General features: G+C 39.6%; 2 protein-coding genes and 1 long non-coding RNA gene across 11 annotated transcripts; 2 read left to right on the forward strand and 1 right to left on the reverse strand.

The window, feature by feature from the left end:
* The first annotated feature begins 6,825 nt into the window (after positions 1-6,825).
* TGIF1 (TGFB induced factor homeobox 1) lies at positions 6,826-17,353 on the forward strand. 4 transcript variants are annotated; one of them, XM_075744324.1, is made up of 3 exons: positions 6,826-6,935; positions 14,717-14,943; positions 16,294-17,353. In XM_075744324.1, exons 2-3 carry the CDS (start codon positions 14,761-14,763, stop codon positions 16,858-16,860), a joined length of 750 nt encoding a protein of 249 aa, XP_075600439.1. In that variant the 5' UTR covers positions 6,826-6,935; positions 14,717-14,760; the 3' UTR covers positions 16,861-17,353. The 4 variants fall into 4 exon arrangements, with proteins under 4 accessions (XP_075600439.1, XP_075600438.1, XP_075600437.1 ...); XM_075744323.1 differs by lacking the exon at positions 6,826-6,935 and adding an exon at positions 7,123-7,258; XM_075744322.1 differs by lacking the exon at positions 6,826-6,935 and adding an exon at positions 7,448-8,033.
* A 20,233-nt stretch (positions 17,354-37,586) lies between these two features.
* Positions 37,587-457,419, reverse strand: DLGAP1 (DLG associated protein 1). Of its 6 annotated transcripts, none has more exons than XM_075744334.1 (13): positions 457,021-457,419; positions 371,911-372,052; positions 301,315-301,420; positions 177,079-178,104; positions 162,642-162,856; positions 136,084-136,261; positions 133,352-133,592; positions 66,215-66,588; positions 62,923-63,014; positions 52,716-53,134; positions 43,539-43,630; positions 41,050-41,202; positions 37,587-38,197 (listed from the first exon to the last, which is right to left on the reverse strand). In XM_075744334.1, the coding sequence occupies exons 4-13, from the start codon at positions 178,030-178,032 to the stop codon at positions 37,988-37,990; spliced, it is 2,928 nt and encodes a 975-aa protein (XP_075600449.1). In that variant the 5' UTR covers positions 178,033-178,104; positions 301,315-301,420; positions 371,911-372,052; positions 457,021-457,419; the 3' UTR covers positions 37,587-37,987. The 6 variants fall into 6 exon arrangements, with proteins under 6 accessions (XP_075600449.1, XP_075600447.1, XP_075600450.1 ...); XM_075744332.1 differs by having other exon boundaries at positions 301,315-301,425; XM_075744335.1 differs by lacking the exon at positions 301,315-301,420.
* Positions 60,484-66,221, forward strand: LOC142600396 (uncharacterized). Its single transcript, XR_012833859.1, has 3 exons — positions 60,484-60,659; positions 64,928-65,025; positions 65,112-66,221. It is a non-coding gene; the product is annotated as an uncharacterized LOC142600396 (long non-coding RNA).
* Positions 457,420-576,716: the final 119,297 nt, after the last annotated feature.

A 576,716-nucleotide genomic window follows, 5' to 3' on the forward strand; every position in this document is an offset into this window, starting at 1 on the left:
GCGAAAACTTAACCTCTTTCTTCAGCTGTCAAACATCCTTTTCATGGCTCCACCCAGGTGAAAAGATCGGCTCACGGGTATCCCCTGCAAGACAGCTGCAGTAGTCCCTAATTCTACAAATTTGTTTCTTTAGGCTGGGCCTCTCAAGCAGGCACTGAATCTTTTCAGCTGAGTCCTACGTACATAAATGCTCAGTAAATAAACTAACATTAACAGCTTGCTTATATGTTCAATTGATGAAGCTGTGCCATAATGCTGTAAATTTGACCGGTCACTCAAATCTCTGTACAATCTATGATATTGAAAGAATATTCTGTTTGTACTTAAATACGTGAAATTTACAGCTTACTTATAATGATGTAAGCATTAATTTTAAATTGTATAATACAGAAGATCAATAAAACAATCACAATCAGCAAAAACAATAAAGCGGATGCAGTATCTATAAAAGTACAAAGCAGACAACCTTGAAAATAAAGGTCCCACCATATATTCAGAGCAGGTAGAGCACAGATAGCAGTGGAAAGTCTTCTAAATTCAACCTACAGTGTTTAATTGTGACCTGTCAGAAAATCTCACTATTTAACTAATCTGCCTCATTTTCAATCTTTGTTGAACACGAGGTTATATATCTGAATAGGTTTTTTCAATAATACTATACCTAATAGTATCCACATTTATAAAAAGACTTGGAAAATCTACAGTCCTAGAAGGCATTCTTATTTTCTAAGCAAGTCTTCCATCCTAAAGACAGGGAATGGCAACAGTGCATCTTCAGCAAGAACTTCCTTTTCCCTAAAGTATTAAGCACTTTTGAGAAATCAGTCTTTTGAGCTTTTCTTCCCTAATAGTCATCTTTGCTTGTATTGGTCTGTGGTACCATCACTTCCTTAGTTCACAGGTCATAACAAATATTCCAAGTTAGGTTTTTCTTACAAAGAAAACTAATTGTTATTTATTGTTATATCAAATAATATTTAGCGTAATAATAAATAATTCATTACACACATTATGACTGCATTTTTTGTACTTCTGCAAGTCAAACTTAACTTCATCTTGTAAGGACAGAAATAACTTAAGAGACAATGTTCCTGAAATATAATTCTTAAAAAACAAAATTTTACTATAGATTCAACCAAGCAAACACTTGGCTGACCATAAAGTTATTTTGTTTAGACTATGCTAAACAGAATAAAAGTGCCCAGATACTTTTATTAAGAGTTATTTCATTTTAAATTAACATTCTGCCCTGAAAAAAGTATCAGTTATCAAGTGTAGGCATCTCTTAGGTTTGTTTTTGCTCTTCTATAGGGTAATTTTTGTACAGTTATAGTTTGCTGATGCAAAACTTTAAGTGGAGATAGACATTCTAGTATTTGGTTAGCCAAGGTCAGCTAAGCGAGGTCATTCTCGCTCAGGGCGCCTTGCAGTAAACCTGCCTCATCTTTGGTATGCACTAACCAGCCTGTGGTAAAAACGAGTTAGCCGTACCACAATTAAAAAAACCAAACCAACCCTAAAACCACTTTTTTTTTTTTTGGTCAGCCATACCCACTTTACTTGCTTAACTTCTTACAGATAAGCAACAAGTGATTACATAAATCGCAAAATTGCACCCACAATTTCAAATTTCAGAAAAGAGGGATCTGTTTCCTTGCATGCCCCAATCTCTTGAGCTAAGCTGAGACTGTCAACGATCATGTCATTTGTCATTCTGATTTTGATAGGCTCACTTATGTGCCACAAAAGAAAACAGACTCAGAGCCCCCCTCCTTAGACAAGGGGGCAAAGCAGTTATGAGATGTGCATGTGGTGGACAAAATTACCATTTTCTGCCTAACTGGAATATATGAGGTCTGTTCTGTATCAAACTTGTACTTTTATTTTAAGTTAAAACCTGAAAGTGAACACCATTACTCCAAGCAAGATTAAACCTATAATTCACTTTATTTTTAATTTTACACAGTGGTCTGACTTCAAACTATGGAGAAGAAATTGCTTTTACATTAATGGAAGTTTCATAAACTACTCCCCAGAGTATCTGCACAGCTTTTAGTCTCAGAGCACAAGTAATTATGCCACTTATGAAGTTTCTGCATTGTCTTGTAATCATAACTAACATTATTGCATATACTTAAGTTGCCCCTATAGTAATCATAATATTCTATTTCCATACGCGTATATACTGAGGCACAGAAATGGGGGAGGACCATGTGGAGATGAGGGAGCAAGAGCTGGTGCAGGGAAGAGTTGAAGGAGGCCTCAGAGAGAGACTCTGCATAAGAACCTACTACAGAAACCTTTGCTCCTCTTTGCCAGTAAATGACTGGAAACCCAGCAGCTGATCCTCATTGGGAAAGATAACTACTGCCCGTTACGTTGAGTCCATACTAACATCCATGCTGAGAAACAAAAGCTTGCAAACCTGATGCTATACCAGACAGGAGTCAGCGTGATTCTACATAAAGAATTCCTGGGGCTTTTGTTCTTGTTTGATCTTCAATAATCACAAGAATATCCACATTTAAAAAAAAAAAAAAAAAAAGGTGAAAAGCATGTTCAAGTCGCAGAATCTATTGTGCAGAAGTTCTGAAATCTCAGGATTGTCTTCAGGACTTTGATTTATCCTTTTTGCCCTTGCACAAAGGAGGCAAAGTGCAATTTGGCTAATTATGGCTGCACAGCTGGTTGGCATAATTTATTTAGATTTCCAAAAGGTTTTTGACAAGGTTCCATGCAAGGAGCTACTGAAGAAATGAAGACGATGCTAGAGGAAAAAGGCAAACAATTGTCATGAATGACTATCTCGTTGGAGCAAGAGAATCTAAGTGTAAAATTAAATGGTTGGGTTTTATTATGACAAACGGTTAACAGCAGGGTGCTTTCAGGTCCTATACTCAGTCCACTGTTCTTTTATATATTAACTCAGACCAGTGACAGCGGGAGAAACAGGGACAGGTAAAGAACAGTGAGGTTGCAGAGTCTGCAGCTATCAAAAATATATTTGTGAAAAGGGAGATTTGTGAATAACTTCAGTGTGACTTCCTTCACAGCAATGAACAATGCAACAACAAAAGAAATTCAGCACTGAGATGAACATGAAACCATGCACAGGAGAAACTTCAAACAAGCTATATAACCTCCCAAGTTGATAGAACTCTGTGCTCAGTGTGTAGCAGCCACCAAAGATAAAGCCTAACATGCTGGATTCTGGAAGAAATAGGTCAGGGAGTAATATCAAATACATATATATTGCAATCAGATGCATAACCTTGCTTAGAATACTGCATGCAGCGTAAGTCACCTTTACTGAAAGAAGGAATATTGTAGGACTAAATAGACTTGGTAGAGAACCAAGGCAATGATCAAAAGCTGGGAGTAATTCTCAAAGGAAAAGAGATTGAGTGGAAAATTTTATCTCAGAAAGCAGAAATGATGAAAATATATAAAATAATGAATGATACAGAGAAAGTAAAAACCAGGAACTTCTGTTTTCATTGTCTTAAAGCAGAAAAGGCTATTCAATTAAATAAATAATCAAAATAAATGCATTTTTAACTAATTCACAACCAACATGCTACTCTGCCACTAACTGCCATTACAGAGTTTTAATGCTAGAGAGATATTAAACTTATTAAACTTTTATACCAGTATAAAGACCATCCAGCTACCTCAGTAACAAAATTTGATGTTACATTAAACTCCAGTGCTTATATCAAACTATTAAAGATTTGGATAGGACATTTGTGAGAAAATATTATCTCACATCTGTCTTCTGTAGCCTCTCCTTTTCCTGTGATACATATGAGACTAGTCAATGTCATGGATAAGAAAAGGTTAAGAATGGGTGTGACCCACAGTAGCAATTCCTGTTTTTTTCCATGCATAGGACAGATTTACTCATTGGAAGAACAGTTATTTGTTACATTGCTTTATTCTCATTGCCAACGGTATGACCTGCTTAACTTACTGTGCACTACTTAATTTTGTTCTAAAGGAATAAATTTTGTCACAAACATTTCAATGGCATCTGAGCATTCCACAAAGATCAATGGATTTATTTTCATAACATCCTACAAAGTGGGGGGAAAAAAATATACTCTCCAGTTTATAATTGGGAAATTGGAACAAACAGACTAAGATAACAAATATCCACAAGCCTGAGATGCCTAGGTCTCAACTTTCCAGAGTAATTCCTTTTAAGTGTTTCTATACCCAAAGCATGGCCTTGGACTTCAGCAGTAGTTAGGCAAACACAGTCCCAGCATCTCAAAACATTTATAAAGAAATGTACAATTAGTTGTGGAAGATACCACACGTGGCAGTGTGACAGGACAGAAGCACGTGTGCATCACCACAGAACATTGATAAACCTATGATATGGAAAATCATCGAGCAATTCAAAATCTAGCCCCTCCAGTTTTAGTTCTTTCCCTTCTTGGAATCCAGTTTTACAAATACTTACAGCATGTCTATGCAGGTGGGTCCACAAAGAGCTGAACTTGCTCTGACTAAACCAAGCTGTCCAAACCTGTCGGCACAGATGTGTCTTGATGCACACGTGTATCAGTACTTACCCAAGGACCCGCAAAGATGCCAAAGTTGCTCAGTGAGTAGTGGAACTACTTGTGAGACATGATTATTAGTGCTGATACAGCTCCAGCAGATTAAGCAATACTAAAAACCACAGCCTTGCCAAGATGAAAAATTACAGAAAGTTACATATTGTCTTACATACTGTCTACTTCTGCCTAAAGCAGCAGCCAATACCAACACTCATCAACTTATGGGCCACCAGGTTACTGCATTCATTATAAAATCAAGTTGATCCGTTCATTAGATTTGAGCTCAGGACAGACATGAAAATCACCTGGTCTCTCTTTAGATACAACCTTGTTTCAGGTGTGTTGAGGCTTTAATGGTAGAGAAGGTTGCAGGGGGTTTCTTTCACCCTCCCTACTTTTTTGCAAAGGTTATCTACCCTACCACCTTGAACACATGGTAAAGTGCTAAAGTTAGCCAGAATTTGTAGACAGACGCAAGGTATTGCCCCAACCAACAACTGCAAGGTGCCCTGCACAAGCCCACTTTCTGTCTTTCCCACTGTTCCTAACTACGGATACACCTCTCCATACTCCCATCCACAGAATAATTTGGTTCAAAAAAATGCCTCTCCGTGCATTTTGTACCTGGAGAGCTAGGAATGAACGCCCACTGGTCCGCTGCTCACTGCTACTAGCTAAAAATTTGCCATACAAAGTAAGAATCAATCCTCTCCAAGTATCCTTTCAGAAAATTCCTAGGAACTAACGTTCCAACAGAGCTAGAAAGGCTGCTCCTAACACTCTTAAAAGCAAGCCCGAGCTCAGTGTGAAAATAAAACTTTTTTATTCCCCTCATAAAAGTGACCTTGCCAAAGCAGCACCAAAACAACAACAAAAAAATCCCAAACCCAACCCAAACAAACCTCAAAAAAAAAAGAAAAAGAAAAAAAAGAAAAAAAAAGGGAAAAGTTTGGTTCACAAACTTGCCGGCAGTCCCAAGGACAATAAGCAAGCGTGAGGCGGCTTGGGCGGCGTGGAGAAAGGGAAATCTCTTCAAATCCTTGACGTGTCTTTTGTTAACTTCCCGTAATTGCTTTTTTGGCATGACCGTGCCCGGACGCTCAAAACGCCAGTTTGAAGAGTCAGCCCTCACAGCTGGGAAGCAGGACTTTAAACAACAAAAACAAAACAAGGGGAAAAAAAAAATACGGTGGCGTGTGCGCACAACCTCCCCCCTCTCCTGAGTCACCAGTCCTTCGGAGACACGGCTCGCTTCTTTTCAGGTTAAAAACACCCACCCCTGAGCGAGCCTCGTCCTCCCCGGGCTGCCACCGTACGGGGCGGCAGCACCGAGCTCCCTCACCCAGCTGCCCCGCCCGGGCACGATCCGAACCGGACACAACCGAGGGGCGATGCCGGCTCCGCGGCGGGAAGGCGGCCTGAAAGGCCGGTGGAGGACGGTTGGATGGCGGGTAACGGCGCGGCTCGCGCCGCCGCCAGGCGCTCAGTCAGCGCCGCGCTGTACAAACCGCCCGCCTGACTCGGTGCTGGCCCCCAGAGTCGTGAGTCAGCGGGCCGGGCCCGGCCCGGCTCGCTAGCCTACAGCCAGGCACACCGGGTACCAGCGACCTACCCCAACGGTCACCCAAAAGCGGCCAACACTGGGGCCTTGTTAACTGACGTGACTCACCAGCGGCCCTCCCCCCGCACACGTCCCCTATTCAGGATGTAACAGCTGTTTTATCTCCAGCAAGGTCACTGTAATTACGCCACATAAAAATAGTTACAGGGTGCTCGGGGAGGATCTGCCGTAAGAACGCCGTTGCTTCCTCTTCTAATGTGAACGCGTGTTTGCGTGGATGCCCGCACCGCCGAGCAGGAGGGTGGGGGAAGAAAGGACCCCTGCTCTGCCGTAGGAATTCATTATCAGCCGTTCAAAGCGTTTCCTTCTCAACCCCCCCAGTGCCTGCCCCCGCTCCTCCGCGTCCGCAAACAGCCCAGCACGTGGCGGTGCAGGAGCAATATAAATATACGCACTCCCGTGTGTAAAAAGCACGGCTACATCGGCACGCGTGTTTTCAGGCAAGGCGGCTTGTTTTTGCTTTCCAGGCCGAAATCTTCGCGCGTGAAATCTCAGCCCGCAGCCCGGCGTTCGGCACTTTGAAGTACGCGCCCGGCGCCGATGGGCACCTGGCTTTGACGGGGGGGGGGGGGGCGGCGGGGAAGCGCGGAGACCCGAAGCCACCCGCGTTCGGGAAGTGCTCCCCCCACCCCCCCCCGGTCGGTGGGAAGCCGGACCGAGCCCCCCGCAAACAAGCAGCTCGCGAGTGCCGCGTTTCTCATCCCGGAGGAAAATAAACTGTTGCTGCACCACGTGCTCGCCTGAGAGGGGTGAGTCAAGCTGTGAGACTTTTCTTTGCAGCTATGAACATGTGTCGTAGCCAAACCAACGGGCTGGGGGGGGGGGGGGGAGCGGATGGGGAGGAAAAACAACCTTTACGAACTGATGTAAAAATAACTCTAGAAATGGGGCTCGCCTTCCCCCGCGGGAGGGGCTGGCCAGCGCCGGCCGGCCAGGGCTCCTTCGGTGCCATCGGGATCGGGGGGCAGGAGGCGAAGCACCCCCCGCCGTGCCGCTCGGCAGCAGGGAGGAGGGCGCCGGGGAGGCGAGGCGGCGGGGCCCGCTGGTCTTTGGAGGGGCTCCTTCTCCTGCCGTACGTACTCGCCTTTCTTCTCCTCTCTATTCACGCGAAGGAGTGGGTGGTTCATCCGGCAGCAACAGGAGGAGGCTAGTCAAGGGCAGCTGTCAAAATCTTACCTTCCCCCCCCCCCCCTTCTCCTTCCAGTTTAATGATCAAACGTCTGCTGGAAGAAAGGCGAGGGAGCGGGAGGCGCGGAGGGCTCCCCCCGACGCCGCCGTTGTGTGTGCATGAGCGAGCGGGTACGGGCGGACCCCCCCCCCCCGCCGGCCCGTCCCTCCCCTCCCGTCTGACAGAGCCCCAGCAGCCCGGGAGGGGAGGAGAGAGGGGGAGGAGGAGGAGGAGGCAGCGCGGCAGCCGCGGGTGCCAGTGCAGTGCTCGGTTACTCTGCCGTACTCACTGCGGGGAGGTGGGGGAGGGCGGGCGGGCGCTGTGTACCTTTCCCTCCCGTGCCTTTCCTCACTTTAACCAGCCAGGGCCAATCGCCGGCAGAAGGGAACAAAGGGAAGGGGGGAGGGAAGCCCACCCCGGCAGCGGCCGCACCAGAAAAGCCCCGGGGAGGCAGAGCCCTGCGGCTCCTGCTGACAGCAGCGCGGCCCCGGACTAGGCGCCAGGCTCCGCGGTGGTGTTTCTTCTTCTTCGTCGTCGTCGTTGTCTTTCTCCTCCTTGCCGAGTTTAAAAGGGGAGCAGTGTCCGGCAAAGGGAAAGAAACTTGGGTCGGTGTGCGGGGTGTCCGGCGGCGGCATCAGCGGCGGCTCGGTCCTCGCGATCAAGATGAAAAGTAAAAAAGGTAGTTGTGATGGGGGTGTTCGGCCGATGGGAGAAAGCGGGGTGCTCCGTGCCTCTCCCAAGGGGAACGGCTCGGGGGGGGGGGGGGGGGGAGAAAGGGAGAGGGGCGGCTGTTGCTAAGTCAGACGAAGTCTGTTTTTCTTCTGGACCGTTTTCTCCCCAGTGCCCCCCCACCCCCCAGCCGAGTTCCCGTGTAAAGATGGCAGTGGATGCTCCGCTCTAGACAAAACATGCGGGGCTGTTGTTTGGAGGCAGCCGCCTCTCGGCGCTGCTGGCTCCCTGTCAAAAACATGTCCAGCCGCCCGCTTTGTGCCTCCGCGAAGTTTTGTTTTCACTCGCTCGGTCGAGCCTCTTCCCCCTGCCCTCCGTTAAAACGGTTTTTGTCCCTTTTCCGCCCCGAGTCCCGCCGTCGCGGTAACTGGGGGGCGAGGCTACGGGTCGTTTTACCAACTTGGGGCGAGGAAAGCGGGGCCGCCCGCAACTCCGCGCCCGTCCGGCAACTCTTTGTTCGCGGCGGCGCGGGGGGGAGCGGGCACGGCAGCGTGGGGCTGGGGGCAGCGGCAGCAGGGTCTCAGACCCCATCCGCGGCCTCGGCAGCGATGTTTTGCTGCAAGTTGCTGCCTTTTCCTTCCCTGTCTTTTATCCCTTAAAACAAAAAAAAGTAGAAAGTTTCGACACAGTTGAAGTTAAAAGGAGGAAGACACCACCACCACCCCCAAAAGAAGGCTTTTTAAGTTTTCTTTGTGTTAACTTGCAGACAAAACTTTACAGTTAGAGGATTGTTACTCTCTGCGCTTGTGCTCTAAGTGCCTTTAAATTAGCGCTTGGCCACAAAGACGCGGAACGTGCTTTTAAGATTCAACACGTCTGCGCTGGCTGGAAAGAAGTTTATAGCAAAGCAGGATCTTTTCATTTGCGATTTAGTGTGGACGAAGGGTGTTTCGCATTCAAAGACCATTAGAATTATCCCAAGTGGAGGGTTAGAGGGGAGCAGTGCGCATGTTCAGTACTCCAGAGTTGTGCTGTTTTTCCCCTACTACGCATTCCTGCGGCTCTATAGTAGAGCAGCCTCGCTCATTGTTAATATCCTTGGAGCAATTAACGCATATGTAGTTCGTGAAATCATTGGACTGCTGGAAACGTGATGTACTAATATGGTTTGTAGCCCTCGTAAGAAGCTTTGGACGTGCCACTCGTCTAAGAGGAGCACACACAAAGGGAATTAAGACACAAAGACGAAGTTTAAACAGCGGGCAGGGTGGTGTTTAAAAGCGAAGCGTTTGGAGTTCCCGCAGGAGCTGGGCGCGTTTCAGCCTGCCTGCGAACTGCGCGGCTTCTGAGATCACAACATGTGCTGCATGCCGAGCTCAGCCCTCTGTGCCTAGACACAGTGGCAGCATTGACTTTAAAATGTTTTAGTCATCTTAGGTAGGTTGAGATTCTTAACCTTATGGCAGGCGAGTTGTTTTTGGGGTTTTTTTTCCTTTTTTTTTTTTTTAATGGTTTCACTGAATTAATTTAGCCCAGTTATTTTTAGGACATTCCTATGCTCCCTGTTTGCACAGCAGTGGTGAGCTGGTTTCCTGTCTGCTGTTGCTTCCATTGTTCAGACTTCTCTCCCCGAGGGCAGCTGCTGGTTGGTGAAATACCAAACTCCCTGCACTTTCAGCTGTTGTTCTTGCCACCCCCGAAATAAATGCGTGTGAAAAACGCTGACGTAGTTTCTAGGTATGCATGTGTAGGGCTTTGTGTGTGTGTGTATGTGGTGTGTGAGAGAGAGAGGAGGAAAGATCTTCTGCTTTGAGGATTGCAAGTCCTGGGCTGAAACAATGGAAACAATGAAAGGTGACAGGCGGGAGGGAGAACTTTTGAGAGGGGCCATGGGCCTGGGGTTTGCGTGGCAGAAATTAAAAGGTGTGGAGACAAAGACAGAAACTTTTAAAACGGTGTTAGGGCTAGGGTGCCTTTGTTTTATTAAAGGTGGGGCTTGTAGTTGTTTGTGACCTCCTGGCATGTGAGACTCATTCAAGAAGTTTCAAAGAGTGACTTTGTTACAGATTTCTTGCTTCCACTCCTAGAAAAATCCCGTTTAAAGGAAAAAAAAAAAAAAAGTATAGCATAGCCAAGTCTGGCTGCTTTAGAAGCTGTGAAATGTAGAGGAACACAAATAAGCTGGTTCCTCAATTATGAAACCTATTCAGAGGAAAAAGTTTGTGGTTTTTTTGGCTGTGGAAATTCCCTTCTGCATCCTTGTAGTTCTTGGTTACTTATTAATAATTTTAAACGAATTTATTTTTGTTGTTGGTTTTTAAATTCACATTAAATTTTAGTTAGGTTTTTTGTGTGTTGGATTTCTTTTGTTGGTTGTTTTTTTGATTGTGTTTTTGATTTTAGCTAGCAGGCTGTGGAGTAAAACCCCGAGGACTCTTCTGTGGATAGTTTCATTTACAAATAATAACGTGATAGCAATCACACTGAACATACTCAGCTTGTTAATTAGCTGATTTAGAATACAATCTTGCAAAGACACAGGCATGTGCTCAAGTTTATACATGTGAGGAATCCTACTGAACTTGGTTACAACAGGATCGGGGCCTTAGATGGGAACTGATTCTGTTTATCTGTGCTCATAAAAAAATCCGGCTTAAAAAAAATTCAGACAACCCTAAGGGGATGGGGTGGGAGGTTTTCCCGTAAGGTGATTTTTGTCCATCCCCTCTCTGGAGGGCAGAGATTGTTCCTTGTGGTCTACTTTGTCCTGTTTTGAATAACAATTGGCTTCTGCCACTTCCTCTGTGAAGTTCTTCCTCGACACAATGGGATAGTTGTTTGTGGTTGGTTTTTTTTTTTTTTTTTCCCTGATAGCCTAAATTTTTCATTTGCTTAACTTCCATTTCATTTGTCTCAGTCTCTCTAAATTCTTTGTCCTCCCCCTCAAAGTATTTCAGCATGCCTTCTTAAGTAGCAGTAGTTTATTTTGAAATCAACTTCAGTCATCTCTGTACTTTTACTCAAGTTGTTTCAATCTGTTAACGGTTGAGTGTTGAGCCTAGGCTCGAGATCCTGGGTGTAATCTTCCCTGAGCTGATCACGGGAGGACCTGTGAAGTCTTTAAGCTGTGATACAATGCAACAGTGCGTTCAATCATGTACATGACTTCAGTTGAAAACCTAGGAGGATAAAGTAATTTATAAAGAAGGGACTCTGATCATGGAGTTCTTGGGTCATTAGTAGCATGGACTGCTCATCTGAGTGGCGATGGCTGGAATGGAGAACTGGGATTTTGTCTTGTTTCTTAGACCTCTCTGCAAACAAACTTGTGCTGCTTTAATTTAGTCCTGTTAAAACAGTTTTTCTGTTTAGATCAATCACATTTAGGAGAAGACGTAAAATAACCGTGTGCTAGTCTGCTTTTAAGACGAAATAAATTAGTAGGTCAGCCGGGGCTACTTGTCGTGTCCACAAGCCTTTATTCTGGGTGTAAATAACAGTAAGCCAATGGTCCAGTCCGTGGAGCCTAGCCAGAAGTCTTTTCAGTTGGGCCCTGTTAAAACAGGAAACCAGCAGCGAGTAGCCTGATTACTAACAAGACGGAAAAACAAAGCTGGGTTGTAATCAGCAGGAATGCTTTAATGAAAACAGAACCTTGACAGCAACAACGTGGCTCCTGCTCTAGTAAAAAAAATATCAGCTGGGGTAGTGTGAGATTTCTAGCCATGACTTCCTGTTGCTGCTCGCTCTGTACCGTGCCAGAGAGATCTGCTACAAGTTCAGAGGGCTGATCATCTATTTAAATGAGAAGTTGTACTACACTGGGTTTCCTGCTTAACCAAAACCTGCTTTGTGTCACTAACTTACTGTGTCAATTAATATGACACACTAAGCCAGCAGGTCAAAGGGCAGGCTCCGCTGTTGACTCATTTCTGGCTAGGTAGGTTATGGTTGTTAGTCAGACGGCAACTTTTACTTTAGCAAAAGATAATGTTTGCAAAATAGACGAACGTTTTTATGCTGCTGGCTTTCAGACAGTATTTTGTCACCTTTTATTTTTCCACGTGAAAAAGAGCAACAGTTCTAGAAGAAGTTTTGCTGTCAAATCAGTTTTTTCAGATCCAGAGAGTTTCCTGTGGGGTCTTTTAGCTGTGTGTTAGATCTTGGAGAGGTTACTCCAGATGGGGTGGTGTGTGTCTGGAGGACTTTTTCTTACGCCACGTAAATATGGCTTGCAAACCATTAGACACCTAACTTTCTCACAGGAGTAGTTTCTTTGGCTTCTCTTCCCTCTTACTTCCAGCCCTCAGTGTTTGCCTCTCGCTGTTTTCCAAGGTCCTGTCTTGCTGCCTGTTATATTTAAAAACAAACAAAAAACCCAACCCACTGAAGTGCTGCAACACTTCTGGTTTCTGACAAACAAGAACAGCAGACTTGAAAACATTGTCTGAATAGCATAGGCTAGTTTTAGCTAGTTTTTAAATTGAATTTAAAAGGGATGTGCTGTTTTGCAGAGCCATGGTGTTGTCTGTGCAGGATTGTTGTTCCAAGAAGTGCTCCTCATGGCTGCAGGAGCCCATTGTGCAAGGCATGTTTCTTAGGTTAGGTTACAAGCGTGACAGCACTTTCTGTGAAGCTATGACAAAAACAAAGCAGTTTGGTTGGAATCATTTGAAAGCAAACTTGACATACTTTCTATGTGAATTAAGAACCTGTTTACATAATTTAGAGTTTATCTTGTGTTGGCTATTTAAATATTGTCCTATTGTTCCTGTTCCGTGACTGGATAATTTATGTAGCTAATCATTGCAGGAAAAATTTGGTATGTCAGTTTGGTGTTTGTCGGTTACATAAATCAGCAACTGGTAGAATGAAAACAATACTAAGTAAGTTACTGAAGTAACTGTGCCAGACAAATTGCAGATTGATGATCCTGCTGGGAATGCTTGCATGTCAAAAATATGTATTGAAATTTGGACAACTTAAACTAAATTTAAGGATGTTGGAGTATTCATAACAGAAAGAAAGAATAATTTCCATGTCAGCTTTGGCTAAAGTTTGAAAGTGTGGGGAAAGGTCCTCCTCTGCCCCCTGCCCAAGTATTAAGGAAAACGTGCACACATACCTTTTTTTCTTTCTGTGTTGTGGGGTTTTGTTTGTTTATTTGTTTGGTTTTTAAATGACATTAATTCCTTCTATTTCTTTACTTACAGATGTAATTATAACTTTATATAGTTCTATACTTTCATGGGCACATTTCTTATATTTTAGGGCTGACTTTGTTTCCTTAAACAGAATTTTTGAATTATGGGTGGTTGCCCACATTTAAAAAAAAAAAAAAAAAGTTTTGACATTTAACTTGTTTTTACTATTAAGGTTTTAAGTTTTGGTGTTAGGAATGAGCAAGTTTCTCCCCCTCTCAATCTAAGTTCAAAACACAGAAGGATTGATATTTCCCTTCCATAGCTTCTAGAAAATGCTTCTGAAAGCCAGTATAATTTCTCTTGAAAGTAGTATTAAATTCTATGAGTTGAAAATGGGTGGTACCTTATTTGAGTTTATATATAGTTTGTGAGATTCCTAAAATATCTGATGCGCTTAACCTAGTGAGTATTTAAAGCATGGTTTTATTTGTATTTTACAGTACTACTTGTTTCCTCATGTTCTACCAAAGGAGTAGAATTTTTGTAGTCTTCCTAAAGATTTGAATACTTGTTTGTCTGCTTAAATTTTATTTACATACCACACCTTCATGTTACTAGTAGTGTATATATAAAGGGATAATCAAATTTTGAAATCTGTTCCTTCCTTGGTGTTGAAGGAAAAAGGTGTATGCAGTTAAGTTGTAAATCAGGAGCCTTTGTAGTAAGTGTAGCACAGAACACACAGATATGAGATGAAAACAATGAAGTTGAAAAATAATCAGGATACAAAGTGATACATTTAAAACAAACAAACCCACCCAAACATTAAATGATTGTGACTCTTTGATACAGAAGTGCAATTAAATTACACAACTCCAATTTCTGATAAACTGGTGGACTCTTACATGACTTAGGCACATGATTCTTTCCTTTTCCTGCACTTTTTTTTTTTCCTTCTTAAGTGAAAATCCACTCGGGTGAGGGCAGACACAGTTTTTCTTTCTTCTTTTCTTGTTCGATTAGTTTTTATTGATAGATCTGGAATGAACTATTAATTTATAAAATCTACAAGCTATATCTCCCAGGAGTGAAGCATTAGCATGTTAAGAAGTAATTAAATAGCCCGTTGCTTGAGTTGGGTGTTTTAATTTAAGTTCTTGCATATTGGCCTTTTGCCCAGCCACAGGATAGTTATCCTTGAAGAAAAAGTGTTGGATGCATACCATAGCAAGCAAATTTGGACAATATTGGCATTAGGTAGAAGCTATCTGATAACATGCAGCAGATAAAAGGTTGCCAGGGGAACAAGAACATGAGGGTTTGCAGAGAATTCCCTTAGGAACAGATCATTGGTGCTACGTTTTGTTCAGCTGACAGAAAAGCTACAGCTTGACAAGTTAACACTACAGGACAAATCTCCTCTATAGAAGGCTATACCATGATTCATAGTAGAGATGGTTAATGTAATAAAAAGTGAACTACAGAATGCTGGAGCTGAGTAGTTTATGGATTTAGGAGGCTGATTGTTCTTTTCTTCTTATAATTGTAGGTGTAGTTGCAATATCAGGCAGTGAAACGGAGGATGATGACACTATGGATGTCCCACTGGATCTTTCCTCATCTGCTGGCTCAGGCAAACGGAGGAGACGTGGCAACCTGCCCAAGGAATCCGTGCAGATTCTTCGGGACTGGCTATATGAGCACCGATACAATGCCTATCCTTCAGAGCAAGAAAAAGCGCTGTTATCCCGACAAACACACCTTTCCACACTACAGGTATTAAAAAAAAAAAAAAGGTAGTTCTTGCTTCAGAAAGAGCTGTTTTCTTCTTAATTTACCTGTGGTCGAGTCACTGATACAAATCTTTACACTGCATGTGAGATTTCCTTTTTTATTGTTACTCGCTCTCCTTTTGACGGCACTTGTAAGGAGAAATACAAATGAATTGTGTGTTATGATTATCTTTGTTTATTGGGAATAAAATACCTTCTCTGGGAGAACAGGCAGTTATGAATTCGAGCATGCATGCTAATTTTTGTGGAATTGGAGCCCAGAGGACATAAAGTGTCTGTATAAGGTAATTGATTGTGAGGAGAAGGTATTTATTTGTCAACAGAGGTTTTATGGTCATAGATACGCAGCTTAACATATAACTCTTCACTTCTAAAACTGCAACTTGAGGCTTGTTCCTGTGGAACATGCACGTACATAATTACGCGTGTGATCATTTCCATTAAGATCAGTGGAACATCCTAGATGGGATAGAGCTACTCAAGTGTGTTAGTATAGGTATGGTGAGGCTTTTGTGTAGTTAGTTGGGATTCTCATCCCGGGACACCGCTGGCAGCTGTGACGTCCCTTGGATGTGTCGTTCTCGGTTTCTGTGATCACCTTTGGTGGAATCGCTGTTGACAGTTGCTGCTTTCCACCTCATGGGAAGGCGGCTGCATGAGAACTTGGGTGAACCCTGGTTTGGTTTTGAGAGGTGCTAAATATAGAGTGCTCCTGTTGACTTCTGGGCTTTATTTTTCCAGTTTAATTCCTCAGTACAAATTTTGTAATTTTCTAGAAAGTAAAATTTCCTTAATGTAACACCATAAAGAAAACCTCCTTTAGGTAGTAAACAGAAAAAAGACGTTAAACTATAAACTATCCTGTATCGCCCAGGAAACTGGTTTGATATTTAAACAAGGACAAACTCAAATGAGGTAATTCATGTTATGTCTGTCGACACAGTCAGTTGAACAAGGAAAATCAGTAACTATTTGTGGGAGGAGTGGCTCTCTTCAGAGAGAAAAGGTTTTCCTGTTGTTAATTAACCTAAGCTAGGGAACAATAGCTAATAGGTTAATGTGTGTGCACAGAGTTAAAAGCTAAACCCCTCAGCTGGGGCTAGCAGCCTTCAGATGTCCCGAGGCTTTCTGTAACAGGAGCGGGGAGCCAGGGGTAGAGCTGTGACAAGGGAAGGGCCTTTGCCATGCAAGTCAGAACTTGTCAGTAGGTCTCTCTTTTGTTCTGCAGTTAAGGAAACTGCTTGGAGGGATTCATTAATCTAACCCGACGACTCTAATGTCACACAGTTGGAAATGAACGAAGGTAGAAATTAAGATGTCGTTATATTCCCAGGTCTGCAACTGGTTTATCAATGCACGCCGCAGGCTTTTACCTGACATGCTGAGGAAGGATGGCAAAGACCCAAATCAGTTCACTATCTCGCGGCGAGGGACCAAGCTTCCCGAGGGCGGCCTGGTGGAGTCTTCCATCAGCACAAAGAACTACATTCCCCTGCTGGAGGAGACCGCCTTCCTTCCCGCTGCCGCACCACTTGGCAAGACTGTGCCCTCTTCCAAGCTGGCTTCCCCGGGATCGGTCCTGGCTCGGCCGTCGGTGATTTGCCACACGACTGTGACTGCATTGAAAGACGCCCCTTTCCACTTTTGCCCGCCAGCTGATGTAGGCCAGACCACGGACCTGCAGCAGCCCCCGGCCAACGGCTTCACAGACAACTCCCTCTCCTACCATGAGGACGCATCTAAACTGGGACCTGGTGCAAATGCACAAAGTGGGCTCTTTAACACTCCTCCTCCAACCCCACCAGACCTTAACCAGGATTTTAGTGGATTTCAGCTACTGGTGGATGTTGCACTCAAAAGGGCGGCAGAGATGGAGTTGCAGGCGAAACTTATGGCCTAAATCCCCTTCCTTCTCCTTCCCCGTTTTGTTTTTCCAGGCAGGGATCTAACAGCTGTGTGGTTATTGCCATCCACACGTATCAAAAGACTTCACTGCATTATTATTTTTTTTTTTATTAATCTTATTTGCACAAGGGATTGCTGAAATGAAGCTTCCTGTCACTGAGATGGTCTTCAGTGGAATATGGTCATTCCAAGAATTATAAACTTAAAGCTACTGTAGAAAGAAAAGGTTGTGTGTTGTTGGGGGGTTTTTTTATGTTTTCTTTGTAGGTTTTTCATAATGTGAGATGGTTCCCAAGATCATGTGATTTGTTTTTGTTTCTTTCAGACTGTGCAATATCTAGTAATGATATAGAGTCTTCTTATCATTCCCATGCGGAACAGAATATACCGACACGCTGTCTAAAATAAATTTTCAATTTTTTTAACAATACGAACTTTGGATGATTATGCTTTTTTCCCATAATGTAATAAAATATTTTCTTTAAAAATGGATGCATACAGAGTATTTTGTTGAATACGAGCTTTGCAGAAACACAGCTTTACTTTTGAAATAAATGGAAGTGAGAAATATTTTTGAACTCATACTGACTTAGTTTGGTTTAGAGAGCTACGCTAGTGGTTGTTAACCAGATGTTTAAAGAAATGCTGAAAAGTGAGCCAGAAGTACCTGATCATGTTCTGCTATGTTGAAATTTTTTAAAGGTACCAAAGGGAGCTGTGTAACCAACTCTCACTGAACTTCAGGAGGATATCTTAGGCCCCTCTAAGAGTTCAGCTTTTGGCGCCTAGAAATACTTAGGAGATGTGACAGTCCATGGGAATGTCCTGAAGATGAAACCAGACCAGAGAGAGGGGTTGGGGCGAGCATTCTTTGCAGGTCTTTGTGACATCACTGGTGACAAATGTTGAGGGAGGAGGACAAGGGCTCCCACTCTTAACTCTTCTTAGACTAGCAGTGACAAGGTTTTGACTCAGTAATTCTAGTAGACTGAAATAGAAGAGACTGTGTTTTGGTTGAAATCTGAGTTCTGGGAGCCAGGTCCTGGTGAGATACTTAAACAGGTGGTTGACGAAGATGTAGAAGAAATCACTGTTGTATTGGGGTGTATTCTGGCCAACAGAATCTAAGTTACCTTTCAGAAAAGGACTTTGCTATCAAAATGACTTATTACTGAGAAATGTGAAGACTTGCAGCTCACATTTCAGCTTACTTGAATGTCAGTCACCCTCCCTTATCCTTCCAACAACAGTGAAATAAGAGACCTCTAGGGTAAAAAATCAGTTCCGGCTAATCCTTGAAAACAAACCAGTTGTCTGTTTGGGAGCCTGGGGGAGGGCTTTGCTGAGCAGGAGAGCTGACGAATTTAAGGATATCGTTATGAGTAGAAGACTGCGATATTCAGACTGCAATGTGTATGCATTTTGTTTTGCTGTGGCCTTTATCGTCTTTTAGTGTCAGAAGTACTCTCTGGAGTACTCTGGAATTCTACTGAACTTCTGCCTTTCTTTAACCTTCAAATTTACAATTTTTTTTTTTTTTTTTCAAAGGCAAATAGTAAACACTGTGGCTTACTCATGTTTGCATCTGCTTCGGTAAGGCGGAGTCATCCTAATATACTGTATAAATACAGATTTTTTTTTTTAAAAAACTATTAAAGTTAGAAAAAAATCACTTTGAACATAGCTGTATACTTTGCCTTCAAGGAATAGCATGAGTACAGAAAGAGCCTTGTGTCTTGTCTTTTTGGACACACTGTACTTAATACTTTCAGGCTATTTTTCCTAGGATATGTATGTATGGGGGTTTTTAGTTGTTTGGTTTTTTAATGAGCAATTATAAAATAAAATGGAAGTACAGTTCTACGTAACTGTGAGGTCAATGTTGAGGGAAAGGTTGGTCAATAGGCATCCTTTTGTGGCATAGATGATTGTTTTCAAAGGGTGCTAGCCACCAAAAGGGGAGTGTTGTCTTTTGTAAAGGTTTGGAAGATGCTTCCTTGTCCACACGCAGGAAGGAACTTTATTGCAACACTCCTTACGCCCGTGCCCCAAGCACTGATGAAGGAAAAACCACTTCATGCAAATAAGGCTTGCATTGTTTGATTTGAGGTGTTTGACGTTTTCCTCTTTTTTACAATGCAGGTTGCTGGTGTGCTGTGGGGTAGAGAAAAAGTGGGGGACTTGGATTATTAAAGGGCCTTCTTGGAAATCTTTACTCTTCATTACTCTCCCCTTTAGAGAAAAAAAAAAAAAAAAAAGCTTTGCTGGCTGAGCCGACCAGTTCTGTAATTCCACTAGAACAGCTGCAGTACTGAAAATGAAAATAGGATGAGGAAGAAAGCTGTTGCCGTTTAGGTTAACAGTTTTCATTGAAAGTAAAAGCCTGTGGTCTCTGTGCTGTTTTCATTTACCATTATGCCACACAAAATGGCATTAGTCTAACTGAGCACCAAAGTCCTGCCTGTGTGATGAGCACTGCATTTCCATTTTGCTGACTGACTTACCCTAAGGACTTCACTTGCTACCAGTTCTGCCTGAGGCCAATTTTTAATTTTTTTTTTTTTTTAATTATTACTTATGTTAAGGCTACACCTAGAAGCTGTAGTCATAAGCCAAACCCCTTTAGGTGAGGAGCACCTGGCACGTTGTGTAAAAGCTTTTCCCTACCCTGAGGTGTTACTTAACTTGGAGGAAGAAAATGACTTATATCGAGTATCCACTGAAATAATATCAAAAAGGAGTTTCTGCTTTCCTGTAATCTAGCACTGATAGTTTTGGTGCAGGCCATCGAAGTTTGCCTGAACCTATGCATTCAAAGCAAAAACTTGAAGTAACTCCAGATAAAATTATTAAAGGTTGGTAGATGTAGAGCATCAAGTGGAGCTAGGATCCAGAACTGAGCCGGAGTCCTAGTAGCAAACCAAAGGTTTCATGTGCTGGCTGCTCATCCCTGGTAGAGCGAAGGAAAAGTTTATTTCTGGAAACTTGTTTTACAGTGGAATAAGAAAGAAAAAAAGCAGTAGAAAGAAACAACAAGACAACATGGGCAGTTTTGCTGTTGCTGCAGCAGCGATAAACCTAATAGCAAGGCAGCTGTGTCAAAACCCGATCTCGGACTGAAAACACGCACTTGGGCTGACTCTGAAGATGAAGGGAAGGCATGGCTGTGCATTACTGGTGACCGTGCAGCCAGCCAGCATGTGAGCTAAGAGGTACGATACATCCATGCCAGGGAATACGGCACACATGCAGACTTTGTCAACCTTGTTTTCATGGCTTTTGTGTCTTGTAAACAACTTGTGGCAGCTGCATGTGATAAATCTCTGCACAGAGCAAAAATAATTACAATAGGGAGGGAATTTTGAGACTGGTGTCGCTTCCTGTGTGCACAGGGGGATGGTGTCTCGCTGCCTGTTTTGGCAAGGGTTGGGGTGGGGGGGCTTGTGGTATCCCACATGTCTCCCGGCTTCTGCCGTGAGGTCAGTGTACATGTCTATAAAACCGTTGAAGCTGTAACAGCTGGCCTCGTGTGCTATGGGGGAGGGAAGGGGCGCAGGGAGAGCGAGAAGCTGGGATAACTCGCTTCGGGAGGGCAGCGCAGCGCAGCCAGTCTGCGAGCTCCAGGGCAGTGCTGGCTCCGTGGCCGGAGGGATGCTGCTGCCCGGGCAGAGGGGTGCAGGCAATAACCTCACTGGAAAGGGGGTGGCAGGAGAAAGTAAGCAGAAACCTGGGAGAGAGTATGGGTGGTGGTGGGGAATGATCATGAGTTTCCCTCTGGAGGGGAGGGAAGCCTGCAGCGGGAAGCCTGGCCAGCAGAAGGTGCGGTGCAGCTGGAAGCCCAGGTGCACCATGACCCTGTTAAGTGTCACTTTCATACCTATGGTATGTAGGCCATTCACAGTTAACTGTGTGCTGCCTGTCAAAGTCTGTTTTCTTTCATCGTTTTTCTCGTAGCACTTGTTGCATTTTTCTTGTTAATGCTTAAAATCTATTCCTGGAGTACTTTGTAGTTCTTTTAAAGCTCATTTGGGCTTTCTTTTTTTCTTCTTCTTCTTCTTGGCATCTTGCAGTTGTCAACTTCCCCCCTGGCTTTTGCCAAACGGATTACTGGCACGAATACAGGGCATGTTCACTTTTCAGGACATTACCTGTTTTAAGTCTCTTGTTCACCAATTGCTGAGGTAGTTAACATCTCTATCCTGTTTCACTGGTTCAGCGGGCTTTTCTTCCCTGAGCTCCAGTGTTCAGGCTGAAGGAGAAGAGATTAGATTAGCCACTCTCTCTAGCAAAACGTTATTTAAAGCTGTTGCCGTTCTGGACGTAATAATTGCATCCATGTGTGCTGTATGCGGTTCAATCTCTATTCCGGTCCCTATCATGACAACGAGTGCCTGGAGTTCTGCGCACACAGAAAACCATGTAAAGTGATGCTAGCTACACTACAAAGTCAAAACTCAGGCTACTTTCTCCATCTAAATTTTGCATGAGTTCCTGCTGACAGCTCAAAGCCATGGCATTTAGCCATTTTGCTCATCTGTCCCTTTGAAGCTGGCTTTGCTTTCCTTAAAACTCCCTTTTCTTTCTGAAGCTTTCAAACGCCTTCAGCTCTGAGGCATCGGGTCCGGCACTAAAACTGGCAAGTAGCACAGGTCTTGCTACAGAGGCTTGCAGACTAGGGTAGCTTCCAGCACAGCCCTTTGTAGCACTGCAGCGCTGCCTCACTGTGTAATACAAATCACGGTTCCTGAAGCTGATGCAGACATGAATAAGTCACATCTGCCTCCCAGCTAATCCCTGTTCCACTGGATAGCAGGGTTTCTGCCAAATTCCATGTGCTTCCACGGACAAACAAAGTGTTGATCTTTCAGCTGCTTACGTTGATGCATAATAAACCTGTAAAGATGCACACAGGTAGCAGTGCTTTGAATTAGTGACTTAACTGGGGGGGTGGGGGGGGATGGCAACTTGTGAGGATGGGTTGAATGAGTGCAGCTGACAACTACCTAACCCTGTTTATTCTGTGGCAACTTCTCTTGTGGCTGCTTTCTCTAATTGCATCCTAGCTAGTGCCTGCCCTGGGCAATGAGCCCTGTCTGTAGGTGTGTAACAAAGTGACCCTCTCACAGCAAAGAGGGCCCCTTGTTTGAGCATCTATAAACCCTGCAGGCAGGGGCAGGGTTTGTGAGCCTTTCATCAAATGATTCAGCTGATGATAAAGAGGATCAGCCTGACTGCTGTGAGAGTGGGTCAATCCCAGTGCTATGGGTTTTGCAGCAGATATATATGTTTGCTTGGCTTCTCCGAGTTGTTCCCTCTCTGCACCCTTGCCATGTTACTGGGGGAATACTGCCCTGGCAAGTGATCCTGGAGCTCCTCCATCAGTGATATTTCATGACATGGCAAGGCTCAGCTTCTTTTTGAGAATATTAATTTTTATCAGTAGTAAGGAAATAATTCCCAATTGTGAGGTCTCTAAGTTTTACCAGTATAGTATTTAATAAATATACAGAAAATGTTTGGTCCCAGCTCTGAAGTCCCTACAGTCTGACCGCTTTAGGGAATGATGCGTCATACACTTCAGCTTGCTACTGCTTCCTCTTCTACAAACACTTGGGCCAGAGCAGCTTACATTGGGGACAGATTCTCCAGTTCTTTAACTGATGTATCCTATCTAGTTTCAGCATAAAACTGAGCTTGCCTTCCTATCTCAACTTCGCCTCTAGTGTCCTAGGTCTTTGGCAGGAGCAAAATTTTTTCTGTTGATTGGTGAATAGGTTTTAGTGCTTGGCTGGGGGCTTTTGGCCTTTTGACCTCTCCTTTAGAAGCTGTTGATGGAAAAGACAATGTTGATTGTAATTTACCACCCACTTATAGACTTTACCAGGATGATATATATATATGTATACATAAGTATATGCGTGCATATATATTCTAGTAAGGACACCATATATATATGGTCCTGGTATTTTTATATATACACAAATATATATTTTTATATATATGTATATAAACCAAAAATCACTTGACCAACTGTGGGAAGAACATGATGTCCTCCAGCTTGCTTTTAGGAATTTGTGTAACTTGTCTTGGAAATGGTTTTGGATAGCAGACACAAAACTGACGGTAAAGATCACAACAGTTTTGTAATTCTCCTGAGTAAGCGTTCAGCTGTTTTGCCAGAGCCTGTAATTTCACTTCCTTTTCTAGCCTACGAAGTTCTGATTGCCTGACCTTGTACCAAATGTCTTATTTTGTTTTCTTTTGTACTTCTAGACTCATTCCTTGTTTGAACTTTTCCTCTATCATCTCTCTCCCTGTCTGACTTGAGAGTGCTTACATAAGAATATCATGCACAGTCCATTTAACTAGGTTAGAGATTATTTTGACTAGTCTTGAAAGTCATCTGATCCTCACCACTCCGCTAAACTAACCACAACAACAAATCTTGCTCTGATGCAAACAAATCAACTTCTGTTCATGAGAGAAAGCACATCTTCCCCGTGTAGATAGCTCGGCTTTTTTCTAACTTCTGCTTTCTGTGATGTGACAGGGGTAAGCCGAAGAGAGAAGCAATTCGTAAGAAAATCCGTCGGATGTTTTTAAAAACAGAGGGATTGTTTTTAGTTTCGAGTCGGTGGTGTTTCTGGTTTCACCATGCAGACCTGGCTCTGCTGCTATGGGCCTTCCCCAAGTGGACGTCCCATCAGGTGAGGTGTGAAGCAGACATTCCTCTGCCAGCCTTGACTAAAAGGTTAGCTCAGGTTATCGTATTAAACGCTACTTAGGCAGTTGCTGCTGTAACTCATTCTTCATGTTAAATTCAGCTGGCTTGCAGTCAGCCAAGGTATTTCCAGTGATGTGCTGCCAACTTTCTCCAAGGGCTTCCTCAAAAGTCTTTCTTCCTTAGCTGGTGATACATGGAAAAAACCTCCTGTAAATATCTCCTTTTAGTTTACAGATTTACATCTGCAAAGCACATACTGTCTGTTGTACAGCTTCCAGTCCCTCCAACCTCCCTCCCTCTACCAAACCAGGTCTCCTTGACCTCCGTCCAGCCACAAGTAGCTTCAGCCAAGCTCATCTCCTTGCCTGCTGGGACTTGCCAGCTGCCCCAGCCCTGGGGCTGTCCTTGAGTTTCTGGAGGCTGTGGATGGCTGCTCAGATGCAGAAGGTCTCCTTCATTGCCTGGTCAGTAAAATAATAAATGTGCTCTGGGTCTTTGAGAGACACCTGGTATTATTTCTCACCTACTGTGTCCATGACACTTGGGGGTGAACGTCCCGGTCACCCTCTGAAGGGAGAGTGGCATCCCTGACTGTCTTTTTGGACCCTAGGAGGAGGTGGTGGGGATGCGGGCACACAGGTCTATGTGGGAGAGTTCCCAACTCGGTCCTGCGACACCTTGCTCCTCCACCCTGATGTGAGCCTGGGAGAGGTGGAAGCGGTGCGGCAGGATGCTAGTGGTCTCGGGGAGGGCAGCGTGCGAAGCTGGGCTGGGGAGCGTGCCAGCAGCCAGCACCGCTCTCTGAGCTTCCTCTGATGCGGCAACTCGAATTTAAATAAGCAGCATGCATGGAGGTTTAGGAGGGGGGAAATAATTTTCCCTCCTATTTACGCTGATAAGCAACAGGTAATTCCACTGTGAGAAATTTAATTTCCTTTCCTTTCAAATGCAGTGATACAGAAGCTCAGGTTTCCTTCCGCAGGGTCAGAGGAGCAAGGAGGGAAACACGGACCAGCTGATGCCTACGTTAGCCAGACTTTCCCCGTCTGGCAGAAGTGACTTGTCGGTGGCGTGACCCTGCCACTCCATGACGCTTGGTGAATGCGGGGGGAGCTTGACTTCGGATACTCTACTTCCCTGAAGATTTGCCTTTAATCCTTGCTTTACCCCAGCTCTCTTCCACGTTTGCTAGCTGGTCTGAGCTGAAGCAGGCTGCCCCGGACGCCTTCCCCAGCGCCTGCGGGCTCCGTTGCAGGGCGCGGAGAGCTGCCATTGCAGACCTGGAGCTGCTCCCTCCACCTGGGGCTAATTACACGCCGCTTCCTCTCCAGCTGCCAGGGGCCTGGACGGAGAGCGGGGAAATCGCATGTGAGGCGCTTGTAAAAGCCGCAGCCCGGCCCTCGGTGCCTCGTCCCTTTCTGCCGTGGAAGGAAGAGCTGGCTGAGCATCCCTCCCCGCGCTTCCTGCCCTAGGAAATCCCCCGCTGCAAGGCAGCCCGGCAAACCCACCTTGGGGATTTTAAACCGTGGCCAGTCAGCGCTGGCTGGGTATGGGACGAAAGCTACGGGTTTTGAGAAAGCCCTGACAAACTTTTTGATTAAGGAAAGAATAAGGAAGGAGAAGAATAAATAATCCTTTCTGCTTCTCAGCGATGTGGTTTGCCTAAACTCACTTCCCTGGAATACGGCAGAGTTTGATCTTTAAGAAATGCTATCCAAAAAGCCCACGTGTAAGAACTTAACTGTTCCTGTGATAGGATCGTAATCTTCCTTTGATCCCGTAAATTGTTGAACCACAGCTCTGTCTGTTGCCCAAGGACTGCAGGAAATGTACACAGGCTTATGCAAATTTCTCGGAGAGGGAATATTTTGCAGGGCTGGGGGGCGGGGGCCGGGGGGGAGATGACTCTTGCTGCAACTCTTGGTTTCTGGATTGCAGCTGAATAGTTTGGCAGTCCTGCTGCTCTCCTGTGTCACCCCGCTGCCAGTTCCCATGGCTTCTACCCCTCGCTGCTCGCAGCCCAGTTGTGCAAGCCTGGAGTGGCGAGATTTTTCCAGAGCTCTTATGTACGCCGGTGGCATTTACAAGCAGAGTCTGCGAGCTGGGTCCTTTGGCTGTGTTTTTCTCCAAACAGCCACAGCGACTGCAACGTTCATGGTTTGCTTCTAAATCCTCATGACTTTTGTCGGTTGGGGGATATTTGCACGGGGGTGGGTGAATCTGATGGTGAGAGATAAAACAATTTGTTTGGGAACCTTGAGGGGATCTGAGGCCCCGGAGCCCGACCAAGGCAGGACGCAGCAACAGCACAGCGGGGGCATAGCCCACAGCTGGGGAGCTGTCAGGCAGGACTTTAATTTTGTGTAAAATTGAATTTTCCTTTTTCCCAGACTTGTAAAAGAATATTCAAACCCTTGTAAAGAGGCAGGTTGGGTGTAGTGTGGGAGTACATCCATCACTGCATTCGAAACAACTGCGCTTTACATCCTAAGCCTGGCTCAAGGTAGCAGACCCTGCTAAAAAATAAAAATAGAGATCCTTTGATCCCTTCCCTGTACTTTTTTTTTTTCTTTGTGTGTGCAAGCCAAGTGACATGACACTGGACTTTGATACTTCACCTGATTTACTTTAATTTGCATGTTGAAGAAAGCTGTCAAAAAGGCAGGATAAGACCTCCATCGCCCAACCGCCCTGGCAGGACTCCCCTGGCAGCTGTGCTGCGGTGCCGCACCGTGCCAGAGCAGGCTGCACCGCGTCCAGAGCACGGCATGGCATTTTTCATAAGCCGTGTGTACTGCGTAGGTACGGGGCTGTGCACACCAGAATGTGGGGCAGCGCTGCCTCAGCTGGGCCTGAGTTTGTTTTGCTGTTTCTGTTTGTTTTTTTCACCTCGGTGATAATTCTTACCCAATGCGCGATCTCTGCTCTGTGTACTTTACTACTCTTTGTGATAATCAAAATCCGGCCCTGAACTTTTTCACTACAAAGAAAACAAGAACTTTGCCCTGTCGGCTGTTCACAGGGTGTCCGGCGGTGCCACAGCCTTTTCTCACGTGCAAAAAACCCCAAAGTCTGTGGAAATCAAGGTTACGCTGATGGCAGAGCGCTTACTGGTTTTTCGCTGGTGTGGGTAGAGATCAGGTGCTTTGACATGACATGAGATTTCTGGTGTCAGCGTCCTCTTAAAAAAAGTAAGGCACCCAACCGGTTGGTGAAAACAAACCCATAAACTCCCGGTTCACCAATAACGTGCTATATACGGCTCAAAGTGCAACCTGTGACAGACAAGTGCTGAAACATTAACCAGACCTTGGGACACCGTCTGTAGTTGCCGCTAGGTGCCCACACCATCACTCCCAGGCGCGAGGAACAAGGGCTGCACTATTATTACTCCGTGCAGAGAAAGGGTGCAGCGGTGTTTGCACAGCGCAGACGGAAGCGCTGGTGGCAGCCCCGAGGTGTTGTGTGCATGGCGATGGGGGCAGCAATAAAAAGGTACGGGCTTCCCCGTGCGGGGCAGCGTGAGAGCTGGGAGAGGCTGAGAGCTTAAATCTCCGTTTCTGGCTCTTGTCGAAGTGCTGTGGCAAGCAGCGTGGTGGTGGTGTGAGGCCATCCTTCCACGTGCACTCCCACATTAGCAGGTATAACCTTGCCTGCTTGTCAAACCTCTAAGCCACTCCCTGACCCCAAATGAGGTAAAGCTTGTGGGAAGAACTGATATCATTTATGAAATTGAGGGCTGCGATGGCAGGGGAAAAGGGGAATGCTAGAGATGCTTCTGGACCCCATACCTCAGATGGTTTGGGTCTGGGTGGTGTTTCGATTTTATTTTTTTTTAACACTAGTGAGCTGTCCTGGAGATCAAACGAGGAGATATGAGGAGCCAGAAGACGTTCCTGTGCATGCAAGTGTTGTAATCACATTACTGGTCCCTGAGCTCAGCTGACACAGGAGACTGGTAAACATCTCCCACTGCCCGGGCAGGTGACAGTGCATAAATCTTCAGAGCACCCTGAGGAATAACAAGTCTTTTGCAACTTTGCCTCTGAACTCTGAAGGAGTTATGCTTGCATGATGGATGGCGGCGGCGCCTGGCCGTACTCCGAGGGGCAGCGCAGCTCCTGACTCCCTTGCAGAGGTTTTATCCTCACCTGGAGGAAGGGTATAGCCGGGCTGTGTGCCAGTGTCGACACTCCAGCTGTAGAAACTGTAATTTCCTTTCCAAACACCGGTGCCCTCAGCAAGATGCTTGCAGCCGCCTTGTATGCTTGGTGTCGGGCCAAAGGCCATTCCTATAGCGTCTGCTCATACTATATACACATGTGTAATGTTAACTTACCTGATTCCCGCCATGGGTTTCTCCACAGCCACTACCACATATCTGAGTCTTATCAGTGGGGTGGCTTTGGGAGCAGGCTCTGCCATTAAGGCTTAGAGTGAGTTTACCTGACAGCGTGTCCCCATTCAGGAGCAGCAAAGCGATGCCTTGCCCTGCTCGTGCTGAATCACTGTTACCTGTCAAGCGTTTGGGAACCGTGAGATCGTTTTTCATGGTAGTGTATTACAGCTTCAGAAAAAGTATTGGATTTTGGGTTTATATCAAAAGACTAGTTCTTGGTCAGGATGATAAAGTCTTCAGGTATAGGACTTTGCCTTCACAGCTCTTTGTAGAGTAATTGCTCCCTGGTAGTGGCAAAAGAAAGGACGTGCTCATTTATGACGCGTTAAATCACACAATTCATTTCCAAAGACAAATAACAAAATTGTAGCAGAGAGCTCTGGTGCAGGGCTCCTTCTTGGATTGTAAACACTGCAAGACAGAAACCATCAATATTTGCAGAGTGTTCAGCCCAGCATAGCACAGCTTCTCTAGTTGGGGCTTTGGAGGCACACTAATAGTGATATTAAATCACACTCAATACCTTCTTACGATATTTACAGTTTAACAGTAATGTGCATGTGTGTGCCTGGGACTGTGGAGTGTGACCGTGCAGCACCAGAACCAGAAAACCCATGATGAGGCCAAGCGTTGCGATACGGCCCCCCGCTCATCCCCCTGCTTATCACGCGTGCGCGCCGCGGTGGCCGGGACCTTTTCAGGTGCTGTCAATATTCATCAGAAGCAACTTCTTAGAAGGAGCATGTGAGAGTAAGTGCGTTACTGTGTGAGCTGTCACCAGATGTGCCAAGGACTGTGTATTGAAAAGGCAGGGGGAAAAAAAAAAAGCATTAAAAATACCATTGCCATGTTGCCCTCTGGGCTTACACAAATGTGACACGGAGAAGAATTAGACTTTTGCAGTTTCATGTTTCCTTGACCTTTTGAGAGAGGAAGAAAAAAACAGATCCAACTTTTGCTTCTAGTTATAATGCTGAAAGTCCAGAACAAATATAACACAGTGGCTCCTGAGGTGTGAGAGCAGAGTTTCATGTTGTCTATTGAAATATCAGAGAGAGCAGGATAGCTGAGGTGTAAAGATATTTGAACAAAAGCTGGATGAGTTGAAAGCTAAATGTGTGTCCCACATGGGTGTAATTATTGGTGTTTAAGGAGATTTGTTCACCCTGCTCTGGTGGGATTTCTGACTTGGCATCAGTGCAAGGTAAAGCAGAAAATGTGTGGCTCCTACAGCACAAAGTCCTTTTGCTGTATGAGTGAGGGACGTGCCACGAGGGAAGGTTCCCAGAGAGCGGCACCTCAACCGACAGACCCTGGCAGGGGTAGCTATGGCTTGCGCAGGTGGTGGAGATGCTGTGACAGTACCTGCATCGCGCTCACTTCGCACTTGGGAAAGCCTTGGACCATTAGTGTTAAGCTCACACGTGCTATTTGATATGAAAAGAATTGCAGTTAAAAATAATTCCAGAATATTGTTATATTGGCTCATGCAACTGTTGACAAACTAAATCTGCTTGGATTACACTTTAATGACAAACTCTGTGTGCTTCAGCAGGTTTTCTTTGTTTTGGCTTGGTTTTCTGATTTTATTCCCTGCCTTCTACTAAGAGATATTTTAGCTCAGAGAGGACAAATACAGAGGGTGGGCTACTTGTTACCTGAAATAGTGCCTGAGAGAGGCTGATCGATGTGGATCATTGCAATGAAACGTGGTACTTGACACAAGTAGCTTTTTTCCCCTTTTGTATACAAGCACAAAGCTATTAAGCAAAGGACGAGAAACGCGTGGAGTACAGTGCGGTTTGCTAATGTGTGGCTGGGTTCCCAGGTCCATGCACATTCTTGCAGACAGGCTGCAGTTGTCATGATGCTATTGCCAGGAAAGATGTAAACAAAAGGAAACCTCTCGTTGTCCGTTGAAGCGTTAGGTTAGTAATACAAATGGGTACTTTACAGAGTCTTTCAGATTGATACACACTATCTATTTATCAAAGATGTTATTTGTTATATGTAGTCATACAGATTCATTGATGTAAGTCGCCATTTTTTACATTTTTTTAAAATCACAGCAGTATTTACTATGGGCGAGTCAGGGCAGTGAGCAAGGTCGTAGGATCCTCTCACATAGGATCATGACTTAAAATTCAGGTGGTTTAGGCACAGCTCTTCTGAGTTCACTCAGAGATTGACAAATGGAGGTGTTTCCACCGAAGCTGCGAAAGGTTCATCATTATGCCTCGTCTAAATTTCATAGCTGGTAATCTGCCTGGATGAAGTCTCCTTTCTCTCCCAACACTGCAAACACAACTGTGTAACTTCACTAAAATTCAAACACTGGTGTTTATGCTGGATTAAAACAGTTGCTAGCGAGGTGACAAGACTCACCCTTTCAAACTCTTCTTTCCCACCGTGACAGCTTACTTCATGGTAGTAACAGCCATGAACTGACCTGGGTTACTTTTGGGTTATGTTATGTTATTTGTGTTAAATCCATTTCACATTCCCCTAGAGTTGGCGTCATTTCAGTAGCGCGTGATGAAGCCCTGCCATGTGGAAGCCCTGGTGTTGCCCTGGGACTTGCATCTGCCCTGCCCTCAGCTGGGTCCCAGGGGCTTCTTGGGAGCATGATGCTGCCCTGGCACATCTGAGGTTTGCAAATAGCACAGTGGAAATTGTGGTTATGGTGGCACTGATGCACTGGGAAGGGATGTCGAATATTTAGAAACTATTTCATGAAACGTTGCTCCAAGATGGGAAGGAATTTCCTCCTTCAGCTGTCGCTACAGACTGCGACAGCAAACGCTTTGGTCACGGATGAACTTGATGGTACCCAGGCTCTCCAGCCAAGTCCCTCTCCTTCCTCCTGCTTTCCTCCTTCCCTAGGGCCACCACTGGTGGCACTCCCTGTTTCGGCTCTCGGTACCGTGGCCCGTGCTCTCAGTGCTCATTTCACTCCAGTACCATTCCATGGCAAAATGCCATCAGTTTCGGTGCATCGCCTGTGAGCCTGACTGGTACCAATTTTTTTCCTTTCACTGTCAATTTTTATGTGGGGAGATGAGGAGTGACACATGCTGAAGTGCATCAGTTATCCCTGTTTCCCCCGCCCCCACCTTAGGTCTAGCACAGCCGTGATTTGCCACAACTATCTACAAATTGAAGAAGTTTCAGTATTGTTGTTTGGGGTTTTTTTTCAGGTGGTAGGAAAGTTTTCTTCCCAAGGCTGGCAAAATGACTGGAACACAGTTATTGTGACAAATTCTTATTTAAAAAAAAAAAAAAGAAAAAGAAAAAAGAACATGCTGTAAGTTGACAAATAACATAGCCCAAATCATGCGATGTGTTAACGTCTCAGTGCTACATACTTTCTGGAGTGCACGCAACAAAAGCAGGGATGTTCACAGTTCTGGTTCAAAGACTGCAGCAACCCATCGCTGAAGATACGCTCACAAAGTGATTCCAGATAGCAGTTTTGAGCACTGATAGTCAGTACAATAAGGAAAAAATAAAGCCATACTATTTTAATGACATGACTTGGATAATTCTCTAGTTAAAAGCCAGGGCAAAGTGACAGGCTGGGCATTCCCACCAGGCAAATAGGTTAGTTACCTTGCAAGGTGTTACCTTTTGCTATTCAACATCTCGGCTCCCTGGTTACCATCTCCAAACTAAGAAGTTTGTCTCAGCACACGGTTGTTTACCCAAGTGACTTATCCTACCTTGGTGAGACATTCAGTACCCATAAAACATCCTTCACGCTCTGTCCTACTGCTTTTCTTTAACTCCAGGCAAGGCCCGTCCCTTTGCCTGAACCTTTGACAGCTTTGAAACGTGGCAGAGCATTGTTGTCAGCGCAGCTCTGGGACCATGCAGCGTTTGCTTTCTCCGGCGGCTCCACAGCAGCGCTCCAGTATTTCTCCTCTTTGAATAGAGCTGGCAAAATCCATAATTGCTTCCATTCTGCTTGGCTAAAAATGAGGAAGAGCCCGGCACCCCACCATGGGGATTGATCAGCGCAGAGTCGACGCGATGAAGGCCTCTGCACCTGGAGTCGCCCATAATAGGTGGTGGCAATGTCACAGCTCAGCTTGGTTTTTAATATCTCTCTTTTTTTTTTTTTTTTTTTTCTCCTTTCATGTGTTGTTGTTTTTTCCCCCCGGGTGGAGCACAACCGGGGAGGTGATGGCTTACCTGCCACAGCTCGGTAGATCGCAATCTGGAACTGGCAGAGTGTTAACACAATGCCCCAGCAGACCTTTTCTGTCTCTAATTTCTATGATTATGTTGTTACCGGATCAGTGAAGAGAACCATGAAAAACACAATTACCAGGAAGCCCTGTTCTTTTCCTCGTCCCTTTGTCCCGCTGCGCATTGGGCGTGTGACTCAGAGAGCAATAGAGGACCCCCTGTATTTGCCCGCGCTACCGAAAAGGGTGCTGCCCGCTGACGGGACCCGAGCGTGGGAAAGCCTGGCCGCTGGCTGAAGAGGCCAGTCACGTCACGTTTAGCAGCCGGCATCCAAACGCATCCTGATGAATCAAGTGATAGCAGCTACCTGCTCTTGCTACAACAGCGGCCGAGCAGCAGCGCAAAAGAGGGGCTGTAAGAACCTCCCCGCCGCGTACGAAAGCGCAGGGAAGGGAAGATGGTTGTGAATGAGCTTGCCACGTCAGGACAGCAGTTATTTTTAGGTCACTGGCATTGCATCAGACTAAAGGGAAAAGGGACGAATATGTTTCAACTGTGGGTGCTGGTCCCAGGTTTGCTCAGAGTGAGCCCACTTGCGCATCACAGGCTGGTGGGGCTGACCCGACTCCGTTATGGCACACGGAGCGGGAAAGGAGAACCTCACTTACTGACTGCACTCCAAATCATGTATAAACCTAAGACTCCAATGACAAATGCCAATAGCAGGAGAGCGGCCGATATTTTTATTATCAATTGCTGTCAAAAATGTCAGTTCAAAGTCAACACCAACTCTCAACGGATCTGACAGGCGAGCATGCTCCAAACCAACGGTTGAAATGTATTATTTGCCTATTGCGTGCTGTAAAAATAAATGCCTAGCAGGAGGGAACAGGCTTTGGCAAACAAACTGACAGCAAGCTCTGCTTGTGGGGAAGGCTCATGATTTCATCTGGAAGGAAACATTGAGTATAAATAGGGATAAAGTTTACCTTAAGCATGCATGAAAGGCAGGGCTATGAGCCATGGTTTGAACTTCTTCATTCTTCTGCCGGAGAACAGCTTGAAACATATCTGCTATTTTACGCCCTTTGATCTATTCTCATTACAAAACCAGCCACCTCAGAAAGGTTTTTAAATAATAACACTTTTTTTTCCATCCCTGGTGTATCAGTTTATCGGTGACCAATGAGAACATAAATTCCAGCAGATGAAGAGAAATCCCTTCATCTCAGTGGTAATAAACCTTTAAGCAGAAGTTTCCCTGCCTATAGATCCCTGGCACAAATCTTTCTGATCTTCCTGTGCTGAGGGTCTAAACGTGGGCAGACGGTACATGGCGCAGCACTGGCATGCTATTAATGTGACGGTTAGGCTCTGCAGACTGAATCAGAATCTGTTTAAATACTGGTATAGCCACGAACGGCATCATCCGGGACATATTTCTATGGGATCTGGTGATGGTCTTTATTTCACATACTGGGAAAAACCCCATCTGCAAGCAGGACTCCAGTGAAGGCAAAGTCAGCTATCTCTGCCAGGGATCTCTTTCGCTCCCCCCCCCCTGCATTTCAGCCGTCACCAGAGATAAGAGCAAGATGAAGGGAACCAGCGAGGGGAAAAAGAAACAGGCTGGGGGTTTCTTGCTGCTTCTTTTGAAGTCACCAGCGTAACTCCTGACATCTTCAGCGGGGTTTGCCTGGGCTCCGTGCAGAAGTGCCTTTGAAGATTTTGCTGAGGCTCAAGGCCTTGATCACGGCAACAGTTACGCCTGTGAGTAAATCTGTGCAGATGAGCGCTGCCAGGGCGCTCGGCGAGACTCTTCGTATGAGACTTTGCAGGATCGGTCGTAAGCAATGAGTGCTTAAGAGAAACATTCTGCTTGTTGTGCTTTTATCCTTGACCACATCAAATGAAACGCCTTGGCAGTTCTGGGAGAACGAATTTGCATTGAAAACCCACAGCTCTTACAAGCAGTGCATTAATTATTTTATTAATTTGCTCTTTTTACATTATGGGAAACATTCATCTATTTACATTTTCCTGTCCACACACAAACTAGGTAGATAATCCTATGGAAACCCAAATCGTTAAGCCATAAAAACACTCTTCTTTGTCTAAAGGCTTTCAAATTTGTGTCTTTTGTTTCAAATCAAAAAACATTTTTAAAATCACATTTGGGAACGCAGGTAGGCCAGTGATTTACATTCCAGTTACTTAAAATATGCATTTGACCTTTTTCCTTAAAAAAACCCCCGAAACCAAAGAACCAATAAATTCACAAAGGTACAGTTTAAATTAAAGTGATAGTGCACATCAAAGCATTAAGGGAACACCAATAAATAAACTGAAATATATTACAAATAAATTATTTCTATTTACCTTTTCAAATATTAAAAATCTGTAATCCATTTCTTCAGCTTTCTTTACAAAAAGATTATGAGATTTTTATGGAAACATCTGCAAAAAATATAATAAATACTTTTTTTTTTTTTTAACTTTTGAAGCAGGAGACAAAAACAACCTTTTCTAAAATTTCCCCCAAGGAAAAAAAAAAACCCAAAACAACAAACCAATACTTTTTTTTTTCCCCAAAGTGAAACAGAACATATGCATTTTTAATACACACTGGGCAGGTTAGACTGAAAACAAATAGTTACAAATAATACTAAAACAGATGATAGAGCAAATATACTAGCATTAATGTTGGTAAATGAGTCAAGTGGTTAACTAGTGGCATTCTAGGGGGAGAATAATTCTATTTTATATTTCTCGATCTTGACTGTATTTTTAATATTTTGCTAAAAAACTAAGCAAACATGATAATACCCTCTTCAGCGCCAAATGAACTGACAGGCATTCAGCTAAGAATAGAGTAATTTGAAATAGATACAAAAAATATTCTATGATATACAAATACAATAATTCATAATGTACAAGACTAGATAGTCTTCAGTTTTCTGCTTTTTTAGGGGGGAGCTTGCTGGATATAAATTTCTGTAGCCACTTGTCAACCCAAATCTTAACTCATATTTTGTAAAACATTCACAAAATGAAATAATTCTGCGACAGAGCTGTGAATGTGGACTCTCACCTGGATACTGCTTTGAGTATTTCAGTACAAATGAGTTCCAAATAATTAACACTTCCTATGACTACATATGCTCAAAAGTGGCAGTTGGCACTATTACGTACTGCAAACACGGTGATGTTTCGTTGCTGCTAAAAGTTAAACGCAGTGTTTCAAAACTAGCAAATACACTGGTATTCAAACGCTTGGAGGGTCAAACCTTTCGAAGCTCCTGTAACACAAAGCACTCTAGGGTTACACTGGATTTCTGATTACTCTAGTTAAAAGTCTTTTATATATTAAATTATTAGCCCTTATCTTGTAAACCACAGCAGTAAATATTTGTGCCCTGTTTATAAAGACATAGCTCAGATATCAATGGCTTTGAGAGGTAGCAAATTCTCTAGTGGTTTTAGTATGCTCTCATGAAAATACTTGGTGCCAGAACCTATTACCTCTCCTATTTTCTTGAATAAAATTAAATTAGCACCTGGCTATGATGTCGTAGGAAAAGAAGCTGTCTGGCATGATCTCGATGAATAGTTTTAGCAAGAGCTTAACTTTTTGATGACAATTTTAAATGCTTTTTAAATGCAAGCTGCAGAATTACGTCACCCGTGCAGTGGGATTTTTTTCACGAGTTGGACCGTCCATAAACATTTAACAGCTACGGGCACGGCCAGCCAGCGCTGGCGTGCGGCGATGGCTGCACCCTGCACCCCTCTGTGGGGAGGGGGGCTCTCCCTGCCCCTGCTCCCGTTGGGAGGAGAAGGCAGCCTGCCTTCCTCTCCCGCACACCCGTGCCTTGGCAGCCAGGGCAAAGAGTAGGCAGGGACCAGTGGAGGGGTCCGGACGGCATCACCGTGGGGCCGCGCACACGCCGGGGGCCGCACAGCGCTCCTCTGCCCCGGACCAGCCCCGTCATCCCAACCAGCTCACGCTAATTCTGCTTTCAGCAGCACAGGCCAGCTAGGCACGCGTGTGTGTGCACGCGCGCACACACACACACTCTCACACGCACGCACACAACTTGCTTTCGGCAGCATGCCTGGCATAGCTTTCCTAACATTGGCACAACAGGTTTTGGTAGCGGCGTGGTCGGCATCGTCCCCTGTCAAGAGGTGGTGGAGGACGAGCTCCTGCCTCAGCCGGGGGTGGCTGATGGGGACGGACGCGCAAGGGCTGACCTCTCACGCTCCTCTCCAGCCCTATTGTCTGCCGTTTTCCCCCTAGTATTAATGATCTACTTGGGATGCATATTTTTTGTGATTGCAAAACAATGGCAGAAGCCGGGGTAGGAAGGCTTGTTGTGAAAAAGAAAAAAAAATTAAGTTCATATTGATCCCGTAACTTGTGAAAAATCGTTTATTGTTCTTCTTCAAATGGGTATTTTATACTGTTAAGAGGAGGCTGAATTAGAAAGTTACTCCTAGATATGGACCGTTTGGTGATAAGCAGTCTGAACTGTAGCATACAATCGGCTGTGGATAGAGCAAAGCAAGCCTGGCCTGGAAAAGCATCAGAGGCTCCATGTACAGCAATTCGCCTACAGGTGTCCGTGTGTGGCTGCGTGGACGTGTGAGATTGGATGGTCCCACCGAGATTAAGACATCAACAAAACCAAGCTTTTTTTCTTTTTTCTTTTTTTTTTTTTTAACCAATATAATCCATACAATACAATACAAGAGGAATTGACAATACAGTACAATTTTAAAAATTCTTAATACTTGGACAAGAAAATCCTTCTTTTATATTATCTCTTCAACTGTCATTGCTTCTTATCTCCTTCCTTTTCACTCTTTTATTGCCTTTCAAAATAGATTATTTCCCTGGAAGATCGAATTTACAATCTTCTGCTGATTGAAATGTTTAAGTAGTGATTGATGAAATAAAAATGAGGCAGTTTGTGCAGCTGTGAGTGTGCAGGTATCTTTCCACAGGATCTTTTCTATCCCTCGCCATCTCACCTGCGGGATATACTTCCACTTTTTCACCTCCCAGAGCTGTGTGGTTTTTTTCTCCCCCCACCCCGGCTCCCCACTCCCGCCCCAGCCCCCTCCCCTTGTGTGACTCCTTAAATTCAGGTGAGAAGGTGTGATTCAGAGGTTTAGAATAAAGTGCGCCATCTGCTTTAAAAAAAACAGTAATAAAAAGAAGGGAATCCGAGTCATAGCTCCTTTCATCTTTTGTGAGGAAGACGGCAGAGTCCGAAAGGATCACCCTGCATGACTGAAATTTCCAAAGTCCCCTACAGTTTGATATTGCTGTACACTGGGTAACAGACTAGCTTTAGGTCAACTAAAGATCATGAGTAAGTTAAACGGAGCATCTACTGTACAGGTGTGCGGGTGGGTGGAAGTCTGAGCGCTGCGTTTATTTGTTTCAAACAGAAAAAAAGAAAAAAAAAGAAAGGATCATACTCGTTTACATGAGGCAAAGTGGCAGCATCAGTACATGTGACAAAGCATCGTGATGACATGGGCGAACCTTCAGAAAGCAAGGGTGATTAGAGGACATCTCTCGGAGGACCGACAACTACGCCACGGCAGTGGAGTTCACTGGGAGCATCGGGGCGGCTGCGTACAGAGAGAGGGGAGGGGGAGGGGGGGGAGAGAGAGCGAGAGAGAGAGAGGAAGAGGGGGAGGAGGTACAAATACTTCGTGGTGACCTTGAGCAGGAGCCTAGAGGGGCAGATTATACATGAGGCTTGTCTTGCCAGAGAGAGTCCTCCCGGTTGGATCCCTTCATAGCCTGGTCTGGGCTTCGGGGATGTATATCTCAATGCTTTCGGCGCTCTCGGTAGCTGAGTTCTGGCGGACCGATGCAGCGCGCTTGGCAGCCATCAGCCGTTTCCGGGCCTCTTGACGCTGCGAGCTTTCCAGAGAGCGTTCTCGTATGAGTGGCACCTGACCTTTCGATGGCTTCTTTGGCACTGGAGGAGGGACCCTTCTCTCCTGATCAAAGCAGAAGGTTAATGGCATTATACAGCTTCTCAGGGAAAGGCGGGAAAAACTAGGATACGTCAGTAGTTAGAACACACATTTTACCTAAGGTTTGTTAGCTCTTATCTGCCTTTCTGTCTTCAGTGAACTGGCTTTTGTGCTCAAGGGTTCATAAACATAGGGCAAGGGCAAAGGGGAGGGGAGGGCCGGCCGCAGTGCTACTTCTCCTCGGGGACGGTGCGTGTGAAACGCCCGGCGCTTCCAGGGCCGAGGCCCCCACCACCGTCAGCCACTTAGTGCGGCTCCCCGGGGCGGGGGGTTCCCAGGCGTCTCCTCCTGGTGCCAGGGACTAGAAAGGAGAGCATCTCGGACGCTGCCTCCCGTGCGGCCGGGGAGCGAACGCCGCTCTCGGCAGAGGAACTCTGGAGAGCCCCGACTCCCGGGCCACCCTCTTCTATATGTGCATAACTCTAGGCGCTCTGGCAACACAGAGGTACCGTGGCTTTGGCGTTCCCACATGCAGACGGGAACTAGCTGCCTGCAGCTGGTGCATCAGAATAAATACTTTTTAAAAACACCACGTGTTTGTGTATCATCTCTTTCGTAGTGGCTTAACGACTGCTCAAAAATCCCACACTTGGGGTCTCACTGTACAAGCTCATAAACTCTAGCTTCCTGCTAAATAGGCATGACAAGCTACAATCAGCTAGAAATAGGAAAAAAAATGGTAGGAAAAACTTAAAAACCATTAAGAGAACATGCATTAATCATCACGGTGGCAGTTAGCTCCAGATACGCAGTCAACAAGGAGGACTTTTATGTATATCCTGGTGCATGTACACACACACAAAAAAAGCCAACCAAGAAAACCCTCAGAGAGGGATCTGTCCCGAAAAAGAAAAGTGTATTCAGGTCTGAATTTCAGGCGGCCACAAAGACTTTGTCAAGTTAATTAGATTGTCTTTTAAGTTACATCCCCTTCCAACTGTGAACATGGTCTCTCAGCGAAGGGATTTTATCGGACTACAAAGGTCCCATTCTGCCCTTTCGCTTTCTCTCATGCTGCTCACAACAGCTTCCATGGCTCGAAATATAAAGGTGCTTAGTTACACTTATTCATACTTTGCTTTTTCTCTCCATCCAAGGATTAATCTATGCTGCTTAAAAAGGGCCCAGTGGCAAAGGCCAGAGGCAACTGCAAATATCAATTCCACAGAAAATTTTTTCTTCTTTTTTTTTTCTTATCCTTTTTAAGAAAGGAGATGATCTGTTTCATCTAAAATCATAGACAAACACTGTTGAAACAGGAACACAGTCAGTGTAATTCTTTAAAATCTTTACCTTCCTACTGTAGGTCCCTTTCTTCAGCACTACTTAACTTACAGTCTTCTTTTTGTTGGAAACTCTTTGAAATGTTTTTCAGAAGCAAAGAAAAGGCACATGTTTTTTTTTAAGGAAAGCTCTCATTTCTTACTGCTGCAATTGCAAACACTCGGCCTACCCGTTTTACTGTAAAAGCTAATGAAAGACCATATACCAGCATTTCTGTGCATGCATGTTTGACGGTTTTAACTTCCTTTTCTGATAGATACTGAAAAAAAAAAGAAGAAGATAAGAAAATGACTTGCCTTCGGTACCTTGGGCTAGGAAAACACATTCCCATTCATTCCCCTACAAAACACACTAGGTGTGCACAAATGGTGTGAACATGGCACTCCTAAGTCAGGAATGAGTGTTTAGTCTTGATTGGAGGAGGAGAGAGAGTGCTACCAGCACTGCCTTTGCAAGCTTCCTGCTGCAAGATTAACGGGGTTTGATATTATTACGGTTATTTGTCTGAAAGAAAACATTGCTTTGGTCATCAGCAGCCAGCTGACCGTAAGCTGGGGCAGCCCGGACTCCTGTCTGAGCCCCCTCCTTTTGGTGACCCTACCTGTTGGCTGTATTCATTGCTATCAGACCAGCCACAGTGGAAATTCAGCCATCAAATTACATACCTATAAGAGCGCGACATTAGACCGTTGATTCCTCTAGGAATGGGTCTGTCTTTTAAGGATTTTCTGAAACATTTGTGTATTTTGGCTCACCCAAGTGCCGTTTGTCTCGGTGCAGATAGTGAGGAGAAAAATAAGGCAATGGTGCCAAATGAGAATGGATAGTGAAATGTGGCTCACACTTGGAGATGTGGTAGTTTTTCATGGTGACAGAAGACGACTACATTTAAAAAAAAGACCAAAGCTCCAGATGATTTTTATGCTACATTGGGTAAACAACACTACCAGCAAAGTGAACCTGTTTATGAAATCACCCATTTAAAAAAAAAAAAAAAAAAGAAGAAACAAACCCCAAACAAATGGACAAAAAAAAAGAAAAAGATGTAGAAGTTCTTTCATGTAACATTTTGGAAGGCATATTTTTGATATTGCTCTGTTTGTAATCTGGTTACCAAAGTCAGCGATGGTTACAGTGCTTCCCTAGTTTTTTCAGTAACACAACCTAGAACTCTTGCTATATGCAATAATATGAACCGTAAATGTGATTTATTTAATTTTAAGAATCAATATATAAGGCAGTTCCTTCCAACGATTGATCGTCTAATATGATTAAATGTAAAGCTTAACAAAGTACCACATTCCCATTATCCGATTCACAAAGACAGATTTGGTTTAAAAATATGCCTGAAACATATTACAGATAATATCCCAGATGATTATTATGTAAACATTGTTATTACAATGAAATTAATTTGATATGAGCTTCGTTTCACATTTTTAACGTCAACGCTGTAACACAGAGGCCTATTTAATCTGTCCAGTATTTGTGCAGGGTTTTAAATGAAGCATACAAAATCTACAATGTTCTACCTTCTTGTCATGAGGATCCATCTGTTTCCAATTATTGGCCTTTAACTGATGAAGTTCATCAAATTTCATACTAATATTTTCTATGGACAACTGCAGCATATCCCAAAACCCTGCTAAATCCTGGGAGGTCGGCCGTGGATGTGCATTAGGATTCTGTGCAACAGAAGAAAAAAAGACACGTTGGCTTTAGTACCTCTTAATATAAAGCATTTGTGCAAGTGGTTACGAATCTCGCTAGCAAAGCAGTTTCCGCAGATCCAAGCGATCGGTGTGACACAGAGAGAGAAGCAAAGCGGAGCGCTACTTACTGGCGGGGGTTTTTGCAAGCCACTGTGCCCCCCGCAAACCCCCGCTCGCCGAAGGCAGCGGCTGCCCCCCATGGACCACAGGGAAAGGGCGTGTGGCAGGTCCCCTGTGGCAGGATCTGCCTAGGGATGGTCCCGGGCACAACTGGTGATATCCTAACTGCACTGGAATTAATCGCCAGCCTCCTCTTCACCTTCATGAGGAAGGATTCCCTGCCATGTTCATGCTGATACCTGTGCAAATGCACGTTTGCTGCTTGCGCAAATAGTGATATACCAATGCATGAACGCTTTTTTCCACACTCGGAGAACCTAAGGTCTACAAAAGCACACCATTTCAAGTAAAATTACCACTTACACACCTCAGACCAATTTCTTCATAATTTTTTTTTGACAAGAATAACCCCTGTAGGGTAAAAAGCTCAGAAGAGAACATGCAGAAGCACCGTAATCCCATTTCCACTGGTGCATTTTCAGGAAGAGTGAGACTGGGACACATGAGGAGCGTTACTTTGCATGTGCAAACTCAGTCCCATTCATCAGCCCCAGAGTACCACTCAGAAGAGCAGACCTGGGCCGTTAGCATCTCCAGCACAGCACGGACCAGAGGCTGGTGACCCAAGAGGTCCTGTTCTGTCTTGTGTCCCTTCAGTGAAACCCAGCTCTGAACATTTTCTGCATGCAGTGGACATAGATGAAATGGTCCCAATTGAAACTCTTCAAAAAAAAAGAGGTGTTGCACACGCTCACTTCAAGACTGTTTTTTTGTAAATGCTGAGCAATCCCGATGCCAATCTGAGTCAGCAAAGTTTCATGGATGCTGTGGCCTCATAAAATTACACTGATATATTGTTAATATTAAAGAATAAATAAAATATTATTAGACCCCTGCATGTTGCTTTACATGGCTCAAGTTTTACTCTGTGTTTAAGTTTTCTCCCTCTCCAGAAGCAATAAACCCGAAAGAGTCGGTTGCTTGCCTTAAGAAATTTCTAAGTATTTGTGCTTTTCACAGCAATACTGCCAAATGATTTTGATAGGATGATTATACACCAAAGGACCAATTATTGAAAACAATAAAGTATATATTTTTAGATTCATAAGGACACCAGATATTATACTTGGATTCCTAGTTTTTCAGTGCTTGACACCAGCAGGTTGCTCAGTTGTAGGCCTTTACAAAGATGTGCAACCAGAATGTCTTTTCAATTTTTATATTAAGAATTGGAAGGCTTAGGCAGAGTTGATTCCTGTTGCATTTGTCCACTGATGCAGATTTCAGTTTGGAGCTTGATTTTCAGAGGTGCATTAGCTGAAGTGTAAGAAAGACAGTCACCCGACTCCAGTGAGCATCACAGGGTTTGCCTTCCCTTCCCTTTTCTATGCTGGCAGAGCATAATGCTCTATGCTTCTGGGGCTTCTAGAAATGTATGCCCAAATTGGGAATTAAATGTATTGTATCTACTCTGCAAGGCTGGATTGTTAATTTAAAAGTTTGAAAATATTTATAAGTGCTGGCATTTTTGAGAGTACTGCTTTAGATAACGTGGTGCGAAATGTATTTTTATCTACCAACAGGAATATCATTCTGATTTTACTACTAGGATAGCAAACAATAATAACAATAATGGTAGCATATACCTATTACATACAGTAATAGTAATGATAACATACAGCCTCTTTGCCCTTTTAGCACTTTGGAAAAATACTTTTATCTCATCTCTTTTGTTGTTGGAGTTGTGGAACAGGAGGCACCAACTTTCAGTGTCTGATTTCCTGGTATTTCTTTCTGGCTGAATACAGGCAGCATTTGGATTACGTGGGAAAGCCCCACTCGTGAGACTTCTGGTCCACCCTGAAAGACACTGAGGAGGCACCCAAACATCTCTGTGCCCATGAGAACTGAACTCAGGGGTCAAGGGACAGATCCTTGCTCCTCTGAAGTCAGTGGCAGAGCCTCCGTGATATTTCACCCATAGCTTTTTGCCTGTCTTTAAGGCTCTCAAGCTTTTGTTACACTCACGCTGATTCTGCCATGTTTCACAGAGTTACTCCCAAATTGATATCAAGGCCTTTACTGGAAAAAAAATACCTTGTTAGTCAGAAAATCTGTCTAGTTTAGATACGATTATTCACAGGGTTAGTAAAAGGCACACAGCAGTGTCGAGGAGAAAAGTTACATACCAGGTTTTCTTCACAAAGTTCTCTGAACTGGTAAAATTTCTGGGCCATGAGAAGCTGGGCACTGCCCACTGCAGTTCGAATTTTCCCTAGAACTGAGAGAAAAAGAAACGTAAGTCAAATGCTTTCTTTGCTGCGGGCAACTGAAAGCCTATAAAAAGAGAGGAGAAAGCTGCGCAGTGGTCAGCTTTGGCCTGAAAAAATCACGCTACCTCTCAGTCATGGACTAGAGACACGCTGATAAATCTGAGGCCAGATCTGCACTAGGCAAAAGCGTGCTGCAAGGACTCCCATGGCAGCTTGCAATGGCAAAAATACTCATCTGTTGCTGCAGGGAGTATCCAGTTGTATCCAGCAAAGAGCACTTCCATGGCAGTATAAATATGGCTAATCAAAAGCTCTGGCAACCTGTATAGAAAGCTCTCCAGAAACAACACCTGCCGTTATCACTGTGACCCAGGCTCAGGCTTTGAATACAAACTCCCTGTGCTCCCTGTGCAAGAACATGCGGCTTTCAAACCCTGTGATGCCATCTACTCTGTTTGGAAAACACTGCATCTACGAGCATTTCAGCCATCTCACTTAGCAACTTGACACCTTGTTTTCAGGTTTAGCTGAGTGTTGCTCGATCTGAGCCCCAGAAAGGGAACGGTGATTCTAATGCACCCTGATGAATCTCATTCGGACCCTCTGAGTATTTTCCACGAGCACAATCTGAGGTGGCTTCTGCCTTTGAACCTGGATGCCCAGGCATACTACAGGGAGCAATCAGACCCTGGCTTCTCCTCTCCTGCTTGCTGGTGACCTGGAAGGAGGCAACAAAAAGTCCTAGCCCAGCTCCTGCGCTGTCTCCCAGACTCCTTTGTACAGACAGCTGGGTACTTACGGTCTCTTTGGACTCACTGAGTACTGTGAAGGGCTGCAGTAAACCAGAAGACAGCCCATAGTAAATTCCTCTGAATAAAACAGGAGCTCATACAGTTTTGGTATGCTCATACAGCATTCATCCTCACTGAAACAGTGGGGTTTTACTGCTGCAAGGGGTAGCTGAGATTATGGTACCTGAAACAGAGGCGGACACTGGTGCATTCAGTGACCTGCATTTCCCTGGGGCTTTGCTGAGTTCTGGTAGAGGGGTGTGTGAGTGTGGGTGGGTGAGGGTGGTGGGGGGGGGAGGGCGGTGTGTGGACAAGAAAGCAGGTGTTGGTTTTTTTGAGACTCAGTGCTCGGGAAAAAACCCCAACAACATGCTCTTTAAATAAACAGGCTGGCATCATGGATGTATCTGGCTCCACCATTAATGTTCCCTCAGCTGAAGCAACTTATTATCCCCCAATTCTTTGGTTAAATATTGATTTTAAAATTAATTTCATTTAATAAAAAAATATTTATCACTTCGTTAATAAAAACCATGAATGGCAGCCACTGTGTCACAATTTTCACTATCATAGATATTTGCGTTGTCCCAGCCCTCATATAAACACAGCAGCTTCTCCATGACAAATTTACAGTCTGGATACATGAGGCAGGTGAGGGAAGAACAAGAAGAACAAAGAGATGAAGTGGCCTGCTCAAGGTGAGTGAATTGTTTGCAGAGCCTAGAAAAGATAATAGTCCTAAACTGCCACCCTCTGTACTATCCCTTGGGTGGTACACTTTTTGTGTAAAACCTAATCCAAGGTTAGCAGAGCTCCACTGGGAAAATACTGGTGTTTTGACTTACCACAATGAAAAATAAATAAATAAATAAATATGTAAAACTTTGCTATAACCCCTTCTGACAACATTTTTAGGGTCTCAGGGTTCTGTGACTTGCCGCAGTGCATGCTGGCAGCTTGTGACCAGACCGTCACCACGCAATGTTTGGTAAGAGAAAGGTCTCTCCCAGGGATTCACTTGCGTAGCCACACGCTAAGCAGACTGGCACAAGCACTTGTGATGAACTGAAACCAGATGCAGAGTAGTACGAAATCTGTGTTCTGCTCCTTCAAGGCAAATGGCTTTTCCTTCAGCAGCCTTAAAGCTTGCTGCTTAAGGCTGCTAAAGGAAAAGTGGCGTGTGGAGTTCATTTATATTTTAGACATACAAAGGGAAAAAAAAAAGGGAGAGGGGAGGAGAGACAATCTTTTCACATTTTTTTCAGAAACTATAGGAAAGAGCTCTGCGAACACACACAGAGCCCAGACTTTCATTTTGTTCCCAGAACTCAGCTCAGCACTGCCAGGAAATAGCCGTGAACTGGAAGATTCACTAAGTGGAATATTTTCAGCATATTGCGCAGGGAGTTTTGCACACAACTCTCATTATTGTTAGCAAGGCTTGCGTGTCTAATTCTATGCGCACAGTGCTGAAAATGGACCCCTTGGTGTGTCTAGTCATTTATGCAACCCAATATGCAAACCACTCAACTGAAAGGACTCTTCAATAGTAGGAGGAGCTACTCCGGGAGCTTTCATGTGGTTCCCATTGTTATGAAAACTCTACCCACTGAGTATATTTGGGAACAGCTGCCTCATCTGGAGCTCGGCCACTCTGACGCTTCCCAAGACTTGAGAAGGAGAGAAAAAACGGTCTCTCGACTTCCCGGGACCAAAAAAAAAAAAAAAAAAGATGAGGTAGGCTTTTGCTGGAAACTCTGCACCACCCGCGTTGGAAATCACATCCCAAGTTCGAAGAAATGTAAATACACCTTGTTGGTGATGGATGCATATGTGCCCCTTTCTTTGAGGGAAGAAGAGCTTAATATTCAGAGATCTCAGCAGAGGGAAAAGGAAGTCCTTGTTCTTGGCTGCCTAGCGACTGGCTATTTGCCTAAAAACCATCATCCCAGCTGACTGTGGGATGCATGCTGATGCTGTTCTCTATTGTTGCCACTTCTGCTGTAGCCGCGGCTGTATCTAGTCAAGTGTCACTGATTCCTCACCCCTCAAAAGCAAGCGGTCTGTTAATGCGCAACCAGTCAACAACCAACTCCGTCATGGAAGTTAGGAGGGGGAAAAAAAAAAAAAAAAGGACAAAGCATGCAAAAGACTGAAAGGAATCTCTCCAAAAGGCACAAAGCCTTATCAATAGTTTTGTTTCCAAATGCACGTTGCTTTTAGTGTTTCAAGGCAGAGTGCTTATTTTGCTTACTCAGTCAAAATCTCCGGTGCCAAAGAGAAAGGCCAAGGTGTAGTAAAAAACCAAGAAGTAAAAATAGACTGATACTTTCTGAGGAGAAAAAAGGTTTGAAGCCAAATACCAAGAAAATTAGTGGAACTGCAAAGATAATGCTCAAAATACGTAGGAAAAGAATTAGAGAAATCTTTATCAGCAAGGGAGACAGGGTACAGGAGAAAAAACCAAAAACATTCAAATCAATGTGTTCAGCTAATAGGATACAAACAAGATGTATAAAACCAAGCAACAACAAATAATACGACCAATCAAGATGCAACCATAATGGACGTAAACACCTATATAATATTATTCATGTCTGCTTTCTATTCCATACAGGGTTATACAGCACACTCAGCACTGTCAGATCTGAATGCCTTCCAGTAATGCATTAAGCAACATTATTAACATCCATCATATGCTTTGCTGTCACCCCTTCCCCAGGGGAAGAAGTGTGTGTACTGCAGTGTTTTGTTTGTATAGTTTGAATTTTTCCTTCCTCCCCCCCCCCGCCCCGCCTTTGCTTTGACCTCTCTTCCTTGTAAATCCAGTTCTCTCCTGTGATGACTTTTAAGAAATAGACAGTTATATCTGTTCTGGAAGAACTGCTTCAGTACAGCTATTTTGATATAATTCAGCTATTGTGGAGTGCCTCCTATTATTGTTCCTGACTAGGGGTCAAAGAATGTTATTCTAGGATAGACACATGCCCGTGAATTTCCTTGTTTCTCTAAACCCCCCAACCTGTTCACCTTTTAAAATATTCTTAAATATAAACTTAGATTACGTGCTGTTCAAGTTCTTGCTTCTCTTGATTCTAAGAACTGCATAGGACCTACTTTGGGATTGTGGAGCTCTACATATCTCCTCCCTCTCCCCCCATTTTCATGGGAAAATAAATGAAACAACAACAACAAAATAATTTCAAACACAAGCAAGGAATTGGTGATATTGTTGTCTGCGCCACCTTAGAAGGAGACTGTGTGTGTAACGAGGATAACAAACTATAAGACAACAACAACAAAAACCACCTGAAGTGATGTGAATAGTCATCACATGGAAGCCACGGGAGTTTTGAGGAACGGCAGCATTATTTGGCCTCAAACCACCAACGGATCTCTTTGCATTTCAACTCTGACAGGCCCCAGGGTCTAACAAGGGACAAAGGAGGCACTTTAGGGCTGTGACTATCAAATGCCCTTAACGTGGCAACACCTGGCTGGTAGGCAGGGCGCAAGCTAGGGAGCAGCACCCCAGCGGCTCGCCCATTGCCCCGGGAGCAAGCGGCAGGAACAATAACCGAAATTACAGGGACACAGCCTGACATTTGCGTTGCAGATGTTGGCTGGGCACTGTGCATATGAAGCAATCCTGCCACAGAGCTGTCACAATCCATTTCCAAGCCAGGATGGACCAGCGTTTTAGCCTATTCATGTTGACAGACCTACATTTAAATAACACCAGGCATGACAAAAGCCAGGAAATTCAAAGTTAAAGCTACTGCTCGGGTCTTAAGCTGAGCTGTTAAGGAGAAAACAGCCAAATGGAGCAAGGGATGGAAGGGGCAGTCCTTGCTTTGAGTCATATTTACTTATAGGAGTGATCTCATTGAAATTAATAGGGCTGTCTGCATGAGTAAATGCTGTTCACTGGGAGTAAAGCAGTTTCCATGTGTTCTCTGACTTACTCGGCTTTTATTAGCACACTTCATGGTTTTTCCCTAACTATATTGTTTCATTACTTGCAGATTTCTCTTCTTTCCTTGCTAGCCTTTGGACACTGGCAGGGCTGGCTTTCCTTGGAGAAACCCTCGCAGAGGGACAAGTCCCTTCTGGAGAGAGAAGAAAACTGGAGGAAGGAAAGGACAGTCGGGCAGAGGGCCAGAGGCACGTAGCCGGGGGAATTCCAGCAGGACTTGTCCACACGTCAGGCTGGTGACCATCCCTCTGCAAGGCTGCATCAGCCCGCTGCGGGACGAGGCCACCTCGCACCGCCTCGCAGCAGGGACCAGAACAGCTTGGGGAAGCCCTGCAGAGGACTGGAAAATGGTTTTCCTTGCTCGTGACTGACAGTGAATTCAAGGTTCTCCTTTTATTTTGCCATGCACAACTACTGCAAAAAGAATATCTTTTCCTTAACTGTCTTCTCAGGTGTCTAGCCTTCACTCTTTTTTACGTTTTCCTTTGAAACAATCAAAACAAAAGAGAAGAGCAGAAAGTGTGCAAACATTGCATAATTTGCCAGAACTGGCTGAATTTGCAGAGACTTTGGTCCGAAGCAGTGAGGTTACTGCAGATTTGAGGTTAACCTTTGTTTGCAGACTAGCCCGGAGGAGTACAATATACACGCAAGACAGTTATAATGACACATCTTGTCAGGGCCTTGGTTTTCTATTTTAGTTTTTACTTGATTGGCCTGATTTTTCTTGCCACTAACCCCACATTACACCTGACTTGTGGTGAGTCAGGCCCACTGTTTGCTTTGAACGGTTATCTTTGCATCGAAGCCATGTTACAACCCCGTGTGGAAGAGAAACATTTCTGAAGGAGGGGGCAAAATGAAGTCCTGAGGTTCTTCCAGAAAGGTTAATGCCCCATGTGAAATAAAAACAACAGGAAAAAATCCAGCAAAAGCCAGGCCGAGGTGGTAGGTTTATGTTCCTGTGCCCACCGCTGCCGTGGAAAGAAGCGGTCAGAGGCGAGGCTCTGGCTATATGAAATTTTGCAGGGGAGAGATAGGAGGAAACAGCGGAGGGGGAAGAGAAAAAAACAAACAAAAAAGGTAAACAATTGAGGCGTGATCCAAAGCGTGAATCAATTCTCACAAGGTGTTTAGCCTCATATCTCTAACATCTTGTTTGCTTTTTTTTTTTTCTGTGAGAGCCCTAGAGTTTGTAGCCAACATCCCCATAACAGCAAAACACATGGAAATCATATCAAGTATCCTAGCTTAAAGTGTGAGTGGTGTTCATCTGCCTGTTACAACGCTGCGGCTTTATCAGAAAATGATTTCAGATAAAACCAGAATATACTATACAATAAATAATTCATGGCGGAAGGGGAGCCACATTTCTCTCTATATTGGCATTTTCATCATGCAGCCACTGAACCACAGCTTGTTTTTATACACAGCAGCAGACTCCATTTCCCAGCTAGAAACATTCAATCCCATCTGGTAGATTCATTCCCAGCTAGATAATACCCAACGTATCTATGTAACATACAAGCTACTGTCAAACAGCAGCGAGCCGTCTCCCCGAGACAGCTGTTTCGCACAAGGGCTGCATTGTCTGGAGGAAGCGCGGATCGTTTTACGTGGAGCGCCGGGGGGACGAGCCCTCTGTCAGCTGCCATGGCATCGAGAAAACCTCGCTCATCACACGTTCTCGTTATTTTGTTATCTGGCCAAACACACGCTGGGGATGTCAGGTTGAAAACAAAGGGGTGCGTTCCCTGCTCTGGTTATATTTCATTAGGGAAACCAAAGCAAACACACCTCTTCTGCTCCTTTCCTCCCTCTCTTCAAAGTTTATAGACGTATGAAGAAGATGTATTTCGGGGCAGCGTTTGTAACAGCCAGGCTTTTGTTTCTGGCACTGCTGAGTGGGCAGCGTGGCCCTGACCATAGACCATATGGGGTTTTTTTTGGCACCAGGTAGAGCGGGCCGTGTGGATACAGACGGAAAGCCCTGTGCAGCCTGTGCGGGAGGCAGCTGTCACGTGCCGGAGCAGCTGACGGCGTCACACCGAAACCAGCACCTTGCCAGTGACTGCAAAACAAGGGTGGCCTCTTTCCTCCTCCCATTTCCAGCGATCATGAGGAGTGCCAGTCAGAAGAATGAAGAGGAATAATCCGCAGGACACATACCACGTGCTCTGTAAGGAGGCATTGGGAATAGCCAACCTAACCACTCCTTTATCTTCCCCATAACTGACTTCTCCCACTGATTGCTCTAAAGAAGAGCCCTTTAAGACTATCATCTATCAAAGACACTGAGAGAAAATTCTGTACATGGATATACATGTTCTGCATGTATCAGCCTTGTAAAATTCACTTCATGTTCTTTTCCCAAGGTGAATAACTACTTTGGTGCACAAATAAAGTATTTGTATGTTTTTCCATTATTAGCAGTTCATAGAATCATAGAATCACAGAACAGTTTGGGTTGAAAGGGATCTTTAAAGACCATCCAGTTCCAACCCCCCCTGCCATGGGCAGGGACACCCTCTACTAGACCACGTTGCCCAAAGCCTCATCCAGCCTGGCCTTGAACACTTCCAGGGATGGGGCCTCCACAGCTTCTCTGGGCAACCTGTTCCAGTGCCTCACCACCCTCATTGTAGAAAACTTATTATGTCCAATCTAAGTTGCTGTTGCAAAGAGAAAGCAAGTGGGTTTTGTGGTTTGGACTTACAAATGTTATTTCCTATTTGTTATGTGCTCACACTTCTTTTTCAGTCTAAAATCTCATAGTTCATGGGGTTTATTTCTTGCATACTAACATCAGAAAACCTTTGTATTTTGACACATGTTTAGAGAGATCTTTGAATGTATTGATGATGTAAATTAAAAATGAGGTTCAAATACTCTAAAACTTGGGGAATCTGGATCTGCTTTGAAGGCTAATCCTTCTGTATTTTTCCCTCAGAAGAAATCATTAGCCTATTAGGTAACAGAAATTTTGTAGAAATAGAAAACCTTAACATATCTTAATGTTAAGGTTAGTTCATACTTTCCATTAGAAGTCAATTTCCAGTTGCTTATAATAGTGCCTAATTTTAACTATCTAGATCAAACTTCTCTATGGTTATTTCTTTCATTGGGTTGAATGGGAAGTTCCTGCAGAAACAGCTTATGCATTTCTAAGAATTTAAAGAAATATATTTTTTGCAAGTGTTATTTCCTTTGCTTCCATAAATCAAAACCTTCACATCTCAAAAGAATGCTAGCGCCTCCCTTCTTGAGAGGAAGGGTTAGAAATTAGGAAGAAGCAATCCTGGAGCTGAAGTAGTAGTCCTTGCATTGGTAGGAGCTAATTTGGGGGTTGAAAATATCCAGGAAAATATGCTTAGGTGTGCCTGAATTATACAGTATTTTACTCTCTATATGCAGCTGCTCCTTAGTGTTTTCTAGAAGCTCCCTGGTAGAATTTGAAAAAGCTTCATTCACATGGAGCATGCTCCTAAGCTCACAGGTTTACCTATGTCTAAAAGTTGACAGCTGTCAATAGTACTGCTCCTTGTAATGAAAGTAAATGGAAAAAACTTCCATTTTTACTGGGAGAAAAAATTCTGGACAGGGAGGCACATGTTCAGCTCTTCTTTCCTAATTAGAGTGAATGAATAAGACGTGAGCTACCCAACCCTTCTTAGTAATGAAGGCTTATTAGACATTCCCATTACCTTACAGGTGGGGTAATAGTTCTGGCAGTGGTGACAAGTGAAATGAGAGTTGCATGTGTGTGTATTTTATCACAGAATATGGAGAGCTTGTTTTACCAGGAAGATCAAAGAGGAATGAGAACTGCAAGGGAGATGAAGGGAGATTGGAGAGGGGAAGAGAGAGAGAACAACTTGGAAGCACAGCTGAAATCTCTTTCAGTTGGGAGAAGTATCTGAAGACTCTGATGCCAATCACTATCTAAAAAGGCAGCTAAAATATTAATTTAAGGAAAAGGAACCAGAATATGTTCAATTATATTCTAAGGTGATGAGAAGTGATTTCAAATGGAAGAGTTAAGAAACATTAATACTACAAGATCCCCAACCACAATCTCCTAATTATCCGTTGAACTATGCAATCCCAAAAGCTAATACCTCTGGAGTTTCAGAAGTGCCGAGCATTTGCATTCCCCATCAACTTTAATAAGGATTATTATATACATACATACAGTCCTTTTGAGAATCATGACCATATCTTCATTAGCTAAATAAGAAAGAGCACGATACAGAATTCACTGGAGTAAACTTGACCTATATTAAATACTTCTTTGTAGTTGCAATATCATTATATACAGTTACTTACTGTCCTCCGGTAAGTTGTTTTCCCGTTCTTCTCTCTCCATCTGTTGGCACCACCCCTCCATACGATCTCTCTCTGCCTGAAGTAGCTTCAGAAACCAGTGGCCATCTCGTGGGCACACTGACCTTTGAACAGCTTCCAGAGGATCTTCGGTGATAGAGTCAATCCAGGGGTCAGGAGGAGGTAAAATGGATGGATCAAAATCTGTATCAAAGTCATCATCCACTGCACATGCATGGTAATGGTTTCCTGACCCTTGTATGCTAACGGTAGAGGTGCTTGCATCTCGGGAAAATTGTCTTGATATTTGTCCAGAACATGTATTGTCCTCTTGAGGGTCGATTATTTCAAAGTTCTCCTGGAAATCCAGGTCTGCTTGCACGGCTGTTGTTACACTATTAGACCGTGTAAACCTGCGAAAGCTTTGGAGAGCACACACATAAAGTGGTTAGAATGTTTTTTTCTAGGTAACTCAGTAAGAAAGCACTAATTAAGATTCTGCCAGTCCTCCAAAGACTGGCAGTTGCGTCTCTCAGTCCTACACTCAGGTGTCTTTTCTTGAAATGATCAGCATAAACTTATTTTCTCATTGCAAACCAACAAACATCTTTTTTTCTGTGCAAGCTGACTGTTTATTGAGGGAAGGTCCCCTAATTGTTGAGTGGTTTAACAAAGCCAGAGGCTAGCCCAAGAGACAGCTCATAGTGTTAGTAGCTCAGGTTTTAGGTTACCGATTAATGAAAAGTTTAAAGGGCCCAATTTTAAGAAATGATGTCTTTCAGCTTTTAAAACTCACGCCCCTTTGAGGTTGCACACCCAAACTCACAAGCCACATTTAAAAATCACAGAGGTGTGATTGATAAGATGGTAATACGAAGAAGTCCACTATCTACGTAACGTTGTACATTCCATTTATAAAGAAGATAAGTATTTTTAACCCAGGTAAGTATTTTATATTGCTTCTTCATGCTTACTCTTCATAGTTATGTACATGATAGTTCACTACTTCTGCAAATACTACTGCCATCTCTCACAATTTTAGCACCCATTCCCACCATTAAGACAGTTTGTTTTTCACATCTGACTCTCAGTTTCTAAATGCCCTTCTCTTTTACACCAAAGCTAGCATTCTCAGTTGCTGTCTGTGTTACTCCCATCATGATGGCCGCTACCTTGCTTTCACCTTGCACAGCTTCCCCATGCTGGAGCCTCTGAGGGCAGAGAGCAAACCCTGAGAGTCAAGGCAAAAGCAGGGGAGAGAGGAGGTTTGGGGCTTTGGGTCTGGGTGGGTTTTCTTTACATAAACAGCACCCCATATTCTGCAGTCCAAGGCATGGGAGGTAAAGAGACTGATAGAGAAGGAGCAGAGGGAAGTGTAAGGAGTAGCAGACACCTAATGCTGCTGTAGGGGTTTGTAGTGAGAGCAGATATGACAAGCAGAGGGAATGAGTGGAAAATCTGCAGGCAAATAATTACAGAAAGTCGGGGTCACTCTAGAAACTGATGCACCAAGGGACACAAGAAAACAAGCAAAGCAGACACCTGTCTTGACCCATGATGAAAGGAGATAAAGAAGGTAGAACCATAAAGTAATTCATGTAGATGTTACTTGAATTAGTAATATTTAGGCTTCAGAATTAACATAGTTTTGTCCCTGATAGAGACAGATTCCCACTCCTCCTCCTTACTAATCCTGTGCACTCATGAAGCTGGGACTTCGCTTCTAACTTGTTTGCAGTCTCACATTTACTCTTAAAACCAGTGTTGGGACCCATTTCCCTATGATATTTTGGCTGTTTTGCCCTTATCAGTTCTGTTTTTAGTTTGAGCTCAAGCAGCAATGAAAATACTTAGGAGACAGGGAGCTGGATGCTGGGCACCATTTTGGTCTCTTTCATTTATATTCCACCTTGCACTGAAGAGCAATAGCCGATTAGACAAGTCCAACTGACAGCAAAACTCTGTCAAGTGTACTTAGTGTGCAGTTGGGAGGGAGCAGATGGAAGGATGCTGAGGGAGAATTTCATGTCCTATATACCTGATGCATGCAGATACCTCAGGAGGAGTGCGGCAGACTTCAGAGAGAACTGTATCAAGTCCCGCTGACAGAGGAAATTAGTGGCTGTTGGTCTGGGGCTTTGAGAGGAGTAGAGCAAAGTGCAACAGGAATTGAGAAGGGTTCTCCAACTAAAAAAAAAAAAAGGCCAATTCCTCTGCAGAAGAAAGCTCCAATTAACTTCTCATCCACACTATTCCCTGGAAAACTTTAATAACAGACTGTGTATATATTTTTTTATAATGGCCTAGAATACATGCATTTTAATGTAGTGCCTGTTGCTTGCAGTTCTTTAGAAACCTAAATGATGTAAAAGTCACGGTTATGCCACCGTAGTTTTGCACGATACGCACCAGCAAACTGAAAAATATGGAGTAAGCAGAGCTCTTCAGCTTGGTAGTATTTATCCTTTGACAAGCAGAGCAAAGCATTTTGCTACGGACTGATACAGCAGAAAAAGTTCAAAAGGGAGGATGAGGATCATTGGAGATATGGTATGGCTTCCATAGGAGAAAAGACATTTCTTGGTTTAGAAAACAGATGGCTGAGGAGGGATATGAGAGACCTATGAAATCCCGACTAGGTGATGTTTCACCATTTTTCAGAGGACAGGAACTGTGGGGAGGAAGACAGCCAGTTGCAAGGCTGGTCTAAAGATTTACGCCTAGCGAAAGGAAGTATTTCTTCACACAATGTGTAATTAAATTGCCACAGGATCCTGGGAAAACCAAAGGTAAAAATAGGTTCAAAGAGAATCTGATCAAATTCACAAGAGATATGTCCAGGAAGAGCTATTACACAGATATCCTATCTGGCTTAGGAAGTCCCTGAACAACAGACTGCTAAATTGGGAAGGTCTACCGGGAGCAGTGCTTTATACACACCCTTTATACTTTTCCTTTACACACACTCCTTTACACTTTTCCTAAGTATCTGCTTCTGGCCCCTGGCAGAGAAAAGCGGTTAAACTGGTATTAGTGGTCAGAAAGACTTTATCTTTAGGCTGACGTTACAATGAAAATCTTTTGGTCCAATCTATGCTAGTTTTTTTTAAAAATTGCTTTAATTTTGCCACCAATCTGACAAATCTCTTATCTGCACTGAAGTGTGTGAATGCACACATAGACACACACACACACACACACACAAACATGTGTGCCCACACAGCACATGCTCACGCAGGATTTCTTTTCCGTCATTTAGTCAGGGTTCACTGAGAGCCAAAGCATTAGTATACGGTGTACTCTTCCACACCTTCCACGGTACTGGAGAGAAAAGCAAATACCTAATCCAGGCTCATTCTTCTCCATGCCCCTACCTCCACATCACAGCCGCCTCCTGCTTTCCCCAGTGCCTTTAATAGCCTCCTGTTTCACATGACCATTTGTATTTTCAGTTAACACCCTAGCTTTTCAGTGTATACCAAATCCCAAATGTGAAAACATCAAGGTCTACTTGTCAAGAGGATGTATTGCTGGAGGCACTACATTTCAAAGCTTTCAGGTGTGTACTCTTACTGAGTTCAATGAGCTAGTACCACCAAAACCAGACACTGCTCAACAAATAAAATAGAATGACCTACTTTTTTTGCCTTTGTTTTATCTATATAATGGTATGCTACAGGCTTGCTCGACAGATTCTTGGCACTGGATTGTGTAACCTATCTGTCTTCAAAAGAAAAACAACTTGGCAATAGAATATAGTATCAGTTCAAAATAAAAAAAAAATACTCCCAAGGAAATGTATGTTGAATGAAATGGAAATGGAGGAAGGCACCCGCTATCTGCTGGCCTCCAGCACATCTATATAAACTGCCTAATAGATGGTAATTTTAGTCTCTGACATAGCTTCCTCACTCAATTCCAGGATGTTTTACTCTGACAAAACACCATTTGTGTCCCACATGAGCCTTTTTTGTTTTGCTCTCAGTTAAAACTCCATACCACAGGAGAGCTGCTGAAGCTAATGCCTAAGTTTTCACTGTTTCTATACATACAAAACATTCACAGGTCTATCTAAAAAAAAAAAAAAAAAAAGTTTTCAAAAATTACTGGTAATCATTAAAAACAGAGATTTGCTTCTTCCTCTGCTTTCAGGCTTGGCCCTTTTGTAATCAGTTGTGCCCTGCAGGCACAAGGTGTAATAATTACAGCTTCAGAGAACTGCAGCAGATATCTGGCCTAAGGTGCAGAAAGCCATGAAACCTCAGACTGGATAAACCAGTACGGAAAACAACAGCACAATGTGTTTTGAACAGCAACAACAGGGTCACTTGTTAGCTAAGTCTTCTTTTGATTTCTTTTGAAAAACATGTTCACTTTTCAACTCAAAGAACTTCTTTCTTTCCTAAAAAAGCCCAAAAAACCCAGAAAAGATCAAGGTTTCAAACCAATTGATGTGTGGTGAGCCTCAGAGGCACTTACAATAAATTCAGCCTGCCTCACTTTACCCATTGACTGTACTCTTTCTTGGTCTTAGCAGGGAAACTTTAATCCCTTATGGCAATGTTAGAATAGACTATTTCAGTTGGAAAGGGCCTACAAACATCATCTAGTCCAACTGCCTGACCAATTCAGGGCTGACCAAAAGTTAAAACATGTTGTTAAAAGGACATTGTCCAAATGTCCCTTAAACACTGACAGGCTTGGGGCATCGGCCACCTCTCTAGGAAGCCTGTTCCAGTGTTTGATCACCCTCTTGGTAAAGAAACGGTTCCTAATGTCCAGTCTGAACCTCTCCTGGTGCAGCTTTGAACCATGCCCATGTGTCCTGTCACCAGAACCCAAGGAGAAGAGCTCAGCACCTCCCTCTCCACTTTCCCTCCTCAGGAAGCCGTAGAGAGCCATGAGGTCACCCCTCAGCCTCCTTCTCTCCAAAACAGACAAGCCCAAAGTCCTCAGCTGCTCCTCACGGGACATGCCTTCCAGCCCTCGCACCAGCTCTGTTGCCCTCCTCTGGATGCATTCAAGCACCTTCACATCCTTCTTAAACTGTGGGGCCCAGAACTGCACACAGTACTCGAGGTGAGGCCGCACCACGGCTGAACACAGCGGGATAATCACCTCCTTTGACTGTCCGGTTACGCTGTGTTTGATGCACCCCAGGGTGCGGTTTGCCCTCGTGGCTGCCCGGGCACACTGCTGGCTCATACTGAGCTGCTGCCGACCAGCACCCCCAGACCCCTTTCTGCAGGGCTGCTCTCCAGCCACGCCTCTCCCAGTCTATACTGGTGCCCAGTGTTACTCCATCCTAGGTACAGAATGTGGCATTTGGACGCGTTAAATTTCATCCCATTAATCACTGCCCAATTCCTCAATCTATCCAGATCCCTCTGCAAGGCCTCTTGTCCCTCAAGAGAGTCAACAGCACCTCCCAGTTTGGTATCATCAGCAAAGTCGGTGATGGTGCATTCAAGTCCCGCATCCAGATCGTTGATAAATATATTGAACAGGACTGGCCCTAGAATTGAGCCCTGAGGAACACCACTGGTGACTGCTCACCAGCTGGATGCAGCCCTTTGAGCTCTTTGTCTGGTAATCTTATCACAAGGGCCAGGGCTGGTGGAGAGAGGCTATTGCCAGCCAGTGAGGTCTGATCAGAAATCCATGGCAAAATCTGCAAATGCCAAGCTTGGGGCAGCCCACCAGCAGGCTGAGAGCCACCAGAGGTGTAAGGGCTTGCTCTGATCACAGGCAGTCGTGGCCAGGGAAGGAAACTTGCCATGTCAGAGCCAGTGGCTGCTTAACCCTCTGTTGACCAGAGTGGTAGTTCCTCCCCCAAGGACGCATGGGGCGGCGGGAGGTGTGGAGAGTGGGTCCCACCAAGGTGTGATTGGGCAGAGGCAGAGCATCCTCAGCCCTGGGCATCCTGCTCTTCCCAGGCAGGGCCTCTTTCATGCCAGATGCCCCTCAGCCAAAGGGACTCATGGTCAACCACTTGGGCCACCATCACGATGGTCTCTGATGTCACATGCCACCTCCTCACGGCCCATTGTCCCCCACCCCATAAAATGGCAGCCCTCCCCCTGACCACCACTCGCCGAGCTGCTTGCACCTGCAAGACCAGGTCAGGGCCCTTAGCTTTAAACAGGGAATATTATTAAGCCTTGCTTTTGAAACTGCCTTTCTCTTCTGAATACCAGCTCAGTCACAGCCAGGTTAGAATCATAGAATCATAGAACAGTTTGGGTTGGAAAGGACCTTTAAAGGTCTTCTAGTTCAGGCCCCCTGCAATGAGCACGGACACCTTCAACTAGATCAGATTGCTTAGAGCCCCATCCAGTCAGACATTGAATGTTCCCAGGGATGGGGCTCTAAGCACCTTCAGAATTTCTCAGTGGAAGGGTTTCTACTGTGGAGAACACAGATAGCCAGAAAATGCTGCAGACAAAAGCTGAGAAAATATCAGTCCCAGCTCAGCTTAGCCAAGATACAGATTTGAAGGTCCTGTTCTAAAGACTGGAGAGTTAAGAAGTTTGAGTTAGAGCGTAGGATTGTCCTGCTGTGCAGGGAAGATGCTAAAACCTGAGTAATTTTTGTCAGGACAGTAGGACCAAACCCCAAAACCTAAATGAAAAAAAAGAGAAAAATATGGCTTTATATAGTAACAGAAGTCAAAGATGTGGTTTTTTTCTTTGAACAGACAGAAGACTTTATTTTTTTTTTATGTTACCCCACCACCATTTCAAATCATTTCACTTTATCCCACACCAAGACGTACGGTGTGGTAAACCACACTTTATCCCACACCAAGAGGTATGGTGTGGTAAACCACACCTTATACCACAGCAAAAGGTAGGGGCACCTTCCCTCGCCCCACACAAGCCAGAGAAAATGGAAAAGGACCGTGTCTATGGTCTTAGTCTCCTATAGCAGTGCTCTTGCTTCAAAAACTACCATCGTTTCAGCATTCATAAATTCTTGTGATAGCAAACCAAATACAATTGCCAGCTGATGGTATGACTAGGAGCAATGAGCAAGACGATTTTGGGGGTGAGGACGTGGACGTAACGAAAGGAGATCTTGGGGCAGACAAGGTAAAATGCAGGAGAGACTAAAAGTGATTACAGAGCTATGGGACTGAGAGCCCCTAGTTCAATAAGAATGTGTGCTAATTGGCCTGGCACAATAGATGACTCCTTCTTTTCTGGTTCAGTAGAACTGGTTGACTTCCAACAACTCAATTACCTTTGTAAGTGAGGAATGGAAGGTGGTCCCTTGAGGTCAAGAAGAAGTCACAGATAGAGAGAAATGACAAACAGAAATGGAAGTCACCCAAGATTGTACTGATCAGCTTCATTAGATACACGTTTCAAAATTGCCCTGGAAAGGGTGGGTCACGTGAGGAAAGGGGAGGAACAATTTTGCTGGGTTTTTTTTAACATCATGAGGGAGATCAGGTGAGAGATAAGAGAGTAGCAGCAGGAAGATCATGAGGTTACCGTTGAAAGAAACACATACCAGTTTTTTTCTATGAGAAAGACTGGATAGAGGTACTCTACAAATGCTAGAAATCGTAGAGCTGCGCTTAGGGAATGGGTACGAAAAAGATTATTGAGACCAGGCAGCACAGAGAGCTAACGATAAGACAAATAGCAGTGATGGATCCAGTTGTAATATGGTCAGGTAGTGGTAGGCACATTTATCCTTTGAGTAGTACAAGAGGAGGAGGAGGAGGAGGAGGAGGACTAGAGTCATTTGTCTTGGCAGCAAGCCCAGGTTACAGAGAGTGAAGGGCCAATGAAAGGTCTGAGATGAGGTGGAAGATGGAAGAGATAGATCTGTCCTCTGAAGATATTGTTTTCAAGCTACTTAGATCAAGAGACGGAGGCAAAATCTTTTGCTTACTTGGTCCAAGCACAGAAGCGTGAATATTTGAAAGGACATGAGGAGGTAAGACTCCTTGGTGTGAGAAAGACAGTCATATGGGGTGAGGGAAAGGGGGAGGAAAGAGCAGGAAGCAAAGAAGAGGAGTGAAGCAAATTTTGTATGGTAGGCTTTTTAAGCAAAGAGCTTTTTTGTTTGATAACAGTGCACTTAATAGCTTAGACTGGCAAGGAAACACGATCAATTTACTGTATTTATCCTCTTTGCTGTGTCATTCTTCTCTTCTTATTTTATATTTATTTAATATTTCTGAAGCCTGGGAGATTTTAAAAAACATTCATTTGTCAAAGATTCAACTCAAAAGGGCTTTTCTGAGGCTCTGCAGATGTTATGGTGCAGGGGCAGGCAAGAATGCACTGTATTTACAATTCTGTTCCTGTAACAGATAATCAATACATTGTGCTCTGCTGTGTTAAAAAAAAAAAAAGAAGGAATATGAGTGCCAAACTGTGATGATAAGGCCTTTGTGTCTTGCGTGCACTCATTTTCTAAGGATTAAGGGCTGTCCTTTATCAGCCAGTTCACTTCTGAAAGTCCATGATAGATTGCTGCTTGCCGGTCTGCTCCAAACAGCAGCAACCTCAACTTTATCAGCAAGGAAACCCCCAAATACAGCTGTCAGTAGGTAATGCAGAAATATTGCTTTCCCAGGGCAGACCCTCACAGGCAAATCTTACCATTTTCTCTGGAGTAATAAAAACTGCAATAGAAAGAGGACTTTGGAAGTAAGGTATTTACAAACAGCCATTTCTTTCTTTGTTTTTTGAAGAGGTTTGGTGTGGTGGTTGGTTTTTTTTGGTTTTTTTTTTTTTTGGTTTTTTTTTTTTAGGGAAGGAGGAGGGTTGGGCTTTTGGGGTAGTTGTTTCCTTTGTACTCAGGCTGAAGGGAAATGATCCTTCAGCATCTATTCTAATGTGCTCATTTATCTAGTGCTGGAAGAGTTGTGGGTAAATGGGGCTAAGGTCTAACACATAAAGAAACGTCTGCCAGCAAGAGATGTTTTAGCAGGTTAATGAGGAACTTGGTAACAGCCTAGCAGGGTTATTGCAAAATCACATTTCTTTTTGCTGAAATCACTTTAGCCTTTTAAAACCACAGGAAAATACTCTGCTACTTTATGGGGAGATTTTATTGAATTGAAAATGATGGAGATAACGTTATTTTTGAGTACTTTTAGCAGGGATAGTTAAAAAACAGTGTGAAAATGGACATCTCCTCTACTCGCTACTGCAGTTGGTGGGCCAGAGGAGGGCAGAGGGCCCTGATTTTGTCAGCTCAGATTCGCTACACCCAGGTTTTTTCTGGAGAGATTGCAAGGGCGACTCTTCCCTCACCAACAAGCCATGCTGCCCTGAGGCTTCTATGATATGGTACAGTGAGTTATCAGCAACATGGCTCCAGGATCCAAAAGTTACACTGCACCCAAATGGCTTGCGAAAAATGAACAAAGACTTGGGTGGGTGCTTGCAGCCGCAGCAGCACTGGGCAGGCCTGCACGCTTCTGGGGGAGAGTCCGGCTTTTCTTCAGCCACTGAGTCCCACTTTGGGCAGGAATTAGGGTTTGCAGATGCGTTCATGCACTCAGAAACTCTGTAAGGGTGGAAAATGCCATGCAGAGTTATGCTGCTCTGCAGAGTAAGTGCAGTTTGTCATCCAAAAGAAACATAACCCTTGAAGACAGCTAGTCTAGATTATTTTTTTTCAATTGTTTTGAGCATATTTGTTTACTAATTCAGGCTACACTGCAGATTTGAGAGATAACCGGGTTTTACAGGCTTGCTTTTTAATCTCAACAATTTTTTGCAAGGGAACAGTAGTACTGCAGAGATGTCTGGGTGAGATACCTGAGCAAAAGCAATCAGTTTGGCTCTGCCACTGCACTGCTCCACATGCCTGAAATTATTCTGCTGAAAAACAAGGTAAACTTCCCCATCAAGCTCTACGCTGCTGCAGCCATCCCGAGACTAATATTCCAGCTGGGTCACCGTCTGCTGTTTAGGTAGATTTTCTGGGGAAAAAGAGCTTATTAAAAGTATATTGACCTTCAAAATCTGTGGCACTTTTCTTCCAGTTCTCCCACTGGTCCTGAAAAATCCCCTCTGAGGAATAAGAGCTACAGCATTTATGAGACTCGGCTTTTCAGCTGGGTGATCTAACAATTCATCCAGGAAGCAGGTTTATATGCTCATGCGTGCAGGAACTAGGGCTCTTAAAAATTAGTTGTTGCATAATTATTTACTTTAGAAAAACAGTATTAACTTTTACTCACCACTTCTCCTCCTCTACTTGAACTCCTATGGACTGGAACTTACTGGTTGCTTTATTTTCACCTGATTTGGTGGATTCTTCAGCACCATCAACCTTAAAAAAAATAACCAGCTAATTAGAATGCATTTTAGCAGAGATATCACTCACTCAGCTACTTACAATTTCTATGCATGATAACTACTAAGTGTCTGCATATATAGCTTGTACCAGAAGTACCTTCATTTAGTCAGTTTATCTCTGCTGTGCCCATTTCTGATGTTATTAGTGAATATTCATCATTCTTGTTAATCTATAAAGCATTTCTGGCAAGACAACATTCAGCCTGCAAAATGCAGGTGGATTTTATCCAGTATTTTATGGAGGCTGGATGCTCAGATTTACCAGAGCAAATCTCTGAGCAGCTGTAACTCCACTTACTGTGCTCCACTGCTTGTTTCGTTTTACCTGTTAGTCTGTGTGTGCATACATATGTGAACTCATGTCAAAATTATGTGTTTATTTTCTTTAAATGTTAGTGCCCTGAATCAGAGCACTGTACAGATAAGATGTAAAGAAAGCACATGCAGCTCTTGGATGCATTTTGTTTACTGCTTCGTCATGCAAACAGGCGGTTCCCAGGAGCGCAGGCAGGAACTTTATACCACCTCTCCATCGCTGTGAGGAGATTTATACCAATGGTATAACATTAGAATTTAACCACAGATGTGTCTTTGAGCAAAATCACAAACTTCTGGGTCCAATCAGTGTAGCTGTTAATTCCCAATGCTGTATATGACATCGCTAGTCATACAAGAAAAAAATTTCCAGCACACAGAATTTTTGGACCACAGCAGTGTTATGAAGTGACCTGTGGATCCACCGTGGCCCCAAGTGTACAAAACCTCCAGCTGTAGTTAGCATCTGTTCCACCCGTAAATAAGCTTGTTGTTGAGAGCCAATTTAACAGCCTGTGCAGGAAAAGTACTCGAGGAGGGATGGGAGTTACAGAGCTGTTTGGTGAAGCAGGGTACTTACCTGATACTGAGGCTTTGGGGGAAATAACTATGCCTTAAATCCCATAACTGACACAGAAGCAACCTTTTGATGGAAGGGTTTTTCTTTGCCTTGCTTTACTTCACTTGTTTGCTAAAGAGATTTACAGCAAAGGCTTGTGGTGTCCTAAGAATGACTAAGGGGTGCGGAGAACACACATGGAGGTTCATCACAAGCGCACATTAGGTTTATTTATTAGAGGAGGAAGCAAACCAAGATTATGCCTCTGGCTAAAGCAGCTTGCCCTGCTCTACAGAGATGGGCCAGACTATAAGTAAGGTGTATACCTGGTCTGAGTTGTCTAAGCCTAAACTAGGCTCCCTTTACAGTCAGTGGAGAGAGACTGACTTCATACTGCCAGTCAGAGGGCTGACAGCCTACCTACCTATTTTAGGGCAGTTGTTTCTAAGAGAAGTAATTTCTAGCAGCAACAGTGATCTTACGGTATTTCCACTCCCACACTACTCCTTCAGCTGTACCAGCACAACTGCTTGGGCAATGATGCTGCACAAGGGACCAGACAGCAGACTGGCAAAGCAGTTTTATTTGTGATGCCTGTCTGACTCTCAAAATCTCACTGATGGGCACAACTGGGAGCGTGGCACGGTGCACGGGCAGGAATCCTGTAAGGCTGTATCACTCCATTGGTTTGTACAGAAAAACTACCCTGGCAGCCCCTCACGTACCATCCCCAGGCAGCTTTCACATATGTTTATCTTGGTCATCTGTAAATTTTGAAGTTTTAGAGAGAGATTTTCAAAGGCTTGAACAGCATTTGGGGCTCTGTTTTCCTCAGATCTCAGGAAACTGAGGCCCCTGTATCTCTCAAAAGCAGCATTTATTACTTGCAGCAACACCACCTTAAGAAGAGACAGCAGGGAGATGGTTTCTCAAGAGTCACGATTCACATTACCAGTGTTCATTTTGGCTTCTGCAAATGTGGAAATTATTCCTTTCTACCCATTATTTTGCAGGGTGTTTGCCTGCTAAGGAGTCCTTGTTGCTTTGAGCCCTCAGTGAAACGAGAGATTACAACAATAAAATGGCACCTTCGGCTTGGCTGGGTATGGGAGTAAGTAATAGAAAAGCTTTCCTCTACCCCTGTCCCACCTGGATCTCACTCCTGTGTTTAATACTGAGCATTAGCCCTTCCTTCAGAATATACCCAAACCAAACAGCTGTGAAGCAGAAAAAGTCTACAACAAAGGCAATGAACTGAACCCACAGGCAATGGTAATTATTGGCCTTCCAAGAAGAAGTAAGAGAAAAGTCACAGCTTCTCCAGGAGCTGCCCCTGGGATGGCATACTTCTACACAGCGCCTCTCATCTCGTCAGGCTGATGCAGAGATTTCACTGTAAATTCTTAGGCTTTGCTAATCAGATAAGCCTGTCCAGGCACATAGTGCTGTGCTTACAACCTCCATCTGCAAGAAAAAAAATCATTTCGTCTTGTGAAGGCTGATAAGCTGTGAATTGCTGTTTTATTTGCTTGGGTTTCATCTCCCATCAAAACCTGTGTTAATTCTCAGTTGATTGTAAGTTCAAGTACTTTGTTGCAAAAGCTAATCCTGCAAAGCAGATAGCTGGAGTCTTATGCATATTCTTTTTTTTTTTGGGGGGGGGGTATGGGAAAGATTAATTAAGAAAGCAGATTAAATTGGTCTAGTTGATTTGCTCCTCTCATTTCTGTAAATAGGCGTGAACTTTGGCAGGGTTAGTTTTCTTGTTTCATTTCACTAGAGGTAACAAAATGTAATATTCTTTAACAAGGGCAAATCAGAAGGAACTTACCCTCTGCTCTTGAGGCTGAGGTAGGAACAATGCTGCCTCATTCAAGCAGCTACCAGTCATTATGAAATGCATGAATAAGCAGTGACAATTAATTCAGTGAGGCCGGACGAAAATATTTTTGGGTGATAGTGTAATGTAAATCATTGTTTTACACATTCCCTTTCAATGATTTAATTCATGCCTTTCTGACCCCCGCTGTGTTATGATTCATAGATTAGTGCTCATGTATGTAATTTAACAGAGCTGAATAACAAGCAGTAAGGAGACTTAAATCCTCGCATCTGATGTTTTTACGATAAATTAGGAAAACATCATTAGTACCATGCAGAATGATTATGCTGCTACAATTTCTACATAGATACCTGTCAGGAAAAGAAGAGAAATACACAAAACATTGCATAACGAGCAGTAAAACAGATGTAGAAATCCAAAACAATGGCAGGCAAATAATCCAGGTCCTGTACTGTACCTGTATTCCAATAGATAAGCATCTGTTTTTCTTGAAGTGGTCCTTCTTTCTGTCTTCTACTGCAACGGTGGCAATGGTTGTGGTGGTGGTGACGGTGGCAGTATTGTTCCCTACATGTTGACTTGCAGGGCCATGAATCTGCGCATTGGCAGCTTCAATAGCAGCTGTTAGCGCCTTCATACTGTCCAAGCTCTCTGTGGAGTTGCTAAGTCCAGACTGGCTGATGATGTCTCCCCTCTGTCCATGCCCATCCATATATGCATCTTGGGCAGACTCTGTGCTGCTCTGGGCTGTGATGGAAATAAATGGTTTGGTGGTAGTTCTTGGTGGGACTGGAGGTGGTGTCTTCTTATAGGTGGTAATGCAGGATGACACTGGAAAAAACATATCAGTTCTTGCTTTATTGATGCTGCAGGGAAAATGGATGCAAATATGATCTCAAAGCATCAGTGAGCATGGACAGAGCAGATGTAAGGATGATGCTGTTAGCCAAAGAGCCCCCAAAAGCTCCAGTGTAAGTGCCATGGAAAAACCTTGCTTATCCTGTGAGTGGCAGAATTGCCAGTAGAGGGAAAGAAATTATCTATTTGCCAAGTTTCTCCGTAGTCTTTTTAGGATTGTTTTCTCCAGTATATTTTCTACTGACTGTTCTAACTCCCATGGGAACAAGTCCTTCCACCAAAACTTTTGTTCTGCTCATGGCTTCCAAACAAGATTCACAAGGATGATGAGTCCCCAACCACTTATCCTAGCTAAGCTGTACTTCATGAAGTTTTATTGCAATTGTTTTGTGTCTCTCTACCCTGTCCTACTGTATTTACCAAGCTTATGTATAATTTTAAACTACATTTTTCTGATCAGAGGGAGATCCCCAAACCATCCTAGGTCAAAGTCTGTTAACACTCACCATGCTTGGACTTGTGTATTTCTTGCTATAAAAGGTCTCACTTGTTGCACAGATTTCCCAAATACTTTGAAATGTTTTGTAAGCTGCTGAGGACATATTTAAAACAACATTTTGCCACACCTGAATTTCTCATCATAAATATAACATCAGTTCTGAAAAAAAAATGCTTGATTTTTACACATGGGGAGTTAGCATAATGAAATCAATGGCTAAAACCTGTGAGTCAGTGGGACTACTTAAATGGAAGTATAAGTATAAATGTTTGCAACAACAGAGGCTTTAATAAAAGTTTATGAGGACTTCTCTTTTCATATTTTGAAGGCCATGCTCTCTTTCTAAGTGCTGTTATATGGATTTAGAAGCTTAGCTTGAGGTTCCCAGGTTAAAAACTATTGGCCTGTGTATACAGAATTACATGCAGAAAGCATTACATGGAGATAAACCCATCTTCCTTTAAGGGATAGTTGGCAGCTCTGCATTACTGAAGTCCTGGAAAGCTTTCAAATGAGGAAAGAAAGTCCATTAAGAACAAAAAACAATCACGATATGCTCTATTTTTTAAGAAAATAAATGCAGGCATGAACCTGTGCAAAGTTCAGACACAAACATGTTAACATAAATTCTTATTAACAGTAATCATATGGCAAGAAATGATTCATCAGATCATTTTAATTGGCAGACATCTATGCCACCCACATAAAAGGTAACTCTACTACAGCTGTTCTGCTCTCTGTTTGCACTGTACGTGTTTGTCGAGCCAGAAGCCATTATGGTATTAATTTGACTAGCTCAGATCCATATGCCTCATATCTCCCAATAGCTGAAGGAATAGTTATAGCATCAAAGGTGTTTCCAGGGCATGAAATCACACGGGATATTTTTTTAAGGACTCTAGTATAAGTTTCTGATAACATGTCTGAACCCATGTTAAACACGTTGAATGCTAATGGAAAAAGCGTTTCACTAAGGTAGTGAAGGTTTTGAAATTATGATTCATTTCTGAAGAATCAAACAGAAACCACAGCATCTTTGAGAGTAGAGATGGCTAAAAATGAACGTGTCAGATTTTAACTCTGGGGAAGTGAATAGTTGATAGGGGTTAAAGGTGCTTTTTGAAGTGCTTATGAAAAGACAAATATCTGGAACTAACAGAAAGGATGACAGTTTTACAAAGGGGATTGTGAATTTTTTGCTGTTCATTGCTGGTTTTGATGCTGCCCAAAAGCCTTGAAAGGAGCAGCATGTTCAGGTAAATCAGCTGCTGGTGCTGCAGCACAAACATTTACTCTGGGACTTAGGGAGAATTGTGCAGGCTGCTGCTTGGGTGATGGTATCCCAGAAACGACCCAGGTGGTTCCTGGTCTGGAGAATGTTCTCTGAGTGCAGAAATGCAAGCTAAAATTCACCACTGAAGAATTCAAAGCACATATACACGCGTATATCCAGGTAACGTTTTGGGAAGCTGGTGCCAAACTTGTCTAGTAGAGGTTGATACTTTGCAATTCAGCAAAGTATAAATGGCACCGTTTGAAATATGCTAGGCCGGGTCATTGTGGAACTCCTGGGGAGATGCCAGCAACTTTGGGACATCCCAGCAAGACATGTAAGTATCATTTCTCCTACGCAGCAGATAGGGGAATGATAATGAAACACACTTGAAAAGCACTCTTAGGTAGGAGACAGAGCTTCAAAAATAAAAAGCAAGCCTTAACGAGACTGGTGCCCACATCACTGGCCATCCCCCACTAGAAAGACAGTCAATAGCAACTGTCTATCCACAGCTACTGGGCACTCTGGACACAGCAGTACGAATACAGAAACGCCTGATTAAGATGTCTTTCATTCTGTTGGTAAATGTACTCAATGAGGAGTCTAATCCACACCGCACTGAAAGATGTTTGCACTCAGCTAATTAAATCTGAAGTTATTCTTAAGAGGGGGAGAGAATTGACAAGTCATACGGTGAAATTGTAAAGAGAAACAGCAAACGTTCTTCTAGCAAGTCAAAACAAATCTTCAGTTTCCAGGAGTCACGCAGCACATACTGTACAGCTCCAGAGAAACGGAGTGTGCAAGTCATAAAAGAACCCCAGGCACTTCATTACTGGAAATGATGTAAGCTCCTGCCGCTCCTCTGCAGAAACGACAACAAAACAATGCTCAGGCCACCGTCGGAGGCAGCTGTGGTCTAAATGTCGTAGCTGGCTGAGCCCTCCAAACGGCTGAAGCACAGCAACGAAAGGGATTTGGTGCATCAGTTTTTCTCCAGGCACTTTCAAGAACCTGGCAACTTGTGACCTGCCGGCTTTTCAAGTGGCTAGGGTGTTTTAAATGCTAAGCTGCTTGAAAAACAAAGCAAGCACTCCCCAAGAAAGATGACAAAACCGTGATGCTCTCCTTGTGGAGCCAAGACAGCCTGAGCGCTCGGTCGGTGCAGGAAGAGCAATCATGGTGCTTTCTGTCCCCATGGGCAAAGGGGATGCTCTTCCATCCAGCTTTCCTGCAGCAGAGGTGGACTGTCCTGCAGGAAGACTCTGAGGGAGAAGATTACAGGATGATGGGACACGTGAAAAGGATGGAGAAATCCTCGCTTCACACACAGGGAACTTTCAAGGGGTTTTGCAGATGAAAGCTGGTTTAATTCTCATCAGGAAGTGAATTTAAAGGGCTCAATAAATTCCCTGATAAATACATTCTTGGACAGGGATCAAGGAGCGAAGTTCTGTAGGGAAACTGATCTGACTGGAGAGTCAAGTCAAAGTAGTCTCATTTTTCATTAAAATTGTTTAGACATGGAGTTAAGCAGAAATATCTTTTTCTGAATAGCAAATGTGCATATGAACTCTCAGTTTGTCACAATATAGACTAGCTTTTCACATTATTTTCCAGAGCACACATGCTGCTGGAGCAAGCATACATTCCTTTCCTAGGGCATACGCAAGGTTTAATCCAGAAACTAGTTAAGTCATGTGCAAGAATCCTCTGACTCCCAAAGCACCTTGAATCAGGCCCACCGTTTCCAGCTGTATCACTCTACCAACTAATGCTCTCCTTTTCCTTTCGATCTTTATCCTATTTCTGTTGCCTGCCTTTGGGTTACAGTTTAATCCCAAATACCTAGTGAAAAAGCACTTTCTTCAGATTGAAAAAAAAAAAAAAAAAATCATGGTGTTTGTCCTCCTAGCCCGTATTTCCAAACAACTAGCTCATGGGACAGGAATTTGGAACAGGGAGTGTCAACCACCCAGTTCAGAAGGAAGTCTAATGATAAAAAAAATAATCCCAGATTGCATAATAATAAAGGCTTGAATTTGAATGTTTCATTGTAAGAGCACTTCAGTTGTTTAAACATGCTCGCTAGGGAGATGAGCCCTCGGGAACAAACAGCAGCACGCAAACACAGATTTTTAGCTCGGTGAATGGGTGCTCAGGAGAACCCCAAGGCAGATTAATATTTGTGAAGAGATCAAATTCATGCAGTACTTTGAACAGTTCAAGTGATGAGATATGTAAGCAATATCTTTCTAATTTGGCAGTCTCATATAAGCTTGGTTAACAGATGCAAGAATAAATGAAAGTGCAAATTTAAAGTTAATTAAAATAATTAACTCTTGAGAAAAAGGACTAATTCCACAGTTTGAAAGGAGCAGCAGAAGACATAACTTGTGCACAACTAAGTATTAAGGTACAAGGCAGGAGTTCTTCCACCCTGCACAGATGGACCTCAGTCTTCTGACTGACTGTCTGTCAAATGGGTGTGTTCAGAGCCGTGCCCTTGCACCTCACACAACGGCCACACAAAACAAGCAGGCCTGGGCCTCACAACCGCAGCCCCCGAGCACCCCCCCCCCGAGAGGTGCAGTGCTCGGTTTGGCTTGTTAGACTCAAACAGAGCTGTTATTCTCTTTACCGTGCATTTATATCCTTGCTTTGTTGAGTTTGGGTGGCGGAATACTTGGAAATGGAGTTTCAGATCCTGTATTGTTATTTTTACATGCAAAAAATTGGTATCAAAATGGAGCATGCATTTTCTTAATAAAAAAACTATTTTCAGGTAGCAGATGGCTTCTGAGGATGCAGAGATTTACTATTAAAAATAAACTGAAATAAAGATTTTCATAAGAAGTTCTAAACTGCCCAAGGGAATGATACCAGAGTGAGTTATGGATGTCATTATCCCAGATGAGAACTACTGGAATCTCTGTACCACACCATCTTCATGGTTCTGCCAAGGCCATGCTTTTTCCGTACCCCCTCTGCCCTCCTCCCCCTCCCCAAGCCAGATATCTTATCTGACAAAAGCTACACTGGGTTCGGAAACAGGCATAACTGGTAACTAAAATCCTGCAGAAATCTGTACAAAGTATCTAAACTATCTTTATGGCACACAATACTACCCCAGTGTTAAGATTTCATATCCCATGTACTCTGAGGTCTGAAAGCCGGTGCTGGAGATCTTTTAATAAATCTGGACATTTTTGTTTGCAAGTAGGGTGCCTCCAGCTTCCTAGCTGGGTACAGTAAAGCATCTCCTGAAACCTAAGAGAGGGGTGAGAATAAATATGGCTCATCTTGCATCTCAAATGGATTTAGAAGATCTGCACATGCATAGTCAGTGGATGACAGGTGAATATTTCTCCAGCAGATTTTTTTTGTTTTGTTTTAATGTCTGCTGCTGGAAGCTGCTGATGCCAGTCAGAAGTTTAATTGCTATCCCAGGGAAGCTGAATTAGTGTACAGAGAACAGGTGAGACAGCCAAAGGTGTCTGCTAAATGCAGTTTATCACTAGGATATCACCACAAATTATGGGTGCACGGACAAAATTCAGGCTTCCTATGAGACCCACTGCACTCCTTGTACTATATCACTATAGCTGAACTTCTCTATACATAAAATTACCAGTATGTTAACAGCACACAACTTAAGCAATTCAACTCATTTGGCCTCAAAGCCAAGAAGTCTATAAACAACTGAAGCTTTGTAAAAAGATTTCACGTGAACTGAAAGTCATTACCCAAAGTGGATCATTACTAGGATGGCTTATAATACTTTGCTCCTAAAAGCCATGATCTTTACTGGTGTCAAGCAATTAGGGCTCGGCTTTATCTTTTCTGAAGACAGAGATAAAATGGGTAAGAATATGACCACGTGCAAACCCGAGATTTCATTTCAGTTAATGCGTACGAGCTCCCTCGCCTTTTTATGTGGAGTGAGCAGCCGGAGGGGACAGCAGCAGCATTTGCTTCCGCCATTCCACCCCCAGCAGCTGCATCCACGAGATCAAGCTGCACCGTACCTGTGGAGATGGTGGTTTACAGACGGGTTCGATCCTGGCCATTGGCCCATGGGATGCGATGAAGTCATATACCCACGGATGACTTATGAATAGCTGCTCAAATGGAAATTTAGGCAGGCTGAGAGGGAAATCAGAAGTGAAATTATTTTGGCCTTGTCCTTAAACTTTGGCTACCAATAAAACGTCTGGAAAAACACCACCAAGATCTGCAGGGATGATGATGTGAACCTGTTCCTGACAGATGCTCTCTGAGAGCTTTGAAGATTCAAACTGCTTTAAAACAGTCATGGTAGAAGATACCTGACAGAGAACATCAACCTCTACATCCAATGAAGCATGTTTGAGAAGAGTGAAAAGAAAAACAATACAGCAGCGTGGTCTTTTTTAGTTAACATATGAATTATTTATCATCTGTTTTCATCTGTACAGCATTTTTTTTTCTGAGAAAATCAGGCAAACACTGATCTATGGCTTAAACTAAGTCTACTGAACCGATCAAATGCTTTTTGCACTTAAGTACTTCACCAAATCCTTCATGCTTCCCTCCTTTCAAAGCACTCATGGAAAACAAGAAACATTAACATTTCAGCTTTAAAAAAGGATACTTAAAATACCTTATGTTTCAGAACTTACAAGTCATTAAATCACCATGGTAAGAAATTCATAAGCTTTCTGAGTGTTACATTAATCTTATAAAAGGCATTTATGGAAAACAGAGGAAACCTTGTGAAATAAGGTAGTTTATCCGACTTAGACCAAGAATGTGTAACAGTAAATAAATGTAATAATATGCAGCTTGATGATATCAGATCCTTTTCCCATATATTTTCCAGGAAGCAACTTCACTGGCACTTTGATATTACACTTTGTTATGTGTTACTGCAGCACTCTCAAATTCCAGAATTTGCATCTTTTCCTCTCTGGCAATACTGTTAATAAAACAAAATGGGCAATTTTTTTTTTTTTTTTTTTTAAATGTGGAGTTGTACTGACCAAATACAGATACATATATATGTAAGCAGCTATTTAAGTAAAAACACAGTGCAAGAACCAAAGCCTGGATTTTCAGAAACACAGGGGGCTGAACTTTTCGCAAATATCTTGTCACCTTAGGTAGGAAGATGTATTTAAGAAGTTTCAAATCCATGCAGACTCTGAAAACTAATAACTTTTTTTTTTTTTGACTATTGAGGAATGGTTGAATGTAAAGACATGAGCTGCAAGTGCACATTGCAAGTTCTTGGGGCTAATCACTTGAAAACCTATCTCTTATTTACATTTCTAAATTGAATCTGGATTTGCGAAAACCTGACCTGAACTGTGAATACACAACCTAATTTCCTGAGTATACCAGTAGCTCTTTCAACATACAGTTGCGCAGTGAGGATGCCAAAATGGAGCCCACATTGCCACTCTGTCTGGGCATATTACTGTAGGTGCTATTTCTCAAAATTATCATGTAAGTTTGTAACTACTGGTTCTGGACATATTAATATACTCTGGTATATATGGTTTCTCTTGAGTTACAAATGGAATGTTTCATATCTGAGCAGCCAATGTATAGGAGACTTGAATCCTGTCAAACCTGGAGATGTATCAGGGCAGATGTGTGGTCAGAACCAAGCCCACACGTTACTCGTGAAGCAAGTACTATGGGTCATGCCCTCCTTTGCAGCTCGTTGAGAAGCACAGCGTCCTGTCCTTCCTCAGCCTCTGCTGCCAGTCTGTCATCCTCCCACAGCGGCAATGGAGATGATAAAGCAAGTTTAGCCGTCAGTCATTTCAGGATGAGCTTGTCATGAATTTGATGGAGAAATTGCAGGTTGAAATTGCACAGCTTTTGTCACTACAGAAGAATTAGGGTTCTGCTCTTCTAAATGTGTGAATCCCAGATACTAGCCTGTGCACCTAGAGGAGACTTGACCAAGCCAATTATCTCTGAGTAATCTGATCATGTGGCATTTAAGTTAGCTAGATATTAACGTAGTTGGACATCACTGTTTGCAACATTACTGCTAGGATTTTACTTTTAAGCTCTTCACTGCAACTAACTTTCAAAAGGCAGTATTTGGCTGGGGTACTGAAACTTCAAAGTGTGATTCCTCGATAAGAAAAAATGACCATAAAAGTTGCTCCTTCTTCCTCAGGCTGGAAATGTACCTTCTTTGTTTGGTGCTGATGTCAGCAAGAAATCAAGCTTCTACTGGTTTTTACTCCCAGTGGTTTTCTGAACACTTAATAAACTTAAGGTAGGGTAAGCAGAATTCTGTATCATTGCACACACTGGCATCAAGCTAATCTCACAGAATTTGATTAGTAATGCATCTAAATTGGCTTAGAAATCAATTAGTTTAAATTACTGCAAACCCACCCCTGATGTGGACACATTTAGAAGTGGATATGACTGATAAGGTCTTTTTTTTTAAACTTAAATGGAAATGTAGTAGAAATAAGAGTAATTCATTCAAAGAGTTTATCCCAATTAAATGTATCAGTTCACTGACTTTAAACTGATTTCCTTTTATGTCATGGTGTGCCAACAAACTGTACATTGTTATCAGTTACATCCAGTTGGTTCCACTCAGAACTGTGTAGGTATAATTTGACCTGACGACAGCTGGTAAAGTTTAAGAGCCCCCTTTAATTTTCTGAGTCAAAATCAGTTCTCAGGGTTGCTCTATTTGAATTCATTTGTGCTTGCATGACTTTTATATCTGGGATTTTTTAAAAGCAACACTAACACACAGAATGCAGCAAACAGCATTGTTACTAATGAACTTTTCAAAGTTGACCCACACTGGGGATGTTCTGCACTGTGAGACACGTATATATATACACACGCATATGGGACAGTTAGATTCCTCCAGTCGTTAGGGGGCTGGTATACACAGCAAGTGCGGAAAAGTAGGTATACCAGTTTTGCACGTTATTCAACCTTAAGGCTGTTCAGAAGCTTTTAGCAATCAGGAAAGTAATTGCTCTGACATATACTATTCAAATGTGTTTGATACAACATATATGAGATGGATTTTACTATTTTTGGTACAGTAGCCACCTACTTTATTAAGCAAACTACCTCATGATGCTTATAAATTTTGATTCCTCACAGCGGAAAGCACTTTGTCACCCGATCCAGCAAAGGTCTCAAATCTCTTTAAATTCTTAAAAGAAAGTATATGCTCAGTCCCTGATGGCATCAAGGCTTTACTGCTCTCACATCCTCTCAAAAGTCTACCTTTCAATTTGTTTTGAGAGTCTTTTTTTATGCTACTTGATATCTAAGATTATATTAAATAGTTTGGCTAACAGTTAAAAGTTATTCAAATGACAGCAATGATGAAGGGCTGCTGTGTTTTAATCAGATATATGTTGGGAAGAAACTGTACAAATGCCAAAGACAAGAAAATAAAAGCCAATACAAACTAAAAGACGAATGTGATTGATAAAAGCAACATGAACAACTTTTTAGCTACTATAAATTGCCATGAAGAACCACAAGAATTGATCTATATCATTTTATTGTCTGTTTCGATGTAGTTCACTATAACTCAAAAAAGCTATGCAAATGTAACAGCACACTATGTTATCCTCATAGAGAATTACTAATAAACACAAATGTAGAAAACCAGCATTCAGGAAGGAAAGCATCATGTGGGTATTGAGCAAGAACATCTGTTCAGCCAGGGAAGTACTGACTTGTTTTTACACAGCCAGTACTGCATTCTTCAGCGCACTTATCGCTTTTGGGGTGTTCCAGTCCAAGCAGGAATGTCTAAAACAAGCAAGTTATGCTCAAGGATTTCCTAAAAAAAAAATCGAACCCAAACCAAAACCAAAAGCAAGAGCCTCCTGAAGGGGGAAGAAGGAAGGGAAGAGGGAAAATTCCGACTAAATCCATGCTGCGGGCTGAAGAGTGAGTTGTCACCTGAGAGAATTATGACCCAGCTTGAAAGTCCTGCCTCCCCTGATAAGGTTATCAGACGACCTGCTACAAGGCACCTGTCGGGGCAGATCCTCTAGTGCCATGGGGGGAAATCCAATCCCTTCTCAAATGAGGAGGAAATGTAGACAGGGGGTTTACACAAGAAATTATACTTATCTTTGGCCAAATTTCAGTTAAAATAGTAAAACTGACTCAGGCTTGAGGACATTAACAGTTTTCAAAGCCTAGAAAAAATGTAATTGTTTGGTGAACAAGGCATATGAAGAATGCACATGAAATATGTATTCTGTGTTGAGAGGAATTAAAATCTACACCAAAACCTGACTTCTATCTTCCCATTTTACATTCAAATTAACAAGTTATGTCCTTGCTCAGTGGCAGGTTTCAGGTCACTGTGAGTGACTTCATCGTTTTATCTATTTGCTTGGTTTTATGAGAAGAGTCCTAGTTAATAATGCACAAATCAGCTGAAAAAACTGACTTGGCATGAGAAATTCCTAATGATCAGCCTGAGTGTCCTGAGCACAAAAAATATTGACATCTCATTTACGATCACCATAGTGTACACATAAGAGCACTTAATAAATCTGAGCACAAAAATCAGTTCTTCTTGTGAGTCCTGAACTAGCAAGAGGACTGCAAGAGTTCCCAGAAGACATTTAGATAAAGAAAGATGGTGGCCCTGGCACCCATGAAAGAGGACAGATCAGTCTTGTGTCACTTCTAAACATGATTTGTATGAAAGACATTCTAATTTCTTTCCACATATTTCTCCATTTATTAAAGAAATGCCTGTAAAACAGGCCTTGAAGAAATTCAGATTCACAGTTTGTAGATGTCAGACTCCCGTAACTTCCTTGGAGACGTCAGCTGCATGTCTGATGATAGTTCAACAGCTTTTTTTTTTTATTATTTTTAAAAACATCAGTTTAGTAGAGGTGAAAATTTAAAACTTGCCAACATGATCCTGAAACCCCGATGGCTGAATTCATGTCATATCATTCCAGTGGCAAAAATCAGAGGTTTATTTTCCATAATTTCCACAAGGACAAAGAAGTATTGCCACAGTTAAGAACCAATGTGAGTAAACATTTCTCTCCCAAGCACACATAGAATTTATCTTTCAGTTACAATTTCCTTTAGCCAGAGATTTGAGAATTAGTGCTCATGGTCTCAGCCTGGGATAAACTTCCCTTTTCCCTAAACCCTGACAGCAAAATAATATTAGCATTTCTTACATGTATATAATTGTAAAAAACAAATGATGCATTTTTGTACTGGTTTAGTTACAAGGTAAACCCTGATGTTCTGTGCTGACTAAGTTAAAAGGTAAACCCAGGCCATCTATTTAATACGTAAAAGGAGAAAGCAAACACGCCCAAATGAATCTCGACATTTCAAAGTGTTTAGACATTTTGAATCTCTAGACTACAGAAATGCTTTCTGAAGATCACAAGGCCAATCCAAAATTTTTGCAAACGCCAGCAAAGTGAATTCTACAAATCCATACAATTTCACATGCACGTAGAAAATCATCCACACCTCCGACTGCATGAGATGCAGGAAAGATCAAATTTTTAGCCAAAGGTCAATTTTTGAGTTCTCTCCCTACCATTTTGTGCCTCAGCCTGACATTTAATCATCCCTCTAAGACAACCTATTTATTGCACAGACCTATTCCTCCTACAAAATTGTTTTTTCTTTTGGAATAAAAATCTGTCTCTGAGACTTTGCTGGCTCACTCTGAATCGGAAGGTAACCCAAAACTCTGGCCAAAGATGCTCCCACAGCATCTTCATATGGGGTGTGAAAGAAAGGGGAAGAATCAGATCTGGATCCTCTTTTCCAAATTCGTCAGTTGAAAAAGAAAAAGATAAACTAATAGAAATAGCTCTGAATGTTCTACAAAACCAAGGATGCTCAGCAGAGCAACAGCCAACCTGGTTCAACTCAGGCTGTTCAAGTTTTGCTTGAAAACCCACACTCTTTTGCTTGAAAACCTTTATCTGACCTCAATTTCTGTTTGCGCGGATGTTTGAAGAATGTCTGTCTTAACACCAGCACCTTTGTCTGCCTGATTAACATTGCTGAGAACATGTGGTTATTCATTAGTTGTTATTCTCATCAAATTACAGAGTCTGAGCAGTATCACTGTCAAATGCCAATCACCCAGCACAAAAAGCAAATAATTAAAATGGACAGATGATGAATAATCCACAGGCCAGGGTCTGCTTTCATAAATTGTCCGTTAACAAATGATAAACAAATACTTGTGTAATAATGAGGACTGTTTGCAAACAACTTGGGAACTGGGAAAAAATATAAATTCAAGATTAACATCAGTTCCAGTGACTAAATCAGTCAGTTACTGACAATATTAATATAATTTACTTTTTATCACAGGGTATTTAAGAGGATATGCAGACTGCGTGTAGCTGTAGGTCACAGTAGCATCATCCAAGGCTGCACTGCGCCCAGCTGAGAGAACAATTTAAGGTTAGTTGGATGTTTTCCAGAAGAGCTATTACTCTGCAGTAATTATGCATTTTGGAAGTGGTTTGAACTGAATCATTACACCCTCACTTTTTATTTGGGATTAAGGGTATCCAGATGAAGAGTTATTCTGGAATAACCACGGTACTTTTGGAGAATATCCAGAGTTACAGAAGACTGCTGCAGAGAGGAATGTGGCACAGTGAACCAGCCATCTCCTCCCACGACCTCTGTTTTCTTCAGAGTCCGTCAAAGTGCTCGCAAGTCTGATTCCCGTCAGCTTTTAAAGACTAAAAAGAGCAATATTCAAGGTACTTTGGCTGAATGACTTGGGTGAAGCAAACAGCAATGAAATGTGTGCATGAACTTGCCTCTATCTAAAATTTCTCAGGTCACAGACTTCCCTACCTGCAGAATGATTAGAAAAAGCATAAACAATTAGTTTATAATAATTTCAAAGGCAGCTTTTTGCATCCACAATGTCATTCTTTTATGTATGAAATTGTTGTTTAATCTATGTACACCAGGAGTGAAATCTACTGATGAAATGAAAAGGAACTTTCTTAACAGTTTTCCTGAATTTAGCACTTAGGACTGTGGATGAGTCATATTTTCCTTGTTATCCCATTCAGTTGACTTTTCTATACATGTCTTGAATGTACTCTGTATTAACAGCCAAGTAGGCCACCACAGCAGTTTTGTTTGAGATTGGGAACCTGCTGGTTTGACCTGTTTATCAAGAGAAAAGTGTCATCTCGACAGGACAAGATTGTTTCGTATTTTTCCTCCCTGTTTTCCTCTTGTGAGCAATTTCTTTTTAACCCCATGGAGCCAAATAAAAAGTCACTGGTCTAGAGGATTTTTTTTTTCCCTTTTCTTGTTTTCTAATATGTGTACATCATTCAAGAAAAAACACAGAAACAATTTTCTTTATATAAAAGTTTAAACTGTGAAGTTGGAAAAGCATACCCTTAATGTTCTTTATATATGTCTATGTGGAACCTCTTTGTATCAATTTTTAAGCACGTGCAATAGAATTTGGACTTAAAAGAGAAAATAAATTTCTATATTTACAAACAACCCTATAAGTGCAAAACCTGTCATGATAGAAATGAGAAAACAATAATTTCGAACCTTGCCATGCTTACACAGCAGAATGGACTCAACCTCTGCTGAGTGTCTTAGAGTCCTTAAGATGGAAGGCCCTATTTGCTGTAATTTAAGTTAGTATTGCAGTCAAAGAGCACTTGGTTTTAAAAGTGTCCTGAGCTCCTCTGAAATGTTGCAGAGATTTGTTTTCCTCACTTCCACAGGTATAAGTTAAAAGTAAGACCTCCTGGATCACTGTATTAGCCTCACTAAGGAGAACTAAGCCAACAGTACTTCCCCCTTCTCCATAAATTAGATGTTCTCGAAAGAAAAAAAAAAAGGGTTAAAAAGGCTACTTTTCACATTCTCCAGACTGCTGCATGCCACTTGGTCGAGAACTGAGCTTCCCGTGAGCTTCCACAGCCTGCCATGTGTGAAATCCATCCTACGTGACAGTTTTAACATCAGTTGCATCGTTAACACATGTTCCTGTCTGCACAATGTTTTTTTGCACTTTTCCAGATGAGGCAGAGGCTCGATGAATTGTTACTGTGTACATGCAATTGTCTAATAAAAACAATATGGGCATTATTTTTCTTGGAAATGCATTCGGAAAATCTTACTCTACATTGTATAATACACATCAGGGTGACAGGTAGGTGAGGTGCTGGAAGTGTATGTGGAGTAAGAAAGAGGAGCCCACAAGTATAATAAATACCTGTGTGTATATGCTTGTCTGAACACATAAATATAGCCATCCATGCATACACATACAAAACTAGTTTGAACTCTGCCTTTGAGTTTTGCTTTCATTCTCATCTTATGCAATGCAACAAATTGCAAGGTATGCTTTTCTCCTGAGCTTTGATTTGCATCTTTAGTTTCCTGCAGGATGCTCCTTTTGGGTAGCATTCTCAGCTTCCTTGGCATATGACGCTGGGAGAGATTATTTGGTCTATTCATAGCTTCCACACAATACATGTTAAGTCCCAAATTGTCTTGTAACACTAACCATTCTGACTCAGGCCACAAAACACCCCAAAACTAAATGAAAACACATAGAACTTGCAGTAAGAAAGGCTTAAACTTCAAAACTTAAATGCTATGGGAAGAGAGCAGAAGAGCTTCAAGGGCTCAGCCAGTGTCATGGGCCCTTCTAGATGAGGGTAAAGCTGCCCAGGTGATCCTTTCCTACAGGTAGTTTAGTTGACACCACAGATTGGAATTAAGAGGTCGGTGTCCCCAGCATTAACTGGTTTGAATCCAAATACAACTTCGTGTCCCCATCCGTTCTTCACTTCACAGAACAGCATATGAAGAGATGCTCAGAAATCGTTTTTCTGGAAACATTCTTCAGCTTTAAGGTAAGTGTACATGTATGTGCATATATTTGTACACAGGTGTTACTGGGACACGGAGGGAATTATAGTTAATAGCACCAGATGTCCTGCAGCTTTGTGTCAAAGACAAAAAACCTGCAGTTCAGTTGCTCACACAACCTGCTTGCTATGGGCTAAAAAAAAAAATCTGCTTATGAGCAAAATAATACACATTATTTCACTGCTCATTCGAGCACCAGCCCTATAATTACTGCATTCTCAACTATCTTCCACATTCCCCTTGAGCTGTGAATTACAAGCTTTCAGCATATTGGATACTAGTACTGTGGCATGATTAGATTACCATTTCCACAGGTTGCCAAAGCAGAAGAATAGCTCATCTAAGTATGAATAGATTCATTTACTTGAAGAGAATTTTCTTTACCTTTCAGACTAATCATCTGTGTCTAACACAGGGTAAAAAGAACAGAAATTCTTTGCAGGTTAGCTTCTCTTTGAAAATAAAATGAAATCCCTAGATTTTATATCCCAGCATTTAAAGTTATGCAGATTTGGGGGTTTTGTCTGGCTGCTCGGAAGAGAGCTGTTTGCAAAATGCAGATACAGACCTGTTTTCTGTTGTAGACCGAATACATTAGTCACTAAAGAGGCTAGAGCATAATGGAAAGTAGCCATTTTGCATTCATTTTAGTGCACAGCCTTGGAGAGGAGAAACACACATATCCGTGCCATTTTTGATGTGCTATTGAATAGAATATAAAGATTATAAATATTTTATAAGTCGTTTATGAGTTAAAAAAGGTAATTTGCACAGAATAAATATTTCCCTTTGGAAAAAACATAACAGGTTTGAATTTGAAATAAGTACCAGTATTTGAGGATGTTTGTTTGTTATTTGCAGGCTATTTATAGTGTGAACATGTAAGCGTGTATGTTCAGAAATACTCAGACCACCAGTATACCAGTAACACCCGTCCCAGCGCTACCAAGCAGCCTTAATCCTGGCCTAATGGGCAGTGCCTATTAGACTCACAGCTCCCTTGTGCTGCCAGAACTGCAGGCAAAGCAGGCAGGTGAGTCCACTCTACTGTCCATTCAAGTATATAGGTAATAGATCACACGCAACACACTTGGATTTTTTTATGTGGAAGCTGGTATACTGCACGTGGTGACACTGGTCGGAAGCAGCCTCAGTGGCTCACTGGCTCCAGTTGCCCACTGTTGATGGGAAGCTGGTTTTGCTCAAATGTATTCACATCCTTGCCCTACACATTATGTCTTGCATAAAGCAGACGGCCCCACACATTGCCTTCCCAGCCGTTTGCACTTAACAAAAGGTTTTTGGTGGATACGGCCGACCCATGCAGAATGCTGGAGAAGCCGGTGAGAGATTGTAGGTCCTTCCATGGCCGAGCAGCCTTTGTGGCCCATCCGGTATGTTTGTAAATGAAATTTCTGCCATGCATTTGTGGCCTGCTTGGCACTCTTATCACTCATGTTCTAATTCTCCAGTTTATGATTTTATTATTTTAATATGGTCTCCAGACAATCTGAAAACCACCTACAGGGCCTGGCTGCTCACTCAGTTTGGGAAACATTGCCTTATGATACTCCTCTGTAGTTATTACATTACAAGCTTGTTAAAAAGGCAAATCTAAACAACTTTGGAAATGTTCAAGGAGAACCACAGATTTCTTCTTGACATGCATCATTATGTAGTTTCACATTCGTTGAAACACAAGGATATTTATTATTCAACAGATTGCACTCTGTTACAGCTTAAGCTAGTCTGGAAAAAAAAAAGGAGGACAGTATTATTTAATTAATGATGGTTTGCAAATTACATCCAGAGACAGAATTGCTGCCTTTTCATTTTTCGTTAGCCCGCACGTGACCATGTGAGAGCAGTGCTCACAGAAATACTACTTCCTTCTCCCTCGCACTCACACACAGACACATACATTGTTCTCCTGACTTTGTCCTGACTGTTCCTGAGTGGTTTTCCATTCTAACAAGCATCTAGGCAAACAAAAACATGCTGCCTGTAGGAAAAAGAAGCCTTTTACTTTGGGGTGTCCACATCTTTCTCTCCACAGGACAAACACTCAGTGTTTTTTCTGCCGTGGCCCCTCCCCAAGCTTTCCGCCCCCTCCTCAGCCCTGCCTCACACTGCAGTCTTTCGGATGCTCTTCCTGAGTCTCACTGCTTCCCACAACCCAGTGTGATTACAGCTGAATTCCTCCTTCCTTACGGACTATCAGGATACCATATTTCTGCCTGGTAGTTCAATGCATCATGCTATCGCTGGCCTCTTGTGCATATGATAGAATCACAGAAACATAGAATGGTTTGGGTTGGAAGGTACCTCAAAGATCATCTAGTTCCAACCCCCCCTGCTACGGGCAGGGACACCCTCCACTAGACCACGTTGCCCAAAGCCCCATCCAGCCTGGCCTTGAACACTTCCAGGAATGGGGCCTCCACAGCTTCTCTGGGCAACCTGTTCCAGTGCCTCACCACTCCAACAGTAAAGAATTTCTTTCTAACATCTAAGCTAAATCGACCCTCCTTCAGCTTAAACCCATTACCCCTTGTCCTGTCATTACACTCACTGATAAACAGTCCCTCACCAGCTTTCCTGTAGGCCCCTTCAGGTACTGGAAAGCCGCAATTAGATCTTCCTGGAGCCTTCTCTTCTCCAGGCTGAACAACCCCAACTCTCTCAGCCTGTCCTCATAGGAGAGGTGCTCCAGCCCTCTGATCAGCTTCGTGGCCCTCCTCTGGACCCGCTCCAACAGCTCCATGTCTCTCCTGTACTGGGGCCCCCAGAGCTGGACGCAGTACTCCAGGTGGGGTCTCACAAGAGCGGAGTAGAGGGGCAGGATCACCTCCCTCGACCTGCTGGTCACACTTCTTTTGATGCAGCCCGGGACACAGTTGGCTTTAATAATATCCTGTGTTGCTTTCTATAACAATGCAGTAAATGTCACACTCTTTGGAAGGATAAAGACCTGCGTAAGTGCCTTGTCACTGCATAGCATACGCACAAAATGACTGAAGTTTTCCAACATGCTGTTTATGCCCTGTTGCGGTACTGTCTTTCTGAAAATCCCAGTTATCACTTGGCTCCTGTTTGATGAGTAATTTCAACCTGGCTAATTTCAGTTCCTTGCTGCAAAAGGAAATCTGAAACAAATACAAAGCACACTCACTTACAATCCACTTTGCAAATATATGCAGAAAACAGAAAGGGGAAAAATCTGGAAGAACCTGTATAAATGTCTACAAATGCCGAGAAACCACAGGCACTTTGGGCAAAGTAACTTGTCCCACAGTCCTTACAACAGCTATATGTTGGAGGGGATGAACTGGCCTTTGGCAGTGTCTGTCTCCCTCCCTGTAGTAAACGGCAGGCCTGCATGACTAACTCTGGATGGCCAATTAGGCACCAGGAATCCCAACACTAAACAACTGCAGCATGTTGCTGCACAAAGTTGCCCCTATTTGTATGTGGTGCCTTTTCTCCATTTTTGTCAAGCTCCGAGATGAAAATCTAGAGACAAAGAGACACTATTCTAGCCGCAGAGTTTATCTGTCTCGGATAGAGTGCTTGTAAATGTGCAGAAGGGCTCTGCTTTGCTGTTTGTGTAGTGCTGCGCAATAGAAATCAGCAGTTTGTAGACAGCTCTTTCAAAGATCAGTGAGAACAAACACTGCTTTCTTTCCTCTCTGATTTCCTCCGCGTTAACGAGAGATATTGACCTTATGGAATCACTGTAGCACATTGTGAATTATGTATGAAGTGCAATTTCCCTGTCTGCTGTGGACAAGTTTGACTTGCTGTTTGCAGTACTCATCGTCAGAGGGCTTGCAGTGTGCTCAGAGACACAAAGCAATCCAACTCACCAAAAATAAACTGTTAATTTTCAATTAAAAAAACCCACAAACTTTTTCATTTCTTAAAATCCTCCCAAAAAACAGCTTGTCATAGCTGCTGGCCCACCTCTTAACACAGTTTAAGACCTTTTAAAAGCACATGTTTTATATTCTCCTAAGGGTTCAACATGTGCTTAAAGGTAAAATGTAACCTTAAATAAATAGAATAGAATAGAATAGAATAGAATAGAATAGAATAGAATAGAATAGAATATTTCAGTTGGATGGGACCTACGATGATCACTTAGTCCAACTGCCTGACCAATTCAGGGCTGACCAAAAGTTAAAGCCTGTTATTAAGGGCATTGTCCAAACGCCTCTAAAACAGCATCAGGCCTGGGGCATCGACCACCTCTCTAGGAAGCCTGTTCCAAAAAAAAACAAACCCAAGGAAGATTCAAAGTATGGGCAGACACCTCACTGGCAAGCCTGGAGTAAAGAAATCAAGGATTCTAGTCTACCTATTCTTTTTTGCATCCAGCGAAACTTACTTCAGTAAAGATCTTGCAGATTGCATCAAATGAGTGATCTCAGATAACAGAGCCCGTATCGAGAGAACCTAGCTTTCACGTGTAACCTGGGACCTGTTATCTGAGATCCAGCTGGTTCCTTGCCCAGCATGTTTCTTGTGCCCTGCGATTTGATCATCAGAGACATTCTGTGAGTTTTATCCATGTGACTAGTCTCAGAGACTAAGGTGGAATTTGGGCTATCTTAGTATGGCTCTAGAAGTTTTGCAGCCCACTAGAAAATCAGTGGGAAAACATATTTTTAAAATTCTAATCAGAACATTTCTCCATAATTGGGTTATTAAGAAGTTGGAACATGAGCACATTTTAATGGCATTATTCAATTTTTCTTCCTTTTGTAACATTCAATTTTAAAGCTTCTAATCAGTGTTTTTCCCTTCATCCTATTTTTATTCTTGTCCTAGAAAAAAATACCAACATAACAATGAAAAATAAATGGAAATGCTTATTAACACTTATTAAAAATATATAAAAGCCATAGAAGAGGACTGAATTACTAAAATTACGATGAAGAAATTTCAACTAGGTGGTGTTTTCTCTCTCCTCTTGTGCAAGCCCCATTAACAACGTACAGTGTGTACATTAACAATGTACACATGGTCCTGGATGTGTACTGGGGTACAAGTCTAGCAGGATCTCCCCAACAACATTGGACCAGCATCCAGCCCCACAGCTGTTTTCCTGATACTCAGAGATTTTTTTTGGGGGTACAAACAGCTGGTAACATAAGTAGAGGCAGAACATGTAAGCAACCTGCCTTTAACTGCTGACTGCATGAGCAAATCAGAAAGATACTCAAGTACAGCAAGTAGATTTGTGTCAACAGTTCATTCTGCTGATGCAAGGGTTGTCCTGTAAGCTGCACCCAAAAGCAAGCAGAGTTGGCTTGGAAGGTTACTTCTGAAAATGAATCATAAAATGGATTATTTTAAATGCACCAAATCTTATTTTCCTTATGGGCATATATAATTTGCACTCGTGGAAACTGTAGGAGCCGCCTTTTTTTTCCTGCTATCAAGTCATTAAAAGTGAAACTGTTTCAGCTATTTGCATGCAATGAATTCACTGTTCCCTTACATCGGTATGTCCTGTTATACATTACACGTCCAAGGATTATATATTTTATACACATAATTGCCTTTGATCCTGTGGTGGAAATAAATTTCATAAGCCAGCCAAACTTCTCCTAACCACGTATACATCTGCTGTCTCCCTGAAGCTTGCTGACAGTTAATTCCCTTCACGTCTCCTGTAGCTGCTGCACAAGAGGTACTGTTCCCAGTGCCCTTGCGAGGTTACAGCCTGCTCCCACCCCGCATGACTAAATCAAAGCATTCCGAAAAACCAAAGGGACAGTCAAGTCTCTGGAATTTCAAAGCAAACATTTTTCTGTATGTCTTGTGCTTCAACTCCTGCCAAGTCATTTCTCCTAGTAATCATGTGTTTTGTTTAGCACACCAGCCGAGCTCCTGACTTGCATTTCACTGAGAGAGCAGAGGCTTTGATTCTGGTCTGACATACACCTGGATAAATCCACCAAGGTCAACAGAACTACACAGGTATAAATCAAAAAAAAGTAGATCCAGATCTGGCTTTGTGTGCATGGATACCATGTAGTAAGAACGCACCGTGATTTTTGCGATAAAACTGTTCAGCTTGTTCAAGAGCACACATCCACAGGGAACAGCAGCCACACTGACCCACCGCGCGCAGATAGGGTAAAACACACCTATCTTAACTCAAATATGGATTTTTCAATCAAACAGGCATCCTGCCCAAAGAATGCTAGAGCTCTAGCAGAATGACAATCCCATATGATATCTCTTAATCAACATTTAATTTACAAACAGCAAAGCCTCTGAAAAGTGTTGCCCTGTACATAGAGTGGTCTAATATGGGACTGGGCCACCTCTGGGATGGCACTGCCTGTGACGGGCATGAGATGGAGATACATCATCACGCAATTCTCCTTCCAAGTGTGATAATACAGTCTCCTCCTGTGGACAACTGCCAGTACTGAGAGAGAGAGCTAGTAAGAGCTGGTAGCTCTTGATGAGCCTGCTCGGGTGGATTTCCAAGGCGATGGCTCTCTGGCACCTCCCTTGCGTTCCCAGGAGAAGGAGCCATCTACCAGTCCCTTGGCTCAGCCCAGACTACCAGCGTTCTTTTATTCTCTGCTGCTACTGCCCCAAACAGAGCCTTTCAGTTGAGTCCCTTTTTGTTAACGGATGTAAATCTAACAAGCCTCCATAAGAATCAATGCAAGGTTTTCATCTACATACGGAGTCTGCGCATGACAGGAGAGAGAAGTAGAAGAAAAGAAGAAAGGAAGGAAAGCAAGCAGCTCCAGACCAAACACTGGGCTCCACTCACCACAGGACCTAAGGACAGGTATAATTCTCCTAGTTTTACTTGTACAAGAAAGTGAAGTTCACTCTCTTACACACTGCTCCCTCACACTCTTTATTTCTCTTTTCCTAATGCTCTCAGAGACTTCAGTCTTTAATCAGTCATCCTTGCTCTAAGTTTCTTTAAAGTGCAATTGGATAATCTCCCAGGCTGTGGAGGAACTCCTCGTCAGAGGGATTCCTGGGGACATCACCCTTATCTGATGAAATGGAGAGCAGCTAAATTGACAGAGGACTGACTACAGATACGATTCTTTCTTTGTAGTAGAAATTCTGTTTTACCAGCAACTATTTTTAAGGAGGCCTATAATGCAATACGTGTGCTTGTACACTCATGCTCCTGTGTTTTATCTTCTGTCAAATAAGACTCTGAATTTCTGAATATTGTGATCTGTGTGTGTGTCTCATTGGGAATTTGGACCTTAGCCTGTGCACTTGCTGCCCTCGACCTTAGAGATCCCAAAGGTGTAGGCACCATTTGAACTAATTTCCCCAAACCCATCTTATTTTTTCGCTCTCTCTCCGTGTACATGTGGCTCTTACTCAGATGTAAAAGCCCTGCGCATAACACACAGACAAGCCTGCAGTACATGTAAAGAGGGGATTGCTCTATCTCTTCAGGTTCTCGGTGTCTTCTCTCTCTGCCCTGAGCCATGTCCCACAATCTTATTTGCTTTAAAGAATAACCCTCAAAATACTTTTCAGGAACTTGATTACTCTGGTATTACTTTTGCTTCTACAATTTCAAGGAAGACCTTGAATGACATTTAGCTAACAGGCAGTGTGTAGCTACAGACATAATTATTTCTGAGGTAAAGACCGTGAGCTGAATGTGCATATGGTTTACATTTGTATTTTAAGAGAATTCCCTAATGAAACACATTCCCCATCCCACAAGGCATAATAGTCTGCAAAAATGGTGGAGATAAAGTCTTCCCATTAATAATTAAATTTTTGTTGCTACCACAGTGGTGAGCATTAGGCAATTAACTTTTGTCTTTGGAGCTATTTGTTCAGATAAGTTTGTAAATAAATCCTTGCTTTCATGGGTCTGATGATACATTAAAAATAAAAAAGCAAAATAGCAAGCTACCTCCTGTTCCAGAAGCTGCCAAGGACTTCTGCAAATAGAATGGTTTCTGCCCCAACCACCATGTGCATTTTGTCTGCATTTTGTTCACAGTCTGCGATACATAGATCAATAAGCAACGAGCAGAAAGCAATATACACTACTTCTACTCATTTCAAAATTAATGAGAGAATGCAAGGCCACTGCTGCCAAATACATGAAGCGCTCGGGATCGCTTCTGGGCTTGACGAGAGCGATGGGTGTCTCAGCCAGGGTGTACGTCGTACCAGTAACCGTCTTTCCAACAACCACCTGCACAGCTCAGTGTTGCGACCTCACGCATGAGGGAGCCAGGCAGAAGAGACAGAGCTCAGGCACAGGTATTTTTGGGTTGTTCTTCCCACTGCCACCAAAGGGGACACAATGGATGGGACTTGGTGACTGCTGCTGGCCAGGTGTCCTCAACAAATGGGGCTATCGGCCTGCTGATCCTGCCTCTTCCTATAAGGGCAGCATCCTTAGCAAATCTTCCTACCCAGGATCCCAGGCAAGCTGGGGCTCACCAGCTTCCATGCAGATGCTTGGAGCACCTGCAATTTAGACTTTCACCCTGTCTCAACGCCCTCCTTCCTTCCACCTCCAATGCCAAAATCCAACTATGAGAACTCGCAGTTTAAAGATGTGCTGTTATTTTTGCCACAAGTTTTCAGCCATCAGTAACAGGTGCTGCCACTTTTTCTTTCCTTTTTACTTGGTCTTAAAAACACATTTTTGTGGTAAGGAAGAATGAGGATGGCTCTATATTTTGGAAAGTAGAAGGCTGTGATTGTGCCAGTGGAACTATATTAAGAAGACCAGGCTAAAGTGTTTATAACCAATAATGAATGTAGCCACTCCTTTTTCTATTAACAAATCTTGCAGAAATTTTTTTGACATTTTTTGTTATGCAACATCATTCTATAACACCTCTTACGGGCCTAGGTCATGTTTTAGCACTTGTTTATAAACAGCTCACTTCAACTATATCTTGGTATGTTCAGTGTTTTTGGTGTGTGGCTGAGCAATTTTCATCACACCTGGCTGTTATTGTTCTCTGTCTGTTAATGGAAACTTTTGTAAAGGGCAGAGAGATTGGCAACTTCAAAATGCCTGCAAAACCAATCTGAGTATCTGAGAAATTAAAAGTGCTCTTTGAACTTTCCACAAAAAATACCTGGAAAGAGCAAAGAATACTGTTCAGAGAGACTTTATGTCACTTTTCAGACAAAAATTATATAGGGGAGTTGGGGTTAAAAGTCCCTATTGCCAGGTCTGAATAAAAAAAATGGAACGCTGTGGTACTTATTCCTAAACCAAACATTATACAAGGTGGAATTCAGTGCCAAAGTTAAATATAAAATAAATCCAACAAGATTATAAAAGGGCACCATAACCCTGTCCCTGCAGTGACCCATGTAATAGCTCTGTGCTGGTGCTTGAGATGACATGTCAGCAATCCCACGTTAAATGTACTTTAAAGGCACATTAGCTTCTCCTCTTCTTTGTGCTTCCAGAGGTTTCCTTCACTCGTTTATGAACAAATTTCAGTACTTTCTGCCCTCTTCCCTTTATCCCCATGTTATCTGTGAACAGCATTACGCTATTCTCTTCTGACCTTCCTCCTCAGCTAATTGCTGCAGTGGGGAAAGTATCTCAAGATACCAACTCTTTTTTTTTTTTTTTTTTTTCCTTCTTTTCCATTTTAAGCAGAAATTCCTTCACAGCAGCTTGTTCAAAATAGCTTCTGTATGCAAGGGCTTTTGCAGCTGCATTTGCTTTAATGCTGGCAAACAGCTAACACCATCTTTGTGAGACATAGAGGTAAAAGAGGCAGATGTAGCCTTAGAGCAGCAGCAGCAGGAGCAGAGATGAGTGAGGGCACAAGGAGCAGGTCTATGTACTGGGTAAATACCATCTGGGGTGAGAGGAATCAAATTTTTGTGATGAACTGGGGGATGGATAGGTATGGGGAGACATTTAATATCATATTTTACACTTGTGAGGTTACAAGTTAACATTTAATATAGGCTATTGACACTCGATTTTAGCTCTTTCAGAAGATTAGCCCTAAAATTTTAAGTTTGGGAGAGCTTAAAACACTATAGCTGCTCCACAGATGTTATGGGTAAGACAGGGGGAGCTTGTCTGAATGAAAAACCCACAAACTTCTTATTTCCAGGCCACAATTACAACCTCCAAGTTTGAAGGCTGGCAATGCCAAAGACAATTTTCCCATGAGAAACAGAGCAGATGAAGCCTTTTTTCCCCTGGATTCCTTCTTTCTCACTTCATCCCCTCCTCTGTCCATAACTCCATCTCGCCTTTGCCAAGTGTCCTGTTGCTTCACCCCTTTTTTGGTATCTCCGGGTCCCTCGCTCCACCAGGGGCCAGGCAGGGTGAGCAGCACCCACCCACTCCCACGCTTTGGGGCTGTCAGGGCAGGAGCTGCCCGGCTTGTCGGCAGGGATGCAAACTCGACTTGCGCTTTCCTACCCTGCCACCGATTTTCATAAAACCATAAAGCACTTGTGAGAGCTCTGCCACACTTAAATTTGGTTGAAATGGATCAATGGGTTAAAACGTTAATCAAAGGGGTATGGGTTATTGGCCTTTGCTCGCCTGCAGGCAGTGGGAGAATACAGGTTTAGGAAACCAGGCTAAAAAAAGCTATTCTCTTTTTTTTCCCCCCTAAAAAAAGAACTTTATTCAGAAGTAGCCAATGCATAATTTCACTGCGAGATGACAACGATGGGAAGCTTGAAACATCCGTAGCATGTTTTCCTGCTTCTAATGCAAAACTCAGCGTAAGGAGCTACCGTGAGGAATTGCATCTGTCACCTGAAGCTTACATTTTAACGAACATTAGTAAATATCACCATTTGCTGCTGTTTGGATCTTGCAGCGAAACATGGCTGATTATAGCCTTTGGATGCAGGAGCATTGTTAAAATCCATCAGTTCATACTATGTGCAAATAATAATAAAAAAAGGTGTATTACACTTGCATGTATAGCTAGTTTCTCTATGCATATATTTTAATTTACACAAAACTTTTTCAACACTTGTTTTTCTTTTTCTTGCTGAAAAACAACACAGAGTTATTCCTTGTGCCTCTTAAAATATTCCCTTTCACAATGTGCTAACGTATACTCCCAGAGAGGTTGTGGATGCCCCCTCCCTGGAAGTGTTCAAGGCCAGGCTGGATGGGGCTTTGGGCAATGTGGTCTAGTGGAGGGTGTCCCTGCCCATGGCAGGGGGGGTTGGAACTAGATGGTCTTTAAAGGTCCCTTCTGACCCAAACCATTCTGTGATTCTGTGATTCTATGATATGATGGGAAAATGGTCATGGCCTTGCAGAAAGCAGTAATAGAAATTACCAAAGGTTCCAAGTAGTCCCATTTCTAGTAAGTATTGCCAAATCTTTACATTTTATCAGAAGGTATTTTGTTAAAATACCTTTCTGAAAGCTCTGGTCCTCATATTAGGTTAATATTCCTGTAATAAATCAATTGCATCTGAATGGTTTGAAAATCAGATTATAAGTAGAAAGACATTCATTTTCTTATATCTCATTATTTTTAGGTACTCATCATACTTCAGGATTTGGAGTTGCTGCTGCATACAAATGACAGTAAATGGTTTGGCATATTTTAGACCAGGGAAAACCTCATAACTGATGAACACAAGTTAAAATGTATCCTTCCAGAAGTCAAGTATGGTGATCCCAGATTTTCTGGGAGCCTCTTATGGGCAGGGAGAATAGAACTTGCACAATTTCTCCTTTTCTCTCTTTTCCTCACCTTAGCATTTTAAAATCTGAACCTTTGAAACCACACCTCTGCTCTAAGCCAGCAAAGTCAACCAGAACAATTTACAGGAAAAAAACTTCCTTATATTTCATTTTATTCATTCAAAAGATAAAAGATGCGGCACTTTATGATCTTGCACCGTGGTAGTACTTGGAATTTTCTATCAGGTATCGCAAACATAAAATACATAAAAGTAAGTTTAAATGATAAATGAAGAGCCTTATAGCCCTGAACAATTCACTAAATTTTTTTTCAGAAAAGGGAAACTTTCAAGCCCCCCCCACTATCAGGCAGGGGCCTGTACCACCCTGGTATTACAATCTCTTTTTTTTTTTTAGGTTTGGAAAGCATAAACAGAGACTAATATTACTGTTGGGAGACTCTGCCTAGCATAGTTTGTGTGGGAGTTTTCTGAAAGTTTGCCCCAATAAATGATTTACCAGGACAGTAAAAAGATCAAGAAAGCGCTGAGCTGGCCTCTCAAGACAAATTACTTTCTTCACCGACCCCTTGAAATCCTTTAAAAACTTCTTGTAATGATTAATTTTCCAGAACTCTAAAATCTGTTGAAGATCAGGGCCCGTAACTACCGCACATCTCTCCTGGGATAAAGATATGGCGTGGTCTTGGACTGAATCCCACCCGATGCATCCACATGTTTGCTTTGGGTATCCATTTGTTTTACTCGTTACCCAAATTTTTCTACATCATTAGGGCTTTGATATTTTATAATGCCACACGTTTTTCTACTAAACAAAACACAAGAGAGTGTTTTGCCCTCCTTTTTTATATTCATTTTGTCAAAATAATTTGTTTCAGGCGTAGTAAAGACAAAGCCAGACTCTCAGGGAGGAAGGAAGAGGCAAGTGGGAAGATGCCAATAAAGGCAGAGAAGAGAGATAAGGGAGACAGAAAGAAATGACGGCACGTACTCGGGGGGGGGGGGTGTTCCCTTGCCTTTCTGCGATACTGGTGCCTGGCTGCGACCCCTGAGGAGTTTTGCAATACACATATTAAAGAAACGGTGGTAGGAGACACATGGAGAAGAACAATTAAGAACAACAATGAGAAAAAAAAATTACAGGCATAATTGTGCCTCGTTAGAGGTGCTTTATGATAATAAACAATGATATGTATTTCTGGCAATAATGAACCTGCAGTTTACTCTCTCCACTTATTCTAATTCCCCCTACTGTGCCACTGCTGTCTAATATAGGATATTTATGCGAAAGATGAGCTAGAAAATTAGATTCCATTATAACAGCATCAGGTATAACAAGCAAACCTATGGAAAATAACCTCTCTTCTTTTACTGCTTCTACACCTGTCATTTCCAGTGGTTTCCACCACCCACCCATAGACATTAAACATTTCACAAGCATCATGAAGTCTCATATGGTCTTCATTTTACTGAAGGAGAAACTGAGGCATAGAATAACTCGCCTACAGATAGGGACCTACAAAGCAGCTGGGCTAGGCACTGGGCCAGTCCGCAGTCACATGCTTTAACTGTTTCTATATAGAATATTATTAATTACTGGCAATTTGTAGTAGGCAAACCCATATGAAGTCCTTATTAGCAGTGTGCGAACACAGCGAGAAGAGCTTCTGTTCCCCAGAGGAGCTCCCAAAAGGCTCGCAGCTTTAATAGCCCATAGAAGCTCACATTGGGAACAAAGATATTATAAAACATTGCTCCATAGTAATTTTAATTATGGCAGATCATTAGTCAGCAAACCCATGCTTGGGGACCGCTTATTGAGCAAGAAAAACCTCATATCCACAGCTGCAGCTGCGATTGCCTCGCAGTGCTAACAAAAGCAATTATAGAAGTATTTTCAAGACCCTTAGAAGACCCAGGCAGGACAGTTTATTCACCAACCACTACTGTTCTGACTGACTCGCAAAATCAGGGAGGAGAAAAGGTGCTGGTGATGCAGACACTGCCTGTGGGGGCAGTCAAGGGTCAGGGGCTCATCACCTTTTTAGCAGGAATTTGGTACCTAAGGGCTTTGTGTGCCTTTGAAGCACAGTGCAGTTATTTTTAAAGGCTCCCATCAACCAGCCCATTGTGTAACTTAAGAAGAAACAGCACTGTAATAGCAGACATAATATTCTTCTTGCAGAGTCTGCAGTTCTCTGACATGTCTGCTTGACTCTCCTTTCACAGTGGACAACCTCCTGGCAGGAGCCAGTTAACAGGGATGGTGACGACCAGCACCTACAAGCAGCAGCTCTGGAGGAAGGCAGTCATGTATTTTAAAAGGAAAAACCACCACCAAGAAGCCCACAAAAAAGTCACACTATTTATTTTTCTGGGAGGTGGGTGGGAAGACTTTAAAAGCGTGGCTGTTATGCTGTTTTGGCACAAAAAGTACTTTTCCAAATTGAAATCTTCCATCGGGCTGGTTTGGAAAACAGCATGTGGTTTATAACCACGGCTTGTTCCTTTCGGCTTTGCCTCCTCTTCCAGGTTAAAGTCAGCAGCTGGGAGCATCTCTGGGAGGAGCGTGTGAGAAACGCAGCATCCCCAGCGTGTTTCCACTGGCTGGCGCTGGGATCTGCAGGTAGTAAACAAAAATGCTCTCCCTAAAAGGACCTTGCTTGGCAGGATACTGAGGGAAAAAAATGAGACTATTGCTGAGGTGGGGAGTGAAAAGAAGTTGTTATTTGCTGTCATGGGGGATGCTGAAAGGGTACTGGGCAGCTGCTTTTCCGGCTGCTCTGGGAGCCAAGGGAAGAGCCTTTGATCTGCTGAGCAGGCCTGGGCTTGCCGCCAGGACCTATATCCTTTCTCCAGCAGTGACAGCAGGCTTCCTCGCTAGTTCCTCTCCGATTGCCGAGTCAAAAAACAAGTGACGTAACTCATATAGGGACCTCACTGAAATGTTTCTATTATCACCAGCTCTGCAGAAAACATATGCTACAGATGCTTCAATCTGAAATTATCTCCTCATCCCAGATGGAAAAAAAAAAAAGAAAAAAAAAAAGAAACCATGAGGTCCTCTGGATGACATTGCAAAGCCTTATAAAAACCCCTCTAGCCTACTGGTGAATTAAACAAACCCATTTGTTCTACAGCTGAACTACCATGTCTGTGTAGCACCTTGGCCAAGCAAGCCCTCCCCCAGATTTTAATGTGCTCTCACCTGTTGTGACTGGGGAATTCAAATAGGAATATGGCTTCCAGACCTACACCTCAAATGATGTCATCAAGATAGTACTTACTAAAGAATGAGCTGTTTCAAAATAATTGCCAACAATTTTTAGTATAGAGTGATGTAAAGACCAGCCTGCTTGATTTGTGGTGTTGCCCAAGAAAGAAGAACATGAAGGCAGCTCTGCTCCTCAGCTCTCAGACCAGAACAACCAGAGTACACAGAATTTCCTCCAGCACTAGCATGCCCCTAGTACTTATCAGCATAATGTGCTATTGCCATCGCTGCAGGTAAATTCTGCTTGGATGCAAGCCAGGCTTACATCTTACCCCAGAACCAGCCAGGATTTGAAAGTCTCGTCACTTGAAGCACAGAAACAAGCTATGTTCTATTTCTAATGAAGCTGAATCATACATTTTTGCATGACGTTACCAAAAATTCATTTAACCTTCTTTGCAGCACAACAGCTTTAGCACCTGTCGCCTTCCTTTCCTTTCGATACTCACCATCACTACTGAGAATACAACCTTGCAAGGTGCTAGGAGTACTGGCTCAGGAATTTGGATAGTCCCATAAAGTTAACTCAACCAAGCACTTGTCTCAATAATGCTTCTATCTTGCTGTCAGGTACTTGCTGCTCTTTATTAATGCTACTTGCAGTGGCAGCTTCTCTCAGGCAGTGTCCCCTGCAAGATGCACTGGGTGGCTCTTTATTAGTAACCTTGCCCAGGTCACAGCTTAACACTGTGGGATGCAATAACAATTGCACCGGGTGTCCTGTTTCCACCTTGTTCGGCTCTGCTGAACTCAGCTGGAGTCTTGATATTTGGGTCAGGTTCTGTCCCTAGCCATTACCATACTGACTTCAGCTTGCTCCTGATGAAACCCTTAGTCTCTGATGCCATTTGGGGCACCAGTTTCAGTTTCATAGAATCATAGAATCACTTAGGTTGGAAAAGACCTTGAAGATCATCAAGTCCAACTGTTAACCTAGCACTGCCAAGTCCACCACTAAACCATGTCCCTAAGCACCACATCTACACGTCTTTTAAATACCTCCAGGCATGGTGACTCAACCAGTTCCCTGGGCAGCCTGTTCCAAGGCTTGACAACCCTTTTTCCCTAATATCCAATCTAAACCTCCCCTGGTGCAACTGGAGGCCATTTCCTCTCATCCTATCACTTGTTACTTGAGAGAAGAGACGGACATCCACCTGGCTACAACCTCCTTTCAGGGAGTTGTAGAGAGCAAGAAGGTCTCCCCTCAGCCTCCTTTTCTCCAGGCTAAACAACCCCAGGTCCCCCAGCCGCTCCTCAGAAGACTTGCTCTCTAGACCTGTCACCAGCTTCATTGCTCTTCTTTTGACATGCTCCAGCACCTCAATGTCTTTCTCATAGTGAGGGGCCCAACACTGAACACAGTACTCAAGGTGCGGCCTCACCAGTGCTGAGGACAGGGGGACAATCACTTCCCTACTCCTGCTGGCCACACTATTCCTGATACAAGCCAGGATGCTGTTGGCCTTCTTGGCCACCTGGGCACACTGCTGGCTCAGATTTGTGATGCTGCCTGCTGCTTTTAACATGGACAGAACCTGCGAAGATTTTGTGTTCTTTTCCACCCTCAGCTGCTAAGTTTTACTGAACTTATCAGCTGTTGCTACACATAAGAAGACATTTTAAACACAAATTCATTTATGAAAATCGGTGTATTGAGAGAAGAATAAACCACAGAATGAGAGCAGCAAGTTTTGAAATAATTGGCTGAATTTTGGGTTCTAGCACACACAATCAACTTTTGTAGAGCTCTTTTTGAACCTATGGACCTGAAAACTGTGGGGTTTTTGTGGTGATTTTTTTTTTTTGTGGGATTTTTTGTTTTGGTTTGGTTTTGTGGTTTTTTTTTTTTTTTTTTTACTTGAGACACTGTCTCAATTGTTTGCAATTACTTGACAATAAGGCAACACACATTGGTGGAACTCTTAGCTGGCGTAAAGCTGTGCTGACAATTAGGATTTCTATCATCAATTTTAAGAAGCCATTTTGCTCACTGCAACACTGCAAGAGCAACCAAACCTCCATCTTGTTATGGCCGTTTCGGACAGCGGGTAAGACAGGCTGCTCAAGACAAGAAGAAGGCAAAGTATGTTCTCTCTCCCAGCTCCAGTGACTTGCAGTTCAGCAATTTCCCTAGCCTGACGTGGTATCCTTTGCTGTTATAGCCTGTAGTGAATTTTATTTCATTTATTTGTATGGTTGCTTCTTGAACCCATATAGTAATGACAAAACATCTAAATAGTTTTTCATGTTTCATAAAACCAGGGAATTTTCTTCTCTGCCTATGTGCAATTCAATTTCAACTTTTTTTTGCACACTCATATCAATATACCATGTGTGCGATTGCCTCACCGCCTTTTTCTACCTGTAATTGTTCTCCTTACTGCTGACAACATTGACTGATGCAAAGACAGAGGTGTAAACAGAAAGGGGACATTTGCAGATGCAGAAACCCTTCAAAATAAAATGTCTGTCAAATGGAAAAGAGCAACACTGATCAAGAAAGAAATTATGTTTTCCATCTTCCAACTGTGCACGTTGCAGAAGATGCAAAGTCTGTTAAAAAGTACTTTGAAAAAGTAGTTGACATTTTAATTTTTAAGAGAACTGAATGATGAGATTTTCTGTTGCGTAAATGCTTGAAACTTCATTTTTAATTTGTCATCAGTAATAAACACACAAGCTGTAGAAATGTCAGTCGGGTTTATAGGAACTTAACACTAATCTATCTACAGATGACTCTGCAGAACAACTGGAAGCATACAGCAGCAAAGTCCTCTTCACTCTCTGTCTACAGCTGCACAGAGGGTTAAGCTGTGATAAATCAGCTGAAGGACTTGTCAGAATTATTATATGGCAACATATTAATAAGCTGGAATTTGGCCCAAAGAGATGACACAAAAACATTTTGCCGTGCCAGATTTTGCCTGCCATTGGCTTTTTGAAGCTGAAGGCTGACGATGACTTGATTTTTCCTATGGCTGGGAAGCAGGTGGCCACGGCCTCCAACAGCCCTTGTCACTCACCTTCATGAAGCGTCAGCAAGAAGTATTAGGACCTTCCTTCAGGAATTCAATGCCAAACAGCCCAAATTTGGAGATCAGGAGGGAGACCTAATGCCAGTAGTTCTTCAGCTAGCAGCTCTTCTTCCTATCCTTTTCCCATGCCTGTGACTCTAGCAAATGACTCAGTCACTTAAAGGCCACCACATACTTAGAGCGCTTCCTAAATTAGTACCAGCCAGATCTTACTTAGCATAGCGGGCTCCTGCAACATAAAGCTGGGACTAAGCCTGTTGGAAAACCAGCTCAGGCTATATACTTTTGCAATCTGGTCGTAATAAAAACCAGCAGCATATCTCCTAAGCCTCTTCTTCAGACTGCTGACAGTTCTATGTGTCTAGTATGTAACTGGCATCAGACAAAGGGAGGTAAGCCTATAGAGTGAGAAATAAAAACCACTCACTAAACCAGATGTATTGTGGCTATCATAGTTTCCACTTATTTTTGCACAGCTTTAATAGTTGCCAATCTGAAATGGGATTAGCTGATTGGCTGTAATATATAACAAATATGTTCATGTTTATATATGTCCCTAGTTTCCTTTCCCACATGTACACATTTGAAAAGCCTTGTGTTTTGCAGCCCTCACCCAAACATCTGCAATCATTTAGGGAATAAAACAGTCTGCCATCTCAGCCTAGGTTTTTCAGCGCACACTACAACTGATGTCATTTTGGTATTTTGGATTTTCAAAAGAAACAAATAGGTTTCCAGGCAAACCACATCACAGAACATGCCATGGTTATCAGTTCAAAGAGCCTCACTGGCTCAGCAGCTAGCGCTGTGTTTCATCACGTCTTCCTGAGGTCAGGCAGGGAAATGCTAGCCCAGGAATACACATCTGTGTGTATACAAATGGCTTCAGTCTTTGGTTTCTCTCGCCCTTGCTGCCCCCTGAAATAATCCTCTGCAAAGCACAAGAACTGTCAAGTACAGGCTTGGCCAAGGATAGACTTTAATATGAATCACGCTACGTTCTGGAGCGTGGGTGTTTTGTATGTCATTTTAGGGATGAAGGAAAACAGACTGACTGAAACTGAGATTGTTACTGTACTATCCCATCACCTGACTGTGAAAAGGTCTCTCAAAGTTGTTTACAAAAGTGTATTCTGCTTACATTTTGTCTTTACTCTGGCCCACACCAGAGCTTGGGTGAGAAATGAACTCCTCAACGATCCCAGAGCGTGGAAGTAAGATTGGATTCAGGATGGACCACTTAGACCTCCACTTCTCCAATTTGGCCAAAGAGGCTGGATGTATTTTTGGTTCCCCAAGAGGAGCCAGCATGGATCCAGGCTCCAGTGAGTGACAAATTAGACTGGACACAGCAGAGGCAAAGCAGAAGTGCCTCTGGGGCTGCTCCCAGCTAACCTGAACATGTTTTCTGCTAGTGGCCTCAAGCAAATCCTGGGCTGATGCCTATGCAACTTTTCTAAAGCAAATTCTGCTGCATAAATGAAACAAAGGTGCTGTGAGAAGGAGGATGAGAGCATGCTAACAGCTCAGCATCGGTAGGTGTTGATTAAACACTTTGCTGATTAATCCTGACAGGTTACCAGTGATTGCATCAGATTCTAAAGACATCCAGTAAACTTTCTAAGCAAACATCCTTTATTAAAATTAGAGGAATGAACTGGTCAGGGGACTCAAAGGAGTACTGAATATTTATTAATAAGTAAACCCTTTGGAAAAAGGCATTACGCTAACTTGGTAAATGGGTGTGAACTTAGCTGAGATAGGGAAAATATGGTATAGGAGACACTGTATTTTAGGTAGATGAAGTATATTTCTGGAAGGGCTACAGTTTCAGAAGACCACAAGCATCAGATTAAGTGTCCCAATACCTTGATGTAAAACTGTAAGCTAGAAATGAAGGAAATGCAAAAGTTGGCTCTAGAGAAAGACGCATGTGATTCAAGAGTTTCACCCTTGGAAATCAGTCCCTGTGTTGCCTTCTCTTCCCTGTTTGCAGTCTGACATATGCAGGCACGCACTGCTGTGACTAGGATTCATTTATTGTAGGTTATAAGTCTTCATGAAAGGGCGCCAAAAGGTGGGTGTTGTTCCAAGTAGGCATTCAAAAGCACAGGTCTCTCAAAATGTATTATTAAAGAGGAACTATATGAGCTTTGCAACTCATATTTTCCCAAGGGCAAGCTGACCTTTTTTTCCTTGTTCTTATCCCTGAGGTGTGGGGTTTCTTTTCACAGACACAGATCCTGAAAGATCCTAGTGAGAAATGATTTTTCATGTTACAAATGCCTCCTCTGCTGTCCGTACATGCTGCCTGGCACAGCCTTCTGAGCTTTAACGTAACACAACAATGATTACTTTAGAATGTAAGTCATGCTTGGCATTGCAAATTTTAACTGTTTGCAGTGCCCTGGTTTTACACAAATGCCATTGCTCCAACAGTTTAGAGGACTTGTCCTTTCCACAGGCATGCTTCTCTGATGAATAAATTTAACATTCATAAGCATGTGACCTTGCTATTCCTTTTTGACTTGAGATGCTAGTCAGTTTTGGAGTAGATGGTTGCTATTGCTAGGAAAGGGCTGTGGTGGTGGAGCAGGCATCAATCTTTGAATCTTTGTTAACAAAGTATAAAGGGAGTCTGACTTCATCAACTCTGGAAGAATCAAAGAGACAGAGATTTCTGTCCAGCAAATCTAAGCTGCTATCAGCACATACTTTAACCAAAAATAGTCACTCCATATTCCCACCCACCCTCAGTGTCATCCCCTGAGGTTTTCTGTACTATGTCTAGCATTTTTGATGCAGCCATGTGAGTTTCTGTTGTTTCTGTCCTGCACCGATAGGTACAGCTCAACAAATCAACACCCAGTTCCTGTGTTTGCTATTGCGCTTTGGTCTTAAGAGATATTTGTCATGTTTTTATGTTTCAGGTGATGACAACATATTGCTTCAGGTCTATAAAACAGCTTGTTTTGGATATCTGTACTCAATGGAGGACTGTTGCTAGACCCACAAGCTCCTCTGCAAATTCTCCCCATTCCTCATGCAAGCTGGTGTTCTCCAGGCCCACCAGCAGAATTCGTCATAAAAACTACTTTACAAAAAATATTATTTTCCTTTACCTCAATGCTACAATACTGTTGCAGAAGAAACACCTGCACTACTCAGGAGTTGTGGGTAAGTCACACAGAAATGTTTTAAACTCACGTAGAAACGTCGCATGGAAATGTTTATAAGTCTATAATGAAAATGTCCCCAATGAATGGGCTGTTCACAAAGGATCATTTCAGCTCTTTTCAGAGCATGTATTAAGGACAAGGTTTGATGGTAGCTGTCTTCAGCGATAGTATCGATGCAGATACCGTAGCCACTTCCTGCTATTTCTGCATTGCCACATCCCCACCTGTACTAAAACACATCAGTTGGATGGTGCTATGGTGCTGTCAACCGAATCAGGTAGATGATACACATCATTGCTTTTACATTCAGGTTTTCTTTCCTTTATTTTTTTTTTAATTTTTTTTTTTTTAAAGCCAGATTCACAGCACACTTCCAGAAAATAGCCGTATTAGCAGAGCTGGAGGGAGCAATAAACTGTATGACAGTATCACTTCTGAAGACAGAGTGCTGTCACTACAGCCTAACTTAAAGTGCATGGAGGAGCCCCTGTCTTTACACTGACCACGAGAGCAGCCCAGGGAGATTTATTTTTCTAGGCTGAAGTTGGCCTTATATATAACCTTTACTTCTCTCCATATCGCAGGAAGATTCAAATCTGTATTCTGATTTTTACCTTCAAAAGCAGGAGCAATGTATTACCTTGCAACCAAGGAATCAGACCTGAAGTCACAGAGATACTGATATTTAAACAGATTTACAAAATCAAACCTACTTAAACATTTGGTCTGCATAGAGGCTTCTGTGAATTTTTACCAGGCATCTATCCACATCATTAAATACCTAAATACATTTCTCCTCCTCTACGTTTATGCTGGTATAGTTAAAATGAGAATTTGATTCTAGTTCTCTCAGTTCTTTTTTACTTATCAGAAGAAAAAGATTTACTGCCTGGATAATTTGTGTATGGTTCTGATTTAATTAATCAACAATTAAACACCCACCTCTAATAATGCCCAGATCTTTTATAAGCTCTCTACAATGCAACTCATCTACCTGAATGTATGAAGCATCTTCTATGCTCACCATTATAACAATGCTAAGATCCTCTTTTTGTGATGGTGAGCTCTGTAAAGCTGACACACCTAGGAAGAGAATAGGCTCATCTCCATTAGATCTTACACACCTGCAATAAAACTGTTAAAAAGAAAATAGTTCTGTTGCAGAATCCTTCACCTTGGCAGCATTGTGAAAGCCAGGGGCATACAATTTAACATTGGGCTCAGCCTGGATTTATTTTGACATTCATCAATGAAAGGGTGATTTTTACAGAATACCCTTTTGAGAACAGAAGAGGACTTTGAAGTCTTCTGCTGAAAAGACAGCTGGTTTGTGTAATGAGCAAATCTTTGCTTCATATTCCACAGGTGAACCTCAGTGGCTGTGAAAAGTTAAGCACCATGTAAATAATAGAAACTAAAAGCAGTCAATGCAGAAGCATTAATTACATGTGGGTAAAAAACAGAGAGTGAGTTTCTGCTTTAGTCCATTGTACTGGACACCAGTGGCAAACTCGAGAAGCTTCCCACCTGCCCCAGCTTTCTGTGAACTGTAATGGAGTTGGGTCAGTTTGTTCATTGAAATGTTTTTCTAAAAGACACTGGCATAGATTTACCTTGGGCTCTCTGTGAATTTTCTTTCAATCAGTTACTGAAAATCAAGCAGTTGCAAGAGACTCTATATGGAGAGCCCAGGGGATTCACTTTTCCTGGTACAGGGCAGCTGAGACTTCACGGGCAGAAGAAGGACAGGCTTTTAGCAGGCACAAAATACAGGTATAGCTGCTGAAAGGGCAGAGCCACAGCCATGGTGGGCTGAAGTACAGGGCACTTTGATAATCACCTGGAGGCTCACAGAGCCGTATTTGTTGGCACTGTGCCCTTTGGGTCAAGAGTATGTGGTGTATGAAAGGAAGGGTCCTTTTAACTTATGGGACAAAGTTACAGAAGCAAAACAGTGATGTTCCTCAGGTATTTGAGATCTAACTGTGAAATCTAGACCTGCGATATATTATTGCAGAGAACAAGTCTGCAACTTTTTCTCATATGGGTTTCTCTGGGTAGAAATATATAGGATCCTGGACAGAAATATGAGTATCCTATGAAAGTTGCCAAAACCTTAAATTTCCAATGAGTAGATAGCTCGCTTGCTTCTTTCCTGCCTGTGTTCCTAGATTCTCTTCAATGGAAAACCAGGGCACCTGGGGAGATGGTTGCATCCTGGTCTCTTTCCAGCATGCAGCGCACCTGGGGACCAGGACCCTGAAGGTCCAAGGACTTTACCAGTTCAGACACAGAGGTAGGGCACAGGTGGACTGACCAGGAGAAAAGACTCATTTAATAAACAAGTGAAAATAGTTATTCCTTATTTTCTGGTCATCTGGCTCTGGACACTGAATTGTAAACCCCTAGCATTGCAAACAGATCATAAAAAGTTATTAGACCAAAAATGAGCGTTCCGAAACCGCTCCTTGGTACAAAGCATCAGCACATTGGAGTCAGCACTGAAAAACAATGAAGAGCACGACTCTTTCAAACATCACTAGAATGACTGGTTTCACCATTTAAATTTTTGTAGAATCTTGTCATCTGAACTTTTTTCTTTGTTTAGAAAACCCAGTCACTCTATTTACAAGCACCGTTATCCCGAGGCTTTCCTTTCCTGGCTCTCCAGTAGAACAATAACTCCCTCTGGTGTTGGCCTGCTATTGTTACTGCCTCAGCCACAGCCCTGGGAAACCCTGCCAGAAGATGATGTACGTACTCCAGACCCTCTTTCCTTGGCCGATGTTATTCTGTGCTTTGGGCAGAATGGACAGCGTGTGCCCACCAGGCACACGCCGGCCCCAGAGGCACTCACCTTTGCAGGTGAACATCACTGCCTCAGGAAAAGTGGAGCTCACCAAGCGGCTCATGGTGCCAAAGACTCATTAACATTCTCCCTGCATTTATTTAAGTACCCGAACAGTATGCTTATTGCAATGTGTCCGGATGCTTTATTTGATGAATACTGGAACTTACCAACCCAATCCCGAGAAGGCCAGGATACGTATAGGGATATGCGGAGTGACCGGATGATAGTTCAGAGTTAATGAATTGCTGTGCTCTGCTCTTGGGACAGACAATGTGGAACTGTCATTCAGCTGCAAACTGATTTACAGAAATGCTGTCACAGTTTCAAGGCTCAAATCTGACCTACAAGTGAGTTTCAAGCTATATCTGCAGGTGGAAGAAGCAAAATGCAATGCAAGGGAATTAAGTGCCTATTCTTAGGGCTAGACAGTACCTACCTATTGCCATAGTAGTGATGATTGTTAATTTTTTTAAAATGCAAAATGTACAAGAATACATAAACTTTTTAATATTAAAAATGTATCACATGATAATTTGTAAGTAAACACCCAATAATTTTCCCCCCAGATTTTTTCTGTCATCAGCTGATGAAAACAATATGCTTTTTGCCAAAGAAAAGAGGCTATTTTTCTGGTCAGTTTAATAGAAATTCTTTCCGAAGAATCATGTGATCATTCAGCTGGGTGCTCTCTCCAAGCAGCCTACAGGCTTTTTATATTTGACCTGAATGTCTGGATTTTTTTTTTTTTTTTTTAATTCAGCATGTCACAGAACAGGAATCTGTAAGCTGATTATCATTGCTGTTAATTCACTTCTGAATGCAAACATCTTTGCATATTTCAAACACTGGTGTATAGAGCTGAAATCAGAAAAGTTGAAAGAGCTTGAAAGCTCATACTAAATCCTGACTGTCTGGCTCCCTCATCCTTGTTACAAATAGCCCCGTGGCAGAAGGCTCCCTGGCCAATGCCTTGTATTATACAGCGTGGCACCGTATGACACCTTTGATGTAAAACAACTCCCCTTCAATGTGCTGTAATCTCTTATCCCCTTTGTCTCTCAGATAATAATCCTCTTGCGCACGGTAATCCTCGGAATCACATATGCTCTTGAAAGCTTTTCTTTTGGAAATTATTCATATCCATTTTCTGGACACTAGCAACTAAATATTACAGAAAACCTGATTCTTCTGTTTTTGACTAAGACCATCTGATTTTTTTCTTGTTCCAGATTCACTGCTTGGCTGGAACTGGGTCAACAAAATGAGTAAACAGTTTCTAGATGTCCAGCAGAATGGTAGCGTGCCTACTTTTTGTTTGGTCAAGACAGAGGCACAACATTTCTGGGAGAGTTAACAGGAAACAAGTGAAACATTTTCTATTTGTGTTATAGAACAAAGAATTAGAAAAGAATAGAATCTAGTTGTCTGGAATGATTTAAAAATATCTCCTTCTGGACTACTAAAACAAGCTAGTAAAAGAAAAATTCCTCCCAATAATAATCAAGCCCCCTAGCACTGGCACCTGGTCATTTACAAGCATGCTACCGACTACTCAAAGTTTCATTATTGCAAGATTAAATGTTTTTAGACATTGCCACCTTAGGTCAGAGGTAGAGGTTGAGACTAGAATTACTTCATCAGATCAGCATGTTTATTTAAATGATCTAACCGTGACAATAGGTGATGACTATAATGTGAGAGTCATCAGGTCAATGTAAGATCCTAAATGACATAAACTGCATTAATTGCAGGACATGATGAATATTACCCTAAGAATTCAAAAAAATGTTTTTATTTGCTGACAAACGCGCACATTGCCATAAGGAATTTGTAGCAAGCTAGGAGGAGTGCTGAGATATAGCTTCCAATGATGCAACAGCACAACCTGCTGATCAGACCATCTCATCTTGTCTGTCCAAGCCCAACCATCTTGCCTTTCTTGCTCCCCGAAAGACCAAGCATGGAAATTTCTTCAGCTTTGCTTTTTACAGAGGTCAGGACAGACCCCGGTTGTACTGCTGAGGTCTAGGGGCATTTTATTCCTTTTACCTTTGTTGGTCCCCACCGTCCGTGGGCATGGGAATCACCCATCCATAACCACTCTGCACTGGTCTGTCCTACGCAGGCACGTTGTCCTCCCATCTCCTGGGCCAGGGGCAGAGCAAGGGATCAGCAATGGGCTCTGGGTCAGCTGCTGAGTCACAGCAGCTGCCCTGGGAATGATGGATGAATACGTCTGACCTAAGCAGCACAGCTCTCTGGCACCCCGATTTAATGTTTCACAGTGTTCATCATTTGATCTTGTGACTACAAGAGGCTTGAAGTTTATCCTGAAGTTCTGTGAAACTCTCATCCTTGTACAAAATCAAAATAACCTTGCACTTACTTCATTCAGATTATAACCTGTTCCTCCTGACTCACAAACCTGAATCCAAACTCCTCAGTTTGAGGAGTTTGAGGGAAGAGGTCTTGGTGGTCTCCCAGCCTAAGCAGCTTTGAACTTTGTTGGAGACTTAAGGATGCCCCTCAGACCTGCAGGTCCTTCTTTGCAGTGAACTGCGGTAGCACATGTGTCGTAGCTCAAAGACTGCCACCCAGGCATAACAAGAACAGTAAATAGTACTGATAAACACTCCAAGCTGAAGTGGGCTGCACGTGGGAATCAGGCAGTACTATTTCTAAAAGAAAGGCAGGAAATTAGGCTCTCTTATGCCATTTCAAATGTTTACAGTAAATCAGCAAAATTAATGGTTCTAGCAGAGAGAAACTCTACTCTCACTGAGAAATTCACTGTACTCCAAGCAAACTAGCCAAATATTAATTTCCTTACAGCTGTTTTTGCCATTTATTTCCTTGATTTGCCAAAATTAAGTCAGCTGAATTTTCTCATGAGTGCAAACATTTGTGTTGCAAAAAATAAGAAACTCAAGGATTTAATCCATTTTTAGGAAATAAAGTTAACTTATCAACTATAAGTGCTAATCTTCCCATCTCACATGAAAGTCCAGAAACTCCAGATAGGTATAAAACACTTTGGTACCTTGATTGTTTGCGTGAAGTTTTAGATCCTGAACATTGAAGGCAAACACCTGTCAAAAGGAACTGATTTTAATTTGGTGAATAGAAAAAAGTGAGGTAAACCACCAAGGTTACAAGCAAGATGCTAAACAAAATTTTTCATGTAGATGCATCAATGCATATAAAAAAAGAGGTAACCTCATCTCCTCCATTCCTCTCTCTAAAGAGGATTAGAAGTCCAGCTGTCACGGGGAGCATGCTTGCTCTTTTTAGTCCTCATCTAGGTGATGACAAGCAACTCTAGTTTGCCAAAGCTTAATTAAGTAATCACTTTTCCAAACTTCATTAGCAGTGTATTAATTAGAAAAACACAACTTTTAAATTATGAAATATGTTGCCGCGTTCAGTTTCTGAACTTTTAAAATCAGCCTAATCACTCCTAAATCACTGCTTTAATGTTTGTTGATTGAAAAACAAATTACTGAGGTAAAAGCTAATAGTTATAATTAATACTATTTTTCTTTCATCTTAATGCTTAATTGAAATGAGATTAAGTGAACAAGAATTGAAATAGAATCCAATATAAACCCACTGCATATGTTATTACTATGTTATTACTATGAAGAGAAGAAAACTTCAGTATTAAGATGAGAAGCTTAATGTTATCAGCACTTACAAGACTGGAATCAGAATGTCCAAATTAAAATTCAGGCGCTAATTCCCTTTCTATATCAGCTTTCTCATCAGTGATACAGGGCGAATAATCCTTATTTTTCTCATTCGCGGATTGTTTCAAGGATGAAAACCACAGTGTCAGTGTTAAGTATTATCACAATTAGCTTTAAAAGTGTGAATTAAATCATGAAGATATATCATAAAAGTAAAGAAAGAGGGTATTTGAAACCATAAATGCACAACTCTGAATTCTTCAGGAAATAATAACTGTCCAATGAGGAACAGCAAGGAAACAAAATTTCAGAAATCACTGCATGACTTTTTGTTTCACATGTTTCCCACTAGAGATCCATTCTGAAAAAGTTTATAGAGTAATTTTTAGGAGTTAAACCTATTGCAGGTGCAACTATCTTTTGATGTATGTATGGGTAGGGTCTAAGATTTTCACTTTTTAGAAAAGTGGTTGTACAGACAAAGAACAGGTGTAGGGAACTAGTAAAATGTTGTCATTAAATGGGTTTCAGAACACCTAGTGATACCGATAAAAGAAAGTACAAAGCCCTATTTAATTACCTAACTGTATTAAACCCCCCACAACCCTTCCACTTAGAGAATTCTTGCAGAATATAAATGGCATACTGGCGTAGCTAACTACAGAAGGGAAAAAAAAAAATTCTCCTTAAAATATTAAAATTAACGCCAGCAAAAAACATCCATCACAGTTTAAGATAACACACGACAAGCTTAATCGGCTTATTATTTTTCCAAGCCATCAGTAGAACAAGACAAATGACAAACCTTACAAGTCACAGCAATTTATCAGTTGCTTATAAACTAATTTAGCTATATTGCCTTAAAAAGTGTGTTGCTATATATCAGGTAATGGTCTGACTCCCTTTTTCACATTGTGGACATCACCTAGTTACCTCTTCTCTACAGTGGATTTTTCAGGACTCACTCCACTGATAAACACGGGAGTGAAATGCTTTGGAACATTTGGCCCTTTAACTTTTTTATGCCTAACCTCAGCAAAACTTCACACCAACAAGCATCCACTTATCATTCAAAACGACGTCACTTAGTGGCCACTGGTGGGTTTCCTCTCAGAAAAGACAGTCAAACCCCAAATCTTACATTTACATTTATGACTGAAACACAGAAATTCCAACCCACTTCACACTTCTAGGCATTTCTAAATCAATATGAAGGCTTGAGCTCCAGTGGGATGTTTGGTATAAATTCATTTGTTTGGGTTGTAGGACATGGAACTGATTTAGTTATTCTTTCAAAGTCAAAGTCAAAGTCATCTTATGTACCTTTCTAAAAAAACTTCAGGAGTAATTAAGTGAATCAGGGACACAACATGGATAACCTATGGCAAGGTGTATGCAAAGGTCTACCTTCACACATTGTTATTTGCTATGGAGATGTGTCAATGCTTTTTATGACCTGAGGATCAATCTGTACACTATGTAATGTGAGGATGAGACCAAAATAACAGAATTTGAAAAGGAACTGTAAAACTGTCAGATTTTGCATGCTGACACACCTACTTGTGTGGTGCTACACTGTTCTGTCCTGTCTGATGAGAATCTGGAATAATTTTAAACTGAATCAACATGACATCAAAAGTACACTGCTATGATACCATAAGTGTGTTTTGTTTTTCTGCAGAAAATGAATCCTTTATTAATTGCTTTCGTGGTTAGTATGACAGTTATCTGAAGAAAAATATTTTAATGATAGGCATTGGTCTAGATACTCAATTTCCACGGAAAAGCAAGGAAGAACATATGATACCATTTGGCTGTCATAAAATTCATGAAGATGTCATCCTTTGTCATTTCAAACTAGCTTTCAACCTTTCAGTTAAGACATGCAGGTCTATCATTACGTCAAATCCCAAGCTTTGAACAGCAAACACATGATTAGTGTTGTCAGATCTGTCAAAACTCAACAACTTCGGCAGATACTAAATGCAGCAGCGCCGACTCAGTTGTCGGCAGCTGGCCAGCTCCAGCGGCGCCGGCTGTGGGACTGGGCTGGGATGCTCCTGGCAGGCCCTTGGGGTGACCTTCTGGGCTGCCACCTTGTCTAAAAGACCCTGGGCAAGCCCAAGCACAGGGTGACCTTTCTTGATGATGGAGGGACAGTGAAGGGATTTAACAGGTGGTTGGTTGCTTGACTTTCTCTTTAACTGACCATGTTAAAGCTGCTGATATCATATTATATTGTTTACAGTGTGTTATGAAAGTCTACTTTGGTTTTTTTTTTTTTTGTTATTATTGAAATCAAGTAACTGAATGCAAAGGGCAGCTGCGCAAGAAACATATTTTGTAGCCAACATGGTGTAGTATTACATTATCCTACCAAAAGCACACAACGAATGTCAGATGGTGTAAGTTTTCACCAGCCCAAGCCTTCTGTAGCTGCATCTTTCCTGCATGAAGACATATTATGAGAACAACTGAAAAATATTTTAGAGTTGCAGTTTTCAAAGAATGATTTCTTGTATAGTTGTTATGTGCCCAACTCTATACAGCTCAAGCTTTGAAAGCATAAAACCAACTATATGTATAAAACTTATGAAAGCTTTTCAAGCCAGAAATTGATAATTTCAACTTTGATACATCAGGTCCTTACAGGATTTGAAAGAAGCAGCTGCACAGAACAATTAGGCAGCTGGAGATCAACCCTCTGCAGCGATATAAAGCTCCAGTTTCTGAGCCTGTAGGGATATGAGATATCAGATTTTAAGTAGTGATGTCTTAACGTGCGGAATAGCTGTCACTGCTGTTTTCAGTTTCAAGAAGGGAAATTATTTCTGGGGGGTAAAGCCAAATTTGAAAAGGAAACATTTTGGGGGTGTATTAAGGCTAAAGCTGGAAACTCTGAAATGGCAAACATGTTTGAAACAGCATAGTATAAGTCTTCCTTTTAAACATTATTGCTGCATTTACCTTTTCTGAAATACTTGCTTTTAAGCCTTGTTTACAATGTGTCCTAGTGCATTTGTATGTGATAACTCTTACAACCCAAAGGCAAAATTGTAACAGACTGTAGGATTACTTTGTTCCAGCATTTTTCAGTCTCTGCTAATTTATTTTTTAATAATAGCCTTTTTATATTTGTAATTTTATTATGAAGATTCATCAGACCTGCAGACCCTTAAATAATGCACAGAGAGCATGTAGAAGTGCTTTACGTATACCGGCATTGATTTCTGCAAGTGTTCAAAAACTGGGGGGGGGACGACCTCTCTCAGAGCTAGCCAGGTACTGTAGGATGCCCAGCAGTGCTTAGCTCCGTTTGCATCTGCTGCCTATAAAAGAAATCCATATAATACTTGAAATTACTTAGAGTGAAAACAGCAACCCTCAGTATGAACATGAGTGGTTACAGAACTCATGTATTGGAGATCCCAGGGGAAAACACACACACAGGGGCATAAGCTACACTTGAAACTAAATTTGAGTTAGGGAGAAATCAGAGAACAGAAGATTAGGTATAAAATGTATATTATATATTTTTCTATATAATCAATATAGTCATACATCTGCACATAATGCATAAGCCTTCTTATAGGATGCTGGAAGAACAATAAATGCCCTGTACTCAAAATGTAAAAAATTACAGCCCTTATAAGCCTTAACTTAGCTCCCTTGGCTATTTCTTCACAAAATGGCTACTAGCTCAGTACACAGGAAAAGCAGTGCTCATTTGATCAACAACTCTGTCATTCATGGGGTTTTCCTTCTTGTTCAATGTGCAGTCCCATCATAGATCTACTAAACACAGTTAATACTACACCCAAAAGACAGAATTACTCTGTTCTTGGTGGCTAACCTTTTCTTTTAGAAAAATTACTGTATTTTTAAAAGCGTCCTTCTGAGGAAAAGGGAGGTTAATTACTCCCTTTTCAGAGGTGGGCAAATGAGAAGCAGAACAGTCAAGTTTAAGATTACCTACAATTTTTAGTGCCCAGTCTGAGATGTTACCTAATTTTCCAGATTACATCACCTCCTACATGCAAGGGAGAGCTCCCTGTGACTTCAGTTAGCACTTCCACAAATCAAGTCTGTGCCAGAGACCTATGAAACAAGGATTTCAAAGCAGGCAGACATGTCCTTGGCCATGGCAGGGGCATTTGACTAGCTGATCATTAAAGGTCCCTTCCAACCCAAACCATTCTGTCATTCTATGACATCTGCAGGAAATGACTTGTTTAACATCACACAGGAGCTTTGCGTCAGAAGCGGGGCAGAATACAGCTCTCCAGGGCAGTTTTCTGTGGGTTTAACTGTGAGACCATTCTTTTTATCACTGCAGTTCCCTGATCTTATTTGATACACTTCTTGCAACAAATGAACCTTGGCCTCAGAGGACAACAGCACCAAATGTTCAACAGCCTTTTTTATTTCTGTGCCACCTTTTTTAATTTCTGTGCTATTGTATTGAGTTTGCGTGGCAAGGTCTTGGTAGCAGTGGGGCTACATGGGTGGCTTCTGTGATAAGCTGCTAGAAGCTTCTCCCATGTCCGACAGAGCCAATGCCAGCCGGCTCCAAGACGGACCCGCCGTTGGCCAAGGCCAAGCCAATCAGCCATGGTGGTAGCGCCTCTGGGATAATGTATTTAAAAAGGGGAAAAAAAAAAACCCCTCACCAAGAGCAACTGCAGCCAGAGAGAGGAGTGAGAATGTGTGAGAGAAACAACCCTGCAGACACCCAGGTCAGCGCAGAAGGAGGGGCAGGAGGTGCTCCAGGTGCCGGAGCAGAGATTCCCCTGCAGCCCCTGGAGAAGACCATGGTGAGGCAGGCTGTCCCCCTGCAGCCCATAGAGGATGATGGGGAGCAGAGATTCCCCCTGCAGCCCGTGGAGGACCCCACGCCGGAGCAGGTGGATGCCCGATAGAGGCTGTGACCCCATGGGAAGCCCACGTTGGAGCAGGGTCCTGGCAGGACCTGTGGCCCTGTGGAGAGAGGAGCCCATACCAGAGCAGGTTTGCTGACAGGACTTGTGACCCCATGGAGGACCCACGCTGGAGCAGTCTGGTCCTGAAGGTCTGCACTCCATGGAAGGGACCCACACTGGAGCAGTTGGTGAAGGACTGTAGCCCGTGGGAAGGACTCATGATGGAGAAGCTGGTGGAGGACTGTCTCCCGTGGGAGAGACCCCAGGCTGGAGCAGGGGCAGAGTGTCAGGATTCCTCCCCCTGAGGAGGAAGGAGCGGCAGAGACACCGTGTGATGAACTGACCACAACCCCCATTCCCCGTCCCCCTGTGCTGCTGGAGGGGAGGAGGGAGAGAAATTGGGAGTGAAGGTAAGCCCAGGAAGAAGGGAGGGGTGATGGGAAGGTGTTTTTAAGATTTGGTTTTATTTCTCATTATCCGACTTTGATTTGATTGGTAATAAATTAAATTAATTTTCCTGACTTGAGTCTGTTTTGCCCGTGACAGTAATTGGTCAGTCACCTCTCCTTGCCCTTATCTCAACCCAAGAACCTTTTATATTTTCTCTCCCCTGTCCAGCTGAGGAGGAGAGTGATAGAGTGGCTTTGGGGGGCACCTGGCCTCCAGCCAGGGTCAACCCACTACAGCTGTCTCATTGAATCACTTCGAGTTTTCTGTATTTTAAAAACTAACTAGTTCAGGTTATAGTCTAGGAAAAAATATCTTTTTGAGTTTAAAAGCTTTTATCGGTCTTTTTCGGATCACTATGAGGAATAGGCTGAGGCTGATCTACCTCGAAACAACAGTTGTCTTGTCTTACCAGTCACCACCCTCCTAACATTTAGTCCCAGGCTTACCATAGTGCCATTTTGGCTCCTTATCCATTTCAGAGTCACGAGCAGTTTATAGGTATCCTATGAGGTGACTACTTTGTTTTCCTGACCTGGGGAACCAGGCATCCATACCTTAAGTGAAGATCTCTGGAAGATATCTTTAGCTATTTGCTTTATGTGATCCCCTTTGTTCCAACATGATATGCATAAGTAAAACCAGTTCTTGGGTCTTGCGAAAGTGATGTCCCTCTGTGTCAATGGGAAAGGCAGCACTGCTTGGCAGGACTTACTGCTGATGCTAATGAAAAACAATCACGTTGGAGGAGGAAGCAGCCACATCTCATTTTGGTCATTGGTCTTTAGGAAAGCTTTGACCCAGATTTACAGTTACCTCCAAAAATGTCTCATTTATTCATTTTTAGCTTAAAATGGTCTTTTGTCAAAACCACGAACATGTACAATTCATGGGAATTCAGACTGGAACTTTCTGCCTGGGACCAGTTTGTACTAAATTAGGGGTAGAAGCAATGGAGCTGATTGATGCAAGTAATATAACAGGAAGATCCATGAAAAACATCCTTCAATACTGAGTAAAGCTGACAAACTAAAAATTAAGAAAACTGAGGCACAACACAGCTTTCAAGAAAATAAGCATTGTGTAGTAATAAATTTGCAAACCTCTGCAAGAGAAAGGGAACATTTCAAGTAGAGCACCTGTTAAGTATTTTATTAGCCTTCCAAATCAAAACCATCGTTTCACGTTCCTTGTTTCCAGGATCAGATGTCAGTCTCCTTGGAAAGCAGGAGGTGCAGCAGATAATACCCTCCGTTTTGCTTTCAACACTGCTTGTTAGCTGTTGCTTTCCAAGCATGTCTTTCTGTTTTTCTAAATGCTGCGAGAGCAGTTTTCATTTTTGCAAATGAAGGGAATGCTGGTATCATGGCAATTGCACGATTTCCAGAAAAGTGAAAGACACAGGGCACGCTGACGGGGTTCATGCTGTGCTGCAGTTCGCACCCAGATGAACTGTCTGTCCTCAGCACTTGCTGCAGCTGTGAAATTCGGAGCTGCGCCTTGGCTGCTGCTAGCTCCATCACGGTGCGGTCACGCATCACAGCCCGTCAAGCACTCAGCCTACAAAGGAACTAGCGCTAAGCACACCTGCGTGATTTTGTTGTGATTTCACAGATATCCTCAGCTGCTCAGCTTCAAAAGACATGAAATAATGGATTTACTTCTGATATCCACAGAGGATAATGTAGGATGTATTTATTTCAGGGCAAAATTCACTTTGGTTAGGGAAACAGTGTTGCCTTCAGTGTTCAATAAGAATTTTTAACATTTCAGTTAGAATACATGAAAAGAAAAGAGGGATTAAGTCATAGCTTTTAAGACATCAGAACTAGGTTTAATTCATACTATTGCTGTTACTATCAACCTAATTATTGTAAAGGGAATTGTATTTAGTTTGAATCTAGTTAACAATTTTGTGTCTTGTGCTGGAGTAGATACTTACGGCCAATTCTGACCCATTAACGAGATGAGGGCTCCCTAAAGGCATTGAATGAGATAAATCAGCACATGCATATGCAGTTATTAAAAAACTTGACCCTATGCCACACAGTCCATGCATCTGAATGAAATACAGGCCTTACTTTCGCCCACAAATTTTACATTTTTTAATCTCTAAGTTGAAAGAACACAATATACTGTAATTGTACTGTATTTGTAACAACTTGTTCAGAAAGAGATTTTTGTAAAAGAACAATCATGAAGTGGAATTGAGCCAGTCAGATTACTGGCAAAGCTTCCTGCTGAATATGATTAGATAAAGGGAAAACGGAGACTGGAGAAAATTGATCCTCTCAGCAGAATTTGCCATAATTATATGCAGGATGAGGAATTAGCTATTATTTTACTGTTAAATTCCTCAAGTGTCCAGAAGGAACACTCTTGCATAATCTGCGTTTTCGACCTAGTCTATGCAAAATGATGATCCTGTTAAGAAAAATGGAGATGTGGCCGGTCAGTTTCTACAAAGCCGGTAATTTTTCTCCCTAAAACTTAGACAGCGGAAGGATGTATTGCGATTGCCTTACCAGCACTTCTCTAATAGCCCACTAGCTTCTGTTTAACAGAAGTTTTCATTTCAAGAGGTAAAATCGTTGCATTTCACACGTCTTCATCCCTGGCAAGTTGCAAGGCAAAAAGCCTCTGAATCTCAAACGCTGTTCTGGTAAGGCAACCTCTTTGCAACGCTTCGTTGCTGTAATTACCTGAGCTCTGCCCTGTTGCAAGAGCAATCACATTGCTGTGAATCAAATTCTTGTGGTTTTACTAACAAAACAGGACTTCTCCAATTGCAAGCCTCTGTTTATGCAACGAACTCACGGCTTGGAGTACAGCTTTCTCATTGCTGCCTAATTCAAGTGGAGACAGTACTAATAAGATGCAATAATAATTCTGAGAAGATACAAATGACTCATTAACACAAACAGGGAGTAGGCTATGTAGCCTAACGAGAAGGGGGGATTGCCCTTAACGTAACCGAGTGCAGTGAAACCGCAAGAGTGAAATTGTGGTAGGTTGGCACTGCTGGCCCGCGGGCTGGCTAACAGCTGAGTTATCTGACAGAGGAACCGTGAGCACAGCTATACGAGTGGAAAACTTCTCAGTGCTTCTCCTTTCCAAAAATCAGACACTGTTACATAATTATTCAAATTAGCAACATGAAAGAGAATCAAAGGAAAAGGAAACAAAAGCAAGAAGCTATGAAAAGGGACAGCTTGTCTGAAAGATAATTATATACAGTTAAAAAGAGTAAGAAAAAAACCCGCTGTGTTTAGCATGCATCTAGATTAGCAATGCTCCTTCCTTAAATGCAGTCTGCTCCGCTAAGTCTCCCCATAATAATCTTTTATTATAGATGTTGCAAACATGATGATTTTATAGTTCATGACTGGGTGGGTGATCTTAGCTGCAATACTACTACAAGCCACCCATATCCCGACTGCTGAAATGGCCACACTGTGATTCTAACCGCCAAAATAATCACTAATTAAAACATAAAAAGGAAAAGAAGGAAAAAGAAAATCTGGTTTACTAGGAGGGTCCCAGAAAAATCTCTCAGGTTGCCAGAGCTGTAACACTGTCATCTGCTTTTTGCTTCCTGCAGCCTCCCATGTAACCCATTCCCTTTCTTCAGCCAGGAATGACACTTGTCTGCTGGAGCTGCCCAGTTTGTCCAACAGCACATTTGACTGTGAACGCACAGAGTTCCCCTCCATGCTAACCAGAAGGGTGCAACTGGGAGAAACCAGAAAATTATCATGTAGGCAAAACTGACAGGAAATTACTGTTACAGCCATGAGTGATTAGTACGTATGTGCACAGCAGGTAGAGTTGCAGACCGGTAACATGATGATACGATAATGCATTTAGCAGAAATAAAAGATGGCTTTAATGGATATGATTCCAGAGAAAGCAGCTGTATTCTAGAGGTGGTTGTAGAAGTGGAAGTTCAATTAAAGGCCTTGTAACAACAACAGCTCTAACTATCTATATGCTATAACTGATGGGCAAAGGGCATCTGGGGCACTGTCTTGGAGTTCTTCCCTAGAAAAGCCTTTATTTATTCTGTACATACCACCGGACCAGATGCAGCAAATAGCTTTATGTCATATAATTTTTAGATATTCTAATTTGCATCTTTAAGATGGAGGCAGACTAGCAGCACATCTTTAAAAACTGTCTTAGCATATATAGTTATGCACTACTGCATGGTAGTCCCTCAATCTTTATGACAATGTCAATCGCATAGCCTTGCTTCAAGAAAAAGTTGGTTGTTTTACTGTTTGCTGGAGGTGTTGCTGGCTGACAAACTGAAGACATCTGCATTTTTCATAGGCAGGAAAAGGTGAAAGATAAAAGTCTATGTGATAAAAATCAGTATGGAGACATCATTGGTTTTCTTCTAAGCAGTGTTATAGAATGGTTGGAGAGCCACTGTCTGCAAAAATCAGAATAAATGGCCTAGGAAAAATGGTGACTGACATGAGTGTCATGAGGTCATCAGATAGAGTTTACCAAGCAGCAATTTTATCGAGTAAATGAGCTATCCTATTAGCTTCAACTTGTCTCCAAACAAATCTTCATTAACTAACCACCAAGCATGGCAAACAGCTCAGGCTTGATTATTGCGGGGAAACATCAGGGACTGAGCCGGAGAAATCACAGTGTAAATACAAGTCTAAGAGGAGACATGCCAGTTGCCTTCAACTTCAGCCAAGTATTAAAATATGGATTCAATGGAGGTAGATCGGAAATCTGCAGTGAGGGTAAAGATGATTCAAAGTGCATGAAATTCAAAGTTCTTTATGAAAACACATTTTAAGCAGATAAACTCATAAGAATCAGCAAAGTAGCAAAAGTGAATAGTGGAAAGCTGACTGGCAGATGACTTGTGCATTGGCAGCACACGAAGCATTTGCAGGCCTCATTCTACAAAATTATTTAATGACATTGCCACTTTTGCAATGTGAAATTCTTTTCACTTAAGCATATTTGAGAAGTGCGACACTTTCCTCCAATTTGATGAAAAGCCGTGATTTTGTGACTTACCGCACTTTGAGGAAGATGTATGTTAATTTGGATATTGAAAAATTTCTATAATTGCCCCAGTAGAAAGATACCCACTTCTTCCTGCTACATTATCAAAAAGCAAGCATGCACCAGTTTTATTTTACAAGTGAAATGTTTTTCATAACAATATGAATGAGCTAGGTATTGCTGACAGCTTGAAATAATTATTTCCCTGGGCTTATTTCTCTTTCCTAAGAATCATAATGTCATGCTCCAACAACAATAACAGATTTTTCAGAAGAAAAAAATAGATGTAAAAGATGGTGTCAGATGATGCCAATGCAGCCAGTGCACTTCAGTATCAGAACCTGACAATGCCTCAAGCCCCCTAAAAGTTAATATCATGCTGAAAGTGAGAAAAAGAAAAGTGGTTTTCAAATGAGAAGCCTGGACCAGGTGGGTATGCCTCCTCCTGCACCCATGAAGGTGCAGGTGGAAAAGGACCTGGGGGTGTTGGTCGGCAGCCGGCTGAATATGAGCCAGCAGTGTGCCCAGGTGGCCAAGAAGGCCAGCAGCACCCTGGCTTGTATCAGGAATAGTGTGGCCAGCAGGACTAGGGAAGTGATCGTCCCCCTGTACTCAGCACTGGTGAGGCCGCACCTCGGGTACTGCGTTCAGTGTTGGGCCCCTCACTACAAGAAAGACATTGAGGTGCTGGAGCATGTCAAAAGAAGAGCAATGAAGCTGGTGACGGGTCTAGAGAGCAAGTCTTATGAAGAGTGGCTGGGGGACCTGGGGTCGTTTAGCCTGGAGAAAAGGAGGCTGGGGGGAGACCTTACTGGTCCCTACAACCCCCTGAAAGGAGTTTGTAGCAAGGTGGATGTTGGTCTCTTCTCCCAAGTAACAAGCAATAGGACAAGAGGAAATGGCCTCCAGTTGCACCAAGGGAGGTTTAGATTGGATATTAGGAAAAAGGATATTTCTTCACTGAAAGGGTTGTCAATCATTGGAACGGGCTACCCAGGGAACTGGTTGAGTCACCATGCCTGGCGGTATTTAATAGATGCGTAGATGTGGTGCTTAGGGACATGGTTCAGTGGTGGAATCGGCAGTGTGAGGTTAACAGTTGGATTTGATGATCTGCAAGGTCTTTTCCAACCAAAACAACTCTATGATTAATGTCACATGTCCTGAATTACTGCAATGATGTTGTTTGATAAGGACTCTTTATTTTTTGAGATTAGTGATAGTAATTGGCAACATTTTGCAATTACACAGCTTCTGGCTTGGGATAAAAAGACCTTCTTTCATGTGCTTCTGCATAGGCTTTGGCCAGAACGCCACCCTAAAAGAGTCCCTGACTCCCCATGCTGGAGAGGCAGCCAGCTGAAGATGGCGTAAGGCTTCCTCTCCTCATTAGCAGTAGCTGGCAAAGTTCGTTTTTTGCCTGTTCTTCAAAGGTGATACAAAGGACATGCATGTACCAAACTTAATGTGTTGGGGAGGAGAAAACACAGATGGTTTGCAGGAAGTGCACATGGTTGCAGTGCAAATAGAAATAATTTCTTTAATGGAGACACGCTAGTTTTGCAACGGATGGTCTTTTTTATCATCGTTTAGCACATGTATATGAAATATGGTGGCAGTGGTCAATTCAAAATATGATGTTATGGACAACAGATGCAAGTCACCCAGGATTGCTCCATATCATTCCGTTGAGCACGTTCTCCTTGCTAATTGTGGGGGTGGAAAGAAAGATACAACCACCCCTTCTGTTTCTTCCATTTATGAATGTGACAGAAACAATCTTGACATTAGATAAAAATCACTTTTTCTTGTGCTGCAAGTTTGTCTGCTACTACAGCATGGGGAAAGTGTAAATATTGACCTCACTGACATTTCCCAGGATCTCATCTTTTGTAGCAGCATAATGGAAAAAACCCCACAGCATTTGAAAAGACTGCCCAGAAGTTACTTTTTGCAAACTATTTCTATATTATTCCCTAGGATCTGGTTGCACGATTTAAGCTTTCAGCAGAAAAGGGACTAGAAACGGTTACATTTGTGTCTTCTAAAAAATATCATAAACTGTATTCCAACAGATTCATGTTCTTGACCCAGACTTTTCTGGTTGTAAAGGCTCCTACAGTGATATAGAGGAGCCAGATGTTCCTGTGACACCAGGCATATGGAAATTATAAACAGATTCTACGATGCTGGCAGCTGAGGACACTCAGAACCTTTTACAATTAGACCCTCAATGAGCAAGGTTTGCAGGAAAAGAAAGATCAGTCTCACTTTTACAGCTTAACAGACAGCTCTGATCTGCAATGCCGCGCTTAAAATATTAAAAAATGTATCTGCAAAACAGATAGGGGAAAGAGTTATCCTTCACTTGATGAAATTCCAACACTGCTGCTGTGGTCCCACAAATTCCCACAGCTATTTAAGCTTTCTATCCAGTGCATACTCTTATCTGTCATGGTCATTATTTTCCATTCACTAGTTTTGCCAGCCCTTTGAATGCAATAAAGGGATTCTGGATGCCATTAATTTGATGACCATCTCATATCCCTCTATATCTCCTGCCTGCAGGGGAACTGGAGACTCATCACAACCAGAACACATGTTCTAAAATAAGTGTCAGAAACTGGCTACACTGGGGGATCAAACAGCATCAATAAAACATGCTAGATAGCACACCATCTCCATCTAGTCTACAGACCAAGTCATATGTGATGAAGGAATAAAGAGAAGACAAAGCATTTTGAAAAAACTCAGGCATCTATTTCTCACCATCAACTATTCACCCAAGGAAAGGTGTTACTGATTCTACTTTTTGTTGAAATGAATGAGTTTTGAAGTGCAGGACACATTTCTGTTTCATGAAATTATTCTGGACCTACTTTGCTACTCAGAATCAGTTTCTTCCTTGTTGTTTTCCTTCCCCTTTTGTCACTTCTTCTCATCTTTTTTCCTTAACCATCAAACTCTTTGCCCTTCAATGAAAGGAGGTATGTTGAACTAGGAAAAAAAGTATAATATTAGGAGTAAAACTTGCCTTAACTCCTCCTACTTATTTACAGATACATGTTTTCCCCATTGACGCGTGTCACCTGTAGGGTGGGCTGTTATATTTTAGTAAATAAAAAAAATCCCACTCACATACTTTCAGGCTCAGTACCTCTTTGCCCTATAGCTATTACTCAACCATCCCACCCAAGCTCACAGGACATAAGACCAGTCTTTGTACTCAGCACGAGTCTTCTCAACTTAGTTGTACAGGCTCTCCATTCTCAGTAAGCATTGACAGAAACAGGAAAAGGCTCTCAGGACCGCAGCACATATTTGAAGTCCACAAAGGGGGATGACTGGGAAGGTAAATCAGATTTTTTGAGGGTGTTCTCATTTGTAATGCCATATGTAATCTGTGGAAGCACGTGACACCAGAACAGATGTTGATGTGCTGCAGGCTGCAGAGTTGGCATAGACAAGACTGCCCGACAGGTAGCTGGATAAAGTCCTAGAGGAAGACTTGGGAAGGGTGAATTTTGATATTGGAAATCTTAACTAACGACTTCTTGCCCTTATTTGTCTCCCTTTTTCTGAAAAGAGAATAAGCATTTTGGCCCTAGCTGTGCATTAATACAATTTTTAACATGATCTCACTTCTCTATAGCAACATGCCAAAGAGGGAAAGAGGAAAGAGATGGTGTAAAGTGATACCTATAAGGACAGAGCCAGTGACAAGCCAGTAACTGACTTCACCTAGACCAGAACATGCAGGCTTGCAAACCACACCGTCAGAGCTTCCAGCATTCCAGCACAGGCACAATACTTCCCCTCACCCCACCTCCATCTCTCTGAATACCTTCTTCCCCACTTCCTCCTTTTTTTTTTTTTTTTTTTTTTTTTTTTAAGAGGCCAAAGGTAAAATGTCACATGAGAGTTCAGGGAACCTGTGAGATAAGACAGTGTGAGGTTACAACACCAGGCAACAGCTAATTCTATCACTTGGGTGTAAATTACTCTTCATGCAAAATGGAAAGTGGCAGATTTTCTCAGGACTTCCTGAGGCAGGCAGACTGGGGCTAGTAGTTCATGGGTAGTTTGGGTTTTATTTGTAGCTTGTTTATTTTTGGTCTACTAAGACCCTAGCTTTTTTTCTGCCACAGATGAACATAATTTTATTTCACTCTTAGCAAAGTTCAGGAGAAGACAGTTAAAAGGAATTGATAGCAAGTAATTTCAAAACAGAAATAGCCTGCTTTGTTTAAACAAAGAGTCTGCCAGCATTTATTTTGTTATACTATTACAATGTTCTGTCTATCATCTAAACCTTCCCAGAGGGATACAGATCTACATTTTATTTTAGCTAAAGACAGAATTAATTTGAAAAATCATTACAGCAAAAAGAATGGTTATCAAGCCACCATCGTCTTGACTGTGCAGAAACAAAAAGTAGGTATCTTTCTCAATGGAACAAGCAAGAGATCTGTAACAGTAAAGGGTTCTATCATACTATTTATTGTTTTTTTCTCCTCTGATAGCTTAGCTCAAATCCTTGATCAGAGCAACTAGGAATTGTTCTGCTCAGATGGCTTACTGCATTTTAAGTGGAATGCAATTTAGCACTCTCCCATCTGACCAAATCCAAATTCAGTAAGGGAAAACAATTTCCAAAGACCAACACATCCTTTTCCCCCTTGAGAGGCCAGACAAAGGTTGCAGCATTAGAAGAGATTACCAGCATCTGCCTACACTGTGCCTTTGATAAAAGGGACTATTAGATTGTAATGGCAGCTAGACTGTCCCTCTTTGCAAAATAACATTAGGCGTTTTCCAGATCCCAGTATTTGACTTCCATTGTGCTTTGTTATTGAGCATTGTAAGAAGCAGTGCAGTAAGATCAGTGTAATAGCAAGAAATAAAAAGAGTAAATCACATCTCTGTGTATACTTCAGAGCTGCTGTAATTTTTTTTTCAATGTACAGATTTCTTTGCTGCCACATTTCCTTTGGATTTATCTGTAGCATTACTAAAGAAAAAAGTGGTTAATAATATACGAACCCCATAGTCCACTATAGCTTCAAAGAGCCAATTATTGTTAGACTGTTGCATAAACACGTATTTAGGAAGCATGAAAATGTGTAGCTATTTACTGGATATAGTACCGAATGCATCATATTTGAGCTCTGAAATGGGAAATACTGACATGATGAAATATAATGGCTCCAAATGAATTGCTGTAGTAGAAAAGCTGTACTCATTAAACCCACTTACTAAAAATTCTTAGTTTTTTGAAAATCCAAAATCACTCAGTCACTTTAAAAAGCCCGTCGTCACCAAATATGTCGTCTGTAACTTTTCGGAATATGCTATGGCTCAAGAGAGCTTTGTAATTATTATATCTGAGGACAACCAAAATATTCAGGTTTGCCTTAACAGAATGACATGGAACTTACTGCAGGTGGGTGGCAACACGTTGCTGAAAACCGGACAGTAGCACACGCTAGAAATAACAACCGGAGTTATTTTTATACACTGGATGTATTAATTAAGCATAGCCCCTTCACGAAAGAGGTCTAAATCTTGCTTCCCAAAAGACAACTGTAGTTAAAAGCCACATTAGTCTATTTTAGGAAAATGGCAGGAATTATTAGTGAAAATGTGATCGCATTATATAAATTGGAGCATGTCTTCGGGCTTACTGATTCAGCTGATTTCTGTCACCCCCATCACAAAAACATTGCATTGGAAATAAGCCAGAACAAAGAAACGATTCAGGTCTTTGTTGTATTTCTCCATAAAGTGAAAATTTAATTATTTGCCCTTAATTTGTTAGCAGCATCTCAGCTAAGGGACAATGTATCCTTAATGCTCAGAGTTCTGCTGTTTTCAAGCAATGACCAGTTCCTGCGAACTACAGTTTGGATAAAGGTTATACTGTCCTCCTACAATATGTAAGTAGAAATGGACTGTGGGTTTATTTTATATTCTGCTGCATGTTCTACCGATTAGTTTGTGACTAAGCTGACATTGCTATGAGAAACCTGCTCCCTTGCAGTGTAATTCCAGGCATATTTCAAAGGGGGTTGGTTCCTACTCCTGCTTGCAAGTCAGAAAACATTGTCCCCAAAAATACAGATACAGAAGGCTGCAGAGTCAGAGCTATTGAAGTCACATCAGCCTGGCCCTGCACCCAAGCTCACTGTCAGGACGCCAGACCTGAACTGCTGCCTCTACCTGAGGTAGACCTGTCAGCCAGCCCAAGCTTGACGGCACAGGGTAGGCTTGCCTTGCAGCAATGAGCAGAAGAGATGGTTGATTTAGCCACTGCTTCTTGGACTGTGGCAAAATCACTGAGGTTTCATGTTTGTTTATAGGCTTAGAAAACAGTTAATTCTCAGCTAATGAGACTTGATGCATGCAGTGCTCAGTCAACACAGCAACCTTCAAATTACTATTTTGCTTGCAATACCCTCCTGTACATTTGTTACAGTAAATCAAGTGATATTTTGTCTCAGCTAGGCATTGGACATTCAGATGCATTCATATACACAGACAAGCATGGCTGCAGGCTCCGTCAGGGGTACTTCTACAAAGTACATGCACACCAGCAGGAGTGGGGTGCACAACCGTGGGACCAGGGTTGTCTCACTGCATTAGTACACCAGGGGGTCTCCATCTAACTGGGGCTCTGGACACTCCTACAACAATCACCAGCTAGTGGTGCATTTGATAACACACATACCGAGTCTGGAGGAAAAGCATAGCTCAAATCAACACGATCTGTACTCCTATATAAATCTGATCACCTGAAAGGATTATCACTTTAGTGTATGCAGTATAATCAAAGGAAATGAATTAATGGTAGATTATCTTTAGGCACATTGTATATAGATGTATGCGAAGGGCTTCCATACAATTTTTCATCTCTGTAAAGAAATTAAGAAAAGACTAACAAATAATGAAACATTACATTTTATGTACCTAATTACTGCCATCCTCTTTATTTGTACTGCCGCTAGATGAACAATCTCCTTAAAAGTTCTTTTCATAGAATGATATAAATTTCTGTTAAAGATCTCTTTCTCCTGAAAAATCATTTTTTCCTGTTTGATTTGAGACTGTCAAATCTACAGGTCTGATGGCCATCCTATTACTAGCATCTAAAAAGAGAGTGATGTACCCATTTCAGCCTTGGAGATGTTCGAGTCATTTGGACAACTGGAGAAGTCAACCACACAAGCGCTATCTGAACAAAATAGCAGAGCTGTTCTGTGCTTCTGGAACTGTTCACAAATTAAGACAATGCATTCCTTCAAGACATTTTAAAATCACAGTTTTGAAAGATTAAGATATATCTCATATTCTTACCTCACTGAGAGCCTCAGCCCAAAAGTTTAGAAGCATATCAAGCAAATGAAGAGTAAGAATAGTAAGCAAAGATCAAATACCAAAGGGTATTACAAGTCTTTCATTTCCTGCATTTGGAAAACATTTATAACTTTGGAGACCACTTTTAAATCCTCTAAGCTTTATGTTTTCAGAGGTGGAAAAAATAAATAGGCCATACCCTACAAAACATAGTCCTTCTCTCACCCTTTCTCTTCAGGAAATTCGGAGCTTTGGCTGTGCCCTTATGCTCAGCAAGTTGCCTGAAATTGCAAGGACTGAGCACTTTCCTGAAGTGCTGAGAGGGAAAGTGGACTTGTCATAAAGAAACCAAAATCACCAAGCTCCAGGGTGAATGCCACAGGTTGTCTCTCCAGATCTGGGCAGTGTCTCAGAAAGGCCCAAACTGTTTAAATTTAACATTCATAATCATACAGAGAAAAGAGGTAGAACCAGGGAGCATGATGAAAAATTGATGTAATACATCCCACTACCTGACATCACTCAAACTGCAAACCAGCTGTAACTACCAAGTATTCTTAAAGTAGGGGCCTGTGTAATATTTATTCTAGTAATCACTGTCTTTCAGGCCACAAAGTTCCACATGTCTTCAGGACATACAGACTTTATATCCAAAAGGTAAAATGGAATTTATCAAACTTATTTCAATTCCTGTTCTCAATAGACATAAAACTACACTACATGTAAACTGACCTGGTGCAACCTGCCAAATGTTTAGGTAGCCTTTCCATGGCTGAGTCTTTCTCATGGCTCAGTCCTGCTCCTTCTCAGGCACTTATGATCAGAGCAATTTCCATAAGTAAGTGCTTTGCATCACGCTTTAAGTCAGTTAGAAATGTCCCAGCAAGAGCTCCTTTCTGAGTTTCTCTCATTAAGAACTTCTACTGGCTTCATAAACATGGGTTTTTTTGGTGGTTTTTTTTTTTTTTTTTTTTTTGTGTGATATGGAGCTTAACATTCATAAAGCTGACTTCTGGGATTGACAAGACGAAACTTGCTACAGCTACAGTCAGATGCCTCTGAAATTGGAAACAGTGTTCTCCTCCAAGGTCAGCTCCTCATTAGTAAAGGAAAATATTTTTAAGTGCTGGTTTAAGCAGTTTGATAGTGGATCCAAAGGCAGACTGCATTTCAGGATTAGTCAAGGAAACAGAGGAAATGAACCATGTAAATTCTTTGTCAAACAGTTTTCTACTCTCTTCAAATCTATTTTAAGGTTCAACATCTGCATGAAGGCCCTAACTTAGTTATATTTTTTCAGACCTTGTGCAGAAATATCTTAATTTTGGTACAGATCCAGAAACCAATCCTAGCTTCAACTGGAAATCAAATTTGAAATCCTAATTCCTTGTTTCTTTTTTGGACAGAACAGTCTCTGAAAGGACAGCTCTGAGGAGTCCAAAAGAGCTTGGACACAGCTGGCGTACAGTCAGTTACAGCTTCCTTCTCCACAGGATTTGATTTTATTTTTGAATTCTGCTTGGCACAAGTCTATTTTTAAAGTTGTTTGCATTTTTCTTTTTCTTTCTTTCTTTTTCTTTTTCTTTTTTTTTTTTTTTTATTGGCTAGGCAGCTCCTTAGAGATTTTCCACAAAAATACCTTACCCGTCTTGGTCAGATGTTCCAACGAACGGAAGGAAAATAGCTTGCTCAGCTGAAGCACCATAATCAGCATATACTGTGATAACTCTCAGTCCTTCTCCGGCTACACACCATGATTTCCTTGGGATTTTTGTTTGTTTAGCTTGTAGGCAGAAGTGTAATATTACTGAGAATCACCAGATGGCATTGCTGCAGATACCTTTGATATTTCTGTTTACCTGACTGTACAGACATTGGATATTGAGAAAATACTTACTGCAATCTAGTGCAGAGTTTTTGCCGATGTTGCTGCTCCAGCTCCATGAAAGAGGTGTTTTCAAATTAAACATATCCAATCTCAATTATATATTTGTAACCACATGTGCTAATGCCTGAGCTCTCACAATGTTATAGGATTTTTTTGCAGCAAATGAACATGCACGGCTGCATAGGCATGGTTTAGAAACACAGACACAAGAAATGTGGGTGAAAGATGTTCTTTAGACTGGTTTAAAATTTCTTTGCTTCTTAATTACTATATTCTTTAAGCTTATTGAAATGATTTACAGACTTTTAAAACTGTTAAAAGGCTACCTATTTAGTGACTGAATCTGTTGGCTGAAAAGTTTCAGCTATAATGGTTGCATTTGCAAATAACCTGGGATCAAATTATACAATAACTCACACCTCATTAAATTCCTCTGAAGAGACCAAATTACATGGGTGGTAATTTTTAGTGCAGGCTATGGTGTATAACATATGCCAGCACTTTAGAGCTGCTGCAGCTCCCAGCCTGCACAGCCCCACTCCCAGGGACTGACCGGTGCTGAACGAGCAAATACGAGGGTGAATGGCCTTTGTCAACTGCTTAGCTTTCAAGGCATGATGAAGTTGTGATGTGGCACTTATTTCCCAAATGTCTCTATTTCCATATAAAGTGCTAAGATCGTATTTTCTCTTCTTCATTTCAATGTCCTTCATTTAAAAACAAGGATGAAAATTAATTTCACATATAAGACTGCCTCATGAACAAAGTACTAGCCTCCCAGATACATGCAGAAACTTCACTTTGGTGATGTTAGGGTTTTTTTCCCCACCCACAGTAGAACATTTCATTTTGTTGATGACAACAGGTTTGTGTGTACAGCCCCATTTTCACACTCGGGCTTGGTTTCAGCCCGATGCAGTCACCATGATAGCATTAAGATAGTCACCATGATAGCACTAAGACCAGTGCAAGCTGCAGAGGCCACCAGTTGGCAGAGCTTGTTGCCACAGCTAGCACATTAGCACTGGATTTATAGTTAGATTGAGAACATCCTCAGTAACTGAACAGCTATGCCAGTAGAGGTATATTCCTAATTCCAGAACTAAACCTCTAACACTATGTGGCAAAAGGAAATTAAAACCTGAGGCTGCAGCCACTGTAGCATAAGCTAACAGGCAGAGGAAAGTGTGATTTTTGTCGATAGTGCTTCATATTTTTATCCAGATGCCCTAGAAAGCTGTAGATCATTGCTCTGGAGCAATACTGTTGAATCCAGTGGGCAGGCAGCTCTCTTGTCTTTTCCATCATCATCAAGTTGGCATTTTCCTGGGCTTCCAGCAGTGAAAGAAATTCCCAATATCAGTGTACGATTACAGCTTTGTGCATTAGTGAATAAAAAGCCAGGTCCCTGAGGGAATTGCTAATGATGATGAAAGGAACCTTGCTTGGTAGAACAGGTAGAGGTGCTTTGGGGCAGGGGGATGGCTGTCTTATTTGGGGATGTCAAATCCATAGTTTAGATCATAACTGCCCTTATGTCTCCCACAAAAGCATTTGAAACATCACCTCAGTGGAGATAAGTCTGAGATATTGTTCTCCTTTCTTGTCATCTGCCTAGCTATTGTGCCATTTCCCATTTCATTGAAGCAGATATTAATCACAGAATCGCAGAATTGTTTGGGTTGGAAGGGGTGTTTAAAGACCATCCATTTCCAACCCCCCCTGCCATGGGCAGGGACACCCTCCACTAGACCACATTGCCCAAAGCCCCATCCAACCTGGCCTTGAACACTTCCAGGGAGGGGGCATCCACAACATCTCTGGGCAACCTGTTCCAGGATCTCACCACCATCATAGAGAAGAATTTCTTCCTAATATCTAATTTAAAAGTGCCCTCTTTCAGCTTAAAGCCATTACCCCTCGTCCTATCACTCCATGCCCTTGTAAACAGTCCCTCTCCAGCTTTCCTGTAGGCCCCTTCAGGTACTGGAAGGCTGCTATAAGGTCTTCCCGGAGCCTTCTCTTTTCCAGGCTGAAGAACCCCAACTCTCTCAGCCTGTCCTCATAGGAGAGGTGCTCCAGCCCTCTGATCAGCTTCGTGGCCCTCCTCTGGACTCTCTCCAACAGCTCCTTGTCTTTCTTGTACTGGGGACCGCAGAGCTGGACGCAGTACTCCAGGTGGGGCCTCACGAGAGTGGAGTAGAGGGGCAGGATCACCTCCCATGACCTGCTGGTCACTCTTCTTTGGATGCAGCCCAGGCTTTCTGTGCTGCTAGCGTGCATTGCCAGGTCACGTTGAGCTGCTTCTCTCCCACCAACACTCCCAAGTCCTTCTCCTCAGGGCTGCTCTCAATCCATTCTCTGCCAGGCCTGTATTTGTGCTTGGGATTGCCCTGACCCATGTGCAGCACCTTGCACAAATTAATAGAAACCATCAATGGTACCTTTCATGTTATTTCTCTTCTGTGAGCCAGCCACAGCCAACAGCAAGGTAGTCAATATAGATGCTTTTGGATGGAATTAATTCAGCTCTAATCCCCTAATTAATCTAATAATTAAATGGGTAGTGGTATGTAAGTCAGGTAGTAAAAGAGACAAGTTGTTTGAAATGCTACCACTGCAAGGGATGTGCCCTTGGAAGCCCAAGAATTAAAAAATGAGAAAGATAACTCAGTAAAATTCCCACATCAGAAAATGAATACCTACAGCAGTCTTTAAATGCTTCTCGGGATGTCCAAAGAGACGGCTGAAAATCATTCCTCTCTCTGCATTTTAAGGGGTTGACTACAGAAGCAGTAACCCAAGACAGACCCACTGGATTACATTTTTCAATAACATAGCTTTGTTCATATGATTTTTTAATAAAGCCAGCTACTCAGAGAAGAGACCAGGCCTCTGTTTCTGGTTGTACTACAAAAAGAGGAGCATAAACAAGAGACAGTTTACAATAACTATTTTCCTCTTTCAGGTTTTCCAGTGCTTTTGGCTGGTACATACAGCCAACCTCCATTTACACACCATCATCCCCAAACACAGGCACCATTTTTCTAAGTGACAGAAGCAATCTCTTATATCAAGATAATTAAAAATAGTTATTCTTTTCTGGATTAATGATTACAGTTATTTTTTGTAAAGGAAAAGTGCTAACAAAGCCATCCTCAAAGAACTGAAAAACCACTCTGGGATACCCAAGGTGATCTAATATAGGCAAATACACACTGAAAAGAATCCCTGAAAACTCCCATCCTTCAGCTTTTGCCTCGGAATACATTGGACACAAGCTAATACTCTACAATGAAGCAACACATACCTTATGTAAATCCTGTCTTTGTGGTGTGGTGCAAATCCTGTGTGCACGCAAGAACTACTTTCATAGCAGAAATGTTGTCACATGGATACTATTTCTTAAGGGTTAGTGATTTGGAAGAGAACTGCTCTGCAGCATTTGCTAAAAACTCTTTGATGTTTGTGATGTACTGCCAATGTATTTCCAACATACTTAAACTTGTTACTTTTAGAAAAATCATGAATTAAGCTGAACATTTTTGGTAAAAGGATGGAAGGTGTCCTTTGATGACATAAACCAATTGACAAGCGGCTTTAAAAAAGACTGGAGTGAGAGATAAGGAACTTACAAGGTATAAACAACTGCACCTGTGAGATAACGCACAAAAAGGCAAAAATTTAAAGTACAGAAAACAGAAATTACAGAACTGGGAATAGAGATAGTAGATAACAGTGAAATGCTCATTATAGTCAATATTAGTCTTGAATATGAATAGTACATGTATAGTCAATGACGCTTGTGTAAAGCAGTAGAATGGATGCAGAGAAGTCAAGAGAAAGAGGGTCTCTCTTCTCCCACAGGGAAGGGCACACACACATAATGGTTCCTGCCTCTTGCTTTCCTGAGTGAGAGAGGCAGATTTGGATTTTGGTTTCTGACTTGCTTTTTCTTCCCCTTAAGCACTAATTTTGATGACAGAATCTGGAATTCATCATGGTTATTTCCAAAAGAAAAGCAACTTCAAACATTAAAAGGAAGGTTTGTAAGTCTCGCTTTTAGACGGAAACCTCTCCCTCTTGCAAGGCTTGAACAGTTTGAACTGCAGAAGGAATAACAGCAGGATGTGAGCATGCATGCTTTGACCTGCAGACCTCTTCTTCCCTTCTTTTTTCCCACCTCTGAGAAATGGCCTGGAGAGCTGCAACAGTCTCTCTGAGTCATTAAAGAACACATCCAGCAACTTTTCGCTTTTAGAAAAGACAAAGATCACCTCATCTTTGTAGAAAAACTCAGCAGAAGGACCCTCCTCTGCTGGTAAGAGCCAGCGGAGCTGTTAACCCAGAGCCTTCACGTTCAGCTTTGCCAAATTATGATTGCTTTTTTGGGGAGGATAGCAAGAGGAGACATGACCTTGGATTTCCCTTCTATGTGCTTTTAGCCCAGAATAAATTAGCTTGGATGTAGGAGACAACACAACTGCATCAGCCTTGATCTGTGCATAGTTTTAGGCTGATTAGTCTGTCCAGCTCCCTGATGAAACACAGACTCTCTTATAGGCTTGGTATCTGACAGAGAAGAGCTCATCGTTGATCTGATGGACCTGCACAGAAAGGTACCTTCCCTTTCCACCACCCCTCTGGATTTCCCTTTTTGTTACTCACCAGTACTGCTCTGGATGGTCCTCACCGTGGTGGTTGTACGTGGGGGAGATGAGGACCGCAGGGATATGCACTCGTCGTCCTGGGAGCAGCCCTTCTCAATGGCTCTGACATAGCTGTGGCTCCTCATACGGAAGCAGCCTGGCATGGGCAGATCCAGAGCCTCCACTGCCTGAGACTCGAGTTCACTGAACACCGACTCGCAGACGGATTCGAACTGACCATTCACCTCCATCTCACTCACCTGCAGGCAAAGAGCGGGCAGGTTCAATACATCCAACACACCAGCCTAACAGGTACAAACACTCACAATGGCCAACATCTGTTAGAAGATGCCTTCACACATGGGCAACAGGTGAATGGCACATAAACACATCCCATTCTACAAAGCAACAGTTGTTAGAAGAAAAAAAAATGTACAAAAAGGGGAGACAGAGGCTTTAGGCAGAGATTCAGCAGTTTTGGCTCTTGGTTCCTGCCGAGACTGGTGGGAAGCTGGGAGTCCTCATAGCAGCATCCGGTTTATCTCACCCTCGGCCCACAGCAGAGGTTGAACCTCTGGCCATTATGACCATTATATTGAAAAACATAAATCACTCTTTCTTTGGGGACCGAGGGGAAAGAAAAAAAAAAAAAAAAAGGTCAGCTTAACCCTGGTACACAATCAATGCAACCCACAGGCAGTCACGGTGATAAACCTGAGGGGTTGGGAAGCTGGAGGGTAGACGTGGTAACAACCAGTTGGGAAAGGGAGGCTGATAAGGGAATCAGCTTTGCTGCAGGGGAAAAATGTATGTATAACTACATCTCTGGGCTGACTCCTTTGGCTGAGTGAGAGATGCAAGGGAATCCTTAGACCCTTTGTGGAGCAGACACTAGGTGGTGACAAAGACTTGCACTCATGTAGGTTAAAGAACATTCAAAAGCATGTGGCCTTGCTGCAGGTCTTGCAAACTTGGAAACCACTTACCTCATTTTAATTAGTAATGGATGCTCACGTTTCTAAACTGAGAATAGAGCCCTGAGCTTGACATTAAAGCACAATAATTATCACTGTAGGAAACATGCACATGGAAACCACCACTTGAGGATTTTGTTAGTTTTCAAGCATGCAAAAGGCCAAGATTGCAAGACAAGATAAGACTGTGTTAGGGTGGTGGAAAAAAAAATCTAGAAATTTTTTTCCAGGATTAATTTTACTGAGGAAAACATTATGCCAAGTATTTGTACACATAAATGAAAAGGGAAATGTCAGAGTAGAACATATTTTTTCAAAGGGAAACTGCTTAAAAGAGCATGGAAGAGTAGTGGATAGTTTATCACAAAGAACTATCCTATGTTCCAATATCCAATATCTGAAATCCAATATGGTGGGGAATAGCCATATCCCCAAATAAATATGTCTGAATTAATGCTTTTTAAAAAAACCCCCGAACTTCTTCATACTGGCAAATGAAACTGTCTCTTTGGAAGACAGCTTTGTATAAGTGTTAGGTGTCCAGCTAAATAAGTAACCTAACCTAATGTTCATGTAGTTGCCTCTGAGACCTGAATTTCAGTGCTGTTTCCTCCTGCACACATCCCTCTTTCTAGAGCATCAGTCCATACCCTATGCAAAGTGCCTCTCTATAAAATACACAGGTGGATACTCTGAGGTTGTAATACCCAAATATAGAATTCTGCAGAAATTCAAACTACAGCTCCATTCTGAATGGCACATATATTTGTTATGGTCACAGCTGAAGTCCTGACACCAATGATGTCACACGCTTTTTTTGACATTGCAATGACTTGCCAATAATAAGGGGCCAGTATCCAACACCACAAATCCTGCCTGCTGCACTTCTGGAGTAGTGTAAGAATATTCTTTTATCCAGGTGATTTATCCAAATGATCCACTTAAGCAAGCAAGCCAAAAATCATATCAAGGAGCTACAGGATTTAGCAGATGAACTACTGGCCCACTGCCTGGTGGAGTGCTGGCACTTTCGTATTTCTTTCAGATCCATCCCTGACCAATTCAACTGTAGAAGCATGTTGTATGCAAGGACGGGCTTTTTTGTGATGATAAAACTCATAAACTGAATGGGTCACAGCAGGTTTTATTTTTTTTTCCTGGCTTAGAATGAGCATGAAAAGATCTGACAGAATTTCAGGGCAATAATACCTTTGCACTTAATATATATACTACGACATTTGTACTATATATGTGAACATTTCAGAGTTTCACAGAGCCAAGAATATATACAATAGCATAAAGAAAGCCTTAAAAATTCTAATAAAATACTAATAAAATTGTGAAATACAAAATACTATGGACTTAATGTTCTTTTAGCATCTCAGCATGCGAAATTTCTTTTTTTGAGGCATTCAAAAAATTTTGATTTCAGGTACAAAGCACAAGATCCTTAAGAGAATCCTGTTTAAAGACACTGGTCATGAGCACCTGTTTTTGGAAAAGAAAACTAAAAAATCAGACTGCTCCTTGAAATGCATTACATGTTGTGCCACTCATCCATTTGCAAAGGGCAGGTTATGGCATTATCAAATGTTACTCTCTCAAAACAGAGATTGTGTGAAAACATTTCTGTTTTCTTAAAATTGTTATGAAAACGTGTGGCATGCAACATCCTGATTCCACTTAAAGCAAAACCCATTTTCTCCTATTGCAAGGGCTTGGCTGGTGTCCAGCGTGGTGGCTGCCCTCCGGGCCGCCGCGGGTGTATGTCACCCACCTGACTGATGGTGCTCATGGCTCTCATGTAGCTCTCGTTGCGGGAGCGAAACTTGGGGGATGTCAGCAGCCCCGCGGGGTCCAGGCTGTCCAGGCTCCTGTTGATGGAGACTTCGCTCACCGCCCTCAGGTAACTGTGGCTGCGGATCTGAAGCTTTGGCGAGTGTTCGCTGGATATCCTGGGAGGTTTTTGGGGAAAAAAAATAATAAAAAATAGAAATTTCATCAAATTTGAATGGCCTCACCAGAAGTAGGGTAAAGAAAGGAGAGGCCCAATAGTAAGTTTGGCTGCATGATCCTAAACACATCAGCTGAATGTCTACTTCTTGAAATGCAGTTGGTAGGAACTGTAGGGGCTCTTCCTCTAAAGGGTTGTTCCTCCATGAAAACCCGGTGCTGATCAGACCTGCGGGTGCCGTGACTCTGACACCCACATACGTACCCATCTAACGGGGCTGCTTCTCATGGAGCTTTCAAGGGTGTATGGGCAAATAGGGTAGGCAGATCATACAAAACATGTATGACACTCATAGTACATCTTAACCTGGGAAATCATTTGAAGAACTTGGGGCACCTGGTAAGGTTTGATGTGCTTTAAATTTTATTTTATTCCTGGCTTAAGTTGAAAGTTCAGAAAATGTAGGCTAGGGAAATAGCTTTACATGACTTGATGTCAAATTAGAAGTTTAAAAAACACAGTTGTATTTCTGAAGTGATAACAACCCCAACTTTCCCATAGCAGTGACAGATGAGATGCACAAGCAGTCAGAAACAAACAAAAAAACCCCATAGGTAATGTGCACAAACTACAGTACTCCTGCCATATGTGCTTAGTCGGCTAGCAAAGGTTATAATGTGTAGCTACAATCCTCCGCCTGTGAGACATTTTATCCTCTGAAAATGCCCGATAAGTGCTGTCTTCAAAATCTGAGGCATCCTATAAAGATGTGAGTCACAAAAAGTGATCCGTGTCATGCCTCTTATGCAATACAATTAGTTTGGGGAATATTTCTTCTTAAACAATCAAAAGATAAAGTATTGAAAGGGTGATTCTTCAATATTTTTATTGGAATATCTTAAAACTCTCCAAGTATTACAAAGTAAACAAATTAAAATAGTAATTAAATGTCCATTTTAAAATGTAAATCTCACATGGATGTTTGCAGCTATACAAAAGAAAAACCTGTAACCTAATTACAGGCTTAATCTTGGTCCCCTAGTCTTTAGAAATAAGTACACAGCTGACCTGAAAGAAGAGAATCCATTTTATGTCTAATTCCTCAAGCATTTTCAGATATTTTGTATTCACGTAGCTAATGATGGTAATTAGTATGAGCAATTTCCCAGTGGCATGCACAATTCTGATAATTGTCAACGTAGTTTAGGAGGACAATTCCATTGTGTAATTGCACACCTAAGTAGTTCAGAAACTGGGTCTGTTTCTGAATGGTACAATACCGTAATAAAATCTAGGTCATCTCTACAACACCGTATTCTCTGACTACTAATTACCTGCCTAATAAAAATACATAAACTTATGCTAATTACTAGATATTCCTGTCACAAGATGAAGATAAAGCCTTTGCTTGCCATTTTCACTATGCTTACAGTGCACTACTCACAGCAGCCATGTTCATACGCTTTGACTCCTTACGCCATTTGATTCCACATGACAAAAGTAGAAAGCTTTTTAGACATCATAATTAGCAGTGTTCCAAACAACTCAAAAAAAAAGGAAGAGAAAGTGATGAAAAAGTGACCATTACTAACGTTTAGCTGCAACATTTTGATAACTAACACTAATCATGGAACTCTTGGAAAAAAAATTCTTGTCTATTATTTGATAAAAAAATAAAGAAATAAAAATTAAAAAAGATAAAATAGAATGAATAATTCAACAAACATTTTTCAGATGCACGTGAGCTACTTCACCACCCTGCAGATCTGTAAACTGATCAGCATTGCCTGAAATGCATTTCTTAAATTAATTCAAAATGTATTTTACGAATACGTTGTGAACAGTTTGCTGCCAATATGTGACATGCAAAATTCAAATATGCTTGATTAGCTGCCAGTTAGTCAAATACGTCACCTGGGGCTTGTCACTGTTCACTGATTAGCTGATCTCGCAAGAAGACTGCAGTGCATCACCAAATTCAGTGCACAGATATTGCCAGACAGAAATTTGCAAGTGCTGAGGCAGGTGCCCTTTAAAGATTGGAACTAATATAACAAGATGCAGGTACCCATAGCAGCAAGATTTTGCTGTACACATCAGATCAGATGCTCCAAGTGTCATGGAAAGCCACCCCAAAAGATACAGAAATTCATTTTCTGTATGCATTAGTGTTGCATAACAACATTTTCCCAACTCTGCTTGAAACAAGGGCATCCATCCATGAGAGTAAATGTTTCAGATGTGGGTGGTCAGCACAGCTGCCTTCTTTTTCTGACTAGTTTTGTTCCTGACTACATGACTGGCCAATTTGGCACACATCTAGAACCGTATTTTACAGGTGGCCACTTATCTTAGCCTGCACATACCTCCCATCTGTTGTATAAAACAAACTAGGATATTGGCAGCTGTTGGAGGAGGTGGCTCCTTGCTTACTGATTGCTGCAATCACTGTTTCACTAGATGTAGTGATGGAAAAAAGAAAAAAAAAAAGAAAAAAAGGAAAAGGATTTAAAGCATAGGCAAAGAAACATCTGAAGGTTTGCGTTTATAATGATTACTACTGCTTTTATAGCTGTGTAATAAATTGTCACTGTATTCTACAGTACACTTTAATGAACAGTTGAAATGCCACTGGAAATTTTGAAAACATGCCGTTTAGGAATAAATCTGGCTATGTATGACAGGGGAAGATCTGAATGTCTAATTTATTTTCTCAGAGTTACTATTACTAGCAACCTCTAAATGAAAATATTCTTTTCTTCCTTAAAGGTTCAACTCTATCTTCTATTTATCCTGCATTACCTAAAATTCTGTTTGTGCCATCATAATTTCCACAACTAGGCATGACAGACAAGGGACTGAGACTTTGGGACAGCTCTTTGGCCAATACAAAACAGTCTGTTAGCTCTACTGTCTTCATTGGATATATTAATTGGCAGAAGGAGGATGTGAATTATTAAAGATCTTGAACGAGCTCCTCAAGCATGCCACATCATTTCTGTGCTGCAGTGCCTGTCGGTGTGACATGGGACAAGCGTAGCCCTGAACTCAGTGCCAGAGCCCTTTCAGAGGGGCTTATACACAGCTCATCCTTACTGCTGTGGTAAAATGAGATTTTGCCTGGGTGGTTTCTGGTCCCTTGTGGATACACGATGTGATGAAGTTGGTTGAAGCAGCATTCAGGGAGCCTGCAGCGGGCATGGGGAGTGAGGCGTGCTTTGGGGATGGGCTGTCCCCTAAGGCAACATGCTTTGTTCACGAGTGACAGGTTCCCAAACTTGCTGCACCATCCTTTTCCCCCATACTGCTTCCCTTGCCCCAGGCTTCACCCCAGAGGATGGGAGTACAGCCACAATGGCAACACGCCGATAGTGGATGCGGTGGGAGGAGAAGCACTGCTAGACGTGCTTCCCAAGAACCACACAGCAAGAGACACCAGGAGAAGACGAGGGCTTTGGGGTTCTGCCACTCTGCTGGCTGACGTTGCCAGTGTCCCAAGGGGACTGACCCGAAAAGGAGCCAGCCCTGTGCTGAGGTGTGTGGAAATGGAGTCCGCCCGAGTCCCAGCGGAGAAATAAAGGCTCCCCTGGGCAAAGGCAGGCAAGTGCCTCTGATCCACACTGTGCCTCAGGGAAGATTGAGATACCCAACCCGTGAGAACAAAACTCTCCTGAAAGCCCATGAGGGGCTCTGAGAGGCAGGAGAACGTTCATTTAAGCAGAAAACACATTTTTAGCGAAGCATCTAAACCAGATCATGTAGGTGTGTCAAGGACATTTTTAAGCTACCTTTGCTGACTGCCCTTTGGTTTCTGCTCTGTACACTTTAGACATATTGAGGCTGATTCTCCTGTTTTCATTCAAATATAGAAATGAAAAGATTTTAAATGCACACACCTAATTGCCCCTACCACTGTTGCAACATGCATGTTAATAAATACTTTTAACCAACTGTTACAGATGTGTTTGTATGTACACAGTCTTAATTCAGATGGAAGCACATTTTGGTCCGTAATTTGCTTAACTGACTATTTGCAGAGTAAGGACTTGGTCAGCATATGTAAGCATGGGAGCTCATTTAGCTCATTTGCTCATTTGCTCATTTGCTCTGGTTCGTACAGGGAAGTCTGAGACAGAGGCAGGAAATAGTCTTAACCTAGTGCCTGGCTCAGATGATGGCCCAGGATGCATGAAGGGGGAAGAAAGCTATACACTGTCTTTATATACTGCCTTGTCATTTCTGACTTGTATATGCTGGCCATAATTTAATTCATTCAAATATATATATTAAAGGATTCAAAATGCAGTGTTAGCAGATTAAAAGTGAAATAGCTTTGAATATATTCCTGGAAGAGTTCCTTTGCCTTCAAAATGACTTTCAAATGCCAAAGAGAATGTAGACAACAGGGATTTCCAAGAACAGGCAAGTTTAGTTTCAAATATTTCCTTTTAATTTAGGAAAGCACAATGCACTCTGTTGTGTATATGTTCTTTATGAAAAACACTTTCATGTATTATGTTTCATTTCTGAATGAAAACAGGGAGAGGCAGGACTAACGATGGCTGCTTTCTTTCCCCTTTAGGCCAGACACAATAGAAAAAAGTGTTACAATGAAAAATAGTCCTAAGACTGTATTGTCTTCTGCAAGTTCAGCATTCAGATTCATAGCACAAAGCACAGCGTTGTGCCAAATGGGTACTGTGCTATGCCAACAGAAAATGACAAAGCAGAATAAAGTGAAAGTCCAGAAACGTGTCCAGAATACTTCCGTAAGCCAGCAGACGAGTGTGCTAAAATTTGCCTTCAAACAAATGGAAAGCCCCCAACAACATACCACACACAACCCAAAACCAAGAAAAAATAAACCTCAAAACCACCACTATTGATAAATATCCCAGTTCTTGTTTTTGTAGCCTACAACGGACAGCTTAGTTCCCCAGGGCTTAATTATCCGAGGCTGAATGCCCCACCTCCAGCGTGGCTAGTGGGCACATCCAACGTACATTTCTGTGCTTAATTTTATTTGCATTTTAGTGTTGCTAGAAGGTACAATAATCCAGGGCAGTCTGACACAAGGCAAACAGGGAAGGACATCAGGGAGGAACACGTACAGAACAAAGTAATTCGAGTGCATCTGTCTGATCCCAGTCATGATACGGGTCACCAGGCTGGGGTAATTCGATCATGTTGGCACCTATGTTCCGCTGCTTTTTCAGAGCAGCGAACACAAATCTGTCATGCTACTGGCGGAGACAAGGGCAGCACATAAACAGTTTTGAGCGTCTTCCCCCTCACCAGGGATTTTTCTGGGTTTTGAAGATCTTCTTTTCTGTTTTTGTTGATAATCAAGTGAACCTCCTCATGAGGATTTCCTACCTTGAAGCTAAAATAATTAATAAAACCTCTCTTCAAGTCCTTAGTGTGTTGCTAAAGAGCCAAGTGTGAGAAAGAAAAATCTAAAACTTGGAGACAACCAGAAAAGCTCATCTGCTGAAGAGCAATTCAACATTATCAGCACAAAATTGACATCTGCTTCCTTTTGCGTTATAAAAGATTCCACTGATCAAACTACAAATCGTCCTTCCTGCATGGACCAGCCAACACATACCACAAAACTGCGTGGGACATGCCAGCGTCACTGGGTTTGTCACAGGGTGAGAAGAGGCAGATATTGCACTATAGTGTATTTGTGTCTCTGCCTGGTTCTACAGATTCTGGTAGGGCTGCAAAGGAAAGCACTTAAAAAAAAATAAAAATCCAGAAGTCCATGCAGTTTGGTGTCACACAGCTCTCTAATGTGTCTGTCTCCAGCTGTTGTGTTTTTTTGGAGTAAGCACATGGTGTCCTGCCAGGGAGATCCTGTTTGTTTGATAGAAGGCAGCAGGAACTGGATCAACATTTTTTAGGAGGAAATGTTTCTAAAAAGCCCAGTCCCTTTTAAAACTCTCCACGTCTGGCCACTGCCAGCTTCAGAATCAGCCATGAAACCACTTCTTTGTGATTTTATTACAAACCTGTTTTCCAAAAAAAAAAAAAAAAAAAAAAAAAAGGCTAATAAATTGAAGGAACCTTTCCCTTGTCATTGACATGCTGTTTCTTCTCCCTGCTTTCTAGACATGGTGAAAGAACAGAGCACAGCATGGAATGGGCATGTTATGCTGTATGCAATTGAGTTGGTAAGAGAAGCAGATGGAAGATGATGCAGACAGACATTATACAATTCTCCTTAATCAGAAATCTGGTCTACATGCTGGTGTTGATTCCCATGTGGGGGGGTGTGTGTGGGGAATAGTTGTGAGCGCTCTTCTGTTCCACCCTGGAGAGTGAAAAGAGATGCTGAAGCATAGAAACAGTTCCAGATGAACCAGCTCAATCCAGTGATGTCAGGGTAAGCCACTTCTGTACAACACCACGCAATTTTTGTTTACACTAGAAGAGAAATATGTCCTCTCTTGGCACACCTAGCAGGCTAAGATATAACATTGTCAAGAGCACCCAGCTTGAGAAGAGTAGCTTTCCTCTCAGAAGACCCTCTGAAGAAAGCTGGGGGCCTTCATGTCTCCTATTGCCAATCTTATTGAGTACATGCTTAGAAGGTTTTTTGGAAATTCTTGCTTGGGACAAGGATGTCTGAACCTAGACCAAATGTGTGACACAAGGCTCTTGCCTTTTTCAGCAGGAGTTTCCTTTGGGCTGGCACTAATAATCCCAGGAACAAGTGCTACTCACCATCAGAGAGACATATTTATCTAAGCTGGAAAAGCTTTTTCCTTGTGTCAGGTATAGCACTAAGAACGAACACTGCTGGAGGGCCTCAGCAGGTCAATGATGCCTGCAGCCTTGCCTGGAACCCTTTGCCCCGTGTTGAGGTGAGGATGAATCCTTTGGTACTCTCCTTATTAAAGCCCTCCACCACTTCTTTGATGAACTCTCTCTTTGCCAGCAAAAAGTCAACCCGTCCCTCCTGCAGAAGGTGTTCCTTCACTTCCCCTTGGTGAGTCCAGGCTCACCCATCTGATCCCACATCATGTTACGTTCTTGGTTACTTCCGTGTTTAATGACCTGCTGCACCACTTGGACACATACAAGTCTATGGGGCCGAATGGGATCCACCCAAGGGTACTGAGGGAACTGGTGGAAGTTCTCCTGGAGAAACTGACTGCTCATGGCTTGGACAGGCATACTCTTCGCTGGATAAAAAACTGGCTGGATGGCTGGGCCCAAAGAGTTGTGGTGAATGGAGTTAAATCCAGTTGGTGGCTGGTCACAAGTGGTGTTCCCCAGGGCTCAGTACTGGGGCCAGTTCTGTTTAATTTCTTTGTCAATGATCTGGACGAGGGCAATCGAGTGCACCCTCAGTCAGTTTGCAGATGACACCAAGTTGGGCAGGGAGTGTCGATCTGCTGGAGAGTAGGAAGGCTCTACAGAGGGATCTAGACAGGCTGGATCAATGGGCCAAGGCCAACTGTATGAGGTTCAACAAGGCCAAGTGCTGGGTCCTGCATGGACATGGACCACTTCACCGCCACTTCTGTAATTGCTGCTATTATCATAAATGAGTCAAATCATACTGTCATTTTCTTCCTTTTGGGTGTCTGCTAACACACTCAAAACATCCTCTCATACACCTGCAGATCTGCACTGCCTGACGCATTCATGGAGAGAATTGAAGTTTGAGTCTCAGTCTGTATTAATATTAAGCTTACTCCTACTCAGAAAACTGACAGACAGCTTTTTTCTTTTTTTAACCTCAGGGTATCTGGGACCAAGATATTCCCCACTGCGGTCCTTGTGCTATTCTAAAATCACAGTCTCCACAAGCTCGGACTTCACCTGCTTAATTTAATTTTCAGGTCTCCCTCCATTCATACATTAAAAGTTTGATTAATTCTGCCAGTGGGAAAACCCAAGAATTACAGCTCTCTGCCAAACTGCAGGAGGAAAGCAGTTACTTTTCAGGAATGTCACCCGGCTGTGCGCTGAGCTGGCTGCACAACCAGCCCTCCCTTCTTAGCACTGCGATTTATGCAGGAGCTCTGGCTTGCTCCCGGGAGTGGGAGGATAGCACTCCAGCTCAGCTAAAAGGCATCTTCTGGGCAGACTTCCCGTAACTCAAAGTCCTCCTGTGCTACTCCAAGTTACAATATTGGGCCATATTTATCTACAAATGTTTTCCAGTAAATACTAAAAAAGTATTTGCTGTTGATTGTCACTGCAGTGTTTACTTAAGAGCAATTTTTCCTGACAAATTGCAATGCCTTTTCAGTGTTCAGTGTCCTCAGCTCCACATGGACCTGAAACCAGGTGGTGGTCACCCACACGCTGCATGGCCACGAGCCTGCAAGCCCTGTCACATGCCTGCTTCCAAGTCACCTAGTTCAGAAAGACATTTCCAAACATCCGGGCTAGAACTGTATAAACATCGCCCAGTGAAATTAGGAACACATCTTAGTTTTGCAAGTCAACACCGTTACTCCAAAACCTTCACATAAATAAGCAGCCACCTGCATTTTCCAAAAATGTATTTTCTGTATGCAGCATTTTTCCACTTCCTATTCAGTCTTCTGCCATTTCAAAACTTTCAGATACCTACTAAAAAAAAAAAAAAAAAAAGCAGATTCAGCTGTACAGATGTGCAACACGAACCAAACTATTGGAGAACTCTGAAAAGCAAGTAGATGTTAAAGCAATGAGGAGGGTTGGCGAGTAACTCTGTAAGGCAGAAAGGAAAAAAATCCCAAGTCTAACTAAGCTAAGGGGCTGAGCTTACCTTCTTACATCTCTGAGTAACAGCACTACCTCCTAATGAATGCTTGAGAAAGCAAGAGTCAATACAGGGCCAGGCATGTGACATGACAAATACTTTGAGTATCTCACCTGCTGTGGGCATGCATTATTCCTTGGTAACACCTGCAAATTATTGACCTGGACTGTAATATGTGCTGGTGGTGACTGTGGATTTTCTCTCCTCTCCTCTCTTGATGGCTTCATTTTGAAAGATCATATGTGCACTCTTACTAAGTGGCTATTTCAGTATCCTCTATTTTAGTTAGTTTGTAGTTGAAGAACATTAAGCAGTTTAAAGTGCCTGAAGAGAAACTGCTTTTTCTTCTTTTCTAAGCAAGTACTTCTAACTTATTACATTTTGTTTCTCTGCAGACACTGGGGAGGTAGTGACTTTGAAGCTGCTCTTGATGGCAGGGGTTGAGAGGGTGGTGAGAAGAGAGAGGACTGACCTCCTGGATAACTCTACAGCCAGTTTCTTGAGCTGTGTCCGGATAAGTATAGCTTGGAGCTCAGATATGGCTTGCAGCCATCCCTTCCTGATAAAAACAAAGACTTCAGGGGAGTAAGTGTTCAAATAGAGTTATCACTGACTAAGATAAAACCCTGCAACTTCTCCTGTCATACCAAAGAAGCTAGCAATACAAACTTTTCTTCTATAATTTTATTTAAAGTCATGTTTAGAATAAAAGTAAATGAAAAAATAATGGCGTGCAGTAGGGTTTCTGGCAAATTCTCTACTGAATCTCTGGGCAGCAGTCTCTGCTGCTCTGGGAGATTTTCCCTTTTATCACTGATATTGCACAGCAGAAGTGATACCCCAGGAGCAGGAAGACTTTTACTTTGTGTAACTTTTCCAGAGGTATTCCTCAGAAAAAAGAAGCTGATACTACTTTCCCTTCAGGTGCTTTTACATCAAATGAAATCCCTCAAAAGAAACCTAGATAATTAAAAAACCCCAGCTGTCCATGTGTATTTTATAACTCTCTCTTTACATTCCAAAGTCTTTTCAGTTTTGTTTTGTAGTGATTACAAAAAGATCTGTCTGATGGTCTGAGATACAACATGAAGTGATAACCCGCTGTTTCAGGAATGTGTCAAATATATTGTGTTCTGGGCAAGTTGGCTTGTCGATGGTTTTATAAACAGGGCCAAAGCGCTGAATACCTTGAGGTACAAGTCTGTTGACTTGTTGATTTCCATTATGGAAACTTTTCCAATTAATCAAAGTTTGCTCAAAAGATGTAAAATTATGCTTAACACACACTTTTAGATTTTTTTTCCTTTTTTAAAAAACAGATGCTTTCTGTGATATAGGCTATCATTGAGCCAAACTTGTACAGAATGAATCCTGATAAAGCAGAAGAAATTGTGTTTTGGAATATGAGAGAACAAAGGAAAAAAATAAATGTTAAGAAGCCTGCATAATAGTTAAAAACCCAGATGGGGACTGAAAGGGATTTTTTTTTTTTTTTAATTATTTAAAATAGGTATCTTTTAATCCCATGAAAAAGAAATTCCCTGAAATGTTTATTTGGGTCTGAAAGTAAAGGAATGGAGAATGAATTATCATACCATTCATCATGCTGTTAGAATCAAATGCAGTGATTCAGATAGAGACAATGAGGATGTAAAAATATTTTCAAACAGTGGATGCTCTTCAGGGTTGAGGATCTTCAAAGGAGTTTTGCACCTCATTTTAAAGTAAGGAAGCCTTTAACTCCTGAGAAAGTCAGCTGGCCTCTTGTCCCGTAATAGTAGGCATTCTTAAGAATTTCCAAATATTTATTTGAATTTAATTGTCATACTTAGAATTAAAATATATGCTTTACTGAACTGGCACATTACTCTTTTCCAGTGAAAAATTAAAGCAAAAAATTTCAGCAAGGTCAGATGAAAAAGAGAAAAAGTGCCCAAACTTCGGTGTTTGCATAGGGAAAGGAATAAAGCTAGTTCCTTACAGAGGACTGATTAATAGTGTGTGGTCTACCCTGTATAAATCACAGACCAACCAACCACCTGTGAATGAGTTAAGAAAAAACTGTCTCCTTTTCAAAACATAATTATAGGATACATGGGGAAGTTGAAGATGGCCTTTTGTCCTACTCAGAACATGAAAATACCTGGATTTCTATGTTTTTGTTTAAAAGCCCATAACAGGAAAAAAAAAAGGGAAAGATAAACTCTAAAATTTCTGGATAAATACCTTCTACTTGGCATTTCAAACCACAGGCAATGGACTGTAGCTCATGGGTTTGGATTTCAGTGTTGACAGAAATTTTCTGTGTGACCTGGAGAAGAAGTCATATAAACTTTCAGACTCAGCACAGGTATGTTAATACTTCCCTACAGCACCTCTCAGGTGGCTTTGTGATGCTGAATTAAAGTTAGCAAACATGACTGAGCTTCTTCAATGGAAGAGAATAGCAGCACCGTACTCATTATTTTACTGGAGGCAAAGGTGACAGAACGACTGAAATAATAAACTTCAGCCCCAGAGACAGATTTTGTATATAAAGTGGAATAGCTGGTTAATAAAGAGTAAAGAATGTTTGGTGTGATGGTCAAAAGGTACTTTAGAAGAAATGCATTTTTCGATTAAAACCATTATTGACTATGGATGGTGATTTACGATATCATCTCAAGTCAATGGTTTTGCTGAGGTAAAAGAGAACTCCTTGAAAAGATCTCCAGCCTAATAAAACTTCAGTGAACTATGGAAAAATTTAATGTCTAAAATGTCAACTTTAAGCAAAGCGTAATGAAACCTATATTACTTTCTCAAGCCTCACAACTCTTATGAGGGGGACTGCAAATTTGCCCCAAAGTTACATAATTTAATTGTGTCCTATGAGTAAGTGCCCTCTTCCTTAGCTGACCTCTTCCTTAAATGGCTGCTGTATTTATGGCAGCTATTTTTATTGCTCAGATTTTTTGTCACCTTGATTAGGAAAACAGCAACATCATGATAATATATTTATCCATTTCCTACTGTCAGGAGCAACAAGGCAGAGATCTGTCTGACGATGTTTGAACACCAGCATGTCTTTGCGTGCAGACAGGAAGGTCTGCTCAGCATCCTGAGACTCTGGCTTCTGGCTTCTCTTCTCTTCACCTGTGATGTGCCAGGTAAGGGCCAATTTGTCAACTCACCAAATTTTATCTTTCCGACTAAGTAGACAGGGGTTGCCACTAGGCAAAATTAAATGGAGCACTCCACGTCAGCAATGCCTTTACATTTTCCTGAACTATCCACGAAGGGATGTGTTTGGTCTCTCTTAATGACATGAACATTCCTGAGGTTCCCGCTGGTGTATGGGCATGCACTGACACATCCGGGTAGATGGAGGAAGTACTAATATCCTGCTCACTGTCGAAACACAGTTCCCAGTATTGCACCATGACCAGACAAACTGAGCTGCCTCAAATTCATCACTTTTTCAGTTTAGCATACATCAGAGATCAGCTGTGATAAATTACCTGGTCTTGGTGTAATGTACTGTGTGGAACCACAGAAATGCAATAGAAGTGGGTTGACTTTCTTTACGTGACTACTACTGGGAATCATATAATGTACAGAAGGGACTGGGAAATCTTGAGAACACTGTAGAGAGGTGGCCTTGAAAAATTGAAAGGCTGGTCACGTAACATAGTCACGGACGTGTACACAGAGGCACCATGGATTACTAAGCAGGCAGGGAGCTGGAGGATGCTAGCCTGAAAAAAGTAAGTTCCCAGTAGCTAAGCTAATGGAATAATTCCTCGAGATGTTAATAAAGAGCTCCATTTATTCTCACTGGAGCCAGCCATCCACTAGAGGGAGGAATAATCTAGTGCTGCCAATGATTGCTATTTATTACGCTTCTGCAATGCATTATGTTTTTCTTAAAGCTCATCTCATGAGGCTTGCAAAAACTTTCCAGTTAAAGGAAAAAATCCCCCAGTTTTCACAGTTGGTGAAGAAAGTGCACAAAATCGAAGTTCAAGGACTCAAGAAAGAAAGCATAAAAAAAAGATGCTGCACATATATTATATCATGGAATATATTCTGATTTTTACAGCCCAGATGAATTGTGGACCTGATTTCCAATTAATTAGGATTCATAGGGCAATTGGCTTTCACAGCATTCTGCATATCATTACAAAAATGGTAGGATTTAAAGCTTTTTTATGTGCTTTTCATGAACGAAAGCATTTTTCTTGGTGACTAGAAAGGGCAGGTCAGCACTGGGGTTGAAAAAGGAATTTTACTTCCATACAGAAAATGACAACTTGCTAAAAACATTACTTCCATATTCTTTAAGAATAAAGGTATTTGAAAGTAGAATCCAAAGAAAAAGCCCAACACAATAATACACTCTCAATGACTGTATTACCAACTGTGCTCCTTTCACTACAGATAACTCTGCTAAATACCCATTAATAGCAGGAAGAAAGCAATTTGGATATGTGAAGGCAGGTTTTTGTGTGTAGAGCTATTCACTACTCACTGATGAGCAGATATTCAGTAACAGGAAAACGCTACATAAATTTAAAAACTTGATTTTATCTGAAGATAAGTAATTAATTAGATAGGTAATTGCTAGATGTTTAGCAGGTCAAATCTTGGAGTTGTGCTGCAAGTCTATCAATGGGAAAGTCTGAGGCACGTTTTTTCCCTCAACTTAGACAAATTCTGCTCAAGTTAACAGGGCCAGTTCTGCCCTTCCAAACAGGGGAAAAAAAAAAAAAAGCTTAAACTCAGCAGAAGGAAATAGATCAATATTCTTCATAAAAAGACTGTGGAAAGCTCATGGATAATCTCTGTTGTGAGTGCACTAGGAGCTTGGGATATAAGTAGAAAACTGCTCCTCCACTAGCTCTTGGGGGTTTTACTGTCCCTGGCAGCACCATGCTCTTAGTGGGTGATTAGGCTGCCATCAATATCGGACCATTGGTGCTGCTGTCTACCCTCTTCAAAGAAGAGAAATAAGGAGACAATAACAGAGACAAACGTTTCTCTCAGCCTTCCAAATGGCTTTTCATCAGAAAATTCACAGGTTTTCCAGGAATAGGCATGCACAGAGCATACAGTGGGAACTCCCTCCACCCAGCCAGACTGTGATTTTCAGTGTGTGTGGTGTGCTTGCTTCTCTGTGCAGCACATACCATGGCAGCTCAGGCTCTGAGATGTATTAAAATATCTTTTCCTAGCTCTGAAGGCCTTCCCTATGGGAAAAAAAAAAAAAAAAAAAAAGCACCATTTTAAGATTCCCTTCTGCTGTAGTGTGAAGGGTAAGAAATACAAAGAAAATTTATAGAGATGTGAGTGGGAAGCCGTGCATTAGTGTACGTAGGTAGGGCGTAGAGGGAAGAGGAGAGGTAGGACTCGCTGAAGGGAAGCATGCCTATCTTTCATTTACCCCCTGTGAAAGTATCTGAACCACCTCTGGTACATATGTTAGCAATGGGTGTGGGCTGCATGGTGGTAAGAGAGGGGGAGATGTGTCAAGTTATGACAAGATCATACCTATGAATTTCAACAGACACAGCAAAATGCAACAGGAGTTACTGTGACTCCTAGGAGCAGTGTGCTCCCCTTTGGGCTTGCACACGTCAGGGGGAGAGCAAATACGTACAGCAGGTGGAAAGAGAGAAGAGAGCATCCTGGCAGCAAGTTGCACGTAGGAAGCGCGGTTGAGGAGGAACTACAAGAACCGACCCTTTTATCCCTGGGTAAGGTCTCACCAGACTCTGCAGCTCTTCCTCTGGCAGAGAAGTACGTGGATGATTTAACTTCTTCCCCACGCTGTGCCTCGCTGCTCGTGCAATGTGGTGGGGCTCTTCCCAGGTATCTCAGTGAGCACAAGGTTGCCACAAGCCTTGCTTCAGGGGTACAAAACAGGAGCCAAGAGCAAGGGGGCAATGACTAATGATGACTGTACCAGCATTTCTGCAGCCTTTTTAGAAGGCTCCGTAATTGCTGCACTAACTGTAATGAATCAATCCTCGTGACATCCCGATGTGCAGGAGGTGAGTGTTCTTATCCCTTTTCACCCAGAGCTGGAGGCACACTGATATCCACAGCTGGGAAGAGGCCAGGCAGGGAGCAGCAGTGATGGGGCACCCAGCACTCCTTCCTCAGCCCCTGCTCCTGAGGCCACAGCCTGCCTGCCATGGAGGCACAGCACGTAGGCGTGGGGACGGACTCTCCCACCACCCCGCTGGCAGAAAAAAGGGCACCGCACCTGAGAGTTTTGCAATTTCAGTCCTTCATTTTAATCGCTCGACTGATCCTCCCCTTCCCTATGGGAACAACGAGAGCCAGGTGCACCCCTCATGCTCTTTTTTAGACCTGAGTAACACCGAGCAGCCAAATCATACCTTAGAGTGCTCCTGAACTGTAATTAACCTTAATGTATTATTTTATGGAAGAGAAAGCTGTTAAATTTGTCTGAATTCAAAAGAACTTGGAAGAACAGTGGCAAGATAATGTTTTTAACAAGCAGCTTGATTAATTCATGGCAGAGGTTATCATCCCATTGTGTCGGGTGGGAGGCTGACACAGAAAACTTTGGATGTACTTTGTCAGGGGGGAGGAAAAAGCCTCCATAGCTCAGATTTTAAACGCTACACTTGAGACTTGTAAAGAACCCACTGCAGAATCCAATATCGAGGACCCGAATCCCAATTGCGTAGTATTCCCGAGGACTTTCAGAGAAACAGTCGACAATCATCATTTTTTCTGTGCCTTATTCCTATTTAGTCTCATGCCTTAGGGAAAAAGCCCAGTGTTGATTTCAAGTACAGCGCATACCTCCCCATGGAGCGGGACGCCCTCCCAGTGGGTATCTCAGGCCTGTACTGGGGGCAGTGGGTACCCCAGGGAGCAGGGCAGGGGATTTACACTCATCTCAGATCTAACCTGGATCAGATCTAACCTTCCCATTCTGCCTGGCTTCAGCGCTGCCCGTGATAGAAACACTGAGACAGTAATTGTGAAATATATGATAGCACAATAAAAACTGTAAGATTCAAATCAGAAGCAAGCTTTTACCTGTTTTTGGGTACAAAAAAGATTAATTTTACTTTTCTCTCTAGAAATATGTATATTCTATTTATAAGAAGGAATTAGATGTTTAAAAATTATTGATAATAGAAAATACTGTAAAACAGGCTTGCAAATAAGCATCAAGAAGTTCTAAAATCATTGTTTTAAGTATTACTTTACATGTCAATTTTATTTCATCCTCATTTTAAAAAACATTCCTTAAAAATAAAGATTCTTCCCATATCTATTATTTAATATTGACTATTACATACATCATTTAAGAGTGGTACATAAAATAAAACACATAATCTGAAAACATATTTAAAAGATGAAGAATCTCTGTGACCTCAATGTCAAACTACAGCCCTGTTTTTAAAGAGACAGCTGTTCAGGTGATTCATTGTTTGTATGAGCTTCAAATGGATTATTTTATTATTCTTTGGGCTGTTGCCCTTAAGGGAACTAGTTACATTAAATAACAAGCTACCATTATGTGGATATACTGATTCTGAGAACAGGGGAAGGAAATATAGTCATAACATACAATTTCAATAGAAAACTGGGGCTTGTCAATCTTCTGCCAGAGGCAAAACACTCAGGCAGATACTGCGGTCATCACAGAGATATAACAAATCTGATTAACTTCTCTGGAGAAGAGACAATTAGAGCTGGTAGGGTAAAGCCTCCTTGGCATTCACGTGTGTTTGCACAGGGATCAGCGTGCAAAGGCTGCCTGACCGCGGGTCGATGGCAACGGCACCTCAGCGGCCAGGCTGTGGTTGTGAGCCACCGCGGCAGCTTCTGTCCAGAGACCTGGAGCAGGGAGCAAACCCAGTTGCCCGGGAAATCGCTCCAAAGATAGCTTGAACCGTGAGTGAGCGCAACTAACCACCATGTGTACGGTGGCAGAAATGGAGCACTGAAATGAAGGAGGGCATAGCCATTTTCCAACACAAGCTGTATGCCTCCCCGGCGAGAAAAGGATGCAAAGAGAAGGATCCAGGAGTGCTAGCAACAGACCAGCTCTAGTCAGGACTAGAAACTGTAGGATAAAAGAACTGTGAAAGACTCACAAGGGTGATATCATTAACAGGACTAGTGAAAAAGGTTAATAATTAAATCACCACTGATGAAAATCTTAGCAGGAGAATGTGTTAGGATCAGAGCTATAATAAATGAAAGCAGAAGAGAATGCTACACACTCATTATTTTCAACAGTGTGATATTCATTAAAATAGGAAGTAAAATAAGCATTGGGAGGTGGAAATTTAGAAATAGTTGATAGAAGATTGTTCTGTCACTGTGTGAAGGGACAGTGACTCTAGATATGGCATTCTTCATGCAAATCTTGGCTCTTTTAGTGGCAAAAGGATGCCTAGCTAAGTACTGAAGATTATTACTTAGGAATATTAAGGAATCACTTAAAAAAGAGAGAGAGAAAAGAGAAAGGGACAACAGAAATAGTGACATAGTGCTGACATTTATTCCAGCCACTGTCAGTCTAAAATCTTATTTGAATAAAGCATTATCCACTCCCTCTCAATTCAAATTTGCACATTGTAGGTTAGCAGTAATTCATTTGTGCCCCAAATCAAATGATCTTTAAGTAGAGGGCGGGGGGAAGTAATAGACAGAGAGTTACTACTCTGCTAGAAATGACATTCTAGCCAACAGTAAATGACTGAACAACTGCAGTGGCACAGCCTGACTCACCAGCATTTCAAACGAGTCTGAGCAACAAATCTCTGCCAAAACCCTGTTGTCTCACAGCTCTTGTAGCCACATGACTGAGATGAGTCCAACAGATCCTGCACCAGTCTGAAATCCATGGCTAGACATTTGGATTGGACCCTCTTGACTAGACAGTGCCGACGTTTCTGAGATTTCTAACGTCTTTGACCGCAACTTCACAAGGGTGGTTGAATGACATGTTGGCTACATCCCACTAGAATAAGGAAAAAAGACCTTTTCCAGGTCAGAAATTGCCCCTCCCCCCCCCCAAAAAATTCCAGATTTTATAAATATTATTTCTATCACTGCTACAAACATAAATGTTATGAGATGAAGCCATGACTCACTCGATGTTGTCATTGACACCATTTCACCCAGAGCAGTTGTAAGCTTTCTGTATTATCTATGTATCCTTGGTTTTGAGATTTATGCAAAGTTCAAAATGAAATTATTTCTCTAAATATGATAAAAGCGAAGTAGCAGTTTTAAGTTTTGTAAAATAAATATGAAGTAAGAACCTTGTACTATTTTGCATTCTAGCATGTTTTCCAATTTTTGTTATGCAGACAGTAATAAATATTGATTATTACAAGAGAGAGTTTTAATAAATGTCTATATTACAGCTATTTTGGTGTGATAAAGTAATAAATAGTAACTGTGAATGTTCTTAGGACTAGCCCAAGGAGGAGTACCTTCCAAAAGAAGTTTTTCAAGGTTTCCTTTCAAGTGCAGAGTGATAAAGACAGCACAGATTTGCAATAGCAATTGTCAGATATAAACCAGGAGAGATTTATATACTAGTTCTGAAAGCTCCTGAGCTTGCCTTCAGCATGATACATCACTGTCACAGTGCAGAGCTGCACAGACATGACCCAAGCACATCTGCCACCCCGATGTCACTTAAATAAAGGGAAAGATTTGGGTGCTCTGGATGTGGCTGCTGGCATTCGGGGATGACAAAACCAGTTAGTGCTTTCTGTGGTTCTGGGCTTGCTGCAGGCAAAGCTGCTGGGCAGCTGGGGTGTGGGCTGGTCAGGTAGCGCAGCTCTTCTGGAGGGGAATGGGAAAGTGCCGTGTGACTCAGGTATGGGTGCAACCACAGAAAAGTCTCACAGGAACTCAGTAGCTGCTGCAAAGGTGCTTCCAGCAAAAGGGTTTCACACCAGCAAATAACACAAGCAGTGATTGTATGATGGTTCTCTATCTTTCTGGTGTACAATGAATAAGAAAGCAGGCACACCGTAAGAAAGTCTTTAAAGATTTTCCCTTATTTCTTCCCTCCTGCAAAGATTTATAAATTCATTAGGAGGAAAGGAGATTTTAAAAAGTCAAGTCGCTTCAGATGAACATTCACTGACGTGTGTCACTGGGAGCAGAGTGGTATTTGATGCTGCCCTGCTTCAGCATCTTGGCTACCAGGGGCCATACACTTTCTTTGCTGCCCTCTGCCCCTAACCTCACCCCATACGGCACCCAAGCCAGCAGAGAATTACTAAAATAAGTTAAAAGTTACTCCATTTTAGCAGTAATACAAACACAAGAAAATACAACAGACAGATGACTGGGCATCAACATGACTTAGATATTAATAGTATCTATTAGTTGTAAGGGCAGCACAATTACTCACTTTCATGTCTCTCTCTCTCACCCTAACATGATGCAAATTAACAGCAGATCCCAAAGCATGTCTGCAGAAACACTGTTTGTCTTGTAATTTCACATTAAAACTAATGCAAAATACATTATTTTAACTTTTCCTATTTTTAATGTAACAGGACTTTAGTATTTCACAGTAAAAGAATATTGCACTTCTAACTGGTCAGAACAGAAAATTAGTATGAATAATTAACTTAATTATTGTTGCCTGTTTGCTTGTCTTGTTATGCTGGACATTAAGGACTCCAGACCGAATTTTGTGCAAACGCACATCTCTCTTTATGCCTGTGAATTTTCTGCATGGCAGATTTAATATATCAGCTGAGCTCCCCTTAGCAAACTAAACCAGATAGTGCAAGATCACATACCAAGAGTCAAGCACGGTATGGCTGGCAGCAGTCAGAACATAATTTTGAAATGCTAGCAATGAAATAACATTTAAAATACATGAAAGAATTGCACGGCACTGCTGTGGGTGGGATATCTATATTTACTATTCAACAGAAGGCCTTCAGGAATAATATGGTCCTGATGAGAATTTTATTTTTATATTTAAAAAAATATGTTAAGAAAGCGAAGTAAGAACAGTTATAGTGGGTATTCAATAGCCTGAGAAAGACAGAGAGAGAATCGTAAAAGATGGGTCTGGAGAGGTCTTCATGAGGTCATTTGATCCCTCCTCCTCCTCCCCTAAAGCAGGATCAGCAATACCTAAATTTGTCCTGACAGACATTTTCTACCCTTTTCTTGAAAATGTCCAATGAAGTGATTTCTCTTGGCAATCCACTCCCGTGCTTAACTATCATTACCATTAGGAAAATTTTTCTAACATATAGCTTGCGTATGTCCTTGCAGTCTAAGGCAGTATTTCTTATCCCGTCCCCACTGAACATTATTAACTTCCTTTCTAAGGCAGCATTTTAAGTAGGTGGGCAGAAGTAAGGCTAAAAATAAACAAGACCAGTTTAGCCCACAAACATGCAGGTTGGCTGTGTAAAAACTGTACCCTGAAAGAGGCTGCTGAAAACCACCTCTTGGTTCAGTGATTAGAACTGTGTTTCTTAAAACAAGCCCTAGAAGTGCCCATTTGACCCATAAAGTACAGCAAAGGACCTTGCTTTTTAAAAGAGACAGTGGGATGGACTTGGATTCACCAAAATAATTTGGTCTAAAATGAATAAATGTTTACAGAATTTAACTGCGAGGAGGTAAAAAATTTCCTCACTTCACTTTCATCTGTAGCTATTTCTAACATAAATCTAAATCTTGTGCAAAGTTGAGCCAGATGACTAGATACAGGACAAGGATTTTCATTTCTGCAAGTAAGGCAATCATCTAAATGAGGCTGCAGCTTTTCTTAACAGATTATTGGCTTCCAAAACTCTGCTCCAATATTGCCAAAAGATCTCCCTTTGACTAGCAAAGTTAAAGGCTTTTTTCTTTTTTGACCATGTTTATTCTTAAATAAGTTAATAGTAACTGTTTCATTGCCTCAAATTTCAGCAAGTAAAGGTAAAATTACAAGTGAGGCAACAATTGTAGTACAGGTCACAGATCACAACAAAATTTTGACTTGTCATTCTAGAGAAACAAGAAATAACATTTATACAAATGTGACAATACTGACATAACAAGGCATAAGGGATATGGAGCTAGTTGTGGGTTGACACAAGGGTAAGTATTACAATGGAATAAGCAACGTCTGCTAGCAATGAGACTGTAATAGCTAGGGCACCTCAGTTTCATTGCAAGATAAACTGGTGAGGATCATCGCAGAAGTAGAGAGGAGTGCCCATCCTACCTACGTACTACGCAGTGAACTGTGGGAATGCCCTGTCTCCACAGAGGACTGTACAGTGAGATGAGCAGGTTCATTTCTGCGCTCTAAAGGCATACATACCTCCATGTAAGGGGACACAAAGCCCAGAAGGGCAGCTGCCATGGGGCACGAGCTTTCTCACATGCCCATCAGTGATATTAAGCATTAACTGGCTGAACATGCTTTATATATCTATTCAGTGGAAAGTTGCAACTGTTTGTTAAAAGCTCCAAGCTCTAAGTTCCTTCAATAAATCAATATCGTCTGCTCCTTAAATATCATGTACACAAACCAGATGTCAGTTACCATAAGGAAACCATTGGCTCCAGAACTATGCCCACCTACTACCTCAAAAGAAATATGTTTTTTATTGTCTTGCCTTTCAAATTTTCTTCTGTCTTATAAATTATTCACTGAACTTAATCACACCTGACACATGACCCTGAAAGTGAGAAACACCAACTCCTTCTCCCTTTCCGCTTTCACAAGGTGCCTAGCTTTCAGAGAGAAGAGAGAAGGGATTGCAATAATATGAATAAAAAGCTAAGTAACACATCATGTATCAGTGACTGCGGGCTAGGAAAGTTACTAGCTAGGCCAACAATAGTTCCAGAATACTATTCCTTTGGCTGCATGTCCAAAGCTCATGGAGATGCTCCAATCTTTTTCCTGGGAAATCCAAAAAAACTCCCCCTTCAAGCAAACAAACAAAACACACCTCAAGGAAAACGGAAACAATTCTTTCACTAACTAAAGGTTTAATGAAAATGAAAGAGACTGCAACATGAAACAATGAAACACACTGTACTGGAAACATACTGTAAAACACTAATAAAAGATTAATCAGACTTATTCCTTTTGTACTAATTAGGAAAGTCATTGTTCCCTAAATGGAAGTCACCCAACAAGAAAGAAAATTAACAAGCTTCCCTGCATGTGTCTAAAAATATTCACCATAAGGAAGATGAGTTATTGGATCACCTTATATTTCCCTCTCCCTTCCCCCTATCTGTGATCTGGGCCAGTGAAGTTAATGGGACATTTTCATTATTTTTAGCAGAATGAGAACAACACCTCCATTTAAAGAGAGCATGCTTTTGCTTATATGACATTTTTTTCCTGGTTATATTTTGGACCATGTTATAGTAATATAGAAACACCTTAAAGTAAATAGGATCTCATTCCTAAGACCAAGATGGTTTTTATACCTAAGGAAGTATGCTACGCTGCATGGTGAAGCACAGTGTAAAGACATCAGCTTCAGTTTTCTCAAATGCCAGAGCAGCCTAGCCAATGTGTCAGGCTACAATTACCCTTATATCCCTTATCATTTCCCTCAGTACGGGCATTTCCCAAGGGCAGCATTTCAGAAAAGCTGAGAAGGTGGGACTTTATATTGTCCAATAGTTTTATGAGAGCTGCATATTTCAGTTTGAGAAGCCATGAAGACATCTACATACACAAATACATGTGTTGCATCACTATAGGAAAATGAAAGCTATCCCCACAGTTGCAGCAATATTGAGTTAGGAAGCTGAATCTGAACGCATATTTTAAGCAGCGAGTGTGCATTCAGTGGAGAAGAGGAAAAGGGCAGAATAAAGTAGAAAAACTATGGTAACAAGATCCATCTCTTAGACCTCTTGTCCTCAACGGAGTTTTATAGTCTCTTCCATATCCCTCATCTTTTAGGCCTGGAAAGTGCTGCCATCAAATTATACCTTGCGCTGACTCACCCAGCTACTTTGCCCATACTCCTTCAAGGGATCATAAGGGACGGCTGCAGATCTTTCTCTCATCTAGCTACAGATCTTCATAAAGTTTGCTGGAACTTCACATCGTTCAGACTTCAGTCTCTCTAGCAAACTTGGTTATAGTTGGCCAATGGATTCAAAAGTTACTGGGAGGTTGAGGTGGTTGGCATGTGGACAGAGGATGTAATTGCATACCTTTTTCCCAACGAAAGGAGGCTAAACATAACCAAGGTACATACAGATACTGAAGGAATATGTCCTGAATCAAGCTCAGCTGTAATAGAAATGTCAGCTATCTGTTGCTGCACCTTCTTTAGAAGCTAACCAATAAGTCCATTTTCCATTTGCTTACAAGTGCAAGATAAACTTTTGCCACTTTTCAGGAGTGGGCAAGAAAATGTCACTCTTTTTCAGCTGGATCAGTTTATCTAGACTGTGAAAGATTAAAGACCAAGAGGATACTGCCAGCAAAGACAGAGAGAAAAAGCTGCTTACTTCCTGGTAGGATAATGAGAGTGTAGCAGCGGAGGTGTGCATTTCAAGATCACAGCAAGCTGTGCTTTATTCAGAATGGTATCACAGCATTTGACACATGTGCTGTAACCACATGGAAACCATGGCATGGGAGGAATATTGTAGGAGGGAGATTGTAAGGTATAGCAAGAAAAAAAACACTCAGCAAAAACAGGAAAATAAATTTGTATTACGTAAAGGAGATATGACACAGTTGTGCTGTTCAAAGTTATATAAAAAGAACCATTGGTAATAATGAAAACCCTTTCTTAGAAGAGTAGGCGCATGAGCAATGGTAGGTAGGTAGGTGGGAGGAACGGTGTGGGTTGTGAGACCAATATTAGACTTAAAGTACTCAGAGAGGAAAAGTCCCACAAGATGAAAAATCCCTTCAAAAACAACAGTGAAAGCAAAAGGGAACATGTTTTTAAGTTGTTTGCTCTGCCAAAGATGAAAGTGAAGCCAACTAGAGACTGCATACAGAAAACAATGAGAGTAGCAGAAGTGCAGAAGATCCCTGACAATTAACACTGTAGAAATGCCGCTTTCACAAGGTGCCTCCTTCTTCACTGACAGAAAAGCCATAATTAAAAGAGTGAAATGCCACTCAGCTTTAAGGTGTTAATAATGTCCTGCAAGGTCAGCTAGAAAGTCCACTAGTGTCAGTAAAAGGCTGCCTGCTGACTGGAGTGGCTTTTGGCTCATTTCCATAAGGCTCTTATTCAGGTGCAAATTGAACTCAAGTCAACAGTAAGCCAAGGAAATAACTTGTTATCACACATTACACAATTGCTTGATGACCTATATTCAGTGAGTTACTGGCCCTAATTTAGTCTCTGGCTGACATGCCAGCAGAACTCTATCACACCTCTCGGAGTAATCAGGGTAGCCCTGGGATGAACAAGCAATGTCATGGTCAAGGTCAAGTCATGCTACTAAGAAAGTATGAAGTCGTCTGCAAAACAGACCTTGCTTAATAGAAGACTTCAATTCCCAGAGCAAGCCCTTGGCTAGTTCTCACAACAAACAAACAAAAACCACAACCCAAATTACCATGTTCAGCAGAAAGGAACAAAAGCAATGCATAATTGTGTATTATACAATTTGTCTCTGAAAGTGCAAAGGTTTGCCAGGAAAAGATGTATAGTATATAAACTATCATCATAGATTAAAAGAAATAATTCTACTTAATCCTAATTTATGATAAAAAGTCATTGAAAAAGAAAAGTTATTTCATATTTTGTCCTCTTTTTTGTTTTACTACCATTTATCATTTTCCCCTTCCTTCTTCTACCCTGTAATTTACATCCTACTTCCATGAATTTTACAGAGTGCAGCTTAAAATTAAGCACATTCCTAAAAGCTTTCCCAAATAGGAAGGGATTAAAAAACATATGTGAAATGAAGTAATCATACAAGCACTTTGCTGAATTACAATGACTTCAAAGCTAAACCTAAAATCTGCTGCTGCCTAGCCCCTCTGCTCTAACATCCTTTGTGGGTGAATAGTGACATGCAGGACCTTTTATTTTTAGTAATTCCATATTGTTCTGAAAATCTCATATCTACAGAGAACAGAAATGACCAAGAGCAAACACTCTCACCACATATATATTATGGAACTATGGAACATATGTTTCCAAAGTCTCAAAAAGAATAAGCCCCATGCCTGATAGCGTGTCCATGCATAAAGCATGGCTTTATGGAGTTTGTGTGGTACGTAACATTTATATATTCACCTTGCAAAGTTTGCAATAACTGATCTCAGAGGAGGAGTTTTGGCTCAGGAAAGGATGTGGTAAAGTCTGCTGGATGATGAAAGGGACCACTAGATCCCTTGAGCAAGCGCCAGCTAGCTCATGAAAATCCCTGCAGAAAATGAGACTGCTCTCTCCTTCTTTCTCCTTTGGACACTAATGGAAAGACAGAGCAGAAGCAATTCCTGGCTTCCCCTGAGACAACGTCAGGCAGGCTTCTATGGGGGGCTGCAATAAGCATGTTTTTGTCTTCTGGTCTATTCATCACTGATGTCAAGAGCATGACATTCTTAACAAGAATCAAATGCTTTTCTGTAAAATCTGTTTCTCAGATAAGGTCTCTGGGAAAAAAAATGGGGTAGAGGAGGGCAAGGAAGGAGAGGAAATTAATGAGGGAAATGCAGAAGGAGTCTTTTGTCACTAATCATGGATACTAGAAGAGATACAGCTTTTTTGTTTTTTCCATTTTAAAGCTACAGCCTTAGGCAAATTATACTAAAATTAGGTTATTTTTGGTTCAGTGAACTATGATTCACCATTATAGCTACAAATTTTGCAGAAGACAGACAGAAACAATTGTTGATTTAAATCCATACTATTTTCTTTTATGGATATAGTTTATTTTCTTGCTTTAGGCAACCTCTCCAATTTAGAATAATTTAAAATAAAATTGTCCATTTTTGCAATTTTCATGAGAATTTGCATGGCTTTTTTAAAAGGCCCAAATAAAAGAAAAGCACAAAGTGACATCAATAACACATAAATTCATCATTCCTCTTGACTAAAGCTTTCATAAATGATTAAAAAAATTCCAGTTTTAGTTATATTTCTCCACAAAATACAGTGCCATTCTGAGTGAACTAAAGAGTCGAAACCATGGATTTGTCTATTTTCAGAGACAGTCATTGTTCTTTTTAATTAAATGTCAGATGCTCTCTGATGACTTGCAAAGACTAGCTTAGGGCTAAATTCACATGTTAAGTGTATATAAATACACAATTATGCAAAGCTTTTGCACGCTGAAGTTATAATTCAGCCAAGTATTTAAAGAACAGACCTATAGTACATACCTGAGTAATCACTTAACAGTAAGAGGTTGAAACATTTTGCAAATTAAAAGTGCAGGTTGTAGGGTCCCTTTTCAGAAAACATTGAAATACATTCCCAAATCTACTCTTGTTCAGAAAAAAAACCAACCAAAAATAAGCATGACCGAACATACTTGTTTAAATACTTTCCTTAACTGGTACCTAGAAGTAAAGAGTAGAAACAAATAGGAACAGAAACTGTATGTCTTAATGGCGACCTCTAAATGATGTAGTAAAACACGGACTTACTTGAGGGTGGTGAGCTCTGTGAGGGATGGCTGGGTGGCCTTGAGATAGCTCTCTCTCCGTGCAGCAATCTTTGGAGATGGCTTCGGACTTGTGTCTGAGTCTCCACTGTCATCATCCCCCATGGCTTTGATGTAACTGCCACTACGCATTCGTCGGCAGGGAATCTCATCATCTTTCCCTCGTGGAGTGTATCCAGTCCATTCATCTTGAGGAACCTGAAGTGATAAACACAATTCTCTTATTAGTACACCCTTCCCTGATGTAATTGCACAGCAAGAATTGACTGTGCTAAGCCACAATAGAGCTGTAACAAAAACTCTCATGCCCAAGGGCCCATCCTCCACCCCATTTGAGCATGGGTTGATGTTTGAAGCGAAGGCCTACTTCTCCCCCTGCGTAGTCACAAGCGCCTCTGGAGTTTGTTATTTTCCACTTCTTATTTGGGAAGTTTCTAGCAAACATGCTGATGTAGGAGCCTCAGTTAGGTCTAATACTTGGCTGGATAAATCTTTTGGTGGTTTTCATTCAAAGCATTTACAAACCAGATCAGGATACTTTTGGTTCTGCTTAACATATTGAACACCTTTGGGGAGGCACCAAAGATGAAATACGAATCCCTATATCACAATCTTTTCAGAGTGTTCATAGCTACACTCACCAGGATGATTTTGGTTCAAGATACAGTTCAAATTAATGGAGCTATGTACTAATCATCACAAAAGCACGTTTGAAAGTGTGAAATTATAATACTATTGCTTCTATAGCATAATTAGTGTGACTGAACACCCGCCAGCTTGCAGGGATCCTCCTTTTGAATTAGGTTAGTCTGAGCATTTGAGTCATACAACTCTTTATCCCCTTCTTTTTCTTCTTCTTATTGATGTGCAGTATTTCTCTTGATCTGAAATAAGTGCTGTCCATTCTTTGCACTGGAAATCTGGAGCACTGCAAATGTGCATTCACAAGATTTTGGGACATAGCAGAGGACAGCCCAAGAACACTGTGCTCCTCTCCCTTCTTCCACTCTTGGGGCTTCTGACCATTGTAAACCAACACACTTCTCTTTCCTGTAACAGTGGAAACAACATGTAGTGGAGCAGGATCCTTTAAGCGGTTGTCCTGAAGTTATTCTGCAGAAACCTCATTTTTATACTAAAGGTGAAACTGCAAAAGGGCTTTTTAGTTAAACATATTTTGTGTTAGATTTAAATAAAAGTAGTTATGAATTTTTAGTTTGCTTTTCTGATTATTCTCAGTGAATCAAGCAAGCTATAGGTACAATGCTCAGAAAACCTTACAAGCCATATTAAACAAGAAGTCTCAAATCTGGGTTGCTAAAATTTGTCCTGCAGTTTATGAATACTAGCATCTTCCAGGATAATCATCAAGTGTCTCTTTTCTATAGAAAGTTTTTTCTTCAACAACATTTAGCTTCTGCTGAGTATCTTGTGTATCCATTGCTGCCCAAACTTCATCCAGAGCATTTACATGCCAGCTTGTTTAGACAACCCAAACTGAAACACTGGACTGTTTGCTAACAGCTTAGCTGTTGAGTCCCACTACAAACATAAGCCTACATCCACAATATATAAGGCCCTTTCAAATGTTACTGACAATGTAGGTCAAATTTTTATGGCATTTTACCAATCTATGCTGCTATAAACTGCAATCCAAGACTTAGTGTGCTATACAAAGGAACAAAGACATTTAATGGTCCTAAGCATTCATAGACTTATTACTAATTATAATTAATTAACCAAACTATTCATAAGGCATGCCATTGCTTTGTTTCCTGCTGCCTTCAAACCCAAGACCTTGCCAACTTTCTTCCTTCATTGACTTCTTTTCCTGCTACTGACATCATGATTTAGGGCCACCTTTGAACTTCCAGGCTCAGAAAAGTACGTCTTTCCTCTTGTGCTCAGTCTAAGCTCTTTCTTTTCTCCCAGATCTCTCTTGCTCAAGTCTGGCCTTGATAAACACACTTGGAGCTTTGATATTTTCCTTACAGGACTCAAGATTTAATCTTGGAAGTGTACTCTAGTTTGTATCTTTATCAACATTTCTTCTTATGATTCAGTCTCCCTTCTTGGGACTCAGACTTCCTTCGCACTTGCTCAATGTTTTATTTAACCAATTCTTTACTTGTGCCTTTTTAAAGTAAATTTCCATGTTTTCTTTAAATATCTTTTAGTTAATCACTCTGGTAACTCTACTTCTGTGGAACATGTAAATTCTGATCTTCCATCAGTACACAAAGTTTGTTGCTGTTTTCTTTTTTTCCTTACTTTCTTTCTTTTTTCTTTAATTTTTTTTTATTTTTTATTTTTTCATTTTTGTTATTTGCCTGGGCTTCAAGAATATAAGTTCCTTAGTGTAGGAATATATTTCAAAGTCCAGTTTTCTTATTGAACAATGGCATGCAGAATTGCATATCTATAGGAAGTAATTGAATAAATACACTTGAAAACACTAAAAATATTCTTCTATAAAAGGCTAAAGTTCTAACTAAGAACTGGAGTATTACAGACTGAGAGTACAAACAAGATTGAATATACGGCTCTGATATGTTTCCATGTCAAATAAAAAAAAAAAGAAAAAGCAATGTTTCAATTCTGTGGCGTCTAAGCCACATATATTTTGGAACTTACAGCTCCTTGACTTTTCAAATCACTCATGTACAAAAAAGAAGTTAACACAGGTTTAGTAAAATCAAGCTCTGCTGACATTTTGATGGCATGCTCGGACTTCAGTCAGAAGTTTGAAACCTGTAATAATGTATTTCCAATCAGTTCTCAGGCAGATAGTAGATATCTAAGTCAGAGTATGTAGACAATCTGTGAATTCGCAGAGGCCATGCACTTTAATCTGTTTAATATTTTATTCATTATGCTTTAGTTAAAGATCTGTGCTTTTTCTCATTAAAATAAATTAGTGAATAAATCTTTAAAGTGCTAAATAAAATGTTAGTATAATGTTAAGGTTGGTGTCTTTAACTGAGACAAAGTCAGAGGAGTTAAAGTTACAATGCTCATATGGCACCCATATTTCAGGCAAGCTGAACACTTGTAGTTTTATTAAATAACAGGCATACTGTTAAATTTAATGCTATAGTTTATAGCTGCAGTACTAGTGATTAGATACAGTTGCTGTGGGCACAATAACCCTGAAATTCTTGAGTTCTGTTGTCAACAATCCCATACAAAAGTACAATACCTTTCATCCTAAAGCTTCTCAAAATGATTTAGATACGATAAGCTGAGTTTTGAAGGTTGGTTGCAATGAATTTGCCACAAAACTTCTTAATTACATGTGCATACACTGTACTGTGCTGAGCTTTGGATGCATTGCTCTAGCCCCACAATTTGTATGAGGTGATCTGGAGGAAGTTTCCAGTTTGAGCTCTGCTTGCTCAGTGAAGTAGGGCAGCTTATGAAACACAGCACGCTATCTTTTTAGTAGCTCTCCCGCCTTTTAAACTCTCTAGTTGCAGCAAAAAAAAGCTGAGCTGTTCACAGAGAGACCAGGGACGAGGCAGTCTTGGAGTGGCACAAACCCACCGGCTGGGTGGTGTGCTGGAGGTTACTTACATGTGCAAAACTAAAGAAAATCATACAAATGCAACCCAAGTTCCATTGCCATATTATGGTTTTAAAGGTAAACCCTGTATGTGCCAAAGAGAAAAGGATGGCTATAGTTAGGGAAAACACCCAGATTTAGAGAATAGCCTGAAATAACAAACCAGATATGCTTCTAATTTCAGTTTACACATTGAGGAAGTCAGAGTGTTTGTACAAACTGTCTTACCTGCCTAGACAAAGCTGCCGTAGAAGAATGTAATGGATATTTGATTAAAAAGCTATTTTGGTTAAACAGTTTGCCCATTTTTCTTGTAGACATTTAAGGTTGAGTGTTTTTTTTTTTTTTGTTTGTTTGTTTGTTTGTTTTTTTTTCCCCCTTCTTTTCAGTAAGGTTTCAGTATTTAAGAGACTATTAGGGAAAGAAATTTGGGTCCAGTGCCCCTTCATCTTATTTCAGTTTAAGAAGAGTCAGGAACCCTGATTTCAGAAGTTGGAAAAAACAATAAGATATCATGTAACTGGTAGAGAACATTTGCAAGGTAAAGAAATGCTTCAGAAGTAGTATATTTTTTTCTTTGTTTACTAATAGTTGTAATAATTTTTATGAAAGGATCTCCGAGCACTGTCTGTATATTACTAAAGTAGGACAAACAATGCTTAAAGCTCACCATTTTCTTTTATTGTACCTATTTTGCTGTTCAGAAAATAGAGGCAGATAAAATAATGTCGACATTTTAATACTTCTGTGCCTATAGTCAAATACCTCAAGCAATACTTAGTAAAAGAAGTGACCTGATTTTCAGAGTGCTTTCTCTGGTGCCTAAAAGGAACGGCTGTAACAGCTCATTGCAGACAATGCAATTTACTGTCACAGTAAAGTGTTTCGTATCTCAAAACTACAGATTAGAAAATATAATCAATCGTGCTATTTCCTGCATTCTGTTTCTATACATACGATACTAAACATTCTGTAGTGTGTTTCCTTCTGTCGATCTCCAGAAATGCTAGGCAAAGTGTCTATGTGAACCTCCAGTTCTTTTTTATTTTTTCAGAAGATCTGCACAAATTTTCCCACAGGCTTTATTTTGTTTGAATGGCCAATATTGTATCTTGCAAGGTCACACACTACATTGCATGCAAGTGCATATGCACGGTATCTGCTGCCTTAGAGGATTCATGACATTAAGATTGACATACCGGAGATAAAGCTGTTTCATGCTTTTAAGAAAATCATATTATCCAATTAGCTTGGCAATACCATTTTTTCAGTATTAAAATATCAAGCAGGAACTTTCATGATTGTTTTTAGTCTCATGAAAAAGAAGGAAGAGCTAAACTCATATCTAACAATGAACATCATTGTGTTTATTAATATAAAATGATTATTATTCATAGTTTTGAAGTAATAGAGATCCTGAAACATTTCATTCTGCAAATGATCTTTAAGATCATGCACAAGTCTTTCTTTAGAAGCCTAAAAATCAAGAGTGCACTTTACTTACACAGAAAATGCAGTGAGACAGAACACCATTATCACTTGAAAATACATTAAAAATATTCAGCAAAGGCCTCTGAGCCAGGCAACTTACTGAAACTTAAGACTTCAGCATATATCTAGAATTAAAATGTTTGTTACACGTACGAAAACTAAGCCTGACTATAGTTTCTTTCTTCTGATTAAATGGCAGATATAAGACTCTTTTGTAAACAGTACAGACTGTACAGATAATATACTGCCACCAGACAACATCCTACCTGGATTCATCTTCATTTATTGTATAGATTACCTGTCCAGATCTTTAACTAAATTTATGTTGCTCTGGAAGTGCTCACACTTTGTCATTAGCCAGGCTGAACTGACTGGTCAATTCCTTTAATGCATTTTTTGATATAAAGGAACTGTATTTTTCTAATAGATAGTCTAGGTCCCCAAGTTTACTAAGCAAACAGGTATACTTGCCTCTCAGTTTTCAAATATTCATTTCAAAAGCTCACACATAGTGGTACATGAAATAAACCCAGCATGTAAGGACGAAGGTAAAGAAAACACTTTTTATTCAATTTCTAAACAATAAAATTAGATTATCTAATTTACTTCTTTTTTTGCCCAAAATTGTTATTAACTTACCTTATTGGATGAAATATCAAACAGATTGTCTCTATAGCAAATTAAGTTCATTATTGATCTCTAGTTTGATTTGGTTTATTGCAGCTGAAATCATTAAAGCTTCTCTCTGTGCTTTGCCAAAGCAATGTGGATGACTATAGAAGTAAACACAAGGACTGGAAGGAGTGGCTAACCATTGCTCACAGCAGTAGACTTGTAACTTTAGCTTTCTATTAGTATGCAAATACTTAATGAAATGAAATCACACAACTGAAGAACAATGCTTAATGACTGCTCAGTGCAGATTTTCAAACCCATCCAATTTGGTTTTCTTAGCCATTATTATGCCTCTTCTGCGTGCTGTTAAGGAAGTTTCAATTGCCATCTTCCACTTACTAAGTCTATTCCTAGCACTCATGAATATTGAATTAATCAGACCAATAAAGATGAGTAGCATTTCATTCTATCAATGTGCATGCGTTAAGAATCATTGAAGTATGCAAAAAAAAAAAAAAAAAACCAACAAAAAAGGAAGCCTTAAAGAACAATATATGTTTAATAAGCTTCAAGAGTTTTCAAAAAGACAGATGGGACGGTTGCTTCCATTTAGGACAAACTTAATATTCTCAGTATCTGCAGCAACTCAATTACTATTTCAGCAATCAAATTCTACTATAAATTCATTTAATTTAGCAGACTTATCTCTGTAATTTTTTACATGAAGAGCATTAACATCCAAGACAAAGACCCTGTCCGACACACATCACATCCTCAAACCTAAATGCCCACATCTTACATCAAACCTGAACAAGCGATGTGAAGAACTACAATCTTCCTTTAATTATCAGTACTTTGGAAAGTGTTCTAAAACAGTAAGACTCCTCATAGAGTTAAGTCAATACACCAGATTCATCAAGCACTGCTCCAGTTTATAATTTTCATTCATCAAAAGGTGCCTCGACCACTAGCTTGTCAATCTGATTCACATCCTGCTTTATGAAGAGGAATGTGTGTCTCCTACACAAAACAACCATGTCTTGATTCCAGATAAATTTTCTCCTCCTGCTTTACGCATAAAAATCCCACCAACTATGAAGAGGGCCACATGGGATACAATGATTCCAGCCAAATGCCTTGCACGTTTGCACCCCCAAACACATTATGCAGAAAGGAAGCCAGACCGCAACGACCACATCTATTAGCTGAAGGAAACATAACTGAAGGTCATATAGCAGGACTCTTGGCCAGGACCTCAAATTAAGATTGCTTCAGTGATACTCATGGATGATGTTCTTTCTGTGGCAGAGGGCAGACATTCATTCTCATCTTTCTCAATACCCTTGAAGCTCTCTGTGCAGTTGGCTATAATGAGATATGGCTCCTTGCCCAAGTAAGGATGACTGTTAACAGGAATACCAATCATTGAAAGGACACTTTCAATGACCAGCAATAGAGAAATGTTCTTTCACTTCTAGATACCTTCTTTTGGGGTGAATCAGTTCTCTCCCTAAGCACTTTGGCACCTGTATACAGTGACTAGTTGGCATCAAATGCCAATACTGTTAAATGAGATGTCATTTTACCTTTCACAACACATGACCATAACCCCACTATCAAGCAGCCAGCAGGAAACTGGCTCGTGGACAGAGAACATGTAGCTGAATCTGAATCCCTGGAAGAAAACAGATGTGATGGGTAAAGCATTTTGAGAAACAGCCCTTATGCTGTTTCTGTTGGCTGACTGTAACTTCATAATCTCTGGTGCTTTGCTAATGTTGTGCTCTCGCAGACAGCAACTGTAAGTAATGCAGTTAAGGTCCCATCTCCAGCTGGCTATTAGCTTCTGTCACATTTTAGTGTACAGTGGCCAGACTTCACTGAAACTTCCACAACGTTTTCTTTTTGATTATGGCAATGAAATATACCTGTATAAGAAGCCTTCATTCAGCTCTAAGGAAACTTTCCTGATTTCAGACCATCATAGTGTGTCTTAGTGGCTCCAAACTGTCACCTCTGCTCTACAGTAGTGTCTCACTGGATACCAAATCAAGGTCATGGTCTTGACTCTAATCCTGGTGGGAACTGGATTGATAGAGACCAGGAAATCTCAAAGATTTCCTAACAAGCTGATTAGCAGGCTGGTGTTATGTCAGCAAAGCAAAATTAGACACAAAATTTATTTGCATAAAAGACTCTAGAGACAATTCAAAGACTGTCTCTGCAAGCCCTGGCACATCAGAACTGTCTCAGTGCCTTGTCCAACTGCATGGCACATTGCTTGGCCTTTGGTGAAAGAACTGTGTATCTATCAGAAGTCATATCACCTCTTTGCCCCCTACTCAAACAAGACAGTTCAAATGCAAGGGCATTTGGAGGGGACGAACAGAAACTGTGGCCAGCTGCCCCCAGCTCAAACCACTCTTCTGGCACTGTAGTCTTCCCCACTCAAGACCTGTACTACAGATTTCATTCTTGAAACAAAAAAAACCCAAAACAACCCAATAACTGGACGTAGGGGAAATATTCCTTATTACTTCGCACTGACAGGAAAATGTATCACCGCTCAGTGTTGTTTTCCCACCTACTTTACATATCTCCATAAGAAAAGTTAGTGATTTCAAACTCAGATGATCCTCTTTGCTGGACTTGATTTGTCTTGAAGAATTTTGTTTTGTTTTTTGTTTACAGTGAAATTACCGAACACTCCAGATATTTAAGGCTACAGAAAGGAGTCAGATCTAGGTCTGAGTCAAATCTTATCCATGTTTATATCAAAAGGAACTGAAATAGATACCAAATGCCAGCTATTATATGCAGCCATAATTTTCATAAATATTTCTGACATATCAGTATATGTAACATAGTGTCACCCAAGTATGTTGCTAAATGCATGTGGCAACACAAAACGGGGATCCAGATGCCAGAATTACATTCATTAATGGCTGCTGTGTTAGAACGTAGGGATGTTAACAGAATGAAACAACAGCAATTCTTCAAGTTAATCTAGAAAAAAGATTAGTGCCAGTATATTCAATACTAAGAAGTTACAGAATGGTGATAAAACTAAAGATATAAGGAACATGGGCAGATAAAATTGCAGTTAGATGTGAAGTACTGACATTGCTGTAGAACAGCTCTCTTAGTACTTAGATGGCCCCATTATTGCATTACTCAGACACCAAAGGTCAGTCCAGGTTTTAATTAAATGAATAAGAACACAGCAGTTGTTAAGGTGAAATATGTGGTAAGATCATTCTCACCAAGTCAGCTGACAATTTTTTTTAAGGCGTAAATTAAAGGACTGCAAAGATGAGGAAGACGGCTATACTGAAATACTCTTCTACATATTTATCTTAATATACCAAAGACATCTTGGGTAAGTTTGCAGGTAGCCTAAATAACCAAGATGTAGGTTCAACAGAGTTATTTGTTATTAATATGTTTTCTGTAAATAAGTCATTTTTGCTTTATTTATATTTTCCAAGTGCCCACAAATTCTCTAACTTTATTCATTATTCATAATACCCATTGCACAGCAATTTAAAGACTGAAATACATTAGCTTTCTGTGAATGATATTTTTTCTGTTTTAATGTTCTTAGACACTAGTTTATTTTAAAATACAAGAACATTTAAGAATTTTCAACTGTTTTCATGATTATTCCATTACCTGGAAGGTGGCCTGGAATACGTTACAACATTTGACATTTTATTTCATATTTTTTCAAATTGTCTTTATTGAGAAGTATGTTTCAATTGAGCTCAGTAAAAAACTTGAAACTTATAACTCATACACTTTGTAATTCTGACTACAGAGAAAAATGAAGGGGAAATGATATATGCTTCATTCATTTTCAGTTTGTAATGGAATAAGAGAGAAAAATGCACATCTTCAGATCTATGAAAAATGGAAGATCAATATTAATGGATATTAAAATCCAACTTCCATATATATACAAGGAGATATTGAAAGATTAATTTGAAATCATAGATGGCGACAGAAATGCAAACACCACAAATGAGCAAATAGAATAACTGACAATGCAGATATAGACTTGCACAGGTAAGCCCAGTATAACAGGCCCAACATAAATTGCTGTGTCATAAGGATAAACACTTTGTAATTTAACATACTACGTTAACAAATCATATCACAGATACTGGTCCTTATCAGCACTCTGACCTGGGGCGATGCCCTCTATTTGGCCATCCATGGACATGGGCAGCAGGAAGAGGCTGGGATTCAGCAGTATCTGCTAAGAAACTGCGGAAGTGACTGGGACGGGAAAGCAAGTCAATCTAATGATACCAGTTTCTTAGCACTACACATTATATAAAAGTGCGCATTACAGACAGGACATCCTTCACACAGGAAACTGAGCACAATACGAACCAGAGCCCTTTGCCACCAGCAAATGCTTATTACACCCAGAAACTTGGCTTATATTTTTTTATAGTATTTCTGAAAGTCTCCCACCAAGCAACAAGCGATGCAAATGCGGAGCTTGGATGACTGCACTGTTGTCCCCACCTACCACACTTCAGTTTTCAGAAGTAAAATTTCCATCCACAGCCCCAAGTATCTGACACAACTGACTTCAGTCTCATCAAATGAGGTCAAAAGGAAACGTATGACTGACCCACATAACAAGAAAAGAGGAATAATTAATACAAAAAATGTCATCCTTTGTATTTTTCTCTGTCTCTTAATGAATGGACGAAGGACAATGGGAATGGTAATTACAGGGAATATTGAACAGCAAAACTATAATCAGAGACAAACTCTGCAGTGTATTTGATACTCTATTAGCTTCAAAAATCATGAATTCATAGAAAACAAGAGTGTCAAAAATATCTACCCGTGTATTTAGACCCTATTGTTCGCAGAAAAAGACTGCTGCTTACATTTCATCTTCAATAGCTTTGCTTAATTTTAATTTTTCCAGAGGAGAAGGTACTAGAGAAGTGGAGGCTGTCCACTGCTTTATAAATTATTCTTTCAAGGTAAGGAAACAATTTTGAAGAAGAATTTTGAGAAAACCTGAACAGTTCCTTCTCACCTTCCTTCAAATTAGTCCAACTGCAAACCTGGATCAAATAAAAGCACTTTTCCGAAGTAAGAAGCAGCTCAAAAGAAGGACCATATCTTTGTACTGTCCGGCTACTCATTGTTGAAAGGAGAAATAAAGAGAAAAAAAGAATTCTATTCTCAAAATGCAGATGAAACAAAAGGGTTTGCTTGACAGATTTTAGACTAGTCCGGGAGCTAATATCTCTTTCTGAAGACGCACAGCCTTGAGCCTCCCCTAGACCTCCAAGGATGGACACTGCGCCTCAGCACCCGGGCTGGAAGGGGAGCCTGCCGGGGTAAGGAAAGACTGTGCAATTCAGGAGGACTCTGCACTCCATCCAAATTCCAAATTATGAGAAATAAGCCCATCTGTAACACAAACTACTGCCAACTCCTTCCACAGAACACTCGTGGAAAATATCACACCAAGTGAGATAATTGTTATTTCCATGTCTTTACACTAAGAATTCATCCAGATACTTTTGTGATTAAAGTCCTTACAAGCAAATGTGAAGTCAATGATGTCATCTGTGATCTCTGATATACTCAGATCTATCAGGATAAAGAAAATTATCCTCAGTAGGCTGAGTTGAAAAAAAAATCACTTCATGGTATTCAGATACTGTCACAAGAAGAGTTTGCATGAACAAAATAGTTGCATCTTTCAAGGATCAGAGAGTTTATGTCCTGGACCATAAACAACAGCTTAAATTACAAGTGAGTTGGTAAAAGGATCTATTTAATATTTAATGAGTTAAATAAAGTAATAAAGAAGCATCACAATAATTAAAATAATTATCAGAGTTGTCAAGTATTGTCATGAATTTGCAGCTTTCATCTCATTTAGTGCATTTCTAACTATTCTAACACAGGACACCGGCCTTTTGGTACAATGATGAGAAGGTCACCAGAAAAATAACAGATATACAGAATACCTCCGCAGCCCACTAATGGAATAATACTCTGCTGCTGTTAATATATATTTATACTGCAGGACAGCCAAAAGGCCTCAATTAGGTTCTGCACCCCATTGTGCTGGGCACTGTGGAAACACAAAAGGGAACAAAGTCCAAGCCCCAAAGGGCTTGTAGTGTAAAAAGGTAAGTGATATACTGAAGAGAAAGGCAATGGGATGCATTCAAAATAGACTGACTTTCTAATATCTATATCCACTTGTCATCCTTTTAAGCTGCCAAGAGAGAGGAATAATCCTGACCTGCTTCTTCAAATCTACTCTATTCTGTTTGAATATTATTTCCAATGTTAATCGAAGCCTTATTAAGATTTTCCTTCAAAAAATACCAAACAAACCCAAATCAATTTCCAACCAGTTATATTTCCTTGGCTTTTACAAACAAGTATACAATTAGAAAAAATGAAATGAAAATAAAACCAAAATAAAATTACCAGTGAGGATGGGAAACACAGTGAGAATTTAGTTTTCCTAAGTGAGAATGTAGTTATTCTAATTCCTGCCCTTGACAATTGTTGGACATATTTTCATACAGACACAGATAATGTCCTCTAATTCCACTTCAAGAGTCTATTCCTGTCATTTAAACATTATCTAAAAGTCCCTATGGAGGTGTTCATTTAAAGCTGATGCTGGCACAGTTTTTTGCTTTTTTCTAGCCATCTGGTCACATATTGAATTGTCAGCTATTTTATCTAAACCTAAGAGGAAGATTGAAGGAGTAAACAAAAACATCAACAAAAGAAATCTCGGGGTCCAAAGTAACCACAACAATGAAGCCTAAAGTTACGATTTCTTCTCACTCGCAAAATTCAGACAAAAGAGACTTAATATACAAAAAAAGAAAACCTCAAAAGGTTGCAACCTGAAGCTGTTTTGAACCCCTTCTCTCTCCCCAGTCCATACACACAGCTCTAAACACCCGCTGAGCACTCGTATTGCCCCCTCTCCCCCCACCGCACTCTCCTAACAATTAATAGAAAATACGCAGATCCATTTCTTCATATTCAAAACTTAGAATCCCAGAGGCTGGCATTCAAAATTATTTTGCATGCCATTCAATAAAACCTTTTAAGATTAATTTTTAAATGCGGATGCCTCAGTCCTACGCTTTCTCTGCGTACTGACTTAAACAACAGAATGTGGAAGCTGACTGTCTCATTAAAGCACCCATATGAGAAAACTCGCTACAGTTTCTATACAAATAGTCAAGAGTCCCACTACATTAAAATGAAACCAAATCATCTTAGCAAACCTCTTTTTTCCTCATGGTCTTCTCTCTTCTCTGCGCAACGTTGCTCCATCTTACACACACACTTAGATGTGCCATAAGTGCTTCGTTTAAAGTGCATAAAAGCTATCCACAGCTCTCCTAAGAATGAAACAGTTTTAATATTTTCTGATCCATGTTCCTGCCACAAACATTCACCGGCAGTATGATAGCTCCAAGAGCAGACATCTGATTCTTGACATTTAAAGATACAATACTGGTGAAAAATAGTGACGCTGTATTAACTGCAAACAGCTTGTGAGGGAGTAGGTGATGTACTCCTAAAATGTATAATCAGAACAAGCAATAATTTCAACCTTTTGATTTTTTATTTTTGACTCAAAGCCATGAGAAAGAGGAATAGCCAGATAAACAAATCTGGACACGTTACAATAACTGTTTTATGAGAATTTATATTCTATGGCAAAAAGGAAAGTAGGCTGTTTTCCTGCTGGAGAAAGTATTAAGGTACCCCAAAGTTTCTCAAAAGGGTGTCAAAAGCTTTCACAATAAAATAAGCAGTAAATAAAGGCAAATCTTGAAATTACAGAAATCAAAGAATTTGTATGCTGGTAACATTTGGTTAATTGACATCATAATGCTAAGTGCAAGCACTACAATGTCAAATTCCCTATACCCCTACTGTGACTGCCTTATAAATTGAAAAAGTACACAGAAAGGTCTTATTTTTCCCACATGAAAAAATTAAGCCTGTTCCACATGACCTGTTTCTTTGAAATACTGAATGCTGGCAAAAAAATAGAAAAGAAAGGAAAAGAAAGGAAAAGAAAGGAAAAGAAAGGAAAGGAAAAGAAGAAAAGAAAAGAAAAGAAAAGAAAAGAAAAGAAAAGAAAAGAAAAGAAAAGAAAAGAAAAGAAAAGAAAAGAAAAGAAAAGAAAAGAAAAGAAAAGAAAAGAAAAGAAAAGAAAAGAAAAGAGAAACGAAAAGAAAAGAAAAGAAAAGAAAGAAAAGAAAAGAAAAGAAAAGAAAAAAGAAAAGAAAAGGAAAGAAGAGAAAAGAAAAGAGAAAAGAAAAGAGAAAAGAAGAGAAAAGAAAAGAAAAGAAGAGAAAAGAAAAGAAAAGAAGAGAAAAGAAAAGAAAAGAAGAGAAAAGAAAAGAAAAGAAAAGAAAAGAAAAGAAAAGAAAAGAAAAGAAAAGAAAAGAAAAGAAAAGAAAAGAAAAGAAAAGAAAAGAAAAGAAAAGAAAAGAAAAGAAAAGAAAAGAAAAGAAAAGAAAAGAAAAGAAAAGAAAAGAAAAGAAAAGAAAAGAAAAGAAAAGAAAAAGCAGATTTATTTTTAATTTCAGCAGCATTACCCCTTGTTTGGTGATCAGTGACCTCTTGGGAAAGTTGAAATATGAGAGCAAACCTCCATCCCCCACAAACACCTGAGACAAGGCAGAGCACAGTTAACAGCAATCAGTTCTCCACACTGTACCTGGAGGTACTGACATGACCGTTCCTGTTGACACGTCTCTGCCTTCACCACTGTCTGGTCCATGTTAACTGATGCTTTCTGGTAAACTTCACGGGCTCTGCTCACGGTTAATGTAGAGGACCAAGAGCTTTTCTTCATTAACTGGGAGTCCAAATTCACAGGCAGGTTTGCACAGGTAGAGCATTTGACATCATTATTGCTTCTGGATGACTTCACAGTATGTTCACTAATAGTGTTATAGGCTTCCATAAAGTATTGGGAAGAAGAACGATCAGGGCATCTTCCCATGGTCATGACCCCACTGGGACCATGATAAATGCAAACATCATTGTCCAAGTTGTCATCTGAACTCCACCATCCTGATGCATTGGATCTGGGCTTACCTTCTGATCGCCTTTCTTTACTCTTGCTGCGCTTCCCATACCTCATCGTCTGTGATTCCTCCGGGCTCGCTTTGCCCCCATTGACGCTCCCCTTGGATGGCCCCTCCAGTGAATGGGACTTGGTAAAGAGCTTTTGGACAGAATGAACCAGGTGCCGGATCCTCCCTGGGCTGTCACTGCGGTGCTCCATGGCAGTCCGCTTGTACTGCAGAGTGTGGTAGCCATCCCGGTTCAGAGGCAGCTGCCGCTCAAACTGGTCCAAAAGGTTGGCAGGAATGCGGTTGGTCTTGTTGGCAGTTCCGTGGGGAACCAGAGCACACTCGTCCTTGAGTTCGTGGTGGGAATTGTAATGCCTCCGGGGAAACGTGCTGCTGGCAATCTGATCGCTGTAGGGCACCATGCACTCTGCCTGAAAAGAGTTCCTTTGAGTGTAGTAAGGGTGGTCAGCAGGATGGGGGTCCACCGGGTTTAACAAATATGGCTTCCTGTCCGGGTGGTGTGGCAGACTGTCACACGGAGGGTCACAGGCAACCCCATGATGATGACTACGGCTGCCAGATAATCCCTTCATTGCTGATGTAAAGCAAGTCCCAAAGTCATCTAATATGTATGGCTATGCAACGGGCAGATCTCAGAGAAAGTCCTAAAAGAATGAAATACAACAGAAGCCATAAGATATTCAGGCTAAAAGAAAAAACAGCATGTGCACATTTAGCATTTATTGTTTCTTATTGTAAAAATAGTTGGAATAAACATTGTCTGATTCTTTTTATGGCTTAATCTTTTCCAAGTCCAACCTAGTGATACGGAATACCTAAATAATACACAAGAAGAATTCTCGTTCCACCAGCTGGAAAAGAGATGGAAGAAAATTCTTCTGATATGAAATTCACTATTGTTCATGAATCCACAGCAAGATACGTATCACCACCTATACCCTAAAACCTCAGTTCTGAAAACATTCATGGATGGGGGCCTCCCAGACCTCCCAGGAGACCTTAATTGCTCATCTGCATGTTTTCAGGGCCAAATAAACGCATTAAAAAAGATCATGTCCTTAATGGACCACTTTCTGGGTTACTTTGGGCCAAATACAAAGTGTGGTGCAATTAATGGGAAACTTTCCTCTGTCTTCAATGCACATCTGTTCATGATTCAAGTGCACTTTTACTTGATCTCCATGTTGTCTGCCTAGACTGTTAGCATCTTAAGACAATATCAAAACATTACTTCTGTAAGCTTTTTTCAAATTAAGAATAAAATAATAATACATTACACTAACTGTCAAAATGAAGCTGAACCAAATGTTTAATAACCTATATATTTGTGGTTGATATATTTACTGTTTACTTGCTCCTATTCACAAACCCCCCCCCATCTTATTATGATAATGCATGGCTTGGTTTAATTTTCCATAAATTTTCAGAGAACTAAGCAGTGTTTAAATATCCCTACCTACGCCTTCTACCATTAGGTGAATTGCTATAGCCAAAACTTGCACACTGCTATAACAGTGTAAAGGATTTCAACACATAATACCTGATTGCAGTTATTTGGCCCTGAAATGACTCACAATGTTATAGATTATTGATTACAACAGGTTGAAAATGGAAATCTTCACCACAAGTGATATAATAACCACTCTGTTTGAGGCCAGATGTCCTCATTTCAGCTCTCACCACTAGCAAAAGTCTGGATGCAACTGCTACTGCAACCTCTGAGCTACTAATGTGTAAATTATGGGGTTTCAGACGTAGCAAAACACTCTCACGGTGCTGTCTCAGCTCCTGATGGACAGAGGACTTCTTAGAAGATGCCCTCTTCTACTGCACACAACTGAAATGGGAGTCACTCAGCTACTTTATTCCTTTCCGGCATGGCTAATCACATAATACTTTTGGAAATGTCACCCTTGAGGTCTTTCCTGGAGTATGCATAGACATGCATAGCAAACAGTTTTCCACTATGTTCCTCCAGTGTTCTCTCAGATAAAGTTCATGTTTTAACAGGTTGTAGACATTGTACCTACTTGCAAATTGGCAACAATGAAGTTTTCTAAAATACCGTTAATGTCAGTCTGGAAAAGCATGCCTGCATTTCATCAGAACATATTTTATATTTTATTCTGAGTCTGCAGTGAGCTAAAAAGGAATTTTTTTCAATATGCTTCAAAGCTAGTGTGGATGTCCTGTAATTCACTCCCCCTCACTGGATCCCTGCAATGCAGAAAATGTTCATTCTCAGGAGACCCTGAATTCCAAAAAAAGAGTTTTCAAAATACCACAAAAGGCACTTGAAATATTTCAAATGGATGAGCTCACTGGCTTACCTGAAGAGGAGAATGGCCAAAGGCACTTTTAAAATCACAAGGAAAAAAAAAAAAAAAAAAAAAAAATATTCAGAGAGCTGGACTTGTCAATTACACTGTAGTGACAATCCTTAGCACTTCTAAAGAGCATTTTATATCCCTGCCAACTCCTTTAAAAATGTGATCTATTAGACTGTGCAATAGAGAAACATCCAAAAGGATGTAGTAGTAGACCCCTTACTTAGTTCATTGAAAATGTGCATTGACCAAGAATATCCTGTCAAGAAGAACACCACTAAAGGATATAATGACCAAACAAAAATATTCCAGTCTCTGTCATCTATGAATATCTTTCACATTTGCAGGCTTGTGAAAACAAGACTTCAGCCAGTTAATTTTTATTTAAATCCATTTACAACCATACAACAGTCCTCAAGATGATGGATAAATTATTTTAGGGCTAACAATAGGCTAGTGTGCTATATAAGATAAAAACAGTAAAACCTTGCCCCAAAGATATGAGAAAGACATGGAGAAAGACAGTAAAATAAGACATGCTCAGAAACAGTGATTTATTTTTGTTTTTTTTTTTTCATTAGCTGAACAGCTATGAATTTTTCATTTTTGTGTAGTATAGAAAAAGACTGTATGTAGACAAAGAACCAAAAGGACTGATAAATTACAGAATAGTGAAGTCATGACAGGCATGGGAGATGTCATGGAATTATTAATAATATGTAGTCTTAATATATTTATAGAGTAGAATGACTGGGATGAAGAAGCACTTGATCTGGTTTAGAGGCTGGGACAGAATAGTGTAGAACATCTTGAAGATAAAGATGAGCTTAAAAGACACAAGTATGGTTTGACTGATGAGAGCAGCAGTGTTAGCAGCTGTGTTTTGGATGGACTGGCAATATGAAGGAGCATGCGCAAGAAGTCTTAAAAAGTGAAAAAGCTTATGAAAAGTGACATTTGTCTGTATAGAGAGAAAAGAACAGGCTTTCCATAAATTGTGGAGGAAGATTGGCTAAGCACTGCTATATGAGTTTACATGGCAAGTAGGATGGTGGAAATGTTTAGGAGAAAAGATAACATTTAGTTCTACACCCATTCTGAGTCTGAGCTGTCAATGAATCTTCCATGAGGAAGTACTGGAGAAAAAAGCAGAAAATAGATAGGATGATCTGCCCAAGAGGAATCAGATGAACAGATACAGAGAATAACAGAGAAAATATGCTTGTGAAAGCAAAAGATCACAGAGTTACAAAAAAAGGAGGATAAAGCTTTGCAGGAGCAGCACATTTAAAAAAAGGAGGAAAAAAAGCAGCAAAGACCAGAGAGTCATAGAAAAAACAAATCAAACCCAAACCAACCTATGTAAGAAAAAGAAGTGATGGTAAAGACTCCAAAACCTGGGAGAAACTGAAATTCAGAGTAAAAACTGTTTATTCCTAACTCTTAGACTGGTGTATGCATTATGAGAGGTTTTTTTCTGCTGCAACAGCATTAAAAACACTTATTTTATCAGGTATCAATTGTGGTAAAAACCCATGAGTATTAACTAGAATATAGCTTCATTTTACCTTAACTATATTGCTGCTGCTACCGCATTGTAAGTGTAATGAATCAGGGAAAAAAAAAACCCAACAAACCCAAGAAGAATAAGTATAATATGCTCTACATTGAAGAAAGAAGTGGTGTTTTTCTTAAATATTTAGTGGACAATTCTTCTACACAGAAAAAAAACCAAAACAATTCCTAAATCACTCTCACACCTCAATCCTGCTTTAATATGTTAATATGTTAATATATTTCTAGAAAAAACCCACCCTATAGCTTCTGATTCCATCAGTATTTTTTTTTTAAAAGCATAATTTTCCATAATTGTGTTGGCTGAACCTATCGATCAATGTTTAGTGCAATTAACAGCTGGAGACAGGGCTATCTGATCATACCATGAAGAGCTGAGAGGAAGGCAATTAGGATTTTTATTGTATTGTTACTTTTTGGCCAAAATAGGAACATTTAATTACTCATTAAATAAGGCAAGACAATTGATGAACATACTGCGTATTAATGAACAGTGGAACTAGCAATTCTATGGACAGCAGACCAAAACCATTGATGGCATAGAAATAAATGAGATGTTAAATAGATACAGTATTGTAAGGCTGAAGAATGCTTATTACTTTCAGCATTCATGTTACATTTGCTTTTGTTTTCTTGAGGATGCCCTGGGTAAGAAGGATGGGAATATATTAATTCTTGCTGTCCCTAATGCACAACAATTTGTTGGAATAACTTAGTGGCTAGAAAAATGTGTAATTAATTCTTATGTAATTAAAGTGGAAATGCATGTAAAATAACAAAACCTGAATGTATAAATTACCTATGCTTTTACAAATTTTATTTAATTATATTGTCTATTCATGTGTTCCAAATTTATTCATAAAATACAAGTTCAAGAAACACATTCTTTGCTTTAGGTATATGTGAAAACTTCTGTCACATAAAAGATTTACTGACATGTCACATTGCTCCTCCAATTTTATCTCACGAGACTGCAGAATTACTTTTCCTACATTTTTACAGGAACAAGTGAAAAACAATCAGGTAAAAAATGCTTTCACTAAAATAATGCATACATAGGTATAGAAAAAGTAAGTAGATAATACAGGAGACTACAGGAGGTAGTACAACATGGATAATTAATAACTCAAAATTACTAATACAATAAAAATGGTTTATGGCCATTAGTGATGTAAAAACCTTCATAACTGAAACGTATTTTGTAGGATCAGTATGAAGAATTAATAATTTTCTCTTTTTTCAATAATCCAATTATGTTGTATCAATTCTATAGTCAGAGCAAGGCAAACTGCCATATGCACGATACAACGCACACTGTAAAGTGTAAGGTCAATAACTGCTAAGATAACTGAGAGAATGTCAGTGATATCTATGTCAAGGTGTGTAGCTTAAGTATAAAACCATGTGAGATATATATGAGAAATAGACAAACATGGTCTTGCAATTTGTATTAGCAACATACAGAAGGAAGGCAACACAACTATATTATGTGTAGTTATCAACAGAGGCACCCAAACACCCAACCCTAAGCCTACCATCAACAGTGACACCCTAATTAAGCATCATCAGGACCACAGAACCTTAAGTCTAAGATCTTTCTTTGTTCAGAAACTAAGGAGTAAGAGATGTTGAATTTTTTTGTTGTTTGGTGAACATGGTTCTTCTAAGATACCATTCAGTGATTAGAGGATGCTTCTGAATCCTCAGTTTTGTGCCAGGTCTAGAAACTGAAGGGCTGGTACACAGCAGGAAGGCAATGTAAACACATAATGTCATGTATGTGTAGCTCCGAGTCAGGAAGGCATTTAATCATGCACACAAGTTGAAACACACATTTGGACCGTATTGGTACTTACACCTCAGATCACAGCAGCCTTTTCAAAGAAATGCTGTGTTACTGTTTGAGCAAGGACATAACTATGCTTTTTTAGCAGTACTATTTGTAGTAATGCTCCCATTTTATGCACAATGGCAAACAAAGAGAGATTCTCAGTTCCATATTGAACAGCATTTGCTTATTTATTTACTGACACGCTATGGGATGTTCCCAGGGAAATTCCTTTCCCTGATTCTCAGACTTTTGCAAACAAGTGGAAGATACATTTATGCTGAGAATCAAACTTCCACATGCTCCTCATGCAGTGCATTGCTTTATCCTAAAGGTCTTGGTATTTTGCAGCCACTCTGTGTGGCCTTTCTGCTATATTACATCACATTAATGAAAATCTAGCCATCAATAAAAGGACACATATTCTAAAAAGCATCTATCCACATATTTTATTAAAGGTGTTCAGAAGAAAATGAGGTCTCAAATGATTTTCCTAATTCATTTTGGCATGTAATGTGAAAGATACTGTGCCTTGGGTAAAACTCTCAAGAGAATGTCTGGATTTTGCTTCCATGTCAGCAATCACACCAGGCAAGTGATACTTAATTTAATTTTGAACAGTGGATGGGGATTCATAAACAGAAATGTTTTGGCCAGTAACCTAAACTCATTCCAAGTTTATGGGCAGATCAGTAAGTGGGAGTAACTGGGGAAAAAATGTAATTAAACTCTAGCTGGTCTCTGAGGAGTACCTTGTGAATGGTATGTATACAGAAAAAAACCGAGAGAGGCATCCCTCCAACAATGTCATAAAAATGGATGGTTATTTTTTTCTGTCTCCATCCAACACTCTTTAACTTGCATATATTTTTGGTGACAAGTTTCACATTTGCATTTTATGACTGTTTTCATCCATGTGCTTTTGGTGAGCAACTGCGGCGGTCAGTACCAGGGTAATATATGCCTTGAAGGTTTGGGTTTGGGTTTCTTTTCTTCATCTCTGTGGCTAATAGCAAGTTGATTCTTCACTAGGAGTGTCACTAAAACTGTAGTCACTAAAGGAACCTAACACATAATTAATCTCTGAGTCATAGCTAAATACATTACAAGATCTGCAAGAATTCTACTGGTAATATGTCAGCAAAATTTTGACACAGAGTCTGATTGTTTCAATCCTGTTAGGAGCATGACTAGCAATAGACAGGATTGCATGCAAAAATCTTGGCTCTACAAATAGAAATACTAAACTGTGATCATCTGCTCTTCCACTCTCCTTATTTGCACACACAATTAACAGTCAACTTTTAAAAAATTCAGATGTTCTTCAGTGAGTAATAATATACTGTGTAATTAGACTGCTCAAGCCTTTTCTGTTGTATAGGACACGGTGTCTCTCTGACACGCTGAGGTACAGCACTTTGGTAGGAAAGCCTGCTGTGAATTTCACTGCAAATTCAGAACTGCCAATCAACATCTTCTTGTCCCAGAAAGAAAATGACCAGAAGATTATGTCTGTATAACGTGTATGTAAGATAATATATTAAATCAAATCATTTGATAAATGTCACATAGGCAATATTGAAGAACTCAGCTCATATACAAGTTTAGATATCACATTTTATTCATCTCAGTCTTTAGGATAATGAACTTTATGACCTTAAACTTTTTTTTTTTTTTTTTTAGCAGTACTTACAGTTGTGTTTCCGGAATGCTGTTTGGGCTGGGGGAACAGCAAAAGGGGATGAAAAGGAAGATACTCCAAAATTTGGAAGAATAACACATACTTACCTGGGTTGCTCTCTTTTGGGTACCCTATTGTCACATCTAAGTTTGTGATTCTAGAGATCTTTTACTTGCTTTCCTCACAGAGAATTTCTTAGAATTAAAGGATTGCAGTCACTACTTTCTAGCAATTATAGATAACCACTGTGGTTTAGACTGCTTATATTATCACAGGATTACAAAAGGAGGTAAATGTCAGGTACATTCCTACAGCACTGACACCCTGTAAAAATAAAGGGGCTATCATATTGCCATAGAACGTACAGTATAAATGACTAATACACATATGGAGATTTCAGGTATGTATATAGATTCCTGCAAGCCAGTCACTTCTGAATGGTAAAGACTTGTTTTTCTGGTTGGAATGGGATGATCAGCAGATAAAACCTACATTAAATGTGTGCACGTGTACTGTTCCTGAGAAAGTCAAACAATTTCATGCTCTGCAATGTGGTCACATAGTGAAATTGGACACCCTTGTACTAAAAGAAGCTCTTGATGCTCATGGCAAGAACACTAATGTGACCAAGCAAAGGAGCCACTATAGCATCTAGTGACTGCCAGGGATCCAATGGAAGCTACTAATCCAAGCCAGACCTTGCATCCACATCGCACAGTCCTTGGCTGTGTGGCTCACTAATTAATTTTCTACCATTTTTTTAAACTGATCTACAATTCTGTAGCATGGCACTTTTGCATCAGGAATCATAGTTAAATAATTGTCTGAGCTGCAGGTATTCATGATCTCAAGAGCTTTTCTACATGCATCTACTTGTGACAATATTCACTGTAAACCCAGGCAACTGGCTTTTCTTAGTTCTATGCACCACAGTTCACTCATGGCACGCCACACCAGAGGATCCATACTTTTATTTCTATGATGGCAATGACAGCATGATTGTGTGACTTTGCTGGTCTTGACCAGCAATGCTCATGACTCAAACTAAGCTTTGTATTCCTTACTGTTTAGAAAATAAGCTAAACATGATGTTAAATATTTCTTTTCCCACAAAAAAAAAAAAAAAAAAATCACCCAACTCATTTTAATGTAATGAAACATAGTTTTATGAGACTCTTTATACAGCTCCAGTCTTACTCACAGACCTTGACCTCATTTAGCAGAAATAGAGATTGATTTCCTTGAAAAATGTTCTTCCAAGTACACTGTGATCTTTTAAGTCCAAGCAAAAGTGAATGCTACAGAAACATATAAGCATCAGAGTCTCTAAGCTTGCAGATGGTTCCTCATCTTGGCTTTCAATTGGTAGCTCTGTTTGAATAGCGTCACCCCTGAAAATCTGTTGTCAGCTCCAGAAACTAATGAAAATGGAGAAAGAAATTTAGAAGTGTCTCAATGGAGAAATTTCATGGAAGCCTTACAGGAGGTCTGTGAAGACCAAAGGTAAGAGTTGTGAAGAGATTAGTTTTAACAGAACGACACTACAGTGCTTATTGATCTTCACAGCTGGACAGTCCATATGCTACTCCTATTAGCCCACCAAAAAACCTGCAAAGCCTCAGTGAAAATGTCCCATATTGTAACTATCACTGAGAACTTCCTGAAAAATTTACTTTGTTGTCATATTGGTATTATGGAGCTTTGGCTGTATCAAACAAATGTCACCACTATGATCACCCTGCCCAGTCATGGATATATTCCAGGTCCTGTGTGCCCAAGCAAGGTTCCTCCAGTGAGGCAGTAGGAACAGAGAGAAAGCATATAGTGGCAAGAACATTCTGCTCATATCCAAGGCCAATGAACTTCTACATGGTTTGGCATTGAATATGAAACCTCTGATTAAAAGACAAAGAATAACAGGACTATCGTAACTGTTCCCTAAAACAGGGCTGTAACATTGAATTTCCTGAGTTTGAGTTTTTAAAAAAACACAAACCAGAAAGAAACTCTCGTATATACTGTGCTATATAAATGCAGTTAAAGAACTTAAACCAACTTTGATGACTACAGTAACTGGTCAATATTCGTTTTCACATAGTAGATGTAATGTACATAATTTCTGGTTTTATAGTAACTCTATGAATCATAAAATCATAGAATCATAGAATGGGTTGGGTTGGAAGGGACCTTAAAGATCATCGAGTTCCAACCCCCCTGCCATGGGCAGGGACACCCTCCACTAGACCAGGCTGCCCAAAGCCTCATCCAACCTGGCCTTGAACACTTCCAGGGAGGGGGCATCCACAACCTCTCTGGGCACGAAATTAAGTTAGATTTGGTGGAAGTCTTAAGCCACTTGCTCAAATCAATTCATCTTATTTCACCTCTACTGGCATAAAAAATTAATAAGAAACAGAAAAAGCTTCTTTTCAGAGGAAAACATTTACTACAAATATTTTGCATGCAGCTCTAGTTATGCAGAAGGTGAAATGGAAACCATTTTGAAAGTGTACTATTTTTCACAGAATTCCATGAAAAATGTTTGTGAGCAATGGCAAACTGGGAAATAAATTTTAATTTATGAAGAATCTCTGAAGAAAAAAAAAAAAAGTACTTTCAAAAAGCTACTGAAATGTATCAAGTATCTCATAGAGTACATTGTCCCAGCAAAAATAAGTGCAAAAGAGAAGTCTGTGAGTACAAGGCTCTTCCTCAAGCATGGCACAGAAGAGCAGCTGCATCCACTCCAGGAGGGTATTCTGCCCTTGAGCAGAGGACACAACTTCTCAACTTTTGCTTTGAGGCTTCATTCAATTCCACCTAAACCACAGAACCCACAGAACCAGTAGCTGCATTTAATCTATAAATTTATAACAGCAGTAATTTAAAAGATTTTACAAAACCCCTATGACAGAAACTTTGGTTTTATTAGGATATATTCTGATTGAAAACCTGAAAAATAATGAAAAGAGTATCTCAAATTTTTCTGCTATGATTTATGCATATGTAATTTGTTTCCACTGCGCTTATGATTCTTTTGTTTTGGGGTTTTTTTCCATGCATTTTTCAGTAAATAGTTTTAATGGTCTGCACATACTTAGAAACAAATAAATTTAAAAATGAAGAAAAAAAAAACCAAACAAACTTCCGCAAAGTTTATTTTGAACATTGTTCATGTATGTTGAGGTATGCAGACAAATGGCATAGGACAAGAATCTGATTGTAAGAATTATGATTATCCAATTAAGAATCAGAATAGAATTCTATTAATATGAAGGTAAATTCAAAACAAAGGTTAATTACATAATACAGAACACTTATAAAGAACCCCTGCAAGCATGCTAAAAATTATTCATAGAAATAAATTTTTCACAACAGTGAGCATGCCTTAAACATTTCAGAAATTGCTTTCAGAATAACTTTTAAATCAGGAAGAAGAAAAAATAACTGAAAAATTATTTCATGAAATTACTCATTATGAATAATTGTCTGATGTTGGGTAGCTGAAAAAAAATTAACAAACATGCTGATAGCTTGAATTGCAAAGGTCAGCTTTGTAATGTCATAGAATTTAACTGTGATTCGTACTTGACTGATTGATCTTTACTTAAACTGTTCTTGACTGATCTTTTATCAGTTTGGTGAGGTCACACAGGATTTGCTCTGAGGCTTCAACACTCTGAGGAATATGGTGGTTGTACACTGAAGTTAGGTGCCACGTAAAATGCTTCTGCATGTACTTCATATACATGTTTGTAAGAAACTTGTATCTGAAGACGATTTCTTCTTCCCTGTATGCGCTCTGTCCAGAAGCTCATCACAAATCACTGTGCTGAGACATACAGCAGGTGTCAAGAGGATGGGGCCAGACTCTTCTCAGTGGTGCCCAGTGACAGGACAAGGGGCAATGGGCACAAACTGGAACACAGGAAGTCCCATCCAAATATGAGGAAAAACTTTATTTTGGGGGTGACCGAGCACTGGCACAGGCTGCCCAGAGAGGTTGTGGAGTCTCCTTCTCTGGAGATATTCAAAACCCGCCTGGACGTGATCCTGTGCAACCTGCTCTAGGTGATCCTGCTCTAGCAGAGGGGGTTGGACTAGATGAGCTCCAGAGGTCCCTTCCAACCCCTACCATTCTGTGATTCTGTGATTCCATGAAATAGTGAATTAACATCTTACTGTTGAAGGATGCCTGACTTCATGAGCACATTAGGCGTATATATATTGTATTTTTCATTCTTGGGGGCTCAGAGGGAATACCAAAGCACCAGACTGTTACTTAATACTAGCCTTGACACAACCTCACACATTGCTGCCATCAAACATAATAATAAAGAATAGAATTAAAACTTTTATTTATATATAGAGTTAAGAAGTCATAGTCAAGTAAATACAGTCAAGAATGTTTCCACTTCACTTGGACTGCGCTGTATTAAGGAGTATTCATTGAAACAGGAAAATCAAAGTGAGGGAGGGAAAGAGTGGAAGAGAAAGGACTAAACGATGTACCTTCATAATCTCAGCAGAATTACTCCTGAATGAGACCAGCATGAATATTGTGAGAGTAAAAGTGAAGGGAATGAACTTAATCTCTGCTTTTAATACCTGCTAGTTTAAAGCAATAAAAAAAAAGAAGTATTTTTCATAGTATTTAGTAGGTATAGCTTCAAAATCATTAATAATACACTTTAAAGAGACTGGTATTAGTAACTCATTGTTTTGTCACATAGAACCACCATAACTGAAATAAGGAGCTCATGAAATTTCTTTTACAACTAATGGCAAATGATAAAGTATACATATACTGTAATAATATACACTTTAAGGTGAAATGCTTTATTTCTAGGTTCTACTGCAAAGCATCTTGTCATGAGTATTTTAAAAAATCACTTAAGTAATGCATTTTAAATTATTTTTAGTTAAATTAAGCTCTAATATTCTGTAAAAACTGCCTACAGAGTAATACTTAAGTGTGCATTAAATATTTCCATAGCATTGAAAATATTTCAGGAAAACAGTTCTTTAAAAGAGAAACACCATAAGCAAAATACTATATATAAATATATATATCTATATCAATCTGGTGATTTATGTACTACATCCTGAATAATTCTTTGTTACTTCCTCCTCCTAATTTAATTTCATTTCAAGGTGAAGGCCAAGTGGATTCATACAATCTACTTTAATTTGTGTACTAAAAAGCCATACTCTGTTAAACCTGAATGAAAAGTACACAGATATTTATTATATCTTAGCTATTCCACAGGAACCTCATCTTTCTTTTCAAAATATGAGGTTCATCATATGTTAAATGTTAGTATTATTGTGTGAGCTCAGGAGGAGCCACGGTCGCTACGCTGCTTATCGTCATGCATAAGGGTTGTGAAAAACATCCATAACTGCTACAGTGCAGCCACAATTTTGTTGTTGACATGGAGTACACCTTGTAGAAAGATAGTCATTCCAATTTTAAAGAAATGAAATAAGAGAATCTGCCACATTTCCAAACAAATTGTTCTGGTAATTAGGCACCGATATATAGCTGCATCTAAATGTGTCTGGTACCCACGTCCAGCTAATAGCTCTGGAGTTTTCTGAAAAGACGTTTTCAAAAGACCTTACCATGAGCCCCGTTCCCTCATGCTGCTGTAACACAGAACTATTTCATGCCCTTCTCTATCATAAACAAAATTGACTGGGTTTCTTCAATCACATTTGAAGGCAGATTTTCAGGCTTTTAGCAACTCCTGAAGCTGCCTCCCATCCAGCCTTTCGCTACTTTATAAAATACAGTTCTTCTCAGGTGCGAAATAATGTTATGCTGTATCAGTAAATACAGATTTGTTCTTGTGAATTTTTGTCTGCAAAGAACTTGACTGAAAATGTCAAGTAAATTTGTCATAGTAGGGCTTGGGTCTTTCCCTGCTTTTCCCCATGAAGATCCTAGTTTGGACTGTAAACACAGTACAATATATAACATACAGAATATTTATTCACAGCTGTCTTCAGTTAACAATAGATTTTTTAATTTGTTTGTTTGTTTTGGATTTGGAATGTTACTTTTAAAACAACAATTTTCAAATTCTTGAATTCATACTCTCACAGACAGACAGATTCACATTTTACCAATAATTAGATAAATTAAAAGCATTTCTCAATTTTAGGCTCAATTTTAGGGCCAGTTCTCTTTAATGTTTTCATAAATGACTTGGATGTAGGACTAGAAGGTGTTGTGAGCAAGTTTGCAGATGACACCAAATTGGGAGGAGCTGTCGATTCCATCGAGGGTGGAGAGGCCTTGCAGAGAGATCTGGACAGATTGGAGAACTGGGCAATCACCAGCCGCGTGAGATTTAACAAGGGCAAGTGCCAGATTCTGCACCTGGGAAGGGGCAACCCTGGCTATACATACAGACTGGGTGATGAGATGCTGGAGACCAGTCATGCTGAAAGGGACTTGGGGGGTCTTGGTCGACAGCAAGTTGAACATGAGTCAACAGTGTGCCCAGGCTGCCAGGAAGGCCAACTGTATCTTGGGGTGCCTCAAGCACAGCATTGCTAGCCAGTCTAGGGAAGTGATTGTCCCGCTCTACACTGCGCTGGTGCGGCCTCACATCAAGTACTGCGTGCAGTTTTGGGTGCCACAGTACAAAAAGGACTTAAAACTACTGGAGAGTGTCCAAAGGAGGGCAACAAAGATGGTGAAGGGTCTAGAGGGGAAGACGAATGAGGAGAGGCTGAAGTCCCTTGGTTCAGCCTAGAGAAGAGGAGACTGAGGGGAGACCTCATCGCGGCCTACAACTTCCTCACGAGGGGGAGCGAAGGGGCAGGCGCTGATCTCCTCCCTCTGGTGACCAGTGGTAGAACCCGAGGGAATGGAATGAAGCTGCGATGGGGGAGGTTTAGGTTGGATATCAGGAAAAGCTTCTTCACCAAGAGGGTGGTTGGGCACTGGAACAGGCTCCCCAGGGAAGTGGTCACAGCACCGAGCTTGACTGAGTTCAAGAAGTGTCTGGATAACACTCTCAGTCATATGCTCTGTTTCAGCTGGTCCTGTGTGGAGCCAGGAGTTGGACTCCATGATCCTTATGGGTCCCTTCCAACTCAGGACATTCTATGATTCTATGATTCTCTTCAGACCAGTCACATAAACCTGCATTTTCACAAATGTTACTCAGAATCATACCCTATGTTCAAGTAAACTAATTTTATTTTTCACTCATATTTTTAGCCATTTTACCAATGTTAAATCTGTGCTGCATGGAGAAATGGAAACAAAATTACGTTAGTCCCATGAAAGAGTAGCTGGTCTAAAATTTCATGTTTACCCTCTTGGGAAGTTCACAGTAAAGCCAGACCTAGTGGTCATTATCGACTGACAAGTCAGGCTAACCCCTGCTGAAACAGCAATGCATGTGAGCACTAGGAAAGAAATGGGATGCATCATTGTTAGAAAATTTGTACTACTGCACCTATAATATCCAGTATATTTTCAGAGTGTACTATTTAAGGCACTGTAGAGAAGATCCAAGGCAGGAATTTTGGATAACATGGGTGGTTGCTTTCAGAAATCTTTGATTTCTGTAGTAATACTTTCCAGCGGATAAATGAAGGACACTGGTTTCTGTAACCACGTCAAACTTATTTAAAAATAAATATTTTTAAAAAAGGTGAATAAATTACTTTTTTAGCTTACAAGTGACAGCTGCTTAAAGAATATTAGTAAACTAGTTGTATTCTTTTTATTCCGATTATAGTAATTATGCATTGATATTCTGTACCTATTTAAAGAACTGCTAGCTGATGAGTATTTAGGATAGAGTTGAGTTCTGCAATGGGTTATAAAATCTTTCATTATTATCTGAATTAGTGAAAGTAAAACAGCTGCAAAACACAAGTGAATGAAGACATTGGTTGAATCTTGTGTTGCAAGTGGGCAGAGTCCTGTGATCTGCAACACTGTACGGCCACAGAGTTTGGCCATTTGCACTTTGGATTCCTTTGTTTCCAGCCCAGGCTGGCTGTGTGGAATAAAGTGGTGTGTTGAGTTTGTATGGCAAGGTTTTGGTAGCAGGGGGGCTACAGGGGTGGCTTCTGTGAGAAGCTGCTAGAAGCTTCCCCTGTGTCTGACAGAGCCAATGCCAGCCGGCTCCAAGACGGACCCACCGCTGGCCAAGGCCAAGCCAACCAGTGCCTCTGCGATAACATATTTATTTAAGAAGGAAAAAAAACCAGAGAGACCTTATGCAGCCAGAGAGAGGAGTGAGAAGATGTAAGAAACTCTGCAGACACCCAGGCCAGTGCAGGAGGGGGAGGAGGTGCTCCAGGTGCCAGAGCAGAGATCCCCCTGCAGCCCCTGGAGAAGACCATGGTGAAGCAGGCTGTCCCCCTGCAGCCCATGGAGGAAGGATGAGGGGGTGTGGAGATTCCACCTGCAGCCCGTGGAGGACTCCACGCCGGAGCAGGTGGAGGCACCTGAAGGAGGCTGTGGCCCTGTGGGAAGCCCACGCTGGAGCAAGCTCCTGGCAGGACCTGTGGACCCATGGCGAGAGGAGCCCACGCCAGAGCAGGTTTGCTGGCAGGACTTGTGACCCCCGTGGGGAACCCACGCTGGAGCAGTCTGATCCTGAAGGTCTTGCACTCCATGGGAGAGACAACACTGGACCAGTATGTGAAAGACTGTAGCCTGTGGGAGAGACTCACGTTGGAGAAGTTTGTGAAGGACTGTCTCCCGTGAGAGGGACTCCATGCTGGAGCAGGGGAATGATGAGAGGAGTCCTCCCCCTGAGGATGAAGAAGCGGCAGAAACAACGTGTGATGAACTGACTACAACCCCCATTACCCGTTCCCCTGTGCCGCTGAGGGAGGAGGAGGTTGAATCCGGGAGTGAAGTTGAGCCTGGGAAGATGGGAGGGGTGGGGGGAGCTGTTTTAAGATTTGATTTTATTTCTCATTCCTCTACTCTGTTTTGCTTAGTAATAAATAAGATGAATTCCCTCTCTAAGTTCAGTCTGTTTTGCTCGTGATGATAATTAGTGAGTGATCTCTCCCTGTCCTTATCTCGACCCATAAGCTTTTCATTGTACTTTTTTCTCCCCTGTCTAATGAAAGAGGGGAGTGATAGAGTGGCTCTGGTGGGCACCTGGCCCTCAGCCAGGGTCAACCCACCACAGGTGGGCTCCAGCAATATCGGGATATATATTTCTTTTATCTAGTCTCTTCCTTCCATTTTATTTCAGGTTTAAGAACAAATGTGGTTAAGGTGAGATGCGAGGAAGGTCCATCATTTTATTTCACCATCTTCAGTAACAGTTTTTTGTAGAGCAGTGTGAAACAGAAGACAAAACAAAACATGTATACTCCACAGACTCACTGAAAATACATCAAATACGAGCATGCAAGTAGGTCCAGAGAATGCTGTAATTCTTTACATGGCTGAATATGTAGAATGTTAAAAAGTGATGGTCCTAGGTTTTTCTTTTTTTAGGATAAGTACTTTTTGGGTGATTATAAAGCTGTGTTCAGAAGAGCCTTACATACCTTAAAAAAGTCATTCCTCTCTTTTCCTAAATGGAAAGAGACTGGCAGGTCAAGGACATATGTAGAGACAGTTCAGAATAAAACCCTGGAAACAGCATGAAAAGGTCTGTGATCGCTCTCCTACCGTAAGTGAATAGGAAAAAACCACCAAGCCTGCTAAGGCTCTTAACATTGGTTCAGTTCCATAAGACTGTGATTTAAAGGAAAGTTTTTATAGTCTTAATACAGCCATTAAGAGTGTGATCTCAGACAATTACAGTGCATCTTTGATGTCTACAGGAGAGATGTTGGACAGCAATAAAAATGATCACCTGTTAAGCGTTACTTGCCAGGTTTTCTGTCGTAATAAGGTTTATACACCCCCCCATCTGTGCACTCATGTCCATTCTCCCATCCACTGCCCCACCTCCTGCCCTGCCTCCCTACTTCAAATTTAAACTGGTAGGGGTTGAAATACAAGATTTGTACAATCCCTGAAAGTTTTCGTAAAGAGAGGCAAATCCCACCTATTTCTTGACAGTGGGAAGAACCATAAAAGGAGCCTGAATCTTCTCAGAGATGGAAGAGTCTGTTATTTTTGGACTTGGGCTCCAGCAGTACAAGGCACCAAGGACACCATCCAGAGACAGGACCTTTCCAAGATTCACAGCATCAAAAATAGTGGCATGTGAAGATCAAAGAATAAGACCAAAAGAGGGCATCATGCATCCTTCAAGCTCTTCTTTCTCTTTCCTTCAGAAGGCACTCGCCTCCCAAGTACACTTCTTGGGAGCCTGGGAAAATCAAGGAGCCCACAGATCGATCCCTCCTCAGGTTTCCTGCAATCAGCCCTGTCAGACTCAGATGTGGCCAGCTAATTTGTTTTCTTTGGTCCTGCACTTTGAGTCCTCTGAGCTTGACCGAGCATCTCCTATTGTACTGCTCACTCTTATAGCAGACCTGGGAAGTTTTGTCCATGTGCTCAAGTTGACTTGTCCTTTGTTAATTCTCACATCGCTGGGAATCGTGCAAAAGAATATTTTTTGCCTTTAGTTTTGAAGGGCTGTGTGACTATTTGGACTGAATATGCAGTTATTTTTTCTGCCATTTTCTCATAAAATTTTGAACTCAAATCTGACTGAGGCAACCATAGGGCCTGTAAAGTTGATTACACTCTTACAGTCTCATAAAAAAATAGGAACTCACACCATGTCTGAACATTTACAAGTTCACTTCTCATAACTTTTTATTCCCATGTCTGATTATTCCAGTTGAAGAAAACAGCCTGACTGCTGTTGCAAAGAAAAAAAAAAAAACGGGAAAAGACTAAGGATATATATGGAGTAACAAAAAGATTACCATGATTCAATTAACTATGCAGTCAGTTGACACACATAAAGCTATAGAAAGTCACATTTCCCAGTCAAGACAGCTGTGCTTTACCCACACACCTACTTGCTTTATGTTATGATAATGAACATATCAGTATCGGCATCTTTAACTTTTTTATCTTCTATACTTTTGAAAGGCTTAAAATCTATTAACCAAGTAAAAAGCCATCCCCTTTTTTACACAACTTCCAAGCAGGTCAAAAAACTTTGAGAAAAAAAGTAAATTTCCCAAGTATTTTAACACTATTTTAGTCTAGATTGGGAAAATTAATAAAAAATAAAGTGTATATGACTTAACCTTTTTTACATGCAATTATGGTGACATATGAGGATTCCAATACCTACCAGTCCAAAAGATGAAGTAGTCAATTTAATATGAATTTGTTCTGCTGCTTTACATTTAACTTGGACACATAGGGCATTCTTGTGAAAATAATTAGACAGAATGATAAATAGGGGATTTGAGTTTAATTATGATAATTGTACAAAGCATTATGTCTGCCTCTTTTTCTTGATAGTTCTTTTTTATAGATAGATGCTCAAGAAACTAGAATGTGAAGTTTTTTAGATTTGAATTCAGCAGTAAGGATTTTTTAACAGATTCTCTAGATCCAAAATTATACTAACAGAAACACTTCTATGAATCTGAAAAAAGCTTAATTATTATAGCAAGTCTGGTTGTCCCACAGTCATGCAAATAACAAAAAAACCCCAATCCTTTCTACTATCAATTCCAGATCACACATATTCTCATAAGTAGCTAGAACAATCCATGGAATCTGGAAAAACAAGCTGTCAAAATTTATCAATCCTTGTTCCACCCATTTTAAACCTTAGGCAAAATGAGAATTTCTGAAGGCTGCGATATTCTCTTGCTGGGATCAGACTCAAGTGATCGTGTCCTGGGAGATGCCTGTGTGTCACAGCACAACCCTGGTACTCCTCCTGGAGGATATGCCATCCCCTCAGCAAGGGGAGAGGTTTGCTGCAGTGTCCTCCTCTGGTTAGTCAGATGGGGCTGCACTCACTCTCAATGGGCAACCTGTGGAAATTTTAGACTGTATAATCACATGCTTCTGCCTACTCCTTCTCACATGACCAATAAACCTCTGTTGTTACCAGACTTTGCGGTCACCATTCTCCCATGGCCTGAAGTCCCCGGCACTAGTTCTTGTTTTTTCCTTAACACTAGTTGTGATTAGAAAACAAGATGCGGGCAAGAATGCAAAGCAGCTTTGTTAAAAATGCACTGAACAACAAAGTTACATTTATTTCCCTAAACTGCCAATTTTCATTCCATTGGTCATGAATAGTATGGCTAAAGCCAAAATGTCACAGATGAAATTTACCTGGAATGTAACAACACCGCAAGAACATTCAGTGATGAACTTAACCTAAGGCCCTGATTCAAAGCTCTTCTAATGACCAAGTGGATTCCCTTTATGAAGCTAGAATAATCGGCAAATGAATTTCTAGTTGTCAGGAACCGAGTATTTTTTGTTAAGCACTTAATGATACGAATTCTCAAGCTAGTTGCAGTCCTAAATGAACTTCCCAGGCAATAATTTTTTCCTTCATGACACAAGGGATATTTTTCTTCCCTTTGCTTCTACGGATAACTTCAGCACAGAGCTAACTTCCCTTTGGTTTAAGGTGATTTACCCTCAGAAGTACACGCTCAGGGACACACAAGCAGTATTACAGTTCTAAAGAGTAATGTTCTGGCTGAAAGAGAAGACGTAATGAAGTATGATAAGAAGCATAAAGAGGAGTGAGAGGAATATGAAATGCTCCACAGTTAAGAGAGCTCGGCTGCCTTAGAGGCAGAAGAGACAATAATAAGCAAAGAAATTGGCTGGTGGTATTAAACTACCAGCCCGAGAAAATCTTTTCTGTTTCACTTCCCGGTCAGTTACATCTCATGGTACACATCTCTTATCTTCTTGGAGTTTGAGATATGTAACGGTGTTCTCTGTGAAGCATGAAGAAACAGAATGTACACAGCTTCCCAGAACATCATATGATACCAAGGAGATGAAGTGAAACAGGAATGTCTCAGTGACGCCCACAGGAACAGTCACCATCGCCAAATTGTCAGCATGCCTCTGCAATTCCAGACCACAGCGAGCATATGGATAGTTTAGGCTTTCTGCCATTAGATTAGCGAAGCACATGGTTCATGCATATCTAGTCTAGCTTTGTGTCAGTGGAAAAAAATATTTCCATTACAAGTAGCCTCCGGGACTTAGGCAAGAAGGGCTAGTTCTTGGGCAACTTCCATGAAAAAGCCTGTTGCTGCCTTCTGCACCCATCAGGTTCCATGGTACCTCCCTGGAGAACCCCTTCATGTGATCTGTGATTACACATCCGAGACCATGAACCGAGGTGTGAAACAGAATACCCTTCCCTTCTGTTGAGCGAACGTGACTGACAGTTCTGCAAAATCCCTTGAACAGATGACACTACTGGGGATTTTCATCCTGTTACAACTCACACAGGCTGTACAGCAGCAATTTGTGCAAAGCCTGCTCTCCGTGACCTCCCCAGGCGAGAGTGCTTTAGTGAAAGATATACACTGCCCAGAACCTTTTGTGAAAAAATGCCCTGTATCATTTGGAAGAGAAAACGTCAAGTCTGGTGGAATTGGACTTTTCAAGTTTCATTTTCTTTAGAAAAACATTAAGCCCAAACCATAAAAAACCATTCTGGTACAATCTGCGGTGCCGTCATCTATATTGCAAAATGACCCAGCTATTTAGTACACTTTAATGTATTTCCTTATGGAAGATTATTCCAGTTGAAATTTAGTGTCCAAATATACAGTGAGAAAACTAAGAAAACCAGAATATACTATCCTGTATTGCAGTTGACTAAGTAGCTAACTTTTATCAGCCCTGAATGAACTAAAAATATGGTTATATAAAATGTGCCTTCTTTTGAAGCTGACCTGGTTATTTATATCCCAGTATACAATATCCCAATATACCCATATTACAACTCTGAGATCTAGGAAGGTGTCCAACTAATATGCTACGGATATAACAGTGGCAATCATGTATCTGTACATTTGTTCCATTTTAAACAAGAAGCAGAATATAAAATGGGAACAAAATTAAATACTAAGTTAAATACTGGTTAACATATACATCCATCATTCTGCACACACACATGATTAATTATACTAACTTGAATAATCCTATGCAAATTAATCTATTTGCAAATAAAAATTCATAATATTAAATATTTGTGAAATAGAGGACAAACTGTTCATGCCAAACTCACAGTTGTATAGAGCGCTTAAAATATTCTTTTAGTGTTTGCCTTCCATTTCTTGGCATATTAATTGATTTTTCTTTTGCGCTGCCAGCATAAAGGAATGATTTGATCAAGAACTCTTTAAATATTAACAATGAGCCAGAGGAGTCTCAGAGGAAAGAATCTTGTTGCAATGGAAATGCAAACATATGCAATGCTTATTTCTGGCATACTACTATTGTGGTCTATCTTATAGGTCAAAGACATTATTATCCAACATACTTTAATTAGATGTCTTTTCAATTAATATAGAGAAATGTCTTTTTAAAGTCAATTAGTCTTCATATCAGGTATCAATTTATTTTCTCTTAATACTTAAAAATTCTGTAAAACTGAAAGTAACAATTAGCTATGTAAGATTTCAATAAAGGAGTACTTCTAACTATCTCCTCCCTTACAAACTTTAAGCATACAACTTCAGGCAAGAGTTGAAAAAGAAACTACACATCTCTATACAGGCTTGCTCTTCAGGAAAAAAATGCCATATACAGTGTTCTGCAAGACCGATCACATTCTTTGCTAAAATTATCATTCAGCACTGGGAACTATTAATAATTTTATACAATACAAATTATTCCAACTAAAATATATTTAAAATATAATCTGGAAACATTCTCTTTATTATCTACAAAGCAGAAAATAAACATTCAGGATTTAATGTATTAATTGTAAGAACGTAACTGTTCTGGCAAATCTTCATAGCTCTATTGTTTGTTCTTACACATGAAAGTTACCCACCGCTTGCACAAAGAAATATTGGAATGAAGAACACTCCAGGCTGGTTACACAAAAATATGTATGTTTGAACAGGTCATAGCAAGATGCTGTTGGTAGAGGCTGAGAAAGCACTTTTAAAAACTCTGACTTTGTACATACATATTTTCCCAACAGCTTTAAGCTATGCTGAGCATCATGTTCTCGAGCATAATTTTATCATTCATAACAAAGGTACTTCCATGTTGCTTCATTACTGAAACCAGACTTTGGAATGAACATGAATTATACTGCCAACTTCTTTAAGGTTCCTTTACAATAATCAGCAGGAGTACTGGGCGAAGTTGTAAGCCTATAAAAGAACATGTCACAGATGCCACTGTGAATTTCACAACGGTTTGAGGTGTTATGACCATTCATGACAAATTGCAAAACGCTGGAAGTTTTAAAGATCTTGCAATTTCTAAGAACTATGAAAATATTCTTGAACATTTTGTAACACCTTGACAATTATCAGTCTAAGAATGTACATATATACTGTATTCCCATGAGGCAGAGATATTTGTGGTTTATGCATTACATTATCTTGAAAAAATCTGTTTGCCATATTCATGACAGTGCAAACACATTCACATGTGTTCTTACTCATCCTCTTCATGAATATTCATTTACCCAACAGATTTGGAAGTACTGGCCTTCTAACTATTAGATAATCCTTCAGGGAATTTTGCATTTTGAAACGGAAATATTCTTTTTCCCCCAGACAGTTGTCAGTGACTAGAATAAAGGTCAAACTTGTAACTTCATCCTTCATTCAAGACCATCATAATTTGCTCAGAAAACGAATGACATGAAATATGCACTCAGCATTTTCTTATTCTTATTAATTATTCATTAAAGTATGTTATTCATTGTTTATGGAAGATTTTTTGTTTTTTTAAAGAACTTATTGCTCAACTAATTTCTGTCCTGATTCCAGAATTATCTATGGAATACCAGATTCCTTCACTGGCTTAAGAGATATCAAAAGGACTCCTAGGTATTGACAAATAGGACACAGACCAAAAATGACGATTCACAGTTTCTCACACACTGTTTATTGCATTCCTCGCTGCCCTGCCCATCTGCCCTCCTCTTAACCTTGATGTAGCAGCTTTCAAACAGCCGTTGTGCAATACAGCCATGAGGAACTCCATACGGCCTCCTGTGAATCGAATCTTGACATGAGGGAACATCCCCATTAGTAGGAGGCTAATAGGAATTGGCAGCTAGTATTTTGAAAGGCTGCTTTAAAATTCCCATTCCTTGCATGGTAAGGAAAAAAACCCAACCCACTTCTTAAAAGATATACATTGTTGGATTATGACTACTTGTTCAGGGAAATGTGCCATTGCCTGTAATTTCCTATTGCATTTCAACAGTTGGAATGTGCAATAAGAATGAATTTGCAATATAATAAGTCAGATGTAAAATAAGAAGGGAAAAAAGAATTGCTTTATGCCCTTTACCACTTCTGGAGATTACATTTAATGTGGTTTTGGGAAGGAATTCATTGAAAAAATTCTTTGTCTATGCCAAAGAAAAAGAGAAAAGAACATCCTTCCTATCAAGTAAGGCAACAAAATATTTTTATTGCAGAACACTTATATCACTAAAGTATTTGTATCATTGTTATGCAATTAGATTAAAAATAAATCTATTCATCATCTTATAATACTGTAGAAAACTATGTTTGCATGTAAATTACTGCAACACCCACACCAACTTACGTTTTCACCCTACAGAAAAATGCTGGACTTCCATAAGCGTGTTTATAATGCCTATAACCAGGTTAGTATTTTGTACAAAACCAAGGGCCAAATCAATACAAATACTCAGCATACAACCTTTTGCGGATTTTTTTTGTCTTCTCAGCCTTTCAGTGAATTCCATGGATTTAAACTGAAGGGGCCATCAGGCCCAAACCATCTCATGCTGCAGCTCCAAGTTGTCCTCATTTTGGCCAGATTAATGTGAGGTCTAGAGAACAACTCCTGCAAGCCCATGCGGCACGCCAGGTTTTATATTCACATCAGCAACACTCATGCCTGGTCTTTGGATGCATCAAGCTTCCCTTTTTAGTTTCTCCTCCAAGTATAGTCACCAACAAGCTCTCTTTCCAAGAAGGGGGTGATTTCTTTTGAAAAACTCTTAAGCACTCACACATAAATCAGAATTTAAAAAGCAGTGAAGTAGATGTGGGCAGGATTCACAGCTACCACAGAACCACCTATGGGTTGCCATCAGCACCAGCAGTGCCACAGGAAAAGATCTTGATATTCCTCAGCTGTGACTGAGGAATAAATAAAAAGGAAAGAGAACTGAACTGTGACAGATGATAACAGCAGGTTGCTGAATTTTTCAGTTACTTGCAGGCTGCTTGTGGGAAGAGTTTGAGGCAATGTGCTCTCAGCTGCGCCTCATTTGCACAGCAGTGACATTCATGAAGCGCTCCCGTGTTTACAGAGGTAAAGACACATATTCATGTTCAGGCTTTCATATTGTGTCATTTTAGTCAGGTCTCACAGTTATAGGTAAGTCATATGAGGGAAACTACATGATATTTAATATGGTATGAGCCAAATATGCAAATGTTTCAATAAACACGCATCCAAATCTCCAGATAAATTGACAAATTGTTATTTTGAATTTTTTTCTAAAGCACTATCAGACTGTTTCAAATTCTTTATTGTGACAATATACTTTAATAACGTATTGCAAAGATGATCACCAGAACACACAGCCTAACTCCAGTTCCACACTGTCAACTTCAGCACATAGCAGGTTCCCACAGTCTTCAAAATCTTGCCAGAGCTGCCACTTTCTCTTCGCTCCTTGTCTATGCTCAAATGTGTCTTTACAAACTAAAAAAACCCCTTGCAATATGGTAGCTTAAATGCAGCATTTTTTGCAAAGGTGAAACCATTATGACAGTGAGGAAGAAACATTTTGCTGTGGCAAATATTTGTTGCTCTTAGAAGAGAAGTGAATGCAAGTCATTGGAAGTATATTTAAAAATGATAAGTTCAGGAAAACTTTCAGATTTAAGCACCATTTTTGTGAAAGCCACCTGTAAGCAGAGGGCTTGTTTTTCACCTCCCATTCATCCATTTTTTGCCCTAGTCCTAGGAGTATCTGACCAGGCAAGCATTGAGCTGAGAGAACAATTGAACTTGAGGGAATTAGATGTGGGTACAACTTGCCCTGGCTGGCACACAGCTATAGAACTGTATAAATGCAGTACGAAGTATAGCTGACTTGGTTGAGTATGCCATCATGTCAAACAGGTGACACTAAAACTCTGTGCATCACAACTGTATTCTTTTATACAAATGAGATTAGTGGCACCACCTATTATGAAGACTGCCAAATACCTTATAACACTTCCATTCCAGCTGCTTATAACCTTAACACACCTCTGTGCATGTGGGCTGACGTCTTCGATTATTGGGAGTTTCTCCCTTGTTCTGAATGTTCTTTGAAAATTTCAGCCAAAAGAATCCCACTATCTCTGCAAAGTAAGTGAAAATGTTTTGCTTATTTTTAAAAAAAATATGATGATGTATGTCAGCTCCTTTGTACTTTAAAATAAGGATATAATATTTGCCAGACACTTATCCATTCTTGTGAGTATTTGCTCAGACTGAAGAGTTAAAAAAACGTGGTGAGACTTAGCTTTTAACAATTACATATCCACAGTTCCTCAGGCTCAGGGCTTGCTTACGTTTGCAGATGCAATGCAAAAGTTTTGAACACTCAAAGCTATGCAATTCTAGCTCTGAAAAATTATGTCTTGAACATATGGATGTGTTGTATACATGGTAGAACTTTCTCACATACAGAACTTGTCTGATCTATAATGTTTCAAAAATGGGCTATGTACACACATGAAAATGTATCTCAGGTAGACTATGTTGTATTACTAGAGGAAAACGTTTCATGGCTACAAGTTTCTTAAAAAGGTGCCATGTAAAGAACTTCAGAAAAGATGCGTGATCCCTATTTTGACATAGTCAAAGTGATTAGTATATTACTGTGCAACAGCTTCTGGCAAGTATTTGAAAGCAAGTCAGCCCTGATAGTGCTGTAAACATTTCAATGAGTCCATTAAGTGTTAGCAATGTAAGGATAAAATGAAATGCCTATAATACAAGTGTTGGAAAGGCACTGAAGAAGTGTGCTACCTATCACACAGCAGAGAGGGTAATGAGTAAATGTGATGGGTTAACCTTGGCTGACCATCAGGTGCCCCTCAAGTTGCTCTCTCACTTCCCCTCCTCAACAGGACAGGACACTCATCAATTACCATCACGGGCAAAACGGACCTAACTTAAGGAAATTAATTAAATTTATTGCCAATTAATAAAAGAATAGAACAGTGAGAAATAAAACCAAAACCAAAATCACCTTCTCCCGACCTGCCTTCTTCCAAGGCTCAACTTCACTCCTTCAGTCCCAACTCCTACTTTCCCACTGATGGCTCAGGGGGAAGGGGAATGGGGGTTGTGGTCAGTTTGTAACAGTTTTGTCTGCCACTCCTTCCTCCTCACACTCTTCCCTGCTCAAGTGTGGGTCCTTCCCACAGATTGCAGTTCTACAAGAACTGCTCCAGCATGGGTCCTTTCCACAGGGTACAGCCCTTCAGGAACCGACTGCTCCAGAAAACTTGCTCCTGTGTGGACTTCTCTTCATGGGCTGCATCTCCTGCCAGGAGCCTGCTCCCGTGTGGGCTCTCCACAGGCTGCATCTTCTCTCAGAGCATGTAGAGCTGCTGATGGAGTAGCAGTATTAAACACCAGCCAGTCAAGCTGGCAGCAAAGTCTTGTGGCCTTTTTTTTTTTTAAAATCAGTTGGAAACAGAAGCACTGAGGTACTAACAGGCTGACTCCTGTCCTTACCTCTGCCATCAGTGGTTCCAAAGAATGTTTACCAATATTGTGATAGGCGCTTTATATATATAAATATAAATGGGGTCATCCATGGACTGCACTGTGGATATCTGCTCCACCGTGGTCCTCCATGTGCTGCAGAGGGCAGCCTGCATCACCATGAATTGCAGGGGAATCTCTGCTCTGGCACCTGGAGCACCTCCTCCCCCTCCTTCTTCACTGACCTGGGTGTCTGCAGGGCTGTTTCTCTCACATTTTTCTCACTTGTTGCTACCAAAATGTTAACTTATTTTTTGGTGGGAATGGGGAGGGAAATGGGAGTGTACTTGTGCTTGATATTCATCTTTCTTAGTCAATATGCTCTCAGCCATGGTGTACTCAAGAGGTGTTTCTGGAGGGCAATACAGTCCATTCTTGGATCACTGATAGAAAGTGCGCACGCACTAGTTTCTCTCTAGCTTGCCCTCTGTTTCTACAGTTCATTAATTTAATCCTACATGTTTCCCAGAACACAGCTTTCAACCCCACGAATATCCAGATACCCCCATATTTGCCATTTTTGAGAGATGAAGACTATAATGAAATAATTAGGCAAAAACCTCCTGTGACACTACCTAATAAATTTTTCATGCTAGGTATTGAGAATCTCAGTGGCTAACACAACAACTCTTGAGCCAGATTCTCTGATCCATTGTGCAGATTCAACTCAGTTTGAGTTTGAATTCAGTTGTACTGGCAACTGCACCTAAACTGCGGAGTAATTCAGGCTATGCTGGAAGCAGAACTTTATTGTATTCAACCTCTGTAATCTCCTGTGAAGAAGGAGGTTTCATATAGTACCTGTAGGTTTTCTAATTATATATTACAAGAACCTGAAATTATCTAATAGCAGAAGGATTTCAGTCTGCCCCTCCCCTTCTTTGCAATAGGACCATGTTTTGTTTTTTTTTTTAACAGAAGCACCAATAATTGCCTGTCCTCTACTACAACGAAGATGGTTGTCCTGTGACCAAAAGGGCTGTGCGGTGCTATCTACGTTCATTTATATAACTGAATAGATTGTGAAGCTGATCAATTCACTAAAAAGGGAATTGAACTCCCGTTGCAATTGTTCTCTTTTTAATCCTGGCTTGTTTCTCAGCATTTCCCACATAATAACACCCTACGGTCTGTTAGAAATGTCGTTGTTCTCATTTCTTAGCCACTCCACTGAGGCACTGAGTTGAGAGATTGTTCTAATTACTAGTGGTGAAAATGTCCAAGTGGACTTGGATATGTGCAATACATTTACACATTTATTTATTCCAGCTGATTTTAATAATGTTCAGATGCTTTAAGTTTTCACTTTTTGCACACATTTAATTGACAGAATTTTCTTTCTTTTGTTAACAGTCATAAAAACAGAATAAGCATGAATACTTCTAGAAAGCACATTTTTAGAACATGAGCATATGGGAATATGCATTGAAATTGGTGTATTTTGTTTAGCGTTTGACGGACAGAAACACCTGAAACGTCAGCTTATTTTTACCTAAAGGCAACTGAAAGATCTCACATGCCTAAGAACTTGGCCCAAGCTTTCTTTTCTCTTTTCTTTAAAAGCCAGATGAAATACTCGATAACAATTCATCTCAGTGGTTGCTTTTGGCATTCTCACCATTTCATGCAGGGGAGTGGGCTGTAATGGGCTGTAAAATTTTCTTTGGAGATGCATGGTAATGGATATATTTAATAGAATTACACTGTTGGAGCTGATCACTTCTAATTTGGCCAGGCACTGATAGTGCTAAATACATTATTGTGGTAGTCTTGGCATGGGGTGGGGTGGGGAGGAAAGAAGTGGAAGTCAAAGAAGTATCAAAAGCTAAGTGATGATATTACAACACAGTAATCTCCCTCTTTTCATGGAAGTTAGAAATATAATTTGTTTCTCATTTCCTAATGTACAGCACTGCTCCCACAGCCCCACACAGAGCATTGCTTTTTTTCCCTCGCAATTGAATGAGCATTCCTCTTGCCTTCAGAATTCTAACACAAACGATCATAAAAAGCTAATGTGAACTGGCAGAGAAACTCAAGGACAGGCACAGAACCTGAAAATAATTTAGTTATTTTTTTTTCAAATTTATGAGATTTTAAATGCCCTTTTATGTCCTTTATTTTGTTGCCAAAGCATTTTTGCAAGGCTACCAATGGGCAGTGTTGCTTTTTTTGCACGATTTCCAAGTTAATTCTTTGTTCTCAAAAAGAAATGCCGTTATTTCTTTCCTCTGGGGGAAAAAAATCACAATATGAGGGGTGAGATGATAGAGATAATTAGACTAAATGGTGGTATAGAACACAATGGGAAAAATATCTTTTATGAAGACCACCTGTCTACTCATTTTTGTAGCTTGAATGATGTTTTGTTTTGTTCAGGGAAACAAATTCACTTAATAAAATCCAAAACACAGATGGCAGCTGCTAGAAAAAACCAATACAAGATTTTGTTGCAAACGGTATAGGAGTGATCTGAGCTCTGAATGGAAGAAAGAAAAATTTCCTCTCTCTGTGGCAATGTTGCTGTTTTCCAAGAGCTCTCTCTCATGCAGTCTGGGATTTAGTTAGAGCAGCAATTCTAATACTGAATGTCAGAAATAAGGCTTCCTTTCACATCACTCTAAGCTGTTTCTTATGTATATTCTTTTCACTCATCTTCATTATTTTATAGTAGATGATTTGAAAAATAATGCTTGAATTTACATAGTATTTATTAAGGTTAGTTGAAAATGGATCAGGAGAAAATTCTTAAATTTCTATTTGTCTTACAGGTTCAAAAGCATATTTTAATGGAAAAATACATAATAGTTTAATAAAAGATACCACATTCTCCTTTTTTAAGACAGTACTGTCCTTTATTAGAATGACTCTGTATCTCAGTTTAAATTCAAATCTACAGCAAATGTTGACATCCTAATTTGGCCAACAATATACCATGAGCTATCTACAAATAATAGTAAAAGTGAGAGTTACTCAGAGAGTTATTTAAGAAAAAAATAATTATACATATTCATAGTCTCTCCTTGGAAAGTCTACAAAACCAGAAAAACAGATTTGTTATGAATTCAGTCTGGTTCTACTCAGGAGTTTAGAAGACAGGGGCTTGATTGAGGACATTTCTAGATATCAAGTCAGAAGCATATGAGATATCTCAGTCTGATTTCAATCTGGCCTGTCCTTAAAACACATTTGTCTAAGTATGTAGCTTAACTGGGAGGATAAAACAAGGACTGTGAACAGCCAACAACTTTTATGGTTTAGATTCCAAAATAATCTTCTCCTAAAGAGGATTCTTTTAAGGAATAAAAATTTAAGTAATGTTGGGGATCTACTTGATCATTTTCCCTTAGAAAGAGAACCTCTCTCATGTGAATCCTACCTGTCCTTAGAGAGAAGGGCAGGTGCTTAAAGCACTGTTATTGCTCCAGAAAAGCAGTACCCCACCCAAAGAGATCAAATAGCGTAAAGACTAGTGTAGACATTTTGTATCACATAGAGAAGTTCTCCAGTAAAATAATAACAGCATAACAGTCCCTGAATAGATTCACTTTTCTGTAGCCAGTCTTTGGACAAGACCAGTGTCTGGCAGACAGATCCTGGTTGACCATCAGAAGGCTCAGTACTGATACAGCTTGTGGAAGTGATCGGTCTGAAAGATGCAGTTGATAAGAAAATTTTCTATTATTTGCTCTATTTTATTAGAAAAAGAAAAAGAAAAAGAAAAAGAAAAAGAAAAAGAAAAAGAAAAAGAAAAAGAAAAAGAAAAAGAAAAAGAAAAAGAAAAAGAAAAAGAAAAAGAAAAAGAAAAAGAAAAAGAAAAAGAAAAAGAAGTTTTCCTCTTACAAGATCTTTCCCAGGAAGATTTCCACAGAGTTTCTTACCATGTTAGCAAAATGAGAACATCATACCAAGTTGCAGATGTGTTAAGTTCTTGGTTAACTGAATCTGAGGCAATCATTATTCTAAGGGCTAGTCATAACAATAAACCATAAAATCATTCAGAATTTCAAAAAAAGGTGGAAACCACACAGGGAACATGATGGAATCTTGCCACTGAAATCATATAAACCACCAAACTTTTTCTCAGAACTCAGGACAATTGGATTGTAAACCACTGCTTAACAGGAGTAAACCAGGGTGGGTAATAAGCAACTTTTAATTTAAAATAAATGGACATGCATCATACAAAGCTCAATTCCTATCTGCCTGAAAGCATTTTTATGCTACTCTGGCAGCAGATCCACTGTGGAAACATGAGAATGTAGCCTTAGTGAGTACAGACTTGCTGGATATCATTGCCACGGTGTGCTCTGATCAGATCTCTTACATGTATTGAGGGCCTCGCCATTTTGTTTCTGCGAGAAGGAAAATAGGTCATAGAAATTAGTATTTCTTTGGGATAACTTATGTATAAGGAATTTCTAGCAGACGTATGGCTAAATATATTTTGTCTTACTTTCATAAATGACAAATCTCAGTAAATTAAGCACAAATTTTGAAAATAACCTCCACTGAAACCTGAATGAAAGCTCAACAAAGTATTAAATGATGAAGTTTTTCCTCCTTTCAAATCATTTACTGAAAAGCAGGAGTGGACTTTGACCAATTATTGAGCTGTGAGTTTTTGTTATAACTAGAAGGGCATTAATTTTGAAGCTTCTTTTTAAGCATTCTTTTACAGCTTCCAGAGGATGTGAATTTCCAGTGTCTAGAGAATCTACATTAATATTATGCACTCTAAATCTCTCAGCCAACCAAAGAATGGAGTTGAAAGTAACTTCCCCATTTGAGGCAATTTCCCCATAACATATACTGCTTACAAATCCTTTCGAGTTGCTACAGTCCCTTGTGTAATTAAGACTGAGTAAGACTAAGTCTATTAAATTAGGAGTGACAGGTGGTATGTCAATGCTAGGTTTCCTCCTGTCTTACATGCAAGGGCCAACGAGTCAGTTCCCTCCATCTGCAGGGTTCTGAAGTTACAGCTTTTCTTCCTGTCAGTGCTCTGAAGATTGAAGAAAATCTGAACACACAATTGCTCTCATTAGCAGCATCTGTATGAGAAAATATTACCTCCTTTGAGGTAAAAGTGGTAGGTATCTTCTTGTTTGACATCTTCACTGAGAGATTTTTATTGCTGAGCATCTCAGATAGCAAAGCATTTTGGTCCCTCGTCTTGCACTTCACTCGTCGTCTTGCCAAACAGAAACACAATGCATTTGACTGGGCAAAATTTGAGGGCTGCAATCAGAAAATGACTGACTTAACTTACTACATGTCTTTAAGAAGCCGATTGCTTGCGCTTCATACAAAATAATGTAATGGGCTGCTTACCATTTCATAAAATGAAAGCTCAGTTAAAATGGCATTGCACAGCAAAGAACTTGGTTTGGCATTACTCTATGCTTTAACAATGAATCCTTTTGTCCAATATGATGAATCCACTAGAATCTGTCACAAAGACAGAAACACTTTTAGTAGCGTGGTTGTTAATTAAGGTATAAATAAAACAAATGGACACATTGCAGAAAGATTATTTAGCTGTTTAAGCTTAATGCAATTTGATTTTTTTAAAAGGAAATTGTAACACCAGACTCCTAAAATGAAGGAAAAGCAATGCTCTAAATACCAATGGAGCAAAATTACTATTTTAATGTTTTTATGAAGAGTCCTTAAGGGAGTTTTAATGCAATAATAAACTGGAATCTATATATTTTCAGAACTTTCTTACTAGACTGACCATTATTCATGAGCCTATCATCTCTGCCAAAGAACCGTACTGATAATACAGTACTGATAAAAGAGAACATTTATATAGGGAAATATACTTTCCCTCTTTTTATACATATGTGTGTCTGCATGTACATACTTGTGTATATGCAGTGTCTCCAGCATGATGTCTCATGCACGTGTTGTTATGGACCAGCAGGTAAGAAATGAACTGAACAGATGGACTACAAGGTGGAAAACCAGCTAACCTGATGGACTCAAAGGGTGGTGAGTAATGGCTTAAAGTTCAACTGGCAGCTGGTCATCACTGGAGTTCGTCAGGATGGATACTGGGTCCAATACTATTCAATATCCTTAGAAATTATCTGGGTGACAAGAGTGACTGCACCCTCACCAAGTTTGTGGGTGACACCAAAGTGGAAGGAGAGATAGGTAAGCCAGAAAGAAGAGCCACCACACAGAAACACGTCAACCGTCTGGAAGATTGGGACAGGAAGATTTGTATGAGGCTTAACAAAGATAAATGTGAACTCCTGCATCCTGAACAATTGCACACAGCAGTATGGGCTGCGGTCTGACTGTGGGGTGAGCAGCGCTGTGGAAAAGGCCCTGGGGGTCTTGGTGCATAACGAGCTGAACATGCACCAGCAGGCAAATACGTCCTAGGCTGCATCAACAGGAGTACAGCCAGCAGATGGAGGGATGTGGGATTGTCCCACCTGCCCTGCACTTGTTAGGCCAAACCTGAAGCACTGTATCCTATTCTGCTGTACCAAATCCTGGTCTCCCCAGTTCAGGAGAGACATGGAAAATTGGAGGGAGTCCAGTGGAAAGGCACCAAAATGATCAGAGGGTTGGAGAACGTGATGCAGGAAGCAAGATTGCTGGAACTGGCTGTGTTTAGCTGAGAGAAGAGAAGGCTCAGGGGGATTTAACCACAGTCTTGCAGTATCTAAAAGGTAGTTGTAGAGCAGACAGAGGCACTCTCTTCACAAGGATGTCTGGTGATAAGACAAGGGGCAAAGGGCACTAGTTTCTTCAGGGTAAATTCCATCTGAACATAAAAGAATTTCTTCACTGCAAGAACAATTAAACACTGGAATAGGTTGCATCTCCTTCATGGAAACATTCAAGACAGCTTGACTGGCCCTTGGATAGCCTAATCCAACCCAGCAGGTTAGATCAGATGATTTCCAGAGGTTCCCTCCAACCTTGACTTTTCTGTGATTCTTTATGTGAATGAAGTAATAGAGTGATAAAAGGATTACAAATGCACAATGGTTATGGTGGGTTTTTTCACTCTGTATGAAAAATTTACTTAAATTTACTCACAAACAACCAAGCCATGCTGAGATATGCTATATATTTCAAACAAGTGTGGACAAAGTCTCCCAAATCATATCTCAAATGCACAAGTTTTGGTGCCATATTTACTGTGAAAGCAGAAAAATTTTGAAATGTTTGTGGCATTTTCTAACTTAAAAAATCTTCATTGAACTATTCCTCTATGCATATTGGTCGACTCTGTATCTTGTTGTAAATGTAATACTGGAGGATTGAGATAGAAAGTGAAGTAGTAATACATAACTTACAAAACAGTTTAAACCCATCATAATCTAAAGTGATTTATCAAGTACTTCTATGCAATAATGCAAATGCTTTGGAGACTGTACTTATCAACCTTGTAGTAACAAAGAAGATTGATAAACTACATGATACTGTCTGTTGGACTGAGACCGACTACTGACCATTTTGGATCCTAGGTTGCAGCAAACTTAGGGAACAAAATGAAGCAAAGACAGGTTTCTAGGAACTGAAAATAAGAAACAGCTGCTACCTGACCATGCTCAGAATCTTGGAAATACGTAAACAGCTGGAGGAAAGCTGCAACACAGGGCAATGTACTTTTTCCTTTACATATTGTTGCAGCAAATACAATCTGTTATATGAAGGATAGGGATGTCTATATTAAAATATCCTTACTTGAGCAATGTAATATCATGAGTCAAATTAACCGAGGTACTTGACACTTCAGTTTGTCTTTTTCAAAATTGTTTTTTTCCAGCAGACTTAATCAAGCATAGCTTTAGCTGTAGCCTAGATTCTTCTCTGGTGGCCAACCATACCTCCTTTATGTCTGAGGAGCATAATAAGTCTGTGTCCTATCAGATCAACTGTACTAATCTATTTTTTTCCACTGATGACCAACACCTGCTAACGGACTGAAATGATAAATGCAATTCTGTCACACTGTTACAGACAGACTACAGCACTAGTCTGTGTTTTCAATTTTTAAAGACCTATGAGAGAGAAGGATTCTTTATGTTTCAAGTCATAAGACTGCACACAGATCTTTCCACTACTATAGGGAAGGGAACAGGTAATTTCATCAAAACCCAAAAAGCATTTGCATGTGTACTTTCCTAAAATGGTGCACAGAGGTTTTACTCATGCAAAACAAAATGAAAACCAAGCATTACGAATAAGTCAGTACAAATACGTCCATGCTACTTGAAAACTTTTAAATGAAGTCTTATGTTCCATAAAACTTACTCTCCTGATGAAATAGTGCTGGCTGCTTCATATTTGAAAGAAGCATGCAAAGAGCTGCTTGAAGCTATAGATAAATAATAGATAATGTTTTTCCCAATGGAAAAGTAGTAAGTGCTTTAAAAGCACAGCAAAATGAAGAAAATACTGTGCTAAGAAGTTGAATGGAGCTACGATTCCACATGAAAACACAGTGGTATTCTGTTTAAATTTGTAAATGATCACTGCATTTCTGGTTCAGTGCCCATTCCTGAATTAGAATAACTTTTGACACATTTTAAAGTGTTACTCACACTACTTCAAAGAGAATACAGGAAAAAGAGAGTTTTCAATTAAAAAAAAAAATCATTTTCTTTTGTGTTACATTAAGCAAAAAATCCCTGCACATTTGGAATTGTAAAAGACATAGTAATTTAATATTAATAGATTAGACTTTATTAGAGAGGAAAGTATTTTATTTCCTGCTTCATTTTTAAATAAAGTCACAAAATGCAGTTACTGTTCTCTTGAGTCCAGGCAAAGATTTCCTTTCCAAGTATGAGAGAAAGAAATCTGTCTTGTATTCAGCCTAGCAAGGCTATAAATGAGGTCCTGAAACATATGGATTTCATGATTTTTTTTTTCTTTACTGCTTTCAAGCTTCACTTTCTTAAACATATATTTGTACTCAAGAGTGAAAAGCTAAGAAACATAGGCATTAGTCAAGCAAGGAATGACAAGCAAAGGATTCCAGTTACTTAGCACCTCCTGGAGTATGAGCCAGAAAGTTGTTTTGGTTTCCATCACAGCACTGTTGTGAAAAGCCCAAGTCAGCACATTGCTGGTCAGTGGAAATGGAACATTTTGTAAGAAATCCTCTTCTCTCACAGCAAAGGAGCTCTCTCTGAGAACAGAGGATGCTCTCTCATCACCAAGAATGATAATACTAAACAGAGACAACAGCACCACACTGAAAGACCAATTTCCAAAAAGACTCATGAGCAGATCTTTTCCAACTCCTCTTCAGACAATTTCTGAACAGGCAGCCTGCAGTCTGCTTCCAGAGGCTGTATCCATCATATCTTACAGTTTTTGAGAAGTATTCTATGCTTTTGAGAAGCTTTCTACACTTTTGAGAAGTTCTGTCCCAGTCTGAGATTTCACTTAGAAATTTTGTCCCATAAAGTTATATTATGGACATATCTAAGGGAGGCTTAGCGTAGACTAGTCAGATGCCCATCAGAAACTTCATGATTACACACACACACACACACACTCTCTTTATGCTGATATGCTCCATGAGGATGGGTGTGCACAAGAAAACAACAGGACTAAGCAGCAGGTTCCTGAGTCTTATTCTACACATATGCAAACCCTGTTCCTATTCCTATCACACAGCCTTTGTTGTGTTTACCGGAAGGTACATCATTTGGTGGATTTGAATAGGCTTAACAGTTCAAACATGTCAGAGCCCACCTGGACTGTTGCTACAATATGGTACAGCCACAATTCTCCATGAAGCAACACCACTGAATCTGTGCAGCACAACATTTAGTTTAACTCCTGACAGTGCTCACCTGGGCCACTATTTTTGTTCTTCACGTGTGCTTGTTCATGTCACTTTTAACACTTAATTAACCAGTTTTATGATTCTCTTCAGAGACTATTTTGGCGTCTAATGGTATTCACATAACTGTCATTTAGATAATCAAACGTAAACTGTATTTACAAGTATTCAAAGAGAATTCTTTCATTGTAACCACTGAAAATAATCGGGATGCAAACCCCAGAACCTATATTCTCCTTTCTCAACAAATATCCCAGCTGGTCCCCCAAATTGCTTCTTTTCTGCTCCCTTCCTCAAAATTTGCATTCTTGACTGCAGAGTGACCATGTAAGCTCAGCAGAGGGAATGGGAAGTGCTGGGCAGTTGGGGTACTCAACACACACAGTGGGGCTGAGAGAAGTCCAGAATCCAGGTGTCATACCTCCTAAGTGAGTACTTTAATGAGGCTACTAGGCAAAGACTTGTATCATCACCCAAAACCATCATCATTACCTTATTCTCCAGGCATATGTTTTCTTTTTCAGCTCAGCCCAGCATATTCCAAGCGTGCTCTGAGTCTACCTAGCAAATCAGGACCTTCAGGAGATGCTTACTTCGTGGATCACACTGTTGGTCCAGTCAAGTCACTGAATGTGTTAAGACATACGCAGGTTTGGATGTGTGAAAAACTTTAAGTGGGAAATTCAGACACCTGTGGTGGTGGAGCATTTTACTCCTCAGGTGTGCTCTTGATTTTTAGAGCTTGGACTGCTTTTGCTTCAGTTGCATTTTAAGTGCCTGAGGACTATTTTGCATCTTATGTTTTGTCTAGAATTATTCTTATAACACAAAATGAAGTAACTTTGAATATCTGATCTCCTCACTGACGGCAAATAATGGATTATAGAATACCAAGAAACAATCCTATCATTAAACAAGTACCAAAATTTATGGGCACTACTTATTTTCATCTCAGTACCACAGTTGTTGTCACATAAGAACTTTGTAATTCACTATCATCTCACTTTAAGTGAGCTCTAGATGTTTGCTACTGTCTTCACATGCAGCTGAATGCATACATCATTGGAATCAGGTAACATCAATTCGGGATATAAATTTACCAGAAAATGGAAAACATTTGTAAGTTTACCTACATATTGAAATGTATTCATTTAAAGACAAAGTTTCCAACTATTCACGTCAAAGATACAGATTTTTCATTATGTAATTAGTAATAAAGGTGCAGTTATAATTCACAATACACAGGTAATGAGACATAAACTTTAGGTTATATGCACTCTATTTTACATCAGATACCTACACTTTTACTTCTAACAAACTGGAAAATACAATCTTGTTCCTGAATACTGAACTAAGCAGTGCAAACACATTACTAGGAAATTAGTCTTTCCCACCTGGAGAATTTCAATGGCAGCATCAAATTATTAACAGTTTCTAATAAAAATACAAACGTTTTAGTGAAAAAGTACTTGGGCCAAACCCTTAAATAACTTTATGCTGAAATATTGCCACAACAGAACTCTGCATTGCAAAACATATTCATAAAAAGTATGACAAGTTCTTATCCTCATCAATGAATTAAATCATAATTAAATCTATGTGCAAGTGAATCAGATGATACATTTTAATCTGCAATCAGGAAAATAATCATAGTTGGAAAGATTAAAAATTGCTATTTCAGTGTGAAATCCCTATCTTGCTACCTTTCAGTGTTCTGTTAGGGGAATTTTTGAAGCAGAAAGACTATTCCTAAAGATACAGTAGAAATGTAATTGTAACATTCCACTTCCTCAGGCACTTGAAAAGCCATAGATTGCAAAACTGCCTACTCAGAGACCGGATTAGGTTTTCCACTAAACTGTCAAAAATTATAATTGCAGAGTTAAGATGGTTTGGAGGTTTTTTTGGAGAATTTAGAAAGTTTTCACTTTCAAAGGCTGATCTAACCCGCACCCTTGTACTGCTAGGATCTACTTGGAAGTTCACCTAACGCTAACAACATTGTTTTGAATGTGGAAAAATGCACAGGACAGAGAGAACATATCTTTGAGGTAACCTAAAAGATACCATAAACGCAGAAGTTTTGGTATGCCTGCACCTCCTGGGCCAGGCATGCTACTGCTCCAGCATGTTTCAATGCTGAAATACTTCATGCAGAGGGAAATCTTGATATAATTTTCTAGTTTCCTGTCAGCTGCTAAACTATCTTGATCTCTTTAAATTAGAGACATAACTGACCAAGCTATTTGCTTGAAAATAAATAGCAAGAAAGTACATATCACTGTGCAGAGAATACAATTAGTACTTTTGGCTTGCAGTTGAATTAGTCCTCAAATGAGCTTTTGCTGGGCTCTAATAAGATACATAAAGGAAAATATGTTAAGGATTAGAAATTAAAGTGCTGGCATAGTGAAGAAGCTTGAGCAACGTTATTTTTGTCACAATGATGTGAGCAATGACTTAAGAGTTTGGATCTCCATTGAGACAGTGCCTTCAGCTGAACTGTTGTATTGGTTTTCAGCTGGGATAGAGTTAATTTTCACAAGAAGCTGGGAAGGCACACAGCCAGGACAGCTGACCCAAACTAGTCAAAGGGATATTCAATACCATATGACATCATGTTCAGTAGATAAGGGGGTGAGCTGGCTGGGGAGGAGGGATTGCTGCCTGGGGATGGACTGGACGTTGGGTTCTGGGTAGTGAGCAAATTGCATTGTGTATCACCCACTTTGTACATTCTGTTAGTATTGTTGTTGTTATTTTCCTCTTCCTTTACCGTCCTAGCAAACTGTCCTTATCCAAACCGACGAGTTTTACCTTTTTCTTCCAATTCTCCTCCCCATCCCACCAGGAGAGGTGGCTGGCAGGCGTGAGCAAGTGGTCGTGTGGTGCTTAGTTGCTGGCTGGGGCTAAACCATGACAACTGTCTTCATGCTGCAAGGAAGCAAAGAGCTCCAAAATGAGCTGCTTCACTATTTCCATTAAAGCCATAACTGTAAAAGTGGACTGATCCACTTTGCTAGTTTTACAGTCCAAACAATGCCACCTATCCATTATACAGCTTTCTCTACTACATCCTCCCTAGTTCCCTTTACAGACATGCTCAAAGAAAGACTCTTGTCTTCAAAAGATGAATATTATTTCAGGTTTTGTGAGAAAGGGCACTTTGCTTGAATCTGGAAGGAAATACACTCAAGCAAAAAATGTTGCATTGCTGGTATGAAGCCTCAGTATTCTTCTGTATTGCTATTTTTTGCACCTATTCATTGTACTCCTGCAAGGTCTGCAGTTTTGATAAGACAGGTGAAAAATGCTAATGAAGTAGTATCCTGAGAAGTCAGTTGCTGTTATAAACCCAACAGATGTTAGTATTCTACCCTTCCTGATGCTAAAGAAGTTATTTACTTATAGAATGTAAGACTTAAATTGACAAGTATCCCAGTTTGAGACTTGGAAAAATCTCTGATCTTGTTTTACCTCTGTACATACTGCACTAAGAAAAGTGCAAACCTGTTTAGATTGAAATGCAAATGGAAGTTTCACTTTGAAACTAGGCCTTCCTTATGGTGCATGTAAAGAATCAAAATCTGGCCTTACAGTCAGCTCCATGTAAGTCTGAGAAATTTCCAGCTGAATCAGTCATCATAACTGGAGAAATGAGATGGCTTGGATCCGTGCTTTCACTGATGTAACTCAAGTTATACTTGAAAATCCATCAGATTAATTCTGCTGTTTTGTCTCTTGAAGTCAAAGGACATTTTGCTGGCAACTTCAATGAGGTCAGACACTCTATCAAGTGCTTAACTTGATGATATATTGCATGAATAAAACGCGTTTTGAACAACTTTTGAGTGGAGTTGGAGAAAGACACCCATTAACACTTAAGAGATGCGAAACACCTTAAGGAATAACAAAACAATGCTGTGTTGACTCCAAAAGTGCAATTCCCTTATCTTGGCAGAAGAGATTTCATAAATAATTTAAGCAAAAATATGTGCAAGAAGATAAACATCTCGTAATTTAAATTCATATTTCTTTGCATAACAAGTGACCACTTTGAAAACTATCACACATGAGTTTGAGTAATGCTTTTAACACTGTTCAGTGCATTCAAAAAGGAAAAAGAAAGGCATTCTTTGCATATTTGGAATTCTTGTTAAGGATTCAGGAAAAGTCAAGATGCTTGGGCTAAAGCATTTAATCTCTCTCTGCTTTATAAATGGTAGATTTGTATTAAAGACACATTTTATTTGGAAACAATCTATTTTCCTTCTTGGCATGAACTTCTAAGCATATCATTTGGAGTTTTGTGCAAAGCCAGACTGTGATATAAAAGCTAGTTGTTTTCCCCAAGATATATGGTTGATTGGAATCACACATTTAGAAACATTGTAAAATTAAATTTCAGTGGAGAATGACAATATTTTTTTTCAAACTATTTTTTAGGCCAGACACAAGGAATAAAGTTAAAGTCCTTTTCAAATCCAGGCTGTGCCCAGCCCATTATTAATAGCATAATAGCAAAATCAGATGTTTGAGTCTTTCCTATGTTATTGTACATAATACAGGTTGTATAAGAACAAAAGGAGACTGCGTCTCATTACACTTTTATAATACTTGCTGTGGCATCCTGGGCCATAAATTTCATGGAGATATATATATATTTATAAGCTAAACGTACCATCAGCTATGGCTTAAAACTACGTATTTGCCCTCTGTGACCTATGTGGTAGATACATGCACAAAGGTAAGGCTCAATAAAAGTAAGACTAACAAAAACGGTTACATATGAAGTGCCTTTAAAAGAGACCCCTAGAATAAAATGAAGAATCATAGAATCATAGAATCATAGAATGGTTTGGGTTGGAAGGGACCTCAAAGATCATCTAGTTCCAACCCCCCCCTGCCATAGGCAGGGACACCCTCCACTAGACCACGTTGTCCAAAGCCCCATCCAGCCTGGTCTTGAACACTTCCAGGAATGGGGCCTCCACAACTTCTCTGGGCAACCTGTTCCAGTGCCTCACCACTCCAACAGTAAAGAATTTCTTTCTAACATCTAAGCTAAATCAACCCTCCTTCAGCTTAAACCCATTACCCCTTGTCCTGTCGCTACACTCCCTGATAAACAGTCCCTCACCAGCTTTCCTGTAGGCCCCCTTCAGATACTGGAAGCCTGCTATAAGGTCTCCCTGGAGCCTTCTCTTCTCCAGGCTGAACAACCCCAACTCTCTCAGCCTGTCCTCATAGGAGAGGTGCTCCAGCCCTCTGATCAGCTTTGCGGCCGTTCTCTGGACTCGCTCCTACAGCTCCATGTCTCTCCTGTACTGGGGCCCCCAGAGCTGGACGCAGTACTCCAGGTGGGGTCTCACAAAAGCAGAGAGAGGGGCAGAATCACCTCCCTCGACCTGCTGGTCATGCATCTTTTGATGCAGCCCAGGACACGGTTGGCTTTCTGCGCTGCAAGCGCACACTGCCAGGTCATGTTGAGCTTCTCACCAATCAATACCCCCAAGTCCTTCTCCTTGGGGCTGCTTTCAATCCATTGAAAATGAACCCTACTCAGTAATAATTTTAATAAGGTTAAGAAGTGACAGATAAGGAATTAGAACAAAACTATCCATCAAATCTTTAAGAGGTGCCTGAGCTGACCCCAGAGAAGTTCTATAGCTCTGTTCTAGAGAAGGGTGAGTTAGTAGGAAAGAATGAGAAATAACAAAAAAAACCCCAACAACAACAAAAAAATCACAAAAATATAAGAGATAAATTTGAAAGTTCAAGATATTTGGCTTTCCTCCCTGTTTTTTGAACACAATAATACATAACAATTCTAAAAATAGGTATCTGTTATTTGAGCAAGGTAAAATAAAATCCAGTGGAAGAAATTAGGAGGATAAAATATGCTCACACAACCTGAATTTGCCAGGTCACCAGAGCTATTATTAATACTCTTTCGAAATTCTGTAAGATCACAGAATCATAGAATCATAGAACGTTTTGAGTCAGAAGGGACTTTCAAAGATCATCTAGTTCCAACCCCCCTGCCATGGGCAGGGACACCCGCCACTAGTTCAGGTTGCTGGAAGCCCCATCCAACCTGGCCTTGAACACTTCCAGGGATGGGGCATCCACAGCTTCTCTGAGTAACCTGAGCCTCACCACCCTCATTGTGAAAAATTTCTTCCTTATATCTAATCTAAAGCTACACTCTTTCAGTTTAAAACCATTGCCCTTTGTCCTGTCACTACAGGCCTTGGTAAAAAGTCTTTCTCCATCATTCTTATAAGCCCCCTTTAAGTACTTGAAAGGTCATGGTAAGGTCTCCCTGGAACCTTCTCTGTTCCAGGCAGAACAACCCCAACTCTCCCCCTCACAGGAGAGGTGTTCCAGCCCTTTGCCTATTTTTGTGGCCCTCCTCTGGACTCGTTCCAACAGCTCGATGTCTTTCTTGTACTGGGGTCCTCAGAGCTGGACGCAGTACTCCAAGTGGGGTCTCAGGAGAGCGCAGTAGACAGGCAGAATCACCTCCCTCGACCTGGTGGTCACGCTTCTTTTGATGTAGCTTTCTGGGCAGCAAGCGCACATTGCTGGCTCATCTAATTTTTGATCTACCAATGTTAGTGAATGTTACAGCAGGACCCCTCTCAGTTATCTACCAAAGGTCTTGGGAGTCTGGGGAGGTCCCTGCTGACTGGAAGCTAACCAATATTATTCCAGTTTATAAGAAGGGAATGAGGCACCTAGAAACTTACAGACCTGTTGGTCTAACCTCAGTTCCAAGAAAAATTATGGAGAAGATCACACTGGGTGCTATTGAAAGGCATTTAAAGAACAATGCAGTCATCAGGTACAGTCAATATTAGTTCATGAAGGGAAAGTCTGGTCTAACTACTTTGATATCTTTCTATAATAAGGTCACCCACCTAGAGGATGAAGGGAAGGCGGTGGATGGAGTTTTTCTGGATTTTTAGTAAGGCTTTTGATACTGTTCTTCACACTATTCTTCTGGACAATTTGTCCAACTGTGAGAGGAGCAGGTTCAGGGTGCGCTGGGTGAAGAACTGGCTGAATGGCAGAGCTCAAAGGGTTATGGTGAATGGGGCAACATCTGTCTGGTGGTCAGTCACTAGTGGTGTACCTCAGGGCTCAATTCTAGGGCCAGTTCTGTTGAATATTTCTATTAACAATCTGGATGCAGGAGCTGAATGCACCATTAGTAAGTTTGCTGATGATACCAAACTGGGAGGTGCTGTTGACTCTTGAGGGACAAGAGGCCTTGCAGAACTATCTGTATAGATTGGAGCATTGGGCAATGATTAATTGGATGAAATTTAACAAGAATAAATGCTGGATTCTGTACCTGGGATGGAGTAATGCTGGACAGAAGTATAGATTAGGAGAACCGTGCCCTGCAGAAAGGGGTCTGGGGGTGCTGGTTGGCAGCAGCTCAGTATGAGCCAGCAGTGTGCCCGGGCAGCCACGAGGGCAAACCGTACCCTGGGGTACATCAAACACAGCGTAACCGGACAGTCAAAGGAGGTGATTATCCCGCTGTGTTCAGCCGTGGTGCGGCCTCACCTCGAGTACTGTGTGCAGTTCTGGGCCCCACAGTTTAAGAAGGACGTGAAGGTCCTTGAGGACTCCCAGAGGAGGCCAACAGAGCCAGTGCAAGGGCTGGAAGGCATGTCCCGTGAGAAGCGGCTAAGGACACTGTCATCAAAACAGACACCATTTTGATCTTAGCTGCTCTGCCTTAAAGAAACATATAGCTACTTTGAATCTGACACCAGTTAATTTACTAAGACATAAACAGCAGCAAAAATCCTTATTATCTGTGCTAATGAATATACCTCTGTACAGAAAGAAGCACCACAAGAAACGATAACCGCAGCAAAACTGGCCAGAGTTCATTTCAAAAGGCGAAATGATTATCCATGCATTGGACTGTTTTGCAGCTAATTGAAAGAAACTTGGCTTGCTGAAGACACAAGGAGTACAGCACCAAGGAATACAAATTATGTCCTGGCCAGACTGAGGTAACAGAGTTGGCTTCTGCTGGCTTCTCTGTGATGTGCCCATGTTATAATGAGGTGATGGTTGTCCTTGCCACCAAAAATGGGGTAAAAGTTCCTACTGGGTATAGGGCATGAGGAAGAACAGACACCAGTATTTGTGTTTATTAAGACTGAGTTTTGTTATATTGAGATTTAGCATTTTCACTGATGTGGGACTATTTACATGCTGCCCAATCTTCCAGCTCTGTTTCAGGGACTAGGAAAGATTTTTTTCTTTGCCAAAATTGTAGCCTCCTAGGTGTGAGTTTTAACCTTATGAAGAAGACACAACTAGACTGGGTTGGGGAGAATTTGTCTGCTTTCTTTTCCTGCCATTCTCAGATAGGTAAGGACTTTTCCATGTTTAAAGTGATTATACTGTGCTCGACTAGGAATTGCACTCAACTTGCTCTTTGGAGTTGAGAGTATGGGGAGTCACCTCACAGTACCTCTTAAACTCTGCTTGCATTATGGATTCATATAAATTCTGTTTTGCTCCAGTTGTGTAAGCTGTGTTTTACCCTCAGTAGCACTTGGGCTATTTCTAGTGTTCACTCCTATGAGAGTTCTGACTAAAATGAAATTTCTGCTCCTTTCGCATGGGAAAAAACCACCCTTTTCCTAAAAGAAAAACAGAAATTTTCAAGTAATACTAATGTTACTGTGGAAAAACAAGTGGATGTTAAAAAAAGATTGACCAGCCGCCATGTTCTAGGCCACTCAGCATCCCAGCTATAAGGGAAGTTGACATTCTCCCTTTAGAAACAACTGTTAACCTTTCTGACATATATTAAATGTTGACATATGGTAACAAAAGTATAGCCAGCAAAAGCAGTATCTGAATAACTCAACAATGGAGTCACAGCCAAAGAAGCTGAAATGACTCATATTTAAAGTGGACTTTAAGGGTGTGTTCTTGGAGGTTTTCCTACAGTGATGTCACCTGACATTATGCCACTTGCTTTCTGCCATCATAAATAAAAATAAACAAGGTATGCTACTGCTTTGATTTTAGTGATAAATAAAGTAGCTTCTCTGCTGATTTCTTCTGAAGTGAGTTTGTGACTTTATCCAATACTTCTGGTGAGACTGGTTAGGCAAAACGCCTCTGAGAGAGAACGGTTGATAATTTGACAAGATTAAATTTCTGCTGGAGGACACAATTTTTGATTGTTAGTTTGTCTATTAATTCAGATTTTCTGAGAATAATATGGGGATATTTGAATGTCTGCAGTATGTATCTCTAGCATTTCACAAATGATCAGTACAGTGATAAAACTAACATTAAAGTTAAAATGAAATATGATGGTTGAATAAGTGCAAATTGTTTTCCTATGAATATCTAAATTCTCAACAAATTAGGGATTCTCTGCATGAAATATGGAGTTAGGTGTGCCCCAAGTTAACTTCTAAGTTTGTTCTAACAATGCTTACTATATGAAAAAATAATATTTAAGACAACATCTCTGTTTTGAAAGGTCTGGCTTAAAAACAGTTCAATTCAACGATGAGTTTTCTGATTTATTTTGAAATATGTTTTATTAGCTCCTTGAATATTCCTTTTTGGAGGCTAAAAGACAGCATTTCAAAATTCAGTTAGAAAATTACCAACAGGCTCATTTGGCCCAAAAGCAAACTTGACTGGGATTTGTGCTAATTGCTGTCAGATAACATGTTACACAAGAACAAGGTTGTGTTATGTGCTCTACAAGCAGATACTGCTTAAGGAGTAAAAGCAATTTGTTTTGTTACACATGCATAGGACTTGGTACCTTCTGCAATGCTTCCAACTATTGCCAAATGGACAAAATGTGCATATATATATGTATATATATATATGTACGTATATATATATATGCAGAACACATACAAACCAGATTCTAATCATATCAGATGTTATCCATGTAGACTGTTATCCCAGTCAGTATGCAATGGATATCTAAAATCTTCTGTCTGTGGAAACCAAACATTCTGGGAATGGCTTTTTTTGGTGAAGGTGCAGGGACTAGTGCAGTTCATGACTTCTCTGCTGTGTCTTGGAAGGATGTTTCCAACTAACAAACATAATTAGGCACTTACTTTGCACTGGAATACTTTTTTTTTTTTTTTTTTTAAAATGTTGGGGTTTTTTTCCCTAAGGGAATTTAATTTCTAAAATAGAGATTTAGCAGATATAAAAACTTTGACGATCTCAGCTTAAGCCTACATCTATAAATTTGGAATCATTAAAACAGATTGCAGTCACAAAATTCTGGAGGACCTGAATGCCTGTGACAAAAGAGCCTCTTGGCTTGTAGCACGATGCCCTAAATGCATCCATTTATTGTTTTTAGAGTGTACTGGCAGTTTAGCCACCAAAAGAAACACTTTCCTACATACAGCCTTTGCACAGCACACAAATACTTACGCATAGGCTTAACTCCCTCCCACATAAGGTATATTTTTCTTTTCACGAAGCAGTACTCGTAATCGTTAAACACATAACATACATTCACAGAATGTGACAAACACAGAATCCAAGTGTAGCCATTTCCTAAGGTCCCTATTTAGCTGAAAATACTAGTGACCTTTTAGGCTGATAGATCCTGGCCCAGTGTGAATCCAGCCTATTCAGCAGAAAGGTCAGCAACTCTTTTCTCACCCTCCCCAATGCCTAGGATCAAGACTCTTTTAGTCCTTGTTTGCTCTTGAACAAAAAGGAATTACTCACTTCATAAAGTCTAATGCTTGTTGAAACGATTCTCCTCTACATTCCTATATGCCTGACTAGGAGAGGTATTGCCTACTGCTGACAGTCTGCAAAATTATCTATTTTCTCAGACTGACACTTCAATTACTGTAGACATACAAAGGGAAAAAAAGAGAAATTATTATAAACTAGATAAAGTTCAGGTTTATTTGGCAAGAGATCACAAAACTGTGACTTTATTTCAAAAGAAGAAAAACAGATTTATTCATAAAATCATAGAATCATTTAGGTTGGAAAATACCTGCAGAAGCACACAGTGAACACCTACAGATAAGTTTCACAGAACTCACCTGCTTTGCCTATCACAAATGCAAAGAAGAATGGTATGGAAAACAATGGAAGCCAATTTTCCATTTAAAGAACATGGAGTAGAACTGAAGAGGAAAAAATAATCCACTCAGTTACCATTCAAGCCATGGGGGTGAGACACAAGTATCACTGTACCACTTAACTCACCCAAAATATGTTTATGGAGATTTACCAAGCAAAACTATCACTCATGTACTTAGGCTAAAGTAAATCACACAGTTATGCTAGAACTTTGGGCAATAGCTTGAAATTTTGTTAAATCATTTACTCCCAAGAATTACTTTGTAGGTCAATCAGGGAAAAGCAAACGAAACTCTTCTATCACGTGTTTCCCTCAATTTCTCCAAGCAGACACTGAGAGGCAATATTGTCACTTCTCCTGAAGCTTTCCTTAGGGTTTTCCAAGTAGCCACATGAGGCAGAGGTACTGAAAGGAAACACTGAGCGGCAGCCCCAGCCCCACTGGTTTCTGGCAATACAGCAGTTTCTCTGCAATGTTTAGCTGGTGGCTCTCCAGAGTCTCTCAGAGATGTGGAACTGCATCTGCTTTCCATTGCAAATAACCACAAGAGCAAAGCCTCTCTGTTGCCAAACTCTTTAATTTGTGCGTGGGTTCCCTTGCTAAGCGTAGCACGGATGGTCTAGATAACAGGAGCAATTCCTTTTGGTAATTAGCACTGTTCAAACTGGCTTTTAGAAAACTACCTTCCATGAGAAATTCTGCCACCTATGAGCAGAAACTTGAAACATCATCTCCACAGATTGCCTGGAGTTGTTACAGCTCTACCTAGAAGTAGGACAGGAGTGGTTACCTGCCTGTCAGCAGCCTTCTTGGTGTTTTGAGGTGGCCTGATGTGGACTGGATGCATATGCACTAAGAAAAACTTTCAGTTCATCATATTGAGAGTCATGTTCAAGGATATCTGTGCACTGAAGTAACACCCTGTGGTTAGTATATTGTTGTTGATCCTTCACTGCTTTGGTCATCAGATAAGTAAAAATGCATGCCTTCTGCCTGCCTGATGCCAGCAATGATATATTTAGCAACCTAGTGTACCAACAACTACTCAAGTGATTAATATTTAATTAATCTTAGCCTATAAGTAAATAAACCCCTCAGTGTCACTGCAGCTAGAAGAGCTGCTCCTCTAAACTAGGGGTGGAAGATCGTGTTTCCTGAAAGCAAGCATAGTATGTTTGGTCTCAGCTTTCACTGTGCGGCTTCACAATTAAGCAATTTCACTGGAAATTGGTAAATGAATGGAATTTTTCTACAAAGGGTGAGAGTTATGAAATTGCAGATTCAAAAAATAGATTTAGGATTTGGCTTCTGTAAGAAATATTGAAGCCTGACAAAAGTGAAAGCAAGCTAGCAGGCTTCTCACATGGTCTCTGTATATTCAGTTGGGTCATTGTCCCCTTTTTATTTTGCATCCTCTTCAGGTTTTATTTATTTACCTCTGATACACTTGAATTCTGAATACCAGGACTCTTTTCTTCTTCTCCTCTGTCTCATTCTCATAATCTCTGTATGTGTAAAACATCAGAATCTATGTCATTCAATTTGTTTGGATGTCAATATGCTTAAATAATTTTATTTAAAAAGATTCTAGATTTACTTGTTGAGTTTACTTCCTAGGTTTACTTTCAATTCACTTCTTCAATACACGAACAATTTAATTCTCGTTCTTTTTTTCCTCTTCCAACCTACTATATTTGCAGTTTTCTACTCTTGCACACCATGTTTTGGACATGATCTGCTTGGATTCAAATCCACTTTGACAAATGGCAATGGTTTATTTCAAAGGACTTGTGAGCTTAAATCTCAAAGGACTTGTGAGCTTTTGCTTGGATAAGAAAGAATATACTTTGCAGTAAAAAAAACCAAGCAGCAATGGAGTCAGTTGCAGAGTTAATCAGTAATCATTATATCTGTCACAAAAAGCCAAATACCAGATAATTTTTTATCCTCTATAAATACAAGTTTTTGGTGCTAAACAAACTCCCACCTTGATTTTATTAGATATATACTAATGGAACAACAGGTATCAACAGCTGAAAGTGCACTCCTTCCAAAACTCAATCTAGTTTCATTAATAATGCAAGTTCATCTGAGAAAGCTGTTCCCAAACACTCCACATGCTGCCGGCTCACTGAATGCATGCCTGCACTGCATAAAAGGCAGTAAATTTCAAATAAGATGGAAACAAATATTTCTTCCTTTGTGAAAGTTTTATCATTTATCCGTCTAACACAAAGATGAACACATACCTGTCATTAGAAATCATTAAGCAAAAATTATACTTTTGTGTCCCAGTGGAGATGCAATATTCCATATTAAATCTTAGAGATTTAATATTTGTCTATTAACAAATATATGGAAATGATGTCAGCAGAATTCACTGCTGAACATGACAGAAGTTTGCTCTTACTTCTGTTACAAATTGGTCACTACTACAAAGACACTGAGGGACTGAGTCACAACATTTGCAATGTTAAATATCAGAAAAATAATATAAATTGGGATGGGCTGTTAACTACTCATCTAACATGTATATATAGAAGTTTACATGAGCATATATTACCATTACACAGTGGAGATGCTTTGTTCTTTACACTACGGTTCCAGTACTACCATGAAGCCTTTTCTATCCTCCATTTACATCACTATTGTCTAGATACATTTTTCACACAAGTTTTGAATACTCTGTCATTCTGGACGTTACAGACTAATCACCTAGTAGAACATTCTTCTATCTGCTAAGGATAAAAATAAATATGGTTGGCTATGGTAACTCACCTAACTATATTTGTAATAGACTTTATTTTGTTTTTTTCAGTTCAACTACTGCTTAATTTGTGGCCATTTTCCAAGTCAATGAACATTCAGAGGAATAAGAAAGCAATTATGTACTAAACAAGTTCAATCTTACATTTTACAAGATGCTTCCATAGTTTTAAACTTCTTTTCTTTATATCTTTTTTAAGGTTGCTGAAATGTTGCTCTATATAGAACACTTTATATTTAAAATATATCACAGAATAACCATTACAACAGCTGTAAAGTCTCACTTAGGGAATTGCTCCAAAGCTGTTGAGAGGTGAAGAGTGCTGAAAAGTGAAATCTTAAAATACTCTCAGGCTGGGGAGGTTGTTCTGCTTCCGAAGGCTGGTAGTTTAGCTCAAGGTTTTATCTTGACAGTAACATACGCTTCTCCAATCTTTTGCTGTCTTTTTCCCTTTTATTTAGGAAATTAGGATAGCCATTTTATATGCCAAGGTAATTAAATGTAACACAGTGAGCTATGGTTGTGAATTTACAAAATAGGTAATAAAATGAGTGATAAAAGAGTTACAAACCTCCAATTCTGTTGCATAAATCTAGGCTTTACATGATTTTCCATTCCATCTTGGTACACCTCTTGTTTCCAAACTGTACTAAAATATGGTTTTCCAGATTAGACATAGAGTACAATGACAAAGCATGGTAAAGCAGTTTCAATTTATGTAGAGTAGGACACACTAGTTACAAGTCCTTGATGGTTACTACTGACTGTCTAATCAGCAGCAAATCTAGCTTAAAATAATTTTCATTGAATAAAATAAATTCCTTCTGTCTATTAATCCATAGTCACAAAACACTGATCCACCTCAGCTTCCTCTTTAAAGATAAAATCATTATTTAAGAGACTATCTACCCTACGACAATTCTATTCTCTTTCTTAAAGAGTATTTCTAAGATTTTAAACTGCAGTTGGGTTACATAAAGGAAACGTCCTTTCTCTTTGTCCCAGTGAAAACAACAAAAAAACCCCCTAAACCCAGATTTTGTGGTTGCATGTACATATGCCACTTCTAGAGAGGCAGATTCCCCTCATTTATATGAGAAAGAAGACTAAGTCCTTTCAAAATAACCAAAACCCATGTATTTTAACCAACAGCTTTTATGAAACAGTCTCAGAAGAATTTGAAAGCAGAGTGCAGGAGTACAGCATAGGAAGAAAGAAAAGAAACTGTCCACCTGCCTAATCCACCCACCAACGCTACAGAACTTTGTACTCAGAACTCGGTACGGTCTCAGAAACCTTAAATTAGCAGCCGGCACTACCCAGTTTTAAAAGAGAAAGAAGGTGGGGAAGAACACAAAAAGTGTTCTCTTTTATATTTTCTCTGTTCAGGGGAGAGAAGAGGGGATAAAGCCCCAACCCATTCCCAAAACACCAAGATGATATCTTCAGTTCTGAGATAACCAGCTCATGGGGAGAAGCACGGGTACAAGGCAGTCTTCCTGGGGAATGCCCTAAGCATTCAAGTCCAAATACAACAGTCTATAACATTATGAACTCCCAAAGCAAAGCAAAGGAAACACTGTAGGTATTTTGCTGTACTAATGCTATTTTAAAATGGAATCTGTATGATGTTTATGGGGCTCGATATGTTCCAATTTGTAGCTGAACTATTTTATACATATTTTGTAATATAAAGCAAAAAAAGCAAGTAGGCTTTAGCCAAACTGCAAATTCCTGTACTCTAAGTGTTAATTGAGCCTATGCATGTCATAAACTTTGAGGCCTCTTCATGTGATCTCTGATCATTTTATATATTCAGCTCACACAAATACTGAAGTAAAGTATTTTGGATATTTTCTCTACAATGCTATCTCATTAATTTTGAAAGATATTAGTTAAAAGCTGGGTTTATAGTTTATCACTAAATTTTGAGAAAAATGTCATGAAATGAAAGCAGCACTTGGTTTTCACAGCATTTTTCATGGATGTAGAAGCATAAACATCTGCTTTTGTGTCTTTTTTTTTTTTTTTCCCAAGTTTCTCCAGGCTTGAAAAATAGTTATGCACCATAAATATCACTCTATGAGTCATTTACTTAAGTGAACAGCTGCCTGCTAATTAGCCAAATGCTCTCCATTTTAAATCATACAGTTAAATGAACACACTGCAACAGGCACAAGAATGAAGTGCAGGAACTTTACTAAAATGATGAAATGGCAGAAACTTGTTATTTCCGTAGCAGCGAACAACAGAGGTCACTTCCTTACTCTGTATCTACGGACTGAGACTTATAATTATCATTTGGAGGAGACTGTGGATCTGAATATAGAAAACCAGGCAAACACCAGAGAGCCCTGGCTAAATATATGAAATGATACAGCTTTTAGACCACCACTGTTTTCAGCTAATTTAATAATGCTCGCTTTGTTTTTTCTCACAGAACTGCTGAACAGTGCTAACATCTGAAGAGCCAGATTAATAGGCATTATCTAAGATGGCTGTTCATGTTTACTGGAAAACTCTTCTGTTCTACAGTGATTTAGAAAGCTAATCAAATCTAGACAAAGGATGAAGTAGGCATGCCTTTCTGGAAGAAATCAAACCCAATGAAAATAAAACAAAATACCTTTTTCTCATGACCATTCTTGTCCATCACTCAAATCTTGTAATCTTTTTTATATTTCTTAGCACAATTGTTGGCAACAGAAAAAAAAAATATACAAGTCAGGACTTCCTTTTGAGCCTCATATCCTGCCCTCTGAAACTAAAATTCCTTTCATCTTAAATACAATTAAAAAACCAACATAGATCCAGTTCTCAGACAAAACTGAAGTGGCTGAAACAGCCCATGTGCACAAAGAGAACAAAGCTGACTGTAACTAATGCTACGTAGGTTCACCTTTCAAGATCACTAGGCTTTTGCAAAGTTACTTCAGGACAGGATTTAAAGAGTTTTTCATCATCTATTTGAATCTTTAAGCAATCAAGAAAAGTCAGTTGACATAGGTGCTAAGAAAGAGCCATAGGATCCAAGAAACCAATATTTGAAGTCCCCACTTAGAGTACATTTTTCCTTAAATTCTCAATTCAGATTAAACCTGATGTAAAAAACCCCCACAAACCAACAACTAACAAAACAAACCAAACCAATCAAGGAAAAAATACTCAGGTAATTATTTTTTCATGTGAAACTCTGTTTTTCACAAAAAAACCTGACACAGCTTAGAGAGAGGGCCACTGTGCATGGATGGTCACATTCTGACCTGATTTTCACTAGGAAGAATAATGTGCAGATTCCTTTGTGTTCTCTATTCACTGAAACTGAGAGGTATGCTTAAACAATTAGCCAGGTCTACAATATCATTACAACAGTGACCTCCAGTGAAAAATAACCATAAAATGAATCACTCATTGACAGGATAGCAATAGTGAGGGGCTTTAAATAGTAAATTGCTTTACAATATTCACCAAATTTCTCTTTTCTTTCAAAAAAATTCAATAGAGATAGAAGCTATGAGTACTTTATGAACAGAGTTTCAGAAGTCCAGTATTCTACACCTTTACTTACATTATCAAAATAATTTCTGAAATCATGTGTGATACATTCAAAATAGAATTGTGTGAGATGTGTTTGCAATAGAAAAAGACTTGACTCGATAACACCCCCCCTTCCTTTAAAATCCTATATTCATAATGATAATCAATACAGAAAAATCCTAGGACCTACAGATACTTTGTGTTATTTTAGTATGATCCCTGATAATACTTTTCTACCATCAGTTACCAATCAGACTGCAACCTCTCATTTCAAATGACCTTATGTTACTGTTTTTTTTCTTTTTTTTCTTTTTTTTCTTTTTTTTTTTTTTTTTTAAATTTTCTCATCAGTGCATCAGAGCTGGGGGCTTAAAGTGACACACAATTAAGTACACCTACCTTCCTGATGGTTTATCAATTTTACAGTGATCCATCCACTCATCCAGTCCCACAATCTTGTGAAATCTGTCCAGTAAATCAGGCAAAACTAAAATAAAACATCCACTCCCCACAGATACAGGCTGGAAGTGAGTGTCCACAGATCCTGCTGATTTCTATTTCAAATGCAGTCTATAAACTTTGGAATTTTGGCTTTATAGTTGTTTCTCTGTTCTTTTGTAAGATGTAAATGACTTCTTGAGGCTTGGAGCCTGCAAAAGGAAATGACAAGTGGACAAATAACTTCTGCTCTAATCTGTGCTGCCACTCAGGAATCAATTGTTTTAAGGAAGGTGCTTTGCAACATACTCTTTTCATCCTGCTTTCCTCTGTATTTGCAAAAAGAGTGAATATACTGCAGTAGCTAAAAAAGATTTTATCTCAAAACAATGAATAGTCACAAATTGAAAAGCTTTGCACAGAACCTCAATTGTTTTACCAAGGATGCAGAGGGCAAAATTTGTTATTAAAAGATGTAGATGCCATCTGTTCATTGGGAAAATAAACTGCATCATTCACCTAGTATGTTTCTCATTCTTGCCAATATGCATGATTCAAACAGAAGTCACATATTTTTTGCAAAAATTATTCATCTTGCACATGGAGTATGAACACTTACTTTTTAAGCACAGACATCCCCTCTTCCTACCAAGAGCCTTCAAGAAGCCTCCCTGCAACAAAAAGTGACTGAATCCTCATGAACCGTATCTTTCTGAATCAAGCTCTCACCTGGCCAGCATTCCCTTTCCTGCTCTACTGACAACACCATGTGCCAAATAGGCAAATTCTTTTAGGAGTGGAACAGCCATAGGTACAGCTGGGGCAGGATTTGTGTACTGTTACATAAAGATTAACTATTTGAGCTCTATCTTGCTGTGAAGGGATTCAGCCCAACTGAGAAGAGAAGAACAATAACAGAAAAGGGTGTAAGGAAAACAAGAAGCTTCAGGAAAGGAAAGAGGTTTTGGGTTTCAAAGCCAAAAGTCAGAATGGATTTGCAGAGGGGATTACAAATGTTCATGTTTAGGAAACCCACCTCAACTGTGGGTCAGGAGTCTAGGCATGGCCAAATGCCTTTTTAGCTTGAACTGCCTATGACTGTTGGGTGTACGTAGAAGACACACCAATGTCCACAGAGACACACCAAAACCAAAAAAATTGTAGTACATTTTAAAAAGTATGTGGGCATCAAAACCTGCAGCAATAACAGTGAAAACCTGCAAGCCATAATCAGAAGTTCTTAACTTACACAGTCAATTACTTTAAATCGACTGTTTCTTACACAGAAGAATAAATAATATGACACAGGGAGTAGAAAATCGACTTTAGATGCATAGGTTCATTATTTCTACAAAGTAATGATACATCTCTTTCATCTTAAATATCCTAACAATGCAGAAATTGGTCTGAGATGCTTCTCTCCACAGGGTTTAGTGACAATTTGATTTTTCCTCTTTGTTCGGAAACACTCAAACTGAATCAAACCCACCTTGAACTTCTCTGCACTAGTTATGTGTAAGGAAGACACACAGCCCAAAGCAAATGGAAAATCAGTCATGATGTTTGAAAGTACAGGTTCTGCAGCACTGAAATGAAATTAATTTGTATCCCCAGATTAGGGGGCAGAAAAATAGATATTAACTTCCTTTCTCTCCTTTTCTCACTCTCCAACCTTGTATATGTATTCTACAGCACAGTACAGTTTTGTATCAGTATTAACCTTACAGTGCTACTTGCCTGGAATAAGACAGCTGTGCATTTTACTGATAGCCTCAGCTGCAGGTCAAAAGCCTGCACACAGCTGAAAGTCTTCCTAGCATGACCAGCATACGACTCTACACATGGCATGCCCAGAGACAGATCAATGCCCAAAGACTTTCCTTCTACCTGTATAATTACAAAAGCAAAGTTCACAGGGTCACAGTCTTCAGCTTTGTATCTCTTCAGCATGGGTGTTTTAATATGCATACTGGGCTAGGTGTTGAAGAAGGATGTAATTCATTTAAAAGCCTTTATGTATTGTTTCACAAACTCAGGTGAATTAAACTTGGATGGCAGAGAACAGTTACTGTCCTCAGCTGTTTGCTCTACTTCTCTCCAACGGATTACCCTCAACATTGCATGGATGGGCAAACCACATATGAAGCATATCCTGAAATGATCACAGTTAACAGCCTGATGCTTTCAGGCAAGCCAAAATTGATTCTGGGCTGTAAATTGCAGCAGGAGATGCTAAACAAAAAGCTCAGTAGTTTACATGCTGTGAGTAGGGCAGACTGCTCAGGAGAGATGCTAAATCAAACATCTCAAAAAATGGTCCCTGACCAGCCACAATACTCAGAATGGATCTAAGTAGCTTGATGCTTTGAAATTGTACAAGTGCTAAACAATTTCTTTTTTTTTTTTCAACATCATAGTGGCATATTTACTTTTGGAAGTAATGCAGGTATTTCTAATAATCTCCGTCTGCTTTGTTAACTCAGAAAAAAATAAAAAAGACAGGTCTGTCAGGGAGGCTTCTGTAAGAGTCTACTGAGGGTGCACAGCTCCTCCAGGGAGGAATTTATCCCTTTCTAAGAAAGTTAGCTGAGACATGGAATGGCCTTCTGAACTGTCACCATACCTTGATCACAAAGCAAGACAAGGAGACTCTCTCAGACAATGCATCTACTCTTAAACACTCAGTTGGATGTCTCCTCCTTACTATGCATTTCCTCTTTCCTCAGACAGAAAAAAAAAAAAAAAGAGAAAAGCATTTCAGCCACTTTGTGCACTAGATTACTACCTGTCTACTCAATTTTGACATTAGAAAGACTCTCCTAATGCTTAGCCTAGATATTTTTTCCTCCTTTAATGCTATCATATACTCTTAATTACACTCCCACTTTCTTCTATGCTAAATAGATCCACTGTTACTATTTATGGAATTTAGAAGAGAGACTTCCAAGTCTGTGAGCAGTAAAAAGAGCTTGCTCTTGCATTTGATAAATGAGTAGATGCCATATCAGAACAAAAGGAAATAACATGCTTCTGAAGACACACTTGGCTTTGCCTTGTCAAATCATCTACCTGACCAGAAATTCTCTGGGGGATTGGCAGAATACTCTACACATCTGAGGCTGAGATAATACCAAAACTTCACAGGTAGTCTTTTCAGCCTGGGAGTTCTTGCTGCTACGCACTCATTACATATTTCCTATGGAAATCAGATTTTGTGGATTGTTGTTAATAACAGCAAAAATGTGAGCTGAAAATATCAGAAGAGATGTCAAAACGCATTTTCTCAGGTAAATTTGTCCTCAAATTCTAGCTTTAATTTTTTTTAAAAAAATATTAGCTAAATGTTTATCTCTAAAACTAAATATTGACATAGTGAGATGATTTATGCTTGGTGAGGACTCCACACTTCCTTTGCATAGATTTTGCATTAAAATTCTTTTTCTCACCAAGTAACATTTTTTTGAAACGAGGAATAAGAAGAAGCTGCCATTCAGCCTAAATTAGATGCTTTTCTAAACTCTAGCCAGACAAGGTTATTTTGTCCTCACCCCCAAATACTTCCCTAGCTGCCAGCATCCTATCATACCCAGCATGTTACATATATCTGAGAGACTAAAACCCCTCCTAATAAAGTTCAGTTTGGAATAAATCTCTGAAATAAAAATAACTTTTTTGCTGCTTCTGTTTCATAATGTTATTTTATATGTTCTGTGCTGCTTCTGTTCCGTTATGTTCCATAATGTTTACACTAAAACTTCATGGAGTCATTACCATTTTGAAAAGATATGGGGCAAAGCTTATCTACCACAGAGTCAGAAACAATTTTCTCATGAACTTTACTATGGCAAGGAAAATAAATCAGAAATAAAGGTTGATGAAGTAGACCAAGGAAAATTTGATATTTTATGTAAAAAAAAGTCCTAGAGTGGTTTGTGGAAAAGATAGATGCATAAAGAAAAAATCACATAAAACCTCTGAAAGAAAGTTGGTACTCATTTCTAAAGCTAGCAGAAAACTTTGTCAAGTAAACTAATGATAGAAGCAAGTTACGCTTATGCATTCCCTAATACTGTTTGGTTTTGAATTAAGCACACTGTTAATTTATGCAAAATCAGTTATTTTTTTTTAATAATGTAAATATATTCCTTCCAGGCTAATTTATTACTCTTATTTTGTAAATCGTATGGTCTTTACAAAAGAGGCATTTGTGAAGTCTGTGTGTTTGTACAGTAGCTTGCACAATGGAGACCTGACTTATTAAGGCCTCTGGGTACTCTAAAATGAACTGATAAATAGGTATCAATACAATATTCTTAGAAAGGCTGAGACCTGTTAAGAAACACGTACTGAGATTGGCTTTTCCTTTTTTTTTTTTTTTTTTTTTTTTTTTTAGATAGTGCACCTGCCTTTTATGTGAAGGGGAGAAAAAAACCAAAAAAATGCTTTTAGTCACTTAACATCATATTTTGTAATATAACTCAATATAAAAGTAAATAATAGTATGCCTTGGACATTCAAAATATTGGCAGTTACTTCATTAAAATTCATGAGAGTTCTTTAAAGGTGCATGGATTTCCTGATAGATTTTGAGAAATTAAAGTGAAAAATCCATACTAAGTATACAGAAACACATAATGTGATTTATGAACAGATTTTTCAATCTGGAAAAAGAGGAGAAAAATAAGAGGCAGGGCAAAAGATGAAATGAGAGAGAAATTTAATTGCGCTATAAACGTACATTATTATTGTACTTCTCAGCCTCAAAGTGAGGAAGAGAACAATCTACCTGAAAACACAGCATATACTGTAACAAATTAGGTTTTAAGTCACACAAGGAACAAAAAAGCTTCAAACACGCGTCAATTGTAAGGGTTTCTTCTCCCTTAATTACAGATATTTGATGTGACATTAAATAATTAAGAGGACCAGATTGTCAGTTTTCATCAGCAGACGTTTAAATAAGATGACAACAAGGAGCTTTTGAAGAAATTGTTGTGAGAGGGGTCATCTTTACAAGAAATCTCTTGCAACATGGAAGTTCTCTGAAATCCTCTCTAGGTCAGTGCTGAATATTGACACTTTAGTAAGATGAGAAAAATACTAAAAAGGCAAAGGAGAACAGATGAGTACAAAGCAGGCACTGACTCTGGCAGTCCACGACGACTTGAGAGGGAAATTTGTGGATCCACATTTCTCATGTATCTTGTCTTTGGGGAATGCACATGATCAGGTATTTTCAGAAGTATCTATTTTCACATCTTGATTTTGATGCCTAATGTGTGACAGAGTCTGGTATCTAAGGAAACTGGAGGTGGATATTATGAAAAACTGGGTTCTAAATTTTTTTCCTCTATTTCAGTGTTCTGTATGAATGAGATACTAACAGCCACAGGATTGTATAAGGATCGAGAGTCAAGTGCTGGTGAAACACCTTGAATATGTGAAGTGCAATTTAAAAGGCTGGGCTGGGCCCAAGTACCCTCGCTGAGCTGGCTTTACAACACTGGCTGACGCTGGTTTTACAGCACCTGCGTTCAGACAGGGCTTTCTGAGGTGGAAAACCACCTTACAGCATCGTGCCTCCTTTCCTGATGAATCTCAAAGTCTGCACACTCCAATGCTGGGCACTGCATTTCTTGATCTTACAATTTGTTCACGAAGCCCGTTAATGACACATTCTTTGGTACTTCTCTGATTCACCTACTGAAACAGAACCACCACCCACAAAATCGATTCAAATATATTTGTTGGCATTAAGACTTTATAACTATGTGTCAGTCCTAGAATATGTTGTATGATCATTCCCATGGATTTTGCTCACAATTCTCAAAGTGGTGATTCAAGAATTGGTTTTGCATTAAATGTCTTTTTATGTTATTAATTAATTCCTCCAAAGGTAATTTTAAACTTTAGCCTCCCCAAGTACGGTGTTAAGCAAGAAGAAGAATTCTACTTCATGCATTAAATGATGTACCAAATAATTGCTCCAGTTAAAACTTATCCTTTGAAGAAGCTGCAGCATTTTTGTTCACCTGCAGTATTTTGTTCACTTGCAGTAGTGCTTGCTCTAGCTGCTTCAGTTTTCAGAATTAAAATGATCATGCTGTCAGCTTTGATCACTACGGCTGCTTTCCAGGTTTCGCTCTTCCCTGGAATATAAACTTTAAAGTTAACTTAGATGAATTGCATTTAGTCATAATAACGCCTTGGCAATTTCTCCACCAGTCGAAATAGACAATTTAGTCAGCATGTAATATTGAAATCCTTGATGCTCACTTCACTTTTTCCAGAGGATGTCTAAAGCCTCTCCCTCGTATATTGGAGTGGTCATTTAAAATAGTACTTCCTAATGAGAAGTATCTATGGCAGTAAGCTCTGCACTATGGAGAGATGCAGTTTTAAGTAACAATAAAAGGGATCATTTGTTGTAAGCTTTTGTCTGAGTGACAAAGATGTTTAGACATTCAAGAAAAAAGAAAAAGGCATTGTTACCTGAATATCCTAGATTTTTTTTCTAAAAATAGATTACCTATACATGTCGCAGTTATGTAGTGTGAAATACATGTTCCAGAGTTTAATAGAGTCCCCCAGTCTTAAAAATGGTGGGGGGGAGCAAAACAAAACAAAACAAGCCAGGAGCCATTCCTTGATATTAATCTTGCAGTTTTCTAGTTCTCATCCCCTTCATATTCCAAGCAACACATCTCTCCCTTTGCTATTTACATCCTTTAAGTTCTGCAATACGTTATTGCTTATGCTGATACTTCTATGGACAGCATCAGTCCTCACAAACTCAAACGAGGTTAACTTCAAAACAGCAATGCCTAGGAAAAAAAAACTTTGACAGACTTGGAGATTTGCCCATCATCACCCAGGAAATCTCTTGCAGACCAAGAAGAGAACCCCCAAACTTTCATCTAACTTCCTGATGTCATTTTGACAATAAAGTGCCCAAAACTAAGCACAAGGAATAGTGGTTTCATTAACGCCACAACTGAAAGACCCCATGCCCTGACGGAGCTCTGTGAAGTATGGATCCTACCTGCCCTTGGCTGGGCACTGAGCACAGACTATCAGAGCGGGCAGTAAAAGTGGCAGGAGAAAGCTGAGAAACAGCACGGCTTCTAGTTTGTGTAGTAGCTCCATCTACCCAAGTGGAGTTTCCTTGTAAAGACCCCCTGCCTGGAAAATGTTCTGCACAGTTTTGGAAAAACAATATTCATCGCCCGTGATGAATACTTGTAAACCAGGAGCTTGTCAGAGTCTACAGAAAGAGCATTGCTGAAGGTGAGCTACTGCAGCTTAATGTTATTGTGTGCATCATTATCACCCACACAGACCTTTTGATGGATGGATGAATAATTCCTGTGTGTGGGAAAGTAACACCAAGTGATGGATTTCACCGGAATAAATATCACCAGCAATTAGTTCGAACAGTTAAAAAAAAAGAAAAAAAAAAAGGGAAAAAAGAAAAAAGACAGTGCAGTCAACACTTGAATTTGGAAATAAATTAATTTTTAGATAAGTAATTCTAATTGAGAGTTTTATATACCGTGACATAAGAAAGTTTGTTCTACTTTTACTACGATTGCAAAAGGGATGCATAAACAATGAAACATCTTTCAAAGAAGGACAGCAAAGAATATTTTCAGCTTAGTATTCCATCTTTTTTGCCAATACAAAACATGAACATTCTTGTGTAATATGATCTCCATATAGACAGTCCCTCACAAATGATACAATGACATTCTCCATAACCAGTATTTGGCCAGCAAATGTTTAACATTATTATGGATATAATCAGTTTTGCTCATAACCAATACAGTAGATAGCTATAATACAGGATGTCTCAATATCTGCCAACAACAGGCAGAAGGCCCAGAGGGCTCTTCTTTCAGAACAGCCACTGATATTCCTGCTTGACAACCAAATTATGCCTATTTTTCTTTTAAAATAGAGTCTCTTCAAGAGGACTGAGACATAGACTGCTGCTGTTCTTTGCTAACTCAAGTCACTCAAACTTTTCTTCTTGATACGTATCATGCTTTGTGAGAAATACTAAATTAATCTATACAGTGTTTCTTAAATTTTACCAATATGTTCCAGGTTTCTCTGCATCCTGTAGTACAAAATATGGCTATGAATCACTTGTCCCTCTATCAAGAATTGCTCTACTTGCAGATTACTAGAAAATGACAAAATGAGTGGTCAGAAAACGGAAGCAGAAAACTGAAATTGCTGATGGAGGATCTCTGTGTCACTGAAGAACAGGAGTGATTTCGAAAGACAGAACAGAGAAGGAAGTGGTACATCGAGAACAACACTGGGAGAAGTCTCCTATGGTAAGACGTTAAGTGAGGCCTGCAGTCAAGGGCTAAATTATAAAGCGTCACAGTAGGCACAGCCCAACTGGCTTGAGGCAGACTTGAAAAGCCCTTACTTGAAGGATGGAACTAACTTTAAAGACATGCAGTTCTGCATCTGTATATACACATAAGTGATAGAAAGAAGAAAACAAAACAGATCTTGATGTAAAAATAAAGAAACAGATGTGCCTGAAGCACAGTTCAGCAATTTCATGTCTTTTAAAGGTCTTATTTTGGTATGAAACCAGAGTATTGGAACAACAAATCAAATTTTAGGAACTTCATGGGTGTCGTGGTTTAACCCCAGCCAGCAACTAAGCACCACACAGCTGCTCACTCACTCCCCCTCAGTGGATGGAGGAAGAGAATCAGAAGGGTAAAAGTGAGAAAATGAAAACAATGAAAATATAGTAATAATAATAATAAGGAAAATACCAAAGGGGGAGAAATCAAGCTCAAGAAAGACAAGTGATGCAAATGTAAATAACTGCTCACAACCAACAGATAGATGGCCAGCCAGTCCCTGAGGAGTGCCCGCCCCTTGCCAACGTACTCCCAGCTTTATACGCTGAGCATGACATCATATGGCATGGAATATCCTTTTGGTCAGTTGGGGTCAGCTGTCCTGGCTGTGTCCCCTCCCAACTCCTTATGCACCCCCAGCCTGCTCGCTGGTGGGGTGGGGTGGGGTGAGGAGCAGCAAAGGCCTTGGCTCTGTGTGAACACTGCTCAGGGAAAACCAAAACATCCCTCCGTTATCAACACTGTTTCCAGCACAAATCCAAAACACAGCCCCATACTAGCCACTCTAAAGAAAATTAACTCTATCCAGCCAAAGCCAGCACAATGGGATTCGACTGATTGATGTTATATAGCATATACTCTTAAATAATTGTTAGAAGTTGATAAATAAATAAACAAATAGGAGCATCATATCACTGCTTAGGTTGCACAAGTATAAGATTAAACATTCCCCCTTGGCTTCAACCTCCTCTATGTAGCATCAATGTCCTTTTTGAAAAACAAACAAACAAAATGAACCACCCCACCCTCCAAAAAACATTTCTGGGCAGCAACTAGGCTATTTTGAAGCCTGCTACAATGTATGTATAAAACAGTACGTAACTACATATATGCTTACTTGGTCTTACACTAAGTATACATATTAGCCAAAAGATTAAGTGACATTAGGTATCATGTTGGTAGATGAGGCTTGGGACTCATTTAAGAGATGCACCGAAAGTTATGAACTGCATTTTGTGGAACATAGAGCCATGTAGGAGGGACTGTGCACGCAGCTCCTTGGTGGCCAGATGGCTGCAACACACTGTCGTCTGGGAAAAGATGTTTGAAGGTACTGTTTCCACACGCATTAGGTACTGACTTCTTCCATTTTTTAACTGAAGGTTGTAGTTTTCTCTTGGTTTTGTTCCTGCAGCTTACGTGGCACCTGCAAATTCTTTCCATCAATTTTGGGAATACTGAAACTCCAGCCCTACTTCACTTCTTGTTCCTCAGACGCATCTCGCGCGCTTATTTGCTATCCCTAAAACCGCGAAGCCCTTGAACTCAAGACAGATAGCAAGGCCTATTTAGTTACCAAATGTTCTTCTGAGAAAACAAACTCAGTCAGAGAAGGGAGATTAGATACAGCTAGCCCTAGATTTTAACAGGTTACTGCCTCCATTGAAAACACTATTTCAAATCATACCTTATGGATGTTCATATTTTTTTTTAAAAAAAAATCCATTATTTGTATCTTTTGGAGCAAGGATAGAGAAAGCAATCTTTAATTATATTATATATTATAAATTTTACAGCTTGAATATTCTGGAATAAGGTGGATATATTTAAGAATGAGAAATCAAATTACATTTTTCCATTTTAGGTTAGCAGAACTGTGGTTTTTGTTGTAATTGTGCTTTTTGATGCTTCATTTACAACCCAACATGCAGTTTGGTATGGAAAATATTTATAAACACACACACATGCTCTCTTTCTCTTTATCTTATAAACTTATGCAGTATGCAGCAAACAACCGAAGCACAGTTTAAGATTGTAATAGCAAATAGTCCTGCCATTTCTTTTGAGATTCGTGCCGTATTCTGTTAATTTCCTCTTGACCATTAGGTGTCTTGCTTTCCTTCTTATTAAACGTTCATTGCATTTCTTTTCTCTTCTTTCTCTCCTAGGTGCAGAATCAGTTTGCTTCCTCTTACCTCTCTATTTTGAGTCAGTTCCCCACAGGCATATACACTACTTCTGCATTTTTAATGATCTTATCCCTACAGTATCTAAGCTCCAGAATAAAACATTTATGTGCAATACCTTGTAGATCAGAGATTCTTTCCTGTGTCTACACAATAGATTGGTTTTACATTTAAAAGGCAGTTTGGGGCAAAGGTAGTTTTTCTGTACCCCTTTTGGATCTGGTCATAGCCGAAAATTACCTACCCATACAAAACTCTGCTGTACTGTAGGGTTTAGATTGTTATTTTTGGACACCTGGGATTTCCTATGCGATTCCTCAGACCCAACTATATATTATTTTCTAATGACAGGCCTTGGATCTGGTCATAGAAGCCGAAAATTACCTACCCATACAAAACTCTGCTGTACTGTAGGGTTTAGATTGTTATTTTTGGACACCTGGGATTTCCTATGCGATTCCTCAGACCCAACTATATATTATTTTCTAATGACAGGCCTTGTCTTGCATGGTTTTGAAACTATTATATTAAATCTGATTGAGCTGATGGAATTGCAATCACGGTGTGAACTAGCTGATTGTTACTTGCTTAAAGACAAAGTTGTTGAGATTTCTGATTCCATTTCAGGCATTTCAGTATCTTAAAAATGTTGAGATTTTTCTTTGTTTGTTTGTTTGTTTGGGTTTTTTGTTTATTTGTTTTTTTGGGGTATTTTTGTTTTGGTTGTGGATTTTTTAGGGGTTTTTTTTAAGTTTTTAAGAAGCAAACCTGATATTTAAATTTCATATCACCTATTGACTGAATTGAAACAGTCTTAAAAATTAATGAAGAGAATGGAATATTACTTAAAGAAGCAGCAAAAGTAGAAAAGCAGGCTAAAGAAACAATTTGAGTTGCGACTTCAATGGGGTAGTTAACGATTCAGATTGGCTTGTTAAAGGAATTTGAACTAGACAATCAATGGTTTGATGTTTTTTAATCACCGTAAACAGTAATCGCATCTCAAGCTGTATGGTTGAAAGGAAGCCTTGGGGAGATTAGACCACTGGGCCTAGCAAAAGCGCTGGGCAGAACATTTTAAAATCACTTTAAAAGTATAATTTAAACTACACTAATGGACAGAAGTAATTTCTGCTATGTATTTTACAAACGGAAAATGTATTTTACACTTGCCTAAGTTGCCGATGGTCTCTCATCTGAAAATGACAATATATTCTACTTTAATACCCCTTTCTTTTGCTTAAGAGGTTGACAGGCTGCTAAGTTGAATGTCACTGGCAATTCTGCACGGGGAGATTTCTCAGAAAACAGGTCAAAATTAGTTTCCATAACTCCTCATTCCTGAATAGAGATGTACAACAATTTGGTGGCCTTCCAATACATTCAGTGGTTTTAATAATGAAGTTCTCAGAACAAAATATTGTAGCCTTCAAAAAATACTTCACTAAACATACTTCAGGGAGCTGATCTACCTGAAGTCTCTTATTCTTTGAGAGACTACTTTTTTTTTTTTTTTTTTTAAGTAATTTGGGCCTAAGTGTTGTCTCTCTTGCTCCTTCACCCCCCACAAATATCCTATCCACTGACTTCAGTGACACTCTCACCTTAGGCTCTCTTGAGCTGCTGGCTGAAGGCCAGCTGAAATTTTCCCAGTGGTGATGTAGAACAAGCCACATGAGTATAGTGGCTTTCCCAGTGCCTTTCTCTGATTTATTACTCTGTGTCCAGAAGGACAATCAAGTTATAGACTTCACTACAAAGAAAAAAATATGCAGCTGCTCAGCTTAAAACATTAAGACCCACGCATACCATGCAGTACACCACATACCTTGGCACATACAGCATGCAGCAGCTTAGGTAGGGCTTTTCCAATGCTGCCAATATTAAATCCATTAACTCAGTGGCTCAGACACAAACGTAGGTCCTTAAAGCCTACATTCGGTGGACATACACACACACATGGCGGTTAAGTTGCTGCTAAATTGAGAACCAAAATTGAAGATCCATCAAATGTGAGAGCTCTTCAGAGGAAAAAAACACAAATCATGGCTTCACTCCAAAACACATTCTTTATCTGTCTCCTATAAATATTAGAAAAGGTTTTCCAGAAGACATTCAGAGAGGAATTCAATGTGTGTGACAGCATCAATGTTCTTCCCATTAATGCTCTGTCAGTGACTTATGGTAAGAAGTGAAGCATCATATCCTCTTGTTCTTTATATCCTGTTTCCCAGTTCATAGGAATGAAGAGGATGGATTAGTGAAGACATAAAGGAAAGACAAAGATTGGAAAATATAAAGTTCAGACAAGGGATGGGAGGTAAAGGGAGGACGACTGAATGAGGAGTTAGGACAATAAATGGACTGTTGCTAGGGGTTTACAGTGAGGTACAAATTGAAAGAGAGCTATTATGTTTTGTATTTTGACTCTTTCGTTGCATGTTTATACCCCTGAATGCTGTTAACACTACAAATCCATATTTATGTGGGGTTTTTGTTAAATTCCCATACTAAGGGATGTGCAGTGGTGATTTGGCATTTGCTGTTAATGCATCTTATACACTGTGCAATGATCCTGAGATTTGGACCACATTTAATTCACTTATTTCACTGAGCATGACAGGAATTATCCAGTCAAAGTATTATTTTGCCTATTTCATTTGAGGGTGGTGAGGCACTGGAAGAGGTTGCCCAGAGAGGCTGTGGAGGCCCCATCCCCGGAAGTGTTCAAGGCCAGGTTGGATGGGGCTTTGGGCAACCTGGTCTAGTGGAGGGTGTCCCTGCCCATGGCAGGGAGGGTGGAACTAGGGGGTCTTTGTGGTCCGTTCCAGCCCGAACTGTTCTATGATTCATATACCAAATATTTATAGGTGTATTAAGAAGAATTAATATTTCAACAGATTAGTATGTTTAGTATCATCAGATATCAAACTCCCAAATAAAACTGAATGTCATTTTAGTTATCATTGAAAATACAAGAAAAAACTGCTGTAGGTTTTGATAAAAGGATGAGCATGTATGTTGTACACAGCCACACACTACTCAGAAGCACCACTAATAGTATATTAAAAACATTCCCATATTATTACTAACATTTCATCTCCTCTTACTGATGAAAATATAAGTGATGTGACTTTTATTCAGAAGTCAAATGAAATATCATAAAGGCAGTTTGGGGTTTTTCAACATAAGTAACTCATAGGTGTAAAATTTGAATAGTAAATTCTTGTAAATACAGACTACATGTTAGCAATACTACTATTCTTAATGAGTAAACAGCAGCAGTATTTTCAAAGTTACTTTCATTTTTTGAAAGTCTTGTTTATTGGCTAACAATCAATTTTGAGAATTTAGTGACTGAATTTACTGCAAGGTGTTTCGATCTATTTGATGCTTATCTAAAGTCTGTTGAAATGAAGATGAGTCCTTCCAGTAACTCCCATTAATTTGGGAGGCTGCAAAAGCTCCATGACTGATTATTTCTTTATTCATAACTTTAACCAAATATAAATAACAAGATCTCAAATTATCCTAGTATACATTGTTTTGATGGAAGTTTTTGAACATTGAATTTATTGGCAGGTGTCTAGCCTGCAGTTGCTGAGGGTCAGATACAAAACTCTACACATGCTCTCACTGGAGGCATTAAAGAAACCAGAAGTGTTAACATCCTACTAAGGCCAAGTTGCACTGAACTTTTTTTTTCTGACGATCTGAGCAACAAGTTCAGAATGCATCTCGTGTCCTCTAACATAACTGTCATGGCACCAACCTGCTTTCCAAGTGTTCTGACCTCCCTACAGGTGCATATTTTTGGCTGCCTTTCTTCAAGTTGATTAGTTTTCATTTTTTGAAGCTGAACATCTGATATTTTATCTAGATTGAGAAACACACTTAGGTCTGTTTGTTTGTTTCTCCTTGAGGTGTTTGCAACAGCCTTCTAATTAATAAAATCTGCATACTTCATCAGCATACACTTTATTTTCTTTCCTCAACACTAACTTACATGTTAATGAAATTGAATCTAACCCTATCACTAGGTTTTCTCTCTAAGATATCTCCTACACATTGATTGTTGCATTTTACCAATTTGGTTTCCATTTCAGGACAGAGCAGTATTTTATTCAATATACTGTAGGTAATTACAGTAGGTATCATATGTTCTTTTCAAAACCAGGAATATTGCACTGAGCGCTCCATTGGTTTAGATTCCCTTCCCTACCAGGCTCTATGAATTACTGGAGCTGCAGATCACGGTTGCATCACTCAGTGGAGAAACTGTCCTGGTTATTTGTATTTAAACCAGAGCATTTTATATCACTGAAAATTGATCCCAAATGTGGGAATGTTGTCAGCTCTGAGCATAATTTGGCATACACTTATCCTAGTATAGAATATCCTTAGGGATTTGCTTCCACTGCTTTGTACACTGGAGTTGTAATTACATCCTGCTAGTATCACAGCATACAAACCTTCCAAGCAAGAGCCTGTAATTACAATGTTGTGAAACTTCTGCTGTTCAGTAGTACAAATTACCATTGAACATTTTGGTGCAAGTCAGTAGACAAAATCATTGGTACAGCCCAAGGAAGGAGAAACAAAGGTGGCTTTATATCACATTTACACTTTACCCTCTCTGTGTTGCAGACATCCTGTTGCCCTACATTACATGATGATGGCTGCAATAAACCCATGCAGAAATTATGAGCCAGAGTGAGTATGAGGAAGCAATTACAGCAATTAATTTTGTGACAAATATATGTCACAGACAGTTTTGTCAATGCTTTCCTTTGCTGCAAGGTCTCCAAAACAGAGTTCAACGTACTCCCTAGCCTAGCAACAGCAAGACCATGCTTCAATTTTAGTGATAGCCTTTTGACAGCAGAGAATATACTGAGGAAGTTCCTACAGTTAGAGAAAGCTCAGTGAAGGCACAACACAGAATGAGGAAAGAAAATCACCACTGATAAACAGAGAAGTTTTGGTTAGGCAAAGCAAAAAGCAAAACAAACCCATGGTGCTGTAGCCAAGCTTAGACTTGCTTAAGCTCCAGACAATAGCTCCAGAACAGGGATGCAGACCAGGCATTGTATCAAAAGCTGACTGCAGCTGACGTGAACTTAATTCAAAGAATACCCCATCTCGAAAAGAAACTGGCGGGATACAGAAGACTTTCATGGTGGGCAGAGCCCTGCCTTCCTAACCAAACACGCAATTTGTATTTTTCAATCCTGAAGGACTTGCAAATGCAAGTTGAGCTTGAAAAGGGTATTATGTTCAGATGATATTTTAATAGCCTGCACTAGTTGATGTTTTAATTAAAAGTGGCAGTATGTTTAGAACTGTCTTCTCAATGTTCCCCAACCAGAGAACACGTAGATTCAATGAAATTTCAGAAAAGTAGGAAAAGACAACATTGGACTAATTTTAGATGGGTGACAGTATCCCAGTGCAAACATCTTACAAATGTTTCCACAGTGTGCTTTCTTCCTTGTGAGTGCCATGGGAATAGAGTGACATACACATGATTTTCATGGACTGAAGTCATGCATAAATTTCCCAATGCTAACACAATCTTCAATCTGCTATGTAGTAGTGCATGCTTTCAGCTAGTGGGATACAGTCCAAATTCTTTGTGGAAGAAGTAGGAAACTGTGGTGGGTTTGACCTTGGCTGACTACCAAGCGCCTACCCAGCCACTCTCTCACTCCCCCCCCCGCAGCCCTCAACAGGAAAAGGGAAAAAAATAAAATGAAAAAACTTGAGATAAAGGCAGGGAGATCACTCACGAATTAGCACCATGACAAACCAGACCGACTTGGGAAATTAATTTAACTTATAGCCAATTAAAAATAGAGTAGGATGGTGAGAAACAAAAACAGAACTAAAAATACTTCCCCCAAAACCCTTTTTTCCTAGGCTCAACTTCATTCCTTCGTTCCCAACTCTTCCACCTGCCCCCCAGTGGCACAGAGGGATGGGGGTTATGGCCAGTCCATAATGCTTCGTCTCTGCTGCTCCTTCCTCCTCACCCTGTTCCCTCACTCCAGTGTAGGGTCCTTCCAGTAGGATACAGCCCTTCATGAACTGCTTCAACTTGGGTCCTTCCCACAAGTTTCAGTTCTACAAGAACTATTTCAGCATGGCTCCTTTCTGTGGGGTGCAGTCCTTCAGGAACAGACTGTGGCTCCCCACGGGCTGCAGGTCCTGCGATAAAACGGGCTCCTGTGTGGACTCCTCCCCATGGGCTGCAGCTTCTGCCATAAACCTGCTCCAGTATGGGCTCTCCATGGGCTGCAGCTTCCTTCAGGACATGTCTATCTGCTGCAGAGGGGACCTCCACAGGCTGTAGTGTGGATATCTGCTCCATTGTGGTCCTCTGTGGATTGCAGAAGGACAGCCTGCCTCACCATGGTCTTCTCCACAGCCTGCAGGGGAATCTCTGCTCCAGTGCCTGGAGCACCTCCTGCCCCTCCTTCTTCTCTGACCTTGGTGTCTGCAGGGCTATTTCTACCACATTTTTCTCACTCCTCTTTCTCACAACTGCTGTATAGTGTTTTTTTTACCTTTTGTTAAATATGCTATTATAGAGGTGCCACCAGCATCACTGCTGGGCTCAGCCATGCCCTGCGGTGGGGTAGTTGGAGCTTGCTGGAACCACTTGTGTCTGTCACAGGGCAGCCCCAGCCTCTCCTCAGAGAGGCTGCCCCAGCAGCCCCCCCGGCCAGTACCTGAGCACGGACACCCAATACAGAAACAAAAAATGCAAAGGTAATAAGCTATGATATATAGAAGGCTTTTTAAAGAAAAGGAGCACCTTTTCTCTTGTCAAAACAATAGTTTGAGAGTTCAGCTCAAGAACATTCATTGTGACTCAACTGGCTGCTTTATTTACCTCATTAAAAAAGTCATTTTGCTTGGACAGAAACAAATTGAGATACTCAATAAGTGACTTCAAAAAACGAAATAAAACAAAGAATTTGAGGGAAACCAGAAAGGTTTAAGGTGCACAGTTCACAATATCTACATTGACCACTCTATGGTAAACGGTATGTTATGATGTCATCCCATTAGGTGGTATGATAAGCTCAGAATTTCACTTGAACGTCAGAGAAAAAAATGGAGCAAGAATTAGGGCATGTAAGTAGACAACATCAAAAAGTATTTAAAAAAATCTTAAGCATACACTTGAGTATGACATTAACTTCAATACACCTTGTCTTTCAAAGTAAGTTGAAAGCCACAACTAATGTCCTTTCCATCAAAGAGTCATTTCATTTATTCTCTCTACAGAGGTCTGTGCAGAATAACTAAAATCAACAGGTATTGAAACTTCTGGATAGAGCAGAATATTAAAACAGTGAATTAGTTGCTGGCAGAAGCTATACATACTGTAACTGGAACATAATCCAAGGAAGTAAAATTAATTTTCTAGTAAGATTACAAGAATTTAGAGAAAGATTGATGTGTCTAAGGCAAAAGCATGCTCCTCGTGTTAGACATCATCTTCCTTAGAGTATTGTTTTCTCAATGTCAGATAACTTGGCACTAATGGGACCTGGTTTTGTTTTTCTAATCTTTATTAAAGTAGAATGAAAGTCAAAGTAACACTCATCTGTCACACTCACTAGAAAAGGTTTACATTTGTTTATTTTCTTTATGTGCTATAAAAATATTATTTTCTTCCTTGGTTTCTTGGTTTTATCACTAGTTTTGTGATCCTCAGCCTTTCCTACAGTGATGCTGAGATAAATCTTAAAATCCTATTTAAAATGAGCAAAATCTTTCTTGGTATTTTCAAGGTTTGTGATGTTGTGACAACTGATACTAATTTATCCACAGTTAATTTTTATTCTGAGTAGTTTTATGGATAAATTTCAGTACTGTATTCATTATTAATTTATAACTCAAGAATGTTGCATGCAAGAGTGAACCACCTGGGGCAAAAAGAAAGTAACATTAATTACCTCATGCTATTTGAAAGGTATTGATGCTCTTTGCAGACATATATAGATGTTACTTAGAAAATATGTGAACAATTTGCTTTATTTCAAGGAGGAATCTCCCTGAGGTCTAGGCAACATGAACGTGATAACTACTGTTTGGAAAAATGCAGTGATTGTATAGATTGGTCAAGGAAAAGATCATTTATCAGATGTAAATATATATATATATATTTTTTTTACCACAATCAGGCCTATTTTGAGCTACAAAAGAGGAAATTGTTTGATTAAAGCTTACTGTGATCCTTGGCCCACTGCTGATGAGACAATCCATGACTGTACAGTGCAAGACTTAAAGGAAGTGGTATTCCAAAATGCATGGTGTCTGTTGCACTTGCATATCAAAGGCTCTTGTACCTATGATGAGCCTAGTCTGACTATATATCATGTTACTGTTGGAAAAAACCCAAATAAATACAGAGGCCAATAGAAGCTCTCAGGCAATAATTTGATTTCCTTCTCAGTCTCTTGTAGCTTGGATCTTAACCAAAAGCCCAGGTGATAATGCACAAAATTCAAAGTAACTCTGCGTTCTCTATATGCTGAGTGCTGCCCTAATCATAGGACCTAATCATAGGTTTGGGCTGGAAGATGATAAGTGCTACTTTAATCATAACATGGTTTGTGTTGGAAGATCATCTAGATGTCCCCCATGGCAGGGACATTTTTCACTAGATCAGGTTGCTTATAGCCCTGCCCAACCTGACCTTGACCTTTTCCAGAGATGGGGCATCCACAACTTCTCTGGGCAACCAGTTCCAGGTGTCACCACCCTCATCGTGAAGAATTTCTTCCTAATATCTAATCTAAATCTACCCTCTTTCAGCTTAAAGCCATTACCCCTTGTCCTGTCACTGCATGCCCTTGTAAACAGTCCCTCACCACCTTTCCTGTAGGCCCCTTCAGGTACTGGAAGGCTGCTACAAGGTCTCCCTGGAGCCTTCTCTTCTCCAGGCTGAACAACCCCAACTCTCTCAGCCCATCTTCATAGAAGAGGTGCTCCAGCCCTCTGATCATCTTTGTGGCCTCCTCTGGACCTGTTCCAAGAGACCTACGTCTGCCTTGTGCTGGTGGCCTCAGAGTTGGACGCAGCGCTCCAGGCGGGGTCTCATGTTAAGTATAACTTGGACCTAATTTAAAAAAAAAAACCCAGAAAAACAACCCCAATCAAAACATCTGAGAGAAACAAAAAAGAGATATAGTAGATTTTTAAAAGTATGTTTGTGTAGACAGAGATTCTATCTTTTTATTAGACCAGCTGACAGAGTGGAAGGAAACCTGGGAAGCTCTCAAGCACAGAAGGTCTTTTTCAGCTCTAAACTGTTAAGTGCCTTTGTGTACCTATGCTAGTCAGAATGCATTTTCATTTTTCCCAAGCCAAAAAAAAAAAAGTAAGAAAAAAACCTGAATTACTCTCCAACAGCACTACTACAGCAGTGCACATGGTCACAAAAGAGACCAAAAGGTCTGTGAGGCTGAACTAGTAATGATTTCCAACTATGCAGTTTTCAAACACCTTCGTCAAGACTGATTTATATAAATATAATTATTTCAGCAGCTCCAGAGGAACAAGCAGAATCCTCACAAAATATTCCACATATTTGTACCTTAATGGGTCTAAGTCTGCACTCTACAGAAATTAGTTTGGGGTGAGATGGGTGAAGGAGGCTGCACAGCAAATTCTGGCTGCACTGGACTTTGCACTCCAGAGACTTTGTCAGTAATGCAAACAACGAAAATAATACATAGCAGGACTTTGACCTCAGCCAAGATCTACAGAGATTAAAAAAGAAAAAACTCATTTAAAACCATTTCTATGTTTTTTTCCCTAAATATAATTTAGGAGAAAATGAATGGAAGGTCTAAACAAATAATTGGCTTGTTCAGATATATGTGAAAATACACATCTGAAGAAAATACTGAACAGTAAGTAGGCAATAGTCCAGCTTCAATTTTAGATACCTAGTAGAGCTGACAGACCTGGAATCTGAAATGTATCATTTTATGAAAATAATGAAGGACAGCAAAGAACATGAAGGGTGAAATGCTTACACGAGTTTTTTTAGAGAACTATTTGCTTCAGACCAGCATGACATTGTGCACTATTTTACATTACTGAAATAGTATTTGTGAGAAAGCCAACAAGCCATTTCCAAATTTTACTTTTTGAAGACAGAATGGAGTCTGAAAAGTTATAAATCATAATTATATATTATATTGGACAGCTGTAAGCAATGTTATGCTTTCAATTCTATTTTAATAATATTCTGTTATGTATAAGAAGAATGTGGAGTCCCATTACGCATCTCAGAAAAAGAGAAAAAATCATTAAAGACCAATGACCACTAAAACCCCCACACAATCCTTTTCCACAGTCAGTTAGTATCAGAAGTAATAACTTCATCAAATCCCTAAGTTCTGTGGTGCTATCTACCTTATTAGGTATCAGGCTAGGTATTTCTCCTGCCTTAAAAATGGAAGAACAATCCTTGAAAAGTCACAGCATTTATTGGGGTACATGAGAAAAACCCTCAGTCTGGCGGGAAGGTCCAGATTCTTATATTCACCATTTGTATCACTACAGATAACTACATCTGAATGGTGTACACTTTAGCTAATCAATAGATCTTTAACACGCCTCTTTGCTGTCTTCAGGTCTGTGAACCAGCTGCTTGCAGCTCCCCTCATGGCAGGGTTTAGCGGACTCCCAAATAACCCACCTTTCCTAGTCCCGCTCATGATGCCAGCTACAGTATCAGTATCCCATTCATACGCTACTGCCAAGCTTGTCTCCTTCTGCTGCATGATGTCTTATCTTATTTCATTTGCAACTTTCCAATATGCTGTTCTTGCCTAGGCAGATAGAGAAGGCTGCAGATATTTAATTTGAAAAAGCTACTGTCATGACGAAATTACTCTTTTGATAAGTTTTAGCTGAAAAAAAAAAAAAAATCAAATGTAGGATCACCCTGCTTTCTTTCAGCTGCATGGCTGGGCTTCTGGGACTGAATTTCATCTATTCGATTAAATCCATTTTGAAATGTAAAACATTTATTGCAGAAGGGCTGAAGGCTTTCCTTGTTTATCTTGTTTTAGCATTTCTCAGTCTTTGGGATAAGAGTAATGAGATTCCTCTGAATTAAAAATGCAAATTTACCTGCCCTGGAAAGACAAAAACTGTATCTGCGGGTGCTGTGTTATTGGGATATTGGCATATTATGGTAATCTGGACAGCTCAGGAGCCGCTTGTTGTGCAATACTTACACCATACCGCCTAGGATGAAACACTCTACTGAACACTATGTTCCACCATTCATGCATTAACCTTCATTCCAGTGCTCCCACGTATCATCCTACTGCACTGTGGGCTAAAGACATTTTCACAACTTGTCACATTGCCGTCACACCACTGACTTACTTGACACTATAAAAGATGCTGATGGCTATGTCTAGGGATTTGATGTTTTCACCCCTTAATTATCAAAGGACTAGCTAAGTTCGTCTGTCAGCTCCATGGAAAGTTGGGGGAGGAAGGCACTTCTCTCTTGGTCATGGGGTGGCAGTCACAATTACAGCACTCAGATTGCTGAGAGATGCTGCAGCCGGTCCTGCTCAGCTAAACGTCCTCATCCACACCTTCCTTTGCTCATCTCAACCCGTATGCAGTCCCAGAGCCTTGCACTGCGCTGAGAACCACAAAGCGCAAGCCCCCATGTCCTGACTCCTTTGATTTCTAATGCAGGAACCACAGTAGTGACCATTGAAAGAAAAGCAGCTGGCTTTGTCTCTAATGGTGCAACTAGGAAGCCTGATGTGTTTAGGGATCTCTTTTTTTTTTCTTTTTTTCTTTTTTTTATTTTAAGGACAAAGTCTACCAGGAGGAAGGTATTCAGAAAGAAGGGGTTTTTTTCTGTTTTTCCACAAACAGGGCTACTCTAGCTGAAGCTCGTTGTTTGGTCACTCCTGGCTGCAGTGGGAAGGGCTAACCAAATTATGTGGCTAACTCCTGGACGTTTAAGGGGAAGGCTTCCTTCTCACAACCCCTGACAGGAAAGCTTCTTAGGAATCCCTCCAAACAATGAACCACTTCCTCCAGCAATTTAAAATTAATGTGATAGTCTTCTGAAGCAGGGAAATATACAACTTATGTATTTCTGAATATAGGTTATTTAATAAATGATACAGTTAATAGTGAAAGGAATACAATTGGATGTTTTCACATTTTTTAAGGGATTTTTTTTTTCTTCCCCTCGCTTGAAGAATGGGGGAAGAAACGTCATTTCTATAATTAAACTGCTAAGTTGCCATGGTCTTTGGAAAAAAAACCCCAGAGATTCTCTCCCACCAGCTCTGTGAGCTGTTGGTACACGAGGCAGGCCAGGCATGCGGTGTGCTGCAAGGAACCCAGCACGCCATTAGCGCAGGCACCCTTACAGAACTAGATGGGATCAAACACAAGGCAGGTGCAGAATTTGTACTAGAAAGCCTTACAGGAACACAGGCTCCTTTGGGAAGCCATTGCATGTTATTATTTGTAAGGACAAACACTCCCAGCAGTTTCTGCCTCCTGTTACACACACTTAAAACCAACGGGAGGGTTCTGTACTGTTGTGTGTTACAGGAACGGACTGTGCACCTCTTTTAGAGGTGGGAAGAAGTTTGGTTTTAATGCGTGTTTCTGTGGGTTGAATTCTGGCTGGGATCTGTCCCAAAGCCTTAAATGGTCTTTAGTCTGTGTTGATCATACACCTGACCCACAGTACCTCTAGGCTGTCCCACACTGCACGGTCCCCTCACGATGCTCATGTCTCACAGCAGACCTCTTCCCTTTCACTTGAATACTGCCCAAGACATCCCCAACAGCAGGGCTTACAAAGAAATCTACAGAGGACAACGCTGTGGCTGGCTTTCCCTACCACTGGGAGAAGGTCCAACACCAATTGTTTTAACTAATCGGTCAGTCAGTTCGAGACAGGAATTCAACAATGATCTCTACTTAGTAAAAAATACTAATTTGTAAATAAGAAGCTGAAATTAAGGAAATGCCTAAGTATACTTCTGAATTTGGATTTTAATAAAATATCTTATGTAATAAACATTTTTCAAAGCATATGAGAATGTCTACATTAGCTTGAAAACACTTTTTAAAAATCTGAAACATTATTTAGGAGTAAATGCTAATTTAAATGGCATTTCATACATTAACAAAGTCTGAGTTTATATTTTGTATTAATGAAATAGTATCAAATGTAATCTAAACAATTTAATGGTTGGCTGGGTTAATTAACATTTTTCAAAGACTGATAATTATTATTTTTTTTAAACTCAAGGTCACAGCTCAGACCCAAGACCTTACTAGTTAGAGCACTGACAATAATTAGGAAGACGAATATAGCATTTTCATCTGAAGATCTTAACATGTTTTACTTCTGCATATATTTCTTCAAAACACCTACAAGTTAAGTGACAACTTCTAAGGCTCGTGTTATAAAGAAGTAGGCTGAGACACTGGGAGAAAACATTTTCTTCAATCATCATAGTAAAATGCAGGAAAAAGATTTTGCACACAGGCTGGTAAACTGTCTTGACAACTTTGCAAGGCTGATAAAAATATATGTCCCTTTTTATCCTCTTCTAAAACGGAAGTATCACTGTTGAGCTGACACAAACAGTGTCATAGAAATACATAAAAGTGTTTTCAGTGAAGATAGCAAGGGTCAAAATATGCAGAATCACTAAGACCACTGAGCATTTCCTTTATTTAATTAAAACTTCCCTCTACTAGAAATTCATGTATTAAGTACAAGACTGCTCATATAGTACTCAGCAATATGAAACCACTTTCCATACAAAAGGAATTGATTTAGCATTCCTAACGCCATTAATATTAATTAGTGCACAACTCCTGCATAGGGTGTATTGACATTTATAGTTTGGGGCAGTTTAAGTCCCAAGAGCTTCATCTACAAATATCAGAACAAATTACTCCTTTCCCAAACAGTTTATCAGCTTTTCACTCATTTACTACTATTTGTACTACATAGGCACAAGAGACACCCACTTGAAATCACAGCTAAGCTATGGTGCGTGCTAGCCCAAGATCTTTCCACAGGAACCTTCCAGTTGATCTAGTCAAGACAGGTGAACAGCAGGAACAAGGAAATATTAGGTTCTTTCATGGAATTGGAGCAAAACCACTAATACATGGGAAGAAATTTGCCTGTAGGTATACAGGCAAAGAAAGCCTGCAGTGAAAACACAGTTTGGTGCCTTAGCGACAAGACCCTCCAAGCGGTACAATAAGAGGCAGGATTCAGGTACCTAAACATAGGCAGCTTGTGCTATTTTGGATGCCCTAAGCATCTACAATTTCTGAGACATTTTTGTGGAGCTGGCAGGTACAAACTAGGAGTGAGACCTGAGCTGTGCCCTATTGGAGCAACAGCGTTAAGCCCAGGAAGATAACGTACAGCATCTAAAATGGCAATAGATGCTCAGTTCTCTAAACCTGAGTCCAGCCTCTGGTTCATGCCTGAGACAGAAAACAGTCTCCACTATTTTAAACAGGGAAAGCTAAGGAATCTGTATCTTTTGGTTTTGGTTTTGTCCGAGTTTGAGCTCCACTTGCAAAAAGTGGTGGAAAACTGGTAGCTGCCAGAATCAGGTCATCATTAGAAAATTCTCCTTTCATACAAAGAACTGTAGACATAATGCTGTGTTAATGATTCAGTTTTAACTCTCCGGATTTTCTTCTACAGACTGGTGACCTGTACACTCACCTCCTCAACTCATTATTATTTTATAAGCAAATTATAATTAATATAAAGTAAGATCTGGAAAACAAAGTCTATTGAAAGTGAATACAAAAAAGCAAGCTTCTCTTTATAATTACATGCTTTCATAGAAACAATGGTGCACTGTACCGTACATTACATTTTTCAGGTTTATCTCTTTTCTATGAAAGCACTTAAACATCTATGAAAGAAAAACATCAAGTAAATGAGGCATAAATGTTAATATCCCTAGGTACTGACTAGTTTTGCACATGCACCTCTTCTCAAGTCCCTTAAACATATTGTGCTCTATACCGCATGGGACACATAATTCTTACACTAATTTTCACCCCTTCTTCAGTAGGTTTCAGGGCATCTAGAAACCATCTAGAAAACATGATTTTCTGCTACAAAGTCTAGGAGGCTCCTTTATTCGCTGGTCATAAGGAACCTACACAAACACTTTACAACATTGAAAAAGAACCAGTGATTACAATTGTAGGACTAAAAAGAACAAAATTCCATCTTGTCATAGTTGTAAAACACTAAAAAGTGCAGCCAGTGCAATTTTGTATGTATACACGTATATCTATCCCTGCCAATTTCAGCACTCTGTTTGGATCAGACAAAATATTTGCAACGGAGCTCAAATCCAAATCTGCCTGTTTGACGCTGCAAGATATTTGGAGTGGAAATCAAAGACTGTGCTGGTTTAGAAAGCAGAGGTACCCTGTGATGTGTCAGACACACAGGCACTGCATCTCTGGGCAAAGGCCTGAAATCATTCTTCTGCTGACAGGTGTGCTCAGGAAGAAAGAAGGGTTGTTTATCTTAATGTCTCTATGTATTTTCTGCAGCCTATTCACACTAAATGCAACCAAGCATCTTGGAAAACATGCTACTGACGTAACGCTGTGCTGGGGCTGAATAACATTAAACAAAATTCATCTAGCCTTTGAAGCACAACCTTTTTATTCTCTATTCTAAACAGTAAACTAAGTAAAAATTGCGGCTTTCATGTTAGCTGTCCTGTCCTTATCTCCCTTTCTCCAGCAAACACAAAGCGAACACAGTGAACGCTGGACTAGCAAGAAGAGAGTAAGGTATCATAGAGAATTACGCATCTGTTGCAAAATTTGGTGCCATAATAGAAAGAAATCAGAACTTCACACAACTGTTTATATAAAAGGTTTTACCTACCTTTTGATTTTTTTCTGAAGACTATGGGCCAAATTCTGTAGCTGTTTATACTCAGTCTATGGCAGCCCAGAACATAGAGTCCTGCTTCTCAATGCAATTAATTTTTTGACACCAGATGTCCATGCCTGAACACTGGAAGCATATTCACTTTTCCCCAATTTTTTTAAGCCCTTATCTGTATTGACATAAGTATGTTGCCATGTCATATTTGAACACAGTGAAGCATTTCTCACAAACATTTTGAATACTCCTGGTTAATATCTCCATAATACAGTACAAAACAAATCTGTAATAGTCTAACACAGATTAACACAAATTACTGTAAGGTTTTACTTCATTTTTTATTAATAAATGCATTTAAAAAGTGCCTAAACACCTGCTGTCTTCCAGACTGAGCTATTTTTGTCAGGTGTTTCAAAAGAAATTGCCAAAGTACTTTCAAACAGAAAGATCAAAGTTCCTATGATGAATTCAAAGGCACTGACTCTTCATATTCAGTTCTCTGTTGCACAGGGAGCAAATTAATGCCAGCACCACAGAGCTGACCGTATCACAGGAGCAGCAGAAGGGTGCTGTGGCTCAGCTGGTGTGTGCTCTTCCCATCCACACTTCACAAAAAATCTCGAGAGCCCAGCGTGAGGCAGTGGCCCAGGGTGGACAAGGCAGGGACGCGCTGTACAACAGCAGCTCCTGTTTGGCTGCGTGCAGCTACGCTCTGCCAAGTCAGGCAGCTTCGGGGGACAGAGTTATAACATAATCTAGGCTGGCAAGGACCACTCAAAGTCAGCTGGTCCAACCCTGTGGTCAAAGCGAGGCCAACTTCAAAGTTAAAACTAACTACAAAGTTAAAACTAACTTCAAAGTAAGATCAGGTTGCTCTGGGCCACATCCAGTCAAGTTCTGAGTATCTCCAAAGATGGAGATGCCACAGCCTTTCCCAGACATCTGCTCCAGTGCTTGACCACACTAGCTGTAAATCAACCTGGAATTTGTTTGTCAGCTGGTATAGTTGAAGACAGCAATATATTTCCACTCCTTTCTGAGCAGCACTGAGCAAATCCAGCTCTCAGCCTGCCCATATTGCAACCCCCTAATCATCTCGATAACCCTCCTCACTGTATGGTGCCAATTTTACTCCTCTCTTGTTTTGCAGCTGCTTATCTGCAGTGGTGAAGGGCCCTTGTGAAAAGGAAATAATTATTTTGCAATGAGCAATGGCCTGGGCATCACATTATTTGAGATTTGTCTCTCTTCCTTGTATTTTTCTTGTGTGAATATGGGAAAGTCACATCCTTGGGTTTGGTTCTAGTATGGACTGTTGAGCTCTATGACTTGAATTAAACCTACCTAAATTTAGTTATCTAGTATGCAAAAACAATGCTTGTCTATATAGATTACGTGAGAAACAGGGCAGTTGGGCCCCTGAAATAGCCACTTCAGTTAATTGCGAAAGGTAACCTGAAAGATGGATTAGGGCCTAATGTAATACTAAAAGGGAATTATATGACATGAAGCTAAATCTGGCTAACTGTGGTGTAACAAATGCCCATATTATCAATGGCATCAACGTTGAACTTCATCACTTTTTGCGTGTGCCTTTTTAATAGAAGTCAATGGCCAAGGCAGTTATTAAAGTGTAAGTCAGACCCAAACCCCAAAAGTTGGGACAAAAAAATTATGAAGGCTTTAAAGAAGGTCAAGCCAGATTTCTTTTACCTATCTTCTAATTCTCCACCTCGTTTCAGATATAAGTATAGTAATAATCACTTTGCCACCCCTTGTAAACGTGCAGTCAGTTTAATATGCCTCCAGGGGCATGAGCTCTTACGAGGGAATCAGGATCCGGTTGTGCTGGGCCATGGATCTAGCCAATGCTAAGGGATGCAGCTGCACTGAAGAGCTAACAAAGCTCCTCGGACTGTGAACTGGAACACAAATTCACCAAAACCTCATCGCATAGAGATGCCAAATATCTCTTCGATAGAAATGGCACTTAAACCCCTCTGAGCTGTGCGGAATTCAAACTGGTCCTATAAAGGAATGGCTTTATGCATGACTAGAACAAAGCTTGAGACATCCCATGTCCTTAAAGAATGTAGGTTACATCTTTCAAAATGAGCTGAAAGACAAGCTTATTAACTCAAATTTTAACATTTTTGTAGCTTACAGCAGCAGATGTCCTGCTTATAAGAAATGGGCAAAATATCCCATAAAAGGCTGCACACATTTAGATGAGTACAAAACTGTTTTCAGAGGAATAGTTTTTCTTAGCTGAAAACGTAAAAATGAACATTATCACACCATCCAAATTCACTTCTAAGTGCAAATGTTTTGCAATATAAAAATTATTTTCCATAATCCTGTTGAAAGACTGGCACAGCAGATAAGTCTTGATGCCAGTGTAATAGAAATCTGAAGTCTCTTCCCAGCTCTAGTTAAAGTGACCTTGAAGAAGCAGTCCAATATTTTATTTGTGAAAATGAACCACTGAAAGATACTGTCAAAGTTAGAAATATGAACCATGTATAATGTGAAGGAAATAGAAATATTAACAGCAATTAGGAGGAAAGATGGAACTGAAATTTATGGTTCCTGGTCTTTGTATCGAATGTATCTTTGCACATAACAGAATAATAACAGGAACTGTCTGTGTCTCTTCCGCAGTTGTTCTGGTTCAGATAAAATCACATGCTCTGGCTGTTGTGTTTATCTTAATGCTGTATATGAAATAAATGCGAGCATCTGAGAATATTAAATGATGGAAATCTGAAGGTCCAAGCCAGAATCAGTAGTGCAGATTACTTCTTCTCCCTAAAGCAGGATGCTTTGATTTTCCCTTTTGCAACTATGAAATACTTTCAAGAAAGGCGATTCAAAATACATTTCTTCAGTTTAAAAAGTAAATCAGATTATAATTTCACTGAAGATACTTTTCTAATCTTCTTAAATAATCAAAAATACTTAAAGAAAAATATATAATCTTTCCCATAGCAATACAAGCTTCTCCCTTCTCCTAGAGGGGATCTCACCAGAAAAAATATAAACAACAGACTTGCACTGCCTAAATGAGCCATTATTTGTGTGGCAAAATTCAACCATTAATGATAATAACTGGAAATAAAATAAAACCTACTTGACTTTCAGGAAATAACATGAGGTTGCAATAGTCTTTTCTTTTTTTATTTTTTACTTGCAAAATGAGGACTCAAGACATTGTGACACGGACCGCCACAAAATTGCTTTTACTGCTATTTTGAGGGTAAAGCTAGACTTGAAAACACTGGTGTAGACTTTACATAGTATTGGAATAATGACAGATAAAAAGTGTTAAGATTTTGTTTCCACTAGAATATGGAAACATGACAATTGTCAACTCACCTGCGGTTTCTTCAGACATCTAAACTCTACACTTTATATCAGCATATTTCATTATACGATGTGACCTTAAGTTTTACAATCCTGAAACGGTTTAGAATTTTTATAGGGAACTAAATTTATTAATAGTGAATTTTATGTCAGTATCATGCTGATTCTACAATCAGCAATAAATGTGTTTAAGAGCATGTCCTACAAGACTCAACAGGGATGTTTAGTTAAAAGGAACCACAAGCACTGAGAGTATTAGATTGGACTTTGAGTTGTCATTTTCAGAGAGTGGTTTGAAGAAAACTAATACACATCAAAGTGATCAATCATGTCAGCCCTTCAGTGGAATTCTCCAGGCCTCCTTTCTCTGTCCACTTTGTGTGCCTTAAGAGTATCATCAGACATGACGGCCTATTCTCTCACTTGCAGGCAGTTAAGTCAGAAGCAGCTTGCAGGACTGACAGGAACAACTTTGATATAAAGTAAACAGAAGAAGAAAACTGGATCCAATGTTTGTAAAATCCCCCAAGAGTGTAATTATTTGTTTGCTTATCTTGCCAGAGAAGTAGAGATCATAACACTGGACTAATGTCTTCAAGGACACTGAAGAAACTGCAAAAAAAAAAAAAAAAAAGACTACTCTCTATAATTATAAGAGACAGCAGCTGTGTTTTTCAGAGCCTTCTGATTTTAAGTCAGGAGTCTAATTTTTTCAATTTTCCTTTTCATGATTAGCCATTTTCTTCCTGCGATATGAAAGGTTCGTGCTGCTGTTTGATGACATATCAAGTCCCCCATTTCTGCCTGCAGAAACGTACTATATATGTACCTCTCTATCTATAAAAATATTGTATCTGCTGTGTACATAGATGTGGCCTTGAGTGAAGAAACTTCTCCCTAAGCAATTTCTAAATTTTAAGTTTTTTCTTCCTTTTCAGTAGTCAATTACTCCCCCACCCACACCCCAATACCATGTTTCAATGTTTTCTGCTTAAAAAATGGGGTATATATTGGCTTGCCTCGATTTCTACTATGACCTGGTTTTTAATTAGAGAAGGTGGACTTGTAAAAATTCTTAAAGAGAACTTATTAAGATTTTTTTTTTAGTTTAGAAGTAAAATGTCTGTAGTTTATCAATTTTATGAAGGACTATTTTTTTTCCTGAAGAGCTTTAAAAAAATTTCTATAAAGGGAAAGTAATGAATTTACCTTTTTAAGAGAAACATCATCTACATTTACTGCTATTGCATTTGTCATCCCCTATCATGAATCAAGCCATTAGTTCCAAGAAATCTTTGGATGAAGTATAAATTAACTGTACTACAGAATCACGTTTCATTTACTAGACATATACAGCTTCTGCAAGCAGTACCACCTCAGCACACCCAGAGAAAACTCCAGTTTGCATTAGCAGTACAGTAATATTTTACGGTATGTGACAAAGAATGTGAGAAACTTACTCTTTGCATTAAAAATAAAGTAAGTTTCTAATCCTCAGCTGTGTGAAAACAAGATCCAAGGGAGTCCTAAAAAGTTAGGAACCAGCAGATGAATAAAAAGAAACATAAGTCAAGGATTTCTGGAGCTTGATGGATGTTTTTGAACATCTGGAGTTGACATTGCTGACTTTATTACACATTTAAACTATGATAGGTCCACTGTGACTATCTTGTGTTGTATCTCAAGCTTACTTAGTTGCCTGGAAAAAAATCTTGTATTACGCCTAGGAGTTACCAGTGATAACACATATTTCTACTTTGAGTGGGCAAAACTAAGTTGGAAGGGGTATTTTACTTCCTCAGCTTTTTTGACAGTAGAAGAACTGATGTTTTTTCCTGCTCAAATAGACTGAAAAGACCTCTACTTTTAATAATTTTTTTCTTAATGTTTCTAGTATTTTGAACACTCCGCATATTCAGAATGCACAACAGTGCAATTGCTGCAAGTAACCAGTAAGGTGCAGTAGTGATAGGGATTTTTTAAAATTTATTTATTTATTTTTAATAGTGCTACTTTGCTGTATTATGTGTTCATAATTATTATGATGCAATAGAAATCAAGGAACAAATCTAACAGGTGAATTCCGGGGATTGGAGACTTCCTGCTAGCACCATTTACTCTTTTATCCCCCTCTGTGACTTGCTTTCAAGCATCCCATGCAGACTTGAGATGAATCTATGGGATTTAAAATGGTGCATGGGAAATTAATTTTGTGCATGTCCTCAGATTCTAAGGTCTTCTGAAAGGGTACAAAATTATGCAAATACTTGCCCTTATCCTTTTTTGCTTTCTTACAGGATATCCAGAATGTCAGCTACCATGAACAGTAATGCACCATTCAAATTCACTGGAGTAAACCATATGGAGATTCTCAAGGAGTGTCTTTTGGTCCTCTAAAAGGATGGACAAAACATCAGTTGGGTTGTTTGTTTGTTTGTTTGTTTGTTTGTTTTTTCTCCTGCAAAATGAGCACACATCCCACTACCCCCCACCACAGAATGTGTAAGTATTGGTGCAGACTGAAAAAATTGAAAGTTACTCATTTTTACAGATATGAGTGAGATATACTTTTCTAGCAGTAAAACCTTACTTTGTTATGTTACAAGTTCAAATAATTTTCTATAAAATCGTACTGGCGCTAGAAGCAAGTTACACTAAATGTTGCAATTTCTTGATCCATGGTGTTCAGAGATGCTTACAACACTTAGTGCTACTGCTAAAAAAACACACAGACAATAAAATTGAAATATTTCATATCTGAGTGTGCACAGAAATTTTATCTAAATTAGAACATGATTACTCTTACTGGAAGCAGTTTCATTACAGTTAGTACTCTGTAGGTCTCGACTCTTTTTTCCCTGGGGAGAAAACCGATGGCTGGTGAATGCGATATCTAGTGTAGCATCTTTCTATAATTATCACAGAGATTGCTAATATTAGGTGAATTTATTTTCTAACTTTGTGGGAAGAAAGTCAACACAATCTCTTTTTGAAAACCCTGCTGTGCTAGCATTATTTGTGTTCTAATATTTTCTAACAGCCTTTCCCAGGTATAAATGAGATGCCAAAACTAAATTAACACTGGAAACAAGACCTGCCCTGTTCTTTTGCTGCAAACTGACAGCTCAGCCGCGTATGTCAAATGTGAATCGCCCTCCCAGCTAACTAGAGACTCAGGATTGGCATATTGCTGAACTGCAAAACTTACTAACAAAACATCACCATAAAGAATAAGGAATCTCAGACAATTCCATAAACTCTATTTTTCAGTTGTTATTTTTTTTATAATTTTACAGTGTTAATTCTTAAAAATTAAATTTACATGGCCTCACAAAGCCTTCCTGCTTAGCAAAAATATGGCTTTCAAATAAACCTCTTCCCCAGAGAACTAACTGCTTTTCCCACACCCAGTTATTAAGTGCCGTCATTTGGATTCTGCTTCCTTCCTCACAATCAAAGAAAAAAAAAAAACACCAAACAACACAACCTGGGATAAACTGCGGATGGTCATTTTATCAACCCATCTACCAAACCTGAATACATCTATATACTTTTGAATCTTCCTTTCTGAAAAGCAAGCCTGTTAGCTTTTGTCATATCCTTTACAGAATGGAAAAATAAATTCCCTTCCTCTTTGTAGTAGCCTTCCGGTTAAGTAAAAGTTGTAGTATCTCCTCTTCATTTTCTTCTTTTTCTAAGCAAGCATTTTTAATGAAGCCTTTCCTCTCAATAATCAGTTTCCTAGACTTATACAATTTCATTTGCCCTCTCCTGAACTTTATCCTACAGGTCTTAGTCTTTCCTGAAGCACAGGGCTTAGAAGCAGAAACAGTACTTCAGCTGAAACCCTCCAACGCCACCTCTTTTCCTCCTGTTAAAAGTTCTATGAAAAATCCTTCCAAACCAGCAAATAAAGCAAAACAATTCGTATATAAAAGTAGATAATACAAGCAGAAGACAGACGTGGTGAAACCTGTCTTCATTTACCAAACTTTGTTTATCTTTAGATCACCATAAAAGAAGTTTCTAGTTCACGTGGACTAAAAAAGACCTGAGAAACTTGGAAGACCTGTAAAAACTTAATGTTTCATGTCAGATAAAAGTAGAGATGAAAAATTCCTTTTCAATGCAAATGATAAAACCATATTCTCCATGGACCCCAAAAAGAAAAGGAACAAGGAAAGCATTTTAGAAAATCAAATGCCATCAAATCCATAGAAAAAATAGAGGATGATAAAAAATATTAAAGACTGGGAAGAAAGGAAGATGTACTGTTTCATCATGTCGATTTTCATTACCACACCTTCCAATATTGACTCATCAGTCATGGCTAAATATTGTTTATGTACTTGCACTGAAATACCTTTTATCTCTTAAGTGTGAGAGACTCATCCCTGTTTTTTCTCATTTTGCAAGTGAGCACCTCAGATTTCAGTATGTCTCCAGTTCAGTGGCCGCCTTCTCCCTTTCCTTTGCCATTTTACCTTACCTCTACTTTTCAAAATAACACTTTTGCCTATTCATACTACTGCAGTTCCTGCTGATCCACTTTATCAACAGCATCCTTATTGCACACAGGCAAGTTAACACCATTACTGATTCTCATGCAAACAGGATCTATTTTGCAGGACATTGGTGTTGAACTAAAGTTGAAGGCAAGAATCAGGAGTAGAAAGGGTGGATGGACATCATTCACAGCACAGGGGAATTCCAGCCTGGCCTTTCTCCCACAGCACTTTTAAGGCTGCTCTAGGAGCTGCCAGAACCTGGTGACAGCGGGAATAGTAGTACATATGGTCACACAACTGGTATGTACAGGAGTCAACACTATTTCTAGGTGAAGTGGAGGATTCATCATTAAATCAACTGTGATCCACCTCAGGAATTAGTGTAGATGACAGCTATGTAGGGAGTAGCCATTTCCTGAGCAGCTAATTAGAATACTCCTCAGAATAAACAAGAATAACAACTAGTCATTATTGTAAATATTCATTTCTGTGCCAGTCACTTTGCCTTCTCAGTGTACATTAATGTACTTTGGAGATGGCAAGCACAGCTGAACAAACATCATATTGCACCTGAAATTACTGAAGCACAAAAAATGAAGACAGTATATTGATGGATCTGAGATAGCAATATGAAGTCATTACCAAAAGACAACAAACTAGGTGCTGTCATATGTCAAAGTCTAAGTCATCCTTTGGAAAGATATACATACTGTATATATAAACTGCAGGTTTATGTCTAGATAATAAATGTATCAGCCATATAGGTTCAAACACCTGGTCTGTGTGCACATAGGTGAATGCCTAACAACTAATTACATATATATTCTAGCCACAACAGAGGTATATGTGTTTGAACTGTTTCAAGTATTCACAGTTGCACTATCTCATTTGCATTTCATATTTCCGATATGTGTAAGGTTCATTAACAAATATAGAGATGAAAGTTATCTCCATGTTTAGAGTTCTAGAATTCAGCAACTCAGCGGTATGGAAAAACCCATTCACTGCACTACACATTCATTGCACTGCTCCAGGAACAACTTCCAGGTATCTGAGTGACCAGGTATTTTTACCACAGCTGTCTATTGCTCTGTGAAAAGATGATGTTGCTTTAACTCCCCACAGCCAAGTGCCGTTCATGTAGTGAATTCCATTAATAAGCTTTCTATCACAAATTTTTGGTTTTCGTGTATGCAAGGTCAACATTACAAGTTAAACATTTCTTACCATTGCAATATTGAAGATTTTACAGCCACGCCCATTACAAGTGTAAGCATCTGCTGCACTACCTGTAAAAATTGGCTGTTGATAAATGTCAAATTCAAATCTCAATTACTCTAGTATTTCAATAAAGAGATATAGGTAAAAATGCACCAACATTCTAGAATGAAAATTGTGATAAGATCCCACAAAATCATTACAGAATAAAGCAAGAAAAGCAAAGAAATACTGTTATGATAGAGAAAGGGTCATAATTATTTCTCACAAGTCTTTTATCACTTCTCCTTTGACAAGGTAACTGCCAAGCAGTTGCATAACATCAGCAGACCCATATAAAACAAACACGTCATGTCAACAAATGACAGCCACCCACCAGCAAACACTGTGATAGATCAGAAATAATACAAGAGTAGGATGAATCCCTATGGCATTCCCAAATTAAAGTCACAAAATATTGACTGGAAGAAATTTGGAACAACCACCTGGCCTCATTACATTAAGATTTTAAAATCTGATCATAACTGATCTGAATCAGTGCAATGTATGTTTTGCAGGTGTAGCCATATTCCATAAATAAACTCGAAAAGAGATATACTAATTCTTACTGGAATGCTTTGTGGCATTGGGAAACACAATAAACACATTTGAAATCATCCTTCCTCTCTTCTTTTCTGATAAGATTTTCAATATATTCTTATTTTCTTATAAGAAGACAATTCACTAATACATCATGACAGAGTATACATTTTAACATCAGACAAAAGATAGAGTATGAGCTCAATGTGACTTCGGTTTCTAAAATTTCTTAGACTCATCCGGAAATGTCTCCTGTAACTTAATTAACTGAAACCACTTAAACATACTTGTACCAAAGCCAGTGCATGCAACTTGATCCAAATAATGAAAAGGAGAGGAGAAGGAAAGAAATAATGTTTTCCACTTAAAACTACTAGACACTATCTGTTGATCGTTAATCATACAACTAAAAAGTAAAGGACTGCCTTTCACTCCAAGAATGGAAGTCCTAATTGGGGCTGTCTTGAAAGCCCCATTAGCCTCTTAAGTCCCATGCAGGAGATGGACCCAATATCTCTTTATCTGCACAAGATGCTGGCTGAAAAATGTGACAATATTTGACAACTTTACATCCTCTTTCAACAAGGCATACATTTGCCTTTACCCATACCAAGCCCCAGCAGCAGTCCTCTGAGATGTTGTAAGAAGTGAACAGAAAAGCGCTCTGGGCATCTTTTTACTCTTGTATGGAGACGAAGGCCACTCCATTAAACCCCCCACAGACCACGAAACATATTTCCAACAAACATGGCAGGTATAACATGAGGAGGGTGGCCCCCAGCAGCAATAATGACTATTTCTCATGAGGTGGTTAGGGCATAAGGGAACAAATTTCCAAGAGCAGGAAACTGGGAGGATGAAAGAGCGCTCAGCCTCACACCCATGCCCATCCAACACTGTCACAGCCTGGGAGGAGAAGAAAGGGACAGAGGGCAGAAAAGAGGCTCACTGGCTCCCACTGGCCAGGCCAAAGCAGGTGACAATGTCAACCATGTTGTATCTCAAAAGCACTGTGCCATATCATTCCACTTCACAGAGACATGCTGCTTTTAAACTGGAAGTACAGGAAAGCATTCTCGAGGAGGAGGCAGTTGGTTAAGCGGTTGGATAATATTTGTAATTTTTCTGAAGTTTTTATTTAGTTACTTAAAATAAACTCCTCCACATATCCTGCCCAAACTGCTCTATCAGCGAGGAGCGAGTATGCCATCAGGTTTTCTTTGCCAGTCATGAAATTGCTCTGTTCAATCCCCACGCTGGTGCAGAAAGAAGAGCTCACTTCCAAGTCTCTGAGAGCGGGCTCTCTGCTCTCTCCTTGCTGCCACAAGCCTTTAAGCCGAGACTGGTTTTCCCTTCGGAGGTGAAAGCATTCCTACACCATGTGATGGGCTACTGAGCTCGCCTGGGGCGCTGCGAGGAGCTGACAGAAAGAGCCACGCTGATCAGCTGGTTATGTTTCCCCTTTCCCACTAAATTTGCTGTGAATTCACACATCAAACCCCGACTGAAAAGCAGGGAATGTGCAAATCTGCAAAGCTTCACAGGAAAGAGACCCGAAGCCTAGAGATCAATGTACAGACAGCCACTAAATGCAATTTTAACAATACAACTGCACACAGCCCTACGTCAAGTCCTCCCATTAGCAATCCAGTGAACAGTTATTACAGCAGTTCTACTTAATCCAAATTAATACTTAATTCCATAAATTTGCAGTTTAGACATTTTTAAGAGCAGAAGCTAGAGACATTTCATGTGTGGGTGTGCCTTTTGACACTGACACTTCTGCTTCATCTCTGCAAAATTGCATCCTGCAGCCTGTACTGTTTTTCATCCTTCTCTATCTCCCAATGACTGTTTCTAGCCCATCAACCAAATTTTAAGATAAGCCATTGCATCTTCTGCTTGAATCAATATTAATTTATGCGTTCAGGCCGTGAAAAAGTCTCCTGTTTCTTCTTCTTCTGTTAGACACTGCCAACTCCAAAATGGAGTATTCAGAAGCATCTTTTATATATTTAGCTCTTTATGTTGACTCCAACATGGCTGTATTTATCACTACACACTGCTAAACTAATAGAATTTCACTGTTTTCCGTTGCAGTGGGACTAACCTTTGATGTTAAATGCAGGGTTTCTAGATATATGCTATGAATTCACTTCTTCAAAGCATTAAAATAATTTTTAGGTTTTCGAAACAAAATAACAGAAATTCTGCAAATGTTCTCATTATGCCTGTTTTATGCTTCCATTTTTATTTCTGATGAGAAATAGAGTATCTTTGTCTTTTGTTTGGTCATCAAATCCTGTGTGCTGGTATGAAGAAATCATACTTCTCAAGTATGTTAGTGTCATATGATAAAATTAAAAGGTGTGCAATGATCTTAGTATAAACTGTATGAAAATCTAGTTGCTTATTTTATTTTTTCTTATTTGTAGACTTGTGTAATACAAGCTACAGAACTGGGACTTCAAAAACATTCTGAATTTCTGATAAAAATATATAACAAATGGTCATAAGAAAAAACTGAGCCATCACTTGCTGGAAGATCTGTAAACAATATATTGAATGAAGAAACTATCAAAAAACAGTCGGGATCTGTGCAGCCCTTAATTCCCCACAGGATGCAGTTCTGAGAAATAACTGTAAGCTCAGATAGAGGTGTTTTTTTTTTTTTTTCTTACAGTGGACTCAGAGGTTGGTCGTGTCCAAGCTAGACATATCTTTTAATCCAAATTAGATGACTGATGCTGATCCCCCTTCTAGGGACAGGAATATTTACACAGGGAGGTTTTTAAATTTCTTTCCAGAACACTTTTTATCCTGTTCTCCATTCTGTCACTCCATGTCACCACACTCTCAGAGACCTTTTCTTTCAAAATAACCACTTTGAATGTCTATGCTTTCTGAATTCCCCACCTCAAAAAGTAACTTGAAAACATAAAGTTTTCTTTCTTTGCTCACAGGAACAAATGGCAGTAATCTCTCAATAGCTCATGCTTGATATGCAGCAGAATTAGCACCTTGTTGGCAATATTTCCTACAATGGAAAGGGCCAGAATAGGCCATTTTAGTATTTATAAAACCCTAGTCTAACGAATTTCTTCTAGGCAGAATTTAAATGGCAATTACTGTAAATACAAAATGAAAGGTAAAGTGAAAGCACCTTCTAGGCTGACACGTCTAACCAGGACATTTAAAAATGCAGTGGAATGGAGTGAAAATCAATCACCTTTAGGAGCAGAAAAGTTCATTTGAGAATACAAATGTGGAAAGACAGCTGCAGAAAATTAAGCTGGGAGCTCACAAAAACCTAAAAAGGTTATAGCTGGAAAAGCAGGTGGGGAAACTTTTCTACAAGGGTATCATGGTGTATTCCAAAGCATGCTATTATGCCAGGTACAAAGAAACCTACAATGGTATGATAGTGCTGAGAGATGCAAAGATGACTTACTACTACTACTAATTAAAGATCATGCTCATCAGATGTCTCCCCCATCAAAAGTAACTGGAGGGAAGCTTCTGGGCACCAATGTGCTGAAATCTTGGCTGTACTGTAAGTTACTATTGATTCAGTTTGCTTGAATTGTGTTTGCTCTCAATCTTTACATATATGTTTGGATTAATAATCTGCTAATGTAAAGAAATTTATTCACAATGATGCATTTTTTTTTTAACATGAGATACCAGTATATAATCTTAAAAAGGTAGTAGTCCAGACCTCAAACAACAGAAACTATATTCAATTCTAAATTATACAACTGCCCTGTTCTTCACAGTAAGCCAAAACCAGATTTAATGCAATTTATCATAAATGTTGACAGCTGCTAAAAATGCATCTCCAGATTTTCTGTTTTGCTGATAGATACATTCTAAACTCTGCCTAAATACAGTAATCCTTTATAAGGATAAGCTCAGTTATGTATATTCGATAAGAATTATTTTGAAAAAATACATTTTCTCTCTTGATTTCAAATTTAGATGCATAGAGCCATTTTGTTCATCAGAGTATGACACGGGATGAATAAATGGATGTCATCCATTTAAGCCAGAAAAAAGCCAATGTAGGGCTACTTAATAGGGACTACTTATTCTACATGATACTAGACTTTCACATAAAACTTGTTTATATCTTTTGTGTACTAAGCTACATATGATTTGTACTTTTTAATTATTGCAATTTCCTTCTCTTAAATGAACTTCTGTATTTCATTTACGATTTTAATAGCACTAGTGATCATGAAATGCCAGTTCAATAAACAAACTCTATAATTTTAGTATCATAAATCTCCCAAGACCTAGTTTTGATAGCATGGTATCCTACTAAAATATTTATCATGTTAAATTCTGTGATTTCATTTAAAGTGTTTTGTAGCTTCTAGTCAAATAGCATAGCATCATGAGTATCAGAAACGTGACATCAGTTAATAAGCTTTGTTCAGCTCGAATTCAGAGCTCTCTTTTAAGCCTCTAAAATAACCACAATATTGTACTGTCTCATGTGGTTATATTTAAAACCACTAATTCATAAGAGTGAATTCTAAGATCTTTTTGATATCCTGTATCATTATGCTGGGCAGTACAAGGCTCTAAAACAACACTGAGAACTGACTGGAGATATTATTATCTAAGATCATGTTCTGTAAAACTGAAAAGGAAGATCCTTTTGATTTGCTAAGCAGTTCCTTCATTGCATCCAGATATTTATCAAACCACTGTCTGTAAGTTAGTGAAAAAACAGTGTATTATGAGAACACTTTTTGACCTATGGTTTGTATCAACTGCTATTATAAACACATTTATAAAATCCAGGGCAGAAGTCTACTTACTACCTTACAATCAAGAATATCTCTATTAAAAATGTATGGGGTGAAAAGGAAACACAGCTTTCTGCATGAAATCCACTTCTGCTTCAGTCACTTGATATTTGTTTGTTCTCTGTGTGCTGTACAAAATTACTGAAGCACACAGAAATGACACTTTGCCCTTGGGTAAAATGGAATGACATATTAAATGAGTAAATGGAAGACTTGGAGCTTCCTCCAAAGGGAAAAAGTAAGCTACTTAAATACTTTCAAAGTCTTTTCAAGTGTCAGCTTTTTTTTCAAATCAAGCGAGTAATTATTTAGTGAATCCATTTAAGTCTCTTAAAAAAGTAGGCAGCACGAGGGAAATGGGTGGGACATGGAACTTGATTAATTCACCCACAACTGTGACTGCTTTCATAAACACCTGATTTTAACCTAAAGTTACATAAGTCTCTTGCTTTATAAGAAAAGACCAGTTGCATCATCAGCTGATGCATCAGAATGTTTCTTTCTCTTGCATCACAGATGAAACCACTAACTGTGCTTCTCCTCCAGAAACTAAATATATTTTATAATATATTTTGACCTTTCACCATAACTTAAGGGACTCTCAAAAGCACAGTAAAAGAAGAGTCAAATTTTAATTAAATCAGACTGCAGGCTCATACCAATTTACAATTTCTATAGGAATTAAAGACAAATTGCAATAGCTTGATACTAATACAGTTTTTTGTTGCAGTCAAATACCTACCTAATACTAGCAATGGCACAGAGCAGAGAATTAACCTCTTATCCCTGAATTAAAAAACCTTCTTCAAGCAATTTTAACATTTCACAAGGGATGCTTGATAACATCCGAGTGTTTCCCAGTTTCAATGTTGTAATTTTTTCTGTTTACTCTTAGGTTATATTTTATAGATATTTGTTACTGAAGAGGAATATTTTGTTCTCTTTTCAATTTATATATTACATTCCTTTCTTCAAAACAAATAACAAATTTAAACCCTTACCTTTGAGAATAAAGTAACAAACTCAAACTTAAGATAGATCTGAAATTAGAATTTATTGACCTCATAGATCAAATGAGAAATTGAGAAAATACGTAAGAATCACTTGGACTGTAATCTTCTGATCTCATTTTAAACAGCTACTTTGAAAGTGGGGCAGATGATAATGTCTAGGTCAACAAGACTTATGCAAGAACTCACTTTTTTTCTGAAAGGAAGTATACATGTCTTTTGTATAGCACTAGAAAATTAAGAAATGGTGTCATTTAATTGTCAGAAAAAGCATAGGTGTCATAGCACTGTGAGCCAAATATGAAAAAAGCAACCTAAACTAAAGACAGAGGAGAACAGCAGAAAGAAATCCTGAGACACTTTGCGCAACTGATATCCCATACTTAAAGAAAACTGGAACTTCAATAGAAATATTAACATGAAACACCACTCCCAGAGCACTTAGGAGATAATGATAACAGCCTAGTCTTCCCAGAGAAAAGCAAGAAGGAGCTGTGATGATAGTTGGGATAAATGTTAGGATATAATTTAAATTCACATGCAGTGAAAAATGCCAACAGGTATTAAGGACAATCTACAGCTAACCACAGACTTTCCTGAAGCAGGTAGGTTTGACCTCTCCTATGAAGAAAGGCTGAGAGAGTTGAGGTTGTTCAGCAGGGTCTATACTGACAGGACAAGGGACAATGGTTTTAAACTGAAAGAGAGTAGATTTAGATCAGACATAAGGAAGAAATTTTTTACAATGAGGGAGGTGAGACTCTGGAACCTGGAAGAAGTTGTGGATGCCCCATCCCTGGAAGTGTTCAAGGTCAGGTTGGGTGGGGCTGTAAGCAACCTGATCTAGTGAAAGATCATAGAATCATAGAATCTTAAGGTTGGAAAAGACCTCCAAGATCATCAAGTCCAACCATCAACCCAACACCACCATGTCTACATAGAATCATAGAATCTTAAGGTTGGAAAAGACCTTTAGGATGTGCATGACCATGATCACGGGGGCTGATGATCTTTAAACATCCCTTCCAACCCAGACCATTCTGTGATTCTATGACAATTCTCCTACCTTGAGACTAAATGAATGCCTCATTGAAGATCTGGTATGCAGCTGAAGATGTGAAGTCAACAGATGCCAATTGCTGAGGTACTAACAAAACTACTAGGCTCCTGGGGAATGAGGTGCTTTTTGGGGTGATGATACATGCTACATTGGGGCACTGACTGCTTGCAGCTTGGATGTAATGGAGGTCTATCAAATCTGAAATAGCATAAAGAGGATCAACAGATAATGACTAATTATTGTCTTTTCTGAATAATATGAGGCATAAAATTAAAGTCGCTGATAATAAGTACAAAACTTGCAAGTACTCTTACACAGTGTTGAAGATACTAAAAAGCCCATACTGCTGCAATAGGTAACTAGGCACATCTCCAGAAGAAAGATCCATTACAGGCTAGTCAACACAAATATGAAACTTTGGGCTCAGCAAATCCCTAATTCTTAAACTGGTAGAGGCTGGGAGAAGATTTTGGAGCAGTATCTCTCATTGTATGCTTTGCTCTAGTCCTGTATTTTTCCCATGGTAGCTGCTATTCCTCATGGCTGAAGACAGGATATGGCATATGTGGCTAAACAGACTTCTAACCTGGTAAGAGATGGTTGTCATTATATTCTTAGCAATGTCAAGCCACAGTTCCATCAGATTGAACTGTTCAGTGTCAAACCCAGCTTAAAGACTTCCCAGCAGTACCCACCCTATTCATCTCAGGCTGTGTCACAGTGAAGTCAACTTTTTGTTGCAATGAAACAAGTGGGTCTGCATGATGGAGTAGGCAGAAGTTTCTCTAACTACTTCATTATAGAAAATGTTATATTATGAAACCATACTTTCAGAATTCACCAGAAACCAAAAGCCAAGGGTCAGGCAGCAGCAAACTAGAGGAGAAGTGTAAATATGTGTTCTTGTACAAAGATTAAAAAATAAACCCATGGTACACAGGACAGGCTGAAAAGACAGCAATGGCATTGCAGGCAAGGAAACTGCCTGCTGTTTGTTCTTCCCGCATTCAGAAAAATGGACTTTCTGTATCCTCTTTGTTAACAAACAGAAGATCGTTAAAGACATACTTGACTCTCATAACACATTTCACCTCCAAGCAGAAGCAGCTTGGCAAGGGTCCAAATACTGGCATGCGTAATTTTGCCATGAGGCAGCAGAACTTTCCAGAACATGAACAATGATTTAGATATAGTCTTCCATTAGAAGCAAGGCATTAAAAAAAGTTAATAGTTACACAGTGATGTAAAGAAAGAAAAATAACCAAATAATCAGCATCTTTTTCATTTTCTGTTTTTCCTCCTCATTTTCAGACCTGTGGTTTTCAGTGGTTATCAGTGCTTCAAATCTTTCTCAGGAGAGTACAGCCCATGTTGTAAATAGCCTGCTGACAAAAAGTTTATTTTTCTTAGTGTTCTTTCCTAAACCTCCTTGGAGTTGTCTATTGACTGTGGGCATCCAAGAATCATAGGTTAAAAAAGTCTGGGAAAACAGAAGACTGGTTGATTGACTTCCATCAGGCAGCAAATTATCAGGAATAGAAAACCAGCTAATGCTATACAATTTATCTCAATTTATTTTGCTAAGATTTGATTCTGTCACTTCTCTTTTCAGATTTGTTGTTCAACTGTTAATGGAAAAGCCCACAGGCAAAGCAGAAGACACAATTCCAGCAGTCTTGTTTCATCATAATTATCTAATCAAATCTTTGTTCATTCATTCATCAATATTTTTCATTTTAGAATGAAGCTTTCTGTAAGAGACTTGCAGATTCAGAACCATTGCATAGGTGAAAAATTAAGAATGTTTCCCACCTCCAAGCACCAGACCCCAAGTGGGACACTAAACTCTGGATTTCAAAATGATGAAAAGTAAACACCATGGGAGGATTATGACTCATTGTTTGAAGAGAATAAAAACTATATAAGCTACTACAAGGAAAAAAAAAAAAAGAATAATGCAAGATAATATCTTGTCTTTGACAATCTTTGTAGTATGTTCTGTTATGACCTTGCTATGAATGCATAAGTACATAGATATATCAGTTCAATATGAAAATGACACTAACACAGATAACACAGAATTTTCTGCTGTTCATATCAAACATCAACTTGTGGGATAAGGTACAAGTCACCAGAAGTATAAGATCAATCTGTCTCTTTAAGAAACTTACTGCAACAATAAGAAAAAAAGCATTTTACTTTGATGTTCCCGTAGGTCAGAATATGTAACACAGACACATGCATTCTAGGATGTAAATTTTTGGTAAAAACTTAATTCAAGTATCATAGAGGTTGTTTCCAGTGAATATACAGGTATCTGAATTCTAACTTACAGTAAGTAATTTGAGAGGCTTTACTATACAAAAATTGTATTTTATAGTTTTTGGTGGAATCTGGGTAGTCTGTCTTTACTGTATTGATTAATTTGTGTATCGTTGTAGCTTTGAATACCTACCACTGTCTCAAAGATCCTTAAACATTTCAACATAAATGATTTTATATTTATTTCTTATAGTGGTATCATAAAGAGATAAAAGGGAAAACTAGACATAGCACAAAGAGTAAAAAAATGAAAGATATGTATCACAGTTGTGATAGAAGGCATATGTTCAAGGAAAAGTGACTGAAAATACTCGACTGACCCCACAAAAATTAGTAACTCAAATATTATAACAGGGGAAAAGAAAATATAAAAGAGTTTAAGAACAGGAGAAGGATGAAGCGCAGGCCATCATCACATCATACTCTTATGGTACCAGTATTTTTCTAAACCAAAGGAAATTTGGCTATAGCTTCATGTTCATAGAGCTTGACAGAAAGAAATCAAATTCAGTTTCATAATAAGAACCAAGGGAAATAAAAAGAGATGAGTTCTTTATTAAAACTTACAGCTACAGGCAGGACCTCTGTCACAGCACCTGCATTGCTGATTAGTAGAAATGTACCCTGGCCCAAATGAACAATGACTCAAGAAAAGTTTACACCACAGTGCATGACAGAAAAATCTTGCAAAAGGTCCTTCAGACAAAAATGTTGCTGCTAATTTATGGAAAATCAGCTTTTTCACCCTGCACTGGCTGGATCCAGGGTTCAACAGCAAGAGCTGGCATGAGTGAAAAAATAAAAAAAAAACCCCAAAACTCCTTCACAAGCAGCAGAAACAAGAGACTATCAAAATACATGTTCTCTTACCATGCTTTATAGACTTTCAGGACAAGTAACGGTGCTGCGTCATAGGACACAAGTAGCTACTTTTGATGCTGGGACAGCACACATGATTTCAAAAAAGCTTTGGGTCTAAGGAGGCTTTCTCTCTGCTTTGTGTAGTCTCACATTGCAGGTGGGAAGCATAATCGTAATATTCATCAGGACACTACATCAGTGCTCTGAAGGAGCACTTATGAGAGCTCTTATGGGGCATTTCCCTTAGTCAATTTTCAAGGGTTTCACTTCCACATTATTTGCCAAGGAAAGGAAAGGTGACTTGCCCAGAGCTCATTCAGACCAACAAGAGCAGGGCAGTTAATAGGACGAACATATCCCCAGTCTCAGGCAGTCCAAAGGAGTTGAGGTGCAAAAGAGTTGAGCTTCATCATCACACAATACTAGTTTTCAGGTCGGTCAGACGTACCAAGGCAAAAGACATACCCACAGGTGTGGATGGAGGCAGACAGAGGTCAGCCACCACATAACATGATTTGTGTAGATCTGCTCACAGGGTACTGATTTTCAGATAGGAAGGATGATGGGGAGGTAGAACACATCCCCTGAGGCCAGCCTGGCACCACCAGGGCTCCTCATACCATAGCTTATGAGTACCAGCTGTGAGGCTCTGGTGTAATGATCCCTGCGCCATCACCTAATATTTACTAGTATTTCTTTACCACACAGGGGCCTCTATTTTTTATTATTTCAGGGTAGAAAGGGAATACGTAGGTAAAAAGCAGAAGCAGTAACAGTAAAAAATTAGCCATTTTAATTTTTTTTTAAAAATTAAAAATATTTAAAAAATATTTTAAAATATTTTTAAAAATTTTTAAATTAGCCATTTAAAATTTTTAAATTTTCACAGAATTTGTAATTTCTGTCAAAAATTGTCTTTCATTCCTAAAGAAATGAAAATTAACTCAAAGTGTTTTTCAGTTTTGTGTTTTGAAACCAAACCACTTTAACCAAGATTTTTTTTAAAAATTTTTCTTTTCTCTACCATTTCTGACAGCTGTATTGCTTAAACATCTCAAGAGCAAGCACAAAACTACTCAGTGTTTAAAAGATTTTCATGAGTGTTTCTCAAAGATTTTTTTCATTGCAGTTAAATTTAATGTCATTAGTGCCAAGTCAAAAGTAGAACTGCATGGACAAGGAAGCAATGGTAACTCTACTGTCTGATGGTAATTTTTTTTTTTTTTTTTCCGGTGCAATGCAACATTTAAATTCTATTATACTAAGAAAAGGCAGTGTGAAGGGAGATGAGATTAAACCTATAAAGACCAGATGGCCTTTTTTTCATAAATTATAAGATCACAAGGAACATCTAACTGAGGCTCCCATGGATAAGTACTGAACGGCTTTCACTGCCCTTCCCTAAGCCAGCCAGCCTTAGAAAAAACAGAGCATGGTTGAGACATTCAGCAAAAAATTTTCTTCTGAAAGTTACACAGCCTTCAACCTTGATGCACACCAACTAAAGGTGTCTCAAACAATCTTCATGTAAGTGAGAATGACCACCAAAGTGGCTCCCTCTAGCACTTTTCCAAAATTCTGCATCTAAAGCCACACACCAAAGAAGAGAGGAGTCCATGACTGCTTCCATATAGGAGGGCTTTTTTCCACATTTGTAGCAGCACCTGCTTATAGAGTGCTCAGGGAACTAAACTCATCTGACTCCCTGCCTTTCCACATCTTCACTGGATCTACACCACCTCAAATCCCCAGTCAAAGCCCCACTCCTGAAAATTAACTCAAATGACTAGTTGAAGAATCTGTGCTATTTGAACAAGGTGCTCCTGAACTTAGTGAATGTTTAAACTGAAGGAAACGGTGACAGTATAATAACACTGAAAGGGAAAGAATGTGAAGAAATCACTTTGTAAAAACACTCAATATTAAGTATATAGGATTCTTAGAGCACCAGCCCAGTCCTTCCCCATACTGCCAAAACTCTTAGCCTGGAGCAACTGAACAAGATTCTCCAAGAAAGATGAAACACAAGCTGGACAAATATTGGCAATACTGACAAGTAAGTTCTGTTACTCCTGGACCTAAGTATGATAAGGCACAAAAGAAAAGAAAATTTATGCCCTTAAAAACTACAGATATAATAAAAGCACAAGACTCTTAATGCACTCCTGGGGTGCATTAAGAAGAGCGTGGCCAGCAGGTGGAGGGAGGTTGTCCTCCCGCTCTACTCTGCCCTGGTGAGGCCACCTCTGGAGTGCTGTGTCCAGTTCTGGGCTCCCCAGTTCAAGAAAAACAGGGACTACAGCAGAGAGACCAGCGGAGGGCTACAAAGATGATGAAGGGACTGGAGCATCTCTTCTGTGAGGAAAGGCTGAGAGAGCTGGGTCTGTTTAGCCTGGAGAAGAGAAGACTGAGAGAGGATCTCACCAATGCTCATAAATATCTAAAGGGTGGATGTCAAGAGGAAGGGGCCAGACTCTTCTCAGTGGTGCCCGGTGACAGGACAAGGGGCAATGGGCACAAACTAGAACACAGGAAGTCCCATCTGAATATGAGGAAAACTTCTTTACTTTGGGGGGTGACTGAGCACTGGCACAGGCTGCTCAGAGAGGTTGTGGAGTCTCCTTCTCTGGAGATATTCAAAACCCACCTGGACGTGATCCTGTGCACCCTGCTCTAGGTGATCCTGCTTTAGGATGGGGTTTGGACTGGATGATCTCCAGAGGTCCCTTTCAACTCCCACCATTTTGTGATTCTGTGACAATGTAATAAGGGAAAAAGTAAGATGGTCTCTTAATACAGGTTTAGTGTGTATACACTGCTTTACTGGCTATCAGTGATAACTTAGCAACCATCTAAGTTTTATGTGATAAAAGTTATATATTTATTTTATGATAGTGGTAACTTTTAAGGAGGGGTGTGAAGAAGGATAAGATGCTTGGATGAAACATAACACTCCAAATATTACATAGATACATCATCTAGTAGCAACTCCTCTTGTAAACTGCAATATAAAATACAGTGTAAGATAATACAAGAAACCCCTTAAATCAGTGTGTAAATGAGCATTTATTAAAGCATGCATAAAAGGCACAGACAAGTTAGACCATGCTTAACTTCAGTTATGGCAGCAGAAAATCAGATGACCGGAAAAAAACTAGAGTCAGAATGAGAAATGAGACAAAATTGCCATGAGCTGAAGGGAGCAAATGATCCTGACAGATGAGAAACAAGAGATTTGTTTGCCTTTTAAAAAAATTTTATTAGTAACATATATATTTTTGTCCCATACAGATTAAGAGGATTTGGAATATGTAACACCTCTTTTCATTATACAGATAACGAATTTTATTTTATTAAAGACAGAATAAGGGTTCTGCTCTGAGACATTGCTCCTGCTACACTGTTAATGTAGATTCCCACTTGCCTATGGGATGAGTTATGTTTTGGAACACAGTTTCCAAAATTGTAGAATCATAGAATCATTTAGACTGGAAAAGACCTTGAAGATCATTGAGTCCAACTGTTAACCTAGCACTGCCAAGTCCACCATAAAACCATGTCCCTAAGCACCACATCTATGTGTCTTCTAAATACCTCCAGGGACGGTGACTCAACCACTTCCCTGGGCAGCCTGTTCCAATGACTGACAACCCTTTCAGTGAAGAATTTTTTCCTAACATCCAATCTAAACCTTCCCTGGCTCAACTAGAGGCCATTTCCTTTCGTCCTATTGCTTGTTACTTGGGAGAAGAGACCAACACCTACCTGGCTACAGCCTCCTTTCAGGTAGTTGTAGAGACCGATAAGGTCTCCCCTCAGCCTCCTTTTCTCCAGACTAAACAACCCCAGTTCCCTCAGCCGCTCCTCATAAGACTTGCTTTCTAGACCCTTCACCAGCTCCGTTGCTTGTTTTTGGATGCACTCCAGCACCTCAATGTCTTTCTTATGTAGGATGTAAGACTTCCCAATAGCTGGAAAACCAGCTGACAATCCTCAATGTTCCAATTTAACGTCTTGACTACAAATATAACTATTAAAAAAATAATCTATGGATACATATTGCTGCCATTATATCAGTCTTTTTCAAACAGAAAAGATGCAAATACGCTATTTGCGTTATTCTTCAATCACTTTACTGCATGTTTAATACTTAAACCAAAGTTCTTTTTATGTATTTCTGTGCAAAAAAAATATTTTTTTTTTTTCCTGGGGCAGACTCCTTGAAATTCATAGGTTTCCAGATCAAGCCTGGAAGCTAATGCAGATGACATCTACAAGTACACTAATTTTATGCAACTCTCACATGAGAAAAATACATTTAATTAAAACTATAAGCTATTTCTTTCATTTTCTTCCTTACCTTTCTAGCTCTCAGTCAGAAACAAATTGAACATTTGCACTGTGGGATTCACATATCCTACTGTCACAAGGATCCTTTTTAAGAAACAATGTGAAAATGTTAAGATTTCTAAGATGCCCAGGATTTCTTACATGTTTAGAGCCTTTGTTCCTTCTTTCTGACACACACTTATTTTCCTCCCAGGAAATATCAAAGACGCACTAAATTTATCATGGCCTTCACTTTTTGATTTTAAGCCATCCAAGTATAGAAAAAACCACAATGTACTGACACGGTATGACATTCATGCCTTAGCAGAATGTCAGGACCGGGCCTTTATAATGCCTAAGAAAGAGAGATTACTACTTAAGAACAAGTTTGCTTCATTCAGGGGCAATGAAAGCACTAAACCATGGAGACTGACTATTTCAATAAACACTCCTGACAAGGGCTTGTGTCAATGTTTTCAGACCACACTACATTTGCTGTGATCCTGCCATTCTCCTTTTACATGAGGATCTGGAGTTGTTTTCTGAGTATTCCAGATATTACTTCACTCCAGATACTCTACTCCACTCTTGTGAGACCCCACCTGGAGTACTGCGTCCAGCTCTGGGGGCCCCAGTACAGGAGAGACATGGAGCTGTTGGAGCGAGTCCAGAGGAGGGACACGAAGCTGATCAGAGGGCTGGAGCACCTCTCCTATGAGGACAGGCTGAGAGAGTTGGGGTTGTTCAGCCTGGAGAAAAGAAGGCTCCAGTGAGACCTTATTGCAGCCTTCCAGTACCTGAAGGGGCCTACAGGAAAGCTGGTGAGGGACTGTTTATCAGTGAGTGTAGTGACAGGACAAGGGGTAATGGGTTCAAGCTGAAGGAAGGTCAATTTAGATATAAGGAAAAAATCTTCACTGTGAGGGTGGTGAGGCACTGGAACAGGTTGCCCAGAGAAGCTGTGGCTGCCCCTGGCTCCCTGGAAGTGTTCAAGGCCAGGTTGGATGGGGCTTTGGGCAACGTGGTCTAGTGGAGGGTGTCCCTGCCCATGGCAGAGGGGTTGGAACTAGGTGATCTTTGAGGTCCCTTCCAACCGAACCCATTCTATGATTCTATAACCTTTGATTTTCCTTAGGAAATGGGCTCTCCCAATCTGTTTTCAGTTTGTGAAGATGAGTTATCAAGGAGCAAGCACTCTATTGAATAATTGGCACCTAAGTTGTATTGACATGAACATACAAACTAGCCTTACTTATTTCATCCTTACACACTGACTCCAAACAATTTGCTCTGTCTGTATGTCAGTATGATGCACCTATCAAACTCGTTAAACAAGGCACTTCTCACAAAAATGGAAGCTGAGTGCCTACTGAGGACAAAAAGTTGTAAAGCAAATTGTTAAAGAGGCAAGAAGTTTTCTTTTTTCTTTTTTAGCTTTCCTACCTCTCTAGAGCTTTCCTCGTTCTCAGTCTATGGCAGCGTGGTATCACTCTCCCAATTCTATTTCCACTCACTGCGTGTTCCAGATTATGTTTTCCTATGCATAGTAATTTGAAGTTGCAGAGTAACATTCTTCATTAATAATTACTCATCTTAGAAGTTATTATCTAATACTTTCATAATAGATTAATCACAACATATGTTTTACTATGAAGCGGAAACAAAGTAGCTGTGCTTTGAAAAAGCTCTCTGATTACATCTATATAAAACACGACAGTCTTTGCTCATAGAAACTTTCTTGCTTATTAACTTGCATGACACATGCACAAACATTCCTGCTTTGCATGATTCAGTGACTCTGAATTTTAATAGTCCCTTTAGGTAGAACCACTGTAGAGAAACTGATTTAAGAACCAAAATAAAAGTCAGTCAACAGTGGTAGAACTCAAGGAATTACAGCTGATACTTTGATTGAAAGATTTTCTCAGAAACATGCAATGTATCAAGATTGTATGCATTCAATAAAGGATGTATTCTTGATACAAAGTCTACAAAACATCTCCCCAAAATTAAAATAGTTATTTAAAGTATTTTTTACTTTAAAAAAGTAAAGTATTTTTTACTTTAAAGTATTTGTGACTTTTTGAAGAACACTGTCAAAACAGCAATAGCAATTTACTTAGTATTTACATTTACAGTTGTTAGAAGGCTTTACCCTGCAAGTAAACGTTATCAAGCTGTCCAATTAATTCCTTAAAGACCATCAAAGAGTATCATTAATTGCATGAAACAGTTAAAAGAAGATTTTTATTTTCACCGGAAATGGAGCAGCCAAACAAAAAAGGTCATATCTTTAATGCCTAATCTGACAGAAAGTCAATATGAAAAGGCTCTGTGTGACTCTTACTCCTCATTCAGTTTATTCACTGCAGTTATCCAGTAATTATTTTCACTTGTTTTTTTGGGTTTTTTTTTTTTTCTTCTTTCTTTTATAAATGCATTCTGTAAGTACGTGTTTAACTTAGGACTTGTGAAAGGGCTAAATATAGTAGCAGGCCTGTTGCCTGATTGCATGTCGCAGAAGTGTGACAATTGATATCCAAACTTTGATAATACAGAAAATAGGAAGGAGAGAAAGGATTAGAAAGGATTAGGCACTGCAACCTAAATAGGGCACTATACATAATATACCTGAATATATTACATAATATCTGTAAATCCTTTTTCCTTTCCTTTCTGCCAGTTAGGAGTTCATAAAAATAATCTGTGCATGAGTTGTTCTTAGAAAATAGATAAAAACAAAATAAATACCAAATTAAAATAAAAAAGTAGGATGCCTTTACCTATGCACAGATTATTATTTTGGGATGGTCAGTCAGGAATTATAGTAGTGATTAAGTGTGTATACAAAGAAGTGCCGAGTTGTCCTGGTTTTAGGCCCAAATTATAAGCTGTTCTGTATTGAGTAACAATACATGACAGCTTTAGTATATTATCACATAGGTTTTGTTCTATAATGGAAACAGAAAAAGCACCAATAATAAAAATCCCAGTATAAAAATATTAATAATGAAATCCTAACTCTACAGAATGTATTTTCCAAGTCAGAGGTAAATTTCTCTGTGACAATGGAATAATACCTTGCATGAACATTCACATGCCTTGGTTTTTCTAGTATGAAAGTCCAGAAAAAAAGGAATCTGCTAAGTGCAAATGGAGTAAACTTCACACCCCACCACAGCCTCCTCCTCAGCACCCTGCAGATCCATCCCAAGACCTATGAAGCACTTACGTCCCACTTCAGCTATAATTTGAATAATATATTCTGTCCAGTTATGCAATTTTCAGAACAAATCATACATCATATATTTGGTAGTAATATTTCCTACTGGAAATTAAAGTGGTCTACAAACTCACAGTGAGTTAGACAAATATTATGAAAAATGCATATAATAGTTTTTCAGTCTAGGATTACATATCAGTAATGTAAAAGGTGAAAATATGAATTATTTCATTTTAATAATTAAAAGCGAGATAATTACAGACAACCAGAAGAACATACCCTGCCTCATAGGTTCTTAGGCCTATTAATATTCTGGGTTAATAAAGAGTTCATTGCACTTCTGAAAAATGCCAGACTTGCACTTCTGTACAGTAAGTTGTATTCTATGAAGAAAGATATTTAAAAAAATACCTGGGAGTATTTCCCCCCCCTGAAGTCCAGCTATTCCGCTATTATAACTAGACTTTCTCTTGCTAAACAAGAAACATAGGTTTCCATTTAAAATGTTTTCTTGCATAAGAAGGCAACCCTGGATTCTGTAATGTAGCAGGCTGAAGAGCCAGCAAATGCTCTGGTCTTCTGCAAACTCATTTCTCTCATCTCTATAATCCAGGCCAGGCGACTTCCTTGCTCTTAGGTCTGACAACAGGATAAATTTCATAATCCAGATAATCCTTTTCTAGAGGAAGAATCATCCCTGCTGGGATGAAGTAAAAAGGGAGTAGAAAAAAGTGTTTGGTGCTAGACACATGCAGTTCAAGGAGGCTCTCCTGTGAACAGAAAGGGCTGGCGTGACTGGTAGCACTTAGTCCATACCCCTTAACTCCTGAAGAGGCAGGAGAGTGGAAAGAGAAATAATGCAGAACAGGTAAATATTTTAGAGACTTTCAGGGCAAAGGGAAAAAAGATAAACAAAATGCCTACGAAATATTTTCCTGTTCTCAAAAGCAGAAAAAAAAGACATAAAGGGGAGATACCTCATTGGAGAAAACCCCTGTTGGTTGAACCACAAAGACGAGAAAGATGATATTTGAAGAATATTTTCTAGATGTTGGCATTTAATGTCACAAACCAAGGCTCACAAATGTACATCAGATACTACAGTACACGCCTTCTAGTACTTCACATGGACTAAAAAAGCTTTCGTGAAATATGACTGACTGTTGAAAACAATGAATACGTTCTTAAGAAAATTTCTATTCTAAAGAATATCCAGGGTGTAAAATATAGATGCTGCAGGTCTGATGATAGTATTTTTTTTTAAACTTGTGTTTTGAGAACAACCAAAGGGTATGAAAGGCAGAATTCTCTTACTGTGCAGGACCACTTTCAGGTGGTTTCTTGTGCTGTTGTATTTCTTTATTCATTCAATAATACATGGGTGACAAAATCTTATATTGTAACTCATATTGGAAAGCCACACACAACCAGAAATAAATTCTGGGCTTAACCAAATAGTGTCCTTTGAGCTGCTCTGCAAAAAAAAAGTCTATTATTAAATAATAGTAATTTAAAAGACTTCCAGTGGGATTAATTTTTTTAAAAATCAGTCACCTGACCTCAGCTCTTTGTCATTTGTTCCTCAAGAGCTGTAGATAGACAGGGACATCTGGGGAGGGGAGGGGGATAATCTGTCCTCATCATTCAGGGATTTGGTCAAAAACATTCTTTGCTGATGCTATTTCCACTGCCTAAAGACAGGCCCTTGAAGACTATCTTAGGCTAAGCCAATAACTGGTCACCTTGGGTGAGATGTACTCATCCGTAGCGGCCTGAATAATGCCACTTGTGCAAAGCATTTGAGAGTGGAAATTGAGAATGAAAGGTAAAATATGAAACTTATTAAAGAATATCTATAATGCAGCAAAATAAATTTGTGATTGATATTAAATAGTCATTTCAGAATTGGTGCAATAGGTAGTACTATCATGTTTTTTTAAAAATAATTAATTTATAGGAAAAGCTAAACATTATATGCATTGAAGAAAAATGTTTATAGATGTGATTATTATATTCCCATCAGCTACAATCTCTGGGTAGCTGTCCATAATTTAAATTGCAAAATAAATAACAATATGCTATGCTAAGCAATAACATTCATCAACTACATTGCTGATTTTTTAGCCCAATTTAACACTCATTCACACTTAGATAAACAGATGATCCTTGGCTGACCAAAGGATAATAGTTTCTGAGCTAACAACCTTCCCAGTGAGTCCACACCTTTGCCAGCCTTTACGTTATAGCCCAAAGCAAAAGTTCAGCTTTCAAAGTTGAAAACAAAAATTACGACATTAGCGTTGAGGCAGGCTATTTGTGGGTTAAGTGATGATGGCAGGTGAGAATTAATGTTGCTCAGCAATAGATTTATTTCCCGGAGAATCCCACTCACTGTAAAACAAGCTCTCTTTGGCTTTATCAAATAAAAGACTTCCTCAACTGTGAGCCCACGGTTACAGCACTGGGCACAAGCAAAGAGACACTGACCACTTAAGCACCGGCTCTATTGTTCACAACAAAACTGCCTTCCTGAGAGACCCACCTGCCCTCTAAAATTGCTATAAACACTTCATGTCCTCTTGAAGATCCCTCTGCTTTCAGGACCTTCAGATCACTCCTCACACTAGAGGAATATGGAGATAACTAACTGCTTAATGTGTGTCAGGATAGCAGGTACTATCACGATAAACAGAAAAGCATAATTAAGAGATTAAATAGGCTCTGCACAGAAACAGTGCCTTCTTTTCCTAGCTATGAAGAGGTAGATTTTTCTAATTATTAAAAAAGAAATATATCTCAATGTAGCTAGAGACATTTTGGGATCTAAATAATATTTATTCAGACTAGGATATGAAAGTCCCAGCTTTCATAGATTTTTGGGGGGTCAGGAGGATTACTAAAAACTGCAGGGCAAACTGTTGAAGAGATTAAGAGAATTCATGTAAGTTTAATCAGGATTTGCCAGAGTAATGTTTGATATATAAATAATTCAAGTTTGAAAAAATATTCCACAAATTTGCATTCTGTTTCCCTGAAAGAAGACAGCATAGCATTCGTGCCTCATACATCTTCCCTTGTTCTAGTACTGCTGTAGCTATGAATAAGACCATCAGCTAATATGCATTTAGAAGGATAACCAAAACTAGTAATATTTCAAAGTAGTTGCTTTTTTTTCTCCTTTTGCACAGAGGTCCAACTCCACTATGGAAGGCATTTCATTTTGTAAAGTTAAAAAAAAAGAACACTATATCACATCTCTGTTAAAGGCAAAGCATTAAATTTATTCAAGATTTCCTCACAGAAAACAAATAGGTTTTCATTTCCCAAACATACATGAAATAAACACAGTCTGATAGGCTGTGTAGCAGCATAAACTATCAGTAACTATAATGATACAAATTATTCCACCAATCCTTTTCAATCATTCTAACCAAGAAGGATCTGTGATGGAGTATCAAAATGGTTACGAAGGACCACAGCATAATATTTTGCATATAATTAGTAAATCAAATGGAACTGCATTGGAGACAGAACAGCTGTAATACAGGAAAGTAGTGATCTACTGATTCAATAAACGGCATTTGTCATTCTCAATTAGTTTTACCATTTGGACTTTAATTACAAATCAAGTACCTAATATAAGCTGAAACCAGATAATTCAATTTATGCCAGGTATGTGTTTCCAGAAAGTAAACAATCTAACATTTTAGAAAGATGAAGAAAAGGTTTTCTTTTAGTTCATTATGATTAATTCACTTAAATATGAGGAAACCACTGAGAAAATAAATGCAATCAAAATAAAAGAGCTGTACATATAATGACAGCTACTTGATATAAGAAACATTTGATTTAGAATTTAAGAGCTAAAAAGTATTGGTATTATTGATTTTTCCTTGTTCCCTGACAGCTAACCAATTACTCAGAGAAGACACGCTACAAGCACACCATCTTGCTATAATATCATGTTCAGTAAAGATTAGTAATTGAAAATAAAAAACCCACCGTGTTTTTGAAGGCTACAACAGTCAGGCAGTGCAGGATGAATAAATTCTTGTAGTTGAAGGATATCAAGATACAGCAATTATTTCTGTTTTCTCAGATACTCAGGCTATTGATATCTCAACAAGAGATCAATTCATTACCCAAACAGTCTCAAGGTATTAATTTGTCTAACCCTAAACCAGATGCTCTGTCAAATAAAGTAATTTCCAAAACTGCTGTGATGTATCTGGTTCTGTCATGCTTTCCCCACAGCATGTGCTTCTTTGCTTATTGTGGCTCTAAGACACTAACTCTTGTCATGATACTTTAAGAAATCTGACTGGTGTCACCAAGTATCAAAGAGTCAGAGCTAGATCAGAAATCTTGCTGCAGGACAAAGTTCATCCTTGTTACAAATTTCCACTGGGGGGGTGGGTTGGAGGGGGAAATAAAAATCAGATCCTAAAATAGTTCAATAGCATCTGCATGGAGGTGCTGGTTTTAGTATCATAGCTCGCATATTTCTGGTGAAGTAAAATAGCTGCATCTCCCGCAAAGTTACTTAGATGTATCTCTCTCATATTGGATTGGTCCTGATCTTAAATCTAAAAAGCTCAATAGTTACTTAAAGTCATATTTCAACCCAGTGGTATTATTTCCTTCTTGATGGCATATTGATTGCCTTCAGTCCTGCCTAACATTATTTTGCTTATGGGCAGATTCTACATCACATATTAAAGAAAATAGTTTTTGACCTAATCAGTCCAATTTGTACTTTCTGGGACAACTAGGTTGCCTCATCTCCTTGAACACACTTTCTGAGTTACATTTTCAAATGTGATAGAAAGAAAAAAAAACAAACAAAAAAACCACCTTCTATTTCTTATTTTTACTAAATGATTTAGAATACTAGATATACGTATATGTACAAACGCACATATATAATGTATAATAAAGAAACAATGTAATAATTACATGACTTAGTCTGTGCAAGCATTTCTCATACTCATTTACAGATTCACACAATGGTGGGAGTTGGAAGGGACCTCTGGAGATCATCCAGTCCAAACCCCATCCTAAAGCAGGATCACCTAGAGCAGGGTGCACAGGATCACGTCCAGGTGGGTTTTGAATATCTCCAGAGAAGGAGACTCCACAACCTCTCTGAGCAGCCTGTGCCAGTGCTCAGTCACCCCCAAAGTAAAGAAGTTTTTCCTCATATTCAGATGGAACTTCCTGTGTTCTAGTTTGTGCCCATTGCCCCTTGTCCTGTCACCGGGCACCACTGAGAAGAGTCTGGCCCCTTCCTCTTGACATCCACCCTTTAGATATTTATGAGCGTTGGTGAGATCCCCTCTCAGTCTTCTCTTCTCCAGGCTAAACAGACCCAGCTCTCTCAGCTTTTCCTCATACGAGAGATGCTCCAGTCCCCTCATCATCTTTGTAGCCCTCCGCTGGTCTCTCTCCAGTAATTCCCTGTTTTTCTTGAACTGGGGAGCCCAGAACTGGACACAGCACTCCAGAGGTGGCCTCACCAGGGCAGAGTAGAGCGGGAGGATAACCTCCCTCCACCTGCTGGCCACGCTCTTCTTAATGCACCCCAGGGTACCATTGGCCTTCTCGGCCACAAAATTTGGCCAAATCAAGTACTGAACTAACTTTATCACAAAGCAGCACAACTCAATTTTTACTGTGTTCAAAACCTAATTTTAACAAGGTCTATCCATCAGGAAGCAGTGCACCCTCCAAACCAGAGGGCATCCTCATGCAGTGCTCTGTAGCTAAAATCCCAACAGCCTTGAAGGAAACCTGTACACTTCTTTGTGGCACTGGAGCAAATTGGAGTGTATTATTTGAACAGCTGCATTAGAAAGCTATTGAAGTTAACAAGGACATATGTTATTTTTTGGCCTTGCTCACTTACAGAAACCAAAAATCCCAAACTGCTAACATCTGCATTTTTATTTTCTCAGTCACTAACACAAAATAATCAACTGCATGGACATTTGATAACTTCAACTCAAGTACCTGACTGAAATGTGTTGATCTTGAAAATTTAATATATTTTAAAATTGATTTACACTTAATTATTTTTCCAACATTGGACATCACAAGAGTTGCTTTTTCGTTTGAACTTTTGTAAAGTGTGCAAAGAAAACACACAGTAGTTGTCATCAATAATTTTTCTGAAATACATACTGCTGCATCTCCTTGTTGGACTTGATAGATCACACAGAAGATCTGATGAGAAATGCAGCAATCTCATCAGTATAATTTTTATTCTGATAATGATGACAAATAGCTTTTATATAGTGACACAGTCCCAAGAACCTAATATTATCACTTTGTCGTCACATTGATGTCTTGGATAAACAGATTTCCAAAATATCTATGATATATCAACCACTACGTAAGCACTTATTTCTCTTTGTACTTTATATTCAACTAAACTCACTTTTATACAAATTATAACCATTTATACCCTGAGTTTTTAACACTGGGCTGACATTAGCCTATTTCCTTATACAACAAAAAGTAAGTTTAAAAAGTTGAGCAGGACACACAAGTTATAATCTAATTGAGTGCTAATAACTACAAGCAGACTATTCATTTTTTATATTAATTGTTTCCATGTTGATATTTCGTGCATTCTTGGAAAAAAAAAAAAAGTATAGGAAAACTCCCCATACTTCAATGTTCTAGGTTACTGCTAGAATTTTTATATGTTTATCAAACAGAATTTGGTTTTCTAGAGCCTCACAAAACTCAGCTTTGTGGTTAAACAAAACTCAGGACAGAATCCAGCTCTGATTCGAGGGATATAGTGATCTTCCTCACCCATAGGTGAGCTTGACTTTGTTCTCCATGACTATCCCATTTCAGACATGTATCTCTGAAAAGTAATACTAGGAAATTGGCTTGCAAATAGTTCTTTTACTGATTATAGATTTGGTTTTCAGGTGGCTTTTAGCCATGCAGACCCTAGGCAGTGAAGTGTAATAAAAAAGAAAGAAAATAGATCATTTCTACAGTAAGAGCTCCAGTGACAGTCAAATTGCTGCACGTAGTGGTGCGTGACTGGGTGTCCACTGTGTCTATGTAGCCTCTAATTCAATTAAACTCTCACAGAGGTAAAAATCAAGCCAATCAGGTTGACTTATTTAAGATCAAAGTTTTCCTGGTGAAAGACAGTGATCTGAAGTGAATTCTTTATATAGACAATGTTACAGAAAACCAAGAAATGCTTAGTTAATATATCTATCTAGCTGTATTTCAGGACCTCCTCTGGTCGACACACTCAGATCACACCATTTTTGCTTTGGCAATTAAATCAGCTGCTGAAAGCCTAACAGAAACAAAGCCATTGCTAAGATGCTCCATGCTATCTATGTGTTGGTCTTTTCCCTACCAGCAAGAGAAGAATGGAGGTGAAAGAGCATCCTACTATTATATGATCAGAGTCATCTTATTAAACAGATGGGTTGTAAGAAAGCACTTTGAAAGTACTTCAACAGCAATCTCAAGTAGCTTCTATTAGGTCAGAACAGATTTTAGCTATTCTCATGTAGAAATAAACTCACTGACTGTGTGAACAAAAGAGGCCACTGGAACAATACATTCTAACCTGCTATGTAACGTATCACAGAACATCTCGTATTACTCCGCAGCACCTTCAATCAAGCCCCATTTGTGAATCAAAATAAAGCAGCATCCTGCTTTTAGCTTTACTGCATTTCTAGAGAAACCCAAGAGATCTTGGTGAATTTAATAAGTACATTTCAAGGATGTTTGAGCATCTAATTCCCTAAATTGCTTCAGCAATCCTAGCCTTAATTCCAAATGAAATATTTTAGGTTACAAGAATCCACAACGCTGCTTGGTAAATTGTTCCAGTGGTTCTTTACTTCTCCTTAAAAATATGCACTTTCCTTCCACTTCTTGGTTTAATTTCCATGTATTGGATCTTTTTGTCATCACTTGTGAGTCTCAGAAGTTCAGTATTTTGTTGTCTTCCACAGTGAGAAAATAATTTTCTGACCCCCCTCTGAACACTGAACCAAAACAGTGATTATTTTTAGTCCCATTTGAACCAATCTTGTGGCTTGTCCCAAACTGTCCAGTTTTCAACAACTTTTTCAAATGTGAGTACCTTAATGTAGTATGTCCTGAAGTGGCTGTATTTGGAATAGAAAGGTGACCCTCTCGTATTCGTAAGTCCGAGTAATGCGTTAACCTGCCACCTGCAGAATCATGTTACATCCGGTAACATATCACACCCTCAAAAACCTTTTCAGAATTTTGATTTATGGGATCACATCCTCATTTTGTACTCATTTATTCCTAACCACAATATTTGTCTATATTTGTATAGATATGGGGATACAGAATGATACTTTACATATGAACTCACCCAAAATGTTTAAGCAACTGACCCTCCTTTGTATCTATCACTTCACCAATTTTTGAACTATTTCCAGACTTTACTTTTGATGATTTTATATTTTCTTCAACTCCTTGAAATTTTCCTGTTTTCCTAGATTTGCAAGATCTGAATTTTAGTTGTTGAAAGAACTTCCTAGCCAGCTCATAAAACCTAAGTGCAAATTATTTCATTGTGCTGATTTTGTAACACTGAAATATTTCTTCCCACTTTTAAAATAAAAACAGTAAGACGAGTATTTGCAGGAAATTTCTAGCCTAATTAAACTTCATCAAAGTGCTCAGAGAAATTCATGTTTTAAGAGCACAGGCAACTCAGAAAGCTTCAATAACATACATGATTATACACTTTGTTCTTGATGAATGATATTTTGTTAAACCATTTTCCTTGGTGGGGTTTTTGGGGGTTTTTGTTTGTTTGTTTGTTTGTTTGTTTTTTCTTTTGATCTTGAGAATATAGTCACTGCACCCAACCACAACTGTGGTCTCTCTTGGGCATTCAAGCCCTGAGTACCTGAATTCTTTGCTGTGTCCCTGTTGTGACCCACTGCTATCCTGCCCTTCCCCAAATCATTAGCCAGTGTTTTAAACTGTGCCTGCAGCACATAAAAAGAAGCTAGAAGACCTGGCAGGAAAGGGCAACAAAACAAAAGATGAATAGAAACTATATAATAAAAATAAAACAGATTGCAGAAACCATTTTAAATAATAACCATATTGAAGAGACAGTTTCATATAAAATAATGCTTTCAGAAGAATATCATTCTGTATTACTCAATGAGTTGGAAGAGGTTACTAATGTACCTTGGCCAGACTTTCACTATTCAGTAAGGAAAAATTTATCTTTTCATTTTGCACAGTGCAGGTTCCATGCCTGCAACACTGAACTAAAAAGATTATCAAATCAGATTTTTTATTATGTTATTGTTCTAGCTGTTACAATCATATAAAAATATAAAGTCAGACCATATAAGGCAAGATTGTGTTTCCTATAATCTTTCCAGTGTGAGGATACACGTGGAGCCTCTGATGCCACGAAGCCATCAGGAGGTCGCGAGATACTTATCATTGTGCCTACATCTGCTTATGATGTGAAACGCAAACTTAAGACAGACATCTCTCCCTGCATCAGCAGCCTAAAACCAGTGCCAGTTCCATAGATCAGTTTGTTTCTAAGAGAGATGAATTATTTCAGGGATATGATTTTATACCATGGGAGAAAATGCCATTTCCCACTGTGCTCAGTTTGAAAGTTTTTACTGGAAGAGAATGATGGGAATACAAGAAGTGTTCCCTTACTCAGAGTTAATGGTGTTATTACTTTTGACCCACCATGCTTCCTACAAACATCTGTTTCCAAGTGTGCACTTATGAAAACAGCCATGCTGGGGTGAATTCAAAGGGGCACTGAGCCACCGTCATAAAGAACTGTGGAAGTAGATGCCTCAACCGTGGAAGGACATGCCCAAGAAAGAGTATAGACAAGCATAAAAATATTGAATAACTCTTATATTTCCTGAGCTAGAGATGACTTCTGAGGACTGAGACCTTACAATAGTGTTATCTATCCCCAATACTATGTCCTTTGGCCTCAGGCTGCCACTCAACAGTCATGCACTCAATAGCAGGTCTAATTTGGCTGTGACTTTCACTGTAAGTAAAGAAAGTCACAAGGAAAGGCATTTTAAAATTAAAGGACAACTTAGCATTCCATAGGATTAATATAAAATAGGACGAAAAGGTGTAATAAATAACAAAGAACTAGATGCTTAAATATTTAGCCTCAGCTCCTTACCTGTCTTCTACAACCTCACACTTATCAAGGAGATGGGAGGTGGGCTGGGAAGCAGGCAACACTGACCTGAAGTTACTTTCTCTTTTCCTGAGCCTGTTCCTCTGAGTTTACCAACTTGTTTATTTTCTTATATAAATAAAATTAAATAAAAAAATAACTAATTATTTAAAATAAAAATTAATTATTTAAAAATTAAATAAAAGCTTCTGTTTTGGTACCTTGACATAGTTTATATAAAAGCATAATTAGGCACATTTCTTTACTACTCTCTGATTAAATCCTGCAGTTGTAATGTAGTCATGCTTTAAAGACAGTGTAATAAAACAATTGATCTGAAGGTTACAAAATTTCTCTCTTTATTTTTACAGAAGTTAAGGTCAGCTGTAGAAAACAGAACCTTCTGGCACTCTAGGACAATTTCCTCTACCAATTTCCCATCTTCCACCAAAAAAAAAAAAAAAAAAAATCACAGCTAGATGGCAGAGGAAGAATGACCACATCTTCTTCTAGAATTCATTCAATACATATCTGAATGAAACTAATTGTCAAAAGGCAGGAGATCAAAGGTACATTTCTGAAATAAATTTTGGTACAAAAATGATTATAGCTGTGAGGAACTGTTATCTATTTCTGCTAGATGTGATGAAGCAAAATTTTGTTCAGACCAGTACAGAAAAAATGATGGCCTTAGCTATAGCAAATTTCAACCTTCTCTTTATTTTGTTCTTTTTTTCTCCAGTTACATATTTAACTAGTGTAAGCAAATTCATCACAATTTTTTATTATTCAAAGATAAGCCTCTATAATTTCTAGTTATTAATGATTGTTTCCATATTTATCAGTAGAAACAAAACTTCTGACAGAATATTTTACTCTGTATCTCAGCACCTCTCTATCTGCAGTTTTTGATATTTTCCCCATCTATATACTATAACTCCATTTTCCTTTATGCCTGTGCAAATCATGACTTTTTAGAGTTATGACATTATTGTCACTATGGCACTCAAAGCTAAGGAGTGTCCAAGGAGTAATTTCAGTATCCTCCTCATCCTAAAAGATTATGGATATTCCCTGGAGTTCTAACTTGCTATTGGATGCAAAAAATGCATTTGGCTCTTTATATCTCATCAGATCTCTCTTGTTGCCTGCATACTGTGCTTAATAGAGTTATCCCCGTCTTTTATTTTGATGTTTGGTTTTCCCATAAGTAGGAAGGGAGTAGAATATAGAAAATTTATTTTCATTTTAAATCTCCTGTTTTATCTAATAGACAAGACAATTCAGCTGTCTATCTCATTGTCATTTAAGTTTCTTTTCTCTGATTCATAGGCTTTGTGTATCTGATCAGGGAATTATCATTCAAGTTATAATAAAGTCTTGTCTTAATTTTTCTTTTAAAAAACCCCAAACAAGTTATGATCAGTTTTCAATTAGCACCTGAAAGCTGATTTTTTAAAATGTTTGATTACACTACCTTTGTCTCGTCTGAGATTTTGTGCCATCTCAGTGTACTTTACCTGAGGCAATACATTTTTTTCATTGCAGCTGCTGCTTCACACCAGCATTATTAGTAAAATACCTTACATTTCCTCTTGTACTGCATCAAAGATCATTGTATCTTTTAACTGGTAATTGTTCTCTATGTATTGTGTCCTTCTTCCTTAAGGAACAATATTTTGAAGAGCCTAAGAGTGCTGCATAATTAGATCATACAAAGCATCCACTATCCCATCTCCCAGACAGGCAGGAAGACCTTAAGATTTACATTTCTTTCATACAGTCTCCCTGTAGAGGATTAATTATATTCCTTTTGTTTGGTCTCGTTAAAGTTCAATTTCTTCAGCATCCCTAACACATTTCATATAGATTCTCCTCATCTAACTTTTTCAGAGCCTAGCCATCTTCTCCCTGCTGATAAACATGTCTTGAATTAATGGCATATTTAAGTTCCATCTGCATCTCCCTTTAACAAAATTCACAATAAAGTAACATACATCAATGATATATTCCTTATGAAAATAAATGGACCACACTCTCTTCTTTCTAATAAATGCGTCACTAGTCAAAATACCTTCTTCAATGACATAATGTTTTCTTTTATATTCCTTTATTAAGGTATTTCTTATGTCCTTACCTCGCATCCTTTTGCCCCAAGCAAAACATCCCCTTTGCAGAAGGACAATAAACTGTTAGGAAGCCTTGCGGAAACTGGTGTTTCTTCTGAGAAGCATCTATATGCTCACGGGACTTAGTTTCATTAATTTTGCCCATTCAGATTATTCTAAAATGAATGGTATTTTTTGTATAGTTCTAAGAGTTTGGTCACATTCATGCTGCTGTATCCCCCAGTATTTCCCTCAGCTTTCCATTTTTATGAACAATCAATTAATTCCCCAACAAACCAGTGTATTTACAATAAAAACCACTCCCCTCTGCATTCTCCAACACAATCCTCTATATTGAAAGAGCTCCCTCTGACATCTCTTCTCCTAGGACACAGTGAAAAAAGTCTCAATTCTGCCCTCCAAGTGGTGGTGCCTTTGCTTATGGTGAGTAAGTAGAGGGTTGCTATACTAGGAAGAGTGTTAAAGTCTTTATATGTCTACAAATACCCTATCGAAAATCTCAAAAGCCCTATCCAAAACTGGGTGGATCGACTGAATAGGTGGACTCTATAAAGCATCATAAGACCACATTTAATAATATAACTAAATCACAAGTTTACTTAATCATTAAAAAAGGAAACCACCAACACTCAGGTAAACTTCCAGTAAAACTATAAGAAAAAAAATGGTACATGAAATTGTTGATGGAAAGCATCTGTCATGATGCGTGCGAACTGACAATATATATTTTAGCATTTCCTAATTTTTACAAAGGTGACTGCATAGCCTTAGTAATGTTTTTACTGCATCATTCTTAACTACCTTGACCCTTCGAAAGGACACATGCCCAAATGCAGGTGCATGTAACAGCCAAAGCTGAGCACAGATGTAAGAAACTGAACATGGAATGCTGGAGACAGTCATTTTACCCAAATCACAGTGAACTGAGGGGATAGATTCTTTTGTGTACGAAAAAGCATAGTAATTGATTTAAATATATGTAAGTGAAAAGTAAATGCATTATTATAAAAAACAATTTCCTAGGCTAAAAATCCAAATTTTACATGGGAAAAATCACATATTGCAAACATATCACCATTTCAAAGAAGTTTTAGGCTTTTTCAGAAGGACAAACTAAGGAAAAGGCAGCTGAAGTGACCTAATTAATTTACATAGAAAATACATGCTAATTCCAAGTTCTATTCTGCAAAGAAAAGGCACCACTTTTTCTAACTTATATCTACCTCAGAAATATATACTTGTAATGTATAAGTACATATATCTATGTTACATATTTAACATACAGAATCATATATACATACATATAAAATGTATGATAAATCATCATGGATACAGTTTTATGGCTATGGAAATGTTGCAGCAGCATCAGTATTTTCTCCTCTTATAGTAAGTTTACTAAAATACAAAGCAATTGTTACTGCTGGATAATTAGATATACAATTAGATACCCTAATGGTAAGAAATTAATTTTTTAAGTGAGGTATACATTGAAATTTTTTACATAAAGGGAAAACTATGAGTAAAGATCACTCTGGAGTGATATAAGGAATATTCCAGAGATGTTAAACATTACATTCAATATCTTAAAGTCATGCTCCACTCAGGGAAATTTACTGTTGAATACAGTATCATACTTAACTAATCCTGATATACCCATAATCAATTACATAATAAATATATTAATTTAACAATATAATTAAATTGCTTGTTACTGAACTGTAAACAGTTGAATATAGCATAGCTGTAAGAGTTACTTTTAAAATCATATCAAATCATAAGCAGCATGACCACCATTTTAAAAAGAAATATAGATTAAAAACACTCTCCCTGTTTCTAGTGCATTTATGTTTAAGTCTGCCATGTGGTGATAAAGAAATAGGATGTGGAACTGTTGATTTTAATTCATCTTGATATGATTAGCTTTGTGAAATACCCATAGTTCACTATAAGTAGACATTTCAGTATGTGTTCAAGAGGCTACAGTTGTTAACAGCTTGCTTATCTTCAGCTTGTCTACCAGGTCAGTAAGGTCCTGGGTTTTTTGCAGCTCTTAGTGTTAAAAAACAAAGAAAAAAAACCCCTAAAAAGACACAACTAAAACACACCAAAAAAAAGCTGTGTAAACTGTGGAAAAGGAAGTTCTTTCCCTACCGGAACTTCTCCAGGCCATTTCGATGCTGCTTCCAAGATGCTGCAACCCACTCCCTCATGCTGTCTTCTGTACTTTGTTTTTGGCTCTGATCTCTCTCTTTTGTTATACTCCTCCAGGCCAAATCAATCCTTGCCTCTCATACTCTCTAAACTCACTCCATAACTGTGGCACATCTAGCCCTATGGGGTTCTACTCAACATGTAAGTTTATATGCTACATTTTTATCTTCATGCCAGACTCATGAAAATCGTTCGCCACAATGTTCAAGACACCTGATACTAACACTGCAGCCCGCAGACCTAGATAATATAAAAAGATATTGTTTGTTAAGCCAAAATAGCAAGCTATCAGGCTACCTTCATTTCCATTAAAGCAGTTCAAAATTGTCAATCATTTGGCTTCCTGCCTTTTACAAGCAAATCTGGAGAAAAATGAATAAAAATGATGCAGAGACAGATCAAGAAGAACAATCAGAGAGTAAGAAGAAAGGACTCACCCTCTTTAGTCAGTTTTCCATTTTAGTTTGTTTCAATAGTTAAAGAGGAAAGAGATTTTTTGCACACTCTTTAATTCAGATGTCAGTTCCAATATTTGATGCTTCACTGTTCTGAAACACAAAGTGTAGCAGTTAAAACTACTAGCCTGAAACAAGATAAAAATATTAACTTGGCAAGCAGCTAGGTATGCATTAAAAATCACAGAAATGTTGAGAGGCTTTATATCAAAGTGGCAAAATTTTCACGTGGTACCACACTCTCCTCCTTGCCAGAAAAAAGCACAAAAAAAGAGTATTTAGATTGCATAATGCTGCATTTGTGGTGCCATCTCACATGTTTTACCCTCCCTGGACAACACATGAAGAGTTTGTCCGTTCATTTACAGAAAGATACAAGAGAAGTTACATGTGATTGCCCCAGTAAATCTACTGACTCTCTGCAAACACACCTCTCCCCCAGTCTCACCCTTCTACAACCTTTTCTCACACTACATAAGCACCCTGGAATCCTGCTGCCTCTGTCTGGAAAAGCAGAGGAGAACGGCAAGAAAACATGACCAACCACCCAGCTGTACACACGGAGCTTCCCCACCCAGCATCCGATGCGTGGCAGAGAAAATTGCAATGGCAAATCACTGCACATTATATAATTTAAAAAAAATCATATATTTAAAACTGAAAATACTTATTTCCAAGCCATTTTCTTTCTCTGGTGAGGAAAATGATATATATGTTTTTCCCTTCTTAGTTCTCCAGTACTGCTTACCGAGACTAACAGAAATAAATGGCTTTCCTCTGTGCTCTATATTTGAGCTCTATGAGTCATCTCACTATTTCAAGTTTTGTTTCTCATCACTTAAAGGTCTAGCCTATTTTATTCTCTTTTTTTCTTTTTTTTTTTTTATGTGAACAGTTTGTAACTACAAGCTAGAATAAGTGCAAATATTTTTTTCTTGTAAATGCAGTTAACACCAATCAAACTTTTACTGAAACGTAAATTAAAAGAGAGAAAAAGAAGCATGGTTGAGTGTGATGTTAACCTCAGACTATACCAAAGTACGATTGGTACAACAACTCATTCAACATATTGAAAACGACCAGGTTATTTAACTCTCTTGATGCTCATTCAACAACATGCCTTTACACAGACTATGTGTTACTACTGGACACTAGTCACAAAAAGCAAGCAAAATTTGTCAGAGCAAAATCAACCTGCAAATCTTACAAACTCATGTTTACAAAGCCAGAAGAGACCAACCTGACCAGAGAGTCTGATGTCCCGCTTTCCATAGGCTAGAAAACTTCCTTAAATAAACTCCTTTGGAAATGGGATGCACATCTTAGGAAAGCACTGAGCTTTGGATTGAAGTTCTTCCAAATAACTGCTCAGAGGACAGGAACAGCCTCTATACACAAGGCAAGCTTATTTCTGGGAATTCCTCAATCTCAAAAGCAGTCAAATTGATGAAGGCTTCAGCCTGCCTTTGGTTAGTGTCTTTTTATTTGGTATGAGACCTGTTTCTGAGATGAACTAAATTCTGACACTGGTTCAGAGTCTTTGAAATTAACGTCAGAATAGAAACACATTCCACTAGTACTCGTACGACAGCACTTTTGTGTATAGCTGGCTTTGAGGGCCTGCCTCTCTCCTGAGGTATATAACCATCTTTAGTGTATTTCTTCCTAAGTCTAACTTGCCAGTTCTTTCTGTACAACTGGTCTTTAAATAATTTTTCTTTCTTGGTTGTGCAGGTTTTTGTGTCAGAAGAGGGGAGAAAAATATGTTTTGAAGTGGGAAAATGTGATGGTAAAACCATCAGATTAGTGGTGGGATCAAGAGAGAGGTAAAGAACCAGAAATTACTTTTAAATAATTTCAGAAATGCATAGGTTTCCAGTTGAAAGGATCTCTTTTGAGAGAGCCTTTAATTTGACAACAATATTGACTTCTTCATAACCATTTCAGATTTTCCCTGAGAGTATAAAATTGACAGAGTATATTTAATTGTAACAAGTAAACTGGATTGATTTTTCCATATAAGCTCCCTGTAGGGAGCTTTCAAAGATAAATCTCTAAAAGATCAAATCAGGCAGGTTTTTATGCAGAGCTTTCAGTTGTAAGAACTTCTCTGAACCCACTGAAACCCCCATGTTTGAAGACGTGTGCTTGAGAACCTTGCTGAAGCTGGGCTCAGACAGGTTTCTCTTAGCTGACAGCGTTCACTTGGATAAGAGAAATTGTAACTTGTCAGATATGTTTAGTGATGACAGAGAGACTGAGGCCAGGCAATGTAAAGGTATCACCTGCATCACACAGGTGTTAAACACTCCGTAAGCCACTGTTAAAATGTTAAAAGTTAAAATGTAGAAGAGGGAACAAAATTTGAGAGGAACCTTCTGTGAGTCTCTAATTCTAAGAAATAGACCCTAATCACTTCTGTACCACTCCTGTTCACCGTATGACCATTATCATTAAACTAAACTTCAGTGCAAAAATTAAGGGCAGGTCTTCGAGAATTTTATTACATACTAAGGTACTTGATTGCTCTTCTGTGCAATGTGTCTTTACATTCCTGGGGTTCTGCTGTCATGTGCCATTTTTAATTGATAAAAATATACTGTAAAGGAGATGATAGATCAAATTTTTACCTGACTTTTTATGTTTCCCTCTCTTTTTTTACTTAATAAAAATAGGAAAAGTGGAAAGAAAAAGCAATTCATCATTCATTTTTCTGTAAGGAATATGAGGATACCAACCTACTATCAGCCCAAATCTGTTCCACTATAAATATGTACTTAGAGGAGCTTTATATATAGTGCACTCTTTCAATGAGGATACCTAGGGTGGCAAATGGCAGATAACCTCAGATGTTCAGATGAGGCCTCTTTCAGAGCATGATTTAGTGCATATTAAGCCACTAGCATCGACAATTTTTTACTTTTTAAGCACTGTGTGGGAACCTCATATATTTGCTACCCAAATTATAGCAAAATAATAATAATTACAGAGATGACGGCTGCCTAGTAACTACTAGCAAATGAACTTCTAAAATTTTAATTAGAACCATACCAGTGTAGTAGTAATGGGAATACCATGAAGTTTAGCAATGAGCACAAAACTCAACCTTCTTCCTATAAAGCCAAGACTGCAAAATTACATGCACTTATTCCACTTCATTTGTAAAATTAACAGTCTCCCTCAGACAATTAAAAACCATGCTGAGTACTGAGCCACAGTAAATTACAAATATAATTAAGTAAATAATATGAAAGCCCAAGTCCCTACTTAAATATGCTGCCAATTCAGCTAATCCAAGCACAGCAAATATTAATGCAATACTTCAATGTCTACAGCTCAGATCCTGATCTACAGTAATAATGACACATTAAGATTTTGTCTGTAGTCAGAGCAAACCACTTATTTTCCCCAAGACAACTGGAGCACCAAGTTAGCAATAATAAGCCGCTCATATCTTCCATCATCCTGTTGGGTAGGAGGGCAGAGATGACGAGCACTTTTAGCCTGATTGTATTTGCCACCAATTATACACACACAGTCTTTCCACTATACTTTACTCTGAACTGAAGACAACCTGAAGCTATTTAACAATAAAGGATTAAAATCAATGCTGATTAAAGGATTCCACAAAGTGTGAGTTTTAATTATGCTACTTCAGCAAGTCACTAGACAATCACTACTGCCATTCCCTTGCTTCTGCATCCAAAGTAGGAACTATTCATACCTTGAGAAAACCTTCTGATTTCAGTAGCTAGCTCACCAATGAGAAAAAGTTTAACATTCTGGATCAGTGATAAACTTCAGATAAGTACTATGCAAGAAATGAAATGTGTCTAAAATTATGCTGACAGCACATGTCACTTGCCAACAATGTACACTAGCGCCGATATACGCTGGTATCTGTTTACAAGCTCAGAGAGAAGGAATTAAATACAATTCAATTCATTCAAACTTAAATATGTGAATGGCAGATATTTCACTGTCTCACAGCAGTTGTATTATTCTCAGCCCAACCTCATAAATATTAATTGCTTTTGAAACGGAGTTATAAGTCTGCACATGACAGAAAGGAAAAATCCCAAGCACAGGCTTTTCCCTCAGCATCAATCCACAGGAAGAAGAAAATATTCTCTATGAAATGTTCCTGCATCAGCACCAGTGGGAAGTTCTGCAGTCTCTTGTAGTTGGAGGTAAATGGTTTTAATTTGCTCTTCTTTGTAAGTGAAAGGATCAGTCATATAAAGCCTTAATATTTCCAAACCTGCTTTGCAATAAGGAGAGGCTTCCACAGCTCCTCACTCAAGACTGCTCTACTGTGAGATTTTTCATGGTATGTGCATGAAGGAGTTGGCTTAAAAATGGGTAGGAATCTAAACCAGAGGCAAATTTAAAAAAAAAATTATAAACCCACACTCTTCTGCATCCAACACCCCCTTCCTCCCCTAAAATACATGTATTTTAAACCGGAATAATTACAAAACACTAAACTAAAAGGGATGACAGAAAGTAAAAAATCTGAGTGCAACAAGTGAGAGAGTGAGGAAGGGCGGGCCACAGGCAACACCTGTGGTCATGCTCACTCCTAACAGTTGCTGCATTACTCCTGTCGAGATGTCCTCACCCCGCATCACCCACGTCTGGTAGACACAAGCACTTCCAGCAAGGTGAAACTTGCCTCGCGCTGACTGCGGAGGAAGAGCCAAGCAGCTGACCCAAACATTGCAGCTGCTGTGCGAAAAGGTCAATGAAGTATGAGGGATGTCTAGACCTAGCAACTAGGCATCTGGCACTCATACAATATCATCCCAGTTTCAACTGTGTTACTGACTTGAGCAATGGAAGAAAACACATAAAATGGCCTTATGAAAGTTGTAGAGCACATTAACAGCCCAGGTCGGTCAGCCTGTCCCTTGTTCCTAAGGAAGGAAACAAGAAAGAAAAGGCTTAAGCCATGATTATTTTATATAAAATAATTTCAGTGTGAAGCACTGTTATAAAGAATGGCCAGTCCATCTCCCCTTACCATTCGATATGTATACAGATATATTTATTCACATTACATATGGGGTGGAAGTCTCTATATTGTACCTGAGAGTCAAGTGAAATGTTATAGAAACCAACTACAATTCTTTTTTCTTTCACATACTGTTGTACATCTTATGCAATTTCTGCCTAAAATATCTGTACGTCATAGAAGTGCTTCTAACACAACTCCGCCAATTTTTCAGAAACTGTGTACCTCAAATGACTCCTTCCCAAATTATACTGGTCTCCATATTCCTCACAAAGCCTTTACATTGCATCAGTTCACCCTCACTTCTGGGAACGTCTATAGAAGCAGATATGTCAGTAGCAGCACAAGAATTATTGTGGTTTTAAACCACTGTAAGTTTTCATCCCTCGCTTCCTCAAAATAGTATGATGGGCAATAAAAAACAGGAAACAAAAACCAAGGTGTATTGTTTTTCACAGTATGCAGTGAAAAGTAGACGGCTTCAAAGTACATCTTCCAGAATCTGCATGTGAATTTTAAACATGCCGAGCTTATGTTTGTATTGTATGAAGTCCTACTCCTGCAATCATTGAAATTCCCTTTGCTTTGAAATGCCAAAAATCTCTTTTCAGCCTAAAGAGCAATCACGAGGCATTTGAGCAGTTTTTGATACTGAACATGTTAAAAAAGTGCATCCAGCTGTTGCAAGGAGAAATTCTCAATTACACAGTTGGTTGAAAATACGCCATGTAATAAAGAACTCAACTTGTGCAGCACAATCAGGGGGATACTTTGATAATCCAATCATAATTTTCATAAAGGTTACATTTCTCATAACACAAATCGGTCAATGTAACAGACCATCTTTCAAAATATTTAAGAGCACATTTATTTCTTTTTAGCATTTTCTGCTGAAAAAATGTCCTATTCTTTTATCTGGTCCATGTCATTCCACACTCACTTTGGAGCCAAAGCAAAACATCCCTGTGGATATATGACAGTGCAAATCGTCATGGTTAAAACATCTCACTACATAATGGTTTTCCTATACAGCGTGCAATTTTTTTTGTTTAGTCATCATCCACTGGCTGTACTTAAACTCAAGCCTTCAAACCTGCCAAACAGGGCTCTGGATACTACACTGGATGTGGCAAAAAAACTGTCAACAGAAAATTTATCAGAAAATTCCATCATGCTATACTGGATAGTAAAATGAAGAAAGTTTATTCCTGCATGAATTCCCACCAAACTGAACTTAGTTAGTCAAGGCACAGTAGAGATTGTGTGTTATGTCCTGCACAATTAAACATTTCTTTTGTTAGCAGAGAAATTATCTTTTTTTTTTTTTTTTTTAATCAGGGTAGGCTGTGCATTGTTTCACCTTGGCAAGTTGAGAACAAAAGACCTAGGCAAGTTCAAACTACCTTGTCAAAAGAGCTGATTCATAAGTCTATGAAATAACCTCATATGTCACTGGCATAAATCATGGCAAGCGGTCAGATATAAGTTCCTGGTGCACATAAAAGCAAATGAAAAATTACAGTATACCAGGCTTATCTTTATTAGCTACAAATTAGTTTGCCTTTTTTTTTTTTTTTTTTTTTTAACCAAAATAACAGACAATACTGCCAGGTTGACCCTAACAAATATTTTTCTCTTATTTTGTGGTAACAGGCAAGACACATCAAGACAGTCTTGTGTAGTCATGAATGTGGTACCTTAGTCATAGGAGTTTGCTGCCGGCCTATCTCTGCTCACACTGGCTGCCAGTATTGCTGTTGATTTGAATGGGAACATAGGTTGAAGTAAAAAGCTTTTTAAAAATCCCACACAGTGCAATCAGGTTTATTATATCTAACTACACAAGCACTGTTTTTCAATTATATTTTACTGTGAGAAAATTGAAGAAATCACCTAATCAGGAGAACTTTCTATACATATTTTTGATTATAGACTTCCCAGCGTACCAGTATGCTAGAGGATTGTACAAGGACAAAGAGAAAAATACAACTCCTGTAACTGCGTGTTGGTTTTGCTTAATTAGTTTATTAACTGCTTGATTAGCTAGTTTGTGCAGTACTTAGGAAATGTAAAGCAGTAATAAGTGCTAATTAATCATATTATTTATGTAACATTCAACTACAGCTGCAAATTGTACACATGTAACAAAAAAATACGAGCTGTGTAATGGTGAAGAAACAAGCCTACATTGCTGGCGAACTTCCTTCATCAGGAAAATCAGAACTGCAAAGCAGTCGCAGGCAGCAAACTGTAGGCTAGAGCTCCAGAAAGCCTGCTTCATGGTGAGCGACAGAAGCAAGAGAGGAGGTGAATGAATGATACAAAAAGCGCTGCCCAACTGCTTATATTAAGGAGAACATATGGTGGAAAAGAAGCAGAACTGCAAGGAAAAAACCGACAGCTTCATTGAATTGCAAATGAGAGGTAATAATTTCAACATCTGCTGTGACAGAATACTTCTATGTGTTATTATAAGCTCTGGTGGACACCGTCTTAGATCAATTCATGAATTGGTGTGCAGCGTTTAGTGCAGTAAGTTTGGAGGCAGAAGGTGCTCCTGCTAGTACTTTCCGATGACCTAATGAACCTGTTCTAACTGGGACAGCAGTTTCCACTGTCAGAATGACTTAAGAACTGAGTGATAAAGGGAAGACAGCATTTATCACTTTTTCCAAGTCCAAAATCATGCATAAATGGATGAAGCAAATGAAAGAGAGTACCTAGTCATGGTAAAAAAGCAGGAGAAAGGGTCCAGTGGTATGAAACACGCAGAAGAGAGAGCTATATCTGCTGCTCTAGGAATAAAGTTAATCAGAGTTCCACAAAAAAAACCTGCAAAGGATGAGAAGAAACTTCACATAATTTATACCAAAAGTCAAACACTTGATAGTGAACTTGAAAGAGAGAGAGAAAAGGCTAAAGCATCCTTCAAGTGAAATTAAAACCCTTCCAAAATACTTCTGCCATGACTTTCAATGGTGAAGTTATACAATAAATATTAATAATGAGAGTTTAAACGTACAGCTAGATATTCAAAGGTAAAACAAATTAATGGAACAAAAGATAAAAAATCACATTAACAAACTTATTATCATAAGTAAGAATATTCACAGTCTATTATTATACTATTATTTCTACGATATCAATAGTTTTCCATATGATACTAAAGAAAGTTTTAACAAAATTGTATGAAGAGGTGGATTTCTGCTCCTTATTGATTGGTTTATTTTCTTTAGCCTGCTGGTATATGTAAAACAGCCTGCAGAGATGATTTAGTAGCTCAACATATAAGGGTTTTTTTAGGTTGCTTTAAATACAGAGAATGTTGAAAAATCTGATGGATGCGTATTGTAAGAGATAAAAAAGCCCAAAACATTTTGCTATACCATTGTTAAGTGCGTCTTATAATTCACAGAAAGTCCATCAGAGTTCATTTGCAATTTTCAATTAATTTGTTCTGACACATTATTAACCCTTTTCATACTTCAATTTTGTGATCATGTCCTACTGAGTCTTCCTTTTATTAGTTTGGTGAATTAGCATTGTTCTCCTTATTTATGAAATTCTCATTAATATCTAGTGCTAAGGCAAACAAGGATGAACCTTGTTAGGTACTCTGTATTTTATGTTGTTTACCATAATATGGGGAAAGTATCCAAGAATCAGAGTTTTATTATTATGGCAGGCATTATGAACACTCTCTTACCCCGCTCACTGTCGCTTGCATTTTTGGTACTTGCACTTTTTTTACTGACAGAAGCTACACACTCCCCACGTGATGTTGACAATCAAGTCATATTTAGTATGCCAAGAATATGCAAGTCTCCAAATAAATGTTGTCCTCTATCAAGCCATTCTGGAGGAATAGAGGCCCACTCTAGTCTCAGGCTGCTGATGGGGGACAGGTAATTAATTTGTGGTCTTGGCTGTTCCTCCCTTCTCTCCCAGATGCCGCCTCCAGACTCAGGACACATCACAACCTGCATTGTGCTCAGATTACACGTTTCTGCCGAAATGATGAGGCAAAGAAACCATTTTGTTTCATGAAAGCTGAAGTTATGACTCCAGGAGCCATCCTTCATCTGGTGTATCTAAGTCTCGCTGAAGAAAACTGAATGTGTGAGGCTCAGCAGACCCTACATGATCGTATTTTGAGCATAAGGAAAATATGCTTTGAATGGTAGCTCATTCTAGCCTTTAAGGAAATGCAGCTGAGCATTACTGCTAAAAGCTTTGGGACTTTTTTTTGTTTTGTATTTCACATTCCTTTCAGAAGATAACACTACACAACAAAACACACATCTTCAGTTTCTTCACACCTTAAAGTTCTATTTTATTCAAGTTGGCACCTTTTTTGCAGTTATTGCAAGTTTTGTAAATAGACTGCAATTGTGTATGTGTATGTCTTGGTAGCAAAAAAAAATTTAAAAAAAAACAAATTTTTTTTTTCTTTCACTATACGGAGAAAGTCCACAGTCAACAGATCTTGTGTTTTGTTAGCTGAACACAACCACCTACATATACTAAAACTTGACCATGTGGGGCATGAACTGATCACTTTATGCACAAAGTGACATACAAATTGCTCCACTCTGCACTTTGTGCATTTATGTGCCCCTACACAAAGAACAAAATGAGTTGGGGCAGCTCTTTCTACCATGTTTGCACATGTGTCTCCGGGCTAGCAAATCTCATGGAAGTCCCATAGAATTCAGAAAACGCTCCCAACAGATGAACCTTCATGATATGCTACAGAAAATAATTTTATTGTTTAGGCTTGTAATGACATGCTGGATGTTACATGGTCCCACATGACCCACAGTCCTAACAGACTTCAGAACAGAACTGACAGAATCCTAAGTATATCCATCTCGGTATTGACAATTCACTTGATAAATTTTGCACTAATGGCAATTGACAACCCTAGGAACAAAAGCGATCCTCGAAATATTTATCAAGAATATCAGCTGTTTCTTCAGATGCTTCTTGCCTTTTTCCAGTTTTTAAATAGGTAACTAGTTACTGTAATGGAGAAATTAAGTCTTGATATGAGAAAATTCCTTTTCAACAAGTTTTTTGAATGAGAACAGGGTTTTTTCCATTTTAATTTTCCCAATTCAGGCAAAATACTCCCTAACCTGCCAGAAATTTGTTCTCCTATTTCTCCTAACTTTACAGGTTCTTTTGTTAATCACATTTCTCTAAATTCCTGCTATTTAAAATGTAGTAATATTTATACAATGACATATTCAGAGATAGATAATTCAGAGATTTTTTTAACATAAGCCTTTGAGGAAGTGATTAATAAATGCCCTGGGAAAATATGCAATAAATGTCTCTGGCACAGTCTCCATATAATGCTGGCTGAATGTTTGAATATGTTCACTTTGTTCTTTTGCAGTCTGAACTCTTGATTTGTAACATTGGCTTCTGTCTGCTGTATTACAGAAGATGAGATCGGATGAGAGATGCTTTCATTCCAGGTTAGTGAATACAAAATACCAGAACAATATAATGCTTAAGTGCTCCAGCACTTGAATAACTTGCTGTTGTAGCAGCCACTTGTAATACAAATATCAAATACACATATTTGCTTGCTTTTGGTAAATACATTTTATGTTCTGGCCTTCCTCAACAAACCATGACTGTCTAGGTATTTAGCAGCTGACTGTCATGCAGAATCCATCACTGAATTAGCTTTCACTTGAATATGCTGGCACTCAAAATTTCTTACACCAGGGCACATTATAGATACGGCTTGAGTGGTAACACTGCCCCAGCCAGAAACCAGCCCGTGATTAGCAAAGAAATCTTCAGATTGGAGGAACCTTCTTTGAAGCTGACGGACTTCTCCACTGAAGTTCCTCTTAACAGAAAGTTAAAAACAAAGCAATGAGTCAAGTGTAAAGACGTGAAGAAACAAAAGCTTGTTGTGAAAATTTAAATCGCTACATTGAATGCTGTATGAATTATATTAATAGCTTGTGAATTAGATTTCTGGCCCAAAGTGATCAAATGACTTCACTCGGTACTTAAAAATGTTATGGCAGCATTATAAATGGATAAGGTTTTCTAAAAAGAAGACACAATACTTGTTCTTTCAATAATGCCAGCAGGAAAACAGAACAACTTTAAGGAAAAAAAGCCTTGATTTTGCATCCAACTACAATGAGTACTGTCCTTTCCATCTAAGAAAGAAGGATGATTTGATGTTTTTTAAATAGTTTCCTAGCATTTTTTCTGAGTGGCCTGTTTAATTATTGCATACAAGCATACTGACAAGGTTAAAACAGTTTTCAAAGTAAATCATGTTATGAGATACAGAAGAAATTGTAAATATCCCAACTTAAATACCAATATATATCCTTGTTGGGTTTTTTTGTGGGTTTTTGTTTTTGTTTTTGTTTTAAAAAGCAGCATCTATTACGCAAAATAGCATTTGGTTAAATTTTTCTGAAGCACAAAAATATTAGCAGTTTGTCTTTTTTTCACCGCACAGGTAAACACTGATTGAAGTTTGATGTCAGCTGCAGGGCTCTCATGTCCTCTATATTTCACAGACCATCTGCACAACCTGTCTTTCTCCAAATCACAGCTCTTTCAATTCTATAAAGGATTCCTTTTCACTCCATTTTAACTCTCCTTTTAGTATTTTAAGTTATGTACATGAATTCACAATGCCTATGAACTTAAAAACTAGACATCTGGAAAAACTACATGGCAGTTTTGCCTGTGCAAGGCTACATAGACAGTGGTGGTGCTGTGGTAGAGCCGACTGCAAAGGACAGTCTCCTTTTTCTCAGTTTCTTTAGTCTCAGGTTAGCAAGCTCTTCAGATTCAAGTGAAGTTTGCATCCCATCACCAGCAGAGGGAAAAAATTCCTGCAGTGAAGGATGATTAATAATTTTCCTACTTTTCCCTTTCCCAAGTTGCTTGTGTTTTCACAATTTGGAAATTAGACACACAGTTTAATTTGACAATAACTCACTTTCTATGAGTACCAGAGCACCACACACGAGGTCAGAAATTCTAATCCTACTGGTCACAAAACAATTACTGATGTATTTTACCTTCCTTTAACTAGTCAGAGAGCTGTACAGAACTGGCTGGTGTGACTATGTGTTCATAAGTTACATGTTTATTTTTGTCATGTGAGGCAGATATGCACTGGGTTTGGGCATGGGAGAATGGATCGCAGTTCTTCAAGGATTCTTTGAATGATTACATTTCTTTAACAATTCTCCAGGTTGGGACTATCTTTTTTTATACAGTGCTTAAAACAATAAGTCTTTGATTATTGATTGGACTTCTCACATACTGCAGTGACCTCTGCATTAAATAGCAGCACCATAAAATCATTAGGAGTCTGGTTTTGATAGCAATGCATTAATGAAACAAAACCCCAATTCACAGTTTAGGTGTATGAGAAAAGAAAGCCAGCTAAAGCAGGGGAGAATGCTCCTGAAGCAGAAAGTGCTTTAATACCAGACGGAGCTGAGCTCCCTCAGCGGATCTCACTCTGACTGCAAGATGAAGGGATGGATAAGAAACTGAATTCAGTCAGGGCTGAATCAGATTGGTGGGAATACTTGTCAGATATTTTGGTTTAATTTTGTTTTGCATGACCAAAGGATTGTCCTTGGTGGGTTAGATAGTTTTTTTGCATAGATAATGGTATATATGTGTTTCTGATTAAAATAAACTTCACTCAAAAAGGTCAAGAAAAATTGTATCATTAGACCAAATCAATACTTTGCATCTATTTTGCAAAATATTTTTTTTCAGTATGCACAGAAGAGTACTTAGGTAGTTCTAAGAAAGAGTATCCCCCTTTGACTTTTAAAGCACCATGGAGTGTAATAAATGGCCAGCCTGAACAGAGCATGGACTAGAAGAAACTCTCTTTGCCACTGAGAAGATGGTGTAGAACTTCATAATGTTAACTTTACTCGCAGAATGGATCGTGGTTTAAGGGAAGAAGTTTGTTTTTACTGGGTCTTCACCATCTCAGCACAAAGCCTAGATGCCAGCTTTTCAAAAATCTAGAAAGGCAGATGTAAGACTAGTAGGAAAATATGTTCAGAGGTACCAAAAAGAGATGAAATGTTTAATTTCCTCTTGATTTCACCAGAGATCACTGCTAGAAAGCTGCTCTATTTGAATGCCTAAAAAAGATGGCATCTTGTGATCTCTTCTCCCCATTTTCTTGGTAGCTTAAAAAAACCCTACCAGATGATATGCTTCATTACGTTACCTCTCTAGGAACAAATGCAAGTTCTTTTTCTCCCTAGGAAAAAGGGTGGAATCCTTCTTAATCATTTTACTATTGTTACAGTACCTTGCCTGCCTGCATAGGTTTGCAAAAAAGTTGTCATTCAGATAACCTAAACTCTGAACAAGCATTAACATCTAACTTCCATCTCATTGCTAGCTGTACTTATTCCAGGAGAAAAGGAAAACACTACCGTGGAATGTTTTACAGTGCAATGTCAGATATTTTAAGCGCTTTATACTGACCGTCCCTCACCTTCAGGAATACTACAATCAACAGTTCAAATGCCACATTTCTAAGTGCTATCTCCCTCACTCTTATCTTTCCAATTGAAAAGTAACTCTATTTTGCCGTTTAAAAACATTGACTTATTGACAGAGGAACTCTCCCACTTCGGTATCTGACAGAGGCTAGATCAACAAGTTTTACAATTTCTAGAGGAATATATAGCCAAAAAGAGTCATAAAGTGGAACACTATTGCCCAAAGCAATGCTGTGAGCTTTTTTGAGTACTGCAGCTGTCTATGCCATTTGGTCTCATATATAAATATTTCTTTGCCCCCCCCCCACCCAATCTGAATCCATTTCATAGAATATTCTCTCCCATTGTTTGATTTGCAGGTTTATACACAGTCCAATATGTCAATATTGGTGCAGAGAACGATATATAACTTAGTCCTTGAGACAGAAAGTTTTGTGCTATGTTACTGACCTCTTTTTAGAGTCTGAAAGAGTAGCAATGATGGGGGATGAAATGGCAATAGAAAGATAACCGGCTTAAAACAGGGCTTTGGGAGAAAGGGTGGAAGGAAAAGTAGTAAGTATGGAATGCGATACCAGGAATTTAATCAAGTGATCAAAGAAAACACATTTTAGCCAGGAGATAAGAGCCTTGCTTATAGTATCATTTATCAACAGAAAATAACCTCAGGTTAGGGTAGTATTTTCAGAATGCCTTAACTGCAAAACTTTTAAAACTTGTGAGAAACTTGTTGCTGGTTTTCTCTAGATTGCAATGAGTTCTATAGGCTGCAGCACAACCTGGGTACTTTTGAGCTAGTTTGGATACAATAAGCAGTTTGGTCACGGTAACACAAGAAACAAGAAGACTCACTATGACCTGAGCTCTGTGTTGATAATATTTATTTACATTAGTAGTTCAGCAGATAAGCATATGTTTGCAGTTGGGGAAATAACTATACTGATGTTGGACCAGTTGGATCAGTTTTAGTGGAAGGGCCCTGAAAAATGCTAAGCACGTCAAAATTCCCAGTCATAACAGACAACAGCCTGCTCAGAAGAACCCACCAGGATAATAGAAAATGCTTTGCTTTAGCTCATGGACTAAAGCATGTTTTTTAATAAAGTCAGATGTGAGAAGCAGTGGAAGGAATGGGAGAAGTTTTTTCAAGTTGTGCATTCTTTGGGACATACCACATACACTCCACATCATCCCACAAGGGATGATCCCACAAGGATCATTCTCTGTATACCTCTATATACCTCTGTACACCTCTACTCATCAACGACACAAGATAACCAAATCTTAATTTCCTCAGAAATGAACCACCAGTAGATATGGTCTAAGGAAGGCGTGGGGGAAGGAAACTTGGTAAACTTACATCATTCACGTACCAGAAACTGTATTGCCAAGAAAGCCTTGCAGAGTAGGAAGCTGCCTGGGGTAGAAACTGCTCGCTCAGATGTACCCATTTGCAGCTCTTCCTGCAAGCTCAGGCCAATGAAAACCAGATCTCTCTCTCTTCCCCTATCCTTCCTCCAGCAAAGAAATGCATTAGACGAATGTTAAGATAAATAGTTTAAAGTCTTTCCATCCTCACTATTTAAGAGATGACTCCCCAGGTAAGAGCACAATCAGACATACTATTCCAGCAGTAGCAATGTGGCTGAAGAGCTTTGCCACCTGCAGCTTCCCCTCAGCTGCTTGTGAGTCCCTTCTGTTAGATTTTCCAAGTCACTTGTACCCGTAGCCACTCCCTAATCCACTCCACCAAATGCAGTTTAGCTTGAACTCCTTTCTCTTTATTGTTTCTTCATTGTTGACTTTCTTTAAAAAAAAAACAAAACAAAACAAAAAACCAACAAAAAACCTCAGCCCTTTTTGAGAGAAAAAGGCTGATGAGCAGCCAAGCTTCATAAGCATATTTGACTTGATTTTACTAAGCATCATCCAAGCTACACACTCTTCTGTATGACAAAGAAAAGCTGCTATATCAGAAAAAGGATTAGCTACTTGTAAGATAATACAAGCAATTACAGATAACATGATCTCTCATTTAAGGTCTTCTTTAAGACACAGAATCTCTGAAATAAAAATAACTAACTTCATTGCCCCTTACAGTTTTTTGAAATACCATGCCATTTTTTCATTGTTTTGAATGGGTGTAACATTTTGTAAAGGCTGAACAAACTTACATTGTACCAAAGTAAAAATGGGTAATTTATCATTTATGAAGGGGATGATTCACAGTCTCTTTAACAATTTTTTAACACTTAAATTTTCTTGCACTGCGGATTGAAACCAATGTGCTTAATTCAATTCAAGTTATCTTTCTATGACAAAGTAAATAAAAACTATTTAATGCTTGTTTTTCAAGTATTCAAGCCCAGTGTCTCTTTTAAAGAAAATTACTTCTGTATTAATGTATCAAAAATAATTTTAATATAATTACATTAAAGATGTAATTACAAATCTTAAAATTATAGATTCATATTTACATGTACTGCTCATGTTAAAATAATACATCTGGAAGAAGTCACGAAAGGGTACAAATATAAATATATCATGAATTCATAAATGGAGCTTCTGGAGATATTTAATGATAATTGTATCCTCTGGACATCATAAAAATAGTAAAGTTGGCTTTTTCTGGGTGTTTTGAGACGTTTATTTTTTCCTGAATTGTATCTCCAGTCAAGAGATGGCTTCTAGTAAATTGTCCTATAGATAAACATCTTTTAAAAACTACTGTTGTTATTGCAGTTTATGGTCCACAGCTGAACGTGCATGAAAAGCAAAGGAATTTCACAAGAAACCCCCAAAAAGTTTCAGAAATTTAGGTTTTCTTGCATCACAGTTGCCTGTTCATGAAATATAAAGCTGACACAACCATCAGTGAAAACGCAGACATTCTTGAACTCCTTTTTTAATGAGCCAATAAAACCAAAGGGTCATTTGCACTCGTTGGAGTGCACTTCAGGGACATGTTAATAATTTCCTAAAACTTAAATGGAAGGAGGTCTTACCTTGATAACATCTGAGTTTGAAGTTATAAAGACTCCAACAAGACTGCAACTTCCTTAGCATGAGGAAAAGAAAGCCAAGATTCGTACCTTCCAACACGAAAGCTGAAGATACAAAGCTAAAAAGACCTCTGCAATAGATTATCACAGCTGACACATTTAATCAATTTTGACACACAGTCTCCTCCTTTTGCCAGTTTTAAAGAGATTTGACCTTGAAAGGGCAAACAAACTCTGGGCTTCAGGAGGGAACAAAGACTACTGTAAATCCAGCTGAGAGAGCATATCCTTCCACAGGCCATCTTTTTTTTTGCGGAGAAAATGGAGAAAAATTGTGCATCACAAAGATTATGTACTCTAATCTGTCCTATTTTAAAGCTTTATAAATACAGCAATTCAAAGCACTGTTGCTTATAGCAACAAATATAAAATAGTACAGATGGAGAGGGAAGAAAACATTACTGCAAGCCCATCACTGTGCTTAGCAAATTTACACCTCTGCGAGTGTGTTGGGGTTTGATAAAGGAGGAAAAGGGCAGACATTAATGTTGTGGTAATGAGGAGTACCCTTGTCAGTGTTTACATACCTGAAGTCACCCTTAGGAGGCCTTCTATAATTTAAACACAGACACTTATCTCTCAAAAGTGTGTTTCAGGATTATGAACTGATAAGGAACATTTTATTAAAATGGACAGCAAATAAACTTGCTATCAACTAATTAGCTCACTAGGTTTCCTTTTAGTTAGAGATAAATATTTCCAAGAATAAAGCAGTAAATATTACTAATGAAAATAAAAATGTTCTGACAAAAGATCAGCAAGCTGAACGGCCATGACTTTGCTAGCAAATGGTTAGTTGACAGAAAATAATACAATACATAAATAAAAGAATAATCTAAGAAAAATTCAATTTTCAGTAATGACACAAACATGTTACCCTTTGATCTACATGGTAGATATGATTTTCTTAACTACAGAAATGACCTGACCAAAGCGTAGTCATATAATTTGTTTCATGCAACAGCAACATCAAAGGATCACAGTGCCCCAATTCTCCACCTACTGGCAAGTGAACTGAAATTGCACTTGCCCTTTCACCAGCAGTAGGAAACTATTTTTTGTTTTGGCAAATTGTTATGAAGAGTTTTTATTACGGCTGTTATCACTGCCGTTGCTACATCTTTGCTCTATGCAGTAATACAGGCACAGTAGCGCTCAATGTTTATTCTTCTGCAGTGAAGTCCAATATAGATAGTTGCTATTGATTCCCTCTCCCACCACAACCATCAGTCATGCAGACTGGATGCACACTTTAATGAGCTGTTAGGCTTCTTCTGTCTTACCTATCACCATCAGCCTTGCCAATGCCAAAACACCACATGACAAGCAAGTTTGCTTAAACATGGTCCATAAGAACTCAGTCAACATGAGAAGGAGCACTTGAAGGAATATAACATAGTCCTCTCTCTAGTAGCAGTGCTGGCTTAGGAATGCCGAAGAAAAGAAAAACCCTAATTTTGCACACAAAGTCACACACATACAAACCTGGTTTGTAAATAGCTCCTTTTTTTTACATAATTACAGAGTAGAAGCCATTGTTGACAAGTTTTAACAGCAAAATCAGTGTGATGTGTCATACCGGAAACCTAGTGATAACACATAGCTTGTGGAGTGGCACCGAGTATTATGCTAGCATTTGTGAAAGGCAAATTTTTGCATGTTTTCAGGAAGGCAGATGACTACTCTGGAAGCATTACAAACATGAAAAATGACTGCTTTGACTGAAATACTTTAAGAGATACAGGAACAAGGAAATATAAAGCAAGGGGCATGGCCTTGGTACCATATCTGGGGTATGGTGCATGTGACATTGACTTTTAAAGGTTCCATAAGAATTTTACAGACCTGTAAGAACAGAAGTGGTGGATGTGAAGATAAAATATCAACTATTGGGGAACAGCCAACATAGCATTTGCAAAGGGAAGTCATGCTTCATTATGCAGCATGTGTTCTTTGAAGGAGTTTATGACATGAGGATAAGGAAGATCCATTCATCTACTCTACTGAATTTCTACTTGGATTTCCAAAATTATTCTGAAAATGTTCCTCACAAAAGAAAAAAAGCAGTATGACAAAAAGGGAAGATACTCCCCCAGATACAATATTGATTATAAAACAGGAAAAGGAAAGTTCTCACACTGGAAAGAAACCACCCATAAAATCAAAGAGCTTTTCTGGAAACAATGATCTTAAGCATTTTCATAAATGATCAAGAAAAAGAAGTGTAATGAACTAACCTAAAATTTGCTGATGATACTGCATTCTACTGGATAATAAATGAGGACAGACTGCAAAAAGACAGCAGAAAGATCTTACCCGATTGAGCAGTAGTGTGACTGTAGAAATTCAGTGCGTATACATGGAAAGTGACACAAGCAGGGAAAAAAAAAAATCCCTAAAGTTACACATAGAAAGATGGCCTCTAAGCTGACTATTACCACTTAGCAGCTAGATCCTACACCTATTGTCTTTCCAGGAAAATGTCAACTCAGTGACCAGCAATGTTAGGAATTATCAGGAATGGAATAAAGAACAAGGTTACTAATTGAACAAATGGCCCACCTGCATCTGGTACACTGCATGCAGCTTTGCTCCACTATCTCAAAGTGACTCAGCAGAACTAGAAAAGGGCATTGAGGATGATCAGTGTTCTGGAAATGTTTCTACAGAAAAAAACCCAGTTAAATAGGCTGGAATTTGTCAAGCTGGAAAAGTGACTTTTGAAATCATGGCACAGAGAGTGTGAAAAGGGATCAGTTCTTCATGTTGTAATACAGAGTGAGAAGGCCATCAAATTAAGCTGCCAGAGCACAGGTTTCAAACAAACAGGAGGCAGTTCTTCATGTAACATCTCATTAATCTGTGGACATCCTTGCCGTCTTGTGGATGTTAACAGTTTACATGGTTCAAACAGAAAACTGAAAATGTCCATAGGTGAAAATTCATCCTTCCATTGAATATAAAGTCACCTCTTCTATCGAATATAGTTCTTGTCCAGGAACCCAGTCTAAAGCAAATAGTTGGAAGCTGAGGGAATATTATGGAAAGTTTCATTGTGAGCTTTTACAATTTTTACATATTTCCTTAGGCTTCTGGGTTTGGTCATTGCTGGAAACAGGATACTGATATAAGTACACTTGGCTTGAATAATTTTCAAGTGCTGTGAATTAATGATTTGATGCAAGCTTTAATCTGATGCACATTTTCAATGTTTGTAGCCATCTACGATTTCAGAACTTTTTTTTTTTTTTTTTAATTATTATTATTCCAATACTTGCTAGACTGTTTAGGCAGAACACTGTCAAGAACTTTGGTCAGACTTTTGGAGGCTGCTGGAGTACCCAGCTGGTTACACATTCCACCCCTAAGGTATCTGAAATGCAGATATGAACTACCTGTGTTTATGTCCTCCTTTATGTCTTTTAGGAAGTCCAAAGAATGAGATTTTCACAATTTGTTGAATGCACCCAGTTCATCAAATATTTTTCTCTCCTTATGACATTAGCAATGAAGATTATGCTTCATTTTTCTGAAACTGTGATTGCAATTGCTTCTCAATCTGGGGCTGAGACTATCACAGTCAGTCACAAACTAATAAAATACCAGTGTTGTCCCTATGCATACCAGAAAATCTGCCCAAGAATGACTTTAGACTTGAGCACAAAAAAAATCACTGAACCAATGTATTAGCTTTCCAAGACCAGTAGAACACTGTAGGGTTCTACCAACATTCATCTTCTCATTGAAGACTGTGTTCAAATAACAGGGCCACATACCTTCCTTGACAAAGGGCAGATACTTTTATTAGGGACAACGTTACTAGAAATCCTTCAAAACAAGTGTCAGGATCTGGGACTGGAATACCCAAGAAACCCTTCTGTTCCCAATTCCATGGACTAACTATCTTTTAGTTTTAAACTTTTTGCTGCCACTCCAAGGTTTTGATTAGGTTTTAATAATGCCTAATCTGGGTCACTGCATTTTGGTGCGTAAATTAGGAACCTAGTCTTTACGGCCTTTCCTTGCAGTCAGCAGAGAAAGGCAGGCATGTGGTTCAGGTCAAGAGCACGACCTTGGTGTCTGACAAGCCCTCCAGCATCCAGGCTCTGAAATGAAGACTGGTTTGAAGAAGTCCCTCCTTCCAATTCAGGGCATCCCCTCACCTTCAGTGCTACTGTTTTGAATGACTGATGGGAGCACTGGTCAGTAACACCTTCACAGCACATGGCCATGTCACCATCACCATCAGATTTGTAGGGGACGAGCCATGATGCTGCAGATGAGTCCTGCTTTCCAGGCTGGACTTGGAAAGCCTATTAGACACTGGTGCATGTATGTCTTTTCCTCAGTTTTCACTTGGTATAGACGCCTCAAAGGAGAAATGAAAATAAAAATCAAGCTTTCACTTGGAATAGTGACGTGCTTTCTGTAGGAAGAAGAAACATAGCTTCAATCTACTTCTTATTCTAAGTCATTTTCCCTGGTGTAAGACAGGATTTTGTTGGATGATTGAACTCATGGTTAGAAAAGAAAATTCCATGTGAATTTTCTGTAGAGGATCTTTATCATTTGTTCGCCTCAGCAAGATTCTATCTAATTCTGCAGCTCAGCAACTTCAAAATAACTGTTTTCTATCCATTCATTTGGAATTTTGGATGGCACTCTTATTGTGACAGGATGCGGATTTTTTCACTATGAATAGAGTCTTTTGTTAACGTTTATATCCAATAATTCAGGAGCCAGCTGCTCCATAAATAATATCAAATCATCTTCATCATCTGAAAGACCAAGTAATCTAATATTAGTCTTGTGGCTTCATCGCAGAGAATTTTATTCACCTTTGAAAGGCTACTAGCAGTTTGAGATAAAAAGTCTATTTTCTAATCCTCCTCTTCTATAGAGTTTCCAGCTTTAAAGGTTTTGGCGTATACCACATCTGTCCAAGTTTCCACATTTGATAAATGTAGTCTTGCAAAATCCATTTACTATCCAAAGCTGTTACAGCACATGTACACATTAAAATGTTCTGTTAATCTATTTCATCATTAAATTACTGAAATGGCTCTTTTTAGACTTCAATCACAAGAGAAATGGCCAAACGACCATAGAAAAAAATTGTTTTATATTTATTTTCCTCTCTCTCTCTAAGATGATGTCATTCAGTAAGCTTGGGTCAGATTTTGCTTCTCTTATTACCTTTCAATCTGATAGAGGCCAGAGTCTAGGTAAAACATCTGAACAAATGACCAAACTTTCTATAATACTCAAAAGTGACAAATATCACAGTGAAGTCACATCACAAAAGAGGCTCAAGAAGAGCATTGCACTTGCTGTGACATAAAATTTGCTTGTCAGGGAAGACAAAAGAATATTAATAGCTTTTTGCTGTGTGCTTAATGAAATACTTCCCAGACTACTTGCAAGCTCCTTTATTAAGAACAATAACATTTTTCCTGAGATAAATGGCATGGTTTTAATACAGAACACCGTATCAAGTGAAGTTTGTTCTATTTTTGTTACTCTAGACAATAAAACCTACAAAAGCAGTGATTCAAATACAAGCAATTTCTAGACATAAAATATGACTGCAACTATCATTCAAACAAATTACCTCGAAATGTGCCAAGAATCACAAGCATAGTTCTTGGTCTGAAGAACATACCAGTATAAATTCATTGTGATGCAGCGGGGTCTTAAACACAAAATGAGTGAGAAATGAGAGAAAGGACATCAACAACAATCAGGTCACAAAGTTCCCTTGGAGAACTCTATGTCAGTAATGATGTTATTTTTGTCTACCTATCTCTTCTTTTGCTTCTTACAGTCAGGAAAGGGGAAATGAGGGACAATTTATTATGATTGTTTTACAAAATGTTTGGGAGTGATCATACAGAAGAGTCTACAGACTCTGTGACCATGTTTCAGCTAGAAGCATAGGAACAAAATGTTAAGGACAAAAAAGCATTAAACGTGGGACTGAGGCTGGAAATAAGAGTTGACAAGAGGGAAAATGCGAAGACGTGCTAAAGATGTACAAAAGACCATTTCTTTTCTTTTCTTTCTTGAGCATTCACTCTCTTACAATAGTTTTGTTTTCCACTGGGCTTTTTAGTAGGTCTTGAAATTTTTACTATCATATTTGCACAGAGTGTCATTCCATCCACAGTTAAGTATCATTAAGTATCATAGTAACACATACTACAGCACGACAAAGTAGTTCAGCTGAACTGTAACCATAAAAGCTGTCCTAAAACTCTTTGCAGGATGGCTGTCTACAATATATCAGTTGCACAACAGGCATTTACGACAGCTCTAGAGAATTCACAAAAGTATGAGAAAGCAATACAGGAACATCTTTTTTTCTGTACTATTAATAGTAGTAACAGCAAACTCTTTCAGTAAAGTCATTTGGCAGCTGTACTACCATACTCAAACCTGTGCTGTTAGGTAGTTTTCTTTATATTTAATTGGTTGCTGTTACCTAGCTTCCTTCTCAATTTCTTTCTTCTCCTAACCAAATTCGTTTTAAAGCTGAGTGACTCAGCTGCTTTACTGAAAAAAAATTGTAACCCTGCCATACATGTTGTCCTGTAAAAATAAACTATGACGATAAATATTTCTAATTAATACACAGCTTCTTGAAATATGAGGTTTTTGATTGGACTAATGTCTTCCTCTCCTTTAAGAGGAAGCTATGCAATGTTTCTTATCATCTCCCTTCTTTACATCCCCAAGATTTCTGATTTTCAAATTACATTGAGAATTTCCCTGTGGTTGCTAACAAGGTTGATCACAAGCCAGGACCTTATTCTTTGCACGCAGGAATACAGATTAGTTCAGTCTGCCTACGCAGGCAGGCACTGGTCAAGACTTTCCCTTAATCTCCTGTGACGTGAATGAAGAAACACACTAAATTAGCTGTGTGGAATGATTGAATCACTACAGTCGAACGATCAAATGCCAGCATGGAGCTGCCATAGAAGCTCAGGCCACTAATGAGACTTTTCTGCTTTACTGAATCAGTTTGGGTTTTAGGTCTGTTTTTTAGCACTGCTCAGAAGCAGGAACTGAGCTCACCTGAAGAAAGATGAAAACACACTATTTCTGTTTGTTGCCTTTTAAATCATATGCAATGCTTTTACAACAGGTACTGAGAGTTCACTTTTTCAACATGATTCAAACTGCATGAGAAAACTGGATCATTTGCTTTTAATCTACTGGGGTAGCTGCTTGCAAAGCTGCTTTTTAATTTCACATTGCCACAGAACAAACAGAACAAGCTGTTGCTTAATGTTAGCACAGAATGTAAGCACTTGGAAGTGCTTCTAGAGAAAGAAATTAAGATGCTAAAATAAGCACCATTTAATTCCAAATGCTAAAGTTTTGCATAAAGGGTATAATACTACAGAAATGAACAACCAAAATTTCCAAAGTAAAGAAAGGATGTGCGTGAAAAATGTTGAGAACCCAGTCTAGAATGTCTTGATAAAACATTTTATAGTGGAGCCTTTTACTCAAGTTGGCTATGCAAAAACTGAAGCAACTCATGAGATTTAATCATGGCCAACTTATATTTACACTCACCATGGAGATGTAGCCTAAAGGATCTAATTCCATTTGACTTAGCAATATCTGGCAGACAAATTGCCAATTTTACCTTCTCCAAATTACCATAAATGCATTCACAAGTTCTTCAGTGTGTTATTTCAAGTTGATATGCTTGCTCAGTAAATAAATCTCTCCCTTATATTATTTCGTCTGAGCATTAGTGAAAGAAACAGAGTGTGTTTCTCATTTAGGAACATCAGATATCAGGACAAATTATGAGGAATTAAATGCTCATGATGTGGAAAGAGGATTTTAATGCCATCCTTAAGGATATATCTGTGACTTTTTACAAAAGATGCAGTAACTGCAAAAACTTCATGCTTGAGAACATCAGAATTTTACATGATCCAGTAAACCTCTCTCACTATTAGAAAGACCAGCATTATAGTGACACTGAGCTAAACCTTAAATACATAATGAAACTCAGTTCAATTTGAAGCAGGGAAGATAATATATACTAAAACACGGAAGCCTGAGTGGAGCTCTGAAAGTCTTTAAAAGCAACTCTGGTATCAGGTGTGCTATGGCACATGAATCTGATGGGGACTAGGCTGGTTCAAGGAGAGCAGGCTGAAGGCAAATTTATATCATCAGATCCCAGCTTCTGTTGCAAATGGGTATGACAGTTCCTATCTACTTTACTACTGATTGAGAGCTCCTTAGTGTAGCAATACTCATGAAGTCTGCTAAATTTAATTTCTATTTCCATTTCACAACAGGCAGGAAAGGACCGTGTCAGTCAGCTTTTAATAGCCATTACCTTCCACATTGCAAAAAGCCATTCTAGATTTTAATTTATTTTCCAAGGCTATTTCAGGAAACATTCAAGATGGAATACATTAAACTAAGTAAAATAAACAGTCCTGAATTGCATATGGAGGTTTATTATGGTAACAAAAGGGAATTGATGCCAACAAAGGTATCAGTCATGTTTTTGGGGGAATGACTCAGAAGGGAATTTAGGAAGTAGAGTTCTAGAATGACTGAACCCAAAATTTGCTCTAATTTGGGTTTCTTGTTACATTTACTATTACCAGAAGTGGTGGCTCCCATCTGGCCTGATCACCCAAGAGGTCTCCTTCCCCGGGGAAAGCAGGACACTGCAAGAAGAGCAGAAAGAAAGAGGCATTCCTTGTTCTCACCCAGCAGGGTGCTGGGACACAGCTGGAATGCCTTCCCATATCTGGGAAATGAAGGAGCATTACTGCTTTGAATTGTAGCTTCTCAACTTCAACTGTACAATGTTTCAGTGTTTGTTCCTCAGTATGAATGGCTTTTGCTCATCTTTTTATAGAATAGAATAGAATAGAATAGAATAGAATAGAATAGAATAGAATAGAATAGAATAGAATAGAATAGAATTGTTTTGGTTGGAAAAGACCTTTAAGATCATCAAGTCCAACCATTTTCCTTAGGCAACAGGCTGTTGTTGAGCACAAGACTTGGCATGGTAGACAGGAAATATAATCACAGCTTGGCAGAAACAAGGTTCTCCAAATTTGGATATGACTTCTTTATTCAATCTTAATGCTATATTCACTGTAAGTCTTTGATATTTTTATTAACTACTGCAGTATAAATTCTGGACAGCTTTGTAGTAAGAAATACCACTCTGAGAAGCAGTTTCTGTTCTGATGACATCACTGTTGTAGTGATACGATAACTTAGTGAAATATATGATTAAAATAGGTGCATACTGTTCTTCAACTCAAATATGAAAAACATCCACCAGACAAAATTCAAGGCATCCATGAGACATATTTCAACAACTCTAGCTTGATTTATAAAAATTCAGGGTTTGACCTAAAATATTTGAGAGTTATATGTAGCAAACCAGTTGTTTTGGGGTGTTTGTTTGTTTGTTTGTTTTCCTGGGTAAAAATTGCTCCACTGTCATGGACATATGCTAAAGAGTGCAGTATTTTTAATTCAGATGTTCTATGTAAACAGCAGAGATAATGTAAAATGAAGGACTTTTAGAACACAGGACTGCTACACCTAGAACACTATGTTATTTCAAAATGTGTCTCAGTTTCTCTCTAGAATAACTTTTTAATTATAACATCATAAACCTGAATTGTCTCAGTGCTTTCTCTCTCAATCACTGCTTGTTTCTAATGAAGCTTTATGCAAGTGCAGCCTAGCAATATTATTCTTTGTCTATCTCTAAAATATTATTGAGCATACTAGTATATGCAAAAAAGAACATAATAATAACATTGGCAAAGAGACAATAAAAGAGTAAATTGACATTTAGGATTTTATCAGAAATAACATTTTTAAAGATTTATTAAAAATCAAAACTATACAAGTTTAATGCCTTTTAAAAGAGGAAATGTACTTAGTTGTTAAACTAGAGGAATGGAATTGACAGTCAGGGTTAATAGCCTCTTTTTGTGAAGGTCTTATTTTATACGACTGTGCAAATTACTTCTCATTTCTTTGCTCCACTTTTGCCCCCTATAAAATGGGATGAGAACCTCTTTTTTGAAAAACAGAAGTATTGAGCTATAATTCTTTCAAGATGCAAAAGTGCACATGGCCCTAAGATAAGAAAGATTCTTTTACAGCTTGTTCTTTAGCACTTTTCTTGCTTTTTGAACTGGGATGTGTAATGTTTTCCTAAACTATAACCTTGAGAATCTTATGAGAAGAGACATTACTATGTGCACATTTATTTTTTTTTTAAATACCTAATCATATTTATATTAGATTTTATAAGGTCAAAGAAACTAGCAGCTTTTCAACATAAACCTATTTATGTAAAAGAATAAAATCTTTACAGCTTAGACTTGTAGTTCTGCTGAGTTTGTGGACTGCACAGTACGAATCAATATAGCACATATTGAGAAGTAAATGTAGCCACAGGTGAAGAGCTCAGACTGCTTATATAGGTGATGTGAGTTAACTGCATACCTATTTCATGGTAACAACAACAGTAACATAGGAATGTCTGTAGAAATAAGGGGAATTACAAATGGTGGGTGCTAACAACGTAGCAGTCTTCCAGTAATTTTGCGGCATACTTATGTCATCACATAAGTTAGCTCTTGTAGCTGTCTTTGCTGAAAAGTGCATTTACTCAGTTACCTGCAGTATTTCATTTCGTCCTTATTCTGCACGTTGTGAAGTTTTATGTACTTGAACAAAGACGCCACCTAATTTCATTTCTATAGCTACTTTTTAATTTGTAATAGTGTCCAGAGCTCTGTATTGCAGACTACAGCACTAACATAGCTGTCTTATGTGCAGAAAGTCTCAGTTTTAGTACCTAAGTGTCAACAACCACTCTTGAACCCTGACAAATACACAAACATTCCTGTTTCCCAAATAAGAAGGAGAGCCAAATGACTCAACTCTGAATCCTATTATAATTTAGAAGGAAATTCCTGGCTCAGCCTGTCAAGCAGACTGACTGGTAGTTCTTAATTTTTTGACTGACTTTTACTATTCTTTTCCTAACTTCTCTCCCATATTAAGGATCTGGAGTAAATTTACACAAATTTCCACACTAGTCACACTGCAGGTTCACATAGTTCACTTACACTCCTGTCTTTTAACAGTGACTAGGAATAGATGCTATGTGATACACTTTACTTTTGTAAACTGCAACTTTTTTTTTAAATTTATTTTCACTTTTAAAAAGGAGTTTTAAACCACTTAAATAGACAATTTCACTTGCCTGTCTTCCTTGTCTTCTGTCTTCTTGAGACTACAGGGCTAAATTCACCTAACATTTGTACTGAAAGAGACTGGCTCAGGACTCAATGCTGCAGACTGTCGAGTGGGAGGTACATTAAAAGATTCATCTGGTCATCTCAAGAGATCCTTAAAACTGTGGCAGAATTACTGAAATCCTCTAATGGAATGCGACTGAATTATAATTTGTAATATTGCCAATTTTTGCAAGTATATTTAGAGATTATGTTCAAATAACAGCATTTTTGCATCATATCCAGAGAACTCTTGCATTAGCTCAAACCTATTCCCTAAGCAGATCTTTTTCTGTCAGGAAATATATGTTCTGCTTGGCTTGGTATGGAAAGTAGGGAAAAATACCACTTCACCTTGTGGCCAGGGAAATGGGTGGAGTTCTGTACAGAAAAAAAAAAAGAAAATAAATACTGTGATAACATTCTAGTACATCTCAACCCATTCCATTCGTTTCATCAATCCTTTTGATCTATTCCATATAAACCATACATAAATCCATATAAATCTATTCCCTATATGACTTGAAAAAATAAATCCCATTCCTCTGACAGAACCCTGTATACCTCATCGAGAACAAAGAATCAAGAACTGTGCCGGAGAACTGGTAAACAATTTCATGCAAAATATGGTGAAACACAATCTCTGCAGTTGTTTTCACTCTGCATTTCACATAGCAGTGTGCTTGCAACTGCCACTGATGGCAGTCAATGGAAGCCTGTATTTGGAAAAGAAAAACTGTGGTAGTATGCCAACAATTTTTGAAAACTCAGACCTGATTTTTCTTATATTTGAAAGATGAATGTTCTTCACATAGTATGGAGAAGCGTGCAGGAAGAAAGTGGGGAGGGGAATCTGGACACAGGCAGAGATGAGGTAAGGTGGAGGAGCATGAGAAAAGCTGACAGTGGAAACCAAGGTGGGCTGAAAGGTTTGGGCAAGACTAAGGATCAAACAGGAAGTAGAAGCAAGAAATACAGATGTAGAGTCACAGAGAGAGATGAAAAGTTTCCTTACTGGGCTATACTAACAAGCGTAGCCAGCAGGTTAAGGAAAGTGGTTCTTCCTCTCTATTTGGCACTTGTGAGACAACATCAAGAGAACCATGTCTGGTTCTGGGCTTCCCCGAAAGACATCAGTATATTGGATCAAGTCCAGCAGTGAGCTACCAAGATGACTAGGGGCCTGGACCAGATGACATTCAAGGACACTCTGATGGAATCCACCCTGGAAGTGTTCAAGGCCAGGTTGGATGGGGCTTTGGGCAACCTGGTCTAGTGGAGGGTGTCCCTGCCCATGGCAGGGTGTTGGAATTAGATGATCTTTAAGGTCTGTTCCAACCCAAACCATTGTATGATTTTCTGAAGGCTAAGGATGGGTATTATAGTAGTAGTCAAGTAATCAGCGGGAAGGTGTAGAGAAGACAGAGACAGCCTCTCCTCAGTGATGCTCAATGAAAGGTTGCAAGGCAACAGATACAAGCTGTGACAAGGGTTATTCCACTTAAATTTTAGGAAAAAGATGTTAACTCTCGACATCGGTAGTCAAACCCTGGATCGGGTTTGCCCAGAACGTCTGTAGAACCTCCATTCTTGGCCACCATTAAAACCAGCCTCTACAAAGCCCTGAGAATCCTACTCAAGCTTGGAAATTGGTTCTGTCTTTGAAGACAGCCTCACTTTGAGGGCCAGAATATTCAGACCAGATGACCTACAGAGGTCCTTTCCTACCTAGCTTGTTCTGTGATTCTATGAATTTGAAATGAGGATTAGACCCCAAGGACACAACGTTAAAAGTCTGCAGATGAGTAGCCATTACACCATACTTTACACAGCCTAAAAATGAAGGAAATTTTCTAGAATCTCAAGACTTCTGCAACCAAGTATCTCCAAAACTTCCTGACAAAACCTGTGTCTCATCCCCCCTCTAGTGGCGTCACTGTTAAAACCAGTAAACTCTAGTGGCAAGTACTTGGGAAGAGGAGTGAAAGACGCTTATCACACATCTGGATATCACTACATTCTGACATCATGGAATTAGTGGGGTTTGTTTTGCATTTTAAAAAAATAAAAAAATTAGCAAATGGCATATGACATATACTCCTAGCATTTAAGATCTCCCTCTGTCCCTAAAGCCACCTTAAATGTGCTTTTTCCTGATTTTGGACTTGTTTTTATTTCTATTTTCAAATGCTTTTTGCATGTTCTATATTTATGCATATATGCACATGCATATGTGTATATATGATTATCTCTCTGTGTATGCATATCATTTTTGTGGTTGTATATATACTTACATTTATGTGCATATTTTCTTAGTGGACTAAGTTGATAAAGCATTTCCAAGATCCATTTCTTCAGACAAGGTTGCCTAAACTAATCTTTCACATCTATGAATGAATAAAAATGTCTAAGCTTCAAAGATACTTGTGCAATTACCAATTATGTCAAAGAAGTTCATGTATTCACATCAGACAAAAATACATCATGCTTCCATGCCTAAGCATGAAAGGAAGTATATACAATAAACATTATAAAAAATTTAGCCTTACATGCTTTGGTCAAGAGTTTTAAGAAATGTGGTATAATCTACTGCAATTTAAAGAGAAAATATAAAGAAAATAATAAAAAGAACATTAAACTGCTTGTAAGTGGGAATACTATACAAATATTTACTTACAGAGCTACTGTTCCTTGGTCATATTTGACATGTCAAATAGTGAAGGAAATATAGAAACACTATTGATATTAATGATGTAAATATGATTCTTATAGCCAGGACAAACAAAGAAATCAAAATCAGACACTTCTTAAAATATTTACAAAAAAAAATCATGTCTAGCTACTAGGTAAAGGGACGTGAATTTAAACACAGATGAGAGAACAAGAGAATGTTTTCCAAATATTTTAATGATAGTAAATGAAATTAAATTATTAAAGTTCATAGCAAATTGTACTATTGAGCAAAAGATGCAAGTGGTGGTAACTTTTACCATAGTTTCAGCTATGGTAAGAGACAACCAACGTTCTCAGACTACTCGGCCACCAGTGTTCTTTGCACCTGACCAGCAGCAGTAAGTCAGCACCTACCATACAGCTCAACAAGCCATTTTGCAAGGGTTTCCTAACCAGAGTCTTGTATATTCACAACTGGGCAGTTTTAATTTAGGTACCAGTCTGTCAAGTGGTTCTTTATGTAATGTCAGTTTTAAGCATTCAAATACCTAACAATTTCAATGTGTTAAATCACCTGACTAAAGTGAATGTGTGCCAGCCATGTGCAGAGTGGGGCCATGGACATTTCATTTGGTTACAGAAACAACCTGTTGTAACCAAAGGGACAGAAAGCACTTGTTTCCACAGCATGGAATGAAAAAATATCTTTGACCAGCTGCCAGTGCTGATAGCCCTATTCTGCTACCCCCAACAGCTGCTATTAATATTTCACAGTATCAAAAAATGTAGTGGGCATTACAGAGAAAACAGTAAAAACTGCAGACACTGTCCAGAAGTTTAAACAAGCCAAGTCACACCACTCACTGTAGGTAATAGCATTTAACAATAGGGTGGAAAAGGCTGCAGGTGGATAGGATTTACAAGAGTAGACTTATGGGGCATGTCTTTATCAGACTGCTTTTGAAACTACATCCATTAATCAGTTGTTCTAAATGTATCTGGGTTATTTCCTTTACAAAAGCAAAAAAATATGCCATTCTTGGTCAGACAGCGATGCCCAGGTACATCTACAATTCAGTCTCGCACACCTGAAAGAAATGTGGAAATACAGCTCATATTGGTATCACTAATCTTGGAAGTTGTCATTTGGTCTAAGCTGTGCTCCCTTAATAGAAAATGGAGAGAAACAGGCATCTATATATGCTCTAAATTATGAAAGTACTTTAAAATGGGAAGAATCATATGTTGTGAACGTCCTTTTGTCACCACTGCCTATAGAGACACCTTAAGCAACTAGCTTTGACTTGACACTTAGCTCTTAGCTCAAGTTAAATAAGATCTCCACTTTTATTTTCAAACTTCAGATTTAGATATGGATATTGGATTGATCTAGATACAACTGGTTTAGCACCAGCCCCAAAAAGCATAAACAGGCTATGCTAGGAGGTAAGCCTTTCCACAAGCATGTGAAAAGCCCCAAAGAAAAGCATATGAATCAATACCAGCATGCCAGCACTCCAGTTACAAAAACTGACGGAAATTTAGTAACGCCAATGCAATGCTGGTGATTGCCAAGGAAAGTGACACCTTTTTTTATACTCCTACAGATGCCAGGAAAAGAGATGGATTGAAAAAAAAAAAAAGGAACAAAGACATCTGGTGAATAATTACTAATTTAACCAGAACAAAAGCATATTCACTAAACAATGTGGTATCCTGAATATCGGCAAGCACCTCAGAAGATAAAACGCATAAAAGCAATTTTTCAGGTGTGCTGAAAAAAGAAACAGAGCATCCTTAAGCAAAAAGTTTATGTAACAGGGCACAAACGGAGGAGTCACGTTCCACAGAGAAGGACTTCCTCTAAGATTTGTTCTTCCATTTTTCTTCTAAAATTGCACAATTTTCCTTAAGTTTTACAGTTCCAGGATGCAAAATGAAGCAAAATGATTCAGATGATAATTGGCTGAGTCAGAGACTGTTAAATATTTGAGGATATGAAAAATAGTTCTTTTCCATAAAAGATGACGGCCAATTTAAATACCATATTTTTAGGTTCTGAAATACAGTTCCCTTAACAATCACGTATTGAAAAACAACAACTTATACTATTCCATGGACTGTTCCTGACCATTTGTATTATATAGTTCAGGATCTGACTATTTATCAGCCCTTTCAGTAAAATGAGCTTGCCTGATCAAATGATACAAAATGAAAAACCGTGTGTGTGGCGAGTCACTACATCACTTTGCTCTAAAGTATTGGTTTAGGAAGTACAAGTGAAAAAGCATATCTACCTGTGAATTCATTTCATCAGTTTCGGAGGTTTCAAGAATACACCAGTCGTATGTCTTCCCAAATGACTTGCTGTTGGCTTTGTCAATTTAGTGACCCAATGTGGAATTTAAAAAATGTTGTGTAATTATCAGCATAGTAATATCCTATAAATACAATGTTATCTGTAGTAAAAATGCTAAAAGGAAAAAGCAGAGGGCACAGAATTGAAAAGATAAATCAGTTCAAGTATGACTTAACAGAAATACTGAAAAACATCTTTTTTTCAACAGTGAAATTTCATTTTAATGATGAGAAAAAAAAAAAGAAACTGGATTTCATTTCATGCTACTCCGTATTGATGAATAATTCTCTGAGTTTCCCTTGTGGAAAAGTGATACAACTCTAATAAAATGATTCATAGCACTAAACCATTTTCCTTAGCAAACACCATGTACATTAGCAGGACTTCTAGAGGGGAATGTTTCTTTGGAAGATTTATTATTGTGAGATTATGGTAAGATGATGTCCTGGTTTTGGCTGAGATAGAGTTAATTTTCTTACTAGTAGCTGGTCTAATGTTGTGTTTTGGATTTAGGATGGGAATAATGTTGATAAGACACTGATATTTTAATTATTGCTAAGCAGTCAGACTTCCTAGCTTCTCATACTGCCCTGCCAACGAGGAGACAGGGGGTGCACAAGAAGCTGGGAGGGGACACAGCCAGGACAGCTGACCCAGGTTGGCCAAAAGGGTATTCCATACCATATGATGTCATGCTCCGTATATAACTGGGGTAGTTGGCTGGGGGGCGCTGCGGCTCATGAAATAGGTGGGCATCAGTCAGTGGGTAGGGAGCAATTGTGCTGTGCATCACTTATTTTGAATATTCTTTTATCATTATTATTATTATTATCTTCCTTTTCTGTCTTATTAAACTGTTTTTATCTCAACCTATGAGTTTTTTTTCAGTTCTCTCCCCCATCACCCCTGGGCAGGGGGGAGTGAGCGAATGGCTGTGTGGTTGTTAAACCACAGCAGATGATCTGCACGTCTCAGTGTATGAAATCTTATCCTGGCAGAAGTACTTTGTTCTTCCAAGAGGCAGACACCTATCTGAAAGCAGGCGATAGAGCTCAAATTCTGAAGCCACAGAGACAGAGTCTGCACAGGCTCACATTGACTTGCCAGTAGGCAGTAACATAGTGGTAAGTGTGTACCATTAACCCCACACCAAGCAGTACATGCTGGCATGAGCAGTGGAAGAGATCCACTTATTTATTGAAGGAGGCACTGCAATAGCAATAGCAAAGCATTTGTATGGGGACAACAGCGAGGAAGAAAAGAATGCACTCTGACATTTTTAGTGTGGCTGTTAGAGGTTTGTTTACCAAAAGAAGAAAAAATCTCTTCCTATGCCCAGCATCAATATACCAGAAAATAACTAAAGGAAAAGCAATCTTGCTGAGCAAATTGCACATACAGGTCAAAGCACATGAACTTAAGAATGAAATTTTTGAGGATTGGATTCTCAAACTACCACATGAAAATATTTCCTATCTAATCCCTTGAAACAGATGGATTAAAAAATAACAACATAAGCTATAGCTTAAATAGTATCTGTCTGAGCTGCAAAGGTAGTATAATTGACTATATGAACAGTTACATATACTGGTTCATTTCATGTTGCATCATCATAAAAAAAAATCCAAAAACATATCCGAAACCCCAGTGGGTGATAAATGTTTTTACATAACCCATGAGGTAAACCGGATGGCCTAATGACTTCAGCAGTCAGCCCACCTCCAAGTCACTGGGTGACACTGAAAGGAAATCCAGCCACCAGCTGGATTACTAGCCAACATGGTTCACAGATGGCAGCTGCTGCCCTCCCCATCGCTTCTCTGCCTTGTTTTCCCCCAAAGACTCCATATATGAAGCAGGATTCACTTGGCAGTCCATCACCCAACTGTAGGCACGTCGACCAACATAAGAAAGGCGGGAGTGGGGGGCATGGTGCCGAGGCACAGCTTGCCAGAAGCACCTTTCTACTAGAGCTCTTCTGACAGCAGGGTCACAGCACAAACAGTGCAGTCTCCCTCCGGCCTGGGAGCCTGCACTGCAGACCATGGACCAGGCTGAGCATCTTGGGCTAGCACACAAGATCTCATAGCCAGAGACTAGCTATGACTGCAGAGACACTGCAAGTATTGGAAGCACAGCTCTAGCTGCAGCCCTAAGTCCATCTTCCAAACCTCCAGCTTCCAGCTGATAGAGATGCTGGCGGAAAGGAGCCGTGCAAGGAGCTGTGCAAATTGTAAGAGGAGAGCTTAGAGGCAGGAGGCAGTTCTGGAGCATTTGCAACCTGTTATGAGCACAGCTTGTACGTTAGAGATGGGAAGCAGGGCAGGCAATACAGAGTTAGAGCAGCCGGAAGGTGGGAGGACATGGAGTTGGTTGAAGAAGCAGAAATATGGAATGAAGAAGTGGGACTTGGGCAGGAATAGTGGAAGATCCTATTTTGGATAGCTATAGGGAATCCATCAGGAAGCTGTGGCTCTCGAACACATTGCAGCATGGCTTCAAGATCCAGAAAGCCTGGCAACCCTTACTCTGTACTTTCTACTATAAAGTTATTCTTTTCTCTCAATGTCACTTGCTCTGCCATTAAACTTCTTCCCCTGCCCCATCCTGCTTTGCATCCCACACATCCTCCCATCCCCACTACACTTAGAATACCTTTTGTATACAAATAGGGAATACACTCTCCAAGGGCTTACACACCATATCTTTCTGTAATATCAAATAAAATGCAAAAGCAAGTGTGCAAATTCATACTGTGAAAGTGGACCGGTGAAGGAATCAGGATCCATAGATACCCCCAGGACTGCATGTGCTCATCATTATCCTGGCGGGTGGCAGGGGAACACCACTCTGAAATGGAACCATAAACTTGTTTGACTTCACTCTGTGCTGTGCATGTGCACCACACGAGCCCAAAATCTACACAGTCCTGCCATACAATTTAATTAATTTCAATGGGATTTAAGTGAATATTGTTCATTAGTCTGTCATCTGTGCTCCAGGAATTACCCAGGTGTACCATGCGGTAACAATAAAGCCCCAAATGCCAATATGTTTAAATGACTGGTGCTATCTTAATTATTGCTATTAATGTCAGTGCAACATCACAATGGTAACCTTCCAGTGCAGTTAAGAGAAACACAGGCTAAACCCCCAGTGCTCAGGCTTACTTTCTGTATCTGAGGGGAGTAATAATTAAAACCCTTTTGAAGATCACCATCAAAGCCTATTTTGCTATTGATTTATACTGAATGTTAATAATTAAACAGCTGGCATATTTCTCAGCTTCCTCTCATTGAGACCAAATAAAAGGTAATCTATTTATATTCCACTCAAGATCTCTAGTGGTTCTTTACTACCTCAGTTTCCAGTAAATACTCACTAAGCTTATTATGGAGCAGGACTAATATTTCACTTGAATTGGTAGGAAAATGGCTCCTTTAGCTCCCAACAATAGCTGCTGCTGAATCTGTAAAGTGGGAAGGAATCTGCGTAACATGCGAAGAAGCTACCCAATCCCCTAAACAGCTTCCTTTAAACAGGAGTTGGACCTGATTCATGAAAAAAATGTGTATGTTCAGTGGGTGGTAACTTTGATGTAGTTCTTTTATGTATATAAGGGTTAGCCAGAGTGTCTGAATAAAAAAGGAAGCCAATCTGCTTTTATTCAGACATAGCACCATGTGGGCTGAATGTGAAAAACAGAACTGGTATATTAAATGTGATTCAGAGAAGAGACTCATTTTCTTGTTAGTACAAATTATGGGAATAGGAGCCCAGCTGAGATGTGTAACACAATGATATGAATCAGTGATGACTGTCAATGTGGGTCTCAGAACAAAACTTGTTTTTCCTATAGTCAAGGATTATGGTGACATATTTGTTTCCACCATCCTCATGGAAGAGCTGGAAACACCTGTGAGAGAAGTGACTGATCCCCAGTGATGTTCCACCCCTTCCCAAATGTCTCCTTCCTAACGCTGGACCAGTGCGTGTAAGATCGCCCTTAAAATCTGATCATTCAAGGGTCTGCAATAATTGTGACAGTAAAATCAAACCATGTTTGATATTGAAGGTATGTTCCTCCTTCAGCCAGTTTATCCCCATTCCCCTCTTTATCCTCCTTGTTTATCCCCGTTCTGGGGCAGAATGCCGGGGGACCAATTGCAGTAGAAAATCCGTGTACTTTTCCTAGATGAAATTTACGTTTGTAACTCACTACACATCTCATAAAAGGAACAGCTGTTTAAAACTGAAAATCAAACCATCAGTTTCTGCCAAATTAAAAAGAAGAAAAAAAAAAGCAGCAATTTAAGTCACATTTAAAGTTCACAGGGGTTACTGCATTTTATTAAAACAAATCCAATATGAAGCACCTTTGTCATTAAAAATCTATTGCTGCAAAGGAAAGAATCCTTTTACAGGGATAAGGGTTTAGAACAGCTTCATGACCATTTTGTAATGGGATTTCTCAAAAAAACACTGAAAAGGATCCAAAAAACTTCAGACTTCTGTACTTCTTATTTTTTTCTGTTTCCATGAAGAAATAGAAATGAAGAAGACCACCACAAAGAAGTGGTCTTCATAAATTGATCAACTCAGTATCACCTAGAAGACTGAACTCTCTTACAGAGTTTCTATCTTTCAAACTCCTTCAATAAGTCTTTTCCCTGTACAAAGCAGCTTGTACGACATGAGCACTTGAAAAAGAACTAGACAGTAAATAATTTTAGTATAATTCAGAAAGGGCAAAATATTTGCAGGAGCAGATAAACAATTTATGGCTGTAGGAGTGGACTGCCAGTATCACAAGCATGATTTAGACTGTGTTTGTGACATAAATGACTGATGGATTTGGGTTTAAAATTACAATTTGCAGTCTATCCTGAACACAAAATTGCAATAGAGTTCTACCCTTTTCTTTCAAAAAATGATCTTTGGATCATCTTTGTTAAAGCAAGAGCGCAAGACTTGAAGACGCACGCCACTTCTGAGGGGCCTGTGATGGACTCAGTACATAAAAGCATACTCAGGCTTGTAATGCTCTAAGTGTGATATTTGGCACATGTAATTTCATCTAACCACGTTAAGACAAGGTGTATCACCACTTTTCCAGTGGCTAGAAAAGGCACCCTGACAGTAGCTCAGACTAGATGCCCAGTTTTCAGACAGCTAAAATATCCAAATCAAATGAGGAAATGAATCTTGTTTGCAATTACTCATTGCATTCATGAGCACTGCACTCATTTGTAGCCAAACACGCTTTGCTACAGGCTTCTGCAGACCACTCTCTATTCTGAGCATTTACTTGGGGTCTCCAGCCTGCACTGAAACTCATGATGTTCAAAGCTGCCACTTAACTAGATTAATGTCATCTTGCACCTACCTACATCGACAGCCACCCCATGTTTGACAGAAGTGTAGCCCTGCCTTTCAGGAGAATTGTTAGATAGGCAAATCAGTGAAATTAATTTATCAAACCTTGGGTAAAGCTTCATTTTCAAGGAAATCTGAAGTTGTAAGCCTTGTTTTATTCATCCTGTGCTTGTATTAAAATATGTAGGTTCTTTCTAAACTAGTGAGTGAACCAAGACAAGCCATATACTTCTTATACAGCTACAGTGTAAACAACGCAAACTAAAGCCAAACTACTACTGAGTTAAAGAGTGTCCCTATTGGATTGAAAGTATTTCAGTTTATACATACCAGCTTCTTAGGTTTATTACTTTGCATCAATTTTGCCTGAGGCCATTAAGTATGCCTCCTGGCCCGTGACAGATGGATTTATCATGTCACACAGGGATCTTTATGGTATTAATGACTCTACTGCCAATATCTGGAATTCTGGTAAGCAAAAATATAGGGGATAAATAATAACTATGACACAAAATTTGAGACCTATAATACAATACACAGAATTGTATTTCCATGTCAAATTCCTCTACTCCATTTTGACAGGCTGAAAACTATACTGGTGAAAGCTTTTCACCAAATCAACTGACATGGTTTATTCTACAAAAAACACAGGACGCTCTGTTTCATTAATACTCTTAACAGTTCCCTTAAAAGAATCCTGTTGGCATATGGTATTTTTGGGAAATGGGGTCATAGGGGAGGGAACTTCTCCTCTCCTGAGCCCCATAAATCTATCTCTCTCTCAAGATTTAGGCAGGCCAAAGTCAATTATGGCTATTTACACGGAAAGCGAATGCTTACGTATAGTCTCCCAGTTTCTATGGCAGCACAGCTCTTATAAAATGCAGCTCTCCAAGCTCACTGGTATCCCTGTGTACTCTCAGCCATTCCTTTAACAGCAAATTTCCCCTCAAATATGTGCCACACCGTGTGAATTAATGCTGACCCCACCATCGTCGGAGCAAACAGCGAGGTGCTGGGGAACGCTCTCGATATGAATGGCCGGCAGTTACTGCCGCTGCCTCTTGGCCTCCCTCCTGCCTCTCACCGGCATCCTCACCGGGACCGCCAAGGGCTTGTCAGGCAAGCAGCGGGAAGGGAAAACCACGCCAAAGAGCACACTTTCCTTCTATGTCCTGCCACCTTCTCCTCCTTCTCCGAGTGAACTGAAAAATCCATCACCCAGAAAATTAAGATGGAAAAGACTCAAATCACTGCTGCCTTCACTGTTGCTAAGATTACGCAATAGAAACATTTCCTAGATAATGGGACTTGTCAGCATCAGCTGAAAAAAATGCCTACTGTGTGATAATAATAAGAAACCAACTATCCCTATAAACAGGAAGTGGCTGACATTTTTCAGTTAATTCAATGCCTGAAGCAAAGCCATATATTACTGTTAACTATATAGATAACTGGAGTGCTTATACAGAGTTTACTTAAATTTTACATTGCCATAAAATATCTACTTTACACAGACACCTTTTTAATCTTCTCAATACTACCTTACCCCATTCCTAGGAAGAATTATAAGATTTGCATGTTATGACTGGAACACCTAATTGTAGCCAAGAAAAGAGAATATATTCTCTAGGGTATCAGAAAGTATCCTGTATGTTTATTAAAAATTAAATGTATTAACAAATAAAAATATGTTACGTCAGTTGAAAATCAATGGGAAGGATATTTTTATAGGGTGGAAAAAAAAAAAAAAATCTGCTTAGGACAAGAATACTCCTCACCAAAAGACCTAAAAATTTCTTTACAGAAGTTAAGTATCACATCATTATGTGACAGTTTTCCCTTCCGATGCTGAGAGCCCCTTGGATTGGCAGGAGACTTGGAAGTTTGATTAACAACCTACTGGAGCTCTTGGCAATGTGCCTGGGTGTTTCAGATTACTGCTGCTATAGAAACTCCCCTGGGTGACTGCACTGCTTTTTCTCACATTTCTAAATTGTTGGTCTTCAATTTTTTTTTTTTTTTTTTGTCTTTTTGCAGTTTGCTCCACTTAGTAGCAATTGCTGCACTACTGTTCTACTCTCGCTCAGTGAATAGCATAGCTACACCAACAGCTATCATTACAGATAACAGGCATCATAAAAGAGTTTGCCATATGCCTTGTAAGCTGGCCAAACTGACACAATTCTTTTATAGCAGTCTGGGTAGTTCATAGGAGGTATACACATTTCAGGAAGCTAGCAATTCATTAGTGTTTCTCTGAGTGTAATACTAGTTAACCTACTTTTAAGGACAGATTATATATGAGCTTAATATTAGCTTAATTTTAAATTACTATTTAAAAATTGTAATTCCAACTATCCAAGAGAGAATGAGGTACTGACTACAAAATGACACAAAAAGAATTTATTTTTGCATGACATTCCATCCTTTCAGTTCACTTTTTCAATTCTCTTTCTTTCTTCCCCTCTCAGGATAATCCAAATTATATGGTGAAGGGTCTAGAGAGCAAGTCTTATGAGAAGCAGCTGAGCGACCTGGGGTGGTTTAGCCTGGAGAAAAGGAGGCTGAGAGACCTGATGGCTCTCTACAACTACCTGAAAGGAGTTTGTAGCCAGGTGGGTGTTGGTCTCTTCTCCCAAGTAACAAGCTATAAGATGAGAGGAAATGGCCTTTAGTTGACACAGGGATGGTTTAGATTGGATGCTAGGAAAAATTTCTTCACCAAAAGCATTATCAAGCCTTGGAACAGGCTGCCCATGGAAGTGGTTGAGTCACCACGCCTGAAGGTATTTAAAGGACGCATAGATGTGGTGCTTAGGGACATGGTTTTATGGTGGACTTGGCAGCGCTAGGTTAACGGTTGGACTTGATGATCTTCAAGGTCTTTTCCAACCTAAACGATTCTACGATTCTATGAAATTATACTAACGTTGTGAACGGGTATCTCTTTTTCCAGCACCACCCAGAGACTTTAGTGGGAGCAGGAGCAAGACCACAAGCACTTTCCATTGACATGAAATGGAAAACAGTACAAAATAGGGAAGCAGTGTACAATGCAGTGCCTGACTGCTGCCCTGAGCATCTGACCAGGCTGCGTCACACGGTTACGCAAGCTACAGCAAAAGCCTATCCAGGCCATCATCAGTGAAGAGACTGCGTCTTCTCCACGCAGCAGTCCACCCATGCACACACCTGCAATCGTGGTCCCAAGAATCCCAGGATTCAGCAAGCATGGACACAGACACTGCACTGAGTCCAGTCCGTGGACACTGCACATCACATGCACTCAGGTTTCTGCACTCACCACCCTGAGAGGAGGGCAGCCATCACTAGGCTAATCCCTGCCATTTGTTCCTGGTGCCCTGCCTGCCAGAAACCGCTTGCAAAGGGAATAGGCTGCAAGTGGGATAAACTGTTTCAGCACTGACAGCTTATTTCTTGGCATCTTACCATGGTGAACATCTTTGTATGGACAAAGTCTGATCTGATAGGGCATAGGAGGGCTGTATGGCTTCTGTGTCAATGGATCAATGAATGTGCTGCTTCCATCAGAACAGCTCATGCAGCTCACACCTTGCTCCAAGGGCTCCTGGGAGAAGAGGGATACTGGGAGACTGCTTCAGGAGGAATGAACAGTCCTCAACTGAGCTCGGGAGAGTTGCCAAGTGCCCTCCTGAAAGGAAAGGCCCAAACACAGTGCAAAACCCACACGTGCAGATGACTGACAAGTGGCAAGAAAGAAACCATCTGAATCAGATAAGTCACATTGGTACATGTAAATCCTTGCTTGGGAGATTTTTTTGTTAGCTGGACAGCTGCCCAATCTGTGTGGGCTCAAAGCCGATGAACTGCTGAGCAACTTTAGCTCTCAAGGTCCAGGAAAGCAGCCTCCAGAGAGTAAATAACAACTTGCAAATGGGTTCAGAGCAAGTGAGTGGTTTAAAATAAAGCTACACAAAATGTAATTTTTGCATTCTTTCAAAGTAATGCCATCAGAGACTGGATTACAATGAGTCTCACCTGTTTGGAAGATTGGTAGCTTTTTATCTTGTCCTCCAGAACTTAAATTACTACAGGCAAAACAAGTTTCTAGAACTTGGTTCTGAAAAGAGCCTTCTAAATATTGCTATAGCCTTTCATATCCATTTCGTATCTGCTGGAGCTTGCTGAGAGCCTGAAGCAGAAACTGAGACACAGATAAGTGTAAATCATCTCTACAGGCAGTATCCAAGTTAAACCCAAACCAGAATAATTCAGAAATTGATTTTGTTATCTACTTCACTTATCAAAGCTTACAAAGAAATAGGCCATTGTATCATTAAGGTCCTTATCAGTTGCTAGAGTTATTACAAGAAAGATGATTTACTGCTATGATTGCAGATCTGACAAACATACAAATAATCAAAACTTATCTTAAAATGAGAAACTATAGAAATGTCCTCAAGTAAGTTAAGGTAAAAATAAGAGTCAGAAGTCTTTCAGCAAAAAAAATTCAATAAAATCCAACCCATAAACACTCATACAACTCTAAGTACATGCCTCCTGTGCTACACAGCTCTGTTGGAAATCCAATTTATCTCCCTCTTGTCCTTTCACTAGTGTGCCCAAAACCATGTAAATTGACAGCAATCTCTAGAGCTCGTCTGGTCCGAGCACCCATCTCAAAGCAAGACCAGCCAAGTTCTTTGTACCTCTAAGGGTGGAGATCCCACAGCCTCTCGGGACATTTGCTCCAGTGCTTTTACCCCTGATAATTTCCCCTACCCCTACAACTTAGAAATTCCTGTGTTTTATTTTGTCTATGGCTTTTGTTCCTTTCACTACACACCTCTGAGAAGTGGCTGGCCCTGTTTCCTCTGCATGCCCCAGGTACCTGAAGACAGCAATAAGACCTCCCATCAGCCATCTCTTTTCAATGCTGAACTAACCCAGTTCTCTGAGCCTCACCTTGCACAACCACAGATGTACTCCAGCCCCATGACCATCTTAGTAGCTCTCTGCTGGACTCAACCCCGTATGTCAATGTAGTTCTTTTACTGGGTAACCCCAAACTGGTTGTAGTTCTCCTAATTTGGTCTCACAAGTGCCAAATAGAGGGGAAGGACCTGCCGGTTACACTTGCTAATGTTGCCCAGACATGATTGCCCGTCTTTGCTGCAGGGGCACACTGCAGACTCACACACAACTTGTTGTCCACAAATATCTCCAGCAGCTACAAAGCTGCTGTCTAGCCAGCTGGTCTCCCAGTCTGTGCTGTTGCACAGGGTTATCCCAGCCCAGACACAGGATGCTGCGTTTGCTTCTGCAGTAAAACGAGAGGCAGCATTTACAGTCTTTGAGTGGAGTCTGGGTTACTTCAGCCTTCTCCAGACCACTCAGCTTTGAAGGAATATCATTACACGTTGCCATCTATTCTTTTACAGCACAGGGGAGAAAAATGGCCAGAGGAAATTAGGAACTTTTACTGCAATCGCTAATATAAAATTTAGAAGAAAGGGTCCAAGTTCCAAACATATAATATAAAACAAAGCTGTAAAATTAAAGTAAAATAATATAAAGAAATATTATGCATTACTGCTAAAATATCCCACTGTGTTGCATTTATGGTTTAGACCTTAAAAAGAGGCAGCCTATGTAATACCTAGCAGCAGTACTTTCCAGGAAGAATATATTGAATTTTTAAAATGTTCAGGAAGAAAACATTTAAATTTATTTTCATGAGGAAAAAAAGCAATAAACTTCAAGAGTGGATTCAGAGCACTTTTAGAGACTCATATTTTCTACTTTTCTGCCTTCAATTTCCAGTCCCCAAATGATATCATATCACAGCTCACTTCTGAATGAGGAAAAAAATGGCAGAATCCATCTCAGGACTCATAACATTCCTTCAATTGTGGCTGAGGTTTATCATTTCCACAACTGTGAAGAAAATGCGCAATATCAGCATATCAGAGCCTAAAGATGCCATTAGCCCACAGCGTCCACAACACCCAATAATGTGATGTTCAAGGAAAGAGAAATGATAAATAAGAATCTTCTGCTGCACCACTATCTTTCACTGCAAAGAATCAGTCTTTCCCAATGCTTGGACCACCTAGATTAGAGCTATTTATGTGAGACCAGGAGCTACGGAAGAAATGGGGAGAGACAACATTACAGTGAATTACTAGAAACAGTAATAGTCCAATATTCAGGAGGTATTTAAGGAAATTTATGAGACAACCGAACACAAGATATTAACATCTGCAGAAGAGAACTGGAGATGGTGTGCTCCCCTTTCTTTCCCACAGATCTCTTAACCATTTCAAATGCTATTGTGTAGCAGTGATGTCTCTGGTCCTCATTTGCAGAGTCACCATACACCACTGAAACATTGTATTTCCACACACTCCTGATAAAATTCTGCCTCCCTGCTCCTCCTTGCAAGGGAAGTGCGGCTACAGAATAACAATTTACTTCTCCATTTTTCTCTTCCCTTTTCTTTCTTTTTCCTTCCACCCTCCAATCACGTTATTTTTGGACTGCCAGTTGGGATTATTGCTCTCTTTCCCTGCTAAAATAAAAACAAACAACAGTTTTACTTCAGATTCTGGGCTTAAGCATGAGATCTGTCTCCAGCATTAAACATAGTCTCCTGCCCGAGGTGCAATGCTATCTCCTACGACACTGACTAAAGCAAGCCTTGCAACTAAAGGCAAATTCTGTTTCTGGATTTGCATCTGCAGTTTTCTGACTTCTCCGGTAACTACCTATCTGCAGTCCTGAACAGAATTATGCCCTGAGAATTCAGCACTGGCTGACATTTCCCTAGTCCTAGTGCATGAAAAATTAGCCTTTCTGAACCGAACTACAACAATTTAGAATACACACAGCTAAATTAGAATATTTATAACCTAAACCACCCTTTCTGTTTGACACATCTTCCTCATTTCAGACCACCTTTTATTGCTTTTTTCTTATTTCCAAGCACCTTGAAGCTTACTACTTGCAGATGGTACATTTGTAAGGAATTTAGCATCTACAAAATAGACAATGTAATAGTGTCAGTTTGTCACCTTTAAATGAAGGTCTGAAGTAGTGAAAATATGATGCTTCTCCAGGAAGCAAAGACAAAGATTCCCCGTCTCAGTCTCATAGTGTCACATATGAAGTCCCAGCTGAAATCAGTCTCAAGGTTTTTTAATGTGTGCAGTATCAGACATTCCCAAAATTAAACCCAAATACCACCAAATGTTATTCAAATGCTCATTTCCCTTCTTTTTTTCTGCGTCAAAATACTTTCAACTGTAAGAAGACTTTTCCAGTACCTGAAAAATATCCATTTTATTGTGTAAAATTCAATATGCCAAAGAGCTGACAGGAACTGAAAGGGGAAGAGACTAAGCATTTCCGTGAAAATCATTCCTTTCCCACTCTGGCCAATGTGTGTATACCTCAGTTATCCAGCTTTTCCATATGCTGGTTATAAAGGGATACACTGCGTGGAGTTCTGAGTTCTCCAAGATGCAAACTGGGTGTGCTGGCTTCCCTTCTGCAAGGCAGAGACACACTGTCCTTCAAGAAATGTTACGGGCTACTACCTGACAAAAATACTTTCTTATTTTCAGGATAGTAGGCAAAATGAAACCAACATACAATAGATTTTCAACAGCATGAAGCTCAAGGGAATCATGGAAATGAGAACTGCTTAAGAAGGTGGAAAAGACAAGCGTGCTGGCAACACACTGGGAGAGGAAAAGAAAATCTAACAAACTTCATGAAATACAGGAATGACCCCTCACCTTTCTGAAAGGGATTATGATAATAAGCACTTGACTCAGCAATTTAGAAAAGACAACTTCTTTCAAGAAAGAGGAGTCAAAAAATTATGCATAAAAATTTTCCAGTACCCCAGTAGGGTCTCTTCACAGTCCAGACGTGAGGACTTTCTGATAGAACATAAAAACAAAGCAAGAGGCTCGAAGCAGAAAAGTTCGAGACTACCAGCTCTTAACCTGAAAAATATCTACAGTGTTACTGGAAACACTTTTAAAACTACCATTATCATCTAATGTAAACGAATACCAGGATGTCACCTATACTGTTTGACTGACCTCCTGGAAAATAAATGCCATTATACGTACAAAGCTGTTAGTAAGCACTCAGTAAGCAGACTGATTAGAAAGGAATTTTCACTATTTTAATGACTTTGAGCACCAGATTTAATGCAGGCATCCTTTGGAATACATGTAATTCCTTTCTACAGGCATATTGCAGGCCTTCGAAGCACTATCATATCCTCTTAGAAGCAGCATAACCTTTCCCAACGTAACATAAATAATTTTAGCAACTACAGTCTGACATATAAATTTACATAAATGAATTTTTGCAGACTTTGACATGTTCTAAAACATTTTTCTTGCTCAATTTGTTTATTCCTGGCATATGAATACTGATCACTTACTATTGACACTCCATCCTCTCCCTTGATGGTAGATATGTTACAGTGAGGTCTGCAGCCATATTACACTGAAGAATTCAGCCCAACTATCTACCTAAGTATCTGGTATAGTATTCCAGCTTGGTGTAAATGTAAATATCAACTCTGTGTTCTCCAGCTGTGCTTTCAAAGGGTCACTTAACAAAAAGGCCACACAGTCCTTATCATATTTAATGTTTATGAAAAGTCTGTATCTTCATTTAGACTAACACAAGGATCTTTGTTCCCATGCTTATAAGACTGGTATCCACATTTGGGTATCCTCAACACGTCTTAAGCTTACAAAAAATAATTCCTTTCAACTTAACCAGTGCTATCAGAAAATTAAGTTGATATTTATATCTAGAACTGAAGGTGTGCCTGTATCAGACAATGGGACAGTTATCTGTGGCACAGCTCAGTGCTGTTGTACATGCAATGGTTGAGGTCTCTGGAAGCAGCACGGCTGTCTTGGTAGGAATTGTTAGCTCAGGCACCAAATTGCACAAAAGAAGTCATGTCTCACCAGTTCTGTTTCCAGTCATGACCAGCCAGTGTTTGTAACTACTCCTGAAAGTTTCATTAGTTAGTCTCTCCTTTTTCTCCTACTTTCTTAGGGCTAATCGAAAGAGAGAATTGGTTTAGCTTCAGAGACTGAGATATTTGTTTGGTAGAGAATAGCAAGACAAGGATCTCTGAATCATTGCCAACTAGTTCCTCAAGCAGGTGCCTAAAACATGCAACGGAGCTGGGAGTATCGAACAAAAAAGCAATGTATACATCCATCACTTCTACACTGCAATAAAGTGCCCAAATTTAGCAACCCGAAATAAATCAAAAGCAAACATGAAGCTTACTGAGACTAATAAATTATTAGAACTCCCCAAAATAACTTCAGAGAGGTTAGTAAAACAAGATCTGAAAAGGTACAGGACACCATACTGTTGCTTCTGTAAGCTTATTGTGCCCTCTGTTGATCATTATCGTACTCTTTACAACCACATGATGACATGTTTTCCCAATGACCCTGTCTTGTTCAGGACAGTCTGTGGCTGCCTAGTCAATGAAACATAACTGCACAGGCAAAGAGCATGATGTCTACAGTACCCTTTCCCTATTTGATGCTGGACCTGGAAAAATGCAGAGTGAACAGGGCAAGAGATTACAGAAAGAAAAGGAGTGTTTAATGGTTAAAACTGTCAAAAACTCCCCCAAAAAAACTTGCATTCCAACTACAGAATTCTTATGTGACATCAAATTAAAGCAAATAAAATCAACCAAAATTTCAATAGGTGGTCACTACATTAGTGTTTCTCATCTCAAGGGTGTCTTGAACAAGGCTTTTAGTATAATTTGTCAAAGTACTCAGAACTGAGGACAACATGGAACCAGCAGCAGGATTGATTTGACTATGCAATGATGAATAATTTGAAACATAATGAACCTACAAATCATTTACACATGCATTCCAGTATCGTTACAGACATACAACTAGAAAATAATTCTTATGCCTCAGATCCATAGGCCTAAATACCACGTTCACTTATCTGCATGGAAATGGCCATACGTGATACTACATGTTTTTCCTCCTAAAAGTACTTTGAAAGGGAAAGAGGGGTCTGAACAACTTTCCAAAGTGCATTCTCACCCCTGCTGAGTTTCCCTGAGGAAGTAAAGGAGGCGAGAATTTTACTTCTGATACCACAACAGACACACAATTTTCTCCTGGGTGTCCTGGAAAATAATAAAGATTGAAGCACACCACTTTCTAAAAGTATTTATAGCATTTCAGTTGTTAGCTAATGGTTTCTGACAGTTTTTCCAACAGTTCAAAGTATCAACACCAACCTTTGGTGTAGTTTCTTTCACGTTCAGTTCTTTCACATTCTCAGTTCAGGCTTAACAACCTCTAAAAACGCCAGAGTCCCTATTCACCTTCCCATCAGAAACTCTGCTGGTTGTAGTCCAGACACAAAGAGTGGTGACTGAGATGCTGTAGAAGTGTCTAGCAACACAATTTAAAAAGCTGCCTGAAAATCTCCACTGCTCTTCTCAAACATCTGTCTGGTTGAAAGGTAGATCAGACCATTATTACTAACATACTGACATTTTAAGTTTTGTGAAAATGTTTTAGAAGTTAGCAGCATACAAAGACATTCTGTATGCTGTTGAAGATGTATTTCTTTGCTGTCACCCAGAGGTAACATTCCCTTTTGGATCTGTGTTGCAAAGCATCTTTCCATTGATGTCTTACATACATATTTTGCCTTTTGCTGGAAGTTTCTTCACTTTGTGGCTTGGTGCTTTGCTCCATCTTCCACAGTTTCCCATTGTGAACTTTACATTTATGCTATAGGGTGTATTTGCTCTAACTGCTTTTTCATGAACGTCTCTCAGACTCTCTTCTGTCTAATGTTGTCATCCTGCAGACATTTATTTGCAGTTATGTGAATCTTCAACTTTGATACAGTATCTGCTGAGTCTAAATTACTCTGTGCTGGTGAAAAAATGGTGCTTCTTTGGCCAATGCCTGTTCTTAGTCTCCTATTTGTTTTTAACAGTCAGATGTCAATTTATATCCTTTCACAATATTACAAACACTTAAACAAAATATTCAATTTTAGCTGTAATTCTGGCCCTTCCAGATATATTGTTCTTTTTCTCCTATGAACATGTGTTAAAGTGTTTTTTTCACTTTGCTGAGCAGACATTTTTCATATTGCAGTTAGTGAACTCCTTTCTCTAGAAATTCCCATTTAGCATTTCTCATGACTACAAAACCAGAAACCCGATCGTCACTCCAAAACAAGAACATACAAGATGATGGAAACACTTTCACTATCTCAAAAGCCTTGTACACTGCTGCCATGCATGCACAAACAAAAAGCTTGTTGATCCACTGTCAATTTTAGAAAAGGCTTACTCTTCCTCAAAACTGTTCCTCAAGCAACAGTTTATTGAACTAGATCCACTCAAAAGGCCGAAGTGTCAATAATGCATGTCAACTACATTCCCAGAGTACAATTATTGTGAATATATCCAAAAAGACTTTGAAAGGAGGCAGGAGAGATCTGAACACATAAAATCTATCTGATAAAAAGCAGAGGGCTAAAATATCCACTTTTGGAATTATGTATTTCAAATCAAATGTTGTATAGGATTTGGAATATATGACATAGTATTACGAAGGCCGACTACAGTTCTTCATTCTCCATCTGACTACCACCACAAAGAAATGTTATTATCAAGAAAATTTCTGATGAAATGTATTTAGTTCAACCATATACTGCTGAGAACTAATAACTAACTTCTAATTTTTAAAAGTGTCCATTCACATTTTACATTTAAATAGGAATTTGTACACAATGACTATATTACCAGTGCAGTTTGTGCGCCCACATGCAGATTCCAAAAGATCAGAAGTACTTGCACAATGTCCTTCTAGTACCAAGAGGTTTGAGGACAAACTGACCCTAATTCTATCTAAATAATGCTAAACATATTAAAAAAAATAATCTTAATTTGGAAACTGGCAGAGCTTACAAAATCATGGCTACAACCCTCATAGTGAAAATCAATGCATTATTCCCAAGTTTGCAGTAGATAGCTTAGTTTTAAGAAGTGTATAACAGTGTCTTATGTAAAACCATCTTTGCATTGGGTTGGTAGTTTGATCAATGTGTATTCTAAACTACATTATGTCACTTTAACCTAGAGAGAAATACCAGCCCTTTGGACACAGAATTCGAGCACACTGCTGTCCTAATGCTGTGATTAATGCTGTGAGCTACACCCTGCCTAGCCTTCCTAATCTCTGGGCTTTCTAATTTATAGCAGAGATGGATAGGCTATCAGTGGGGAATTATGAGGATTACTAGCTGTTTATCTCTCCTTCACAGAGACACTTTGCTGCTTATGGAATTACCATAAACCCTCCAGCTACAGTACCACTTCTATACTTATCCAGAAGTGTAGCTACCTATTGGATGCAAAATGTTTTGGTAGCCAAAATATTAGAAAATGTTGGAATCAATGGGTGTATCTTTTTCTGTAAATGATTTGAACAGACTGTCAAGACCTGTCATGTTACTTCAGTAGTAATTTGTCTGCAGGTTATCTTGCATTCCCTTGAAATCCAGTGCTGTGATCTTGTCTACACTAATTAGAGTTCAGCATTAAGGCTTGGAGGTTGCCCTCAAGCATAACCACAGGTGAAAACATTAAACATGTATGCTGAGCCATTTCTGCACTCACAGCAAGTTACGTAACCCATTTCAAAAGATTTAATTTTTATGGCCACCAGGAATGTTACTGACTTTCCTACTATCTGAAAATTAGAGGTTTCCTCAATGCTCCTACAGAAAGTACTTATGGTATGGAGCACAAGTTTCGTTCTGGGGTGAAACTAATCAAAAAGTTTGAGGGGAGACACGTATGTTATTTGTTTTAGTTTCCTGAACAAGGAAGAAAGGCATCCTGTAACATTTATTATTCTACTGACTTTTAAAATCTGAATCTGTACAGAACAACTGTGCTCATTTCAAAAGAAATTTAAGAATGAGAACCATCAGTAAGATAAATGTTAGCCCTTGTACAGCATATTTTTAATAACTACAAGTGTCCTCCAACACCTTTTAAATATGGACTGCATTTATAGCCAGGGTATTATAGTCAGGGTATCTCTGTAACCACAATTTAGTTAAATGACCATTTGAGCACTAACATTCAGCTAATTTGTACATATGTCATACTGCTTAGATAAAAATTTTAGCCTACCTTATATGAATGTGTTACTCAACTCATTTGCCATTGAGCTAAAACTTTCTTTACTACTTAACCACCCTGCTAAATAGGAGACATTAAGAACAGCTAAGTTAAAAGTTCTGAGTGTCTAATTCTATGCATCAGAATAGGTGCATGCATATTTATAAACATAATAAAAAGATGTACAACACAAAGATACTTCCACACTCAAAGTCACAACATACAGTCTTTGTCATTGCACAGTCATTTGTATTTGTCTATGCTTGCTTTATATTCAAAGACTATAACAAAAGAAAATTGTTAAAACATAATCGTTGGTTAAAATAAGAACTCTTTTATTCTCTACATTATCTTCATTCACTTGTTTCTTATACCTACACACGTCTTTTGAAAGACTTGATTTTTTAAGTCTTAAAAAAGCCCCAACAAAAACCAAACCGCTCCATGCCTGAATTTCTTTCAGAATATTATGAAATGTCTCAGCATATAAAACACACAGGTGTAGTCATCCAGATTCTTTCTTCAAGGTATCACATCTTCTCATAAGAAATGAAAATACAATTACCAAAGGGGAGAACCCCCACCTAGGAACCAGGTAATCTGCCAGCCCAGTCTCAGCTCACATTTGTGCAACCCTGTCATGCCAACTTCTGCGGTTTTACCTCATCATCTAATCTCTGGTCAGCTCCTCAGTGAGTATAAACCAGCAGAGATTCATTCCTACTTTCTTGGGGTTTTTTAGTACTTCCTCAGCTATCTTCTGCAGCACAGGACTTCAATTGCCTGCTAGCACCATCTAGGCTTGTCTTATCTAATTAATTCCCTACTGCCACAGTGGCTTTGCACACTGAAGATACTCTGATCTTTGCTCTTCTCTGAACCCCAAGTTTAGTCTCTGAGGAAAGGAAATTATTTTGTCTGAAAAAAATGTTTTGGCCAAAGACAAAGTTATCTACATGAAACTTAACAACATACAGAGAGAGGAGATCATACTATTTGCCTAGTCCAGTTTTACACCCTGTGAAAGCCTGGTAACAAAAAAGAGGTACCATGATCGAGACTATCCTCTGTTTAATCGAGCCATGTTGAGTCCATGCCTTAGTGTGCTGTCATATCCTATCAGCAGGATGAAATCACCTTATTTTCTTCTGTCTTGGATTTGTTTGCTTTTCTGGCAGGGCATGCTGAAAACATACCAGGTTGTTTGGATTTATGAAGGCAGATTTGGCTAGATACAGAAAGGCAGAATTAGGAACCTTTCCAACAGGTTCTTGAAATCTACTAGCACATTTACATAAGATGTCAGGCTTTTACTTTAAAAATGGATCATCTAAATAAGTATGTGTTAATGGATGAAACATAGATAAGACATTATCAATACAACTTGCACATTTCTCAAGTGTCCATCACTCTGGTCCCACTAAAACTGTTCTTGTCAGTTCTGATGTACGTATCCCAACACTTATTTCTCATATTCCCCTGTTGGCTGCTCCACACCAGACTATTCCAGGGACATAGCCTGAATTAGCAAGGGACAACAGCATTTCTTCAACACTCAGAAATAAGCCACAATTCCGCTGTGCACAAGGAAGATAGAAATTTGCTGTTGACAGCTGCAGCCAAGCAGTCTCCAGTCTCTCTAGCTCTGCTGCACTGGTGAGTACACGGGCAAGTGTGAAGCCATTCACATCGTTTCCAGATCGCCTCTCTGCTGTGGATGAGTAAGTGAGCACTGCACGCTGAACGCTTGGGTGAGACAGGTGGAAAGCTGGTTACTCTAGTTTTTATGTCCATATTATTTGTTTTTTCTTTTATTAGCTTTACTGTATATATTCTTTTAATTGCAAAATATGGGGTTTTCTTATCTTTTCTTAAATGCAAAAATATGTTAAATCACACAGACATTTAAGAAATACAAGTTGTAAAAACATAATATAGATACTAAATTGTATTCCAGTGAAACACCCTATGTGGTATATTTCATTTTAGAGGAAATATTAGGTATGCTTTCTGTCACTGCACTGCGCTGAGAGGCAGGCTGAATTTTACCCCAGTACTATTCACCCATTTTATTCACATGTGCAACAGTAACACAGATCAAGTGTTTACTGCAGTTGGGCATGTCAGTATACTTTGCATTTTATGTAGCTTCCTTTTTATCTGTGAAAACTTCGCAGCATAATTTCTTGCTAGGATATGTTTGTAAGGAGTAAATTCTACTCACAGACAAATGATCAGGAGGAGGCCTCTGAACTATCTAAGTCATTTCTTCATATCATTCTGTATTTAGGACATGAGAGTTAAGCTCTGCTGATGGACAGTCCTGCTACCAACCTGTGTATCAGTCAATACAAAATTTCTTCGTTTTGGTGTTATTTTACGGAATTCTTCAAAGCAAAACGCACCGAAGAAAGATGAACTCACTTGCACTCCCAGTCAGGCAGTACAGCTCCTGCTTGCACGTGCAACACAAATATGTGGTCTCTGGTAGCGTTAAGAAGGCTTGTGCAGTTTAAAGGGATGTAGCACACTGCTAAACTACAAGAATGGCCCTACCTTTAAATCAGCAGAGTTTAAAACCTACTGCAAATAAGAAGATGGTCTGTGATGTTCTTAAAAGGGTAAATTATTTCACCAACTCCTCAGAAAGTGCTAGAAATTACTTACTCTGCTGCCTTACAGAATTAAGGAATATTAGAAATTATTTGATTTTTACACTTTTCTACCTAATAATCTATACTGTTAGCACTATTGCTCTAAATATAAGCAGATTACTTCAAGATCACGTTCTTCATCCAAACTGAAGTTTTCTGTTTAGCAATTAAGAACCACTATTCTGTCTTTACTGCAATCAACTAGTCATTGCAAAGTAATTCCCCCTCTATTTTCAAAACCCTGTAACAGCAACTCAAATATCTCTGAAAAAACGAAAAACAAAGAGGCAAGTGTGACTGCGTGACAAAGTAGGGACCCTGTCCTGGCAGGAATACAAGCACCTATGGTTCTCTAATACGCTTACAAGCTCCATTCCATTATGAAAAATGACTGCCATTACTAATTTTTTCTCATTATTTGCACAAGATTGGAAATGAGGCACTGTCAATATGAAAGGAATTCAAAGAGACACCTTCCTATTATCCTGCTAGCGTCTGTCACAGCACTGTCCATTTTATTTATTACTTCACTGAGCTGGGCTTCCCAAAACAAGCAAGCTGATAGAATTACCACCAAGGAGTTGCCAAAATGATGATAAATATTATTACAAACTAGTGCTTCTCATAAAACAGAGACATAAAGCAGATTTCCTCTGGCATGAGCTGCAAAAATCTCTCCTTGGCTCAGATGCTAGCCACTGCTTGAAGAACATCACCTGGCTCTGAAGATAAAGTTCATGCACTGATCCTTCCCAGCTGAGGTCACCATGTAGCTATTCTTACCTTTGGATTACCAACAAATGTTGGCAGCAATGATGTCTTTCTAGAAATATCTGTACTCTGCTAAAACACACTCAGCCACATCTTATTCATGACTTACTTCCCTCAGCTCCTTTTCCTTCCCTCCTTCAACACTCACAGTCACTCCTCCTCCCCACATCTCCTCCCCTAACTCCTTAAGTTAAAAGTTTATAGACAGAAAACAGGCAAAGTAAAGTTTTATACTTAAACCAAAGGATCCACTGGTGTACTGGTAGAGTATCACAGACTTATGATAGGAAAGGGGGGTGTTTGCATTTCCTTTTTTCCCTGGGATCCAGTGACAGGACACATAAGAATGGTTCAAAACTGCATGAGGGGAGGTTTAGACTGGACTTTAGGAACCATTGCTTTACCAAGAGGGTGGTCAAACACTAAAACAGGCTTCCTAGAGAGGTGGTTGATGCTCTGAACCTGTCAGTGTTTAAGAGGCATTTGGACAATGCCTTTAATGACATGCTTTAACTTTTGGTCAGCCCTGAATTGGTCAGGCAGTTGGACTAGATCATCGTTGTAGGTCCCTTCCAGCTGAAATGTTCTAGTCTAGTCTAGTCCAGTCTAGTCCATTTAGACCTTAGAGATGAAAGTCTAAGACTGAAAACATAAATCCAAAAGACCATTCTGTCTAGCAAAGGGTGACATGATGATTAAGGAAGGAAATATCATAAAAAATAAGCCATTGCTTGCTGGAAGATATTCAGGACAGTCAGGTTAAATGAGGTATAAACTGTAATCAAAATCGCAATCATCAAGCTGGAAAGACTGGCAAAGAAAATGAAGATAAGAGTGCTCTTCTGGGGTGAGAATAATGCAGACTGAATACAGCAGCAGTGAGAAGACTAAAACCTACTTAATGCAGATTATATAATACTGTATAGTCAACCAAAAAAGAGACGTTTCTTAAAGTTTGAAGCATTAGTGTTCAGGGACACACTCAGCTGAAGCAGAAGAGCAAGCCCTTTGTTCCTCACAGGAGTTACCCCATGGAATCTGCAAAGGTACCAGCTTCAGGTGCCATATGGAAACTGAGATGAGTAAGAGACTTGGCAGGAAATGGAAAAGGCACCTGCAAGAATAAGTCTAGAAAGCTTTTATTTTATTTGAACTCTCAGCTATGCTTGGTATCACTCACCAAGGTAATAAAGGTGGAAAAAGTAAACAAACACATTCTCCCAAATTGCTGTGCAGCTTTATCCTCATGTTAAATCAAATTTTTTGTGCAATAACAAAGTTGATTCCTTTACAGTATAATTTTTCTCAGAACTACTTTCATCAATGAAAAAAATAATCAATGGATTAGACTCAGAATGATAAATTATCAGATTTTTACTTGTGATACTTGCAATCAAGTATGAATGGCACCCAGCGAGAACATCAGCTACTGATGAAGCTCATGCTGACTTCACACTCAGCACTTAGAAATTATTGACCATGAAGTCAGCTTTGTTTTATTAAGGCCAGAAAATTCATAAAATAATAGAAATGGCTGTCAAAGTTATTTCATTTTCTTTGTGAAAACCTGCTCAAATTTAATCCTTTTATGTTTATACGTTATGCTAAAAAAAGACATCATATGGTTTTATTTCATCTTCCCATAAGACCTGATTAAAAGCAATAGTATAAAGTATGCAAATGACACATTGCAAGAGAATATGCATGTACCATGGGGGTACGCTGTGGGGTTCTGTGATATTCATGTTTCTGCATAACTTGATTTATCCATTAGCAGATAAATGGGAACTGTCAATACTCGGGAGACGTTCGCTCAGGAAGTTAGTGTGTCCTAGGTTGTTCTGGTTCATTAATGGAGAAAGTATTGTACAACTCCTCCTCTTGCATAACAGCCTATGACAGTGCCTTCTTGGGACCACTGAGGCTGCTCTATGGGGCTTTAGCAGCAAAACCCTCTTGAATTCAATTATCCAATAATTAGGAATTACTCTGGCCAGGGGAAAAAACACCAGCATAAAACAGGGAGAATGAAATAGCCCCTGTTCTCCTCCATCCTGTGCTCCTGGGGCTGAAGAATAGCTTCTGGGAACTTGTGTATCGTGCCAAATGATCACATACCCACAGGCAGAGCACAGAGAAGCCCTTGTGCTCCTCTAAGGTGTTGCATGGGATTTCACTGGTGTTTGGCAGCTCAGAGTCACAGAATCACTAAACTGGCTCATATTTGTCATCACGCTGTCTACTCAAAACTTTAATGTTTAAAAAAAATGGCTCATTTGGAGGATTCTTCAAATATAATATTATTCTAATTTCAATAGAGCCTCAGATTATCCATGTGTCAGAATGAACCAGCATGAGGATTTCAATAGCAGAGAAGCATACAGTTTTGCACAAACATTAAGGCAGGTGTTGTGTACCTTTGATGCATGAATAAATTTGGGGGAGGAAGAGAGACAGAGTTTTTGTCCTAAAGACTTTCTATTTCCCCAAATTCCTCTATAGACAGGAAGATTTTACCATATGTTACTGTTGAAGCAAGTCCAGAGGAGGGCCACGAAGTTGATCAGAGGGCTGGAGCACCTCTCCTATGAGGACAGGCTGAGAGAGTTGGGGTTCTTCAGCCTGGAAAAGAGAAGGCTCCGGGAAGACCTTACAGCAGCCTTCCAGTACCTGAAGGGGCCTACAGGAAAGCTGGAGAGGGACTGTTTACAAGGGCATGGAGTGATAGGACAAGGGGTAATGGCTTTAAGCTGAAAGAGGGTAGATTTAGATTAGATATAAGGAAAAAATCTTCACTGTGAGTGTGGTGAGGCATTGGAACAGGTTGCCCAGAGAAGTTGTGGATGTCCCCTCCCTGGAAGTGTTCAAGGCCAGGTTGGATGGGGCTTTGGGCAACGTGGTCTAGTGGAGGGTGTCCCTGCCCATGGCAGGGGGATTGGAACTAGATGGTCTTTAAAGGTCCTTTCCAACCCAAACCATTCTGTGACTCTATATGTTTAATTTAAACAAAGGTGATTTAGAAACTGCCAGCTTTACATGAAGTTTGACAGAACTGTACAACTAAAAAAAATACTTATGATTTGGGGCTTTAAACTGCTCTTCTACAGACTTAGTTATACAAGAAATATGGAATTATTTCTGCCAACGTAGACAAGGACTTCAATGTAGCAGTGATCTTCTCTTTGATGACAAATTGCTCAAATTTCCCATTTCATATAGTTATTTTGCACCCTCTCATTCCTGAGAATACAAAAGGAAATCAGACATCACTCAAGCCTATTACTGTTTGCTGTTAAGAACAGGCTGAGTGTATGATATTCATCTGCATAATGCATAAACTCAGAAAAAGACCATAATTTTGTTAGACATGATAAGTAAGAACAGTCCATAGTAATTCTGTAGGATCAATTTATGCTGTCATGATCAATCTGAGCATTTTATACTTTTTCTTTGGGCGCTGCTTCTTTTGTGAGATTAATTTGTTTAGTATTGCTAATTTCTTGTGAATATTATACTAAAATGCATTTAAAGCTGGGAAAATGTGTAGAAATAATCTGAGGTTAACTGCAACAAATTCTCAAATGCAATTCAGTTTTCTAGAACTGTGCGGTCTGACAGAGCAGTAAGGCATTGTAATGCATAGAGGAGGAGTTACGAGTACACACATTATCAAGAAAGATCTGAGGCACCCTAATCACAATTAATATTAAATCTAAAACTCAGCTTCAGACTCTTGAGATGGAATTCTAGTGGCATGCCGGAATAAATCTAAAGATGACTCCCAAATATACAGAGGTAATACAGGCAGTCTAGACTTGAGTTTTACGTATGTTCTTTGCCTTTATGTTTTATGAACATTATTTATGTTCTGCGCTTTCCTATGGCATTACTTGCTCAAAGACAATGCTACAGGCAGTGAAACAGGCTGCAGTACAAACACTCATTACACAGTCACTATTTTCTTGTGGATGCTGGGTTGCAGCTGAAATATTCAGCACTGATGGGGTGAGTAAGACCACCAAAAAGGGAGTGAACGTCAATACAGAACTGCAAATTTTGGTACACTAAATCTAGCAACTTCATTTGTGGCTAATCCAGGCATGAATTAAGCCACAGTCAGTAAAAAGTAGTTTAAAAGGTTTTGTCCAGCAAAAATATGCTATAGATCTCAGGTGATGTTGTGTTAAAAATAGAGCTAACAACAAAGATGAAACAAAAAATATCCTACTCCTTTTAGCAGAATATAGAGAACAATAGAAGAATGCAAAGGCAATGTAAATGTTCACTATAAAATTAATTTCACAAATGAAACATTTCTCATTGTCTATCAGCAAAATCATATTGCAAATGCTTACTAAAAGTACACTAATTTTCCTTTTTTTTCTTTTTTTTCTTTTCATATCTACAGAAAACTTACAGCAGCCAACCTGAGGACAAGCTGACAAGTCTCATGTGATCAGACAGAACTTCAAATTCTTTGGGTCTTAGTTTTATCAGATATTAACACTGAAAAGAAGCATATTTCATGTTCACAATTTTATCCACAAGTCCAGATTTTCAGCTTCCTTAACTGTCCAGACTAATACTGCCTCTCTTTTTTACTTAACTGTAGTCACCCTTGGAATTACACAGCTATAGTTAAGACTATTAGTATTTCTAATGTAAACCACCACTGCAGATGACATAGATGGATGAAAAGAAAGATGCAAGTTACATAATTCCTCACTAGAAAAGAAAACACTTTTTTCTGACATTTATCCTTTAAACATAAAAGTAGTTGAGGAAAACTCAATCAATAATTAAAGAATTTCTTAGACTATATGTTATCTTAGTCCTGTTAAGATTTTTTTCCTTTTCCACAATGTTAATATTGCCAAAAAAATCCAAGTAACTCTTGAAGTAATGAAAAAAACACATCGGTTTCTTAAGTTTTGTTTTTGTTGTTGGTTTTTTTTTTTTTTTTTTTTTTTTACAAAAGGAAAGACCATGGTTAATCAAAGTACTTTCCAATGTGTAAATTTAAACAGATTATACTTAAAGCTTGTTTAAAGATATGCTAATAGGTCAGTAAAAGTGCTTTTGTTGGAATCAGACCCTAAGCAATACCACTACAGAATCCAGTGAGGTAGAAAATCTCCTACTTCAAATTATTAAAGAAATGTGTATGTCACATAATAATCCCTTGGAAATCATATATGTGTACTATACATTGTGCATTTTGTATTTAACTAATGTTCTTATGAACTACCAGAAAATGTGATTCATAGAATACAATTTTCAACTGCCTCACAGACACCAATAACAAAGCATTCAGCCTGAACTTCGCATAGTTCAAAGCATCCACAGTATATTATTTTGTAGCCAAAGTACTATCTACTGATGTGAAAAGATGGTAATAGCTACTTTTGATGTTCATATTTCCTCTGAAGACTAAAATATCTAGTCAGCAGAAAAAATGAAAATTATTTTCTATCATCATTGATTACATACATGACGGAGTTAATTATATGGATTACAGTTCCTTTTCTTATATGGCACAAAAGCTGCCTTTTTTTCCTCATGTGCTTTTCATAACTCTGTTGCATTCCAGGGAACTGTCCTCTTTCCTCCCCCAAACTCCCTTCCTAACTTACTATTGCAAAGCTGCATAGAGATGCTGAAAACTAGGAGAAGCAAATAATCCTAAGAATGACCAATCAACAACCATGCTTGCTACCAAAAGTTTGCTCAGAAAAAAAGCTAAGGGATAAACTGGTCACAGCTTATGGTGCCACAGAACAGTAGAAATTCAGTAATACGAGTCATAAGCAGCCAAGTTCAGATAAATTCAGCTTTCAAATAAAACAAATATGTTTTTAATAGTAGGGATGATTTACCAAGTATTTTCCATAGTTGCTCCATTCATAAAAATGTTAAAAATCCAGAACATAAACTTTTTAAGATGACATACTGATCAAACTCAAGACCTCAGCTACCGTAAAGCATCCGGGTCAGCCCTCCAAGGTTACTCAGTTTTTTTTATTGTAAACTGTCCAACTATTTTTAAACTTATTTCAAATTGTAAGAATTTTAAGTTACTATCAGAATTTTTAATACGCCACAATTCTATACGGACTGTAAATTGTTCACAACTCCGAGTTAGTCATCTTCATTTCTGAAATACATGGAATCCCTCATAAAGTATGTAAAACTACTGTACCTGATTAAGTAAATACTAGAGATAGACTTAAAGGCAAACCAAAGTTTTGTCAACAAAATATAGGTACTTACTGAATTGAGAACAGAACTCAGAATGTTTACAATGAGTTGGTATTTTCTGGTCAAAAGGTGTTTAACTAGAAAACAATTTTTCTTTGAGTGACATATTTTGGGTGGAAGTATGAGTTTCAATGTATTTCGAAGAACAGAGGCAAATCTGATTTCCTTTTAGTCTACCTGTCCACAAGAGTTCCTGTGTGACTGCTGGAAATGAAACAACCAAATTCTAATTTGCGTTCCAGTCTTTAAGGTTTTTGTATCCCAATGTGTTCAGTACAGTTAGGCATGCCTTTCTCCCAGAAACCTTCAGTGTGTATCAAAAAAGTCGGAGCTCTATTCTCAAAGGACACTCAAGGTTCGAATTCATTTCGCTGCCTGTGAAGAGAGCTTATACAATTAAAGCACGTCTGATGACACTCATTTGTTGAACAAGGTAAAGCTTCCATCACAGGTCAGTCTCAGAAGCGATATTGCTTAGAATAATTGAACAGAAAGGTAAAAAAAAAAATCTACTGAAGCACTACTGAACATAACACAGAGCTGTTAATCTCCTTTCAATTACTATTAGCTCATTATATTCCCTTCAGTTTCAATACTCAAATACCTCGATACATTATGTTTCATTAATGTAGGTGACTGAGGAAACTGGGGTGACTTCATTTAGGAATTGCACAAAAGATTCTGAATGCAAGAACAGTAAGTGTGCAAAATAAACTTGGGATAGTTTATTAAGTACCTTTAACAGAGACAATCCCATAGCAACTTTAGATTTTTGTTATTTTAACTTTAACTAACTATACATTATGACCTATACAGACATATACATTGTTTACTTCTGCCTCAGATATAAGCCATACACATTCTCCAGTGATGTTAGTAGCTACAAGAGTTCATCTTAGCTTTATCGTGACTATTTTGTCAAATTGAATTCATACCTGAAACAAGTAGTCAGCAGTCTATGCATCTATAAAAGTGTAATTTCCAGATAGTGACTTATGTTGAGCATATTAGTTGCAAATGGTAAAATAAAATACTTCAAAGTGATAATTCTGATGACAATATGAGGGGAAAAAAAGGACATATATCATTATCCTTTTCTCACTCTTTCCAAAATCTAGTTGACTTTCAGGACTAGCTTCCAATACAGAACAACTTGTTGAGAGAAAAGCAGCCCCTCTGTTTTAGCAAAAATAATCTCCCCACTTGAAAAAACAACAAGTTGTAGCTAATACAAAAAACCCCCCAAATCCTAGGGAATGGGGAAAAAAAAAAGAAAAAAAAAGAAGAAGTTTCCTTCTAATTGTCATCATTCACCATCAACTTTGCGACAGACAGCATATATACTGAACATGAAAAAAGGGGAAGGAAAGACCCACTTCTGTTTTATCTCTGTTTTTTGTTAGGAGTAGAGTGCTAATGCCCAGAAACACAGTGTTCCCATCATTTCAAACTGCTTTTCCAGAAGAATCAGCCAAACAAGCTTACCCTATAGAATTAGAAGACTAATCAGACTTAAATCCTAACTGCTGTTATTCTGAGGTGCCTTACAGAAGTCAATTCTGTAGCATATTTGCACTGTAAGGAAAAAAAAAAAAAAGAGTAAAACACTATTTATTGACTATTACTGTCTTTAATAAGTCATACACTGCGGTCCTTTGGACTGAAGTTCTCCAAGCTCAAAAAAAAAGTACATTGTAGGAAAAAACACCTCTATAAAATGCTACGCATATACTGCAAAATTGACTGTAAAATCTCTTATTTTATACTATAAGGAAGGATTAGTTTATTTGACTTTTTAATGGTTAACCATTGCACTAAATCTGCCTAGAAAAGAGATATTCCATTTGTAATGGATATAGTTAATGAAACAGATAATATTCCATGCATTTACCATTCAGCATGGTAAAATCACTAAGTTATTTAATTCAAGCTTTCTAAACTCCATTAGCATACTGTAACTTTCAACTATACCAACCTTATTTGATATCAACCTATTTATTACATAATGCCCTGAAATCCCTTGTACCTGTTGCTCACAGTGCCATGTATATTCCATCCTTCCATGATTCTTTCAGTGATGTGATATTTTTTGTAATCTAAATGTTACTTCAAGATTAAAACTATGAATTACTATAATTTTAACATTCCAGTACTTAAATTACTTTTTGTAATTTCATTTTGTTATGCACTGATCACTGATTCAAAGCTAGTATTAATTCCAGAGGTGACCTAACATGTTAAAAATGTAATTTTTTCACATGCAGCAAGACTAAATCTCATCACTTTACTATCTTTCGAGACATCACTAGTCCTAAAGACAAAATGATTTACCGACTTTGCTGACCTATTTTTCTTCTAAAAATTTAGAACCATCAGAAATATTTAATGACTTGATTTAAAGTGCTGAAATGGAAGCACGCCAAAAGCATATTAAAAAGCTGCTTTTTCCCCAAGAATTAACACCTATCAAATTAATACTTTTTGAAGTGGAAGACCTCATGTCCATTTCAACTTGCAAGTTTGCAAGGAAACACTGTAAAAGGAATGTGTCTTATTTATAAAGAAGCATGAAAGCACTACATCCCTTTCTGATTGTAAGATTTGCCTGCAGTGGCTTCACTATGGAACCTCCACATTCTTTTTACTTCAAAAGCTAATCATGTAAGACAATTAACCCCTCTCCTTTAGTAACTACTGGCCGTAATTTAGAGAGATGCAAAAGATAATTCTAAGACTGATTTAACTATTACACTGAAAAAAAAAAAAAAAAAAAAGAGCTTACAAGCTTTGCCATACTATTTCCTACCAAGAGGCCAAATGCTAACAGCCATAAGAATGTCATATGGAAATAGCTCTCTACTGCAGCTAATAGACGTAACACACCTTCAGTCTCAGCACAATGGAACAAATCACAATCCAAATGTTGCATCTAAGACACTTTGCCTGATAAAACTTGATGCAAGTGCTAGCAAAATTATTATTTATTTACAAACATCAAACTTTTTGAATAGGAACTGAAAATACACCCTTCTAATACCATTCTCATTAGGATGATACCTTCTCTAGGCAGCGTAGTTGCTAAGTTAGCCTACCCTTGGAAAACCAAAACCACTCAAGAAAGAAAACTCAAAAACTACCAATGATTTCTTTTTAAAGATACAAATCTCTACTCTAGGTTATTTTCTATGAATATATACCATAAAGGATTAAAAGGTAACATGTTTCTAAATATCTGAGAAATGTCAGCAATGTTTCTATTGAAAAACATTTCAAGCAAATGTCAAAATGCATTAGAATAAAGAAAAATCAAATAGTAGGTGAAAGATGCAGGAGAGGAATAAATCAAACAGAAATCAAGCATATAGACATGTTTTGGAATATATATATACACACACATTCACATAAACAAAACCTCCAGCTAGAACTGATGATTCCGTATAACTAAAACCTTTTAGAAATAATTAAATGTTTTGCCCCAATTTACTAGACAAGATGAAAATGCCAATAAAGAATTCCTTTATTTATTAAACTATTTAGAAATGCATGAAAAGTCTTCTGCATGCATTCTCCAGAACCAATATAATGATCGGTACATTTATTCAAGTTCATGCTATTGACAAGATATTTGTTCAGTTCAAGGTTCAGTCAGAACAAACTTCAGAGGTAGCAGCTTGAAAACAATGGAACAGAACTAAAAAACAATGTTACTTGAGGGTATGAGAGTTGGATATTAAAAGAGCAAAATGAAATACATCTTGTCATAAAGTTTTAGTGATCACTAATTTTATGCTACTTGCTTTACTTACTGCTAAAGGGAACAACAATCTTGAAACATCAAATAACAGTACTTCTGTAATCAAATGTCTATGAACTACTACGGAATGCTTCTCATAAACCAGCATAAGATAGTGTTACAATAGTTAAAAGACCATCAACAGTGTGAAAAATTATGAAAATAATTTTGAGACATGGCCAATGGCACAAACCCCCTCATTCTGACATTAAACCAACTGACCTCTATTTTCCTGAATATATGATTAAAAGTAGCTAAGCTCTTGCAGACATCCTTTAAGATTTTGATGCAACTAAGGAAAATTCCTTTGACAGTTACTTGATACGTGTCCTCATTACACTTCACTATAATTTTCTTTTTTCTAAGTTGTAGGAAAAGAACTGTGGCATTATGAGCACACTCTAAATTGACTGTGGCTGTTCTTGAAGCAACACAAGCTCTAGCATCTTACTTAATGTTGCTGCACACGTCAGGCTTTTCTAGGAAGGAGGTCACCAGCTCAGCAGTACATGGCCTCTGGTATAGATAGCAGTGACCAAAATTCAAACGCTCGCAGCCACCTTTCTACTCAAGTATGCAGTTGGCTAAATAACAAATAACAAAGCAAGATCACGGTTCCTGCATTCCAGAGCCCGCTCAAATCCTGCTCTTAGAATTCACACAAAATACATCAAATTCACTGTTGATTTTATTATTGTTCTGTGATAACTGTGCTTTACTATTGCATTTGTTTTCCAAATTCTTTCCTTTAAAAACATGATTTTTACCTGAAACACTACTACAATACAGGGTCTGTATTTACATAGTGGTTTGCATACTTTTGGAACATCCTTTCTTTTTGGTCACAAGTCAATGAAATTGATGTTTTCTACACTCCCTTTCAGTTTTATCAGCTATTTCATAATAGTGGCAAAGGCAAAAAGTAAGTCAATATCTTTTTGCGTAATGCGGCTCTCACCCTATGTAAATGCGTCATAATTCAAAAGTAATTGTTTATGTTTGCACAGGCATAGCTAGCAGTATATGCTGGGTTATCTGTAATACATGTCCTGTGATTAAAGAAATAAAGTATGGCTTTAATTAGGGAGGTAAGAAAAGCTATTTAAATGTTTCCTTAAATCTACAGGGAAATTTTTGCTCCACTGAGGTGGAGAAAAAATATCATACAATGACTTGAAATTTCTTTTTCCTGGGCTTTTCTAATTTTGAGGAAGCACTAAATTTCTAGTTGCAAGTCAGACTGTTACGTTTTCTTTCTCCTTCTTGCATGATTGCCTTGTTGCACTTATAAGGAAGTAGGATTTGATTGCTCACCTTTTCACAGCAAAAAAGACATCATATAAAAACCAAACCAGAATACAACAAGCCCCACCCTAAATCCTTCTGCTGGTTTTTTTTCTTGGTTGGAGACAATGTGTGTGGCTGAACGCCTGCTGCGGTTCCCTCAGCACAAGGTCCCCACCTAAGTCTGAATCCAAGGGCCTATTTTTCCTGATTGCATTAGGCAATACACTGGACTGTTACATGTACTCACCTAAGCTCCTGCCTCTGCCTCTCCATTTGCCAGCAAGTTTGCACTGGCAGCTGTTTCAGCTGCTTCAAACCAAATTTTCATGGGCCTGCCCTTGGTCGCTTCTCTTTGGTATATCATAGTAACGTCATACTCCTAAAAGGGACCATTGTAAGCAAGTGAGACAAAACCTGGGTAACTTTCCTTTCTCTTTCTAATTCTCTATGTGATTCTCATGTCAGTGAGACTGTTTGCAGAAAATACAATAAAGACACAGTTACACGTGATGTAGTTCCATTTCAGATTAACACACTCAATGTCTGTTTTCTACACTCAAGAAAGATGCTGACATTTGCTGTTACCTAGACACCTAAGACTCAATTCAGTTGCCCTCAGAGATGCCCTGGAATATTCCCTCCTGGCCTCCAGCTATCACTTCAGCAGGCTGCAGGTCATCTACAGGTCCTGTGACGTATTTATCAGTTCTATGCGGATGTCCCACACACCCTGCAGCATTTTGAATGGTACTAGCAGCATACACAGGTGTCAGTGATTTGAACCTATAGGGACTGGTCATTCAGGTCATTCTTTTGGCCCGACTACCACAAAGACATATAGTTCATTGATCATATATGAGAATTTAGACACCTAGCACACAGTTAGACACTTACCTATGTTTGCGCTAAAGTGCCTTCATCACAAACTAAAAACCAACCACAGCCTAAGATCATGGCAGATAGCAGCAGATAATTACAGCTCATGAAATCAAATCATAGCATAGTCAGTGCTATGTGGTATGGTTGTGGACGATGCTTGAAATGCTATTACCATATATTGGGAACTAGCTTCTTCACATTTTGTCTCAGGCTTTCTATCAAATGCACATTTAAGACAAAGTCCCGCTTGCAAGAGCAATATTTACTCCTTTCTCTTCACTGACCACTTCATCTCAGGACAGACTACCATTCAAGGAGCAACAACTAATGAAATCCAGCCATGGTCCAGGAGTTGGAGGTGATATGAGGTAGAAATCAAATCCCACCTAATCTCCAACTCCTGCTTTCTGTGAACCTAATAATGATACATGACCCAAAATGATAGGCTCAGAAAAATGTCAACAACAATAACATACAGAACTACCATGTACCTTTTGAGAGACAGAAGATAAACTGAGCTTTCAGATCTTCATGACTTTCATACTTCATTATATATAACCCATATAATACTAAAAGGGTCTTCCAGAAGTCTTTGTCTTAGCTCAAGAGTAGCACAGATTTCCATCCATTGTTCAGACTGTTGCTTTGAATTACATAGGCAGTCTCTGCCCTTAAAAAAGCTCCAGTTAATTCTAATATCTTTTTCTAATACTCCTCCTCTTCTTTCTAGCAAAACTTTAACATGGATTGAAAAATTGCACTAAAATCATCCAAATCTGCTCTACAGCTCTGAAAGAGACATGAACAAGGAGTGAACATTTAAAGATTTTATGTAAATATGCTAATGCAGTCAGAAGAAGACAATATTCCTGAGATACAGGCTTTTCTATCTGCTAGGGGTATTTTCATCCACTCCAAATTTCTTGCTCTTGATTTGTACTTCTTGTCATGCTTTTCTCAATTGATAGCCTGTTTTTCTCAGCTGGGTAACCTTTATGTCCCAGACAGGCACCTAATTCTGCTCTGTACTGTCAACTTTACTTTTTCTGGCTTTGTTGTGAGCTCAAACGATGCAACCCCCAAACTTCTAAACTGCACAGAGGTGCCAACTGAAGTTGAAGCATTGCTTTGATAGTACTATAGGTAAAACTGAATGAATTGCAAAAATATTAAGCAGACACCTTGATTAAACTCCTCTAAATGAATGTTCATGAATTATTCACTTAAGTAAAAGCTGAATGATTCATTTGAACAATATCCCAAATTGATTTGAATAAACTATTTTATGATATTTTTCAAACTACCTCTGGCTATAAGTATTCTGAAGCCATCTGGATGAATTCCTAGATGCCCTTCTAGATTATCCTAAATGTTTCTTTGTGAAAACTTTTGTTGTGTTTATTTGTCCTATATTTAGGCCAATACAATTACTAAAAGGTAATACTACATTATCTTTCTGATAATTGTGGGGTCTTACAGATGTATATGAAGCTGGAGACCAAACCCATCATCTTGCTATAACAAATGCAGTTTGTCCTAAAGTACTGGCACAAATTAATACTAATTGTGTAGGGAATGCAATGAGCAACACTATGGGATCCCTTTGTTTGAGGAAGTTTTAATTTAATAAAAGAATATTACCATTTTCCTTTCTGATATTTTGCAAAATGCATGTTTATGGCAAACTGTCACTTGTATTAAGACCAGGAACCTAGAATCTACAGTGACGGTTCCTTGGAAATGCTTAAAATAGATAAGATGGATTGACTGATTGCATATTCCTTTGAATTATTGTGAAAGCACCAGAACTATCTAAATTATGCCATGAAAAAAGTGGAGTTAGAAGTTATATAACTTCAAGTTGCTATAAATGGCTTCTTGTTGAAAGCTATATAAAACATTTTCAAATCTGTCATGTTCCACCTCTCTGCTTTAAAAAAAAAAAAAAAAAAAAAATTCTAAGTGAAAATGTCCAAGGAAAATATGAATCAGGCTTATGTTGTTAAGTTGGAGCAAAAGCTATGCCCCGTGAAGACTGGATACTCTTTTGCAGTTAAGTATAAGAACTTGGGCCATTTCTTTGTCCAGAATGTATTTATTACAATAAGAAATGTTTTATTATGTTAGTTAAACCAATGTAGCTAGTTCAACAACAAAACCAGCTCAGACATACATCCTTTCTCACAGACACACTGTCTTCATTGTTACTTTAATCCAAGTTCATTTCTCGAATACAGATTATGTTTACCTTCTTTCTGCTGCCGATATTCCCCATGCCCTCAGAACAAGCTATCTGAGAAAGCAGCCAGGAAAACACATTTTCTACTTCTCCTCCCACAGCAGCATGCAAGATGACTGCACAGTGTCCCAGAGAATATACTCTACAGCATCTGATTTGACTTCCCATCTTTGCAAGAAAACAGTCTCAAATCTTGGACTAGTTTCACCTACCACAAAGCAGGAGTGCAGCATAAACAGTTGGAGAGCACGAAGGAGCCAGAAACTGCTTTATTTGTAGTGATGGGAACAGAAGAAATCAGCACAGTAGATGGCAGAAGATAGTACAGAGGTTAAAGCTGTGGGACAATACCTGAGGACTACTCTTGCTAGTCCTGATATTAACTGCTGCAGCTAATAGGAACTGTAAAACCAGTGACAGTGAGATGAATGTCAGGTCCTTCTTTTCTATCCTGAAATACGTATTTAAATTTAGAAAGGAACCCCTTTTCCCTCTTTTGGCTATTTTATGTATATAGACGCACATTTTTACAACAGCTATTCTGATTTTTTTACAGGGAGTGAAATTATAAAAGCCTTTAAAAGCATTTTAACAGTTTCACTGGGACCAGAGAGTGAAACTACTACCAAATGAGGCTTTGAAAAAGACCAGCCAGAGAAAGCACTCATCATCTTCAGGACAGAATATCCCTCTGTGAAAAAGACTTCTTGCTTACTAACACAGGTGCCTTCCTCATTAAAACACATGGGCTGGCAAAGCAAAGTAACAAAGGGGTTGTGGCAGAATTGCATTTGATATGTTAAAAGTGTGCATCACCCAGCACTGAGTACCACTCTATGATTATATCCTATTTTGTACTCTGAAAAACAACAGCCTCCTACAGCAACAAAGACAATTATAAGACAGCTACCGTTTATCCAAGAAAAACTCTTTGCTACTTAGAAAAATACTAGAAAGGAAAAACAACCCCTTGCTAGTGAAATTAGCTGAAATTAGCTCCTTTGATGATGTGTTCTTTAAATTGGGAAAGAAGAAGGGATTTTTTTTGTTCAGCATGATCTATTTTTAGACTGGCAAAGAGACTATGGTAAACAGAACTGAAGCTCTGTGGGCACCTTCTGAGGTTAAATTACCTTTCATGCCATTTGCACAGAAGACTGTTCTCAAGCAGCTTGAGCAGATGGTCGGGACACCATTGTCCGTTTACTTGTATCCACAAAGATAAACGATGGCTCTTTGAAATCCTGAACAATATGACCGTTGTGTTGCTTTAGGCTGCCAAGGGAAAAAAAACCAAAAACCAAATAAGTATAACATTAGCTAAAGAGGAGAAAAGAGTTTTGATTGATGAAATTTCATTTTAAACAGTTAAATCCCCTCTTTAAGAAATATATTTATCTGTAATCTGGAATTATTTTGCTAAAAGGAACTGATATATTCCAGTATACTTCGCAAAGTAGGAGACGCAGGTGAAAACGAATCATACACAGTAACTCTAACTGAAGTAAGAATCTGCCATCTCTGCACAACTGCCTCTACTACATACAGCATTTGCTGGAGCATACTGCCAAATAACAACCAGTTCTGCTTACTGGGCCACAGAGATAGCGGAGATTTCCAGGACCGAGCCAGAGCAGACAACTGCCAGGGCACAGCAACCTACCCACTCAGCCAAGAACTGGTAGAGAAGGTCATGAAAGTGGGAGAACATGCTGGATGTGGTTTTTAGTTGTTGTTTTAAGAACTTCCCAAACTTCTTTAAGAGCAGCGCTGGTAAAACATCCCCAATGTGAGCATTTTGCCAACAAGCAACTTGCTAAAAAGGCACTTTTATTGAAACAAATTACTAATAACAAAGAATGAATTTAAATGATTGGAGGCAACATGCACAGCTATGAAGAAAACCCTGAGCTTTCAGGAACAATCTTTGGGATTTAAGAGTAAAGTGAGCAGATATTAGTCTTTGGACTTGCAACTAATAATTGCATAACCTGTCACTCTTAAAAGCTCCTGAAAGAAAAGGAAGGCAAGGTTGCTGAATATGGAAAGAATCACATGGAATCATGGGGCCCAGACACTGAGTTCAATACACACAGCAAAATAAGACAGAATTGGGTTTAGAAAATATCAGTGAAATTAGATAACTATGACTCACCAGCCACTCAACTTCCTAAAGCCAGCAGGTACTGCAAAGCATTTAATTAACTAAAATTGTATATAAAGATGGATAGTTGTTTCTGCAATAAGTGCTTGTTTAAATAATGACACAACAAATAAAATTCATATCCTCTATCTGATAGCACACACTTCACAGCGATGGCAGGTAAAGAGTGGATACATTTCTCCCTCTCTCATTTTAATGATCAATTGACCTTTTTTTTTTTTTTAATCTCTTTTTGCTACGCTGTTGGCATATTCAACATGCCTTAGAACAAATGTACAATTTAGACAAGATTCTTGTCAGATTTTTAGAAACTGTTAACACCCATTGGAGTAATGAAACAAAGAAAAAGATAGGTTGAGATAAACATCAAGCAGTGGCATCCAGCAACTCAAATATGCTTTGATAATGGAGGAGTTATTATAGCTCATATAAGAGGAAATGTAAATATGAATGGGAACTTAATAAAAATTAATGTTAGAAAATCAGGAAAACAGAAACATTTATGTTCATATGGGAATACAAGAGAAAGCCCAGATGGGAAGAATTTTCCTAATTCTCCTCTCTGCCTCAGGAAAGGGAGAACACAAAAGTATGTTTGTTCTAAATATCAATGTCTCATGCTAGCTTTCACGCTAATGTCATTTCCATTAAAAAAAAAAAATAAATCAAGGCCTTTCCCCAAGGGAGCACTCTCTCTGCTTTACTTCCTCCACTTTTTTCACAATGTGAAATAGAGGGCCACTGTCCCTCAGCTGTTTGTCTCCACTTAACATCCTCAGCTACATTTGCCTACTTGCGAATACAATATAATGAAAGTCATGAATACACCCATGAACTTGTTTAATGTGAGCCCACTGTCTGAGAGAATAAAATGTTGGACAATACGATCATCTATCTCTCAGCAAACCAACATTAAGTCTTCCACTATCCGTGGATTTCACTTAGAAGCATCTCTGTTATTACAAACCGGACACTATCTTCTTCCACACAAACTGATACATTGTAAAAAATGCACAATATACTTATATTAAAAAAAAGGATAAAGAGGTCTGTGGTGAACATGATAAAAATGTCCCTGACCTCAAAAATAAAACATTTTCACTGAAAACACCAGCGTATATATTATGGTTGTCCCGTAAAAACAAAGAGACATTGAATAGTAAATACTAAGACAGCTGCATTGTGATCAGATATCCTGTTTCAACGATACCAGCTATAAAGAATCCGACATTTTATGTGAAATATGGCAAAGCAGCATTATTTACAAATGTGATATTTGAAATGTGTTCCAAATAACTTCCATACTGAATGAAATGGAGCATCCATAAATGTTTTAGCTCGCTGCTTACCTCTCTCCAGACATGAAATTGCCCAAAAGCATATAAAAAAAATGAATTTGAAACTGCTGTGAATAAAACTTCAGCAAATCAAATGAAATTTCACTTTGTTTTGTTGCTCTTACCAGGAGCTAAGAGGCGGTATGAAGGTTAGACTGGTAAAAGCAATATACACACACAGCAGCAAGCTCACTTATGTATAGATGGACAAACTAATTTCCAGGGAAGTGAGGATGAAAACCCAGGTGCAGAAATGTTGGTAGTTAAAACAACCACTTATTCTTCCTTGGTAAAGCAGCAACCAATGAAATTTCCCTCCACATAAATTATTTTCTACATCCTCTTGTAAGCTGGGCCACAATTAGCATGCAATAACGAGTTGTCAGCCGAGGACTGAACTTTTTAAAGCTGCTGCAAAAACAGAGACAGATTTAGGCTGTCTTTCCCTTTGTACTATTGGGCATTAATACATCTTCTGATGACCAAAGACAGTTTCCTTTCTGCAGGTTTAGAAGTATAAAAGGCCCCAGTGGGAAGGTCAGGTAGGTGTTCCCATCTCTCCATTATGCAGTTAAATTGATCATTACTTATGGAGAGGGAATATGCTGCACGCTCTCAGGAATAAGACTCACTAAAAACAAGGAGATGAAGAACAACTTTAGTTTTAACAGTGCGGTTGTACAGCAGCTGATTTCTCAGTACTTAACTCCTGTCAGACTGCACTTCGTTCGTGACCCCACATAAATGTGGCAGAAGAATACAGTGAGATTACTGAAATCTCATGTATCTCCCAAGGACTTGAAGATACAGCACGCATTATTCCATAATCACAGAAGCGAGGTAATACAAAATGGAAAACCTGTCCTTAGTCTCAGTAATATGACTGACTGTCCTGGAACCCATTTTAAAGAGATGGCTATTCTGAATGAGGTGCGTCAGAGGTAAGATTTTAGTAGAAAAATGCCAATCAGGAAATCAGGTAAGTGACAATTTGGTGCTGAAATAAGTAAAACTTGCCTTTTAAATCTTGCAGAAAATGGTTTGAGAAGTTCGCAGTTAAGACATATCTACAGACTCAACCTCCTTTTAACAAATATGTGCACTGGGAAGAAAAGACTACTTGAAACTGTGTATTCCAGAACTGTAGTTATTATTTCCTAAGTCTTTGTTTCACTAAATGTGAAATGACTACCAAGATGTCATCTCCACTAGAACACCAGAAAGAATAGATATCCATATGAATAATCTCATAAGTCAATAGGAGAAAGGATGAGCTCCAGGATAACATGAACTGATCACAGACTATTCCATTAAGACCAAGCAGAAACCTCTCCCCGAGCACCAATGCCGTGCCTGTAAACAACATATTGGCTCGTGACTTGCTGAAACTAGTAGACCAAGAATTTATAGACTGTTTGACATGATTTTACAGCGGTAAATGAAATCGAAGCTTTCAAGTATAATCTACATTACTAAGGATGGAAATAGTTGTGTCTTTAAATAAGTATTAATACCATGACACATTTGGAGCAATTTTTCCATTAAAGGTGCACATCTTTCAGATACTTGGCAGAAATCATGCCCATTTATGCAAGGTTAGAATTTCATTACCCAAGTCCCAACATCTAAAGAAACAGAAAGAGGAAACTAATGTAATATCCGACCCTATACAAATTCTGATGAAGTCCTTACAGACTCCAGTGAATGAAATTTTGTGATGTTGTGTAAGAAAATATAAAACGCATGATTACGTATTATTTCCTCCTTTGTGCAGACACATACACTTATGCAGAATGGGTGCTAAAAGTGCAACCAAATCAAAATGACTACATTTCACAACACTTTTTACAGGTATGAAGAAACACCAAAGATATTAGTAAATGGTGAAACCCAGTGCCTTTCAAGAACTACCAGAAATGTAGGTTGGTGTGATCTGCAATGTCATAAACTGTGATAAATAGTAATGAGTTTCAGGGTGTCTTTTCTGAATGTACACCTCTGAAATCTTTAACGGCACTTCCAAGACATCTAAGCTTCCAATAATATGTTTCAGAATTTCTGTTATTTCTGCTTGCCCCTATTCTATTGTAACTTTTATCAGAATAAAGACCTGTGTTCAGCACACACACAGTCATCCCTTCCATTCTGGAAAGTGAAGATGTCATTAAACTTACAGACCCACTGATGACAGGGCTCCACTGAACACAAACCTTACCTGGCTCAGTTAATGTTCTGGGCATCTGAAAATCTCCACAGAGATAAATGACGACTACCTGGACTCCCAACAACTTCAGCGGAGGCACTGTTAACCTGGAGGTAACTAAAGCCTTAGCACTTACACATTATTCATCGACAGCCAGGAGGCAGTATCAAAATACATATTTTGGGGGGGAAAGGCGAAACAACTCCTCCATGGAACATTTCCAGAGCAACTGACAATACCTACCTATTTCACCATGAAAGTGGCCAAAACCTGGAGCGAGATACTCAGATCATGGAACCTCCACTTTGGAGATATTCAAATCTCAATGGGACAAGGCCTTGAGCTACCTGATCTAGCTTTGAAGTTGTCCTTGAGGTCCAGAAGCCCCTTTTGACCTAAGCGATCATTTGAATCTATGCAAAACTCCTTTGCCCTCAGCTGAACTACAGCAATATCCAGAAGACAAGGTAGGAATTTGATTTGCTCTACTTCAGGCACTTTCCAAAGAGAAGTGAAGCTGAGCCAGGGAGTTCCAAATTATCTGAATTGCTTTGCAAAGGCCATAGGAGAATAGCACCTCAGCTTTATGTTTCATAAAGACAATAGCTGCTCCAGTGCTATAAAATCCTTAATTCCCAGCTCATGCTTCAGTAGTGATTCCAAAGGAGGATTGTTAGCAGCCAAATATCACCAGTATAGTTACCTGTCACATCTGGGTTTTCCTTTCAGGTCTCCCATCTCACTAATGATGAGGTTGACTTGGCTTCGCATACAACATTTAGCAAAGAAACAGCCTGTGGTGATACTGAAGTGGAAAACAGAGCAAATTAAACTGGTTGTCTTCCTATTTTACAACCAACTGCAATTACCATACTGGGGAGATGCCATCCAGAGAAAACACTGAACTACACAAACAGGAACCATTTCATTAGCATCCACAGAGTGAACCTTTCCCCAGGTGTAATTTAAGGAGCCCTTAAAATATGCAACTCTATCTACTACTTTGAGTTTTCAATCGCTTCCTACTGTAATTCTAGTTTCCCTCTACATGAAATCCTGCAGTTAAATCTACTTTCAGGATGACTGCCCTGATTAATAACTCTGTAATGTCTGTACTCTCTGTTGGATAAAGCATTTATTTGTTCGAAAGTAATCCTTTTCCTCCAAACGCTGGCAATTTCAGCGCCGAGGGAATGAATCACCACCGCTTGGTGCTGCCATTCACACTGCTGGGATGTGTAGTCATGTGAAGTCATTCTGAGCCATAATTTCTTATCCTCCTCAGTCAGCTGTGGATTATGACAGTGGAAGGACTATTTGGATGCAAGTAACTCACAGGAAATCCAACATGTCCATCAAAATATGAGAGCAACTTCACAGATACTGGATGAATTCTGCATATCTCAATTTTTTAATTTTGAATGCTAACTTGAGAAAGAATAATATTTGCTGGAACAACCAAGGGAACAAAAAAGGCAGACAACAGTAATACAGGATGCAGTTTCTGGAAGGAAATGGAAGGGAAAACATGCTTTGTTCTATGTTAAGTTCCACTACAGTGTGCTGGAAAACAAATCTACTTGGCAAAAGTGGTCAGTAGTTTGATTTTCTCTCCACATACTGAAATTAAAAAGAAAGCAAAGATCTCTTGAGTTTTCACACATCAGTGACAGAAATACTCTTTACAGTGGAGAGCAAATGTTCGGTGGCCTGACTTGGGACTCATGTATCACAAAGGATCATTTAGTTCACTGTAGAGATCTGAGCATGAGTCAACGATACCTCCAGTTATTAACCCTACTGATGGGCAATTAACTAGTATGGGTGTCAATGCTTTTTGAAAGGTCGTTTCATCTGGATGTAGAGGAGAATCATTTTAGAAAAAAATTTTCCACAGAGTAGGATAACATTTACCTGCCTGTTTCTCTTAGAAAAAAAAGTACCTTTCAATAAAAGATTTAAATATACTGAACAAGTTTATTAAACACATTTTAGAATGATCTTATGCAACAACATATTAATAAATTTATGTTGATGACTGAGGGGAAGAATTGTATAGAAAAATCCACTAAGGAAGAAAGGCTGAAACATGCATTATATCATCAGCTTAGCGGGGCCCATTTCACCTGAATTTAAATGACTTGAGTAAGATTATGCTGTGAGTCAGCTCAGACCCCAGAATAGAACCAGGGAATCGTGGCTCATTGTCTCTGTCTTTAACCATTAGTTCACACTCCCACACTGAGAAAAATGGATGTTACTATTTTATTAAGCCCCCCAAGATATTTAAATCATACCAATACACTGAACCATATTAGAAAAAAAACCCAAACCAAACCAAAACCTGAGATATAAGCCTGACATCCAGTCTGAAACTTAGTTCACTATGCATAGGGGTAGAAAAGGGGCAATATTTGTGATGGACCTACAAGCTTTACTGTTCAGTCCTCTAGCTTTGATTGCTTTGGGTTCTCTTATAACTAAAATATGTCAATCTGGCTTTCAAAACAAAACAAAACAAAAAAAGAAGATGTCTGAACCACAGAGGAGCTCTTTAGGTAATAAATTAGATATGTATTTGTTACTGTAAAGCTTCATTCTATCATAAATATACATTTTAAAATTTCTGTTGTGATCTTTAAAATCTCATGAGAGTATACTACTGCTTATGAAGTGCTTCAATAGACAAAGCACTGGATAGCTGTCTCCTAACACCAAATCTATCACTTCAGTCTAAGGACAGCAGTGGATGGATGTCCTGAAAAGCGCCATTTATATGGCACTTTACAATTTAGAGAAACTTTCCAATATTATTTAAATAAAGAATGCATGTTCTGATAATATTTAGCTAAAGTTAACCTCTGGTAAGGAAGCGGATCAACTCTTTATCGCTAACAGAACTCTTTCTGTTAATCAAATACAGATTTTTAAAAGAAATACGCATTCTAGACAATTTTCACTCTCTTTCCCTCTTCCTTTCACATATCATGTTTTTCTTTCACTCATTCTTAGATAGTCCTCTTTTTGCCCTGCAAATGTGAAGGATCTGTTTTGGAGTCTGTCAGGATAGTAACAAGTCTGCAAGTGCTGCAATCCCAGTTTAGTACGGACTGTGTCTGCTCTATTCCAAACCCAGTATCAACTGGTTCCAGACCTCTTCCAATACTGCATATTCCCAAATACATTTTTCATCTCAAACTCAAATACTTGAATGCATTTGAAACTATGAATAGCCACTAAGATTGGACAAGCCACTGGATAAGCATAAATATGAGCAATTACTTCACAACCTGTTCCAGGTAAGAAGCAACCCACAGCCTCCCTAAAAGAGACACAGATCAAGAACACCTTTACATCTGCATCAGTTCTTCCTCATCTGTCCACTCAGGTTAACTGGGATGAGCGGGTTGTATTTCCATTCTTCAATGCTGCACAGAGTTCACCCTGGGCTCTCAGTCACTCCTCCTTCCAACAGACAGTGGGGTGCAGCCAATGTGCTTTCCCTCCTGCTGTCTCCAGTTGCTCACAGCAGATAATAGCAGGTAAATAGTCATCGTTCTCTTCCCCACAGTGAGACTCAGGGGCTGATCACTGCTAAGGAAGAGGAATGACTCTCCCCAGTCAGCCAACAGGTAGACTTGTGGAATCATAGAATAATTTAGGCTGGAAAAGATCTTTAAGATCATTGAGTTCAACTGTTAATCTAGCACTGCCAAGTCCACCACTAAACCATGTCCTTAAGCGCCACATCTACGCATCTTTTAAATACCTTCAGTGAGGGTAACTCAACCACTTCCATGGGCAGCCTGTTCCAATGACTGACAGCCCTTTTTGTGAAGACATTTTTACTAATATCAATCTAAACTTCTCCTGGCGCAGCTTGAGGTTGTTTCCTCTCGTTGTTACTTGGGAGAAGAGACCAACACCCACCTGGCTACAACCTCCTTTCAAGGAGCTGTAGAGGGCAATAAGGTCTCCCCTCAGCCTCCTTTTCTCCAGGCTAAACAACCCCAGTTCCCTCAGCTGCTCCTCATAAGACTTGCTCTCTAGACCCATCACCAGCTTTGTTGCCCTTTGGACACGCTCCACACCTCAATGTCTTTCCTGTATGGAGGGGCCCAAAATGGAATGCAGTACTCAAGGTGCGGCCTCACCAGCGCTGAGGACAGGGGGACAATCACTTCCTTAGTCCTGATGGCCACACTATTCCTGATACAAGCCAGGATGCTGTTGGCCTTCTTGGCTACCTGGGCACACTGCTGGCTCATATTCAGCTGGCTGCTGACCAGCACTCTCAGTTCTTTTTCCAACAGGCAGCTTTCCAGCCACTCTTCCCCAAGTCTGTAGTATTGCCTGGGGTTGTTGTGACCCAAGTGCAGGACCTGGCACTGAGCCTTACTGAACCTCATACAGTTGGCCTCAGCCCATTGATCCAGTCTGTCCAGATCCCTCCACAGAGCTTTCCTACCCTCAAGTAGATGAACATTCCTGCCCAACTTGATGTTGACTGCAAATTTACTGAGGGTGCACTCGATTCCCCTCATCCACATGATTGATAAAGAGATTAAACAGAACTGACCCCAGTACTGAGCCCTGGGGAACACCACTTGTGACCAGCCACCAACTGGATTTAACTCCATTCACCACAACTCTTTGGGCCCAGCCACCCAGCCAGTTTTTTTACCCAGTGAAGAGTACACCTGTCCAAGGCATGAGCAGCCAGTTTCTTCAGGAGAATGCTGTGGGAAATGGTGTCAAGGGCTTTACTAAAGTCTAGGTAGACAACATCCACATCCTTTTCCTCATCTACTATGTATGTCACTTTGTCACAGAGGGAAATCAGGTTAGTCAAGCAGGACCTGCCTTTCATAAACCTGTGCTGACTGAGCCTGATTGCCTGGTTGTCCTGTACATGGCACATGATGGGACTCAAGATGTTCTGCTCTATAAGCTTCCCTGGCACCAAGGTCAGACTGACAGGCCTGTAGTTCCCTGGATCCTCCTTCCAGCCCTTCTTGTAGATGGGTGTCACATTTGCTAACCTCCAATCAACTGGGACCTGCTCCGTTAGCAGGATTGCTGATAAATGATGCAAAGTGGCTTGGTGAGCACTTCTGCCAGCTCCCTCAGTAGCCTTGGGTGGATCCCATGTTTTCACACACTCCAGGAATCTCCTAGACTGTTTCCTTTCTGATGTATTGTATTTCCAGCAGACATCTGGTAAGTTGAAGTCCCTCACAATAACAAGGGCTAGCGATTGTGAGACTTCTGCCAGTTGCTTGTAGAACACTTCATCTACTTCTTCATCCTGGTTGGGTGGTCTATAACAGACTCCCACCATGATATCCGCCTTGTTGGCCTCCCCCTGATTCATACCCATAAACACTCAACCCTATTGTCATTATCATTAAGCTCTAGACAGTCAAAATACTCCCTAACATGCAGGGTACCCCACCTCACCTTCCTTGCCTACCCCTCCTGAACAGTTTGTAGCCATCCATTGCAGCACCCTAGTTGTGCAAGTCATCCCACTATGTTTCCACAATGAGTAGGTAGGTGAAATGCTCTTCTATAGCGAGTTTTACAATCTGCAAATGTCGTTCTCAAATGCTTTTTTACAGGGCAGACCACTTCAAAAATTTTAAGCTAATGTCTGAATATCTTTTAAAATGTCACCTGCCGACAGAACTATATAATATATATATATGAATATATGTCTCCTTATCAACATCCAAAGCTCCCTAGTAGACACATCCACATCTTCATACTTTTGACTTCCTTAATACCTTAAGAGAATGAGCTTCTCAATTTACCCGCACAATCTGTAAAATCTTTTTTCCTGTGGTTTATTTTAAACCTGTGGATCACAGGACTGAAAAAATAAAGCTGTTTCAACACATGAAATAAGGGACAAAACAGAAGAGGGAGCTGAGAAGACAACAGGGAGCTGTGATTACACAGAACATGCAGGATTTGCATATTGTGAACTTGCAGATTCAAGGTAAAATTTTTCTGAAAGATGCAAATAGACAAGAATTACAAGTGATTTCAGCAAATTATGGCCATCTGACATAATTAAGATTGATTTATAAGCTATATATCTCTCTTCTGAGTGCAAGAGTCACACATGGTATCAGATACCCTTGCAGAACTTTCCCAAGAACTGCTTGGCAGAAAGAAAGAGTGGTTTAATTGCTTCACATATTGTTTTCTTGGAAGTCATTTTTATTGCAGTGTTGGCAGACACCTAAAAGTGAACTAAAAGATCATTTTGATATACTCTGTGTCAATAGATCTAATAAAATGCTGCTTTTTGAAAGTTGATAAAGGCAAAGTATGTAATGGATGGGTTAAGAAGCAGTGGCACAGAAAAATAAAATAGCTTGCCTAAGGTAAAACATCCAGTCACCAGCAAAGTTGGGAACACATTTGAGATTCTAAGGATTTTCTATGGAATGATATTCTGGAATACGTTTTCTCTGCAAAATAAGACTTCTCTCTTTTTTTTTTTTTTTTTTTTTTTAAGATATATATTACTAGGTTATACTCTTTTCTAATTACAGATTGTGCATGTAAATTGAGAAATTCATTCTTTTAAGATATTAAGGAAGTCAAAAGTATAAAGAATTCAAAAAGAGACTGACAAGTTCATGGAGAGTAAGCTCGCTGATCATTATTAAATACAGAAGCAAGCTCCTTAACCCTTGATGGTCAGTCCTGATGCAGTCAGACTTTTTCTGCAAGCTTTCCTTGCTGGTCACAGTAAGAGAAAGAGGAGCTGGACCTCTGGTCCCACCCAGCATGGGAGCTTTTATGTTCAGTAGAGCACTGGAGAGGATGGTACCTGTCATGTATAAGCTTCTCAACTGGAAACACCTGTCTTCCTGAAAAGTCATGAATGAACCAGACATCTAGAAACACCAATCATGCTTTGCTCGGTTTATGCTTCCAGGTCTTTTGAGGTCATTAACTTCTGGTAAATGATCAAAAAATATAGTCTTAATTGCTCATTGTTTTGCAAACCAAAAATACAATGTGTTCTGCAGTTTCTCTGATTACCTGGGTAAAGACCCATAGATTCCTAGAAATGGATTTTAGCTGACTACTAAGGCAAAGGAAAGAAGGACGAAGGGAGATGTAAAGACAAGTCAAAGGTCTTTTTCTCTAACAAGCTGCAATTAGTTTCTTCCATGGCTACCTTAACATGGACTATCCATTCAAATGTTATATTAGTTAATACAAATTTTTACACTCCCTGCACTTACCTCCTCCACAAAAATCTGCCTTTTGGAGTGGCACTTCTCAACACCACCAACCAGCGTCTCCCGGCAAAGCCACCTGAGAGGCACAATCAGCCAAAAGCCAACTCGAAATGCAGTGAAGTTATCAGTAACAGTATAACACCAGCTAATAGTGATACTCCTGTCCAAATACACAGAACTGCTTGGCTTTGGATCCCTGAGCTAGAGCACTTGTGTCTTTGGTGAGAAGAGTTGAAGGTGTTGAAGTGAGTGCTTAAAATGGGATGCAAGATTTGAATTTCAAAACTTCATCATGAGGGTGGTTTGGGGCTAGCATAATCTCATGGATCTTGTGGGAGAGTAAAGGACTGCTAGGAAAAGCCCCACAGTCTGAGGCATTAGAGCTTTTTTTAGTTCTGAGAAACATAAATAAAACCTGGCAAAATGTTACTTCACAGCAGTATGATGTCAGAAAGCATTAGTTGCCGTTGATATTTACCGCTGTATCATTGCTACGTACTGAGCATGAAATCCTGAGCCATTTCTTTGTCTTCTAACAGTTATCAGAAAACAGATAGGTAAGGATAATGTGGTGGCCCTAAAGAAGTGGTATGACCTGCACCAGAAAGCAACACCGACTTTCTGTCTTTTTCACAAAATCTTTCCCAGGGAAAATTATGGTAGAAGTTGATTTTCATGAAAAGAAAAGATGTTTATTTGGGTATTATTTAATAATTTAATTATCAGGTTTGACATGAACAAATGTTCAAATTATGGCAGATTTTTAATGTGCATTATAAATAAATGCCTCCTCTATACAGCTCTCTATTTTCCTGTGTACTTTTAAAATCTTCTAAATATGATTTTGATAATGTAATCAGCTGCTTGAATAAACATAACCTAATTGAAGTAGTATTCCAAAGAGCATTATTTCTATTATTATAACTTTCCTGGTGCATAGCCCTAAACAGACAGATGAACGATAGCAAATGACCTAGATAAATGTGTCCCAATAGCTGTCACTCCTTAGTCTTGACCTTCTGACACTGTTCCAGCTGTGCAATAACTTCTCTCAGCATTAAGGGAGAGAAAATCTCGGGAACATTCTATTCTGGGTAAACTATTAGTATGTCTCTACAGACACACAATCTCATAAAATTAGTGGACTAAAATGTATTTCTAATATAAGATCAAAAGAAATATTGAACCTTTCCACAGTTTCTCACATCCCACTATAAAAATAAGTAATCAGTAAAGAATTATAGTACTAAATTAAATGTTATGTATATTTTACTAGTAGTTGGATGGTTTTGCATTTATTCTGAGCTTTGTAACTCCAAAAGTATAAGTGTCATCAAACCTCATTCCTAAGGAAACCTATTTCCAGTACCTTTTAGTAAACAGAAGAAAGATAAATGACAGAAAGTAGTTCCATGTAATGTATTCAGAATTGTAATCTATATTCTATGTAATTCAATGCACAGTGGTAATTTACCAAAAATATGCTGGGCTACAAAAGAAATCCCAAAGTAATCAGAGAATATGTAAAATAGGGTGAGAAGCTATGACTGCTGCAGAATCCCAGTGTAAGCAATAATTCAGAGAGCAATGTGTATGTTATAAAATATGGGCTATATTATACACACAGAATACCCAGGTTTTTTACCTAAGAAATCAGTCTAACAATGCTGGGTGATGCCTATGTTCAAGCATTATCTTGCAAACACAGTCAAGAAACTTAAAACAAAACCACACCATTAACTTACTTACACAACTAGAGATTGAATTTAGGTATTCTCCTATGTAGCCCCAAATACCTCAAGATTTTAGAGCAAAAACAATCTCCATCATTAAGCAGCAGAAAATTTTACCAAAAGTTTTAAAAGCAAATAAACTAGATGTGCTGGAGCAACATTATTAGTAAAATGCAGCCTAGCCTCTGATGTTTTTTCCAGATTCTCCTTGCACACTCTAACGAGAGTGAATAATCTATTGTGATGGGAACGAGAAAGTGGAAAACTTTTCATCAGTCTCATTAATCATCACAGCAAAAAGCCAGAAATAAGGCTTTTTGCCAAGAGCATTACATTTTAAAATTCCTCTAGAAGAAAGTTCTCCTAAGAAAAAAAAAAAAATTGTCCTTTCATCCTTACCTACTTCTTTACACTACGTTAGGAAATCACTGCTAGAGCAATGTATTGTGTAACCACAGGCCCATGAGACGGAAGGGCATATTTTCCTACAATGTTCAACTGCTCTAGCACTGTATAACCAATTAAATGCAGTTTAACTATAAAGTCTCACTGTAAAAATTAAAAAAAATTACCTAAAATACTATGGAATTTAAAGTAAACCCAGAGAATTTTCTTGTGAAGTTTTGTTTGCTTGTTTGTTTTAAGACTTACTGGTATTGTTGTCAGTAAGCGACAGATATATACAACTGTAAAATGTTCAAAGGTCTTCTTTCAGATAGACACCTTGTACACCTATAGGCGTGCTTAAATGATTATGAGCAATGGATGCTTCTGGAAGGCTCGAGGAAGGGAAGTCCTTATTCTGTAAGATAATACTCTTCAGGTAAGGAGTGACAACGTCGCTGAAGAGTCTGAATAAAGGGTGAAGCAGCCCCAGTGAAACCATGTCTGGATCAATGGTAACTGCCCAGCTAGAGTTTTCACGGTTCTCTTCCTGCTCAAATTGCACTAGACTCTGTCATGTGGACCACAAAAAAAATTATAATTTGGCATCATTCCGTTTCATTATCATTCAGAATTATGAAAGAAGTGCAACTGTGAGGACAAATTGTAGACTGAAGGACAGAGATCATGCAGAGTTAATAAACTACTACCTTTGGTTTCAAAACATAGCTAAGCTGCTCAGAAACTCTATAAAAAAAAAGCCCTCCATCTATACGGTTGGCATTTTTGTCACATAAGCAGCATGCTCGTATCAAAAATCAGTAAAGACAGTGTCAGTTTTATTAAATTTTTTGCTCTCAATAATGGGTTTCTCCTTTGAAAGAGTGACCTATGTAGGTAACTGGGTGATGCAAATGTTCACTTCAAAAAACCAGAGAGCAAACAAGAGGGTGAGAAAAGGGCTGAACTTCATCAATTAGAAATTTGTCATCAATTCACTGGGTCCAGAATTTCACATAGCTATATTTGAGCTGATGTATTTTTAGAAAACAATACCAGTATAAGCAATAAGATCTTTCAGTCTTCATTTTTTTCCATTTTAACGGAAATTAGTGAGAAATAGAGCCTTTTGAGGCTATCGCTTATCATTTCTGAGGAAAAATTACTTCAATCCTCGCATTTGCTGACTGCTTTGCTAACAATGCTTTTACTCCCTCACCAAGTCAAAGCCAAAACCAATCTGATCCACTTTCCTGCCAATACTGAATTGATCCTCATTGTACTTATACCCTAGCTAGGCTTTAGTTCTGTCTCTCAAAGACACACACACACCTCTGCCTAACAGTATCCATTGAGAAGTGGATTATCATGATAACTTTCCTCAGAGTTTCTTGTGCTTGTGCTTTATTTTTACCTGCAAGCAGGTCTTGGTTCACAGAAGCTATCAATGGCAGCAGCACCTAAGAGTGTCTGTATCTTATTCACAGGGAGGGGAGATATAGGTAATTTCTTTTGACGTTAATGGGACTTGCACATACATGTCCTTTAAGTTAATGGAAAAAAGGACCCTTGAGTTGTCACAAGGAAAACTGAGTAAATCAGGCACTGGAAAGAAAGACAGAGGAAAAGGTTATTTCTTTCTCATATATATCCAAATCTCTCCAACGACACATTTTTTTCTGTGGCTTTATGTACCAGCCTTGATCCTGAGACATTCTAATATTTAAATAATGAGTACTTTTTGGAACTATAAAGAAATATACTTAAAAGTTGACCTAAAGGAATGCTTAATGGGGGTCTAGATAAAATGTCAAAGAAATTTGTTGTGATCTTTACTGTTTTAAGCCCCTGGTATCACTGGTAAGTCCCACTCAAATGAACTATTACAGGCTCCTAAGAAGTATAGGGATGTTTTTAATAATGGACTCACAGATCTATTGCAGCTCCTCTCCAATCTGTATGCAGTGTTATAGCAATAGATAATGTACTGAGCAAGGAAGGACCTCTCCCTCCAAGGAGCATAAAACTAAATGGGTGAAGCAGGTTCAATGCAGGATAATGCAGTTCAAATAGTGGCATTTTTTTCCCCACAAAACAAAGATAAAGTGATTGTTTAGGTACTCTTCGAGAAGAGGGAGCCAAGTCAGCATCAGCAAAATGTATCATTAATTTTTTAATAGACATCTCATCCCACTGTGTTGATAGACAGGTACGAAATGAAGTTCATAACAGAGGTCCCTAAGTGACCTCTACAATGAATAAATTCAGCTACAGGTGAATAAAATGGGAATTCCTCCCCCCCACTCCCCCAAAGGACCTCAGACATCCATACAATTGGAAGCGCACACACAGTGTATTGCCTCAGAACAGAAATAAATAGTCTCTTCCCTAGCCTGTGGATATTTGAAGGCATTGAGATTCAGGATTTGGTAGCATTTCTAGCGATCTATGTTTGGCAAGTCCATAACAGGTATTATTTCTACTTTGTAAATTAAAACACTCTTTGGTCTAAATACTCCAGCTAAGATGGAGGATAACTGTATTACAGACTGCATGAAAATAAGTCATAGTCATTAAGATTACACATTCTCAGCAAATGAGAGAATAATGAAGACTTTGGCTCCCCTTTTGGAGAAACAGTCTTCAGACATAGAAATTTTAAGTCACCTGCCCAATACCGCACCAAAACTGTAGGGCAGAACCTACCCTTTGTTTTAAAGGTCACTGCCTGACCACAGCAGCCTTTGGCAAATCACATCTCTGTGTTTCAAGTGCATTCATCAAAGAAACAACCGTGGACAAACCTTACTGTGCATTGACTCTATTAATCAAAGTACTTGAAGTGTATCAAAATCACAAATTTTTCAATTTGATGTGAGTTTAGAACAAATACACACATTCTGCCTGTGGCTATGAACTGGCAGCTATCATACCTTATATATAAAAAATATTGGCAGATATTGTAACTTTGAGTTAAAAAAAAAAAAAAAAGAACATTCTTACAGAACAGGAATATCACAGGTTAAATTTTAGCTCATTAGAAATACAATCTACATTAATTATGGGTGAGAATAAACGGAACAGGAAAATACATTATAACATTCTCCAGCAACATTTCCCACCTGAATTTACCTAAGCAGAAGAAACTTCTTTTTTGGAAGGAGAACCAGAACAGCACAACTTCTAGTGTTGCCGGAAAGAAAGGCGGCTCCACTTCCTCCCCAGAGACTCTTACTAGAAGATCTTACAGAAGAAAAAGATGAGACCACATTCCAAAACCACAGGGTCTAAAGCCTTACAAACAAATAAGGCTTGCAATTGATCATCTGGGTGAGAAAGAACAACAGAGGATAGGAAAAAAGAGCTGTACTTCAATTTCGATGTGAGACTTCTAAGAAGGAGAAGAAAACTTGCTCCAATTAAGAGAATATCAACGCCTCAAGCTAGCGTAACTTTGATCTTATTCTTTGCCAGAGAAAAGAAATTTCATCTCTTCAAAGCTTCAACCAAGTAGAACCAAGTTATTAAGGAGCAAGCAAACTTAAATAAGAGCCCTTTAGAGAGACCAAGGGCAAACTGACAGGTATAATATTTTAATTGATTGCCTACATCAGAGGAATTAAAATAATAATATATCTCTATTGGTACAACAGTAGTCATATATATTCATCTGAGAACTGAGTGGCATTGAAAATGCAAAATTTCATAGTAGCTTCGGCCTTTTCATTTCTACATCATGTTTTAGGTTTGAAGAGTCTCTTTTTCTCTTTTTTTTAAACAGTATCATTTACCACCACTTAACACTTACAATATTTAAAAGTATTTTATTAAATTACATCATTGACATTTGAAAGTGTACTTAATATTAATTTACAGCATTAGACTAACAGCCACAGAAACTCAGATTCTATATTGGTTCTCAAAACAAATTGCTGCCCAGCCAGAAGCAGTGGGAGCTTTTTCAAACCAAACATGAAACACATTTCATCCCTAACCCAGAAGCAATCTTCCATTGCCATATCACCTAGTACTGACCTCCCCTAAAAATGCTGACAAGGGGTAGCACAGATGCCTCCTGAAAGCTTTGGGGCAGGTGTTACCTAGCACCGACTGTGATGGTCCCCAACCAAGTCACAAGGCAGACTTTTCAATAGCAGTTAAGTAACAATAATTTTCAGTCACTACTGGTGACTGAACACTATGCAGTAGCACTCAGAGCCCCTGAACAACTGCAAATTTTTCCATCTTCCAAAAGAGATTAAAAAAAGAAAAAAAGAAAACCAATTCAAAAACTCAGAGGAGAAAAGAGGTGGCTGTGGCAAGCATGAGATAGAAAGAACAGGATGTTTTAGCCTTTATAAGCTAGATATAAGTAGCCAATTCATGTGGTAAGGTTACTTTTGCCGTCTGCCTGACCATTAAGATCAGGTCAGGAAACTAGCAGCAGCTTATAGAATTCAATTATCAGCTGTTTCCTCCAGCCCATTCAAACAGCGAGGGCTGTAGTAAAGGATAACAGAAAAAGATGAATTTGGTGAAAAAAAGATCTAAGTGCATCTGTGTCTTAAAGGATTAAACTTAAGACGAGGAACTTCACCAACAGGTGTTCGTGTCTGAGCCAACAGAGCCAAATTCTGCCTCGTGCTGGGGTTCCTGGTGCCTCAACGCTATCTATTCTATTACATGAAACACCATTAATGTGTAAAACTTGGAGTCAATGTAAAGTTAATGAACCCAGAGAAATCTCCGAGGTTAAGCAAGTTCAGAGTCAGACCTTGAAGTTTTTCATGACAGCTTCTTGTCTCAAGGTGGGGCAGCACATCGTCCTCAGCTGGTTCTTCAGGCATCTCTGCACTCTTTTCTGTTCCTAAGGATTTGTATTTATTTCTATTTATGATTCTGAATTCTCCACTGGTATCTTACTGGACTTGAATAACTAGTGACTTGAATCACTGTTAGATTTACAACATCACAATGCATATTATACAATACAAAGGTCTTTATTTTTCCTTCTTAAATGCTTGCTTGCAATTCATTTGAAAAAAATCTCCATAAGGCAATGGGAGTAAGTAAAAAAGGAAGACATCAGTTATTCACTGGGGAGATTCAGGGTCAGATTACTGAAAATATTTGCCACAGACAACTAAAGCAAAATTGCATGATTTCTTGCTTTGTGAAATCATCAGTTTTGACTTTTATATTATTAAATCTTTCTTGCAGACAAACTAACACTTACGGACTTAGTCATTCCATAAGCTAATCAGCACCTAAAATCTTTTCCATCTGACTTTGCATGATATCTTAACAACTTAATATCAGCTCACACTGAAAACCTGATTAGCAGAGACAGGTGACAATAGCAATGAATTCCAGTGTGTGTGGGACCATTACTATGCTGTTAAAATAAAAAAGGAAAATATTACCTCCTACAGCTTTTGCTTTTGAATTTGAGGAAAAGCCCATGCAAAGATGTTTTATATGGAATCCAGTTTGATCTCCCTTCCCTCATCCACAGTCTGCACCAGGATCAAACAAATGAAAACTTCTCACTTCCCTAGCATATGGCCTAAATCAGTATTCCATTACCATTACAAATGAGCGTATTCTGAACCTTAAATATGCCCAAACAGTATTCTTCTGAACAGGAAGATCCAGTAAGCCTCCAACCTATCAAAGAAAAGGCTTGGTATAGCTACATAATTTAAAACATACAAGTTGCCTCTAAAAGAGGCCTCAATTTGATTGTTAATTTTAAACCATCACATTAATCTTGAGAAAGTAATGCATGGATTGCAAGATATTATTCTGCATTTTGAGGAAGGTCTTTCAGGCATACTGAAAAGAGGCATTATAGAATTTACACTGGTACTATTCTGCAGAGCATAAAATACTAATGCAGGATTTTTTTGTGGAACAAAGGCAACTGATTATAAGGAGTTACAAACTGAGGAGCATCATTCTGTCCTTTCCTCAAATGTTAATGACAAACAGCTCATGATGATATCAGTATTAACAAAACTCAGTGAAGGAGACTCATATGGCCTCTACTTTGAGTATTTAATATCACACTGCCCGAATGACAGGAAAAATAGTACCAAGATATTTACATGGAAGCTTTAAATTGAGTTACTTTGCAACAATAAATCAGAATGCATATTCCCTATTCCATAGCTGATGAAAACAATGCACAGAGCCACTGTGCAACATGTCCAGGAACATAACTTGTGATTTACTAAGAAAGGGTATCCTGTCATAAAGGCAGGAGTTTTCACATTTTGACGCTATCTGTGTCAGCTAGATTGTGATGCTACCTATATGCTTTCTATTACACAGATACTGTCAATTGAAGTATAATTATATTTTTCATCGCTATTCCCTCTACTTGCATACTATGCCTCAAGTCATTATCACACTCATTAAAACACAGCAGTAGTGTATCCCATGTCAGCATTTAAATGAAGTATGAGGATATATAACAATACAATTAACAGAAGTATTCCCAATGAATGGAGCCTTGAAAAACAAAGAGAAGCCTTGATGGGAATGATTCTGCACTTGAGGCCTATACCCAGCAATCACTAGGGCTTTTCATCTTTCTTTTTTAAAGAGAATTGACAAGCCTGATGGAAGTTGAAAGAGAGAGAAACTACAAATTTGAAGCTTCATTTTTATTCAAGACGTAGCACAAGGACATCCAGAGGCAGCCTAGGAAACACAAGATACAGTCAGAAATGAAGCCTGATTTAGTAGCTGAATCCATTTATTCTTTTCGAGGTTCTGCATAGCACCTGACACGAGGGCCTCTCTCCTGACTTGTGGCTTTCAGAACTTTACAAATAAAAATAGCACGTCTGTCTGATCATGAGAGAGCCCCAAAAGACAAAACAAACAGTAAGCTGGTATTTTATATTAAAACTTGTGTACTTTCTGCTCATGCAGCAAATACCTCCGCGTATTTATTTACCTTGGACAAGATGAAAGGTCACTCATTATGTGCATAATAAGGTAATTTCAATTGTAATTACACTGCAGAAAAAACCCCTTCATTTGAAGGTTAACTAGATTCAAAATAACCCAGTTCCCATCAGGGTGTAGCATTTATTTCAATTAAGTCAATCAACTTAACAAGGATTTAATTAAAAACAAGTTAGCAAGTCAGAAGAAGTATTTGAAATGTAATTAATAAATATAAGCAAGACGTAGCTAAATCAAATATATGATTATAAATGCGCTAGCCTAGCAGGCATTTGCTACTGGTCAACAACAAAAAGCACTCCACCCCGGGAATCCTGACATGCAGCTCATCCTTGCAAAGACAAATGAGCACAGTGCCCAGGAGGTGTAATATTGAGCTTTCCAAGAATTAGGTAAAGAGATGAGTACCTATTTCCATTTGTTTTACCAGAGGGAGAACCCAAGGTTTGCCCACACTTTCTTTGCTCTATTTCACCCGTTGCTGTTGGTACAAAATAGCTGTTCAAAGCAGTTGAACAAAACATAAAGTGCCTTTTCACTGAACCAACGTGTTTTGTTAGTTGTGCTCTTTTTTTCCTCTGTGAGCACTCTGCGAGCCAGCAGAGCAGGGAGCAAAACACTAACAAACAAAACCAGACAACCGTCCATACGAAGAGGCTAGTGTTCATGATGGCAATGCAATCTCCCAAAAAGCATCAGTAATTTACATCAGATGTGTTCCCATTCTGTGCCTTTCCACTGTTTGGTTTTGGGTTTTTTTGTTTGTTTGTTTTTTGTGGGTTTTTTTTGTTTGTTTTGTTTTGTTTTTTTTTAAATTATGCATCCCTGTCTTTGGGGTCTAACTTAGACTAGGCTTAGACCTTCGCTTCCCACAGCATCCTTCAATGTTTCCCAGGGATCTCTCTCCTATGTAATAACGTTATATTCTCTCCCTTGTTTCTAATATTCATGGGGAAAAAACAAACAAACCAAAACCCAAACAAACCACAAAAAAAAGTCCTCTTCCAAAAAAACCCCTACAAAACTCCACCACCAACCCACAGCAAGATTCCTGTTCTCAAGCCATCACTAAAAATACTTTCTTCTGTTGTCACCAGCAAAGATCAATTTAGTTATAATACAACAGATCTAAGCATATTTCAAGTAAACATAGTTTTAAATTAAGGGCATGTATATATCCAAATGAAAGTTTTTGACTACTTCCATTTTTTACAACTGACTGAGCACATTTTCTTTCATTTATCTGACACACTGAGAACAGAAGCATGAAGATTAAGACAAGAATGATCAAAAGTGTCAGCTCCTCTTGGGCAACCAAATTTGAGAAGCCTATCCCTGATCTTTCAGATTACTTCATGTTATATTGCACTTTTCACCTTCAGACCACAGTTCCTATTAAACCGGCCCCAGCTACAGCTATAAGTGCTCCAAACTTAAGTAAATCAACCCTTAGTTCCTGATGTGAAGCCCTCAGAAAATAAGCAACACAGCGTGAGGAGTTATGCTGGAGAATTTTTATATCTACATGATTTTCCCAGCATCATGGAGAAATTCTGGGGCAGAGGCAAAGCTGAAACCCAATTAGCCATGTCACAAACACAGTCCTCTTGGAGTCCTCTACTTCACTCACTAAGACTTGCCCCCTCTGTATATAGTCCTAAGGCAAATCCGTCTCATACACTGAGCTAGCAAGGGTTTTGTGGAAAGTAGGGGAGAGAGCATCTTTATTAACCAGATGCATCGTAATGTGTATGCACAAAGGAGCTAAATTAGTCCTATATGGTTCAACTATATGCCCAGCATTAAGTTGCAAGCACTTAACTTACGGGTTTCACAGCTGCTTGTCAGAAAGGAAGGGTTATTGACCTGACTAGCGAGTCCACGTCAGAGAAAGACATTGAACAGGCACTCTGCAGTCCTGTTCTTACCAGTGTTCAGGTTGGTGGGGTTTTGGTTTTTTTTTTTTTTAACTCTCTATCGCCTCCCCAACTTGTGCACCCATGCCCCTACCTGTAACTCTGCCCAGTTCCTTCCATTTATTTTGGCCAACTTCTGTCAAGGTTTAGTCAAACAACTTAATCCATTTCTTCAGGAAATGCTAGATGGGAAGTGTTCTTTGAGAGCTCTAAATTTTCAAATTACTCACTTCAAGTAAGTGACCTGAAGCAAAGAGAGAGCAAGAACAGGATTCTTTTATGATACTGATATTGCACCATCCAGGTGACAACCTGCAAAGAGCAAGACCTCTCTACAGCTAATACCACCAAACTGTTTCTTATCCCTTTTCACCCAGATTACTTTGGAACCAAACTGTCATAAAGTGGCAACAGCAATGTATACTTTAAGCCTTTCTATTTCAGCTTTACTGAAGATACCCTATTAGAAGTATTGTGAAAAAGAGTATGCTGAATTGCAACAAATGACATGTATGTATTAAAAAAACCCAAGTGATATATAGTGATCCTCCAGACTGAAAAACAGAAAAAGTTTTGTGAGTCTTGGTATCAGTTTGCACCAAAACCAGTATACTGTGTAGTGAAATTTTCAATGACTTAAGCAGAATACTTCCAGAAAAGTGCATCTTAATATCAATTACCTCATGATAATAGTGATTCCTGTAAGAAAATGTTTTTCTGTTTTGCAAACTGGACACATTTTTTCTGCTCTATCCATATGTCCACATGCTCATGAAACTTAGGAGTTTATCAGAGACAAGGAGGAAAACAATTGTACATGCTCCTTGTCAAAAATACTGGCAGATAAAGTACTGACTTCTCCACATCCACCTGGCTACCTTGGCTCCTCTATTCCCCCTTGTTCCCCATCCCAGCAGAACAAAACAGAATGAATGGAGGATCCAATACTATTGTGCTATACAGAGGGAATTCTGCTATTCCTGGGAAGAAAAACAGAGCACAGAACACCTTCTGTTCCCTCACCAAACTTAATCATCTGGATAGAGCTGGTATTTTTGTTTGATTTCTTCCATGCCTTCTAGCAGAAAGAAACATATTGCCCTAAATAGGACAGACACAAAGCAATCAAAGATGTTTGGATGCGGTACGGAATGTGGTTATTTTTCCTTTTACCTCTTCGACTCAATTTATTGCTGCACACCATATTTTCATTTATGAAGCAGCACTGGAGAAAAACAAGCCTCATTCTTTAGCTGAGATAGTATGCATTAGGTGGTGAGCCAGTTTCCCTCTCATCTCAGATAATGCTCAAAATCATGATGCAGTACAGAGTAACTCTAATACAACTATTTGCACAGTGAATGATGCAGATTTTTAATTGAGTTATCAATGACAGGCACCAAATTTCTACAGGAATATTATCTGAGATTTAGCTGGCTTTTTTGTGTCTTCTCTCAGACTCCATGCAGATGTTATCCCTTCTCCTATTTTGAAGAAACTTGGCAAAGAAGTGGTAGTAGGAGGAAGAGAATGGAAACTTTGGTGAATTTAACCCATTTTGGTTTAGTGTTCCCCTTGCTCCCAACTGTCAAATATAGTTTCAAAAAGATGATATAAAACAAAGTTTTGCCATTAAAGATATGGTAATTAAAGATATTCCTAGTACCATGTTATTCAAAGTCCTCAACATCCACATCACCAACAACCATGGAAGCTCTCTGAAGTGCAGCATATTTTTAGCTGACCTAATATTGTGCTTATTCTGCTGAAGAAAAATAGTGGAGGTTTTAAGGATGTTCTCGTGTCTTTACCCTAAATCTGTAGCTTATCAGCCTCTGTGCAAAAAGGCATAAGTACCAGGTAAAACTGTTTCAGTAAAATGCTATCAGGTAATAGGGAGACTTTTAATACTGGGTGGAAATATTTTCTTCTTAGGACCCGCCCCCAAATAGGGAGTCTTGACAAAAGTAAAGAAGAGGCATTTTTCTGCAAAAGGATGACAAACAAAACTATAGAAGGATATTGAGACATCTGGCTGACTCTCTTGTTCTGATGAAGGATACATACATAGACCATCTCCAAAAATGTTTTTTAAAATCTGATGTTTAAAATCTTCAGTGAGGAAAATTGCAAAGATAGCCTGCCCTCTTTCTAACAATACCTTACACAATGACAGATGTTGACTGCACTCCCCAGTTAAATAATTCTTTTAAAAAATTAAATTTAAAATAAAACATTTCCCCATAGATATATTTCTGGATCTCAAACAAATGTTGCTGCAATGCAAAAGACTTTCTTCAGCCACTGCTTTAGAGTGCAGTGTCCAGAGCTAGACACAGTGGTACATCTCAGACCTGAGTGACGTTTATTTAGTCGCATACAGCAATTACCTCCTCCCATTTCACAGAAGAGTAACACCAGCCTTTTTTGTAACTGTATCCCGTTGCCAGATTTCCGTTCAGCTTGAGGTCCAAACAAACAGACCCTGTTACACTGGCTGCATAGCTAGTCATTCCCCATGATGCAATTGTGACTCTCACGTTTCCTGAGAGCAGCACTCCAAGCTTGCATTAAATTTGGATCAAATTTAATCTTGTTGCCATTATGGTACACATATCAACTCCTTCACCAAGAACCACACTGTATCTCTCAATTGCCCCATAGACGTGCTGAGGTGCCTGGGAGAGGGGCTGCCCTCCGTGTTTCCTGCAGACAGCTATGGAGCACTGAAGTCTCTGTGCTTGGTGGACTGCAGAAATATTCCTTTTAAGCTACCATGTCAAATGAACGACCTTAACTAAGCAAGTGCAGTACTGGTCCCATATCTATCTTAGGTATTGAAGCTCACTAAACATGAAGGAAAATGCTACAGCACTTCAAGGGAGATAGTAGGAGCTGCACACTGAGAGCATCGTGTCTTCTAAGTAAAATTTCTTTCCAGGGTTTCCCCAGTAGTGGGAATACTCACAAAGGGCTGTATAGGCACTGCGGTTTGGACCCCAAGCATCAAATAAAATAAAATAAAATAAATAAATTTGCAAATACTTTCAGTTTCAGGTGAAAATGTGAATAAAAAAATAATCAGCCAAATCATTTAAAATAAAACCGCTAGTCAACAAGAAAGAAAAATATATTCATCAACCATTCCCTCACTACTTCTCATTTTCACTTAGACTCAAAATGAGAAGGATGCCACTGACAAGTACACCATAACCATCCATTATATCTGACACTGAGATCATTTACGGTGTATTAAGAAGAACTGTTCTGGCACTTGTATACAGTGGTGTCAACCTTAATTGCTGAGATGTACTGAACAGCTCTTCTAAACATAGCAGCAATTTACATTTTAAAAACAAATCAAAGACACAAACAGGTGGAAGCACTCCATTGTGCCATATGAGACCCTCGTTCCTACAGCTGCAAGTCAGGACGAGAACATATTCACTAAAATATCAGCTTGGGAGTAAAAGGAAACAAGTACAGTGCTAAATCCTCACAGTCCAGAAAAAAACGATACTGCAGGCTTTATTCCAAAATAGTAAAGCAACATGTTTGGAAATGATGGGATTTTATAGGCTAAAAAAATGGCATGTACAAATCAAATCAGCCACAGTTACTACATGATATCCTCATAGACAAACTAGGGAGACATGGTCTAGGGCAAACCACAGTAAAATAGGCTTATAGCTATTGATAACAACATCTAATCAGTGACAAACACAAGGATTACTTGGGTGAAGTTCACAAGAGCCGATGGTCAGTACGGTATTATTTATTATTTTTGTCAGTGAGTTAGGTGATGGAACAGGGAGTATGTTTTATTAAATTCAGAGCTCACACTAAGCTGAGAGGGATTACAAGCAGTTTGGAGGCCATGATTATAATTCAAAAGGCACTCAAGAAAACAGAGAAACTGTCCGAAAGCTACAGCTCTCTTACGAATAAGTACAACATGCTGCATAATACAGGAATGTTCATTTGCACAAATTCAGGACAGAAATTCAGCAAAGGTTTGACTGTCAGAGATTCCACAAAACAGCACTTGATGGCTACAATTTATCACAAAATGAAGGTACGTCAACTGTGGTCATACTCTTAAACAACAAAAATCCAAACAGTCATCCCACTGAGATGCGTTATCAGTCTTCTACATATGAGTTATGAAGTACCTTTCTGTTCTACTGAGACCTTGAGACACAGTAGCAGTCTCTCCCTGGAAACTTCAGTGGGAAGCCCCACGAGGCAGGGGCTGTGATGACCTTGGTCGGACAGTCAAGGAAGCTGCCTGGAATTAACCAAAAGCTTCAGCTGATCAAACTCAATTCACTCATGGATTACATAATTCTTGCAACTCTTGGCAAGATTCCTGTTAAACATAGCTAAAGGGTAAAATTGGGGAAAACGTGTCTGGAAAGCATAAACAGGTAACCTGTCCACTCTTTCAGATTGGATAAGTCATCCTACAGGAATGCTGAGGCTTATACCCTTGGTGTAAAAATAGTTTGGACTAAAAGAATAAAGAGGAGCAGCTGACCCTGTCTTCTTCTTTTAAAAAAAAAAAAAAAAAAAAAAAAGGAAGGCTCCAGGTGGATTGATCAATATCACTGTATCCTTTCTAAAAGACCTGAAACCCTATCAGGGTTGCAAAGAAATGTGACTGAGGAAGAGAGAACAGCAAGAGTGGAAATGAACAGATGGGAGATAAACAGCATACGGCAAACTGGCTGACGGAGCAAAGCAGCAGAGTGAACAAGAACAACTGGCAGAGAAGGCAGCTAGTGGGAGCAGTCGGCAATGGTCCTGGCTGGCAGGGAATGGCTGGAGGTGAGTGGTGTGAACATCAAGGTCAAAAGCATTGCTCCAGCAAGGTGTCCTGACGCAACCGATAAACGGCAATCCACTGGGCTAAGAGCCTCAATACCTGTTCCAGCAGCAAGATAAAACCTGTTCCTAGATGGACTCTTCTTACTGAGGTTTGGTCAAACTGCTTTATCCCATAGACTCCGGTAGCTGTAGTTCAGCATGGGGGTAACCAGCTCCCACACCTCTTTGATCATGCTGCACTGCAATCAGGTGTTTGGTGCCCATGGCTCGCGCATGAGCACTGCACCTCAGATGCCCAGAATGATCCATCTGGGGAAAGGAACAACTGTGCAGAGCAAAAGCAGGTGGTCTCTCTCATGCTGGGCCTTTGAGGCTAGGCACATGCAATGGAGAGGAGGTTTACAGGTGTGCCGGGATAAATCAGGCATGATCTGGAAGGGGATCTTGGTAAACAGTCTGAAAAACTGGTAGATGCCTATGAGAAAGGAACACTTGTCAACATTTCACAGACAAACAAAAGCAGCACTAAACTGTGATGTAATTCAAATGTGATTCAAAACCGAGTGGATGAACGTTTGTGATGTTCTGGTGCAGACTCAGACTAGAACTCACTTGGGAGGTTTTGGAGTTTTGCAATGCAGTCCCATTTGCCATTATAACATATTGCAGTCCGTCGTGGTTTAACCCCAGCCACTAACTAAGCACCACGCAGCCACTCGCTCACCCCTCCCCACCAGGGGGATGCGGAGGAGAACAGAAAAAAACCCCTCATGGGTTGAGATAAAGACAGTTCAATAGGATAACAAAGGAAGATCATAACAATAATAACAACAATAGCAGTGATGTACAAATGCAATTGCTCACCACATGCAGAAAACACCAAAACTGTATGCCCAGTCTGTTTCCGAGCAGCGATCCTGCCTCCCAGCTGGCTTCCCCAGTTATATCTGGAGCATGACGTTATAAGGTATGGAACATCCTTTTGGCCAGTCTGGGTCAGCTGTCCTGGCTGTGTCTCCTCTCAGCTTCTTGTGCACCTGGCAGTTTGTGGGAAGCTGAAAAGTCCTTGTCTTAGTGTAGATACAGCCACTACCTAGCAACAACTAAAACCATCAGTGTGTTACCAATATTATTCTCATACTAAATCCAAACCACAGCACTGTACCAGCTACTAGAGAGAAAATTAACTCTATCTCAGCTGAAACCAGGACACAGTCTCCTTGTGACTGACCGCATTCAGCTCACATCAATGGCCATTAACTGTATAGCTGCATGAACACTTTCATACAGCCATCACATCATAGTTTATTGGCACATTAAGTGTTATGACTAATATCTGCCTCAAAATATTTGTTTTCTCTGATTCTTCTCCAAAGGGAGAATTCTACATGGAAAGTATCACTTACTCTGGCAAGTAATAGTAGCAGGAAAAGGTGGTGAGGCTTACATTGCTCACTTGAAAGAAAATAAAACTTCATAAAGAAAAAAGCAGCTTGTGCGAAAGTTTTTTCTCCTGCATGGATAAAGTTTTGTTTGTTTGTTTGGAGGGGAATGGGGACAAAAAGAAGGGGAAAGAAGGCAGCACAGGTTTACTCTGTAGAAAAAATTCACAATTTACAAAGACGTTCAGAAACACTTGATTAGCAGAGAGTAAAATTAAGCAAGAAGCTATACTTCCAGATGTCACAGTTAAAACGACCCGGCTGGTGTCTCTAAATCTTCTAATTATTATCCAGCAAAATGGGCTAGTGAATGTTGCTTTTTCTTGTTTTCATAAAGGCTTAGAAGTAATTCTCCTTGATGTATTCTTGAAAGCTGTTAGCAGAGATTTCTATGCCATCTGTACATCAATAGCAGTTTTTTTGTTTGTTTGTTTGAAAACAATGAAACAGCACAGGACTGTCCAGGACTTTAACTCTGTTTTTATGGAATCAAGAAAAAAAGGGATGGTAGGTGCAAGACCTCTAAAATAAGGACTTTGCTTAATATCACTTACATCACATTTAGGCCTGCAGGCATAGACTTAAACTGTATTACGGGTCAAACATCACACACAAGCCTACATCAGGAGCAAGGAAGAAGTTCTGCCATCCATTTTCCCCTACAAAATGCGCTAATGATATTCATGCAGATTTTAGCTGATGATCCCTCTCGCAACACCCAGTTCTGATTTTTATTTATACTTAACAGTGACATCTACCTTACATAGCCTGTTTGAATTACTCAGGGTAAACAATGAATATGATCTATATATATGAAATAAAAATATAGCCCAGGATATATTTATCAATAGATTCACAAGAAACTTAGTTAAAGACAAAACCACCTTTTGGTAAATTTTCACAAGTAGATCTGCATGCCTTTTTAAAAAAAAAAAAAAATCGTTGATGAATAGTATCTGAACACCTGGTAAAACCACCCCTACATAAATCCCAATGTTTTTTTCAAGAAAAAACCTCCATACCCAAGCCTCCCAACTTGCTGCTTTTTCAAAACCAGTCCATGATTCGGATTTACTTTTTATAGGTTGTGACTTGTAAGTTGTTTCTTGCCTACAAAATAAAATCTTAAAAAAAAAAAATAGAGTTCTTCCTTCCAGAAACTGAGCTTACATGTATGTGTGGGCGGCTCTCACCACTGATGCCAGAAGGTTTCTCAGAACAGAACCTGTAGAAGTTTCTTGAAATAAGTGGAGGAGAGAATCAAGTAATTGATAGCTGCAAGGATGCTCAAAGCAGAAGGACACCTGGGCTTCTGGGTCTGTAGCTATTTGCAGATATATCTTCTGACTTAAGGACAGGAAATAACCCTATATTTAAGCGCATGTAACTAAGTTATAAACAATTGAAAAAAAACAGTATTTCCCCTACAAAGTACAATGGGAAACTGCACTAAAAGTATTTTTAATTTTTTTTTAAGTAAACATTTGCTCAGGAATTAACATCTGTAAGAGTCAGAAAGAGACAAAACCCTTTTGAAATTATATGAAGTACAAAATTCACATACTTGGATCCCTTCCCAAAGTCAAGAATTTCTAATAGATTTTCTTAGTAAAACAGACTTGCATGCTTGAGTATGCACGCTTGAATTTTATGGCTATTTAGTTTTCCCTTTGCTTCCTGTTATCCTTATTATTGTACAAGTATGGAAGGACAAGATCATTCAATAGGAAAATAATGAAGCTTTGTTAAAAGTTTGCTAACTACACAGCAACTACATAGTTGGATTTTTTTCCATGTCTTTTTTTTTGAAAGAAAATATGCATTCAACAGACTTAAAATGTTCTATGAAAACTAATGGGTTTTGTTGAATGTGGATGCAAAATCAATTATTTCGAGGTAAGGTCAAAGTATATCCTTTCAAAAACATCAAAGCAAGCAACAAAGACTTTGTTGTTTTGACTTAGTATTATCACAAGGTTGAGTCAAGAACATTTTAGCTAAATGCTGCTTCTTTATCCGGCTTCTCTGGGGATACCAATACCCAGAATCATTAATACCAGGGCAACAGAAATATAGAGAAGACCTAATTTCCAGTAACCCTCAAAACCAGAAAATGTATCACCAGTGTATTAACTGTGATTCCTATGACAAATACATGGCATAAATTATCGAATTTGTCTCAGTTTTACTGATATTTTGTTCACTAAGATGAAGTAGGCTAGCCTTCACCAAAAAATACGTTTGGTAAGGCCACAGGGACAAAAAGGGAGTTAGGAACTGAACTAAATGCAAAAATGGGTACTATTGTGTCTTTTTCTTTCATGATGTCACACTCAGGTGGATGTGACATTGAAACAATCCAACTTTTTAGAGCATTTAATATTTCTGTTATCAAGGACAACAGAAAATATTATCCTAAGTTCAGACAATGTCACATTAAGTTACCTTTAATTCTTGTCTACTATCATGGAATCACAGAATCACAGAATGGTTTGGGTTGGAAGGAACCTCAAAGATCACCTAGTTGCAACCCTCCTGCCGTGGGCAGGGACACCCTCCACTAAACCAGGTTGCATATAACCAATAAGCTTTAAAAGATGATTTTTAAGTGAATGCACTCCTACTGAAAGGAATAGGGTAGAAAGGAAGGATGAACAGAATGCTTGGGTGATTGTCCCATGCTGGAGACTGCTTATTGAACACTAATGAAAGCACATAAACTATCCATCATAAATGCTTTTTCCACTGCTGGCCATAATGCTAATTTGCAGGAGTAATCCCAGACACTTCAACTCTAGAATTGAACGCTAAAACCTAATTGAACTGGTAAAGTATGTTTCACATCTGAAGCTTTTAATTACAACTACTTGTTCAGTCTTGTTAATTATATTCCACCCTCTCCCTCAAAAGACAGGAAAAGAGGGGAAAAAAAAAAAAAAAGAAAAAAGGTGGCAGGGACCAAAAGCAGAAGCAGAACCACAGTGTTCCAAATTCTTCAGCTGACACATTTTTTCGCAATTCATTTTTAATCAATAAGATCTGCACATTCTTTCTGAGCTTCCAGCCATATGTAGAGCATAGCAAACTATTCAGGTCAGCAAAAGAAATCTAGGATATAATTTTTCAAAACCACCACATAGTCGTATGTTTAGCTATATGTGTTAATAGCCAGAGAGATGATGGAAAATTATTTTCCAATAAAACATTCTAGATAATGCCTGGAGTAACTACTTTAATTTCAAACTACTATTGCAGTCCCTGCTGATTATACCTGCTGGAGTACAGAGCAGCACATGGACCTCAAGGTCCTGCTTCTCCTTCAAAGTAACCTCCTCCTCCAAGCCTCTGAAAAACATCTATAAAGAGGTTGCATAGAAGCACGGAAGTCAACACTGCAGTAGAAAGTTGCCTCTCAAAACTCCGAAGGCAAAACCCTCTACACACTACAGAGAGGACATACCAGCCCGTCACTGGTAACTTCCTACAAAACCATGGTCAAAATACAGCAGCATTCAAGGCTTTTTCCTCAGAGAAGCACATTCACTTACATATTTATCATCACCTCACAGCCACCAATCCACTAGAAAAAACTCAGTTAAGAATGCATTAATAATAAATCGAGAACTCAATCTGCAGCAGCTGTGACAGTTATGACTTTACCCATAATGAAGCAGGTGCCAGCAAGAAGTTACTGCTCAAAGTCCAGGCAAATCAAACATCGTCTTATTCACAGAAACTCCTACTGATAATTCAGCTACAATCATCATGCTGAAGTAAACCCCTCTATAAAAAAAACCAACACAACCATTTTGATAATTTTTAACTTCCTCTTAGTGAATAACTCACAAATTCTGCATTCATGGTAATGGATTGAAAAATATTTATCAGGCCTTCTAATGTGATAGTACTATTCACGCTCTTAATGAACATGGGCATTATTCCAATGGCAATTATATTTCAGCTATGTATTTTCTCTATGTAGATACTAACAAATGTAGAATTTATCCATATAAATGCAAAAAGCCAATGATGTCCATGTTCTTTAAATACAATTTTATTTGCAGAATATTTGATTTTTTAAATTGTTCCTCTTTTATTTGGAAATTCAACTTTGGATAATATTACATTGTCATTATTATTGAATAATTGATTTAACTACTCATACTCAGATATTCTCTGTGGAGCAAGAGGTTAATAGGAAACATTTACTAGCACCCTGTGTCACTTGAGAGATGTCACATATCTGACCCCTTGCATTCAGAAGGGACATAAGATTATTCATTAATTCACCTTCATAAGCTACACCTATACTGTCACTGCTTAATTCTTCAAAAATATTCCAGATGAGCAATCTTCAAAATTTACAGCACTCTAGGAAATTAGATTAATTTCAGAAATTATGAAATTGTTCAAAAATTCTTAACTGAAATGCAGAAATGTCAGGGAGTTCTGACAAAAATCAGATTCTGAATTACCCTTTTGCAGTACCAGGTACTCCAGCAAAGAGTCAAACAAGTGGCATGTCTGGTTTGGTATCACATTACCATGTGACCCTACCTATCTCACTGATGCACTCCAGTGAAAAGCTGCAGTGAATAGATGATATTTTGATACTAACAACTTTTTCAGGGCAGCACTTTGAAGCTGCTGTCTAGGTGACATTGCCAAGCTGATACAAAACTCCACAAGCCCTTTTGTCTTCAAGAAGAGCTAACAGCAGCAATACAGTAAAAAAAGAATAAAATAATCAAATCAAACCTAAAAGAAAAAAAAACAACAAAAACAAAACAAACCACTGCATACCTCTCACTAATTCATTATCACACTTGGTCCCTCTGCTCTTTCATAAGAGTAGCTTCTCTCCATTTCAGGAGAGTGGAAGAGACATAGAGGTCATGGCATTTAGGCATTTTCGTGGAATAATATTCCTTCAAACACTTTTCAAGTTACAAGTGTCAAAAAAAGAAAATATTTTCTATTTACTGAATAAACCATAAAGACACCTTCAAAAAAGCCAACAATTGCGCTAGAGCTGAGAGCACGTCTGCCAACTTTCAGCCAGAAGCAAATTATTCATTCAAATTATTAAAGTCCTACAAATACGATTTTTACAAAAGAACTTGTGACAAACTATTATAGCTGGGAAGAAAACAATTGTGTATGATTTTGAATTATTTTTGTCTTTTTTTGCACTGGAATTTAATGAAGAACTCTTTACCAACACAACATGGAATTCCTCTTTGCTGTTGATTCTTTCTTTTTAATTACAGATTTCCAAAAGAAAACTAGATTCCATTCACAGCTGTGACAAAACAACATTTAAATTCCTTCCCTTGTTTTCTGGGTGTAGAGCAACTGGAGGGAATAATGAAGTGATGCCTATCCATGAAGAACTGATGTGAGCGCCCCAGGATTATGAATCAGAAAAGAAGATATTTTTATGAGATAATCTGGCTTGTCTACACTATGAAAGAGATAAGGTCCCCAGGCCTGTGATATATGCTCGTTGTACTCACGTTATTTTACATGTACTCAGGAGCCCTACCAATGTTCTTCCTCCATACCCAAAGCATGGCCACAAGAGTTGGCAAGAGCTAAGGCCCTGGAACAGCGTATTTCCTGCAGCATCTGGACCTCACCATTAAATACATGCAGGTGATTAAGATGTTTCAAGCACTGAATTATGGAAACGATAAATGAAGCTGGATTAGCAAATTGATAAAAAAGCTTCTATTCAGACACGTCTGCCACAGCAGTGACAAAATGGGGAAAGAGAGAAAATTACATTGCAATTTAATGACATTTTAGGACAATCTAGTATGATAATGCTTTGGCTGAGGCTGCATTGACCCTGACAGTATAACCATTACAGACTTTGATATGCTATTCACAACTTGCCCATTACCATTTACTTTGACATAAACTCTCAGCTTGGAAATTATTCCTTTTAATTAAAATGAGGTTAGTATCATTTTAGTGAGAGATGTAAAACTTTGCAACATTTCAGATAATTTTCTTTCCTAGCTCAGAGTTAAATCAAAGTATTATTGTTTTTTTTTTGGGGGGGGTGTTTGCAAGGGACAGAGACAGTTTATAAATAATGAAGGCTATGTGGTAGCAAGTCACAAATCCCCCCCCAAAAAGTCACACACAGAAAGAAAATAGGTCACAGAGCTGCATGCCAGGAAAAAAAAAGTACCTACGTAATACTCTGGCAACTTGGAGACTTAATTCGACTTTGCCACAGAGCATCTATTAAAGCGAAGAACAGCAAGCTCATGTCCATCATCCTAAAGGAGATACAGGGTTATACCTGTGATACAAACATTTCACCAGATCAAATGTCCAGGACCCTGTTCGCACTTACATGGGGCTTTCCTCACACATGACCAAAGTCAGCACACCTATGTACTGCATTTCTTTACTGCCAGACAGAAATGTGAATGTATATTAATGCAAATGAGACTCCAGCCCCTAATAAAAACCTGTCTGCTTTAGTGTTGGGCCTACCCTGAATAAATTAGAGTTAGCAACACATGAACATGTTTAATTCTGTTATAAACCCATTTACTACTGGGGGTGTGGGAGTGTCTGTGTTATATTTTGCTTATAATAGTGCTATCCTGAGAACACTGGATAATTACTTTTTTCAGCTGACTCAGAACAGGTATAGCAGCATGGGGACCAGCTGTGCACACTTTCTTACTCTGGCATTTCCAAAGTAAAGACAAACTAAGTAACATACTGCTTTGACTAAACTAGGCTACAGATCTTCTTCAGAATATCTCCCATCTCATACTTCAAAATCCATAATTGCCCAATTGCGGCAAGAGATATCCAGAGACTTATTTAAAAAGCAGAAATATCATAAAGGAATTATGTGGCAATCAGCTGCATCCAGAACTATTATTGAAATAAATTACCTGTAAAAAATAAAGGAACTTAACATATGTATGTAAAGGAAACAATATATACATACATCTATATATTTATGTGTGTATATATAATATATAGTATATATAAATTTACATAGGTACAAATTGAATTTAAATAAAGGTAGAGAGCAATAGGAAAACGATTGACAGATGATCTTAGTTTGGCTTTATCACATTAGAATTGGTCCTATGTTCTATTTAATCCAGTTTCTACTACCTTGTAAAACAGGCTCTGCACAATCACCCAGTGAAATTACCTCTCCTGAAAGATGTATTACCTGCCCCACGAAGGCACCTATACCAAAAATACTATACTACAATCTAATTTGTGAAAATGAAAAAAACAAGCCCAGAGAAAATATGCAACAATTCCAAAGCTACACAGCAGAGACTGGGGCAGAATTAAAATGAGACTACAAGATCTGAACTCCCACATACACTGTATTATGTTTTCTTTCAGACCACACTGGGAAAGCTCACCTCCACCCACTGCTGAGGATATCAAAAAATATATCTGCTCAACAGATTTGTGAAGCCAGTCTCTTTATACAGCCAAAGAATCCATTCGACTTTAAAAGAGAATTCACAAATAAATAATTGTGGATGGATATTTTGTATTTTTTTAAAGAAAAAGCATATTTCTCTAAGCATAATCCAAAATTTTGGTCTTGAAGAGGTGAACACAGAGTCTGACAATACAATTAAAAAAAAAGTCTTTAGAATAAAGTTCAGCTTTTGAAAAAGATTTTAAAAGATTATTTTTATATAGTTGATTTGAACAATACAAAAACCTCTACATGATATGAAGGTAGCTTTGATGCTAGCATATTTATAATGATGTTTTATTCATGCATTTCTTTTGTAGTTCTGTCACTAAGAATTGAATCAGCTACATACAACTTAATTCTTCCACTGTTGTGCAACGAGAAAGATATTATTGCTTTCTGATTGCAGTAAAACAAAATGAAATATATTACCTGTCTGTTCTGCTCTCATTAACAAATGCAGTGAGTGTGAGATATGACATATATGGCTACTTTTCAACAGAAATGTCATGTATATGGAGAACTTTTTGTTATATATATACCAAAGATTTCTGGATTTTTCGAAACTGACTATACATCTGTGGATCCAAGTTGCTAAAGTACGTTGCCCTACTGTCCTTTACACTTGGTTACAAAAGATATTTTTTTGCTAACTTTAGTTAAAGGAGAACAGCATGTTGTGGACCTGAAAATTTCCATCCCTAAACATTGGGGACATTGGAGGTTTTGTTTGCTTTGTTTTATAATAATAGTAATAATAATAATAACAATAATAACAACAACAAGAAAACAACCAACAAGAACATCATAAACAAACCACACCTCTGTCCACTCTTCCTTTCTGCTGTCATCTGAAAATTATTTGAGAAAGGCATATGAGGGGAATTTATTTTTAAATCAAAGGAAACGAAGAATCAAATGTTAAATTTCTCTTCAGATTAAATGAAGATTTCATTTGAAAGCATTTTTAACTTTTTGGCAAAGCAGTCAATGGCTGTGGATGATGACGATCTAATGTCACATGAAAAAGTAGAGCATGGTATTGAATACTTCATGATAGGGTTTGCAAGGTCGTAAATTATCTTCAAAGAAAACTCCAAGTTACCTTTGCTCTGGGAAAAAAGGAAGCAAATGACCAACTAGGAAAATTATGCAGTGATAATACTCTTACATTTCAGTACCAGGAACATGAAAAAAAAAAACCATGACACTGGTGCCACCTGAACTAGAAGACAGGCTCCCAAACTTCATGTCCTGCCACTCCAGATAAGACATAAGAAGACTTGTTACACAGGCTAGCTCCCTCCTGCAGCCCCTGCATAAAAATGACATATCCTTTACATTAATACTCAAAGTCTAAAAAAATTTCATAGAATGTGCAAATTACAGACTCTCAAGGACCTGCAGTCTTAGATCTTATGTGTAAATGGGAAGTTTTGGAGAGGGAAAAAACCCAAACATCAGAAGATGAATTTTATGAATTACCCTAGATACATCAATTTGATGCCTAATCTGATATCATTAAAGTCTTTGGCATGTTTGTCCTCAATTTCAAAGGAGCCTGGCATACATTAAAAGCAAATAGTAAGAGTAGTTTCATATCAGTGGTATTGAGAACAAAACCTTTGGCTTTGCAGGCATAATGGGAATGCTTAATTCACTGTAAATGTAACATGAAGTTAAGAACCCTTAGAAGCAGAAGAAATTACCCTTCTAACTCACGCAGATGCTGCTCTTGTGCTGTTGTATGATGCAAGGAAAGGGATTCTCCTGCTGACTAAAAACAATTTTGAAATTGTTGATACTACTGTATATGCAAAAAGACAAAGACAAAAGCATCACACATGTAGCCAGAAAAGGCAATGGAAAACAATGAAATATCAGAGGAACACTTGTAATACAAGCATAGAAGAAAGCTCAGAGAGTGCATCTCCAGCATAATGTTGGCACTAAGGAGAATTTTGAGTATGAAGAATAAAGAGACTTCTCCCTTTCTTATTCCTATATGTTTTTTTTATTTTATTTAGGAAGATATAATTTTATGAAGATTTGTTTTGCAAACAAATAAAGATGCATCGATATTACAGACAATTCTCTCATCGCTTTTTCTTCCCAACAGAACAACCTATAAGACTTGGAATACTGACTAACCATGTAGTTTAAAAGAGAGTATGCCTTTTGGATATAGCTGGACTACAGCCGAATATGACACTAATCCTAATTATGTTTCTGATGTTACAAAGTTCCAAAGAAAATATGACCCTTAAACCACTTATCAGCATCCAAACCAATATTTGAAATAGCTAGGCATAGCTCTGTCAAACTGCTCATCAAGAATGCCGCTGCTTTGCCATTGTAGGCGCTGCAAAATGATGCTGAAAGCTCCCTTGGAAGCACTGTTGAGAGCGAGCTACGTAGCCTGCCTTCTTGACCATTTGTCTGTGGGTTTACTGTGGATTCAGCTAACGCCATAGGCTTTTGCCAGCTGGCAGTATGCACAGTGTAAAATGTCACTCAGCTTCACTGTCTTGAGCACTGTGGTCCACAGAGCAGAAAATTAAGTTTGACAGATTTGAAGGAGGTTCTTGTAATTTACTATAATATATATAAATCAATATATATATGGCTTTAAAATCTCATCTGTAACTTCCAAAGAACTATGACTGAGTCAGTGTGGTTATTTTATAACATAATAGAAAACAAACGAACAAACAAATTATGAGTTTAGATCAAATACTCATCTTCATTCCTGTGGACAGAAGCATTGTCATCATGTCTATCTTTAAACTTTCTAGCTTTAATTTTCAGAGGAGCTTAATTTCTGTATCATCTAGCCTTAATTAAGATGATATTGACTAGTATTTTCTTTTATATTTTGACTAGCTAAGGATTTTCTGATGGAACTGCCTTTTATTGCAAATAGCTGACTTTTAGGTGACAGTATAAAGTATCTGCCAGGTTTCGTGAACTTTCTCTAAAATTTAAGCATCGGTCTACTGTACTCTGCCTGGTACGTGCTTCTTTCACATTGCTACATCCACTCTGTTGGGGAACAGGTAACTCAGAAGCCAAGCCTCTCCCACACCTCAGGGGTGAAAACTGTCCTAAATCTGGAGAATCTGGGACTTTCGGCCATGGTAAGCACTGTACTTCCAGGGTTCCCAGGGATGCTGCAGAGCAGCCTACCTGGGAAAGCCTTCTTTGAGTTGTTGGTTCCAACACACATGACAATTCCTATCTACATTGTCAAATTATTTCCCTTTCCGTTTCGCTGCACAGCCCTTGGCCTCAGTATCCACACTGCATACGTGTTAGTTTACACACAGACTCCTACTTAGAGCAATCCAAGCAGTTGCCTTACTTAGTGAGAGTACTTAAGCACAGAAGAAAAGATAATATGCTCCAAGATCTCTACAGTACAAACACAGGCCCGTTCACATCAGCCGCTGCAAGTCTTGCTTCTTGGCCCCATACCGAAGATCCTTCCAAGGGCGGTGCATCTCAGTCTTCAGCTATACTTTCCGAAGCAGATTCTTTCTTTACAACTCCAAAATTTTCCATTGGCCAGACACTCCAATTCTAAACCTCAATTCATTTGAAACAAAGAAGTCAGGGCTGGATGCAGGGCCTGTGATAATGCCCATAGATACGATGCTGAAAGTGCCACTGGGAAGCTACCCTCCTTTCAGGCTCCCTCTGTACTGCTACTGTTGAGGCCACTAGTTTAAGACCTATGAGAAGCTTTGATGGAATGCACTATGGCCTCCTCTAAGCCTTTTATATTTACACCAATGGTACATTTTTCTCTCTACTGAAGAAAATTAAGAGGCAAATAAAGCCTCATTTCACTGTGATCAGGACCTTGGTAATTTTCTGGTTACCGAGAACTCTTGAACAGAAAAGTATATCAAGTCTAGAGCTCATCTCATGGTTTTAGTAACCTAGTGACTAAAAGGAAACATAGATGGCTATTAACAACTTGGTTAAAGTTTCAGCAAGTATCACAAAACCAAAATACAGAACTCCTGCAACTTCTTTTCCTTCACAAGCTAGAACCCCCAAACCTCTTCATTCAACTATTAACAGTCTCATGTTACTGGTAGGACATTTTTTTAGATTCTCTACAGCTATCTTGACTTAGTAGCTTCTGAAATTGAACATTTACTTAATGTCTTCCTTTGTTTATCTATTCAGTTTGTAAACTGACCAATGTCTGTTTATCAACCTCAAGAAACTACAGTACAGAACAGAATTTAACACTGGCAACCATAATTCAAATCCTTAAAGAAGCCTAAAATGTTAACTAAATGTAGACTTAAATTATTCAGTAAAGCAAGACCTACTAATTACAGTTCAACATATACACAGTATCCCAAGCCAATGGCATGCAGACATCAGACAGCAGAGACAGCAGAAATTGCAACGACTTAGCTATGGGATGCGGGCTACTGCCATCAACTGCTAGCTTCTGTTATTTCATAAGCAGCTTCATGGGGAATGGGAGAAGGCATACTGCAAAGGTATCAGTAAGGATTTTCCTTTTCCAGTGGGAATTTACTTTAGTTCAGGAAATAAGAACTGTGAACACCCCTCCTCACTTGTGAAATTTCACTCTCAGCCATGAGTGCTGTCAGCTTCAGGCGCCCAGTTCTGCTCGAGCGCCCTCCTGGTGCCCCCACGGTACATCCTACTTCTCCACATAAAAACAAAATATATGAGACACAATGATGTCCCACTCAGTTCCTGCCAATGCATTGACTGATTTTTGAACAAAGAATAAAAAAATGATAAGAAAGCATTTACTGAAATAGCTACCTAATCTGCACTTTCTTCGGTTTTGTACACCTGAACGCAGACTGTATGCACAGTTTGATTAGTCCTGGTGTGTACTTTGCAGGGTACTCTAATTGGTTCAGAAGCAAATCAGAGAGCGACTTCTGAGGTTCATCTAAACTCAGGAACTATTTCCTTAGACATTTTTAATTGAAAAAGACCAGCAGCATCAACTGCTTTGGAACTCCACAGCAGTTTTCCCCAAAGTAAAAGATTAAACTCGGAAACTGCTGATGCTTTGGTCAGCCCAAGTGAAGCCAAATGAGAGCCAACAAGCAGCCTCCCTTGCCTCCCCTCCAAGTGTGATCACTTCAGAGAAACATAAAAAAGAAATCTCACACAAGGATGAAAGAATGGAAATACAGGGAAGGACTATTATTTCCATAATAGTACTTGTCTCTTTAAACATCCCAGATTTCAGAAAAGGAAAAAGGTCTTTAGAAACATGAGAGAGGAAGGCATTTGCTCCTCCTCCTGCTTTGCAAGAAATAATGGGAACAGAAGACAGAAGTGTCCCCTGTAATAACTATTTAAATGTCTTCATTTGACTAGAACTTGACACAGGATTTTTAACTGCTGAAGAGGGTTATCCAAATCCTTCTTCCAGAACAAACCACATAAAAAAACCCCAACAACTTAGAGCTGCCCACTGATTTGGGTGGTGATGGGTAGGACTACAAAATAAAGGAGGAAAGCAAAAGCAGACCATGTCTCACACACAGATCTCTGGCTCCACACACATAGTTCAGACACCACCACGACGTGTTTCACAGCGTGTTTTACCACAGCAAGGCAGAGCAGGTGCCTCTGGTTTGCGAGGGAATGGCAGACACTCAACCGGAGCACCTGAAGTCTCTGAGAATCCCCCCTCCCAACCCCCACTAAGGAAGCAGGTAGCACATTGTTAGTCACAGCAACAGCTTCAGGCAATTAACAGACCCATTTTACAATCTGGTTCTGAATTTGTTTTCACTGTCCCTCATTAGTCCTCATATAAAATTTAGTTCAGAGGACTTTTTTTATTCTTTTTTTCTTTTTACAACTGACAAGATAGTGGTTACATTTATATAAAAACCATGAATCGTTAGTATGTATGCTTACAGCTGCTTATGTACCTCAGAGTAAAATTTCTTAGTCCACATAGTTAATGCGTGGGCTGGGATGAGGGAAGAAGTGGTTCTCAGCTGAGCTACCAGAGAATCACACATGCAGCCGGGTTTATGACCATCAGGTCAATACATCTTTTGATTTTTCATCTCAGCCTACTACATTTACTCACATTCACAAGATTTCAGGAGTCAGATTTTAATCTCCCATCCTCCAGTGTGCCTGAGTTGACTTGTTAAATGTTCTTATGCTTTTTTTTGAAAACATGCTTTTAAATAAAAACCAGACCATATAAGACAAATGGGGAAAAAGCTATAGAAGAAATTGAGAATATTACAAAATGCAAACATATCACATAATATTATGCAAAACAGCTGTTTGAGTTAATAAAATGGAAGAACAGCATTACAAAGACTAAAAACTAAATAAATTTACCTGTGGACAGTGATGACCTGGAAACATTAAGTTCTTTATTGTATAACATTACAATCTCTTTTTACCACCTCCACTATTCCTACACAAACACACCAGAAAAAAAAAAAAAAATCAAAACCCATCCACATCCCCTTCTTGAGGAGCGTCTGTCTGGAATTGTTAGCCGGGCTTGTTCTCCCTGGGGCAGAGGCAGTACATACTTTCTTGCCTTCTAATCAGTCAGTCTGCTCCTTCTGCTTATCATTAACTGCTTATCAAAAACCACATGTCCTCAGTTTTGGGCTTCAAACTGCTTTTCATATCTAAGACTGCAAGTATAAGCAAAACATTTCTATTCAGTCCTGCAGCAGCATTTTGTACACATTTCAACCAGAAAGGTAAGTATCCATTTGTCTGTCTTACAGATTCTAAGTTGTCTTTGTAGGCTGATATTTATTGCCTTGCAGTCTTTTATACGCAGTAGGTCTAAAAAGATCTTTCTTTTATCGCTCTAGTATCTCAATCTGGGATCCTGTAATCATGCTGGGCCTCATCTTGCTTTGCATCACTTGGCAATTTTGGTTGTGCAAGCTATATTAAGTACTCACAGATTTTCATAGCAATGGCATGTACAAGATGTTCCAGCTTACTTATGTTGAATCCACTAGCTGCAATAGATTTTAAGGTGATTTTTATTTTTAATAGGTATTATACACACAAATATCCCTTTGTTAAAATGTGAAGATCACAAAGTCACTCATTCAAGTGTATGGAAATGCCAAAACTAATTACTGCTGCGTGCACCCTTATGTTCCAAAGCAGCTGAGAGTACTTAGCACTTCTGTCAATTGGAACGTGTTCTCAAGTCAAGCAATAAACTATCTAAAAGTTCACTTAACTGATACGACACACCACCACCTCAGCAGAGTCAGAGAAAAAATCCAGCTCTGAAAATCCATTCAGCCACCCCAGCCATGCATTTGTCCTTTTACCTCCTCAAGTTTCTTGCTTATTCAGTACATGTTCCCTTGGGCAGGTAGCTTCTACAGGTCAGGGTTTCTCTGCTAAAGACCCTGACTCGAGTACTGCTGGTCCTGCCCATTGGCACCTCAGCCACTTTTATCTTCTCTACAGCAAGCAAACCCTTCATGCAAGACTTGCCCTGTTCCCCTGCTTCTTGACCGCCTTCATCCCCAACCTCTTCACAGCAGTCTCTATTGCTTCAGCTCAAAAGTCCTAGTGCCCTGCTGCGCTTTGTCCGAGATTTTAACGTGCTCCTTAATGTCACAGAACTGGTTAATCTGTGCACATTAAGGAAAACTAAACCCCCCTGTCATTCAAACAGAAAACCAAAAGATATTAATCATTTGGTATTATCACCACATAGAATGTGTGCACATATGACTAAGACATGAGGGAGGAGAACCATATGTACCTAACTACTTGCAATGCAGACCTAGCAAGGTTTTCCAAATTTGGTCACCGATGACAAGAGTATCAATACAATATACAGATATACATACATTCAGATGAAGTATTTTTACAGTCCTAATGGAGATGAGGTTGGATGAGGACATCTTGGGTGCAATTTATGCAATACGGGTTTTCATAAGACTGAGGTAACACTGGTAATATTGTGGAAGAGAAAAAAAAGAAAATATTTTTTAGAGTTTATTTCAGTTCAACTAGCTAGGGAATTTGATCTCAACTGGAGCTGCTCAATTGCTTCTGGATGACCAGAAGTGTCAGTAAAGGATCAGTAACGTTTATTTCCATCTATGTACTACTGACATGTTGCCAGTTTTTTTCTAGAAATAGACATTACAGAGGCTAGCTATCTCTTCTTACCTTCCCCTTGGATCACTGCAATCTGCTCTGAACTTAGAAAATATTTGAAAAATTCAGCTAGCATAGAAGTAGGCAATATTTTAGAGGCAAACCATTTGGAAACAGCCATCTGTGCTTGATAATAGTTAGAAATTTTAGAAAAATGCTACTTTTCTCTCCTCACTTTTTTTGATCAAAAAAAAACCTTGAAGTTTTTTTTCACTAGTTCCACTCATTTTACCCTTTATGCAGTGGATTTCTTTTCAGTAGTCACTGTGAAAAAAAGGACAGAGTTCTACAGCCATATTTTTTGTGATAGCCTACACCATACTAATTCTTTTGTGTTGACCAGAGACCCTGGCATCCCTGTGCGCTTTCATGTCCCATTTTTATTAGCTACCCCATCTCTTCTAATCCCCCCAGTCCAGTATCTCCCTCTTACTTATTTCTTATTACTTGCCTCAACCACTGAGACCACCCAAGCAGTCAAGAAGCCAATCTCTTGGTTTAGGTGGGATGCAACTGCCAGCAAGAGCACCAAAAACCTACTTCAATAAAACAACCGATTCTTTCCTTATTCTAATAGAGCTTGAATTTGCTGACTGTTCAACAAAGTGCAAACCTTCTTGCAGGTTTCTGAAGGAGGCGTCATTTAGTATTAGGTGATCACTGTTAATTTTAAATAAACAGTCAGGTATCATGCTAGCAATTATTTGTTTATTAAGCAACAGACCGTTCCACTTAAGACAACACATACATTGCATATTTTTTCTGATTTTCTTCCACTGCCTTCCTCCAAAATATTTAAACAAATATTATCAAATCCTGTTTGTGGTCTCAAGTGAAGCTGAGAAAGCTGTTAGTTCAATGTACATATACACTCCCTTCACTGACCTAAATTATAAGAGACCAGCTTCAAAACCACTGACTGAAAACTAATCTTAAACATTGAGCAAGTGTAACAGATCCGGTAACTATACCTCCAGAAGAAATGCATTAGAGATGCATTCAAAAAAAACCCTGCCACAAAATAAATACAGAACCATTATGTGTCACGTTAACCCAAACATGAGGTTTTTTTCAGGCCAGTAGCCCAAGGCAGCTCCTCTTTGATTCACTGTGTTGCTGAAGCACAAAATCAGTAACCTGCGCTCTGGCACACAGCAACATCACAGCGGGTCAGCTCTCTCATGGAAATGGGTGCTGTGGTTCAGCTACCAACCTGGTATCAAACTAACTCCTCCTGCTTTTTACCTGACACTGACACACACTTTATGGGTGAATAAAGAGAAAAAAAAAGACCTGGTCCACTTGAATCCAGGGGTCCTTCCCTGAATGGTCAAAGATCCCAGCTGCATCCCACTACTTTCTGATGTTGAAAAGCAGTCTGTTGACCATAGGGGACCCTACTGTTTCCAGACACTAGACAGTGCCATCCATCCTCCCTGAACCCTGAAGCTTGGTGAGACACTGACTGCTTAGGCCACATATTCAAATTGCAAGATAATACAAAAAAAATAAACATTTATGCTTTCTGATCGCAGGTAGTGATGCAATGGCGAAGCTGTAAAAGTCTTTTTTAAGGTGCTGAAAGAGTCTGGCCTTTTTTAAAAAAAATCCTTCTTGTGCATTAATACAGGTGACCCATTAGCATGTACAACTTTAAGACCACTGACTTACCCAAGAGCAGGATGGTAGAAGCAGGTGTGACCTGTTTCTGCATCTGGACAAAATCAATGCAATCCAAGTGCCTCCAGGGACTCAGCTTTGCTGGCTAAAGAAATCTATCTCTTCCTATCTTTGAGCTCCTTTGAACCACTTCTTTGATACCTGTTTTCACTCTCCAGTTTAAGTCCTTCATCCTTTTGCCATTGATCTTTGGGATTTTAAATCATTTACCCAACCAAGTAGAAAGGCATATATATTTCTACAGTGAGCATTCCCAAAGTACTTCAACTATGCACAATATGGCAAGTCTGTACCTTCAGGCAAAAATTAATAAGTTGTCCTGCCTCTAGCTTTGACTACATTCCTTGTTTTAAGCCAAATTCATGATGGCAACAACTATGTGCAGCTAATGCCTTTGGCATGGTCCTGCGTGAAAGCAGCATGACCTTGGGAGGCACAATGAAGACAGAGAGAGACGGGATATTCCTCTCATCGCGTGGCCATACTCACACATACCACGTACCAGTCCTGTTCTGCTGCTGCCCAATATTCTGTGGAAATTAATGCGGTACCCATTTGCCCAAGTCCCTTTGCAGAGAAATCTGGTTACCTTCCATGATTTTATCTGCAATGTTATCAACATCTCAAAGAAAAATAATTACGGTTTGAGTACACACATTTTGCACTAGTTCTGCTATTTTTCAGTCCCATGATGCATCCCCTCATTATATCAATACTGATTTAAAAAAAAAAAAAAAAAGAAATTTCTAGAAAATGCTGTCCTCTTCCCTTTTGAGTGTGGTTCTGTTTCTTTGTGCCTGACAGAACAGAGAGCATCAAAGAAAAGTAATAACATATTTTGGCAGCTACAGCTAATAAAGAAAGCATCTACCTTAAGACTTGAAGACAGCAAACTGAGATTAAGATCATCGTGTCCTAGCCAAGAAAACCTGCAGACAATCGTGCTTACAGTAAAAGCAAAGCTGGAAGCTTAGCTTTTTCACAGATTTCAGATACCAGTAAAGCTATAACTGTAAGGAAGGGAAAAGGGATTTCTAACTATGCTGTGGAATTGTTTAGAAACAAGTTAGAAATAGCCACTCAGTCACTCCTGAACTTTGTGACAGGTAGCAGCTAGTTTCATGCATGTTTATCTGAGAACAGAACCACAAATTATTTTAGAGTTGTTTTACAGTCTAATGCAACCACACGGGATCAGCCTTCAGTGACTTTTTTAGTTTCTGAGCCCTCATGAAAGCATTCATAAAAAGAATATACTTTCTGCCTCATGTCTGACTTATATGGATATAAAAAATAAGAGGAGAGGGGATTGTCTCAAGTTGCAAGGAAGTCTCTGCTTTGACTGACACAGCAGGATCATTACAGCACAGGAATGATTTCAGACATGGCAACTTGGGTCACTTCTACGAACTTACAAGTGCTCTCCCTCAAAGCAAAACTGAAGCCAGTAGGATGCCCCAACGTGGTCTGGCTTCCATCTGGGCTCTAATATATTTCAGCTTTTAAAATGAATCTTTTCTATAGTGTTGATGCAGAGGGTCTAGACCTGGGGCTGAAGCTCTTCAAAGCTCTACTCTCCAGAGCCACGTGCCTTACTGCTTTGTAGTTCAAGAACTAATGACAACATGCACACATTAATCTGTCAGAAGCATCCCCAACAGCTGTGAGGCAATCTCAGCATGGAGCATTTTCCTCTCTATGGACTGTCGTTTGCACCTTTCAAGCAAGTACCCAAAATCCTTGAGCCTATAACCAGAACTAATTCACTTCTGGCACCTCCCTCTCAAAAAAAAAAAAAAAAAAAAAAAAAAAAAAAAAAAAGGTCCTGTTAAAGGCATGTCATATTTTAAACTGCATGACTGCATTAAATTGAGTCTGCTGCCTAAATAAGCAGAAAACCATGTAGCTTCACAAACTATCTTAAATTTGATTCAAAAGGGAATATGGCTGTTAAAACTATTATTCTCAGCAACAACCTTTTAGAGTAACTGGAGTAAGGATTATCTGAATTCAGGAGTATTTTTCCTTGTAGAAACCTGGAGGATTTCCTAAAGTGCTGAGCATTCTTCCTAGTTCTCTTCAAACCAACAAGAGTTCTACCTGAACTGATGAGAAATACATTATTTGCCTATGATCTCGAGAGAGAAAAAATTTAATATCTCTTGTCAGATAAAATTGTAAAAGTAGTTACATCCACTTAGCTATTACTAATCAATAAATAGTAAAACATATAGGAAAGTTTAAGTTCTGTATCTTTAGCACCATATATTTCATGCAACAATAGAAGTGGACTGTATTTAATTGTTAGCTGAGAATTTATGCGATATAATTTTATCTATCTGTGTACGTAAAGGATGAGACCTACATAATCTGGTTTAAATTGCAAATGGCCAAAGTCATCAAACAATTCTCCAGATCAACCTAATGTGTAAAAAAATTCAGTAGACACACTGCAGCAATTTTAAACACTGCATGTGGGCACAAGCAATAACCAGCTGTTAAAGTACTGATGCTCCTACACGACATTTCAAAATACATTTTCTCCTGTATTGCTAGTAGTTATTTTTGGCACATGCTCTTATTTTGTAAACCTGTTCTCCTCTACTATCTCCACTATTGTTTTGACCTAGCATTTTTTTCTTCTGCTCTAAAAATCGACTTTGAGCACAGACAGAACCAAACCCCAGTATCTTTCGAGAATCAAAAAGGCACACTATGACTGTAGCTATAGCTCTGCAAATCCAGGGTAATTTGGTGTGGAGCTCCTTTGGATTTGCCCCATGTAAGAGATAAGAATTTGATTAAGTCTGAGCCAAAGAAGGGACCGCACTGATTGTACATACATATGCCTCTTTGTTGATTTTTTCTATATTCTGAGCGGAAAGGAGCATTAAGAATCTATTCCAAAAGCCAATAAAGTTAATCAGAATATTCCCCTAGTAAATCTGTATGTGAAACTGTGAGTGTGTGAAGACTCAGCCACGTTTGTATTCTGAGGCTGAGTTCAGAGCAAGGCATCAGAAGGTACTGTAAAAATGCCAGCTCAATTAGCAAAAAGTGTCCTTGAATGCAAAAGAGTTGACACCCCTTGCCATATGATGCACAATTGCCCAACCACAACTGACACCTGCCTTGTTGTTATAAGAGGCACATCAAGACTTTTTGTTGGTAAGGAATCTCATTACATCTAGCCCATCTACAACCAAGGGAGATGCAACTTTCTTTCTAGAGCATGCACCTGTCAAAAGGATCATGCTCTCTTACAAACCTGGTGTTTTCATTACCAGTGAAATAATTTCAAAATATACTTTACTGTGACACAAATCAGACATACTAGGTTTTATGTATGAAACTTTGTGAAATAAAAATGATGTTATTTGAGAACCGATAGACTCACAAAGAGGAAGAGTCTAAATAAGATACAACTAGCAATTTGCATTTAAAAGAACAATGGCCAACACTTGGTAAAGATCTGTTTGCAGTGTAATCATCATCAATTTCACTTAGGAGAAAACCCGCCACTTGAAACAATTTTCTTCACTAACAAGATTCTTAAAAAAATAATCAATTTGATAAAACGTGCTTTGCAAGATTTACATAGAAAAAATCAGGCTATTTGCCTTCATGTACAATTTGATCAGATAGCATGTAATAGAGGTGACAAAGCCCTTTGAAGTTTCCTCCGAGACTTGAATTTCAGCTAATTTTCTTATGCAAATAAGGGCTAACTAGTTACTTTTTAAATTTCAGCTCTTTTGACTACAAAGCCTCTAAATAGATTATTTGTAGCTCTTGTGTTTAAGAAGTTTTGAGTGTATTCTCATCTCATTGCGCAGACAGCTATGCATAAGCCTCTCATTATGGATAAACCACCACTCACTGAAATGAGAATATACCCCTAAGGGTTTCTGAATTAAATTCAAGTTCGGTTATTCATCCAAATTATTTTACATTTTCATAGCACATAAACATAGTCCCTATAACTTCATGGTAAAGACTGATAATAGTACTCAGAATCTGCACTAGAATATGAAAATATATAAGACTGTGCAGCACTAGCACATCTGTTAAAAGGTGGCAGGTTTGAAGATGCATTTGGCAAGACAGTTTTCTACATGTCAGGACTTCTGTCAGTGCTCAGGGATTGTTTGCTATTTGTCATGGCTTTTCTGTTATTTTGAACACAGCTTAAGGTAAGTTTCACCAGACAGACGATGGGATTCCAAAAGTTTCGTTTGACATAATAAATGGAATATTTGATAAAAACCCAGGCTAAAGGGAGACAGAAACAGTAAAGAAAGCTCAGGTTCAGCTCTTATTAATCCAAAGCTTGACTGTGTTTTGCTCCAGGGTCTAGCATACCCTAGAAATATGTTTTATCTAGATCCTGATCTTCATGTTGATTTTTTTATTTGAAATATCTATGTAACCAGTTTGTCAGTTTGTGTTACATTTCCCCTTTACCTCTGCCCACAGAGGGAGGATGCTCCTCATTGTGGTTTAATGCCAGCCAGCAACTAAGCACCACACAGCCACTTGCTCACTCCTTTCCCTGGCCCCACACTGGAACGGGGAGAAGAATCAAAAAAAAAAAAAGTAAAACTCATGGCTTGAGATAAAAACAGTTTAATAGGACAGCAAGGGAAAATAAAATAAAATAATAATAATAATTAATAATAATATAATAATAGAATAGACAAAATGAGTGATGCACAATGCAATTGCTCACCACCCGTTGACTGATGCCCAGCCCACCCTTGAGCAGTGATTAGGTACCTGGCCAGCTTGCCTCAAGTTTATATACTGAGCATGACATCATATGGTATGGAATATCCCTTTGGGCAGTCTGGATCAGCTGTCCTGGCCATTTCCCCTCCCAACTTCTTGTGCACCCCCAGCCTCCTCGCTGGCAGGGCAGTATGAGAAGCTGAAGAGTCCTTGACTTGGTGTAAACATTGCTTAACAACAACCAAAACATCAGTGTGTTATCAACACCATTCTCCTCCTAAATCTAACACACAGCACTATACCAGGTACTAGGAAGAAAATTAACTCTGTCCCAGCTGAAACTGGGACACTCGTCTGTCAGCCTTCAGCTATAAACTCTAAACTCTTCAGCTTAAGATTAAGATTCCCACATTTTCCTTTGCTTATTCTCAACTCAGTTAGGAATCAGTTAATTGGCCAACAAATCAAAACATGCTTGAAATCAAGACCTGATATGTTTTGTCTCATAACTTTAGTAATGGGTAAATAAAAATTGCACAGCAATGACATGCAGGAGACATGAAAAAGAGCAAACTTTTTTTTTTGTTTGGTGGTTTGGGTTTTGGGGCTTTTTTTGTAAACACATGCACTTCTGAGTCTAAAAAGAAGAGTGAAAAGTAAATGTTTTTATTATTTGGCTTAGCTTTTTTTTTATTCCCCCATAGTTCTACAATTTGTCTTACTGCTATAGTAAAGTATTAGGGAGAAATTAACAGAAAAACTTTTCCAGATGTTGCTGAGCAACCTACTTCTTTAAAACTTCCTCAGAATAACAAGTGTATTTAAAAAACCAAACAGCTTTTAAATTTTCTTATGCTAGATTAGTACATACTGGTTTGAAAAACAAACAAACAAACAAACGAAAATATCTGTGAAAGCAGTGGCCAGAATCATTTGATCTTTGATTTAAAACAAATATGCAAAGAATTAATTTGACCCAGTGCATCTATAGATTAGCATAGACTCTTTTGGTTATGAAGGTCTCAGATCTACTGGTTGAGTAGGTCTATGTTCATTTGGGATGTGACATTGTGCCAAACACCTCATGGCAGGTCCTGAAAATTCGCAGTTCTCACTAACACAAGTAGGAAATAAAAGCACGCAGTCTATAGGACAGGCTTCCCAAAACCATGATACTTCACAGTGATAACAGTCTCTTTTCAAAGATGATCTGAACTGGTATTTGTCTTTATTATTTGTCATGTGTTTTGGTTCAAAAACCTACACAATCAACATAACAGTAGAATTTCACAAAGGAAATAAAATCCTTACGCTAAGTCACTTCTCACTTTAAATGCTAGATGCTCCAAGACTTACTGAGATATCATTCGTATAGCCAAAACTCAAGTTAACTGGAAGAAAATATTACTTAGAGGATAATATTCAGATACCAATCTGATTTATAAGTCATTATCTTCAGTAAGATTAACATTTTTATATTAAATATATAAAAATGTATATAATGTATATTTATAAAATGGGAGAACAGAATTTATAGTACATCGAAATGCTTTTTGTGCTTTAAATTGTGATAATTTGGACATTTCAGATTTAATCAAATTGACAATAATCAATGGGAGCCTTTTTTGCTCTGCAACTGGCTCAAAGTTTTACACAAACTTTAATAAAATACTGAACATCAAAAATAAAGCTTTGTAATACTGGCAACCCTTTACCACTCACATCAGTTTACATTTCACAATCAGTACAAAATAGAAACACCAAAGTAATAGTGGCTTCACTTGACAACAACCTTTTTTTTCCCTAAGAAACATTGCAAACAGGATTTAGTGTCACATAAGGAATCTGGATATCTAGTTTCTATTATTTTTAATGGGCAACACATAAAAATCTCAGTCTAAGTATTTAATGTCTAAGCTTACAAATGACTCAACTCACCAGGCCACACTCTCTTCCTACTGATTTCAATATCTTTTGCATACAAAATGATTGCAGCCCTTCTGGAGTTTCACTTAGCGTTATAGCACAAGCTTTCAGGATACGCGGAGTACATAATTTATCAAACATGCACACTCCCATGGGAACTCAGTTCTGGAACAGAGTGAGTTAAAAGCACTTAGCTACTTTCCAGAAACATTCAGCAGGGAGGACAAGAAGATGAGAAACATTTTTGCATCACGTCAGCAGTAGTGGTGTGCACTGGACTAACGTGAGTCAGAAGGATGCATCACACACCAAAACGTTTTAGAGTTCATATTCTGTCAGGACAGTTATTTTGCTGCACTGGCTCACAATCTCACAACTGCGGAAAAATGTTTCTTTCCAATAGAAAATTTTCTGCCTTTGGTCTCAGGTCAGAGATTTTTTTTCTTTCCTTTTCTAATCTGATTCCCTCCAGCTGCTTTTAAGCAGAAAACTATTTTAAGCAGAAAATTAAAACATACAATGCAAAATATCCCCCAAATTCAAATGAGCTGGCTTCTTATATTGCGTATTATCCAAAAGGCTTATTCTGACTGACTTCTGCTGTTCACTGAGGTGTCAAAAATGAGCAAATAAGAACCCTGAGGCAGAAAGGGAGCTCAAAGCCTCTAAAGATGGGTAGTATATGAGTGTCAGTGTCTTTGCTTCGTCAACAGGCAATAGTAACTTCTGTTAAAATGGAAGGCTACTGTACTGACTACCACATTTACAGGCAATTATAAGAAAGTCAAGCAATTAAGCACCTCAGTGGTAGTGCTTAAAATTAGAATGGTAACGAAAACAGACATGAAAATGAGAAGAGAAAAAACAGGCATTACTTTAACCATGCAAGCAAAGTCTATCCTGAAATCCCAGGGGGTAGGACAAATGTTTGGTAGGGCATAAAAATCTCAAGTAAAAGGAGTTCAGCATATTTTTTATACTCAAGTCCACTGCATATAAATGAGATCTATAATTTTGCTGCCTGTGGATCAAGAAAAGTATCTATAAATCACACTTCAAGCTTGCTGAACGTATGCTGTGCAGGCCAGATTCTTCTGGAACAAACAAGAGACATTAAAATATAAACCCCTGCATGCTACTCTAAAGTAAGAAAGTTAAGAATGTAGATCATCAAGATAAACTGAAAATGTTATGATTCCATAGGAAGATGGGTGAGCACAATCCCAAGCACAACTACAGGCTGGGCGAGGAATGGATTGAAAGCAGCCCCGAGGAGAAGGACTTGGGGGTATTGATTGATGAGAAGCTCAACATGAGCCGGCAGTGTGCGCTTGCAGCCCAGAAAGCCAACCGTGTCCTGGGCTGCATCAAAAGAAGTGTGACCAGCAGGTCGAGGGAGGTGATCCTGCCCCTCTATTCCGCTCTGGTGAGACCCCACCTGGAGTACTGCGTCCAGCTCTGGGGGCCCCAGTACAGGAGAGACATGGAGCTGTTGGAGCAAGTCCAGAGGAGGGACACCAAGCTGATCAGAGGGCTGGAGCACCTCTCCTATGAGGACAGGCTGAGAGAGTTGGGGTTGTTCAGCCTGGAGAAAAGAAGGCTCCGGGGAGATCTAATTGCAGCCTTCCAGTACCTGAAGGGGCCTACAGGAAAGCTGGTGAGGGACTGTTTATCAGGGAGTGTAGTGACAGGACAAGGGGTAATGGTTTTAAGCTGAAGGAGGGTCGATTTAGATTAGATGTTAGAAAGAAATTCTTTACTGTTGGAGTGGTGAGGCACTGGAACAGGTTGCCCAGAGAAGCTGTGGATGCCCCCTCCCTGGAAGTGTTCAAGGCCAGGCTGGATGGGGCTTTGGGCAACGTGGTCTAGTGGAGGGTGTCCCTGCCCATGGCAGGGGGGTTGGAACTAGATGGTCTTTGAGGTCCCTTCCAACCCAAACCATTCTATGATTCTATGATTCTATGATTCTAAGATTAATGTAGTCATATAATCTGACTTAATTAATATATCCAGGATTGCTTTTAAAAACTCCTAGCGGTATTGTTAATTTAGACCTGTCTAACCTCTAAACTTCACACCATAGAAACCACTGAAGGTTTATATCCTGTGTTAATAGGATCATACTTTGTATGTTTATATACAGATAAATCCCTGTATGAATACATACACAAAACAAAAGTAACTCTGGATATGAGCTTTTTAAGTGAGAGACTGTTAATATCTGTCATTACTGGCAAGGTGTGCAAACCCTGTGCCATCAAATGTTTTAGAAGAGTTGTGAAGGAAAGAAGCCGTATTTGGCACAGGTTTGGAAAGGATATCTAAGAAATATGTGAAAAGAGTGACTGTTTCAGCCCCTTGGAGACCCTTACTGGTTTCTCAGAACAATCTTCCTGAGGCTGACCACTCCTAAGGTCAGCTGAACACACAACATACAACCTGCCTCTCTTCACTGAAGCCAGACACGGAGCTCTAAACCAAACGGACATGACTGAATATTTCTTCTATATCTTTAATGCCAAAAAAGTCAATTAGTAAGTTAAGAGTAGGAACATGACAGCACAAATATTACTAACACATATATAAGATATGAATTCAAAATACTGCTGCCCCCAAATAATATATTTCATTGGAACATGTTTTGAATCTCGGAGGCATGTATGTTTTAGTTTGATGTATTTCATGTACCAGTTTTAACCGTATGTTCTTATCTCCACAGCTTCATGAATTTGCATGAAGCTAATGGCTCCCACGGGGACTGCCATTTTATTTGTATTTTTCAGTAAGCTGCTCAAACAGATATTGTCATGAAGGAAATACATAGTTTAAGCTCTAAATGCTTGAAAAAAAAGAGAGAAGTAAAAAGAGGATTGCTTCTTACATATCTGTTTGGGGTTTTCTTATTTCATTGCATTCAACTCCCTCAAACACTTCTCTTTTTAAAGTCTGCTTGGGTCAGTGGACTGGCCTACATTCCAAACAGAAGTAGATTACATCCCGTAGTACATATCCATCTATTTATCAAGGAAGTGTTGCTGACAAGTGCAATGGCTGGTGATTTGAAGGACAGCAAAGCAATTTTTCCCATCAGGACCAACGGACTAGAGGCAAGATGCATACAGGCTTTCAGCAAAGCACACAGTTTAAATGCATAGGGAAACATATGTGGCACGGAGGATGGAGAGGCAAGAGAAAGCACATTAGAATCATCAAATGAAGGAAATGCTACAGCTTTTCAGAATGAATCTCCATTCCAAAAGAGCTCAGCTCCTCCTTTTAAAAGACTGAATGCCTGATGACCATGACCCACTTTTCCATCATTTAACCTTGGAGTGACAAGCAGCATCTTGATTCAAACAAGGCAAGCGGTGATGGTGATAAAAATGAAACTGTTCAAAAGTAGGGAGCAAGAAAGCTCACAGTAACACATTTACATCACATGTTCAGTTTTACAGACGAAGCAACCAAGATTTTTAAGGTGACTGATCTGAAAAGCCAGCTGCCAAAAAGCCGGAATCTTAAATTCTGTGTACTACTTAAACCCCTGCACACAATACCTTTCCTTCTTATTAAGAAAGCAAGTGAAAAATTGTTTCTTGGAAAAAAATAAAAAAAACCCCAAACAGTAATGCATTTCTGTGATAACCTGCCTCTGGATTACACACTTGGCGGCGGGGGGGGGCGGGGTATGGGACTGCGTTGGTCAGCTCTAGGTGCATGACTGAACTAAGGTACTCTTGCTAATATCTCCCCAAGAAGAGAAGCATTATTTATCAAGATGCATCTGTGTGTGTGGCTCAAAAAGTCTATCTGTAACTAGAGGTGCAATGATACAGTGTCACACTGCAGCTCCTAAGCAGCAGAGATTCTATAAAGATGGAATATAGCCTGGAGAGGTTTTAAGCCCTTGCTTTTGAAGTAATCTTTTTTGATTGTATTTTACTGAAGAAAAACTATTTCCCATATCTGGAAAATTGATGTAGAGATTATGATGGGCCACAGAATATATGCATGAATTGTTCTCTACGATGTAAATGTTAAAGAGTTTATAGATAGCACTAACTGTTGCTTCAGGGTATTTTTAGTGCCATGGACATTAACAAATTTGAAACAACCTTAAAGAACAATTCACAACAGAAAATCTGTCAAGATAATCTTCACATCTCATGACGCCTTTCTCCCAGACATTTTCCCAAGTCAGGGAGCTTGAAGATGTATCACAGAAAGCACCACTATAAACTTCACCTGATCTTATATGCTACCATAGGTATTCACCATGGCCAACTATAGGAGCCAGAACACTGGGACCAAGTGAAAATTATTCATATGTTGCACTACAATGTTAAATTAAAACTGAATTATAATAAAGCAAATAAAACATAGCGAGGAATGCTCATAATGAAAAATATTTTGATATACAAGCATCGTAGTCTGGAAAGGAACTAAATTCAGACTGCAGAGAGGCAGTTCTTTAATGGAACACAGAAATATTTGTTAAAGCTTGATGTAGGTATAGATTCAATGGCTTTTAGGGGCAAATCCCATGGCATTCATCCAATCAAAACTCCCAGTGAAGTGAATATTTTCCCTAAAGACTGCAACATTTGGCCCTTAGAAACAGAAAACATTCAATAATAAACAGTTTGGATTAAGTAAATTCAATAGTAAATTAATCTACACAAATACCAATGAGAAAAATATTCTTTTGATTAACTAATTAAAGTTAATACGCTTCTAAAAGTCTACTATATTTATACATTTACTTATGAATTATACATTTACTGTATGAATATCATAGTTTAGTACTTGGAAACCCCAATCAAGCTTGTAATTGCTACTGGCACAACCTAGTTAAACTGTTGGTATTTCACTGCAGATCCTGCAGTTCACAGTCTGTAACTTGGTACTCAGGGATAAAATGTTGCATAAAATATTTTTGAGTTGGTGAATTTAGAGATGTAATAGAATTCAGGCTTTAAAAACAGATGTTACAGTGACAAGCTTTACATATGGATTTGAACCATCATGCCAAACTAAATTGGTTTAAGTTAGTCTCCTGTGTGTGCTTTAAAATGAGATGGTTTCTCACATCACAGTCCCAAAACCAGATTCCACTGAAGAACAAAAGCAAGACTCCCACTGAAATCAAAGTAGCCAAAAAATTTACCAGGTTTAATCCCAAAATTGAGGGTAGAACATATACGAAGCCTGTGTGCTTTTATCACCAATGTGTGGTACCTACAGGTAACAACTGTGAGAATATTCAGAAGCTTGGTTCACATGAGCACTGAAAGTCCAGGTACTTCTCTACTACAGATCAGATTTCTCTGTTTCACTGATCTTTGTTTTCTTCTTCTTTCACCTAGTTCTTTGTGCTTCCTCTACATCATTACCTTCCTTCATTTCTGCCCCTGTTATAACAATTTAAGCATGTTAATCTTTCATAATATACTTCATCATGGACATCTGGAAGATCAATTTTCTTAAGTTAATCACAATGGTATGTGAGTGTATTCTGAAAAACTACAAAAGTGCAATTCAGAAAGTAAGAAAAAACCAGGGAAACCACATGACATTTCTGGAAAAGCTCAATTATACCAAAAAAAGGAAATTAATTCCACTCTTAAGGATGCTCTTGAGACTGAGAACTAACCCTACAAAATCATTAATATCTTCTGTATGAATGTATTATATAAAGTCTTTGTTATTAGAATGGAAGAGGCCTCCAGGTTCACAGAGATTTCTCCCTCATTATTACACACAACCACATCATATAAGGCCTTAGATAAACTTAGCAAATTTCACCTGAAAACACCATTCTTGGAATGTTGCTCTAAAACCTCCTGTTACTAGAAGTAATAAACTTCTGTCTAGTTTCCAGCCCATAACTATCCATTGGTGGGTCATCTGTGTGTATACCAACACTATTCTTTGATTCACATAGTTGTTCCCTCCATGGTGTTCAGCTCAGTTCCTCACACAAATATAGAGAGCCATTTTGTCACCTTCCAGCCTTAAAAATAGCTCAACATTTCCAGCCATACAACATATTCTCTCTCTCAACATTTTATGTGGCCTTTCTCCAAATGTGAACCTTCTTTCTCCAATGGGTAATCAGAGTTTTACACAGTATTTTGGGTAAAATCGAACCACTAACTTCTTGCAATAAAACTTATGGTTCCCCCTCTTCCATGTCAAACAAAGCATTCTCACCATGCAGGTAAAACTCAGCTTTGCAGCCATGAGGAGGGACAGGGGTCACGGAGATTTTACCAGGGCAAGTGGTGAGGGTAAAAGGGATTGTAGGTTTTCAGGGGTGTGAAGATGATGAGCAAGACTACATGAAAGCTGCAGGGTTTGGCCATCTCTGGGGGAAGTGGTATCAGTGGGAATGAGGAGATTTCCTTGGGAAGAAGGAATAACCGAGCACACAGAGTAAAACCTCGGGGGCAGACAGAGGCAGCAGAAGTTTCATCTTCACAGGCAGCACTGGAGCCTACCCGCCTCCCTCATCCGTGTTCCCTCAGGCATAAGCTCTACCTTCCATCTAAAGCATCCTCCCTCCCTTCGGCAGCAGCTACTTGCCCCGGTCTGAGAGTGCATCCCAGCCTCACCCCCCCTGTGCCTTCTGGGCTGCCGCTCTGACAACAGGCAGCGCTGGGACAGGTAACTCGGATGCATATGGGGCAAACAGACCTATGGTAATGGCCAGCCTTCAGTGAAGGCATAGCAGCACCCACCACCTCTGCGTGCCTTAGTCAAACACCATACTTGGCCTACGTCTAAGGAAATCTCCATCCTTGCATGTTCTGCTATGAGTGGCCTCCATCTACATTCGAACCATGATTATGAGCCATCAAAGTCATTCTGTAGTCAGCTACTTATCCAGATTTCTCCCTCAAACAATGAATTCCCAACTGTAAAAAAGAAATTATTTGAATTAGTCCCCAAGCACTTGCATGCTTGGACACTTGTCTCTTGCACTTTGAAAAGCTAACCTTCTTCCCATTTCTGTAAATTCACTGCTCCTCCAGACTGTAGATATCTCCAAAACATTGACTCATTTCTTAGCATACTCCTACAGTTTATGCCAGGATTAACAATGAAATACTAAAACACAACAGATCTGAAGACTTCTCTTTGAGGAATGCAAATTTCCCCCTAGCCAAGACTGCTCCTTTCATCCATAGTCAGTAGTCTCTCCTTTGCTCAATACCTTGTCCGTCTCAGAGTTCCTCACTATTCATGTTTCAATTAATGATTTCTCATGTGGCACCATAAGTGCACCATTAAAGTTCATATCGATTATATCTGGCACGTTTTCTTGTATTAAACAATATTTACTGATTATTTTTTTAAAGGTAGTTTGTTTGACATTATCTGCCTTTGTAAAGTCTAAATAAAATTCTATGCAACTTTTTATCTACCTCCACATTTCTAATTGTTCTCTCCAGCAATATTTTAGTCAAGTATTTACAGACTATTAAGTCAAAATAAAGGTCTTGCAGTTGCTCGTATTATTTAAGTAAAGGGGAAAAGTATCAGCAGCCATTCCATAACTCCCGTAAGACATCACTCCAACTGATAGACATTGACATACATCTTGTAGTCACTAACATTTTTGTCCCTATTATGCCTCACCTTTGCTCTCATAGTCAGCTGTATCATCCTTATTCATAAAAGAAATGGAATGTTAATATACCTTTCAGCCTACACCTAAACTCTACACTCTAGGATGAAATTTCTATTTAGTCTTCCGTCAGTATTTCTCATTCCTTTTTTTTTTTCTGTTCCTTTGGCTGAAGAGCTGTTTGTTAAAACATCTCCTATGATATGTTACTAACCCTTGGTTTTAGCAGTTTTCAGTCTATCCTTTAATGGTTTTCTTCGTTGATTAGCTGTGAAGGAATGGAACAGATAGACTCCCTAATTCTAAATGATTTCTGGAGAATGATCGTTTCACCCAGTTCAATCAGGAAACACCCCTTGCAGGTTTTTTCCTTGTGACACTAGCTTCAGACAACTTTCTCCATGATAAAAGTGATGGTGTTCCTCTTCCACATAACAAATCCTGAATTCCTCTGTCCGGCAACTTCTCTATGTGCTTTTCCCAGTTCTTCTCAATTTTCTGTTTTGAAACTGAAGACCTGAAACATATTACTAATACACTTTCATTTATGCTTCTATTTAAGTCAAAATGAATCAGCTCAAGAACACTCAATTCAAGGTGGTTTGTGGTTTTTACAACTTTTTTTTTTCAAATAAAATTAATTTCTCTAGTACTCACAACTTGCCAACTAAAGACCAAAGCATTTAAGGCTGTCACATTGATAATGGTATTTGTTCCCCAATCACCACCTCTGAATTTCTGCGCGTGAGTTTTATCTTTGCTCATAACACTACAGGCATCTCTATCCTCACTGAATCCTGTCTCTGGAGTATCCAAGTAGGTCTCTTTTCACCAACCAATGCAATTTCTTTTATCGTCTGTCCCCAAAGGATTTTGATCTAACAGCATCTTTTTACCTATGCTACTCCTTCTTGCAAGTCTATGGCATGATTAATTAATAATTTTAAGGAGCTGTCAGTAGGTTTAATGAAGATATTGCATATTATTGCCATGGGCAAAAAGAAAATTTAGCTATATAAAAGACTATAGATGTAATACCTATCAGAATTTGTGTTATCAGCAGGTGCTGTGGCTCAGACAATTAAAAGCAGTTATTGACATGATGAACTCTACAATTAAAAAAATTAGAAATGCACTCCAGCATTGCATAAAATGTTTATTCACCTTAAATAAAGGCACATGTGAACTCCCAGATTCATTTATCCATATTCCAATTGTTTCTTCAATAACGCTGTCTCTTTGGTACCTTCAAAATGAACACAGATCCAAGACTCTGAAGTGGTTTTACATCGTGCAGCATCGTATCCACAAACTATTAATATTTTTAAGGGCACATGAACAAAGCGCTAATTATTACTGACCCATATAATACATGTCAGAAACATGTCTTAATTGGAATTAACCATAGGAACAGAGACCAGATAATTTATAAATTGGCATATCATTCTTTCCTTCTCCATGAAATGATTGCTAAAGCAACCTTTCAAGGCTTCAGTTTCCCTTACAAAGAATATAATTTAAGAATATCAATTGCTACTTGTCAAAGCACTGGCTATGAAAATATTCAGAAAATATAGGGAATACAAAATCACAGATCTGTAAAACAAGCAAACAAAAAATCCCCCAAAATCCCCAAACACAAAACCTTTGTCTTCCTCCTCAAAGACAGCCTTTAACTTAAAACAGAAACATTAGGTTGATTAATATTTTGAAGTTATTCAGAAAAGAAAAATTAAATAAAAGAGATTGAGCAATAAACCCAAGCAGGAAAAGGGAAACAGGAAAAAAAAGTTAGGACCATCTATTACAGTAAGATATTCTTTAAACACAATTCCTTTGGACTTTTCTTTTCTCTTTTCTTTTCTTTTCTTTTTTCTTTTTTCTTTTCTTTTTTCTTTTTTCTCTCAAAGCAAAAATTTCACTGTAGCTATGATAACTGTGTTTTTCTTATTTTCCCTCCTTTTCCTTGCCTATACATTCAATTAGGTAGTTACTAAACCAATTATTTATTTCTTAAAAAAGACCTTGTTGATCTGCATCATCAGGCCCTTCAGTGAAGTTACTATGATCAGTCACAAAGTACTTGATATATCTGGAGTATAAAACATTATAACATGAAATATGGTGGACTTGGTAGTGTTAGGTTTATGGTTGGACTTGATGATCTTAACGGTCTTTTTCAAACTAAGTGATTCTACGATTCTATATTAAATTTAAAACAAATAAACAAAAAACCCTCTAATAAATCCTAGAATGCTGTTATAGTTATTTCCCTCTTCAGAACAAATATTTGCTGATACAAAACCAAAACACCCAAAAAAACCCTCACTGTTGTTAAGTGGCTACCTCTACCAATTGTAGTCACCAGGTGTGGATGTGTTATAAAATGTTAAGATATTTGCTCCATTTTAATAGATATCCTTTCCTTTTATACTAATAACTAGGAATATTACCAAGAAAGTAAAATTCGAGCATAAGCATGGCTTAGGAATTTACATGACAATTCACTTCTGTTTTTTTAGATCTCCTCAGAGATCAACAATATTGAGATCAGGAACAATGTTAACTAATGAGATCAGATCTGCACATGACTTCATCGTATTTAGCCTCTCAGAAGATAACAATAGGTTTCCCTGAACCCATGCTATATCCAGCCTGATCAGACATACACATTCAAGTCCGTGTTCCGGGGTGGTTCACTGAGATTTCAGGAGTCCATTAACAAACTCTAGGTAAAATTTACCAGCTGGCCATAAGAGTCTTTCAGATAGCTCTAACATGGCAGTAATAGATTGAAATAGTTGTCTCCACACTCAGAATCTACCTATGAGAAATTTACAGTTCCCAGAGAGTTAGATCTGGGATATGGTTTATGAAAATTTTTGTTTGCAATGCCCAGATGCGGAACCAGATTTGCAGAAAATGAAACTTTTGGCACAAGTGGCGGTGGTGGTGACCTTTACATTCACTGTCTTGCCTTTACATTTTACTAAGCAACATGATTTACTTTTGCTTTAAGTAAATAGTGAAGTAGATTATATCTTCTGTTAACATAAACTTCCCAGGTCAATACATTTTGATGCCTGTCTCTCTCAATGCATGAAGTCATAGGTGATTATTACCCAAAAGGGAGTGGAGATTTCTGGTTCAGCAGCTCACATTTGGGGAGCAGTTTCTTTAGCACAAAAACATAATAAGCCAAATTCTGCTATTTACATGAGCAAGGAAGCCAACCTTTGCCAACTTTATAATAATGTGGTCTTTAAAAGACCAGCGCAGGCTTTTGCTTTACACAGAATTTATCAAGAAAATGTCTCCCCTAAGAAGACACCACCTAGTATTCATTAAACAACGCAGATGTAATAGCATGGAGTACAGAAGAATCTTATGTGAATCTAGTTAATCTTTGGGAACCCTAATGAGACAGAAATCCTATGGGGTTTTGTGTAACAGGACACTGGCTCCTACTGAAGTGATATGGGGAACTAAATTTGTTCTTACACCTCAACATCCTAGCTCGCAAGAAGGTCACTGATGACCTAGTCTTATACTAATCAAAGAACGCCACAACGTTCCTTGTATCACTTACCTGTAGGACACCTGAGCAGCAGAAAGGAAGACAATATTCAGATGATTGTCTTGCTAGCCTCCATGGAGAGCCCATGACCACCCTGAAAATTGTCATTTACATATGTGAAAACATCTGTACAGTGTATTCTATTGTGGTCAGCAAGGTTTTTAGAAAGATAAAATATATTCTAAATGCCAGCCTAAATAAGCCAAGAAGATATGGTTCAGGGACTGTAGTTTGACAATAAAAAAAAAAAAAAATTCATCATGTACATTGATTATTAAATATATGATTGTGTAAAACACTCTTCTGTCTTTTGTCCAAGTGTATAAATGCATACCTATCACATAATTTGTTGGATTGGGTTTTTTTTTCACTCACTTATAACTTTACAGGGTAGTGATAATAAAGGGCAAGAAGAATAATGGTTTTCTACAAGAAGGCACCATTATCAATCAGTCTTCAGAGATATAAGACATGGACATTAACTAAAAATAGATAAAATTAATGGAATTGCAAAGTATCAAAGAAAGCAGAATATGGCCTCTTTTCTTGCCTCCTCCCACTTATAAAATGGAGATGGACTTATTAGCACCACCTGAGCACCATTACAGAAATACATGGAGTTAAATGAAAATTCAATTTAGTTTTATGAGCCAACATAATCCCAAAATATCTAGACGCAGGTCTGCAGATATTGAAACAGCATGTGTCTATCTGTATGCAGATATTGTAACTTTTATTTATGTACACACGCACAAATTCGCAACACAAATCAAAGTTACAAAATTTGCATACTTCATTTTGTTCAGTATAAAATTTCAGCTAGTCTAATAAGGAGTGAATTTAGAGGGTCACTAAAATCAGACAAAAGGCACCGAGTTACTTACTGCATATGCATTTTGAGTCACTTATTACCGCGCTTATTTTAAAATCATTACCTATTTGTATAGGGGTATGCAATCTGAGTCCAGCTCTCCTTTCCCAAATGAGCAGTGTATCTGACACTAGCTCTCATTCTGACATTTCATCAAATAATTCACAAGATAAACTGAGCTTCTCTTGCTAACTCTGAGGAGAAAACATTTTGGGACTATGCCTCAGGAGTGTAAGAAATCAAAATCTTCACACTCGGAGCAAAAGAAAGCAGAGAACTAATGAACTTCTGGCCATCAAATACAACACTCCCAATGCAGCATCCTCTGGCCACAGTGGCCTGCAATGAAAGCGATATTGTTCTGGTGTGCTTTAATCTAGGTCACAGCCGACAACACAAATCTATGTTACCAAGTCTAAAAAGTCATCAGATGCAAGCCACCTCAACAACACAAAAATGATTTCCAACAGTCAAATGCTTTACATAAGAAACAGTATTATCACATGTTTGATAACATACATTTGTAGAAAAATATCCCATATTTTCTTGGTGTGATTCTGCACACAGTAGATATAAACCCCCCCAGGCCATTACTCTTCTTGAAGCATTCCTGTAAAAAGATCTACAGGAACAAATGCAAGATACAACCACTTCAAATGGCAGACAAGTTGGGATCCATTGAATTTCTGCAAATCTCTGAAGTTTTCATATACCAATTTTTCCTCAAGCCTTATCATGATACAGCTACTGTCATGATTAACTGTAATAAACCATTTTCCTATACTAGTTCCAAATGCATTTTTCCCATCTTATAATTTGTCTAAAAAGGATCTGAAAATAGGTCATAATTTCCATGCCATTGTTTAATATGCAGGAATTTTCACCCAATGTTTTTGCAGAAGTCTCCTGTAACTATATGAGACACACAGGAGTATTAAATATTCAAAGTTTATTTTGATATAAAATGATCACTGTTAACTTATTTATGGTCCTTAACAAGATGTGATTATGAAAGAACAATAGTTTCAGTGCCACAAAGGACCCACCAAAATGATCACAGAGGCACTTGATTTGGGTCTGTTTGAAACCCATGTTAGAGTCTGTCAAATTACATTAATTTTGTGTTAATTGCTGAAGCATAAAATCAATTTATTTTCAGCAAGCGTGTAGTTTAATCCTCTATAAAATCGGTTCATAGCCAAATAATACTGTTAAAATATGAGCTTATTAACACAACATTTTTAACATCAAGGAAAACAAAGATAAGTGATTTCCCTCTGTTGCAATGGTGAAGTAGTGCCACACCCATAGTTAATAAAAATAGACAAACTAAGCAGTAACATCTGAGCTCTGTAGAAAACAAGAAGCTGCAGTAAGACACTTAAATACATGGCAGATTACAAAGCTGTAATTAACTGGACAGGAACTGGTTCATCTTTGGAACATCTATTTCAATTGTATCAGGTGCGTTTAATGGGTTGTCTGCCACAGGAGCAAAATACCCGTATCCTCTCCTACACCACAGAAAATAGAAATGCCAAGTAAAGCTTAAACAAAAAGACCTAATTTAAATTTCTCTCTGAGGGACAGCAATACCTCCTGAATTGTCAGCTGAGCAGGAGCATTCTTTCTGAAGCTATTTCCTCTAAGATGTGGTACTAATGCGGAATAAAGATATGCATTAAAAAATATACATAAGCACAAATAGTTTCCCCCACACAACACACAAGGTTCCAGAGCTATATTCAGCTGAGAACATGGGAAATATTATCTCAGACACTAAAACACAAACTGACTGTTTGGTATCACCATTACAATAGTATTTTAATTGTGAACAGGATTTCAGGAATATGGTGATACTGAAGATTAATAACATTTTTATAGTGCAGATGGGAAGGAAAAGAGAGTTTATTATTAGCAACAGAATAAACTGTACTCTCTATCAAGAGACCTCTACAACATGAGCAAAGTACATCATTTTTATACAAAGAATTCTAATGGAAAAATAGAAGTAAAAAAAAAAGTAAAAATTTACATTCTGTTTGTGTGAAAAAAATCTCTGTATATCGTTACTCACCCTATAAAAGGAAGCTGATGTTATATTACAATTGATTTTATTGTATTAAGGAGCAAAGATCTGATCAAATCAAGTTAATGAACAATCCTGTTCAACTACTAACAATGATTAAAGAAAAAGGTAAACTTTAAATTATTTAAAACCATTTCAAGCAGATTACAAGAACATATTTATTGGGACAAAAATACTGAGAATTAACTAAATATTACAAAAGGAGGTTTAAACTGGAAAAATGAGGAAATATATCAGGAGATGAAGCTACTGCCACAACATGTTTTAACAGTCCTACAGTTTTAGCAGGAATTAGAACAAAGAGATTATCCTTCTGCATCAAAACCTAAACACTGGAAGCTACAATATCACCCCATGATGAATGTGTTCATCATATTCAAGTCTAGCATATATCACAGCACCTGGAAGCAGTTTAGTTGCTTCTTTACCATTTTAGGCACTGTTACAGTCTCTCCAATCCAATTCCACCACGAAATGGCAGTATTTAGTAACATTTATCCTCTCTCTTTTGAAGACAGAATCCATTGGCTGAACCCTCTCTTGAATTACAAATGCTTCCTGTCACAAGGTCAGTTTACCTTTAACGGTGTGGAAATACCTGGTGCAGTTTCCTCCTGGTATGTCACGGAGTATACGTCGTACATACCGTGTCTAAGGCAACAGTTCCGCTGTTGTCGGGAATACTTATTGGGACTTGCCACTGAGCACATCAGTTGATTACTCAGGTCATCTTCGTCTTTCCGACTAAGAGCCCTTTTCAAAGCAACTATGCAACCTTTTCCCAAAACAATCATAATTGCTTTTGTGTTAGGATCTCAGTCTCTTGGCTCACTGCCGTAAGAAGTTTTTGTATCAAAAGTCCTGGTAATTCCTGTTAACAACAAACCGAACACTTTTGCTCTTCCTGGCCGAGTTCCTCCTCCTGCCATATGTGTCAAAGCATTTTTTCAGCTGTATCTCTGGATTCCTTTGAGTAGTTAGCACCATCCACTCCTGAATTATGGACTCTGTAGACTGTCACTGAAAGTAGCTCCACATGAGTGGCACAGCAGTGAGTCATGCCACCATCCATGATATCCTACCAAGGTGTTCCTAGTAAAAGAATCTCTCCTACCAACAGCCAATCCACCCTTAAATGCCAATTGCCCGCATCTCTTCAGTCCCAGCTATTACCACAGCCAGCCTAGATATTAGATCTGATTTAATCATTCAACTAATTTTGTTCAAATAAAAAATGTGAAATAATCTGAGTCACAAACAAATTGTAAAAATGCTGGAGTTGTTCAGAATTCTTAAACTTTTTGAGAAGAGCAGCTGAGACACTTCTGAGCATATGAGTTTAAAAGTTAAATTCTTAAAAATATCTCACTGAGAAGCTACCATTCCCATTCTTAAAAATAGGGCAACAGGGTTATTCTGGCTTGAAAGCTACTAAATTCATCAAAAGGTGGCCTTAGAAAATTGCCATTTCATCTCACCCGAGAGGAGTACATTAGAAGGTGTAAGAAAACTCCTCTTTGTACCCCAGTCCCACAGAACATGCTCCTCCAACATCAACCACTGAACGCAACTCAATCTGCAGGCAAGCAAGAGCCTTTCTGTCATTGCTTATTGCTGTTTGGTGGGGTGAATGCTAAAAATGAGACAAAAATACTGTTTCTAGTACCTTCTCTCCTCCATCCATGCTTTACAGAAAGCATGGAAGAGAAAGGAGATGTAGCATTCACCATAATGCAGCAAAGGGGAGAAAGAAGCGCGGTGCACACAGAAGGAACATGAGTCAAGATGAGGAGACAAAGTAGTCAGGCTAGGGGAGACAGACGAGACAGGGCAAGGAAGATATGCAGTCACCAAAGTATGTTTCATTCCAGAACTTGGAGTGGAGCCCAGAAAACTGAAGTCTCAAAACCCTCCTCTGCTGTCAGCTAATATTTACAAAAGCTAATTGCAAAGCTCTTCTCTCAGATTTGCAGCTGGACACAGAAAGGGTAACAGTCTGTGTTGGTTTTGCGTGGCAAGGTTTTGGTAGCAGGGGGGCTACAGGGGTGGCTTCTGTGAGAAGCTGCTAGAAGCTTCCCCTGTGTCCGACAGAGCCAATGCCAGCCGGCTCCAAGATGGACCCACCGCTGGCCAAGGCCAAGCCAATCAGCGCCTCTGTGATAACATATTTAAGAAAGAGAAAAAAAAGTTAGAGAGCACTTTTGCAGCCAGAGAGAGGAGTGAGAAGATGTAAGAACATCTGCAGACACCAAGGTCAGTGCAGAAGGAGGGGCAGGAGGTGCTCCAGGCGCCGGAGCAGAGATCCCCCTGCAGCCCGTGGTGAAGACCATGGTGAAGTAGGCTGTCCCCCTGCAGCCCATGGAGGGAGGATGAGGGGGTGTAGCGATTCCACCTGCAGCCCATGGAGGACCCCACGCCGGAGCAGGTGGAGACACCTGAAGGAGGCTGTGGCCCTGTGGGAAGCCCGCGCTGGAGCAAGCTCCTGGCAGGACCTGTGGATTCGTGGAGAGAGGAGCCCACGCCAGAGCAGGTTTGCTGACAGGACTTGTGACCCTGTGGGGGACCCACGCTGGAGCAGTTTGCTCCTGAAGGTCTGCACCCCGTGGAGGAGACTCACGTTGGAGCAGTTCATGAAGGACTGCACCCCGTGGAGGAGACTCACGTTGGAGAAGGCCGTGAACGACTGTCTCCCGTGAGAGGGACCCCACGCTGGAGCAGGGGAACGATGAGAGGAGTCCTCCCCCTGAGGATGAAGAAGCAGCAGAAACACCGCGTGATCAGCTGACCGTAACCCCCACTCCCCGTCCCCCTGTGCCGCTGGGGGGGGCGGAGGTTGAAGCCGGGAGTGAAGTTGAGCCCGGGAAGATGGGAGGGGTGGGGGGAGGTGTTTTTAAGATTTGATTTTATTTCTCATTCCTCTACTCTGTTTTGCTTAGTAATAAATAAGATGAATTCCCTCTCTAAGTTCGGTCTGTTTTGCTCGTGATGATAATTAGAGAATGATCTCTCCCTGTCCTTATCTCGACCCATAAGCTTTTCGTTACACCTTTTCTCCCCTGTCTAGTGAATGAGGGGAGTGATAGAGCGGCTCTGGTGGGCACCTGGCCCTCAGCCAGGGTCAACCCACCACACAGTCCTCTATAGCTACTTGTCCTTTGCTATTCCAAGAAGCAGACAGCTTTGCACTATGGTTCTTAACTTCTTGGGATACCTATATGATACTATTGAACAGAAAAAAGAATCGAGTTGGGTTGGTTTTTTTTAAAAAAGCACAATATTTAATAATATTAAAATGTTCCAAGATTAAAAAAAAATTAATTCAGTGCAAAATTAATTAAACATCCAAATACTGAAATTGTTCCTATATATACTGAAGCATGCACACACATAACTGGCACATATCTCTTTTCCTTTGCAACTATGGGTAGTTAACGCACGGCCCACTTAAACATGCGTGCCAGCGTCAATTAGGTTCCCTTTCTTCAACTGTGAAAGCAAACTTCATTCTTGTTCTGTGACACATGGTTTCAGCCATATGTAAAGGTTGCAATACAAAGAAAATGGTCTTCTGAGCTAGTGTGAATAGAAAACAATGCAAGGAAAACAAAAGGAGAGTTTGGTCAGATGTGCATCCAGGCAGTCTCTGGGGGCTGCTCCAGCATTCTGCTACGCAATTTGTAGCATGCAATCCTTACAACTTTTTTCCCCTCCCTCTTAACATACCTCACGTACCAGGATGTTCACAATCAACAGCAAGGTCCAGAACTGCTTCAGAAGGCGAAGACAATGAGGTTCACAGGAAAGCACCGTAAGCTCTCAAATCACAGAATTAAGCTGAATGCAATGATCACCCTTGGGGAGACATATTACAGTAACTCTGAGGTTCGGAGTATTAATACCACACATTTCTACACCACCGATTATTCTAAGGAAATATTTTTAACCTCCAAAGGACAGAAGATGTACATTTTCCACTGTAGTTCTATGAAGTTACTGTATTTCCTGATTTGTATTGATTCACTGTTAGTAAATCAGGATTTTTCCCACGCATTATATTGCCTGAATACTAAAGTTACTCCCTGCAAGTGCAATCTAGCGAATGTCAAAGTGTAAAATCCTGATGAAGCGTTAAGCAAAGCAAGAGATAGTTATTGAACCACAAAGCAGACATGTGGCACCATTTAACAGGCTTATGGACAAAATGTATTTCTGAAATATTACAGCGTACATCTGCAGAAAGCTGACTGTTGATGGGAACCAAAGCTGACAAAGGCATAACAACATAAAAATGCATCTGTGATCTTATTCTGTATGTGGTGAAAGTGACAGCCCGTCAGTGTACAATTATCATATATTACTAATGGCATATTAATCAAACATTCATTACGCTAATTAGAAAAACTTGTCTTGAAAGGCAGTCTTGACTTTTGACCTCTGGAACTGGAATTGACACACAAATGAATCTGACAGCTTTACGACCATAAATCCTTAGTGGGAGAAATAATGTCTTAATCTTCCACCATTTAGCTTAACAGCCAGTTTCCATTCTCTGTGGGTAAAATTCAAGTCAGCTTAGATGGTCTCATGCACTAATTCAACCTCTGTTAAGTACTAAACATATATCTAACATGAGCCAAATATAACACACAGGCTATGTGCAGGTTTACTGAGTGGAGATTAACATGTTCTTTGAAAGAAATCACCTCCCTTGACCTGCTGGTCACGCTTCTTGTGATGCAGCCCAGGATACGGTTGGCTTTCTGGGCTGCAAGCGCACACTGCCGGCTCATGTTGAGCTTCTCATCCACCAACACCCCCAAGTCCTTCTCCTCAGGGCTGCTCTCAATCCATTCCTCGCCCAGCCTGTAGTTGTTCTTGGGATTGCCCCAACCCACGTGCAGGACCTTGCACTTGGCCTTGTTGAACTTCATGCAGTTTGCGCGGGCCCACCTCTCAACCCTGTCAAGGTGCTTCTGGATGGCATCCCTTCCCTCCAGCGTGTTGACCGGACCACACAGCTTGGTGTCATCGGCAAACTTGCTGAGGATGCAGTCAATCCCACTGTCCATGTTGCCGACAAAGACGTCAAACAGCACCAATCTTAATACCATGTGAGGTACCACTCGTCACTTGTCTCCACTTGGACATTGAGCCATTGACCGAAACTCTTTCAGTGCGACCATCCAGCCAATGCCTTACTCACTGAGTGGTCCATCTGTCAAATCCATGCCGCTCCGTTTTAGAGACAAGGATGTTGTGTGGGACAGTGTCAAATGTTTGAACCTGTACAACTTTTTTTTCTCCCATCAAAAGTGTCATTTTTGTGCACATACAATGTCAAGAAACCCACAAGTATTAGCCAAATACAAAGGAGACCAGGTAGCAGTATAAAGTCTGCCTTTCAAACAATTCACATGGAAAAGAAAAGCATTCAGGAGCTAATATTTTGAAGTGCAAATAACCCAGCAGGTCCCCCCCCAAAATAAATAAAAAAAAAAATAGATGTGATTGCTGTGCTTATGTATTGACACAATCCAATGCCTGCTTAAGGAAAAGATAGACATTACATTCACACTGTGAGTCACAGATTTCAGCAAGTATTAGACCAGATTCCTATGGATTATCCTACCTATGCTAAACCATGACGTTCTTTTAGCAATAAGAATTATATGGGCACACATCAGAGGCTCCACCAGGCTGTGCTGGCTTACAGACATGCTTCTTTTTTATACACCTTGCTGAAAATGTTGAAAGTTGGACCCACTTAAGTCACAATAAATTCTGCTATTTATTTCAAAGGGTGTTCTGAGTTTACCCAATGTAAGATGATAGAATCATAGAATATCTCAAGTTGGAAGGGACCCATAAGGATAATCAATTCAAACTCTCTGCTCCTTGCAGGATTACCTGAAACTAAACCATATGACTAAGACTATCGTTCAGATGCTCCTTGAACTCTGACAGGCAGATACCACCCTACCATTAAAAAGCTTCTAAAACTGTTTGACCTTACAGGATACTTGGTAAAGTTAATATAAATAAATTGAAATTCAGACTGTTGACAAAATATAATGGAGAATTAATTATAATTTAGAACTACGAGCATATTTTAATCTGTCTTGAGTTCATCTGTCAGATAATTATTTAGGCAATATGAAGAGCGTTATGATTTGTTTAGCACTGTAATTTTTTCATGTTACTGTTTCAAATTACTGTGTTATTTTCACTTATATTATCAGATATAATCTGAAAGTATAGGAAAGGTCTAGTTATCACCACTGAAACAGGAAATTCGCTTGAAACTGATATCATAAATAAAAGTCTAAATATTTAAAACTCTAAAAGCATCCCTTTAAATTGTTCAGTCTTTGTCCTTGGTTATACATCTTCATTATTTTACATTATAAATGTCATTCAAATGACATGTTCATTTGTAACTAAGCTGGCAAAGAAAACTCAGAAATTACTTGTACTACTTCAGTTTGATGTGATCTTCATTATTCATCTTTCATATCAAAACAATAATTTTTCTACAAACTCTTTTCTTTTTGCTAAACACAGAATAATTTCAAATTCATTACCTTGACAACAACATCCTACCAAATAAATAGTGACCATGTTTTTACCACAGGAGGGATGGCAATATTTTATTAGTCACTGCGGAGACAATGAACACATCTCATTTATTACTGTGGCCAGTACTGCACAAATGATTTGCCCGTTCTGATATTCATTGCATTTCTTCCACACATTCTGCTCTTGCTTTACCCACAGACTACTCTGAGGCTTAATGTCATATACACTAAACATTAAGGTCTCAAAATTCAAATTCATTCCTTAACTGGGTATCAAAGCTATTGGAATTGTGAACTTAATCTTTTTTCTTTTTTTCTTTCCTTTTATTTTCTCTACAGTTATTGTATATTCCACTATCCAAATGATAAACTTCTACCTCTCTTTTCCTCAAAAAAAAAAAAAAAAAGTCTAGGGTGAGGCAAAAATTAAAAATCTGTAAATAGTAGAAGCTAAAAAATGCTAATTACTTAACAAAAATAGCTTTTCATTTGGCTTTATATATTTACATTTATACCTACTTGAATCTAGCATGAAGTCAAATCCATTCCTGCTTTCATCCCACTCTCGTCCCTGTAAACACACCAGTCACAAATGCAGTCTGCTGGATTTCGCATCTGCTGAGATAAACTTTACTGCAAATACTTTTTTTGGTTTTTTTTGCTTCCTGGTAGTGTTATCCAGTCAGCACAAGGAAGGGAACAAGACCTTGTCTATTTTGATAAAATATATGGGTTTGAGTATTCTTTTATAGAGTATTTCCATCAGTATATCTTTAGTTTAATTTCACATTTATTTATTAGGCACAAGAAGAGTTAGTTAAAAGTAGTTATTAGATAAACCATGACTAATTTCATCCTACTTTCAAAAAGTATTTGACCTAGCAATAAATACAACAAAATTAATCCCATTTCTTGAAATATCTCCATGTAAACTCTAAAGAAATTGCTTAACACAATAACTGTTAATACTACATTTGCCACACTTAATTTTCCAGCACATACACAAACTTAGCTCTAGAGAGACTCCACTGAATTAATTTACTTACTTTAGCTGGTATATTGTAAAGATAATAATGGAATCTATTAAGAAAGGACTACATGATTAGGTTCCATAAAATTGCGGGCAACAATCCATGACTAATCTGCAAATTCAAAGGGGGAAGCAAAATGATTTTTTTCTTTATTTGTCTATTTTAAACAGATAAGATGTGCAGTGCCCATACTGATCAATGTATTTAAACATTTTCTTTCTAATACTGTGGCTTAACATTGTCTTCCATAAAACACACAGCAGGAAGGTTACCTTAGAAAAATTCATATTACAGGTGAACAAACTGGAAAGCGACTGAGCATTTGGGTTACACACAAATTTCAGCATCTAATGTCAGGAGAGACCTGTTTGGCTCCAGGATGATTTTCCACTGAAATTCAATTGGATCAAGAACTGTTCTTTTGATTGTTGAATTAAATGTTAGCTGATGATTGTTTAAATAGTATGTGCTTAAAGATTTACTTTTTTCCCCCCAAAATACATATAAATAAATAGATCTTACTCTGTAAAAGTTCAAGTATCTCAGTATCATACCAAGTATGCATTTGGCTTTGAGTAATAACTTACTGCACAAATGTAAAGCAATTTGTTTGTATCCACTAAGATAGAATGAATCATATCCATGATACCAAATTGTAGTAATAAATTACTGAGCTCTGCTAGTGGTGGAAAAAGCTTTATCATATTAGATTTTACGGTACAGCTCTATTATAGTCATCTTTTATTTATTTATTCAGCCATACATCACAGTATACTAAGTAACATATTGGCTATTTACAATCTGTAGAGGGCACATATCTGCCTAGATCAACCTGTTTAAAAATACTATTTCCTTTACCATGGGTAAAGGGTGTTTACTATAATCAAAAATATGAGTGCAGTGTAAGTGTGCTGCTGGTATCCAAAAATTCTGGACAGTCACCTTGACTATGCACAAAAATTGTCTAATAACACACCCACTGAGTGAATTATTCTTGAGAAGTGGACTTGTGACTAGTCGGGTCTACCACATGCGCGCAGCTAAGCAAGTGTGCCCTGTATGTCTGACCTAGGGTTTGTGGAGTCCACCACTTGTTAGAGTTAGCAGGTCTGTAAATTCATGTTCTCAAGGCCATCTGATGGCAATAACTAAAGTGGCAGTTTCAGCCCTGAGGTGCGCATGAGGTGCACGTTCATTGCCTTCAACGCCTTCCAGAAAGAAATTCACAGTTCCTCCTCAAGGTCCTCATTGCTTCCACCAGAAAGACAAGAAAAACTCTTTAAAGTGTCTTTAAAGTGCCTGAACAGCTAATTTCAGCTTCTCTTCAGCCTCCTCTACAACACCAAAGAGTCGGGAGAGATTAACATCAAGAATAAGGGAGTTTAAAGGCAACTCACTCACTTTTATTCTCCCTGTGGTTGAGGAAAAAAAAAAATCCCCATCAAAAGATCAGTCCTGACTTAAACCTAAATCCAAAGTATATGTAAGCTTGAAGAAGTACTCGAGTATGGCAGCAGTTTATGGTTAGAGTGAACATTAAGGCAAAATCAACAGATATATATGAAATAATTTATATGCTACAATATTCTACAAGGCTCTTGTACACACAAAATTGGCGTCAACATTCTGTTCATTTTTTAATACAAAGCAGTAAAAAATGAAACCAAACCCTCAAAACCAGGGCTCTGCTTTGTTCAGCAGTTGTTCAAACAAATGTCTAAATCAGTTCCAAGGACTCTTGCTAAGGCTAAGTAACATGAAAGAAGCCAGAAAGGCTAAACTAGATCTGGCAGATTCCTCAATTAATTAATTAATTAATGGTACCACAAATAATTAATTAGTGATCTCAGTTCCGTATAAAAACAAACAAACAAACAAAGAAGAATCACAGCTGAACCAAGTAAAAATCCACATGCAATTTATTAGTTGGTATCTCTTAATTTGCAATAAAATAAAACACTGGGCTTTTCTGCAATAGCCTCAGGTTCCAGCATTGTTTCCTGCCTCAAGGATGTATCTCACACAGAGATCACTGGGAGCTGCACGCAGAACATTGGTAGGGTTTGTTCTAAATGATACACCGTATTAAACCTGAAAATAAACTTTAGTGTGACAAGGTTACAGATTAATAATATTGAAGCTTTTAACAAATCAGATTTACATTTGTGGGCTTTCCTACATACTAATTTCTCTGTTCTTAGAGAGACTGTAAGTCCTTGGGAAAAATGGTCTAATTATTTTTGGTCCTATTGCAGTTCAGGGAGCAAACTACAGATAAGTGGAATACCAAAAAGCAAGTTATAGTTTCTATAGATGTGCAAAGTCTGCTAGAAAATTGATTATTGGACACACAGAACTGAAGTTCCCAATTTTCTTCTTATTTTATGTACAACTTTTCCTTTTAGGTCCAAAAGAAACTGAAATGGGCCCCAAGATAAAGCTCCATCTTTCTCTCACCATGCTCTGCTGTGTGTTGTCATGGAGGCACCAGAAATTTAGAATAAAGAAACATGATGTCATTCACTTCTCCTAGGTCTTGTAGAAATGCTGTGATCCTTGAGTAATCTCTTAACAAATATTTTTGTCTTCAGAAGGGCTCTGGAAATGTAACACACTGCATTTCAGCATTTCTTCTATGAAAAAACCCCTCTAATATGATCTTGACCAATCGATGCTCAACATTAAAAATCTCATACGGATTTTTACAGGACAGGCAACCTGCTCCTGCAGTTCATGTTCAAAATGCTAGTTAGCATAAAGAGAAAAGGATCAGGTCAAGAATTTTAGTATACTCTCCTATTTTGAGTTAGTTCTGTCAGGAATGTCCTCTGGAAGGTAATTTAACATAAGAGATTAATTATTTTGCAGCACGTTGCATTGATTTTAGGAGTACCTCACATAATATCTGCTTTGTAAATGACCAAAGTACTTGAATACTGCAGAACTTCCTTGTGTTTAGCTTTTCTCTTTCTGTATTTAAGATCTCATTGTTAACTGTGCAATGCTTTTTTCATATGAATTTGTAAAAATGGGAATGACATTTCCTCAACTTTTGTCTAAAACTACTGCTAATAATTATTAAAATCTGGTTTTAGAAATCTGCAAATATTTTTCATTTTTTTTCTATCCATCTGCCCTGATTCTGATTTCTAAACACATCCCTTTTTCTGAAAATACATTTTATTTGAAGACAAACAGCATGCAAGAACTTAACCATACGTATAGAAGAGTAAATGTCCTTTTTATTGAGCTCCTTAGAATATTTGTGATGTGCAAGTGGTCTCACAGCTTCACACTGTTGGTTTTGCCCCTTGACTGGGAAATTATTAGCATATGGCACAGCAAACAAATGATCCTTTTCATGCATAAATACCTTTGTTCATATATAATTCTGCTACACAACTCTCTCAGCAAAATAGAGCATGAAGATTCCCATTGGGTAAATTTATATCATGCTATAGAGATGTAAAACACCACACAAGTATTCTGGAAGTCAGACCATACACCATCACAGTATGGTAAGAAATACCACATAGATTTGCAGGTTGAAAAAAAAAAAAAAAATTATAATTTTTACATACAGAAATCAACTCATACGTCTACCCAAGGTGAAATGAATGCTCTTCAGCTACCATGACACTTCAATTCTGTAAATGACATTACATGGTTATTGTAACAGCTCTACAAAGAATATTGTCTTTGAAGTAGTTTTTATGAACTAAAGAAAAAAAACCCAATCCAGAACAAAACAAAGTAGAAGAGGTATTCATAGTTTTCACATGAATAAATTTGTAATATTTCAGGAATTAAAACCATAATTCTTTTGTTCTGAAATAAGAAGACAGCCAGCTGGTTTGAACACCATTCAGCAGCCTCTCCTGAGTGCAATATCAGTAGCTTGTTTTTTTTCTTTTAAGAAAAAATCCTGCATTGGCCACATTAGCCCTTTTTCCAAGGAAGAGTGAGATCCCAATGTGTTAAGAAAAACATTTCATCTTTCATTTATAATTCCTCTCGAGTTTATTTTATCACGTAGATATCTGTACTACATTTTTTTTAAGAAATCCATCTCTTTTCACTAAAGTTACAGAGCTTCCCAAATAGATGTTGTATCTCTTCTTCTAGAGTCTTTCATTTCATAAGGTGATACACATACCATACTTTTCAAAGTACCACTAATCTAATAATTGCTAGCACTATTTCACTGTTGCTATTAAATGACATACACCACCTAGGTATTTGGGATGATTTTCCTCAGAAAATCATTTGAATAATCTCTCCAAATATTACATTTTATGGTTGCAAAGTTCTTCCACAAACAGAATTACAGTATCAACATTCATTTTTAATCTGAATTCTTTCAACGTGACAATGTTTGCAATACTTCATTTGTACAAAATCACGAGAAATTCTCCTAATTCTATTTCTTTCATTCCTTGCTGTGGTGATTTTCCCCCTATTTATTCTACTTTGCCATTCCCTTGCCACTAAAAAGCTACATCTGGATATTCATCAACATTATTTACAAAAGTGTATAAAAATTTGACAGTAAGCACTTCTCTGCAAAGAAAAGGAAGGAACAGCTAGGAGGATGATCTCCTACGGCGTGTTCTTACAAAATGAGATCCAATAATGGAATTTAGTGATGTTCTAGAAGACACTCACCAAAAAAAAGAAAAAAATGTGAACAAAAATCCCACAACACAGACTGAAGAGAAGAAGGAATCTCCTTTGATATCCACATGAAACATTTGCACCAACGCAGTTCCAGTACCACAAAACCAGAAGTTGTGCTCTCTTACAACCCACGAAATGAAGCTCATCCTACTGCAAGGACTCCAAAATTCTTTCAGCTGTAAGATGGAAAGAAGGCGGAGATTATTGTGTACTTTGGACATCTGTGAGACACCACATGTCCATGGAGCATGCTGACTCCCGATACTTCTGCTGGACAAAGGCAACTGCACATTGTCTGTTGTCCAGTTATTCATGAATAGATACTGTTGAGACCACTACGAAAACCCAGAAACCTGGATTTCATCTCCATTTCTCTTTGATTTTTTTCTTCTTTTTTTTTCTGATGACAAAAGAAAAACACAGGACAGTAGCAAGGCACTAATTCTCAATGTTGACACTGCTAAATCTGAAGTTACCACAACAAAGGTGAGACTGCTAATCATTTTCTCTCACTGTTATTGACCTCCAGTCAGACATATATAATCCTGTTCCATCTGCAAAAGTAAACAGACACATGGGAAGAAAGCGTGTACAAGCACAGAATTAGCAATAGCAGTCACACTCGGGAAGCTGGCTGAAAAACCTCTCTCCCTTTCACTTGAAAAAGTAACTTGGCTACCATCCTATTTATCAGTATGCCCCTTGAATTACCTTCAGTGAGGATTTATGCCCAGAACATGAAATGGACTTTCAAGCACAATTCTTAGACAAAAATTTTGGGGATCCTTATCCCCTTATCTCTCCTTTCCCCAAGAGAAAGACAAACTCAAAGAATCCTTGGCTGGATCCAGCACAGGCACCACATCAGCACATCAGGCTGTTAAGAAGTTGAAACCTGTAAGCTGTTGCAAGTGAACTCACGCTTCTGCAACCTACATTCGAAATTATCCCACAAAGCTTAAAAAAGCACCTTCCAGATATCATCCGTAACATCATCCGTAACTACTGAGATCTTTGGTTATAAGTTGATGCCACACACTTTTGTCATCTGAATCACAGCAACTGAGGTTTGAAATCTGGATCTAGATAATTAGAAAGGTACATTTCCTTCACACAGTTAGAAGTTCATTTCTCAAATCCCTAGTTTCCTTAGTATGAGAAATCAGAAGATGAAGAATCTCTTCCATTAGTTAAAGGTGATAGCAAAATTTTCAGAGAGGGAAACGACTGGGATGAGGAACCTTCATTGAAATGCTACCAATACAGGGACAGGGCATCATGTGGAAAGAGATCAGAAGTTTCTCATATACAAAGGTTAAAGGAAAAGCTTCACAGACAGCTATTCAAAGATGGTTCTTATCAGGCAGCAGACACTGAAGATATGCACAAAGTCAAGCTTACTTGGCATGCCAGATTACAAATGTACTAGCTGCTATCATTATGGTTTCTTGTGCAGATTTTCAAATGACACAGGGAATTCTTTCAGAAACATAGAGATACAGAAAGGTAGAAATACACTCTGTGATTTCAAAGCACTGCAAAGTGTTTCTATAGACAATCTGCCAACAAGACAAGTTAAGAAGGCCAAAGTCAGCATTAGCATCTGTCTTCCAATTACAGAGCCACAAATGACATATTGCTCAGTGACAAATGATAACTGCTGTCTTAATATAAGATGGTTGCTCTAGCAGATGTTTTCAAATTATCCCAAGCTATGTCCCAGGGAAAGGCAAAAGAACTGGAAATATGCCCAGAGAGACCTGGTGCACCAGCAGCCTAAGGGAGCCATTTAAAATGCCATTTGGTATTCTCTCATGAGATCTTAGCTACAAAAACTGAATACAGAGGAATAGAAAATATATTATATTCCTCAGTGAAATTTTTAAGTATCTGACTAGCGGATCATATGGAATAAAATGTGTTCACTTCATCTTAGCTTGGACAGAGACAGAGGCAGATAGTCCTTCAAAGAAGAGAGGAAAAAAAAACGAAACCCAAAACCAAAACCAATCCCCCAATAATTACCCCAGAAAGCAGTGCTCCATATTACTGCTCTCAGGGCAAAAGAAACTCTTTTTATCATTAACATTTCCAAACAGTAATCCTGGTATCACATATTGACTAAAAAATAAAATTAAGCCCTGCTCCCTGGAGAGAAGAGGTAGACTGCTTTTACTGCTACAAAACCTCTGGGACACCATGGGGAAACTCTGTCCAAAAAGAGTGTCAACAAATAGAGAAAGAGAGAAAGGAGATTCCCACCCTTCCACCTGAAATGGACTGAGGAGTAAGGTTCTGTCAGGTCTTACACACAGTTAGAGCCAAGACAGGCCTTCAAATCACAAACCTGATGGGGAAAACAAGTTATTTCCTGAAATCCCATGGTCAAATCAAATAGGTATAGAAACACTGAAATATGATGCAAGCGGAAGGGAGGATGAAAGCGGAGAGAGACACAGAGGCTGTGCTCATCCAGTGTAGCATTGTTCTCAAGAGCAGCTCTCTGGAAGCACGAGACAACAGTAAAAGCACACCCCAGTAGACAAAATAACCACAAACAGGAAGGTGCCAATGAATGCTGCTACAAGTTAAGCAATGGGTAGGCGTCTAGTCTTGACCTATGATGAGGGAGAAAATCCTCTCTCTCTCCCGTTACCATGGAGATCCCCTTTTCAGGTTTCTTTGGATGAGCTTTGTGCACAAGTGTAAAATTTGGCATAAGAGGAGAACAAGTATTAATTATGTGCCCATGTCAAAAATAGCCTTCTTAAATCTTGAGAGATAATACAGCAGAGACTGTAAAAATGAAGTTTGGTTACAGAGATTAAGGGCTGAATAAACTATCTGATGATAAAGTGCCTTGAGGTCTATCTTCTTAAAACGGCAATGCCAGTCTGAGGGTATTGCACCTGTCTATTACAATTTGAGTGAAAATTTGAGTTACTGGATGGTATGAGACCAGAGTGAAAGTTACAACAAAAAAAAATTGCATAAAGGCTACTTACTACTGTTCCTTGATACAGGATTGCCTTTATTTATTATACTATTTCATTAATTATTCATGCAGTTCTTTTTGTATTTCTAGGTGGCAACATCACTAGCCTGGGCTGCACCGAGATGCATCACCTTTACAGGAAGGACAACATTGCAAAGTCTAACACAAACAGATTACATTGATATGTTTGCAAGTGTTAATCCCACAAGAGATAGACCAGAATGAGCCTTGAATTAAGCAAGTATATTTAACATATACAGTTCTGGTGAAGAAAAAAAAAGAAAACTTTAATTCAGGAGGAGATATATATCTGATGGAACAGTATTGTACCCTTTATTTTGAAACTACTTGATTACCTCTCTAACAGCATATTTTGCTCCCGTATGTTTTCATTAATTATGCTAATTTTAATAGTTCTGAAATACACAGTATCAGACAGACAAGTAAGCTATACAGAAGACAACAAGGAACTGTGTTGTTGCCCTTAAAAAACTCCTAATTTTCCCGTAATCATTATTATCAGCACTAAATTTATCATCAAATATATATCCTTTAGACTTTTGGATCCTTTGGATCAGTGAACACTGATCAAACTCGCAACATCTCTTAAGTGAGGGGTAATACCTTAAGTGCATATACCGGACCCACATACCAGTAGAAATTAGTGTTGCCTTTTTAAAGGTGTATTAACATTGAAATACAATTCAACACAACGGGCTGAGCATACACCATGCCTACGAGCACACCTACCTTTTATTTCTAAGTAGGCTATAACGTCAAACAACTACTTTTTTTTTTTTAATAACTAACCTCATATGCTGTCCACTACCTTTCTCACCATTTTTGCTTCTGTTACTATTTTTTGGCATCCTGTCTTTAACAGTGTATTTGTGTCTTTCTGACAGGTGTAGAAAACGACATGAATGAAACGGGATTATCCAAAATCAATCATGCGTGAAACCGAAGTGCTCCCTGTTAAATATTATTTACTCAATAATTTTTCTTCAAGATCAAATAAAACCATCAACCTCCTTTAGAAACAAGCGTGGTGTAACAGTTTCCTTGTCGGCATCCTGAGCCGGGTTTAGTAACCCCAACAAGAAGGAGGGGGAAAAAAAAAGAAAAAAAAAAAAAGAAAAAGACATAATTACATAACGGACCTCGCTAAACGCCCCGTTTCCCCAGCGGAGGGGGGCACGGCGGCACCGGCCACCCCGCTCCCGGCACCCCCACGGCGGGGACCGCGGCGCCGCTCCCGCCGCCCGCACACGCACGGCCGGGCAACGATGCGCACCGGTACGGCGGGGGGAAAGGCCCGCAGCTCCCGGGGGACGCTTTAACCTCCTCCGCCCCGGGGACTGCCCAGGCGGTCACCGGAGCTGTTCGCCGCTAAATGCCCGCACTTGCGTCACGCCGGGCCCGGGGGGGGGGGGCCGTGGGGAGGGGGGCTGCTCCTCTCCGGGGCCCGCTGCCCCCTGCGACCTCCCCTCTCGTCCCCGGCAGCGGGGGAGCTCCGGTTCCCGAGCGGCCCGGCAGCGCAGGCTCCTCAACGCCGCCTTCCTGCCTTCCCCTGCCGGCCTGAAACGCTTCCTCAGGCAGCCGAGCCTCCGGGGAACGAAAGTCTGGATCGGGGTCCGGGCGAGCCCCGCGGGACGCGGTCCGCTCGGCGGGGCTGCTCGGTGCGGGACCTCCTCTCGGTTTCACGGGATCCCCGCACCGCACCGGCTTTGCCGAGGGGAGAAGCAAAAATTCACCCTGCTTCTCTCGTCCTGCCGAGGAGGGACACGGGACAAACTCGGCCCGAACAACAGGCGACAACTAGTTGTGGAGCCCGCGGTGGGGCAGCCGGGACACGGGTCCGCGCCCCGCCGGTCTGGGGAGCCGGCGGGTGTGGGGCAGGGCCCCGGGCTGAGGGGCGGCGGCTGCCCCCCGCCTCGCTCGCTCGCTCCCCGGGGAAGGGGGCGCCCCCCGGGGCAGAGGAAGGAGGATCGCAATCCTCGGCGGCTGCTAAAACACCCGCGGGGGGGGGGGGGAATAAAAGCCCCGCAACGCAAGGCCAGCTAGAAATTACTCATTTGAATGATGCAGCAAACGATCGGGGGGGGGGGGGGGGAGGGGAGGGGTCTGGTCCTCCCGTTGCCACTCTCCAGCCCTGATTAATAATGCACAGGTTCCCTGCCGAAGCGAAAAGCTCGCTCTGTTCCGCGCACACAGCAATTAATAGCAACCTTCATCCCGCGAAACCTTCCCTAAGCACTCCCACACACTCGCAGCCCGCGGTAGCAACTGCTAGGAGCACAATAGCGGGCACCTCTGCCTCACAGACCGGGGAGGCGGGGGGGGGGAGCCGGGGAAGCCAAACCTCTCGCGGCAAAACCCGATCCCCCAAGACGAGAGTCCCGGGGAGCCGCGGGGAGCGGCAGCAGCGGCAGCCGCCGGCGCGGCAGGAGGGCAGGCTGCCTGCCTGGCAAGCGGAGGGCGTACCGCGCAGCACGCTGCCAAAACACCATCACCCATCGGTATTGTCAGCAAACAGCACACACGCATTTACCTTTTTAAGCCCGGCGTCCGTCAGTCAAGCATTTGAGGGAGAAAAGGAGAAAGGAAAGGAAAGGAGAAGAAAGAGACAGAGAAATACAGAGAGCGAGAGGCGGCTGCTAATCCCCGTGTAGAAAGACTTCCAGCAGCAGCAGCATGCGTGAGTGTGCGTGTGCGTGCCCGGAGTGGAAGCACAGCCCTCCTGGCGATGCACCGGCTCTTGCACAGAAGTACTGTCATGTGCGTATCTCGGTGTGTGTACCCGTAGGAAAAAAAAAAAAAAAAGAAAAAAAAAGAAAGAAACGGGGGGAGACTAGTCAGTCACACGCCCGGCTGTGCACTGCTGGGGGGGAGAGGAGGAGGAGGAGCCCAGCGCTCCCCAGCCCAACCACCGGAGGAGCAGCTCGCTACTACGGCGGTCGGGCACCGCAAGCCGCCGGCGTGCTGCCCCTCCGCGCCAGCCCCGCACGCCCGCCCGCCCTTCTCCTCCCGCTCCCAAGGACGCGCCTTCGGGAAAGACCCCTCAGGGCCTCTGACCCCGGGGGGATCCCGCTGCACCCCGGGCTGCCCGAGCCTGGCGGGAAGCAGCTGAACCCCCCTGCCACCCGTCCCCCACGCTTCTGCCCAAAAAATGCCGCTCGGAGAGCGCCCCCGGGCCGCGGGGATGCTCCCGCGATGCCGAGCGGCCTCCGCGGGGGACGGGGCTGTGGCACCTTCCGAGGGAGAGGCAGGCCGTGCCAAGCCGAGCCGTGCCGTGCCGTGCCCCCCGCGACCGGCCACGGCCGCCCCGGGGAGGTGGGGGGGCTGCCGGCAGCGCGGCGGCCCTCGGAGCGCGGGGATGGGAGCGGGGGGGACGCGGCGTTTCCCCGGGGGTGCTGCTGCAGCCAGAGGCAGGGGCGTGACAGGGGGAGCCCCAAAGCGTGGGGGTCTCCCCTTGTCCGTGCGTGGGGGCGACCGGCGGGAGGGCTGTGGGTCCGGGAGGGTGCGGGCTGGGAGTTTGCGAGTACTATAGGTGTAACTATACGTACATGTGTTTGCTAGTATTGAAACCGACAGCGGTGAAGGGCTGTGCTAATCCAGGCCACCGTGCAGACACTGGCGTGTCCAGTCAGGTACGCTCACATTTCAACCACGGTATACGACCTACTAAAAGGTATTTGAGCAATGGTAATACGTTCAAATCAAGTATTTGCTAAATAGTAAATTCTATCCGTCTTTTGGATATACAGGCACGCATGTACATATAAATGAGATTTTGACATACAATTCATGAAAGAGCTAAAATAGAATGAACAAATTATTCTTATAGTCCTAAATTTATTAGTGGGTCGTGCCAGCAAGTTTCAAGATGTGATTTCTTTAAGCTCCAAACCGGGAAAGTTTTGTGAGAAATGCCCTTGAAATTTTATTCCTTGCACAAAACAGGTAATATGTACGGAATAAAAGTTAATCTTAGTAGTAGAAAAAGGTTTATTAAATGACAAGGATGAAAAATGTTTTAGTGGGGATATCAGGTATACTGTTTATACTAATTTTTTGTTTCTTTGTAGTGGCCAATGTAGACCTTATGTCTCAGGGGTAAAACAAGGAGGAAAGGAAGAAGTGGTGTGGTGTTGACATTTTTAATTACAAATGTAGGTCACATCTACAGGCTAGGTAGGCTAGGAAATTCTGATGACTGATAATCATGCTAATTAGCAAGCAATCAACCAATTGGGGAAAAAAATTGGTCAATATATTTAAAAATAATTGGGGTTTTTTACTTGTAGGCATAATACGTGGCGAAGAGAAGAAATCACTGAAAAGATTGTCCATCTTGTTAAGATTTAGCTGTTCTGACTTCCCAGAAGTACTGCAATAAAATCAAAAAGACCAAATTTGTTGTTACTAAGTTACATAAATCAAGTCAGGATGACATTGTTAAAAAAATCAAATTGCACCCCAAAGCCATATCATTTGTTTGTTTGTTTAGTTAAAATAAAGGTACACATATCCTTTTAGTTCTTTAACTGAAACACAGATGGTGAATCTGAGCTGACTCAGGTGAATAAGCTACATAGTACAGGGTTCGTTGGGTTTTTTGGTGTTTATACATACAGCAATATCCTATTAGTATATTAGTTTATCTCTTAGCAAGATTTTTTTTACTTGTCATAATGAACTGTATTGTCAAGCTAGTTTCAAATTTGTCATAGTCTGTTGTTTTAAATATGACGGTCTGTGAAGACCTCATAGTAGAATTTATGTAATCTTTGCTATGTAATTATGTGAAAATTTAGCCTACCCTCCATAGGCCTGTGAAGTTATAAAGCAGATTTAGTCATGTTATGTGTGATAGTTCTACAAAAATATTTATACCAAATGCGTTGATTACATTACTTAATAGAACTAGATAGTGATGAAAACAGATATTTTTGGGCTTCATACAAACTTCCAGAAAATTAAGTAGACCCAATGTCCTTTGAAGACTGAAGAGTAAAAAGGAAAGGGAAGACTTTTTTTTTTTTTTTTGGCATAAAATTATCTGGCCTCAAAATAAAAGCCAGCATGGCGATTTTGTTCCTTTTTCACTTGCACTCCCTATTGTCAATCTAAACCATTTAATCATTTTTCTGGATGCTCCTTGTTAGCCTGACTTCAGCCTGGCTGGATCACAGGGTGTGAAGGGAAGTCTTGGTGTATATTCTCTCCTGAAGTGATCTAGAGAAACCTGCATCTTGGAGGAATAAGAAATTCAGGCTGCTTTACGTAATGATGTAGATGGTCTTTGTGGGCTACTAATTCTTTTCATTTTAGGCATAACACTTGTCTGTACTGCTAGTGCTAGTACTCATGGGTGTCTCGGAAGACGTGCAACTTGGAGGCGAGATTTCCAAGATGGGAGCAAAGATTCTTCTTCAGGCTGTGTGAGAGATGGCACGCACAAAAAAAAAAAAAAAAAAAAAAAAAAAAGCTGTGAAGCAGAGGGTTTCAGTAATGACAGTAAACAAATGTAGGTGAACAAGAAATAAATGAAGAAAGCAAAGCCTGGAAGAAAAATGTTCCAAAATAGTTTTCAAATCAGAAAAGTAGGAATCAGAAACGAAACATTTTAAATGGCCTGGGGAGGTGAGATAGTTCTGTGTTAGTATCTTCAACCATATGTAGTTTATCAAATTACCCCAAATGCAAATGTCTTTACTATACTCACACTTTGATCTCTTTCTTCTTGGAGGGAGTTCTCTTTGCTTTGACCGATAGTGAAAGAGATCATCATGTCGACTGTCATTACGACATAATTAAACTATATGCATGCTTACATGGTCTTCTTCCCCATGCTGATACTGAGGATGTTACAATTTTTTAGGAGTTGGGAAATACGGTTAGTTTTTGTCTGTCACTGCCCTCTACTGGAGAGAAGGTCAGAGCCGCTCGATCAGGTCTTAGTACGGAGCCTTAGAGCCACTACAGGTGTTGGTGGGCCACGTTTGCTGGTGAAATCGCCTTTCAACGACCAAGGCTCACAAATGTGAAAGTCTGGATGGCCAGCGTCCATAAGATTTCTTTTTCCCTGTGAGTTCAAATAATTGAGCATCCAGTTTGCTGTCTGGAGTTTGTTGACACAAGCAAAATGACGACTAAGCAATGGTTGAGATTTTAAGATACATGTCTTCCCTTAACTTCTGGGCAAGATGCATCTGAATTAATAACAGAGATGCTGAAAATCTTCAGCAGTGCTGCTTTGTTAGTATTTGCCTGTAACTTTGTAGATAATCTCTACCTTTCCTATCTAAATCCTTTGGTTCACTCTCTGTTGCATTACAAAAAGATTGTCCTCTATCCCTTTTCCTACTCTGATCTTTCATGCCTCTATACTTACCTTTCACTGTCTATATCAATACTACCAAAGTACCCCCTTTTTGCTATATTTTATTTTCATTTTCCTCACAAATTGGGCATTAGCAGAACAAACGAAACATGGAGAGCATAGCACTGATATCCTCCAAGTTCCCCCATGTCTCATTTCCTCCACCTACTGTCACAACTCCTCATGTACATTGAGAGCAGTTTCTGCTGGAATGCACTAAGCTTTCCAAGTGGGTGGGCATATGCATCGCCAAGGCACACAGAGAGCTGGGAAGGATGAGATCTGCTCAGAATGTAAGAAGACATCTGCCTAGATAATATTATTTTAAATATTTTCCCTTTCCTAATACTATAATGTCTTTTACTGAAAAAGGTTAGTATCTGCCTCACCCATTGTTGGTCTGTTTGTCATATTTTACTGGGCTGCACTGAAGGCAGTAATCTTCTAGTGGATGAATTGTGTGGATTGCATCATTTCATGTTATCTAATTATTTGCAAAAACACTGCAGCAAATTCTTTTCCCTGGCCTAATGGATAGCATGAAGGAGTTAATAGGACATGGAGGAGAGCACTTGTTCCCAGTGAGTGACTGCTAAATGACAGGTGCCCTCCAAGGAAAAGCTAAATAGGCTTCAGCTCACCTTGTAGAACCACATTGACTATTGACTGGTCAGTTAAAGATGGATGACAAGAAGGCCTGGTGAGCCACTGGTTACTCATCCAGAAAAATTGGAAAAGAGTAACACATAATCCAAATACAGTGTCAGTTCAGCTAAACTACTTAATATGGAGGAAAAAAACCCCAAACTTCAAGATTAGCATGGGTTTACAATTGATACATGCTATTTTATGATTTAGAAGTAAAACAAGTACTTTATTAAAGGTATTATTCTTGTGACCTTTAGGCTGTCAACCGCATAATTCCACAAACTCTGTGACTTTCAACCTCTATCAGGAAATGTCAGCAGGGTCTCTGTTTTGGAAGATGTAATATAGATGATTTGACAATGACACCTTCCCTCCCACCCCCCAAATCTTTGTTCGGGATTAGAAACTGAGCTGTGATTTTCAGGTATCAGGATGTATTTCAGTGCTATAATCAGCAATGTTCTGAAGAAACATAAAGAGAGAGGAGAAGAAATTAGTTCAAACCAGTAAGCCCATGAAATTCCCTCAGTAGAATGAGAATACTTTTCCAGACATTGAGATAGAGCAAAGCCCTAAGAGAATGGCAAAGTGCAAATTAGTTTGTAGACATCTGCATCAAGGAGGTACATTCAATTTCTTAACTAAGGAGGGCTACAATAACTTATGATATAATGTTTTTTAAGAATGAACATATAATTCTAAAGTGGAGTGCAATACGACCATAGGACTATTTTTGCTCCTTTTGACACAAAAGTGGGGAAACAGGGAAAGCTTTATAGTAACTTTATATGAATGAGAAGACTAGTAATCATGTAGAAAACTATCTCTCACTTAGGATTTTAAGTGAGGTATTTTTAGATAAAAATGATATTTTATATCGGCATTAATTCCTGAACAGGCAGCACAAATAGCACAAAGCAATTAGAGCTAGCTGAAAACTCCCATGACTAGTTTGTACAGAAACCACCATTGTCTGCTGTGTGAGCTAGGATTACTCCTTTCTTACAACAGGTAAAAGTGGAAGATATTTCTTCTCTACTCAGACCAACTGCACATCAAAGATCCCACAACAGTCAACTGAGATCCAAACTGAGACCAGGGCTTCATTTGCCTACTGATGCTATCAATTCAAACTTGCTGAAGATGAAAGGCAAGATTTATCATAAATAATTACATTAGATGTTAGGAAGAAATTCTTTACTGTGAGAGTGGTGAGGCACTGGAACAGGTTGCCCAGAGAGGTTGCGGATGCCCCCTCCCTGGAAGTGTTCAAGGCCAGGTTGGATGGGGCTTTGGGCAACCTGGTCTAGTGGAGGGTGTCCCTGCCCGCAGCAGGGGGGTTGGAAGTAGATGATCTTTGAGGTCCCTTCCAACCCAAACCATTCTATGATTCTCTGATTCTCTGATTAATAATTTAATCATATATAGCATGAAGCATGATGGGAAAAATAAAACATTACTTCAATTTTTCAGGCGGAAAGTTGAATGTCAACAGAAGCAGAAAAAAGAGCTGGACTCCTATATTCTGGTTTTAGATTTTAACAGTAGGGTTATCGTTTGCATCTAGCTTGGTCTGTTTCAACCACCAAAAGATTTTTAAAATGAAGGCCTTCACACAAAGCACTGGTGTCCTGGAGAGAAGTCCTAAGAACATTCAACACGGTTTTCTGATGTGACAACTCAACTCCCTCCCTCTTCTTAAATGGCTGGATATAAAAAAGTGATAGCTAGATTTGTCCAGATTTACTGTTGCGCAATAATCTTGTCATTTATAATGAAACGGAGGTAGGGAGATAGAAGTTGTCTGCGTTCTTACTAAGCCTATCTCAGAGTGAGGGGTCTTGAGCATAAAATGTACATTAAAGCAGAAGGAAAGACATCCAAAGCTTTAGAGATGGGATTGTTCATTTCCTGAGGTTTGGTTGTGGGTTTTTTTGTTGTTGGTTGGTTGGTTTTTTACATTATGGGAAAAGGAGGCAACAATTTAGTTTGTTAAACATTTTTCACCACCCTTTCATGTGAATCTCGATAAAGCAAGTAGTAAGCACCACACAACCGTCAAAAGGTCACAATATTCGAGATTAAACCCACATTTTTATAACATGTTCAATTATTTTCCACTTTGCACCTGGAAGATATGCTGATATCTCACATTTAAGGTGTTTCTGAGGAGAGCTTTTAACAGGAACTTCTAACAGAATTAGACTCCAGAAAGACCAATAATTAAGACTTACATCAATAAAGGTGTCAGTCAAGTATGGCAAAGGAATTATTTTAAGGCACAATAAAGAGCTGGTAACGTCAATGAAGGTAGCATACATGGATATTTCAGGTTTGTTTCTCCTCCTGTGGAAGTCAACAAGAGTTTTACAATGAAGGTAGCAGCAGAGTAGGATAGTAAAATATCTCATCAAATTATAGCAAACATTATTTCCTATTTTCCATCCGTGATCTGTAAAATACCCCAAACCAACATAACAGTTACAGTGTAATTATAATTAAGCATCATCTTTCATAGGGGGTCTGTAGATAAAATAAAGACAAATCAAAGACAACACAGGAAGAAGCCACTTACCATATTTTTTTAAAATGTGTAACAACATATTCCAACATACTTTTGTCTCAAGCTGGAAGAAGTGTTCAGGTAGTGGTAGAATTCTACAATTGTTCCAAAACAAGGTCCTGGTATGGAAGGCCATGCTAAAAGTTTTGAGTTAACACTAGCAATTTAAGAAGTGAGGGTTTCTCAGATCTCTTGAAATCTCCAGACTTTTGCATTTCATCAACTAAATTCTACCTGCACTATTCCAGAGAAGTCTTTTCTTGTTAAAGCATGCATATAGAGTGGATGTTCTTGTTGCTACAGGATTTACAAAAAAATCATGCACACCTCTGTCAAAAGTTCTCTATTAATGGTATGGAAAAAAGTGTCTATGGACAAGAAGTGACTCTCTTCTGCATTCTCTCTGGCTGTTTCTGCCAGGTATTTGGGGTGGTGGTATTTACCCCTCAAAAGCAAGGAGAGCAGTTTATTCAACATGCTCGAATAAACTCTCAGAGAGAGTTTTCTCATCAGCAGAAAGCCAGCAGCTGTTGAATGGCACTGCCCTTGTCCCCATGAACAGTATCCTGACAGCATCTTTTCCCATTCCTAGCAGCCATCCAATCTTAGTTCAGTCAGTGTACTTCTGCTATTGCACGCTTACTTCCGAACAGCTAAAGCAGGCTTCCAAACTCACAAAATCCCCCAGACTTTTAATATGTAAGGGAAGATACAAGGTTTATAACTCCTGTAAGAGGAAATCTTTATGAGCTTCTTCCATTCCAGTGTTCTAGATACCACCTATCCAGAAATTTTTATTTTTGAAATAATCAGCAAACTAATCTGTAATTGGTCTTCAGTTGAGCTAGCACAGTCTTGGAAATCTGCAAGTACCTGTAAAGTGCTGTGCAGCTCAGCATATTTTATAAAGTTGTTTGGAGGCTGCAATAAAGTATATCTGACAGTATTCTTCTATATATCATTCCTGCACAACAGCGCTCCAACACCAAAAGCTTTGATCTGACCTGGTAACATTTCATTCCTAGAAGCTTGTAAATAAAAACAAAACCCCCAACTTTCTCCTTTCTTAATACCCATTAAATTTTGTTTTAATGTTAAAATGGCATTCAGTAAAGGACAGCAAACTCCTGTGAATAAATCACCATGCATACACAATGCAATGTCTCTGAAGGCAGAAGCCCTTGGCAAAAGCAAGACTAGCAAATTACACAGTGTTCAGCACCATGGTGTGAGGAAAAAGAGTTTGGCCAATGACAAGCAATCAGATTCACCAACTAATGGTGCCACAGTACAACTGAGTCAACAATTTGATGATTAGTTATACCTTGAGGAAGTACTTCTACTATATAGCTTCTCTGTGCTGCTCCAGCGACACAGAGAGCCCATACGGCTGCTTTAACTGACTACCACGGAGGCAAGCTGAAGGCAAGAAAAAGTGCCATTTTGAACTTGTTCATAAGGGAATTGCATCATGTAATATTTGATAAGTAAATGCACTGCTGTGATCAAGAGGATCCAAAAGCTTCCAGGATGACCAGAGATCAACAAAGGGGACAGAATATTTTAAGCGCAGGTAAAATGTCAAAAGACATTACTACCAACAGCTTTGTAAGGTACTGTGTTAATTTCTTCTCAGTACTTCCTCCATTTATTTATTCAGAGTTTTTTAAACTGCCATCCTTGAAAACTCAAGCTGGGGTTGAAAAACCAGGTGGTGTTCTTTCTGCATCACTGAAGGATAGAAAGACTCAGGAGTATGCCATTGACTTAGCACTTGATAGTGCTCTTTAAACCACATATAAAACAATTCTATCTGTCACTGATACATTCCCTCTGCAGAATTAACAAGAATTAAAAGTGGTAATATATGATTTTGTTTTAAAAAAGAATAATAGTTTACAATTTTGAAGAAGGAATCCGCACGTAAAAAAGTCCCATTTTTTTAATCGTATCATATTTTATCTTCTACCGTAAGTGCCATGGAAAACATGCCTGGGAAAGGAAGGGAGAAGTTTCACAGAAGAGGTGAGGTAAAATGCCTTACAGTTTCCTTAAAGTTCCCAATCTGACTTGTTACTTCATCTGTACTGGGTTTCTGTTAGTCTCTGGAACAGACTCCTGAGGGAAACTCTGGAAGTCCCATTTCTTCATCTTTAAATACTCTTTTGGAGAAAGCACTTGAAATTATACTCTTGTTCTGCCAAAGTAGCTAAATAGGCCTATTCAAACATAAAGATTTTTTTGGTATTGATTTTCATGCATATTTAAATGGATAAATTTTAAAATAAAGTAAGGAGTAAATTCTAGAGATTGCTAAATGCTATTATCAATATCTCTGTGACAGACTGGCATGGTGTTACTCCTTCCTGATAAGCTGGTACTTTGTTTTGTCCCTGCAGCCTGATTACCATCCAGTATTCTTTGGTGGAAAGTAGCAGACTATAGGAACGACCAACAGGCTGTCTTTAAACTGTACATCATAGATGGGCTGTTCTAAATCCCCTGGGTGACTCTGAACCCAAGACCAGCAACCGTATTCTCATCTTCACCGACAGAAGCAAGTGGTGCCTATTTGAAGTAGACAGAGTTTCATTCAGGGATGAAATTCGTATAGTTTAAGGTCAAAAGAGCTGGTAAGGTGGTCTCCTATTTATCATCTCTTTTTTTCACTATACAAGGTGTAATAATTTGATTTACTTTTTTAAAAAAAATCAGCCTAGCCTGGAATGTGCTCAGAAAATTGATGATTCCTCTCCTTTTTTATGAAAACAAATGGATCTACCCAGCATCAAATAAACCAGCTTTGAATACTTACAACCCAGTATCAGACTGGACTCATAGAGGAGTTAGCCAAAGGCCAATTACAAGCTGATCTAGCTAAAGCCAGTGTATTCTGGACCTAGGACAATCTGGATTTAGGCCAAGACCTAGGATGGTAAGAGCTTTACTGGATGATGAATTATCTCCTGCTGTCAGCAGACAGTAGAAAGACATACATTCTCATCCTCCTGGAATTACACACCATAAGATAAGATAACAAGTGCCACTTAAAGGTAGCATGAATCCAGAGAAATATATTCTCAATGGCTTGTGACGCTGTGCCTGCTTATTTTCTAACATTTCTGTGAACATAATAAAGACTATATATTGCAAATTTCATTCCTCTGCATCCCATGCAATCAAAACAGCTCTCTGCACATAAAAAGTATACCTCAATACAGTAGTTGGCATTCAAGAAATGAGATTGTTTAATTTTCATTTTGTTTTAATGCCTGGGAACCATGCTCAGGACGATCCATTCTCCTGTGGCATGTGCTTTGCAAATACAGAACAAAAGAGTATCTTTCAGAGAGCTAATAAAGTGAGAACAAGACTAGAGACAGAAGATGCACACAAACAAATGGGAGAGTGCAAGGGATGAATGAGGTTGGAGCTCATTCAAGGTAACAAAAGCCTAGCTCTGCAACTAGCTGTATACCAAAGTGGAAAGACTGCAGGCTTAAGGCCAACTTATTCATTCAGCTAATAGAAAAGTCTCTTCATATCAGACATGTTATTAATATTATCATCGAGAATTTGTTAACCGGGTTCAGGACGTCCATTCCAGCTTCTAAATATAGGTGAAAACATCCAGAATTCACTTAGAAAATGCATTTACAAAATGTGTTGTGTGGACAGGTGTCAAAAACTTTTGCATCTCAGAATTTTCTCTATATTGAACAAGAGTTTGGTCTGGATAAGCGACTGGGTAAAAGTTCAACCAGCTGATTGCTCTGAAAATTTTACATCATCCATGTGTCTGAAAAGGTTGCAGAGAGTGCAATGGACAGCTATGCTTTATAAAACAGATCTAAACACAAGAACAAGGCCAATTAGTTTCAAAAGTTAAGGATGTGTTAGCAGTGCAAAAAGTTAATCAGAATTAGTGCTTGCCTATGTTCTTACGGGCATTGCATTAATCAACTGTAAAGCAAATGGAAATGGTATATATATCCAAATTTATCATTCTCTGGAAAAGTTTTCCTGCAGGGGCTCATGTATTTTGGGAGGGAACTCTCCACATCTTCAAATATTTCAGTAATATGTAATATGTATGATGGTGAAGGTGAAAACTGTACACAGTAGTATGCTCAAGAGCGGGACTGTTAGGTAAGAGGTAGTAGAACAGGGAGAAAAGTTGTGTAAGATTTTAAAAGCAACCTTACTGCCCTAAGCTGAGGTGCTTTCTTCATACCCTTAGTAAAATTATAAAAGCATTTTTCTGTGTGATAAAGGAATATTTTCTTTATACACTGAGGCACATACAAGTCTCACTCCTAGGTTCGTACAAATGGAACACAACCCATTAACTGCCACCCATTTTCCTGAGAGTCTGAAGCTCTGAGCACCCCATGCTCAGCACGTTCCAGGTGTAGGTTCTCAGTGCAGTGACAGCCAACAAGGTTACTCGTAAGGATAAGGTGGAACACACACACATAAACATGTATAGAATTAGGCTTTTGGCCTCTGTCCTGGAGCGTGTGCTCTCAATTTAGTACTTGCAGTTTTAAATATTGCCCTCTGAGAAGCTCCTTGGACAACTGTTCAAAACGCAGTTCATCAACTTGCCATTCCCTAGCTGGCTCCATTGATGCTTTGTTAGCTCTATTTTCTCTCTGACAAGAACACATATCCTTGTATCAAGAGGCTGTGTCAAAAGAAGGGAAAAAATGCCCTTCTAGGTGCTAAATCTTAAACTTTTAAGTCTGTTAAAACAATTTCTGTGGATATTATTGACTTTCATGTGGTGAACAAATAGGTGAAATAAAGTGAAAGTAGAAAGTTAATAAATACTTATTTCTTAAGCCATTTTGGATGCATGCACGTACCTTACAAATAAAATAAGACAGTCTTTTCACCACATGTTTAGACAATGGCTAATGCTTCAGGCTCCTAGCTCATAACTGGAGTTTCTCAGTGCTTAGCTAACTAAAAATTAAATTTAATTCCTCTCCCCACCTAAGCTTAATACATACTTTTGAGCCTCCACGATCTCATTTCTCTGGCCCACGCTGGATCCTGCAGCAGTGCAGAACATCTTACTCCAGAGGAACTCAGCAGGTGACTGGAGCTGCCACCTCTGTGGCAGCAAGGTGCCAATTTGACCTGAAATGAGTTTTTTTTTCGCTCCTGGGACCTGTCAGAAGGTGCTGGACTAGCCAGAGAGGAAGAATTGCTCTTTTTATTGGTAGTAAGTGATCCACTGCCATGTCAAGACTGCAAGCTCTGCTTCTTCATACCCCTGTGAACACCTCCAGGGCCAAGAAAAGCCTTAAACTGACCTTTCTAGCAGTAAGTCAATACTGAAATAGGAGAAAATAATGGTTTCTGCTTTAAAATCTTGCAAAATATCTCATACTCCATTCACTTAGACTGTAGATGGCTTTCTAAACTCTCAGTACTAAAGTACTAAATCCTACAGTACTAAAGCAATTTAAAGCCCTAAAATACTACACAGACACATGAAGTCCCTGGCCAAAGCCCGTATCTTCCTCTGAAACACAGCACTTTGATATTAAATTTAAAACTCCTGACCTATTTAGTTGTTTTATAAAGAAAGAATTTGTGTCCTCAGAAAAGGTAAGTTTATAACTCATACCAGTTCTTCCAGTGGACTTCTTCAACTTCAGGCTTTGTTCTAACCTTTTTCATTTTTAGTTCTACTAGCTCTCTCCCAAACCTCAATCTCTGTCAACCCTTGGGTCATTCATTCCACTGCATGTGCTGGAACAGCAAAGATGGAGAATAGTTATGCATGATCAGGATACAGATAATAATGCTTGAATTTATGTAAGTCAAAAATATTCTATCCAGAAAAAAAAACCAAACAGTTGAAATTAAGAAAGCAAGATACACAAAGAGAAACAAGTCAGGAATATGGTTCCTCACAGACAGATATATTTTTTCACTCCTGTGAAAGACATGATTCCTACCACCAATGACCTTGCACAAAATTGTTTTGTAACAAACAGAAGTATGGAGAATAAAAGTGAGAGTCCTATTATAAAATTAGTTTTAAAATAATCCTGTGTGATATTTCTGCAATTCCTTGTTCTACTGAACAAAGAGTGCTAAATCACTATAATGGTCTTTGCAACATGTAAAAATAAACAGGTTAAAATTATTCAATAGTTCATTTCAATGATATTCAATAAACACAGAGGAAGAGCGCGTATTAAAAGTGGTTTTGTGTTTATGTAGTCAAAGATGTAGCCTTACGTTTGGCTTGCATTTTGAGAAATTCACACTGCTAATGTCAAAAAACCATTTTCCCTGGAACAGTTTTGCCATTCAACCGTAGTATATACCCCAGTACAATGTGTCTGAAGGCAAATGTAGTAGATCCATGCAAATAGAAGCAAGGGCAATCAGGGATAATTTAGAAGAGTCATCAAAGCTCATTTATGTACTTTATTGGGACCTCTCTGTTCAAGATAGGTTGGTGATGCATATTCACCAGGTACAGAAAACCAGTAGGTTAAAACCAACAATTTAAATCATTCAGAAGCTAATAATGTTCTCCAATTCTGTAAATAGCTACAAAATTTCCTCTGTTTTTTGTTTGTTTGTTTGTTTTCTTTCTTTTTAAATCAAGCACAGGGAGTAAGTTTGATGACGCAGAAATGTTTCAACTAATGGTATCTCATAGGGAAGATTCTTCTAACTTTATCATTTAAATACAAAGATACCATTGCAAAGCGTCATTAGCGCTCTTGCTAAATTTGGAAAAAAAAAAAAAATCCACACCAAACAGCCCACAACCAAACAGCAGAGTAAATTAGAACCTTGCTGCTCTGCAGGGAAAAGCCGAAATGTATGATTGCCTCTGTGCACTGCATTTCCACTACGATCAAAAGTGAAGTTACCATTCTCAGTTTTACCATGAGAATATTCAGCAGTGACAAGATGGGAAAAATAAACTGTGCAATGAAAGAAAATAAAAATATAACTGCATGCGATCTACAAAAAAGAAAGCATATTCAAAATAGAAATAAAGATAGCTAGCAATGAAAGAGAATGGGGAAGCTACAGAATTGATCCTTGGTAATATAACTGTCCAGTATACCTCATTTTTTTTCTGTTAGTACACCTACATATGTACACATTTTAGAAGTGCTTTTTAACATTGAAAAGGTATGAATTAGTACAAATCATATGAAGATGTCTTCCAAAGTATTCATTGACCAGGGGGGTTATTAATAGTTAATTAAAAAAATTAAAGTTTCCACGGTACTAAAAATTAAACTGGAATATAAATATACAATAAATGAGAACTATCATACTGAACTTTTATTAGCTTATAAACTTACTAGATCAAACTGTCTTGTTAATATATCTCAAGCTGGTAGCAGAACATAGTTGAATTTATGTTTAGCTTTTCATAGACCATTTGGGGATTTGAACAATAGGAGTAGATTTGAAAGAATGTATGTAAAAGAGAAATTGTTTTCTAATACATATAGGAATAATGGAAGAACTGCTTAGAATGTCAAACATAAAAGGAATACAGGCATGCCATAGCATATGGGTAGTAAAAAGTTTCTCATCTCTAAAAAAAAAGAGAGATTTTATTAGTTATTCAGATGCTTAATTTGATATACCCCTTGTCTACCAGCCTTTGCAGCAGTGCCAGCATGTGGAAAGTGCAGGGAGCTGACATGCTTTATGACAAAAAATGGAGAGGTGGAATTTTCTGGCACACTGAAGTTATTTAAAAGCCAATATACATGCACATTCAGTCACTTTGCTCATAATTAAGAATGTTATTTGCAAAAAAAAAAAAAAAAAAAAAAAAGGTAAGATTGACCTCTTTTCATGCTATCCTTGGTTTTCAGGTGTATAATTCCTTCACCTTATTCCTCTGACATACACAACCATATGGTATTTTGTGTACAACCTTTCTGTATACAAGAATAATTGAACTAATGATGACTATTTTCCCACCAGGAGATAATTTTGTAAGTGTAGATTTTCCCAGTATGCTGGCTATGGACTTAAGTAATTTCAGCTTGGATAGTATTAACTATAGCATCAAATATGAGTCTAGATGGGATGTGAGTTTTGGACAAAAAAGATGTTCAGGGTAAAGTATTCTGAGAAAAAAAATCAGTTTTTAATAACATCATCTGACTGTGAGTACAGTGAATCCATCAACCTATCTGGGACCTGGATGGCTTGCTTAGTAAATCAAATTATGTTTTCCAGGTAGTCTTCCTCTAGTTAGAGAACATTGAAGAACCCTATTCTTAAAAAGATGGGTGCAGACACACTTCATGTCAAGGAATAAAAAGTTGGAGTTTTCGGGCACACTGAAGTTATTAAAATATATTTTGACACTATGTTAGCATTTGAAATAACTGTAATTTTAATAGAAATGTTGAATATTTAACTACAGCTAATTCCTTAAAACATATCTCCTTTCCTATTCCTACAGCATCACCTGTACCTGGGTTAAAAATTCCTGAATTTTTATTCTTTATTTTTTCAGGTGGTAAGAAAGTTCAAAGGAGACAACTTTCACCATTTTCTGGTTTCACTATCCATAACATCCTACATATGAGTGCAAAAATTATTATTATTATTTACTACTACTACTACTTTTGCTCAGATAATACATTTCTTTGTTATTATGTTATACTAACCACTTCATAGGAGATCTGTTATGGATGAGTTAGCCTGTAATGGTCTCACACAAGTTCAGGTCGTCAGTTCCTTTTTGCTTCAGTAGAAGCTAAGACTTGTCCTACCATAGACTGACAGGAAAATATATAATTTCTGTCTGATATGCACAATTTTTTGGCCAGCTTCTAGCTACAAATAAGTGCAACCCAAGCACAAATACAGGCTGGGCAGAGAATGGATTGAGAGCAGCCCTGAGGAGAAGGACTTGGGGGTGTTGGTGGATGAGAAGCTCAACATGGCCAGCAATGTGCACTTGCAGCCCAGAAAGTCAACCATGTCCTGGGCTGCATCAAAAGAGGGGTGACCAGCAGGTCAAGGGAGGTTATTCTCCCCCTCTACGCTACTCTTGTGAAACCCCACCTGGAGTACTGCGTCCAGCTCTGGGGGGCCCAGTACAGGAGAGACATGGAGCTGTTGGAGCAAGTCCAGAGGAGGGACACCAAGCTGATCAGAGGGCTGGAGCACCTCTCCTATGAGCACAGGCTGAGAGAGTTGGGGTTGTTCAGCCTGGAGAAAAGAAGGCTCCGGGGAGATCTAATTGCAGCCTTCCAGTACCTGAAGGGGCCTACAGGAAAGCTGGTGAGGGACTGTTTATCAGGGAGTGTAGTGACAGGACAAGGGGTAATGGTTTTAAGCTGAAGGAGGGTCGATTTAGATTAGATGTTAGAAAGAAATTCTTTACTGTTGGAGTGGTGAGGCACTGGAACAGGTTGCCGAGAGAAGTTGTGGATGCCCCATCCCTGGAAGTGTTCAAGGCCAGGCTGGATGGGGCTTTGGGCAACATTGTCTAGTGGAGGGTGTCCCTGCCCACGGCAGGGGGGTTGGAACTAGATGATCTTTGAGGTCCCTTCCAACCCAAACCATTCTGCGATTCTAATTCATAAACAGTACTTGAAATTCTTCTCTATGCTTCTATATATTAGAACTGTAATATTAATTGTACTGCAGTTCCATGGGATTTTCCAGGAGCTGATCTTTACAATATAAGCCAATTAGGCCAGTCGGAGCATTTCAGGTGAAATTAGAAAATACCTTGTTATAACTTTCTGGAAAAGGTGGGAGGCTGAAGAATTAGTGTTTTAAGTCTTCCCAGTTAATCTCTGTGGACAAGAGATTTCCACACGATTAAGTTACACATGCAGTTTTAAAATGCTAATTTCAGTTCCACTCTGAAAATTTGAATCATCATCTCTGTCAGTTCTTTGCTAGGAAGAAGCCCATTGCAAACATTGAAGATGAAGCCCCAGGACGTTTTTGATGTCAATAATACCTATTGTAATTTTTAGGTTTCCAGCCATTTTAAACATGGAACTGCTTCTGTGGGCACTTATGGTCTCTCATGTATCAGGGAGACAAATTCTAGATTTTAAACCTCTGTCCTGTACTACTACATTATCAACATCTGGCAATTTCCATAGAGATAATTTTGACTATATGGACACAGAATTGATGCATTAATTTTTGCTTTCCAGAATTAGTCAGAAGAGAAAACTGTTTGACTTAGGATTTTTTATAATAATACGCATAAAAAGGGTTTGGTTTTTTTTTTCAACAAGTATTTTTAATTGTTTGCAGTTAGCCAAAACAAAATCAAGTGGCACAGGAATGCACACAAGCATAAAACTAATCACTACAGAGTTTCCATTTTAAAGGTCAACCCATTTGCTTTACTTCACTTGCCACTTTATAAATGGAGAAGGAATTTAATAAATAGATTAAGAATAATGGAATTAGGAGAGAAGAAATCAAGAGTTAAAGTCCATATGTCTAAAGTAGTTTTTGGCATACTGGTTTATATCTATACTAAGGATATCTTCATTCTAAAATACACTAGTTTAAAGAAGGCAGCTTGATTGCAAATGAAATTAATCTAAAACAATAGGCTTTCAGAAAACATCAGTAAAAGATAGTCTAACTGATTTTTTTTTTCTCTTTAATGATTTATTAAAGGGCAGAGAAATTTTATTTCAAATATATAGACTGATTTAAATTTCAGTAATCAATTTTCACTAAAACCAAGAAGAATTTCTATCCAAAAGTTCTATCTAGTTTTTCTATCCAAATAGAAAGACATGAAACGCTTGGTAAAATTTTTATCGAAAACATTGATGAATCATTCCTCTGAAAAATCAGAATTCAACCAGTGTGCTATATTTATTGGAAAGGAAATTGAATTTTCTTTTAAAGAGGCATTTTTTCAATTCACATTTCACCTTTTTCTACCTTTCCCTCTATTTTATTATTCTTTTTGGGTAATTCAACTCACTAGCAATGAAGATGACAGTTTTCACTGATTTTAAGGCCAGCTGAGAGAATTTAGTTAATCTTCTCCAAATTCCTGATTCACAGAAGTTCCATCATTTATGTTCATTAATTAATGCTTGCAGGTGAAGTTAAGTACACCTTCCAGAAAATCTCGTTGTGTTGATTTTAGAACTACTGTTGGTACAGTGTCTATCACAGGCCTCGGTTACAAGTCTCAGTAAATAACACCTATTCCATTCACATTGTCACATTACTTTGATGTCAGCATTATGGCACAAATTTCTATATCATGATGTTTAAGTTCACTTCCAGGTATTTGATATTATTACTCTTTGTTTTCTAGACATAATTATCCCATAGCTGATTTGCGGCACTTACAGATTGATAAAATTACTCCTTAATCTTCTGTTTGATAAGCTAAATTGATTAAGATCCTTGAATCTCTACCTATAAGCTATAGTTTCCAACTCTTTAATGATGCCTGGGCTCTTTTCCAAACCCAGTTTTGTTTCTCAAGATCGTTCTTGAAATATGGACAACCAAATTACTAAACATATTTCAGTAATGATCACGTCAGTAGCATAATAGTTACATCCTGAAGGACAACATTATCTCAGGTTTCTCATTGGAATTACAATTGTTTATCACCATGATCATAATACCTTATTTGGAATAATTGCTCCTATGGCAGAATCTCCTGTTATATACTATTGTCTGCACCTTGGCTGTAGATGTAAAACCAGGTATTTTGCATCTGTCCTCTACTGAAGCACATAGTGGTTCATCGTATCTATAAATCAAGTTACCAGTATTGCTTTGTATTGGTGATTCATCCTTATCATGATGTCTCCCTCCTTCACTAAGGACTTTTTGTGTTTTCTTTCATGTCATTAACAGAAACATTAAATGGCATAGTTCAAAAGTTGATTTAGAGAAGAAATATCATAAGTGATTCAGAAAGTTCATTTTTTTCAACTTGTTTTTAAATTCTTATTTGGAAGCAAACTGCTTATTGAGAAGTAAAAATCTTCCTCACCCTTTCTACTTTCACAGTTACTCGGTTTGACTGTGAACTGGTAAAATCAGACTTAAATTGGGCCATTGTATGTTGTGTAATTCACCCTTTGGTTCAAATTTTCTTTTCCTATTTGGTGGTATTGTTCCATACATTAAGATTAATTATATATTTAACTATTAACACCTGTTAAATCTTAGAACATTTCTGTTTTAAAAGGCAACTATAAATAACATGGCAATGTTCAAAAGTAGCAGTAATACATAACCTCTTTCTATTTTAAAATATCATATTATTGCAAACACACATGTGATAAGATTACTCACTTTTAAAAAAATTAATATCAAAGGTATTTGTGTATTTAAAGCTAAGTATGTATTTAATTACTCACTGGTTTCCCTTTTAAAATATCACATAGTTCTGGCTGTTTCTGCTTCTCTAAATGTACCATAAGAATTTTTTTCACACACAGCACTGGCTGGTAGCCGTGAGATATGCCCAGGTTTGAGAGCCCCCTGCAGAAACAGTCACATACCATTTGGATACTCCTTTCTCAGAACTGCAAATCCTCTTTTGCTAACTCCTGCCGCCTCTGATGCCAGTTGGTGCTGCTGGCTCTGCTGAAGGCAGCAGTAGGAGCAGCTGCAGCAGCAGGGGCAAGGCTACCTGCCTTAAATCTGTAGCTTGACTTAAATGCATAATTTTTTATCTTTGCTATGAGATACATGTACATTTGACTTGTATGCCTGAATTGTTTGCATGTGTCTTTCCAGAGACAATTGTTTCTGAATTCTGGCAACAGGGAAAATAAAGAAAAGTAGAGGAAACTAATTTAAAATACTCTAATGAATATGTTTCCAGATAAAAATTCTTTTGAGATATTTTCTGATGAGAACCCGCATAAATGTGGTTAAAAGCCATGTCTCAGCTAACATCCACCTTCTGTGGAGAGTAGGCTGCCCAGTCTATTTCTTAAAATGGCTTAACAAAACCAGCAGCTGACTTCAATCAGTATTACCTCTGGAACACGGCAGGAGAGTTCTAGTGATGAGCAATAGTTTCCATGGGCTTCCTCCGGGCATTATGGAGTGTCCCACTGCCAATGGTCCTTCAAACTCAGTGAAGTTTCCCTTGATGGTTTCAAATTTTTGGATAATAAATCTCAGAACAGTTTGGATCTCTAATGCCTAAGGTCAGGAGTTTTGCAGCCAGGACTTTGGTTCTGCCCATTACAGTTTTAAGCTAGATTCTGAAAACATCACCTTTCTTAGGATTTTAGACATTTCGGTCCATTCATGCTGATTGCATGCAATTTACATGATCTAAGCACAAGCTATTAGGATTTCTCCCGGACTGTTCCACTATTTTTCAAAAGGAACTTGAAATCTAGAATCACATTTGGGATTTCTTCTGTGGGGAGGAAAACCTTGGGACATCAGTGCTGATGATCCCATGGAAGTGGATAGGAACCGCACAGGTTCTCTAATTGTTATTTGACAACAATCTTATTTTTTTTATACCTGACCAGAGACAATTACAAATTCCTTCAGATTATATGAGTAGAGGTAGTAGGTTATTTTCTTCTCTTTTGTATGCCAATACTGTCAGGAATTACTTAAATATCAAACCATGCAGCTGACTCAAATCCTGCTCAAGTGCTTTATCCAAATTGTTATGGCTGCTATCTTAAAGTGCATCTTCTGAACACTGTAAACAGCAAGCATTTTTTCTTGGGCTACAATTCCTTTTCTAGTTTGAACACTTTTCTAGTGGGAAAATTAGCTATAATATGAGCTTTTGCTCAAGAGTGAAATTAAAGACACTATTGAATTTTCTGAAGCAAAATACAAAAAAGCTGAGTACTATCTTGGCCTGTTGTTAGAGATGAAAGATGTACCTAGCAACGTGCATTCTTTCTATTTTCCAGCAAAGGAAATACACTTAAATTAATTTTCAATTTTCTTCATATTATCTGAGACACTTCTCATAAATGTTAGGGTCAGGAAAAGAATTAGAGTTCATCTGTAAAATAGTTTTGAGGCTTGGAATGGACATCCCTTAATCTCTACAGTGATCTATTCCTCTTCCTTATTCCTAGTAACACTTGCTATTCACAAGCCAAATCATTGTTTCTTTTTCTTAAATGTGATATTGCAGAATTCTGGCTAAGATTAGATGCTCTGAATGAGCAGATTAGCAGAGACTCTCACTGTACAAAGTTAAGACATGTTGTATTTGTTTGGGAAATTAACCTTAGAATCAGGACCTCAGAATTAAAACCCCTTGAGTTACAGGTACCTTCAAAGTAAAGTGATATATTAAAAGGTAAAAAAAAAAAAAAAAGAAAGAAAAAAAAAAAAGGCAAAGCAAATAAGAAAAATGGAATACTGTGAACACATTTGTCTTGGGAGATATGTGTTAGGAAGGGTAGAGTGAAATATTAAAAATTCACTGTACTAAGTTTAGTCAGCTAATTAAAAAAAAAGATAACTGTTAGCAGATTTTAAATTATTCATAAAATATAAAAAATCAAACCAGTGAGACATATTAAAGATGTGATATTATGGCCAGCTTTGTAATACCTTCTAAAATACATTTAAAATGTATTCTTTTTTATATTGAATACAACAAAAGTATCATCTCTGCGGAGTCCAAGTCATAGCACCATAAAAAAGCAAGAGTATCTTCCCTGTAGGGTAAATCTTGTAGTCATTATCATTTCTAGTGACTTATGTAGTGTATTTTCTAAACAGGGAAAAAAGCTTGGAAGATTGGGCAAAGACAGAAATACTACCACTTGAAGCTCTCTTGCTTCCATTAATTTTCATGCAGACTTCTGGTTATTCATTGCATCTCATACAAAACATCTCACAAAAAAACCCTTCTCTTTCATCCCAGTTTAGGAAAGCCCTGGCTTCTGGAAAACTTTTGCAAGCTGTAAGCCATGCAAAGCATGGCATAACCCATCAATTGCCAAAATCCTCAACCCATGTGGTTCCCCTAGGTATGGACAGCTTGTAACAAAGTTTTGTGTAGAGGTAACGGGAAACCTATTTCTGTCACTTTATAACAAGAACTTCAGAAGAGAATCCCATATTAGTGGAGGCTGAAAACCCCAGAAAAGAATAGAGTTTCATGAGAGTGCTCACTTACATGAGGAACAGATGAGAGACAGGTCAAAGGAGATGAGAGAACTGATGATTTATGCATTCTTCTATGTAGAAGGAAAGGAATTCCATTGATGTGAAGGAAAGGTGCAAAAGCTAAGGCTATCCAGAGTGGATTTAGGAGTGAAGTATTTGAAGTAACAACTGTCAATAATCTCTTGGAATTTAGGGCCACGTGTTAATAGGTAGAAACAAGAGTAGTTTTAGAAAAGGAGACGTAGATTAAATTATGTGATCTAGGTGGATGAGAAGAGTTCAGGAGGCAACAAGAGGAGGAATGGAGGTAGAAGTGAAGAAGGTCCATAGCCAACAGGAGATTGGGCTAAAAGCATGAACAGAGAAATTAAAGGCTTGGAATTAAGTATTTTCTCAGTATTACCTTTTCTACTTAAAATATTCTTGTAAGAGGATGCTATGCAATAGTCAGTGAAGCCCTGTGGATTAAGACCTTCATTATGAAGGTGTTTTACACTTTGACCCAACAAACTGTGTCACCCGAGTATTTTACAAGCCCTTCCATTAAAGCTCATAAATATTTGGAAGAGGTTGACACCTGACTGGATAACCCGGAGAAAACACAAAGTTGATTTAAGTGTAGATGGGTTTTGGTAACATTTAGCTGAATGCAAAGGGTAGGTGCAAGAAATAGAAATGCAACCCTAGCTGATCAAGTCTCTGTTGTATCCCTGAAAGCCAAAAAACTCACCAATAGGTGACTGGGGAATGCAGAAAAGAAGAAGCAGTCTTGGCCCATATAAAATATTGACCTGCTGATTAACAAAAAAGGGAATTTTAGTTGGAAAAAAAAGACAAAAAAAATCAATTTCTATTTTGTTAAATACACATAGATAACTGGCAATAGCATCTACAAAGCCTTGAAGAAATAAAAATAGTTAGAACACTATTTTATAGTTGCAAAGTGTAATAACCTCCTGACTAGCAAAGGCAAGGGCAAGACGACCTTCAATTTGACACATGGAAGCAATGGTGTTAACATGCTTAATTAGTTCATTTCAGATTTCATTCTGAGTCATTCTAATTAAGGTGGTGAAAAGGGAAGCTGAAGATGAGTTCCTTGAAAAACATTGCTACTTCAGGAACACTATTTCTTTTAAAAATATTCATAAGGAAATAATTTTGTAAAACATCCTTCCTAAGCTAATGTTGTTGTATATAGAATTTTATTTTGTTATACTGAATTGTGGAACAGTATTTGTGTCCTGTAAGTGTAAAAATCACCATGTAAATGTGTTAGCTACCTTAGTGAAACCCAGAAATAGCACTGCTATGGTAAACACAAAGCTCCCTAAGGTATCGCACATGTAAGAATAGAACTACCTATGATGACCATTGATATATCCTATTTTCAGCTCACCATGAATGACCACAGTGGAATAATTGTGCTCAACAACATTAAAAAGTCCAACTACAAAGTAAGGCTTAAAGTAAGCTCTAATTTTATGGTGTAAACCTGCACTGAAAACATTAGAGAACTCCAATATGGAACATTCCAATATTTGGCAAACCAAAAAAGCTTGATTGACATGGTGAAGCTAACATGCACATGAAAAATTAGAAAATATCTTATATTAGATTTTGACACAGATCAAGAATTAATGCAATAAGAAAAAACCTAGACAAAGGTACAAAATATCATTCCATAGCTTGCCAAACATAGAAGTGCCTTCACTTAGGTTCATGTTTATTTTAAGCATTTTTAACCACAATCATTTTAGAAAAAGGTATTACAAATGCCTTACTGGACATGAAGAAATACTGCTTGATAGAGAATTACTGTTTCTCTGACTTAGCCAAGCATTATCTTTACTTTTTCACATGTACTTTTCTTCTAAAACAGTTTTCTTTCAGCATTCTTGCTATCTTATTGGGGTTAGGAATTCTGCAGAGCAACCTTGTTGCTATTCCACTCAGTTTTTCACAGAATCATAGATTTTTTTTGGTTGGAAAAGACCTTTAAGATCATCAAGTCCAACCATTTTGAACAAGAGTGATTTTGTCTCAAGGTCTGTGTGTGTGTGTGCGTGTGTTTACTTTAGTCTTAGTGAAATAACGTATTTGATCATATCTTACCTCTCTGTTTGCATGACCCAAATCCTTCAAACTTTCTATTACAAGAAACTGGGATCTTCAATACACTTGAACATATTAACCTGAGAAACTGAAACAGATGGAAAAAAAGTTTAATGCACATGAACCGTAGTTCAGTCATCTTTGTTAGGAGTTATAAATTAAATGTGGCATTCAACTGTATTCAACTCTTGTAGATAAGTACAAACTCAAATCTCTGTTGGCTTCTGTATCTTGAGAGGCTCTTCTATTAAAGAATACATATATTTGTGTGAGCTATTAAATGGCAGAGAAACACTTCATATTCAGCTAAGCTTTTTCCTAGCGACAGCAGCTTTGTATTGCCACACAGTAAAGTTCACACTTTGCTATTCCCTACTTCTAGTCATTAACAGTAATCCTAAAGATGAATACAAAACTAGTTGAAAGTGAATTGGAGTATGTCAATAATTTACAACTGTTTTTCACTGAAGAGAAGGTTTCTTCCAGAAATCCTTATGGGTAAAGTAGATCCCTAAGACAATAATAGTTTAAAAAGACTCCTTTCCCATTTCTTAGAGGGAATGATGTATGGAAAAAGGAAATTGTGCAATTACTCTTCTCAGAATTCTGTTAAAGCCACCAAATATTACTGAAGCTTTACCTATACTCTCGAAGTGTCATTACTTATTTTAAAAAAATTAAATAAAAACAATCAGTGACTGTGTGAAGGTGTAGATTTATCAGCTATGGATGATGGTAGAAGTGGTAGCTCTTTCAAGTTAAACAAGATGTAACAGCCATTAAAAAACACACTTTGTTGTTCTTCCTGGGGCAAATTTCCCTGTATCTAAAACTTTAAAATTAAATTCCACAAAACTATGAGAGAAGGTTGTCCTACCTAAAGTGTAAGCTTGACTCACCATGGATGACATAAATAAATGTAATGAAAGCAATTTCAGTGTCTGCTAAGGTGTTAGGCTATAAGCTTAATTATGACAGGTGCTAATCCACAGAGATAACAAAGGTATCTATTTTTATTGATTTTTCTTGCAAGCAGCAGGCTGTCAGCTAGTGATGGCTGTGGAACCTTTGCAGGGTATTAATCATGAGTAAGCTACTACTTCAGCCCTAAGACCACTACAAGTCTTCTATGCTCTCTCTCCTTAAGTATAGTGGTGGATAGATCTACAGTCTCTTCCATCAGTTAAATTTCTTCATTCCTGAAAGTAGTCACAGACCCAGAAGAAAAAAGAAAGCCCTGAGAGGGCTCTTTTGCACAGGTAGGAAATCTCCAAATGTGGCAGACAGTCATTAGCTGCAGGATGAGGTCTGGAACTGCAGCCTGAGGTAGGAATACTGCTGACCTTCACTCTATAGCTCCAAAGTACCCAGAGATTGACTTACAGATACATTGGGGTACATAATAACATGTAATGTTTTCGTGAAATGATAGCTGTTTTCACAGCAGTCCAAATTCTTCACATTCAATGGTTATGTGATGTTTTCTGCTTTTATTTTCTAAGAAATATTTTTCTTAGTACTTCAATAGTAAAAAGCAGCTGAAATACATGAATACAGTGTATTTGGGTGGCCTTAAAAAAAGTCACTTTGAAGCAAAAAATTAAAAACATTTAAAGTTTCATATTTGGGAGCTTACATTTTTACTTTGGAATCCCTGGATTTGTCCAGCATGCATGACAAAACTGGACTGGGCTTCTGGAAGGCATACAGAGCAAACACCTCTGAGCAATTGGCTTTCTTGGCATAGAACTGCTAATGGATTTAGTCTGGTTCACAGAAAGCCAGAAAGGAAGGGTCCAGTCATCCTTGTTTGGAAAGACATTCTGTTTCATCCCGGTGGAGGATATTTCAGCCTTAATTATTTTTGCCACTTCCGAGGAGGACAGAGGCCATCAGTCCTTCGGAAACTATCTGCACCAATTAATCAGCGTATGTGACCATTCCCACTTCCACCTCCAATGTAAGGCATGCTTTTCCTACGAAGATTTCTCAAAGGTTATAGGATACATATTAAAAGGAAAAAAAAAATCCCCTATTACAAGACCCTGTTCTTTTTTTCCCCTGGAAAGCGGATGAATGAGACCGTGAGACACATGTGACATCTTAACTGCGTAGCTTAATGCGCTACTGGCAGCCACTTGGATGCTACGGTGATAAGGGTGGCAAAAGAGTCTATATAGAAGAGATTAGCCAGGGATTTGGGAGAAAGGAAGCCAAGTGGCAATCAAACTGGCTGAAGAAAATACAGGGAGCACAGAGAGGATTGTACAAGAAGCACCTGCCTGTCAAAATGTTCTGAGTATATATTTAACTCCCTTTAACTGTTTTCCATGAGTCAGACAGCACTGGTAGCTGCAAATTCAAGCACCCTTAGAATCCTTGGATATCAGCTTGGCCCTTTGATCCAATAGCAGTAATTATCTGTCATTGTACAAGAGCACCTGAAAGCTACTTTTGTATAGCTAGAACACTTTATGCTATAATGGAAAAGCAAAATTGTATCTACTACTTGAAATTGCTGGGTGAGGTTTTTTATGACTACTTCTGAGATATAATAGTTCTTCCTCTTTCTCTCCCCTCCCCCTTTCTTCCTTTTCTTTTCTACCAGATAGACCCAAAAATAATCAGGAATCTTGATTGCAATCTGCAGGACATTGTCTTCAGCGATACATAAACACTAAACAATAAAAAGAGGACTTTTATTGCCAGCTGTAATGCTGTGCAGAACTTTATTTTAATAAGATAAAGTCACGTAATTACCCTTTGGCTTCTATTTAATTACATGAGAAAGTCAGTGCTAAATGCTGCACCTTTAGAACACTGAATTAGGATTTTTGTGTTTATGTCCTGAAAATTTTCTCCGAGTATTGTCTGCTATATGAAAGTCACAAAAGAATCACAAAAATAAATAAATGGATCAGCAAGATTTTTAACAGAAAGAGAGAGTAATTTGGAGTACAACAATATATGAACAACTGAACCTTAGCCTCAAATCTGATTAGTCTTACATCAGCTTGTAAGTAATGGTTAGTTTGTATTTTACTAAAATTTTTCATTCAGTGATCTTTCTTAGGGGTTATTTTGGCTTATAGGAAGCTAATTTTAATTCAGCTACCAATGGACCTCATTGTCTCTACTGACACTGAGCATACCTAAAAAAGCAGACGCACTCTTACCATTTTATGTTGCAGGCTGCAACATGGGACTGCTTTTCCAAAAAACAATCAGAGAACCAAGATGTGCTATGTCTACTGTAGTTTTAATTTTAAATATGGATCTAGATACATATAAAATCTTATGGAAGACAAACATTTTTGATTAATAATTTAGCACAGAACTCTATTCAATCAAAAGTTAAAAAAAAATAAAAAATTGAACTCTCCCATGGAGATGATACTGTTCATAGATTTCTAATGATATTTAGGAGTCTAAGTCAGCAGATAATTCTAAAGTCTCACTCATCAGTGAAGGTCCTGTAATTAATGCCCCAATGTCTCTGGCTCCTATAGTTGATATGAATGGAAGAGTAGATGTCAAATCATCATGAACTTTTATAAAAACAGACACTGTCAGCTAACACTTCCCTCCCTGAAACATAAAGCTAAAACATAAACCAGAAACTGGGAATGCTAACTTACATGATGAATGTGCTCTTTGCTTTGGAAAAACAAAATGAAGAATCCTCTAAAGCTCATAAAAAACAGAAATAAAGGGCCTTTATAAAGATGGAAGGGCCATTGGGAGGTCATTTAGTTCATCCTCAATCCCTGGGAAAGGATCAGCCATCCCTTATTCCCTCATTACCTGCTCTCACAAATCTTCAGTGATGGAGACCCTGCAGGCTTACTGGACAGTCTCTTTCATCACCTCACTTAACAAGTGACAAGTTTTCTTCACATTTAACGCAGATCTTTCTTGCTGCAACTTAAACATGTTACATCTGATCTCTACCCATTTTGGACATGAATAGTGGATTATTCCCTTTTATTTGCAACAGCTTTTTTGTATTGGAAACCTGTTGTTACATCCTCCCCAGATTCTTCCTCTTACTAAACAGCTGCATCTCTCTAGATAAATGATTGCTGCTTTCCTTAGTGCGCTCCAATTGATCTACATCTTCCTGAGGTGCTTCTTTAAACATCAAATGGGGTGAGGTCTCACTAGTGAGAAATATTACTAAAGAGTTATTCCACTGGTCTGGCAAACATACTTCATATGTGTACCCACATGGCGTTAAAAGGTTCATTTGGCTTGTGATCTATAGTAATTCCCAGAGTCTCCTCAGAGCAACTACCTACCCAGTTGTTTCATCTCTGTTCTTGTGAACTTGATTCCTCCTAGCTCTGTCACTGAGGGTTTTTTAATGTCAAAGATTTTTGTTCAAACTCTCTGCAAATATAATTTTAAATTATAAAATGGGCTCTAACTTCCCAGATTTCAGCTGTTGGTAAATGTAATGCTTTTCATTTCATTCCATTCTCCAATTCATTAGTAAAAACACTGAACATAAAAGACCTCACCCTTGACACGTTGGCTGAATTTGACTAGATTCTTCCTTCCAGTTTAACAGTGAATCCACTAGTATCTATTCTTCAGGTACTGTTGTCCAATCATTTCTTCACTGCAGATTGTATTTCTTCACTTTCTGTATGACAATATCATAGGAGATTTTCTTAAGAACCTTACTAGAGCTAAGATACAGAACAGAACACAGGGTCTGTTATAGAAGGAAATCAGATTGGTTTGATCTGATTTGCTAATATCAATCCAGTTGACTGCTACTCATCTTTTTGTTATCTTCTAGATGCCTACAAATATTTGATACTATTATTCATTCTAGTTGATTTTTCATGGGATTGAAGTTTAGATGACTGGCCTATAATTTACTAGATTCTCTACTGGAGGGTGACGGAGGGGAAAGCAAAGTTTCTTCTGTGTATATGTATGTATTTAATCTTCTGTACCATGCCTACTTTTCACCTTAACAGTTCTGAAAGTGCTCTGCGGTCTTCTAGGATAAATCTGGCCCAACTCGTGTGACAATAGCTATCTTGCCATATTACCCTATAAACCATATTTTTTCTCTGCTGTAGACTGAGTTCTACTCCCCATGTTTTAGTGATAATCATACCTTGGAAGTGGTCCTTGTAGGTAGATCACAAATGTTTTAAAATCTGATATTGCATTTGTAAGATAACCCATCTCATTTTAACTGTTTTTATAGTTGTTACAAGATTTATCTCAAAGACAATCCTCCATGGCTGTGCAATCTAGTCATAGCATATGCAACACAGACACTCATACCTAAATTGTCCTTAATCTAACTACTGACAGTAAACACAGGCCAGTCGGGCTGCAGTGCAAATAAATCGAGCCTGCCAGAAATCCCAGGTACCTACTCAGACTACTAATTAGAGCTGAAGGTTCTCCTGCTACATTTTCTCTGCTAATTATTATCCTTGTTAGTTAAACTAAACTTAAATATAGTAGATATGCATGCCAATGTTCCAGAAACTCAGCTGATGATATATATATATATATATATAAAAAATATATATATATATGAATGTCTCCAAACATCAAAGTCGTGTGTCCCTTAATAAAATACCAGCAGCAATGAGGGAAGAATCGATGGAGTTAAGCTACTTTCTGTTTATGCTCTTCTATTGGCAATAGATTGTTATTTCCTGTAATTCCTTCTTTATGCGTCACTATGTGATAAATTACTTTGTGGCAGTGTTTTATTCTTTAATCAAAAAGACTGAATTCAAGTTATTCTTTGCATTAATTATCTGTCAGACTTGTTGGATAGCTCAGATGAGTTATTTATTCACTATATTTTAATTTACTGAGTGTATAAATATGTAAATGCTTGACATGAATTTAATCCACTTTAGTAGATATTTAGACCAGCAAGATATGTAATCATATATGTACTGCCAACATATATAATAATTTTAATATATAACTCAAATGCATAAAAGCAAGACATATGAAAACAAACAATTTAGTTTGGAAATATGATACAATATCTAAATAAGTATAATCACTCACTATACATTCATGAAATAACAATTAAACATGCAAAATAGTAGTACCATTTACCATTTCCCTTAAAGTTCACTTTGCAAAGAACATTTTATTTATTGTAACTATAAAGAAAATGGTTTGGAAGCCAATGATACAGGTTCCAGCACTGAAACATTTTGGAAGACCTTTGTAGTCCACTCGTTAAATCTCAGACACAATCCCACATACAGAAGGAACATAAAGTGCAGTGAAATGCTGAAGCCAAGGAGAAGGAGCATGGGGAGGGGATGGCAGAACTGGAAGCATATTTCAGGTTCAATTAACATAATTTTAAATTAGTGCTGGAGCATTCAACTAGAATAACATTTTCAGAAGCCATTAGAGTACTCCAGTGACAGGCAGAGGACACCCTGAGAAGCCATATGAAGCAACACCTTCCGTATTTTCCCTTCAGGGTTTGGTGTGGCCCAGACCTTCACAGTCAGATCAGGAAAAGGGAAGGGAAAAGGAGTTATTTTAAGCAGTATTAGGACAAACTTTGTGTGAAGGGAGTTTAAAGCTGGAACAAAATTTTTTTTCTGCTCCAGTCCTACACCCTCCAAATCATTCATTTCCCCCATGAACAGAACTCACAACTGAACTTGGAAAATGCGCATGGAGTTATTAATCTGATTTCTTCATTTTGCATCCACAGTAAAGCAACCTGCTTGATTGCCAAGAGACATTTTGTTCAGTTCAGTTGGGAGAGAGGTTAGAGAAAAGAAGAAAAAGAAGTTTCAGGGAAAATGAAAACCATGCAGGGAAGAAATAGTAATTCAGGTTAAGTTGAATTTTAGAATTTGTTGGAAGATAAGTGTTTGGTTTTGTCTCAAGGTTACTTAACCTTTTTTCTTAACTCCCACTCTTTTTCAGTTACTTATTTCAAAAAGAAAAGGCCATTTCTACATGAGAAGATGAGTTATTTATTTTAAAAAGTATTTCAAGTGCTCATATGTTAGAACATTTTAACATTTTTGAATACTCTCTTTTCCACTTTTTCTTTGGCTGAAGGTATTTGCCCACACAATCTCTTCGGAACTACATGTAATTGTTAATTTACTATTTGCTAAGGAAAAAAAAAGGAACTGCTAGCTGCTGCTATTGAAAAGTACAAGATTTCCTCAGTAATAATTATTTGTTGCATTTGTGTGGCTTTAGGCTTTAGGTCTAGAGATTACTGAGGAACTTCTATTTTTAAACCAAATTCCCTGAGATACATAGAAATCTCTGTAGATCCAGAAGATTTAAAATGTTCACATCATTCTTTCTTTTTAGAAAAGACCCAAGTTTGTGTTCTTAATAAACAGCGTGCAAGAAAATACAGAAGGTTTCAGGTAGAGACAGCTTCCCAGAGTCCTCAAAGATTAGGAATTTTTTAAAAAATCCTTCTCCCATTAGAACACCATCAAAACATTTCAGGGGTCTTTTGTTGTTGTTGTTGTTGTTATTTTTAACTATAAAAGTACACACAGAAAGACACTCCATTTCAGAGTAGTTTAGCGGGAGACAGCCCTGTTTTGTCTCAGTACCCTCGGTTGGATCTGTTTGACATATTACAAAAAAGCCATCAACGGCCGCGTCTGCCCCAGGATTGTCCCACACCCCCAGCTGAGCACTCTAATTAGTAGGCTAAAGAGAATCAGTCTGTCTCTCCCCGTGTTTGCAATATTAACGAGACGGACAGTTTGGGTGATGCACAGGATGAGGGTAAATATATGGCTACTGAGACGGCATGAATACCCGGTTATATTAGTGGTACTTAGGTGAAGAAAAACTACAGGTTTAGGATGTGAAGTAACCCAGCCTGCTAGAACGCGAATTCACTACCAGCCCAGGAGGAAGACTCCCACCTTCTTCAATCTGAAACCTGTTTGTATCAAGCAAGTGTGCATTCTAGCTATGCCCATATTAAGCTGAGTCACGGTTTGCAGTAATTTTCTCAGTAGGTCTTAAAGCAGGTTAATTTTTAATTAAGCCCTTAAATTAATTAGCTCTTTTAAAATAAATTAGCTCTTGCTCCATGCATTATTTTTTTTTCTTATAAGGAAAAGCTGTGCTAGTGTCAGGCTGTTTGTGGCTATCCCAACATGAAATTCCACATCTAGTCGTAGCACAACGTCTAAACCTTGTCAAATGGAGAAGTATTACCTTTTTATGTAAAGAAAAGTTAGTCTGCCAGCTTTCTAGTGACATGGGAAATTTATGTGAAGAGAAAAACTATTCCCTCCAGAAACAGTTTTTTTTTTCCAAGTGAGTCCAGTTTGCCTCTTCACTCACTGTATTGTTTGGGGTGCTTATTGCTCTTCTAATAAGGATATCAACTTCTTTGCCTGTCATGTCTGGAAATACCTGCTGAGAAGGCTTGGTTTACCTTATAATGCTCTTTGTCAATGCTAGTGCCAAGGTCAAGTGTTTGTATAAACAACTCTTCATCATGCTACTGAGAAACAGGATTTTGTTGGAACTATTTTTTCCTTTAAAGTCTTGGAAAGTTGCACAAAGTTTTTGTTACAAACCAAGTCCTTAGGAACAAAAAAGCCTTCACCTGTTGCTGTAGCCTGGCAGAACATAACACTTCTGTAAAAATTATTCCCCCCTTGCCCTAAGGATCCATGGCAGATGACCTGGCATGGGTGAAAAGCGTGACTCCAGTGAGAACCAAAACACTGGGCCAATCTGTGCCACTACACTTATTTCTGCCATGACAGGCAACAGCAAAACACTGTGCCAGTATTCCATTAAGATATCCTATCCTATCCTCACCTTGCCTCTCTCAAATCCATCCTATTTTGTAGCAGCAAAGTAGTGGATAATCAGTGTTCAAAGCATTGAAGAATAATGATTAGAAATAGGACAGGCCACAGCAGGGGAAAATTTTTTTTATTTCAGTGCAATCCCATCACAGCTTCTCAAAGGCATGCAAACAATAATGCATCAGCTTTTTCAGTTGGGTTTAATTTTATCTCCTAGCTTTTCCAGCTAGTAAAGGAGAAAAGCTATTGCTGTGGACAGTTCTGTCAATACATACATCCAAGAAAAAACTGCTCTGAAAAATAAATATAAAAACAATTTCAGTGCAGTGGTAAACTAACTACAAGTTCAAAGAAAAACCCAAAGATTATGACAAACTTCAACGATATTATTTAGAAGAATTTGTAGTTAAAGGTCTTCCACAGGTACCATGGAAAGACTGACATACCAAACCACCAAGTGCTATTCGTAGATGTAAATCAAGAGACAGGAAGGCAATGGCCTTTCCATACATTGTAGTGCATTGGCCGGTTTCCAGGACACTGCTTTCAGCTCTAGTGTTCCCCATTCCTGAAGGATGTGAAGCAGCAGAAAAAAGGGGTCTAGCAGCTGGGAACATGCGGAAGTGGTCATCCAAAGACAGGAAACATCTTTGGATACAAGACTTAAAGAGAACTTAAGACACTCAGCACATTTCTCTCATTCAGCACATTTCTCTGAAGCATCCATTATTTGAACTTGTTAGGTACACAAATTGGTGAACTGGGTGGATCTTTGGTTTTGTTCACTGCTGTAATTTCAGCATTCCTACAGGATGCAAAGAACTGGAAGAAAGATAAACTCACTCTGTCCTAGGTTTATAAAATTCTTGAAATACAACAGACCCCTCCACCATTGCACCAGTAACAGTTCCGTCATTTCCTAACTACTCTGATTTATAATTCACTAATCTTTAACAATCAAGAATGTATGCGTGTGTGTGCTCGTGCACGTGTGTGTACGAAGAGAGAGAGAAGACAGCAAGGAACACAACCATGAGACATGTGCTGGAAGGCATCTGTCCATTTCCAGAGCAGGCCAAAGAAGAAATGCCTACTATCTTCCAGTGACAGGACACCTGCATGAACCCTTCTTCAGTTTTGGGTTCAACATTTTCTTCCCCTGCCTAGGCTGCCAGTCTGCAATCACTATCACAGTATCACCAACAGAGCTACTACGATACACGAGCGTGGCCAGACAGGTGGCAAGACAAAGTTTCATTAAGTTGAGCTCCAATCATGGGATTGTACACAAGTAATTATTTGTAATCAAAATGAGATTGCTCAGTTCAGATATACGGGCAAATGGGGAATCCTAGCCAGAAGTCAAACTATCAAGGAAAAAGTGTGAGAGTCGGCTGGACATTCTACAAAATCGAAGATAAGTACTTGGCAAAACCTAAAGTGGTCTAAAACTAATAAGACAATAGTGAATAGTGGGATAAACTATCAAAGTGAAAGGGAACTATCAGAAACTCCCCTTGGATGAATAACACCAAAGTACAGTGAAAGGGGTGCTGGCTTAGCAGGAGTTCTCACCAAGCCAGAATTAACAAATAAGGGCATAAAATCGGCAAACCCAGGGCTAGTGGGGGCAAGAGTAAAATGAGTTTGGAGTGATTATGTAGGAGAAGGAAAAAAAAAGGATTATTAGGCAAAGCAAATCATGCAGTCAGGGCTGTTCTGTGTTCCTCTGAGCAGCCCTGCACCTGATCAGCTTGGCTCAGGCTGGGGCAGGTCAGGGAACCTGCCATTCTGACTGCACCCCATGTCTGACCAGCTTCTGTCGCCCAGGGGACCGGGGCGCTGTCCTTCACATGAACGCGGGGACACTGTAAAAGGGATGGTGAAGGGACTGGACCTGCTGTAGCACAGACATGACTTGATAGCATGATGATGCTACAGGCTTGGCTCCCTCCCCTGCTTCTCTCTGCTAAGGAAAATCAACAGATTAGTCACAGTTCGATTGGAAACACTTGCCCATCAATCTAATTCACTTTTCTATTAACTCTCACCACAGACTCTGAACAGTACTCAGATGACAGTAATTTAATCCATGCTGATCAGAACTGGGAAATGAAGTGATCACATAGACACAAAGTACTTGGAACAACAGGACCTGGACCAGAATTGTAGGGTCAATCAGAATACGGCACCTCAGCTGCTAGGACGTTGCATTCTCACTTCACTGCTGCTGTATTTTATGACTATATGCTAGGCATACTTGCAAGCTTCCTAGGCTCCTGCGAGATTTTCCAGGAATTTGAACAGAAGTTTAATGATGCTATCTTGGCAGAGCAGACCTTTTTGCAGTATATGGTGATTCCAGTGGTAAATTATTCTGTATAGTAAGAGTAGTATAATTTTCCAGTCCTGAGTCTAACATAGCAATTCATTCGGGATGTTACAGAAAACAAATACATTGTCTTTGATAAAGATTATTAGATACTGCATGATATTCAGTCTCCAGAAAAGTATAGACTTTTAAATAAAAATAAAACTGCTTTAATGGCCAAACCTAATTTACTTTCACAATTTTTACCAGGAATCAAAATAAAGAATACTTGTCATGGGATTTTATTGAAAATTGGTACAGCATATACATGATTTAATAACTCACAGCTGCTTAAAATGTAACATCTAGTGACCTTTATTTGAATTATTTAACTTGAAATGGAATGGTTATTGCCAGAGTAAATTGAATCCTTTACATTGCATGTAAATTGAATCATTCTAAATTAAAAAACATCTGTATAAATTTTTGCAGGCAAAATTTACCACTTTATTTTAGAGTTAGTCCCACTTAAGCTGGAGGCTTAATCCTGGAGGCTTGTAGAATTATGTACAAGCAGTCCTTTCTGAACAACTATACAGGAACTACAGAATCCTCTATATGAGAAGTGTCAAGACCCAGTATGTTTTAACACCATACTATTACAGAATCTCTATAAAATCTTTGCAGAAAAGTTAAAAAACAAACAAACAAACAAAACCACCAAAAAAACCCCCAAAACCCAAAAATCCCACCACCTTCCAAAGCAGGAGTTGGTATAGATGAATGAATGGCAAGGACAAAAACCAGATAAAATTTGATTTAAAGAGGTGACTTTTAAGTTTTAGTTCTGGCATCACATTTCTTTCTGAAAGCAATAATTGTATTGCTTATAGAGTGGAAGGATTCTGTCTCCAGCATAATACATGCTTATTTAGGTTGCCAGACTGAACCATGCACAGTCCCTTTCACCCTGTAATGAAATACAACAAAAGAACAAAAGTATCGTTACAGCATTTATGTGGGTACATATGATTTGTCACGTAGGGGAAGAGGAGAAAAAATTCCTGAAAGATGTTACCAGAGACAAGGAGCGTTTGGTGGAAGTAACACAATTGTTTTACTCTGGTCCCTAGATGTTCACAGCTAGAGGTAAGATCTTCGGTATGATCTGGTAGAGCTTTTATGCCATAGGGAAAAGGAAGAAGTGATGAAGACAACCGGATTTAATTTGTATTTTTTCATCATTTCATATATAGATATTCAAGAATAAATTTTTATATTTCATTAAATACATTAAAGTTATAAATATACAAATTTAATATACTTCATTTGAAGATTAATACTAATTTGCCTGCTCTGGACCATACCCCAAACTGATGAACATGAATGGTGTTGCCCATACATAGAAGGTGATTTGGAAACAATCATACTCTCCCATAGGACGCCTCAGTGTGGGAAAAATGAGTGTGTTGGTTTTGCGTGGCAAGGTTTTGGTAGCGGGGGGGGCTACAGGGGTGGCTTCTGTGAGAAGCTGCTAGAAGCTTCCCCTGTGTCTGACAGAGCCAATGCCAGCCGGCTCCAAGACGGACCCGCCGCTGGCCAAGGCCAAGCCAATCAGCGCCTCTGTGATAACATATTTAAGAAAGACAAAAACAGTTAGAGAGAGCTTTTGCAGCCAGAGAGAGGAGTGAGAAGATGTAAGAACATCTGCAGACACCAAGGTCAGTGAAGAAGGAGGGGGAGGAGGTGCTCCAGGCGCCGGAGCAGAGATTCCCCTGCAGCCCGTGGTGAGGACCATGGTGAAGCAGGCTGTCCCCCTGCAGCCCATGGAGGGAGGATGAGGGGGTGTAGCGATTCCACCTGCAGCCCGTGGAGGACCCCACGCCGGAGCAGGTGGAGACACCTGAAGGAGGCTGTGGCCCCGTGGGAAGCCCGCGCTGGAGCAAGCTCCTGGCAGGACCTGTGGACCCGTGGAGAGAGGAGCCCACACCAGAGCAGGTTTGCTGACAGGACTTGTGACCCCGTGGGGGACCCACGCTGGAGCAGTTTGCTCCTGAAGGTCTGCACCCCGTGGAGGAGACTCACGCTGGAGAAGGCCGTGAAGGACTGTCTCCCGTGAGAGGGACCCCACGCTGGAGCGGGGGAACAATGAGTCCTCCCCCTGAGGATGAAGAAGCGGCAGAAACATCGCGTGATGAACTGACCGTAACCCCCACTCCCCGTCCCCCTGTGCCGCTGGGGGGGGCGGAGGTTGAAGCCGGGAGTGAAGTTGAGCCCGGGAAGATGGGAGGGGTGGGGGGAGGTGTTTTAAGATTTTGGTTTTATTTCTCATTCCTCTACTCTGTTTTGTTTAGTAATAAATAAGATGAATTCCCTCTCTAAGTTCGGTCTGTTTTGCTCGTGATGATAATTAGAGAATGATCTCTCCCTGTCCTTATCTCGACCCGTAAGTTTTCTTTTATTGTAGCTTTTCTCCCCTGTCTAATGAAAGAGGGGAGTGATAGAGCGGCTCTGGTGGGCACCTGGCCCTCAGCCAGGGTCAACCCACCACAGTCTTTTTGGCGCCCAACGTGGGGCTCGAGAAAATCGAGATAAGGATAGTAATGGGAAGAGGTAACGGGCAAAACATTGACTGAACGCAACTTGAGAGTGATATAGTGGTGAAGGGACTAGAGGTAGATTTTGTGTGTAGATTGTCCACTCCTGTTTGGTGTTGTGATAGTGTTGTTTTGATGTTGGTGTGTGGAATTCTTTTTTTCTTTTCCTTTGTTGATGTGATTAGTGTTTGTGAAGTTTTGTGTTGAATGTATATTTTAATGATAATTCTTAAATATGTGATTCACAGAGGCGAGGGGTGGAATGTGTTGGTTTTGCGTGGCAAGGTTTTGGTAGCGGGGGGGGGCTACAGGGGTGGCTTCTGTGAGAAGCTGCTAGAAGCTTCCCCTGTGTCTGACAGAGCCAATGCCAGCCGGCTCCAAGACGGACCCGCCGCTGGCCAAGGCCAAGCCAATCAGCGCCTCTGTGATAACATATTTAAGAAAGACAAAAACAGTTAGAGAGAGCTTTTGCAGCCAGAGAGAGGAGTGAGAAGATGTAAGAACATCTGCAGACACCAAGGTCAGTGAAGAAGGAGGGGGAGGAGGTGCTCCAGGCGCCGGAGCAGAGATTCCCCTGCAGCCCGTGGTGAGGACCATGGTGAAGCAGGCTGTCCCCCTGCAGCCCATGGAGGGAGGATGAGGGGGTGTAGCGATTCCACCTGCAGCCCGTGGAGGACCCCACGCCGGAGCAGGTGGAGACACCTGAAGGAGGCTGTGGCCCCGTGGGAAGCCCGCGCTGGAGCAAGCTCCTGGCAGGACCTGTGGACCCGTGGAGAGAGGAGCCCACGCCAGAGCAGGTTTGCTGACAGGACTTGTGACCCCGTGGGGGACCCACGCTGGAGCAGTTTGCTCCTGAAGGTCTGCACCCCGTGGAGGAGACTCACGCTGGAGAAGGCCGTGAAGGACTGTCTCCCGTGAGAGGGACCCCACGTTGGAGCGGGGGAACAATGAATCCTCCCCCTGAGGATGAAGAAGCGGCAGAAACACCGCGTGATGAGCTGACCGTAACCCCCACTCCCCGTCCCCCTGTGCCGCTGGGGGGGGCGGAGGTTGAAGCCGGGAGTGAAGTTGAGCCCGGGAAGATGGGAGGGGTGGGGGGAGGTGTTTTAAGATTTTGGTTTTATTTCTCATTCCTCTACTCTGTTTTGTTTAGTAATAAATAAGATGAATTCCCTCTCTAAGTTCGGTCTGTTTTGCTCGTGATGATAATTAGAGAATGATCTCTCCCTGTCCTTATCTCGACCCGTAAGTTTTCTTTTATTGTAGCTTTTCTCCCCTGTCTAATGAAAGAGGGGAGTGATAGAGCGGCTCTGGTGGGCACCTGGCCCTCAGCCAGGGTCAACCCACCACAATGAGAAAAAGAAAATTCCATCATATTTTCTTCCTGGAAGTTTTCTTCCCATTCATTCTAATAGGGAAGCAGAATTTGGGACTAGCTTGCTACATTTTGGTTCTCATCACTGGGTTCCTGTTCTCTGGGGAAAAAAATAAATAAATAAATAAATAAAAATCTTTGTAAACAAAGGAGAGGAAAGGCAGGAGACAAAGCAAGGAATTGGATAAAGGTTTCTCCTCTTAAAGAGCTTGCTGAGATGGAAAGTTTCAGACAGCAAAAAACAGGAGTGGTTTGGGAAAAACTGAAGCATCCAGGAGGAAAGTTGCACTGACAATCCAGTCAAAGGCTTAGAGCAATAGGCAGACAGTCCTCTCTCCTCACCGTGTTCCCTCAATTCATAATGAAATACGTCTTTCTTACCCCTTTACTTTGGGAAAAAACAGCAGTGACAGTAATGTCTAAATGAGACATTGCACCCAGGCAGAGTTCCTTTAAACTCATACTGAAAGGGTCTAAATGTAATGTCAAAATCAAGGTGCAAGAATCTAATTGCAGTCCTAGGAATAACCTAAAAGTAATGGCACCCATTGCCACCAGCACAGCAGTAAGAAGAAAACAGCTCTACTGTAGATCTATGCAATATTTTTTCTCTTTACTAGGAAACGACAACTCCACTGCACGATATTTTTGTCTGCTTGAAAATCCCTGCAATGTGAATCAATGGGCACATCCATGAGCAAGGAGTTTAGCTGAATTCTTTAATTCACTCAATGGGAAATGAGTAAAAACTACTTTTCTAGTTTAGTAGCAGGCTAGTGTGCACGTACATGTACATTTTTCTTGCAGATACAAGGCAGAAGATAAAGAGACCTATGGTATCTATAGCTCATACTACTGGTACATGGTATTCCACAGCATTAAACTGAAAGACATCTCTTCTAAGCTGTGTAAATTTGCAGAGATTAATCTCCATCTTTGATTTTTTTTTACTATCCAATCAGCATACTAACTGATTTCACTCATCTTTATAAATAGCATTTGTCTTCCTATTGCCATTCAAATATAATTTACACTAGGCAGAGAGATTACAGACATTGATTTTATATGAAATGTCTTTGAGTCATAGTGAGCAAAATGACTCACCTTCCATCATCGCTGTTCAGTAAAATGATTCTGAGATATCAAAATTATCTGTTCTGTCTAGTCCACCCCATTCTATTTAATTATTTTCCTTAACAGTTTGACTTCTGATGAGCAATGATTTCAGACATTTCAAGTTTGCCCCCATTGTTTTTCAGACCAATCTTTCACTATTATATCTCCCAGTCTTCCAGACCAGAAGACCTGCCATTTTTTTAGCCATCGTCAAAGGCAGTATTTTGCTTCAAATAGCTTTTGCATCCTGATTCAGAGTCCAGTCAGCAACATCAATATGAGATCCCACTGGGAAAGAAAGAGTTTCTTGCTCCTCAGAAAAGCTTACTCTGACAGGCAAGGAGAAAGCTTGTCTGGTTGATTTAAAGGAATGCAAAATCTAGGAAGTTATCTATGTGGTGCACATCACACAGGGTCAACTTTAAGCTTAGTTCTGGACTCCCTAGTAGAAGAAAAACATGGACATATTGAACTAAAGTCCAGCATAGGGCTATGAAGGACTGAGAGATGGAAGTATCTAACATATGAGGAGAGGCTGAAAGAGCTGGGTCTGTTCAGCCTGGAGAAGAGAAGGCTCAGGGGGATCTTATGAATGTGTATAAATACTTGATGGGGTGGCTAAAGACAACAGACCTAAACATTTCTCAGTGATGCCCATTGATAGGACAAGAGTCAATGGGCACAAACTGCAATACAGGAAGTTCTGTTTAAATATAAGAAAAAAAATATATTGTAAGGATGGTGGAACACCAGAACAGGTTGCCTTGGGAGGCTGTGGAGTCTCTGTCTCTGGAAATACTCATAATCCAAGTAGACACAGTCCTGAGCAACCTGCTCTAGACTGACCCTGCTTTGAGCAGGGATGTTGGACTAGATGGCCTTTGGAGGTGTCTTTCAGACTCAACTATTCTGTGATTCTGGTAGGAGTTAACTTACTTGCACCTGATAACAAACCATTCTTAGGACATATACTGTAGAGCGTGTTAGAGGAAAACTAAATAGATCTCTGTTTCCTGAGTCAACAGCACTTTTGCTTTAATAACAAAACACAGTTACAGTCACTGTGCTTCCTGTATCCTTGTTTGGCAACCATGTTTATGCAAAAATAACTGCATGCCTAAATGGCCCAGGTAAGGATCTTTAATCATCAGCCTGCAAAAGGAGGAAAAGATTTGATTCTTTCTGCACTGTACTAGCAAGCAAAAGATGAAGAAAAAAAGAAGAGTGCGGGCAATTGTATGCAAGAGAGTATGCATCCTTCAACTTTGAGGTAAATAAAGCCTATCAGCAGTAAAACATGTCATGGAATTTTGTATGAAACAGATCAGTTTAGTTTTTCAGATACTGCAATAATTTTATTAGCAACTTTAATCATGTGTTCATCAAAACCAGTCATTAATCTTCCAAATGGAAGAAAAAGAGATTGTGTTGATTTCTGATGCATCAAGCTACAAATAATTTTTTCTCTTTTAGGAACCAAAGTAACATGAGAAGTGTCATATGTATGGGAAGAACAGAAGAACATTCCCATGCAGGCATGCAGGAACTATGCTGAAAACTGACTGGAAAGCAGGCTTTCTACAACCTCTATAATTCTGCTATTTTTTCCTCATCAAACTCCAGAAATATCACTGACTCTTAGTCTTGCATTTTAGCAACAATGGCAGAAGAAAAAAAAAAAAACCAAAAAAGTTTAAAAAGTGCAGCTTACTCAAGTTCTGGCTTCCCCCTGTAAGGGCACTGACCTTACCTTCTTTGAAATCCTGACCAGAACAACGCCTGACTGAGCAGAAGCTGGGGCAACAGCAGATGTTTGCCTATCACAAAAACTGTACCTTTAGGCCAGATCTTGGAGAACAGACCCATTTTACCTCATGCATTAGACCTACAATTGATAGAGTAGAAGAACCTCCTTTTCCCCTTCCTCACCCAAGAGCAGAGGCCTAGAAATGTCAGACGCTCGTTCTCCGGCTGGCTAATGCCATTGACAAGGCATAGGAGTCCTGGCCAAGCAGAAGCAGTTCATTTTTGTCTCAACAAGGTGCTTTCACTGTATTTTAGATAAAGCCACCCTCTGGCCCATTTCCTAGAGGTGAGAGAAACAAAAACCTGACCATGCAGGGGCAAAAGAAAATACAGAAACTGCGAGCAAGGGTTTTGCTTTTCAAAGTTAACATCCTGGGTAGTACCAAATATTTTATGCCCTCTTACTGCTTCAAGCTGTTCTTTATGTTTCCATACCTGGTATCTTCAAAATAGATGTTTTCCTTCCAAATAGGAAACTATTAATCGTTAACCAACGGCATTTCTTTTGCTTTCCCAGAATCTATCCTAAAATGACTTCCAATGTCCATGTTATTACCCTATCATAAATGTAAATTTATCTGTCAGTCCCTCCTTCCTAATGAATAAGTTGCATTACATATAGGAGGCAGAACATGACTAAATAGTAATCCTAGAACATCTCATTTATTACAAATTCATACCTTTCATTAACACAGAATATTTTGTACCCACAGTCTTCTCCTAGGCAACCTACCTGCTTTTCTGATGCAGAAGGTAGGAGAATGGTGTCCCTGTTTCTTGTTAAAACGTACTAGTTTTTCATCCTGCAGTGGCATGGATGTTGTTTATAAGCAAGTGCATAAAGAATGATCCAGTTTGTCAAAGTGCAGCTGGGGCAGCATATTCTCTTTCTTACATTTTACAACAAAATATCCAAAGAAGTCATACTGATGATGCAGAGAATGTGGAGTTTGGTTTACATCAAAGGAATTTATGAAAGTTAATGCATATCAAAAATAAAAAGGCATCTGAGTCACTGCACAAAAGCTATTTTTGAACTTATATAATCAAATATACTTACGTATGATATAGAGAGACTGTGCCAGCTATGGCATGCATATCCCTCTACTGTAATTAATCTTTGCAAGCACTTTCAGTCATTTTAGATCTACATTTACTTCTGCCTCACACAGTTGTGGTGTTATCTCAGTTTTCACCATCTGTCAAAGACATCAGAAAAAAAATTACTTAAATCAAAGATAATAAAAACAATTTTTAAAGCATTCTGGTTTTCATACTTCACAGTTTCTGTAGGCCTGCACATATAATTAAGACAAAAAGCACCATGTTACTGAATGAGAATGGAAAGGTATCAGCAAAGAAGCTCCTGCTTTCATGAGGCCTTTGCTTAATATACATACTTAAGTCATGCACCTTTCACATCATACATTTCAAGCTCCTCTCTGTATATGAAGAAAAGATCCAATGGAAATATCAGGGGAGGAAGAAATCTTTTGGCAGATCAGCAGTTGCCAGGGTGTCTTTTCATGCTTCAGCAGTCATTAGGACTCTTACCCAAGAGCTATGCCATTAATGAGAAGTCTAATGACTCCCATTCCTTTTCTTAAAGGATTCAGCATGTCACCAGTATTTATGAGGAAGCCTGCTGTAGCTACAGGGATATTATGTGCTTCACAATATTTCAAGCTGAGAGATGCTGAAAATGGAGCATTAGTTTATCTACTTTTTTGTTGTGGTTTTTTTTTTTTTTTTTTTTTTAAACAGCCTTCCTTTCCCACCCTCCTTTGTAAATAAATGTGCCACATTTCTTGCAGCCCGAAGCTAGAGAAATGTCTTCAGGCTTGTTGCCAGATCAATTTTCCTCCAAATATCTACCAAATCACCAGAAGCTCTTATTAACTGAGTGAACTGAACCTTCAGACAACAACTGTTCCAGTCCCTCCTGGGGATTTTCTATCTGTGCATAGTAAATAATTCAAAGTTTGGAGTTCTGCACACTTATTCATTTAGCTTGCTTTATTTTTCAAAGCAATCAATGGACTTAGAATTTTATAAGCAAAATGGTGGTTTCTAACACAGAACAATTCTACCAGTTAAGGAAAAAAAAATCCATTCAGATGGATCTGTTTTCAGATTTCATCTCACGACATATTTTCTTTTCAAATTTTCTAAAGGTGAATTTGTTTTCTGTACCTTCCTGAGACCATGGCAAGTAGTTAAGTTCCCAGTTTTGCAAACACATACTGCCTTAGCCGCTGAAAATGTTCCTATTATCAGCAGTGACATTGCTCATGTGAGGAAACAAGCATAATCCTAAACATTTGTAAGACTTCTATGTTGATTCGTTACTATCCATTTCCAGTTTATCCTCTGGCACCTATGTTATCTACCAAGTATTTTATTCAATACAAGTGCACCTGTCAGGATATTAATTTAAACTGTCTCTTGTTATTTGCCAGGTTATCCATCTACCTAAAGGATTAAACATATGAAAAAGAGAATCCTGGAAGTGCAGTGGCAGTCAATAAGATCAAAACTCTTTGAAGTGTAGCAATACCATTGGAATACCAATTCAGCTTTTAAAAAGCTTAAATTGTTCCCCTGACACCTTTGCTTTGCTATCGTTTCTCAAGAAAGCAGAAAGGAGACTCCCTCTTCTTCTCCACTCTACCAAATAGCTTTCAAAGTACTATTGATAGACTTGCTATCCAATCCATCAGCAGTTGCTTTTAAAATGACAAAAGTTATGTTTCTGTGCCAGTTCCATGATCATTTCTTGCAGTGGTTATGCAAGGGATGATAAACGCACAAATCCTCATCCTGTCTATGAAATTGCAGGAACTTTATGCCTTGTGTACAGAGAAAGCTCCTTTGTAATCAGAATTTCTTTTTTCTCCAAGGAACGGAAGTGTTCTACTCTGTTATACCATCCCCATCTCATCGGCGTTTCCCTCTTGTGCTCTCTTTTGGTCTCAAAGTCTAAGGGAATTTTACATCAGTGTTCAGTGATAGGCTTCTGCTTTTTATAAATAATTTTGACTGTATATTGACTGATGATCACAGGGAGATTAAACACTCATATCACTTCTCTTCACCCTTCTCTCCACTGTAGACCCCCATTCAGATGACCTACTGTGAACACACAGAGCTACGTCTTGAGAAGGAATCCAGAAACAAGACAGAGTTTGAACTGACACTCAAGAATTTTGTCAGATGTGCAAAAGTATTTCACAGGAGACTGAGACTTTGAAGTCTAAAAGCATTGTTTGATTTTATGTACGTCTTTAGCAGTCTCTCTAAAGAAACTCAGATTACTTTTTTTTTCATTTTTAATTTTTAGGCAATATTTAAGTTTTGCTTCCAGTAAAAGCTACCTGAAAAATTACTGAAAGACAGCTATCATGCCACTTTTTTCAGTGTATCTTTATGGCATTTCATTGTGATTAAGTATCATGGGGTGGAAAATGAGTCATAGAACAGCACTGAATGATGTGTTAACATCCTCAGTTCCTTTTTTTTTTTTTCTTGCTGTGACTGGAGTTCTCCAGTTATTCTGTATCCACCAATACGTTTGTGACATATAACTCAGTTATAATGCAACTATGATGTTCTTTGGATGATACCAAAAACTGAAGTTGGACTTTATGTCTTTATTACCTCAGTGATCTCCAACTTTTCCGAGTGCTTTTAAAACTATCTTCTCATAAATGACTCATAAGATTCCCCATGCAATTGGTGTGTTTACTTCCTCTAACTAGGCTAACGAGAGTTAGCTACTGCTTAGGAGTTTTCTAGAGCCATATTTTTCATAGCTCCTACTTAGTGTGCCCAGGCAATAACAGAACATAAAGATTGTATCATTAATCTCAGATTTGATAGAAATAACACAAGGTTAGAAGAACAGATTACAATAAAAAGATATATTATCACAGCCAAAGATAAGCGTTAACCTAAACTTTTCTGAAAGCTACCACACTAGAGACAATAATTCAACCCACTAATGTCCACTGGCTGAACACGCTACCATCAATCAGGAAACTCTCCCAGGACTTCAAGAGAAAACCAAATGGAAGGAGCTTTTGTGCCAAGCTGCTGTGCTAAGTGAGGAACAATATCTGAAATGCCTGTGAGGGGAAGAATGATACCTAACAAGTAGAGGCAGATTTTTAAAGGACTTGGGGCTAATCAGAGTCTCTGCTGGACTCAGGCCCCCTGAGACATTGCATCTTGGGGAAATAATGGATGCCATTAAAAATGGCTATTTATTGCACTGTGGTATTTTTTACTTACAGGATTTGCAGTACTCCCTTTAGAAATCTCTTAAATACCATGGAAAATACATCAGTAGTCAGTGGAAATTATAATGATGCTTAATGTAGGAGGTGCATTGTAAGGTACAATCTAAAGCATAGGTCAGAGAAATCAGACGAGGGAAAACCATAATTGTATATAGTCAATGAATCTAAATGACTCTCTAATTATAATGTAAGCTGTTATGAATCCACATGTTACTGCATGAAAGAGACTTATTACTCACAAAAAGCTTATTAATCCCCTATGCCCAAAGAAGAGACATTGTGATGCAAAAGGCTATTTTTCTAGTCAAAAGCACTGTGAATCCATGCCTTGTAGGATGTTGATTCCTTGTATGGAAGTTGTGAAAACATTTCAGTAATCAGAAAAAAAAAAAAATTATTCCTTTCATTACAGCTAATATTTCAGACTACTCATATTTTAAGCCTTAGGGACTATAAAATGGAATTTTTCTGAAGTGTAATATTTATTTGTCACAGGACTCCCTCTTTTGTTTTGTACGACTATTTTTAATGTTTATCCTTAAGGAATATCAGGTCATTACCAATACGCACATGTATATGATTATACAACTCTAAGCAGTAGATCAGAAAGTGGTTTTACAAAGCCAGGACAACGAGGCCCACAAGGCAGCCCCAAGGGAGCAGGCGCAGAACAGGTGAGGAGCAGGCTGCCTCGGCGTACTCTGACCCCCAGAGCTTTCCAAAGGCAGGGTCTGGCCTTCTGTTATTGGCATAAACGAGTACAAATATTTTAGCAGGTACAAATACTACATAAGTACAAATGCTGAATAAGTACAAATACTTGAATGGAGTTACGTGTGCAAATAAGCAGCTCTCACATGTAATGGCCACCTTTCCCTCTGTGTGAGTACACGTAATCAGGACTACTAGGAGAAAACAGCCAGAAGCTCCACTCAGTCTTCCATTAGCGATCAGACATCTAGTTCCCTTACGAGTATGTTTTGAACTACAGGGGCAGTGAGAGAGGGGGAACACCCTGCCTCAGAGCTAGTTCATCAGTAAGCAGCAAATTTGTTTGAAAGCCATCTCTGCAATGATAGCCTTTTAGCATATAGAGCCATCGAGAGCCACACTATGCAACAGAGAAAAACAGTGGAAAAGCATTAGAGATGAGATTACATATCTGCGGGAGCTGGAGACGACAACTAGATGAGAGAGCAAAGCAGTCCAGGTGACAGTTTACCACCTTTTGATAATACCCACACTTGTCAGATCTGACACTTCCACAGCACAAGGCACAGGCACGTGATTTCCCATTTCCCAGTGGCTGGCCTCAGCATCTTCCACATTCAACTGGTTTACTCTTGGGCTTCAAGTTGAAAGATTGCAGATGTTTAGCTATATGAATCCTCACTGGTGAATAAAACTCTTCTACAATCAATTGCTAGTAATCTCCTCATTATGTGATTCTACACAAATTTTGACCTTAACTGGCTACTTTGCCCCACACTTATGCTAACAGAGTCACGCGTACAGCCTTTGTGTTACGCAAAGCGTTTGTTTAGCTGGTCAATGCTTGTACAGCGGCTGTTTCTGACACTGTGACAGTCATAAAATGGTCTTTTCTATTTACAAAATTTTAACTACGTTAAACATCAAACAGAATATGAATCCATGGGAGAAGTATCTACATGTTAGAATGTGAGTGGCATCTCCATTTAACTTACTGAAGAACAGTAAGATTCAAGAACAAGTAAACTTCAAGAACAAGATTACACTGAAAAATACATTTCTCTTCTGAGCTCATAGCAAAGGTTTGGAAAGGACTTCCTTTGAGATTCTTAGTACCTCTTCTGTAGTCTGACAGTACCATCATTACTGTGATTTAGAGAAATGAAGCAAAGACTAATCTTTGCATAATTAAACTAATCAGGGCTAGTTTCACTGGGGGAGAAATCCTTGATGAAGCATTTTACCTGCTTTGTGAGAAAAGGAAATTCTTAATATTCTCCGCTCCTCTCTTTTTCAATATTCTTTGCTCTAATTTGATTTCACAGTATTTACATAACAGATGTAATGGGATTTTTTCCTAACTACCCTATAAAAGTGCTATTCATCCTCCCCCACCACAACAGATAGCTTTCAACCATTTAAAGGAGTTTAAACAATTCTCAAGTAATGGAAAAATCTGTTTGTCTGATGTATGTTTGTAAAGTTACTTGCAGAACTATGTATACAACAACAGCTACTCTGCTCATAATTCATCAATTTTCCTGTGACCCCCCCAAATAGTTCACCTCTTGTAAAAGAAAATATATCTTACGGGGCACAAAATCCAACATATCACACATACTCTGTTAAGTATATAAAATCATATATCACCTCCCGTTTCCTTGTATAATGTTAAGACTCCAGTCATTTTTCTCTCGTTTTCTGGGATGAAGGGCACCTACATTAAAGTCTCACAAAGGAAATACAAGGGTAAGAGACTCCACCTCCAGTACACGTCAAACCTTCGCAAGGATTAGGAAAGACATGTGCTGAGGATGACTGGCAAGTCCAGAGAGCCTCTGGCCACGCAGCCCCGGGCAGCCCTGGGCTCCCACGGCAGGGCTTGGCATCGCTCTCCTCTGATCTGGGGCACTGGCTGTCAGGCTGCGTGCGGTCTCTGAAGGGCAGAGCAGAGGAAAAAGCCACAAGTCATCAGTCCTCTCAGCTGCTCGGGGTCATTTACAAGAAAATAAAGCAAGAAAGTGGATTTAATTCTTGGCCTCGGCACTAGTTAGAAGCGGAGCTCACATTGTCAGTGTATAAACGTGTCTCTGTTTGCCTTGGTCAGGATTAAGTCTTACCATCCACCCACTAGTTCTTCCTACAGAGAACAATACAAAGATATCAGATGGAGAGATAAAAGTGGTAAAAGGCAAAACAAAGGGAATGCTAATTTCTCACTGAAATCGGCAAGTTAGTTTTTTCTAAAACAAACTAAGCAGACTCAGAAAATCTACCTCCTCAGAAGTCCCCCTTTATGATTGAATTTTGGCAGAGATCATCTCTAATACTAAATCTTCAAATATTGACAAAAGTTATCCTTAAAAGGGGCAATGTCAACTCACAGGACATAACATGTCTCATAGTAATTATTCCTTGTGATAATTATTTTTTGTAGATTCACGCAAGTTAATTTACTTTCACGGATGTCATTCTTTCTATATGTTATAACTTCTAGAATTTTTTATTTAAAAATAAACCATTATGATTTGAATAATGTTTGTATAAATATTTGTGATTATAATGTAGAAAATCATTGGTTTTACCATGCTACCTGCTCTTTAAGCAAATTTAGTATAATCTTGACTAATATTTGTATCCTTAAGTAACTGTATGGAGAGAAAGTAACTTTAAATAAATTAAAATAATTAGCTCCTTTCTGTTACAGCTTACTCATATTTATGACACTTTAGATTTATGATGTTGTACCTCTTCCAAACCTCAAAAGAATAGTTTAATATATATCAATATTTTAAATATTTTTAAAATACAGGCACATATTTACTTCCTTTCTTAAGTTTCAGGATATCTTCACTCTAAAGCTGAAAGATTTCCTCCGAGTATAGCAATATCCCTCTTTTGAAAAGGAGGGTTCTTTTGTAAAAAATTGACTCACTGGGTTGGAGATTTGAAGAAAATACAAACGTATTGTGAGCTTTAAGGCCATATTCCTGACAGCCAGCTTAACACCAAAGTAAGATTGGAGGTCTGTCTGCTTAATGATGCAAATACTAGTAGAGCAAAGGTAAATATCAAACCCAAGGTACTACTGAAATTACAGTCTCTTACAGTTTTATATTTCACTCTGATTTCAAGACTGATCATTGTTCTGTATATATGTATTGGCTGGCATTTACAGAAAATGAAAATTGTCAGACATTTCCAGCATTATGGAAATTTTTATTCTAGAGGTTTCATCCAGCTGTGTTTTTTCTTGGACTAGTCATCACAATAAAGGCAACAGGAAAAAACAAGCACAGCTATTCACTGTGAACACTGACTTTTCTTGAGAACTCTGATACTTTTTGATAGCAGTTTGCAATCATTAATATATGTATTTGTCTTAAGAAATAGAGACTGCAACTAAGACCTGAAGACTGCAACCAGTTCATTACCTGGTAACTTCAACACCTGATAACTTCAATATGTTCAGATACACAAATGAGTAGAAACTCTCTTATAAAGACATTTACTATGTTTTAAAATTAAAATTATTTCACTAATAAAAATAGTCTTTTAGATACTTCACACATAGAGAAAAACTAAAAGTATAGCTTGAAAGGAGATTTCAAGGTAGCTGGACCCAAAGGTTTGACAGTGCTCTTTATACCAGCTCAGAACGGCAGAACACGCTGGTGGTGCTGGAAGCTTAGACTCTTCTCCTTTGCCCTTTTATCTTTTCAAAATTATTCACATCTATAATGCAGTAAAAGGGGGGGGGGGAAAACCCCCCATCCTTTTTCTTTTTGTAAGACACAGGTTGATTGCTGTCTCTTTTTGAGAAGTAGTATGTGCAGAAATGAGGTCACTGTCTGAAATCACTCCCCCATCTGCTCTGTTTAGCCTGTGAGTCATATGGAGTAAGAGAAAAGATTATATGAACCAGAGTTAACGTGGAACTGAAAACAATAGAATGGCACAGCTACAAAAGAAATGACTACCCCACAGTTTGCCCTGTTCCCCTCTATTTGCTTACTAGCTTAGATGCATTAATTAAGAAAATCAGTTGAAGACAAGGCAGTGAGAAAAAATAGAAAGCCTAATTGTTATTAAAACAGATGAAGAAGCTATCCCGGGAGAACTATGGCAGCTGTGATGGAAGTGAACATTTTCGATGACCTATTAAGATTCTTGGGCATCAAAAAGAAATATTAAGGGTGTTATGAATTTCATTAGGGATGAGATAATGCTAGTACATCTTGTCAGTGCAACAGACTAGTGTGTCTTCTGGTCCCCAGAAATAAATCCCAAGGAAGTTACAGGCACTATATACATGGTGAGTGGTAGTAGAGATACAAATGCCAAGTGGGAACATAACAGCACACAGGAGGTATCAACGTAATAGTTACACCTTACACTCAAATCTTTTTCTGCTGAAAAGTTTGAGAATAGGAAGTTTCTTTCTGTGTTTTTCTCTCATATTAATATTCAATTCAGATTTGACAAAGTTCTCAGACTGTAAACAGAAATGATGTCTTCCAAAATAGATAGTATTAAGATTCATTGAAGACAACATTTATTTTCCTTTCAAATTTTTGGGTTCATCTACAAAAATAGGTCAAAATATTCCGCAACTAGTTCATGATCTAAAAATGCCAGTTCAGATGTTTTGAAACTATCTGTGAAATTAGGTCTTAAAACACAGAATAATTTTGGGCAGAATGAAAAGTAAATAAAAAAGTAGATCAAGGCTGACAAAACCGGGGAAAGACCCACTCTTTTGAGCATCTTTTGACCAAAGAGCTAGAGAATTTATGTTTTTCCCTACATTTATTATTAACTATTTAATATTGCACATTGGTTGTACAAGACAGATAGCTTTAACAGGAGAAAAGCCCAACCTGAGATGTGCATTTCTGCCCAGCTCTGTGGGTGGCTTGCGTAGAGTTTGCATCTGCTTTAGGAAGAGAGGAGAAACAGCTGCTCGTGGGCCTTATGCAGCTGGGAGCTGGACGCACTGTCACATCTACCTGAGTGGGTCAACCTGCACCCCCGGGTCTCAAAGTCATGACGAGCTCCAGCCCCGACAAGTGGAAGCTGCTGCCCTGCCACTGCGACCCCTGCCCAGAGCCCCAACCCCACGCCCAGTCCTCACAGGGCCGACGATCAGAGGATGGGTCGAAATCCGGCACTTCCCCATTAAGGGTGTGCCCGACCACTGGCCCACTGCTACCAGCCTTTGCTGACAGCACATGACTTGTCATTTAGATGTAAAAGTGAAGTTTCAATGTGTGCTTTTCTGGCCACACATATGACCTCTTCAACTTGGCGGCTGAACCAGAAAGCAAGTGTTTCCGTAGACTTAGTCATCTGCCTTCCGCTTTCGGTCTTAAATTTATTGAAATTTTTCTTGGTGCGGTTTTTCAGGGCCACTACTGAAAGCAAGGGAAGCCACTAACAGCACAGAGAAAAATATTTTCATAAAAACATAAAAAAAAGTGAGACTTCAGAGTTCATCAAGGACCAGCCTCAAGCAGGAGGATTGTTTATTCAGTACTTTGAAAGGGAAGGAGAGGAAGAAACCAATGCAACAATCAAACAAAATGAGATGTGCAACATTCATTAAAAAATAAAAGTGTTGATGAAATCAGGATGACTTTTTAATTGTAAAATAGTCAATATATTGAATATAACAAATGTTTTTTGTTACTTAGTATCTTGTGGGCAGGACACAGAAGGAATAGATAATTTTTCATACATTTGATAAATGCTTATTTATTAAAGCATTTATTAAACGTTTAAAGCAGAACAGTTGCCAAAGCCCATTCTTGGTAAACAAACCTATAAGCTCACTACAAGTCAAAGTAAGAGTCAAAGTAAAGCCTGTATTGTTGCTTAAAAAATAGAAAATGCCAATTCAGATACATTTCTAACAGTATTTTTAAAAAAAATTCAAACCACTCTTCAAAACTAGCTCTCACCTAGGGCCCCCTCCAGCCCCTTGCTCTTCCAACAAGAAAGTAAGCGTACAACAGACGATGCATAAACTAAAAGCTGAACTCATAGGTTCTAAGTCACTTAAAGGTGTGAATTCAGATTATATTTCTAGGATCTGAGTTTGCATTTAGGGTTGATATGAATCTTGTTCTTACAAAATAATATTCTTCCCAAGTACTAAAAGAAAATTAAAAATATTTTCATTACTACCTTAAACCCTAAACGTGCAAATTCTTCTGTGTTTTCTCAATTTTGCTAGCTGGCAGTGAGACCAGAAATATGATGTGATATTTCATTATCAGCAGTTGAATGGCTAAAATACAGAAAACTTGTAAGCAGAAAGAGCCAATGCATTCGCAATAAGATTCATCTGGTGCCTACATCAATCTGCTGAATACTAAAATTTGTAAAACCTTTCATTTCCTTTCGATTAACTGCAGTGGTAACGCCTCTGCAGGTAAAACAAGGTCAGGTGGAGACAGCTTAACTCACTTTGTTCTCACTTCACCCCATTCTTATAAGGCATATCAAAATATACTAAATTAATAAGGCTGATACAACAGCTACAATTCTCCTAATACTTCAAAAGCAGAACATCTGGAGTGTCAGCCCCAAAGAATTTACATCTATGGTTACAAAATGTCGGAGAAAACACAGATCTAAACAGAAACTTCTCCCAGCCAAGACAGTCTTTATCTGTCTCTGATTAAGACTCCATCGCTATGTTTGCAATCCCAAATGCTAGTAACACTCACCCCTCCTCGAAATTCTGCTGGCTCATCGCCACCCCCATAAATGCTACAACCCTTATTGCATTAGTGACCCTTAGTTTGAGAACTGCTGCCTAGGTCTTTCCCTCCCCTATGCTATATTTGTATCCAGTCAATGAATCCGAAATCCCCCACTAATTACCATCTAAGCTGTTATAAAGAATCTACATGTGTTACTGCACGAAAGAGGATTACTGTACTTTAAACTTAGCAAGGCTTGGTAATCCCATGTGCCGTGGGACTGGACATCATAACTGATGCAAGTTTACAAGCAGCACGTTGAGCAGTGGTCCCTTAGCTGCATGGTCTAGTTGCTACCACTACTCTTTGCTTCTGCTGCAACACCCAAGAAGTCTCTCTTCATGATAGCTGTGTAACATGCTGAGGAGCACAGGCAAAAAAATAACACAAATACATGCTGAGTAATATCTTTATTTAGTTAGGTGTTTTTACAATTCTTAATGCTGTAGCATCCCTTCAAGATAGTGATGACAGTTTTCCTTCATGGTATTTATTGCCTTTCAAAATTCCTCTGAAATCTAATTTGGAGTTAATGATTTTTGTTTACAAAAACCATTGGAAAAAAGTAAGTAAAGCTCCTACAATAAGAGCTCAGATAGTGATTTAAGCCCATGCTTATCTCCCAATCTAAATATTTTAGACATCCAAAATTCCTGTTTAATGAACCAGTTGAAGACAACATGAGAGTAAGTAGGAAGGACTCCATTGTATTAAAACAGGTTTTCAAATTTGATCATATAATTTTAAGATAAGCAAAAAAGTATGCTTTGATTTCATTTACAGACAGAAAAAAGTTCACTTTTGTTAATATTTGCACCCTATCAAAAGTTTACTCAGCTCCATTGACACTGCAAATCATTTGCTCCCTGCGTTTGGGAGGCCAACTGAGAAGAGCTGAGTTCACAAGGACACGAAAGACTTGCGTAAAGTCTTCCAAGTTTCCTGCCTTTTCCAGAGAAGAGAGGGGATTATCCAGTAGAGATAATCTCAAGTATCCAGGAAGGAGACTTTTGAAAAAGACTGTGCTTGCAGGAGAAGGAAACATCCATTGCACAGCTAGGAAGCACTGGGAGACAAGCATACAATTTGCACTGAAACTCCAGCCTTCATGTTTCAGAAAGAGTTGGAATTAAAATGTTGTTTTGGCAGTAGAGAGCACCAGAAGTTGTTTCCCACATAGTGCATACAGTGTATACCTACGTTTCAGCTCTAAAACTTTATTAGCATTAATTAATATTCTCTTGAATATAAATTTCCTTTACATGAAACAATTTTTTTTATTTTTTTTTAAAAAGCAGGCTAAAGAAACTAAGCAATCTACAAAAAAGTCTATTTCTAAGGAATTTTCCAGGGGTTCAGTTTAAAAAGACATGAAGTGGAAGAGTTATGAAAAAATCAGTGAAGAAAAATAGCTGAGTTACAAAACTTAGAAGACTGACTCCCCAGAACTCCTGGATTTTTCAAGCTTTTGATGACAAAGTAGGTTGAAAAATGACTAAGACACTTACCAACAACAAAAGATAGAAAAATTATTTTAAAGCATATTCTCAAGAAAAATGAATTGTCAAGAAATTATTTTCATTATCACTGGCACGAATTATCATGTCCACCACAGCGCAAGATCCATTACTCATAGGTTAGTTTAATCAGCACCAGTAGCTTTGGGAACATTTTACTGAAAATAGACCCTTTCTGGCCTAGGAGTTTCTTCTCAACTTTGAAAAAAAAAAAAATCTACTAGACGAATCTTTTGTGATGTTCATTTTCATCTGTGACACCTCTGTCGCCAAACAGGGCTACATAATACCATACCACCGATGAAGGACTTGCTTATGCAGTTAAATATTCCATATAAATTATGAATATAAAACAAATATATTTATACAGTGCATCTGCATTTAAAAGAAAAAAAAATCTGTAGAAAGACAAAGCTGAGTATTTTACAGATATCTGTCCCTGAATTGAGAACTTTTCTGGAGATATCACTGTAGCTCTCTACAAAGGTCCAAATTTTCCAACGTGTTTCTTCATTGAAGACAACTACTCTTTGTCCTGGTTCCTCATGGCATTGAAGTCCATGGTTAAACACTTCCCCAAAAATTCATTAACCCAAAATTAAGATTACTTCCCTTGTGCTCTCATTCAGCTGTTCTCAAACCACTGAATAAGAGAAACTAGTCTCACAAAACAATCTCCTCTATAAAACTTTTAACTCACACAAATGGTTAATCCATACAGCCAGTGGGGCAGTGAACTTCACAAAGACTGCAGGAATATGTAGGCAGGATTGAAGCGAAACATCATGGACCTCCCCAAAAGCACCCCATTGCACCCCAGTAGAGCAGTAACAGAGGACCAGAGCTTTTATTCCCAGGGGTTATTTAATCTAAAATTTTTGTGTATACATAAAAGTTTTGCCATTAGGAGAAAGAGTATAAACTTTCCACGGGTTCCATTATTTCCTTCCCCTCTTTAGGAAACTTACTTAACATTTCTAGATAACAAGTTAACTCAGTTATATAAGGTGTCATGGTAGCTGTCTATAAAGGACTAAGTTGTATGCTTTTGCTTCTTGATTGAATCCAGCTAAGCTCTTTGTCCCAGCAACTCTTGGCTCTAGGTTCCACAGATAAGCTCCTCATTTCCCCAGGAAGTCATTAACTCAAAGTAAAGATTGCCCAGTAGTGCTTTCCTTTATAATGGTTAAAGAAAAGCAGCTATAGAAATCCACTTCAAATAAGAAAGGGTTATATATTTTTATATAATAGCTTCAACACTCTTATTAAGAGGTTTTGTGCATGACAGTATCTTCAATTTTCTTCTGATGGTGTCTAGTTATTTTTCCTGAATGGTTACAATCAAACCTCTCGGGGGGTGTCTGAGTGGTCTCAAATATACTTTCCCTACATCAGTCTACCTAGCTTTCTCATTCTCTCACCTTGGCAGTGCTCTTCTGAAATTCTTGTGATCTCCTGTCAGTTATCATCAAGAATTTCACCATGATAACAGCAAGCATATATTTTAGTGTTTCACTGTCCACGTATATAACTGAAGTCATGCTAGTGTTTCCAACTTTCCTAATGCAAACGCCAAGGCTGAGGACTCCACAGCTGAGAGATGCCATCATTTGCCTCCTTCAATAGTATTTACAAAATAAAAGGAAATCTCAGTGGATTCTCTTTCTCCTTGCTGCTGAAGGGCAAATACATTGTCATCTTTTTCTCCAAAGACAATATCTGAAGTCAGATAAAGATTAAGGTTTTGACGTCCTATTCTAACTGAAATCTCTCTCATTATTCCTGGCAGACAACCTGTGGAGGAAATTTTACTTTGAGATAACCTTTTAAAAATGATTTATCGTAGTATTTTTATGATTAACATTTTTTACTTACCTAAGATAAGCATGCAATAACATATCTCATCACATGTGTGATTAAAAGCTATCTCAGAAGATGTGGCTAGTTAGAACATCAGGTGACACAATAAGAGAATCGTCCCAGAAGCATGCTAAGGACTTAATGCGCTGCTGACATTCTGCTTCGCTGGGTTTAATCTCTGCTGCAGCCATGGTCCTTTTCACACTTGCTCCACAAAAGGCAAGAGACATAAAAGAGGAACAGATGATGATCGAGCATTAATTGAAATTCCAAAGTGAATGTGACTTTAACATTTCTTTCTCTACGTGATGTGATCTTTTTTAATACGTAGCAGTAGATTTGCCGTGTGATGGCCTAAGGACAAAAGGGAATCGGGGTTTGCAGGGAAGAGCAGGTAACAGTAGCTGGATAAAACAAGGCAAGCTTGCAGGCACCTTTTCTTAAGAACCCGATAAAGTTACTCTGAAACAAAAGCTCTCATATTTCCCCCACTCCAGCTTTATCAATGAGTCTAAGGAAGAGGTATTGCCTCTCTCTATAAACCCTGTTTCCTTTTTCAGCGTGCTGCTTCAACAGCGTCACAAACTTTGGGTCAGTCTTTTCACAAGTGGTGGAAAGACTTTGCAATTGTATTCCTGCACCATAGGAGATGACTTATTAGGAGCCAAAATATACCAAAGATGAGCAAGGCTGTAGGAAAAGGAGATGCATCTTACACTGAGACTCCGGTCTTTCTGAATGTACCTATTCAGCTGCAGTAGCGCTTTCCCAAAACATTTTCCCTTTCCCCCTCAATGACGGCATGCTGGAAACCGCTTCGCAAAGATCTTTCCTCCCTTCCCCCACATCACGTTATTCTTTACATCTTCTCTCTTACACTGAGAACACGGTGCAGAAAGAGTAGCCAGTGTTTTCCACGCCAAATAATTTGTTGACTGTTAGAGGGCATATGGGCAGGACAAGCGCTGCCTTCAGCAGAGTATCTGTGCCCTCTGTCATTATTTTCTGCTCTCGCTGCCCGTTCCTAGCTCAAAGCAAGCCCTACTTCCGTCCGCTACTCGCAGCAGTCGTTTAAAGGACAAGAGTTATTTTGTAGCTGTGCTGCAATCCACAATCCCAACACAGAAAGCCTCATTCCTTCTTTACTTTTTATCTAGGAATGAACACAAAAGATGGGGTGAGGGAAGGAAAGGAGAGATGGAAGCGTGCCCCAACATTTCTTCTGGCGTACACAACGTTTGTTGCAATGTCCAAGGACAGACTTCACATATATTATCTGGGTTACTTATAGAATATGAAATCAGAGAGTCGTTAAAATATCAGAAGTTAAGTTATTTTCATTTCTATAGCTATAGAAGAAGAAATAAAATTATTTTTATTTAGAATAATTATCTGTATGTCACAATTGCTTTTTAACTGGTATTTGAATCTAGTTGCTATTTTGATAAGGTACATATTTTTAAGCACATGGTAAGTAGCCACTACAAATATTGCTGAGATTTATCTACCATAATCCACTGCTACCTTTTATGTAAAAAAGTTTAAACATGATTTTCCAAAGATATGTTCTTTCTCATGTATGAATTAATTTGGGCAGTTCTTTTGTGTGCTGCTTTAATAATAGCCAAAGTTTTATAATGTGCTAAAATCCTGTATACTAGCAGATGAAAGCAGAGAAGAGTCATTTAAGTTCCTGGAAATTTAGAAAATCATGTTTCCATGCCAAGAAAAACAGACTAAAGTCCTTCTCCTATTGTCACTCATCTTGTCAGTAACCTTACTGTGAAAGCCTGTCTGTCTTCGCTTGTATTTGCAAAATATTTTCAAGAAGTTATTTGTACCATGACATGTGGGTGAAAATTCCAATTTCCAATTTAATTTACCATTGCAAATTAAAGACTAGATAAAGTTTTAGTGTACTATAGGTACTAGGGAGTGCCTTTCCTTAAAACTGAGATAAGTTGTGTTGGATTTGAAGCAGGGCTCAGGGAGGGACCTACAGACTCATGAGGTTCTGACCCCTGGGGAAAGTAACCAATACAAAGTTCCAGCTACTTAGTCCTTTTATGATTATTATTATTATTTCTTAAATTATTTTTTACTGTTATTATTCCTGCTAGTTTAAAAACGCAACCAAGCACAACAGTGAAAAAAGATACGACAAACCGGTGCTATTGTCTTCACTTTCTCTCTATAAAGTAAACGTGTCTATCCTGCCCTATAATAATTTTCTCATTTAGTTAGTTGTCCTTTATGTTTCCCTGAACTAAGCATTCAACTGTGGATAATGTAGCCTCAAAATATCTCCAGGAAAGAACTCCTTCTGTATGATCAATGTTTAGGCAGGTAAATTGCATTCAGTCCTGATTGCTTTGAGGGTGTTTGACCCATTTGATACAAAGCGTTGATCACCACTCATCATTCAGCCACTGAAATGAAAAGATTCCTTTCCATAAATGATTTGCATACAATAAGCAACAGGATTAAAAGATCAAAACCTTCACTGAGACAAGGTGTACAAACACAGTAAGATAAAACACCCATTGCTCCAGATAACTTTTGTCTACTAAAATCAATCGGAACTTCTTCATGTAAACTTTCACAACTTTTGCAATACTTAATTTATTATAATATAGAAAGCAACTTCATGCATCTAGAGAAAAGAAGAGGTATGGCACACTTCAGGTGTGCCTCCCACTCCGAGAGGCAGAACCCATTTGCTGCAGAGGTAAATAATGAGGTGCAGCGGCGCTGCTGCCGGGGAGCCTTCCGCAGCTGTTCAGGCAGCAGCAGTGAGCGGGAAAGGAAGGGCCCTGCCCATCCTGCACCTGACGGTGACATCCAACTGGCAAATGCAGAGATTTTAAAAAAAAATTCTGCTGCATATTCAGAGGGGAAAAAAAAAAGAAATTATCTCCTCTCTTTGTGAATTTAAGTACTTTGAAACCATATGAAAGGATCAAAATATTTTTCCATTTTGTATGCTATCATATAAAGTTGTAATAAAATTTGCCACATTATTGAAATTAAATACTGTCTTTGGGCTGGAAAGCCAATGAAAGAATGATGCTCTCTCGTTGTGCCTGTTTCAGAATGACATTTTCTCAGTGCCAGTCTGTGTCATTGGAAAATGTACAACTGACTTCAGGTAAGTATACGCCTTATCAGAGGTATTTCTCCACCTCTGGAATGCAGTAGAGTGCAAATTACGTATAGGCTCTCAGGCTTGTCCTAAAAGAGTGCAACAGTATTCTCTCTGGTACACAAAATTCATGGCAAAGCTAGCTTACCTCCCTGCTACAAAAGCACCTCAGGTATTTTTAAGGTATAAAACCATCAGAACTATTTATGTTCTGAAGGGTACAGAATAGCTTGAGAGCAACAATAAGCTTTGTAAGAACTGACATGACGCGTTCACAGCCTTGTTTATTTAATGCCAAATGAAATTCCATTTCGCAGCGCTTAAGCCCACCATTTCTATTGCAGAATTTACTGGTTTCTCCAGCCTACCTCAACACTGAGATTTTTTGTTCTTGCACGCAGCCGGCAGTCTGGCAAGCTAATCGTCCTCTGCTGATTCTGCCAGATGTCTGTGAAATAGAAAGCTGCCCACCACCAAACAGACTGGCAGTTTTATGACTGTGACAATTGCTTGTGGCAAAATTATAATTAGTACACCAATGTTGCTATGCATTCTAAATCGGATCACACTGATTCCTGCTCCAGTTTTTTTAGACACACTGAATATGATTTTTAAACAATTGTGAAAACAGATACATGCTGATTGCCATTAAAACCAACATCTACCAGATCTAAGCATCAGGCACCGGGATGTTTCTCTCGCTACTCCAAGAGATGGTATAAGTAGCAAAGACTATGCTGTGTTGGTCCAGAGAAGGCTGTCAATGTTGTTCTTAGAGTTATAAAACATCTTTGGATGATTAGAGATAACAGCCCCTGTAATGTCTCCAAGTGGTTGCTGACATGCAGATTATACAGACTTTTTGCTAAACAGAACACTCCACACAGGGCTGTTGCTGTGATTAAATATTTTTCATATGTGTTTCCATTCCAAGCATTTTTAAACACCTCTAAGCAAGGGAGTGTGGGTGGAGAAATATGACATGCAGAGAAAAAGACTTGGAAATTTAACATTTCACAAAAAATATTCTTGAAGAGGTCCGAAATGCTGCATTTCTCCCTGATCACTGCCCAAAAGTGTCTCTCATCTCACTGCCTAATCCCTTGGAACGTGGAAGAGGCAATCCCACCAAACTAATTTTCCGATACTGTTGGTATTGCTTAAGGAGGGGACGTGCGAGGTGCACACCTCCCTTTAACCAGATCAGTGGGTTATTTACAGCCTGGTGCAGCCAGTGTGCGTCCCATGGTGGTGGCGGGGAAGGAGCCACCTTTCCAGGGGCTGTTTCCACAGATGCTCATTTCTTCATGGGGAACTAATGCCTTTCCAACAACACAGCTGTGCTGCACCAAAACAAGGTTTTCAAATGATTCACGTTTCTATCTAATTGCTCTAATCAGGGGAGCGGAGAGCAAAAACCCTGGTGGATATTTTTTTTTTTTTAATTGTCTCTAGCTGTGGCCACCTACTGCATAAAGCTTAAGCAAAGCCAGTGGCTTTTTCTCCTTTCAAGCGACTTAGTTGCTGCAGCCAAGAAAAAACTATTTGAAGAGGAAACTGTTCAAGCTGGGGACAAGAGCTACCTGGTCTCACAGCCCCACTGCTAAGAGCATCTGAAAATAACAGAGGCAAAGGCATAGAGCCCTCTGATGAGCACATGAAGAAGAGAGCCCACCTTGGGATCCAAACAGGAACCATCACGGATGGTGGCTTCTCACCACCCATCAGAAAGCCTGGCTGAAATCAGCTGCAGTGCACTTGCAGACTAGTGAAACAAGCCTAATGTGAGATGGAGAGCATAGTAGGCATGCTGAGGACCATTTTGAGGCTCTTGAGGCAAGAGTTAAGATGAGACATTCTGCTTGTGCCAGACAGCTGTGTTGCAGGCTAGCAGGACCTCCTCTATGGACGCTTCCCACCATGGGGGTGATGGCTGCTGCCAGGGCTCTGTGCCATCCCTGGCCTCCCAAATCTGACTCTCCTTTAGACAGACTAAAGGCAGCCCGATGCACACACTAAGCAGGCAGAGAGCGGGCAGCCCTTGCAATGAGCGGGAAAGTTTTGCCGTGCATTTGCTAACTTGCCTTTTGTGAGTTTTATAAATGCAAATTTTTGAGCGCTGTAGTAAGCACTACAATACGAGACATCTTTGCATCAGTTATAGCACAGCAGCACTTGGGAAAAACAACTCAACTTGCTGACCAGCGTCCTCAACACGGAATGTTCAAAAGAACGTACGGGGAGCGGCGGCTCTTGCTTCCCTGATGGCAGCGTGCCTTGCAGGCATTTAGCGACAGCTGCAACAGGTACGAATAAAACAACTTTCACACGCTGCCACTGCGTGAGCTGTCCTCCTGTTCTGATTTTCTACAAGTCAGGTGTAAGGTCATGAAGCCAAAAGGTTGGGGGAAAAAAAAAAAAAATAAAATCACATAGCAGTCAAAGCCATTTCAGCATTTGCTGTAAGGCAAATAAAGAGAGGAAAGCAGAAAAGCCTGTGCCCACGAGGCTCCTGCACACCCCTTACACTCACAGTCACCCCACTTAGGATGTGGTTGCATCTCAAGGGGACATCTCAAAGGGAATGACCAGCAGCCAGCTTTGAAAAATCCAACTCTGGGGCTAAAACACAGTGATTATAGATTGCTGTGGTCATTATCATTGTGCTAAGGACCTGAAGACTCTTTACCATTCAGGACAGGCCTTTCTGTTGCTCTTGCAAAAGCCATCATAATTAAAAGGGAAATACTTTTTCAAGACAATTCCATTGTTCAAGGCCTAACAGCAAACACGTAAATCGGCCTTTATACGTGCAGTCATTAGTCCAGCCAAAATGAGAAGGAAAAAACGGAGACTAAAGCTCTCCTTCTGGGCATCTTCTTTATCATTCTGCATGATGAATCTTAAAAAAGAAAGGAAGGAAAAAAAGCCATAACCCAAACATCAAACAAGAAATAAAATACCTCCCTTGAATAAGGAAAGGCATCAAATCAATTGTGTGGGCATACAAAAATTGTTTTACTGATGAAAAATACTTTCGACGCCTTCTAGGCTAGTTTCATTTACACATAAGATAAAAATGTTATGGGTTTGCTCATTGTTTTTTTTATTTTTTAAAAGAAGATTTGGCCAATTGATGATTAGAAAGAATCACTGCAAAAAAGTATCAGCTCTGCTACTTAAAAATAAGTATTTCTTAGCAACATGACTCAAGTCTCCTGGAAATTCAAGACAAGATTAACTGGAACTACTGTTAAGATATACTACAAAATTCAGTGTTCATATGGTAGCACTCTGTAATATGACCTAAGATATTTTTGAAGCTACTTGTGGAAAAAAAGTAACTCTCCCATTCCCACACTAATGTTCTTATATCTAGAGTAAAGAAGATCACTGAAGAGCAAGGAAGGAAGCAAGATAAGAGAAAAAACAATTTGTTTTTTTATGGACACATAGAAAAAGAGCCAGTGAGCAAAATCTCTACTACTGTAGATTAGCAATGAATAAGGGATAGCTGAGGGACAGCTGGAAAGCCCAAAGAGACCAATAGCTTATGTTTTTTCCCAGAAATGGAATACAGCAAGTAGCAAACGCTGTGTCATAGAGCTAACTCACTATTACACTGTTTTCTCCCACTGGCATTTGCTCTTTTTAGATGGTCTTTACAAGTTGGTATCAACAGTGTTTGGTACGCTGTGAAAACAGGCAGCAAAAGGGAAACTATTGATCCACTTAAACATTAGGGATTTCTAGGCAGTTGGCAATTAATTGGATTGATCATTCTGGTGCAGCACTTTGGAAAGTAGCTAGAAGACTTTAGGGACGTAATGGAAATCTACAATAAAAAAGCAACCCCCCTCCCCATATTCTTCTGCAAAGCAGCCACCTCTTTTCGTTTAGCAACTTCACTCGTCTCGCTAAAATTTCCTATTGATTCACACATTTTGTGAAATGCATTTATTAAACGATAATGTCTTCTGTGTTTTTGTTTTGTGAGTGAAAATACAAATTGCCAGAAATTCACAGCAAAATCCACACAAATGGATGAGAGTGAGAAATTGCACATGAGGATTTGCTCACAGGGCGTCTCTCACCTTTTTTCATAGGTGCCAGTGCGCTATCATCAATGACTAACATCATTTAAACAATTAGCACAAAATCCTCTTTTGAATACCGTGTTTTGCAAAGGAGAAACACTCTGGTGATCAGCGCTATGTAGTTAGGCGTCCACGCACGTGGTGAATGGAGGAGGGAAAGCAGTATTCCCCCCTGTGCAGATCTCCAACTATGCAAAACAACTACAGCCATCATCTCTAGCATACAGCATAGTCATTACAGTACTCAAACCTCAACACACACACACACAAAAGCCTGTTATGCTATTCCAGGAACACCGAAAAGCTGAAGTCACAAGTTTTATGGATGTAGGAGCTATATTGATCCATCACCTTCTCCGCCGCTCACATTTGCTGTTTTCCCTACAGTTGCACACCCAAGCACTATCTCATAGCCTCCTCTGTGGAAAACCAGTACCAAAAGAATGAAATCCAAGGAAATACACATCTTTTATAAGATGTTAGACAATTTGGCTATTAATACCACTTGATATCACACCTTCAGGGAAGCAAAAATGCTACTGAAGGGGAGCTAAAATAGGCCAACTGCAACTCAGTATGGCTACAAGAGCTGGAGCTGGCCAAACACAGCCCTGCTGCAGCTCACGACTCCAGAATAATCATGCTCTTTAAACTATCTGGCCAAGATCTGTGTTTTCAGTGATTTTGTTGTCAGTAAATTAAAAACAATAAAAAGCTAATATACTTGGGTAATTTGAAAGCTATTTCAAGTTAATTAGCCAGGTCAGCCCTGCTGCAACACTTGAATTAATTGTGGGAAAGTGGTACCATCAGTTCACTGCTAGGTAGCACTGACAGAGCTGTTCAGCAGCTAATCCATCATTCAGAGACAGAAGCAGCATTTTGAAAGAAGATACAAAGCTTCAGGGATTGCCTTTTCTCTGTAACCTACTGATGGAGCCTGTTATTAGTATTAATGTTTTATTAATGAAGATGCTAAAGGAAAGAGACAACATTTTCAGACATGCCTGGACCTGGGACCCCTAGCTGTCTCTTCCACGGTCCATTTCCCAAAAGGACAGAGCACTTGGAATTCCAAATGAGGATCAGTAGTCGTCTTTGCCAATCTAGCTAATACCGTACCCGTGGTCACACAGGCATTGGCTACGCAGTGTGCCATAAAGCAGAGCTCCCCTCTGTACCTCCAGCACCACCAAACTCGGTGCAGAAGGAAAGCATCAGCATGACATTGCTGTGAGGAGAAGCCTGTTAGCAAAAGGGTTTGCATTACAGCAGCAGAGCCGTGCTTTCCCCCTGCCCCCAGCACTGCTCCATGTTGCACGATAAGTTTGTGCATCCCTGGGGGAGCCCGCAGCACCCCTGCAAGCCCCACTCTGGTTTTCTGAACGGCCTTTTCCCTACCTTCACTACAAAGTTATTCTCTCACTTTGTTCTTCGTAAACGCCACTCAGAAAGCCTGGTGACAACCTGCTTAGAGGAGAAAAAAGGAGCATTTGTCCTCTCTGACTACAGTACAACATACATAGAAATATACCTCTTCACTATAAAGCATTCATTCTTCTTTCCAAAAGTAATTGCTAAGGGTTTGCTCTAAAAGACAAATACAGCTGATTAAAAGTGGTTATTGTTCTGTACTAAAACAATTTTTCCTAGTCTTGACCAAACTTACTAAAATACTGTAAGAAACCACAGTTTGCTGCCATCAGTGAGAACTGCATTTGTTGTGCAAAAATAGACAACAAATGGGCGTGTGAAATCGTCTCATACTGATCCCAGGCCAACAATTTATTATTACACAATTTTGGGGGCAGTTTCATCAACTGAACACATCAAATTTGGTAAGACACTTTTGCTTGATTAGTCTTCTGGGTCATTTTCTGATTGTTGATACCTCCACAACTCACTGTAGCAGTAGGCACATTTTAAGTATCAGCAAGTTTTTTATTCCATTCACTTATGACATCATAAAAAGAATAGCTTAGCTGTACCATTTTGACCTAACCACAGAAAAGACAGTAAGTCAGTAGAAAGAGTGCAACCTAACTGAGCACTGTTTTAGGTCCACGACCTCTAAGTGTAAAAGTTTATAAATAAATAAATAAATAAATTCCAGTAATAACTGTCAAGACTTTTTTTTTTTTTTTTTAAGGTTAGGCAGTGTGCAATTGTTCTGCTTTCCCTACACTCCTGCTGAAGATAACATATGGCCATATGGGAAACTCTGCCAATGCAGTGCACAAAGCATCCACTTCTTTTCTCACCATCACAATATTTAAAACAAAACAAAATTAAACTAATTCTTTCTTCAAATGCAAGATCCTAGTGGATCTGCCACATTTTTTTCCCAAAGAAACAGCATTTTAATCCCTGAAAAAAAAAAGATATTTCCAATGTGGAGCCATCATGTATGGTTGCTATGGTGACATATCAGTTGGCTAAATTCAATCAGTTCTCCCTATTATTTTGGTATCTTGTTTAAGCAATCACCGCTTAAAGAAGAAAGCTCCCTTCTCCCTCCTTCCCTTCACAGACATCATTTAAGAGTACTCAATGGGTTTATTCCTGTACTAGTCACTGTGACATGATCTCACCTTAAAGAAAAGCCTCTTCTTGAGGAAACCCCTAATAAGCACCAAGAATAACCAGCTAATAAACTGTGGAGACATATGACACATTGCATTCTCCCTTTACTTTCCTCTATCTTACCTAATTGATAGATTCCTTTATCCTTATCACTAATTTGTCTTTGCTGAGGCTGTTTTTAACACATCAGCTACCTAAGCAGCTGGCTTTTGGGTTGTTTGGTTGTTTGCTTTTTCAACTGCATGTTTTCCTTTTCCGGTTTTCTTCAGCTAAGTAGAATTCCATTTTCAGAAATGCAGAAGTTTTAGCCGCAGTGGAATCATTTTGCAACCCCACAGTGACACGTACAACGTTCAATATCACTAAACCTGGGAACTTTATAGAGTCACTAAAGGTAAGTTCCATTTTCCAAATAAGACAAGTATTAAGGCTCAGTGAGGGAGTTTGAAAAAAATCTGATTCAAGTAGATGGGAAGTCACTTTAGTCCCATAAATATACCTAAAATGGCTATGAAAACAGTACAAAATGAGTATAGTTAACATGGGATCAGAGAAATCACAGCAAAGGAAAGATATGGAGCTGTTGGAGTGAGTCCAGAGGAGGGCCATGAAGCTGATCAGAGGGATGGAGCACCTCTCCCAGGAAGACTGGCTGGGAGAGTTGGGGTTGTTCAGCCTGGAGAAGAGAAGGCTCCGGGAAGACCTTCTAGCAGCCTTCCAGTACCTGAAGGGGCCTACAGGAAAGCTGGAGAGGGACTGTTTACAAGAGCATGGAGTGATAGGACAAGGGGTAATGGCTTTAAGATGATGTAGATGTAGACTAGATATACGGAAGAAATTCTTCACGACGAGTGTGGTGAAACACTGGAACAGGTTGCCCAGAGAGGTGGTAGATGCCCCATCCCTGCAAACATTCAAGGCCAGGTTGGATGGGACTTTGAGCAACCTGATCTAGTTGAAGATGTCCCTGCTCACTGCAGGGGGATTGGGCTAGATAACCTTTAAAGATTCCTTCCAATCCAAACTATTCTATGATTCTAAATGGCACCCAGTGCAGTTGTTTAGGCTTTAAGAAACTGGTTGTTAGATTATTAATGGGTCTGTCTTAAGACACAGCCTTATGTGTCCTGTTCCACCATGCAATCAGTCTCAAGAAAAAGTACAGCAAAAGTACAGAGAACACGTGTGCAGAGTTGATCTGCACATGCAGAGTGCCTCTACCTTGCAGGCAGAGCGAAATAGTAGTGGTCTCTATGCGTGACTGATAATTTTTAAGGCAAACCTGGATTTGAGCAAGACCACAGGTACAGATGTTAGCAAGACGTAGGGTCTTTACAAGTGCAGAGACAGATGCTGGAGTCCAAGAGCTTCAGGCATGCACTTTCCTTCCTTTTCAGCCCAGTCCACCCCTGTGTTGCCACTCACGGAGGCATATCCCAGGTTTACCGGTGGCCTTGACCCAGCACTGGGAAAAAGAAGTTGTTCCACTTCCTCATTCCGCTGTTAGAAAAGAAATGCTACTGGAATGGATGAACTTTTGAGCTAGGGGAGTAAAGCCTGAGACCAGGCAAGCCTTGTACCGTGTCTGCAGTACCTCAGTAACCTCAGGGGTTCCTTTCAGCTTTCTGCTCTTCCTTCTCATCGTCACTGTTCATTCATCATAAAAACAGACAAGTTAATATCTTAATGACAACTTGAGCGATCTCTTTTCCTCTCTTTCCAGCCAAGGACATTGGATTCAACTCAAGATACTGTTTCAAAATGTTTTCCCTGCTTAAAAAGGCGAGTTTTTAATGCATCTTTAATAAATGCTAAAAATGTATTTTGTGCAGCAGCTGAAAATTAAGCTAGCCCTGACAACCAGCTCCCAAATTCAAATTGTGGCAATAATAGAATTGTGTATATTTATATTTTAAGAATGCTTTTCCCACCAATGTGGCAGCACACAAAACTCACATCTAACCAAAGGAAAAGGTCCTGCTTAGATGTATGGTTTGCAGTGGCAGCATGCCCGAGGCCATTATTTTGGCATACTGTTTTAATTCCACTTTTATTTTTGTTCTGAAGGTATGTAGTTAAGTCGACAGTAAAGGAAACAAAGCACTCTGCTTATAGGTAGAGAGAATTGTAAGGCATTTTAATGTGAAAAAACCATGAATATTTCAAGGTTTTACAAAGGATTGTCTGCTACAAATCTGCAAAGCAAATCTGAGACCATCACAGAATGTGTTAGCGTTATTTGCATTCATTTATTTGTACTAAACTCTCACTGACTGATGCCTGGCAGAAGAGATTTATTTTGTGCACCAAAGGATCTTCCATTTGGAGTTTACAATGAGCAGATGGGAGCAAATGAGAGTAATGATCTTTTTCCTCCCGTGTACTTAAATAAGACACCAGATACTGCCTGGTGTCACAACAGAATGGAGCTAATGCCATCTATGGATATTACTGCATTTTCTATGCTCCAAAAAAATTTAGGAAGTTTGATGGTTTTTCAGGTAATAAAAGAAAGTCCATTCCAGATCCTGGTCTCTATTGCAGAATAAGGTGAGTTTTAAGAGACTGAGACACTAATGGCATCAAAAACTTTACTTGATAGATACCATAGCAACACCACCACCAAACTCCAATGAGCTCTAGAAGGTGTCAGAAACATTTCAGCTGTTTCATTGAATTTTCTGAACAGATTTACAAAGGTTAATGCACATCAATTATTTACTTGCAAGCCCTCTGAAGGTTCTGGGTTTTGAAGCATGTAATTGAGGGAGGTCCGTGAAAGTTCACGTTTCATGGACTGCCTCAGCTAGATGGGATAAACATGCCTGATGGGCCACAGTACCTCTTCGGACAAAAAGTAGCCAAAAACTTAAGGCCAGGGACCTTGCCACCAGCTCGCAATATTAGACAAAGTCCTTTAAATTGCATTGTCACTGTTGATTTGAGTCCTTTCGGGTGAACCTAGCTTGAAAGGGTGGTCACATGTAAAGGAAAACTGAAACTACCAAGACAAATTGTTTTGGCAGCAGATGAGCTGTGCAATTTGAAGCGCAGGTGCAGAGATGGGACAGCCAGGAAGCCAACACCCGAGTTAAGCACCGGTGTGAACGCTTGAAGGAGACAGCAAGCAATTACAGGCAACTTTCACAATTTGTTCACCAAAACCAAGCCAACAGTTTCCCATCCCTTTCTAATTTTTTCCTGCCCTTAGTTCACCTTTTATTTTGCTGTTCTTGGTCTCATATCCTCATTCAATATTTTTGTCCTTCAGAGAAAGACCAGCTCAGAACCAGTGAAGCCCCAGTACCAGCTGGCATAAAGGCAAGTCCATTTCAGAAGAAGCATTAACAGGATAGCTACTGTACACTGGGAGCTTGGTTTTCCCAAAGAAAAGATGTGGGAATAGCAAGCTTGAAATTACTGTGAAATAAGGAAGTGCTTACTGAATAGCTGTGTGTTTTCTTATTTTTCTTTTTTTTTTTTTTTAAATCATGACTTGTCCAGACTGCTTGTTTAGAGAAGACATTGCAGCGTAAATTTTAAAATATGTGCAACAGCATTGAAACATTTAACAAACAGCTATAGGAAAAAAATTCTTTCCAAATTATTTTTTGTAAAATGACTGCATACCAAAAAAATCCAAAATTATTCCCACATACAGGGCATCTGCACATCTCACTTTAAGCGGAAGAAAGAAAATATTTTTTTGTCCACAGAGGAGGAAAAAAAGTTTGGAGAAATCACTTTGGACTTGGTCTAAAAAGCACCCAAGCAGCCTTCAGGCACTGCCTCCAGCCCCACAGTTCTGAAGAGACCTACTCAGCTGGAGGTGAAGTTTCTTACCCTCTTTAAAGTTTTACCTCTGCACACATGCGAAAGAATAACCACAATACTGAAACAGCTCAGTGCTCAGCTATGCCTAAATCTAATTAAGGCTCAATGTTTCTGTGCCTGTATCTCTGACAGGTTAATCCAATAAAACATACTCATATTGGCACTCCTGTATACTATCAGGATCAGTTCTTCTCGCCACCAAGCACATTTCAGAAAAAGCTCAAAAAAATATGTTTAAGACAGAACTGCATTAATAAAATAGCACAAAATTTTGCATGCTTATTCAAGAAATAGAAACTTCAGATTCAATTCCCGCCCCCCCCCCCCGAAAAAGGTTTGAATTCTGTTCCTCTGCTCCCAAAGAATTTAGACCTACCTATCCTAAATCTACCAGGCTGCTCTGTGCCTGTGAACTTAGTAAACCATAGAGAAAATAATTTAGTAATTCAGTCATATGGAGAGGAAAGAAATAAGCATAGTAGTATAGATGGTATAGCGGAAGCTTTCTTTTGAGTTTGCAGAAGACCAGATTTTGCTTTTTTTGTTTTACAGACAGGTTCTCCAGCTTATTCCATGGCAACTTACTGTAAGATTGAATCCAATTACTAAGTTTTTTATCTAAGGATGGCTAATGCCACTCTACCTTCTGAGTACATTTTATAAGAAAGGACTTTTCCACTAACTTTTTGGAGAGGAGGAGCGTGCAAAGAAAGGATGAGCTGCAAGTCATCAGCAGAGCTTTCCAGGCAGGTGCTGCAAGTCATCAGAGATGTGGTGTCTTGGAGGATGGATTCAGACTCACATCACACCTCTACAGACTTGTAATCATGGTAAGGTAGGGTATTGACCTCGGATAACTTTCTTTTCAGCGTGCTCTCAGATCCTTGGCTCATCCCATCTTCTCTGCACAGTTTGGGCACCTGACTTTAGCCACACTCCATGCTGGTCCTGCCCCTGCTTAGGTACACCAAACTTCACCTTCATTGGTTCTAGCCTTTCATTTTCTATAGCAAACAGAGCAAACAAAATGCAAATAAAACTTGGAAGAAAGAAATGAAATGTCATAAATAGTGCCTTGGGCTACAATGCAGCTCCTGGAAGAGCAGCGAAAATCAAAACTCTCACAGCGCAGCATTTAAAACAAGCCATGTGCACTGTCTAAAAGATTGTGTGAGGATTTTCTAAGCGCAGGAACATATTGCTTAGCCCAATTTCTCAAGTGGGAAGGCTCCTAACTGGCCCCCACAGGGCCACCTTGCCCAGGTGAGTACCTATGCTAGCTTGGTCATTTCAGTACAGCTCTGCAAACTGTTTTTTTTACAGTTATAGGAAGGATCCCTTTCCTCAACTCAGCATATCAGCAACACTCAGCTTTCATTTTTTTAAAAAAACCCACGTCATTTAAAAGGAATGTATCACCTGGAACAGATCCTCTCTTTGGAAACCTTGGATACATATGTAAGAAGGAGATAAGGTGCTATTTATAAACATCCTTCTGAATACCTTAATCAAGTAGGCATTGATGGATGGATGAGATAAATATTTCTACCCTCTACATTTTTACCTGAAGTCAACAGTTTATACACGAAAGTCACCACAAGATAAATAAATTCCTGGTTTTCAGCAGCACACAGAAACAGTGCATTTTATGTTACCTAAGATCATCTCTCCTCATCTGCTTGATTGCTAGGTTTAATCTTGAAATTGAAATGCCCAACCAAATTTCAAAGATTCACATTACATTCCAGAGCATGGTGGTGGGTTTTAATTTTTAAATAACTTGCTTGCAATGCTGTGACTCAGAAGAAGTGTGAATGACAGAAGGAAACTTATTAGATTAAAGACAGTTTGTTGGAGAGTGTAGGGAAAATGAATTCACTCACAGGAACAGGTCCAATGTTTTATTTTATTAGCAGAGATCCAGTACACTGCTTTCCACTCTGCTCCAGCTCATGTACTAATCACTGTTGTGAGGAGCCCTTCAAGTCAAGGCCATACAAAGCCTGAAAATGGATTAAATTTATCTCAAATAGCTTCAGAGTAGTCCCAAATTCAAATTTAGTTCAGGTTACAGCTGAAGGAGATCTATTCACCTCTGGATATTCCAGAAGGTGGAACTTTCCCAGCTTTTATTGAAGTAGCCCACTATGGGGCTAGGCACCCCAAAGCACTTTGCATTTAGGTACTCAGCAACACTTCTCAGTCAATGCCTAGTCTGGAATACCTTAACAGAGTCTTACAGTACCTTATGTCTGCTCCGAATATTTTACTCAGAACTGCCCAAATCTTGGGCATGCTAACCATGTGGGTCGCTGCTTTGAGCCTTTGCCTCTAGGATCCATTAATCATTTTTTCCTACTGCTACAACTAAAGAAGTCAGTTGCATTTGCACACCCTGAGAATACAAAGTCATGCAAAAAGTGCAGCTGAAGCGGGAAAAGATAGTTCCCTTTTTCACTCAACACACAAGTGATTAAAGTGAAGCTGTCAAAGTCCTGGGTATCAAAGTGATATTTTTCTTGAGGAATTGCAAGTTTGCATTTCTGACTTTTCAGAAGAACACAGCTGCCAGTTTCAAGGTAGACTTGTGCAATGCTTGCTGTGGGAGCAGGAGGTTACCTCCAGAGATCCCCACCAACCTAATCATTCCCCAAGCCTCATACAAGTATGTTCTGTGACTCTCTTCCTACCCTATGCCCAACTACACAACAGCACAGAAAAAATTTCTAAGTCCACAAAATGCTTCTGTGCTGAACAAGTAACAGCAGGTGACACATCATGCAGGGCTAGAGCTAGACAGAAGCCATTTTTTTTTATTTTTTATTTTTTTTTTAGCATTTGAGACAGTCAAACTGTGGGGGAAAAAAAGGTTGTGAAGTAGATGTCTGGCATTGCTCAAATGGGAGCCCAGGTGACAGAGGGTTGCAGCTTTGCAATTGTAGGGAGGGCAAAGCCTGGGAGCTGCTGTGCGAACATGAGGTGGTGATGAGTGGGGCTGCAAAGAAAAGAAAGAGACAGAGGGAGGCTGGACCAAGGTGTGCTTCATAGCAGTGCTGAATTTAAAAACAAACCAAAACAAACAAAAAAACCCAAACAAACCAAAAAACCCATCCATTTTTAGGGATTAAAAAGAATTATGAAGTATTTCTTCACAGGATCTCACAATTTCTTCCATCGGAAGCATTCCTCACACATAAACACATTTGATATTTATTGAATAACAGAAAGCATGTTTTGACATCTCAATAGATCACTAAAGAGGTCCATCTGCCATTACAAAGACACTTAAGCACACATGCAAATAGGGCAAACACTGGGTGGGAGATAATGAGTAGGCAGGAGGCAGAAAGACAAGTTTATTTGGGCAAAGAGAGAGCTGACCCAGAGATTTCCATGTCCTGGAACCGGGTCCTGATCTACCAGGCTGCTCGGTAAGAGAGGGGTGATTCCTCCTTCTTCAGTGAAACTTTGTGAGGAATAGACCAGTTACACTGTTCAGGGAGAGGTCCCAGCTGACGAGTCCACATAGAGTGCATAGTCCAGCACCCGGAGTTGGGTGATGAATTTACACCTAAATTGAAGTTAATTCCTGAAGGCATCCACTCAGTCTTACAAGAATATCTTATGCTATGTAACATAAAATGATAAATTCAGTGGAACAGTTCGGCATATCATCAGATTAGGAAATAGCCTAACAGGAATTACTCAAAAAAGAAGCCTAGAGTTCTTGAAGAAAAGAGTGATTTTTATTTTTTTTTTAATTTATTTCTACAGATTTCTTATCACTCAGATTTTATGTAACATTTCTGATAAAAGATGTTTTAAAAAGAACAATTCCTTAATGAAAGAATTTGTTCTAGTTTTCCTTCATAGAAAAGTCACACAAAGAATATAGTTATTTTCCTAACATAGAAAAATGGAACATCTAAGCCCAGCTATAGAAAAAAACCCCTTAAAATATACACCTTTTCATGAAATCCATTTAATTATCTTTCTGTCTAAAGAGAAAACACAACATCTTTTTCTATTTATTCAAAATATTAGTATTAAAAAAATACCCCAACCCCAAACAAAAAAAATACCTCCAGAAATTCAGGAGGGTTTTTTTATTAAAGCAGGTTCCCACCAAAATGATGTTTTCCCCCTTTAATTTCCTCCCTTAATCAGGCTCTGATTACATACCTGAAATCCACAGCTGCATTAGCACTTCAGCAGAAGTAAAGAACACAGTTACTCAATACTTGCATCATATTTGGTGGCCTGACAGATGTTTTACTACCATCTGGAAAGGAAATAACTGACAAATCAAGTATATACTAAAGCAATACATTCTGCTTCCGAGACACAGGCACAGGGTTTGGGACTGAAATAGCCAAATACAGGCAAATGTTTTAGGAAGATACCCCAGAGAAGGAATAAAATTAGCAAACTTCCTGGCATATAAAATGGCAGATGAAGTATTCTGGGAGAAAGGAAAAATAGGACTGATTTACTCCTGATTTAATCTGATTTCAAAGAACATGAAACTAGCTTAGGTTCTCTGTAACACATATTTGTCAAATATGAAAAAGGTAAAAGTACATGCCACATCAAAACTAAGCTACAAAACTTCTTGTAATTCCCAGATTACACAGGAATCCATTTTTGCCTCCAAGCTAAATGCCCAAGAAAAAAAGAAAAATTAATCCAGGGCTTCCAGATATGTTATCTCCGACTCATTCGACAACTGGTACTACAATGAGCAATCTATTATATAATTTTCTTGCTTACTGTCTTTCAAAGCCATGCATAGCTTTCTTGGGTCCTCTGAGTGCAAGAAATGTCACATCAAATGAAATAACTGGGGTAATGCCAAGACAATTTCAGGCTGTGAAACAGATCTGCAAGGTACAGCTAGGGAAAAGCTCTAAACTGAGCAAAAAGACTGGGGAATTAATGCAGGTACAAGGTATTTTACACAAGCTGTTGTGTTAGAAGCAGTTGCTGTGGAAAAGCAAAGGAAAGTTTTCTAGAAACTCCAGTTATTGTGCAGAATAAAATCATAGAATGGTTTGGGTTGGAAGGGACCTTAAAGATCATCTACTTTCAACCCCCCTGCCATGGGCAGGGACACCCTCCACTAGACCACGTTGCCCAAAGCCCCATCCAACCTGGTCTTGAACACTTCCAGGGAGGGGGCATCCACAACTTCTCTGGGCAACCTGTTCCAGTGCCTCACCACTCTCACAGTAAAGAATTTCTTTCTAACATCTAATCTAAATCAACCCTCCTTCAGCTTAAAGCCATTACCCCTTGTCCTGTCACTACACTCCCTGATAAACAGTCCCTCACCAGCTTTCCTGTAGGCCCGTTCAGGTAGTGGAAGCCTGCTGTAAGGTCTCCTCAGAGCCTTCTTTTCTCCAGGCTGAACAGCCCCAACTCTCTCAGCCTGTCCTCATAGGAGAGGTGCTCCAGCCCTCTCATCAGCTTTGCGGCCATTCTCTGGACTCGCTCCTACAGCTCCATGTCTCTCCTGTACTGGGGCCCCCAGAGCTGGATGCAGTACTCCAGGTGGGGTTTCACCAGAGCGGAGTAGAGGGGCAGGATCACCTCCCTCGACCTGCTGGTCACCCCTCTTTTGATGCAGCCCAGGACATGGTTGGCTTTCTGGGCTGCAACCGCACACTGACGGCTCATGTTGATCCTTATGATCTCTCACACTGAGCAGGAGCAAACAGGCAGGACAGAACTGCACCAGTCTGCCTCTTCCTCGTGACTCTGAGATGAATGCCTCTCTCCTCATCAAAAGCCTTATAATTAAAATGCAGTAACATCCAGAAGAGAGAAACCCTTAGTGTCGCTATGGCTACATGTCTAATCAGTGGTGGTGGTCCATAATTCAATAACTTATATATAAATGGCCTTGGGTAGCTTTTAGTTTTGGAGAGTGAGGCCTGCAACTAAATCATAGTCACAGAATGGTTTGGCTCAGAAGGGACCTTCAAAGTTCATCTACTTTCAACCCCCTGCCATGGGCAGGGACACCCTCCACTAGATCAGGTTTCCCAAAGCCCCATCCAACCTGGCCTTGAACACTTCCAGGGAGGGGGCATCCACAGCTTCTCTGGGCAACCTGTTGCAGTGCCTCACCACCCTCACAGTAAAGAATTTCTTCCTAATATCTAATCTAAATCTACCCTCTTTCAGTTTAAAATTGTTGTGCCTTTCCTGTTGCTACAGGCCTTGGTAAAAAGTCTTTCTCCATATTTCTTATATAAATACACTCAAGTATGAGGCCAAGGTGCACTGTGCTGTATAGCAGCTACATCCCTTCCATAAGAGATTCTCAGAGTGCTTAATAAACATCTCTTGAGCTTCATAACTTCCTGGGAGATGTGCATGACATTTTATGGAGGGATGAATTGAGGCACAGAAAGATTAATTGACTTGCCATACACTGACTTTGCATCAAGCATCTGTCAGATATTTTGAAATGCAGAGATTACTTCAGCTTCTCAAGGGAAGTCAGAGCTCCAGTGACTTCCACATAGTTATGCCCACAGGCATCTGCTGAGGAACAGACCAAAGCAATGAGATCAGTCAGCAGAAATGAGACAAACCGTCAGAGATTTGGTCCCGGTAAAATTTAGATCTGAGCACCTAATTCATATCTCTAAGATTAAAAGATTGGCCCCATGCAGTACACCCTGAAATGTTTCTTCAGGAGCATGAATTCAATCAAAAGATTTTGAGTTGAGATTTAAAAAATGTCCAGGTTTTAGAATATGGAAAAACAAATTCTCCAGATTTTTTCTAATGTTGCATGCCATTATTTCTATCGCTGCAGAGGTCCCAATTCAACATTACCTAAGCACATGCAAACATCTAAGTGTACAAGTTATCCAACAGAAGTTCAAGTTCAACAGTATGAATGTACCTAGAAGGTGATAATAATGAATCAGTTTCATTTCAAGGGTCCTGCATGTAAACATGCATTTTTCAAAATTAATCCAGGTTCATCTTTTTATTGGTCCTTTTGTTCTATACTGCTGCTGTAGAACAAAGGTGTGCAAGAAAAGGGTTTGACACAGTATCCTCTACATTCAATTCAGATGACTTGAATAAGAAATTATGCAGTGTTAATCAAAGTTAACAGTTCCAAACAGTTTTCACAGAAGCCAAATGGGTGAGGCTTACGTCAAAATACATTAATACTTCAGAAAGAACATTTTGTATTGGCAGAATTATGATCTTAAACGGTGTAGAAATCACACCTTTCTCGGGCACTGTGATCAGTATTTCAAGGACAAATTAAACCACTGAGCAAAGCAAGAAATAGCACCCAGGTTGTCTGTTTATTTGGAGAAGTATTTCCACTGAAATGGCTGTAATGTGCATTGTCAGGATAACCTTTTTGGGGAAAAACAGTCATAGTCTCCATGGAAATGATGCTTATCATAAAGAGAAAAAAAACAAGCAGAAAAATTTGTGTTGGATTTTGTTGCTTTTGTTTCGGTTTAGTTTTTTTACACAGAGATAATTGTTTTGTCTTGTGGCTATTAGAAATGTTTACAGTCTCCCTTGTGACAACAAGGTCTAGTGGCCCTTTAAAGAATTCCAGCTCTAGGCCTCAATATACCTGAAATTTTCCCATATCTCCCCTTTGCAGATGAACACAAGCTTTATGAGTCATTTACCTCAAGCAATTTACGTGTAAACAATTTCCTTTATACAATTTGTGTTCAAGTCCTCTTCCAAATGGCCACGTGAGTATACACTAACAGGTTTGCTTCATTTTATTTTTACCCATGTACAAGTAAAAGGAAAAAAAAAAAGGCCTGTTAATGTTACAAAAAACCCACCTAAATCCACAGGCTATTTTTAATAAGCTTCCCCCCCCCAAATCCCCACCCCCAGTCCTGAGAAAATTCTTCATATTTACTTTAGATTTTAAATCTCGCCCCCCCCCCCCCCCCCCCCCCCCATTTTCTAGAGTCCAACTACAAATCCCAGGCTAAGTTGCCAAGTTTTAGAGAAAGAATTAATTTTTTGTTTTAAAAAGGTACTTTCAAAGACTCCACCAATTTATGTAAGCTACCTATTCCTGTGGAAGAGGATGTGCTTATCTGACACCAGTCAACAACACTTATCTCACTTTCACCGGCATAACTCTAGTTGGACTCTACTGCTAATGCTTGAGGTCAAATGATTTGCATACCAGCTTATGTCTCAGCTGCACATACTGAAACAGTCAGCAGTGAAACACTGGTTTAGTTCTGCTCTTAACATTTTACTCTTTCTCGCCTCTTGGACTTGTGACTCCCTTTTGTGCTGTATAACCACAGACTCCCCTGATGTGTTGGAAGATAAATGCAGAAAGAGGAGCTGCTGATTTGATGTAAGACAAACAACATCTAATCCTATTTATTTTCTTCCTGAAGTACCGAAGAGTTGTCTTCACCTTATATTCTCTGCCTTCAGTTCATAAAAAATAACTGTTGCATAAGGCGTGAATAATATTGCGTTATATAAATATCTTGTAGTATATGAACATGAAAGTGTATATTTATGGAGTGGAAAATGCATAAAAAGCCAATTGCTTTCTTCCCCTTTAACTTGGTGGGAGTTTTCTCCAACAGTTTCCAAACTATACTCTTTAAAGCTTAAGCATTTTCCAAGCAGATTTGAGAAAAGCTGGCAGAATTCCTTTAAATTTAAACCCTACAAAATTAGTGTCATTTCTCCCCAGCTTCTTCTGTCCTCACAGATATGAACTATGTAAAAAGTCTCTTGCTACCATGCTGCTTGTCAAATTATTAGCGCTATATGTGAAATCTAAACTAGGAATGAGACAAGGAGGCCCAGGAGATGTATGCTATAGTAACAACATCACTGTTACAGCGGTGATGGCTAATTCTATGTCAAATAGGATCTGTGCTATTAAGCTGACTTCCCTATGTTCCTTTACATGGCATTGTGAAAGTCCTTTATTTTCTGGCTGGGTTGTTTTACTTTGATGTTGCTTTATTAATGTGCATATCCCTTCTGCTTTGCTCATGCGAAAAGCTAAAGTAGAAAGCCAAAAAAAAAAAATCTGCGATAATTACCATTCGGTACTTTTAGTCTCTGAAGGGACTAACTGGCGGAGGAGATTTGTAAAAGCTTTTATATCTTTCTGAATCCAGTGTAAGGCAGTTGTCCACTGTTGCCCATAATTCTGTTCTTAGTCTTTTTTCTTATTCTTTTATACTTAGCTTTTGCCTATTTTAGAAGGGATACACAGTTTTAAAAAGAAAACATTATTCACTTTCAGTGCTGTAGCAAAGTCTGAGCTAACTTAATCCAGTTGTTTACCAAGGCAAGCCAAAGTGGTTTAAGGATGCCCATTGCTACTTTGGGCAATGTAGACCTGTCTTCCAGAAGGCTTCCCTTCATCTTTCTGTTCAAACGTTCACGTTTTACTGTGGTACAACAATAAAGAAGCCAGTCCACAATCTCACCACCTCAAGATATTTCCATGATTTCATTGAAATGCATGTTTCTGAAAATTCAATCACCAAGATTACTTTTCTCCTTAGCAAGACATAAAAAAGCTTTTGGACAAAACAGAAAGGAAGAGGCCAAACTAAAAGCTGTGGCTCAAATTAGTTATGAAAACCAAGAAAGTGGAACTGCCTCAGGACCTCTTTTATGCATGATTTTTATCTGTCTGTAGAAGCATGGATTGCAGCTATTTGCTACAGCATCTATTTATTACAGCAGCAGCCTTTTCCTGGGTCTCATGAATTTATTACCCAACAGAATTATCCCCTTACGTAACACGCTGCCAAAAGTGCAGCTCTTCAACAACCAAATGGATACACGCACGGCACTGATCAGAGCACGCGTTTGCACCACCATCACAAGAGAAACTTCCTATTTGTGTAATTTATCAGCACAGACACAAAATATCCCTGCAAATAAGAAAAGCCAAAGGTGAGAAAGCCACCAAGAGAAGATAGGTCAATTGCAAGCAACTATAATTAAATTTTCCTTTGATTTCTGCACTCATTGCTTGCTCTTGCATTGAAAGACAAACCTCGCACAGCTGCTTCTCTACGCTGCATTCATCACAGGAGTGACCATGGGACCCTTGTACCTCCAGGTCATCAACTTCTCAACCAAGCTGAAATACAGTAAGGTATGAAAGCAGCTATCGGTCCGTACAACCTGTCTCTTCTCCGTGAGATGAGACAGTCAGTTACCTTGTCGGGAGAGAGGGGAGCTGCGGTGGATGCGGCACCAAAAGGGGAACCAGTTAGCGCAAGAGACTCCAGCCAGAGGGACAGAGACTCCACGCTGTGGAGCACGCAAGAAGTGGCATGCTGTAAATCACAACTATGTGGCAGTTGCTGTGGTAACCACACCTTTTTAAAGATCAGTTGGCAGATAAAACAGTTGTACACTATCACACCCATCCCTTGCACATAGGTGAAGGCTGCAAAAGTATGCATCCTTCACTTTGTATAAGCATTTATTTTCCTTCCATGAATTCTCAACCACCACTCTCCGAGAGCTCAAGACAAGCCTGAAGGGAAGGAGAAAGAGGAGCATGAAGCAAGTAGACTGGGTTCCCTCATTTCTCTTTACAGCTGTGAACAGCAGCAGCTACTCAGACAAAAATCTTCTATCCTTTATTGCCATTTTCTCCTTTCCTGTTTTTCTCAAGCTTATGAACGTATCATTACTAACTTGAATTTCAGCTGAGCTGTCTTGTTTGTTTTGATACATAGACTTATCTTTCATGAGCTTACAGGAAAAAAAATGTTAGCATATTACAGTACTGCTAGGAAGATTTTTTATTTTCTTATGCGTAGGTGCTTTGCTAATTGTATCAATACAATTCTTTATCAATTAAAGAATCTTCTACAGGACAATAAATCCTGATGCTTGCCTTGTAGAGAACTTATATTTGAATGTGATCCTGGTTCACTAAGTGACTTAGTTTGACATGAAGAAACCTCTAATACCATGTTGCATTCTGCATGATGGAATCATCATTGCACCCTTTGAGCTTTCTTTTGGTGTGCTGGATCTGCTCTCCTCCAAGTCACTTAGAAAAGAACTGGCAAACCTGACAAAACCATAACCAAAACCACCCATTAGGTCACAAAAGGACCCAACTCATGAAGAGGCATTTCTGTAACACTGAAACCTAAGAACAGCTTGTCCTTCAACAGAATTCACGATGCACCACCAGCCAAGCTGGTGCAGCCAAAAAGCTTATGGATGGATTGATTTGCATTTACTATATTCCTATATATGCCCAGGGATGTTGCATACTTATTAATAGATGAATTATCACAAAAACCTCAAAGCTAGCTGCTGCCGAAGGCCAGTTCAGCGTGGTTCACTACACCTGTAAGCATGATAAAATATATTGCAGGCTGGTATGTAAAATGCAGTTTTCAACACTGAGCTAGAGATGGGTAGATTTTTAGCTTACTGTTCTCAGGATCTTGAAAACAGAAAACTTATCTATGCTGTCACAGGACATGAAAATAGATCTGTGTAATGCTCCTAGGTATTAATCAGTATTAAGTCAAGAGGAAGAAAAAAACCAAACCAACGATACACTGCTTTTGTCCTTAAGAAAATCTAAAGTACAATAAAACACAACCCACAGCCATTTCTATTTTTCTTAGCGGTAAAACATGGAAACATGGCAGAAAACAAGCCAAGCATGCCCCGTGCTAATATAGAGAAATATATTAGGAATTTATTTAGAAGACATCTTACCAAACAAATAAATGTGTTATAGCAGAGTTGAGAGTATGACTTCACACACGTGGTTGTTCACCACCATCAGAAAGGTGATTTGTGGCCAAAACAAATAAATGTCAGAGGTCAAGATGCTTGCAAAATCAGAACTGAAAGTGAAGGTTTGGTAGAACCCTAGCACTGGAAGTTGAAATGCTGCCACGGTTCAGCATCTATATGCTTATGCACAAGAATTAACAAACTAATTTATTCTCTGATTTTCAGAGAGAGGAGACAAATTTGAACAAACGTTATTACTATTTCTTCATTTTGAAGGAAGAAAAGAAAGCAGCTGAAGCTGTTTCTAGATGATACACAGAAAAGAGACAAATGTGCGTTCCCATCGCCATTTCTGCCCGTGGAAGCTGGCACCTCCTTCCTGCCAGCCCGCCCCAGCTGCTCACCAGCACCCGGTGCTGGGGATTTCTGCCTTCATGAAATCCCCTTCCATCAAAGCATGCAAAGACCAGTCTCGCAGCTTGAGCCAAACCAGATCTTTTTGCCTGAGTTGGGAGGATTGCTCACTTGCAGGGCTCAGCCAGAAAAAATGAGGGGGAGTGGCACTGGCACAGCATGGGAAAAACAAAATGGGTGAGCAGGCAGAGGTTTCCTGCCTGCAATCCAAAGGTTGGTGAGATGACTACCTTTTTTCATTATTTTTTTCCCCATTTTCTTAAACTTTAAGTATTTCTCCAAATGAATATCTCAAAGAGTCACTCTAATACTGAAAAACAGCATTGAGGATTATTTCACAGGCAGAGTACAGCCTGTCTTTCCAAAAGGGTAAATATCTGTAAGTGAGCCAGCAGCTCAGGGGGCAATATTCCACTCAGGAAAGATGGTGCAGCTTCACTGACTTTGTCTTTTAATGGCTACCTGCAAGGATCTTCTGCATGTGTGATAGATGATCATTCCTCAGCAACTATGGGAGGTGATTCTCATTATCTTCATTTCATATAGTACACTCCCCAAGGCATTTATGCTATTTCCCCTATATCTGATGAGTGTTCTTTTCATTTTCTAGGTAGTCTTTTCATGATCTCAACTACTGGAAAATAGCCAGGTACATTAAGTAGCTACAGCTGTGTAAAAAAAAATTATCCCAAAAGCAAAAAGCAAACAAACCCCACATAAGTCCTCCTAGCCCTCACATTGTCCATCCTACCAAGAAGCCACAAATCAAAACATCTAAGACAGCAATGGTTCTTTATTTCAATTAAGTGCTATTACTGATATGCTCTACTCATTGATTTAATAGCAGAGAATTAAGCTAGGCTATAAGGTTATTTGGGCCTCTTGCAAAGCTGGGACTTCTATCTTATCTCTTGATGAAACTATGTTTACTTCCAATGTAACCACATTTGCTTTCATCAGGAGAGAATCCGGCTTATTATCTCAAATGTTATTGCTATAAAGTAATTGCACTAAAATACCAGTGAGAAAAGCCTTCTCCTGTTCATAAAGCAGAGGTTGTTTTGCTCTAATGAACTTGCCTGTTAGTGGAAAAAGGTAAGAAGCAAAAGTGTCCTCCAAAAAGGAAGCAAAACAGAAAAAGGCTTCAGGAGGCACTCCAACTGTTGCCATGACACATTTGTACGACTAATGATTTCTGTCTATGCTATCCTAAATATCAAAACAGTTTCTAATGCTGTTGCTATAACAAAGCACCTTGCTTTTACAGTGGGAAAGATCTTTTCGCCCTCTTTTGCACTAGTGGTTTGCATAGAGCGTGCCTTCAAGCCCTGTCAAACCCTGAAAAACACAGTACTTATTCACTGATGATTCCACTATTGATTCAATGGCATTCAAGTTATTATTAGGCTCCTTCTATGGATGCATCATCACCAGTACCCTGCTGACTTGCAATGGTAGTCCACCCCTGTTAGACTAAAATTGTCAATACCTCAAATCAAAAGAGTGCTTGGGACTGACTTAGATCGATAGAGCTGATGGATGATGCACACTCCCACTTCACTTAGGGAGAGAGATTGTTAATATAAGCGATTTTAACGGTATTTCATTCCGTAGTTCCTACAGCCCAGTCATTAACACTCCAGGATAATTGGGGTTGAAGGATTATTGAAGTGAGAACTGTGCAACTGAACTGAAGTGATTCTTTCCCCACGTTTGTTTCCAACTCCCATTAGACATAGTAAAGGCAGAACTACTGCTGTATTCAGTCCCTGTCACGTATGAAATCATCCAACTCTGCCTTTTGGTTTGTGACCTTTACAGCAGGTCAATGTTGTTGCAAACAGAAACAGGAGAAAGGCAAAAGGAGGGGAGAAGAGGAATCGAAAAAGAATGGTGAGTAGGAAGAAAAGTCCACCAGCAGCAATTGTGGTCCTTGTCATCTCCCTTTCTTCCAGCCCTCATTTTATTATTATTATTAGCTTGCCTTCCCTTTGCAGCTTATGACACATTTGAACTTTCTAGATAACTGGGTAGTGGCACTGAGAAACACAGAATGACTTCTAATGCAAAAACTGTCCTGTTTCTGCACTCAGGTATGATAGGCATGGATTGACTGCATTTTAATATTTGATTTTTTTTTCCTCCTCAGAAATATCACTTATAATCACTATTTTCATCATAAACTGATCATTAATTACTAAGTGTAGTAATCAGATTGATGATGTTGACCATAGGTTAGATGTTCTCAAGCTGTGGAGCTATGCTGGAAGTAAGCCTAGGAACATTCACAACAGCCGACACATTGCCTAAAAAAGGTTTTTATATCGGGACACTAGCAAAAAATTCCCAGATTTGGCAGATATGCCAAGGTGTCAGTGAAGGCCTAATGTACAATGAGCTCCAACCTACATAGTCTTTCAGTTGCTTTAAGAGATGCTTTGAAGGCTTTGACCTCCGTGGCCTGGTCCCAGGTTTTACTTGGGATTGAAGCTCCAAGGCACGTTACAAAAGATGATCACAGAAAAGAAACATGGTTGAGTCCTATGATGGGCATCAACCCTTCTCCAATAGCACTCAGGTTCAGACCAAAGACAGTGCCACACACTTACCAAACCAGATTTCATAAAAGCACTGGGCTATACTTGCTTGTGCAGCAGTGTTTCCATTGAGACACCATTTTATTTTGTCATATAACAAATTCTGAAATAGTACAGTACGAAACTAGTATTAAGGTCTGCAGGAACAAGTTCTTTCCTCTCTAAGCCTTAATCCTCAAAAAAAAGGACTTTTCTCCTGGCTTCTTGGGAACTCTGCCAGACACTTTCCTCAACAATTTAATGCCTTATAAGACTTAAAGCATCACTGATTGCGCTCCTATAAGAGCCCTGGATTGTTAGTCTTATGCAGAATTCAAAAAGGTAGTCTTATCAACATACTGCGTGCGTACTAGATAGTTCACAAGGTCCTCTCTCAAGAAACCTTCTCAACTTCTCAGTTTTCTCTGCTCAATTCAACATCAATAACTTTCCATAGAATGGCTTGCCATTTTAATGTAGTTGTAAGATCACAAGCAGTGAAGGTCTCCTAGCATGAATATAGTGCTTCTCTCTTCAATCAGCAACAACCCCCGCCAAGCCCTCTGTACTTTTTTTTATTTTTGATATGTATTTCAGAACTGAGAAATCAAAGTCAATGCCTTTCAAAATGAGGTCATGCATAGTTCCAAAATTATTTCCCTGCCAGACTTCCATTTTCAAATAAAAATAGAAGAGCAGAATTTATTTTTACAGCAGAGGAAGAGTTTCTGTTCATTCTTCTCTGACAGAAGGGGTTGAAATTCTGTTTATTCAAACTTCTGAAAACAAATATCTGGCTCCACAGGGAAGGCCAAACTACAGAAAAATATCGGTTCAAAAGATGAAAGCAAGAGGTCACTGCCAGCATCTGAAAAAAGGAAACTGAACAGAGAATATTATACAGCTGATACTGAAACAGGTTTTGCCAAGGCCTGAGAGTAATACTTAGCATTCAACAGGTTGCATCCTCAAAGGTGTGCAATAGTGCACAATGGCAATCTCTGTGCAGAACTAGAGCTCCAACTTCAGCCTCAGAGGGCTTTATTTCAGTCATAACACATTAACTCAATTTTACATTGCGCTTTGACATTGTAGGAGAAAAAATGATTTACGAATAGGAGGACAACATGATGCGCTCCAACAGAAAGTCTGCTACCTCACAGCTCTGCCTGATTTATTAGCTTCAAAGGGAGAACACAACAGCAACTACAGCTGTAATGGGTCTTCTACTCTTTTTTCACAGTCCACTATCCATTAACAAATCTAGAGAGGAAGAAACTTTCAATGGCCATAAAAACCCCCCATTTTACTAAAATATGCTGTAGACCTCAACGTATCTAACACCCTAAGTAGCAATGGTAACACTTGCTCAGGTACCATCTTGAAACAGTTTATTTTGTACTGTTGAAAAACATTTGTATAGTCTTGTCAAAATGATGGGTGAAAGCATCTCCTGCAAGATCTCAGAGTAAAGTATTTGCGTGTACTGCCAGCTATGGGTTGTGCTGTTCAGACTTTCATATCCAGCCAACGTCATTCTTATACCCCCCACAGTGTACTGCAGTATTTATTTCAGTGGCATACAAGCATGAAATATGTTCTTTTCAGTCACTGTAATACTGGAATAAATTGTCTGTAGAAAGCAAGAAAACTAATAACAAAGCTTATGGGTTTTTTTCCTCCATGCAGCACAACTCCACCTGAATGGTGACTTAGGAAGCTTGAAATAATTGTGCTGCTACTTTTCCACTATGCCCTTCAATAGAGACACCTGAAAATTCAATTTCTGGGAAGCAATTATTTTAAGTTCTGTCTTTCCTTCAGGTATTTGCATTCAACTTCAAACAACATAGTAGAGATCCACCATCGTAGACACTTATTATTCTCTGAGATCAGAGACCTATTTAGGGTCTGTTAAATTGAGCAACAGATTTGAAACACAAGAAATTGTTGCCTATTTCTAAAACCTTGGCTACATAGCTTGCAGTTTATTGGTTAGTGATACTTTACTAACATGCAGCTATGCTAAAGCCATGACAGACTTTGCTGCTTCTGTGTAAACAGTGCATCAGAAGCAAGTGCTGTTCCACTCAGGTGCAGTGTGATAAGGCTTGAAAGAAATGCAGAAGAAATAAGATTCCTAGACAACCATAAAAACAGTGCGTCACTTGCTTTAAAATTTTAGATAAAATTTTAAATACATGCAGAAAGTAGATAATACAACATTGTAATGATTGTAATAATTATCAAGTAAGCTTTGTGAAATTATAAAGCTAATGGCATTGCACATTGAGCATAGACTAAGCAAAGGAAGCAGCAATTGTAAAACAATTAACCTTGTTCTACTTTTCTAACTTTTTAATATTAAAAGCCACTTGCCATTTTACACCTTTACAGAGTAATGAAAGACTAGGCGCTATTATTCAACTGAAAGAAAAATTTTACTTAACTGTGTATTCCCTTAGCACCATTTGGACTCATTGGAACCTACTTTGAGTTGAAAGAAAAATCTCATGGTGGTGTAAGATGCCTTACAAGATATTAGACTTCAGTTACTGGTTGGGTTATACCTTGTTCAGACTGGTGCATTTAACATTCACTCTTCACTTTAGATAGTTTACATAATTTAGATAGCTTTGAAAGATAGACACATCACTGTTGAAAGGGCAAGTGCAAGGGACTTCATGAATCAAGTGCTCTGGCTTGAGGGGCTCCATTAGTATTATAGGGGAACCAAGGTAGAAGGGAAACAGTAGGCATGGTGGTGTTTGACCTTGACTGAAGAGACCAGTTTGGGAGGCTATATGCACAAGTCTGGATGAAATACACGACTAGTTGCCACAAAACATATTAGCAATGAGTATTGCCAGACTTGGAAAAGCACTTCTAACACAAAGAACCTGTATGTCCCTAACTGGTCTCTTTTTCAAAGTCATTGGGAGGTGCTGAAAAGAATAGATATAATACTCATATAAAAAACATGAAAAAAGGAGGTACATAGATGACACCAGGATGAAGAAATAGCAAAATACTCTGAAGGACAAAGTCAGCGTGACTATGATGAATTGGACAAGCGGTGCAAGAAGATGAAAGACATTAAAGAAGAAAGTGATTGATTTCCCATTGCTAAATCTAACACCCAGTTGCAAAACAAGGACCACAGCCTCCAAGTACTGGAGTCTCAAGTGCACCAGAACTAAATAGGAGTCCTTCTCACCAAAACCGCCATCTACTGCAGAAGAAATTGTGTAGGCATGCTGTAGTTATGACTGGCAAAGGGTTCTAGTCTGTTCTACTCAACACTGATGAAAACATGACTGAGTGTCCAGTTCTGAGCACTACACTTTAAGGAAGAGACAAAAAAGTAAAATAAGACACCAAACTGCTCATTCCTGTTGCCACCAGCATCAAAGGGGTCAGACTGCATGGCAGCTGAAGGACTGGTTCCCAGTATAGCTGCCATGTCTCCCATACCTCCCATTTCACCCAGTAGCAATGATCCACCTTCAGTGCCTGCTCTATCCCCACCTTCCCTCCTGTGTCTTTGATCCCTGTGTAGGAAGTGCTGAGTTTTATTGCTTTATTTTCAGTTCTCATTTAAGCGTGACTGCAGGTATAAGCAAGAGTCTACCTTAACTGTATTTTCCAAACTGGAAATATGTGTTGAAAGCAACATGTGCTCCAAGTCTGAATAACCAAGGGTGATTCAGCTTGCTCAAATGATACAGAGATTTGTGACAGCAATGTCGCTGACCAAAAATAAGAGAGATTAAATCAATAAACAGATGTTTTGGCCTTCTAGTGCTTAATCTTTAGAATGATAGTAGTTGTCTATGTTGACCTAAATAAGCAAATAGAAAAAAAAAATCTTCCTAGACTACCGGAAATACAATTAGATTGTATACTACTAGAAAGTAGAGTTTTGTGTCTCAAATTTGACCAGCACTTCCCTCGGATTTGATATTCATGCGTATTCATCCAACCACACAATTCAAATAAACAGTGTTGGGGGAAGAAAAAAAAACCCAAAACAAAATAAACAAACAACCCAAAACACTTAAGACACTCTGGTTCAAATATTTCAGTGCAGCAGTTTCCCATTCAATTAGATTTTCATGCCTTGGGTCAAGTCTTGTATCACATTAAGTTTTCTGCATTGTTCTATACACCACCAGCATTGTAATAAACACCTTTATGTTTGAATCTTATGCCATGCTATTTCATTAAAAACCCCAACATTTCTCATGGAGCAGTGTTACATTATTCTATGCTCTAGTTTAAATTTCTAGTTTATAAGAACAACACTGTGAACCTACATGTGTCCTTGGTGCATGTCTACTCTAATAACTACTTAATTGCTATAGCAAAGACAAATTAAAAAGTGAAACCTTGCTTGTCATTAATATTTTATGCTTTATGTTCTTCTTAGATATCTCACTACTGAAAAGACATGACCATAGCATAGAATGACAATAATCCTTATTATGACCTTTGTTTGGCTTTACTTGAAATATCATCTGTAACCACAACTGAAAAGTTTCTGTGAGTACCGGAGTTGACTGTAGAGCAGAATTCTGCGGAGCCTTTTGATTAACTAAATTCCTTTGAACTCCATGACGCCCATTGAGTCTGTGAAGTACAGCTACAAGAGACATATAACATGCACTTTACTAAACTATAAGATAACCTATAAAATTCAGGTTTTGGAAAAAAAATCTCCTCTCCTCGGTGCCACCACAAACTTGTTTGCTTCTCTTCGTGTTTGAGGTTTGTGTTGTGGTTTTGTTGTTGTTGTTGTTACTGTGATGGAGGCAGCTTTCTGTCCATCAATCAGGGTCTCCATCCAAAGACAGACAACAGCAGTGTCCAAGACCACCATTACCCTCTTCGTGTTCATGTTGCAAGGAACTGATGTGTCTTGGGTATTTAGGACTCACCTTACCCAACATTTCCAGAAGGAGCATTTGGCTGCTTTTCTTTCTAAATTCAGTGTTGATCTAAATTATGGTTATGAGCATCATTGAAAGAAAGGATCAGAAACTTAGAACTCTGTATCAGTTAAGTTTTGAGGGGCCAACAGCCACCATTTAGATGTGTCCCTTTTCCAGAGATCTCCACGATTCCCACAGAGTGGTTTGATGCCTCTCTCAGAAGAGGAAGGGAGACAGGAGAATGGGTACCCATTCTCTCCTCTGCACAAGGAGGATGGGTACCAGCCACCCATCCTCCTTGTGCAGAGCCAGCTGGCTCAGTCCCTCAGTTCACCAGTAACTCTTTACCATAAGAAAGCAGCAGGTAAGTCTTCTTTCCCTCTGCCTTCCCACTACCTGTGGATGTGCTCTCTAAACTCTTGGCAAGTCTGTAGCTATGGCAAAGAATTCAAGTTAGCAATGGTTTCCCTAGTTTCACCCTGCCTTGTATAATTCGACCCAAACTGCAAACACATCAGGGAACTTGAGCATGTCCTACCATTGCCATTCAGAAAAAGAACAGACATTTTATGAAGGTGGATGCTTAACTTATGATGCAGAAAAGGCTCTCTGTGTCATTTATGGGCAAGTTTGGTAATGTAATGGCAAATCCAGCCATTTCAGCATGCTGAAATTTGAATTAACATGAATTACCTTCTAGGTTGTTTTCTTTTTTAATTTCAGTAGAGGGACAGGTTCATTCTGCTCCTGCATTGTTTGCACTACATTTCCTACATAATCCCAGGGAGGTTGGAAGGGATCTCTGGAGGCCATCTGCTCCAACATGCCCCTGCTTAAGCAGGAGTCAGTTGCCCAGGACCATGTCCATATGGATTTTGAGTATCTCCAAGGTGGCAGAATCCATAACCTCCCTGGGCAACCTGTGCTTAGTCACCCTCACAGTCAAAGAGTGTTTCCTGATGTTAGAGGGAACCTCCTGTGTTCCACTTTGTGCCCATTGCCTCTGGTCCTGGCAGTGGATGCCTCTGAAAAGAGCCTGGCTCCATCCTCTTTGCACCCTCCCTTCAGATATTCACATACATTGATGAGATCACCCTGAGCCTTCTCTTCTCCAGGCTGAGCAGTCCCAGCTCTCTCAGCCTTTCCTCCAGTCCCTTCATTATCTTTGTGATCCCTCACTGAACCCTCTCCAGTATGTCTATCTCCCTTGTATTGTGGAGCCCAGAACTGGACATGGCACTGTTAGTTTCACATAAGTGTTTTTGCAGTACTAGTCAGCACAGGCAGATGTGACAATCTCTTCCGCCAGCATTTCTGACTTTCCTATGTGAAAGCTGCTTGCAATTTGGTAGTTTACCTTATGGTTTTACCCTTTTACATAGTCCCCATTTAGCATTTGGGCTAAGCAACTGTACCAAGTTCTGATTTACACTGCATACCTCACAGTATCTGTATGCTGGCCTTTTTTTAAAAAGAGAAACTTCTCTCTTTACCTTAGTCAGAACATAGTTTCCATTACAGTTAGCAATACAGTGAGAAGTTAGCTATGTTTGCTGCTGTTCTGAAGCCCAGTGACATTTCACAGAAACCTGTGCTGCGCTCTAGAGTGCTGGGTGCTGGGGAGAGGTCAGGGCCTTCTCACAAACCCATTTAAAAGAGTAAATGAGAAAACAAAAAGAAGCAGATACTGCGTAATAGTTAATTGAAATGCTGCTTCATTTTACAATTCTCTAATGAGGTGCACTATAACACAGTGACTGAAATAACTTTAGGTAATGGGACTACCTCTATTAATCTACTTATAAGGAAGCTGTTCATTAATTAGGGTGGACAGAGCAATCACAGGGTTACTGAACAATAGCAATGCTGATTCACATTGTTGACAAGTATCTAATTAGAAATTAATGGCAGAAAACTGTGTAAATATATCTCTCCATCTACCAGAGGATCACATATCTCAGGTGTACACGATGAGAGAATCTAACACATCCATCTTCAAAATAGATCCAGGAATCAGTTTAAAAAACATTAACCCTTCTTTACACATTAGACAATAATCTCAAAGCAAGTGCTTTGCTAAGAGTGTCTCATTACTTCTGAGTCCTTTATAAACCTCAAGATTTTTAGTTACTTGAAGATTAACGCCCCCACCATAGAATTTAAAATTAAAAAAAAAAAAAGGGGGGGGGGGGGGCAAGCTAAACACAAAACACAACCACCAAAACTCATCCAAACCCATCAACCCAAATTATCCAGCATTCTGACCAAAGCCTGTCTGGAAGGAATATTTCAAGAATTCCTCAATGTCTCTCTATGCAGTAGGAATAATACAGCCTGGTCTAACTTATTTACCAGGTATTTCATCTTGCCACCTTGGGACACCATGCTATGAAACTCTACTTATGTGATATTAACATAACTAGTTATACATATGCTTACATGTCTGGATTTGTCTGGGGTTTCCTTGTTTAAACTTTGAGGAAGTTAGATATCTGACAACAGCATTTTCTGTCATCCAGTTCAAGCAGGGCACGGAAAGCACTTACTTCACAGAAATAGCTTATGCATCCAGAAATGCTGATGTGCTTGAAAGATTGCAAGACCAAGGGCTTGATAAGCAAGCATATTGCAGTGCATAGCTTATCTTACCTCCTCAACAATTTTTTATTTTTTAATAATAATCCATGTTTATTAATCTCATGTCTCCTAATATACCATGTGGAACTAGATAATTAGTCCCACATCTTTCATAAGATATGTCAATAAACCCCAGCATCTCTGTTCATGCTTTAGGAGAAATTCAATAAGCAAAGGGACTAAAACTTCCAAACAACATTGAGAAATTTATGACCAAAGCAATTAGTCTTCCCTCTCAAAAACCCTTAAGACTCTTTCATTCATGATAGCCTAGAGAAGGAGGGAGGGCCGGCCTGACTCCTTTGCATGTTTTGTGTTGTGTGAGCATGGCTGGGCTGGACTGCTCACCTTTGAGGACCAGAAAGGTTTATTTATCCCCCTGATGTATGTTAGGCTTCTCAAATAGGGCAGGGATCCTTTAACTTTCTGAAGGCCTAGATACTGCCAAAGCCAAGGTCTAACTGGAAAATAATATAATATGAACAGTTCTTATGGCTTCAGGATAGTCTGAGGCACACCTTGCTTGCTCAGGCTCTTGAAGTACATTTCCTGCACACACCGCTAATGGTCTGCACTCACGTGGAGCAGGACTTTGGAACTATCTTGATCCCTCTCCTGCTTTATTCCTGTGACAGATTAGACTTTGCAGCAAAAAAGCACGTGCATAAGGCACCCGTGGTGAAGCACCTGAAGAGTTTTGTAGATCCTTTTGACTAGGCAACTTTTTGTGGCCATTTTTTACACGCAGATTTTGGATACTTTCCTAGGCTGAACAAAAAAGGGTTGTTTGGTTTGGGATTTTTTTTAAATTAAAGTTTTCTTTTTAGACTCTTTTAGTAGATAACTGTCTAGTAAAACATCTGATCTCTCACATTCAAGAAAGATGAAATTAAGGCAGAGCCTACAACCCACAAGCTATCCACACACTTTCAACACAGCTGCCTAAACAACATACAGTCTTGCTGTGAACACTTAGAATCTCAGATACTTAAGCAAACTCCCATTTTACTACTATTAAACTTCAACAACTTGACCTAGAAGTTGCAACCAAGTTTAGCTTTTCTTATATGTAAACTACTTTGAGACATAAGGGGATGGCAATATGTCTGTCTTCAGTACTATTTGACTTCTGATCTTCAGCCTTCCAGATCATATTTCTACTAGTGCAACAGGCTGTTTTCAGAGGCTGAAGCAGCCCATCGTACCCCAAGGGAAGGGCAATGCTAAGGCCAGATTCTGGAAGTGGCAGGGAAGGGCAGGTGGTCCTCACCTACACTTTGGAGGCAGATGCCCCAGCTGCCTCCAGCTGTCCTGCACAGCACCCAAATGCAGGAGCACTCACCCGGTTGGTCCTGAACCACTGGTTTAGGTAGTTGATTCTTCTCCTCCTGGAGGGAAAAGCTGGCAAGCTAGATAGATTCTCTGCACCTAGAGGCCAAACCACTCTGCACTAGCTGAGCACCACTTACACTGTAACTAAAATTCAGATTTTAGAGCTTTTTATCTTGTTTTTGAAGCTTGCAAGATGAAGACACTCGGCTTTCCAGAACCATTTTAAGGCTTCTATATACATCAAGGTCAGTAAGTTAGACCACCCTTTCAGTGTTTCACACATCTTTTGCTGGCTACAGAATGCAGTGAACTCCCATCCTGGCACTGTGATACTTGGTTATGAGAGAACTGATACAGGTTTGTCTTCTGCCCTTTGAAGCTGAGCAGAGAAAGAAAAACATTTATTTTCCTTAATGCTGTAGCCCATACTGCTTCATCCTTGAAATTAAAGGTGGGGGAGGAGGCAGAGGGAGAATGTCAGACAAAGCACTAACTGTGAATATGGTCTCACCAATTTACTTTTTGTATTAATATGAACATTTCCCTCTGTTTAAGTGCCATACAGCTTTACTTCATTATTTGCAGCTAACTGTGATGCGGCTAGAAGATAATGATTCCTCACTGTAAATTAGATGCTATTATATGAGTTGTTTCAGATTGGCATCTTGACATTAAGAGATAGTTATATTTTTAGAACTAGCCAGGAAATTTGCTCTTTTACTTCGGAAACTGTAAGCAAAAATTTTGCTCTTTCAAAATGCATACATTCATGAATGGCTAAACAAGCCAATTTCCCCATGGACATGCATCATTTATCGAACATCCTGGAGAATTTGATCCTGCAATCCCTGTCACGCAACAGTCCCACTGAGGCTAGTAAGGTCATTCGCAGAGCTATAGGATCAGGCCTTTGCATCTGATAGCAAACAAGCAAGCAAGCAACTATTTTGCAGACTATACTGAATCCACTGTCCTGAAATATCCTGAGCTTCCAATGGTGACCTTTGGATAAGGCCTCACTGCTGATCTGTCCTGACAATTTGGCAATAAGCTCCAATCTCAGCATTTCAGAATTACAAGCAAAGATTGAGAAGATGATCTGTCTCTCTGCAGTATGACAGTATGGTATATTTATCTCAGAGAACAAACTCAAAAGGGCACATCTAGGAACAGCTAAGAAAGGTGTAGAGAAGCAAGAAAAGGAGAGGAGCTGACACTGAAATGTGACGGAGAACAAAAGAATGAGAACACAAGCTGCAGTCAGATAGAACAGTAGTGGTGCTGCCCCATGCAGCTATTGTTGGGTACGAACTGTGGACTGGGGTGAAAGAAGACGGGTATGCAGGTATGCCCTTTCTCCATACAGGCAATGAAGACATATGAGCTTCTAAAGAGTACTTCAGAATCCTTTGGCAAGTCACTACCTGTGGAGAAGATCTGAAAGCCCCCAGAAGTCGTGAAGGACAGTAAGCTGAACATGAGCCAGAAGCATGCCCTGGCAGCACAGAAGGTTATATAGCAATCCTGGGCTGTATTATCAGAAGCACTGTCCACAGATCAAGAGAAGGGATTATCCCTCTTTGCTAAGCAGTCCTTAGATTGTGTTTATAATATTGCGCATAGTTTTGGGGGCCCCCAAAGGCATCAGTAAACTGGAAGAAGTTCAGCAGAGGACCACTAGGATGGTCAGGACTAGAGTACTTGCCCTGTGAAGAGAGGTTGAGGGACCAAGGCTGGTTCAATCTGAAGACAAGACAGCTCCAGGGGCTTCTAACAGCAGTTGCTCAGTACCTATGAGGTTACCCAGTAAATAGAGCCATGCTTGTCACAGTAGTGCACAGTGGGAAGACTCCAGGCGTAAACAGAAGCGTGAGGCACAGACTGGATGCAAGGAGAAAACTTTTAACTCTGAGGATAGCCATGTACTAAATCAGGTTGACCAGGGAGACTGTGCAGGCTGTGTCTGGAGGTTTTCAAGACCAGAAAACCCAGCACAACCTGATCTGATCACACAGCTGGCCCCACTTGGAGTCAAATGCTGGACCAGAGACCTCCTGAGGTCCCTCCCAGCCTCAACTACCCATCCTACAGTCTACTTTGCCTGCAGTCTCTGCTCTCAATGCAGTCTTTTTTTAGTATATGTCCGTAAAGCATGAACTGACCTTGAAAGGCAACAGGACTTCAGTTCCTCCTCCCAAAGCACCTCCACCTTCATGTAGTAGTCCCACTGCTCATTCAGTTGAAGTCTGCTCAATCTGGCAGCTCATTTTCCTTCTCGGTGCACAAGCAGGTCTCTAGTCTAGTAACTGGGGCATGTCTTCAAAGGTTGGAGCTGTGGATCTAGGAACAGAAGGGACTCAGGTCCAGGTCTACCACTTTCCAAATGAGAGGCAGGCAGAAACAGTAACACCACCACTGACTGCTGTAGTGTTGGTTATGAGCTGAACATAAAGTTACCTGTATCTCCAGCAAAGCTGAGAGATTAGGTGGACTTTAGGTCTGCCTCAAAAGCAAAACAGGGTATTAGTGAACAAGAATACACAAGCCTGGAGTACAAGTTTGCCTCAGCACCTGAAGGGGAGGCTCTATTGGACTTCATGGGTCACCACTGCCAAATGACACTGTACACGGGCAGTCTGAAGAAATTTCTTGGCCACAGGAGCCAAGATTTCACCTAAGATGGAGTTATACCCCTTTGTAAGCAATCCATAGCTTTCAGTGAATTAGGGTGGGGGAGTTGTCAGGATTCAGTGCTTATGGCACAGCTTTCAGAAGAAAGAAAAATCTCAGACTTATATTTAGCAAGTGAGCAATGAAGCGAAATGGCATAGCAAATGCTGACGGTAGTGGTGAGGCTGTGGGGGTGGGAGGGGGGGCGTGAAAACTGGCAAGAGCTTCAGGAGAGTGAGTTTTGGTATTTCAGTTTAAGAGGTAAAGACTAGATGCTCTGCAGCAGGTACTGAAATTCCTGTGCTGCAAAAATTTAAACATCATCTGAGCTTTCTCCCATCTCCCACCCCTCTGTCGTCTTTGAAAAATATTTACAAGGGGGTGAAAGGCAACCTTCAGACATGTGACCATAGCTGTGTGCTGATGCTTTCTATAAATATAGGTTTGCTGAAGCACTAAACTATGTTCTGCAGCAGTATGGCTTTATGGCTTCTGCTCAGCAAAAGCTGTTTCCATTCTCATTTCAGACCCCTGCTAGTGTTGGCGTCTGGTTCTCAGCTACATGACTTTTTTGCCCTCCATCTCTAAAGCAGAGGAAAGCAAACACCCTCAAGTTCAGCTTTGTCCAGAAAGAACAGAGTCTGGTTTTGTAGCTCATACCTACCTAATCAGCAACAATACAGAGGAGATTTAAGAAGTCTGATGATTCCAGGCTATATTTGGGGTGCTGCAAATCATTTCGTGTTTAGTCATCATTCATTCTGTCTTTCTGGCTGAATCCACTCAGAGTTCTCTGGTACATAATTTAGGCAGTGCAGACAATTTGCATTTTATTTCCCCTTTCCTCTTTTCCCAACTTTCACTTCGCACTGGTTTTGATAGTCCTGCCACCTGCATGTATGTGGTAGGCCTGTTTGAAACCCTATTGCCCTTGGATACTAGCATGAATAAGTTTTTATGCACAGATCTTCAGTGGTGGCAGGAGCTTTATAAAAAAAAAAAAGTGGTGGTTTTTCCCTCCCACAAAATCATGTTCCTTTTTCACCTTCTCTGTACAGTGGAGTGGCAAGTCCAGTTGATTTTACAGAGGAAGAAACCTGTAATAAAGGCATTGCTCGGAGACATGTGCTGGAGTAATAATTTTTATTTAATACCACTAAGCTCAAAACAAAATGGCTGAAACTTCTAAAAAAATCTGGAGCTACAACTGTACATACAATCAGCAGCCAGGAAATATTGGTTTGCCTGCTTGCATCATCATCTTCCTCTATTTAGAAATCATGGAATGGTTTGGGTTGGAAGGGACCTCAAAGACCATCTAGTTCCAACCCCCCTGCCATGGGCAGGGACACCCTCCACTAGACCACGTTGCCCAAAGCCCCATCCAACCTGGCCTTGAACACTTCCAGGGAGGGGGCATCCACAACCTCTCTGGGCAACCTGTTCCAATGCCTCACCACCCTCACAGTGAAGAATTTCTTTCTAACATCTAATCTAAATCAACCCTCCTTCAGCTTAAAGCCATTACCCCTCGTCCTATCACTCCATGCCCTTGTAAACAGTCCCTCTCCAGATTTCCTGTAGGCCCCTTCAGGTACTGGAAGGCTGCTATAAGGTCTCCCCAGTTCTCTTCTCCAGGCTGAACAACCCCAACTCTCTCAGCCTGTCCTCATAGGAGAGGTGCTCTAGCCCTCCGATCAGCTTCATGGCCCTCCTCTGGACTCTCTCCAACATCAAATGAAGTCAATAAAATATGAAAGTGTTCAAGAGTTCTAAAATACCCCACTTTTGTCTTCCTGGTCTTCTCTTCCATTTTGCCATTACTAAGTATGCTGGTTTTCCCTTGCATTTTTCTCCTTTAAAGGAGAATTTGTTTATGTGCTTAGCTTAGCTTTATTTTATCTGTAAAAGAAAAAAACCCACAAAACTTTTTCATGCAATTTGTTACTGAGCTTGTTCAATTCACACATGTAGGTTCACAAGGCCTAAGCTGACCACCATGCAGATTTAGTTCAGACTACATACTATTGTGTGGTTCTGGATGTACCCACCCATGAAATAAACTCACACCAGACCTAGCAGCAAAAATTACTTCCAAATTCTATTTCCCTAAAGGCCTGCTTGCATTGGCATCTATGCCGACTTGCACTGGTGGCTTGGCTAATAGCCAAGGAAGAGATAAGTTTTGGGGTTTTTGATCATCTTCCCAAAAGCATCTGTTCTGGACACTCCTCGAAAGAGGCTGTTGGGCTAAATGAACCTCTCACCTCACCCAGTAGGGCTGCTGTTCTGTACCCTCTGAGGGCAAGTGTTCATGTCACATTTAAAGGGCTTGCAGTTAAACAGTTCATTCCAATAGGTTATAAATAAGCTATTCTAGCATGCTACAGTTTTGAAAATTAAAATACAATGGTTTTAAGTATACCTATACATTTCATATTTTTTCATGTCATTTTAATTTAGTAGCAAAAATTTATAGAAAAAACCAAATCAGCTGAAACAAGATAAAAACATGAAAGCAAAACCCAGAAGAAACAAACAGCTCTACAATTTCAACCTTGAAATAAGATGCCTTTTCCTAGCTATGAGGATAATTAGACATTGAAAGAGCTTATCTGGTAGGTATGGAGGTATAGACTCAGCAGAGATGAGAGTCTTTTTATAAAGATTAGATATTTAAGATATCACTCAGTCCAACGTGGGGTAAAAAAACCTGAGGTCCATAACATGCAAAAACCCCCCCAAACCCACCCAAAGAAACCCCCAACACACAATCTGAATCTGCCATTCCTGCCATTTTGGGAGTCCTGAGCACTGGGAACAGTCACACTTGCTCTCCACCTGCAGTAAGTTCATTTTCCAGGGATTGAACTGAACTGGGCTAATGAAAGCAGCACTGGGCACAGACTAGGTCATCTGAGGGAAACTGGATAATTTTAAGTTCAGAAGCAGTCAGGTGAGCCAATTTATAGGTTTTTGTAATTTAAGATGTGAAAAGGCTTTATAAGCTCCAGGTTTGCTTTTCACTATAGCTTTCCTACAAATCACAAGCAGAGCTGTAGAAGGAAAGCACAGTGTTATTCTTATGAATCATTCCCCTGTTCTGCTGCATCTCTATTTGTGTTTAACATATGACATTAAGGCCTTTTGAGAGTGTCTAGAATCACAGGGCAAATGACAATAATGTCTTATTAAACAGTCTCCCAGGTATATAAATACCACATTTCATACAAGTCTTCCTATAGCATACATTTACATAACTTTAGAAAAAGCCCACAACCATTTACCTGCCTCACGCTGTTCTTCAAAACAGTAAAAATCTATTCAAGATTCTTGGGAAAATGAGTGAGTATGTGAAAGATTAACATGCTGTGAAACAACTGTTCTCCTGGAGCTGCTGGGGACCTAAAGATATTTTTATCCTTTCAGAGTTGTGGGCTTTTCTCATACTGTTTTGGAGAAGAGCCGTTGTCAGGTTCAGGTTTTGCATTCATCACAGATGCAGGCAGCAGTCACCCCAAGACTCCATTTTCTTTTCGGGCTGTATCCCCCAGCACATCCCCAAGCAAGGGCAGCGTTTGGGAAAGTTGGGTGGCTATCAAGTGACACAATCGACACTCGCTCTTCATTTCAGCAAGGGCTGAGTAGATACAGCAAAACACTTTTGTGTTAATTGTAATAGAAAACTCTTTAAAACATAAGCTAGTTATCTTGCCCTAGTTCTAAGAAGCATTATAGGGATACTAACAATTTAACCATCTTTGACACTGGGACATCTATTACCTCAATGTTCAGTCTTATAACTGCCTCAATTTTTGTAGCTCCTCTAGGCCATACTGTTCCTGGAACACTGGCCAGTCTTTCCACAGCAAGATGAAGTCTGTACAATCCAGCTTGTGGCCCTACTTCAGCCTCAGCAGCCTCATGCCAGAGCTCTTGGGACATTGTCCTTGGCAAAAGGCCCACGAGGGACCCCCCTGGCAAGGATAACTAAATACGTGGGGTAGGAAAGAAGGACAATATTTGCCATGTTAGGCAGACCCCCTCCCCTGGGAACCTCTGCTCTTCCAAAGTCCCTTAGCCAGGCATTGGTAAACCTGAGCTTCCACCCTCCAAGGACAACAGTACAACTACAAAATGCATTTGCTCAATACTTTTTTTTTTTTTTTTTTTAAAACCTCCATGTATCAAGCTCAGTGATCTCCACAAACTTCAAAAAAAAAAAAAAAAAAAATCACAGAGCTTGCACTACCTTGGTCAATTTGTCCCCAACTCCACGTACTTACATCCCAGCCCCACAGAAGCAAAACACCATTTTTATCCTTCAATAGCAACAAGCACCATAGCTGCCCACAAAATAAAATTTCTTTTAAGCTCTTACTGAAGGGGAGGGAAGAAGCAGGAAAAAAATATTAAGCCACCTGGTAGTTGTTAGTAATGTGCTCTGCTGCACCAGCAAATTGTGCTTTGTTGCAGCCACACGCAGACCGGGGCAGCTTCAGCAGATCAGCGCCCATGAGTTCATATGGTGCCTACCTCCACCCCTGCCTTCTGTTGGCCCCTGCATGTCCGTCGGTGACATGGAGAATAGGGGGAAGTTTTATTCACCACTATCCTCCTGCAGCATAGTTCCAGTTTTTAGGTAAGTGATACTCAGCAAACAGTTGCAAATTAGTTTTTACCAAGAATACAAGAACTAAGAATAGAGCTGACAGCAATTTGGATAAGTCTGCCTTCTAACTCACAGCAGCTATAAGTTGTACACTTCTGTAGGCTCCCCAAAAAACATTTCCAGCCATTTTGCAACTCTCATGATTGATCTGTCCTTGAAAAATGCCCAGAGTATAAAACAGTTCTTGCCTGTCTTTAGTATTCATGCAATATAAAGTTTCCCACCTTCCTAAAACAGGAGGGATTTCTATTTAATGATTATGGTTATTGAAGATTTGGTGCGAGTTAAGTTAAAAGTTCTTTTTGGCTTCCAATTTAGCTGTTTGCTCAGTTGCTTTTTATCACCTCAGAAACTGGCCCAGAATCTAGATAAAGTTTCAGTTTAATCTTTTTTACTGCTGTAACCAGTAATGTGATGTTAGTGTCTCATCACAGGATGGTTTCATCTGGTGCATCTTTCTTCCATCCTCAGAGGGCTCCTACCGAGAATTGTCCCACTTGCTGGCTATGGATCGGGTCCTTTTATTATTCCTTTAGTGGTTTTTGAATGGCTACAGCCTGCTTCCCCAAGTGGTCTTGACCTGGTCAGGCATTTTAATTCTGCTTTTTTCCTCTCCCTGCAGTCACCGGGGCTTTGGCACCACCGTGCAGTCTCTTCAGAGTAACCCCCGCTACAACTCTGTAGCTTATTGTGAACTTGGTAAATTTGAAGTATTAGGTCAAAGATTAGAACAAACAGAGAATTTCAGACCCTGCTGTTGACCTTGGAAAATAGAAATCGCCCTTGTGAGATCATCAGAGAGTCGCTGCCGATAGCTGTGACAGCCACATCTCCCTGCCACTTTATGGGGAAAAATAGAGAGAGGCAACGCTTTTGTCATAAAAGTGCTCATTTGTTATGTTCTTTCTTCTCTGGCTGACCAAAAATCTCCCAGTCAGATGTGTCTGCTAACATTTGCAATTTACTGAATATTTATCTGTTAAAGGGAGATGCTGAAAGTCCGGAATGTAACACATCAGCCAGAATTCTTCACCTATGACTAGGCTGTCTCTTTCAGATACTGATCACTGCTGAACAAAGACTTCATTAGTTCATGAGAATTTCTGACACCCTTCCATGAACAAAGATTAAAGAAAGTGAATTGGAGACCTTTTACACAAGTCATTCAAACCAGAACATAAGAAAGAGTAATTAAGATTTATAATACAAGTTTTTTCTGTAGTGATCTGAGTTAGAAAGGTGAAGAGGAGAAACTAAACCCTTTTGATCAGATATTTTCCACTAGACTAAATCACAATAACTCACTCTGGGTAGTTCCATGTAAGTTGTGTTCAGAAAATGCTGCCTTGTCTCATAAATCTCTAGATTCAAATGCTTGAGCCATCAGCAGGTGTGGATGTGGCCAAAATATTTTCTAATCACAAATGCAAGTTGTCTACTGGTACGTATTCTCATTTGGCACATGAAGTCAGCCAACATCACTTGCAAACACATTTTTATTAGGTTTGCTCCATCTTATAATTAGCATCAACTGATGGAGAATCCACAAAAAACCCCAACAAACCCAATCCACAACTTTCTCTAGGAATTTTATGTCTGTATTCAAATTCAGATTCCCCAATTTGTGTTCTCCTTATTGGCTTCTATAATAAAAATACACTAATTAAAACCTAGACTAACAGCACTTTATATTTATTTCTATATCAAATTCTTACAGCACTTTCTAGAACACATCTACTAAACAGTCCAGAACATTGCATGGATATTCTTGATTTATCAGACAAACATTTAAGAGATTCAAACACTCAGCAGGTCTGGGCCCAGAGCCTGACATTATTATTCTTTTAGCTTAGGCCAAAGGAGCCATACCTTCTCTACACAAACGTTTGTCCTGTAAACCAGTAACAGGACACAGCCAACTGAGCCAGCTAGGGACTCGGCATCACCAGCTGAGGGTAACAACAGCATGTTATTTGCTTGAAAGGTGAACAAAGTCTCCAGGCCCAATGCAAAGACATCCAGCTGTGCTTGCAGTCACAGGGACTAGTTAATCCTTGGTGAGAGTCTAGCTGGAAAAACCTGGAAGGCCTGTGAGGAGAGGATGTGAACTCTTTCTGACTGGATCTTCATATGCATTATTTCCATTGGCAAGTTCTTCTAAATATCTGCCTGCTGTTGGATTTGCAACACCATCTTCTGTGCCCTTGCCTTGCTCTGGGTACGCAGCCACCAGTCCCTGCACAGTTCCTTCTCCTCCTCCACACTCCCCACTCTTTGTCCCGTCTACTCACTCCTTAAAGCTAAGATGGGAAATGTGCACCACCAATCTATTCCCTTTCTAGCTCCTTAACCATTCCTGTGTGAAACAACTGAAGCCTCCATTTTCTCCCCTTCCTCCTTTCTTGCCCTCTACCAACCCCTGATCCTCTTTCTGCTCTCTGCTATTTTCCACTGGTTATTGCACTTCAGCTCTGCTCCTTAATGCTCACACCCCTTCTGCAACTTGCTGGATTTTAGCAACTTCATCGCAGCTGGTCATTAGCTAAATATAGCGGAGTGGGGGGAATCCAAAAAACAAGCCACAAACCAATCTCTGCTCTGTAGACACTGTCGCAACAGCTCCTCAGCCATAGGGTTCTCCCTGCGCCCTGAAGAGGCACGCAGTCATGTACAAGATGGATGAGAATGTAGGGGCTGGAAGGGGAGGGGCAGCAACTATCGCTGCCTGCAGACAGAATATTCTGAGAATTCAGCACGTGTTCATAAATGAACACGAATTCGAGGATATACAAACTGATTTTTTTCTTCAGGTTTTTAACAAATCCAGGCAAAAGCAAAACCCTTGGCTCCCCTTCAAATGCTACCTTTCGCCAGATTTCAAATCCTTGCACCAAGACAGAAGCACAGAAACATCTTAAAGAAATTGAAAGTCACTCCACTGAAAAAACCCCAACACAGACAAACAAAAAATCCACCCCACGTATTTTATCCCTAGCTTTGTCTTCAACTAATATGGTTCTACCATCTCTTGAATTAACCAAATTCATTGTGAGAGTAGGACATCTGGGAAGGAAGGTCTTAACTTGAACAATTAAGAACTAAGAAAATGGTAAGTAACTGAGAAAAGATATCTTCGAATGAGAACTGCTATGTAGCCCTCACGGCAAGTGCAGTGTCTGAGAATAATTCCACTTAGTAATGCCTCAACAAACAATGATTTTTACTGTAGCTAAACCTAGGTGATTTAGTATAACAAAGAGAAGGGTTAACACAACATTAATCCTTATTCAGTATTAATTCTTAGCACGCATCCTGCTGTGGAGGTCCTTTAAAATAGAAAAGTGAACATCCCCATTGTTTTCTCCTGCTGCACTTGTGAACCTGAAAGTAGGATTTATTCTCCTACCAGAAAGCACAATTGCCTACATCAGTCTCAGGTGCATTAGCAGGGAAAACAAATGCTTTCAAACAGGGGAAAAAGACCAATGACATAGATATAAATGAATCAGTAAAACTGCATAATCAGATGCATTTGTGGCCTTTTTTTATAATTACAGACAGTGCCCTGGAGGGCAGTCACATAGAAGTAAATACATTTTGGTATGTCATATGGGTTATATATTGCTAGCTGGAGTGAGAACAGCAGTCTAAGATGAAAGTCAATGCAGAACAACTTAAGCTTTTTAAGCCTCTCTTCCATGTATACTTGAGCTGTATATAATCAGGGACATCCATCTTAGAAAAACATTTTTCCAACTCACCAAGATTACCGCTGCCTGGAAGTTTTTTCAATCCCATTTCAGTTACAACTTCTGACAATGTTAGTGACAGCATGTCACAGAACATTAGGTAAAATTGTGAGAATTAATTACATGCTATTTGTTTAACTTCTCTTGTCATCTGTCTCTGTTCCTTCCATTTGAAAAATAGAAGCCATTTATTGGCTTACCTAAATCATCTTCCCCTCGCTCACACGGCATGTTACCCAGCCCCACATTTGCATTAAGCGCTTATCTCCTTTTCTTCAGGAAAGGAACAAATTTAAACAAATAGAAAACCCTTAAAGTGTTTATGCCCCATTAAAACTTAATTCTGTTTTTAATCCTGGACCAGAGTGTTGATAGATTCATTCATATTAAATAGAACCAGAGTCTCTGTAGTCCCTTTCTCTCCAATGAGGCTAAAAGAGAAAGAAGATGCTACTCATTGTAAGCAGGGGTATTGCTTTCTGATCCCACCATTTAATTCTACTTTATTTACAAATGTTCAAAACTGTACTTTATCCTATAGCCCCCTTCTCATCTTTCATTAACTACATTGTCACAGTTCACAATTAGAACAGAACGGAGCAATAACTACAAGGGACAGTTATTTAGGAGGGGAGAGGCAGAAGAAAACTGCTCTTATCCCAGGTTGTTAGAACATAGTTGCTTGGCTCAAATAATCCTTTTGCCATGCCAGGCTATTTCTAGGCCCCACATACAGGTCCAACAGTTACCTTAAGACAAGTTGCAACACTGGCAGAGCTTGGCAATATCTGTTAGTGTGATTTACTACTGATATAATCCCTTAAAAAAAACATCAATGAAATATTGTCAATACACCAGGTGTGTCTCTAAAAAAAAAAACAGTCCAAGCATCCACCAGCACACCTCATTCCCACTAGTTATGTTTCCACTTCTCAGGAAGAAATCTAGTCCCGAGACCAGAGAAGCAACAAATATCCAGTCAAATTACATCGTTTTCAGAATTAAATGTAGCATTTAATACCTTTATGCACCAAGCCATCTTTTTAAATTGTTTCAATTCTTTGTCTGAAGGCATGATATTACTTTGCAAAAAGCTTTTTTCTCTAAAGCCCTGTGATGCCAAACCCTTCCCTTTCCACTTGCTGGTCACAGAGGGCAGTCACCAGGAAATGAATCCTTCCCCTAGTATATCAAAGTCGTACTCAAAGCAACCCCACCCTTGACAAGACTCACTTTCTGGGCTCAGCCCCCAGGGGTATTTGCTCTGGGGTCACTGATGAGCACGGCCCCACAGCTGTCTGGGGCAGGCAGTGACACAGCCGGCTGCCTGGGGCACCACCAGCCGAGCACTGTCCTCTTCCCACACTTTGCTGCCATTCAGATATAAAATCAGTCGTTTCCCTTGTTAACAGCACCGTACTGGCAACGAGGACAGTGTCTTGCCTGCGAGCCAGGCAGCTGCTCCCGCTCCTGTCCCTGCCGACCCCAGCGCCCCGCTGCCGGCACGGCTTGCTCCGCACGGGCAGTGCTGCCCAGCTCCTGCAAAGACCCTTTGGCTTTCTGCACTCTTTGGGGAGAGGGGAGCGATATGTGTGTCTTTCCCCCCCCCCCCCCCCCGTACTTGCACCAGCCCTCCGACAGCTGCCTTACCATATTTCTTCCTGCAATGGCTTTCTCTAGCAGAGTATGCGCCAGGGCAGATGAGGCTGTGTATTCTGCTGAGGACAAAAGGGACATGGGATGACCCGACCTCAACTGCCACACAGCTTTTCTTTCGATAAGGCTTTTCCATGAAAAGGATGAGGTGTTTTCAACAGAGCAGCTCAGTCTAACAGAGGCCCGATTAAGCCAGCAACCCTTACGACGGTGTGAGTTTCTGCTACGCTGCCCCATGACATCTAACTTACCGGGCAGAATTTGGCTGCGCTTTCCTGCCCAACAGATGAGTGTGAGACACAGGTACTTCAGCTGTCGCAGGAGGGTAAACCCTGCGGGTAGTCTGGAGCTTCTAAGGCAACTCTGAAATATTTAGCAAAGAAAGTGTTCACCTGAACAGGGAAACACAAATTGCTGCTTTCCCTCCAGACAGGAGGTGGCAAAAGCAAGGCAAAAAAAGAAAACTAAAGATTAACCATGGTCTAGCCAGTGAAAAGCTACCTGGATTTCAACCAAATCATTCATGCTTATTGAAAGTTGTAACTTCCAAATTTACAACTGTCCCTGTCTGAGGCAAGTAGAAGTAGCAACATACCTGAATGCAGGAAAAAGTTCAGTCTGTGTTCCCTTGAAAGTGAACAGCAGGAACTGCTGACAGGGTAACACATGAACAAGCCCAAACGAATCCATGAACAGACACCCTAGGCATATCCACAAAGGCACCGAGATCCAGGTCCACAACCCTCACTACTACAACGTCCAGATTGCATAATCCCATTACTGTGGCAACATCCATGAAACAGTTTACTTTTCCACGTAAATAAAAAAGATCATTACTGAGTTCATAATTATTTCTTGCCCCATGCCAGCCTCCAAGAGAGCTGAGAAGGTCAGCAAGGTGCGTCCAGCAGTACTGTAACACGTGCAGAGGGAAGCCAGCTGCACTGCCATAGCCATGGGCTGTGGCCCACACCACCTGTAACTCCCGAGTTACAGGTAACAAATACAACAAGCATAGAAACATCTAAAGCAACTCAGAAACCCATTTAAAATAAAAAAGTCCCACAATACTATCCAACAGAAGCAACAGATTGTCTGGTTTGGGTCAGAATAACTTAAGTGATAATTACATTTTGAGAAAAGTCTGCCAAGTGCTAAGGGCAAAGCACAAATCACAACCAGCTGAACTTGTTCAGCAGTAGTAGGAAACTTCCACTCTTGGAGACGCAAGAGAGGAAGAAGCCTCTTTAATAAAGAGAAATTGGAAATCTTTATTGTAGTCAGGTTAAAACGCTATCCTTCTTGAAAAGGCCATTTTACAATCTTTCTGTAAACAGGTTTTCTTTTGAATTCATCTATCTCCATAAAAGCTCCCTTCCCCTCTGTTGCCCCCAGGTGAAACCTCCACTTCCTGCGAACACGCGCAGCCAGCATTACACCAGACACGAAGCAGCTCCTTACCTTTAATTGCTGTCAGCATCTCTCAGGACAAGGAAGATGGGAACGTGAATATTCACTGAGCTGCAGCCAGCAACGCGGGGTAGGTAACTGCTCGCTGCCCGGTTTGTGGGCAGCACCCACACACCTTTCCTCCCTCCCCTCACCCGGTTGTTGAGGACACGCTTAGATAAGCGCCTTGGCCTTTTCTTAAGCAGCACAAAGTTGGTCATAGCTTGTCTGCACTCTGAATTACACGGCATTAACTTTTCTTTACAAAACAGAGGTATTCAGTCAGATCTCCAGTGATGAAGGGAGGAGAGGGAGAAAGGTAGTGTTTCTCCTCTCAGAGAGTCAGGCAATGAATCACCAGGTACATTTCAACAGCTTGAACACTGATCCAGAAAGGTTTACGGGGAGGTGAGCTGCCGCAGAGAAGCTGAAGGGATTTCAGTGTAACGTATACTTTGCTTTTGGTTACTTTAGTTATTGAACCCTTTATCTGAACATAAACTCAACAGACAATCCACAGACAAATCCCCAGTGTGATATTTAAAGGCGGTCGGTGTAAATAATGCATAAGGGTAACAGATGGAGCCTCTGGCCAGTGCGGGGCGATTCAAGTTACACGTCCTCAGACTCCACTCTCCATTTGGTGTGCAGAATCCAATTGCAATTTCTGCACTGAAATATTTGTGACACTTCACTGCCACCAAGAGCTTCAAAAGCCATATTGTGCCATTTGTTTTTTGAAACAGGCCTTTCCCCTGACTTCAGGGGAGAAGACACTGAAAAACAAATAAAGAGCAAATGCTGTTTTGGTTGGAGCCATTCTTTTTCTTTGCCACTGCAAGCTTTTCCTCTCCCATTTCATTACACAGGGAAGGAAGCGTTTCACTTCTAGGGCTTCCTCTGCCTCTGTTTAATGTCGGCAACTCTTATTACTGGTGCAGAGATTGTTATGATTAAAGTGGATTAGAACTTCAAGACACAGGCAGCAAGAATGTATGATGTTATTTGTTCAGGAGCAGAGATATCATTACCAAATGATTGTAGTAATAAAAGTCAGAAGACAAAGGGGAAGGTTTACACTAAAGTGTATCAAGATGTTTGGTAACAAGTCCTACCCAAAGTCAATAGGTGCTTTATGAAAAGGATGCACGGACCTTTACAATTTGCAGTATGAAGAGCTCTCATCCTAAATACATATCCAACAGGTTTTGCAAGACACCGTCATTTTTACCCTGCAGCCACAGCAGCTCCAGCAGCAGAAAGTTGCACTCTTACTTTCCCACCCATTGCCCAGGTCTGTTGTTTCTCCTCACTCAGGTGAGTGAGATGAGGGAACTGACGTTGCCCCAGTAGGTCTGGTCTGGTCCACTACACCACCACCAGTATTATCTTCCAGTCATTACACAGACACCTTAAAAGGCAAACAGGTGACAAAGCGCTAAACCTCCCTAAAAAACGAACCTTCCACAGCTGCTGATTTTGAGTTTTACTTTCCCAAGAGCAACTACTCAGTATTTGCTAAGGTGTGAAGAGGAAAAACTCAAAGTGTCAGTTCTCGGTTTTGATACTATCTGGGTCATTTTCAGCATTAAAAAAAAAAACCCAAACACCAACAACAATCCACAAACCAAACCACAATGTAACCCTTCCATTTCTTTCTAAGCCTTCATTTGAATATCTGACCAGTGACATGTCAAATAGATGTTTTACTGAAAAAACATTGTGCTCTTTGGAATTTTAGCTTTTGTTTCTATGATCACCAGTAAGACAGACACACTAAAACAGTAAAAAAAAAAAAAATCTACTCTAGTATGTACCATTGGTTCCTGTGAGGATTTCCACTGTGCTTTTGAAACTTCATGGTACAGGACACAATAAATCACTTAACCGTAGACCCTAATTACACATTTCCAGAACAAGTAGCAATCATTTAGATGACTATTTCCTTCTATGATTTTTCCTTATTCAATTAATTCATAATAATTCAATCTGAGGATTTCCTCCTTGCTTAAGCTTAATATGACCTCCCACTTCTGCAGTCTAAGGCTTGAAGCAATTCAGATGATTCCATACTTCTGATGTTTTACAAACACAATAAGAAGAAACAACTTTGTGTTTTAATTAATTAACCACAGGTCAAGTAGTTATTAGTTGCGGAAGGGACAACGGTAGTAAGTTATAAAGTACATAAAATAACATCATCATCATTTGTACATGTTAGAACAGTACCTGAGGACAAGCATCTAATAGGAAGGTGCTGTTCTGGGAACACACAAACTACTCAACCCTTATCCTTGAGGAGCTATTAGGCTCTGAATGCGTGACACCAGCAGAGGAAGAGGCGGGGCGGGGAAGGACAGAAGCAAAACAAGAAAAGTTATGACACTCAAGCATCAGATTTAATTATTACCTTTTTTTTATCTTTTTAAAATTTTGGCCCAGGGCTTACTTAGAAAAGCAGCATCTAAAGAAGGGAGAAAGCATAACAAAGGGCAGGAAAGTAAGGGGAGTAACTAGGAGAAGAGGGCAGTCAGCCCAGATCACGGAAGTGCCTCTCAGAAAGCAACCTAGCCCCACCAGGCAGAACAGCCCCCACAACCACAAATACTCTGAGCCCACTACCAGCAACAACAGTACCTTTTCCTAACACTCTCTGCTTCCCAGTCTTCAGGGTATAGCTTCTCCCTGAATTGCCCCCAAACTTTGAAATCCATCTAGCTGAGAGAGAAAAATGACTGCCAAATCTCTCAGCAGGATTGCATCCTGCTCCCTTGTAGCTGGGGGTGGAAGGGAGATGAGTGGTCCCAGCTGGAGCTTGGTGCCTCACCAAAGGTACATGAAGGAGGTCTGCACACCTGCTTTCCCATCCTTCACAGGTGGGTATAGAGTTCATCATGCTTACTAAAGAAAATATCCTGAATAACTCAGTATAGACTTCTACAGAAATATTGCAACAATAATGTCAAGTGATTAAGCTATGCTTAATTAGTATAAGCACACAGAACATCATTGTGATGTTCCTTATCTTTTTCTTCTTTGCTTTCCTGGTGGATAAACTGGTGGAGCATGTGAGGTTACTAGGGGTTACTAGGTGGTGCAAAAGGAGTGAACGAGGGTAGGTGTGAACGTGCATCGAGAGATGAATAGCACGGCGAATGCAGTAACAGCTAGATTGCAATGCTGAAAACGCTGTGGGGAAAGCAAATGCGAGCCTTGAGCTCTGAAGTGTGATTCTCTCACTGCCCAGCTAGAGGCAGAAAGCAATCTGGTGAGATTTGCTGCTCTAATAAAAAAGTTGTATAAAAAAGTTGTGGCTGCAGCATGCCTAGCCATTTAGCTTACACAAGGTAGAGCTAAAATCTCTCAGCTCAAGTACCACCAGGCTGAAAAGTAGCACGAGGTCTTCAGGTTGCCTCAGTACGCAGGGTCCACACTTGCGTGGTGTGCCTGCACCTGTGACTTTAGCTGGTACCTAGAGCGACATTACCTGAGGGACACCTCTGCGTGCTGCTTTCGGACCTCAGATGGTGTCTCCCAAAGTGGTCGGAAGAGTATGTGATGGCAAGTGGGTTGGGCAGTACTGCATGGCTCTGTGGCCACAACTGGAAAAAGCAATAGTGGAAGCATGAGAGGAAAAATCGGAGTCAGAGCTGGGAGGAAAAAGTGCAGAAGGTGGTAGCAGTGACAGCTCCAGCAGGGCTATGGGTCTGGGAGGCAGGTGCAATGTATTATACATTGTGTGAGAGGAAAATTAGGCTTCACGTGGCCATCGCTCTCCTAAGGAAGCTCTAATTGTCACATAAACCACTTGGGCTTTCCTCCGGCTGAAATTACAACCTCAGAGCGTGGTTACTTGACGATAACAGGCTGTACCTTCAGTGTGTAAATCTGCGTGACTGATTTAAACCAACTAAGTAGCTGGCCCTGAACATCGCATGAGCACTGACCAAAGAGGCGTCCTCTGTCTGCTGGATTTATGGGCACACCCTGTTAGCATGGATGGGCTCGTCCTTACAATTCACCCCCTTGTGTGATCCTGATGTTTTGGGTCTGGACCCAGCTTGACCATGCCTGCGCTGTACAGCTGGTGTGCTTAGCTCAGACCAGAGTGCCCTGCTCGCCTATGTGCCGTGCAGGGAGGCAAGGATGCTGCATCCTGATGCCCCACCAGGATACAGCCAAGGCAGGTGCTCAGTCTCGGGGCTGGGAAATGCCCCGGCTCCCTCCGTCACGCTGCTCTCTCCAGAGGTGGGAGCATCCCTGCCCAGCCCGGGTATCATCAGTGCTGCAGCGGGGAGCCAAAGGGCTCACAGGGCTGCTGTGCAGTGCTCCATATGTGCATCCTGGACCAATCTGGCCATTAGTAGGTATAAGAGAAGACATTAGATGTTAAATTATATTTTCCCTGGCTATTTTTGTCTCAGGGGTGTCTGCATAAAGCCCATTTTGCCCTGTGTCTCTACGATGTCTATTTACATAATTAAGAGTGGCTTCTGCTCTAACCTGCAACCTAGGCTTTTTCTTGTGGCCGAAGGAGGTTGAAATGTGTGCATTGCTTTTGAAATCTGTCTCTGAACATTTCTTTTCACAGCAACCACTGATCACATCTCATAAACAGCCACATTTTTCAATAAAAGTTTCACATTTGTTAGTTCTGATGTAATTATTTATAGAAATGCCCTTTTCCTGTGATCCATAATCTTCTCAAACCTGAGTGGTTTCTTGCTGTGAAAAATGATTCACGCTGGGCTGCATGTATCATGGTAGCTGCATGTTTGTTCATTGCCGTGCATTTTCTAATTCAAAACACTGCATCTGGAAATGGTTCCTGGGGAATGGCTCTCATGAAGATCATTACCCAGAGGAGTACCCAGCCCCTAGATGTTCAGGATTCCACTGAAATTAACTGGAAGTCCATGCAGAAGTATAAGTAAATGTCCTCACACATCTTCTATAAAATCTCTATAGCTATAGGTAGATATCTATAGATATATATCTATTTTCTCCTCATTGACAGATTTTGTAACAGATATTTCAAAAGCATTTACCCTCATGAATGATATTTGATAGTGGGGAGCTACAAAGGGGTGACTTCTGCAAGAAGTTGCTAGAAGCTTCCCTCATGTCTAACAGAGCCAATGCCAGCTGGCTCCAAGATGGACGCACCGCTGGCCAAGGCCGAGACCATCAGTGATGGTGGTAGCACCTCTGGGATAACAGAGTTAAGAAGGGGTGGAAAAACCTGCACAACATTAAAAGCAATTGCAGCCAGAGAGAGGAGTGAGAAGATGTGAGAGGAACAACTTTGCAGATACCCAGGTCAGTGCAGAAGGAGGGGCAGGAGGTGCTCCAGGTGCCAGAGTAAAGATTCCCGGGCAGCCCATGGAGGAAGGATGAGGGGGTGTAGAGATTCCACCTGCAGCCCATGCAAGAGCAGGTGGAGGCACCTGAAGGAGGCTGTGACCCCGTGGGAAGCCCACGCTGGATCAAACTCCTGGCAGGACCTGTGTACCTGTGGAGAGAGGCGCCCATGCCAGAGCAGGTTGGCTGACAGGACTTGTGACCCCGTGGGGGACCCACGCTGGAGCCGTCTGTTCCTGAAGGTCTGCACCCCATGGAAGGGACCCACGCTGGAGCAGTTCGTGAACTGCAGTCTGTGGGCAGGACACATGTTGGAGGAGTTCATGGAGGACTGTCTCCCGTGGGAGGTTCCCCATGTTGGAGCATGTGTAGCATGCCCTGCTGCCCTCTTCCGCATTTCACATGCACTCGTTTTGGGGCCAGAACGCAGTTGCCTTTCTCAGAGGCTAAGCAAACGCAGGTGCACAGTCGGTGTCACGCTGCGTGCCTCACGCTGTAGGCTGGCTCCGACCTCTCAGCAAGCACGTTCCTGTCCCATGGCTGCAGAGTGAAATCTCGCTCTCAGTGGTGCTGAGGTTGCTCCTTGCTCCTGCGGGTCGCGAGAAGGGTGCAAACAGCAGAAACCTCAGCCCGACTCAGTGCCGAGGGGAGCTTTGCTGCATCCCTGCACACACGCTCCCCACTCACCTCTGAAATCCTCTGCAGCATGTTTTTAACAGCCCTATTCAAGGTGAAAGCTTCTAACCAGCGGGTTTTTCCCCTTCAAGATACATTTTATCTCGGAGTGGAGAAAGAGGTGTATGTTTTCACCACTGAGAAAGACCCAACCCACATATTTCAAAGGATGGAATTATTTGTTATAGGAAATCACTCGGGCAATCCATATTAACATATTAATTACGATTCAATAAGTTTTCCGCAGCAGTCTATAATTAATGTTAGCTTATTTGGGTACATTTTGTTAAGAACTATTGTAAATGGAAAACAGATAATTGCTGGAAGGGTTTGCTCTGTGAAGTGCCATCCTGACTGGTGATGCATGCAGTGGTGCAGGGAACGTTAGACGCGTCGGGATGGGAGCGAGGGGGAGGTTTTTCCCTCCGCGACTGAGCTGGGTTATATGATCCCACCGCCCTGCAAACTGCGAAAAGGAGCACTGTAAGTCGGTTGTGTTTCTATCGATAATTGAACTCATTAGCGTCGCATGGTGACTTGGCCTCCTGTTTACTTCGGTAGCCGTGGAGTACTGAATTTGTGTCATTTCTGATTTCTCCCTTCCATGTCGCAGCTGCTCAGCATAGATAGTTTTTCACAGGCAATTAAAGGACCTAAGACAGGAGCAGGAGTGAGAGGGAAGACACTGTGTGTTAATTAGATTTTTTGCAAGTAATTGACTCAGTCATGCAAAGGGAATATCTGAGATGCGTTGTTGCTATTTTCACCACTCTCAAATCTGAAGCAGTTTTACATTGAATTGACTTAAAGCCTGCACCAGACATGCACTTTCAATAATGAAAGGTTTTGTTCTTTGGGGTTTTTAGGGTGGAAAAAAGGACCCACTTCTCAACCGTATCTAAAATATCTAAAAAATTCTACACCAAAATCATTCCTATATTGTTTTCTAAAATGAGGAATACGAACATATATGTAAATATAAAAGCTATTTTCAAAATGAATCAAACACATTGAACGTTCTGGTATTTTTACCCCAATAATACATTCGTAAAACTTTTTTTTTTTTTTTTCAAATAATGTGAACAGAAAAATTCTCTCAGTTGAAATATGAATCATTACCCTTCCTTACATATTTTTATGAATTTCACATGGAATAATAATTTAAAAATAGGTTCTTTCTTAAATGAAACTAGATTTGTGCAATCAAACCATGTGTGTATCTGCTGCACTCCTTTCTTTTTTTTCTCCCACAGCTTTTGAATGCTGGTGGACAGCTTCAAGGAGGCAGCTAACAGAGGTGCATGGCTGATGCTCTGAAACATGGAGCAAGATGCCTGACAGAAGAGAAATGGTGTTAATCTTGCTAATGTGCTCACTGAAAGAGTCCATGAAAGAAGTGACTTAGGAAAAAAAAAGTGCAGAAAAAACCAGATTCCATCACTTCTACATACAACAGGAGGTGCTGTGCTCACTTGGCGGGTGCTTTGCTTCAGAACTGAGCAGCTCTACTCTTGGGTGAACTCAGGGCTATTAATGGTATCAGAAACAATCACTGAAGAAATAATGAAACATGTCTAAATGGGGGGGGGGGAAGGAAAGGAAAGAAAAATATTACATTTGTGTTGTGCTTCATTTCCCTAATTTAATGTCCTAGATGGGACTTTGGTGGCCAAGTCTTGTTCCCTACCCAATCTCTCAAAGTTTGCAGGGGCACTGAATGTTTAAACATGCTAGAAATCTGGACTTGGATGCATATGGCCTTCTTTAACAGGTGTACAGGATTTATCTCAACAGCAGAACATCTATCTTTTGTTCAGGTGCCATGCTGATGCACTTCTTTCACGCTGTGCCTCTAAGTCCCACCTCTGTTATCTGGAAGGCCACTAATTCTCACGGCGCCCAGAGACGTGTGACATCTGCCCTGGCAGTAAGGCTCTTTCACCAGTGGGAAGGGGACAGCTTTGTGTTAGCAGCCAGTGCGAGCAGAGAGGCTGGAGAATTAAGAAGCAGAATTAGTGGGTTTGCCAGCAGCTATTTAGATTAGATTAGAAAAGGTGTTAGGAGAGATTAGCTGGGAATGGGCTCGGAGATAGTGATAGGGGTCAGTGGGGACATTAGAGGGCACTCAGGGACGAGACTTTCTGCACCATGGCATCCCCAAGCTCAGAGGAAAGGTTTGTGTCAGGTGCCTGGGGGGGAGGTGGGTGGACACAGCACAAAGTGACCATGTCCCGTGGGCCCTGGGTGGACATTACTACTGCGCTCCTGTCCCAAACTGTAAGTGGCTCATCTGTCCCTAGAAATCATCTGGTCTGATGCCTTCAGGGTCCTGGGGAAGGTCACAGCAGGGCTGTGAATACATGACAATGTTGAGCACTTCCCTGGTGGACCTGGGCTCCCTGGGCCTGACCATGAGTTGATTTTACAGACCATGCAGCTTTCTGAGGACAATGTAGTTTCTGACAGAACCTATGCAAACAGGAAATCCTCACCTCCCACAGTGGCACTGCCTTCATCAGGCAACAGATGATCTTAACTATGAACATTGTCTGACATGTCATCCTCACCTTCTTTAGCACTTACTCTGTGTTGCTGGGGGTCTGCCCATGCTGCCAAGCTCTGGTTGCAATCCTGCCCGACCCTCAGACTTCATCTGGAAATGACTGTCGTCTTCTTTCCTCTGCTGTTCTTCCATCTGTCTCCTGGAGGTGATGGAAATGAGCTTGGAGGAGACACACCTGGCTTGGTTTTCCTGGTCCTTGTAGATAGATGACTGCTGAAAAGTATCCTCTGCTTTTTCTTCTTTCCACAAGGTAATATGCTCCTACTTCTCTTTGAATCCTCCCTCCGTCCCCATCTTCCCCTTTTGAGCATCCTTGACAGTTTCAGATCCACCACAGGGGGAGACAGAGACCTTGTGAATTTGCAGTTTTCCCTGCTGGCGTCTGCAGCCGCTCATGAGTCTTTCTGCAGACTTGGGAAGGGTGAATGATACATTTGGCTTAATCCTTGCTCTGCCTAATACGCCTGTCTCAAAATCCACCATTCCTCTGGTAATTGGAGGAGCATCAGCAAAGGTGACTGCGTGGAGGAGGTGGTCCTCAAACCCAGAGGCCAAGCCCAGCCAAGGCAGGAGGAGTATGACAGGTAGATAAAGGGCACTCCGCATGGAGGGCAAGCCTCCACGTCTGTAGTTTGCATGGTCTGAAAAAAGATGACCCACAATAGGCTGCTATGGGAAATAAGGCTCAACAGATTGGAAATTAAAACACTTTTACAAATTTAGAAAAAGGAAAACGTAATTTTTTTATTTTTTTTTTTAACAGCCTTGGCTCTGCCATAGGCATATATTGAGTATAAATTCCAAGGGGACAAAGGTGATAAACTTAACAGGGACTACCAAAGATGTGCCATAAACTGCATTTGCTCTTTCAAAAAAATGCAGATGCTGCAGTGAGCATCCACAGGGCTGTTGAGTCACTTTGTTCAAGCACCTTCCCAAACCAAAGGGGTACCCAGAGGCCAGCAGCTCCGCAGCATCATTAGCTCTGGAGGGAATGCAGCCCCAGTGCAGTGGCACAGTATCCCCACTACTGCATATCTGAAGTCTGGACAGAAATTAATTTCACAGTGCTAAAACACCCCCACCCAAACCCCAACAAACACACAGCTGTACAAAACAAACAATCTTTTCCCACTGGGTGGCTAGTCTGCTTGCACCAAAACAGTAACAGCACTAACAAGGATAGCAGTTGGGGGGGAGGGGGGGGGTGCACATGTGTGTGTAATTTTAGTATTTAGGAAAGTGAAGGTTAAATCTTCAAAGAAACAGAATAATAACAAAGCTTGAAATCAAAGTATCCTTTGTTGATGAGTTGTATATTTTTGTTAAACTGTTGTTTTACCATTGTAAATACAGAATCATCATTTTATTACTGGCAAATGAGCTATAGGGATTGCTTTCACTCCCTTCATACTTCACCCTCGTTTTTTCATGGCTGCTGCTGACAGTGCCGTGCTCAGTCTGACCGTGCTCAGCAGAAGCGTGCTGCCGCCGTTCGTCGCGTCGGAACTCCCTCCCCCGCAGGAAGGCGCGGTGCTGCCGCGGCCGCGGAGGGGCGCGGAGCCAGTCCGGCTGCGGTGGCGGCGACGCGGCGCCAGATGGTGCCATAGCACCGCGGTCGCTCCGGCACCGCCCCGGCATCACCCCGGCACCGCCCCGGCACCGCCCCGGCATCACCCCAGTAGTGCCCCGGTACCGCCCCGGCATCACCCCGGCACCGCCCCGGCATCACCCCAGTACCGCCCCGGCATCACCCCGGCATCACCCCGGCACCGCCCCGCCATCACCCCAGTAGTGCCCCGGCATCACCCCGGCATCACCCCGGCACCACCCCGGCATCACCCCAGTACCGCCCCGGCATCACCCCGGCATCACCCCGGCACCGCCCCGGCATCACCCCAGTAGTGCCCCGGCATCACCCCGGCATCACCCCAGTACCACCCTGGCATCACCCCAGTACCACCCCGGCATCACCCTTGCACCGCCCCAGCATCACCCCAGTAGTGCCCCGGCACCGCCCCAGCATCACCCCAGCATCACCCCAGTACCACCCTGGCATCACCCTGGCACCACCCTGGCATCACCCCAGTAGT

The sequence above is a fragment of the Balearica regulorum genome, chromosome 2 (genome assembly GCF_011004875.1).
Source record: "Balearica regulorum gibbericeps isolate bBalReg1 chromosome 2, bBalReg1.pri, whole genome shotgun sequence".
Taxonomy (NCBI): domain Eukaryota; kingdom Metazoa; phylum Chordata; class Aves; order Gruiformes; family Gruidae; genus Balearica; species Balearica regulorum.

Bases quoted from the DNA above. Each gene is read 5' to 3' on its own strand.
- DLGAP1 (XM_075744335.1), bottom strand. From the start codon at position 178,032: ATGAAGGGATTATCTGGCAGCCGTAGTCATCATCATGGGGTTGCCTGT. The intron at 162,857-177,078 runs GTACAGTGTGGA...TTATCACTTCAG, and splicing joins GGTCATGTCAGTACCTCCAG to GTTCCTCAAGATGAATGGAC. The intron at 136,262-162,641 runs GTAAGTCCGTGT...AAAACCTCCCAG, and splicing joins ACAGAGCTCACCACCCTCAA to GATATCCAGCGAACACTCGC.
- TGIF1 (XM_010298485.2), top strand. From the start codon at position 9,793: ATGTGGTGTGTGAGAGAGAGAGGAGGAAAGATCTTCTGCTTTGAGGAT. The intron at 9,878-14,716 runs GTGACAGGCGGG...TTATAATTGTAG, and splicing joins AACAATGGAAACAATGAAAG to GTGTAGTTGCAATATCAGGC. The intron at 14,944-16,293 runs GTATTAAAAAAA...TTATATTCCCAG, and splicing joins CACACCTTTCCACACTACAG to GTCTGCAACTGGTTTATCAA.